General features: G+C 41.4%; 2 protein-coding genes and 2 long non-coding RNA genes across 29 annotated transcripts; 1 reads left to right on the forward strand and 3 right to left on the reverse strand.

The window, feature by feature from the left end:
• Positions 1 to 831: 831 nt before the first annotated feature.
• On the reverse strand, positions 832 to 34,857 carry LOC118149506 (uncharacterized). 3 transcript variants are annotated; one of them, XR_004737026.3, is made up of 7 exons: positions 34,587 to 34,857; positions 29,102 to 29,127; positions 27,982 to 28,055; positions 10,134 to 14,678; positions 8,765 to 8,864; positions 4,511 to 4,535; positions 832 to 1,396 (listed from the first exon to the last, which is right to left on the reverse strand). It is a non-coding gene; the product is annotated as an uncharacterized LOC118149506 (long non-coding RNA). The 3 variants fall into 3 exon arrangements; XR_013530014.1 differs by lacking the exons at positions 832 to 1,396; positions 4,511 to 4,535; positions 8,765 to 8,864 and having other exon boundaries at positions 9,720 to 14,678; positions 34,757 to 34,857; XR_013530013.1 differs by lacking the exons at positions 832 to 1,396; positions 4,511 to 4,535; positions 8,765 to 8,864 and having other exon boundaries at positions 9,720 to 14,678.
• A 185-nt stretch (positions 34,858 to 35,042) lies between these two features.
• Positions 35,043 to 39,250, forward strand: LOC118149527 (uncharacterized). The gene is made up of 3 exons (XR_004737067.3): positions 35,043 to 35,221; positions 35,517 to 35,588; positions 38,308 to 39,250. It is a non-coding gene; the product is annotated as an uncharacterized LOC118149527 (long non-coding RNA).
• Positions 39,251 to 46,154: 6,904 nt separating this feature from the next.
• On the reverse strand, positions 46,155 to 417,770 carry DISC1 (DISC1 scaffold protein). 23 transcript variants are annotated; one of them, XM_078357327.1, is made up of 15 exons: positions 417,639 to 417,770; positions 382,448 to 382,568; positions 380,957 to 381,140; positions 367,781 to 368,742; positions 359,239 to 359,308; positions 307,222 to 307,372; positions 289,502 to 289,631; positions 284,997 to 285,232; positions 265,217 to 265,271; positions 259,809 to 259,911; positions 241,060 to 241,248; positions 127,826 to 127,886; positions 78,823 to 79,099; positions 61,939 to 62,057; positions 46,155 to 50,460 (listed from the first exon to the last, which is right to left on the reverse strand). In XM_078357327.1, exons 4-15 carry the CDS (start codon positions 368,672 to 368,674, stop codon positions 50,322 to 50,324), a joined length of 2,424 nt encoding a protein of 807 aa, XP_078213453.1. In that variant the 5' UTR covers positions 368,675 to 368,742; positions 380,957 to 381,140; positions 382,448 to 382,568; positions 417,639 to 417,770; the 3' UTR covers positions 46,155 to 50,321. The 23 variants fall into 23 exon arrangements, 14 of the variants coding, with proteins under 14 accessions (XP_078213453.1, XP_054104100.1, XP_054104099.1 ...); XM_054248125.2 differs by lacking the exon at positions 380,957 to 381,140; XM_054248124.2 differs by lacking the exons at positions 380,957 to 381,140; positions 382,448 to 382,568.
• Positions 417,771 to 472,331: 54,561 nt separating this feature from the next.
• TSNAX (translin associated factor X) lies at positions 472,332 to 514,164 on the reverse strand. 2 transcript variants are annotated; one of them, XR_001908413.5, is made up of 7 exons: positions 513,995 to 514,164; positions 513,459 to 513,563; positions 505,536 to 505,650; positions 499,733 to 499,863; positions 477,359 to 477,486; positions 475,103 to 475,267; positions 472,332 to 474,245 (listed from the first exon to the last, which is right to left on the reverse strand). XR_001908413.5 is itself a non-coding variant. In XM_002760896.7 (6 exons), exons 1-6 carry the CDS (start codon positions 514,008 to 514,010, stop codon positions 473,868 to 473,870), a joined length of 873 nt encoding a protein of 290 aa, XP_002760942.1. In that variant the 5' UTR covers positions 514,011 to 514,164; the 3' UTR covers positions 472,332 to 473,867. The 2 variants fall into 2 exon arrangements, 1 of the variants encoding a protein (XP_002760942.1); XM_002760896.7 differs by lacking the exon at positions 475,103 to 475,267.
• Between the last annotated feature and the right edge of the window lie 62,552 nt (positions 514,165 to 576,716).

A 576,716-nucleotide genomic window follows, 5' to 3' on the forward strand; every position in this document is an offset into this window, starting at 1 on the left:
AAGTGTTTTCATCAGGCACTGTGCCTGGTACACACAATTACACACAGCACTTGTCCACCCCTCTTATCACCCACAGAGTGCTTCAGATGAATATTCCATCTGATCGCAGCAGAAATCATGAATTTGAAAACTGTAGCTAGATGACATCATATCCTGACATGGGAGGAGGAAAAGGTCAATTTTCATCTAGTAAATGTCAAGCAGCCAGCTTGACTGATTGTTTTTACTGACTTGACCAGATCAATAGGTTGTTAAGTCATCGTGTCGACACTGATTAAATCGATACAGTTTGATTTGTAGGGAAGAAGCAAATAACAACCACAAACATTTAAGCAGTGAGCACTCAAAGGCTTACTGTGGTGCACGCTGTAGTCTCTGTGCACCGCCAGATTCCTGCCTATTCCCACGTTAACCCTGTAAGGTGGACCTCTTACTATGCCTGTCTCCATCTCACACATGAGGAAACTGAGTTTGAGAAAAGTTACATGTCTTGCCCAACCAAGATCATCCAGGCAGTGACCAGGCCAGAATTTGAGCCAAGGACTTAGCTACTGTGCTCTACTGCTATGGCTAATCGCTTGAAAAATGCTGCAGGACCCAGCTCTTGGCGGAGGCAGGTAGCTCCACTGCAACCTCGTGCTCTGCAGGTGAAGGGCAGCAATGGGGCCAAAGCCTTCCCTGGGCCCCCATCAATAGTGAGCAAATAATTAGCTAGACTGCTCTTGCTGTGCTGTCTCAGGGTTTTCTTTTGTTACCTAGTGACAAAAGAGTGTCCTGGAAGTTGCACACAAAGGCAGAGTGAGTTTCTTCATTTGGATTTTTATGCTTCAATGCTTTGAGGTTGGGGGTGGGGAACAGAAGAGCTTAAGCCTGGAAAAACTCACTCTGTTGGGCGCCTCACATGCACAGCTCTGGCCGATGTGTGTGTTTGTAGATATTTATTTCCTTGCCTGTGTTGGATCATTTGAGCCCCCTGTGCTTTGAACTTGAAACGATCTTCAAAGGGTGACATCCTCTCAGAAGTCTGAACACAAAGCTTCTTTCTGCCCGCTCTTCCTCGGGTTGCTGAGCATCACGGTGGGTTTAGGTGGATTATCTTTTCTCTCTTCGACTGTGGCCTAACTGTTCTTACAGCTCCGGAATGTCTTAGAGTTCAGTACCCGTCATGGATCAAACTGTCCTGATGTCTGGTACGTTTCAAGCAGAAGGAAAGAAAAATGTTGAGTGCTTGAAAAACTTTTATTTACCTCTTTCTTGCTCATGATTTTTATTTCAACAAGCAAATATACAGTACTTCTGAAAAGCCAGTTCCTGCTTTGCATCTGGGATGGCCCTTTTGATACTTGTCTGTCTTTCATCTCCCACGAAGATACATTGGCGGAAGAGGAGACACAGCCTGGCAAATTGGATAAAAAACCAAAACCCATCGGTGTGCTGTATCCAGGAAACCCATCTCACACGCAAGGATACACAAAGGCTCAACATAAAGGGATGGAGGAAGATTTAACAAGCAAATGGAGAGCAAAAAAAAAAAAGCAGGAGTGGCAGAAGAGGAGAGAGGGGAACCACTAGAAGGAAACTTAGGGGAACAAACAATTTGTCACACAGAAAAAGGAGCTCTAATCCTATTACTACTCAGTAGGGAGTCCAGTGGCGGGTAGAGGGCCACAACATGTGAAGATAAGGTGGGGAGTCCAGTGGTGGCGGGTAGAGGGTCACAACATGTGAAGATAAGGTGGGGAGTCCAGTGGCGGGTAGAGGGTCACAACATGTGAAGATAAGGTGGGGAGTCCAGTGGCGGGTAGAGGGCCACAACATGTGAAGATAAGGTGGGGAGTCCAGTGGCGGGTAGAGGGCCACAACATGTGAAGATAAGGACAATCAACTGAAGCCTTCGATGACTGCCCCCAAGAAAGTCTACTTTTGGAGTATTGCAATGAAAGAATGAAAGAGCAATACAGCCCCCCTTTGCAGGAAACATCGCAGTGGGACATGCTGCAGCCACACCTCATACCCTTCTACCCTTCTACCCAATTCAAAAACTCCCTCACAACCCCCCGCACCAAATCTCTTTACCTCCACCCAAAGGTATGAGACACATCCGTCCCATCCCTCACAACCAACCCTGTACCTCTTATCATCCCCAAATAAGAAAAATTTAATACGAGGATTGGAAGATAAAGTCAGAGTCATCTCCCAGAATGTACACCCAAATTACCAAGTGGTGGGACAAATCAAAGAAGAGACTAAGAGATGTGGGCGGGGCACAGTGGCTCGTGCCTGTAATCCCAGCACTTTGGGAGACCAAGGTGGGCAGAGTTTGAGACCAGCCTGGCCAACATAATGAAACCCTGTCTGTACTAAAAATACAAAAAATTGCTGGGCATGGTGGCAGGTACTTGTAATTCCAGCTACTTGAAAGGCTGAGGTGGGAGAATTGCTTGAATCCAGGCAGTGAGCCCAGATCACCCCACTGTACTCCAGCGCAGGCAACAGTGTGAGACTCTGTCTTTAAAAAAATGGAAAGAAAATATGTGAAGATGGCCCAAGATCCCACTATTAAAAGCCAAAGTTGATGAGTGGACACAAAAGTGCACCTAGATAAGAGAAATAAGTCCTACTGCCCCATTGCACTATAGGGTGGCTCTCACAAACAACATCTATTATATATTTTCAAATAGCTAGAAGAGCAGATTTTGAATGTTCCCAACATGTTTGAGGTGATGGATATGCTAATTACTCTGATTGGTTCATTATGCATTGTATACATGTATTGAAATATCAGCTTAGATGGACAATTAATCCCAGCATTTTTGGGAGGCCAAGGCGGGCAGATCACAAGTTCAGGAGTTTGAGACCAGCCTCGCCAACACAGTGAAATCCCATCTCTACTAAAAATACAAAAATTAGCTGGGCGTGGTGGTGCACATCTGTCATCCCATCTACTTGGGAGGCTAAGGCAGAATCACTTGAAGCTAGGAGGCAGATGTTGCAGTGATCCAAGATTGCACCACTGCACTCCAGCCTGGGGAACACAGCCAGACTCCATCTCAAAAAAGAAAGGAAGGAAGGAAGGAAGGAAGGAAGGAAGGAAGGAAGGAAGGAAGGAAGGAAGGAAGGAAGGAAGGAAGGGAAGGAAATGATGGAAAGAAAGAAAAGAAATATCACATGTGCCCTGTAAATATGTACAATTATTGTGTGTCAGTTTGAAATAATGAAATAAAAGAAATAAAAGTTCTGGGAAGAGATTGCCAAGAAAACAAATACTTTATCAAGAAAATGACACAAGAAAAAACCCCAAGCACATAAAAGACACAAATCTCTTGATGGAAAACCATATAAATGAAAAAGACCCACATCTAGAAACATCATATGAATTCCCACGACAAAAAGGATAAAGATATGATAACAAAAGCCCCGAGAAAGAGAAAGAGGGAGGAAAAAACAGATCAGTACTTATAGAGAACTGAGGATCCAACTGACGTTTGTTAAAAGATGCTGGACAGGTTCAGAATGGCATCAAAACCTGAGGAAAACAATGACGACAAACTGTCTAAGAAAGATAAGGCCTAAATACCACATTATTTATGGTAAATCATGAAGAGTAGGAAAAGCTCCTTTTTAGCACCCTGTGGCATAGAATGTTGACAGTGGAAATGGCAAGATGTGCACGTAAAATTGTGCAAACAATTTCAGAAAGCAACTGCCGTACAGAAAGCCAGACCAAGGTTCCAGGATAAAGTCTCTGTCACTAAAAGACTCCAGGAGGATGGAGTGAAGGGGCTGTGATTGCAAATCACTTATTGTACTGCAATTTCCTTACACAGGCACATGGTCAAGTTTTAAAAGTCGTTTTGTAACTATACTGCAGGGAATTAAGAGCACTATGTTTTTCATGCCTGACACTAAGTGCTAGAGTGAAAGGCAGCTTTCTCTCTCTCCTCTAGGTTCAACTATTTGGGACCAATGTTAGAGAAGGTCCACTGTCCTCCCTGAGGCCTCCGTGATGCTGAAAGAGTCAGAGGTCAGAAGAGAAGAGAGGTCAAAGAGAACCCTAGCCAGAGGGTTCACAGCAGCCCCCACTCTAAGCTAAAAATTAGCAGCATAGTTCACCTTCATATCCCTGTAAGGACATCTTTTTCCCCATTGCCAGCCGTGAAAGTACAGGTTTTCATGTTTTTCAAAGAATTATTTATACAAGCAGACCTTGTTGAGTAGCTACTATGCACCAGTAGTGTTAGTAGGCACGAGAGATTAAATACTGAACAAGACAAAATCCCTGCCCTTTGTAGATTAAAGAAGAAAAATACTATAATTATCCCAAGGATATGGACAAAGCGTTAAATAAAATTCAAAACTCATTCATTCACTGTAAAAATTCCTTGCAAACTAAAAGTGGAAGAGTCATCTTACCGTGATAGATTATATCCATCAAAACCCTATGAAAACATCATGCATAAGAGACTTAGCGGTCAGGAAGACCGAGCCCACACACCGCATCGCCACTTACTCAGCACTGTCCTTGGCGGTCCCAGCTGTACAGTTAGGAAAAATAGGGGTAAAAGAAAAAGAAAAATGTTGTCTTTATTTTCAGTTAAAAATGTTGTCATAGATAATAAGAGAAACATTAGGCAATTTATCCAGATTAATACGAGAGTTTAGTATTATGGTTAAATGCAAAGGTTGATGTCATACAACAGGAAACCCAGGAACTGACCTAAACAAACACTGAAATACGATACAGGAGAAAGGTAGCATTGTAACTTATCGACAAAGAGTAAATTTTATAATAAAGGTGCTGTGATAACTGATTATCCACGTGGACTAAAATAAATTTGGATTTCCTGTCTCACACCATAAAATTCTAAATATATTAAAGAACCAAATATAAAATGTATAACTTTAAGCTTTTGAAGAAAATATAGGGGTATAAGTCTGTCACTTCTAAGTAAAAAAGTGTTTCTTAAACAAAATGGAAAAGATGGACATATTTGATTGCTTTAAAATTTTAAATGTGCTTATATTAAAAATCATCATAAAGCAAAAAGATAAGCCAAACCTTGTAATATTCTCATACAACTGGTAAAATATTATACTTAAGATATATAAATACAGATATAAATACACTCAGATATAAGATATACACATACAAATTTAAATACATAAAGTATGTAAGTACACATTTAAGAAATATATACAATTCATTTAAGATATGTATGTATGTATATGTACATGTAATGGAAAATGAACAATCCTGATAGAGAAAAAGGGCAGAACAAATATTTCACAAATGAGAAAGCCCAAATGCCAGTGAGGATGTGGAAAATGAAAATTCTCATATAGGTAGACCTGTAAATTTGCTCAAATCCACGTTGGAGAGTAATTTGGCAAAATCTAGTAAAGTTGAAATATGAATATACTTCAACCCAGCAGTTCCACTTCTATGTAAAAGACCTAGATAAATATTTGCACATATATACAGGGATCGCCACAAAACTGTTTATAGCAAAGCATTGGGAACAATCTGGCCATTCCCTCTTCATAGATTGCATAACTGAATTATCAGATGTGCAGTGTGGAAATCTACACAGCAATACAAATGAATAAAGAGGAACTAAAGCTGTAAACATGGATAACTCCAAAAATAGAATGTTGAGTGTAAAAAGCTAGTTGCCAAATGGCAAACATTGTATATAACATTTATATAGAGCAAAACAATATTATTATTCTTACTTGTTATTTTGAGACAGAGTTTTGCTCTTGTTGCTCAGGCTGGCGTGCGGTGGTGCTATCTCCGCTCACTGCAACCTCCACCCACCAGGTTCAAGCAATTCTCTCCCCAAGTAGTTGGAATTACAGGCACCTGCCACCACACCCGGCTAATTTTTGTGTTTTTAGTAGAGTCTAAAAATACAAAAATTTCACCATGTTGACCAGGCTGGTCTCAAACTCCTGACCTCAGGTAATCTGCATGCCTCAGCCTCTCAAAGTGCTAGGATTACAGGCGTGAGCCACTGTGCCCAGCCTAAATTATTTTTGATACTTACATGTAATAATAGTATAAAAACTGTGTGGAAATGCAAGTAGCAAAGTCAGTTACCTCTGGGGAGAAAGACAGGGGCATCTTCAAGGCCCGTCAGGCTTCTGCCAACATTGTCACTGATGCCTTTCCAACTTTCACTAAAATTCTTTTCAGGATCCTTTAATCCTCCATTGACAGTCTCCTCATGGCTGCCTGGTCCCAGAGCCAGAGCTACAATGTTTCAGCCTTTTTGTGGTCATGGTAGCACCCTAGACCTTGTACCAAAATCAGTACCAGTTACCATTGCCGTATCATAAGCCACCCCAAAACCTAGTGGTGTACAGCAATCCATTTATTATGCCTGTAGGTTCTGTGGGTCAGGAATTCAGCTGGTGCACTGTACTTCACAGTGTCTCAAGCCTCAGCTGGAAAGGGCTTGAAGGCTGTGAATTAATCAATGGCTGGAGGCTAAAGTTCTCTGGAGGAGTCTTCACTCCTATGTCTGGCAGTTGATGTGAGCTGTTACCTGGGACCTCGGCTACTGGCTGAAGCAAGTTCACATGGCCCCTCCACAGAACCTGGACTTCACAGCATAGCAGCCTCAAAGTAGCTGGACCTCTTACTATGATAGAAGACTACAAAGACATGGGCCTCAAAAGAACCAGGTAGAGTCTCAATAAATATTTGCTTAATTGATAACTGTTATTAAGATATTTCATCTGGCCAGACGCAGAGGCTCACGCCTGTAATCCTAGCACTTTGGGAGGCCGAGGTTGAGGTGGGCAGATGGCCTGAGTTCAGGAGTTCGAGACCAACCTCGGCAACATAGGAAACTCCGTCACTACTAAAATACAAAAAAAAAATTACCTGGGTGTGGTGGCAGGTACCTGTAGTCCCAGCTACCCAGGAGGCTGAGGCAGGAGAATTGTTTGAACCCGGGAGGCAGAGATTGCAGTGAGCCAAGATCACGCCACGGCACTCCAGCCTGGGCAACAGAGTGAGACTTTGTCTCAAAAAAAAAAAAGGTCAAATTATTTCTGGCAATGTTTGAAGAGAGAAACATCTGTTTCCATGTGACAGAATGTACTTTTCAGAATGCCCTTTGTATTGAAATTAAAACATGACTGCATGTCATTGTGATGCCCCATCAGAAATATTCTTCGGAGATAACAATTTATTGGACTAGAGAATCCCACTAATCCTCTCACATCCCAAAAAAAGCATCTGGTGAAAAATAGCCTCAAAAGACATTCAGAACAATCTGATATTTCTTCATAAGCTCCATGAAAAGGGAGTCTTTCAATTAGTGACAGGAATTACATTTGTGTTACTGCAGATTGTATGCACAGTATGGAAGTGATTACAATGCAGTATATGTCCCTGAAAGTCAAATGATCTGCTCTTTTTAGTTTCTAGTATCAGAAGAAATAGCAAAACTGTCCAACAGATAATCCCCAAATCATGACGAGTAATAAATCTGCCTGCTGAAAAATCTTTAAGAAAACTTCCTCTGGAGGGGAAAGAAGGACGTGGGAGGTAAAACCACATGTGCAGAGTAGCTGATATCAAAATCGTAATATTGCTCCCAGCTCAAATTTCATATTTTATCCTTGTTAAAATACAGAAACGAGACAATGCTGTGAAGGCATCTTTACCGAACTTGAATTTTTAATGCAGCATGGCCTGTGAACCAGACCGAAAGATAACAGCTGGAAGCTGGTACATTCTGGGCAATTGTTATTTTTGAAAAATAGTGGAATCAGTAAGACATCAAAATGGTTTTTAAATTCTGTCTTCAGCATGCAGCTTCTACCCTGGAGTGGGGGAATATAAAACTCCAACTGACTTTGTTGATTAATGGAAATTTCTAATCATATGCCGTCACCCCTAGAAAGAATGGCCACAGCTTTGTGGCTAACCAAATGGGAAGTTTCCCACTACTTTTCACTGGGACTGTAGTGTAGGGGGAAACAGGAGGTGCCACTTTATGGATATAAAATACGAATACCCACCCTTCAAGGATTCTCTCTCTGGTATTTCCTGACACAGACTTGGGGTTGGGTAGGGAAAATGAACTGTACTTTATTTGACCCTTCTGGATTTTTTTTTTTTTTTTGAGATGGTCTCACTCTGTCACCCAGGCTGGACTACATTGGTGCCATCTAGGCTCACTAAAACCTCCGCCTCCCGGGTTCAAGCAATTCTCCTACCCCAGCCTCCCAAGTAGCTGGGATTACAGGTGCTCACCACCACGGTCAACTAATTTTTGCATTTGTAGTAGAAACGGAGTTTCAACAGGTTGGCTAGGCTGGTCTTGAACTCCTGATCTCAGGTGATCTGCCTGCCTCGGCCTCCCAAAGTGCTGGAATTACAAGCGTGAGCCACCACACCTGGCCTCTGGATCATCTTATGAATCAAATGTTTACCATAAAGTCCCATAGTTAATTCTTATGGTTCCTCTTAAAACAGTTCTTGGGCTGGGTGTGGTAGCTCAAACCTGTAACCCCCACACTTTGGGAGGGTTGAGGTGAGAGGATCACTTGATACCAGGAGTTCAACACTAGCCTAGACAGTACAGCAAGTGAGACCCTGTCTCTATAAAAATATATATCTATTATATAGCTATTACATATTATGTAATAATATATATAATTATTTTATAAATACATATGTATATTATTATATATTTGTTATATATTATATATATATAATTATAAATTAGCTTGGCAAGGTGGTATGCACCTGTATTACTGCAGCTACTTGGGAAGCTGAGGCAGGAGGATCACTTGAGCCCAGGAGTTCTCGGCTGCAGTGAGCTACGACTGTGCCAATGCACTCCAGCCTAGGCAACAGAATGAGAGTTTCTTGCAATATATATATATATATTTCTAAATTTATTTAGAGTAAGCCTACAATTATATTCATGTGAATCTACACGTCAAAAAAAAAGAATGAAAATATATTTTCTGCCTTACAAACCCTGTCCTCCTTGCCACCATTCCCTGTCCGTCTCTCAGCCACACCTGAAACCGGAAGCTTCCCTTAAAGCCCTCTCCGCAGACTTTCACGCCATTCACCATTCTGTTGGGAGTTGCCTGAAGCAGCACCTGCCATATCTTTTCAGTGTTTTTGCTGCACAAAATTGACATCATTTCCTCCTTCTTTGAGTAGAATTAATCTATTTTACTCAGGTTTCCTCAGGAGGGGGTGGCATAGCTATGCTGCAGATTTGGTTTTTCTAGACGCCCTGCCAGGCCCCCTTCATGTCTCCAAGCTGTGGTTTGAAAAATGTAGATTGGTCTCGGCGCACAGGCTCACACCTATAATCCCAGCACTTTGGGAGACCAAGGCAGGTGGATCACAAGGTCAGGAGTTTGAGACCAGCCTGGCCAACATGGTGAAACCCCATCTCTACTAAAAATACAAAAGTTAGCTGGGCAAGGTGGCGTGCGCCTGTAATCCCAGCTACTCAGGAGACTGAGGCAGGAGAATTGCTTGGACCTGGGAGGCAGAGGTTGCTGTGAGCCGAGATTGCACCACTGCACTTCAGCCTGGGTGACAGAGCAAGACTCCATCTCAAAAAAAAGAAAAATGTAGATTTAGGAAGCCGTTTGTTCGAAAGATGGCTAAGAGAGAACTAGACTGAGATCCATGTAACAATCAGTTTTCTGAGAAAATTCGGATAGGACACATCTTCAGTGATTAAGTGTTTGTTTATTAATGTTTCCAAGGATAGCAATAGGTACAGACTCTTAGTAACAAATACTCTAAACCCAAGACATGTGGCTCGAGAGCGAGGAGTACTGGTTACTGCAGGAAGACTGGATGGAGGAGTATTGTAATGTTCATTTTTCCAGTAATACCTACGGAGCCTCTATTATTTACTACACACAAAAGTTCATGAGCATTTTCTTATTTAGAAAAAAAACTTGTAAATTAAAATCAACCTGCCAATCATTTTATGCATGAAGTGAAGGGCAATATTTAAATTAAATTCATAAAGATTGGTTTGTATATTCTACCTCCCCTGTACTTACACACATGCACACACATGCACATGTGCGCACGCACACACACACACACCCACACACACACCCACACACACACATACCTGTTGCCTTCTATTATTCTCTCTTATGGGAAAGACAGGTAGGCTAAGACGCTAATGGATGCCTGTTGATGTCAGAGATTCCGCGGTCAAGGTGGTGGTCATTCCTGGTGTCTTACAGCCAGCTGCCCTGGGGAGAGGGGACAAGGCGAGTCTGTACCAGGCAGCCTTGGGGCTTTGTCTGGAAAGGAGTGAGGGAATCCTCGCAGCTTCTCATTCTGTTGTCCTCATAAGGCAACCCTCATGGGTCTGGAGTGCTGACCCTGAGTCGCTGTGGGGCCCCACAGGGCTTGCTTCGGTAAGAGATTTGGTGATGCAGAGTCTTCCATGCGTGACTGAGCAGTGCGGGAGGGTGTCGTCTCCTCAGAAGCCACAGCCTGCTGATACTGTCTGGTCCAGAAGCCGAGTCCAGGAGAAGGAAAATGAAGATGTCTTCTGATTACAAAAACCACCACCGTAGTCCTGCTGCTTGAGAAGAGCATTTACCCAGACGTGAGGCTCCTCCTGGGACAGAGCACGCACACCAAAGCTCGCCTGAAGCAGGTAGGCTGGAGATGTGGGATCAGAGAGGGACAGAGTCATCGCATGACCTTGGCTCCTGCTGAGGCTGAAGTAGAGCTGAAGGGACTTGACTTAGGAATTAGAACTTCCTGGCTGAAAACACAGACAGTAAAAGTGGCTATGGTGTATCCTTCTCTAGAAATTTTGGGGGAAAAGACCATTTTCTCAGGGTAATAGTATGAATTATAATCCAGCCCCAAATGTGGGAAATGCCTTTTAATTTCTACCCTCAGTGACCTACCCAGGAGCACATAAAAACAAATCTGAAGCTACCCAGGTGTCTGTTGCCAAGTCTGGGACTAGGCACTTTGACGTGTCTAGGAAATATTGAATTTCCATCTTTTTGAAATTAAGAGGAGGCCAGGCACCGTGGCTCACACCTGTAATCCCAGCACTTTGGAGGCCATGTTGGGAGAATTGTTTGAGCCCAGGAGTTTGAGACCAGCTTGGGCAAAATAAGGAAACTCCCTACCTTCCAAAAATAATGAAATAAAAAAATTAGCTGTGTATGGTGGCATGTGCCTATAGTCTCAGCTACTTTGGAGGCTGTGCCGGGAGGATTGCTTGAGCCCCAAGGCTGAGGCTGCAGTGAGCCATGGTTGAGCCACTGCATTCCAGCCTGGGTGACAGAGTGAGACTCTGCCTCAAAAACACAGTGAAGTTAAGAGGATTCTCACATGCTGTGAATTGTATTCCAACAAACTGTACCTTTTAATAACAGGAGACCTGCAGTCTTGGAGTGTCTTGAAAGAGAGGAAAGGTAGAAGATGAGGTTGGAGAAGAGCTTGGGGTTAGATTATGAGGATGATGAAAGGACTGTGAACTTGAAGCAAGGGAAGCAGTCCAAAAATAAAAGTCCAGGTGGGAAATATTTTGGCTTGGACTAAGGTGCCTGCCGGATGAAGAGAAGAGGCTGTATTTGAGATCGATTTTGAAGTTAGAGCATTCCTGAACTGCTGGTGGATTGGATATTGGATATGGGAGGGGAGGGAGAAGAAGGAACCGAGGGTGGCTCTAGGAGTCTGGCTTAGGTAACAGTGTGGATGCGGGTACTGTTTATTGAACTAGGAGAGACAAATGGAGAAATGGTGTGCTGTGCATGTGTGTGCAGACCTGTATGTGTGCTGGGGTTAGATTGGTAAATCTAATGAGACGTCAAGTATGTAATGGGGCACAGGAAATGCCACCCCAAAATGTGGTGTCTTGGAAACTGGGAAAACGGCAGAAGCAGGAAGGTCTCTCCAACCTTCTCTCGCTCCTTTCCCCCTTGAAGTGGGACACAGAAAGTAACATTCTCCTCACCCCTTCTTCCCTAAAGCAGACCCATCAAATCTAGGAAGGTGACTCTGATCTTCTCTTTTCTCCTGAATATCCTCATGCGACAGGTATCCTGTTCTATCCCTAGAGAAAAGGAATTTCACGCAGGAACCCCAGGAAGAAAGTGATCAAATAGGCCTTCCTAGGATCCCCCCTTTAGATCACACCCTTTTTTTCTCCAGTCTTACTTCTGCACTGTCCATAAGGATACACAGATCTTCCCATTCCTTTGGGTCTTCATTTCTGAGGGGTCTCTTGCCACATGAAACATAATAAAATAAATGTATATGCTCTTCTCTTTTTAACCTGTCTGCTGTTATAGGGGTCTTAGCCATTAATCTCATAATGAATGAGGAAAAGACAAACTTTTCTCCCCTACATATGCAATTTTATTTTCTGACCTGAATATAAAGGAATGAATTTAGACTGGAGATGAAGATAGGAATAGACTCTGCTTATCTACAATAATTGAAATCTAAGGAATTAATGAAATTGTACAAGCAGAGACTAAGGAGAGAGAAGAAAAGGAGCAGGGAGCTGGGTAGGATCCAAAAGAGAATACATGAGGAATGGAAGCAGAATAGAAGACCCTATATGATACTAAGAAGAAGTGGTCAGAGCAGAAGAAAGTTAGGAGAATGTGGGGTCACAGCCTACAGCAAGGGAGTGTTGAGGAGGAGAGGTGATCGGGAATGAGGTTACTGAGAGAGTTCAGTGAGAGAAGCTTGGAGAAGTAACAAGGAACCCGGTGAGAACCGCTGTGGAGAAGTGCAGAGGGAAGCACCCTGGGCGTCAGTGCAGTGGGGACAGTGCAGGCGTGAAGGGGCAGAGACGATGCGATCTGGAGGGTAGTGTTTGAAAGTGTGACTGCAGGCCTGGAAACAGTGAAGGGGAGAAGAACACGTGCTGACTGCGTATGAGGAGATTCCTTTTAGATGCACAGCTGGAGCTGAGCCTGGAGTAATGTTCAGGATTTCACTTAGCTGGAGGGGAGGAGAGAGATTGTCACGTGAGGAATGAGCCCAAACAAAAGCCTAGACCTACACTTCCAGCACAGTAGGCACAAGCCACACATAACACCGGGTTCTAGATGTATGCCTAATTCAAATGGAGATGCACCCTCAGTGCAAAATATGCCACATGTCAAGGACTTACTATGAATAAAACAATGTACACTATCTCATTTATAATTTTATGTGATTATATCTTGAAAAGATAATCTATTGGATATGCTGGGTTACATGAAATATACCATTATAATTAATTTTATCGTTTTCTTTTTTTTACTTTTTAAGTGTGACTATTAGAAAATTTAAAATTACATTCACAGCTTGCCGCCTGTTTCTCTCAGACAGTGCTGGCCAGAGATGGAATGAGATTGTATGACATGAGGACCGCCAGAGGAGAGTGTGTGCGCCGGCATAAAAGATGAGTTTGGATCATTTTAGCGGAGACCAAGTGGAGAGAACTTCCAAATGTAAGCAGAGAAATGTCAGGAGAGGGCTGTTGGAAGTTCCTAAGCAGGAAAAGGGCCCTAATCTATGGGAAATTCAGAGATAGGGGAGTCTGTGTTTTTAAGTGATGAGAAAACTAACCCCTTCAAAACCAACCTAAGAAGTTGAGATAAGTCTTCCGCGGAGGGATGGCCTCTAAGGATAAGCAAGCAGAATGCAGGGGTCCCTCGAGCCCTCCTTCTATCCAGTTTCTTTGTCTCCCAGCACTTCAATCAGCAGACAATCCAGAGCCTGATGTCAGAGGCTGGGGCCTGGAGTTGAACAGTGAACTCACTAGAAGGCAAAGGAGAGCTAAGTCTGGGGTCAACTCCTATGCACATAGCTTGGCAGGACGTGCCTTCTGTTATGAAGCGGGATGGTCAGGTGGAAGGACTTGGGAGTCAAGCAGCCTGGGGCAAAATCCCAGCTGCCCCTCTTACCTACTGTGTGACTTGTAGTAAGTCAGACAGCCTCTCTGAGCTTGGTTCTCCCTTTTATTTAAGAGAATACTGCAAATAGGGCTGCAGTGAGTTCTAATGAGGTTATGTATGGGAAATATATAGCCGGGTACCAGGCACACTAGGACTCTCAGTTAACATTCATTGTTATCATGGTTGTATCCCTCTAACAGCTCTGAAAGGTGGGGGCTAAAATTCCCATTTTATAGGTGAGGGTGTCGAACAAGGGCTATAATCAGAGCATCTTGATTTCAGGCTCTCCTCAGTAGCACCATGGACAGATCACAGGTCACTATCAAGTGTAACCTGTGCTCACAACACATTGGGCCAGCTTGGGGGTGACCACGGGCTGGTTCATCCCTTCCAAGGTAGATAGCTCATGAGAATGACAATGCACTTCCAAAAGAGACTTCCTTGCTTCTTAGAACCTCCTCTCCCCACCTCTTCTCTCTGTCCTCTCTCTCCCTGAAAGCCTAGAACCCAGTTTCTTAGGAGCTGGTGATATGCAGATGGTGGCTTTTTGTTCCTTTGTTAGTTTGTACTTTACACCTCACGAGTCAGCACAAAGCTTTTCAGTGGCATCAGGATACATTTACGTTACCCTCTCTCTGTGGGGGATTAGGGAAGAAGAAGGTGAGAGACTGGCCTTTTGTCCATTGTGTAGACACTCCTTCTAACCAGGACCTCGACAGAGAGTGTGAAGCTCCCCAGCTTTAAACCTGTATGGGAACATTTGAGAGAAAGCAGTTTTTTTAGTGTAGAAGAATACATATGGCAGTGAGAGTGAAGGCAGTGTGTAAGAAGGGAAAATGAGCAAGGGCAATGATGTAAGTGTGAACAAACCTGCTAGCAGGTTAGTCCCTGCTTTGTGGGCAGTCCTTGAGGCTCTGAGAATGACCCACTAAAGACAGCCAGGCCTGTGGGAGACCTCTTTTTTCAAAGACACAGTATGCAAGGGGGCTTGAAGTCACAGTAAGAAAACTCTCACCCAAATCTTTATCTCTCCCCACTTGCATTCTATCTGAAATCTCAGCCTTACAGCTCTGTTTTTAGAGGTAAGGTTTTATTGTTACTTATGAAGATTTGTTAAAAAGCCATGCATCAAACTGTTTGCAGCAGCAGATAAAAGAGGGGCAGCATAGTGATGTTTGCTACATAAAGTATGACACGTCCCTCCCATGGCCTACGACACATGCCTTAAAGACGGTGATGGTGGAGATCTCTATTGACATGGAAAGATGTTCAGGATATATTGTTTTTAAAAATGTACAAAGGCATGATCCACTTTTGCTTAGGAAAAGTCTTCAAATATACAGATGTACACAAGATGTACATGAGATTTAATTCAACTTACTATTGAATTATCGATTTTTTCTTTTTACTTATCTGTATCTTCCAATGTTTCTATTAAGAACAAAGATTTATTTTGTGCTTTAAAATATTTTAAGTGCAAGCCACCTGGTTGTCATTACTTACAAGTTACTTAGTAGGCATTAGTTAATTAATGAATTATCCTACAGAGTTCCTAATTGGCATAGTTTCAGTTTTCCAAGATGAAAGAACTTCAGGATATTCATTGTACAGCAACCCGAATTCACTTGACATTTCTGACTTGTATACTTAAATACGGTTAAAATGATATATTTTATGTGTATTTTACCATGATTAAATATTTTTTAAACCTAAAAAAGGTATGGGGAATAAAGACAGCTGAGAGGAGTACTACAGGACAGCAGTGGATTAAAGGCCTCGCACTCACCCAGCACGTCTGCAGAAAAATCTTGGCCATAATTCTGAGTTGAGCTAATCTTAATAGTTAGACAATGAGCCACCCCTATTGGAGTTACAGTGGGTTCCTGCATTTTGGCAAAATTTACTTCGATCGACAGCTAATACCAGCTTACAAACTTTCCTCTGCAGTCTGCATTGCTCTTGAAATGGCACAGCTGTTTAACTTATGCTAGAGAAAATTTGATTTGGTGTATTAATGTTGATCTGTTTCATTGTTTATTCAGTCTGCTTTCTCTAGAGCCACTTTTCTTCCTGGAGCTTTGCAATATTACCCGTCACTGTACACACTCTGTTAATAGGCAATACTCTCCTGAGCCATTATTAGAAATAATAGTATGAAATGAGTAAATAATTCCAAAATGCTAAAAAGCCAGAGCAACTGGTAATGCAGAACCATGTGTATTTACATGCAAAGTAAACCACAGAGCAGTATGTGGGTGTGGGGAGATGAATGTTCTTGTTTGAACAGGTGTTACTGAATTGCTAACACTCCTGTGATCACGTGGTCCCACAGATGGATTCCCTCCAGCACCGCCTTACATTGAGGCTTCCACACCACGTTTTCCTCTCAGTCCCTGGCTGGTTTTAACTTTTCTCTAAACATATTGGTAAAGCCTTTATAACTTTCTTTTGATATGCCTGCCTTTTCCCTGCCTTCCCATTTCGAATCCTGAATAAGAAGAAAAAAAATAAATACAACTACAAAATAGCTCTGTAGATAAGTTTGACTGGTTCCTGATGAATTCACATTCAAGAGAAGACCTGGACTCTATCCAGCAATTTTCATTCTCAAAGACTCCTCAGGCTTAACGCGCCATCCTTAAAACTTCACATGATTTGTACTTATTAATGAAATTGTAAAAGTCTTCCTTTCTGTTTACTTACCTCGCAACGTTTCTGAAAATCCAGAGCCCCAGCTGTTCAACACTCTTTTCAGTGTTGAAACCAGCTGCTCACTAAACCCCATCTCATATTCTGTAACTTAAAAGTGTATAGGGAAAAAAAAGTTCATCTAATAAGATACTTTGGGAGGCCAAGGCTGGTGGATCACCTGAGGTCAGGAGTTCAAGACCCTCCTGGCCAACATAGTAAAACCCCGTCTCTACTAAAAGTACAAAAAAATCAGCTGACGTGGTGGCAGGCACCTGTTACCCCAGCTACTCAGCTGGCTGAGACAGGAGAATTGCTTGAACCTGGGAAGTGAAAGTTGCAGTGAGCCAAGACCGTGCCATTGTACTCCAGCCTGGGCAACAAGAGTGAAACCGTCTCAAAAAAAAAAAAGATACTTGAAATTAGATGGAAAAAAAACTCTTCCACATCCTACCAACCTTAACAAAGTTACATTAGTTTGTATACATCTTGAGTTTTTATTTTTATTTTTTTGAGACAGAATCTCACTCTGAAGGGCAGTGGTGGGAGAATTGCTTGAATCCAGGAGGCAGAGGTAGCAGTGAGACGAGATTGTGCCACTATACTCCAGCCTGGGTGATAGAGCAAGACACTTCTCAATAAACAAACAAATAAATAAATAAATAAAAATCCCATCAGAAAGTGGAAGGACATGAATAGACAATTCTATCTTTCTGTGAAAAAATACTCAACATCACTAATTATCAGGGAAATGCAAATTAAAACCACAATGCTAAAAACACCTTACTTCTTCAAGAATAGCCATAATTAAAAAATAAAAGAACAATAAATATTGGCATGGTTGTGGTAAAAAAAAATAGATATTGGCATACTTCTGGTGGGAACATAAACTAGTACAACCACTGTGGAAAACAGCATGGAGATTCCCTAAACAACTAAAAGTAGAACTACCATTTGATCCAGCAGTCCCACTACCGGTATCTACCCAAAGGAAAAGAAGTCATTGTATGAAAAAGACACATGTACATGCATGTCTATAGCAGCACAGTTACCAATTGCAAAGCTATGGAACCAACCTAAGAGCCCATCAACCAACAAGTAGATAAAGAAGATGCAGTATGGCTGGACACGGTGGCTCAAGCCTGTAATTCCAGCACTTTGGGAGGCCGAGGTGGGCGGATAACAAGGTCAAGAGACTGAGACCAACCTGGCCAACATGGTGAAATCACGTCTCTACTAAAAATACAAAAATTAGCTGGGCGTGGTGGCATGTGCCTGTAGTCCCAGCTACTCAGGAGGCTGGGACAGGAGAATTGCTTGAACCGGGGAGACGGAGGTTGCAGTGAGCCAAGATTGTGCCACTGCACTCCAGCCTGGTGCCTGGGTGACAGAGTAAGACTCTGTCTCAAAAAAAAGATGTAGTATATATACATTGTGGAATGCTACTCAGTCATAAAAAGAAATGAAATAATGTCTTTTGCAGCAACTTGGATAGAGTTAAAGGCCATTATTGTAAGTGAAGTAACTCAGGATGGAAAACTAACTGTTGTATGTTCTCATACATACAATGTGTATGGTATGTTCTCTGTTATCAGTGGGAGTTAAGATATGAGGATGCAAAGCCATAAGAATAATATAATGAACTTTGGGGACTCAAGGGGGAACCTTGTGAAGGGGCTGAGGGATAAAAGACTACATATTGGGCACAGTGAACAGTGCTTGGGTGACAGATACACTAAGGTCTCAGAAATCAGCACTAAAAAACTTATCCATGTAACCAAAAATCACCTACCTGTACCCCAAAAACTGTTGAAATAAAAACAAACATTTTTTAAAAAAGAAATGTTATATATCTTGACAGGGATGGATACAGGGGAGTATGTGGTTTGTCAGAAATCACTGAGACTTGTATATGTCAGTATATGCAAATTAAACCCCAATAAAATATCAAGCAACAAAAAAGGAAATTCAAACTCCTGCTACACAAAAAAAACAAACATCAAAATAATGATTTATCAAATCACAAGGCACTTTACCAATTAAGAACATTTGCAAGCACTTAATAGAGGTAAGTAATATTCTTAATTTATAAACAAGTATTATAAATCAATAGAAGCAAACTCTCTCCAAGAAAAAAAATGAGTAGAAGATATAAAAATCAATTTACAAAAAAAGAAATATTATATCCTCTTGGTAATTGTCTCAAAGTCACACGATTACTTTGTTGAAGAACAACAGCTCCAATTTAGATTTCCTGATTCCTTTCTCTTACACCAACAATGGAGATTGTATCAACAAACGTTGAAAACATTTAAAGACAAGATTTGCTCAGAATTATGACAATAATATTTATTTCCAAATGGATGACATGGTTAATAGAATGTTCTTTTTTAAATTAATAAAATTCAAGTAATTCTAAATAAGATAATTCTGAGATAAATTTTTAAAAATTGGCAGAAAATAAGTTACGAGTACATTACAATGCAGTCATAATTAAAGTGTATTGGTGCAAGAATATACAAATAACTTACTAGGGCAGAATACATACTTTCTTTGTATAGAACTTTTAAAGGGAAAGAGAATATTAGTTAATAAATTACATTGAGATAAGCAAGTAATATGGGGAAAAATCAATTTAACGTCTCACTGCACCATACACTAGTATAAAGTTTCGATATAAATATTTAAAAGTGTAGAAAATAGTATCAAATATAAATGAAAGATTTGAGATTAACATTCTAGGCACAGAAGGAATTGAAAACAATCTTTAAGGAAATGAGACAGAAGGAGAAATTTTGATTTGTTGGGTTATGATGAGCTTCTACTGATTGCTGATAAATTCAAAGGTGAAAACCAGAGGAACATTTTGCCATAGAAAAGTTTATTTTTAAATAAGATTTTAATTTTAATTGAAGTATAAGATTTATAAAGAAAGATGCACAAATCTTAGGTGTGCAGCCGTTAATCTCTACTCAAAAGTAGCCTATATTCCAACTTCTAATACCACAGATTCGGTTTGACCATTTTCAAGCTTTATATATAAGGAATCTATGGTATATATTATTTTGTGCATTACTTACTCCCATCAACACGATGTGAAATTCTGTCACATTATTATGTATAGCAGTAATTCATTTTCATGGCTGTATAACATTCATTCTACTGTTTGCCACTTTGCTCTATGAAAGTAATGCTGACATAAACATTGATGTACATGTCTTTTGGTGCACATACGAGCACATTTCCATTGGTATACACTTATGATAGAATTGTTGGTTTATAAGGAACATATATTATGATTTGTTTAGGTAGATACACTAAACAGCATGTGAAGCATGATTTGTTAGGTAGATACACTAAACAGCATGTTCTATATTCTTATTTTTTTCTTTCCTTTTCTTTTTTTACTTTTTTTTTTTTTTTTTTTTTGAGACGGAATCTTGCTCTGTTGCTAAGCTGGAGTGCAGTGATGCAATCTCAGCTCATTGCAACCTCTGCTGCCCAGGTTCAAGCGATTTCCCTGCCTCAGCCCCCCGAGTAGCTGGGACTACAGGTGCCCACCACCATACCCAGCTAATTTTTTTTTTTTTTGTATTTTAATAGAGATGGGGCTTCACCATGTTGGCCAGGATGATCTCTATCTCCTGACCTCGTGATCCACCTGCCTTGGCCTTCCAAAGTACTGGAATTATAGGCCTGAGCCCCCACGCCTGGCCCCCGCTGCTCTATATTCTATACTTAGTACTCCCTCCACCTCTTTTAGTCATTCAGAAATGGAATAATAGGAGGTATAGTACTATCTTATTGTGATTTTATTTTCCATTTCTTCAATTAATAGTGATGTGGAGCTATTTGGTACCATATTTTGTGAAGTATCCATTAAAGTTCCGGGCCCATTTTTAAATTGAGTTGTCTTTTTCTTAATGGTTTGAGGAGTTTTAGAACATATTTTGAACGTCAGTCTTTGGTCATTTACATATACTATAGAGATCTTTAGTGGATTTCTCATTTCACTTTTTTTTCCTTTTCAGACAGTCTCACTCTACCACTCAGGCTGGAGTGCAGTGGCATCATCTCAGCTCACTGCAACCTCCATCTTTTAAGTTCAAGCAATTTTCATGCCTCAGCCTCCCGAGTAGCTGGGATTACAGGCATACACCACCACATCTAATTTTTGTATTTATAGTAAAGACACGGTTTCACCATGTTGGCCAGGCTCGTCTCAAACTCCAGATATCAGGTAATCCACCTGCCTGGCTTCCCAAAGTGCTGCAATTACAGGCATAAGCCACTGCACCCAGCCTTCATTTCATAAATGATAGTTATTGCTATCGTTTCATTAACAGATGCTCTAAACTTTAACAAGTCCAATTTGTCAGTCCTTTACACATTGCACATTTAGATTTATATTTCATCTGGAATTTTTTTTTTTGGTATGGTGTGAGGTGGGATTCAAGCTGAGTTACTTCAAATCGTTACTCATTCAGCCCAGCCACATTTATTGAAAAGAACTTCCTTCCTCCCTGCACTGCTGGAGCATCTTTGTTATAAATAAGTGATCATATATGTACAGCTTTGTTTCTGTTCTTTTAGCTTATTTACTATCCTTGCCGGACACTATGCTATTTCAATTACTGTAGCATTATAATAAATTTTGATAATTGATAGTATAAATTCTACCTCAATATTTTTTATCTTCTTAGCTTTTTAAATTGCTATATACGTGTGTGTGTGTGTGTGTGTGTGTATCTGTGTGTCTGTCTGTGTGAGAGAAAGAGAGAGAAAATGAGAGAGAATCACTTTTAAACTTTCACCCAAAAAAAACCTTCTAGGTTTTTTACTATGATTGCACTGAATCTATAGGAAAATTGTGGGGGAAATTGCATCTTAAAATATTGAGCCTTCCACGTTACAAAAATTATATATCCTTCCACTTATTTATGTCTTTTTTGAGTCTTCTCCATAAAGGTAGTTTTATTTTCAGTATAAAGTTCTTGCATGTCTTTAAACACATGTATTTTAGAGATATTTATTTTATGACATTTTGAATTCTACCATTTAAGTTATAATTTATTTAAGTTGCTGGTGTATAGATACAAGTGATTTTTGAATATTTATGTATTCGGTGATGTTGGAAAATTTATCTATTAATTATATGTTTTATCTACATAGCTTTTTATTTTCTATGTGCAGAATCATTGTTTTTTTGTGCATTAAACAGTTTTGTTTACTTATTTCCTATGTTACATCTTTATTTCATTCTTTTGCTTTATTATATTGGCTAGGTTCTACTATAATATTGAATAAAAGAGGATGTAGTGGGCATTCTCGCCTCATTCCTGATCTTAGGAGAAAGGCCTTCATTATTTCATCATTAAGAATGTTACTGTAGGTTATCACATTTTTAAAGTATGCTTGTCATCTTTCCTCAGGATAACAGAGGTTCTGAACCCTCATGTTCTCATCTTTTAAATAATAATGAAAAATTACAAAATTATTTAGATAGGTGGTATTAGCTCACAGATTTGTTTTGTACACTATCCATTATCCAAAATTTCCCCTTCTTCATCTTTTTGTTTGGATTTTTTCCCTTTAGCTATTACTTCATAATACTTAACATTATAGATTTTGAATATAGATAAATAAAAAATGTAATTGAAATCTATCTACTTGGAATTGAAGATTTAGCCAAAGGTGTTGGTTGGAAACATCAAAATGAGTTTAGTGGATTAGCGTTAGATGTCATTTCTCCATAATATCCCCCATTTCCCTGCATTTCCATGAAAATTCTGTCCATGGTTAAAAGTTCCAAAGGCCTAGCATTGTTCATTGTCTCTGTTTTCCTGAAACATAAATTAATCATCTGGTATGAAAAAAATCACTAAGGAAGAATCACTAAGGATGAAACACTATTTTGGTGGAGGAAAAAAATGACAGGTGGAGAAGAGGAGGTTAATCTGGAATTCAAGAATCAAAAAACTCTGGGTACAGTCAGAATAATAACTTCATAAAAATTTAACTTTGAATTGTCAATTATTTCAGAATTGGAAATAACTTTCTTAGCCTGGTATATATATAGCAGGGGCCAATAAATGTTTCATTCCCAGAGAGCTAAAGAAATATTTTAAGTCGCTACCCCACACACACTGTGTCTGTAGTATCTAACACAGTGACGTTTGTTCATTTTCTTATCACTGGCATGCGACTGACTGGCTTAAGTCTAATAAACATCTCACTGAGGCTGAAGAATTCACACTTTGATGCTTTATCTTTGTATCAATTTAATTAGTCTTCTCACCACAAGACCACCACTTTTATATACCCATTTTCTACCCACTTTACAGATGAGAAATGGCAAAATGCAAAATAATAATAATAATAATTAAATAGTTGCATAAACAACGCTGGCTAATTTTTTTTATTTTTAGTAGAGACAAGGTTTTACTGTGTTAGCCAGGATGGTCTCAATCGCCCAACCTCATGATCTGCCCACCTCGGCCTCCCAAAATGCTGGGATTACAGGCATGAGCCACCGTGCCCGGCCATACCACCCTGAAAGTGCCAGGTCTCATCTGATCTCATAGATCAGAGTTGGGCTTGGTTAGTACTTGGATGGGAGCATTATGTTTTCAAGTAGGAAGACTGCGTTAGGAGTGGAGAGATCTTCTCTACCTACACAAAGACTCCAGGGGAGTCTCTACTGAAGCCCACGGGCTGCAGAGAAGCCTGACTCTCAGGAAGTGCCGACTGCTCCAGGTCAGTACCTTATTTAACTTACTTATTTTGAATCAAGTTATATCTAGTTCTAAGCCTGTATTGCATATTGTTTTACTTTTTCTGTATATTATGTCTTGATATCTTGAAAAAACCTTTAAGAAGGAGACACACATCCTCTCCCTGAGCCAACTAATTGTCAGAGCCGAACCCAGCCCCAAGCATGCCTCTGATTCACAAACCAACCAACACACAGCCACACCTCCTCTATGCCGCCCTTGTTCCACAGGAAGCAATATTCCTCAGCCCTAATAATCCAGGCAAATCCCTAGTGTGCCACCCTATAGCTTAGGGCCCTCTGAAATTATACAAAGCAGCCAGTCCTAAATTGTTCACTCACCTTGCCTTGTCTCTCCCCAAAAACTCCAGTGAAGGCTCTGGCCTTCTGCCTCCTGACCACCCTAGAGTCTTCCCCTGTGACTCTGCCTGGCATGGTGTACTTCCTGTCTCTAGAAACTGTGAGTATCATGAACTTTGTTTTTCTGAGCCTCTCCAGTGTCTCCTCTTCTGACACAGCTGGCTGACCATGTCATAAGAGAATACAAAAAGCCAAATACAGTGGCTCATTCCTATAATCCCACCCCTTTGAGAGGTTGAGAAGCAAAGATCACTTGAGGCCAGGTGTTTGAGATAAGCCTGGGCAACTTTCTGTCTGAAAGAAAGAAAGAAAAAAAAAGGAAGGAAAGAAGAAAGCAAGAAAGAAAGAGAGAAAGAAGGAAAGAAGGAAGGAAGGAGGGAAGGAAGGAAGGAAGGAAGGAAGGAAGGAAGGAAGGAAGGAAGGAAGGAAAAGAAAGAAAGGAAGGAAGGAGAGAGGGAGGGAAGGAAGGAAGGAGAGAGGGAGGGAAGGAGGAAGGAGAAAGAAAAGAAAGAAAGAAAAAGAAAGAAAGGAAGGAAGGAAGAAAGAAAGAAATTAGCCAGGCATAGTGGCACACCTGTAGTCCCAGCTACTGGTGGCTGAGTCAAGAAGATTGCTTGAGCTCATGAGTTTGAGGCTACCATGAGCAATGATTGTACCACTGCACTCCAGCCGGCTGGGTAACAGAGTGAGACTGTGTCTCCAAAAATATAAACAGATTAGGCTGGGCGTGGTGGCTCACGCCTGTAATCCTAGCACTTTGGGAGGACAAGGCGGATGGATCACTTGATGTCAGGAGTTTGAGACCAGCCTGGCCAACACGGTGAAACCCCGTCTCTTCTAAAAATACAAAAGTTAGCCAGGTACCTACAATCCCATGGTGGCAGGTGCCTGTAATCCCAGCTACTAGGGAGGCTGAGGCAGGAGAATCGCCTGAACCTGGGAGGCAGAGGTTGCAGTGAGCCGAGATCACACCATTGCACTCCAGTGTGGAGGACAAGAACAAGACTTCATCTAAAACAAAGAAACAAACAAATAAATAAATTGAATAAATAAATAATTTTAAACAAAAATTTTTAAACAAAACCCTCATTTATCAAGTTTGGTTAAAGATTCAATCTCGACCACTTTTCAGGGACCCCTCTCTGCTTTCTTCCCTTTTGGGATTTCATGAAATCCTCCTGGCTAACACAGCCAAGGAAACTAGAGAAGGGTTTCTGCTGTTCAGGCCTCAGAGGCTGCGCTGCCAGTGCTCAGGCTGTTGGGGAATGTGAAGGTACCCGAGGGACACCTGCTAGTGCCCCCTCTCTCCCCACTCCCCACTGCCAGACTCCGACCTTGAAGCCCTGCCATCTCCAGGTTCAGAGCTTCCAATTTTTCCAGGAGAAACTGGAAATTATAGTTTCTGGGAAAATATCCTCACTATCTTAAAGTCGGCCACGAATGAAACATCTGTGCACTGTAAATATCTTCTGTGCACTGTAGCTGTCTACATGACCAGGGGTTGAGTGGGCCTGAACTCAGCCCACATTGCGCTGCCAGCGCTTCCCGTGAGGGTGAAGCAGCAATTCCACACTCTCTCTTTTTTGCTGATAAGCCAACCCAGAAAAAGCAACAGCACTACTGCTAATTTTTCAGTTACTCATCCTGCTGTGAAAGAAGTATGGGTGCAAACTGCATGTGTTTGAGATTCCAGGGAACACCAAAGTCATTATTTCTAAAATGAGAACAAAGCCGCCTTCCAGACTTTACAAGGTTCATTGTGAGGATCAAATGAGTTGAGATGCTACAGTGCTCTAGGTGAATGCATATATGGTAAAGAAGTTGGGTAGTACCAAGTGGAATAAGAGAACAGACAGGGAGCACAGGGAGAGCCGCTGGGACTATTCTTGCTTGGAGTCACTCTTTTTTTTTGAGACGAAGTCTCACTCTGTTGCCAGACTGGAGTGAAGTGGTGTGATCTCGGCTCACTGCAACCTCCGCCTCCCAAGTTCAAGCAATCTCCTGCCTCAGCCTCTCGAGTAGCTGGGACTACAGTTGCGTGCCACCACCCCTGGCTAATTTTTCTATTTTTGGTAGAGACAGGGTTTCACCATGTTGGGTAGGATGGTCTTGATCTCTTGACCTTGTGATCCACACACTTCAGCCTCCAAATTGCTGGGATTATAGGCATGAGCCACCACGCCCAGCCAGAGTCACTCTTTTTCCTTTACATGTATGATACTTGTTTGCAACAGTGAGCACAGCCATTCTGTGTAGCCAAACGGGAAAAGGACAGTCCCTTCCACATCACGTAGCCTCAGAAGAACTGCCACCTGTACATAAATGGGTTGCATCACCCAGAAAGAACCGAACAGTTTTAGGTATCAGCACCATGCTTTATGGATGACAACACGCTCATATCTAATATCCTCTCTTCACTGTGGAAGGTCAGTAGCCAACGTCTGTTAACCTATTTTGCGTTGCTACGAAAGAACACCTGAGGCTGGGTAATTTATATAAGGAAGTTTATTTGGCTCATCGTTCTACAGGCTGTACTAGCGTATGACACTCACATCTGCTCAGCTTCTCGTGAGGCCTCAGGAAGCTTACAATCACGGTGGAAGGCGAACGGGGAGCTGTCATGACACCTGGGGAGAGAGGGAGCAGCAGGAAAGAGGAGGAGGGGCCCGGCTCTTTTTAAACAACCAGCTCTAATGTGAACTAAGAGTGAAAGCTCACTCATTACCACAAGCACAGCACCAACATATTTATGAGGGGTCTGCCCCCATCACTCAAATGCCTCCCACTGAAGGACTGGAGGTCACATTTCAACATGAGATTTGGAGAGTCAGACATTCAAACTATGTTACAGAGTGTGTCCATTCTAGAGTAGAGTGCACAGGAGCAGACACATGTGGCTGGTCGCAGAGCAGAGGACCTTGTATCTATGGCTTAGCCCTCTGGTACTCAGATAAATGGAACAGAACTGGAGAACCTAAGAAAAGAAATTCCGAATAGCATATGCACAGAGGCTTTGCACCACTCTGTGTTTCCCGTTCTTCTTTGTTGTTCTGCTTGCATTATTTATTCATGATAACAGGCAATTAGGCCGTGTCCTTCAGTCCGGCCCAACAGATGTGAACTGCAGCAAATGTGAGGGTGTGTGTCTGTCGATGTACCTGAAACGGATACGGGGACATAGAAAAGCTTCACAAATCACAAGGCTACCTTACATATTTTATAAAACTTTCACATGTGCAAATCTCTTTTTTGTGTATTCTTTCATAAATTATGCATGTCGATGAACATCATAATTCTGTGGAATTGGGCAAGGGGGGAAGCCCAAGGTGTCTAGGGTTTCAGATTGCAAGCACTAGCTGAAAGAGTCTGCTCTCTCTCTGGAAAAGGCCATCAGACCTAAAGAGGAGTCTTGTCTCTGTGCTGTTTCTACCAATCCACTCTAGATCTGTCCCTTCCCCTGAGAAGTGCTGCTGAGGATGAAAGGGCCTGCCGGAGGCTCTAAGGAGGACAAGCCGAGCAGCCTGGAGGGAGCCACTGACATTGCGAGAGGCACAGAGAGCGCTGCTTTGGACAACCGCCCAGAGTGGTGCAAGCAGCCAGGGCCAAGGGGCCTCTTGCATCGACTGACATGAATGGCACCTGTTGGAAATTTGCTGATGGTGCACAAACATGCTTCATGCACACCAGGCCAGCTGGAACCTCCTTTCGCCTTCCTCTTCCACAGACGCTCCCGGACACACACCATCTCACACACATGCAAGCGCATTCGGACCCCATGTCCTCCCAAAGCCTCACCCGGCGTGGACAGCTGGCTAGCTCTCGGGAGGGAGAGTCAGAATAGAACAGAGCAGATGCTAGCCACAGGAAAATGCTGAAGGAGAAACACAGGGCACACCGAGCCACAGGAGGAAGAAAGGAAAGGTGCTTTAGAAACCACGGTAGCAATCGTGAAGTAGTGCCTAAGTTAGGGTTGCGTACCAGCTTTCAGCCAGAGATCTCACTCAGAGAGCTCTACGAGTGTCATGAGAGAGATCATCATTTCCATTTTAGTTGTGGGAATGCATCAAGGGAAAAGAGCTGGATCCATCTGACCAACATTCCTGATGGGGAAAGAGCCCAGGGTTGTTTCTCCATTAGACTGGTTCAGATGGTTGAGAATCCAGCCAGCACGGCAACCTCAAACACCCCCACCCTGGACACTCTCAGTGACCCCAGGTTACAGGACTTACCTTTCCATTAATAATGGATGACGTGCCGCAGGAGGAAGTTCGCTAGTCAAGGGTCTGTCCTTGGTCCCATCCTGCTAAATATTTTAAACAATTTTTTTGTGAAAATAAAACCAACCTGATTATCAAATTTGCAGCTGCCAAAAGCTAGGGGAGATGACTCATTTCTTGGATAACAGAATTGCGTTGCAAAAAAACCTCTAACAAGCTGGAATGATCAACCTGAACTAACTTGATAAAATTTAAAAGGAATCAATGGGAAATCCTAAACTCAGGTTTAGAAAGTCAGCTGCACTGACACATGACATAGGAAACCAATAATAGCAATTGTTTTGAAAAAGACTCGACATGTTTAGTTGACTCTACGGTGTAGAGAAAAACTTGTAAGAAAGCTAATGCAACAAAAGACACATTCACAGACAAATAGGGTCATGTAGTCATAGAATATTATTACTAAGGTGACATAAGAGGTCATCTTTGAATGGCAGAGCAGAAGTCCTTCAAGGTTAAATGTAAGACTGGATAGAAAGGATTTAACATGGGCTCTGTCTTGAGCACCAACTCTAATCAATGGGAAGTTGCTACCTAGAGAATGGCTTTTGAGAAAGATTCTGAATTCTTATCTAGGCTCAGCAGAAAGGAGGGCTGTGAGAGTTGAGCGATTCCGTCGTGGTCTGGAGAGGGAGTTCAAAGGCTACAGATGCAGGAACAGAGAGCTCCATGGGCGCCTGCCTGCTCAGCCCCATAGATCTCTTTATTCAGTGCATCCTGCTGCAAGCACCTGCAACTTCAGCCGAGGCGCTTTCTCTTGATCGGCACGTCGGGGAAGCTGGGAGTGCTGTGTAGTAAATCCCTCTGATAGGTGAGAGTGGGAAGATAAACATCCCTAACATCCTCACCCATTGGAGGGGAATATTCGCAGGTGTGCTCTGCAGCCTCTCCCAGAGTTCACCAGCAAGTCAAGTCTCAGTTGCTCACAGCAGTCACCTCCTCAATACCACTGAATGCCTTTCTTGTCTGTCTCACCTCCCCAGTCCTCCACAGCTACTTCTGGGAATGGTCTCCCAAATAAACCACTTGCACCAAAATCTTTGTCTCAGGATCAGCTTCTGGGGACACTCACCCAACACAGCTTCTTGTTTGTCATTCCTGATAAAACAAAGAAAACGATAATCAACCCAACACTATTTGGGTGACACGATCAAGTATAACGTGAAGCACTAGGTCACTGAGAACCTGAGAAGACAAACCAGGATTATGAAAGGTCTGGTGTCCCTCAGCCAATAAGGAAGAACTCAGGGAAAAGGGTGATGGTTCTGGGAAGCAGAGAAGGCACCGGGCAGGAGGCACAGCTTCAGTTACACGGAGGCAGTTGAGCACTGAGGTTATCAACACTGACTTTGCTTTCACAACCCCGGGTACACATCTCAGAGGTGCCACCTACTAGGTGTGTCATCTTAGATGGTTTTTACGTTTTTGAAACTTCTCTAAATCTTTGTGTCCTTACCTGCAATATAGAAACTGTAATCATGCCCACCCCTCAGTGTGACTTTGTGAATTAAATGTGATAATGCCTGACTCATGGAAAGCACAAAATAAACAATGAAGGCATTGCTAGAGCCAGTGTTTCAATATTAAAGGCAATCAGATTCAGGTTTAAATTAATCAGATCATTATGTTTAAATCATACTGATAATTTGTGTTCTCTGGTAATGAAACTGGCTTCCTTGTAAATGGCCAGGAGGAGACGAGAGTTGGCTGTGGTTGGGTTTGAGACAGATGCCCCCCTCCCTTGCCCTACTGCCTTCTCCAGGCTCTTCCTTCAGCTTTCTTCCCTACCTCCCCCATTTCCCATCCACAGCCCTAGTCTGTTTAAAATCTCCAGGGACTCCTTTGTTTTCTTCCCCTATAAGCATATTCTCGGCAAATGCAGATCTCAAGAGGCTAATTTGGTGCCATCTGGAAGCAGCACTTTTGTCTTCCCCAGCACTTCAGTTCCAAGATGCATTTGCACCGAGCCCCAAGGCAAGTGGCTGGGCAGCACAGCTTCGGAGGAACATATGGTAGAAGGAAGCCACCCACAGGGATACTGGAGAGGAGTTGAAAGCGGACTTCCTTTCTCTGCTGATCGGAGTTGTGAACAAAGGTTCATGAAGACTCCTGCAGCAGGCTTGAATAAAACCAGTGTCAGGCAGTCACCCTAGAGAAGGACCCAGCCCATGAGGACTGGGAAGCTCGTGTTGGTTAAATAAAGTAGATAAGAAGCTGCCTTCCTTCCTAATCCCCATCCATGCCCCCTCCTCCATGCAGTCTACCTTCATTGTCTCTCCACACTCCACATTGCTACTGGGACATTTTATTATTACATTTGATTATTATTATGTGTGTGAGGACACACACAACAAACCGTTTATGAGAATATCTAAAATATGAAAAAAGTATGAGCTTTAGATCATACACAAAATACTCCCGCCAACATCTAAATTAACAAGGGGTTATTGGCATTCCATTATGTCAATTCTTCTACACATTTAAGTCATTACTTATTTAAAAATCACCATATTTGAAAATAATTTTCAGGTTAGAATTTATAACTTCACAAGAATACCTGAGTAGGCTCAATGGTATTAGATAAAACACAGTTGAACATACGGGCGTTACTTCCATTTCTTCCATTGCTAAAGTAATTTTTTTCCCTTTCCACAAGCATCGATTGATTGTCTACATGCTGGGCATCTTTTTAGGTGCTGGGGATTCAACCTTAAAAAAGACAAACTCTTTGCCCTATGGGGAAATTATTTCAAATATTTAAAAATAATAAATAAAATTCACTGTGGAATGCAATTCTCTAATGATATATTTGCAACGATCTGGATGGAGACTATCATAGAGTACCCGGGCCTGCAGAACTCCAAACACACCAGCTCCAAGTGGCTGCCTTGTCCATTGTGTACATTGTTAAATCATAACTAAGGAGATACAACAATGTAGGGAGGATGTGTGAATGCACGCTTTGAGGCCATGTGGAGAAAAGAGTCGAGACCACAGAGGTAGTGCATGAAGTCATAATTCCCTGGAGCTCAAGGCTGTGTCTTAATTATTTTTCTGTTTCCTGCCCTTAGCACATCATTGGAGCCCAACAAGTAGTTAGTAAACTGAGAAACCTAACATACAGGGCTGGCATGACATCCTTAGCCTTTACTGTCCAATGTTATTTAATTCACTGGTTTGTTCAGATTCCCTTGACGGTGCTTGTGCACGAACAACGCTTACCTGCAGTGAGGCATCCTCTTTTCCCTAGCTTTGTTCTTCCTCATTTTATCCTTTTAAAACTTATTTGTAATTGCAAGATAAGCCAGGGTTATTGCAGAAAAATCAGCAAAACTCAGCAAAAAGAAGAAGAAGAAAAATAAACCTGGTATATTTCCAGCCACCTGGCAATAAGTATAAACATTTTGGTAAGTCTACTTCTATACCTTTTGTGATGTATAATTGGAGGAAGAAAAAAAAAAATATATATATATATATATATGTATATATCCCCTTACCAGATGCCATTGTCAATGTACAGTGATGAATGGGGGACTATATCCCACTGGGAGTTTATCCGGCCCTGGGCCATTTCTGTTTGCCCAGATCTACCTGCTGCCCAAAGCTGACCACTGAAAGTTGATGGGTGTGTTGTACCACGTTAAAGCCTGTTTCCTGTGGATCAGGAGAGCTTGGGCTGAGCCTGAAAGCAGGAGGCTATTCTCCCTCATCAACGTTATCTCCATTACAGGCAAGCGAACTTCTGGAGATTATGTTGCACTGAAGAAAATGTTTCTTTTAATTACTGTGGATTTAAATTGTGAACTCTGTGATGCAAGCCAGTATGTTTTATCTAGTAGATGTCCATTGGAGGGTCACAGCAAGCATAAAGTCGCTTATGTAGACCTCAGCGCAGGTGAGAGAGCTGAGGGGGAGGTGGAGGTGGTCAGTGCTGAGCTTGAAGTGGTAAAGGCCAACTGCTTTGCTAAAGATCCCACCACCCCTATTTACCTCCAGCAATATTTACCTTCACTGAATTGTTCAGAATTGGAGACTAGATTGGATTACTAAACTAGGTAGTGGAAGAAAGTAGAGTCCTAATCCTGTGAGGTGGCAGGATTTTTTCAAAAAAAATAAATAAATAAAATTGTATTACTTAAGATAGAGGAAAGTGGGTCTCTTTTCAAGAAAAAATAGAGGGCAGATTTCAATACAGGAGGCGAGACTGTGAAAGCACCCCCATACACATTTTAACTTGTTTTTCTTCTCTCTTGGATTCCAAGAATAGTCATATTTAGCACCCAGAATAACTTATAGCTACAATCAATCCCTTTACTTTCCCTAACCCTATAGTCACTCAGGTACAGAGTCACAGGACTTAATGAAGGGGCAGTACACGGAAATGTCCTCTCACATCACCCCTTTGCTGAGGCCAGGGCAGGGTGGCAGTGTGTGCAAAGTTGGTCTCCCAAAGTCCCAGTGATCTCAGATCATTCTATCCAAGAATACAGTATGATTTTCCATCTGTTTAATCTGGTCCTCATGTCTTCCAGGAGTGTTTCCAAGTTTTCTTTATATAGTTATTAGACATTTCTTGTTAAAATTATATCTAAGTATTTTATACCTCTTTTGGTTATTGTAGATGAGGTCTTTGTTTTCATCATATCTTCTAATTGGTTATGATTTCCGCATATAAAGAGTATTAGATTTATATATGTTAAATTGTTGGCGAATACTTCAAATACAGTGTGAAATGATAGTGACTTCATTGGTCTCAAACTTAGCAGGAGTCCCTCCAGTGTCTCTTCATCAAATAAGATGCTAGTCTGGGAGCTGACATGGACAGATATTGAGATACTTTTATGTTTTTTTATTTAGGAAATATCCTGACTTCTATTGTTTTTTCAGGGTTTTGAATCATACTTGGGTGTCAATTTTGTCAAAACTTTTCTCAGCATCTACAGCTATATCTTATACTGTTTTTCCTCTCATATGTTGAATTACATTAATGAATTTACTAATATTTAACCAGCCTTGCATTTCTGGAATAAGTTCCACTTGGTCATCCAATAATACGTATTATGTATTATTGGAACTAGTGCACGGTCATACATTTTTCTGGAAGCAAACAGTAAGAAGTGTTTTACTATGTGAATTTATTCATCATATTAAAACAAACAAAAAGAAAAAGGAATTAAATGATATGCAATATATTTTTCTCCTTTTATATGCTTGCCCTTTACAGTTTTCTAAAGATCACCTCTGGCTCTAGGATGACTTCAGCTAGCCCCTTGAGCAAGCTTATATATAAATGATTGGGTTTTACAGATTTGAGCACATTTAATTAACCTGAGCAATCTCTAACTATATTCTTCCCTGACACAGTATGTGTGGTTTGCAAACTCCCGTATTTTCAGTCCCAAAAGTCTCTTTCCTTTTTCTTTAAGAGAAGTCTTTCCTTTTAATTTTGTCCTGAGTCTAATGCATGAACTGACATATTTATATTTTTGATCTCTTACTTTTTCATTTTGCTGTTATTATACTTGTTCCTTGACTAGTTTGTTTCTTTCCTTTCCTATTATTTTTTGATAAATTGCTGCAACCAATTATTTTCTATTTCCAAACATTTACTTTCCACTTTTTCTTTCTTCCTTTTTTTTTTAGACAGAGTCTCACTTTGTTGCCCAGGTGACAAGGAAGTGTGTGCAGAGATGTGTGGCATGCAGTGCAGTGATCTCAGCTCATTCCAACCTCTGCCTTCCAGGCTCAATTGATTCTTGTGCCCTTAGCCTCCTAAGCAGCCAAGACTGCAGGTGTTTGCCACTACATCCGGCTAATGTTTTTTGTGTGTGTGTCCTTGTGTTTTGTTTTTTGTATTTTTAGCAGAGACAGGATTTCACCATACTGGCAAGGCTGGTCTCAAAATCCTGACCTCAAGTGATCCACCCACCTTGGTGCTGGGATTAAAGGCATGAGCCACCATACCTGGCCACTTCCCACCTTTCTGTACTGACCACTGTTACAGGACCTATGTACCTCCAGTGAGGAATGTTCGTCCTACTCCACTGATGTTGGCCTTGAAATGTGGTTTGACCAATGGAATGTGAGCAAAGATGCTATATGTCATGCCTGAGAAGAAACGTTGAGTTGTTGGAAGTTTCATAATTCATACAGCCACAAATGGTTCTAACAGCTTGGGAAGGCTTTTGTTTTTCTCTTAGAATACCACTGTAATGCAAAAGATTTTTGGAGCTCCTCTTTTAAAGTTCACTTCAAAACAATTTTCGAAAACCTTTAATAGCTTCATATCTATTTTTGAAGGCATATGTATTCACTGAAAACAACCTGATGTCAACCGCAGCCAAGTACACTTTCATGGGTAAGAGCATGAGTTTGAATTAGAGAAGCTCTGTATTCAAAGCATGGCTGTACTGTTTAATTTCGGTGGCGATTTATTCAGGTTAATCATCTAAAAATGGGAGCAATAACAGTGATGGATATTTTTGGCAGACAGTTTTCATTTCTAGTCTCTTCTGATATCTTTCCCATATCACAGAAAAGAACATTTCCCATGTTACCTTGTCTCCAGGTTTCTTGGAAATAGAATGAGATGCTCTGATGTGAATTTTGAACTGGGAGGCTGAACCTATATTAGCTTGATGGCGGTGCAGTCGTGCAGAGATGTGTGGAGCCCAGGCATTACGAGGCTGTGCCGTGGCCTCAAGGCACTCTCCTTAAACCCACTCACCTTTGTGCTGTAGGTTATGACCATTGGTAAAGGCTCCTTGTAATTTCCTAACCTGGGCAGTAGGAGCAATTTCGTAATTTGCCAGGCCACATGGTGAACCTGAAAGTGAGCGGTGGCCTTTCTTAACATTTTATTCTCTAGCCCTTCCCAACTGGAAATTCCTTGTATTAAGTCACAATCTGTTTAGAATGCTTAGCAAGGGTTCCAGTTTTCTGACTGATTTATTTTGTCATAGGATTGCTGTCATAAGACTGTCACAGAATTAAACAAAGTAATACATTTAAAATGCTTAAGACAGTGTCTGAAAATATTCCATAGCTATTACTACTATTAGGAAGGTAATCAAAATGAGCGATACCCCTCAAGTCAAAAAAAGAGGTGACCATCTAGATGAGATTGGTACTCACATGTGGTATGATAATTGGATCTGAAGACAATTTCAGAAGAGGAATTAGGCTACCAAAAGTAAGGCTGTCATCACCTGAAAACTGAAAAGAAAGATAGTTATTTACGTGGATGTTTTGATATATTGGTTCTTAAACAATACATCAATTTTTAGTCATTTTTGGATTATTTTGCTCAGGTTTCCCATCTTAAGTGAGGGAGTACAAGGGTTGTGAATCAGAAGATTAGCACCTCCTACATCCTCCTCCTTCTCCCCTTTCTCCTCATTTTCCTCCTCCTCTTCCTGAAACACCAGGCACAAGGATGAACTGAATTGACCAACACCTTCTTCTATTTTTCATAAATTTTTCCATAGATCAGACACCGCCAGGCAAAAATCCAACATCACTGGCATTTTAGGAAGGAATTTAACTTATTCACATTCAAGGTGGGTCTTCTGGCTTCCTACACAACAAGGAAGGGTGTTGGAAAGAGAGTTGGTCTCATTCATGGGCAGATTAATCTGTCATATATCTATGAGAAGTCAGATTGCAGTAAAAGTACTGGGTATCTAGGTTGAAGATTGAAAGTGCTTAAAGGGAGAGAAAATAATGTAGAAAGAAGGAGGATCCTAAATATAAACCTTTAAGGAAGTTGCAGCCTTGTCAAAGATGGACTCTGTTGCCAAGTACCAATTAAACAAATCACAAATTAACAGTGTGATGCTCATCAGCTCCCAGTGTTTCAAGGACAGCCATGAGAATTTCATCATGTTAAACACAAGCTACTTCTGTTGATGTATTATTTCTGTGTCTATCTAAATAGTGAATAATACTCAATAGAAAGAGTGAAAGATCAGCCTGAGCATTAGCTAAAAGTTGCTCTATTTTAATCACAAGACACCAAGAAAAGGGAAGAAAGAGGGTTCTATGTTCTGTTAGCATTACTTGGTTTGATATCTGGACTGAGGGAATCCAACATATGCTCCTTACGCACGGTGATCCATACTTTTCAGTCTTATCACCTGTAGAAGGGAGATATTAGTAACTGCCTTGCAGGGTTGTTATTGGGACTAAGATGATTTGTGCAAATCATTTGAAAGGTTACTGACCTTTGATCAAAACTCCTCTCAAAGGTGGTTAATTCTTGCTGCCTCCCATGACTTCCTCTCCTGTGGTCTGTCCACACAGTCAGGCTTCAGTCCCACGTGTGCTGGAGCTGCTGGCAGGAGCCCACCGCGGCATCTCTTCCCAACTTTGAGTTCAGTGACATCATATTGTTAGCTTGAAACCAGCTCATCGGGAATATTTATTCCATGGAAAATTGGCAGATGCTATAAATCAGGATTTTGTTTTTGTGTTTTGGAGAGCCAGATTACCAGGACACTTACCCCTGCTTTGTCCCACTTTACCACTGACTCTGCTCCTACCAAAGTCGTTGATGACCTGTGTCTGGCTAAGGTCAGTAGTTAGTACGTTATCTCATCATATTCAAGCTCCCTGCAGCATCTAACCTGGCAGACCACTGCTCTTTCTTTGAGCATTTTCTCCTCTAGAACTCTGCACACTCACCTGGTTTTCCTCTTACCTTGTCAACTGTGCCTTTTCAAGATCATTGGTTGGATTTACCTCCCCTAGAGACTTCTAAATGTTAGAGTACCTAGAGCTGTGTTCATTGGCTCTCTCTCTCTGTTAAATACTCTTCTATCATTACTTGTTCTTACATAGTTCTGTGACTTTAAATACAATCTATAAAACCCTCCAGATCTATTTATTACTATTTTTTCTGAGACAGGGTCTTGCTCTGTCACCCAGCCTGGACTACAGTGGCACAATCATAACTCACTGCAGTCTTGAACTTCTGGGCTCAAGTGATCCTCCCACTTCAGGCTCCCAAGTAGCTGGGACTACAGGCATGCATCACCTTGCCCAGTTATTTCCTTTCTTTTTTTTTTTCTGTAGAGACAGAATCTCACTATGTTGCTCAGTCTGGTCTCAAACTTCAGCCTCAAGCAATTCTTTCATTTTGGCCTCCAAAAGTGCTGGGGTTATAGGCGTGAGCCACCATGCTCAGCCCACAATTCAATTTAAACACATACTGCCTCCTCAGCATCTCTGTTTGCATGTCTAATCAAAATCTCACACTCAACATGACCAAACTACAGAGACGCCCCCTCATTCCCACCTGCACCCCCAACCTCTGCATCAGTATCTTTTCTTTGTTAAAACCTGTCTCAGCAAATAGTATTCCCATTTGCCCACTTCCTTAGGCCGAACACCTAGGGCTCATACTTGATTGCCTTCCCACTCACTCTTAACAAATGAGCATAATTTACATGAGTAAAGATCAAGGCTAACAGCATGGCTATGAACAAAGGTCCATGTGAAAACAGATGGAAAGTTAGGAATGCAGACTCACCTGGAGCAATTGAAAGGAGGTAATCAAGATGAATCTGGAAGGATAGTTTGATGATAGATAATAATTGTTCTGTAATTTAAAAAACTATTCTTCAGGCAATAGAAAATCACTGGAGGTTTTTGAGACCAATCTGACCATTGGTTTCAAAAGAAAACTTTGACGATGCATTTAGATGATCAGAAATTAGAGACGGGGAAAGTAATTAGAAACTTACCATGATTGCTCAAGTAAGAGAAGATAAGAATCTGAACTACAGAGTAGACAGAATGAGAGAGAAAAACTTTTAACTGCTCAAAGCAATAGGACTTGACTGATTGAATATGAATGAGGAAGAAGAAACAAAAGGTAATTGAGAGGGTCCCAGTTAGTGTCTCCAGGAAAACAGAAATGCCAAGAACAGAGGTAAAGAACAGATGAATGGTAGGCAGATTGTGAGAAAAATAAAATGAGGTTGGTTTCAGACATAACATGTTTGAGATGTCTATGAGGCAGGGAGGGAAAGCAGGGACCCCTCTTAGGGGCCAGCTGGGTACACCCCACCAAGCTTGGAAAGAAAGGAAAATCTCCAGTTCCTTCGAGGGAAATTCAAGGCACCTTAGGTAGCCTTGAGAGGTAAGTGAGCAACCTGATAAACAAGAAGGAAGTAGTAGCTTAAAACAATTGCCAAGAAATTTAGAGTCACAAAATATCTGGTTCCCTGCAGAAACTAAAGATAACATCTTAACATATATCCCTGAGTTGTTTTTCAGAAAACCGGACCCAACCACATGAGAGATGCCGCCTGCTGGCACAGACTTCAGAGGAGGGAAACTGAGGACTAAACCACCGTTCTTAGTTCTGAAGTTCTTCCTGAGGGGCCTAGAGGAGGTCACACCCAGGAGCCAGACCTAACCCATCTTCCTAGTGACCCCAAATTTTTAAACAAAGCTTTTCTTCCTTAACCAATCGCAAATCAGAAAATCTTTAAAGCCTGTGAGCTCCCAATCTGAGGTATCCTTGCTTTTTAGGTCAAACCAATGTATATCCTCCATATATTGACTTACAACTTTGCCTTCAATCTCTGCCTCCCTGTCCTTAAAAACTATTCGTGTCTAGATGTGGTGCTTATGCCTGTAATCCCAGCACTTTGGGAGGCCAAGGAGGGCAGATGATGAGGTCAGGAGTTTGAGACCAGCCTGGACAACATGGTGAAAACCTTATCTCTACTAAAAATACAAAAATTAGCTGGGCATGGTGGGGGGAGCCTGTAATCCCAGCTATTCAGGAGGCGGAGGCAGGAGAATCACTGAACCTGGAAGGCAGAGGTTGCGGTGAGCCGAGATCACGCCATTGTACTCCAGCCTGGGCAACAAGAGCAAACTCTGTCTAAAAACAAAACAAAACCCTTATTCATAAGCCATCTGGGAGTTGGGGTCTTAAGCATGAGCTGCCTGATTCTCCTTGCTTGATGCTCTGCAATAAATGTCTCATGTTCTCTCCCTGCAAATCCCAATGTCAGTGTTTGGCTTTGCTGCTCCAGGTGGACAGACAAGTTCAGTTCAGTAACAGTGGTGATGGAAATGTCCAGCAGAATCAAGGCTCAGAAAAGAGAGCATAACTGGAGAATGATTAGAGGGTACTGAACCATACACAACTTTGAATTTTGGGTTCAATCCAGTACCTAACATGTGGTGAGTGTCCAATATATATTGTCAGTGAATATTACATCTTTGGGAATACTCACTTTGGAGATGTTGTAAAACTTGTTAGAACAGATTAAATTGCCCAGTGAGAGAAGACATCTAGGACAGAGACTTGGAGTATCCATCTTCTAAGCACAAGAAAGAGGAATCATGCAGAAAGACGGATGCAGGATAAGACTGTTGGGATCGTAATGTCATGGAACCCAAGAGAGGAAGGAAGTTCAACAAGGAAGAGGTTAGATTCCACACTGCACATTTCTACTAACATGTAGAATGGAATGAGGGTAGATAAAATGCTGTTGGATTTGGCAGATCATGTGTGAAAAGAATTTTAATGAAGTGGTGGGAACAGAAACCATACCACGAAGGCTATGGAGTGAGTGTGGGATACAGGAGCTCAATGGTACAGGAAGTAATGCCTGAGAGTACTGGGCCCTTGTGACATCACCAATGTCTCCACAGTCGAGTTTCATAGTCCTCTGGTAGTGGTCCAGGCAATAATGAATCAGGCCTTCTGTCCATGCATGTAACCCTCTTGTCCTGGGCATGTGGAAAATTCCCCTCATGACAGTTCTGTCCAGCTTTCTCTCATGTTTTGAAACCAAACCGTACATCTTATCCCAATAACTCTGTGTGGCTGACATGGAGGCATCACCTGCCTGCCCCAGGCGCTGTCTGGGGAAGAAAGCTTTCCTTCTGAGTGCCTTTGTTAATGTTTTTCCTAATTTGGAAAGTCTTTCAGTAATTCAAGAAAATCCTTCCTCTACAGGAGAGAGGGATCTCATTATGATTGAGAAAAAATATCAAGGAAGAGTGAGTCATATTTTGATAGCATAACAAAGTGAAAAATAGGGTGTAGGCAGGTTGAGAGCGATTACAGCAATCTTCTTAGTGGCTAAGAAGATTTCCCATGACTATCATAAATGAATAATGGTTTGACAAGGAAGAGATTTAACAAGAGAGGGAAAGGGAGGTAGGGGAGGGTGGGGCTGGGGAGAGCACCTAAATGATTTAACGTTGGTCCCCATCCTCCCCCACTGAATCAGTTTTTAATTCCCCATGTGGCTACTCTAATTAATCTTCCCAGTGATACTTGCTTGAGATCAATCCTTCCCCTGCCAGGGCCATTTTTCATATGTAGCTCTTAGCTTGGGGGTTTCTAGACCACGGAGACAGTAAATTTGTCCCCAAGCCTGTCTGAGAGAAGGCTATCAATTCTTAGGGCAGGCTTATTGACTTACTTTTTCCTCCTAAACCTAAAGTTTGGGCTGAGACTTTATTAAGGTTGAAACCTTACGGAAGGAAGGGGTGCCCTGCCTGCCTGCCTTTGAAATTTTGTACTGGATACCTGGCATAGGGCCAACTCTGAGGCCCCCCCTACACCGCCTTGCCCCAGGGCCTCCTGCCTGCTAGTGGGACAGAAACAGAAGGTGTTCACTGGAACACAAAAGAAACAAGTTCACCATGACTTTGCAGACTAGCCGAGAATCTCCCTCGCAGCTTCCTCATTATCTGGAAGGACTCAGGTGTTCCTAGACGCAAAATATCCAGATGTCTTTACTCAAGTCAAATCTCAAGGCCAGCATCTCCCTGGTAATTGCCAGCTCCTGGAGCCAGGAAGAGATGCCTTTCTGTAATTGTCCCTAAAAGTCAAAACCCTGCCTAGCAAGACAACCCTTTAACCCTTTAAATGCATGCCTTCTGCATTTCCCAACTTCCCTCATGGGAAACGAATAAATCAGAGATGGTTTTCTGTACATTGTCTGGTACACACCATTACATAAAGAAAGACCTTGTTAATTTTCTTCTTTTCTCACGGGTTGCAACATGTTGTTTGCCTCCCTCTAGCCTCATTGTTATTTTCCAACTCTCTCCTCTCATATTTTATGAGTGCATTGATTTACTGTCATTTTCATTTTTAAAAACATCTGCCTCCTACCCCAACAAGCATTTTTTTCCAAAGTGAGTATTATCCACTTCCCTCCAGTTCTCCTTGTGTTCCTCTGTCGAGTGTTCTTATTCATCCCATTTGTGAAGAAAGGAACTCTCCCGGCCAGCACAAAGCATCTGCTGCTTCCATCCAGACAAAGAAAGAAGGTGGCATGGGGTTTTTATTTACTGAAGGCTCCGACGAATGCAGAGGGAAGTGTGCATTCCTAGTGCTCCTGGCTTTGTACTTGTTACAGACGCTGTTGTCCTGCTAGGAAGAGAAGCCCCTCGCAGAATGCAGAAACCAATGCCTGAGTCTCAGCCTTGCTCTTAAAGGGTAGTATATGAAGAGGTGTTTTAGAAGCACTATGAACTCACCCTGCAGTTCTCAAGTAATCAGGAACTGCCACTCTCCTCTTCTCTTCTACAAAGGAAATGCAGATACATGAGGGTAAGAAAAAGGCATCTAAATAATAAAAGCCTCAAGTGGAAAATACTGGCAAAAATTAGAAAAAATTCATTAAAGTTAGGGAGAGGCAGAAGAGAATGGCAAATCAAGGGAATTCATATCGAAATGCACCTTTGGGGAACTCAGGAGGGCCTGGAATCTGCTTTGCTACATTGCTTAGAAGCAGACAATGTGAAACAGGCGGGGGCCAGGCAGTGGAAGGAGGACTGTGGCTAAGGCCAAGCTAAGCAAGCTCTGGCTGGTGTGCAAGTCTCCAAAATGGGGAGGTTGTTCTAGAAAAACCCTTGTGTGTTTTTGAATATTTACTCTCAGCTTTGCTGAGCTGAGCAGATTAAACAGAAGTTACCCAAAGCACATTGCATCTCAAGTATTCAAGTTCTCTGGAGTGTCTGAGACCGTTATGAGGGTTGGGGAAGGAGGGTCTACAGAACCAGAAATTGAAAATACTCCTTTCTATATATATATATATAATCTACCTGAATTACTAGATACCTCTTGAGTTACTTTTTTGGGATGACTGGGTTGCATCCTCCTTTAGATTGGTTCTGTTCACTCCCTATAGTAGAAATTTAAAAAAAATTCTAAGCATGTATGTACATATTTTTTCTTTTCTTTAAGATTTTCACGTGTATTGACTGAGTTTTTCCACAACCCTGAAAGGCAGTCTTCATTTTGAAGGAAAACCACACAAGTGGTGAGCAGAAGACAACTTCAGTCCAGACCTCTAGTCTTTAAACCCTGGATCCTTCTATGGCTCTGCACTTTTTACTGTTTGTTTTTTGAGATGGGGTTTCACTATTGTTGCCCAAGCTGGAGTGCAGTGGTGCGATCTCAACTCACCACAACCTCCACCTCTCAGGTTCAAGAGATTCTCCTGCCTCAGCCTTCCAAGTAGCTGGCATTACAAACAGTGTCACCACACCCGGCTAATTTTTTATTTTTAGTAGATTCGGATTTTCTCCGTGTTAGTCAGGCTGGTCACGAACTCCCAACCTCAGGTGACCCACTCATCTCGGCCTCCCAAAGTGCTGGGATTATAGGCATGAGCCACCATGCCCAACTCACAAACTTTTTATCTGTAAACACAATAGCAGGAGCACAGGCCAGTGAGAGCAGCGTAGAAGAAGATCAAGAAGATGGAGCAGCAGGATTGACATTGCTTATTTTAAATGGTGAGAATTGTCCCACGGCGACTCACTAGATGTGGTGACTGTGGATATATTCATGATGAGCAGGAACACCACAAAATCAATGAAACCAGTCAATATGTGATTGACAATTCTCCCTGCAGAGGAAGGGCCCTTGCAGGGCTGGTCGTTGTCTTCAATTCTGTTCCTAATGCTAATTTCATCCCAACTATAACATTCTTTCTTATCTTTTAATTTCACTCCTGGGAATCTCTTCACTGTAGGTAATGTAAAGGAAAGGAAAAGCTACACACATGAAGTCATCATAGCAGCACTACCTGTAACAACAAAACATTGGAAGATTTAATGTCCAATTATGTGGGAATATCTGAGTTATGGTAGATCAATTTGGTATGATATTATGCGGCAATAAAAACAATGATTATTACGATTATATAACAAAATGGAAAATACCATAATATTAAACGCAGAAGAAGAATAAGAATGTGCTGGCTGCGGTTGAAAATACAGTTTTATATGTACAAAGGCTGGAAAAGTGGCAATAGTGGGCTATGCATGAATCTTTTAAAATAATTATTTTACATTTTCTTATCACAAATAAAAATCAAATAAAAAAATTAAAAAAGTAATCCCAGCACTTTGGGAGGCCGAGGCGGTGGATCACGAGGTCAAGAGATCGAGGCCATCCTGGTCAACATGGTGAAACCCCGTCTCTACTAAAAATACAAAAAATTAGCTGGGCATGGTGGCATGTGCCTGTAATCCCAGCTACTCAGGAGGCTGAGGCAGGAGAATTGCCTGAACCCAGGAGGCGGAGGTTGTGGTGAGCCAAGATCGCACCATTGCACTCCAACCTGGGTAACAAGAGTGAAACTCCGTCTCAAAAAAATAAATAAATAAAATTAAAAAACTGTTGCTCAACGTTAATTAAACTGCCATGTGTCTGTTTGTGTGTAGTTTAATGATTTATCACACAGATTTAAAGCCAAGAGTCCCTGGAGTCAACAGTCAAAATTTTCATTGCTTGCTAAATAATTTTCACTAAACTTTTTAACCTCTGCAGCTTGAACTCATTCATGTATAGGAAGGGCAATTTTTATAGTAGGAGTTCAGTGTTTCTTGAGTGAATGAATAAATGGACAATGGGAAAAGGTCTCATCTTTCGGTGAAGGCTTTGTTTCCAAAGGACTCAAGAAGCTGTTCTGTTATGTTGTAATGGTGGGGGAGGTCCACTGGGCTGTTCTTCATGCTGATGTTTGTGGTTATGTCTTTTCCACAGTGGAAAAGTGTATGTGATATGTACATTTAAAAGCACACCTAAAATTGGATAAAACGCTGAGTACATAAGTAGTTCCTGAGGGACAATGAAGGGCAGAACGTGACTCCATTTCCCAAGTCTCCATTCTGCCCACACAATCAATCACCTGTTGGGCCTCTTTGATCCAGGTCTCAAAGGAAAGAGGCTTGATGTTATTCCCTAACCCAGAAGGAAAAGAACTTGGGTTCCAAAGAATGCTGAATTTTTAGTACTGTACCCTCCTATGTAGTTGTTCAAGCAAATGGTGAGAACAAAATCAATCTCTTGTCTTTAAAGTGATAAAAGTTACCATGATAATCATTCATTACTGTATTAGTCCATTTTTATACTGCTGTAAAGAACTGCCTGAGATTGGGTAATTTATAAAGGAAAGGGGTTTAATTGACTCACAGTTAAGCATGGCTGGGGAAGGTTCAGGAAACTTGCAATCATGGTGGAAGGCAAAGGGGAAGCAAGGCACCTTCCTCACAAGGTGGCAGGAAGGAGAAGTGCTGAGTGAAGGGGGAAGAGCCCCTTACTACACTATCAAATCTCATGAGAACTCACTCACTATCATGAAAGCAGCATTGGGGAAACCACCCCCATGATTCAATTACCTCCACCTGGTCTTTCCTTTGACACGTGGAGATTATGAGGATTACAGGGGTTATAATTCAAGATAAGATTTGAGTGGGGACACAAAGCCTAACCCTATCAATTTCCTGCCCATCTTAAAATCATTTGGTCACATTATGTGGTACGTCATACTTGCCTTTCTATCACCAATATCAGGTGCATACGCTAGCGCAGTGCTGCACACACGGTAGGTAATAAATAGATTCCTGCATCAGCAGCAAGGAGACGTGGGCAACCATTCAACAGCCTGTGTGACCTGCCCTACTTGAGGGCCTACTCTCAGTCCCATTAATTACGATTTTTCTTAAAGAAATGATATTATTTTTAAATAGGTAAATATATGCACATGGTATCAGATGTTTAAAAGGATGGTATAGAGCAGAAAAGTAAGCCTCCTTCCCATTTTCCCCCACTACGTCACCTGGATCCCTTTCCAGTGAGAGCTCTGCAGAGACGAGCACATAAGAACATAAAGATTTTTTTAGCAACTGTAAAGCATCCCGTGGTGTGAATGTACAGTAACTTATTTAACCAGGCTCCAGCTGATGAAAATGAAAATGCTGTTTCTCATTTTTGTTCTCACAAACAATGCTACAAATGCACACCTGCAATTCTGCACACATGCACCTCTGCAGTTTAAGTGTCTAGACAGAACAGCTAGAAGGGTACAGGACAGAACACATATGGGGGCCAACTAGACAACTATTGTCCCATTTGCGGTCAGAAAACATTTAAAATTGACTGATGGAAACTTTATAATTTATGATGCCTTTCTATCCAAAAGCTTAATGTATTTTTATGTATTCAATTCTTGTCTCATATCCTTCATCTTAAAATTTCCTTCATCTAAGACTTATGCATTTCTTATATAAATATATTCTGAGCCATTTTCTGTTGCTTTTTGTTGCTACTGAAAATGGGGTCTTTTCTTAGATTTGATCTTCCAATTATTGTCTGTATATGAAGCCTGTTGATTTTGGTTGTGTTGATTTTGATTGTGTTAATTGTGTAAAAGTTTTTCTGCTGTTTCTCTTAGGTTTTCAAGCTTACAGTAACATCAACTGTGAATATTAAAGCTTTGCATTTTCTTTTTCAAATTGTAACCATCTTATATTTTTCTTGTCTAATTAAATTAGCCTGTATCTCCAGTAAAACATTTTCAGTGGTATTATGGGTACCTTGTCTTATTCCCAACTCTTAGTGGTAATGTTAGGAGTCTGTGAATAGAGTATTTCATGATTTTCTGATTTGCTGACATCTGAAAGTAAACACATATGCAATTCTAAAGCATGGCTTTATTATAAATGTTTTCTGTGATGTAAGTAATTGTACAATTAATTATCCTGTAACAGAAAGATGAGATGAATAAACCTGATATATTTTTCTGTCATCCATACTTCAAAGGACAAAAAATCATCAAGGTGCACCATAGCTTGGATATCAGCTTTTATTTCATATAACAAAAAGTAACTTTAATGAAGCAATAAATTACATGACAAAATTCAAAGATTAGATAAGGTATGGGTATTAAAAATAAAAGTACTGAATTACATATACAAGAAGGCATTGACCAGTAGGTGCACGGTTGTTTTCTCCACAACACAGAATTCCTAATACTGGAACACTTCTGAAAAACACCAACTGGATGAGGATCTTCAAGAAAATCTGTCCAGTGTCAGGCTGTCAGTAGTCGTTCCTGGGATGACTGGGGAATGGTTAGGTTAGGATGATGGTGGGGTGAATAGGTTTGTTGAAGCCTGTCTGAGCCTAGACTTCACAGTCAGGCTCCCCTGGAAGTGTGGGAAGCCTCGTTTGCCCTACGCTCAGTTTCTTGGACTCCCCAGCCAAGATTTTCACAGTGGCCATGTGTTCTTAACCAGGTGAACAAATAAGTCCCATGGCTCAAAGTCTCAAAAGGACATTAAAGGAACTTTAGGAAGAGACTACTAGTTAAGGGCACGCTGCCTGTCTCTGACTGTTAGGTTCACTATTAATCCACATTTTAGCATCTCTGTGCCTTAGAAAAAGAGAATTGGTCCTCTTAAGGCTCAGTTGCATCATCCACAAACACCTTCCTTATAATGTTGATACGGGGATTATATGATACGACTGTAAAGAGCTTAGCATGGTACCACCCCTTACATGTTTCTGGGGTGGGGAAACCAGCCTTACTGCAGGGAAAGATGAGTTTCCAATGCTACATACTATTTGGAGAAGGATCGATTCAGTTTTGAAATTTCAGAAAGTTGGATGGCACTGGGACTGTAACTGCTAGACAGCATGTCCTAACTAATGCAGGTGAAAGAAAAAGTGGTGGCCATTTGAAAGCCAGCATTCCAGCGAGGCGGGCAGTAGAATATCTCACTTACTCTCTCACACCACATCCCAGTCAAATCAGACTCTAACTCATCATCTTCAATATGTGCTTTTGCTTGTGGTCTTAGCTATCTCCAACACAAATTTTTGTTGTTGTTTTAATGCTTTTAAATCTAAGTCCTAATCTCTCTCAGATATTTTTATGTTGCCCTGACAAAAACGGCCTTATACTATGGTTGGGGATACACAGTCCTGGGTCTTCCAGGGCTTAAGGCAGTGGCTTAAGGCAGTGGGGTTGTCCTGAGACGGTTGTGTAGCCAGAAGAAGCACTCTGGCTCTTAGCAGGCTTTCTGAATGACACTTTAAGACCAAGCAAAGACAACAGATGAGTTACAGCATGGGGTTGAAACATTAGGCCGGGCGCAGTGGCTCACGCCTGTAATCCCAGCACTTTGGGAGGCTGAGGCGGGTGGATCACGAGGTCAAGAGATCAAGACCATCCAGGTCAATATGGTAAAACCCCATCTCTACTAAAAATACAAAAAATTACTGGGCATGGTGGCGTGTGCCTGTAATCCCAGCTACTCGGGAGGCTGAGGAAGGAGAATTGCCTGAACCCAGGAGGCGGAGGTTGTGGTGAGCCGAGATCGCACCATTGCACTCCAGCCTGGGTAACAAGAGCGAAAACTCCATCTCAAAAAAAAGAAACATTACTCACCTGCTCAAATACTTCAAAATTTGCTGCAGGGAAATGAATACACTATCCACTGGAGGTACCAAAGAACGCTTATTTGGGGTTCAAATAATTCAAAGCAGTTATTAACTTGCAGAATTTTCAAATACACCATGACCTCACAGAATTACTTCATGAGGTGTCTAAGTAATACAAAACACTTGGGCTAGTGACTGTTAACATGTCTGGTGTCTGGGAGGCTTTTTAAAAGACATATGTCAAAGTAGAAATTTGTTATTGGCAACGTGGTCAATCCTGACTCTTCTCAAGTTTTGCTTCACTGGCATTAATTCAAGGATTCCAAGTGCCACGCGACTAGTTCATAATTTTCTTTAGACACAATTATAAATAATTCAGAAATTTGGTTCATCATTGAAAAATGAAGTCCAGGAACAAACTAATTATGCTTATTATTAAAATATGTAGAGTGTATTTTGCTTGCGATAAAGCCGCAGGGAACACAATCAGCACATTCACATATGGTGCTTTTGCTTCGTTTCCTGAACCCCAGCCAATTGCTGGCTTAAGCAGGGCCATCTCCTCGACTGAGGACAGAAGTGCTGCACAGTATGGAAGGCTCAGCAAAGCACCAGATGCCTTCTGGAAATGCCAGTGACTTCAGGAAATGACCAAAATGGCCTCGTATCCATGGATCCTAGTGAAGGCAGGAACCTCACTATCCCTGAACATATCAATGAGGACAGAAGCACAAACAGAACATTTACTGGATTAAATTTACCAATCTGCACAAGTTTGAGTGTGGTTTCTGAAATGATATAAGTCAGTGTTTGGACTAGGACTTCCTCGGAGAGTGCAGCGCTGACCAATACTAGATCTATGGGATATGAATAGGAGTTACATGAAAAAAATTCATGATCCATTAAACTTGGAAAGTTTGAGGTTAGATAAAATCAAGTGGCTTTCCTTATTATAACTTCTCTCACAGACTAATATGCTAATGTGTCCTGTGGCTCTCCAAGCAGATATGATGGTATGGTGTATTTACCAAAGGTACTTGACCAGAGAGGGGGACTCCTTTGGTTAGAGAGCACCTCTTGGGGCCACCTTCCTAAGTGCACTTTGGGAAGTGCTGCCTAATTGAAATCAGCCTGTTTTGCAGCTGTCTCAATAGGAGTCCCAGCTTGGCCTGCAGGAAGAGCCCAGCAGGAGCCCGCAATGCCCTTGCATTATTGAATACTGCACTGATTTACTGAGTACTACATTGGCTGAGTACTGCACTGTGTTACTGAGAACTGTGCTGTCCTACTGAGTACTACACTGTGTTACTGAGTACTGCACGGCCTTACTAAGCCCTGCACTGCCTTATTGAGCATTGCACTGTGTAACTGAGTACTGCACTGCCTTACTGAATACTGTACTGTATTACTGAGTACTGCACTGTGTTACTGAGTATTGTACTGCCTCACTGAGCGCTACACTGCATTCCTGAGTACTGTACTGTCTTACTATTGCACATTTCTGAGTACTGTACTGCCTTACTGAGTACTGCACTGCCTGAGTACTGCATTGCCTGAGTACTGTACTGTATTACTGAGTACTGCACTGTGTTACTGAGTATTGTACTGCCTCACTGAGCGCTACACTGCATTCCTGAGTACTGTACTGTCTTACTGAATATTGCACATTTCTGAGTACTGTACTGCCTTACTGAGTACTGCACTGCCTGAGTACTGCACTGCCTGAGTACTGTACTGTATTACTGAGTACTGCACTGCTTTCCTAAATGCTGCACTGCCTGGCATTGAGTGAAATATGTTCCATGGGAAAACAGAACAGGCTCAAACATTTCATTCGGGTCTCCTGATCCATTCACAGCCTCACTACAGGTAAATTACAGAATGTCCTGATGAAACAGAGACTCTCGAGGATCCTTTCTTCAGATGTAATCATTGCCACAAAAGGAAACTGAAAGGTGGCATATCACTGACAGGCTGCTGCCTAACTAAAATATCTTTTGGAAATTGCATAGTAATTTTTCTAAGATAATATTAGATCACAGGAGAAGTAAGGTGAAAAGCTGTTAATTCCAGACTCTGAGGTTAATTAGCTCTCTTAGTGGTGCACCTGTAGGAACGTGTAACAGGTAGGATGACAGAGTCTTATGCTTGGTTTCCTTTTTATAGAATCTTGAATCAGGAAATGTTTTAGTTACAGCAGAAGGCAAATGGTGTAGAAAAAAGAGATATTTTTTTCCAGAATTCACCCCAGCTTCTCTCTACTGGGGATTGAAATGAAAATATTCTTGAATCCTGTGCAGGACATTCCCATGAATGACATGGCAAAGAAAATTTTTAATGACATTTAGAAGCAAATTCAGCAAATCAGTCTCCCTCTCCATATTCCAATTTGCAGACTCCTCGGTTTCTGACTCATGAGAATGAACATGAACCACCTTTCCACTGAAAGACATCAAGGCTCTGTGTCTCCATAATTGATTCAGGCACATTAGTTATGCAGTGGGAAGGGAGAGTAGACCCCCGGGTCCAAACTGTTGACATGGTGGCCCACCTCCCTCCCCCATCCCGTCACTCCTCAGGCTTGCACTTCCCGGACACCAGCTGTCATGCAGGAAGCTGCAGCTTCTCTTTCCCCCGCCTCCTTTGCTGGCTGGAGCTGCAGGATCATGGCCTGCAGAGTTTCCTTCACCATCTGGAGCTCCCTCTTGAGAGACTGTGGGCACGTTGTTAAGGAGCACATCCGAAGGTGATGGCGGCCCTCTGCAGCCTCCAAGGGATGGAAGAGCATGTGAGCCCCCTGGAAGCAGATGGGCACTGCCATCTAATTGCAGTTTCAAGTTCTTTCAAATTGTAGGAATTAAATATTAATACAAATTTTACACTTTTTCTTTTAAGAATAATTGCAATTTCTACAATGCCTGAGGTACTGACTATCTCAAATCAGGTCTTAAAAAGGAAATGGAAGAGTAAGCTCTTAGCTGAGACAGATGGCCACCTCAGATGCTCAATGATCTGTGGTTGGCAGGACCATAACTCCGGCTAAGCCCCAAGTTGGGGTGGGGCAACTGTCAGATGCAAATACTCTTGATAGTGGAAAGTGCTTGAAATCAAAATCTCCTTGAGAAATACAGGATTTGGGGTCACCTAAGTAGGGAGAGGAATACTGGACCAGACTCAGCTATTAACCTGGTCCCTGTTCACCACTAACCAGCCTTGTCACCTTATGCAAATCAGTTACAGCCTCAGTTTTCTCATGAAACGATGACTTTGAAATCCCTCTGGGCTCTAACCTGCTGTTATCTGTTAGTATATTTCCAGGGACTTGACAGAGTCCTTCAAAGGGCAAAGAGAGCTCCCTGTTTCTGGGTTGGTTGGTTGGTTCTTTTTTCCTTTAATTGTTGAGATCTTAGTTTTCTAACCTATAGTTATTTCTCACATGGAGAAAACAATCATAGAGAACTTAGCAAATAGTCATAGATAAGGCTGTCGTTCTCTTAAGACATGGGTTCTCATCTGGGTGTTCAAGCGGGGGAATGTTTGACCAATCGTGGTTTAGTGGTTTTTCTGTCCATACCTCATCCAGTTCATCCTTTCCCTTTTCCCTTGTAGTCAGAACAACTCCAAGGCAAATGCAGGGTGAGAGTTGGGTTTAACAAGCAAATTGGTCCACTCTTATCCTACAGGAGCCAAGGGAGAAAGTAGAAATACGTTGATACCACCTAAACATGCTGAAGTCATCACATAAAGCCAGACCACTCCAACAGGACTAGATCAGACATGGAGGGAATAGAGAGCTTTGGGAAAGGAGTCTGACTGCTCACGGACCACCTACACTACAATGTGGTTTTCCCAAAGTGCAACGTCAATGCAGTGTCAAGAGAAACAGACGCCCTTACGAACCACTGTGGAAAGCGTTCCCTCTCTTTTCTTTCTTTCTTTTTTTCTTTTTTTTTGAGACAGATTTTCACTCTTGTAGCCCAGACTGGAGTGCAATGATGCAATCTCGGCTCACTGCAACCTCCACCTCCCGGGTTTCAGTGATTCTCCTGCCTCAACCTCCCAAGTAGCTGCGATTACAGGTGTGAGTCATCAAGCCAGGCTAATTTTTATATTTTTAGTAGAGATGAGGTTTCACCATATTGGGCAGGCTAGTCTCAAACCCCTGACCTCAGGCAATCTGCCTGCCTGGGCCTCTCAACATGCTGAGATTACAGATGTAAGCCACCACATCCAGCCTCCTTTCTTTTTTGAACAAGGAGCTCCAGAGGATCCTGGGAATGATGCAAATGAACCTCTTCTAAGCAAATGTGCTGAACCACCCTGAAATGTTCTAGCAGTTTTTCACCCTCTTGAAGCTTCACCAGACTCTATCATTTGTGTAATTTCGTGCATTTGAACTTGATGAGAATAGGAGTTGGGTAGGAGGGGCCCAAGGGAAGAAAGAATCCAATATTTGCCTTTCTTTTTGCCTTTTTTTTTTTTTTAGAGGCGTTGGCTGCTTCCATTTCTTGCATAGCTCTGCTAATCTTTAGTGAAAACATATACGACTTTATACAAGCAAAAGCATACGTGGTCCCAGACTGAATACCAAACTGGAATTTAATCACAAAGTTATGCTACATCTATGAAGAGCAGGCAAAGAGCTTAAGCAGTTTATGAATCCTGACAAACTCCTGAGATTTAATTACCTTTGACATGCAGCCTGGGACACATGCCGCTATTTGTAATGTGCTAAATGCTGACAAAGGTTTTTAAGAGAGAGAACTTGAATCAAAACGTGATGTTTCTTTAAAAACTCATAAAACTTCTGGCCCTGACAGAACACAACGAGGTTAAAAATAAGGAGTGAGGGGTTACGAAAGCAAAAGATGAAGGTATAACTAAATGAACACATCAGCTCCTCATACAACAATCTAACACAGAGAGGTGTCAGAAAACCAGGATTTGAGTAGGTAACTCCCTTGCTATGGAAAGCCGAGCAAATCAGTCAATGCTTAATTATTCTACTTGTAGAATAATCATGCACCTTCCTCACAGGGTTAGGGTTCAAAGAAATATTTTTTTTTCTTTGTTATAGTATCTCTTGTGAGTCATCATGAGATTTAAGGTTTATTTCTTAATATGACAGATGTAACAAACACCTTAGGCTCTGCTGAAGCAGGGATAGACATCAGAAATCCTAGAGACCTCATTTAATGAACCTGTAGGGGAAATAATCATTAAAATCATGTTTTATTTGCAAAGTACTTCTCTCTAACCAACCTGCCTATATGATTCCTTACACAATTTGCGTTACAAAGCATTTTGGATGTACTGAAAAGGAAGAGTGCCCAGGAAAAAAATGTAGAATGGGGTGAGAGAAAGCACATTGTAGAATAATTTGTATGGAATGATCCTAATTTTGCAAACAAAGACTATTGAGATAAGCCATTTATAGATCTAGAAAAGGGCTTCAGGAGGAGATAGTAGTGACCTGTTGGTAGAGGCACTGGAAGGGAAACAGCATTTTTATTTTCCATATTTCTGTGATATTCACAATAGAAATGTGTTGCTTTCATATTTAAATCAATATGTTTATAAAAGAAAGGACTGGAAGCCAGACTCAGTGGCTCACACCTGTAATCTCAGCACTTTAGGACGCTGAGGTGGACAGATCACCTGAGGCCAGGAGTTCCAGACCAGCCTGGCCAACATGATGAAATCCCGTCTCTATTAAAAATACAAAAATTAGCCAGGCGTGGTGTTGCGTGCCTGTGATCCCAGCTACCTGGGAGGCTGATGCAGAAGAATCACTTGAACCCGGGAGACGGAGGTTGCAGTGAGCTGAGATCGCAACTCTGCACTCCAGCCTGGGCGACAGAGCGAGACTCTGTCTCAAAAAAAAAAAGGGCGGGGAAAGAAACCACTAGAAACATTTCCCCGTTAAGCGGTTGGGAGAAATGAAAGTGCAGAGAGAGAGAGATCCTCATTCTTTCTTTCATTCATTCAAATATTCAAATGTTTCTTCTGTGTGTTAACAAATGTTATAAACACAACAATACAGGAGTGAATCAAAGTCACTGCCACCATGGATGGCATAAATACCTATGAGTGCAGCAGAAAGTAAACAGGCGCCATGTTGATAGCATGTCCAGCTGTGCTGTGTTCACAGTGAGCTGGGAGCTGTGGGAGGACCTGGAGCAGAGGGGTGACATCATCAGTTTGGCTGCTATGCTGAGAATGAACTAAAGGGGGTAAAGGCAGAAGCACAGAGTGACCAGTTAGGAGACCACTGCAATAGTTCAGGCAAGAAACAATCATGGCTTGAACAGGGGAGTGGCAGTGGAGGTGAGAGAGGTGGCTAGATTCCAGATGTGTTTTGCAGATACAACCAAGGGCATATGGCGATGGTCTGGATGTGGGATATGGAAAATGGAAAAGGCATCAAGAAGGATTCCCTGATTTTTCATCTGAGCAAATAATTAGAAAAATACATCTGTGTTTTATTGAGAAAGACAGGACTAGGAGTGAGTAGTTTGGGTTTTTTTGGTAGAGTAGGGGAGGAATTGGATTTTAGACAGGGTAAGTTGGACAAGCTTATTAGCCAAGAAGAGATGCTGAGTAGAAAACAGATGTAAGTCTGGCATTCATACTGAACCATATATTTTTAAAAAATAGTTTTATAGGCTGGGCGCAGTGGCTCATGCCTATATTCCCAGCACTTTGGAAGGCTGAGGTGGGTGGATCACAAGAGATTAAGACCATCCTACTCAACATGGTGAAACCCCGTCTCTACTAAAAATACAAAAAAATTAGCTGGGCATGGTGGCGCACACCTGTAGTCCCAGCTACTCGGGAGGCTGAGGCAGGAGAATTGCTTGAACCCAGGAGGCAGAGGTTGCGGTGAGCCGAGATCGTCCAGCCTGGGTAACAAGAGTGAAACTCCATCTCAAAAAAAAAAAAGTTTTAGAACATTTTCCCACTGACTTACAGAAATATAAACTACCTTATTTGATACATCTAAGCAAGATCCGAAGGGGGCTAAGTTGTAGCTATAATCAGATTTTCTGATCACTACTCCAATAAGCTCATAGTTGAAGGCCATTACACTTGACCTTAATTTTTGTCAAAGAGCTGAAAAACAAAACTCCACTATTAAAATATTAAGCAAATTCCAAAACTAGAATAGAGGTGCTAACTGCACTTACGTGCAAGAATAGGCCTCAAAAAAGCAGAATGATTATTACGATGGCTGTGCCTTAGCGACCTGAGTAGGTAAGTAACTGTCCCCTGTCACAGAGATGCCACCAAGTACCTGTGTATCTAAGAAAACAGCAGAGTCATTAAAACAAAGTCACAGGATGAACCTCCTAACATCTTTAAAACACTTTTGGAGCCCAAGGCCATTCTTTACCTCCTTGGGGTAGACTATTCATATGGTAGGGAAGTACATAACGTTAAAATGTCTGTGTTTGCAATAATTAAATGAGTAAGACAGCGAGACACGTGCATCCAGGAATAGATGATAAGGCAATATTGTCATTCAGAGCACCATTTGCAAAAGCTTCTGGAATTCTTTAGATAGACTTTTTTTTTTTTTTTTTTTTGAGACAGCGTCTTGCTGTTGCCAGCCTGGAGTGCAGTAGTGTGATCTCGGTTCACGGTAACCTCCGCCTCCAGGGTTCACATGATTCTTCTGCCTCAGGCTCTTGAGTAGCTGGGACTACAGGTGCGTACCACCAGGCCCAGCTAATTTTTGTATTTTTTTAGTAGAGAAAGGGCTTCACCGTGTTGGCCAGGATGGTCTCCATCTCTTGACCTCATGATCTGCCCGCCTTGGCCTCCCAAAGTGCTGGGATTACCCGCGTAAGCCACTGTGCCCGGCCGAGTCTTTTGTTTTAATAAGAAAACAGTTGAGTGTTTTACTGTCAATAAGTGTCCAAGTGAGCATTTCAATGGCTTAGTCAAAATTAGGTCGTCTGTTCATCTGACCTAGTTTGGTTCAAAAGAAACAATAGTACAAGTTGAGCATCCCAAATCCCAAAAGCCAAAACCTGAAATGCTCCAAAGTCCAAAATCTTCTGAGCACTGACATGACGTTCATTAGAACATTTTGGATTTTGGAGTTTTGGAGTTGGTATGCTCAACTGGTAAGTATGATGCAAATATTCTACAATCTGAAAAAATCAGAACTTTGAAACACTTCTAGTCCCAAGCATTTCAGATAAGGGAACCTCAACCTACATATCATTTAAAAGGGCTGCTCCTTTGCTACATTATTTCTTCTTACCACCATTCCTTCCTGGGTAGCCACTACAGCCCATAGTACTAGAGAATTTACCTTCATGGAAAAGCCATGAGAACTCACAGTCTCTTAAAAGCAAAGGAAAAAACCTTGAATATACCCAAGACTTGATTCAAAGGATTTGATGCTTGTACAGGGAAACTCTGTGTTGCCTACCTTGTGCCAAGCCCACCTCGTGCTGAGCCAGCAGCAGGACAGCCCTGTGTCTACACTCTTGCCCTCCCCCACCCACCGTGGGGGCTCCATCTCTTCCTCTTCCCACTCCAAAGCCTAAGTGAGAGCCTAACGGAAGAGCTGCGACTACCTTATCTCCACCAGCCCATCACACACAAAGCTTTACACACTAACATCTTAGGCTCTGGGTTTTCTTTCTTTCCTTTCCTTCTCCTTTCCTTCCTCGTTTCCTTTTCCCTTCTTCCTTTCCTCCTTCTCTTCTTCTTGCTCCCCTCTCTCTCCCTTCTTTCCTTCCTTTCTCTCCCTCCTTCCTTTCCTTCCTTCTTTCCTTCCTTTCTCTTCCTCTCTCCTTCCTTCCTTCCTCCCTTCCTTCTTTCCCTCCCTTCCTATTTTCCCTCCTTCCTTCCTTCCTCCCTCCTTCCCTCCTTCTCTCCTTCCCTCCTTCCCTCCTTCCCTCCTTCCCTCCTTCCCTCCTTCCCTCCTTCCTTCCTTCCTTCCTTCCTTCCTTCCTTCCTTCCTTCCTTCCTTCCTTCCTTCTTTCCTTCCTCCCTCCCTCCCTCTCTCCCTCCTTCCTTCCTGCTTTCTTCTTTTGGCAGTGTCTTACTCTGTTGCCCAGGCTGGAGTGCAGTGGTGTGCAATCTCAGCTCACTGCAACCCACGCCTCCTGGATTCAAGCAATTCTCATGCATCAGGAGTAGCTGGGACTACTGGTGCCCACCATCATGCCCAGGTCATTTTTCTATTTTTAATAGAGATGGGGTTTTGCCATGTTGCCTAGGCTGGTCTTGAGCTTCTGGTCTCTATAAATCCACCCACCTCAGCCTCCCAAAGTGCTGGGATTACAGGTGTAAGCCACCGTACCTGGCCAGGCTCTGGATTTTCTCATTTATAAACTATGTGAGTGGAACTCCATGATCCTCATGATCCCTCTTCCAGCCCCTCAGCTCTATAAGTGGAAAACATCTCCAAGGAGGCAGGACAATCTCACAAAACTCCTGTTAGCTTTGTCTGTTCCAGCTGAAAGTTTGAAAGTTGAGCTAAACAGGGGTCCTTGTGGAGCTGTGGTGTTTGTGAACAAACCTGGACACATTCAGAGAATTTGCATGCCATCAACACCACCAAACCAATCAACTGGGCACCATGCACTCCCAATACGCAGAGAAACAGAATTCCACAAAGGCTTCCCAGACGTGGATGTAAATAAAACTGCAAATAGAACCAGACTGACTCTACCTTGTCTATGACTCAGAGGCAGGCAGAACTGCCCTGAGGGCTTTGAAATATGCCAAAAATGTACAAACCACAGGTGTACTTCTTTTCCTTTGAAAGTGGGTTGTAGAAATTGAAGGAGGAAAAAAAAAGAGAAAATCCCGCTTAAAAATCCACCTTAACTTAGGCTTCTGGTTACAACATTTTGAGCATGGAGGAGATACTGCATACACTCAAAATGTTTTTCAAAGCATAACTGCTAATTAGGACCTCAAATGACTGTGAAAATGCACTACAGACTCACACTAATGCTCCTGGAAGTCCCGGCTTGACTGGCTGTGAAGTCACACCTCCTGTGCCATCCTCTGACACTAGGCATGAGCCACCTCTCCACCGCCAGGCTCCCCCAATTAATGGTACAGACTGTCTTCAGACACTCACCGCCACAGAAGCTGATGGGTTTGTGTTGTTATTTGGTCATGTTACATGTAATTCAGCGAGCCTGTGAATGATGAAGAGGCATGGGCTGTTTCCTCTCCCTCCTTAGATTTGTCAATGAGTGTCTTCTTGGGAAAAGTAGGAAATGCCCAGTAGACTGCCCATAACTCAGATATTAAATTAGAAGGCCACAAGGACCTATTTGGAAACTCAGTCCCACTGCCCACCCCTGGCCTCTGTTGATGCCACTAATAGTCCTTATGGCTGGATGTGGTGCCTTACGCCTGTAATCCCAGCACTTAGGGAGGCCGAGGTGGGAGGATCACAAGATCAGGAGATCGAGATCATCCTGGCCAACATGGTGAAACTCCGTCTCTACCAAAAATACCAAAATTAGCTGGGCGTGGTGGTGCGTGCCTGTAATCCCAGCTACTTGGGAGGCTGAGGCAGGAGAATCGCTTGAACCTGGAAGGTGGAGGTTGCCGTGAGCCAAGATTGTGCCACTGCACTCCAGCCCAGTGACAGAGCAAGACTGTCTCAAAAAAAAAAAAAATTGTCCTTATGCACACATAATGGTTTATGCAAAAACTGAGTGTAACAGTGTTTTCCACACAAAGAATAAACATTCCTGGTAGCATCTGTGGCTTGAATCTTTCAGATGCGGACATCAATGTGGGCTTACATTTATCACATTCCAGTGTGGTCTTAGATTAACTGGGTACCCTCTACCTCGTATGCACAGTGGGCTCTGGCAGCTTGCTTAATGGAATCAAACAAAATATTGCACTCGCTGTGCAATTCTTCTGTGTTGTTGACAACAAGCTGTTTCTTTCAGCCACATTCAGCATTGTATCTTTGATCAAAAATAGAAATACAAACCAGTCAGAGTTTGGCTGGAGGATGCTGGCAGCCTCTCTGAATCTCTAGATAAGCTCTAATTTGAAACAACAGCTTTTGTTCGTATAGGGGAGCCTCCACAGAGCCTTGTAAACATGTCGTTCTGTCTTAGGGCATAATGTTCTGCTCAAATTTAAGTGCTGCTTTGTAGGAATTCAAAGACACCTTCTGTATATTTATTCTCAACCAATGACAGAACAAAAGTCTGGGATTTGAAGAAAAGTCTGGATTGAAATCCATATTGTGGTGTGGATTTTACTGGAGGGAGGGAGAGAGCTGACTTCGGTACCTAAACCAGTGCTTGTCTGCTTACCACAGCAGAGATCAGTGAAATTCTCAAAAAACATAACATCAGTAAAATACTTTCACTAGAGCTTAAAATTTTAAAGGAATTGTGTTCCATGGAACAAACCTGTCCCTTTACTTACAGGCATGGCTGCCTTCTGACAGGCCAAATAGGACCGTGGAGCTTGTGGCTGGAAGCTTCTGCTACTCATCAGAAATGACCTTGTGCCAGCCAAGCCATTCCTAAGCCTTGTTTTTTTCAACTGTCAAGTAGGGATAATAATCCCTATCTATTTATAGAAGTTTTATTAGAATTAAATGACTTTTCACCTAAGCCATTGTGGAATGACTTTTCACCTAAGCCATTGTGATTCCTTCAAGTGTTTATTACGAAATTGTTGAATTAATCTATCTTGAAATTTTTACGTATAAATGGGATGTTCTTTGAGCTTGTGACTAACATACTAACAACTGTGAGACAAATTGACTTGGAGAACAGTTTTCTCCCTAAAACCACGCACTTACCCATGGCTACATTAAATGCACATTGTGAATATAGCCTCATTTAACCCCCATACAAGCCTTAGAGGTGTATGTTATCCTGATGTTACAGATGGGAACCCTAATGCTTACAGAGGCATTATCACTTGTCCATGATCCCACAGCTACTATATCTGGTTTAAATCAGCTCTGGAAAAACTAAAATGGTCTTGTTTTTTGTCTGTTTGTTTGTTTTTGTTTTGAGATGGCATTTCACTCTTGTCATCCAGGCTGGAGGGCAACGGTGCGATCTCAGCTCACTGCAATCTCTGCCTCTCAGGTTCAAGTGATTCTCTGGCCTCAGCCTCCCAAGTAGCTGAGACTACAGGTGCACGCCACCACACCCAGCTAATTTTTTGTGTTTTTAGTAGAGACGAAGTTTCACCATGTTAGCCAGGATGGTCTCAATCTCCTGAACTTGTGATCCGCCCACCTCAGGCTCCCAAAGTGCTGGGATTACAGGTGTGAGCCACCGCGCCCGGCCAGGTCTTGTTTAAATACTGCTCAACCCCTTTCTTATCAGGGGTCTTTACTACAGCTGCCTCCCCAGTGATAGTAAAAATAAGATCCAATTCCCCAGAATCAAACTAACCTTTTAGAAAATTTCAAAACAAGAGAACAGCACAGAACCCTGACTGCGGGCCTCAGAACTGCTACCGGAAGACAGAGGAACATCCCACTTGGGAAGTGCCCATGTGCGGGGCTGGGCAACGGGAACTCCTTCGCATCCATTGCAGTGTTTTGCTCCTTTTGCAGTGGGTTGCTCCTCTGTGCCCATCATCTGCCCATTTGCTGGAAGCCATATCCCCTTAGATGTGCTCAAAGCTTTGTGACCTCATGAATGTGGAAAAAATAAAAATGCCATCCTTATTCTGTTTCTATGCTTCTTTGGGAAACTTTTTGATAATGGCTTAAATACAAGCTTTGTAAAAGGCAGGAAATTATGAAGAACAGAATATCCGCTTGTAAAACCTACTTTAAGCAACGTGAAAATCATTGCTGATTAGGTTGAAGAAATGTTCTGCCCAGCTTAACAAACAAGGTGGAAAATTCAAAGTTAAAGAAGAAGCATTTGATCTATCATTAAATCACAGCTCTGAATATCTGTGACAAAGGTTAATCCTTGGCCATTCAAATCTGCTTACACTCACACACACCCCATAAAGTATAAGAACCAGAATTGTAAAAAGTAAGACAGCAATGAGAAGCAAAGAACAAAATAGCGAAATTTCCCACAAACACATCTAATAACAGACATTCTATTGAATGGAAAGGATGACTGAATAGGGAAGTAAAGGTTATAGGGCTGCATGTCCCTTCCACCATCTGTGTACCCATCCGTTTGCTCTTAGCAGAACCAACCAGTGACAACTCCATCCACAGATCAGCACAGAATGGAGTGCTTCATACACATGCATACCGAAGCCAGTATGTTCTCAGGCCATCTTGCTCACTAGCAGCTAGCTTTGATGAAGGTGTTTGTAGGTGTGACACCAAGGATATTAAGTCTGGTGCAAGAATATCCTATCACTGAGAACCAGAAAGGACTAGACTGAGTTCAACCATGTGTACATGGTTAGAAGCTGAAAGGAAATAATCCAAAGTCCTGTTTGTTTTGTTACTCTACTGCCCATTACTAGGCAGAATTGATAAAGAAATTCAGAGATGGATTTAGGACACTTGGTAGTGAAAAAGCTCATAGGAAAATGAGCCAGTCAACTGTTTTCTTTCACCAGGGCCACACAAAGCCACCTTTACACTCACTAGAAACTGCATTTTGCTTTGGCTTCATTTTGTGGATGTCTGAACTTAACTGTTAGTGGTTGAGCTTAGCGGTGAAAAATATTGAATTGCTGCCAGGAGTGGTGGCTCACGCCTGTAATCCCAGCACTTTGGGAGGCCAAAGTGGGCAGATCACCTGAGGTTAGTAGTTCAAGACCAGCCTGGGTAACATGGTCTACTAAAAATACAGAAATACAAAACCCCATCTCTACTAAAAATACAAAAAATTAGCCAGGCCTGGTGACGGGCACCTGTAATCCCCACTACTCAGGAAACTAAGGCAGGAGAATCTCTTGAACCTGGGAGGTGGAGGTTGCCGTGAGCTGAGACCACACCATTGCACTCCAGCCTGGGTGACAAAAATGAGATTCTGTCTCAAAATGGAAAAAAAATAAGAAAAAACATTGAAAACTAGAGAGAAAACATTTCATGCCTGATAATCTCAGAGTTCTGAGATACTCTGCCCTACAAATAACGGCAGTATCTATTTGTTGCCATCTTCCGAGGCATGGAAAACTACCCTTTAAAGACCCTTTCTATTATGAAATAACAGCTGTGCTTAATCTGCAAGATGAAAAGGATATGAATGAGATCTTCATCGTGACTGTGGATTGCTGTGTGAAGTTGATCTTCCAAGTACAATAACTTCTTGCCTATATCTTCACACTTTTCTCCAAGTTCTGCAGAAAGGATGTAAGATTCCTGGCAGGATGGGGAAAACAAGACCACTTGTTAGAGCCATGAACACAGTGCACAAAGGGAAGCTCTCTTGAAACAGCTCTCCTGGTTTCTGTACCTCAGTCAGAATCGTGCTAGCGGCTGTGTCTTCCCTGGGGATCAAACTTGAGAAGATGTGAACTGATTTCAAGTTATGACCAAGAATGAGTTTTGTCTACATAGCTCCATAGGTTACCTCCCTTTTCTGGTCATTTCAAAGTGCTGTTTCCAGTATGTCAAGTCCCAAAGTGGATTTATCAAACAGAAACCCTGAGTCTTCCAGCTTTATCAACGAGCAAATTCATAATTTAATAGAAATTCTTTTAAAAAGTGGGGAGAGGGGTCACAGGAGCAACTGGGCTAACCTGTAAGGACAAAGGGAATATTCCTTTAGGAACACAGAAATTGACAAGGGCACTGAACATTTGTTTACACACTGATCGCAGTCCCTGAGTGCTAGACTTTTAAGTGCCAGGAGGTGTATATTGCATATATAGCTGCTGCCACCACCATACACAGGAATGTAAGCCCCGTTAAGAGCAAGATGATGATGTTGCTTGCTGCTGGCCCTGGAGCCCCTGGCATACCCTGGCACATGACAGGCACGTAGTATTCACTGGTTTGATGAATGAACAGTTGAGTATTAGAGCACCTTCCTTCTCTTATGTTTTCCCTTCAAACTTATTTCTATGAGCCAGAAAAAGGACCTTCTTTATGTCACTTTCCTGCACAAAACCACCACAGAACAGAGTCCGAACTCTGCCATCGTGTGACCTAGCAGAAGGTCCATGGTTCAGCTGTATCCCCCTACTCTCCTAAAAGCAAGCTAAGCTTGCCAACCAGACTAACCCCATTGTCTTCTCTCAAGCAGTACCTTTCCTTCAAAGGCCCCAAATAATTTCACCTTGTAGTGCAGCCATTCTGATAAGCACTGTATGTGCCCACTCAAGTGAGTGTAAGCTCCCTGAGGGTAAGGACCATGGGTTAGTCATTCATTCATCCCAGGGCCCCAAGTCGAATGCTGTTCATGTAGAAGGCCATAGATTTGCAAAGGAAAACAATAAACAAGGTTAAGAAAATGAGAACAGAAAATAGAGATTCTTAAATTAAAGCAGGGGGAAAAGCAAGAAATAAGCTCAGAATTAAAACTTAAAAGTAAAGGTAATATTTCCTCAACTAAGAGTGAAAGCTTAGAAGAATCAGGTGTGGTGGCTAATCCCAGCACTTTGGGAGGCCTAAGTGGGTGGATCATGAGGTCAGGAGTTCGAGACCAGCCTGGCCAAATGGTGAAACCCTGTCTCTACCAAAAATACAAAAATTAGCTGGCACGTTGGCTGGCACCTATAATCCAAGCTACTTGGGAGGCCAAGATAGGGGAATCACTTGAACCTGGGAGGCAGAGTTGGCAGTGAGCTGAGATTGTGTCATTGCACTCTAGCCTGGGCAACAGAGCAAGACTCCATCTCAGAAAAAAAAAGAAAAGAAAAGAAAAGAAAACCTTAGTAGACACAGTAAAAAAAATTCTGCATAAGGGAAAGGATTGCGATATGTATTTAACCAGCTTAAATTGCAAGGTTACTACAAAAGCTACAATGAATACCCAACAATAACAACAAATGCCCAGGTGTGTAGTAATAGTCATTGATAAAAAGACTTTGGAGATGACGTGTTATATAATATTATAATCAGAGTCCATAAATGACAATTAAACCTGGTATATAATTTGACTTTTGCTATATTATCTTTAAAATTTACATGTCAACTACATTAGAATAAAATAGTGCCAATGGGAACTGCAAATAACTATTGTGAATACTGGAGAAGTCTAGTATATTGAAGAATGAGCTATGAGCTACAGAATGAGCTATACTCATTTACTGCAAGGAAATGTATATAGAAAGGAAATCTAGTGGCAGTAACATACAATTCTGAGGACATATGGACACAATGAAAGAAACTTTAATGTGACGCACCCATGAAGGTTTACTCAAAATTGACCGTAACAGTGGTGTGAAGACAGCAAATACATAAAGATCACAAATACACACACACACACACACACACATCCCTATATGTACACATACATATAGACATATATACGTGTATATATAGATATATTTTTACTGATCCTAAAATAAAATTATCAGTCAAAGATGTGAAATTGAGGGTAGACAGATTACATGAAAGTGTAGACACTGGACAATGAGTAACACCATCGTCACACCTGAAATAAATGAGACACAAAGAAAAAGAACATCTGGGAAAAAAATGATAGACAGTCATGAAACCACAAGTCATACAGGAAAAAGAAAAATACAGTGTTAGCAGGAAAATACATATATATGACTGACAACACTCTCACAGAGAGAAAAAGCATAGACTCAGAACAGAGAACCAAGGGATTTAAAACACCCTTAAATGAAATCAAGTGACTCAATCTTCATCTTGTGGTTTCAACAAATATGAAATCAAAGCCAAATTAAACAAATTTAAAATATACTTTCACATTTCTCCCCCAAACATATAATTCCTGCCTGTTTTCCTTTTTAAATTATGTGCAGATTGATTGTAATGGCATACATTTTGGAAAGCAATTTCATACCACATAACAAGCGCTTTAAATTGTTCATATCTGAGGACCAAATAATTCCCTTCTGGAATTTATCAAAAAGAAATAAATTTGTTCATTTAAATTGAAATAACTTTTATTAAGCCCTTGTAATAAGCATGCAAAAATGCCTATAACATATATATCAAATAGAAATAAAAGATTTTAACCATGCAAAGATGATGGCATTAAAAATATGGGAAATAGGAAATAACTGTCCAGCAATAAAGGGAATAGTTAAAATAAGTTCTGACACATTAGATTTTTATTTAGCCATTAAAGTCATTTTTAATAAAAGAGCATTTAATGATGATGAAATAACTGAAATAGGTGAAGCATTAACATATTTATAATCATTATTTTGAGGGCAGTATTACAGGACAGTTTTCTTTTCCTCCGTATACTTTCCTGAACCCTTAACATCTCTAACATTTGGGAAAAAGTTACCAAAAACCCTAATTCAAACCTCAATGAAAAAAGGAAGAAATTTACCTGAAAATTTTTTTAGTTCTTTTAGAGATTAACAAACAAACAATGTAGCATAAGGGAACAAATTCAGGGAGCTCAAGTCACCATGTTCGGTAATAGAAGATCCGACCGGCATTTTTGTGGGGCTGTTTTTTCCAAGGCACAAGTTATAGGATCTCTCTCAGGCTCCTGTAGAAACCATTACTTGCTGGGCTGACAGCTTCTAATTCTGAACTGAGAGGATACTGAATGTGAACCAGGTGGATATTATTTGAGAGATGTATTACTTTACTATAATGCTCTCACTCGGAATCTTAGGAATAGATTAGTTTAGACCTAAACTGAGAATTGACAGCTGATGAGAGGGTAGGTTGACATATTTCTATCAATCTGATGAAAAGTTCTGTTCTGTCCAAAGAAATCTGTTTGTCCAGAGAGAGCAGAGTGGGATTAGAACCATGGGTATCAGCTGTGCAAAGTTGCCCGGGTCCTGCCTGTTAGCCCGTAAATCAGGGACTAGGGAAAACTTCCTTGGCCATTTCCATGCCATGCCCAGGTATGGTAAGGTATACGTATGGTTGTAGCAACACACTTTTCTGGAATATTACCTCTCCACCATCAAGGAACAGTTTATTACTTCTCTTCTTAAACCTGGATGGCCCTTGAGATTCCTTCAACGAACACAGTGAAGGTGACATCGCCTGACTTGCAAAGTCAGATCATAAAGGGTGACATGCCTTTTCAGATCACCCACCCTGGAACCCAGCCTCCATGTTGTGAGGAAGCCCAAGTTACATGGATGGGCTGTTTATAGATGCCTGGATGAGAGCCTCAGCTAAAGCCCCAGTCAAGAGCCAGACTTGGGAAGGACTGAACCTTTAAACAGTCCCAGCCCTTGTCTTCAACTCATTCAGCTAATACCCAGACATGTGGAGCAGAAACACCCTCCTCACAGTGCCCTACCCCAATTTCTGATCTACAGATCCACAAATATCATAAGTAGTTCTTTTAAATCACAAAGTTTCTGGCGATTTTGATGCAGTCATAGCAGCTAAAACAGTGGGCTTACATGGGTTGTCCCTACACAGAACCTCACATGGGTGGATAGAATTATTGCAAAATGCTAGCCGGAAGTGCATCTTCACTGGTACCTAGTTAGGGAGCCATTGTGATGGCTGACTAGACTTTTGAAGCTCACTAAAGTCTTAATGCCCAGACTTGTCCCAGGGAGGGGAGCTCTTACCCATGCTGGGAACTATGGCCATGAGACTGTGAAGTGCAACAAAGACATTACAATGAGTGGCCACTGCCACTGGTCAGTGATCCCAGATCCCTGGCTCCTGGTTCAATGATTTACTGAACAGTACAGGCATATATTCTGAGTGAGTGTGTGTGTGTGTGTGTGTGTATGTGTGTGTATAGTCAAAATTTCCTAGAAAATTCCTCAGGAAGACAGTGAGTCCTACATATTGAATTGCAATATGACACAGGGCCTCACTTACTTCCAGCTTTGGGAGAAGCGGCTCTTTCTTCAGTGGACACTTAGAGCAAGGTGCTCACATCATGAGATGTAGCAAGGTGAGAAATACACACATTCCTGTCTCCCGGGCCCTCACACTGGCCTTGGGGCACACCTACTTCCTAAAGAACAAAATTGCTGTTTAGTTAAACGATCATGTCCTCCTGGTATGTGAGTGTTTATACATTACAGTCACATAGGATGGTATAGTCTCTGCAGGGGGCATCAAGCATATTACACGACTTCAAGTTCTTCCCGTGCTTTGACAGCACTTTGCTGGAGTATGTTCTCTCAAGCCAGCGGGCTTTAGGCCTTATTCTGCAGAGATCCCCTGGTAGGAGGAAAGGGTTTTTACTGTTAACCCTAACCCAACTTCTATTTCTATCTGTTTTATTTGCTAAGCCTTCATAGAAAGCTAAAAATAAATAAATAATAAATAAATAAAATGGAAGCTGTTGGAGAGAGTTTGTTTGCTTGTTCTAAAAGAAAAAAATTCCCCGAGAATCTCAATACCTAGAAGTAGAGAGTGCTGGATCTGGTAGGGATCTTAGGAACCATCCTTGAGGTTCAATGCCTTCTTTTACATACAAGAAAAGAGACTCTGAGAGTCATTTATTTATTTTACTTTATGTTATTTTTTTGAGATCAAGTTTCACTCTTGTTGCCCAGGCTGGAGTGCAATGGCATGATCTTGGCTCACGGCAACCTCCACCTCCCCGGTTCAAGCGATTGTCTTGCCTCAGCCTCCCGAATAGCTGGGATTCTAGGCATGCACCACCATGCCTGGCTAATTTTGTATTTTCAGTAGAGGTGGGGCTTCTCCATGTTGGTCAGGCAGGTCTAAAATTCCCGACTTCGGGTGATCCACCCACCTCAGCCTCCCTAAGTGCTGGGATTACAGAGGTGAGCCACCACACCCGGCCAAAGAGTCATGTAACCTGGGCAAAGTGGTGATGGAAAGAAATCAGAGAAGCAAACAGCAAGTGTCTCGGGACATGGTGTCTCCTCCCTTCTACCTCACAACTCTGAAAAGTCAGTTCTGAATTCCCCGAGGGTTCAGTCTTATTAAAGGGAAATGCTCCCTTCAGGACTCAGATACACACCGAGTGGAGGTGACACTGATGACAACAATGACAACCTGGGATACAATGAGGAGCACAGGACTGGCCATCCACAAGTTTGTAAAATATCAGTCTGGAAGCAAAGAAAAGCAAGGGGGCACAGGGGAAAGGCAGCAAGAATGTCTTCTTTCCGAATAAGAACATGAGCATCTGGTCCCATCTCTCCCATCACCTCGGTGGATTCCAAATGAACATATTCTGAACCATGTCCACAACTTCACACACTGAGTGCTTCTCTGTGTGCAATTTGTAACTTTTGCTCCCATTTGTACTTTTAAATTAAATGTGATAAAAGAAAAAGAAAACCTGCATGACTGATGCTTGATAATTAAAATACCACCCACTACAAAGCCGCTGGGATTCCTAGCAGAAATGGAGTTTTGCAATTCTGAATGGATAAATCAAAGTACAGGTTGCTTGGCATTTCAAAGGGTCTTTGAAGACTCTCCAGTAATTTGTCTTGTCAGGTGGTCCTTTCAGAAATTCAAATTATTATTTTTTTCCTATCTGAACATCCATCCCATCATTTAGCCTTAGGAGTAATTGTTTTCCCTGTGGGTCAAAATGAAAAGCGGCTGCAACAGGTAAATGGTCTGATTGCTTCACCTAACACCCCCTCTCTTCAAAACCCTGCAGACTCCACTTCTCCCAGGAATGCTTCAATCCCAAATCTCCAACCCTGCCTGCCTCTGGGTTACAGGAGTTCCTCCCTGCATATGTAACTGCCTGTTTCCCTCACTAGATGAGAGAATGATACCCTGCCCCTGCCCCCAGGGTCCTAGCCTTGTTCATAAAAGGTGCTCAGTGATGCTTGTTGAAGTAATGAATGGAAACTCCTGTATCTTATCAGAACTTGGAAGAAGCTATGCTTTTTCTCAGACTACACTTCCAAGAGATCATCTCATATAAAGAGCTAGAAAGGAAAACTAGTAAGAAGAACCTTTCTGAATGCTGAACACATGCCTTTGCCTCAGTGCAGCCAAGAACAGCATTGCCTGGGATAATCTGCTTGCACAGGGACAGCCACGGGGTCCTGGGGCCCTCCACAGTTCTGCTGTACACACATGGCTTTTATTGGCCTCCAAGAAAGCCCTACCATCTTCCCTGCTGTCCCTCCACATGGGTATGATTCAGTAGCACCGACTCAGTCAGGCAATATTTCAAATATAATTTCCTTAACTCACCTCATGATCAAAACCAGTCAGCCTAAAGGTTGAGGCAGAAATTTTCAGCTGTGTTGAATTAGAGCTGATGTCAAATTTCTGTCCCGCTCACCCAACTCAGGGAGCGTGGTTTAAAAACAGAAAATAGGATTTCCTTTGTTGGGCAGGATTTTACCATTAAAATGACTTTCAAAAAACATTTTTCTATAAAAGTGCCTACCCAGAAAAGCATTCAGTTGCTAGCCTGAGCAGATGCCTAAACCACATGCCCCAGTGAGAACAGTCACAAACTCCAAGACCAGGGTCTCCAAGGACATTTTTCCTTAGCTAATTTCCCCATAAACGAGGCTTAAGTCTTTGCCTATGACATTTGGAAGACAACAACATTTAAAATTTTAGAGCTGGAGCTTATATTCAAAGGGTAGGAAACCGATTACAAAATAATAATGGTTGTTTTGATAAGAGCAAGTATCTGGTAACAATATCTCATCAGGCTGTATCTAGAGTGATGAGGAAATCATATTTATTATTTCTCTTCTGAATAGAAAATACCTTTGGAAGAGGAAACTGTTAGCTAAATTGCTAGGTAGGCAGGTACTACTGTGGCTGCCAACTCTACTTAGGAAAAGCTGCCACAACTAACAGAGCATACGTTTCAGAAACGTTATCATCAGTGGAGACCTGCCACACATCTGAGCAGACGGGCAGCACCTTGGGTTCAGTCACTGGATCAAGATGATTTAAATAGTCTATTTCTTAAAAGGCTGTCAAGAGTTATTCTAAAGGGAGGGGCCAAGTGAAGTCTGTAAGAATGTCAAGAAATAGAATGAGGAAAATCTCAAAACTGGAGTAAGGATTCTAAGATTAATCCGAGGAAACAGGCAGTTACCTGTTAGGTCTTGCTTTTGTGTGGAAAATACATTGTGCTGGGGGCTGCGCTGAGAAGTCATCAGTTACTTCCACCCTTGCTAGGGGTCAGTGGTGGATGGGGAGGGGTTAGTACCTGTAGCTCTAGCATGAGCCACCACCTTGGATACAGCACTCTTTGCTGTGACTCAACCTGCTTACCCAGATCCTTATTTGCCACTGCTGTGTAATAAGGCATCAGCAATACCTATCCACAAAAATATTTCATTCCCACAGTGAAAGTCACAGACTACACAGTAAAAAAATAAAATAAAATAAAAGGAAGGTGGTGTTCCCTTCTGGCCATCAAGTCAACTGTGTTTACATATTTCAGGGCTTTGATAGTATTTAGGTTTTTAAAAAATTAAAAACACATAAAACTACATACAGCACACATACATGGTTACAAGCCAGAAATGCTACTTGAGCCTCATAATGGTTGTTCCATTGTGAAGTTTCATTCCTTCTCCTCTGGCTTGAGGTAAACCAGATGTGATTCCCACCTTCCATGAGCTTAGCTGATGCACCAAAACATTTCCTTAGTTTAGTTTAAAATCACTGCCTTAAATATGTTCCTTTGGGCTGTTTTTTAAAAATATATGCTTGGCAAATACATTCCAGGAGTGCTATATGGCTTTCTCTTTCTTTTAAAAATATCACTGACATAAAGATATTTAGTTCAGACAAATGCCTGCCCACAACATAAAGAGTATCTTTCGCATCTATTTGACATAGACTTTATGATGTTTGTCTTTTCACGTAGATGCAAAGCTCTACAGTCGTGTAAATGCCACTAAACAGAGAGGCACAAATTGAGACACTGTGGGTATATCTTTATTACTCTGTATGATACGAGTATTCATCCGAATATCCAAATCATATGGTTACTTCCTGAATAACTGGGTATTTCTTTTAAAAGCATCCAGATGTTGTCAGTGGTAAGGAAAGCATCTGAAATATTTAGACCTCTTTAGGTCGGAGCAAGTCTTCGAGTATCCGCATGCTTGTTTTGAAGGTGGCTGGGAGAAACAAGCTCTAAATAAAAGTAATTAACAGAACCAAACAAATTGTTAGAAGAAGAAATTGCCTGCTAATTGGCATATGTTATTGCCTGTGGTTTCTAGCTTAGATGAAGGACAACCTTTGAAAAGCCAGTTTATATTACATGATCATACAAGGGGATGTGGGCTGCTTTTCTTTGAGCACACTGAGCTTGATCATCAAATTTAAATAAAACCAAACTTCATTAGAAACCTCTGAGAATAAAAATCCATTTGAATCCAAAATAAGATTCATAGCATTGGCTAATACCTGTATACTCCCCATTTAACAGAAGGATTCCGATTCTGGGGATAGTAACAGCCAATCCTAAGGTCCTTTAGTATCAGAAAATAAAAATGCAAAGCAGTTTGAGGGATTCCTTTTAAAGGAATTTTTTTTTTTTTTTTTTGAGACGGAGTTTTGCTCTTGTTACCCAGGCTGGAGTGCAATGGCACGATCTCAGCTCACCGCAACCTCCGCCTCCTGGGTTCAGGCAATTCTCCTGCCTCAGCCTCCCGAGCAGCTGGGATTACAGGCACGCGTCACAATGCCCAGCTAATTTTTTGTGTTTTTTGTAGAGATGGGGTTTCACCTTGTTGACCAGGATGGTCTCGATCTCTTGACCTCGTGATCCCCCCACCTTGGCCTCCCAAAGTGCTGGGATTACAGGCGTGAGCCACCGCACCCGGCCGGGAATGTGTTCTTTGAGCTGCCTATTGCTAAGAAATATTGAACTGTAAAGAGAAACCATGAAGGCAGAATTAAATGCCAAACTTCATCCAGGTTCACCTTACAGTAAAACAAATTTGAATTTTAAGTATTTTTTTGTAACTGTGCAACTGTAAGACTACCGTAGTTACTGTTTTTAAATGTCAGCATTTAATTCTGGTTCTGGATGTCACCCCTTCCAGGTGACAGCATGCTTCCCACCCTAAAGTCTCAGGCACCTCTGTAGTTTGCTGCAAAGAGACAGGGACACTATGGTTGGTGGTATTTACTTTTTCCCTCAAAAGGCACTCAGACAAAGAAGAACAAAGGGCCACTCTTCTTTCTCCCACTGTTACTCAAGCTTGTTGGCCTGAGGTTCCTAATCATATCAGCAAAATAAGATCTGCTCTGCTATAATCAATGCTTCCAGGAAATACATGGGGCTGGGTGGAGGAGAGGGTGTGGAATAACCAATGGCTAGCAAAGCAGAAATGCCAGCATGGACAGAATGGAAGGCATGAAATAATTCACTGAAAAAAGTGGTGCGGTAAGTCTTGGGCAGAGGTAGGATAATTTCATGCATGAGTTTCACAAAACTCCAGTCCCCATCTCCTGACTGTTCCTAGCTAGGAAGGACAGGAATCTCTTACAACCAGCTCATGGGGGGACTGGAAGTTTCCGACTTTAACTGCCCTGGCTCCCAAGAGGTGGGGGAACCAAATGCACTGTAGCTATGATGAGGGGGCAGAGTGCTATTTCATCTTCCACATTACAAAACCTCTCAGCTATTCCCAGGACACACTGAGGATTCATTGGATAACACCTCCTTTGTTATAAAAGCCAAAAATGAGTCCTTGCTATCCAGGCAGAGCCTGTCCTGCTATTGATCCCTCAGTCTGCACCAGTGAATGACAAGGAATTTCCAAGGTGAATGTGTCACCATAAGTCCCAAGGTTGTTTTCCTCAGAAGTGCTGAACTATTTTTAATTAATGGAATAGGTGCCACCATGAGGCCCTGGAGCCTGGAGCAAGGTTCTACTGACTTCCGAAAGAAGGAGAAGCTGGCAGATCAGAGGAATCCCCTTCCTTCCCTTGGGCAGGTGAAGGGGGCTGACAAGCCGATGACAGTAATTAACTGAGAGAACCAGCAGGAGCCAGCTAACTGAACAGAGCAAATACCTCTCTTATCCACCTGCCAGCTCGTCCCTGGCTCTGCTTTCTCTCTCAAATTCAGTGGCCAAGGCCAGGCCAGGGGCAGGGCCCCGAGAAGCCTGCACACTTCTGTTTCCATTGGTCAAGTCGTGTTTGTTTCTAAATTGATGTAGGACAGTTGTATTTAAGATCCTAATTTGATAATCTAAATAAATACTATGTAGAGCAATGAAATATTAGTGTGAAAGAAAAATGTGCTTGTCTCCATAAAAAACAAGTCTTGGGAAGACTCAATAACATTTAAGAGAGAGGGGGAGACTGAGAAATGTTTTTGCAAGTGCCCTTAAAATTTCCAGTCTACTCTAAGGACACCAAAAGTGGAAACTGTTGATGATGCATGATGGGTAAGGTTTACACAAGAAGGGCCATGTGAAAAGCCAATCAGCAGGCTCTACAAACAGAAATCCTTGGTACTATATAGAATGAATAGCAAATGAGAAGGCAAATTTTCAGCTAGAAACAAAAAGAAGGTTTGAAATACACGTGTATCATCTTTGATGATTCTCTGCCTTTTCTGACTTTTTAATTAACCAACAAATCACCAACCCTGGTTGCATCCTGCTTGCCTCTAGGGCTCTACTCTTGGGAAAGATGGCTAGGTTTGCAAAACTTCAAAATGTAGTGGAGATAGAACTTTTCTTTATGTCCTATCTCTTTGCTTTCTCCCCAAAGACATTAACAAAAAGAGCAAAACCAGCTGATGGGTAAGTGAACATTTTCCCCTTGTCAGTTCTTGTCAAAAGTGGAGGAGATAGTAGGAGATCACGCGGTTGGGGATGTGCTCTTTGGAGAGTCAAAGTGAGTTTCCCAGACTCTGTCCCAGAGCCAGTAAATGTCAGAGAAAAGAAAGAATCAGATCTGGACCAGCTATGGCTAAAGAGGAAGCACTTTTGCCAAGTAGAGAGAGTTCTAGAATTGGAAATCAGTTTAAGACGAGGAGGACAAACATCTCCATTGTGAATCACCTTTTTCAGATTTTTTTTCATGTGAAATTGAGTAAAGAGGAATGGAGATGACTATGTTGTGGCTCACAGCATGACACCTCAAAGTGTGACACTCGGGCATGCTGAGTACTTTGAACTAAAGGAGATTGGAAGGGCTCAGAAGCAAGGTCTCTCTGTCCTTCTCCTGCCCTCCTCTCTCACACTCCTTTTCCTCGCTAGATGCAAGCCATAGAAACCAGAATTCCTCTTCCTCAAAGTCAATCACAGAAACTAGGACTCCTCTCCCCTAGAGAAACCATAAAACCTAGAAAGGTCACTGTCTTCCTTCTCGCTTGAAGACCCTCAATCCAGAGGAGTCCTGCCCCATATCCAAGAGGAAGAAATGCTACACAGAGCATCCAAGAAGAATCTGAACAGACAGGCCTGGCTGGTCTGCTCACCCCCGCAATCTATAACCGTTAGATCATACCCATTTTGTCCAGTCACCTTCCTTCATAGCTATTTAAACTTAAGCATAAAAATAATTTTCCCTGGGTCTTTGGGTCTTCATTTCTGAAGCCTACTGTGTCACGTAAAACTCCGATTAAATAAATGTGTTATGTTTTTCTGTTGTTAACTTGTTTTTGTAATAGGAGCGTTAGCCCTTACGATGGCTGAGGAAAGGTATCACACCTTTCCACCCCTTAACTTACAACGCTTTTTGAAGACCTAAATCTGAACAAATGAGGCTACATGGTTGGGTTCTGTCTTATTGCTAATTCCTTTCATTGCAGCTGTGTTCACACACTGGCACTCACATATTGCATGCGATGACTCAACATTGCCAGGTCCTCTTTTGGCCTCTTTGGTGGGAGCTACTGGCTCAGAAAGGAAGCAGCTGGGATGAGAAGTCTGGGAGGAATGATACTGTCCAGGGAGCACGTCATGTAGAAACAGTAGTAGAAACAGAAAACACCCCACAGGCCGGGTTACAGACAGGAAATAAAAGAATTACGCAGGTATTATTGCCAGAACAGTCAGTACAAAAGAGCCACTTCACTGGCTCACCGATTTCCCTGGCTCCTGTCTGGCCCAAATACAGTTTCTGTAACATTTATGAACCAGGGCCAATGGCAGCTGATCATTTCCAGAGTCCTTGAAAAGGCTTGGAGGACAGCTGTCGTGAAATTGGAAAAGGGCTCTTACAATTTGAGGAAGTTCATGCTAAGATTGGCACTGAGCCCCGTGGCGGACTTCCTCTGTAACAGAGTCCAAAGCAAATTGCTTTGCCTTAATGGGCCCAGCTGTAAAATGGGGGAATGGTGCTCAGCAGCCCAGCGAGGACCGTAGACACGGGGAAGGTGTTAATTAACGACAAAGTCCTTCTGATGACAAAGTGTCACCAGAATGCACATCACCACATTGGCCAGATACTCATGGAAAAGGCTTTGAAAACTCATCTCCCTGTGGACCTCTGTAAGAAGTCAGCAATTTTTCATGAAAGATGTAAGTCAAAAAGAAATTGACTGCCTTCAGGGCATCAAGCTTCAGTAGAGAAACCAGTATAGCATGGTCAGACCCAGCAGGGAGTTCCAAAGCAAAACCAACGCAGAGCTGCAAAGCTAATAGACATTTTAGCCACAGGATAAATGCAAAGTACCCAGACTTCAATGACTCCTTGGAAAAGACAGGCAGGAAAACAAAAACACCTTCCCAGTGAGAGCCTTGCTATCATTTTTTGTACCTTCAGTAGTCTAAAATCCTAGACCCGAATATAAACAGGAAGGTTTTGCTTCATTAAACCTTTCTCTGTCTAGATATCCTCCACTAACTCATTGCTCACATCTGCTTCTTGACAAAAATCAGAGTATATTATACATGTAAAGGAAAATTTCAAAATCTCGAGCTCCCCAAACTCCTTATACAAGAGGGGAAGTTAAGCCTGGAGACCGAGTCATGCAACACCCTCTCCCAAACAAATAGCTGTTCTAGCATTCTGCACACAAGAAGCATTTTAGATGTTTGTGACTGCCAGAAAGAGTGACAGAAACACAAGTTAACACAAATTAGCTCCTACTATGTATGTGTGTCTCATTTTGAGATGCATCCTTTTATTTAAATCTTCAGCACAGCTTCCTGAGACAGTTTTCATTATCCTCTCATCGAGATGGTGGTGTTTTTCTTAACAGATGAGGAGATGCGGCCTGTAAGAGACTTAATTGGGGATCACAGCAAACTCAGACTCCAGCCTTGGGCTCTTTCCAGCAGGCCAAACTGCCTTTTGATAGTCCTGAGACAAAAGCAACTGACTCAAACATCTATAGTCTGGTTTTTAAATGGGTAGACGTCTAAAACATTTTTTAAATCTTTTTTGTAAAGTCATACACAGTAAAATTCACTCTTTTTGGTGTGAAGTTATGAATTTAGACATACGCATAGTCACAAAACCACCACCACAATTGAGAAAGAGAATACTTTTATCATCCTGCCCCCAACTTCCATACACCAAATTCCTTTCTGTTGCTCTTGTAAATGAGTCCCTTCCCCTTTCCTGGAAACAGCGGATCTTTTTTCTGGACCCATAATTTTGAACTTTTCAGAAAACATCATCTTAAAATCCATGACACTCATGACTTCAAAGAATGGCTGCTCTCTCTGTAAATATAAACCCACCACTGCGATACAGGAACAGGGAAATGATACCAAAAGGCAGCAAAAGCTATAAAGACCCCTCTAAAGCACGCACCCACCCCCAAGAAAGCAACAAATAAACTACAGGACATCCTTAGCATTTCAGTTGGTGGAGAGGATCTGGAAGGCTCTCTAGGGACCCCCTGGAACTCCCAAACAGCAGCCATCACAGGACCTAGGATAAGGCTCTTCTCTTTATTCATCTTTGACCCTAAGCTTTCTATTTTTCCACAAATACAGCTCTGTGTTCTTATAGCCAGATAGTGAAATTGACAGGTGCTTACAATCATATGGATGAAAACTAATCCTCCTATGCCTGGGAAAGTCAGTCCCCAGAGAGCCTGGAAGGCTTAGGGCTCAGTTGGTAAAGCAGAGAAGGAGAAAGAGAGGTTGAAAGAGAGTGATGGGGCACAGTGCCCCAAAATATGGCACCTTGGCATTTGAGGAACAGCAGAAGCAGGAAAGTCTCTCTGACCTTCTGCAGCCATTCTCTTCTGAAGCAGGCCATAAATAATTCTCTGACCTTCCTCTAAAGTAGATTATAACACCCTCATCTTTAAAGTGTACACACTATGCCCAAAGGAAAGGAATATCCTTATCTCTGAAGACACAGGGATGCAGTGAAGAATCTGAACAAGCAGGCCTTACTAAGCTTCCCCCAGTTTATTGCCATTTACATCATACACCTTTTGTCCAATAATATTTCTCCACATCTGCCTGCTATTCATCAAATTTAAGCACAAAAATACACTGGTTTCTATTGCTTTGGGTTTTCATTTCTGAAGGCTCCTGTGTCACATACATTTTATATTGAACAAATTTGTATATTTTTCTCTTGTTACTCTGTCTGTATAGGTGCCTCAGCTGTGAACCTTTTGATGGATTTTTTAAAAGATACTTTTTTTCTCCCCTCCAGGAGGAAGGGATCTCTGCTGAATCAGTCCTGGCCTCCAGCAGAATCAATGACCCAGGGACTCCCATCACATACCTGGCTTGGCTTCTCACAGTCCCACACTGAGCTCCTGGTAGCTCACTTTGGAAAGCCAGCCACACCTTCAAAGACTCATTCCCAGAACCTGCAGTTTCTTCCACCCAGCAAGAAATCCTTGCTTAGGTGGCATTCCCTCCACCCCAGAATATTCTTTCAAGCCATCCTCCTGCAGCAGGTGGTAAGTTTTCAACACCTCTCCTCAGAGCATTGGAGGCCAGGCTTTCCTGAAGGTTCCCACCTGCAGTACCTGGGTTAAAAAAAGAGTTCAGATGTCTGTAAGTTAATGTAGTGCCTGTGATTGGGCCAGCAGGGATTCAGAGTGCAATGGTTGCTATCTTATAAGACTATGCCATCCAAATATAGGATTAAGGATCAATTTTCCAAGCAGTCCAGAGGCAGTGACTAAGAACACAAGTGTCTGCTCTGTGAAGGCCATCATCCTGTAGATGAGATGTGAGGCTGCCAGGGCGGGCCTGGGGAGGTGGCAATTTCCCCACCCACCAGTGGTGAGTCTTGGCAAAGACCCAGAAAGGAGGCACAGCCAACACCTAACATCAACCATCAGACTTGAAGGCCATGTGTCATGTTCCTCCAGCCTCTAAATGCTTTTCCCTTTTCACACTTAGAACACCTGGGAACCTGGATTGACAAAGAGCTCTGAAGCCTCAGGTCATGGCACTGAAATCAGGAAAAACTTCCTAGGGGCTTTTTATGGAAAAGACTCTTGTTAGGGTGGGAGGGCAAAAGTAAGGAGAGGAAGGGGAAGGGAGAGGGGAAAGAGGGTAGAAAAAAAGAAAGTTAAATAAAATAATATTTTAATTTGTAATACATAGATCTCAGGCCAAACTTTAGTTGTGCATATGAAAGAAGAACATGATAAGCATTCATTATGATCTGGTTTTGGTAAAAAGAATTAATGGGATATATACATATATTTGAATGTTTCATTCAAATAAATAACAACGTATTGTAATATATAGATTCTAAATATATAATTAAATATCACATATGGCACATGACATATAATTTATAGTATATATATTTAATGTCATTATGGCATATATACTCTATAGTGTATATAACTGTCATATATATGACATATATAATGCTATATATGGTAATTCTATATTAGACTGCATATTCTAATTCTAGCCACTAAATTAGAATGAAAGTGGAACTATATATGCCAAAAGCTGGGTTTTTTTGCTCTTCTGTATTTCAAACTTCTACAAAAATTCTACATTTTTTTGTAATCATATTCAAGAGTTATTGAAACTTTTAAAAGCTTATATAGCTCAATGGGAAGCCCTCCCAATATTAATTGTTTCTATTTGGAGCATGGTCCCAAAGCACCCCTTAGAATAGGGTCCCCTCTGGACACCATGTGGAAAGGACAGACCTCTTTCTGTTCGCCTCCAGCCCAGTGCAGAGAGGGGTTCAGGTGACCCTTCCATTCTTCCAGGGCCTGCAAAGGGGTCTTCCTCTCATCCTCAGAGTGGAGCCTAGGGGGAATGGGAGGAGCCGCTGAACAGACAGCTCCCACTAGGTCATCCATCTGCCCCTCATCTTCTACAGACAGGCTGCCCTTGGCTTCATGGAGTTGTAGCCTCTGGATAAGCAATCGACAAGCTTCCAAGTCAGCTTCCCACACTTTTCCAAGCAGTGGACACTTGCAGCTGAGACAGAGAGGAAACAAAGGCATAAAAATGAACTCAGTGATATTTCATCATACCAAGTCAATAGCTTGTCTATCTGGCTAAATGTCAGCTAGTCATCTTCTAATTCATGACTTAAATTCTCAGTGATGAATTATTTCAACTAGAAGAGTCATCAGAGGGACCAGATTTGTACACCATCAAGTTACCATGAAACGTGCTGGTCCTTGGCTGCTTGGTCTGCAAAGGCATCCAAAATCCTATGTATTTTTCGAAACTCAGCAACCAGTACGACACGGCTTCTGCTCATAACCGTTTTCAGCCCTACTGGCTTGCTTTGACTCCTCAGGCCTGACCAACTCTTCCAAGTTAGATCATTTCTCTCCATCCATTTCCCACCAACACACATATACCCAGGCCTTCATCTGAGTAAATCATGTTATCTTCAGAACTCGGCTTAAATAACCTTTTAGGGGGAAACATTATCTGCCTTCCAACTGGAAAATATGATGGGTCTCTTAGCATTTTTTACTTTTATTTCGGAGTATTTATCACAGTTCCAATTATTTATGTGATTATTGGGTTTTTTTCCCCCTGAGGGTAGGGCTTATAACTACGTTGTTCTCCACTCTATTGCTAGACTGTATTTTATTAGTCTGTTTTCATACTGCTATAAAGAACTACCCAAGACTGTTTTTATAAAGGAAAGAGGTTTAACTGACCCAAAGTTCAGCGTAGCTGGGGAGGCGTTAGGAAACTTATTCATGGCAGAAGGTGAAGGGGAAGCAAGGCACCTTCTTCACATGGTGGCAAGAAAGAGAAGTGCAGAGCAAAAAGAGAAAGAGCCCCTGGTAAAACCATGAGATCTCGTGAGATCTCACTATCCTGAGAACAGCACTGGGAAACTGTCCCCATGACTCAGTTACCTCCACCTGGTCTCCCTTGACATTTGGGGATTATGGGGATCTTGATCCAAGATGAAATACGGTGGGGACACAAAGCCTAACCACATTAGTTCACCACTGGCCCCTCCCAAATCTCATGTCCCTTTCAAATTTCAAAACCAATCATGCCTTTACAACAGTTCCCCAAAGTCTAAATTCATTCCAGCATTAGCCAAAAATTCCAAGTCCAAAGTCTCATTCATCTAGAAACCTTGTAAAATAAGAAAGAGACTTGAGATAAGTCAAGTCTCTTTCATCTAGGAGCCCTGTAAAATAAAAAACAAGTTAGTTAGTTCCAAGATACAATGGGGATACAGACATTGGATAAATGCTCCCATCCCAAATGGGAGAAATTGGCCAAAACAAAGGGGCTACAAGGCCTCATGCAACTCTAAAATCCAGCCAGGCAGTCAAATCCTAAAGCTCTGAAAGCTCCTTTGACTCCATGTCTCACATCCAGGTCATGCTGATGCAAGAGGTGGATTCCTATGTTCTTGGACAGTTCTACCCCTATGGCTTTGCAGGGCATAGTCCCCTTCCCAGCTGCTTTCACAGGCTGGCACTAAGTATCTGCAGCTTTTCCAGGTGCATGGTGCAAGCTATTAGTGGATCTACTATTCTGGGGTTTGGAGGATGGTGGCCCTCTTCTCACAGCTCCACTAGGCAGTGCCCCAGCAGGGACTCTGTGTGGGGGCTCCAACCCCACATTTTCCTTCCACACTGCCCTAGCAGAGGTTCTCCATGAGTGCTCCATCCCTGCAGCAAACTTCTGCCTGGACATCCAGGCATTTCCAGACATCCTCTGAAATCTAGGCACAGGTTCCCAAACCTCAATTCTTGACTTCTGTGTACCCACGGGTCCAACACCACATGTAAGCTGCCAAGGCTTCAGGCTTGCACCCTCTGAAGCAACAGACTGAGCTGTACAATGGCCACTTTAGCCATGGCTGGGACACAGGCACCAAATCCTGAGGATGCATAAAGCAGCAAGGCCCTGGGCCCAGCCCAAGAAACTGTTTTTTCCTCATAGGTCTCCAGGCCTGTGGTGGGATGGGCTGCCATGAAGACCTCTGACAGGCCCTGGAAACATTTTCCCCATTGTCTTGGGGATTAACATTTGGCTGCTTGTTACTTATGTAAATTTCTGCAGCAAGCTTTAATTTCACCTCAGAAAATGGAATTTTTTCTATTGCATCATCAGGCTGCAAATTTTCTTAAATGTTATGCCCTGCTTCCCTTTTTAACATAAGTTCCAATTGCAAATCATCTCTTTGTGAATGCATAAAAATAAATTCTTTTAAGAGGACCCAAGTCATTTCTTGAATGCTTTGCTGCTTAGGCCTTTCTTCGACTAGATACCCTAAATCAGTCTCTCAAGTTCAAAGTTCTGTAGATCTCTAGGGCTGGGGCAAAAGGCTGCCCATCTCTTTACTAAAGCAAAACAAGAGTCACCTTTATTCAAATTTCTAACAAGTTCCTCATCTCTGACACCACCTCAGCCCGGACTTCATTGTCCATATCACTATCAGCATTTTGATTAAAGCCATTCAACAAGTCTCTAGGAAATTCCAAACTTTCTCACATCTTCCTGTCTTCTTCTGAGCCCTCCAAACCGTTCCAACCTCTGCCTACTACCCAGTTCCAAATCTCTTTCACATTTTTTGGTATCTTTATACCATCTTCAACATGGATCATGAATTTAAATACATACGATGCCCAGCATACAATGTAAATGTGCAAAGCAGGGAAGGGATGATACAAAGCATAACAACTAATATTCAGCTTCAGTGGTAGAAGACAATAGAAAGGAGTGACCCTGGCTAGTTAGGAAGACATATCCCTGTATATGGAGCACATATCATCAACCCATCAGCTCAGGCACACTGAAACTGTAAGAAATGTAAATTCAATGTTGACAAAAATTTTGATTTTTTTGGAAAGCCAAAAATTAGGAATTGCCAATGAAAATATATATTTTCATCCATCCAGACAGCTTCATGCTAGATATTTTCTATAGACTTAACTTCCATTTAATAATCATTCCTCCTACTGTCTCTACTCTGCTATTCAATCCACTGTTGTATTCTAAATTTCAGTTACTTTTAATTTGATTTTCTTTTATGTATTCCAGTTCTCCATCAACATTCTCCAACATGTTTCCTATTTTTTTTAGACATATGGATTCTCCCAAAGCCAACATCCATAAATGAGATCAGAAGGAAAAACAAGGAATTAGGCAGAAGTAATATTAGAAGAGATTATCAGCAAAGAATATCATGTATTGACAATGAACATCAAACCACACATTTCGGAAGTACTACAACTCAAAATAGGAAAAGATCAAAGAAAACACACACCTAGGCCCATCATAATGAAACTTCTAAACACCAAAGACAGAATGAAACTCTTAAAAGCAGTGAGAGAAAAGAAAGGCACATTAACTTCAAGGGAAGAAAAGTATGGGTGACAGAAACAGTGAATGGTAGAAGACAATCAAACATCTTTAAAATGCTGAAAGAAATTAACTGCCAATCTAGAATTATGCAACCATTCTGAACTTTCTTCAAAAATCCAAGTAAAATAGGCTAGGCGTGGTGATTGACAATGGGAGAGGCATAATGGGACTTCTCATGTACAAGAAGCAATTTATTTCTTGATGGTGATGGTTTCATGAATTCATTTAGTGAAAATTCATCAAGTTGTACATTTGTGATGTATGTATTTTATGTCTATGCCAATCTAAAATAACAAAAAGAGAAAAAATATAATAAGAAAAGGATGAAGGAAGGAAAGGAAGAAAATAAAAAGGGAAGGAAGGGAGGGAAGGAGAGTGAGAGAGGGAACAGATTTTCTGAGATGCACTGGAGCAGAAGTACAGGAATGGGGTCTGATGCACATTGGAAACAGCAGTCCTTATTTGGGGGCACTTTGGTATTTTCATTTTCCTAATTTTAGCCAATCTAATAGGTAAAAGGTGGGATCTTGTCTGAAGTTGCGTTTCTCCACTAGGATCATTTCATAGCCACTCAGACTTTCTTCTGTGCATTATCTTTCATATTCATTGCCTGTTTATTCCTTTCTTGGGTTCCCTATCCTTTTCCCAAGGGTTTTGTTGGAGGAGCCATTTTATTACCACTTCAATATCTTTAACCTTTACACTCTATTCAATTTTTCCATTTATTCTTCCATCCATTTAAATATTTTATATAACCTTTATATAAATTAATCTATTTTCTTTTCTTTCTTTTTTTTTTTTAAGACAGAGTCTTGCTCTGTCACCAGGCTGGAGTGCAGTGGCACGATCTCAGCTCACTGCAACTTTTGCTTCCGGGATTCAAGCAATTTTCATGCCTCAGCCTCCCGAGTAGCTGGGATTACAGGCACACATCACCACATCCAGCTTGTTTGTTTGTTTTTTCAGTAGAGATGAGGTTTCACCATGTTGGCCAGGACGATCTCAATCTCCTGACCTCATGGGTGATCCACCCACCTCAGCTTCCCAAAGGGCTGGAATTACAGGTGTGAGCCACCAGACACCGTCTAAATTAATCCACTTTCTTGAATTCCCGACCTCAGGTGATCTGCCCATTTTGGTGGCCTCCAAAGTGCCTGGATTACAGGCGTGAGCCTCCACGCCCATCCAATTAATCCACTTTCTAATGAATTTCCAATGTATTGTTACATGTTTGTTCATAATTTTAAAAACGATTTTAAAAGTTACTTGTTTATAGATCTCCTTTTAGGCATATGTTTTACTTATTCTTTTTCTGATTTATCTTATTTAGTCTTATCAAAGGTTTGCTATCTTATTAACCTCTTCAAAGAACAAATTTTTGCTTTGTTAATCTTCACATTGATTTTTGTGCACTATTTTATTGATTTGTTCCTATCTTTATATTTCCATTTTCCCCATCATTTGGATTATCTTAATTTTTATTAGCTTCTGATAAACACTTAACTCACTTGTTTTCTTTTTCTTATTTTCCTCTCTTGATATTTTAATGTTATAATAAATATATTTAAAGCTCTTAATTTTTGTCTGAATAATACTTTAACCATGTTCAATATATGTTTATTTAAATTTTTAATTATTAAATATTTTAAATATACAGAAAAATACCAAAAATAATTTAACAAACATCTATGGGCCTATCATAAAACCATCAGTTCATAATATTTTTCTGTAATTGCTTTATATTTATTTTTAGAATTTACAGCATTATTGTCCAGCAGATTTTACAGACAGCTTTTTCGTGTCTTTCTTAATGTTTTCCTTGTTAATTCAAGGGCTGTATAGTGGTATGCTTTTCAGTTTCTAAACAGAAGAATTTTTTCTCACCTCCCTTTTTGTTAGATTAATATCTAATTTTATTGCATACTGGTTCAGAATTAACTGTGTAAAATTAACTGAGGCTTCTTCTATCACCTAGTACTTCATTGATTGTTGTAAATTTTCCATATGTGTCCACAAATGAGCATTGTGTTCACTGAGTGTAAAGCGAAGGTATATTATGTCATTAAAATTTTTATTTTTTTTGTTGTGTGCTTCATCTGTGAGTTTCAGAAATGAGTGTTTTAAATTTCCAACTATAATTCTTGACTCTTCCATTTCATCCCACAGTTTTATTGGTTGTTTTATGAGTCTCAGACTATGATTTTAGATACCTAGGGGTTCCAATCATTAAATTTTCTAACTGCTTCTTTTCTATAGATGACAATTTTCATTGTTTATATGATATTTTAGCCTTAAAGTCTATTTTCTCTGATATTAACATGGTTATTCCAACACTCTTTTAGTTCCATTTTACCCAGCTTATCTTTTTACTATTCTATGTTTTCAGTCTATTTGCATATTTTAAAAATGACACCTACACAAAACATTTGCTGAATTGTATGAAACCCATTCTAAGATTTTGTCTTTGAATTGCTGGTCTTAACCCATGTAGTCTCAATAATTGTAATTACTGTGAAATTACTGGTGTTTTCTCATTGATTTTAGCCTAGTTTTTCAATTTTAAAAATTCACTACTTTTTTCTATCTTTTTTCTTTTTATTAAATTCACATACAATTGCAAGAAAAAATATAGAGAGATCTCATGTACCTATACCCAATTCTTAATAATAACAACACTTTGCAAAACAATAGTACAATATCATACCAGAGTACTGACATTGATGAAATCCACTGATCATTGTCAGAGTTCCCATTGTGTGTGTGTGTTCATAGTTTTATACAATTTTATCACTTGTGTAGGTTCAGGTATCCCCTACCACATTCAAGATTCAGAACAATTCAATTATCACATGAATCTCTGTGTCCCCTTCTGTAACCACACCCACCTATGCCCTATCCTCCCCCTCCCTAGTTCCTGGAGACCACTAAGTCTGTTACCCCTTTTTAAAATGTTGTCATCTCAAAAATAGTATATAAACAGAATCATAAAGTAAATACCTTTAGGGATTTGCTTTTTTTTTTTTTGGCTCAGTATAATTTCCTGAAGATTTGTGTATCAATTGTTTATTTCCTTTTAACTGCTGAGTACTATTCCATGCTATGTATGTACCACAGTGTGTTTAACCATTCACCCACAGAAAGACATTTCAGATATTCCTAATATGGGTATATTATGAATAAAAGATACTATAAACATCTGTGCACAGGCATTTGCATAAAATTAAAATTTTCATTTTTCTGAAATAATTGTCCAACAGTGCAATTGCTGAGTTGTATCATACTTACATGTTCTGTTTTGTAAGAAACTGCCCAACTGTTTTTCAGAGTGGCCATACCATTTGTGTTCTTATCAGCAATGCATGAGTGATCTTGTTTCTTTGCATCCTCACCAATATTCGGTGTTACATTTTTTTTGTTTTTACCATTCTGAGAGGTATGTAATGTTATCTCATTGTGGTTTCCATTTCCATTACCTTCATGTCTAATGATGTTGACTATCTTTTCATGTGCTTCTTTGCCATCTATATAGCCTCTTCAGTGTGGTATGTGTTATGTCTTTGCCTCTTTTCTACTTGAATTTATATTTTTTAGTGTTGGCTTTTGAGACTTTATACATTATAGATACTAATAATTTTTCAGATACACATGAAAAATGGTTACAAATATGTCTACCAGTCTCTAGCTTGTCTTCTCATTCTCTTCACATGAAACTTTACAGAGCAAAAGGTTTTACTTCAAAGAAGTTTCAGCCTATCAACCTTTCCTTTTACTTGATTGTGCTTCTAGTGTCAAGTCTTAGAAATCTTTGCCTTGTCTTAGGTCTCAATGACTGACTCCTATTTTTTTTTTCCTAAAAGTTTTATAGTTTTATATTTTACAGTTAGGTCCTTGATCCATTTTAGGTTAATTTTTGTATGAATTATGAAACTTAGTTTGAGTTCATCTTTTGTCAATGAGTTCAGTAGCTCCAGCTCCATTTGTTAAAAATTACATTGTTCCTTCATTTAATTACCTTTATACCTTTGCCAAAGATCATTTGAGCATATTTTTGTGGATCTATTTTTTAGGATTTCATTTTAATTTATTTATAGTATGTTGGATCATATCTCTTTGTATAGTTTGCATAATAATTGCTCTGTGTATTATAATATGCAGGTGGCATTACCATCAACTGGCACCAATATCTCACTACTTTAAGTATGCAAATAAACCTGCCTTCCATTTCAGTCTCTTTACCTTTTGCACTTTAAAATATTATTGTCTGGTTGGGTTCAGTGGCTTATATCTGTAATCCCAGCACTTTGGGAGGCTAAGGCAGACGGATCACCCAAGGTCAGGAGTTTGAGACCAGCCCAACCAATATGGTGAAACCCCATCTCTACTAAAAATACAAAATTTAGTTGGACACAGTGGCACATACCTGTACTTCTAGCTACTTGGTAGGCTGAGACAGGATAATCACTTGAACATGGGAGGCAGAGGTTTCAGTAAACTCAGATCATGCCACTGCACTCCAGCCTGGGTGACAGAATGAGACTCCATCTCAAAAATAAAATAAAATATTATTGTCTTAAGTTTCGGATGACATTACAATTAATTTGTTTCAATCACCATAATACACTATATAAAACTCATTAGGTAAAGGATAGTCTACTGTAATTCTACTCTTTCCATTTTTCTATATCTCTTTCTGTAGCTCCAAGAGAATTTTGTCTAGCTAATCTTTAATCTGCTAACAACAAATACATGTAGTTTTCTTCATCTGGGAGTATCTTTATTTCCTCTTCATTCTTAAAGAATAATTTTGCTGGATGTAGCATTCTAGGTTGACAGGTTTTTGTTGTTGTTGTTGTATTTGATAATTGTGCCACTTCTTTCTGGTTTCCATAGTTTCAAGTGATAAATTCACTGTTATTGAAATTGTTGTTTCCCTATAGGTAATAAATCATTTATTTATCTCTGGGTGTTCTCAAAAACTTTTTCTTGTCTTTAGGTTTTAGAAGCTCAATTCTTATGTGTCTTAGTGTGGATTTAGTTTTATTTATTCTCCTGGGGATTTGTGTAGCTTCTTGAATCTGTAGGCTTGTGCCTTTCACCAAATTCAGGGAGTTTTTAGCCATTGTTTCTTCAAATATTCTTTAGCCCCACTCTCCTTTTCTCCTTTTAAAATTCAGTGATATAAATGGTTTATCTTTTGCTATGTCCTACAGAGCTCAAGGCTCTGTCAGTTTTTTTTTCAGTCTATTGTTTCTTGTTCAGATTGGGTAAATTCTATTAATCTGTTCTCAATTTCATGGAATCTATCCTCTGTCACCTTCACTCTACCTTTAAGCCTGTGCAATGAGATTCTTATTTCTGCTTTCGTATTTTCAGTTCTCTAATTGACATCTGGTTTTTTAAAAAATTTTTATATCTTTGCTGACCTTTTCTGATTTTTTCATTTGTTGTAATAGCTTATTAAAGCATTTTCATGACTGTATACAATTATTGTCACATAATTCCAACATCTGATTCATCTCCATGCTAGTATCAGTTGACTGCCTTTCCTCATTCAAGCTGTGTTTTCCTTGGTTTTGATTATGATGAATGGTTCCTAATTATATCTTGGGCACATCGGCCATTATGTTAAAAAAAAATCGTTGAGTTCTATTTAAATCTTTTATTTTATGAGGGAATTCTGTTTAAGTTTTATCATGCAGATCCTGTCCTACTTTTCTATAGGCTGTGGTTCCAGTGGAATTTTTATTTTTGAAGCCTTGCAGTGTGGTTTTTTTGTTTGTTTGGCTTTGAGTTTTGTTTTGGAGTTGGTTGTTTTGTTGTTGTTTGCCTGCTTGATTCATCTGGCTCTATGAGAACTTCCATTGGTCCCTGATGGTGCTAGCTGAAGGGACAGAAGGGGCCTACCCCCAGGTCAGGTCTGAATGTCTCTTGATGGTGGTGTAGTCTCAGGCTTTGGAGGACAAGAAGACTTCCCTGGTTGGGTATCTAATGTGGCAGAAATCCCCTTGCCCTTGGTGGGGCAGGGAGGGGAGAGGAGAACCCTTCCCAAGGTGGACATCTGTTGTGGCAGTGTCCCTCTTGCCAGTGACTCCTGGCTGGCCAGGTGTCTCTGGGAGAGGGAGGGAGTTGGAGGCCAGCAGAGAAGGAGAGAACTCCTCTGGCTGCTTTTTGTTAGCAGGGCTCCCAATCCAGGGCAGGACCAAACCTAGTTGAGCTGCCTTTGGTTGCTTGGTTGAATGTCAGGGAACCCAGGTCTAGGTCATCTTCCTTGATGAGGTAGGTACGCAGGAAGCCCTGAAGCTATGTTTTCCTTCTAGTCCTACAGTCCTAAGCCAGATTACTATTCTCTCACTGTCTTTTAGAGTTCTCATTCGATTAGCTCCTGCATTATGTTGAGGATTTAGTATTGCATTAGTGGGAAGAAGCAGAGAGAAATGGGTCCATGCCCTTTTTTCCCAGACCAGGAATCCTCCCTTACTTTTTTTTTTTTGAGACGGAGTTTCGCTCATGTTACCCAGGCTGGAGTGCAATGGCACAATCTCGGCTCACCGCAACCTCCGCCTCCTGGGTTCAGGCAATTCTCCTGCCTCAGCCTCCTTAGTAGCTGGGATTACAGGCACACGCCACCATGCCCAGCTCATTGTTTGTATTCTTAGTAGAGATGGGGTTTCACCATGTTGACCAGGATGGTCTCGATCTCTTGACCTCGTGATCCACCTGCCTCCCTTACTTTTTAAATATTTTATTTTATTTTTCTCTTTTCCCACTTTCTATTAGGTGGATCAAATCTTCTTCTATTGGTCTAAAAATTATACACTATATTTTCGTCTTCTGGTAGTTTTCTTTGTAAGACCATATTTATGTTTTTTCATATAAATTTGCTGAGCTTTTCAATTTCTATATCTTTCTCTCAAACAAGAAGAAAAGTGCCTTAATATATTTTCACCTCACTATCATTCTACCTCTATCCCACGCCTGAAGCAATAAATTGATATATATTTTGAGGCTATATTTTAGTTCTAGATTTTTATTAAGATATATTTTTGGCCGGGCATAGTGGCTCACCTGTAATTGCAGCTCTTTGGGAGGCTGAGGTGGGCAGATCACAAGGTCAGGAGATCAAGACCATCCTGGCCAACATGGTAAAACCCCATCTCTACTAAAAATACACACACACAAAAATTAGCTGGATGTGGTGGCATGTGCCTATGATCCCAGCTACTTGGGAAGTTGAGGCAAGAGAATCGCTTGAACCCAGGAGGCAGAGACTGGAGTGAGCCAAGATCCCACCACTGCACTCCAGTCTGGTGACAGAGCAAGACTATCTCAAATATATATACATACGTGTGTGTGTGTATATATGTGTGTGTGTGTGTGTGTGTGTGTGTGTGTGTGTATATTTCTGTTGTTTATTGGTAAGTTCTCTATTTCATCAACAGTAAAAAATTTGCTAAGGTTTATTTGCATACTCTGTGACACAGCTCATACTCTCTTCCTACATTTTTCATCTTGTTGAAATACTTCCTCTAAGAATGTTCCCAAGAAGCTCGTGCATGATAAATCTTTTAAGTATTTCCAGGTCTCATAGTCCCATTTAAATAATGGTTTTATTTCATATTCTTGGTTCCACATTTTGAAATTATTACTTAATAGCCTCTTGTATTATGTGTTCTATTGAGAAATCTGAGATCAATCTAGTTCTTATCCTTTAATAATTGACTTGCTCTTAGAATTTTATCTCTATCATTGTCTTACATAAATTTTATTACAACCTATTGAGATATGCCCCTCATCTTTTTTTCTATCCTGTGTTTTACACTCTATGAGCCTATCCATCCAAGGTTTTATATATTTTCCTTTTTCTGGGAAGTTCTCAATCATTCTCTCATATGTTTCCTTTCATTCTTCTATTGATTATTTTCTTTCCTACTGGGATTCTTTTTATATGAATGTCGATCCAAAAAATGCTATTCTTCATATTGCTTCACTTATCTTTTAAGTTTTGTCTCTCTCTCTCTGACTGTTGCTGATGTCCTCTGAGAATTTCTGAGATCTTCTGGCTCACTAATTGGTTTTTCAGCTGAATCCATTTGGTACTCAATGCATTTACTGAAACTTAAAAAAAAATTATACTTTGTATTCTTTGATTTTCCATTCGACTCCTTTTTAAGGCTTCATGTTTCATGTCATATTTCCAACATCCTTCTTTATCTTTGGGGAATATTTTATATGTCTATTGAACACCTCGTATGTCCGCTTCACTAATTATGTTTCATCAGGTTTTAGCCATTCCATCCATTATTGTTCTTTTGTAGCAGTTGCCTCCAAAGCAGTCTTGTTTATTTTTCAAATGAGTTCGTATTTCCGTAGGCATATTAACTGCTTAGGCTGGTCTTGGATCTTTGGAGAAGTGGATACAGGCAAGGCCCTAACTTGTGCAGGTCCCAATGGGTTCAGGTGGTAGAAGGGTGAGGGAAAAGAGCCTCTGGGGGAATCATCTGTGCTCCCAGAAATATAGTCTCCCTCAGTTGTAATGACCTATCCCTTGGCGAACAGGGAGGATGGGGACGATGATGATCCCAGCCATCTGCTCAATCCCCTCCCAGGCAGTGCTCCTCTGCTACTGCTTGTCAAGCCTCGGTACCTTGAGCCTCGCTGCCAGCAGGTGTTTGTTTCTAGAAGCACCTAGGTAGGATTGACCTTCCTCAGCAATGTGAAGGAGGAAAAAAGGGGCATGTGTGAAAAGCTCTCCTCCACTCTATCATTCGTTTCCCTTCCACATGTGGGCCGAATCACCTTCGGTTACCTGAGGACTTCTCTGTTATTTTTTATTATAAACTTGACAGATCCATCAACATCTCTCTGGCTTCTATGATGTGTGCAAGGCTGGATTCAAAGGAAAGAGCCTTTGAAAGAAAAAAAGGTTTGCTGCTTCTGTAACTAATTTTCTATATTACAATAACTGGAATACTGTAACTTTGTGTCTATTTGCGATTTGATGGGACAGAGAATGTGTACCCTGAGTGGGAGTAGGGCTAGTCCCCAAACTTCTTTTGAGAAAGAAGTCAATTTTCTTTTAGAAAGAATGTCAAAGTTTGGAAGCCAATTTGAGGGATGCTAAGCTGAGTGCTGAGGAAAATATGTAGGTGTAAAATTACAGTGTAATTTCATAATACATAATCATTTCATCAAGCTTTAGATTTTTAAGATATCTGCTTATTGCATCTGTTTGTACTATAGAGAGTAGTGGTTGACTTTGAAGTCTTTTAGAAGTTTTGCTATTTCTGCCCAGGGAAAACAATTAGGTCATTAGTAATAATTCTTAAAGAGAATGACTCATAGCTACTTGAACTGTGTGAGATCTTTGGTGATGTTTTCACAACCAGTAATGAGGCAGCTAGAAGATACAATTTCAGTATTTGGGGTAAGTTCTTTTTTTTGAGACTGAGTCTCACTCTGCTGCCCAGGCTGGAATGCAGTGGTGAGATGGCTCACTGCAACCTCCACCTCCTGGGTTCCAGCAATTCTCCTCCCTCAGCCTCCCAAGTAGTTGGGATTACCCATGCATGCCACCACACTCAGCTAATTTTTTTGCATTTTTAGTAGAGACAGGGCTTCACCGTGTTGGCCAGACTGGTCTCGAACTCCTGACCTCAGGCAATTCACCCACCTTGGCCTCTCAAAGTGCTGGGATTATAGGTGTGAGCCACTGCGCCTGCCCTGGGGGTAAGTTCTTGAGAAGAGAATTGATATTCACCATTCCTGTTATTCCTGCCAGTTGGAAGTAAAATGGGGTCTAGGAGATCATCTGAGTTTGGCTTGACTCCTCCTGGGACCCAAGCATGTGTGCATTTTTCTATGGGGAATGGTGCTGTGGGAGAGGGTAGGCAGCAAGTTGGTGAGTTTCTATCCATTTTAGGAGAGGAAATACTGAGTTCTGACACAGATGCCAAGAGTTTCAGCTCTTATAACCAAACTCTCTTTCCTGATTTATTAATACGTCCACTTAAATGGCATTAGAATTTTACTCCATTTTTTGGAAGCTTTGAAAATAACCAGGTCTTGGCTGGGGGCGGTGGCTCATACCTGTAATCCCAGCACTTTGGGAGGCTGAGGCAGGCAGATCACCTGAGGTCAGGAGTTCGAGACCAGCCTGACCAACATGGTGAAACCCCCTCTCTATTAAAAATACAAAATTAGCCGGGTGTGGTGGCACATGCCTGTAATCCCAGCTACTCGGGAGGCTGAGGCAGGAGAATCACTTGAACCCAGGAAGCAGAGGTTGTGGTGAGCTGAGATTGCAGCATTGCACTCTAGCCTGGGCAACAAGAGCAAAACTCCCTCAGAAAAAAAGAAAAGAAAGAAAAGAAGAAAGAAAAGAAAGAAGGAAGGAAGGAAGGAAGGAAGGAGAAAGAAAGTAAGAAAGAAGGAAGGAAGGAAGGAAAGAAAGAAAATAACCAAGTCTTTTTATGTGGCCAATAGTTCTAAAATTTCCACTGCAAACTGATGAAGTTAGAATAGTTCTCGTGTGCCTATAGGCATGTTATTCCCTGGACAACTTATCCTCCAATTCAGAAAAAAAAGTTGTTATTAGAAATGTTTAAATTTTATTCCTTTGTCTTTCATTTTCCAAGAAAGAAAAAGTAACACTATTTTCCCCTGAGCTTTTGGAAATTTTAGCCTTCTTCTCCAATGCCATTTCATAATATGAAAGGACGAAATGTAGTATAAGAAACAGTATTTAACAAGGAACCTGTAGTGGTCATTGTTCGTCGCTGAACTACCATCTCTTTCTTGTTTTGCCCTTCCTAATAGTGTTTGGTTTATATTCAGGCCTCCCTTGGAACACAACAGATAGCAACCCCTCCCTGGTTTCTTAGTTAGAATGTGATGAGATTCAGGAAATTAACCTATAACAATCCCCTTCATAGTTATCAGAAATATAAATTAGGTAAAACCAATGGTTCATCCTTTCCAAAATTCAACCTGCCAGTGACAAGAGGCATTTTGCAGAAAGGCAGTGCAGTCACTCATCATCATCCTCATCCTCATCTCCCACCACCACCGTCATCACCTTTGTTAATAGCTTTTGGCCACGTGTTGTTCTAAGAGTTGTACATATATTACTTCATTTAGTCTTCAAGACAACCTCATGAGGTGAGACGGTACTGCTACATTGTAGTGTTTTAAAAACATAACCTTTAATCTTTTGACATTCCTATAATAAAGAGCTGAATCTCAGCTGACTTTGGTGCCTTCCTTGGAGTAACCAATGGAACAGAGAGGGAATAATGCCACATAACTTCTAAGGCAAGGTAGGGAAAGGCCCCATAGCTTCCACCTGGTTCTTCTGGGGCACTTGCTCTGGGGCAAGCCAGCTGTCATGCGAGGAGTCTATCTATCCTGAGATTGTCATGCTGAAGGGTCTACATGCTCGGTCAGTGGCCCCCACTGGGATCCCAGCTGACGGCTGTTGCCCACTGCCAGCCACGAGTTAGCCATTGTGCATGTTCAGCCTTGGTGCAGCTCTGCGCAGAGAAATATCCAGGCAAGACCTTCCCAAATTTATGACTCACCAAATTGTGAGCCAAGTACAATGACTGGTCTAGGACAGGTCTCTATTTTACAGGTAAAGAAACTAAGATGTCATCAGAGATCAAAGATCTACTCTAATCACTAGTGTGACAGACTTCCCTTTCCTATTATGGGTAAGCCAACCAGCCTCAAATTTTGAAGTACTTTCCAACTTTGCAGACTATTTAAAACTGAAATAACAATTTATTTTCCTGTATCACTCCACAGTATACCCGAGTGAAGAGAGAAAAAGAATACCACCAGGAATAATTAAATTGATAATTATCTGAAGTAAGAGTTGAAGTTTTAAGGCATAAAATCAAACTTATCAGGGATCCCCATCAAATAAGCTCTTCTTCTTAATTTCTCCATAATTTTTATTCACGGTTTCCTTGTGCCTGCCATCATCCTGGCCTGATTGTTGTTTGTGGCCCCTTGAGAGCAGGGACCCTGTCTCATGCCAACTCCTCTAGTCCAAGCACCCAGCGCAGTGTGGGCACAAAGCAAACACTCAATGCATGTTAAGAGTGTGAGCCAAATGAAGGCTAGAAATATTGGTCATTTTTAACCTTTTTCTTTCCCTCAGCCCGAGTACCCTCCCATAGATTATAAACTGAGAATATTGTTCAGGTCCGTTTTTCCTCATTTCCAGTACTACCCCAAATAAAGCATGTTACATCTTTGCCCCAGGAAAACTACAGTTAGCGATGGGACTTTCTGCCTTCAAATATTTCATGCTTCTAATCTATCCCATCCATTATTGCTCCAAAAATGTGAATGCCTCTTATTCCTTGTCAAGTGGAGAGCAAAGTTCGCCAAGGCCTTTCCCAAGATGCCCTCAGCCCTACTCTGGACTCCTCACTCATTGTACCCCTGCGAGTTCTCCAGACACCAGCAAAGTGGACTGCTCACTCTTTCCAGAACACATTCATAGGTTTCTAATCACAGATGCCTATTTCCTAAACCTTTTTTCTAAAATCCATGCCCATTGAAATCCAACCATTTCATCAAGGTCCATCTCAAGGCTCATGTCACTTTAATGCAAAACTCTTCCCTGACCTCACAACCGTATGTGATGTCACCCTTCTCTCAGCTACTCTCAAGAGAATAGCTCCATTCTGCCTTGATCTCTGGGTTTTGTCTCCAGATGCCTCCTTCTACTGGATGTAATTAATGAGGTTTGAGAAGCTTTCATATTCATTTTTTTAAATCCTATGAAGCATATAGTCCAGCAAGATGTCATCCACTATAAGAACTCAATAACTAATGAACGAATGGACATTCAGGGAAGCTACATTCAAAGAACTCCTGTAATGAGAAGCAAAAATAAAAAACAATAAGTTTTAAAAATCCATTCTAGTAAAGATTAATAGAGTAAAAGCCTTTTTTATAAGTGATCCCAATGAATTTGTTGCATTAGAAACTAAAGTCTCAGGATAAATCTCAATATGCCACTCTATTTGGCCAGTCTGGTATGGGTTTCTAAGCTTCCCAACATCTAAATGAAAATTTTTACATTATTTGACTCTGATTCTGAAGTGAAGAAAACCTTTCTAAGCAAACATAAACCTGAAAACTAAAAGAGAAAAACAGTGAAAAATCTAAATAGACATCAATTTAAGTTTTTATGTGGCAAATGTACCATAAATGTAAGTCAAAATACAAATAACATATCAGGGAAAAATATTTCTAACATATGGCACAGTCTATGAGTTAGATTCCTTAACCAGCAAACAGTTTTGAAAGTCAATAAGTAAAAAAAAGCAAATATCCCAAAAGAAAAGAAGCGAAAGTGGCAGAGGAAGAAATAAAGCAGCCAATCAATATATGATTTGCATCCAACATAAACAGGCACAGATTCAGAGATAAAGGTCTGGGAGTTGTATAATTTGCTGTTTTAAAGGTAAGGGATGACTGGGCGTGACTCATGCCTGTAATCCCAGCACTTTGGGAGGCCAAGGCAGGTGGATCACCTGAGTTTGGGAGTTCAAGACCAGTCTGACCAACGTTGAGAAACCCCGTCTCTACTAAAAATACAAAAATTAGCCAGGCATGGTGATGCATGCCTATAATCCCGGCTACTTGGGAGGCTGAGGCAGGAGAATTGCTCTTGAACCCAGGAGGCGGAGGTTGCGGTGATCAGAGATTGCACCATTGCACTCCAGCCTGAGCAATAAGAGCAAAACTCTGTCTCAAAAAATAAATAAATAAGTAAAGGCGAGGGATATGTTAGCAGCCTTTTTTTGGGAAAGTAAGTCAGCAATATTGGTCAAAACATAAAATGCACATGCTCTTTGCACTAGCTATTCCTCTTCCAGGCATTTACCCTACAGGAATATTCAGACAAGGTAAAAGGAAAAAAGGATGATCATTGCGGCATGAGAAATAACTGGAAACAACCAAACGGAGAAAACTGGAATCAGCCACACTTATTGTTACATATCATACAGCTAGTTTTACTTCTTGAAATTGAAAGACCTCCAAGAAAAATTAAGCAAAAAAGGCAAGGCACAAAACAAGATTCTGTTAGGATCCCATTTGAATTTTCTAAAAGTAACAAAAGGACATATATGTCTATACATGAGGGAGATATTTCTGGAAGGATGCACGTAAAACTGCTAACAGCGGCCGGGGTTCAGTGGCTCACGCCTGTAATCCCAGCACTTTGGGAGGCCGAGGTGGGCAGATCACGAGGTCAGCAGTTCAAGACCAGCCTGGTCAACTTGGTGAAACCCCATCTCTCCTAATAATACAAAAATTAGCTGGGCATGGTGGTGCTTGCCTGTAATCCCAGCTACTCAGGAGGCTGAGGCAGGAGAATTGCTTGAACTGGGGCCTGGGAGGCGGAGGTTGCAGTGAGCCGAGATCACGGCATTGCATTCCAGCCTGGGCTACAGAGCAAGACTCTGTCTCAAAAAAACAAACAAAAAAAAACTGCTAACAACTTCCTTATGGTTGGGGGAGGGGCAAAGGGGCCTTTCCTTTACATTTTACGCCTTTCTGTTGTGTTTTTATTGTTGTTCAAATAAACCACACACACCCTTTAACAAAAAAGAAATTTTTAACATTCTTTGTCCACTTATTTTCCTTTTGTAATTCTGCCAAAGCATGCACAGTCCTTATCTTTGGTGCTAAACATCCCCTCTTTGCACAGATATCCCTGTGATGGTTTGTGGGACCCCCTGTTTTGATCAGTGCAAGCTCAATGTCAGGGAGACAGGCTTCCTAATAAGCGCCCTTCTGAAGCACAAGAGCTCCATTGAGTCCTGAGAACTATAGGATAAATGGAAACACATGTCACACTAAGGGCAGCCAAGGAATTTTTAAAGGAAGCAGGAGCAAGACAAGGAGAGAGTGCTCCTCGTAAATCGCCTCTCAGCTTATCCCCTGAACACATTCCAGCAGCTCAACTCAAAAAGAACAGGCGCTGGCCAGACCCCGCACTGCAGGTAAAATGCATTGTTCTTCCCATCTCTCAGAACACGCAGCTTCCTGAAGAGGGCTCGCTAATAAATGCCAACAGAGTAGGATGAACACAGATCTGCTAACGAGCTCTTGCCCAAAATACTGTATCTGACAAACGTGTAGGTCGAAGAGCTATGCAGACAACAATTATGTGCAGCTAAGTAGACACATCTATCTGGCTGTAGGAGAAAGAAAACATAGAAATGTCCCCAAACTATTCTGTGTTCTAGAGAGGACAAGAATAAGCCATGCTGCTCTGCACACAGGTGGGGCCTGGCGAGGGTGACTGCTTACCATGAGAACTGTAGGACATACAGGCAGGATCCGGGTCAGGTGAAGGCGTTAGGGATGCTCTCCCTCGTATCTGGTATTCCCTATCCACAAACCAAAGACGGGGATGATGTTACCTCCAAACATAGTATCAGCAGGTCAGGAGACTTCTACGACAAAGTTAGGAGCAGCAGAAGGAAAATGTCCCAGCAATGGTCAAGGAAGGGAGCCTCTATTTCTGATGTTGAAAAAGGAGCAGAGCTAGTTGCCTGCAGCCTCATCAGTGTGTGTCTGCAGGGGAAGCAGAGTCATTCCCAGTGCCCAAACCCAAAAGATGTAAGCCATGCCTACTGGCAAAGAAAGCCCATGCGTGACTACTTTAAGGATGGCAGCCCACAAGACAGAAAGGGGACAGGGAAGTAATCTGGGCTTTGTCTGACCTCACAGGCTGTCAGACCATGTACAGACTGTCAGTCCCGCAAGTACACAGAAGTGGTGAGGAATCTGACAACAGTATGAAAAGCAGTAGAAACCAATGACATATGCTTCCCATCGAGCAGCCTTATCGTCCCCATCTCCACCCCCACAAGGATCTCATCCCCCATCTCCCACCCCCTCAGGGATCTCATCCCCCATCTCCCACCCCCACAGGGATCTCATCTCCCATATCCCACCCCCTCAGGGTTCCTACAGTATAAACACCTTCAGCTGTGGACAGTGGTGCCAGGGTAGGGGGCGTGCAGGGGGGTTCTTGGCTGGAAGGAGATGCTTTCAGGCCACCTGTGCTTCTGCTTGCCTTCCCCAAGTCTTTCCACAACTTCAGCAGTGGCCAGGACTCTCTGATCTACAAAAGGGTGTCAGGCCTTCTCCGAGGCTGATGGTAATGCCTGTGTCTGCAGTGATCTGGTTTCCATGAACTGTGAGATATAACATGACCACCAGAAAATCCTGAGAAATATCCATTTCTCTTTTCCCCCATAACTCAGTAGCCCTAAGCATTACTCAGACACATAGTGATGTGAGGATGGGCATGGCTCACTGATGAAGTGGAAAGAGTCAGAAAGACTGGAGAACCAGTGAGGGAGGAAAGAACAGTGCCTCTGGAGACCTGGACAAGGCAGTGCTGCGAGTTTTATCCTGGAAGCACAGGGAGGCACCCTCTGCCTGGAATCTAGTGTAGAAGCCACATCGTGGGTTCAAAGCCCACCTCCACCACTTGCAGCCGTACAGTGTTAGGTAAGATACTGAACTCACTGTGCATGTGTCCTCATCCATCATGGAAGGATTGTTGGACTGTTGAGACAACTGCACAGGTGCTTGATATAAAGCACTTAGACCTGTGCACATCCTACAGCAAGCCGAGTCTAAGTGCTAGCTCTAATTCCTACCAGCTCTCTCACTTCTGCTTGTATGCCTGCTTCACTTCGATCTTCCCAACTCTGTAGTTTCTCACAATAGACAATTCTATAGCCCTTGTCTCAGGCAATGTCCTCTTTATCCCCTAAAATCCAGCTCTCTTTGATGCTCTCCCTCAATCCTCTTGGAAAAGCTAGTTATTCCTTCCTTTGTAGCAATATAGCATTCTGTACCTGTATTTTGACATGAAGCATTTATTTTAATCATCCATGTACATGTGCTTTCCTGAACAGAGCAAGGACTCTTCAAGGTCAGGGCATGCCCATGATAAGCAAATCAGCCAGCGAGTGAACAGATTTCTTAAAGGGTTTTCTTTAGTTTGCTCTGCATTATCCTTATGCCATGATCCAAGATTAGAAGAAATCAAAGCACAGACCAGAACACAGAAGAAAGGGGTGGACCATCAGCCAAAATGGCAGGAGGACCTATTCCCTCCATCTCATCTGTTCATGAGCCTGATCTGGGTAGGAAAGAATCTTGACAGACATGTTTCAGCCAACAGCTATTACATCTTTTCATTCTAAAACGTTAGGTAGCTGCCAGTCCTGAAATTAGGGAAGGAGAAAGCAAAAGACCAGAGTAGCCAGGCAAGGAAAATGATAGCAAGGATTGGTCAATGAGAGCCACATGGATGAAAGGGACTGCTCAGCTAACACAGGACAATCTAGAGGTTACATAGACAAGGTCTGGGCATGAAGGTGAGGACCTGTTCAATGTGACAATCAAGGAGCAGTAGGGTCAGCACTGTCAGGGGCACATGGCATGTGGGGGCTCCCCAGGCATGCTCTCTGCTTCCAATGAATGAAAGTCTCATTGAAGTCCATGGAACTTGCACCCACTGAAATTATAAGCAAAATTGTGTGTGTGGGGACATTTTTATGGGAAGAGGTTCCACAGATTTTATGGGATTCTGTTTCAGTCCGATCCAGCTGCTATAATAAAAATGCCATAAACTAGGTGGCTTATAAAAAACAGAAATTTGTTTCTCACAGTTCTGAAGGTTGCGAGGTCCAAGATCAAGGGGCCAGCAAATTTGTTGTCTAGTAAAGTCCCAGTTTCTTGCAGGTGGTGCCTTCCTGCTGTATCCTAACATGGTGAAAGGAACATGGGAGCCCCCGTGCCCTCCTATACTGGCACTAATCAGCACTCGTGAGGGCTCTACCCTCATGACCTAATCACCCCCAAAAGGCGCCTCTTCTTAACATCATTGCACTGGGAATGAGGCCTAAATATATGAATTTGAAGGAGACATAAACATTCAGATCATAACAGATTTTTAAAAGATTTGTGGTTAAAAAAAATAATGTGCATAGGAATCCCTTGGGGAATCTTATTAAAAGGCAAGTTCTGATGTGTAGGTTGGGGAAGTGCCTGGGATGCTGCATTTTTTAAATAGACCCGTGTGATATCCACGTTGCTGATCTGCCGTCCACTCTTGGAGTAGCAAGAACCAAGTTGCTGTTCTTTAAAACTGACAGCTTCTGGATTGCCAAGTCATATGCACTCATAGAATTTAGATGCAAATTGATCTGAATGCTAATACATGTGACAACATACACATGCCACAAGACAAGCTCAGACAGGTATTACTGGCACTTCCTGAGACCCCTTTGAAGTTTAAGAGCAGCTCATTGGTAATACCAAAGAACTAGGAAAATTGCTTTAGTTCATGGCCTTCCATCACAGCTGAGAAAAAGATACCTGGAGCCTCAGGCACCTGGGTACTTCTTGTTTGTTCAGAAGGAAATCCAGCAAAGAAATATTTTTTTCTTGTCTGGCTTTCATCTACCAGCTCTGGGAAACAGTTTAGAAAAGCAAAAATGGTCAATAAACTCATTTTGTTCATAAAGAATTTGTATTGTGCTGATTATTTACACATGTAAAAGATCAGATTAGGCCTTTACAGGCAAATTGCAGACTTGGAGACTGCTGACAGCAAGTTCCATTGGCAAATACTGTCAATACAGACTGCATCTTAACCCTATTGTCATGGCTCAGCTTTCAGCTGACAATGAACACAATGTGTCTGGATGGTTCTAAGACATTCAGGCTAAGCGAAAAAGTCTATCAGGGGCAGGTAGAACCCGGAGCATCTCACAGCTGAATTCTGCATCAACAGCTCTATCCCCAGTACACAAAGTATCATAAAGGTTGCAATCTAAATTGAAGTCTAAAAATAGCACAATAAAATTATTTTCTTCTTTCACTCCACCAGAGAGCAAACAGGCTGACATCAATATCTGCAGGGCACAACTGACTTCTCCGAGTTGACGTAGGGAGAACGATTACACAACCGCCCTTTCTCATGAACAGACAGACTGTCCCAGAAAATAAGGAAAAGAAAGTAATTACCCTGTTGCCAAAAACCAATAATGGATATTTGATTATGATTATTAACGGGGGGAAAAGGAGACAGACCACTGAGCAGCAACCAACCACTAAGTGAATCAGTGTAAGGTTCCAGTAGGGGGATTAATTTTTGTTTTCCTTTCATCTCTCAGCCAGTCATTTGAATGAGATGACAAACTTTAAGCATAGCCTGCCACATCCTTATCAGTATTCAATGCCACTGCACCATGGCCACATTATCTCCACTGGATACACCAAGTGAAGTGACAGGCTCCTTGCTGTGGGGGATTGTTTTCCTTTGACTCTAAATGTGAAGCGGATGAAGCAGGGTAACTGACATGTCAGATTCAGGAAACTCATTTTCAAGGCAGCAGAAAGACATTTTGTAGCAAATATTTACTTCTCTGTTTGTTTCCTACTGATACTGAACATACATGATCTAATCTGAAGGATGCAGGATTTACAATCTCTGTGAACAAAGGGATGTTACGGCTCATTCTCAAGAAAACAATGCCATCAATTCCTTCAGCCCATGGTGAAAACACCACTGCAGCTTGAAGTCACATTTGTTAAAAGAGAACAAAAGGGACCTTGAGGAATATAGGTATAGACAAGAGTGTGCAATTTCTCTGACTTTATATTGCTCCCTAAAAATCAATTCCCCTACACTGCCTTGCTCATCCATTGAATTCCCAATAGACTGTCTGCCTCTAAGTCCACATAAACATTGCAGCTTCATCCAAAGATGAGCATTCACAACTTGAGATCCCTAGACAGAAGCAGCTGGGGACAGAGAGGGCTGAATTAGAAGATGCTGGATGAGGGGAGTGATGTGTATCACCCTGCCTGTGCCCAGCAGGGTATGAGGCACTTTTGAGGCATTCTTTCATTCTAGTGTAGGATTTCACTGTGTAATGAGTATTATTATTATGATCTCAACTTTACAGATCAGGACACAGGCTGAAGAACATCTGGTGTTTGCTCAGAGTTACCTAGCCAGCTGGTTGATGGATCCGAGAGTGAATGCATCCCAATGACAAAATCCATGATCCGATGGCACCAGATTTTCACTCATTTTACGAGAAAGATTTCAAAGTCTGCTTTTCTACCTGGGAAACACGATCTCCTATTTTACACTGAAACCAAACACGGCACTTAGGAATTCATGTGACGAGTCATTTCGGTGTCAAATACACAGCAGGAGACCCATAAAGTCATGCTTATCTGATAATTTTTTGTGGTAGGTCTTGCTCACTTTTGTGAAAATACAGAAACACTTCACTGGAGATGACAGAAACAACAATAGTAGTTGTAATTGGTTAACAGAATCACAGCTATTCATTATTATGTCCTAAACTGAACATTTCCCTGTGCTACTGGTTATAAACAATGGTTTCAATTGAAAACTATTTCGAAATTCTGTATACCCACATGCATACACATAAATGTCATGACACACTTTCTGACATCTAATCCTTGTTATTTTTCCCAGAACTCTAATCTTTAGCCTTTTCAATATTCCTCATCCCACTACTACTAACAGTAGAAAAATGTTAACTGAGCATGTGCCAGTAATGGTGAAAACATGCTTTTCATATTATTCAATCTGCATAATAGCACATTGAAGAGGGTACCACTTTATTTTCTTTTTTTGATGGAGTTTTGCTCTTGTCACCCAGGCTGGAGTGCAATGGCATAATCTTGGCTCACTGCAACCTCCACCTCCCACCTCAGCCTCCTGAATAGCTGGAATGATTGTAGGTATGTGCCACCATGCCTGGCTAATATTTTTTGAATTTTTAGGAGATGGGTTTCACCATGTTGGCCAGGCTGGTCTCGAACTTCTGACCTCAGGCGACCCACCTGCCTTGGCCTCCCAAAGTGCTGGGATTACAAGCGTGAGCCACCATATTCGGTCTACTTTATTTTCTTGTATAGACAGAGAAATGGAAATTTAGAGAGATCAAATACTTTGTCCAAGATCTCAAATTAGAAAATATTGAGTGAGCTGGAATTAGGTAACTTGACCCCAAAACTATGTTCTTGGCCCCGTGTTATGTTTTTCCCTCAAATGCCAACCCCTGGCCTTTACTCATGCCAGCCCCTAATCTACAACATCTCCCTTTCCTCAGCTGTCTTAGTCAGCTCTTCATCCAGCTCAAATGCTATACTTTCTTAGTACCTTCCCTGGGCTTCCCGCTTGGGCAGAACTAGTTCTTCCTCCATATTTTATTTCTTCAGCTCTTCCTGTATGTCGGTAGTAATGTCCTTATCATGTCCCAGCCATGAGACAGAAAGCTCCTTAAGGGAAGGCCAGATGCCTTACTCATCTTTGTACCCCTTGTCCCCAGTCTGAGGTCTGGTAAATGGTGAAGGCTCCATATAGAACTATCTAAAAGTTCATCACTGGTTCTGTGTTTTGTACCCTGCCTCCCATCCCTGCATCCACTAGGGATGGGAACATTTTATCAAGATCTTCTGAGTGACATCTCTTCAAATCCATAATAATATTTTTGAACTTTCCTTCTCTTTTCTGTTTTTGTCAGGCTAAAGGAGCCCAATGTCCATCAAATTATACTCAAAATATTATTTAATTACTTCAATCATCCAATTTCTGTACTTTCCTTTGCAAAGTGTTGTATTCTCCCCATTTTTTATTCTAATTTGTGTTTCCTGGTAAACTTGTATTTTATTTTAAAAGTAACTAAAATTTCCAAATCAATAAAATCTATAAAATAGAGGTGGCTGATTCAACCTCTCTAAGCCTCAGTTTTCTCATCCGTAAAGTGGGAATAATGAAATTATCTATTTCATTAGACTCTGAAGAAAAAAACAGTTGAAATGTGAAGCACTAAAAACAGTGCCTATACATGATAGATAGCACAACCAGTTCCTAAACTAATATGATCATCACCACCACTACAATGTCCTCAAAGATCAGAGTCCTTACTACTTTCCTACGCCAATTTATTGCCTCTCAGCTCCAAATGTACTCTTGATGGACTGATCAGCAAAACTTTAGTTGGGCCCTTCAGATATTTTCTTTGCCAGCTAACACAATATTAAGTTTTGTCAGTAGAGGGAGCTAGAAAGAACTTGCAGGAGAAAAGGGTCTCACCGCCCCCAGCCATCCCCTACTTCCCACCGCCTACCTCCCACCTACCTCCCTACCCCCTAACTCCTCTCCACTCCTCATCCCCTCTACCTCCCGCCACCTTTCTTCCCCCTACTTTCCCCCATGCCCCACCCCTAGTCCCATCCCAGTGTGCTCTCACTCAGCTCCTGAAAAGCAGATGGCTTCTCTAGACCTTGCTCCCACAGCATGCAGAGACCTGTAGCACCCAGCTCCTGAAGCATGTGTAGTTTCTTCTGCTCCCAGCTCCTGTGATACAATGGCTTCTCCAGCACTGAACTTCTGCACCCCCTGACTCCTGCAAGCATACAGCTTCCCAGAATTCAGCTCCTACTGTCTGGGCAGCTTCCCCAGCATGATGCCAACAGTTCCCAGAAGTCCCCTCAAGCACTTTTTTAGCAGATTGCCATTGGTGAAACAACTCCCTGTGAACAATTTTTCTTGGTATTATGGGGGGTAATGAAGAACTTTCAGAAAATTCTTCCAGAAGGCATTTCCAGCAGGTTACACTGCTGTAGCACGACAGTGACTTCTTGCCTATCCAGTTTGCCATGTCCTGCCCTCTCTAACCAGGTCTGGGTCTTATCCTGGGGGCAGGAAACCCTGTATTTCTGCCCTGCGAGTGGTGGCTGCTTCATATATCTGCTGCTCTTATATTTTTTAGACTTGTCTTTACTTCCTACTGGTGAATCCCTCATGACTCCAATTCTCTGTTAAAATTAGCATTGAGTTGCCTTAGACCATCGCTGTTTAAATTGCTAGGTGGTTTCTGTGTCCTGATCTGCCCTTGCTTGACTGAAACACACGTTGCCCTCATCTTCTTGTCCTTACTAGGTACCCTCCCATGCCCTCAGCTTTTATTTTGTTCTTCACACACTCCAAGGCTATTCTTATCTTTGAGTATTTGTTTTTTCTGACTGCAATGACCTGAAATGTCACCAGATTTTCGTATGGCTGACACCTGGGTGTTTCCCCTAAGTCACTTTCCAGAAGCTCCAATCTAAAGTAGTCCAGTCCAGTCCCTACAGCCTCAATCACCTGCTAGCACATAAGCCTATTTTATTTTCTTTGTAGCACTATGACTATCTGAGTTATCTTGTCCTTTTATCTGCCTCCCTCCCTAATTAAATGGAAGCTTCAGGGGAGCATAGAGGGTGTTTCTTTTGTTTATTGGTACCAGAGCTCCAGGGAATAGAATAGTTGCCAAATATGAAAGTACTTAATAAATAGTCATTTAAAGAAGATGAGAAGAAATAAAGGAGGGAAGGAAGGAAGGAAGGAAAAAAAAGGAGAAAGATAAGGAAGAAGGCAGAGAGAGAAGGAGGGAGAGAGGAATTCACTATATCATCCCCCTCCCATTCTAATCTAGTTCCCAACCCTAATGCTGTTGATTTAATCAATAATTTGCATTGCTTATTCTCACAATCACCAAGCTTAAAATCCTAGAATCACTACTCTGTTATTTCCCACACTCACTCACTAAGAGTCATTAATTAAAGAAAAAATTAGCTTTACTTCTCCTCTCTCTTCTCTAATAATATCATCATTCTGGTCAGCTTTCCATGGAATCATGACTTTATTATCTTAATAGACTCCTTACTGGTCTCTCTAATTTCACGTTCCTTTTCCTTTTCAATCTACTCTTAATAGTGTTGCCAACCATCTTTCTAACATACTGCCTTTCATCAAGCCCTTCCCCACTTCTCTGCATACCGATTGTTACTTGTTTCATCACACTTAAATATATTTGTCTACCTTCTAACACTCTCCTAGATGGCCAAAGGCTACCTAACAACCTTCACTGACCATCAGACCACACCAACCCTTTATGTCTGGTCAGATTGGTTCTCCCCAACCCCATGAACAAGTCATGTCATCCTTGTTCTGGGGACTTCACTCATAAGAGTCTCTCTTCTGGACAGGGGACAGTTCAAACTGTACCCCACAGAACCTTCATAGACAACCACAGGCTCACCGATCAGCTCCTCTTACCTCCTATAGTCCAAAAAAACCTCTGGAATTATGAAATATGTAAGCTCTATCATTCTCTGTGGCTTCAAGTAAAATGCTGAACAAGCAGGGGAAAATGATAAATGAGACACCACTGTTAGCCTCCAGTTGAGGATCAGTATGAGCTCTAAAACCCAGAGGATCTGCCTGGCAGCTACCTAAGATTCTGTTCTGCTAGAGCACTCTATGACAGTCATCTGGCCAACGTCACAGTCTTCCTCATCATTCACATATTAAAACTGATATGATACATTTTGCATGCCACTGGTATAGAAAACTTATTTAGAAAGGAAACAGCAATGAAGATTTTTTTCATAAATATTTTTGTTCTTTTAAACAGTCTCAGGCCAGGCACAATGGCTTATACCTGTAATCCCAGCACTTTGGGAGGCCTAGGTAGAAGGATCACTTGAGCCCAGGAGTTCAAGACCAGTCTCAGCAACGTTGCAAGACCCCATCTCTAAGAAGTTAAAAAAATCAGCCGGACATGGTGGTGTGTGCTTGTGGTCCCAGACTCGAAGGCTAAGGTGAGAGAATGAAATGAGCCCAGGAAGTTGAGGCTGCAGTAAGCTGCACTCCCACCTGGGTGACAGGGCAAGAGTCTGCCTCAGAAAAATTAATCTAATTTAAAAGGGAATCCTCTCTTCTATTTTCATCTCTTCTACTTGGCATATGTTTCTTCTCTTGTAATTGTTGAGTAAAAGGCTTTCTTTGGGAAGAGCTCCATCTTTCCTCACACTTCCACCCCTCAAATAAAGGAACTGAGGAAAGTAAGAGCATAGATATCTTTTAGCTAAATGGTGTCAGTCCCCATCAGTTCAAGGCGTCAGGGCTCTTGAGCAAAGAGAAATTAATGTTCTAAAGTGTCATATAACAAAAAGTTAGAAACCAACCAGATGCCCTTCAGTGAAATACGGTAAGCAAGTTGTAGTATGTGCACTTAATGGAACATCAATTACTGTTAAAACCATGTTTATAATTATCATATACTAACATAAAAAATAATTTTCTGGAAAACCATTTAGCTGAAAAAAAGCAGTATTTCCAAAATCAGTGCATAATGATTATGCACTGATTTTATTAATTATGACTGTTTTCCATTTGGGGGGATCTTGGGTGGTATACTGGAACCATAAGAAGTAAAACATTAATATCATCACAGTGTGACTCACAAACAGACCTCTGAAAAATTTAAAATCTAAAGAAGATTCTGTTCCCATTTCTGTAGGACTGACCCTTTTATGATAGAATGACTGATAGGTCTACAGTAAGAAGATAAGTAATGGTCTGATAGGTTCTATTTCTCAAGCCTACGGAGTTTTGCTTTCAAAAGTTGTGGTGCCAGATGCAGAATAATGTGTCTAGTCCCACACCTTTTGCCTAACTGGGGATTATAAATATATACGGCTAAATTATTAAAAAGCAGTGAAAGGATAAAAATTGAATAAAAATGTTTTTCTATAGGTAGAAGGTGGAAGACAGAATCAAAGTCAGGTCGGAGAGAGAATAAAAGCCTCTCTGAATGCATCTTGTTTTCTACACTTGACCTTGAACCACAAGGTTAGTGTCACATTTGCTTAAAAATAGCAAGTACTAAGTGGAAAGCAAAATAAAACTAATACGCCTATCTGTGCATTGAGCTAACTGTGCATTGAGCTGCTAGTTTAACTATACTAAGGGGAATTAATTAAAGTGATTTTTAAAAGTCTGCAATTTAACTGTATATCTCTAGTAGAATTTATCTTAAGAACAAAAGAAACTGTAGTTAAATCTTAAGTTGTTTTTAGTTATTATATTAATAACATCACTATTATTATTATAAACTATTTATATGTACCTCTGTACTATAGTATATTCCTAATATACTAGTACATATGTATATGCATCAGGATATTTTATATATATATATATCTCAGTATACCATTACATATAGAGAGGATATACTATTTCATATATCAAGGTAGAAAAATATATAAATACATATACTTATATGTACATATATAAGTCATTATACTGAGGAACCAAAATTTTCATCATGAGAAAAGAAATACAAATATAATATAACAGAAATTAAGTAAAACCACATAATATCAAATTTGAATTGAAAATAACAATATAAACCTGTGATATGAGTTCTTTTGGTAAATAATTCTCTAGATTCATCTAATGAGAAAGTCAAGAAACAGTGATGAGCCCAGTAGCTCTGAGCATCTACAGCAACAGTCCCTGATCTTTTTGGCACCGGGACTGGTTTCATAAAAGACAATTTCTCCGCAGATCAAGGTGGTAGGGGTGGTTTCAGGGTGATTCCAATGCATTACATGTATTTTACATTTATTTCTATTATTATTACATCATAACATTTAATCAAACAATTACACAACTCACCATAATATAAAATCAGTGGGAGCCCTGAACATGTTTTCCTGCAACTAGACGATCCCATCTTGGGGTGATGGGAGACAGTGACAAATTGTCAGGCACTAGATTCTCATAAGGAGCAAACAACCTGGATCCCCAGCATGCAAAGCTTAGGATATGAGAATCTAACGCCACCACTAATCTGACGGGAGGCGGAGCTCAGGCATTAATGTGAGTAATGGGGATTGGCCGTAAATACAGATGAAGCTTTGCTTACTCACCTGCTGCTACCTCCTGCTGTGCAGCCTGGTTCCTAACAGGCCATGGACTGGTACTGGTCCCTGGCCCAGAGGTTAGAGACACCTGATCTACAGGATTTAGGGTATGGTCTCTAAACACCATTTCCTTCTAAAAGAAACAAGGACTCCTTCCGAGTAAACACCAATTTGATCTTTGGGGCAGTAAATATACAAGATGAGTCTAAAACATTTTGTTATATGGGAAAACAATGAAGTTTCTAGATTAATGTCAAGAGTCTGTAGCCAATCTGAAGGGGCTCTCATTGGCCAAAGATGAGGCAATTTGAAAGAGAATAACTTCTGCAAAGAACTGAAATATCATGAATATATAAAATCGTAACTTCCTAATAACGCACATACATTCATACACAGACACTTTTTCTTCTTTGTAGGATGCTAGAAGACCAGTCATTCTTCTGGAAATGGATGCATTAGGAGAAAGAATTAGGTATTTCTCCTGGCTGTCTTTCATAAATTGTACCTCAGGATAATCAAATAGAGGAAAGTTTATTTTTATAGAATTCTGGCTAAAAATGAAGACAGAATGACAGAATTAGACTATTGCTCCTTTGTAACCCCCTCATGAAGTAATGAATCTAGGCCATAATCACCAATGCAGGTAAAAAGCTGGTGGGGAATTTGATACAAGAAGGATGGAGTGCTCAACACCTCAACTCATAACATAACAGGAGAGAGACAACAGATATTACTGGCTTCCTCGTGTGGTACAATAGAAAGTCACACTACTGATGAACCATTTTTGGCCATAAAATCAAATTCTTGGCCATAAATATGACGACGTCTCAAGACCTAACTACCAGTTTATAGAAAATGCAGGGGAAAAAAAAAAAAAACACAGGTAAATGACCACAGGAACACATTTGCCAAATTCTATAGGACAAACAACCTAGTTCTCTCAAAAACAAAGAAGGAAGTAAAGGAAAAGGAGAGGGAACCGACAGATTAAAGGAGACTTAAGACACACGTCTCAATTTGAATAAACCACTTGCTAAAGTAAACTATTGAGACAACTGGGTAAAACTGAAACACTGAATATCTGATGATATTAAAAGATTCTTATTAAGTTTTTAAGTGTGATAATGGTTTTGCAGTTATGTTTCAAGTCTTTATCTTCTTAGAAGTATGCACTGACATATTTATGGATTAAATAAAATGTCTAAGATTTGTTTCAAAATATTCCTGTTTTATATTTATATCTACCATCCCCCACCTGCTAGGGTGGGGGATGGTAGATTCATGGCTCCTCAAATACGTCAATGTCCTAATCCCAAGAACGTATGAATTTTATCTTACATGGAAAAGAGGATTTTGCAGATGTGCCTAACTTAAAGATCTTCAGATGGGGAGATGATCCTGGATTATCTGGTGGATCTGATATAATCACAAGGTTCTTATAAGAGGGAAGCAGAGAGTGAGAATCAGTGTCAGAGGAGATGGTGATGTAATGAGGAAGCAGAGATTGAAGTGATGCACTTTGAAGGTGGAGGAAGGGGCCACAAGCCAAGGAGTGCAGGTGGCCACTTGGGAGACGAAAAAGACAAGCAAATGGATTCTCCCCTGGAGCCCCCAGAGGGAACCAGCCCTGTGGACGCCTTGACTTTATCCCAGTGAACTTGATTATGGATTTCTGGTTTCCACAACTAGAAGAGAACAGCGTTGTGTTGTTTCAGGTCACAAAGTTTGAGACTGTTAACAGCAGCAAAAGAAAACTAATAGGGTGGAAAAGTAGGTGGGAGGATAGCTGAAACTAGTTTGGCCATGTACTGAAATTTGTTGAATTTGTAAGCTGCCTACATGGGGCTCATTATAATTTCTCTAGTTTTGTATATGTTTGGAAATTTCCACAGTAATCATTTTTTAAGTCTTGCTAAAGGAACTACTGTCGGACCTTTGGTAAGATACTGAATCTCTCTGAGTCCCAGTTGTCTTATATATTCTTGTTAATAATAGAGCTCACCCCTCACTGGGTTGTTAGGAGACATGTAGGACATAGTCCCTTTAAAGTATTTAGCATATTATCTGACTGCAGATCTCTTGATGAAGGTTAGCTATTGATATCATCACCGCCTGTCATTTTCAGACATTTCCAACAAACATTTGAAAAAGGTCTGGAATCATTCTCTCTACCATCATCACTGCAGTCCTCTAAAATGTATTTGTGCCACAAGTATTTAGAGTCTTAAATCACATATATTCCATTTTAAAAGCTCTTGTTTCTGTTTGATTGTTTTGATGGTTTCCACAGATAGTGAACAACTCCAGCGCCAAAGGTATGGTGTTCAGCACAATACGGAGCTTATAAAAGAAATCTCCATCCTAGGAAAGTCACTGGCTGGCCTCTCAGGTTCCAGAGATTCCATAGTCTTTTTCCCCAGGATGAGTGTCTGTGCTTCTTGTTTGTTCTCTAACATGCAGCTAAGAATCAGAACTCTTACTATCCCGTGTAAACTGGAAAGAGAGCTTCCTTTTTTCTGTCCCAAAGTTATCTCTTGCTCTGAAGCAGCCACAAGAAAGGTCAGCCGGCTTTTTCAGGAACACATTAGTGGCGGCTGTTCTGTGCCCCATTCCGTCACAGAAGCACTGCATTTTCTGCTCAGTGGTGGCAACACGATCCCTGGCAGGGCATAAAGCGAGATTCATGGCTGACACCCAGAGGCTATGAAATAATCAGCATTTTCAAAAATATGCCTTTTCCTGTACACTATCTCAAGTTATCTTCAGGCCCTGGAGTCCTGCTGGAGCTGGAGATGGGATTCACACACCTATTAATGAACACTTTGCACCAAAATAGTTAGGACCTTCGCTCCTGACACCAGTCCTGGTAAGAAGGAGAAGCACAGTTGCCCGCTGCCTGGCCTCACTTCCTGTCTCAGAAGTCAGAGGACTTGCGAGCAAAGTGCAGTGAGCCATGTACACACTTGATAAGTAAACTAATGAGCACAGGCTAAAATATTTTATTTCATTTTTTTATTTGAATAAATTTATGCAGTACAAGGGTAATTTTGTTCCATGCATAGATTGCCTAGTGATTAAGTCAGGGCTTTAGGGTGCCCATCACCCAAATTATGTACCTTATACTCATAAGTAATTTTTCATCATCCACCCCCCTCACTCTTGTCCTTCCAAATCTCCACTGTCTATCATTCCTTTCTCTATGTCCATGTGATCACATTCTTTTGTTTTTGAGACAAAGTCTCGCTCTATTGCCCAGGCTGGAGTACAACGGCATGATCTCGGCTCAATGCAATCTCCGTCTCCTGGGTTCAAGTGATTCTCCTGCCTCAGCCTCCCAAGTAGCTGGGACTACAGGCACGTATCACCACGCCCAGCTAATTTTTTGTATTTTTAGTAGAGTTGGAGTTTCACCATGTTAGCCAGGATGGTCTCGACCTCGTGACCTTGTGATCTGCCCACCTTGGCCTCCCAAAGTGCTGGGACTACAGGCACGTGCCACCAAACCCAGGTAATTTTTTGTATTTTTAGTAGAGACAGGGTTTCACCGTGTTAGCCAGAATGGTCTCCATCTCCTGACCTCATGATCTGTCTGCCTTGGCCTCCCAAAGTGTTGGGATTACATGCGTGAGCCACCATTCCCTGCATTGAACGCATTTTTTAGCACACACTTATGTGTGAAGAACACATGACATTTAATGTTTTGTGTCTGGCTTGTTTCACTTCAGATAATGACTTTCAATTCTATCCATGTTGCTGCAAATGACAAGATCTCATTCTTTTTATGACTGAATAGTATTACATTGTGTATATATATCAGATTCTCTTTATCTAATCACCCACTGATTCCACATCTTTGCTGTTGCAAATAGTGCTGTAATAAACATATAAGTGCAGGCATCTTTTTGATACATTGATTTCTTTTCCTTTGAGTAGATTTCCAGTAGTGGGATTGCTGGATCGAATGGAGGTTCTATCTTTAGTTCTTTGGGAATTGCCATACTGCTTTCCATAGAGGCTGTACTAATTTAAATGTCCATCAACAGTGTGTAAGAGTCTCCTTTCCTCCACACTGTCACCGACGTCTGTTATTTTTTGTCTTTTAAATAACGGCCATTCTGACTGGGTACAATGGTATCTCCTTATGGTTTTAATTTGCATTTCTCTGATGATCAGTCATGCTGAGCATTTTTTCAGATACCTGTTGGACATATGTATGTCTTCTTTTGCAAAATGTCTTCTCATGTTAAAATATTTCTTAAATTCCTCCACAGGCTTTTGAATTTCTTGAAGAAAATTACTACACAGATTGATATTATTGATTCCTTTTATTACAATACTAAGCTAGACTTAAAGAAACTGGCATAGAAAGCACTGGTTAGCAAATCATAAAGCTGGCAAATTTGAGTGTGGCTGTAAGAGTTTAAATTCATGCTTCCACCCTTCTGCTAATTATCCCCAGGCTTTTCTAGGGATTCTTATAACGGAAGTAAAGCAAACAGAAGCATCCACTAAAGTACAGATAAACCAAGTTTCTCCCTTAAAACCTGCGTGAAAAGATCTGGTTATGAGGTGGTTGATGAAACAGTGTCTCTTACCAGAGTTTTACTAGGCTTACTTGCATATGTTTTGAGGACCTGGACGTAAGGCTTGTATTTATTTTTGTGACTTAGGAACAAAGACCAGTAAAATGGTCCAGTTAAGAAATAACATTAATTTTTTAAGATTGCTGGGTTTATTTTAAATGATATCATGTTTGAGCATGTTTATTATTGTTGTTTTCAGTCAAGCTCAAACTCTGAGGTGATGCAGAGCCGGACATGCAGAGAGAAACGCCCCCAACTCTAAGACCGCCAAGGTCAGCCCCACAGCCACACGCACTGCCTTCCCCATTCTGGTCCCAGACACCCGAATCATGCTTCTCTCCTGCTGCTTTGACTCACTTGACCATGCTTAGTGTGTGAGCTTTGGAGATGCTGACTTGAGGAGTATGGCTGCAAGAAACAGCATGTTGCAAACAGAAAAAAATATTCCCACCAACTCAGAACCACAGAAACAGCCACAGCTCTTCACAGAAAGATGACATTAGTTTGGAGAGGGAGTGAGGAGGATACTCTGTGTCATATCTTGCCTGCCAATGCTTTAAACAGCTGGATTTCCAGGCTTTTCACTTTTGAGCCCTGAAAATAGAGTGCTCTCTAGATGGTGTCCTTGCTATTATTACTAATATGACTATTTATTTAAAAAAGGATGCCCCACTCCCAACTAGAATTTTACAATGTTTGCTTGTAAATTAAAATTTAAAAAAAAAAACAGCGCTAGCTCCACTGTTTGGGGAAAGGGGAGGGAAACTATAAGTCTAGGAGAAACACGTGATCACACAGTGAACACAGATCTGAATGCAGGACAGCCACAGACAAGATGAAACAACTGACGTCTTGGTGGGTTGTTGATGACATTTATCAACTACATCATCAAAGATGCTTGCTCTTAAGTTTTAAAACCAGATCAACAGCATCGTGATCCAAGGGATGTGGTTGATTTGAAGGACACGGGAAAAGCCTTCCCTGCCTGAAGTTACTCTTGGACCAGCAAGCCCTGTCCCTCAATTCACTGCTTCTAGACCTTTGTATAAGGTTGTAGCCATCTTCCAAATATGTATTTCTTCTTCTTTTAAAGAACAAGACATTGGCATGGCTAGTCTCACAATTCTCAAAACTGCAATTAACTAGAATCCATCAAGTGAGGCAATGGAGGCAGGTCATAGAGGAAAGAGGAGATGCAGCCCAATATTATAGGCTTCACAAAGGGCCTGTGTACCCTCTAAGTAACATGTGGTCACCACTCTCAGTAACAGCTTATGGGCTTTTTCCTCAACTTTATAACCAGCTTCATTTGCTTCTTACTCTTGAGTTCAGGAAGTGCTAGTTCATCTTAGACTGACATGGCAACAGGCTGAGACATCAGTTGCCCTTTCGGAGACACCAGTCTGCCTCCAAAACCCTGTCATGAGGTCAAGTGGCTGTGATTAAGAGTCAGAGTTGGAGATTTATGCATGGAATATGAAGCCAAATGTGCAGTCAATTTGCTTTCAGGAGTCTGTCTCTTGAGATTTGTATGATATTGCCCCACTGAATTCTTCTTAGAGAAGAATCCTCTCTAGACAGACTAATGTAGCTGGAGATGAGAAGCCAAGCTCCCATCATCACAGCTGCTATATAACGCCCTAAACACTCACCACCTGGGAAACAAAGATGGGGCCACATTCATTCTGAAGTCATACAATTACACTTGACTAAACCCTTCCAGTTGAAAGGCTTCAGAGTCACTTACAGACATAAGGAATCAGAAGAAACATACTCAGGTGAGCCCCTGGCCCTCTGGCAGGCAGAAGGGCAAGACATCTTACAGAAACACATCTTTGCTTCATGCTCCGATAAGCCACACAAATGAGCACACTTATGCCAAAGCAACCCTCCAGAACGATTTCCATTCAGTAACTACTAGAGTTGACAAATGCCATCAACAAAACAAAAGTAAATTCTACTGAGCAGCAATAAATCAAGAAATTCTAGAGACACAGAGTCAATTAAAAGAGACAGGCTGGAGTTCATTTGCAAAGTGAGACGGAGCAGTGTCATTACCACGCTGCACCGGTGGAACACATCCATTGCAAAACCACAGCTGATAACCAGCATGTTCACTTATTTTCCCATTTACAGAATAATAAAGGCAATAACTCAGTCAAATGACTTTGCATAATTGTCACGAGTCATCATGTTGGTGATTCTCTCCTTCTTCTTAGTCCACTAAATAATTGTATGATTTCTACCGGGGAATTTTTTACTTAAGGAAGTACAACTGAAAGGCCCTGCTTTTGTGATGAATGGGAGCTACAGAATTATCTTTTGAGGCTTAACATACAATATGATCACATAAAATTCTCTCAGCTTGAGAAATTTCATCTTTACATCAGCAGCAATAGAAGGAAAAAAAATGTTTTCCACCTGAGGTGATTGTGATAAGGGATTTAGAACCCATCCTGGTGTGAGCTTCCAGATACAATGGGATAGAGCCCAGCACCTAAAGTGTCTGCAGCTCACTCCCTTGTAACTAATGTTCTCACAGCTGTTGTATGACTCAGGGTGGCTGGAGGGGAAGGGTGAGAAGGGAAAAGGAGCAAAATGAATCATAGAAAATGTTGCATGTAATATTTTGTCTAAACTACATTTGCCACAGCTGCTGCAGAACTGTCATCAGTAAAGTGAGATAAGGACATTGAGCAAGTCTCGAAAATGGCTGCATGCTAGAATTGAGCATCTGAGAAATCCCATGAGAAGGTTTACTTTTATTAACATGTGTCTGAAGCTAATGGGTTCATACCATGTTAGCAAATTAAACTATCATACAATCTTGACGATGCTTCCTGGAATCGTTAAAAAGTCTTCTCATTTAATTAATGACAAATTGGTTATCTACCTACTGGGGTTTCCATTGATACAGCAATTAATTTTTCTTAAGATTTCTCAACTCCCAGCCAAAATGCATCAAAAACACTCAGGCTATAATGGATTCTCTTGAGTTTATAAAAATCATCTAAGATCAAACATTCACTATTAATTAAATTGTCTTTTTAAGACTGTGACAGGTGCCTTGATATGTGCACACTGTAAGGCACATTGACACATCTGGGGATTTTGGATATGCAGGCTCATAGAGCACCATGGACATAACCTACACAAGACACTGCCTTTCTTAGCTCAGTCCACGTGATAATCACAACCAAACGTCTTTCTGCCAACTTAAACTAAAGAAAGAGGAACGCTCTTTCCTCAATCACAGGGCACCTTGCCAAGTCTCAGACCTTCTTAAATATTGGTTGATTTCTCAATTGATCTCAGGAGGCAGAGTGATCTTGTCATTGCTTTACAGCAGATACTTTCGGTTGAATTGAGCAAACCACAGTGGAGCCTGTTTACCACGAAGCCTTTTGTTTTAAGTGATAATCTCCTGTCTATTTTCTATTCTATTAGTGAAAATCATGGTCATCTTCTTTTTTTCAGGCTCTCTTTCAAAAACACCACCACATTCAATTAAGTGTTGAATTATCAATGACAAAGAAAATAATGACAGGCAACTAAGACCCCACGGATTCCATCCTTGTCGTGCCACCCAGATTCTTCCCATGCTGCTACGTCCTGGGAAGAAAACCCTCACCAGACAAGGCCACGGGGCTTCACTTCTAACCTTCATTCTTTTTTTTTTTCTGTCCAAATCATTCTCTAGGGTAACATTTTTTATTCTCCAAGGAAAATACCATGAGGAAAGAACCAAGTATACTGAAGTATCTCCCCCCCTAAAATGCTGTCTCTGAGGTCAAGATGATTTTCTTTTGAGCTCCACAGAGGGTCAAGAGGAGCGGCCTTGGAGCTCCCCAAATCTCAGAAGCGATGGGAAATCCTTCCCAGCACCAGAGCTCTGGAGCCTGGGAACTCAAGGCTCTGTCAATCTCAAAAACTTCAGAATGAGCCAGATTGGGTCTGAGGCCAGCAGTGTGCTCTAGGATCCCTGCCATCTGGTTGTAGGAACCACTAAAGGCTCTAAATCTTCTGTCACAGCTATTAGCAAGAACTCAATTACCTCATTGCTTTTTCTTTGCACCCTCTGCAGGAGGTGCTAACAGCTGACCAAAGGGCAGACAGCAAAAAAAGCTGAATTGTTTGGATAATCAGGAGGTTGACAGATCCTTAATGGAGGGTATTAGCTACAAGCAAACATCTCTCTTCTTCCCACAGTTTCACCAGAAAAAGAAGGGATTCTATTCTGCTTTTATAAAATAAAACTTGGTGGCTCATGCCTGTAATCCCAGCACTTTGGGAGGTTGAGGTAGGTGGATCGCAAAATAAGGAGTTCGAGCCAGCCTAACCAACATTTTTTAGTAGAGGCAAAACACCATCTCTACTAAAAATACAAAAATTAGTCAGGCATGGTGGCATGGCCTACAGTCCCAGCTGCTCAGGAGGCTGAGGCAGGAGAATTGCCTGAACCCAGGAGGCAGAGGCTGCAGTGAGCCGAGATAGTGCCACTGCACTCCAGCCTGGGCGATAGAGCAAGACGCCATCTAAAGAAAAGCCAAAAAACAAAAATAAACTTGTTTTGTAATGTAGAGTTTCGTGGTTTCATAATTTCCATAGTGGGAGAAATCACCAAAGGCCACATCGACTTCAACAGACAGGCTTCAATTCAGTTAGAGAGACCACTTAGCAGGTAGCAATGAAAGAGGAGCAATGCTCCCAGTCCAGTCTCTGCAACCAAAACTCTCCTACTCATAAAAGAGAGACAGAACTGATGCAAGGAGCAGTCCCTAGCTGGGAATGAAGGTGGTCACAGGAGGGGGAAGAAAGAAGCTAAGAATCCCTCTCTGATTTTCTGAGGCTGCACAGAAAAAAACAAAGGTGTCAAGGCCGTTAAGAAGCCATGGGAAAGGCAGCAGGTCTTCCATGAAGACGTAAGGTCTGGGAAGAAGAGTGAGGTGTTTGACTTGTACCTGTTGAGCGGGAGAGGTGGAAGGCATCTTCCTGTCAGTGACAAAGCAATAAAATAAAAAGGAACAAAAAGCAAACAGAGGGAGAGGGAGAGGAGCAGCAAATTTACCGACTGCCATTCCTTACATTCATTTTCTCAACAGCACTGGAAATAAATTCAACACGGGTTGAAAATAGATTGCTTGCACAGGAATCTCAAAATTACCTTCCATAATTTAGAAAGTGTACTATATGTGGGATCTTAAAGAATTCCATTCATGGTTAAGCTCCTGTTACGAAGTGGATGAGCCGCTTCCACACCCATGAGGAAAATGAACATCTTTCTGTCAAATTTGGGGTAGGACACCTGGGTTAAGCAGACCCTTCTGCTTTCAGCTGTCATGCTTGGAAGGGCCACACACTTGAATAAGTCTCATAAATTCTTGCCTGAAGCCACCAAGAACAAACACATTTTAAGTTCTCTCTCCTCTGCCTTTTGTTATCCTGACCTTTCGATTTCTAAGTCTTTGCCTCTTGCACCTCCTTAGTGCTGACTTTTCTGTTACATAATTCGATCTTTCTTTCTTCCCTTTGTGGATGGGAAAACACAGAAGGCTGGTAGACCAGGTGGCCATATGCTGAATTTAATACCTGGTTTAATATTAGAACATAAGTAAATGAATATTTTTTCAACACCCTCTAATTTAAACTGTGTGCACTCATCAGTAAGAAAATTATGAAACTCCAATATTTGTTTCATAAATGGTATGCATGTATTACTGTATGCATATAAACATTTTTAAAGATAAAATATAAATGGATGAAATGGAAACATAAAACAGAAACTCTAATATGTTCTTCCCACACCCCAGTAAACTGTTTTGTTTGCACCTGTTTTTGAAACAATTGCTCTAAGTATTCCATCTTTGGCTAATTCCCATCTTCATTAGATTGAGGGCAGTTGGCAGTTGACAGTCTTTTTTAGCCATGACACATGAGCTCTGGGAGCCTTGGGTGAGGGAACAGATCTTGGTCTTTGAGGTGCTGCTCACCCTGCGGGCTGCCTCTGTACATTCATTAGCAGGGTGAGTTCACCTGGCTATCATTCCACGTCAGGATGTCCTATTGAAATTTTAATAATTAAAAAGTAAACATTGGTTTTTAAAAAGAGAACTGGATCATCTTTAGAAAAGTACATCAATCAGCCTCTAAATTTCAATGTAAATTTCAGATAACAGCATTGAGTTCTCGATAGTTCCTTCTAAAGCTAAGAAGGGCCTCCAAGGAGGTATTCAAGTATTTTCTTCTATGTCCAGAACAGATTTTAAAGATTTTTCTTTTGTCTTTTTTGATGATGAAAGTGTGAAGCACACTCAAATACTTGAGCAACACAGCAGAGTACAAGGGAGCAAAAATCACCTATAATCTACTAACTGCATAGTTTGTGGCAAAGGTGGTATGTTCAACTTCAGAAAAAAAGTAGACTTAGAATGAAGAGATTCTAGAAAGAAGAGAAGTGTTCACATTAGTCATGCATACAAGAGATTCCATCAGTTAAATGGAACCACTACACCCACCCTCACGGGGAGGGCTTGGCCCACTTGGGCCAGAGACAGGAGTTTGCCATCAGGCAATAAGAAATGTCTCCTGTAGAATGGTTAGAGATATAAGGGACATTTAAACAGGAACCACCTACAAATTAAAGACATCTGAATATTTCATTTGACTCATTAAAAAAGATAACAGCTTTGGGAGGCCAAGGTGGGTGGATCACGAGGTCAAGAGACCGAGACCATCCTGGTCAACATGGTGAAACCCCGTCTCTACTAAAAATACAAAAAATTAGCTGGGCATGGTGGCGCGTGCCTGTAATCCCAGCTACTCAGGAGGCTGAGGCAGGAGAATTGCCTGAACCCAGGAGGCGGAGGTTGCGGTGAGCCAAGATCACGCCATTTCACTCCAGCCTGGGTAACAACAGCGAACCTCCGTCTCAAAAAAAAAAAAAGATAACAGAGAATATGTAATAATTGGGAAAATAAAAATCAAAGCAAGTTTTGTCCATAAGAGAAAACAAGTTAGGATAAAATATTACACTTAACTACTAACCTCTGGAAACAATAAACCTGAAAGAATGAGAATAAGTGGGTCAAGCTCTTAGGAGTGAGTAGTTTTTCCTATTCTATTATATACCACTAAGATTTGATGCCAGGACAAATGGATTTGGTCACTGTATCTTCTCAGGTTGCCTTGACTTTTTGAATGTAATAGTGGAGAATAACATTTCAAGATATTTAAGTTGCAAACAAATTTTCAAGGAGGAACAAGATAAAATTGAGATGTATCCATTCATTCTTGCATTAAATACAATTTGTCTGTTGACTACATGCCAAACAGCATGCCAGCCACTTAGAATACAAGGAAAGTAAGGCACGGAAACCTTAGACTACCACTTAGAACACAAGGAAAGTAAGGTGCCATCTACAAGGAGCTCACAATCTAATAGAACTGAGTCAATGTAACCAATTTGTGTAAGTGGCTACCACTATGCAGGAAATAGGAGGAGACATGAAAGCATTTATAGAGATGGACAATTGTGCTGAGTTGTAAGGGTGAGTGTGAGCACAGGGGCTAGATCGGGGAGGGCTCTGCAAAGGTGCTGCGGTGGAGTGCAGCTGATGTGGGGGAACTGGGCTAGAATGGAGCATCAGTCACCTGGTGCAGGGGAGGATTACAGAAATGAGGTTGGACCGGTAGGCTGGAGCCCCCTCATGAAGAGCCAAAGTAGAGAGGAGGAGGGCATAAAAAGGACTGTGGAATGTATGCTGGATGCAAAGGGAGCCTATCAGGATGGTAATAAAGTCATTCTGGCTGTGGGAGAAGAGCAGGCTAAACTGTTGTGAGCCAGGAGAGAAGTGAGGCTGTTAGGAGATTTTAAGGGGCCAAGTTGCAAGTAGTGTGATGGGAATGGAGAGGAAAGCATCTATGGAATGACCAGGTAACTGACTGCAGCCACCCTCCTCAATATTTGGCTACAGATAAGGAGAAAAGGGGATACCTAAAACAGGTAGAAATTGAAAAAGAAATCCACAAAGGGAATCTCTTCTTTGTAGAAGGAGGAACAGGAATACATGCATCTAACTTATGACTCAGATGATTACAAGGCAAATCCTTGTTTAAATATACATTGAAAGTCCACACGTAATATTTGCCCACTTTTTGCTTTGCAATATGCAAGATGTGCTTTTGAACCACTGACAGCATTAGATACTTCCTAACTTTCTAATTCACTTGACATGCTTGATAGAGAGTGGATGTTGAGTCTACTGGAGTTTGCCTCAATATGTGGGTCTTCAGGTCTCTGTATACATTGAGAGAATAACAAAGATAGTGCTATCATTTGAATTTGTCCCCAAAAATGGTGACTAGCCAGATGTAAGCCTCTTAGCTCTGATCTTTAAGGATATGCTCTCCAGCATTCTAATGGAAAAGGAGCAATCCATTCTGTTCTCAGCTGCTTCCTCTCTAAAATCCTGTAAGACCAAGAGATGCTCAACAGTGGGAACAGGTAAAGATTTTCATCTGCTTTAGAGGATAACTTGAGATGTTAATCAAGCAGTCACTATGATGCACCACTGTGTCAGATATTAAAACTGTTTTCCTATTTTAAAATGTTGATCCTTTTGGAAAGGAACTGTGAAGGTGACAGATCATCAGTGGAACCCACAAAGTGTCTGAGAACAACCATAACTACTGGGCTCTGTCACAAGAGGTTCTGACAGTCATCAGGCTTTTGCAGCATCCACTCTAGCCTCCTGAATGGGAATAAAACTGCCTACTGCCAGAGGGGCTCCAGACTCCTGGGTGCTTTTTCTCCTCCCCATTCCATTGGTTCCACCTACCAGTTCACACAAATCTGAGCCAGGCCTCCGAACAGCTTGAAATAGCATGAAAAGAGCCCTCCAGAAGCAGGCTACAGGAAGGGCAGCACCCATCATGGTCATTTGAGACTGTGGCAGGATGCTAGGTAGCTAAGGTATGTGAGCCAAGAGGCCAGGGACAAGGTGGCTTGCAACATCAGCATGGCTGGAGAGGCACAGAAAGAGGCTAGAGATGATGGAAGATAAGCCTACGATGTTTATAAATTATTTGCATTAATTCATATATTTATTCAATCATTCATTCAACATCTATTTATTGGGAACCCCTGTACCATCCAGCACTGGCAGATTACTGAGCATACAGTCCTGAAGGCAGATTTAATCTTACAGTACCCGTCAAGGAGCAAGTGGAAAGACAATAAATCAATGCAAGCACTTCCCTGAGTCAGGGAAGATTTCATAGAGGAGAAATCTAAACCTCGAAGCCTGAATAGGAAGGCCTGGTGAGGTGAGGGGTGGGTTGATAGAAGCCCACCAGGGCATATGCAGAGGGGTGGGGGGAGCAAGCTATGCCTGAGTGTCATGGACAAGACCACCCAGCCTCAGTTCACTGCATCTGACCCTCCTGAAGATGAATTCACATCCCTAAGTATGGGTTAACTATATGAAATTGTCATTTTTCTAGGTAAAAATGGAATGGTTCAATCTAGTACTTATCAGGATGATATCCCTTAACCATGAGCCCTTCTAAATTAGTTTCTTTCCAGAAAAAAAAATGCAATGGCATTGGGAAGCATAAAGGAACAAGTATCAGCTGTAATAGGGTGATGATGGGGAGGTGATGGGTGATACTCAAGTACATGCAGAGGCCACATGGAAGAGCACTGTGTGTGTACACTGGAGAGCATATAAACATTTAGGCTTTATCCTTAGGACATCAGGTAGCTTTGTGCAATGACCAGATTGGTATTTTAAGATGCTTATTCAAAACCACCTGGAGAGGGTGGTAAGGGGGAAATAATGAACAGCAAAGCAGGAAAAGTTGCTATTATGATCAGAAGAGGGGCGCACATTGTCAGTGTGATAAAGGTAGGCAGGCTTGTGAGATACTAAAGAGGCAAGACTGACAAGACTGGGGACCTGAATGAGAGAGGAGGCGGGGAGCCAGCATGAGCCCATGGTTTCTGCCCACCCAGGCAGCCAGGTGGGTAGTGGCCATGCATTAGGCTGGATGAACAGGAGGAGGAGCTGCCATGGAGGGAGAGAGGATGAGTTCTGGGCATGACTGTTGTAATTATGTATGTAGGTTTTCATCCACAATTCCTGGCTCATAACACCCATACCCACTCCTGGTATTTCTCCCGTGGGCAGGTCATAAAAACCAAAAAATACCCTAATTTCCCCTTCCTTTCTGCCTTGGAGCTGGCCATAAAGAGATTCTCAGCTTTTGTACTGGAACCCTGCTGTTTTTGTTACTGTAGCTTTATAGTATAGTTTGAAGTTGGGTAATGTGAGGCCTCCAGCTTTGTTCTTTCTGCTCAGGATTTCTTTGGATATTCAGCCTCTTTTTTAGTTGCATCTGGCCTTTGGAAAGAATTTATACCCAAGTCCTCAAAAGCAATTGCAACAAAAACAAAAGTTGAAAAGCGGGACCTAATTAAAGAGCTTCTGCACAGAAAAAGAAACTATCAATAGAGTAATAGATAACCTACAGAATGGGAGAAAAGATTCCCAAAATATGCATCTAACAAAGGTCTAATATCCAGAATGTGCAAGGAACTTAAACAATTTGACAAAGAAAAAAATGAATAATCCTACTAATAAGTGGGCAAAAGATATGTCTCAAAAGAAGACATACAGGTGTCCAACCAACATACAAAAAATGTTTAACATCACTAATCATCAGAGAAATATAAACCAAAACCATAATGAGATGCCATCTCACATTAGACAGAATAACTATTATTAAAAAGCCAAAAACCAACAGATGCTGGAGAGACTATGAAGAAAAAAGAACACTTATCCATTGTTAGTGGTACTGTAAATTAGTTCAGCCACTGAAGAAGCAGTGCATAGATTTCTCAAAGAAATTTAAACAGAACTACCACTCAACCCAGCAATCCCATTATTGGATATATATCCAAAAGAGGATAAACCATCCAGCCAAAAAGATGCATGCACTCATGCACTGTTCACAATAGCAAAGACATGGAATCAACCTAGATGCCCATCAGTGAGGAACTGGATAAAGACAACATGGTATGTACATACCATGGAGTACTATGCACTCATAAAAAGAAAGAAATCATGTCCTTTGCAGCAACATGGATGCAGCTGAAGGTCATTATGCAGGAACAAAAAACAAATACTGCATGTTCTTACTTGTAAGTGGGAGCTAAACAATGGGCACTCATGGATATCAAGAAGGGAACAATAAACACTGGAGACTAGGAGAGGAGGAAAGGCAGCAAGGTTGGAACTAACTTCAGGGTACTGTGTCACTTCTTAAGTGACAGGATCAATCATACCCCAAACCTCAGCATCACGTGATACATCCATATAACAAACCTATACATGTACCCCCGAATCTAAAATAAAAGTTGAACTTATAAAAAATAAAAAAGGAAAGAAATTCTCTGACATACCTCATCTGACTATAGGTCATAGACCCCCATTTCAGAAGGAGTCCTACCCCATACCTGAAGGAAGAAATGCTGCACAGAGAAGCTGGGGAATCTTAACAGACAGGCCTTGTTGGGTTTTCCCACTAGTCTATTTGTGGTAGATCATACACTTTCTGTCCAGTCACATGGCTACCTGGATGTCCATGCTTCGATCATCCTATCCAGTGATGTCTCCACAGAAGGCCCAAGAGGACAGGGTACAGACAGCTTCTGGAGAGCTGAACATGTGGAGGTTCCTTGAGGATGGTGTGCCCAAGGAGGGCATGAAAGCTCAGTGCCCCTTCCCCATACCTCACCCCATGCATCTCTTCATCTGTATCGTATGCAATCTCCTTTACAATAAACCAATAAATATAAGTGTTTCTCTGAATTTCATGAACGACTGTAACAAATTCATTGAACCCAAGGAGAAGGGGCATGGGAATCCCAATTTCTAGTTGGTTGGTCAGAAGCACAGGCAAAACAACCTGGGTTGGCATTGTAAGTGGGGCAGTCTTGTAGGACTGAGACCCCAACCTGTGGCATCTGATGCTGTTTCCAGATTGACAGTGTCAGAATTGAGTTAGAGGACACCCAGCTGTTGTCTGTGGCAGAATTGATTGCTCACTTTCTGTTGGGGAGACACCCTCACATATTTCATCACAGATGCCTTCTGTGTTGATTATTGCACTGTGTGAGAACAGAGGAGAAGCAGTTTGTGTTTTTCCACTCAGGACTATTCAATCGGTTCTAATGATAAAAAGAAGGTAAAGGAAACTTTTCCTTTTACCTGAGTGGAAAAACACAAACTGTTTTATCATTAGAACCGATTAAATCCTACTGCCAACCACCTGAGTGCTTTACATGTGGTGTTTAAATTCACACACCAGCTGGGGAGGTAGGTGCCCTTCCTCCTGTTACATAGCTGAAACAAACTGAAGGTGAGGGCTTACCTGAGGTTCGGCAGTTTATATGTGAGAGAGCTGCAATTTAAATGGGCGTCCCTTTACCAATACCCATGTGCTTATGGCTACAACTTGCTACCCAATAACCTAACGTAACTTATGGTGTGTGCTGTGCTGATGGCTAAACCAATGGTAGCTGCAGATTAGATCAAGAAGGACGTGCCAGAAATCTGCTCCAAACACATGGGAGAGGAGGAAGGCCAGACTCAGAGCAGAGCACCTGACCCGGGTGCAAGCTCTCATTCCGCTCACCTCTGCCAACCACCTGTGTCAGATTCTCCCCAAATCTAGGAGCAAGGGAACCAGGGAAAGATCAATCAGGGGGTTAAAGAACTGCTTTCCAAGGATGAGAATAAATCCTATAGTGCCTTGCTTACCTTGAAGAGTAGGCCCTCTCAATATCTCTTAAGGGAAAAGCAGCATTTTAGCTCATGGCAGTGTCCTAGCAGACAAAGACTTAAGGCATGCATAGCCTATCTAAAGAGTTACTTAACAAATTCCAAAATAGTAGCTAAATGGTCTCTATAAAACTAAATGACTTCCACGGAAGAAAGCGCATTTTCAACTCTAGTACTTGTTGCCTTAATTAGGAACAGATTCTGATGACTGGGATTTATTTTCCTAAGTACACACCCACAAAAGCCAGAAACTTGTCACGCTGCAGCATCCCTGACATTTCTCAAAGATGAATTCCTAATTGGGTTTAAAAAGAAGCAACCAGAAATGTTCATGCTGGTTTTGATTCAGGATTCAAAACAGAACCTAAGAAGTGCATTTCTGCCTTACTCCAAACCATGCATAAACTTCTTTAAAACCCTTCAGGCTCCCTTCAAATACTAAACTTGAAAAAGGGGGAAAACAGTCTAAAGAATGAATTCTGAATTTATTATGGTTAAAAAGATTCTTCTTCTTTTTTTTGACATAGAGTCTCACTCTGTCACCAGGCTGGAGTGCAGTGGCATGATCTCGGCTCACTGTAACCTTAGCCTCCTGGGTTCAGGTGATTATCCTGCCTCAGCCTCCTGAGTAGCTGGGACTACAGGCGCACACCACCACACCCAGCTAATTTTTGTATTTTTAGTAGAGATGGGGTTTCACCATGTTGGCCAAGATGGTCTCAATCTCTTGACCTCATGATCCACCCACTTTGGCCTCCCAAAGTGCTGGGATTAAAGGCATGAATCACCGCACCTGGTCAGATTCTTCTCCTTCTTATGGAACGTGAAAACTATCCTGATGATCTCTTTAAGATACTTTTAAACATCTTAATCTATTTACTTTTTAAAAGAGAAGGTGAGGGCTGGCACCGGCTCTTTCACTTATGGGATTCAAAGAACTTTTTTGTCTCTTTCTTTGTTAATTTATTAGAGAAATTTGCCAGCCTTTTTCATTGATTCAACTAAATTCTGTTATAATAAAGACTCTAGATATGCCATGGAGTCTGAAACACGGAAATTATTAACCTTACCTGCACAGCTTATCCTCAAGTGTTTTCATGTACTTCACAGTGTTTTCCTTCACACTTTTTTCTGCGGAAAAAAACGGGAATCCAAAGTGAATGCGACTGCTGTCAAAATTGAATAAAAATCATTCAACTGAAAGCTCAAAGCCAAAGGATTGAGGTCAAGCCACTAGTAATCATAACATCCTATGTTTGGAAAACCCTCCAATCCATTGGAGTGGCTACCTGAAGTCATGAGTTGGGGAGGTCTTGGAGGGTCCGAGTGCCTCTGCTGGAGAAAGTCAGAGGCTGGGGCAACGGCACTGAGCTGCCCTTGCCATAGTCTTTCAAAGGCAGCTCACTGACAGTCTCTCAATGGACTAGGTGTGCTCCGTGTCTTCTACCTTTCCCGACTAGTAGCCATGGGCTTGGTTGCCAAATACAGGGAAAGAAAACCTTAGAGTGTAATGATTCCCATCGTACAGATGAACCAGAAGAGCCTCACCAGGGGTAGAGGAGGATTGTGGACCCTTTCATTGAGAAACAAACATAAACATGGGATTCTGCCAGTTACTAGAAATCAATTGTTCAACCTCCAATGAGTGATAAGATCAGCTACTCTTTGAGATAAACTCAGCGCTTCCTAACCACCAAATGTTGAAGGAATGAATGATTGCTATGGTTCAACAGATAAAACAGGCACTTTATGGATGAAGGAGATTTTATACACTTTAAACAAATTCTGATACTCCCCTTTTGCTCATCCAAGGAATGAAGGTGCCTTCCTGTCAGGGTGATAACTAACAGACATGCACACCAAGTGCCTGGAAGAACGCCTGAAGCTAAGAGGTTTCTAGAAAATGGTGGCTGGAATCATCAATGGTGCTGTCATTACTAGTACTATCGTTATTGCAGGTTTTATCATTGTTTTGATTCCAACCTTTATTCTGAAGGGTTATATATACTGAAGGGCTCATGCACGCCAAGGTTGGAGAATGTGCAAATGCAGAAGCCAGGCTGCCCAGATTCATGCTACTGGAGTGTCTGGGTATTTTTGGACTTCTTTAGTCAATGTGTATGTGTCAGGTGAGGGACAGTGGAACTGGAAAAAGTACGCTGACATTCCTCATAAAGAAACCAAATATTTAGATGGAAATTAAAACAAACATTCTGGTTCATTAGTCCATAAAAGGTAAAAAGATAAATTTACATAATGAAAACAACTGTTTAAGTTGGTGTCTTTTCTTATTGACTTATGCTGGTCTAACATACAAACTTAGTTATATTAGCTGGAGCAAGTATTGCAAGTTGGAATGTCCCAACCAGAAACGCCCTCTCTGTTTCACATCCCATACATATTTCTGTGCCACACACTGTTCTAGGCATGTGGGATAACTCAGTGCACAGAAGAGGTAAAGATCCCTGCTTCTGTAGTTCTTCCATTCTGGCAGCGAGGGATGCTAAAGAATAAACGTTAAAATTCCATAGAACATTAGAAGGTGGCAATGGGAATAAGGATTTAAGGGGGAAAAAAGAAAGCAAGTGAAATGGGGCTGTAGAGTGGTCAGGGAAGGCATCACTGGGGAAATGGCATTGCATAAAACTTTGCAGAGGGAGGGAAGAGGGAGTCGGCAGGCATCCTGGGAAGAGCAGAGCAGGTGGATGGAGCAGGTGGTCTGAAGGCCCCAGGGCAGGAGCACATCTGTTTTCTCCAACAAGTATGGCCGGAGCTGAATGTTCCATGGGGAGAAAAGGAACAACCCTGGTCCAATCATGCAGGTCACTGTGGTGGACTATAGTGTCAAAATGGCCACAGCAATCTTTCTGGTACCACATCCTCTTCTAGAACCTTACTGCTGCTTCCTGTCAAGAATTAAAATCTATTGCCCTTCTCTTGAATCTGAACAGACTGTGGCTGCTCCAGCCCACTGAGTATAATGGAAGGCGTTCTATATCTCTTCTGAGGCTAGAATCCAGCTTCTGCCAGGCTCTCTGTCCTGGGAACCCAGCCACCATATTGTGAGGCATCTCAAGCCACATGGAGAGGCCCTATGCAGGCATTTCAGCTGACAGTCTGGGTGATGGTCCTAGACTACATCCAGCACCAACCTCCAGATACCTGAGTGAATGACCTTTCAGGTGGTTCATGCCTTTGAGTCTGAGGGACCCAGACATCACAGAATGGAGACAAGTCACCTTCACTGTAGTTTGTCTGAGTTCCTGACTCTCAGAATTTTGCACATAATAAATGGTGATGTTAAGTCATTAAGTTTGGGGATGTTTTGTGGCATAGCTGTAGTAACTAGAAAACCACCGTCAGGATTTTGCATGTTCTGAGTGGAATGGAAAAACGCCGTAGAAGAATAAAATGAGACTGACCTATGGCTACTGTGTTGAGAATATGCCATAGGGGAGGATGGGGTGGAAGATGCAGAGGAGACCAGTGCAGTCATCCAGGAAAAGGTGATGAGGATGTGGGAGAGGAAAAGCAGACTCTTTTTCTCACCCATTACCGGGGCCATGGCTGACACCCCTATAACAAAAGACAGGTTAACGAGAGAAAGGCATGAGAAATTTATGTAACCAAAGTTTTATGTGATAAAGGAGCCTTCAGAGATGAAGATCCTAAGACCCAGGAAAACTGTCTATTTTTGTGCTTACATTCCGTGAAGCATATGAAGAATAGACAGCTGTGTAGAAATGTGATTGGACAAAAGCCTATGATCTAATGGTGATACACTTGTGCTCAGCATGGCCTGTTCAGAATCTTCTTGGCCTCTGTGTAGCATTCCTTCCCTCCCGGTGGAAAGGGGCAGGGCAACTGTCACATAAGGGTCTTATGCCCACCTTTCAGGGAAGGTAAGCAAGAGAATCCTTTATGATCAGCTCGCACACAGAAAGACAGTGGAAAGACAGCGGATGGTCAGAGTGACCTTTCTGCTTCTGGTGTTTTCCAGTTTGCAAGGTGCTGTACTTAGCAGCAGCATGTTCTATGTCCCAACAGGGACTGAGACTATTGCATTCGCAGGAGTCAGTGATAACTGGGCAGATTATAGATAGATTTTAAAGGTAGAGACAATGGGGTTACCTGGTGGGTCGAATGTCAGGTGTGAGAAAAAGAAAAGTCAAGGATGACTACAGGTTTTTACACTAAGCCACCAGAAAACAACAACAACAACAACAAAAAAACAAGAACAGAATTGCCATCAACCGAGATGGGGAGAATGAGAAGTGAAATGGGTTTGGGGAGATAACCGTTTGGCTTCGGATTTGTTAAATTTGAGAAGTTTTTAGACACTCAGTGGAGATGTCAAGTGTGAGGTTGGATATCTGAATCTGGATTGTGGGAAAGTCCTGGAAAAGAGACATTTGGATTGGCATTTGAAGCAATGAGACTGGACACTATCACTCAGGAAGTGGGAGTCACTTAAGAAGCCCTTGCTGATCATATGTGATGACATTAATATTGTGACAGCACCCCCTGAGAAAAAGGAAGCCATATTCTTATGTTTAAAAATATCTAGATGTCTATCACGCTAATCACTTTGGCAAGAAACTGAATGCTAAGCACCAGTTGGTGATACACTGGACCTGAGTGAGAACTTCTAGGCAGAGCTATGGGCTTTTCCTCTTGCCTGGAGGCTGCCATCCAAGGAGAATGCTAAGTTGAACTATTACTTTCATTGGACCCAACCCATCTCCCAGCCAGACAGCCTAAAACTACCGTGCACACATTCACGAAGCTGACTAACAACCTTCAAGATAGGCCAAGACTGTAGACAGGGAGTTTAGATTTTAAACTTCTAATCAATACGCCTGCAGACACACTCACTGAGAATAGAGCTCATCTTTTTCTCTCTTCTTACTCCTCTCCTCTTCCTTTCTTCCCTGCCATTTTAGGTCCAATACAGCAGGGACCTGTGAGAATCGTGATGGTAATAAGGTGAGGTTCCAAGAAGCATAGCGGGCACTCAAAGAAATGCTGAATACAAAAGGAAATGCTACGAAACAAGCAAGACCAGAGGACTACAGGCCGCCTGATCAGGAAGAAGCAGGAACACATTCAGATAGATAATTATATCAGATAGATAATTAATATTAGATAGATATTAATAAATAGAGGAATACTGCCTCTATTTATTAAGGGAATCTGATATCCCAATTCAGGCCATGATATCAGAGTAGAATTCATACAATGAGTTTGGTGAACCCAATGAAACAAAAACTTAGATTAACGGATTAGTAATTCAATGCCCTAAATTAGTGAAAACAGTGGAATGCATGAAGCAAACACACATCAATGCTACAGAAGTTTAATCTGGGTCCTCCTTCATGCAAGACACTATACTTGGCACTATTTAAATATGAAAAGGATGTGGCTTCCAGGGACACAGAGAGCTGTGGGGTCAGCGTCTTTAACACTGATTTCTCACTGGAGTACACAGAAACATTTCCCATAAATATTCATCATAAACAATAATCCAAAAATATCCCTATGAGTCTGATGGGAAAAAAAATAAATAACCGAGCTTCCCAGCAACAGCTTTTTCAATGTAAACACAGAAGTTGGAAGGTGGAAGAATGTCCACACGGAAGGCAGGAGAATGTTAAGTGAGAGGAAGTCCAACTAGGTTTCAATGAATTGTATCCCTTGCATAATAAAGGGACAGCAGTATTTGACATGAAAATAGCACAGGAAATGAGGAACACCAGACAGACTTGCTATCAGATTGAATGGAACAGTAATTTAAAGAAACTCCAGCTCCATCGCCCTCAATTAATAAGGAAGGCATCCTCAGATGGGATCAGTACAATACAATCTCACCTTTGAAAATGGAAGCCAAAGGGACCTCCCCAGTTTAGCATTAATGGCAAAGTTTGTCAAACATTAGCCATGCTATTGGAATTTTCTAAATTAACATGAAGTACCAAGTGAGACCTGGTCTACGTTTACAAAAATAAGTCATCAGATTTCAAAGATTAATATTCAAGAATCAGTTTAGACAAAATTAACTGCCAGTTAGTAAACTCTTTTGGAAGGAAGATGTGAAAGGCAAAGGGGCAATTCTAGAACTCTGAGAAATGTTCAGACATCTAAGGTACTGCCCATCTTGGAGTTAATGAAAGGGCCTCTGTTTGGATAATTAAATCATGCCCGAGGATGAAGAGGTAACATAATCCTAAAAGAACCCAGGAAAGTCAGCAATACAGGAAAACGGACTTGCAGCTGGAATGTCTTGGTAGGTAGGATGGCATAAGATTGTGTAAATCCTTGAAAGGCAGTAGATTCTTTCTATGAAGCCCTATATGAGTGAAATTTCACACTGAAGGGCAAATTGGAAATATCAACCATGATCCACTAAAACCTACAGAGTTTTGTCTGCTTATATTCAAATGGTATCGACTGTCACACTGGAGACCCGGTGTGTGGACATGCATGATATCAATTTAGCTGCCATTTTACTGGGCACTTCCTTTTGCAGGACCTGTTTTAAACACCTTATTCTAAACATGGACTAAATGATAGTATCAATGAAGCAGCTCTATCATTATCACCATTTTATAGTTGGTTAAACAGAACAGCAGTAAGGTTCAAAGTCACACTGCCAATGAGGGACAGTTGCAGAGCTCATTGTTACAGAACACACGATTTCCACTTTACGTAACGTTAGAGCAGCAAGTGCACACTGAATGAATGCATGTGAAATCTCAGCGCCAACAAAATGAAGCAGGCGTTCAAGGACAGTAAATTCAGGAAAGGCCAAAGGCTGTGCTATAAAAAGTCAGAGTTACAAGGAGTATTGACCATTGCAAAGACCAGCCATCAATAAATGAAAATCTCATTGTTTGTAAACTGTAGGGAAGAATGCTACTAGCATAACAGCATAAAATAAATTAACATTGTGTAAAGTAAGTTTATATATATTAAGAGTGAATAGACCAAGTAGTCTCATTTCAAAGTAGGTTTAAATGAGAAAACTATTAACAATTTTCTATAGCATATGTCTGCATTGGCTCACTCTCCCCAGTGAGAGGTTAATTACATGATTTTACTAAAAGATCTTGATTTGTGCCTATACATTTATTTATTTGCAGTATTTCTCTGCTATCACCTGTCTGCAGTAGTTCTAATTTACCTAGAACTCTCAAGAGAGGATTCCTGAGTTCAGCAGAGTTCAGTCTTTCCCAGGCTTTTGACTACTCATTATAAATTCTCTAGATCTAGAACCAAACAAACGCATCATTATCAAATTAGCAATGATTCATTTCTCATTGTCAGGGTATCATTCAGTATGTTGTTGTTAATTCTCTGTCTCTTTTTCTTTGATGTGGTTAAGATTTTACAGAGAGAAGGAAAATTATCAGATGTGGGTCCTACAGATTTAATAAGCAGTAACAAAGAAAGGATTTCTCTTTGGAGATATATTTGATTGTCATTCATACATTCATCTAATGCTTTATTATATTTTTCTTTTTCTTTCTTTTCTTTTTTTTTGAGACAAGGTCTCACTCTTGTCACCCAGGCTAAAGTGCAGTGGTGTGATCCTAGCTTACTGCAGGCTTGAACTCCTGGGCTCAAGTGATCCTCCCACCTCAGCCTCTTGAATAGCTGAGACTATAGGTGTGAGCCACTGTGCCCAGCCAATTTTTTTTTGTGTGTGTGTATGTGTAGAGATGAGGGCTTGCTTTGTTGCCCAGGCTGGTCTTGAACTCCTGGCCTCAAGCATTCCTCTCACTTCCACTTTCCAAAGTGCTGAGATTACAGGCATGAGCCACTATACCCTGCCTCTAATGTTCCTTAAATGCCTACCACATGCCAGACTCCGTGTTAGGCACTAGGGCCACAGAGGTGAATATGATGCTACCCACAGGCTCAGGAAAATAAGGCTTGATGACAGCAAGAGTCACATCAGTAGATGACCAATAAAAGCAACAAGTTAGATTCAGTGATAAAAGCAGCAGTCATTCTCGGAACATCATGGAGGGAGATTTGGCCCTGCTTGAGGGGGTTTAAACACGACTCCCCGAGGAAGTGACTGAGTTAGAGATCTTAAAGGATTTTCTATGCTGGCTGATGCAGGAGGAGGCATGGATAATCCAAAACAGCAGTTACACATAAAGTAAGACTTGTGTTTTAGCATAGCAGGCATTTCATGTCATGCCATTTTACCTTCTCAATAATTTCCAAATCATTTCCCTCCAAGTTTACATTACGATACTAGATGTACTACATGATCCCACACCAAAGGAAGACAGAGTAGCTACAGGAAATCAGCCTGCCCAAAAGCACAGGCTCTGAGCTTCTGTCACTGACTGCCCTAATAGCTGCACTTGAACGTGGACGTAAGATTGACTCATTCTTCCAGCTTTTCACCATTGAGTGACGCAAGTGAGAATGTTGAGTTATAGTAACCTCATGCTGGCAGAGGTACCCAAAGAACAGAGAGTGAGAAAGTGTTTTCAGAACTGGAACATCATCCTGTGACTTAGCTGTCCATGAAAAAAGTCAATTATTCCAAACTGTGTTGATGCCTTCGCTTCTGCTGTTTTGTCCTGTGGGGTGGTGTGTGGTTGCTGCTTCCCAGAGAGTCATCATCCTGAGAGTTCTACCCCATTGCCCTTGAACCCTGGAGCACATCTCAAAGACTTGTTGGTCTTGATACTCACGTAGGTAGACACAGCTCCTTGCTTAGACAGGAAGAGAGAGTGGGCAGAAAGAAGGAAAGGAGAAATGAGTAAGGGAAACTTCACCAGGTTTCAAGATGTTTGCTATGTGGCAAGTGCTTATAGTAGATAAAGCCCACGTTCCAATTTTACCTGCTGTGCCTGTCACTAGTTAATTGGGTATCATCTAATATAGTAATTCTCACTTTCCCAGTTCAGACCTGCTTCTACATGCAGTCTTCTGTCGCCCTTGAAGCACACAGCCTAATAAATCAGCATGAGTCAATGACAAAAGAAAAACCAAATGCTTGCGGTATGGAAAGCAGGTCAGTAAAAAGCTAACACTATCACTTCCAAGCAGGTTCACTTCACAGCCGCCCACTCACGTGCCCTTGTCAGATGCTTTCACTAAATGGAAAGACAGGCTAACTTTTCTCAGCAATCCCTGCTGACAGCAGCAGGCATATTTGGGTTTGCTTTCTTGCTTTCTGGTGCATATAACTGAGGGAGTTGTGATCTGGAGATTAATTTACAATATTTAAAAAATTGCTTACAATGCCTATTTATTGCCTTACCTAGTGGTTTGCATCTGAGAATATGCAGTCTCAGTCTTTCATTCTCCTGTTATTTCCCTGAAATACGGGCATAACACTCACACACACACACACACACACACACACACACTTTTTAAAATTCTTGATAGACAGAAAAAGGAAAAAATTTGGGGACTTTGTTTTAAAAAAATGGAATACTATCTTCTTAAACAACTCGTGTTTAAAAAAAGCCCCAATCCACACTTGATCTTCTTAAGCTAGGAAAAGTGAGCTCACACTGGGTGCTGGCAGGATGTTTCCACCTGTGTCATTATTTTGTTTAATTCTCACAATAACTCTCTAAATCCCTTTTGAGGATAAGGAGACTGGGGCTGCGAGAAGTTATTTCAAGGAGTAAATAAAATATTCAGGCCCACTTGGGTTTTATGCCAAAGGCTATGCTTTTACAAATACACAGTACTGTTGCCCAGTTGTGATGAAACATAATTTATGAATTTCACTGAGGGAATTTCACAGAAGGAGAGAATTTACTTTTCCCTCTAAAGCAGAGGCTTTACATATGTAACCGTTAAAAGACACAAGAGCTTGTGGGTCTGATGGTTGGTCTGGGCTGTTGCTGTTGGGAGAGATGCTGACACCAGCAGGAAGGCGCAGAATGTGCTCAGTGGCGAAGGATGGCACCCACGGTAAGGCTGCCAGATCCTGGACCAGGCGGTGTTTCTCAGGCTGGAGGTGCTCTCCTCAGCTGTCTTAGGAAGTTCCCAAGCGGCCAGCCCAGATACTGCCTGCTCCTTACACCCAATGGATTTGGCAGGAAAAAGGCCAAAGTGGCCACACGGAAGCACAAAGTGAGGTCAGAACAACTTCCTGTTTGAGGAAAGTCTTTCATTGGCTCTTAGGTTCCATTCACCACTCCACACCTTACTTCCACCCCAAAACACACACATGCCATCCACATCCAGGCACTGGCCACCACCCCCACATGGCCCCACTATCCATGACTGGTCACCTTTTGCTTATGAACCTAGTATCACTAGAAGCCAAAGATGCTAAGACAATGTGCCCGGCTAGTAAGACACACACACAGAGGTCTCCTCTTCTATAATATGCAGGTGATAGATACACAGGTGATGAACAAGTATCTGCTTCATTAGGACAAACAAACACCAGGTGGGAAAGGACCATGCACTACAACGTCTCCCAGTGAAGCAGCCTGAATGAAGCACCTTGCTTCTCCCCAGAGTGATTCATTTTCTAAAACCCTTTCATCTGAATAGCCCTTGGACCTATCCAAGAGGGGCCCCTGCCCTGGGCATCATGCTAGAGAACCCTCACTCCAGATTTCTCCAGACTGCACCTCCACAAGGTGAGGTGGTAACATGGCCAAAAGATGTGCCCCTTCTATTTTGGTCTGTGTTCATGGTACCCAGAACATAGGAATTTCCTGTCCAATGTCTCTGGGACCACTTCTCAAACTCAAGCAAGCCTCTTCCCCAGCTTAGGCTTCTGAGTGTGCACAGTATGGCCAGACTGTGCATCCCTGGGCCTGAGGCTGCAGGGGGCTGGCTGTGTTGAGGGTGTGTGGAAGGAAGGTGGGGTGGAAGGGGCTGCTGTGGGTGGGCTTCCCCAGGAAGCTGACCCTGAGGTAGAGTTTAACATGCCGGATGTTAATTAGGGAGTCTCTTCCGCTTTGCACCTGTGAAAGTACAGAGAAGAGGCAGGATTGCACAGAGCTGCAAAGCATACCTGACAAACACCTCAGCCAACCCACAGGGAGCTCTGGAGCTGGGGCGCCCTTCATCCAAGTTACCATAAAGGACAAGGCTTTTATGCCTCTGCATTGATTGGATACCAGATCCAGGTGCAACTTTGGACAAGGCCATTTTCTTTAGCCCCCACAAACATGAAAGAGGCTGACAGCTGGGGGTAACTGCAGAAAGCAGAACCCTCCCTCCAGAAGGAGGGTCTGGGCAGTGCATCCAAGCCCCTACTGCAGAGCAGGTAGACCGGGCTCAGACACACATGCTGGAGTGTCCACACACACATCTGAAAGACAGTCATGGTGAGGGATAGAGAGATGTGCAACCAGTAGAGCTGGAGGCTGGGTTCAGGGGACCAACACTCTGACACCTCTGCTTTCTGATATACAATCCAAGAAATTCCAGCATTCTAAACTCATACCTGCTCTCCTAATCATGAATCATTAAGAAGTCATATTTGTGGCCGGGTGAGGTGGTTCAGCCCTGTAATCCTAGCATTTTGGGAGGCTGAAGCGGGTGGATTACCAAGGTCAGAAGTTCAAGACCAGCCTGGCCAACATGGTGAAACTCCATCCCTACTAAAAATACAAAAATTAGCCAGGCAAAGTGGTGCATGTCTGTAGTCCCAAGTACTCAGGAGGCTGAGGCGGGAGAATAGCTTGAATCCAGGAGGCAGAGGATGCCTTGAGCCAAGATTGCACCACTTCATTCCTATTTGTCAAGTGTATTAATCATGTTCTTGTTTATTTTTAGTATTTTATGATGCTTTGACATCTTGGGGCCTTGCTGGTTTTAGAGGGACTGTTCCTCCCAGGGTTATCCTAGAAAGGATAAACAATTCACCTCAGAGTACATCCTTGTTAGGATATTCAAGCAATCCAGAACTCACACCCCCAGCCACCTCCTATATTGGGCTATCACACTCTGGCATCACCCTTACTACTGGCATCAGATAACTAGGGACACCTTCTATACCCCAGAGCCCACTGAAATTATTCAAACTAGCTAATTCCAAGCCTGGCTGTCCTGCCTTTCCCATTCCTTCTCACAGAAACCGCAATAAAGACACTTGCCCACATCTTCCCCTCACTCTCTCTACCTCCTCACCAAGCCTAGTACATCCCCATGTGGTCTGGTATAGCATGGCATGTCCCAGCTCTTGGGAACTGTCAGTAACAAATTCCTTTCAACAGCAACTGTTTGCTGATCTGTTGGCCTCACCATGCCTAAATACTAACAAAACCTACATTTTAAAGCATCAAGGTAGGACAATAAAACATTGCTATATTAAGTCATTTACTAGACTGATTTATCTCTGGAACTATGCGGATATACAGGGATATATGGTATAGGGGCCTTGTCGTGTAACATGGCCCCAGCTCCACATGTATTAGGGGTGAGCCTGCTTTTACCAATAATCCCGGTTAATTGTAAAATGGACAAAGGAAGACAGAAAGGCAAGCCTTCTTAGCTATGAGCATGACATCATGAAGGGGCTGAATTTCAACCTTTTCAAAATAGTCCAGGGGGAACATAATCCTTGATCTCCCACAAACCCCAGCAATGTGTGTTATGAGTCTCCCAGACAGTACGTTCCTGGGAGAAGCACTAGGGAAGGAGGCAATACCGGGTGCTCGGCACAAGGGCCGATGGGCGGCTGGGAGTGTACCTGTTGGTACAACTCAGAGTATTCAGCACAGTTCCCTGAAGCTAAAACATGGCATCTCTGGCCGTGGCATTTTCATTTTCTTTCCTTTTTTTCTTTTGAGACGGAGTCTCCCTCTGTTGTTCAGGCTGGAGTGAAGTGGCGGGATCTTGGCTCACTACAACCTCCGCCTCCTGGGTTCAAGCAATTCTCCTGCCTCAGCCTCCCAAGTAGCTGGGACTACCTGTGTGCACCACCACACCCAGCTAATTTTTGTATTTTTAGTAGAGACAGGGGTTTCACCATGTTGGCCAGGCTGGTCTTGATCTCTTGACCTCATGATCCACCCACCTCAGCCCCCCAAAGTGCTGGGATTACAGGCGTGAGCCACTGTGCCTGCCTCTTTTTTCTTTTCTTTTCTTTTTTTTTTTGAGACCAAGTCTCAGTCTGTCGCCCAGGCTGGAGTGTATTGGTGCAGTCTCGGCTCACTGCAACTTCAGCCTCCCAAGTTCAAGTGATTCTCCTGCCTTGGCCTCCCAAGTAGCTTGGACTACAGGCATATGCCACCATGCCCAGCTAAGTTTTGTATTTTTAGTTGAGACGGGGTTTCACCACATTGGCCAGGCTGGTCTCAAACTCCTGACCTCAAGTAATCCACCCACCTTGGCCTCCCAAAATACAGGGATTACAGGCATGAACCACCATGCCTGACCTGGCCGTGCTGTTTTCTATTTCCATGCAGCACAGCTGGGAAACAGAGAAGGCTGAATGCTGAACTCTGATGGAAACTATGAGTGCTGTCTTCTCCAGGGTCAACCAGCAGGTTCCCTCCTAGAGGGGAGGAGCCTGCACCTCTCCTTCACCTTTTTATACTTGCCCTTCTTCCTGGAAGTAGATCCCAGAAAAACCTACTTGGTACCCTCCACTGGCTTCTTCTGGATCTTGAATAAAATCCAGATCCCTTCCCAAGACCTACATGGTCAGCCTTGCTTGTTTCCTCTTTCCCTCGTCCCCTGTGCCCTGGTTCCCTTGCCCCCTGGTCCCCTCCCCTGCTCCCATCACAGGTCTGATTTTCTTATCTCCACTGCAGCTCTTTCCCCATCCTCTGTCTGGCACTCCCTGCTCCCTCCCTGTGGGGGCAGCTTGCTTATCCTTTAAGCCTCGTCTTAAATGTTCCTGCCTTTGAGGGCACTTTCCCTGCAGTTCTTGGCTGCCTGCCACCCTGAGAATTTGCTCTCTGATCCCTTCCTGGTGCCTCTGCAGTCCTTTTAACAATTATAATTTTTTTGTTTTTTATTTTTCTGTCTTTCCCATCAGAATTCGAGTTTCCTGAGGACAGCACCCTGTGGTGCGCTCTCCATACACATTTGTTGGATAATCTCGGAGCTCTCCTACAAAGTGTGTCTGACCTCGCTTTGCTGGCCTTGCTCCTGGAATCCCACTGTTGCTTTATAAAGCAGAAAAGGGCAGGTCGGAAAGCCTCCTGGGGCTGAGCACAGGCAGTGGGAAGTGTGGGAGCTGGCTGAACGATATGAATTAGCAGAACAGGGGTCACTGGTGTCTTATATGACCAAGCTTTGGTGTCAATACTCAGCACCTCCTGCCTGTAAGAAGCCTGAAAACTCTCATCGCAGGCAGGCAGAGCAGCCCAATGTAGGGATATCTGTGCAATCTGAAGATTTGCACAAATCTTCATACCAAATCCTAACCCAAGAACTCAGATTCAGGACTGCGGTTGAAGGGAAGCCTCCCACCCACCCATCTGTTCACCTTCATGCCTATGAGAGCAGGTGTTTGTAAGTCAGGGCTCTGTACACCCTGGTTATGCCCATGGCTTAATCTGCTCCCCACCTGCCATCTGATGGGCGTGGCAGAGCTGGAGGAACACGTCAGCTGGAAAGCAAAGGAAAGAATGCTAAAGCTCTCTCCCACAAGCGGGCCACGGCCAGCCCCTCACTGCAATCAAGAACGTCACGCAGCAGCAAATGTGGCAGCAGAGTCGCATTTTCAGTCTTTGGCTTTAGAAATTGTATTTGGGGTAATGCTAATGTGAAAACTGCATGTATTAAAACAAAGCGCAATAACACGCAGCATCTCTAACAGCCTACAATGAGTGTCTTCTTTCCCTTCTCCCCCACCCTCTTCCTTCCCCTCACACACCCTGAAAGAGCACAGGGTCTAGGAGAATTTAAAAATAGACTCACATGGATTTCAAGTGGAGTAAACTAAATGAGTCCAATTTTCTATGCCTTTCATTTTAAATTATGTGCTGAGTGTCGGGAAGCATAAGATGTAAGTGAGGAGAATACGACATTTAAAATCTAATTTTCAAAAATTGGGTCCTAAGGCAGAACAGTGAAAATGCATTTACACATATAATTGTGCCTGCAAATCAATACTGGCAGAACAAGTGCCCCCCTTGGCTCGGGAGAGTACCTGGCCAGGGCTCACCAAGCCATGGGAAACCAACTCACTCACTCGGCTGAGCCCCTGCAAGAGGTGCCAGCTGTGGATTGCACTCTCCAGCTCCCAGCTTCAAGCACCATGCGAACACCTGAGGGAACTGCACAGGTACAGCAGTCTTTACCACACACAGAGAGGGGAAGGACAGAGACAGACAGAATAGCCGTGAGCACCAGGAAAGGCACTTTCTCAACAGAGGCGGAGATCAGAGAGGTGTCCTGTAATGGAGGAGGGAAACAACTGAGTCGAAATATTAAGGACAAGTGGGGAAAGCCGGACACAGTGGCTCACGCCTGTAAGCCCAGCAGTTTGGCAGGCCAAAGTGGGTGGATCACCTGAGGTCAGGAGTTCAAGACCAGCCTGGCCAACATGGCAGAAGCCTGTCTCTATTAAAAATACAAAAATTAGCCGGACACAGTGATGCACGCCTGTAATCCCAGCTACTTGGGAGGCTGAGGCAAGAGAATTGCTTGAACCCGGGAGGCAGAGGTTGGGTGAGCTATCACACCACTGCACTCCAGCCTGAATGACACAGCAAGGCTCTGTCTCAAAAAAAAAAAAAAAAAAAAAAAGGCAGAGAATAGGAAGGTAGTAGGAAGGAATGTCAATGGCAAAAGCTCATATGCAGGGGCTTGGAAGTAGAGGGAGGATGGAACATATTAGGGAAACTGAATATCCAGGCTGATCAAAGATTAGTCTGTAAGGAAGGTGAGAGAGGATGAGAGGGGAGTTTTGAGAAATAAAGATGGAGGCAGAACCGAGGGCATGACAAGAAAAGTGTGTGAATCCCTGTAAGAGTGTGGATTTTCTCTCACAAACAAAGGGAAGCCATTCAAGGGTCCTACAAGGGAGAAGGATACGGCCAGTATCTTAGTCCATTACAGATGGAAAAAGGCAGGTTGTTAGGGAAGGTATTAGGGAATAGAATTGACAGGACTTCGTGTTAGGCTGAAGTCATATTCATTCATTCACTCAACTACTTACTGAGCAACTACTACGTGCCAGGCACTATTCTAAGAGGGCTATGACAGTGAAAAGACAGTGTTAGATAAGTGGATATTTGTAAAAATGCTGAGAGCACTTCCTGACACTTGGAAACCACTATATTACTACTTGTTAAATAGAACGAATAAAATAAAATACACATGTGCTGACATTCCCAGAGGGAAGACAGCTAATAATAAGCAAAGCAGTAAGTAAACATATAATACGCTGATGCTGATAAGCATAAAGGATGATTGTGTGTTGGAGGGGGCTGTCGTTTTAAATTGGGTGGTTGGAGGGCTCCCCTTTGAGATGCTGACATTTCAGACGAGACCTAATGAAGATGAGATTTCACAAAGAATAAAACAGAGAGGAGAGAACCCAGACTGACTCGAGGTTTCTGGCAGCAAGTTTCTAATACATAGGGTTGGATGTGTCTTTAACACACCTAAGCAGAGTTGCCCAACAGAAGAAAGTCATGAGGCTTTGGGATTCAACAGAATGGGGAATAGGGATCCACCATCAGTTTACAGGGTTAATCGAAGCTGTTAGAATCGTGAGACCATTGGCTGTGGGTGGATTGGTTTTATTGCTGCAGTACTGCATTGCCACACATTTAGCAGGTTAAAACAACACGAATGATTCATTTATGGTTCTGTAGGTCAGAGGTCCAACACAGAAGGACTCGGCTGGCTCTCTGCCCAGTCTCACAGGCTGAAACCATGCTGAATGCAGGGTTATGCTCCTTTCTGGAGGCTCTGGGGTTCAAGCCATTTCTGAACTCCTGCAGGTTGCTGGCAGAATCCAGTCCTGTGGCCCTAAGCTGAGATCCTTGTCTTCTTGCTTGCTGTCAACTTCAGAGGCCGCCCACTTGCCCTGGCTCATTGGCCCCCTCCATCTCCAAACCCTGCAGTGATATGCCATCCAGGACTTCTCAGACTTCAAACCTCACTGTCACTCCCTCTACCTCGTGACTCCTCTGTGCCCAGCCTGAGAAAGTCTTCTACTTGTAAGGGCTCATGTGATTAGATTGGATTTGCCTAAATAAACGAGGATTCTCTCCTTACCTCGGGATCTATAACCTTCCTCATGTCCGCAAAATCTCTTTGGCCTTGTAACAGCCATATTCACCAGGTTCTGGGTATCAGAGCATGGATGTCTTTGGGAGGGTCATTATTCTGCCTAGCACACCGGGCATGTGCAGGGAAATGAAAACGTGCCTGGGGACAGAACCAAAAGAACAAAACCTAAAGGCTGGGTGCAGTGGCTCACGCCTATAATCCCAGCACTTTGGGAGGCTGAGGTGAGCGGATCATGAGGCCAGGAGTTTGAGACCAGCCTGGCTAGCATGGTGAAACATTATCTCTACTAAAAACACAAACACAAAAAATAGCCAGGCGTGGCGGTATGCGCCTGTAGTATCAGTATCAGCTACTTGGGAGCTTGAGAGGCTGAGGCAGGAGAATTGCTTGAACCTGGCAGGCAAAGGTGGCAGTGAGCTGAGATCCTGCCACTGCACTCTAGCCTGGATGACAGACCAACACTCTGTCCTTAAAAGATAGGATGAGAAGGAAGGGCCAGTAAAGAGAAGGAGATGGAGTGGTCAGGGAAGCAAAGAACCCCCAGGAGGAGATGCCTATAGAAGCCAGTGAAGAACAAAGTGTTTCCAAAACCATCAACAGGATCCGATGTTGTCAGGAGAGCTCAAAGAATTGAGTAGGATTTGCAATAAAACAAATGATTTGTGATCTGCAGCTGCTTTTACACACATACTCACACATACACGCATGTTTGGGAGTCCCTCTTTCAGGTCCTTTCCTACCAGGCTGCTGTGCTTCCCCCCACCCCATCAAAGCCAGGTTCCCCTTCAGTCCCCAAGCCTCCCCCACCCTCTGAGATTTTCAAGTCCCCTGTCAACTGCAGCCTGGACATCCCCTGGTCTGCCTATCTCCACACAGGCCCAGCCAGCAGAGCCCCACAGAAGAAACGACGTTCCGGTGCTGTCACCCTGGCGGGGGGCCAGGACCTTGTCAGTCAAATAGATGTGAGCCTGGTTTTGAAATAATCTGCCCAGCTTTATCCCACATGCGTGCCGTCCCTCCTGCTGCATAAAATGAAAGCTCCATGTGCAGAGGAAGCAGAGAATCAAGCCTTTTCCTACTAAATCCACTGAGATCGATCCCCCAATGTCTGAATGCCTATGGAAAATCTATTCTCCAACTCCCACAGTTTCCTGGTATTTGTTTTAAGTATTTAAAAAGTATTAGGCTTGACACCAGAATGGCTAATAAGTTAATGTCCTAGATATTTAGGAGGAGCTAGGTATAAAATTATTGGCTTAAAATGATCCCAGAGAAACCATTTCTTCTAACAAAATCATAAAATGCACTTTCCCAGTGAGTCATATATAACTGGCTCAACTATATAATAAAATGGGGATACAGGTTTAATGGAAGACAGAACCTGTTCAGCTGCAGATTAGAGTGTCATTTTTGTCTCAAACTGCTGTGTGTTTGAGGGACTGTAGTATCTTTTCTCTGATGCTCTTTCTGTCATGAGACTCAGAGATAAGTGAGCAGTTTCTCCTTATCACAGGGACATGTTATAAATATGTCAGTTGGAGGGTGACTCCTTTGACCAAAAAGAAAAAATTATAGGAAGTCTAGGCTCCGTTTTTGTTTGCTTTGTTGCTACCTTAGAATCCCATAGGTTTAAAAAGAAAGAGACTTTCAAAGGATTGGGAAAATATCTGCATTCTGCTTAAATATCCAAAAATAAGATGGATAAAACTCCCATCTTCTTAATTACAGGTATTGAGGGCTTCTTCTTAATTATAGGTATTGAGATTCAGAGGCATGAAGGGCAGTGTCCTCAGTCACCGTTGTACACTGTCACCAGGTGAAAACAACTCCCAGGATCTTCAGAGACAGGTTTGTCACCCTGTATGTAAACCTAGCCCTGCAACTCACTTCTCTGCCAGGTTTTCCTCTGTACCGGTTTAATTATGCAACTCTTCATGACATCCACCTTCCACAAATCAAAACATTCGAAACCTCTTTCAGAATGAAGAATGCAATGCTCTCATCTCACTATATTTCACGGCATGGGTGGAGAGAGTGCAGGGGTATCAAACCTACCCCACCCCATCATGTGCCACCTCACCTGGAGAGGGACAATGCTGTGTAACGGACCCACTTACAGCAGGGGCAGCAGAACTAGAAACTGTGGCTAAGTCTTGGCTGGATGCTGGGAGAATATGGGCAGGATGAAAACGGCAAATCTATGAGAAAAAAAGTGGAGTGGAAGGTGGCTAGGCTGAACATCCAAGGTCAAGGCCAAAGAGGCGTACATGACTCCAGGGCCTGTGAACTAATCAGGATTGGAGCCTGAAGCATGGGAACCAGGATATTGGGAGGTCAACTCAGAGTAGTTCTTGGGGTCAGATTTTCACAAGCTCAGGATGTTTCCTGCAGCTGCCCCTCCCCAGTGTGGACACACTTTCCTCTCTTTCAAAGGGGCAGTCATACGAAGGATGGCCAGTTTCCTCCTGCAGATTAATTACATTGGGAAGGATATAGGAACCACTTAGGTGCTAGAGACGGGGAAGCAGTAAAGGTTCCATCCACAAATGCAGTCGTATCACATGCACATGTAACTTCATACATTCAACCAGGTACACTCTATGTGAATGTTTTAGGCAATAAAAACTCTGGAAAATTCTATTTTGCATGTATATTCTATTAAGTGTTCTGCATTGTACACTTCTGCATTTATATTACTGAAAAGACCCAGTCGGGTGCAGTGGCTCACGTCTGTAATCCCAGCACTTTGGGAGGCCCAGGTGGGCAGATCACAAGGTCAGGAGATCGAGACCACTCTGGCCAACATGGTGAAACCCCATCTCTACTAAAAATACAAACATTAGCTGGGCATGGTGGCGTGGGCCTGTAGTCCCAGCTACTCAGGAGGCTGAGGCAGAAGAATTGCTTGAACCCGGGAGGCAGAGGTTGCAGTGAGCTGAGATCGCGCCACTGTACTCCAGCCTGGTGAGCGTGAGACTCCATCTAAATAAAAAGAAAAGACCCAAACACACAAAACCTGTGTACTGTACAGGTAACTTAAGAAATTTTCAAGGGTGACTTTAAATGTGCTTCATTTATGCCTTAGGTGTTAGCTTTAGAAGCCAAATCCTGGATAAGGTGCAAGTCCCTCTACTCACTGACCTGGCTTTATAAGCCCACCCCAGTAACACTAGGGTTATATAAGGATGCAGGTTGTTTAAAAACCATTTGCATGCCTTTCCTTGTCAGAGTTTACACTGATTATGTTTTCTGAAATCATCTATTGTTGAACAATTCTATATCACGTGTAGAGGACAATGTATACATTTGTAAGACATTCCCAACTTGCAGTGTAATCTTCCCTGCTTTGGAAAATTCAGTCTCTCAATTTTGAAAAGCACTGTAATAAAATTTAGTGCTTTCCTCCTTCCTCACCACCACCCCACCCAACCTTTTGTGAATTTACTTCCTTTGCATATAAGAGATTGTTGAGAAAAATCTGTGCTGAAAAATGCAGGGGACCCAGCCTACCCAATGGTGTTCCCAAGTGTTTTGTTTTCCCCTGTTAGATGTCACTTGCATATGAAACACTCAGAACATGCCACAATCCTCTGAGGCTTGGCTCAGTGCTCCACAGAAAGTTCAGAGAGCAGACTGTATCATCCTGCTGTATTAAGATGTTCAGAAATCTCTTTAACACAATCCTTCGTTGTCCCATTTGGCAAGAGCTCCCTCTGAATGTGAGCACACAAGGGCTGTGTCATTTATCTCTCTGGCTCAGTCCCAACCACAAGTTAATCCCTGCAGGCTGTTCAAACAAGAGCAGGAGGCTCTGAGATAAACCCTTTCTTTGGTTTTCACCAAGCCACTCTCTAAATCAATTCCAATGAGGATGCACATCCCAGAATTAAGCTCTGCCCCTCCAGTGCAGGGAGGACCGGGACACCCGCTTCACCACCAGTAACCTTTGGGTTATCACTTCAGAAATGGAAGTCAGGGTGTAATTATGAAATGGAACAATTTGTCCATCTGATCAAAATATAAAGAAATATGTATTTTTAATAATTTTATTAAATCATTACATAAGAAACCTAATAATCATTGATTTCGCTGTTTTTTAATCCAACTAGTTAGCCATATATACATTACCTTATCTTACAACTCTAAAGGATTCCTGTTTAATAAAAACTAACACTAAACGGATTTCACTTTCATAAGTTTCATGTTTCTGTTGTGATTTGTGTTACTTAAAAACGATGCATTTGTTTCTTCACTTACCTGTGCTATGTGGTGGCCATTAAAACACAGCCAGACACTTTAAGAGCAGCTGTTCTTGGCTGCAAGGACATTAACACAGAGTCTCCACGGCAAGACCTACACATTCTGGATACACACGGAGGCTGAACAACATTCCCCTAAGATACAATGCCGAATAACTGAGACTTCCACACACCGTAAAGGAGTTTATTTCAAAGCAAAGTAGTGGCCGCTGGGTCAAAAGGAGAGGAAGGAGATGCAGTCAGACATGGCGACCCTAAAGCAAAGGGTGTGTCTATTGCTGCTCGGAAACCCTCACAGCTATGGCCGCCCAGTCCCTCCCCTTTCTCGCCTGGATTCTCTCTCCCTGTTCCCACTTCCTTCACTGCAGACACCCTCTGTCCTTCCGTCCAGTGATATCATGGGAGAAATTTCAGCCATATCGAAGGTTGAGAATGTTGGCTTCTTGACTTCAGCCTCCTCTTCCAGTCCTATGTTCACAACTACAACTTTGTTGGAGCCTGGACCAGGGAGCCTGTAGCAGAAATAGCAAGCCATGTTTGCAAGTAGCGCAAGTCTCAGGGAGGCTCTTGGTGTCCCACCTGCACTCAGATTTGTTGAGGACAAGAGGCTGGGCCAATGACAGAACTCTGACCAATGAGGGAACTGCTCCACTTTGCCCCATACTTTTGGGTTGTAATTATATCCCTACTTAACTTATGACACCAAGTCTTCCCCACCAACATGTTTGGAGAGAGATATTTAATTTTGAAAGATGTCAGGACAAAATGAGTCTAAAAATTTTCTTTCTGGCAATTCACTAATCAGAGATACAATAGAATGTCACAATACTAGGGATGAAAATAAATGTTTTAAGAAGAGATAGCAAGTGTGTCATAATCAAAATGGCAGATGCTTCACTCAGAATTGCCTTAGAGGTGGACATAAATGGCAACATTGTTTATTTTGTAAATGATAATTATTAGGCATATTATTATCACTAGATATTTGTTTCTCCTTTCAAAGCGAAAACCAAAAGCTCCTCCTACAATTGAAAGGCTGCTTAGTGTAAGTGGTTAAGAGCAAGGTTGTGAACTCAGACTAACCTAGGTTAACTTCACAACTTACCAGTGCAGTCAACTGAGCCTTGGCAAGATAATGAGCATCTCAACACCTCATTTTCTCCTCTGAAAACTGGAACAATACTAATTACTTCCCTTATAGGGTGTCTACAGGAGTCAAGGAAATAATGGGTCCTCAACAGTGGTTAACTATTATCATCGCTGCTACTGTCATTACCATCATTTTTACCCTCAACACCATCACTAGGGTGATGCTGGGGTGGTACAGGGCCATTAGCCTCCATTTCATATATGATTACATTGGATGTTTTTAATATGAGTATAAATTGGGCTTAATTTTGAAAGCAACTTCACAACTAATTGATGCTCTCCAGGGTTGAGAATTAGAGGCAAAATATGATTTTTGTCCATAGGCTGCAAGATTAAAAATTGTGAATTTCAGGATGCTAAAACTAGCTAAATAGTCAATGCATCTACTACAGGATACATTATTCATTTTAAATTTACTTGTCACCCATTTGGCTTAGAAGAGACATAATGGATTGGCTCCTGGGGAGGTGGTGGGCATGATGGAAAGAGGATAGCTGCAAGTCACACAGCCTCAGAAGTGCCATGTACACTGACTATAACATGAATGGTACCCCTGGAGTTACACAGAACCCTTGAAGCAGGACAAAAGAACATAACCTTTGAGGTCAAGCAAATTGAGATTCAAACTCAGCCCCTACCATGAACTCAGGCATGCTACTAAATCAAAGCTCCATTTCCTAATTTGTAAAATGAAAGTGATAACTCCCATGTGTTATGTTACCAAGAGGATTAGAAATAATAAATATACAGGGCCTAGCAGTGTGTTCACAGGTGCTCAATAAATAGCAGCTATTAATATTGCCATAGCTCTTACTCTATCATTCTATTGGTTCTAATATGAAATGTGGGACAAATATTGGTCTAAAACTAGATCAGTAGTTTCTAGGTATTTTTAAATAATGGCATTTCCCAACAGCACCTTTCTTCTTACAACTAAATCAGATAGTGCTGATTATGCAGCCCTAAGGGAAGACGAGAGAGTCACTGTCATTAGATAGGTTATTTGTAAGATTACATCTTCCTGGTAGGGCTACTTCTCTCTGAATAACTCCAGAGGCTCTACTCTTATGGTCTTCCACCCCCTAGTCCTGACACTAGTTAATGCTAGGCACTGTGCTTGCAATTTAGGACACTATCCCCAGGTGTCAGTGTTAAGCAAAAACCGTATGTACAAATATGAATGAGCTGGTAAAAAATATCACAGGCGGGACCAGGGGTTGGTGGCTCACACTTGTAAAACCAGCACTTTCAGAGGCCAAGATGGGAGGATTGCTTGAGGTGAGGAGTTTGAGATCATCCTGGGCAACATGGTGAGACCCTGTCTATAAAAAAAACTTTTTTAATCAGTTGGCATGGTAGCACACACCTGTTCTCCCAAGTACTCAGGAAGCTGAGGCAGGAGGACTACTTGAGTTGAGGAGTTTAGGCTGCAGTAAGTTAGGGCTGTGCCACTACACTCCACCTTGGATGACAGAGTGAGACTCTGTCTCAAAGAAAAAAAAAATCACAAGTTGGTGTCAAAACTGAGCTACGTGGTGGGTCCTCAAAGGATGGTAGGGTCATCATGTTTCAGAACAGCACACACACTCTGTGCTCTAGAAGCACTTCTTACCAGACTTTGGTTCATTCATTCACTCACTCATTCATTCAATGAGTCCACAAATATTTATTGACCCTGCCAGGAACCAGTGAGTCAAGCTAAAGTTTTATACTCAAACCCTCTCTAGGTCACTATGTCAGGACTAAGTCCCTAGGGCATCTCCCACTACATGGGCATGCCAACACAAACACCCCAGAACAGAAAGGAGATGTGCAGACCCGCCCATGCATCCACCTGAGTTTAGAGCAATTCCTGACAAGCCCAGGTCCAGGGTGAGTCAAGGGCTCTGAACACCACTACCCCAGAGAAATCAAGCCTGGTGTAGTTTATTTCGTATTAAGGGCCACCAGGAAATCAGGATGACCTTAAAGCACAGATGGTCCTGCTCCCCTCTAGTCAACAAAGAACTACCTCCATCTTCTGGGGGTCCTTCCAGGACTAAACATGACCCCTTGGTCTTGGCCAGAGTGGGTCTCGAAGACAATGCCCTAGTTTGAGAATGAACATATAGAAGTGGACCAAAAGCAGAATGACTAAAAGAGAAGCGACATGCCCAGCCTTGAGTGTATCAGCTGAGCTGCAGAAAGGCTGCTCAAGTGGCATGTAAGGAACTAAGAGTCAATCCTGAAGGGTGGCCTGGCTTCTGGGCCTCCACCCACACCTCTGCTCACAGATGAACCCCAGAAACTAGACTTGCATCTGGCTTGCAATCTTCTACATCTAGTCTCCAAGCCATCAGCTCTACATGAATTCTGTTTTCCTTTAGGCCACATAGCTGCAGTGAGCTAGCAATAGCACTGAGTTTGCACCCATCTATGCTGATGGGTGCCTTGTCCTTGAGTACCTTGAAATGCTTCCCCAGCTGCCCCGTGCTCAGGGATATGATGTCATAGACAATGGTTAGGATGTCACATTAGTCACAAAATTCTGTTAAGAGGCTGTGTGAGCCATGTAGGATAGAGGTTTGGAGGGCTGCTCCAGAGGCTCCCACTGTCTGGCTTGAATCCTGACTGTCACTTCCAGGCAGGAGACTGCGGTCAACAGACTTGACATCACTGTGCCAAAGTCCTTTAATGCAAAGTGGAATTAAGTAAAAATGATGGTAGCCACCTCTCACAGTTAAAGATTAGATATGTTTAACGTGTGCAAAGCACCTAGAGCAATTCCCAGCACACATAAACAAATGCACAGGATATGTTAGGGTGAAAAGAATTCTCAGGCAGAAGCCAATCGACCCTCCTGCTGCATAGGGTTCTCCTGTGAACTCACCGAGCCCACTAACCTTCCCTGACCTCACATCTCTCATCTGCACAAAGAAAGGGTTACAGGACAGGATCTCTACGCCCCTTCCTATTCAAAACCCAAGCAAAAATAGTAAGAGGAACATTTTCTCAAACTCCCTCTTAAATAAATATTTTTATTTGTGAGCAATGCCTGATCATGAGAGCCTGATTGATTTCAAAGCCCTTGCTTGTATCCAGCGGTTTTCGGGCCACCTGTCACTCCAGGCTTGATGTCCAGGGCTAACACGGTCAATCCCACACTGCCTGTAGCTGGCACCATGGCCCCCGTGTCACCCTGCTCCTGGCGTCATATTAGTGGCCAGGTTTGAGCAGCCCCTGTAATCCCTCACCCCATAAATACTAGAAAGCCTGGGGGACATGAGAAGTGCAGCTCTCCTTCAAAAACAGCAACAACAATGGTGGAATGTCCTCTTTTCAAACAACTTTTTCTTACTGGTCTCAAAAGAAAAACAGGATTACCCTTCATTTGTTTCTTTCTTCCTATCTAGTTGGTAATCCTTCAAAAGCCCCTTTTCTATCCCCTAAACTCCTTGAGCCACAGTGGGCTTCATGACCCAAATTAACTACAGAACAGTCTGCAAAAATCATCTGTTTTCTTGTCCAAAGCACCTTCCGCATAGCATTTTCCAAGAAAGGCTGATGACTTGCATATTTTAAGAGCCGGCTTGTCTTTGCTGGAAGCTGCGGGCGTGCTCCGAGGCAGCACAGTGCCACGAGGGCTCATTAAGCCTGGGAAAAATAACAACACAGCGGCAGACTAATAGACGACAGCATGAATGATTTAAGCCGTTTTCGGAGTCTCAGGGTTAAAAATACATTCTTTTGGCTGTGAGACTGTGTATTGTGATCAAGACTACTCGGGGACAGGATTTCCATATTTTGTCAGGAGTCGGGGAGGCGAGTAGGAGAGGAAGGATGAAAAGAACAATAATGTTACTTGAGCCTGGCTGCATGAAGAGCTAGTTATCCTAAATATATACGCACCCAATACAGGAGCACCCAGATCTATAAAGTAAGTAGAGACCTACAAAGAGACTTAGACTTCCACATGATAATCGTGGGAGACTTTAACACCCCACTGTCAATATTAGACAGATCAACGAGACAGAGCATTAACAAGGATATTCAGGACGTGAACTCAGCTCCAGACTAAGTGGACCTAATAGACATCTGCAGCACTTTCCACCCCAAATCAACAGAGAATACATTCTCCTCAGCAGCACATCGCACTTACTCTAAAATTGACCATGTAATTGGAAGTAAAACACTCCTCAGCAAATGCAAAAGAACGGAAATCATAACAAACAGTCTCTCAGACCACAGTGCAACCAAATTAGAACTCAAGATTAAGAAACTCACTCAAAACCACACAACTACATGGAAACTGAACAACCTGCTCCTGAATGACTACTGGGTAAATAACGAAATTAAGGCAGAAATAAATCAGTTCTCTGAAACCAATGAGAACAAAGACACAAAGTGCCAGAATCTCTGGGACACAACTAAAGCAGTGTTTACAGGAAAATTTATAGCACTACATGTTCACAGGAGAAAGCAGGATAGATAAAATTGACACCCTAGTCTCTAAAAGAACTAGAGCAGCAAGAGCAAACAAATTCAAAAGCTAGCAGAAGACAAGAAATAACCAAGATCAGAGCAGAACTGAAGGAGGTAGAGATACAAAAATCTCTTTGAAAAAAAAATCAATGAATCCAGGAGCTGGTTTTTTGAAAAGACTAACAAAATAGACTGTTAGCCAGACTAATAAAGAAGAAAAGGGAGAAGAATCAAGCTTGCACATTTCAAACACAGGTGGGCACAGCCTTCCTTACTGAGGATGCCTATGCAGAAAATAACCCAAAATCATCTCTTACTGTCACTGCCCTTTCATTGAAATTACTTACTGAAAAGCCCCTAACAGGAAAAGAGCACTATCTGGAGAAACACTGTAGAACATCTGTTTAAATATCCTATCTTCCCTATCCTTCTATGTGCCTTGCCTCTCCAGTTTTAATAGCTGAGAGCAGAGATCAAGTCCTATACTTTGCCCTTTTCTATGCCTTTTAGGGCCCTTCACTTAACAGGTGCTTGCTCTAAATTAATGGAATAAACACCAGAATGGGATGTTAGGGAGACTATAGAATAAATCTCTCAAGAAAAGTTTCCTAAACCAGAGTGCATGCTCACTTTGTAGGGTGGCTTCGACAGAGGTCCACAGGAGAACTGCTGAAGGGAGTTCCTAGGTCTAAGTAGACAATGCACATCCCACCCTGGAATTGCAAAAGACAAGGTGCCCTGGTGGGGCAGCCCCCTGGAACTATACCTTCACCTTGTGATGAGACAATGACAAGCAGTCCAGCCAGGGATAGGTGTTGGGAGACACTGGAGTCTGCTCCGAAAACATCCTGATCAAGGGGGTCCAGCATTTGCAGACTAGTTCACAGGCTCCTTGCCTATGTCTTTTGTTGCATAAAAATCCGTGTACATACCTCTCATCACATTTTATCAGAGCCCTCTACTTCCTTATGTGTCCTCTCTATCGATGACCTCCTTCACCTTCCAAGTATTTGGCATGGTCCCTGGCAAAGCATGATTACCCATAATAGAACACAATGAAGGGCAACCCAGGAGCAGGGAACGTTGGCAAGGTAGGCAGGTGAGTGAGGGTTTTTGGGAAAGAACGGCTTCCACAAAGAGACAGAACTACATGACACAGGAGAGTGACGTGGAGTCCCCAGTTTTTGAGGCATTGTACATATTACCAAGGCAGAATTTGATACCCAAATATAACAAAGTTCCAGCTACCTCCGCTACTCTGGAAGAAACGAGGTCTTGGAAAGTTGAAGCATCAGGTTATGAAGAAATCTATTAATAACAAAAAATAACCTGATGAGCCTGCTTTTTAGTGTTCTTGACCTAGAAATATACAAGAGTGCCTCATGCTTTGGGTCAGGATTGTGTCAGGCTTCTCAGCCAATACATGGCTATAAATGGAAATCACACCAGCCACAGGGGTGGAAACCCGAACACAGAATGAGAATGTTGAGCCTCTCCATCCTCTGTGACTCAAAGAAAAGGGGATTCTCCTTTCTAGTTGGAGAGCAACTATTTGGAAGGACAATCCCTATGCTATCACCATCCCCAAAGGCTTTGTGAGTGGGTTACAGAAAAGTACTGTAGCCAAAACTTTCACCACAGTGAAAGCCATGGTACCTAGAAAGCATCGTTGGACTATCTGGAATTCTAAGTAAAAATTCTAGGAAGCCAATAGTCTTCTGAGAAAAATACACCAAGTGATGAAGACAATGCTTTCTCCCCTTAGGAAAATCCCGTTCCTCAAATCTGGCCTTCCTTAAAGGAGGTCACAAAGGGAGCATGAGAAGTGAATTCATATTTGAGCCCTCTCTCCACCTAAGCTTTTAGTCCTTAGATTTAGTGGAGGAATAAATCTCTGCCCTTGCCTTTAAATTCAAGGAGCTTGCCTTCTATTGCTTGTAAAAGTGCTATTACTGCATCATCCTTTCAGCCTGATCTGTTAACATTTGGACTCAAAGTAGCCACTGAAAACGTCAATTCGTCCCTGTACTGGATCAGGGACAGATAGGACAGCCTGGGACCAAGCACCAAGCTTATAGAAATGATGAGTCACAGCAGCTATGTCTCTAGATCCGAATGCCCTGTGCCTTAAGTACAGCAAGTAGTTCCGGTGAAGAAATGCACAGTGAAGACGGCTTCTGGGAAGAGCCTTTGTTCCTGCCATAACTGACGTTGCAATACTTGATCTGGCATTGAGTCTTCCTATGCTGAATTTGTATCTTCACAAATATACAAATATATTATACACAGAAATATTGTGTATAATATACAGTTATACAAAATATAACACATGGATAATGCACTGGTTTTTTTTTATGTAAACTCACTTTTGATAGGGGTTTGAACTGCAGACACTCTACTGATCCCATAGGTAGTAATTTGCTTATTCTATAATAAGCTGTCTGTTCTCTTAAGTCTATCCACCAATGGGGTATATGGAAGAGCTTTTACTTTTTCGGTAAGTTAATTTTCAGTAAGTAGCAATCTTGGGTTGGGAATATTCATCGAAATGGAGTAACCACATAGTTGCATGCTGATAGTCACCGCAGTGGCAGTCAGTTGCCAGCACTCAGTGCTTGTTATGGGTGAGAAACGGAATTAGCTGCCTAACACTGCTATGACAATGTATTGAAAACTGGGTGGCTTGAAACAACAGAAGCTTACCCTGTCCTTGTCCTAGCAGCCAGAAATCCAAAGTTAAGGTGTTAGACCAGTGGGTTCCTTCCGGAGGCTCCGAGGGAGAATGCTCTCCATGCCTCTCTCCCAGCTTCCAGTGGTTGGAGCAGCTCCTAGCATGCCTTAGCTTGACATACCTCACTCCAGTCTCCGCCTCCATCTTCACGTGGCGTTCCTTTCTGTGTGTCTGTGTCTGCGATCTCTCCCACCCGTCTCATAAAAAATACCAGTCATTGGATTTAGGACCCACCCTAAATTGAGGATGATCTTATCTCAAGATTCTTAAATCTGCAAAGATCTTATTTCCAGGAATGGTCACATTCACAGGTATCAGGGGTCAGATTTGGACATATCATTGGAAGGAATACAATTTACCCCATTACAGGTTTAGTAGGTGGCACATTACATGTGTTGTCACTGGTGGAGGGAAGCTCTGAGGTCATCTTGTCCCACACCTCCATGCCCTGTGAACATCTGGGTAACATCCCTGGTAGCAGCCTTTCAGCCGCAGTTGACTCTCCACTACAAGCGAACTCTCAACTCTATGATAGAAGCCATTCCAGCCTCAGTCAACTCTAGTGGTTGTAAAGACTTTCCTCAGTACACAGCATCACCATGCAGTTGGTAGTTCTATCATCATCATCACCATTGTTCAGATGAAGAAACTAAGGATGGAGTGGAATGTGACTTTCTAAGGTCATGCAAGCACTGAGCAGGGATGTAAGTCCTGCGTTCGGGTTGGGCCTGTGTTCTTAACCGTATGCCATTCTGATTTAGCACGGAGAGGATGGGGGGCAAGCAAAATTTCCAGATGAATTCTTCAGTCCCTCATTCACACCACAAACATGAACCTCAAAGTGCAGAATCACCCTGCCACATCCAATGCAATTTCGCCCTCACCTTGTCCATAAGACACATGCTGGAGTGACTGTGGTAGGTCAATAACTGGAAAAAAAAATAGTTTAAAAAAAAAAAAAACCAGTTGCAAATGTCCTTATTTTGCAACGTCATGAGCAGTAACTTCACTCTTCAGAATAGCCAGAGAACTCCTGCCTGTCTCTAAAGGAGAATCAGGATTCTCAGTATCATCCGATCTTTTCTTGACTTGATTTGTTCACATGACCGCTTTATCCTCATTTCACCTACACAGATATATTCACACCCACCCCCCACACACTCTGCTGAACATCACACAAAGGCTTCTATAGATTTTCCAGGAGAAATATTTTTGTCCCGTAACTATGGCACTCATATGTGCCTTCTTCGACAAGAAAGCCCTTCTACTGCCAGTTCCAACATAATGAACAAATACACAGCCTCCTTTGTATGTACAGCTGTTTGTGCTCGGCCACAGAGGGCCCAGGAGCAATATGTGTGGACTATCCTCCCAAGAACAGATGGGACCTGCAAAGGAGGCAGGCTTTACCCCGTGCCTTTCTTTTCTAGGATGTATTCCTTTGATTGATGGTTGCCTGTATTCACTGGGGGAAAAAGTTCATCTTTTTCACTTTAAATGTATTTATATGACAAGCCCTTTAAATTCCATGATTCAATCATTATTGAGCTTTCAGGGAAAATATAGAGATGTTGAAATAAGTGACCCTTAAGCCCATAATACAGGAGAGAACAAGTAAAGGAACACAGCAGGACTTGTCAAATGAATGCAAATGAATGCTCGTTGTGCGACTTCAGAAACCAAGGACATAGCCCCTAAGCTCCCATCACGCCTCCTCTGGTGGAAACAATCCTCTGGTCCAAAACTGAAGCTGTTCAGAAGCAGAATTCTTGTTTCTGGTTCTCAGGCTACGCCAGTTGGCACCATTCTGATACCGTATACAAAGGCACCACAGGAGGATCCTGAAAGCCACAGCGCTAACTTTCAGCAGCTCCTCTGCACGGTGGACAAGCGTTCCCACTGGAATCAGGATGGAATCACCCACATCCCAACAAATACCAAGTCTTAGCAGAGGCGTGTTCTTGGGAATAAGTCCTAGGAAACAGCATCGGCGTGCCCTGTACAGGGTGAGTCTGAACGTGTGCAAGTGTTTGTGAGACGTCTGTAGGGAAGAAACCCATATCAGGTGAAGTAATATCTGCCTACAGTAATCAGTGACCAAAGGTTCCTTGCTAGGCCCCAAGGCAAAATGTTGCCGAAAAAAAGAAGGAGAAGGCCAGTTTTTGAAACAAAATTTAAACCGTCAGCAACTTCAAACACCCGGTAAATGGGTAAGCTAGAAAGGGGTCCACAGGAGGGCAACTGGACAGGGGCCCAGGAAGCTCAAGTCCAAGGTTTTACCACGTGGCAGGAGGGCTCAGGGGAAAAGACTTCTTTTTTGAATCAGCATAGTTATGTTAAAACAATTTTGGCTTTTGAAAATATATAAATATTACATTTTCTCAAGTTGGGAGTTTGTGGCTTTAGTCAGTGCCACTCAAATGATGTGTAGAGGCTGAATTTCTAAGTGAGGTGAAAACACAGAAAGTGCTTCCTTTAGTGTAAATATGTCCCATGCAATTTTGGTACATAATTTTATACTAAGAAATTTTTCATTGTTTATCTGATATTCAAGTTAACCTGGCATCTTGTGTTATATTTTATTGGGTAATGTTACCTGGTTGAGCACCACTGCCCTAGGACTGGACTGCTTTCTTTGCAGCCCTGAGCATGCCTTGGCTTGAGATACCCGAGAGCATCCTTCCTTCCTGGGGGAGATGGGCTCAAAAGGCTACGACATAAGGGCATCTCACCTGGAACCCAGAGGGCGGGTGCACTCACCAGGACATGTCCCCCTCCAGCCCTCCAGGGTTGCCCTGGCTGACCTGGAGGGCTGGGTGGGGTCACTCTCCTGCCTCACTGGTCCCCAAATGTGTCACTGTGCACCCTGTGTTCCATCCAGAAGCACCACCCTACAGGCAGCCATGTAGCCAAGTGGTTAGGACAACCGTTCCCACTGGAATCAGGATGTCCCAATGCCCAGCCCTGCTCTGCCACTTGCCAGACATGCCCCCTTGGATGAATCTACCTTATCTGCACCTCACATTCTTCATGTGTGAAAGGGAATAATATTAGAACAAACTATGTGGGCTCAGTGTGAGGATTAAATGCAACAATACAAGTAAGAAGTGGAGACTAGTACCTGGAACACAGTAACCACTTCATCCACGTTAGCAGCTACTGCTCTCTTTCTGCCATGAAAACTGCTCTGCACTCCACAGCTGAGACAAGTTGCATGTCTGTTAGATGCTGGATATTTCATAGCCAGAGCTGTACCTGCACTATTCCTTTCCTCTCATGGCGCTCCCATTGAGGACGGCATTCATGCTGTTCTTTTATCACAGATGAGGAAACTGAAACTGAAGGTACATGACTTGCCCAAAGTGCATGGCAGGGCCAGGATTCACCCAAATTCCCATGCCTCAGGGACCGTTCTTAGATGGCTGCATTCCATTTATTATCCTCAATCATGCGGAAATCATTCACTAACTGGCTTTCTGAGTGGTAGAAAAAGCAAAAAGGGAAATGTTGATCAAAGGGTAAAAAGTTTCAGTTGTGCAAGATGAATAAATTCTGGAGATCTATTGCACAGCATGGTGACGCTATGTAAAAATAACGTATCATGTACCTGAAAACTGCCAGAAGAGTAGATCTCGAGGGTTCTTACCACACTCCAAAAAAAAAAAAAAAAAGGTAACTAGTGAGGTGATAGCCATGTTAGCTGGACTGTGGTAATCTTTTCACAACATATGCAGACATCAAATCTTCACATGGTATATTGTAAATATATAGAATTTTTATTTGTCAAACATACCTCAGTAAAGCTGGGGAGAGGAGCGGAAAGGGAAATAATTTGAAATAAGAAACAAATAGCCAGTGAGGATCCCAACTTGTTTCTTTAAGCTGACTTTTCGAAGAACTCAATCATGATATAATTTCATATATTATATATATATTTATAATATAAAAATATAATATCACAAAAATAAATCATAATATGATTTGCTCTATAAATGCTGTAATCCATGTTAATTTACCAGAATAAAATGGGAAAGAAGCAGGTTAAAAGAAAAGGTCAATAACTCTATCACCCTTCCCAAACTGAGAACAAACTGTTGTTGACCGACCAATTTAGGATATGTAGATGTTATGGTGCCCACATTTCTCTGTGTGCTCTTTGCTGTGCTGGAAGCCTTGGAAGTCATATATGTAATTTGCATGGGAAGGTATGATCACAGACCATCCTTGGAGCCCTGAGCCATTCCTGGAAATCAGATCTTTGCAGATTTAAGGATCTTGAGATAAGAATATCCTCAATTTAGGGTGGGTGACTGGTATTTTTTATGAGAAGGGACGGGGAGATCACAGACACAGACACACAGAAAGGAACACCACGTGAAGATGGAGGCGGAGACTGGAGTCGGGTATCTCAAGCCAAGGCATGCTCAGGGCTGCAAAGAAAGCAGTCCAGTCCTAGGGCAGTGGTGCTCAACCAGGTAACATTACCCAATAAAATATAACACAAGATGCCAGGTTAACTTGAATATCAGATAAACAATGAAAAATTTCTTAGTATAAAATTATGTACCAAAATTGCATGGGACATATTTACACTAAAAAACTATTCATAGGCACCAATGTGCACAGCAGCATTGTTCACAATAGCAAATGGGGGAAGCAACCCAAATGTCCATCTACAGATGAATGGATGAAGAAGATGTGGTTCATCCACACAATGGAATGTTATTCAGCCTTAAGAAGGAAGGAAGTTCTGACACATGCTGCAATCCAGACAAACCTTAAGGACATTATACGAAGTGAAATAAGCCAGACATAAAGGGGCAAATACTGTATTATTTTACTTACATGAGATACCCAGAGAAGTCAAATGAATAGAGACAGAAAGGAGAATGGGGGTTGCCAGGGGCTGGGAGAGGGGAGGAAGGGGACTTGGTGTTCAACTAGGACAGAGTTTCAGTTAGCAAGGATGTGAAAGTTCTGGAGATGAGTGGTGATAACGTTTGCCCAACAATGTGAATGTCCTTAATGCCACTGATCACTTACAAGCTTTAGCCACTTAAAAATGGCTAAAATGGTATGTCTTATATTCTGTGTTTTTTTTAACCACAATAAAACAACTTGTACAGTTTACCTGAAATTCAAATTTAGCTGGGCACGCTGCATTTTTATTTGTTAACTCTGGCCGCCCTATATCCCCAGGGGACATCTGGCAAGGTCTGGAGTCATTTTTGATTGTCACCACTGAGATGGGGGAGGGGAACCACTGGTATCTAGTAGGTAGAGCGTGGGGTCCTGCTAAACCTTTTACAATGCACAGGACAGCTCCCACAACAAAGAAGTGTCTGGTCCAAAACATCAATAGTGTGGAGGCTGAGAAGCTCTGCCCAAGACAGGCAGCAGGGAAACCCTGACGCAATCTTCCTTAAGACCTAGAAATTTTAATTTAAGCCACTGATTGTCAATGACAGATGTCCACAGGAAAACACAGGTACACCGATTCCATTTGTATCAAGGCACACCTGAAATGATTTGTAATCATTTTACACGTTATTTTAATACACAAAATTCTGTGTACAAAACCACATTCTGTGTATAAACAGCATACTGTGAGACCACAGTAGCTATTGCACATAGCTAAAAATAGGAGCCCGAACAGAACTCATGTTGGCTGAGTCCAGTGAAGATTAAGAGCTCATCAGAAAAAAGGTCTTTCTGTCCAGTCTCAGCATCAATATGTTCGGTGAGTGAGGCACTATTGCACAAAAATAAAATTAGGAGATTAGCTAAACATGAATTTAAACCAAATCCCCACAGCAAAGGTCCCTGCCTGGGCCAGAAAGCCAGGCACTTAGACCACTGTGACAAAAACATCCACAGAAAAGCATGCAGAAGTGCCTGGGAGAAACCCAGCTATCCCCATATGACCTTACATTTTCACTTACTAAATCTTTTAAGTATACAAGGATGAAGAAATCCACCCAAAACTTGAAAGCAAGCATGGTAAAGTCTTAAACCTGTTTTTGACTATTACAGCTGATAACACAGATGAATCATGTTTTATTAATTCTGACTTAAGAATCAAAGACCAAGTAGTAGCTTATTGTCAAAGACGTTTTAAGAATAACAACAAGATTCGTGCCACTGTGCTGTGTATAAATTATACTCATGATCCATTAAGAAAATCAATCGGTGAGGGCAAAACTGGTATTTTCCGCTTTTTAAAAACCATCAGGTATCAACCATCAACAAAGACCTGGAGTGCAACCAGAAAGGTGAAACATGAGGGAAAATAAATGACGGACAGCCTAAGTGCTAGGACTGAAAAATTATAAATGCTTAAAATTGAGGGGCTTCATTGGAAGGTTATACTTGGAAACTTCTTTACAGAAAAACTCTGTTGTATAGGGAATGGAATGTAGCAAACACCCACAGAGGAAAGGAAACCTAAAACCAAAATTAGGTCACAAAAGAATAGTTGCCACTGAGGCTTCCGGAGGTGGGCACTGGTGCACGAAGCCTTCCAGGTACGAAACTTTGCCTTTGTTTTCTTCTCAGTTCCTTCACGCTCCTTCCTTACCCCCATGTCTCTTCCTTCCTGCTGGGCTGGTTCTCACAGCCCTTGCAAGCATGCAAAGAGTAACTAAAAATATCGAGGAATCCTCAGAGCAAACAGATATTTTTCTCCTAACTGAGAGTACTACAAGATAATTGGAGGTAAAATACAAAGCTTAAAACCATCTTCAGATTTCACAAGTGTTGTATTCCAAAATAACATTAGTTCTATAACCAGTTACTTGCAAATCTGCATCCAACACATGTATGTTGTATGCACACAGGTATGCGAGGGCTGCCATCTCATTTAATTGAAATGCAACCATCAATAAGGCCCTTGTACCTCAAACACAACCCACAACCAAGAAATAAATCCAAAAGACCAACAAAGAGGTCAGAGTGTATGTATGAACTTTACTGACAGCCCACCATTCGGCTCAGAGTCTGTCCTCTCTAATCTCACACAAAATTCCAAATCATCTTGGCTCTCTCATTTCTAAGATCCTAACAGATGAAAACAAACAAATTAAAGTAGAAAAAAGCTGAAACAGACAGAAACACTGCTTGCTGGAACAAATATAGCTTATAGCCTGGAAGGATGGAGGAGAAGAGGGAAATGATGAAAAGCCAGCACAACCTAAAACACCACAGACCCTTCTGACTAAGAGGCCTCAGCCACACACCACTCCACAGACCCTGAGGACGTGACTCTGAGAACAAAGCCACGAACGTGCATCCGATGTTCTAGTTTCAATGCTATTTTTCGCTGTTTTGAGTGTCACTACAAGCCACTTACCCTCCTTCAACCTCAGCTTCTTCAACCATAAAATGAAGATAATCAAGTTGCCTTTCCAGATCTCCATGTTGCATATGAAAGCAGTCTAAGAACTAAAGTGTGATAATATGTACAGTTGAAGATTGTTATTTAATTAATAATTAGTAGACATAATGTTTACCCTAAGTCATCAAGGAGAGGTTAGATTATAGTCCAGGTCCAGAGGTTAGATTATGTCCTTTACAGCCATGCAAGAACAGTGAGGGGTAGGCTCTCTGCCCATTTTGGGGCCAGCTGCCATGCTCCCGCCACTCCTGCCCCATCGCTGGCTTCCTCTAGCACGCAGTGTGCTGGAGGACTCAGCCTACAAGATCCGGAGCAGGAAGGAACTCGGTTGCTTCTGGCACACCCTCATTCTATGTAGCCTTGGAAAGTGAACACAGCTCTCTCAACCTCACTTTTCCTCATTATAAAAATGCCTGCCGATGTGATTCTTAATTATACATTATTATATTTGGAGCCGTTGATACTACGCAAAGCACCTGAAGACTCTAAAACACTCCCCAAATGTAAGAGCAATCGCTTCGCTTCGTATTATTCAAGGCGTAAGGCAATAGCCCATACCTGGATTCCCTTTACGGAAAGTAACACACAATGCATTCAGCAAGAATGAAATACAATCCTCAAATTTGATTGCATCTCACTAGAAGAGTATGCCTTTCAAACAATCTGAATTATTTAGTAACGCTGCAGGGAAAGGGTAGGAGGATTGCTCAGCAAGTATGTTAGAGAAATGAGTCCTTCATGGAGTGGAAGGAATATTGGAACCCTAATATTTCCAACACTTAAGGTTTTTTGAATTTTGTTTTTCATGGTTTAATGACTAAGTATCTGTATTTTAACATTATGATAATTCATTACAAATTTTCCATGTCCATTTCTATGTCATACCCCAAAAGGGTTTGTAGATGGCCCAACTAGTTATCGAGAAAGGACATGTTGGAGACAATGGAATCCATATAAAAAGTAAATCCTATAAACACGCCAATAGAGTTCATAACTGGGGAGTAGGAGCCACAAGGGACAAGAGCGCAGCAGGGAGGTTTTCGAGGTGCACAGAAACTTAGCTACCCAAAGGACCATCCAAATGCTAGTGCTTGGCCAGGTAGGCGTCCCCTGGGAATACACGTGTCCAGCAAAGTTTAGCCATTAGAGACAAACTGAATTTATCTTCTCAAGGAGAATAAACTCATTGTGCATAGAATTTGCATTGCTAACAAAAGCAATGGATTAAATACTACCCCAGCAACTCTTCTAAACTTTCTAGACACAATTCAGATCATGGGCATCTGAAGAAAAGAAAAAAATGTAATATCAAATAAGCCTCAAGTTCAATGCAAAGTGCTTCTGTAGGTCACAGAAGGCAGGCTGTGCTGTGAAGATACAATAAGGGGAAAATGACAGAGATTTGAGACCTTAAACTAGGAATGATTCTAAGAAATTCTGACCTTGATGCTACAAAGCCCCCTTGCAGAATTCAGTTAGGTGATTTCCATTTTCAAACTGTCTACTCTTTTTCACCTCAACATTCTTAAAGGAAGTTAGTGAAACTTCCTTCCCCGTGTACATTCTAAATTGTTTGTGGAAAAGAGCTACTCTTTGGAATCCTGTAAAAGCACCTGCTTTCAACTGTATAATCCACCCTTTGCAGGAAATACCCTTGGAGCACTGCAAATACAGATTCACGTCAGTCACGTCCACTGAGATCCACGACCTAGCGATCCCCAATGATCTCTGGCTATTGCAGCTGAGAAGAGGAATGAGCCTGGTCAGAGCCTGCTGATGCCCTCCAATATATTTCTTTTCTTCCGCATCCACATAATAGTGGCGTATTTTTCTTCTATTCTGAGATGGAGTTTCACTCTTGTGGCCCAGGCTGGAATACAATGGCACAATCTCAGCCCATTGCAACCTCCATTTCTTAGGTTCAAGCAATTATTCTGCCTCTGCCTCCTGAGTAACTGAGATTACAGATGCCCAGCACCACACCTGGCTATTTTTTTGTATTTTTAGTAGAGATGGGGTTTCACCATGTTGGTCAGCCTGGTCTCGAACTCCTGACATGAAGTGATCCACCCACCTCAGCCTCCCAAAGTGATGGGATTACAGGCATGAGCCACCACACCTGATCCACATGATAGTGTTTTAAGCCAAGCTTCCCAGAATACATCTTTTGGCCTCCCTTGCAGCTAGATGTGGCTCTGGCCAAAGACCCATGAGTGGGAGTGTCATTGGGCAGCTTCTGAGGACCTTCCTTAAGGGACAGCAAAATTGTTATATGGAGTGAACAACTTTAAAAACCTATGCTATCATCCACTGTGATCATCAGTTTATCCAGGACCATTGCTAGCCTCTGTGGTGCCCATACCTTGCATCTGTGCAAATCAAGAAGCAGTGTCCCTCTTTAAGATACTTAACACTTTTTTTTGTTGAAAAGTTGCCATAATGTACTAATTTTACAAGGACAAGACCTAATCTGTATAATAAATATAATATGTTTAATAATTATGATGTACATGATAAATGTAATAAATATTCAATGTGACTGGTATCCCATGAAATGTGGGGCTCTTGTTCACTACAGACCATTAACAACCATATACAGTGGCCCTGATCCAGGTCCATAACAGCTGATGCAAGTACTGAGGTCAGAATTAGAATTCAGGATAAGATAAAGGCAAAAGCAACAAGAAGTCACACCCTCTCTTCTCCCAGAGAGAGAGATTCTAGCCACTCTGAGGAACAAAATAAATAGTAGATAACCTAAGAACAATATTAAAGCAACACACCACATGATTAAATATATAATAAAGTACAGTTTGGAAAGTGAATGTGCAAGTGACAAGCAAAAATAGGACCAGAAGATGATGGCATCATTGCATTTGGGTCAGAAGCAGAATAACTGCCACATAATGTGTCAATGTCTGCAGTATGTCATACAAGCCCGATTTCATTAAAGGGGCACAGAACTTCATGGGCTGAATGTTCCCAGCATGCTTCAGTACCAGCATCCTCTCCAGTGAGAATTAGTGAGATTTAGTGACTTACCCCAGTCAGGTAGCTATGAAGTAGCAACTCCGACATGTGAACCTGGTTCTAACTGTTTGCAAAGCCTGCGTTTGCCGCGCATCTAAGAGCAAATTTTAAGGAAATTATGGACAAACAAAATTGGTAAAATTAGAATTTTTTTAATTAAATTTACTCAATTTTAATTTCTAAATAAGAATAATATCATGTGACATCTACTAATTACCCCCATACACTATATCTGGCCATATTCTGAAACTGGTTTTTCTCTGATACCCATTTGAAGGCAGGCCAGCCATTTGCGAGGGAATTGGCCCACTGCGTGACTTAGCGATCATCAGTGTTATTGGAAGCAATAATATGTGAGAACTATCTGCAGCAGTTACTGCAGATTGGTTTATTCAAACCCATGCCAGCCAATTGGTTTATTCAAACCCACGCCAGCCTACCATTCCACTCCCAAGACATGTTTTCTCTACACTAGAAAGTTAAAGCAAAGGACTGCACTTCCCATATTGCCTTGCCATTAAGGTTCTGTATGTGGCCGACTTTCGCCCACAACCACACCCATGGCAGACTAGAAAGGTGGTAATGAACATCGTGAGGCAGCAGCTAGAGTAAGTTTCGCTGCATCTAAGAAAATACATCTGTTTTTCAAATCCTGTAATATATACGCTTTGGTGAATGAAACCAGACTCAGTGTGAATATTATTATTAATTACTGTAGGCATTATAAGACTATCAGTTGCCTTGTGTTAACCTCCCTGTCCTTCCCCCACCCTGGGAGACCAGCAATAGCATCAAAGAACTCTTTAAAAATGAACAAAATAAACTCATCTGGCATGTACAATTTTTCCCATGGCAGAAGAAAGAGTAAGTGATTCTTTGCAAAGCTTTCTAAAACAAGCCACTGATTCTCTTCCTAAGAAAGTAACAAAAGAATATGGCCTTATTCAGAATATAATGGTTCACAAACCCATAATTCTTCACTTGGTCATATTACCAGGTGACCTTGGGCAAGTCATTTAGCAAACTAATGTCTCCAAGGAACTCTCTCAGCTTTGTTTCTGAAGAACAAAAAGGAAAGGTTTTTCTACGAGTGAACCACTTAGGCCAATTAAGAGAATTATTTGTAGCCTTCTTTCAGATCTAGACGGCTTTTTCTAACTGCACCCACTGGTTCTTGTGATAAAATTTACTTCTTGCAGATCAGCAGTGACTTAAAGCTCCACCGCAGTGGTATTTTTCCCTGACTGGGGACAGTGTGCTACTTGCCAATGGACAAAGAGAGTGTGAGCTAAGATTTTTTTTAGGAGCTTCAGTGTCAGCTGATAATAGCCATCTCCTGTTGCGGGGCAAGGAGAAAGAAAAAGATTAAACTATAGTCCCTGCTGAAAGCAAACGTGAAAGGCAGCAGGGTGCAAGAGAAATTTACATCCCGAACACAGGCTAGACTGTTCAGAAGAATGCATCTTAAGTTAATGCTGTAATAAATAAAATAATTGTATTTACATTGCACAGCTTCAGAACCTTTTACTCTGGGGAAAAAAAATCTCTATCCTAGATACACTGAAATCATTTATATATTCCTATATAAATCACGACGCTCCAATAAATCTAGTTGTATGTAGTTGTATGTATTATGTGTCTATTTTGGGAAGCAGGGGAGGAGAGGGAGGTATGAAATAACATAGAATGGAAAAGCTCTACATCTGATCATTGTGGATAAAACTATTTGGTACTATATCAGCAAAAAGTACTTTTCTCTTTTATTGGCAATTACTGAAATACATGACAGACTTGCCAGAAAACAATCATCAAATGCTCATGCTTAGATACTAAAATACACTGGGGTGACTGGGATATTTGATCTCTAATTTCAGCACTAATGATGATGATTATTAAAATACACGTATAAAGAAATCAAACCCCAGGCTTTGATCGGGAAAGGAGCAGAGCTCTAAGTACTTATTGCTATAAATTTCATCCTCCATATTAATCAGATCATCCAAACCAGATGCAGCATTTTAATTAGGTAAAACTTACAGCCACATTGAATAACAAAAGGAAAGGCATAGATCAAAGCATAGACCAAGACCCTTTTGATGAGTCCAGGGGCCAACGTATAGAACCTGGAAGGAGGTCATGGCCCAGAGTTATCCAAAAGCAGTGGTTCTCAGAATGTGGTTTCCAGACCAGCAGCATCTGTGTCTCCTGGGAATGTCTCAGAAATGCACATTCTCCAGCCTTACCAGGGACTACTGAATCAAAAGCTCAGGGAGCCAGCAGTCTGTGTTTTCAACAAGCCTACCAGGCAATTCTGCTGCACACTGCAGTGTGCCAACTACTGCCCCAGAGCTTGAAATAGGTAACGGAAGATGGAATTCTACCCTTTTCCTGAGTTTTTGGGAACCAGTCTGAAAATACTCAGGAAAGACAAGCAGACTGTGGCTGGCTAGTTGGGAAACCCACACTGAGTAGCGAGTGTTTTGAGGATTTCCTGGTAAGATTTGCCCTCCACTCTTTCCACCTCATCTAACTATCTGGTTTTCTTTCAGTTTGGTTTGGTTCTTTTTTTTAATACAGTCTTGCTCTGTAACCCAGGCTAGAGTGCTGCAACATCATCTCAGCTCAATGCCACCTTCACCTCCTAGGTTCAAGCGATTCTCATACCTCAGCCTCCTGAGGAGTTGAGACTACAGCCACGAGACACCATGCCTGGCTAATTTTTTGTATTTTTAGTAGAGACGGGCTTCCACCATCTTGGCCAGGCTGGTCTCCAACTCCCAGCCTCAAGTGTTCTACTGCCTCAGTCTCCCAATGTGCTGGGATTACAGGCATGAGCCACCACACTCAGCCTAATTCTTTGTTAATGTAAAATATTCAACAACTCTTTCCAACCTTACTTGTTGATTTTCAACCTCAATTCCCAAATTATATTTTGTTTTACGGTGTTCTATTTACTTCAAAACTTTCCATGGTCAACAAGTAAAAGCCCAAGTTTTTCTCCTCTTGGCCTCCCATTCAAATTCAATTAAAGAAAATGTTCAATCAATCAAAACATCTTTCCCTTCATCACTCTGCCGGCATAGACTTCAGCCCTTCCTGGGCAAGAGTCCTTCATCTTCCAGAGTCTGTCCAGCTGAGTGGACCCCAGAACTGGCCTACTCCTGAGTTCCTTCTGAACATGGAAACAGTGACAAGAATATGCATTATTCCTAGAATCAGTATGTTATTCTTTTAGGGCCCAAGGACACAGATGTTTGCATGGATGGATTTTTATGTGTAACTGTAAGAAATATTATTATAACCATTGTTAAACTTTTGCTGGAGGTCAAGGTTTTAAATGACCTGAAGTGAATACACGCAGATTCAACTCTCTGCTTACCCTCCTGTGTACATGTTATACTGCTTTGGTTCACTTGATTATATCTGTTTTATCTAACGTAGGTGTATCTTTCGCTCTAGTTCTATTGTAAGTGTCTTGAGGGCAGCAACCACACCTCTCACTTCTCATGAAATGAGATTCAATAAATACTTGCTTATATATATATATAATCAATTGCCACCTCTCCCCTGCCCCAGGAATGTGCCTCTACAACACTATTTTGATGGTTTAGCACTTGAGTTTTGAAGCTAGATTTTTCTCTGATTTTAAGAGAAAAAAAAAAACATAAAATAAAACATCCCTGGCTTAAGGTAACTCTAAAAGAGCAAATGACAGACAAAGCTATATCTGTTCTTGAACATTCCAGTGATCAGATGTGAAGTAAACCAGGTGTTGCTATGCACTAGGAGGCCCCATTACTATGGCAGCACACAGTGACCAGCTCAAAATCAGATGGGTAACTTGGCATCAGAGCATTAACAGCGGCCCAAGGCAACAGACTCTACAATAAATGGCAATGATGCCACGAATAGGCTGGAGGTTGTCACAGAAAAAAAGAAAAAGACGATTTAGTCTGCGCTATATATGTGAAATATTTTGGCCTTGTTCCATAAATGATAACTGAAATAATATCCTGACCAGTCAATTCATCAGGGGAAGATAAAACAACCTGCCACTATAACCCAGAGAGGAGAAAAGTAAGGATAAAAGTCAGAAAGCTCCATTCAGTTCAAGGAAAAGACACAGTGACAAAGAAGCTATAGCAGGATTGAGTATTAATTGAAGGCCTCTTCTTATTCTGGCAGAAGTGTGCCCAAGTCAGTTCACTGAGGTCTGGCTGCAATATGCCCTCCCCTGTTGCAAGTGCTCAGCCCTATAGCCTCTATCTGTTGAAATTCCACTCATCCTTCAAGATTTACCCCCAATGTCGCTTCCTTTCTGAAGTCTTACCAAGCCCTTCCAGGCAAAATGAATCCCCACCTCCCCCTTCCTGCTCCTTCTTCACTCCAGGTGTGGCGTTGGCCCTGTGGGCTCGCACGCCTGATCACGTATGTTTCTGGATCCTGTACCAGTCAGTGATGCCAGAAGGGTGGGGGCCATTGCTCAACTGCCTTTGTTTCACTCACAGAATCTGCCCAAAGGCCAGCCACCTTGCACATCAGTATTTAAAAAAATCTTCTATTGAATTGCTAAACTCAATTATAGGCAGGACTTCACTTCCCAGCAGTGGAGCCTCTATTTGATGTATTTTACAGGTATAATATTTATTGAATGACACGGTGCCAGACACTATGTTGATGCATTATATACAATCTTCTTCAAGCTGCCACATTCTATGAGGAAATTGGTGCTCAGAAAGTTTAAGAAAACATAGCCTTGAGATGTAAACCAAGGGTCCCCACAGGAGTTATTTTGTGTCCCAGAGCCACTTAACGTAACACCTATAAGCCTCAAGTCCTGCTCTATGAAACGGGAAAGATTATATTTTAGTGCTTTAGCTACTTTCTAGAAAAGCGTCAAAAAGATAAAACAGCACAATTTTTAGAAGAAGGCAGAGCAGCGAAAAGCATAAACTGAAATGGGAAAAAAAAAAGTTGCGTTTGACAGATTTCTTTCTCAAAAGTGTCAGAATCGGCATATAATTTTTATCTCCTGAAGGAGTAGCTGTCAGTAGATGCCATACCTAGAATGCTGTCCTGACCTCTACGAAGAGACAACTTTAAATGGGCAGCATTTTGTGCTGATTATTTAAATACCATACCCCTGTTACAAAAGCCTGCGCCAGACCCCAGGTTCAGGGAAAATGTAAGGTATGCCTTACATAAGGTTGCTGCATCCAGGAGGTCACCCTCATGACCACTCCCTAAATGTGTCCCATTTAATGCGACCCCACACCACCAGTAATTTCATGGAAAATGATGGTGTCTGCTGTTAACAGCCATCACTGGTACAACTGAAACTTGCAGGAAGGAGGAATGCAGTGGTATGAAAGTTATCGTAACTCGACACCAGCCTTTCGGCCTCGGGCATCACATGACACCATTTCAGCCTGTTTGAGGCTAAAGACACCCCAGAAAACAAGGAATTACTGACCTACTGCAATCAGCCATGAACTGGGATGTGTTCTAGGCCAGGGGGCAGCATGAAAGGATGCATGTTTTAGGAGAATCACTGCATTGTGGGAAATGAATTTGGGGCACAGGTGTACTGTGAGACAAGGGTGAGGGGGTGAAGACTGGCTCTAAGGCTACTGCTGTAGTTCAGGCAGGCAAGGAGGAGGCCCAAGGAGTATAAAAAGATGGAAAATTTCCCAGTTAGTTTATGAGACTGGTACAGCCTGATTCCAGAGCTGGAAAAACGTAGTATGAAGAAACAAAATTACAGTTAATTCCAATTATTAATATGGATGCAAAAATGCTTTAAGAATTAGTAAAAAGTCTAGTACAGTTTCATAGAATAATAGAGTTTATCCCAGGAAAGGAAACAACGATTTAATTTTTAAAACCTTATTGATCTGAATTTACAACATATGTAGAAGTAAAACTATGACAACTATAACACAAATGACAGGAGGGAAAACTGTAAGTATGCTGTTGTAAAACTAGTTATCTCCCTCACATATATATACACACATATATACACACATACATAGGAGGGAGAGATATATATATGGGAGACATATATGCATAAATATATACAGTGATATATAGTGTGTATGACAGTATATATATAAAATATTTATGATGCTTTATATTATAAAAATTTCAAATATTATGGTATTCATTATGTATACATACAATAAAGTAGAATAATATTGTTTGAATGGAAACTATAACAAGTTAAAGATGCCTAGAATGAACCCTAAAGCAACCACTGAGGAAAATAAAACACAGTGGGATAATAATAATTCAAAACAGAGATAAAATTGAATACTAAAAAATACTCAGTTCTAAAGGAAGGCAGAAAAAAGCAAGAAAGAAAAAAGGATACAAAGAGAAAACCACTAGCAAGATAGTAGACTTAAAGTCAAATGTATTAATCATTCTATTAAATATAAATTGATTAAATATTCCCATTAGTAGTAATGATAATTTCGAAGACAAAGGATGCTCAATCCGTGTGTGTGTGTGTGTGTGTGTGTGTGTGTGTGTTGGGATGTGGGAGGGAGAGCTGTGATGCCACACATCAGAATGTCCTCTAATGCTATAGCAATTATAGTATGATATTAATTCAGAAAGAGATGAATAGATCAATGGAAGCATACGGGGACTTATGAAAGATGCATACACACACACACATACACACACAACAAATGGCACACAAATCTGTAGAGGTTATGATGCTATTAGATACTGATATGTAAAAAGACAAAATTAACCTCTATCTGACACCAGATGCATCAATAAATTCCAGATGGAAATTTTTAAAAATGTTTTTAAAAAGTAAAGCTACAGAACAAAACTTTTTAAATTAGAAGAAAATACAGAAAACATTCACATGATCCTGGGAGTAGGAAGAACTTATTTAACAAGAAATAGAAAAAATGAAGGAAAATATGAAGTCATCTTGTTTAAAAGTTTTAAAATTTTTTGTATGACAAAGACTGAGAAAAAAAACCAGACAATCCAGAATAGAATATGCAATATTTGTATATCTGTAATTTTTTTTAATTAAAAAGAACAACACTGAAAATAAAATAATAGGTTGATTTGAATCAAATATGGTAAAAATGCTAGTACCCACCATACGTGGGTGTCTACTGTGTTATTTTCTGTACTTTTCTATGTTTCTGAAATATTTCATGTTAAAAGTTAAAAATCAAGAGATAAATCAGACGTTCACATGTTCATGGAGTGAAGTCTCTGATCACTATTATATCTTTACTCTGGGACCATTTCAAAGTTTATATTACAAGACCATTGTTCCTTCCCTGTCTTGAAGCCAGTGTTTGCAATTTCCCACCCAACACTTCTGGCTCTCCCTTCTTTTGACTTCCCATACTTCCATACTCAAAACTGTGAGTTCCCATATTGGTATACACATGCTGGTATACACATTCTTGGTATGTGGTAAACTTCTCTACCCCTTATATCATTTCTAATAAGAGGATCCTTGGAAGCCACTGCAGGACTTGGTGTCTTCGTGATATTTTTGACCATCGGTGATAGATCATATTCATTGTTTGTAAGTCCTCCTTCTCTCCTTTCTCTTCACTACAGGCAGAGTGTGTATCATCTCCCAGTGCCTCTGGATGTGACCAGGTGGCTTGCACTCGTCAATGGAACACAAGGGGTCCTAATGTATGCCACGTCCACCTAGAGGCGTTAAATACCCTTGCGTGACTGGCTTCCTGTCTTCATTCCTCCACTCTATGATGAGAACAGCATGCCCCACAGACAGTCCAGTCCCCAGATACACGGCAAAGCCACAAGATGATCCACAAGCTCATAAGCAAGAAATAGACATTTTCACATAAACAACTGAGATTTGGGAGCTGTTTGTTACACGACATTACCAAAGCAGGAACTGATTAATAGACAGCCTTTTATTCAATTTCCAAGATTTCTGTCCTATGCTCTGTTATTTTATGCTGAGAATTTTAATAATTGCCTGCTCAACTAAGATAGTCCTCTTTATATTGCATGTAAAGCTTTCTAGACTATTGAATTTTACTAACCACACATATACACATGTTCCAAGGTCTTTTAAACCGGTTCAAGTTTGTTTTTTTTTACAACCTTATCTCCTGCTACTAACTTCTCACAACCTACCCTATGATATTATTGTGATTTTAATTTTTAATATGTCACATTGTTTTTGTTTTTGTTTTTGTTGAGATGATGGTCTTGTGTTGTCACCCAGACTAGAGTGCAGTGGCATGAACACAGCTAACTGCAGCCTCAATCTCCTGGGCCTAAGCAACTCTCCTACCTCAGCCTCCTGAATAGCTGGGACACCCACCATGACACCTGGTTAATTTTTGTATTTTTAGTGGAGATGGGGTTTCGTCATTTTGGCCAGGGTGATCCGCCTGACTAGGCCTCCCAAATTTCTGGGATTACAGGCGTAAGCCACCGTACCTGGCCTGCCACATTCTTAAACATTAACTTAATGAAGCTTCTTAGTCATTTGCATGGGATAGTCCCTACTCTAGGAATTATCTTTCTCTCCTTTATTATTTATTTATTTATCCATTAAGGCTCAAATCAAATATTATTTTTCTTCTATGTTTGTCTATCCTGACTCCCATAGAAAGTGAGACAGTCTTTCCTTTGTACTCCATATCAGCAGACTTACCATGTTTTTTTTTTTTTTTTTTTGAGACGAAGTTTCACTCTTGTTACCCAGGCTGGAGTGCAATGGCACAATCTCGGCTCACCGCAACCTCCGCCTCCTGGGTTCAGGCAATTCTCCTGCCTCAGCCTCCTGAGTAGCTGGGATTACAGGCACGCGCCACCATGCCCAGCTAATTTTTTGTATTTTTAGTAGAGATGGGGTTTCACCATGTTGACCAGGATGGTCTCGATCTCTTGACCTCGTGATCCACCCGCCTCGGCTTCCCAAAGTGCTGGGATTACAGGCGTGAGCCACCGCGCCTGGCCTACCATGTTTTTTTTATATAATTGCCTATTTTTTTTATATTCATTTCCCCCACTGGATTCCATGAAAGTGGAGATACTTCTCCCTTGTTTTAATACCTTATTTGTTCCAATTAGTATCATCACCCTCCTCTCTAACATAGTTAATAATCTTTTCACAGGTGTTCTCTAGTCCTCACAGGAAACCTGTGAGCCTGTGTCTTTATCTCGATTTTATTGGTGAGGACACCAAGGTACTGCAGGGTTCAGCAGTTTACTCAAGGACACAGTTTATAAGGGAGGGAGCCACGAAGGCACTACGTGGACACCACATCCCACGTCCTTGACCATCATACATGCTGCCTCCCACAAGACTGTTTGCTAAATGAATTGATCCACCAAGAATTCTCTGTGTTTCATGTTTAATGGGAAAAATCATTCCCAATAGATTCAATCTTCTTGAAGAATAACATTACTTCTGTTGAATCATACACTGCTTCTTTCTGACACCCACATCCTCCACCTGTGGCATGAACACTATCCAGCATGTGTGGCCATTCCCAGGTGTGTCAATAGTTTATCAAGTATCAGCATTTTTCTCTTGGTAGAGCAATCAGTGCCAGTAACTGTTCTAAGGTGGTGGTGGTGTCAGAGATTCTTTCAAGCAAAAACTTCCTCTTTGAGGTATTTGGAACCCCCCAGCCAGAAATATTCATGGCAATGGGGTTAAACAACTCACCTGATCGGCTGACTCAGGAAACACCTTTAAAGATAGCTGTGAAACCTCTGCTGAGCAAAGGCTGAAGTCTGCATTGCAGAAAGGAAAGGCCACAGGTTATGGCTACTTCTCAAACATGGAATTTGTCCACAGATCCACCCAAGTCCACATGGCTCTGTGGTGCTTTCTACTGGTAGGTATATTATACCCACCAGAAGAAATAGTCTGGTGGGTATAATATAGTTCTTAATAATGCCATCTTGACCCAGTTCTGAGACCCTGGCTGAAGGCCAATGGAACAGCAGGTGATGCCCACACCTCCCAACAACCCCTCTTATTGGGATCTTACACTCAGGACCACTGTCCCCTTCCCCAATCACCCCAGACCAGGTACCAAACAACTAGGGGCAGCCCCTATATCCCAGAGCCCACTGGAATTATTCAAACTAGCCAATTCTCAGTGGGCTTGCTGTGTCTCAGCATTCCTTCCTGCAGAAACCACAGTAAAGTCTCTTGCCCATATTTCCCTGCTCCCTCTGCCTCCTCACCCACCCTGGTGCTTCCTCATGTGACGTGGCACAGCCCTTCCTGAGATCTGTGAGTAATAAACTGTGTTTTCAGTGGCAATTGCCTCCTGATCTATTGGTCTCACTCCACCTCAAACATCCTATTAACGCTATGTTAAGACCAAGCCTGTCCAACTCAGGCGCTGTGTGCAGCCCAGGATAGCTCTGAATGCGGCCCAATACAAATTTGTAAACTTTTTTCTTAAACTATTACGAGTTTTTTATTGCAATTTGCTTTTTTAGCTCAACAGCTATTGTTAGCATTAGTGTATTTTATGTGTGGCCCAAGACAATTCTCCTCCTTCCAGTGTGGCCCAGGAAAGCCAAAAGATTGGACACTCCTGTTGTAAACAGGGGAAGGCAGGTTTTCGCCTTCAGCCAGAGGACAAGGAAGCAGCAGTGTTGAGTAGTTCAGTGGGACTGTGTCTATCCCTCAGTTTCCTAAGGCTTCCAGGCAGCCATCAAACAGATGGTGAGAGACGCATGTGCCATGCGTATTCTCACTCTTTGTCATGGGAGGAAAATGTGAGCATAGCATTAAGTATTTAAAAAAATTTTAAATGCTGAACACAGCACCCAAAGGAAAATAGGAAACACAATCAGCATGGAGAGAGAATACATTCTCAGGAGAAATGATCAGTAAATAAGAGATGTATCTGAAATTATGAGGATATGGTATCATTTATTTATCCTTTTTATTGCAATAAAATATACATTATATAAAATTTTCCATTTTAACTTTAAGTGCATAGCTCATTGAAATCAAGTATACCCACACACTATTGTGCAACCATCACCAACAACCATCTTTAGAGCTTCGTCATCATCTCAAACTAAAACTCAGCACCTACTAAACTTAACTCCCCATTCCTCCCTCACCAGGGCTGGAGCCCCTGGCCACAAGCATTGTACTTTCGGTTTCTATTAATTTGACTATTCTAGATATCTCATATAAGTTAAATCACATATAGTATCTTTTTAAGGAATTTCAAGTACTTAGTGATATTATTCTTTTTTTTTTGAGATGGAGTCTCACACTGTCACCCAGGCTGGAGTGCAGTGGTGTGATCCCAGCTCACTGCAACCTCTGCCTCCCAGGTTCAAGTGATTCTCCTGCTTCAGACTCCCAAGTAGCTGGGATTACAGGCATCTGTCATCACACCCAGCTAATTTTTTGTATTTGTATTTTTAACAGAGACTGGGTTTCACCGTGTTGGCTAGGCTGGTCTCGAACTCCTGACCTTATGATTCACCTACCTTGGCCTCTGAAAGTGCTGGGATTATAGGCATGAGCCACCATACCCAGCCTATTCAAAAATGTTTAAAAACCACAGTGATGTATCTTTTCTCTTTGACCTTTATTTTTGCTTTACGAACTTGATTTTATGCTTGATCAATGCTGCACAGACAATCCAGTATTTTATGTATGTTCAATTATGATTTCATAGGATCTTTACTGAAAAAGAAATTTCCATCCCTATATTTCAGCAGTCACTGTGCTTTTTGCTTACCCAAGATCAGAGCCATAGAAGGCACCGATTACTCACACATACAGAGTGAAAATATGCAGTTTATATTAAAGCTGTGTGCAGAAGAGCAGCAACTACACAACTTATTGCACACCTTGAAAAATCCATGAGAGAGAAGATAACACTTTTAGCAATTCAAAGAGAAAAACACTCCCTAAGCAAATTCTGGAGTCTAGGAGAAGCAATTTCTCATAGCAGCAGTCCCCAAACCCAATAAGTACTGAAACAATAAATACAGAACAAACCACACCTCCCTTTGGTATTAACCAATCTCAGTCTTTTGAGCACAACCCAAATTATGACTACAAGTGACAGCAACACTGCTTTCTAAAAAGCTTTTGTGAAGGTAATTTTCTAAAGGAGCTCCTGGTATTTGTCATAATTGAAGGCATCAACTTCGGCTAAAATAATGTCTTCCATGACAACCCCTACATGTTTTACAGAGAAAGAATAAGGGAAGTAGATGAGAAGATGGAAAAAAAGTGGGGGGAGAACTGTGTAGACTGAAGTGTGATTGGTGAGAGGAGCTCTAGATTGAGTATCAGAAACTCAATGTCTGCGATCCAGCGTGATCACTTCCTCTGTGAGTGCACCCAGGCCCGTTTGCCTCTCAGGGTCTCCAGTCCCTCAATGGTAAAACTGGGAAGGGTGCTCCTGAGGATTCCAGAAACAGATTAAATCTCTCCTTATCTGAAAGGAAAAGTCGGAATTCAATCACCAAACATACCGTCTAGTCGCTTTCAATAAGCAGTGATGTTTTATGTTTAATCACGCTAGCAATGACTAGAAAATGATACTCTACATACAAAATACTTTCTTCTCTGGCTTCAGTTTTCCTATCACTCCATCTTCCTCTCCATTTGTTGTTTCTCTGCAGCTACGAATACTCTTAAGTCTTGCCCCAGGCTTCAGTCTCAGTCTTGGTGGAGTGTATCCCACCTTATGTGCAATGGTGGCTTGACCTGCCCATATGCCCATGTCATTTCACCTAGATTTGGGGACCCTAAGGCTGGAATAGGCAAATAGCCATCTAGAGTCAGACTCTGTCTTGGCTGTCAGCTCAGGTGCTTTCCTGCTGGAGACTCCTGGAGGCCGCTACTTACTGAAAGCCACAAAATCTACCATCTGAGAGTGTCTTCTGCAGGGAGAGTGCTCAGAACACCAGGAAAATGGCCCCAGTGCCCCCAAGAGCCAAGGTGGAAACATTTCTCCCATTCAGAGATGCAGGGCTGCTCAGCCTCCCTCAAAGGATCCCAAATGGAGATGTGAGGCTACAGGACTGCAGCAAGCTGGCTTCACCTGGAATTCTATCTTTTAGACCAAAACTCAGGGGAAAGTGACCAGGAAGAAGAAAGAACCTCAAGAAGAAAGAACCTCTGGGCCCCTGAGCAGAAGGGTGGGTCACCCAAGGGCATGGGTGCTAAGCAGCAGCAGCCCCATGGATGGGGCACTGGGGTGGACACTCCTCTGAGCCTTCTGCGGTCATCATCTTCCCATGAGACAGGGTTTTCTAGCTAGCACCTCTTGTCTCACTCCCCTTGCTCACTTGGCTTGCCTGCACTGGCATTCAGACTGCCCCCACATGCATGGCAACTTCCTATCTGCTGATCATGCAAACAGCCTCTGCCTGGAGCCCAGGGCCAGCACGCCTTCCAGATGCCATGCAGTTGCTCTTCTCGACTCACAAATCTATCCCTGCCCACTATCACGTAAGGACTCCCTCAGTACCCTGCCTAGATTGCATTCTGCTCCACTGCTTCCCCCAGAAGTAACTATTTTTAGGGGTTTATCACTCCCAAACATGGATGTATCCTTTCCTTTCATATATATGTGTCCTTAAAACATATGGAATGCTGCTTTGCATATTTTAAACCAAATAATTGTTCTCATACTGTGGGCATTCTTCTGGAACTTGCTTTGCTCATGGACATGATGAGATTTATAGGAGATTTATCCATGTTGGTATGTGTAGCAGTAGCTCTCTCACTTTCACAACTGTGTAGTGTTTTGTTATTGTAATTTACCTATTCATAAAATAAATACTCCAAGTATAAAACAAGGAACAATTCACCTTTAAAGCTAAAGGGCCCTAAAATTAGAATGAAGCAAACAATAGTTGTCAATCCCTGCTTTATTTTCCCTACTTCTTTGAACCAATTTGATGTCAGTAATTAGTTTAAATCCTCAGTAAATTCAGGTATGTTCATTTCTAGAGTGATAACTCACAAATAATCCCATGTTTTAAACAACAGAAACAAGTTTTTGTAGTAGAATACAGAAAACTGGACGAATGTCCAGGTTGTAACTGCCCAGTCCTGTAGACTTAATGGTATAACTCGGGTTTGGGGGAAAAGTATAGAGATAGGGATTATACATCCACCTAAAGGATATGCCAGGATTCAGATATTCTACAAAGGAAACTCTTTACACGAATGGAGCAAATCCATCTGTCTATGAATAAAATAGCCCAGTCTGGCACCTTATGTTCATCCTTCCACCTTCAAATGGAAAAGAACAAGTCAACGCTACATAACTCCTTGGTGCCAGGGAGAACAGAGGTTGGCAAGTGAAGAAGTCAAGCCACCAGGATAAACGGGAAAATGGGAGCCACAGAAGAAGCCAACACTTTGAAGACATGGCTGGTCCATCTGTCTTTAAGAGTTGCTTCAAGAAGGAACCAGCTGTCTGATTTTGGAGAAAGCAGAATAGTAACTTGCACTTAAAATAAAATTATATTAGAAAGTAGTCAGGTCTGTTCTGTTTTACTTGTTTCCAAATCATACCCAATGTCTTCATTCTGTTTTATCAGCTTTTGGAGTTGAGCACTGAGTATTTTAAATCATTTTGTAAAACTTACAGCAAGGAACAAAGTAACAAAACCTTAAGCAAAGCACATATTGTTTGTATTCCAGGAGATACGCGTCTGTAAATACACTGCAGACTGGACTGATTGATTCAGGGAAGGCATTTAGAGCCTGGGGGAAGGAAGAGTGAAAAAAGGGCATTTCAGTTGCCCACAACGTATGACTTTCTTTATTCAAAACTCAGACACATTTTTCTCTCATGGAAATTCTTTCCTTAACAACCAACCTCACCTGGAACTTTAAACCCACAGAAACTACCCAAGAGTTTTGAAGATTTACCACAAGCAAACCGTAAAGAGGAAGCCTTGTCAATATTATTTAATAAGTAAAATCACCACAAGGTTATTACTCATTGCTATAGGGGAGGGCTATGGTTTGAATGTGTCCCCCAAAGCTAATGTGTTGGAAATCTGATCCCAAGAGGGCAGTGTTAGGAGATGGGGCCTAATGGGAGGTGTCTGGGTCATGGGGGCACCAACCTCTAGAATGGATTCACGCTTTCTGTGGGAGGGGTCCATTAGAAAAGGACAAGCGGCCAGGTGCAGTGGTTTACAACTGTAATCCCAGCACTTTGGGAGGCCAAGGCGGGCAGATCACTAGGTCAAGAGATCGAGACCATCCTGGCCAACGTGGTGAAACCCTGTGTCTGCTAAAAATACAAAAATTAGCTGGGTGTGGTGACGGGTGCCTGTAGTCTCAGCTACTTGGGAGGCTGAGTTCACTTGGAACCGGAATGTGGAGGTTGCAGTGAGCCAATATTGTGCCACTGCACTCCAGCCTGGCAACAGAGTGAGACTCTGTCTCAAAAAATAAATAAATAAATAAAAGAAAAAGGACAAGCTTGGCCCCCGCTTGCTCCCTCTCTCTTGCCCTCCCCACCTTTCCACCTTCTGCCATGGCATGACACAGCAAGAGACCCTCCACTGAGCCAGCCCCTTGATCTTGAACTTCCCAGTCTCTAGAACAATGAAGAAATGTGTTTCCGCTCTTTATAAATTACCAAATCTGTGGTGTTCTATTATGGCCACAGAAAACAAAGACAGAGAACAGGACACCTAAGTGGGAATCATTTGATCCTGCAGTCTTAGCACCTGCTTTTAGCTTAAGCTCCCTACAATTCTTTCTGTTGCTACCTCTTCTTTCTCCACCTCCTCCCCTTTTTCTACTGCCACCACAGACACTATTAGAGAGAACATTCCTCAGAGTCTCATTCAGAAAATGCATATCCACAGGACTGACACACAGACTGGTTTAGAAGAGATCCAGAAGACGGTGAAACAAACCGCAGACATAGTCCTAGATTACCCACATAAATGCAGCAGTAGCATGAGGAGGTACCTGAAAGACGGGAGCCTGGATTCAATCCTATGGTCCTCAGCTGAGGCTTTCATTGCCCAGTTGGGGTTGCTTTGAACAGGCTACATCAGGCTTGAATATCTGGCTTTGCATTTTCAGACAAACAATAATTAATCACAGGAGTATTGTGGGAACTCCTTCCCCTACCAAACTCCTTCCCTCACTCTTATCTCCATAGCTCAAAAATGCTAAAACGATAAACTATGATTCAGCGTTTAAAACTTCTGTGGTCCTGTCATAATAACAGAGGGTTAGACACTAGGGGCGAGATAGAAAATCCAATTAATCCTTCCCCCATGGGCAAACAACCTTATCAGGTATTTTCCTTCAGCCCTAGCAGAAGTTTTGCATGAGAGATCCCACCTGTCATTTTTTCATACGTTTCAGGACAAAATCTCTGAGGCAGCATTTTTATTTTAACTCAGAGGTAAGTTTTATTAAAAATGACTGTTATGACCAGCTGGTGTCAAACTGCTGGTTTGCTAACTAGACATCAACTGAAGAGGCTGCATTTCCTTCTGTTTCATGAAAATGAGCATGGGGAACTATTAATAACAACTTCTAAAGCCAGTTGGCCATGGATCACGTGGGCCACAGAAGTACAAAAAATCCTAGGGGAGACTGCGGAGAGGAGCAGACAAAGGAAAGCCTTCCCTCATATATTCCTGCACTAAATGCACTCTTTCCCCCATCCCAGGTTAATTCCTTCTGTAAAACCGACTGCACAAAGACATAGCCCAAATTATATTCTGGTTTTCTTTTTTTCTCCGACTTGTATTTTAGGTTCGGACGTCCATATATGAATTTGTTATATGGGTAAATTGCATGTCATGGAGGTTTGTTGTACAGGTTGTATCATCACCCAGGTAACACAAATGGTGCCTAATAGGTGGTTTTTTAATCCTCACCCTCCTCCCACCCTCCACTTTCAAGTAGGTCCCAGTGTCTACTGTTCTTATACACCCAAAGCAATATAAATTGTTCTGTTACAAAGACGCACGTGTATGTTCATTGCAGCACTATTCACAACAGCGAAGACATAAAATCCACCTAAATGCTCATCAGTGGGCAGACTGGATAAAGCAAATGTGGCACAAGTAGCCCATGGGATATTACACAGCCACAAAAAAAAGAATGAAGTCATTTTCTTTGCAGCAACGTGGATGGAGCCGGAAGCCATTATCCTAAGAAAATTAATGCAGGAACAGAAAACCCAATACCACACATTCTCGCTTACAAGTGGGAGCTAAACACTGAGTACACATGGGATTTTCTGATTTTCCTGTAATCATATTGGTTATATTAGCATAACAAATGCTATCAGATACCAACAATGTGTCAGATGCAAATTGTCCAAAAAGAACCTGGGTTCTCTGACACTCGGAGGCTGTTTCTACAGAGCAGGAACGTCAGAGCCTGGGAACTGCACCACCAGCCCTCACTGAGCGGCTGGGTACTGTGTGTGCAATGCAGCTGCCCCACCCAAAAGGAGACGATTCTCATCTCTCAAAACTTAGATTGTGGATGTGAACTGCCACTCGTGCCGGGCAAGGGACTCTCAGGATTTGAATGTTAGACCACCAGGCATGTCATTTATTTAGCTGGCCATCTTTCATTAGCATTCCAAAGCTTCCTCCACAGTAAGAAGCCTCTCTTACGTCTGATGGGCTCTCAGGTGAGGCTGGCAGAATTCTGGAATTCACAAGAAATGGGTCTAACCCTGAACGCATCATGTTTCTCCTGCTCCTGATTCTTTTCCTCTATCCTACCCTCAGTCGATGGCATCATCCCCATGTAGTCAGAGAAGTCAGCAGTGAAAGTCAACTCGAAATCCTCATCCTTACCCTGAATTTCCCTCCCCAGCTCTCTCCAGGCCTTGGGCTCCCTGCCTGTGTTCTCACCTGCCTCTATCCTGCACCAAGCTGCCCTGTGCAAGTCTGACAATATGACCTCCCACCTTGCTGAAACCAGCAGTGGCCCCTTGAGGCCTTCAGAAGAAAGCTCTTTGGCTTGGCACAGACTCCTCATGTGGGATCCAGCACCTGGCAACTCTATGCCTCCTCTCTGACTTGCCCCACATGGCTACCCACTCACACCAACCCCATCACAAGACCCTGTGCAGTGGCCAGCGCTGTTCCTTTTACCAGACCAATCCCTCTCCACATCACTACCACTTACCTACGGGAATGTGAGCTCCTGAGGGCAAGGGGTTGGTGGGGGGAGGGTTGTCTTTTGGTGTTCATTGCTTAATTTCCTATACCTAGAACATTTCTAGGTACATATTAGCAGAACTCTAATTAATATTATAGAGAAAATGAAGAATGAATGAATGGCTATTCAAGGCCCAGATTAAGAATCATTTTTCTCCTGGGAATATGTCTTGATTCCTCTTATCAGTCTCAACAACCAAATCTGTTGCCCTTCACTTGCACATCTCTTCCTGCTCATATCAGCAGTGGGCACCTGCCTCATAGGATCTGTTGCTCTGCACTATGGCTGCTCCCATGTGTCTACAGCACTGAGCTACACATGAGCCTCTTGGGAGCAGAACTGTCTTATGCTTGTGCTTGTGCCCTCTCCAACCCCACCCATTCCTTCTTCTCCTGCATATCTGATATCAACAACCAGGTGCCCAGCCCTGTATCCTAGTGTCACAGACATCCCTATAGGCCCATCATGAGGCACAGTGATGAACACATAATAGACTGTCCACACATTTCAGATCATTCCACATTCACACCTAGATAAGGAAGCCTTTGTCCTGGCTAATCTCAGGCCTGACTTCCAAGGGCAGGTCCAAATACACGCTGTCACACCAATTGCACGTCGTCACCCCAAATGCACTTGGCTCTGTGCTGCAAACCTGACTGAGGACAGTGATTAAACCTTTCTCACCCAAAAACTTAAAAACCTTTTCATTGCGTAGACAGCAAATAAGGTACAAATGACAACATGCAGGTACAGTAGCATGATGCAACAGGAGCCACGGTATATTTCCTATCTAATACGTTTTGTTGATTCAAACACCACCCGAAGGATTTATGTAAGGAGAAGTGAGACAGAGAGACCAATAAGTACAGTGTGAAATAAACTACTGAGGTGTGGGACCGAAAAATCAAACACATTTTCTCTGAAAGACTTCCAAATCTAATTCCTGTCTAGTATGTTTCTCTCTTTTTCATGCCTGAATGAATGAGACAGGATTGGGGGGATTCTGGAGATCACCTCATTTGAGATGACAGAAAACATCATCACGTTCCAGCTGAAAGAAGGATGCTTCTTTACCTGGCTGTTTCTCGTGGCTCCAGGGAATATTTAGAGATTATCTCTTCCCTTGCTGTAGGGACCCTGACTACCAGTGCTGCAAATAAATCAGCCTGAGATGGCAAGAATAGAGCACTCACCCAGGAGTTAACCATTAAAAATCACTGTGCCCCTATTTACTCTGCTAGATACCCTGTGCCCGTAAAGCCTGAAAGAAAAACTAAATCCCCCTGTGGCTTCTGGGCCCTGGGCCCACAGCAAGGAGGAGTGGAGGTGCGCTGGCAAGCCTGGGCCCAGACCCTGAGTATCTACTGACCGACCATGTGACCTCAAGCAAGTTCCTTTAAGCTCCTGAGTCTCAGATGCTCATCAATGAAACAAGGTGGAAAATCAGGCCTGTGAACTTGCAAGGACGTGGCACACAATGAATGAGAGTGATGCTTATTGTCACGTTCTTGCTTCAAAATGTCTGGCTGTTTGGAAGGCTTGTGTGATGAGAACATTTTCACGGGCTCTAGAAACTCTGACTGAATGAGACATGAAATGGGCACTAGTTAGAGTCACCTGCCACCTCCATTCACCTGCGTGGTGAAGGAAGGGGAAGTACTGGCCTTGAAGCAGGACCCTGGCTGCGAGTGTGTATGTGTTGAATTATTCCCCCCCCATAAAAAGTCTATCAGTGTTCTTAACCCCCAGGACCTCAGAATGGGAACTTATTTGGGCACAGGGTCTTTACAGAGGTAATCAGAGTTCAAATGGGATCATTAGAGTGGCCCCAATCCACTATGACTGGGGTTCTAATAAAAAGGAGAAATTTGGACACAAATACAGACACAGAGGGAAGACCATAAGAAGAGATGGCAGGAGAAGATGGCCAACCACAAGCCAAGGAGAGAGGCCTGGAACAGATCCTTCCCGAGAGCCCTGCCATCTTGACAACGCCTTGGTCTCAGACGTCTAACCTCCATGACTGTGAGACAACGTGTGTCTGTTCTTTAAGCCACCTGGTTTGTGGTCCTCGATTACGGCAGCTCAAGACACCAACGCAGAGGCCCTGTTGCCTGGGAAAGTCCCTTGTTGGCCACAGTGACTTCCTGCAGCAGAGACCAAGGTAACTCACTCTCTTCTCTTGCCCACACCACGGTGTTGAAACTGTCCCTATAAACTTTTTTAAATAAAATTAATCAGGGAAGAAAGAGAGGCGAGAAAGGAAAATAAACACAGCTTGCGGCAACTCACTATTAATCAGGAGGCCAGCCTGCACTCCAGCCCCTTCCCCAGAGCTGTTTGCTGCCTACTGTGGAAGCACGTAGACCCTAGATCACAGTTCCCCTTAACTGCTCTATTGATAACACCTTGAAAATCATGAAACATTAAGTTTTTCCTTCCAGATATTCCTTCGGGTCCTACATTCTGAGGAAATGGCTGACTCAGCTGGTCTGAGGGACCCCTGAGGAGCTGACCCATCCAAGAATAGTTTCGACATCCTGATGATTTCACCCCACTTGCCTCGCTCTCCATGATCCCCTTAAAAACTCCAGGCCAGAACACGTTGGAGAGATGATGGATTGGAGGGTCTCCTCCCCTTCCTACTCAGCGCCCTCTGACCTTTAAACTCTTTTTCTGCTGCAAATCCTGCTGTCTCCATGTAATGGGTCTATCACTGTGCAGTGGGTGTACAAACCTGTCGGTCCTATAACAGTGTCATCATCTCTACCCTACAAATAAACACATGCCTAAGAAGCTTTCACTTGAAATAAAATCAAGAGTAAAAGCTTTTTAAGTATTCAGACTTTAATTTGAATAACTTCTCTCAAACTAAGAAATAATAAAATGAGACATTCTTCTCGCTACTCTCAACCCAGACTCTCAACCCAGGTGACATTTCCGCATTGTCTTACACTGGTTTTTGTTGCGTTTAACCGAATACCAGAAAGTGAGTAATCTATAAAGAAAAGGATTTATTTTGTACAGTTACAGAGGTTAAGTCCAAGGTCGAGGGGCAGCATCTGGTGACAGCCTTCTTGCTGGTGGGGACACTGTAGAGTCTCAAAGCAGCACATGGTGAGAGGGCTGAGCATGCTAATGTACTATATTCAGGTCTCTCTTTTTTTATTACTATTATAAAGCCACCAGTCCCACTCACAGGATAACCCATTAACTCATTAATCCATGAATAGATTCACCCACTCGTAAGGGCAAAGGCCTCAGGATCCAACCACCTCTCAGTAGTGTCACATTAGGGATAAATTTCAACATGAGTTTTGGAAGGCACAAACATTCAAACCAGAGCTCTCATCCATGTTGCTATAATGACTCTCAAGTTTAAATGTCCACTGGGACTTCACCTGAGTCCAGACCGCTGTATCTAATTGCTTGCTTGATTCCCATTTGGACATCTCTAATGCACCTCAAATTATATACTCTTAATGCACTAGAATTATGATCCACACCTCCCCATCTCTGATCCAGCTCCAGAGTTCAAACACTACCATCTCACCAATCACAGACCACCAATCTGGTTCCTGCCTGTGTCTTGAACAGGGTCATTCTTGCCATCTCTTCCCTCTCCTGCCCACTATGCCCCCCATCCAAAACATCCCCTGGGCCCATCAGCCATTTCCCCACCCATCTCTCCTGGCTCCTTGTACTTCTTTGCATACCGGCCTTTCCCCGTCTCTGCTTGCCTGACCCATCATCACAGCCCCTACAGGCCCTTCCAGGCACTCCTGCCTCTCTGGTCCATTCTCCTCATAGGAAGCCACATGGCCTTTCAAAAGCTCAGATCTGATCATATCACTGGCTACAGCAAACCTTCCAAGAGAGCTCTCATGCATGCCTGGTGGGCACTTCAGAAAACTGCTTGGCAGGATCCATTAGTGTTGAACATAGGCATACCTTTAGTCCCAGAAATTCCACTCTTAGAAAAACACACAAGAGCAGGTAAAATAGAATCACCAAGTTGCTCATAGTACAGTCTGAGCATCCCTAATCTCAAAATCTGAAATGTTCTAAAATTTGAAATTTTTTGAACACTGACATGACACTCAAAGGAAATGCTCCCTGGAGCACTTCAGTTTCAGATTTTCAAATTAGGAATGCTCAACCAGTAAGTATCATATAAATATTACAAAATCTGAAAAAAAGATTGGAAACTTCTGATGCCAAGCATTTCAGATGAGGGATACTCAACCTAAAGCACCATTCCAAACAGCCAAACACTACCCAGACATCCACAACAGCAGAACTGATCATTAAATCCTGTTCTATTCACACAGTAATCTATGGCTACAAGTGGCAACCTGGATGGGTCTCATGTTGCTGGGTGAAAGAAGCCAGGCACAGAGAATACATATGTATGACTCCCTTTATATAAAATAGCTGAATGGTCAAAATTAACCTAGTGTTGCTACCAGTCAGGACGGGGTTGCCTTCCGAACATGCTGAGGACTTGGAAGGGCTAAGGGTGACTTTTTGGGGGTTACTAATGTTTTGCTTATTGATTTGGTACTGGCTGCAAGATGTGTTCACAATGAAATTCACCCAGCTCACCTCTATGGGTGCTTTTTTGCATGCATATTATACTCCAGTAAAAAAAAAAGGCATTTAAAAAAATGACAATGACATCAACAACTTTCCTCTGCCATTTATATAAAGATAAAAGTCCTTCACTTGCCTCAAGAACCTGCTTGGTCTGGTTCCTGCCTGTGTCTTGAACCCAGGGCTACCCTTCTCAGCTCCCCATCTCTGCTGACCTCACTGGTCTTTTTTCCATCCCTTGAAGCCAGCAAACCCCTGTGGCCTTGTGATCTTTGCACAGGTGCTTGTTCAGCTGGTCTGGTGCTCTTTTCTCCCCATCTGTTACTACTGCACCTCAGTTCTGAACTTGTGACTTCCTTGGAGCAGTCTCTGTGCTCTGCCCTAGTCTGGTCAGGTGCCCCATTTCACACCCTCCTACCTTCCTTCATGTCACTTGTAAAAGTTTTAATTGCCTGTCTGTGTCTTTGATTTAAGTTTTCCTCTCCAACTAGACTTACAGACCAGGCATTCAGAGTGCCTATCTGTCTTGTTCATCAATGTGTCTGCAGCACCAGGCCCAGCACTTGCCTGATAGAATATGCTTAATAAATATTAATAAAATAAAAGAATAAGCTGTTTTAAGGTATCAGTGCCATTTCTTTGCATCAGACACCTCAAAAGACTACTTTCTGAAGTTATGAAGTTTGATTCTTAATGTCTAATTCTTTTCTGCTGCAATTTCAGTTCATTTGTCTTCATGTTCCCCTCAGTGAATATGAATTGAGATACTTACCACTCGATTTCCATTTACCACGCACTCTTTTTACATCTTTGAATTTAGCTATTAAGTTGTTTTTGATTTTCATCTGTTCAGCTGAAATAAGCTGATTCCATGCACATTAGTCATGCATTTCTATTCTTCAGTTGTGTTTTTTGTTTTAAATGTAAACGCAAACATGCAAAGTTACATGGAGGAAAAAAAAACTGATCTGAACATGTATGTCCCACCACTAGGCTAATAGTGGGCAGCTGTACCATACAACCTCATAGAGCATACCTAAAATGACATTAATACCCAACATCCATTGAACTCCAATGGGAAGAGGAACCAGAAACTCATGATACTCAAGTATCAAGCTGCAAATTGCTTAGTAAGAACCAGAAATAAGACTTGAGTACCTTAACCTTTACTCGGTCAGATGAAATCATATTTATTTTTTCCCTCTCCCTACACAAGAGTTATAAAAATACAAAATTCTGGATGTGTGTGTCTTGACTTTTCTCTAAACAGTAAAGGAATTAAGTTATAGTCCCACTGTACATGGAATTTAGCCATTACACTTATGTTGACTCACTAGTACAACATGACCTTTTTCTCTTAGTGCTCAAAACCGTAACAGTGCTTGTCAATAACCTAGGTCAGGATTATACAACAAAGATGCCTGCGGACATCCAGTAAATTTTCCTTGCTGTATGAGGTTGGCCTGTGCAGTAAGACTTATATGAGCCACCCCCCAGAACGGTGGGTGTCACAGAGCTCTTGATAAAAAAGGAGTCCTTGGCCAGGCAAAATGGCTCACGCCTGTAATCCCAGCACTTTGGGAGGCCAAGGCAGGTGGATCACCTGAGGTTGGGAGTTTGAGACAAGCCTGACCAACATGGAAAAACCCTGTATCTACTAAAAATACAAAAAATTAGCCAGGTGTGGTGGCCCATTCCTGTAATCCCAGCTACTTGGGAGGCTGAGAATCGCTTGAACGTGGGAGAATCACTTGAATCTGGGAGGTGGAGATTGCAGTGAGCCAAGATCACGCCATTGCACTTCAGTCTTGGCAACAAGAGTGAGACTCCATCTCAAAAGAAAAGAGAAAGAAAGGCTCCTCATATCAAACTAAATCTTCCCTTCTAATTTTTAGTTCTTTACTTGTTGGGGAGATTTCCTTGACTGCTGACTTGACCCATTGATCTTGTAACCACAGTTCCTCCAGAGTAGCCCTGTGGATGGCTATGATATCAGTACTGTGTTGTGGTTCCCATCAGGGCTGTCTCCACCAGGTGGAACCATTTAGCAGTGGGCACCCTGTTCACACCCTGCCCATTCCCCTAAGCCTTCCCTTTACCATTAACCATGAGAGTGGGAGGCAAACAAAGAAAGGTGGGAGGGACAAAGGAAGTCCACACACCTGACACTGAGGCAGCAGCAGAAAAGAATCAGTCATGGTTACCCCAGCTGTAGCCTGCCCACCTCTGTTATGGCCTCAGAGACAGCCTGCTATGGCTCCTGAAAGCCACAAATCTTCTTGAAACTCATTTGCAGCACTGAATTCTAGGGTTCAGGAATGCTAAAACCAGTAGAGTGTTCAGACACAAAGCTTTAAAACCCAGATTGCAACTACCACGGATCAGTGACAATTAAAACCATTTTGCTACATCTTGTAAGGAATTTAAGATGCTAAAATACATACGAGATGGGATGGTGTATTAAGCAATTTTTGCACTGCTATAAAGAAATACTTGAGGCTAGGTAATGTATAAAAAAGAGAGATTTAATTGGTTTATTGTTCTGCAGGCCTAACAGGAAGCATGATGCTGACATCTGCTTGGCTTCTGGGGAGGCCTCAGGAAGCTTACAGTCACGGCAGAAGGCAAAAAGACACCAGACACATCACGTGACAAAAGCAGGAGAAAGAGAGCAAGCAGGGAGCTGCCACACACTCTTAAATGACCACATCTCATGAGAACGCACTACCACGAGGACAGTACAATTAGGGGGATGGTGCTTAACTATTCACGAAGGATCCACCCCCATGATCCAATCACTTCACGCAGGTCCCACCTTCAAAGCTCAAGACTACATTTCAACATGAGATTTGAGCAGGGACACACATCCCAAGTATATCAGAGGGGGTCCTTCAGAATGTCCTTGCTGTATATTGGGACTCTTGGGCCTTTTGCAGCCCACATTATCAAGCATTTCCAAATAGAAACCAGTTCTGGAACATTCCTAGGAAGCTGAGTTAATGGACTACGCCATGGCCCATTAACCAATGTGGCCTAGCCACTCTCATACCTTTTGATATAGTTTGGTTTATGCTTTTTCCCTCTTTGGTTCTTTTTACTTGTGGCCCCACTTCTCAAGCCAACCTATGCTGGGGAATTGTGAATGATCTAAGTTGTCCATTACAGACCTTAGGAGAAAGTTGGAAGGAAGGAGAAGAGCAAGGCCAAGCCACACCTGCTGTCACCAGACAGGAGAGCAAAAATGACCACGGAGCCTTGTACTTGGCAATTTAGAGGAAGTACAGTTGAGTTCTTTCAAACTAATATGTTTAAATAATGATAGACCCAGATGTGTTCGAGGGAATTTTATAGATCATCTCAGCCCTTTTTCTTATTTGCAGATGAGAAAACAGTGAGGTCAAGGCCAGGGAAGTGAACTGCCCAAGTACCCAAGGAGTGGTTAATACTGCTAATGATTTCAAACCTTCGTAGGCAGCCGGCTACCCCCTCAGCAGCAGACATTGCCAGAGCACCCAGGCAGCAGGACGAGGAACCCCCAGCTGACCGACACTCGGCTGACAGGTGACCTTCACTTACCAGGGCCAGGAGCTGGTGGTTCATGTCCTCACAGGCTCAGCTGCAGAATCTTCTCCTCTCCCCATCACGGACAGCATCCTGGATCACCTCTTCCAAACATCACAGCTATAAGTATTTGTCAGAGCTTAATAAAAATTCGGCTTGCCACAGACAGGTCAGATTTACAAAGATAGAGACTGACTTTTTGATGGAGTTGATATCCATGGGTCAGACAAGTTAGAGGTCCAGGTAAGGTTGGTAGAGAACCCGATGGCCACATCCAGATGATGCTCTGCCTGGGGTCCTGAGGGTTTAGGATGTCTGCATTCTTGGTTTCTGATGGAGATTGTTTTCATGTCTTCATTGGTATTAAATACATTTAATGCTATGGTATTCTTCATAATTCAAATGGTTAACGCATGGATAAGTTGTTTTAGTATTTTGAAGCAGAGGACTATAACAACAAGTGTTTTTGAATGGAAGGGACAAAACAAACGGGAATGAGTTAGGACGTCTTTGGCCAGGACATGTGTTTGAACATTACTGCTTAAGATTATTTAAGGCTGGGCATGGTGGCTCATGCCTGTAATCCCAACATTTTGGGAAGCCAAGGTGGGTGGATCACCTGAGGTCAGGAGTTTGAGACCGGCCTGGCCAACATAGTGAAACCCTGTCTCTACTGAAAGTACAAAAATTAGCTGGGCATGGTGGCAGGTGCCTCTAGTCCCAGCTACTCAGGAGGCTGAGGCAGGAGAATTGCTTGAACCTGGGAGGCAGAGGTTGCAGTGAGCCAAGATCACACCACTGCGCTTCAGCCCAGGCAACAGAGCAAGGCTCCATCTCAAAAAAAAAAAAAAAAAAAAAAAAGAGTATTTAAGATAATCTTCCAATGAGAGAGTCATAATCTGGGGATTCCAATTATATTTTCCACACAGAACCCCTCTGACAACTTTCTGTTCTGAGTCAGTCTCCCCACACAGTGAAGATCCATGCCTTGTGCAGTTCCTCGGCTCTGCAGGAATGATCTAATTATGAGGTTGAACCCATTTTCCTTGACAGAAGGAAATTTGTCATCTGGATTTTCCTTAATGATATTCCTAACCTGCCTTCTCACTAGTAAACTTGTGCTTACAATTTCTAAACCCTCCCAACTCATTCCCTTCTGTGAGTGCGCCACCAGGTTTTATAAGTACTCTATTCACGCTGGTTTCCAAATCACGAATTGGTACATCATATAAGACCCAATGCTAGGGAAGGGGCGCTAGCCAAGGGACATAATGGAAAGAGGCTGAAACACAAGTCTTCTGACTATCAGGCCGGAGTCCGCTTTGCTTCCCATCTGCAGCCCTACTGTAAATCGTTGATCTCTAATAGGCTTTGAAATGGTGATAAGTAGCCTCACCTGATTCTCCTCTGCCTCTCTTACTGGGGCACTGATGGGAAAGACTCCCAAATCTCTCATGGAGACTCATTATCAGATAGTGGGTTTTTCTTCCCAAGGTCTCCTTCACACGGCCACTTTACAGAAGAAGATCTTGGTCAACATGGTGAAACCCCATCTCTACTAAAAATACAAAAAATTAGGTGGGCATGGTGGCACGTGCCTGTAATCCCAGCTACACAGGAGGCTGAGGCAGGAGAATTGCCTGAACCCAGAAGGCGGAGGTTGCGGTAAGCAGGGATCGCGCCACTGCACTCCAGCCTGGGTAACAAGAGCGAAACTCCGTCTCAAAAAAAAAAAAAAAGAAACTCTGGGTGCAGAGTCGGTGATTGCGAGATTATCCCTGCAGCTGAAGCCCGTTCAGGGCTGCTCAGGAAGGACATCAGGCCCCGCCCTCTTCTTCCACAGCAATGTATTCTTCATGGAATAGACGAACTCCTGATGCATGCCTGAAGCACATCTTTATATATACATGGTAGTGGGACGCTCCATGCAAGCGGAGATTATTTCAGAATGTAAAAGGAAAAATTAAAACTGAAAGTGTATGTCAAAGCCAATTTCAATAATTGCTTATCTGGGGTACAAGGAACCTGCCTCTGAAATACGCACTTATCTTGAAAACAGGCAGGCACCCCAACAATAGATCATATTTGGAAAACGAGTTGAGTGGATGACTAATTTAACGAGACTTTTCTTCAACTGGTTTCCAAAGCATTGTGAAGACTGTATGCCTGTCATCTGGATTGGTTTAAAATAAAACTCAGTTGATTTTTTTTAAGAACAGATGGAAGGAGGGACACAAAGGCAAACAGTATGCAAACAACAGCAGAATTTCAAACAGGAGTGGGTAAAGAAAGGGAAAATAAACAGAAGTCTAGGAAACAGCTACAACTCCGGTCCTAGAAAGGAATTTTCCGATTGATGATGTAGACACTTTAAAGCTGAGGGATCTCTGGGACTCTGTCTGCAGCCGAAGCATCAGACCGTGGGGTCTGTTAGGGAGCTAGAGAGTGCGGGTACCATTAGGTCAGGGTCGGACTTTCAGGAGCATTTGGTTTCATTAAATCAATAAAAGGAGTTAGGAGTAATAAGAAAGTTTTCAAGCAAATGGAGAAAAATAACCTTACAAAAGAACCACATGACACACATTTTTTTTCATTACTAAGATGGGAGATTTAAAAAACAGAGAATGAAAGAAAGCCAATGTTGAAGGGACTGAAGTACACATAATTCAATAGCATAAGAGATCAGGGAGTAAACTGAAAGTTCTCATTTTTGAGACACAGGTATTGATCTGTCCAGAAAACTGCATCCCCATGCCCTCCATGCATCAGGCTGTCTTCACGCTGGTCACGGACTGAAGGCTTCCTGCCGCTGCCCACGGAACTGTCCTAGTGCACGGCTGAGGGCCTCTGCCAGGCAGAGTCCCCAAGAGAAAGCCAGAGGAAGTCCAGGTGTCCGCTCTGGTAGAGAGATGGGACTCTCCAGTGTCTGAGGGTGAATCTACCGCACAGAATCTGTGGCTCTGCTTTTGAATTATGACAGGTGAGATAGAGACTATCAAGAGTTGTTGGGAAATGCTGCATGCAGGATCTGGCCGGGGTGCCACTGAGTGGCCCTGGAAACATGTCAGAGCTGGTCTCACCACCCTCGACCCCACATGCCACACATACCACACACACACACCCCAAAAGCAAATTCGAACATTATGGAGATCGAGTGCCTGCTGGAAAATTACACTCTCCACAGACAGGTGCACATGAGAGGCTACAATTTAGGGTGGCTGACTTCCTTTAAGACAGATGACAAGGAGGTGGAGATTACCACACAGTTGGCTAACTACAGTAGAACCCACTAGGAAGGTTGTCTATACTTAAACTTTAGAAAGAAAAGCCATGGGCCACAGCTCATTTGAATTCAACTGCACTTCCACACCAATGGCACAATTCTACTCAAAGAGAGAACCCACCTAGCACTATGGGCAGAATTATGTATAGCTGTGTTCACTGCTGGTGCCATTCAAGGAAATGTATGAATTAAAGTAAGGATAATTGTGATACTTTCCCAAACTGCCTCCCTATCCTTCTCTCTCTGCCCAGAGTGGGTCTCTTCCCTCCAGAAAGACCCAGACCTTTTTTTTTTCTGAGACAGCGTTTTGCTCTTGTTGCCCAGGCTGGAGTGCAATGGCACGATCTTGGCTCACCGCAACCTCCACCTCCCAGACTCAAGTGATTTTCCTACCTCAGCCTCCCAAGTAGCTGGGATTACAGGCATGCACCACCACGCCCAGCTAATTTTTGTAATTTTAGTAGAGACGGGGTTTCTCCATGTTGGCCAGTGATCTTCCTCCTGACCTCATGATCCGCCTTCCTCGGCCTCCCAAAGTGCTGGTATTACAGGTGTGAGCCACTGCATCCAGCCAACCCAGAACCTTCTACATTCTCTTCCCACATTAGGCGCTGCCCTCAGAAACTGCCTACACTCTGAGGAGGGAATGGCAACTAATAGGCAATACTCTGCAAAGTGTATATGCATTTATAACCTAGTTCAAAAGGAGTCTGTGACTCTAGACCTTCCAGCACCAACCAACGAGAAAGGAAACATGACAAGGCCGGGGCTTGCTGCATCAATGAGTGCAGTCAGCTTTAAAGCTCTGAGAAGCAGAGACCCACACATGGCATCTGCCCTGTTCCACGCAGGTCCAGCCCCCACCACATCCCCAGTGGTATGCCCCCAATAACTGGAAGAAGAAAAACGCTGGGTACACATTACAAAACTGAGATTCCCATTTATTCTCAGAAACTGCATTACTAGAGCAAAATTAAAGTCATGATCATTTGAAAATCAGATAACTTTGAAGAAAATATTTATTCTTTAAAATATAATCTAAATTAGTTTTTAAATTAAATCGTTTCACAAGGCATATCTCAGTTCGTGGAGGAAATGACAGCATAATAATTTCAGAAGGAAACACTAATGGCTAATCTCTAAAAACAGAGTTTGTAATAGGTTAATAGGCTGGCAATAGTGAAGCTATGTCTCTCATTCTTGTTTGTCTTCTTGATCATGTTTTGAGGGTTTTTAGGGTGCTGTCAATCTCCCAAGTCCCTAACATGCCACAAGTTCGTGCTGCACTGATCAAGCTGAATGAAGCCTTGTGGAAATTGATGAAGCCACAGCTGGGCAGCACACCCTGGTTCAGCCCACCTTCCCACCACCAGCTCAGGATAGTTCACCTGATGCTCCTCTGCTTCTCTTACTGGAGCAATGATGGGAAAGATCCGCTATCATAGATAGTGAGACCAGCCTGGCCAACATAGTGAAACCCCGTCTCTACTAAAAATATAAAAATTACCCAGGCATGCCTGTAATCCCAGCTACCTGGGAGGCTGAGGCAGGAGAATCGCTTGAACCTGGGAGGTGAATATGTTGCAGTAAGCCGAGATCGCGCCATTGCACTCCAGCCTGGGCAATAAGAGCGAAACTCCTTCTCGGAAGAAAAAAAAAAAGAAGATTCTGGGTCTTTCTAGAGGGAAGAGACCCACTCTGGGCAGAGGGAGAAGGGTAGCAAGGCAGTTTGGGGGAGTATCACAATCATCCTTCCTTTGAATCATACATTCCTTGGATGGCGCCAACAGGGCACACAGCTACACACACACACACCACCAACAGACAGCTCAGGCCCCCTCAGAGATGCAGGTCACAGAAGCCAGCACACATGTTGGCCAACTACTTATCACAAGCTACAAATGTATTATGCCTGAGATCGTTGGACGCATTATAGGGAAAAGAGGGGAAGACAGGTATCTCCAATTAGAACCTTTTGCCTAGCTCATCTAAGAAAGGACTTTAAATTGGAGTGATCCATCACTGTTTTATTCTGACCACTTCACTGGATGCCCATGGGGCTCCATGCACTTATCACGCTGGCGTTTATCTTGCTCTCTTACTAAATAGAGCATATTGGCCTTGGCCTCTTGGTGTCCTGCCTGGGATGATGTTCCCCTATCGGAGCTTCTCCTGATGATCCCAGGCAAAATGGTGGCCAAGTGTTCCAACCTTGTCTTTCAAGCTTTCCTCACTCTCCCTCTCTTGTATCCTGCCCCACCCTGAGAACTGACCTGTCACTAGGCCCCCGTACCCTCAGATCTCCTATAACCACTGCTTATGGGCTCAAGTAGTGCCCCGAGAGGTAGTCCCTTTGCCACCTTTTTCCTATTTAAAGTTCAGCTTTGTGTTCTGCTTTTCAGACATGGGCTTTCCCCAGGTGTAAAGGATAGTAAGAATTTTATCTAGGAAAAAACATGACTGCTGGATAAGACAGGACCCCTCCCAGGAACCAAAGCCCAAACAATTTCATCTCAAGACCTTCACAAAGAGACGCTGCTATGGTTCAGATACTTGGCCCCTCCAAACCTAATGTTAAGACTTGCTCCCCAGTGTTTAAGGTAGAGCCCGCTGGGCAGTGTTTGCGACGTAGGTGCAGATCACTTCTGAGTAGATTAATACTCTTCCTCAGGGGTGAATGAATTCTCACTCTATCAGTTCTCCCAGGGAGCTTGCTGCTAAGAAAAGCCTGGTGCCAACTCCTCCTCGCTCCCTCTCTAGCCAGATCGCATAGCCAGAGAGGAAGCAAGAGAGAGAGGCCCTCGCCACATGCAGACGCCAGTGCCATGCTTCTTGTAGAGCCTGCAGAACCACGACCCAAAGAACTTCTTTTCTTTATAAATTCCCCAGCCTCAGTCATTCCTTTATAGCAACACAAAATGGACTAAGACCCTATTAATTCAGAGGAAATGGATCATCATAGAGGTCCTCATCCTCGTCATCTCTAACACAGGTCTGACTCATATTTTCGTTAAGGGCCATTTTTACTTTTTGCACTTTGCACTCAAGATAACTAGCAAGTCTTTTCCTGAGTTAAAAATCTGTGGAGACAAGAGAGACTGCCCTGTGGTCGTATATCTTTCAGGCATATTCTTCTCCCAAACCCAACCATCTGCTTCCTTCACTGCTTTTCATTCACTCATTCATTCATTCACGCATTCATTCAAGCAAGCTGATATGTTTGATGTCCTGATATGTAATCTGCATCCCAGACTCCATCTCTTCAAGATCAGCACTCTCTATCAACCTTCCGAAGCTTCTCATTATGGGCCCAACAACGTGGCTTCTTCCTGGCATTCAGGGCAGCAGGGTGAGGAGGCAGTACATACCCCCGCTCCTGTCCCGATTATTATTGCCCCATGATTGCATAACTCTTTTTTCTTCTTTTTAGACACAGGATCTTACTCTGTCACACAAGCTGGAGTGCAGTGACACAATGATAGCTTGCTGAGCCTCAAATTCCTGGGCTCAAGCAATCCTTTTGCCTTAGACTCTTGAGTAACTGGGACTATGGTTGATTACCACTATGCCCAGTTAATTATATATACACACATATATATACATTTTAGAGATGGGATCAGGCTGGTTGCCCAGCCTGGTCTTGAACTCCTAGCCTCAAGTGATTTCCCCCCCGTCAGCCTCCCAAAGTGCTGGGATTATGGACATGAGCCACTGGGCCTGGTTTGGTGACTCTTTCTAAAGCCCTAGATTTCATTTCATGTTATAATCTTCAACTCTCTCACAAAGAGAGAAAAAAAATGAAGTTTGATTAGGCTACCAGCTGTTTGGAGGATGCACAGTTAAAGGCTGGTCTAAGCACAACCCAAAACTGAAAACTTTCATGACAACGGCTTTGGAGCTCAATATTGCCAGGCAAAACCACTGGCAAACCCTTGAGAAGGTATAAAGAAAGATGAAAAAGAAAATCAAGGAAAACGATGAAAGAGGGAAAGAGGAGTTAAGCACACAGTGGAAAAGGAGAGGGAAAACAGAGAAAATAAGGACTAGGGGTAAAAACTGGAGACAAGATAGGAAAGCAGAATCTCTTCCCACCTAAAGAGGGGGAAGCAGAGGCTTTGGAGCAGGTGCTACTGAGCGCTCTCCTTTGCCCACCTGGGAATCCCAGCCACGTGCATGTGGCTTTTTCGCAAAAGCAGAAATAACTGTTTATTTTTTTATGCCTCCACAGATGAGTGTCCTCTGAGGTCTTGTTTTGCTTTGTTTTTTCTTGTTCCCCAGCCAGCTAAGCAGGAGCTTTAAAATTCACTCAGTGCCAAAGCACACTCATTGCAATACAAATGGAAAATTAGCAGAGGAATGCTAAGGGGAGGGTGGGAGCTTTTTCTCTCCCTTGCCAACAGCCAGGTTTGAAGCGCTCTGCTCACCTTCTAGAGACAGTCTTAACCACACTGATGATAAAAGCCTGGCAGATTAAAAAGACTGTGTCCTTTCATCAAGCCATTCATACTGCTCCAATTGTTTCCTGACCAGGGCTTCCAGTTCATCAGTTTATAACCATTTGTAAGGACTCGAAACTTTCCTTTATAAACACATCTAACTGTATGGAAAGATCTACCAACACAGGAGAGGAAAACTGCTGACCGATGGGTAACACGACAATAACATATGGCCACAGGGCTGTGTGCCCGAGACTTATCTTTTTTTTTTTTTTTTTTTTTTGAGATAGAGTTTCGCTCTTGTTACCCAGGCTGGAGTGCAAGGGCGGGATCTCGGCTCACCGCAAGCTCCACCTCCTGGGTTCAGGCAATTCTCCTGCCTCAGCCTCCTGAGTAGCTGGGATTATAGGCACGCGCCACCGTGCCCAGCTAATTTTTTGTATTTTTAGTAGAGACGGGGTTTCACCATGTTGACCAGGATGGTCTCGATCTCTTGACCTCGTGATCCACCCGCCTCAGCCTCCCAAAGTGCTGGGATTACAGGCTTGAGCCACCGTGCCAAAGCTTGAAAATGAACTCCTCCTGTCCTGCACACTCACGAGGGTTTACTAGCAGCTTAATTAATTAAGAGCATCTATATATCTGATGGGGACGCTCCCACGGCCGGAACAGGCACTCTGCTCCTCCTGGGTACCTCTCTATTCCCTCTATTATTATTATTTTTTTAAACACAGTTTCAAACCACTTTTTACAGCCTCCAGGGTCTAGCTATGGGAAGCCTTCCATGAATCAGCCCTAGTTCTTCTGTGCAGCCTATTCTCATCTGAAGCAAAAGAGGTACATCCGCTGCATGTGAAACAATTACATTCTTTAAATCTTTCTCATTTCCGATCACATGGAATGTCAGTGTGATAGCTAACCAGACATGTGAATAAATCATGCAATATTTTTTCAAAGCAGATTTAAATGAAATATCCCTCATTATGGTGCTTAATTCCATCTATTCCTAAGAAGACAGCCATCTGGAGCCTACCAGCAAGGTGCGTATTAAAGAGGCATGCGCACCCCATAATGTAACACTAAACCAGGGGGTTGACGCCAGGCCTCAAGAAGACTGGTGATGTTAACAAGAAGAAATGTAATTGTGTTGATTTATCTCTTATTTTTATTCTGTATTTTAAAGGAATGAAGACTGGCTATCCCGAGGTGACAAATGAGGTCTTAGAAAAGGCATCTTTCTTTTGAAGTTTGTCCCACGAAGTTATACCCTCCTGCGACAGAAGATGCGCAGACAGTAAGCTTTGCCACAGCGCCCTCTTGTGTTCAGAGTACCACAATGACAAGATTTCCTCGTCTTAGGACACTATTATGACTTTGATTACAGATTAATTATACCCTTTCATCAAGGTTGAAAGAAGAATCCACACAAAGCACGACGACTAGAAAGTCAAAGACATGCTTTCTTTTCTTTTTTCTTTTTATTGTGACATCATTTTTCTTCAGTGCTCTTTCAATTAATAGTATTTGAGAATTGGGGGCTGGAGTCAGATCCTCTGGGTTCAAATCACAGTGCTCTGTCTTACAGGCTGTCCTTGGGCAAGTCACTAACTTCTCTGTGTCCAGAACTCTACATCACAGTACTTATATTCTAAGGTAGTAGTGAACATTAAATATTGAGGACTTTGAAAGTGCCTGGAGCCTTGTAATTAGTGTTAGCTGTTGGTCATTAACATTGATTTTTTTTTTACTATATCAAAGAATTGTTACATTTCTGCTAGAAGTGATTTCAGGGATAATTAAGTCCAAGTTTTTCATTTTTCAGATGAGAAATCTCTGGTCCAAAGGAGCAAAGTGACCTGCCTGCAGTTACCTAATTATTCACTGGCAGAGCTGAAACTGGACTGTAATTCTTCTGGCACTCTAGGGCCCGGGTTTCTGTCTTCTCTAGAGGACAGCTCCCATAGGAAGCTCTTTTTGCACTGCGTGTGCAGGGGGTGGACTGCAGGGACTTCCTACAGGGCCTCGGGGGGATGTGGGGTGCTATGGGAAAGGCACTGAGCCACTCTCACACACCAGGCTCAGAGGTCTGGACACAGGAGTAATGAGTTAAGAAATCCCTTTTTTTTTTTTTTTTTTTTGCCATGACAATGAGATTGATAATCTGAGACTTAGAGAACAGGATGATGTAAACTATGGTCTGCCTAGAAATATTGGTCTCAACCACTTTCAGGAAGATTAAAATGACCACACACATACACAAAAAAATCTAAGGCTTATAAATCTGTTTTTAGAGTACCAGATTCCTAAGCTGCCATATCTTCTGAGATAATATCCTCCTCCAATGGCTGAGCTTCCAAGAGGGCCTTGTATGCATATGGAACTAGGAGGCACGCTGGCTACAGAACTGACTTCTCTCATGGAAAGTTTCTGTACATTTTCTTTTTAAAGAAGATATCTTTCTTTTTAAAGAAGGACAAATGTCATGTGATTTCACTTACATGGGGCACCTAGAATAGTCAAATTCAGAGACAGAAAGTAGAACAGAGGTTGCCAGGGGCTGGGGGAAGGAAGAATGAGGAGTTATTATTGAAGGGGTATGGCCAATATCACCAAGGAAATAGATGCTGGTTTGACTAGTTAGTGTTCACACTTTCACAACTCAACCTAATGTTTATTGGGCTAAAGATTATTTTATGTTTAGTTAAGACTTGTAATACAACAAAGGCTTAGCCTCCCAGCCTCGATGAATCTCTGGGATTTCTTAACCTCCTTTTGATTTTCTGGCATCATGGAAAGCCAATGTACACACAAATCAGTGTGAACACAATGACTGGCCAATGTACTTGGTGGTCTTTGGCAAACAAGAAGAGTGGGCATTAATGAATGATACTAGACAATTCTCTTCCCCCGCAAAGACTTGTGAACTTCAGATAGGAAACATCAGCTTATAGCAATTGTCAGACTCCCAGGTCAGCTCTGGAAAGAGCTCTAGAGTAAAGACGAAAGACGGGGTGTGTTCTGACTCCAGCTCACCTGTGCACTTGCCGGACGTTGGCAAACGGAGTGAGTCCTCTGGGCCTTTGCTTGCTCCTCTCTAAACCAGGGACTCCGTAGTGATCTCTAAAGTCCCTCAGTGATCATTCTGTGACCTGCACCCAATACCAGTCCAGGTGTACCACAGTCATGGTGTGGAGTACTACTCATAACTACATAGTTGAGAAACTTTCAAAGGAGATTTAATTGTACTAAGACTACAGTGTGACCAAATAAAATAATTAGACTGCTACATTTCTCTTTCTGGGATGATCTGCTGCTCGGGATGGGAGACTGAACATAGGATTTTATATATCAAAACAAAAACAAAACCGGCAGGCAGAACATACAAGAATCTTTGTACAAGGAAGCCTTCTTAACATCTACTCTTTTTATTTTTATTTTTTTTTGAGACAGAGTTTTGCTCTTGTTACCCAGGCTGGAGTGCAATGGCCTGATCTCGGCTCACCGCAACCTCTGCCTCCTGGGTTCAGGCAATTCTCCTGCCTCAGCCTCCCTAGTAGCTGGGATTACAGGCACGCGCCACTATGCCCAGCTAATTTTTTGTATTTTTAGTAGAGACGGGGTTTCACCATGTTGACCAGGATGGTCTCGATCTCTTGACCTTGTGATCCACCCGCCTCGGCCTCCCAAAGTGCTGGGATTACAGGCGTGAGCCACCGCGCCCAGCCCTACTCTTTCTTTTTAAACCGTCATCATGTTGTTCACTACCAAAAAATGGTGCCCCTCAGATTTTCTAATGACACTACCAATATGTAGAAAACAGAGGCAACACTTATGAGCCTCTTTTTTTTTTTTTTTTTTTTTTTTTTGAGACAGTTTCACTTTTGTTGCCCAGGCTGGAGTACAATGGCACAATCTCAGCTCACTACAACCTCTGCCTCCTGAGTTCAAGAAATTCACCTGCCTCAGCCTCCTGAGTAGCTGGGGTTACAGGAGCCCACCACCATACCCAGTTAATTTTTTTGTATTTTTGAAACTCTTATAAATGAAAGATCAAGATGATTGTTATACAGATGAGATACAGGGAAGCCTGAAGTAGGGGAAAAAAGGAAAACTTCTAAAATTCCTATCTGTTTTCATCTGAAAATTTGCCCTCAGAAATGAAAATAGTGAAAAATTACAAGTATCGTTTTATAAGTACGATGAGTTGCACGTGTTATTGTTAATTTTGTATGATGAAAACTACGTTTAACCTCAAATGTTCATACACTGCTGGCTGGCTATACTCTGCAAAAGGAATTATGAAAAAGATCTTCATAAAAAATGTCTTTAGTGCCAGCCAGTCCAGCCCTTTTGTGTGGAAAGGCACGAAACAGAACTCCCCAGTGCAAGAGCAAAGGGCATTTTTCTCTTCAGGGGACACAGTGATTTCCTCCAAGAAAGGGAAGAATGAATACCTGCTTTGATTCTGAGTTTCCGCTCATGGACTCTGATCTACACTGGTCCTTTTCCTCCACATTGTGCCTCAAGGGACTGGGAGTAGACTAGCCCTTGGCTCCAGCATCCTTTTATTCTTACAGAGATGAGAAACCAGGGACTCATTACCCTACTTTTTTTTGAAAGCCCAGGGCAAAGAAATGGATGACCTCATCTAGAGATTCTTGTATTGGAAAGAATCGGTCTCATGATAGTTTTATGAGAAGTTCAATCTACCCCAAGAGTTTGAAAGAAGCCATATTGTCTTATTAAAAGCAATGGTTCAAATCTATCTGAATTCAACATGAAACTATACTTTCGTTAAAAGAATATTTTAGGCCAGATGTGGTGGCTCACACCTATAATCCCAGCAGTTTGGGAGGCCAAGGCAGGCAGATTGCCTGAGGTCAGGAGTTCAAGACCAGCCTGGCCAATACAGTGAAACCCCATCTCTACTAAAAATACAAAAATTAGCCAGGTATGGTGGTAGGTGCCTGTAGTCCCAGCTACTGTGGAGGCTGAGGTGGGAAAATCACTTGACCCCAGGAGGCAGAGACTGCAGTGAGCCGAGATAGCACCACAGAACTCCAGGCTGGGCAACAGAGTGAAACCCTATCCAAAAAAAAAAAAGAATGTTTTATAAACTATGTCAGTCAAAACTAAATTATTTTTAGTCAGTATTGGCAATGAGCCTGCAGACCCTGTGAAGACATTACAAACTTTGCATGTACAGCAATTTGGAACTTATCTGCAAACTAATGAAGACATATCTTTTACTATCCCTTTTATTACCAAAGTGGGATGACCGACTGTATTACATGAAAGCCACAGAAGTCCTCTGCAGAGTCAGAGACTAACTGTCACTTACTTGCTATGATTGCGGGCATATTTCACTTACACGAGCCTCGATTTCAACAAGCTGAAAACGATGTCTACCTTCAAGGTGAGAAATGAATTAATATTCATAAAGTCCTCCCACTGTGCCCGGCACACCACATCTCCAGCAAGTGGCAGGGGCTTCATCATCACATCATCACTCCGTGGACCACATGATTTGAAAATGGTACCAAACTAAATTAAATGTGCAATAAAGTACAATAAAGATATCCAGATGTTTCCTGAGCACTTGAAGTCACCATTATTAATCCGATCAACGACTAGAGACACTTAAGTCCTAAGTGAAGAACAATGAAGAGGTCCTTCTGGTACTGATTCTATAACATTAACTAAGGGTTGTCTGGATATCACCCTTACGTAACAAAATATTACAAAGCAGTCAACCCCCAAATACTTCATTTTAAGACAGAAATGGCATCTGAAAATCAGAAGAAAAAAAATGTACCAAGTTCTTTCATAAGCAGACTATTATTCTTACCCTCAAATAACTAAAAATTATCTACTAAAACTATAGAAAACCATCTAAGTAGTCATGTCTTGGGTACACTTCTTTGGAGTCCAAATATGACACCACCAAGGGAATCCTCACAATGGGAAACAGTTGCCACGAGTGAAAAGAACACCGAGAATGCTCAGCTCAAACGCATACTTCTGTCTCTGCTCTGCCTAATAATAGCTGCTGGAGCTATTTACAGCCACTTAGGCCTCTGAGTCTCAGACGCCTCATGTATAACACCGCCTACTCTACAGGGTTGTTTCATAAATGAAAAATGAAATAATGATGATAAAGCTTTTTATCGTCTGTAACGTTTTATCATAACTGTTATCAGTTATGGTGGGTGCTGGAGCCTTCCTCCTGGTGAGAGCCAGTTGATACATTTTCAAGAATTTTGTGAGCCACTTGTTAAACCAGAAATAGCTGGAAATCAGCCACAGTGGGAGATTTACACTATGGAAATGGACAGAGCTTGCAAATCAGGACTTTTCTTCCTGGAGAACTGGTTCCTAAATGTTTAACAGCACACTATTGGTCCCATTCACTGTTGTAAATAGATACAAAGCTTCCTAGGCCTTCAGATGAGTGAGCAAACATTCACGGAAAAGGAATCTGCTATGAGGTGATATCTCAACCAGATTCTTAAAACATTCACTGTATGAGCAATGCAAGAAATAAGAGAGCATACTAAGGGATGATAATGGAAAAATACCACGTGACAGCAACCTCTTGTACACGCTGTGGTCTGAACTTGATACTGAATGGCTTCATCAAGTTGCATAATCACTAAGATCTACTACAATGTAAAGCAAGTTAAAAGATAAATGTTACTCATGATACAGTGGCTACTGTAGTGAAATCGAAAAGAAATAAATGTAAATAACTAAATAATAATTAGGCTCTGAGAAAAATTCAGTCAGATATGTCCTTTCTGAGAAAAAAACTTCCAAAATAACAACAAGCAAAAAGTAAAAAAAAAAAAAAAAAAACTTGTCAAAATCAATGACAGAGTCTGGGTTACAGGTGCGGTGGCTCACACCTGTAATCTCAGCACTTTGGGAGGATCGCTTGAGGCCAGGAGTTCAAGATGACCCTGGCTAATGTAGCAAGACCCTTTCTCTAATAAAAATAAATAAATAATAAAAACAATGACAGAAAAGGTTCTTAACCCCAAAATGTAAGAAACACTCCACCCGAAGAACACGCCCAATCATGTTTCATTGCCTCCTTGTTCGACAGATAACCAGTCCCACCCTGATAGATTTCAGTTCATACAATGGCATCATCACAGAGCCCAGATGAAGCTCCTGTCTCTGATGTTCTTCAAGGACTTTCCCCTGCCGACGTTCACAGGAACAGAAGAAAACTAAGTTAAAGACTTCTTTAGATAGAGGAAATCAAAAAAAGATTGTTGTTACCAATACCATTCGAATGCAAAAGTGCCCTTGGGGGAAAAAAAATTGATGAGGGACAGAATCATCTTCAGCTGCTTGGTCCAAAAATGCAGTCTGCAATTCTGCCAAACCCATCCCACACAGGACTCTGCTGGCACAGATTACTGTATGGCAAGAGGATGAAACTGGCTTAGAGTAGAAAGATTTGCCCCAACTCAAGGAATGAATCAGCGAGAGATAAAGGGTAGGGAAATGTGTCTCATTCAAGCCAAATTTCGGTTTGTGCCATGCAAAACTGAAGATAACAAAAAATGAGAAATGAGAGGAATGGAAAGTGCCTGATAGTGGTAAGTCTGAAGATAGAAATGAATAGACTCTGTAGTAGGCAAAAATATTATGACATGGGAGCCAGGAGGGAAAACATGTTGGCCTTTTACTTTCTTAAATTCTTCCCTGAGAATGTGGGTGTTTCATATCTGCTTAACTCTAAACACACACATGGAAAGACATTACACAAAATACTTTTTGATATATAGACTCTCTCTAATCCAAACATCTGAAGTATGCAATACTTCAAAATTCACTATTTTCTGAGCACCAAGATGATGAGCAAAGGAAATGCTGATGGGAGCATTCCGGATTTCGAATTTTTGGATTAGGGTTGCTCAACAGGTAAATAAGCAAATATTAAAAAAAAATAATCTAGATCTAAAGTACTTCTCGTCTCAAGCATTTTAGATAAGGGATACTCAACTTGCATTATTATGCTGAATGTGTCTTTGGCTTAGAGTATTGTCAGTTTTTCATAAACTAGAAAAATCAATCAGATGCCAAGGTTCTTTAAAGTTTTACAGATTTCTGGAATAAAACCCTAAACTATTTAGAGTTAATTTAGTTTGCAAACATGAAATTGTATGGAAGAAAAAGATACCACTCCATTTCTCAGTTTTTTCACCCTTGATTTCCAATTTTCTATGGTACGAGTACAAGATATCTACCTAAATCCACGTTAAAGCATTAAATTTAATCTCCTTCCATTACTAAGCCTTTTACAGAGTATGAAAGCCAGCAGCCACTTTGCCATGGGATCCCACATTCTCTCTGACCGACAAACTTTGAACTGCTGGCTCAGTAAGTGGACAGGAAAAAGAAGCCCCAACCGAAAGCTCGGCTCACTCACCCTCCAAGTCCTTAGTTTTCAACTAACATGAAATCTGGCAGAAGAGCCTGGGCTTCCTTAATCTCTGGCCCTCATGCTCTCCATCACCTACTGGTTTTCCTAAAATGAAAAACTCAGTCAAAATGCAAAAGAAAAGAGAAAGTGGTTACATAGAAATCCACTGTCAGAAAGAGCCAAAAGAGATTTTGATGCAACAGCAACAAAAAATTTTGAAGTAGGCATCAAATGGAGGTTACAGATAGAAGTCTGTGCACTCCCAAAGTTCATTTGTTAAAACCCTAACCCTCGGGCCGGGCGCGGTGGCTCAAGCCTGTAATCACAGCACTTTGGGAGGCCGAGGTGGGTGGATCACGAGGTCAACAGATCAAGACCATCCTGGTCAACATGGTGAAACCCCGTCTCAACTAAAAATACAAAAAATTAGCTGGGCATGGTAGTGCGTGCCTGTAATCCCAGCTACTCAGGAGGCTGAGGCAGGAGAATTGCCTGAACCCAGGAGGCGGAGGTTGCGGTGAGCCAAGATCGCTCCATTGCACTCCAGCCTGGGTAACAAGAGCAAAACTCTGTCTCAAAAAAAAAAAAAAACCTAACCCCCAAGGTGATGATATTAAGATGTAGGGCCTTTGGAAGGTGATTGGGTCATGAGGGTAGAATCTTCATGAGTGAAATTAGTCTCCTTACAAAAAGAGGTGCCAGAGAGCTCCTTGCTCCTTCCATAATGGGAGGACCTAATGAAAAGGCACCATTTATGAACCTGGAAACAGGCCCTTATCAGACACTGAATCTGCCACTGCCTTGATCCTGGACTTCCCAGCCTCCAGAACATGAGAGATACATTTCTGTTGTTTATGAGTCACTCAGTCTATGGCACTTTGTTACAGCAACCCAAATAGACTAAGACAACGAAGGTAAACAGAAAAGAAATAGAACAGGGTGGACAGAACTAGATCGCTGATGAAGAAAGGAGTGAAAATGTGTCAGATAGACATGAAGCACATTGCAGATCTTTTCTTTTTTGTTGAGAGGATTGTACAGGAAACTAGGTATTGTTTTATTGTTTGTTTATTTTTGAGACAGAGTTTCACTCTTGTTGCCCAGGCTGGAGTGCCTCAGCTCACCATAACCTCCACCTCCTGGGTTCAAGCAATTCTCCTGCCTCAGCCTCCCAAGTAGCTGGGCTTGATTACAGGCATGTGCCACCACACCTGGATAATTTTGTATTTTTTAGTAGAGACAGGGTTTCTCCATGTTGACCAGGCTGGTCTTGAACTCCTGAGTTCAGGTGATCCGCCCACCTCGGTCTCCCAAAGTGCTGAGATTACAGGTGTGAGCCACCGTGCCCGGCCTAGGTATTGTTTTTAAGCTGAATTCTCAGAACCAGAAATATGCTGGTTTCCAAAACAGGTTGATGAGATGCAGAAGACAGTGAGCTCAGACACCATTTCCTGGAGCCAGCTGAGGATGAGTGAGCACTCAAGAGTTATAGAGTATATTTTAAAATAAAAATTAGCTTCTGGATTTTGCAGACTTTTCCAGAATACTCTGACCAATCAATACCATTCACAAAGGTGACCCTGTAATTCATCAATGTCTTTCTTACATTTCCAGACCCCATCTCTGAGGTTTCCACTTTCCCTAGATACTCAGAGAAAGCTGGGAACCAAGCGGGAGTTATTAAAATACTAAGGCCAGGAGCAGAAAAGTACGGAATCTTCTACAGTACTCCCCAGAGTACTGAGGAAGAAACTTGGACTTTGCAACATCTTTTTTGAAAGTAAATAGAAAAAGGAAGATTGCAGGAATCGACTCCAAATTGCAGCCTTCAGTGGAACAACAAAAAAGGTCGTCTAATCCAGCGAGTGCGTGGAATAATAAGTAGGAAGGCTGAGAAAGAGTGGGGAGACGGAGGGAGACAGCACGAAACACAGACCAGAATGAAGACAAGCACCCTTGCCACCTCCAGAGGCAGGCAGAGTTTACAACGCAAGTTCAGAACAGTGCTCCCTCCTCGTAATAAGGCTTTCTATTCCAAAACGATCCACAGGAAATTAACCAGTTTTATTCACATGGAAGATTGATAATCAGCCCTAAATGAATGATAAATTGACTAGCCATTGGAATACCTGGAGAACTCTGAAAAACATGCTGAGTCCAGGCCCCCACCTTGGATCTAAGGCCCAGCAGGTGGCCCAGATGACCAGCCAGGGAAGAGAGCCACAGCTATAAAAAAGCGCCAACTTAACGTCTTGGAAGACAAAGCAAGAAATTCAGTGAGGCTACGTTTTATGGGGTAACTGAATTATTGATTGAGTTAGTAAAATCTATTTTGTTTTACTTTTTTGGTGAAACAACTAAACTGACACGAGTGGTTCTCCAGGCTCCATCTACAATTGTGTTGAGCCTGGCAAGCTGCTGGATGAATTTCCTGGCTGCAATGTAACCTGGACCTAGAGCGGCAAAAGTAGCTGATGTTCTCCTCCTATGCTCAAGCACCTTCAGGGGAATTGGACTACAAGGTGAGGTGGTGGCAGGAACTTAGGTTTCTCCTCTATACACCTTTTAGAAAATGCTTGGAAATCACAGCCACAGCAACCAACCAGCATTCTTGAATGCAGTAAGCGGCTGGATTCCCAGACACTGGTCCACATTCTTTCACAATGTGGCCCGTCTAGTTCTGACAATGAGAAATTGTGGCTGCATTTGGGCTGTGCCGATTCCAGAAGAAAGTCAAACAGACTTCAGCGAACTTCAAGATTCTCTGTAACACACAATCATACTTTTTTAAAGATTCTAATAATTCTAGCTTATTGTTTGCCTGTGTTGGTTATAAATTCCCAGCATCACAAAAAACATTTGACAAGGTCCGTGGAGAATACCTAGTATAACCCTAACTTTTGCTCTGAGGTGCTGAGGCCACGGTGTTTAAATGGTATGGCAGAGATCTGGGACAAAACCCATATGTCATGATTTCCAGGCCAGTGGCATCTCCACACACCTGGAGTTCCATCAATGACAATAATCCAGATAATCAAATATAAAAATTTCAAATCAGTTAAATAGATCAGCGTTTCCCTGTGCTAGACAGGCTATCAGTGTCAACACATGACTTTGAAATTTGTGAGAAAAGTAAGACTAGTACTTAAATTTCTGAAATAAATCTGTACTTGGAAAAGTGGGGCTGAAACTGGAGCCTGTAGTTCTGTGGGGTCCCCTAGAGCCCTCGCCTCTCTGTCATGACCAAAACTCACTGAGTGCCTTGACTGTTCTGTGACCCAGACAGCTGCAGGTTTTTCCCAGCAGGCTTGAACCCAAACCGGGGCCTTGAACATTCCCATGCATTGATAAAGGTATCTAAGTTTTTGCCCAAAACACTGAAAGAAACTGGCCCTGGCCCTGAGCCACATTCCTTAAAGCTTTATGTAAACTCCATCCCCCGAGCAACTTGCTGCGGACATTTCTAGGTGGAAGACCCCTTTACCCACCCGTCACAGGATTGCTGCAGCCCACTCTGCCTACGTTTCCCTAATGAATGCTTTGGCCTGATCACTCTGGCTTTTAGTGCTTCTTTATTCAGAATCTCAATAGACCCCATCTTAGGAAAGTTTGGGGCACTCCCTTGTGGGGACTTTCCTGCCACCACCTTTGGAGCAATTCCAATGACAGGTTCAGCAGGATGAAACAAGATCACAAAATGAAGCTTCGAGAGGACATAAAGGAAAATACCGCGACTTCAGTTCCCCGCTGAGCAGAACTGGAAACCATTATCATTGCAACCTGCTCACGCCGGGTAGGCAAGCTCTCTAGGCTGCCGCCACATAAAGAAATGGCAGGGGCAGGTTTTCCACTAGGAGGTCACACGCACAGGAGAACTACCCTGGAGCAGGCACATGAAAGAAAACCAATGCACGAGAACTAACTGGGCTGCAGTCGCTGAAAGCACCTAGAAGTAAGCACATCCTAAAAATAAATAAGACAGATTTCCACAATATCCATATTGTTTCAGCAAGTTTGATTTCAAACAGCATTTCATTACTAACTGCATTTTAACAGGCACCCTGAGAAGCAGCATAGGGGAAAGAGATGCTTAACTGCTCTCATGCTCCTGGATTTGCCACTTTCTTCCTGCCTCTTCATTGCAGTTTCTGCCCTGCATTTTACCATCCATATGCCACAGGATTCATTAAGTTCCAGTACACTGTGACACATAAATCTGCAATCCAACCAAGAGCTCATAAAGGTCACCATCCAAATTGGGCAACCCATCTCCCAACTGATCATTCTAGCAACTGATGAACTGTTTAGGCTTACACAGCTTGACAAACATTTGTATGAGTTTATGCTTGCTGAAGCCTTCGGCATATGCACATCAAGCCAGAAACAAAGCTAGAAGTGTCACTGCCGGATAGTCACCTGGAGAGTGGCAGCCACGACTCTCATGTTCAAAGTGCCATTCTAGGATCCAACCTTAAATAGTACGGTGGCTGTTTGATTTGGATATCATAAAATTAATGGCCTAACTAGCAATGAGAACCTTTTTTGGAATATGCACATGAACAGATTCAAGGAAGAAAGACGTGCCTAGGGTTTTTTCAGACTTTGAATCAAGTCCCAAATTAGAGACTTGCTTTTGGGGGCTGTGAAAATGGACCAACTGAAGAGAAAGCAGGAGGCTACCCTTTAGATATAATCACCCATAAAATCGCTTCATGGAAAGGAAAGTAAGTCATACTTAGGAAGGAGAAATCATACAGGACTTCTGGTTTATTTGTGTGAGTGACTCAAACCCTTAGGCTTCATGTTGTAAATGCAAGAAAAGGGACTGCTTCATGAAGTGAGTTCAAAAAGAGAAGTGGAATTTCAAGCTTGGGAAGGAGGATTGTTATTTGTGTGTTTTTCTTAATGACAATTAGGTTTGACTGCTTGCATCAAATGGGAAACATTCTATCACTGTGGATGAAATCACTTGAGCTCATTTATACTACATTATTTTTTTTAATATACTGTTTAATTGACAAAAATCATATGTATTTTTACATACAACATGTATTTTAAACACAACATGTTATTTTAAAATATCTATACATTGTATAGAAAGTTATTTAAATGAGACACTCTTTTGTGATTCTTTACAGTATAGTGTAAAGTGAAAAAAGACACCTAGAATAAAGTATAAGTTTTCAAAAGTGTCATTCACAAATTTAAGGATTTGCAAAGGATGCAGCATCAACATTGAAAACCACAATTTTCTTCAACTTTTTAAACTTCTTTTAAACTTCCACAAATAAATGTATTTCCTTACCTAGAATTTCTTATTTTCCCTTAGATATCTTCTTACATTAAATAATTATTGTACGGGCTGGCACAGTGGCTCATCTTTGTAATCCCAGCACTTTGGGAGGCCAAAGAGGGTAGAAAACCTGAAGTTGGGAGTTCAAGACCAGCCTGACCAAAATGGAGAAACCCATCTCTACTGAAAATACAAAATTAGCTGGGTGTCGTGGCCCATGCCTGTAATCCCAGCTACTCAGGAGACGGAGGCAAGAGACTCACTTGAACCCGGGAGGCGAAGGTTGACATGATCCTCATGCCATTGCACTCCAGCCTGGGCAACAAGAGCGAAACTTCATCTCCAAACAAAAAAACAAGAACCCAGTCAGTACCTGTTTCCATTCTACCCTCTCAGTTCAGAAGCATTTTCATGCTAGTACAGTCATGCACCACCTAACCACATTTTAGTCAACAACAGACGGTGAAGGTGATGATGGTCCCCTAAGATAATAATGCTATATTTTTACTGTACTTTTTCTGCTTAGATATGTTCAGGTATACAAATACCTATTGTGTGACATTGCCTACAGTATTCAGGACAGTCACATGCTGCACAGCTTTGTAGCCTAGGAGCAAGAGGCTATGCCATGTGGCCTAGGTGTGGGGTAGCAGGGTGCACCATGTAGGTTTGTGTAAGTACAATCTGTGATGTTCACACGACGATAAAATTGCCTAACGATGCATTTCTCATAACGTATCCCCATCGTTAAACAACGTACAACTGTATTTGATTATTTTTTCTATAAATATTTTTCTCTTCAGTTTTTTTAAAGGACAACAGGAGTTTATTAAAGTCTAAATATCTCCAGAAAGAATGCTAGAGGCAAATATCAGCAAAGCTATCTAGCAAGGCTTCGACACATCCTCAAGCAGGGTTACTCTTAAAAGCAGAAGAGCAGAATGCATTTGGTTCTGTTTAAAAATCAGATCCAAAGGGCATTCCCTAACAAACTGCAGTCTAATCTTTCGGAGTTGCTATAGGTTCAAATATTGGGTCCAAATCCATAGCTATATGGCATAATCCCTTGTCATTTAAGATGAGATTTGCACAGTAGGGAAACTTCAACTTAGTTAAAATTCTATTTCCTTTCCATGTTAAAAAAAATCCCTGACTGCCTTCTACTCATTATCATTTACAGTCTGACCCATGCATTCTTCTCTACCATCCCTCTCCCCAACTTTATCCCATATGGAAGATCGAATTGGCAACTATCTTCATTATCACAAAGCTGATGCACTCAGCCCCTGATATCAACGCCAGTTTAGGCAGAGAGGAAACCTCCATTGCAAAATAATTATGGCTGGTTGAAACTGTGAAGCCTGAGGAATTAGAGAATTAATTAACCACTCCTGCCTGACTTAAACAAGACCAGGAGCATGTCCTTCAAATGCTGACATCTAAATGCTTTACAAAACATTAGGAAAGTTAGTAATGATCCTGACTATCTCTTGGATCAATGCATATAAGAGCTGCACCTGATCTTACATCCTTCGTAGCCTTGCTGTGCTCACCCCCGTGAGTAGTCCTCCTACATCACGTTTACTTAGCAGTGCAAAGGGAAGTGAAACCAATGAATAGTTTTAGAGTTCTGAATCTAAAACCTGAGATAAATAAGCTCAGAAATAAAGATTCAGAGTAATCGAATCAATGAACAACTCCAAGTGTCACCTTCAGAGATTCTGAAATGAGATATCCCTCGTCTATTATAGAGGAAAGGTAAAATCAATTGAAACTTGTTTTTGTCAGTCAGGCCTTCGGAGATGAGCGGACTGGTGTTTAATCCCATGATACCCCTCACCGGCTGTGTGATTTTAAGCAAGTGACCAAACCTTTCAAAGCCTTGACTGAAAAACAGGAAGCCAGTACCTGTTCCCATTCTACCCTCTCGGTTCAGAAGCACTTTAATGCTAGTCCAGTCTCGCACCACCTAACCACATTTTAGTCAACAACAGACCGGCTAAGTGACGGTGGTCCCCTTCCATGACTGAAAAATAATATCCCTCCCTCACAGTGCTACTGCTGCTGTAGCAACAGAAGGTTCTGGACAGGCCCCACATCTCACAGGAGCCAGACCTCCTCCTAAGCAGCCACTCTTATGAAGGAGAGTGAGTGAGCCCTTGGTAAACCTCTCACCGTGTGCACCAAAGCTGTCCAGGTTAACACTTTGCTCCCTCCATTCCAAAAACAATGCTCCAATTTTATGTTCTAAGCCTTTAGTAAAACAGAGCTTCAGAAGAGTGGGGAACTCTGCCTCCTCAAATACTCATTCTTCCACTGGTCATGCTGCATTTCCACTCAGCTGAGCTGCGTGAAGACTAGCCACAGCCTGGCTGCCCTTCCATCCTCACTTCTCATGGCCCTTACACGTGAGCTGCTCTATTACGATGCATCACAGCCAACTCCTCTCCCCATCTCTGTCTCCGCCACAGCCTTAGCACCTGTAAAATGGGCACACCTGTGCTGGGGGAGCCCTCACTCTTCCTTCAGGTCTGCACTTGCACTTGAGGTGCAAAATGGTCTTATTTCCACCCAGTTCCGACAGGGGCGAACACCTTCCTGAGCCTGGGCTTGGCCACGCGAGCAATTCTACTCGGTTTCCTGCTGCTCAGGGCTGACTGTTCTATAGCACGTTTTGCAGCATATTTATCTTTTCCGTCCTGTGAGAGGAAGCTTCGTAGGTACGGGTAGTCGTCTGTACATTCAGGTTTCTCAAGGACATAAGAGTTGGAGAAAAGCAGCAAATTACTCTCTCAGAAGAGTGCTGTGAATCAACAGCCACCCATATAACACTGGATTCTTAAGCACTTGAAGTTGCCTTAGGAAAATACAGTTCAAAAACATACTCAGAAGCTCTTGTCATCCATATGCCACAGATGTGTAAGGATATTTGTGGTAACAACAACTAAGGTATAGATGAGAATGCATGGTAGGTGCAGAAGAAGCACTCAGTAAGCGCTCGTCCTGTGGAAGGCAGGTCCCCTTAAGAAGTCAGGGGCATGCCGACCTCTCCAGGCATGGGATCCTGGGAAGCACTGCTGCCCTTGCTACGACCTTCACACTCTGCCAGTGCTGGTTTCCCTGTAAGAGTGTCTGAGATGACTAGGTGACAGTGACAGCCTAAGGAAATCCAAAATTAAAACAATGAGCTATTTGTGTTCCCACTTCTACTGATGATGGCCAAACAGACAGCAGACAGCCAAAGCCTCGGACTTTTCCAAAAGGAAGAGCTATCAGAACAAGTAAAAATAAAAAATAAACCAAAGACATACCCTTTAAATAGAAGTGCCCCTATTTTGCCATATTTAAAACAATTCTGATAGAATATTATTTTGCTGTTTCATACAAGACAAATCTCTTTTTTCCACTTTTCTCCCCCCCCCTTCCCCCTCCTCCTCCTCCACCTTTTCCTCCTTCTCCTTCTTATTCTGTATGGAAAACTCCAAAAGCATTTCTTAAAAGAGCAACAACTTACATTGCATTCATACAGGACTGATATCTCTACAGTGTATTTTTTTCACCTGTTACTATCTACAATTATTTCAGAATATTCCGTCAGGTTCTCTCTCTGCTCCCCGCAACTCTGGCAGATTTTCATCACCCCAAGGACGTATGAGAGAAATTTATGGTTTACAAGGTGAAACAACTCTGGCCCCAGCACTGTACTGACAGACATGGCTTTCAAAAGGCAACAGATTTACTTCATGGTAAACTCTGAGATCATCGGTAACTCCCTAAAGTGTGTTGTTATGTCATAGGATCCTACCTCACGCCGCCCTCTGTTCCCTGATTTAGCTATCAGTAACAGGAATGCCAATGGCAACACAATAGGGACAGCTGAGAGGAAGACCCCCCAATCATGCAGGGACCCCTCCCCCTCCTCTGCACCCTGTCACATGCACCAATCATGCAGTCCTGCTCTTGGCACACTACCAGAGTCCTCTCCAGGTGGGGCCTGGCCCTCCCACAGCCATTTACTCTTTCACTCCACACACACACACACACACACACACACACACATCAAGAGAGAGAAACCTCAAGCAAGCAGAGATTGGGGACACTTTGCACTGCATGGTGAGTGCTTTGGAAGCTTTTTAATGAACAGAGCCTGTCTTGTGCTTCTGAAGTTCTGTTCAAATCAAAGCACTGAATCAAGTAAGGATTGAACATGGTAGGGAACAAAATGGAAACTAAGACCCAGTCCTTGCTCTTAAAAATCTTACAGTCTCTAGGAGAAACTGTATATGTGCTCATGAGAATATGCAATCAGTTCCTGAAGAGAAATCAGTGTGTGTGGTGGTGAGAAGACAAAGATTATATTGAGGAGCAAAAAGGTATCTGACTCCTTCATGAGCTTGTATAATAAGTGACAGCTCACAGTCAGCTGCGTCATGCTTTATCTTTGACCTAAAATCATACACCTGGAAAGAACCTAAAGGATCATTTAACAAGCAAAATGGTATGTGGGAAACACACATGCACACACACACATCCACATGCAAACACACATGTATACTGCACACACCACACACACACACATCATCATCATCATCATCATCATCATCAGAGCCCTGCTAGTGGCTCCTGGCTATTGACTTCGGAAACTTTGGCATGTTGTCTAACCTCTCTGAGCACTAGTTTCCTCTTGTGCCAAATGAGGATAACAATTCCACCCTGCAGGATTGTTGTGATAAGTAGACATAACATATATCAAGAAGCTCAGCAGGTACTACATGCTCAGCAAAGCATATCTCCTGATATCTGGACCAGGTTCCTCAAAAGTGAACTTCAAAAGACTGTCAGTTCTTGTCTTTTAAATATTCACTCATTTATTCATTGTTTCATTCTGCAAACATTTACAGTAAGGCCTTTGTGTGCCAGACACTGCAGAGTATGAATATAAGATAATGCCTGCATCACAGGATATGACTAATGGCATAGTCTGATACTGCCCAAAACTTGATCCATGGCATCAGGCATAATATAGGACAGGGAAGAAAGGGGGCATTGATATACATCTCCAAGTCACCTATGTACAAAAGCTGAAGATCAGTGAGATTAAGTAACTGGCTGAAAGTTGCATGTGTTATTTTGTTAGACAAAGTGAGATGTGATCGGGGTCTTTCGATGACTAGTTAACTCACAAGATTATCTTTGACCCTGTAAGACAGACCTTCCTGCACACATCCTAGAGCCTTGCTACACAAAGGAGAGGCAAGGACAGCAGCAATAGCATCACCTGGACATTCATTAGAAATGCAGATTCTCAGGCTACCCAGGACTTCCTGAGTCATAACTGGCATTTTAACTAGCTTTCTAGATGGTTCAGATGCACGTTGAAGTTTGAGAAGCACCACTCTACAGAAACTTCAAAAGACTGTCAATTCTTGTCATTTAAATATTCACTCATTTATTCACTGTTTCACTCAGCAAACATTTACAGTTTGGCTTCTATGTGCCAACACTGCAGGGTATGAATACATTATAATCCCTGCTCCATGGGATATAGTCTAGTGGCACAGTTTAGTGCTGCCCCAAACTTAACCTAAGACACAGGACCTGTCATGCAAGGGACAAGGAAGAAAGGCAGCATTGATATATATCTCCAAGTCACTGTGTACAAAAATACCCTCTGCTTGTTAAAACAATCAAGGTCACAGACAGGCCTGGAGTCAGATCAGCCCTGCTTCTCTCTTTGTCCAAAGGTGGGACTTCAGGCAAACTGCCTCCTTTTGATGAATCCCACCTAAAAAAACAAAGTCTTGGACTTCAAGAACATCCAGATTCTTCCCAGCTCTCTTCATGTCTTTCTAACTCTTCTGATTTTATTTATTCACTTGGCAAATACTTGAGTGACACTATCTGCTGGGGAATTGCTTCAGTGCTGGGAACACTGGTGACAAGATAAACGGGGCCCTGTCGGCCAGCAATAAGCACCACGCTGAGCACTGAGACAGGGTCACAGGATCTGGCATTGCTGGATGGCTGCTTTCCATTGGATGGTCAGGGAAACTTCTTGGAGAAACAGGATTTAACTTGAGGCCGAAAAGGCAAAAGGATAGAGCCATGTGAAACTGAAGAGAAGACATCTGAGGATGAGGCTGAAGGTATGAACAAGCTCAATGCTTGCAGACGTGTAAGGAAAGTTCCAGCATGTGAAGGAGAGAGACGGGGAAGGGTCGAGTGAGGCTGCACAGCAACGGAGGATCCAGCCACATGAGGCTGAGTAGCCAAGGTAACTTTCTGAATTATTTTCTGTGTGTGACCAGAAGAGTGTTAGGCAAGGATCTGATTTTAAATTCTCTTCTTATAAAATGAGGTATGGAATTGGCTGCTATGGACTGAACTGTATCCTCCCCCAAAAGTTATACGTTGAATCCCTAATCCCTGGCACTTCGAATGGGACTGCACTTGGAGACAGGTCTGCGGAGAGGTGATAAAATGGAAACAAGGTCAAGAGGGTGAGCCTCAAACCAGTCTGATCAGTGTCCCTATGAAAAGAGGAGATGCCACAGACACACACAAAGGGAAGGCCATGTGAGGGAGGACACAGGGAGAAGACAGCCGTCCACAAGCCAAGCAGAAAGGCTAAAGGAGAAATCATTCATGCTGACACCTTGATCTCGAACTTCCAGCCTTCAGAGCTGGGAGAAAATAGACATCTGTTGTGCAAGCCACTTGGTCTGTGGATTTCTGTGACAGCAGGCCTAGCAAACTAATGTAAATTTAAGAACAATGATCTTTATAATGGCACAGATGAAACAGCAAATTCTCCTGTACTTCTCTAATTGGAGCACGTTCTTATAAATGCTGGCTTAACCTTTATAACTCTCTCCAAATCTTAAATTGGACTTAAAAGTCCTTCAAGCTAGCAATCTGAACTCCAGTTCTGCCCGATCCCAGAGTTCTTTTCCAACAGTTCCTGAACTAATCTCAGGCAAATGCCTGCGTTTCCTCATCACGTTATCCTGCTTGAGTTACTTTCAGCTAAGAAACATAAAACAAAAAAACTCGTGATGTTTCTTCAGGTTTCAGTTAAACTGCTCCCCCATTTTACTTACTATGTGGCCTTAAATACTAGGATGCACTGCCTTTTTCATTTTTCAGCATTTAAAAAGATGCGATTTGGAATTGACATGAACCTACAGTGTGAGTGTCTACCCGCCTTGGAGCTGTTGTCAAATCCGGGATGCTTCAAACAATCACTGGCATTGTAGAAGCAAGAGAATGCGACCATTTTCTGTTCCTTTTGAAAATGTCAATGAAAAGCCAGGACAGACGCTTTTTCCACTTTGAATTTTCACAGTTATGTAGTGGTGGAGATTATGGAAAAAGTATAGCTCTCACTTAGGAAGGCCTGGGTCCAAATCCCTGGATGGCTGTGAAGACGCTGCCTGCATTCCAGGGTGGACAGTGTCTTCACAGCTGTCCCGTCCTGTGGGCTCCTCCATGGGCTTTGCTGCACTGCCTGGATCTCCATCCCTGGTTACCAAGCTCTGCACGCCCAGTCCCTCCTTAAAGCTGCCTCCTCCTCTGTGCTCTAATAGTGACATAGTCGTCCGTGGAGAGTCTCATGGCACTTGCAGCCTCCTCGAGTTCGGACATTCACTCTCCACCCCTACCCAAGCTGTCAGTGTCCTCCAGGTCCCTAATGTGACTCTAACTGCAGGCATAATCTGCTGCTGCTTGGAGGGTCGGGGCGTTCGGCTTCACTCCCAGCTGTCCTTCTCATTGCTCTCATCCAGGACATCCCCCTTCTCTGGGGACCTTGATCCTCATCTCCACCTCCTTCCCACCCCAAGCTCTGCTGCCATCCTTGCATCACCAGGCCGACATCCGTGAGCCATGAGTGGACTCCAGCCTAGGCAACAACACAAGACTCTCTCAAAAAACAAAACAAAACCAAACAAACAAAAAAACCCAACAAGAAAAACTAGCACAGAGGCTAGGGAAATAGATATTTAAACAAATCATTACAAAGTGTGCAAAAAGAACTAAATATCTTCACCCTTTTTACTGTTTTCCAACCTTGTATCATTTTGCTCTTTTTTCTTTCTCTGAGGAATTATCTCTTGCCCTCTGGTCTCAGGTTGACTATGTAGTTAATTAACAGTTATTAATAATTAACAGTTCTACTCAGTCACAGAGCAGCCTTTCATTACAACCTGAGTGATATTAAGGATACTGAGTTAAAGCTCTGAATTGAACAGAAACTGAGTACGGTTCTCATTGATGTCACCATAAAAACCCTCCAGGGAGGTAGCAGTTCCTTGAAAATAAGCCAAATTTAACTTAGTCAACAGCACAAGTTAAGAGGTTAGAAAACATTCCGCAGGCAAATCTGTCTCTGATACTGAGCATTTAAAACATTTGCACTTGTGTAAAATGTGCACCAGCCTGATGCACAGAGCAAGGACACTGACCAGAGAGCTGGATAACTGAGGTACAGCCTGGACGAGAACCTGAGAAGGGTCTACCACCCACTCTGTGACTCCTTGAGGGGTCACTCGCAATGCTGTGGCAATCAGGGTCTGGAGAGTATGCACACCTGGCTTGTGCCAGGCTTTGCCCCCTAGAAAGTATGTGGGTTTGGGCCAAACATCACAAAGCCTCTGCTTAGTCAATAATAATAATACTAGTAGTAGATAATAATGCACTAATTGTGATACAAGTTGAATATCCCTTATCTGAAATGCTTGTGGATTTCAGATTTTTTTCAGATTTTGGAATATCTGCATTATACTTACCTGCAGAGAATCTCTAATCTGAACATCCAAAATCCGAAATGTTCCAACAAGCATTTCCTTTAAGCATCAGATCAGCCCTCAACATTAGTTTCAGATGATTTTGGAGCATTCCAGATTTTGGGTTTTCAGATTAGGAATGCTCAACCTATAACAAGAACATCAACCTCATAGAGAGGATTACTGAGATAAAAGAGGTCATGCACGTGGTGAACGAGTCATACATTCTCAAGTTTTAAAAAAATTTTTAAATTTTTCACACAGTAAAATTCACTTGTGCAGTTCTATGGGCTTTCATAGCCACATGGATTCTTGTAACCATCACCACAAACAGGATACAGAACAATTCTAAGGCCCGTTAAGAATTCCCCTGGGCTGTTTATTTCTAATCAGGCCCTTCCCCAGCCCCTCTCCCAACTCCTAAACCCTGCCCCTAGAGGTCTGTCTTCCAGGGCATCATATGAATAGGATGCTGCAGTTGTAGCCTTTGAGACTGGTTTCTTTCACTCAGTACAATGCATTTGAGATGCAGTCACGTTGTTGTGTATATTAATCATTTGCTCCTTATTACCGAGTCATGTTCCATTATATCAATGCACCATAGTTTGTTATTCTGTCCACTCAGGGAATCCACTCAGGGAAGGACATTCAACTTCTTTTCAGTTTTAGGCAATTATGAATAAAGCTGCTATAAATATTCATTATAGTTTTGTGAGATATAACTTTTTATTTCTATAGGATAAATAAGTGTCTAGGAGTGGAACTGCCAGGTCACATGGCAAGTGTAACATTTAACTTCAAAAGTCACTGCCACTGTCTTCCAGATGGCTCTACTGCCACATCCCCACCAGCGGTACTGGTACGTCCCACCAGAGACGAATGAGAAACTGGGCTGCTCCAGCTTCCTGGCAGCACTTGGTGGTGTCAGTATTCTTTATCTGAGCTACAATAGGTATGCAGTGCTTGGGCTTTTTCTTTTTCCAAAGATAGAACATTTATATAAGACTGTGTTTAATTGTCTACTTTTGATACAGTTTACATGTTTGCCTCCTCCAAATCTCATGTTGAAATGTGCTCCCCAGTGGTGGAGGCGGGGCCTGATGGGAGGTGTTTGTGTCATGGGGGCGGATCTTCCATGCATGGCTTGGTGCCCTTTCTGTGGTAATAAGTTCACTGAAGATCCGGTTGTTTAAAAAGAGCCTGGCACCTCCACCTCTCCTGTTGCTCCTGTTCCTCTCTCACCATGTGATACGCTGGCTCCCCTGCCCTTTCCGCCATGATGGTAAGCTTCCGGAGGCCTTGCCCGAAGCAGATGCCAGCACTGTATTTCATGTGCAGCCTGCAGATCCATAAGCCAAATAAACATTTTTTCTTTATAAATTACCCTGTCTCATGTATTCCTTTATAGAAATGCGAACAGACTAACACAATTGTAATACAAGAATGTTCAGGAACGGTGAAGGATACAGACATCAATTTATTTTAATGGCTAGCCATGACCTTTGGAAAATCTTGAAAACTGCAGCCTGGTGAAAAGGTACTCATGGTTTGGTTCTGTCCACTTCTCCAGCCTCGTCTCCTACCATTCTCACTCTTGCACCCTTCAGTCCAGCCAGATCATTAATCATGCAAACTAATATTTACAGAGTCCTTATGATATGCCAGTGCACTAAGCCAAGGTTGTTACATGTATTATTACTTCATCTACTCATGGTCCTAAGAGGTCAACATTAGCATTAGTAGTATTTCTATTTTACATGGGAGGAAACATACTCAGAGAGATCAGTAAACTTTCTCAAAGTTACACAGCTGTTAAGTGGCAGGGCTGGGACTGGATCTCTGTTCCCCAGACGTGCCACGTTCCCCTGACCTCTGAGTCTGTGCTCACCTCCTCCCTAATACAACAGTATTTCTGCCCCTTCTACCCTCCAGCCATGGCACATGCTCTGCCTCCTCTGTGAAGCTTTCCCTGGCTCCTCGAAGGCATCCTTGGTTGTCTATATCTCTGCTGTCTTGATGCCCATTGTTTATTGCTTCATTTCACCTTTCAACATGTCGTGCCTTATTTGCTGTGTACGTGTGCCTTTTCCACCAGCAACTGCAAACCTCCAGATGTCAGGAATCACATCTTGTCACCCTTCCACTCCCCAGTGCCTATTACAGTGGCTGGCACCTGAGAGGCACTCAACATGTGTTGTCGGAATTGAGGGACAGCTAAGGTTTCTGAATAAGAGGCCAGGCAGTGACACAAGGGTCCACTGCGGCACAGGTGTTTTAAACATAAGCTCAAAGTACTATAAAATGCATCCATATAATGAGCAACAACATAGAAGCAAAGAAAGGGCCTTACATAAACTTACATACAACTCTTCATATAGACTCTCAGATATCCATCCCTATCAACATCAAACAGAATGTGAGGTATGATGCAAGATGACAACAGGGACACTCACCCAATGTTAACAGCTTTAGGCAAAGGGCAAAAAACAAGAGAGTAGAAGAAGGAGGAAAGAAGTCCTTTTCTATATTCATGCTGTAGTTCTTTTCCTTCCTATTTACATAAGCATGGAGAGGGTTTTTTCCTCCATTTATGTGTCACAGGGCTATTAAAATTATTTATTCCTGTCTTTCTATCAGTCTTAATAAAGAGGATCATTTTTAACATTAAAAAAAATAATAAATTTATTTGCCTAGAAAGTTCCTTGAAGAATATGGAGTCATCCTTTGCCTCTGGAAAACCTGAACACAAGCCATTCCAGATAGATGGGCGATTCAGCGACCAGAAAACAGCTCAAACACAAAGGCCAGGAAAAGGTAGCTCTCTGCAGTGTCTGCAGCCCATGAATATGTTAAATTCATAGATTAATTTTTTAAATCAAAGCATTTGAATAGTATGAAATGTCAACAGTCAAATGTTTCATGGGCCACAGGGTTCTTCTCCCACATTCTCCCAACTAAGAAATGTCAAAACTATAGAGACCATGGGTGTGCATTAATGAATCCAGGACTTTTACCTATCTTGCTTATCTATTGATAAATGTTTGTAAATTCTAAAGGCTTGGATTGTGAAGTTTAGCCTGTCTCTCATAATTCAGAGCAAAGCAGCTTAGAGAACAAAAGGCATAAATGAAAGGACATTCATACAAAAAGTGTATTAACATTTCAATCGTGGCAACCCAACTTGCCATTCCCAGGCCAGATTACGAACTGTTTTTCTCCAGCATCAGTTCCCACAACCCACACCCGCACTGACATGGTTCAGTTCCCCAAGAATTATCTGCTTTGGTTCTAACGGAGGTTTATCCCTCTACAAGTTCCATAAGAACACATTACTTAGGCCACCTCCTCACCTTCTCCCTTTCGTTTCACCTTTGCTCCATCAGTTCGTGAAGGCTCACGTGTAGAGAGTTAAATAGAATAACTGTTTCCAAACTTTAATGGAGATAATAAATATTTTGAGAGAGGCAGAAAAAAATATAGATCAGAAATACACTAGTGTCTTCATGACAACTTTCTTTATTTGGTGCTTTGAGGACCTCACCATATGCTTCATGGAAGAGGGTGACTTCATATAATTTTTTTTTTCTGAGATGGAGTCTCACTCTGTCGCCCATGCTGGAGGGCAGTGGCACCATCTCAGCTCACTTCAACCTCCACCTCCCAGGTTCAAACAATTCTCCTGCCTCAGCCTCCTGAGTAGCTGGTATTACAGGCATGCGCTACCATGCCCAGCTAATTTTTATATTTTCAGTAGATACGGGGTTTCACCATGTTGGCCAGGATGGTCTTGATCTCCTGACCTTGTTATCTACCTGCCTCAGCCTCCCAAAGTGCTGGGATTACAGGCGTGAGCCACCGTGCCTGGCCAACTTCATATAATTTAATGAATGAGAGAATTTGCTTTAGAAATTTCTATGCCCATATATCATGTAAAGGCAAACAATAGGCTTGTTCCATGTTTGGTAATTAGTTATAAACAGCTGCACTTTGGGATAAAAAATATCGTGTCCCCCCTTGTATTTGCATACAAGTGCCTTAACATATTTCACAGTGACAGCTACAAGCTGGTTTATATATCTAATGGAGACTGGCAAGACGAGATGACCTTTCTAATTGTCATTATGAGAAGCACAATTGCAAGTGACTTTGAAACACACGGTAAACTTCATTATGCTAAAATATAAAAGCTTCCACTTTGGGGCTCACGATTAACATTAACGTCAGACCTCCTGAGAAAACATGTTCTCTAAATTTCATATGGCATAAAACCCTTTCAGTACCAACGAGAGCATTTACTCATAGTCTTCAGGCTTCTTCATAGATGATATTAAATATTACGTTAGACGTGGCAAAACGGAATGAATAATCCTGGAACCTTAAGGGAGGGATAATGATTACCTTCCCAGCATCAGGTCAAGTGCCACGCAGGATGGGAACAGAGAGACTGACTATAAATATGGGTCCAAGGAGGACAGAGGATGTGTATACAGGAGAGTCACTGGGGCCTGACTCAGATCACAGGGACAGGGACCTGGCAGGGCTTAGCGCATTTCATCCAGAGCACGTGGACATCGTGGGAAGTCAAGGTGGTCAGAGGAGCTGTCCTGATTAAGCAGGAAAGGAGTATAGGGAGTGAATTTGTGGATAGATAAGGATATGGGATAGTCCAAAGGTGGAGAGGAGAATGTGAAAGGCAGCGGGAGCTGCCAAAAGCCTTGGGAAGATGTGGTTGGGATGGAGGGAGAATTTGACTCCCAACAGCTGCAACAGGTAGAAAGGTGCCTTCCTGAGTCCCAAATCAGAGAAATTTCTTATGATTTATGATTACATATCATCAGTGGAAAAGGATCTTTGCCTTAATACCAAATGCTGTGTGTCATTTGTGCAGAGGAGGGTAGGAAACTGTTGCAAACCTGTTTTTCATGCCCCTGGTGACAGTTTCAAAGGTTATCCTGTCTGGCATCCTTCCAGGACAGGGACGACCTTTCTCTACCATTTCTTTGAACCCCCTCCCTTAAACTGCAGCTTCAAGGGCCACAGACACCATCAAGACACTCTCCGTTCACCTATGAAATAACAGCATGCTTCTGGGAGGAAAAAAATTAGTCCCGTGGGCAGGAGTTGTTTTTCTAATGGATCAACTTAGGAAAATGGGAAATAATAAAGAAAAAAAAAGCCAAAGACAGTAAAGTACAAAACATGAGATGCATCATGAAGAAAAATAAGGTAATGGGTAGGATACTGAGTACTTCTCTCAGTGTCTGTATTTTAATGGTGGAGAAAATGTAAAATAATGCCTTACACAGATTTACTGAAAAAAGTGAAACTGGTTTATTAAGGTCTCAAGTGCAGTAGCTCCCTGAATGTCACATTTGTTTGAAAGGCCAGGTCCAATGAATATTAATACACAGAGTTGAAATGGGATGCCTCCACTCAGGAACACTGGGCTATGTTGTTTAGTAAATCATTTGCAACCTAATGCCTTAAGAAATTTAAAATCCATTCTACACTGTTACCTCAACATGTTATTATTTTTATAAAGATTTTGTTCTTGGTTCATGATTAATCATGATGAGGGGTTAATTTCACACACACATACACACACACACACACACACAAATAGAAAAAAATATTAATAACCATATTATATAAAGAGAAGAAAGCCATTAGGTGCCACCTTCAAAATAAAACAAATAGACAAAAGACATGGGCAACACACAATAAAAAAAAAATAGGCCTGGCATGGCAGCTTCCTCCTGCAATGCCCACACTTTGTGAGGCCAAGGCAGGTGGATCACTTGAGCCCAGGAGTTCGAGACCAGTGTGGGCAACATGGCATAACCCCGTCTCTACTAAGCTGGGCATGGGGGCACATGCTTGTAGTTCCAGCTTCTTGGAAGGCTGAGGTGGGAGGATCACATGAGCCCTGGAGGTAGAGGTTGTAGTGAGCCGAGATCATGCCACTGCACTCCAGCCTGGGTGACAGAGTGAGACCCTGTCTCAAAAAGAAAAATTATAAAGGCACAAAAAAACAATTTCAGTGTTATTAGTCAAAGATATGCAAAAACAAGGCATGAATTATATACCAGTCTATTATTGTTATTATACTAATAATTTTTAAAGAAATAATACATAATATTAGAAAGGAGGGATTGGCAGTATCAATTAAATTGCTATAATCCTTTTGAAAGTCAATCTGCAGCATGTATGAAGCCATAAAAATGACTGCACTCTTTCTGTCATTAATTCCAATCTTGGCACTTCATCTTCTGAAAGAAATTCATGAAATGATCATTAAACACCTCAGAATGAGGAGGTAGTTAAGGAAGTTACAGTATATTGATTCTTGGAGTGTCATGTACGTAATAAGTCACACACTGAAATACTATATTGCGAACAGGGAAACAGAAGTGTATAATGAAGAGTATGGCTCTGAAATGAAACAGATGAGTCTCATTACAGTTCTTTACCTTCCATATACAGAAACCTGAGCAACTTTCTTAATTCACTGAGCCTCAGTTTCACAAGTCTGTGGATTGGGAATAATAAATTTGTCTCAAAGTATAGTCATGAGGATTAAGTGGTGTGATGGTCTCACTATGGTCCTGTAAGGTTAAGGACAGATAGATGATGTAAAATTGCATCTGCATTCTCAGTATAAGTGTGAAAAAAGTCTGCCTATGCTGCAAGCACAGAAGAGAATGCTAAAAATGCAATCAGGGGTGCTGTTACGGAAATTGTATGATGAACATTCTTCATTCATTAAAAAATTTTTATTTTATGCTTATGGTGGTTTCTGAAATAAATTTAAATTTATCCTAGAGTGACTCCAGAAGTTTCATAAGCTTTGACTTGGGAGAATTTCTCTATAATCTGTAGGGGAGAATTACTTCACTTCCAAAAGCTGACGGATTTGCAGGATTCCAGACCAGTGGGGAATGTCAGTGTTTGGTGACCTTCTTAGGGCAGACATGAAGTTGGTATCCAGCCACTACTATTACTCAGTCTCTGAGAACAAGGGAGTTGGGTGAAGGGTACACAGATGTTTGCCAAATTCCAATGTATGTGTCTCACTCAACGTAATTGGTACATATAACCAAAGTCAAATGCTGGATCCAATTCAGAGTTACAAAGAAGCTCAAGATTTCAGTCACATTGTCCAAACAAGACAGAGCTCCATTCATTGACAGACCATGCAATCATAATATAATTGCATTTGGTTCTTTGTTGGGGAAGGAAAATATAAGATTTGGGGACACATGAAGTGTAAAGCAGTCATAAAAAACAGGAAAAGAGAGACATTCATAATAATTAATACACCAAAAATTAAACACCATTTGGCAAATAAAATTTGGTTATAATTAAGCCAAAAAGCAAAGCGTGCCATCAGTTGTTAATGAGTTAAGACTCCAGAAACTATAATGTCAAAAGAAAAATAAAATGACATTCTATGACTATGCAGGCAAGTGGAATATGAGCATGCCTGCCTCATAAATTTTTGATGATGCCAAGTCAGTAAATCCTTAAGCAATTCTTGCTGGTTTTTGTACTGGCCATAAATATTAAATTTCAATGCATTCACTCAGGGTTGTCCACCCCTACAGTGATCCATCCTCTCCAATTACAGAAAAGTGGATTAGACAGAATGGCTATCCCCAAGTCCAAAACATAACAGGACTAAAGTAGAATGGGTCCAGGGCAGCGAACACTGGCTCCTCAAATGTTTTCCTTTCCAGTCAGGGCAGGAAAACATTCATCAGCATACCCTCTCTCTTTTACAAGAGCTCAGCAAATCTGAAAAATCAAATTAGCAACAAATGATGCTCTCTCCAATAAATAGCATCTCTCTTGGGTTGTTAACATATGGCAGCTTCAAAGAAGTACACAGCTAAAATGGCAGGGGTGTGTACAGGAAGCCGTAACTCATGGCAATGCCAAGAAGGAAAACAAAATATTTCTTACCAAATTAATCATTGAAAAAACTGTGACCACATAAAAGATGTCATATTTAGCGCAAGTAAAACTAAATTCTGCAAAAATCTCACAAAATCAAATTTGGTTTATAAAGAATCAACCTTCCTTCCTGAAAATCCTAAATTATAGAATATTTTAAAGAGATCGAGACCATCCTGGTCAACATGGTGAAACCCCGTCTCTACTAAAAAAAAAAAAAAAAAAAAAATACAAAAAATTAGCTGGGCATGGTGGCACATGCCTGTAATCCCAGCTACTCGGGAGGCTGAGGCAGGAGAATTGCCTGAACCCAGGAGGCGGAGGTTGCGGTGAGCCGAGATCGTGCCATTGCACTCCAGCCTGGTAACAAGAGCGAAACTCCGTCTCAAAAAATAAAAAAATAAAAATAAATAAATAAATAAAAGAATATTTTAAATGTTGTTTTATTTAACTAAAGTTCAAAACTCACTCAAAAGAAGCCTAGAATGATTGCCATCACATGTTGCAAGTTGAATTGCAAATTAGTAAATGGATGACAAATTAGTAAATTCTTAGAATCAAACAGGGCTTCTAACTACTTCTTTACCAGAAACTGAGTAATGTATCAATCTAATAACCAATGCACTTACTTACAGGAATACAAAGGAAAACACTGACATTTCAGCATTTTAGAACAGGAAGCAGAACTAGCCTTTGAAAATATATAGAAAACTGTTTTGAAGTTAAGAAATATGTATCCAATTAAATTGCTACAGTTCAGCTTCTTTCTGATTTATGGTAGTATGCCAAGTTCCTCTTAGTCACCCTTCAGAAATAAAGAATTGAGGTTTTAATACAAAAGATAGGAGTTTCATAAGGGCGATAACCTACAGAACTTCCTACTACTGAGTTAAGTTATCCATCTGCTATAGCAAAATGGCAGATAGTGGATCATCATTTCAGGCACAAAATATAGGGAGGTGCTTGAAAATTTCAAAAATGAAAAAAAATTACCCATCTCTTCAGGGTGTTCAACATCATCAATATTGTAATTAATGTACAGGTGTGGTATTTAGGTAGGGCAATGAGGTTGAGGGATGAATAGAGAGAATGACGTTAGGAATCAACTTCATAAAGAACATAAAGCAATGTCGAAGGCAAAATGACAGGTAAAGAGGATCCAGATGGTGGCCTTGCCCCCTGGAGGTTCTGTGGTGGGATCCTTCCTAAACCTCAGCTTCTTCATCTGGAAAACAGAGATTCCAGCGGAGCTCGCACCACAGTGGTCCAGAGGATGAGACTGACTAAAGTATGTCAAGCCTTAGCACAGTGATTGGTTCTCAAGGGCTTGAGAATCAAAAAGAAAGGGATAAGTGTTTGTTACTTAAAAGAGGGTGACTTCATACAAGGGATCATTCCTTTTCTTCAAAGAACACATTCAATCCACAACAGCTATGGCTCATCTGTGCACATAGAAATCTGTGCCCAAGAAACACATGCTGAATATCACAGTAAGGAGCAATGGAAGAAGAAATCTGCAACTAACTTAGTTTTAAACCTTTAAGGATCTACATAAAAGATAACATGAATAACAAAATTAGGTTCTATTAATTCCAGGTAAGTTCTAATGATCACAATAATAATAACATATTTTCCAAAGCATATGGATGATAATAAAACTTAAAGCATATGCTGAAGTTGTGCGGCTAACTGAGGGTGTCATCTCATACCTAGGGGCATTGAAAAATGAGGATGGGAAGAAGAGTTGGATGCAGGCAATGACCAGGGATGTGAAATGTTCTGCAATACATGACTTGGTCCCCAGGCAAATCCCCTTACCCAAAATATGACAAATAGACTCTTCTTTAAGATCATGAAGTTCCACCTACCACCATTCTTAGCTTAATCTTGAGGATATTATATAAGTGTGTAAATACATGTGTCTACCAACATTATCAAAGCCCAGAGTTCATATGAAATGTACAAAGAGACTCTAATAGGTACTGGTTAGTAAGAATAATCTACAAAGCAGAAAATCTGGCAGATATTTAAGAGACACAGGCACCCACCCTATTACATAGAGTGAAGCTCCTGCTCTAAATGAATTAGCATGTTTTAAAAACCTGCCTGTTGCAATTTGGTATGAAATATAATTGAAAACATCATTGCATTTCCACCCAGGGGGGTAAATGACGTAAGTATTTTTAGGAGAGGATAGAAACAAGTAGAGAGACAAGTGAAAAAAGATATAACAATGGTAGGGACTTCTAAAAAATGTATATGGATAAAAGTGGGAAAAGGAGATCAAAAGTAGTTGAGAGCAAGAAATAAATTAACAAAGTATAAATTGAATTATGGAAATTCATATACAAGGGGCTAGAGTAAAAAGGGACCTCAGCAGCCAACAGGGACTATTGATTCATAGCTGGACCATGAGGACCTGCCATGGCGCCAGAATATTGTAAGTACTCAATAGATAGTGGTTGAAAGGAGGGATGAATGGATGGATGGGTGGACGGACGGGCGGACGGACAGAGGGATGGATGGATGGATGGATGGATGGATGGGTGGACAGACGGGCGGACGGACAGAGGGATGGATGGATGGATGGATGGACGGATGGACGGATGGATAGAAATGCAACCTCAAGATTTGGTTTTACGGTATTATATATGAAGCAATTGAGACTCAGGTAAAATTCAGTGACTTGCTGAAGATCATTCATTAAGCCTCACGTTCTGATGTTATATATGCCAGATGCTGAAATTAAACGCACACCCACTACATCCTAACCCAGGCTTTTTGCGCTGTATTGGGATGCCTCCCAGAAGAATTAGCACAGCGACTTAGTAAAGGAGGGAGAAAGTTAATTGCAAATTTCAAGCTTAGAAATTCACAGGCAAAACTGGCTGAAGGGAAATAATCACACTAATAGTGATGCAAGGATGTAACTGGAAAGAAAAAAATGGAGAGAATTTAAAAACACAAACATTTAATCAGGGTCCTGATAAAGTGATAAAGTAATCAATAAGGCAAAAAAAAATAAATGATTACATATGTAAAACATCAGCCTATCAAAAAACCTGAGGGAAAAGATTTTGAACTTTTTATTTCCTCCAAAAGATCCTATTTGGTGTATTTTTTTTTTTTAATCTAAATGACCGAAGATTTAGAATTTGGAAAGGCAGACACATACCTGTTTCCCATATAAGCATCTACATTTCTTGACACACAGCACCACAACACTCACCTGGTTCCAAAGCAGACAGCTTTGCCCTCAGTATCAAGAGCGCTATCGCCATTCTGGCCCAGAGAGCTGAGCTGTCTTATACGTAGGTCTTAGCCAAAGCTCAGAGGAAAGAAGCGACATTTGGTGAGTCTCCACTATATGTCCTCTAGCCACTTTTCTGGTACCAAGTTACATCTCGGCATAGTATCAGACACTGGAAGATGTTGTACTTAAACTTCACTAGCCCAAGCCCTAATTCACCTTCGTAGTGTAATACTTTAATGTTTCTTAAAATTTGGGAAATCCTAGAATGACGCCTCTAAAAATCTGCTGAAAAACTGGATCTTTTTGTGGGAAAAACTGTACATACCTACATATCTAAAATGTGTATGTGGTTTCAGTCCTTCCTATCCACAGTCTCTCCTGCTTTGAAGGGACCCCTAACATGTTTTTATCCAGAGGTAGTTGGCAACAACCATCAAATAACATGTTTATCACCTGGGTAATAAAACACTCTGTACACCAAACCCCGACAACATGCCATTTACCTATGTAACCAACCTGCGCATGTACCCCTGAACCTAAAATTAAACGTTAAAAAATAATAGCACAAGTAAAAGAGCTTTTGCATGTGTTATAAATCTGTTCAGGAGGACTTTCCAATGTGCTTTCAAGATAATTGTCTTTAAGAATTTAGCACCACTCTGATTTCCCAGAAACCTATGATTTTCAAGTGGCTTTTGAGGAAGGATGATACTTCAACTGTCTTTTTTGGTCTGACTTCTAGGAAGTTCATTATAACATCATATTCTCAACCAAATAATTAACACTTGTCATTGGCATTCTCTTCTGTCTTTGTTTTTTAATTTTATTGTTGTTAATTTTATTATTTTTATCTTTGCTATATATATTTTCCTGGTTCTCCATTACCTCCTTGTCCCTGCCAATAAAAGAGACCCATAGATTTTATTCTTTCATTCTACTTTTTCACAAATGTTTCTTCTACATATATCTGATATATATATATATGGAAAAAAGAATTACTGCCTATATATGCAGAACTGGTAACTCACAGGATTTCTAAACTAAAAGATTTTCATAATAGGTGTGAAGTAAAATTCTGCAAGTAGCTGCACCCATGAACTTAAACCAATCTCAGTATAATCTGTCACCGCTATAGTTTCTTGGTTTGACCACCAAACCTCATATTGAAATTAGTCCCCCAATGTTGAAGGTGGGGCCTAATGGGAGGTGTTTGGGTCATGGGGGCAGATCCCTCACGAATAGCTTGGTCATCAATGAGTGAGTTGTCACTCTATTCGTTTCTGGAAGAGGTAATTGTTAAAAAAAAAAAAAAAAAAAAAAGAGTGTACCATCTTCCTCCTCTCCCTTTTTGCTTCCTCTCTCACCATGTGATCTGCCCATGCCAGCTCCCCTTCATCTTCCACCATGAGTGGGAGCAGCCTGAGACCCTCACCAGAAGCTGATGCCAGTACCATGCTTCGTATGTAGCCTGAAAAACTGTGAGCCAAAGAATTCCCTTTTCTTTATAAATGACCCAGCCTCAGGTATTCATCTATAGCAACACAAATGCACTAAGACACTCCTGCTTCCTTTCATTAGCTATTTCAAGCTCAAAAATTATGAGATAGTTCCAAAAATTAGAGCAGGATCTTGTCATTGTGAACTTACAACTTTTCTATCTAAAGCAAAAGTTCCTAACCCCAACCATAATTGGAAAGATGCCTCTACTCAAACTTCATTATCCTTAAACTGCCCCTTCTCTGCCTTCCATTCTCCACTTACTCACTGAAAGACAAATGAGTTTAGGCTGGGCACAGTTAGCCATCATGCTCAGGAAAATGAATCTTGCTGCTTGGTATTCTCACTGAGAATCTCTTTCCCTAGCTTATGGATCCCCCCCACACAGATTCCTGACAGCTCACTGGGCCATAGACCCAGCCAGATTTTTGAGCTACATCTGCAGTATCTTTTCTACTCAGGCAGCTGGCATAAGGTGGGAAAATTCATTAACATGCTAATGATGTCCTATTTAAAATTCTAGCCCTGATTATTCTGTGATTAAATCTCTCCCCTTGACGTCGGTTTCTTTTATAGCTGAGCTACAGTGTGAAATCAACAATATTAATAAAGTACAATACAGATTACCAGTGTATACACAAGGGATGGCAAAAAACAGCTAAGTAAATCTGAGGGCTGTCTTTTTTTTTTGAAAAGCAGTTGTAGGCCTGGTGCGTTGGCTCACGTCTGTAATCCCAGCACTTTGGGAGGCCACGGTGGGTGGATCATCTGAGGTCTGGAGTTCAAGACCAGCCTGGCGAACATGGTGAAACCCTGTCTCTACCAAAAAAATACAAAAATTAACTGGGTGTGGTGGTGGGTGTCTGTAATCCCAGCTACTCGGGAGACTGAGGCAGGAGAATCACTTAAACCTGGGAGGCAAAGGTTGCGTTGGGCTGAGATCGCACCATTGTACTCCAGCCTGGGTGACAAGAATCAAATTCTGTCTCAAAAAAAAAAAAACAGATGTAACAAATTGTAAAAGTTGCTGAATTTTTTTCATCCCCCCCTTCTTTAAAGAAACACACATATTGGAATCCACAATAATTAAATGTTTATAGTTAATTTCCATAAATATTCAAGGCTTAGAAGATTGATTTAGCTTTTCCTTCTATTTCACTGCACTTAGCATTGCTCAGAATTCAAATGCATTATCCTGAAGTCTTAAAAACAGCTGACAGGAGTTAAAGTGCAATTCTTATCATCTCTTTATAGAGACTGTGTCTTGGTGACAAAAGCCAATGGATTCAGTGATGACGTCTGTCTCCTCCTGCCCTTGACTACCTTGGCATATTTCAGTTCCTTTTCTATTATCATATTGTTCTGTCTGCTGACACTCCAATCTGAATATCTGACTCAGACAACTCAAGCATCTTCCAAGAAAGACAGTCAAACTTACCACTACTCTCATTAATTTGGAAAGTGAATAAAGAAGCAGAAGGTTCAAGGCCTGGATCTGCAATCTAAAATGCAGGAAGAAAGGACCCGTGTCATTTTAACATCTGACCCCAGTAAGTAAACAAACATTTGTGGTATAGTATATTTACTATTTTAAAAGACATCATGCTGGATACCAGAGCAGTACAGTGAAACCTGAGGACAACGTTCTGACCTCAGTGGACTCACAATCTAGCCAGAGACACAAGATACCCGGATATCTTAAGTGATCAGTGCAGCAAGTTCTCTCAGGTGAATCATTAGAGATATACTTCACATCATTAAGAGGTCACTGTATGAGAGACACTGCTAATTGTTCCCTAAGACTGCAAATCTCCCCTTTTGCTATGGAAACAGAACTCAGGACTTCAGCAGAGCACATTGCTGCCCAGGGTCAGGAGAACTCCCAGCCCCCCTTGCAAGTAACTGTTACCATATAACAAGGTTGAGGTCACAGGGATGTGGTCATAGCAGAGACGTGTGCAGATTTCTCAAAGGGTACTTAAAATGGGGTAGGTGAGCCCTCTTCCTTCTTCATTTTCTCTGACTGGACTTGAACATGCCTGTGGCTGGGTCAGCCAGGTTGGACTGAAGGGCACATATTGTAGGGCACAGGAGAACAAAATAGAAGAGGCTAAGTCCCTGACACTCAGGGTAGCTTGCTCATCCGTGAGTTGCCTGTTTCCCCCTGAACGTTGCATTCTACAATCATTGTTGGAAATCAAAACCTTTTTTAAGAATACTACATACTGCTCATTTCTTAAATGGTTTCATTCTCTAAGACTAAAAAGAGTCATGGTACATGCTTGCATATGTGTATGTGTGTAAGCACACGCTCCTTTGTACTTCCCCTATATTTAAACTTGAACACAGAGCTCCCTCTGAATTTTTAACTCTCAAAACACAAAAATAGCTGAATATGGACTTTGGCCCAGTTTTATCACATTTCATTAAATAAAAGTGTCATTATATTCAGGTATTCATTATTTATTTGTTTCTCACACTCTCAACCCTAAATTATTAATTTGGTTCACCTAAAGCCAACTCACCTCAAATTGGTTAAAAAGAAAAGTATAAAGCATGTGTAAATCAACGGATAGGGAAAAGAGTGGCTGATCCAGCAAAATCCAAGTGTAAAAACAAAGAGAGGCTTCACAACAGCAAGGAGCCATCTGCAATTTAGAATCATCCGTGGTAACGATCTCTCATTCCATTTGTTTATGTTTTATTCATCATTTTGAAAATACTGAAGTGACAATGATGAGATTCAAAAGATACTGCATGGTCCTTTTTTAAAAAAGAGATATTAATGGCTTTCAAGAGCTCAACTGTTCAAATGAAAATACTGCTGGACTAAATGTGCCCAAACTTGTTCACATCTTCTTTATTCTTGGATATAATATATTCTTCATTTTGTGATTAAAACAATTATGTGGTGAGATAAAAACATGAGAAATTTTGTAGTTTTCATTCTTTATACACTTTAAAAATCAATAGCAGAAATCTACTCAAAATGTACAGTGCTCGCCGGGCGCAGTGGCTCACACCTGTAATCCCAGCACTTTGGGAGGCCAAGGCAGGCGGATCACCTTAGGTCGGGAGTTCAAGACCAGCCTGACTAAAATGGAGGAACCCTGACTTTACTAAAAGTACAAAATTAGCCAGGTGTGGTGGCGCATGCCTGTAATCCCACCTACTCGGAAAACTGAGGCAAGAGAATCACTTGAACCCAGGAGGCGGAGGTTGCGGTGAGCCGAGCTCGCACCATTGCACTCCAGCCTGGGCAACAAGAGCAAAACTCTGTCTCCAAAAAAAAAAAAAATGTACAATGCTCATTCCTATCATGACAGAGTAAACCAGGCTGTGGTGTCTTCGGTGAGCATGTTGTTATTCCTTAGTACTATAGTTATTTAGGCTCTAATGTACCGTCTCTAGTTACATATACAGCAAAAACAAGGCTTGACCTTTAAGAGTGAAAGAAAAAAAGATAAGTACCGAGCTATTAAGCCAACTTAAGGGTTTTCATTACAAAGAAGACAGAATGACTACTGAACATACTCTTTAATTCAAATATCTCTATGAAGAAACCTCTCTCTACACAAATCGGTAAGCCTTTAAAAGAAAATTTATGCATCCCAAAATGATGCATTTAACTTCAGCTAGCTGATTTTACATCTCTAAATCTAGCTTATGAATACTAATCTTCATTTACTTCAATTTATGGAATATTTACAAAAGCCCTATTTCAAATCTGGTTCCTATCAGCCCCGTTCTTTTCTTATTGCTTCTTAAACAAGCATGCTTTGTAAAATATAGCCATTTATTCATAGGTATTTCTTTCATTTGTTTTAGTAAATGATGACATTTATTTAAGAACCATGATATGCTATATATGGCCCCTGACTTTTAGTTAGTTAGTTTCTAGGAGCAATGGAAAGGCAGGTGCGCGTGTGCACACACTCAGGCACACACGCGCGCACACACACACACACACACACACACTCTCCGGGATCTTTGTAAATTAATCTGCACCACTTAATCTGCCCAGGAGATAGATGTTATTCTTGTCATTTTACTGGTGCAGAAATAGGTACTAGTATTTAATAAAGATTACATGTGAATTTGCTTTTAATTATTTTATTCTGCATATTAGAAACTAATTGTCAGAAATTCCTTACTTTTTTTAAGAAATGAGTTTACACTATCTCAATTTGCACTGAACCAGCATATTCCAAGACCATCCCTCTGGGTGCAAATCTCAGAGTAACCTCAGTTACTCTTAACAACTGGAAAAGGAAAGGACACAAGGTCACTTGGAGTCCTCCAACAAGCAGACACTTTGGCTAAGGTAGCATTTGCCTCTTCCTGGGGAAAGAAGCTCTCAGAAAAGTGCACACATAGAAGAGCCACTTTATGGTCTTTCCTCAATTTTCTCAGATCAGCCTGATTTAGTCTATGATTGTGCAGACCAGGAGACTGAGCCAAGGGACAAAAGGAAGATAACTGTCACACAAAGAAAATGCGCAAGACCTTGCCAAGGGAGAAATTGCTCTAAATAATAACAAGGCTATTAGCAAATGCAGGGTGGGAGGGGGAGCAGAAAAAGAAAAGATGTCACATGTGAATATAAAAACAAAAGCTGACAAGTAATTCCACCCAGTTTGCCAAGGCGCCTGCCAAAAATGTCCCCCAGGAAAAGGGCCATGTGTTCCATGACGCCCTTCACAGTGATGTTCACATAAAGCACAGAACATCCTGCCTGGCCACAAACACAACAAATATCATCAATATCTCGCCGCGTAGCAGTTGTGCACTACCTACCATAGGCGGCCTCCTGGTGTTCCAGTTCTCTTCTCAATCTGTCGTAATCTTCTTTAACACTTCCCAGCTTTTTGACATTCCTGGAACTCAACACCAACAGCTTGCTGAGGAGTCCCTCCAGCCCTTCTCTCTCTGATGTTAATGATCTAATCTCCTCGGTGAGGTCCTTAGCTGTACAGAAATGGTTTCCTATAGCACATTGCGGGAGAGAAGGAGGGAAAACAAGCATTACAGCATCCACACACATGGAAGATCTGGCAGCAGCTAACATACATTCACAGCATGGGCAAAGAAACTGAACTTGGAGATTATGCACAACTTCCTCAGCAGTCCTCTGGGGAAAGAACCTGGAAAAGCACTGCCTTCCCTAAACTGGAAAAAAACACCAGTCTTTTTATCACCTTATTCTTGTTATGTCCATTTTAGGAGTTCTATTGGCTAAGCCGTGTCCTGTGAAATATGATGACACAAAAATGTCCCAGTGGAATCCAGAGAAACCACAATGTGTCACTCTATTCAAATAATATACAAATATCAAAGAGATGACATATTATAGTATGGTGGAAGGGGACTGGGCCATCTAATTAGAGCGGACCTAAATTAAATTCCTAGCTCCCCTGTTACTCAAATTGCATGACCTGGAGCAAAGAAATTAGAACGTCTAGGGCAAATTGCTTATAAAATATGACTGGAATAATACCTGAATCATAAGTAGTTACAAAAATAAACAAGAAATTCTGTAAAGCACTGAGAAAAATATATGGCATGTTAAATGTAGCAAGGTTGAGGATACAAGGCCAACATACAAAAATCAATCTTATGTCTAAATATCAACAACAAAAAACTGGAAGATGACTTTCTAAAAAAGTACAATTTATAAGATGTCTTAAAACTCAAAATATTGAGGGGTACTTTTTAAAAATACATGCAAGAGCTCTACAGTGAGAACTACTTTTTTCAAAAACTGCTGAGAGAAATTGAAGACAAATATTTTAAAAGACACACTATATACATACACTGGAAGTTCAATATTGGTAAGATATCAATTTTCCCCACGTTGATTCACTGATTTAATACAATTCCAATCAAAATCTTATGCGGCTCTTTTGTAGAAATCTATTAGCTTATTCTAAAATGTTGAAGAGTGAGCCAGGCATGGTGGCTCACACCTGCAATCCCAGCACTTGAGAGGCTGAGGTGGGTGGATCCTTTGAGGTCAGGAGTTCAAGACCAGACTGGCTAACATGGTGAAACTCCACCTCTACTAAAAATATAAAAATTAGCCAGGCACAGTGGGACACACCTGTAATCCCAGCTACTCCAGAGGCTGAAGCAAAAGAATCACTTAAATGAGGGAGGTGGAGGTTGCAGTAAGCTGTGATCCACCACTGCACTCCAGCCCGGGCAACAGAGTGAGACTCCTTCTCAAAATAAAGAAATAAAATAAAACGTAGAAGAATGAGCCCATGAGTGTGAGGCTGTAGTACACTATGATTGCACTTTTGAATAGCCACTGCACTCTGACTAGGCAACATAGCAAGGCCCCAAAGAAGAAGAGAAAGAAGAAGGAGGAGGAGAAGGAGGCTGAGAAGGAGGAAGAGGAGGGAGGAGGAGAAGGAGAGGGAGAAAGAAAAGAAGGAGAAGGAAAAGGAGAAAGAGAAGGAGTGGGGGGAGAAGGGAGGAGGAGGGGGGAGGAGGAGGGAGGAGGAGAGAGGAAGAAGGAGAAGGAGGGAGGAGGAGGGAAGAGGAAGGAGGAGGAGGGAAGAAGAAGGAGGAGGAGGGAGGAGGGAAGAGGGAGGAGGGAGGAGGAGGAGGAAGGAGGAAGAGGAGGAGGAAGAGGAAGCAGCAGCAGCAGCAACAAAGGCCTACATAAACCAAAGCAATCCTTAAAAAGTTAGTCTTAATTTCAAGACTAATGCTAAAGCCACTATAAATCAACATAATATGGCATTGCATATCGATAGAGAAATAGATCAATGGAGTAACAGTCCAGAAGTGGAGATATATATATATATATATATATATATATATATATATATGGCCAACCAAAGTGCCAAAGCAGGCCAAAAAGAAGTGTTTCAATAAGTGGTGCTGGAACAACTAGCTATCTACATGTAAAAAATATTAACCTTGATTCATACCTCAAACCATACACAAAATTTAATTAAAGGTGGATCACAGACCTAAATGTAGAAGTTAAAACTATAAAGCTTCTACAAAAAGAAAATAAAAGAATATCTTATTGACTTTGGAGTAGGTAGGAACTTCAGATAAGAGTAACTATTTTAAAAAGAATAGATGGGCTTTATCAAAATATCCAAGTTCTCCTCATCAAAAGACACCACTAAGAAATGAGACAAGAAGTCACAGACTCGGAGAAAATCACTGCAATATGTTTAACTGACAAAGGACTTGAATATTACAACCTGACAATTAAACACAAATGGTGCCACTGAAAAACAGGCAAATGACTTAACAGGCATTTTACAAAGTAAGACCCACAAATGGTCAATGAGCATATGAAAATGCATTTGACATCATTAATCATTAGGAAAAGAAAAATTAAAACCATAGAGATTCCACTACAAGCCCATTCAAATGTTTCAAATTAACTAGACTAAAAATGTAAACATTCACAAGGATATGGAGCAACTGGAACTCTCACACATGTAAAACGGTCCCTTCAAGAAAAGTTCTACCAGTTTCTCACGAAGTTAAATGTACATCTACCCTTTAATCCAACAATTCTACATCTAGGCATTTACAGAAAAGAAATGAAAACACGTAGTCAAAAATATTTGCACTCAAATAAATGTTCATAGTGTCTTTATGCCTGAGAGCCAGCCCCAAACTGGAAGCAGTCTAATGTCCATCAACAAGAGAATGAGAAAATAATATGATAGCTACACAGTGAAAGACTATTCAGCAATAAAAAGAAACAAACTCTTCATATATGTAGAAACACATATGCATCTTTACAAAAGATGCAAAGGAATAGTGCCACATGAATCTATTAAGTTCTAGAAAAGGCAAAATTAATCCATGGTAGAAGATATCAGAACCGAGGAGGGATGATGACGACTGGGAAGCAATACAGGGTAATGTTTCCTGAGTGATAAAAATGTTCTATCTCTTGATAGGGCTGTTTTTAACACAGGAGGTGTCAAAATTCAAGAACTGTATACATAAGACCTGTGCATTTCATTGAATGTAAATCACACCTCACTTAAAAAGAGGAAAAATTAGGAAATTTTTAAGCATGAACATTGAACAATAAATTAATAAATATATAACATTAATGAGTACCCCATAAATTAGTGTTATTAGAAAACCCCACTATGTTTTCTAAGAATTTATAGTGACCATAATCACAATAATAGCTACAAACTTTCTCAACTTTAAATGTCATCACAACTTTAGGAAATAGGTTATATCTTATTATTTTTTTTTACATTGTAACATCTCTGAAACAGGGACATGTCCTACAATGCTATCAGCCAGGAAATAGTCAGGAAATGGTCAGAACAATCCAGGTTATAATTGGATTGTTTCCCAGCTCTGGCTGACCATCTGCAACCACCTGGTATTTCAATGTGCAAACGATTTTAGGACCATTTGCATCCTGGCTGTTGCCTGAAAATCTTCAGTTGATGTGAATTTGTAAGACTAGAAAAGCACCAGCATTTAAAACTTGAAGAAAAATGTTAGCAGTGTGGCAAACAATACTACAGAAAACAGTTCGTTCTTGGGGGAGAAAAAGTTGTCTCCCAACAACTTCAATGGTTCAGAGGATGATGATGTGTAAAGAAATGAACCTCGACAATGTTGAGACCGAATGTGTTTCAGAAGACTCAGACTGAATAGGAAGATGCCTAGGACAACCTTAACCCATTTGTCCTTTTTAATGAGTGATATGTGATTTTTCAAAAGCCTAACCACATCTGAAAGAGCTTTTTCAGTAAGTACAAGATAGAAATTCTAAACCATAGAAAGCACTGTTACTGTTTAATTGACAATAATTTTTCTTTCTTTGTAATATATAGAACAATGGTGCTTTTTTTTTTTTTAGATGGAGTTTTGCTCTGTCACCAGGTTGGAGTGCAGTGGTACAATCTCAGCTCACTGCAACCTCCACCTCCTGGGTTCAAGTGATTCTCCTGCCTCAGCCTCCCAAGTAATTGGGACTACAGGCACGTGCCACCAGGTCCAGCTAATTTTTTGTATTTTAGTAAGACAGGGTTTCACCATGCTGGCCAGGATGGCTTGATTGCCTGACCTTGTGATCCACCCGCCTCCACCTCCCAAAGTGCTGGGATTACAGATGTGAGCCACTGCGCTGGGCCAGTGCTTTTCATGTTCACTGAAATTCATACTGTTATTGGTTTTCACATTGGGGAAAAGAGAAATGTAAAGAACTAAAATATCTTGCTGAAGATCACAGTGCAGTAAACCATATGGCAAGTTTCTGACTCAAACATCACCCTAGAACCCCTCCTCTTAAACACAAATTATGCTGCTAACTTCTTTTTTTTTTGAGACGGAGTTTCACTCTTGTTACCCAGGCTGGAGTGCAATGGCGCAATCTCGGCTCACCGCAACCTCCACCTCCTGGGTTTAGACAATTCTCCTGGCTCAGCCTCCTGAGTAGCTGGGATTACAGGCACGCACCACTATGCCCAGCTAAATTTTTTGTATTTTTAGTAGAGATGGGGTTTCACCATGTTGACCAGGATGGTCTTGATCTCTTAACCTCGTGATCCACCCGCCTCGGCCTCCCAAAGTGCTGGGATTACAGGCTTGAGCCACCGTGATTTCAGACTGATACAAACGTTGAAAATGTTACAAAATGCTTTCCCTCCTCCTGAAACCTAGCACATATCATCTGTCACCAAAGTCCATAGTTTCCAATGCCATGATTGGATAAACATCTTACTGAGACTCATTTGTTTGTCTGTCACTGTTTTAAGCAACATGGTAAACACAAAAGAGAACAAGTACTGCTCGTGCTCTCCAGGAAGTTACCATACAATAGCAGGAGAAGGTGCCTTCCAAAGAATAAGCAAATACCAGGAGAGGGCAGAGGAGAAGAGAGATTATTCCAGAAGGAGAGACTGAGGTAGATTTCAGGAGGGAAGAATATAAGAGTCCCAAAAGAAGAAATAGGAACTCCAGTTAGAGAACAATAGGCGGGGGTAGGAGGTGAGACTAAACTTCTGAGGAAGTTGCTTCAAAACAGCAGCATCCAAAATGCCAAGCTGATGAGTTGGGCCCATTTAGGAAAAACGCACAAAGTCCACATGAGAGCAGACTGCACTTCTATGTGCTTCAAGCTGTAAACAGAAACAGAACTAAAACATTTCCCGAATTGGTAATTTCCATACTGAACAATGGCCAAGTCAGGGAATCTGAGGATCAAGCCCCCTACCGCATACCACAAAGAACCTCAAGGGACCCCACGTTCTGGGGAGCTTGCATGACTGCTTTGGGGCAGGGTGACCACATGTACAACGCTGTACTGCCAATGTTCCTCTTTAAGCTGTGCTTACAAAGTCCCAACATGTCTTCTGGGCCATTTTTTCAACCAAGACAGTTAATAAAAAGTAAGATGGGCACCAAGTATGCCTCCAGAGACCGCAGGCAGAATATGGCACAGCATGCCATTTCCTCCTGCAAACAGTCAGAAAGAAAAGATCTCTAAAAACATATTGGAAGAGACAACATATACAGAGCAAGTGCCAGTAAAAAAAGTTTGGCTGGAAATACACCGTCTAATCTGTTGCAACCCATTGCAAGCTCTAGAGACCACTGCCCTTGGTAAAACATAGGCGAGGTCGTTAAAGGCTGGGCTCTTTCTTTGATCCTGAGGAATAAGGCTTGGGAAAATGCACAGTGATAAAAAAGTGATCATCTAAAAAAGAGCAGAATGAGTGTGAATTCTCAAAGAGACCATTCATATCAAAACCCAAGCCATGATAAAATGCTAGAATGCCCTTGATTCATATTTTATAAGCATTTTGACCTCAGATCTAAGCCCATGAGGTAGACCTTGCTTGAGGCAGACCTCTCTGACTGCTGAAATCGGTCAGGAGCTTAGTGATGAAAATTTGGAAAGTCAGTGCTGATACCTGAAGAAAGTACCACCAGAGACCTGTGACCTGAATCTTTAGAACTCTAACGGGCCCTTTCTAAATGCCATGGGAGGATGCGGTGGAGAAGAATATGCCACCTATGGCATCCCAGTATACCTATGCCTGCCTGCTCTTCAACAAGGGAATAAAAACTAGGTACTCTCATAGGGTTTTTAAAGCACTTGTCAACGTATTTTATTCTGTAAATAACACAATTTGAATCTCTAGGTGTATGCTGAAGCTAACTTTACTCACTGTGTTCTAACATTACTTATCCTCAGCATCTCTGAATTCAAATAACAGCCAGGAATAGTGACTCCTACCTGTAATCTCAGCACTTTGGGAAGCCAAGATGGGAAGATTATTTGAGGAGTTGGAGACCAACCTGGGTAACACAGCAAGGCCCCCATCTCTACAAAAAAAAAAAAAAAAAAACTAAAAAATTAGCCAGGTATGATGGTATGTACCTGCAGTCCTAGCTACTCGGGAGGCCGAGGTAAGAAGATCACTTGAGCCCAGGAGTTTGAGGTGGCAATCAGTCATGATTACATGACTGAACTCTGGCCTGGGTGACAGAGCAAGACCCCATCCCTTTAAAAAAAAAAAAAAGAAAGAAAGAAACCTACCCTCTGTACTTCATAGTACCTGAGGCATTTTGATTAGTTCTTCCTTCACCTGAGGTCATTATTTGAGAGTCCAGTTTTAGAGATTACAGTGCTCTCATTACATGGATTGTCTCATTTAATCTTCCCAACAATCCAGGAAGGGGAGCCTCCTAATGATTGTCCGTGATTCCCGGTTAAAAAACCCAGACCCAGAGGTGGCCTTGTGAAGGTCACAAAGTTTCAGAGTTCTAAGATCCCATGTGAGGTTGCTGAACCTGAATTTGGTTCTTCTGATCTCATGACAACAAGTGACTTAGTCAATACCTGGGCAGAAGTCATCACTGAAGTGAGAGAGGACATGGGGAGATGAATCCTGTGTCCACGTGGGCCCTCTCGCCTGCCCCATCCTCAGGTGTCTCACCTGGGTTACCCCTCACACACATGGCACTTGCCTGGACCCACAGACAATTCAGTTGGTAACCATCCTCCTAAGATTATCTGCTTTCACCTATCCACATCTGAACTATAATTCTTTAGTGGAAAAAAGAAATAAGGCCAGTGCTGAAAATGATCAAACTCCAGAAATAGTAGAGAGCTGCATAATTTGTCTTGCATGACACCAGATCTTTCAAGGAATTGCAAGCTTAAGTGCACAGTTCAGCAAGATCAAGATCCACCCTTGTTTTTAGAGGCTTCTCTTGGTGAGGTCAAGGATATCTGCTGTAAGCTTGGGCTGGCTGACCGGAAGGCAACGGAGGCAGCCAACAAGCCCCAGTCAACTGCTCCCCTCCCACCCCCCCCTTCTCCCTGGACATCCCTTCAGCTAGAATTTACCATTTTATGTCAGGGTCGTGCATTTCTTCAGGTCCCATGACTTCCTGAGACAGCCAAAAGCATTTCCTGTGAGCAGAGCCCCATTGCTGGCTTTGCACATCGAACATTTCAGACTGCCATATATTTCATAGACTACGAGGGGAAGATAACACTGACACACAGAGCTTTCCAACAGCTTGAGAAAATGTGGTACCTGGTGACAGACTGAATACACAACCGGACAACAGCCAGGCCATATCAAAAGATGGAACTCTGATCCACGATGTGCAGCAGGCTTCCCAGAAAACCAATCCCCCTACCTACAAAAAACAACCCCAGAAGTCGGTCTGCTCTAAGTCAGACCTGCTGGAAGCCAAATTGCTATCTCTAGTAACTATCCAGGAAGCTAAATAATAACTTCTGTAACAATTGGCCCAAAATGTTCAGGACTGGATTAATAACTGATGGCTTCCCTTATTTTTGTCCCTGATCCCAACCAGAGAAAGCCAAATATGCTCCCCTAACCAAACACACAGGATGTTCGCTTCTAGTGAGCCGCCTCCAGCTTCCCTGTATCAATAATCTCCAATCGGGGCACACTGGAAGCCTTCTCCTTTTTCCACTATAAAGCTTTCCCACTCCTCTGCCCACCTTTGAGTCTCTGCTAAATGATGGTGTCTGACTCCCTTGTTGAAGCCAGCTCTGAATAATAGCATTTGCTTATTCTCATTGGCTAGGTCTTCATTTCTTTTCACACTGCATAGGCATCATCTTTGAAAACATTTTTATTGGGTCTCTTGTCTCCCTCCTCCAGCCATTGATCTAAATCATAGACTTTTTCAGAAAGAGGGAAAATAGTAAAGAAAGGAGGCCACTGAGTTGACACTCCTGATCACTGTCTGTACCCTGAATTTTGCTTTTCTGCCATATGTCACGTGGCCTCTCGTGGACCATCATCACTTCTTCTCCTGCTTCCCTGCAGCTGCAGACACAGCAGTGCTCTATAGGTCCAGCCTTGAGCACTCACCCACCGCAGTACAGGGCCAGCCCTGCTGTTCTCAATCAGTGCAGTGACCACTCAGAACACAGTGGCCGTGCCTCTGCGACCTGAACTGCTCTGTCCAGTTCCATACAGTGTTAGCAACCACTTAAGAATTTTTTAATCATTCAATAATTTTCTTGGTATATAATTAAAAAGTTATTTTAATACAATCTATTTTGTTTTAGATTATATCATTATGGGTTATTTGACAAAGTTACCTTTAAATACAATTATAAATAACATTAATAACAAATAAGTAAAGTTCTTAGTTTTCCTTGTTTGACAACTGACATGGTCAATTTAATTTCCCTTAAATTAATTATGCAAGAAAAGGATATTTTCTCAAAAAAAATTTAAACTGATATGTATTTACTGGTCGGGTGCCAAATAGTCATTCAGAAAAAAATGGAAATTTAAATACTTGTTTCTAAATTTAAGGAAAAAAACTACTTTCATTACCTGATGTGTAAAAAATCATCTATTCTGTATTTATCTAGAAAATCTAGTTTATTTTTTAAATGTTCTTATTTTCCCCCAAAATCATCAGTTATGAGGGAAGATTTCAGGCTGCCACTTAAATACAATTGTGTGCAATGGATGCATTTTAAGTATAAATACTTCTTATTCGCTATAAATGAAATGCCAAATTGGATAGAACCACCCTTTTAAAAAAAAATGGCTTTTGGAGTATCAGAAACATCCTCATAGGTTATTTTAAAAATAATTATTTGAGCTGTTTGCTCCTTGGAAACAGATAACAAGAGGGCAGGTGAGTTAAAAAAATATCCAAACTGAGGTGAGACCCAAAGATGGCCAATCTAATAACCAGGCAGAGGTTTGCCCATCCTGGGAAGATTCCATCACCAGCCTCCCTCATTGGCCAGAGGAGCCCACTTGTTGGGCTGCCAACTGGTTCCTATAAATTCTAAGACAATTAGAATCATGGGGTGACTAATGGGAATGACACAGCTGTCCAGGCATTAGAAGAACTCCACACCCAATGGCTCAAGTCAGTGGCAAGAGATAAAAACTTAGCGGCATTTCCCCTCCCTAACAGAATGGGCTCCCTGCTTCCCCATTACTTCCTTTAAACAGACCATTTACACTTTTGCCTGAAAACTTACAGTGACCCAGACCCTATTCCCTATATACACTGCCAGTTGCCATGTGCCTTGTTCCTCTCTCTCTGCATGATGCTTCATTCCTATCTCAAGTAGCCCAGGGACACTGCCCTCCTGACTCTCTGTGCCCTCCCTGCCCAAGATCGGTAAATTACACTCTTTGAATTTGTTTCCAACTATGGTGTATACTGGACTTGCACCTTCCATCTGAAGAACCAGGGGCTGCCCCAGGCCAGGTTTTACCTAGGATGCCCAAGAGAGCACAAGGTTGGGCTCCCAGAGCCAGAGCAATGGGCAGGTGGGCATAAAGTGAACACAGGACAGGCAACAGCCACGAAGGCATATAAACAAGTTTCCTAGGCAAGGGACCCCTGGTCACAGGTCAGACAACTAGGCATTGGGCCATCTACTAGGTAAAAGAAGCATCCTATGAAAGGCACGCAGTCAATACCGTGTCCATCTCCCCTTCATTTCTTCTTAGGGCAGGCTGCTGGCTGCTCCAAGATTGTAACCTCAGTTTAGCTGGAGGCTCTCGGAACAGACAGCTAGATGAAATAAACAAGGAAGCCTCTCAGCCTCAGACACATCTTCTAGGTCAAGGAGAAGGCCAGGGCAGAGTAAAATCAGAGAGGTGCCACAAGATGTGCTTCCAGGCCAAGGCCAGCTTGCAGTCGCAGCTACTCACCCACGGAATAGCTGGGCCTGGAGCTTCACATGGGTGTGCAAAGATGTGACTTGAGAGTCCATCTGCCAGAAATGAACAGGGCAGGCAGCTCTCCTCTCACTGGTACAGTGGTTCTAGCCCTTGCAGAACATTAAAACCACCTGGAAGCTATTTTTGAAGGTTCCCATATCCAAGAACAATCCCTAGAGATTCTGACCAAAGGAATTTGATGCTGCCTGGGTACCAGTATTTCTAAATTTCCCCAGATGATCCTAACACACAGTCTAAGTGAAAAACACAAGTTTGAAGGCTATGTGAATTTAGAGCTTCTCTGAAACATACAGGGAATAATAACGGGGGCATGCCTTGGAAGTCTTTCTGTCAGGAATGGAAAGAAAAATGTATAAAGATGGCCAACATCCACACTACCATTTTAAAATGATGCCAGCAAGCATATTATTAAAGGCAGGGTTGCCTCTGGCATCTGGAAGCAGCTTGGGTGCCCTGGATATAATTCTCTTTTAAAAGTTTTTTCACAGCTTTATAGACTACTTAAGACTGGTCTTCATCTTGTGCCAAAATAGCAGGGCTGTGTTTGTTTAGCTTCAAGATTTTCAGGTTCGATTGATTTAAAAAGGTGAGTGAGAAGCCTGCCAACACACAATGAGGCTGTCACCCAGGAGGCGGCTGCTGCTGCTGGCATCTGACATCCAGAAGCTGGAACATCCACCAGCTCCAATCACCTGACAGAGGATGGATCCGATGAGAAGGACCGGGGCTTAAAACCAGACGTACCCACTGGAGTCAGGGCAGGTAACGAAAACACTGACAAGTGAAGGAGGTACGAGAACAACAGATTCTAGGGATCAGCACCCAATCAATGAGGGTACATTTTTTTGAAAAACAAATACTTCTACTGACTGTTTTTTGAGTGTCCAGGCATTAAAGTGGAAGAAAAAAATTGCAGGTGGCTCAACAGATGGACCAGATCAATAATGAGGGGGTAATTCAAGCAGGACAAGGCTGGAGCTGGAAGTGCCTGCAGGATGCCAGTATCAGAGCAGCCAGGCATCAGAGAGCCAGCCTTGTCCACTAGCCGGGCTTCAGGGGCTGAGCCTTTGTCCCAGGGCAAGGGAATGACCAGAGCACGGCTGACCCCATTCCAGATGAGGACTGCGATACTAGTCAGGTCAAAGAGCACCGATAGAGGTGGGGCCCAATACAGGACTGTGTCTCAGAACGGTGCAGACCCAGAGTCCAACAGGCAGGAAGGATGCTTGTTGCTAAGTCTTAGACATGGGTACTGGAAGATGGTTGAGGGGCCCCAACAGTGGGAAGGCAGGCATGGCATGCAGATGGTGGAAGCAGACTCAAGACACCAACTCTCATGGCTACAGGTCCATGGTTTGGAAAGTCCCAGCACCATTCTAGAGGAGACAGACCCAGGCTTCTGATGGGAATGGGTAGTAGCCACAGAGCACAAGGAAGCCGTACCCACCACACACTTGCTGTAGTGCCACACTCTCAGCCCTAGAGGGCACCGACGCTTTCCCTTTGATCTCCCCCAGGGCCAAAGACATGAAGTCCTGGATAGAGGGCGAGAGCTTTCAGCGAGAGCAGCACAGAGGTTAAGGAGCTATTCTTTTTTGAGACCTTTGCTCTTACTTCCTTTCCAGGCAGCCAGTTCAACAAGGTGGGTCTGGGGCTGCCTCCTAGGAGAAGAACCTTTTCACCCTTGAACCCAGCAGGACCTCGGTTTGGCCCAGGGAAAACCTCCTGCAGTGGGCAGTTAGGTCTGACCTACTCTGGGCCTCAGGAAGACTATCCTCTCCTTGGCTTCTCTTTCTGCACTGGATCCAGCCAAGACACCGACCAGACCTCCAGGGCTCAGGTTAATAATATGTGGCCCAGCTCTGGGAGAGAACCCAGCAGGTCTCCCCGGCTTTTGAACTCAGAGCTGAAAACCAAACACAAAACTGAGTCCTCCCCATTGACAAGTGGCCTGGCCTAGTTGACCAGGCAGGAGACTACACAGGCACCGAGGCCAAAGCTGCCTTGTAATAAAAGGTATGGATGCCACCACTGCCCTTTTACTATAGGTACACTGGCCAGGTGTTGCATTGAACTTAGCACAGAAAGTCAACACCAGAACAAAAGTATGCCAAACTGCAGGGTTTATTGCCGGCGACCACAGAGGACTCACATCTCTCCAACCCGTGGCCCCGAAAAGAGAGAGACAAGACCTTTTTATACCCACAAAACCACTTTGGGAGTGGGGGTGGAGATGGGAATGAAAGCTGTCAATCACCTCCCAGGTTAAGACGAGGGTGAGGGGCTTCAGAAATTCTGAGGGCCAGTGGATTCAAATCACCTTCTGGGCGGAGAGGAGGGTGAGGGGGTTCCGGACCTTTCGAGGGCCAGGGGACTATTTGACATTCTGATTGTTATTTAAGGGTTCACATATGCTAAGATTAGCATTCATTTACACATCGTCTGGGTAGGGGTGGGATCCATAGATTTTCAGTTGCTTGGCGCCAGGATGGAATGATCTGGGGGTGCTTACTCTGGGAAACAAAGGCCAGCAATTCTGGCAGATAAGAGAAGGTATGCAGCTTTACCTCTCTTTGCATCCTGCAAATGATCTAGCAATTTACAGAAACCAAGGTTAGCAGTCCTTGAGGAGAATGGAAACATTTTTGTCTTTTATAAGATGGCAGTATACAGGTTCCAACTTAAGTTAGCTATATCACACAGGAACTTGTGGCACTGAGTGACAGTGAGTCAGTCACCTCCTGGCTGAGTCTTCCCAACTCAGATGCATGGCTAACAATCACTAGCTAAGCACGTATTACTCTGTGGAAAGGGACATCACATATATTTATTATCTCATGTATTAATATACTGATGTACCACAGTATTCTAATTCACTACCTTACAATGACCTCATATGATAGGCAATATTATGATTAGCTCCATTTTATAGGTGAGGAAACAAGACCTGAGAAGCTTAAATAACTTGCCCAAGATCATTTAGCCAAGTCATGATAAAGCTGCACTTGAACACACACTTCTCAGATTCCAAAGCCCAAGTTTCTCTCTACTCACTGTATAGCCCCTATACTCAAAACCCTAGAATTGTCTGCCCTAGTGAGTGTCTTAATCTAAGTCAGTACGCATAGAGCTCAGGGCTGTACCTTCCTTCTCTAGTGATACGGTTTGGATCTGTGTCCCCATCAAATCTCATGTTGAAATGTAATCCTCAGTGCTGGAGGTGGGGCCCGGTAGAAGGTGGTTGGATCATGGGGGTGGCTTCTCACTAATGATTTAACACCATCCCTCCCAGTGCTGTTGTTGTGACAGTGAGTCATCACAAGTTCTGGTTACTGAAAAGTGTGTGGCACCCCCTTCCTGCTCTGGCCATGTGAAGTACTGGCCTCCCCTTCCCCTTCTGCCATGATTGTAAGTTTCCTGCAGCCTCTCCAGAAGCCGAACAGATGCCGCCATGCTTCCTGTGCAATCTGCAGAATCATGAGCCAATTAAACCTCCTTTCTTTATATAGACTACCCAGTCTCAGGTATTTCTTTATAGCACTGTAAGAACCGACTGATGCATCTAGGAAGGACAGTAACAACAGAATCAATCCACTTTTGCTATCTGCTTTAAACCAAACTCTTCTCTGCTGAACAGGAAAACTGAAGCAGAAACAGAGAATGGAAAGATAAGAGACGACTAAAACACAGTCGAGGTGTGTGCAGGTCAGTGAAACAGTAGAGAAATGATGGGCTTTCTAAGTTACTTTTCTTAATGTATATTACACCACACTCAATTGGGTATATTAGTATCATCAGGGCTCTTCCAAAAATCAATAATTACCTATCTGTGGTAGATTTCCTATACGAGCCTTCTTTTCCTCTTTTTTTCATTTCTAAAATCCTAGTTAATTCCATGACTCCCAGTCCCGAGGTGTTATCACATCCATCCCTCTGTGTACAACATGGCCAGCTTACACTTCCTAAAGTCTGGTTTTAGTCATGTTACTACTCCTCTAAAACATTGTAATGGCTCCCTATTGCTTTTATCCTTAGCTTACAATTCAGAGCTCTGTGTATCCTGGTCCTAACCAACTTTGAAGACCCAAGATGTTAAACCTGGGTCAATCTAGGCCCCTCTTCCTCCTGAAGAAACAGTTGTGCTTTTCCTTCACATTCAGCCCAGGCATGTCTAGTTCCACTCCACTGTGGCCAATGGCAGAACACAGCTATGGCAAAAGAAGAGACACTGAGCTGGGAGCTCATGCATATAATCCCAGTGACTCCAGAGGCTAAGGTGGAAGGATGGCTTGGGCCCAGGAATTCAAGGCTGCAGTGAGCTATGATGTCGCCTCTGCACTCCAGGCTGGGTGGAGTGAGACCTTGTCTCAAAAAGAAAAAAAAAAAGGAGGGAGGGTCTTGTTCTGTTCTTAACTGCATCCTCAGTACCTAGAACTAGACCTGTCACTTTGTAGATGCTGAATGATATTTTTCTGTTGAGTAAAGAAATGGAACAGGCCATTTCCTCTAACTGAAAAGTTCTCTGTCCAGGTCTTTAGTTCTCAAAATCTTTCTGTCTCAGTAGGTGCTGTGGCACTTCTTAGAGCATGGCACTGAAACTTTTTGACACACCACTCATTGAGACTTGTCATAATGACCCTTCCCCTTCAATCAGGGCACCAGGATTGCTGGACCGATAAAACACAGTAGAAGTAACACTGTAATAGTTATAAAAATATGCCCACCAAATTCTTTAATACTCCTCCCTTGGGGTAAAACCTGTTTCCTTCCCCTTGCCTGTGGGCTGAACTTAGTAACTTGCTTCTAGTCGCTAAATGGAAGTGATGTTGTGTGACTTTGGAGGCTAAGTCCTAACAAGGCACTGTGGCTTCTGTCGTATTTGCTCTAGCTCCCTGAGATCACTGGCTCTGAGGAAATCAGCTGCTATATTGTGAGAGGTCCTATGGCACAGCTCATGTGGCAAGGAACTGAAGCCGTCTGTTAACAACACATGCATGAGCTTGGAAGCAGATCTTTCAGCCCCAGCCAAGCCTTTAGATGACTGCATCTCCAAAGTGTGTCTTAACAGCAAACTTATGAGACCATGAGTCAGAGCCACCCAGCTAAGTCACTCTGGACCCCTGTCTCTATGGCAGATAAAGGTTTTTTGTTTCAAGCTATGAAGTTTGGGGAGCCACTTACTACACATTAATAGAGATGCATGCCGGTTTCTAAATTCAGACCTTAAGAAATAAGAAATTTCTGTTTCCTTCCTCTTGGGACACTCGCTCTTGGAACCCAGCAGCCATGTTGTAAGGAAGCCAAGTTGCCTACAGAGAGGCCCACATAGAGAGCACTCAACAGCCAGACCATATGTATGCACCATCTTGGATGTGGATTCTCCCACCCCAGTTGAGCCACCCCAGCTGTCCCTGCCAAGCCCTGCCCATATTGTATTTTCAAGGGCAAAATTAATAACTGGTAATATTTTAAGTCACTACATCTTGAGGTGGTTTATTATGCAGCAATAGAAAATGCAAACAGATTTTAGCATCTGGATATGGGGTCCTGTTGTAACAAAACCCTAAAATATGAGGCATTGGTTTGGGACTTGGCTGTAGGCAGAAGCCTCATCCGCCTCAGTGAAGCCTAAAAAAAGTAAGAAAAATATATCAGAAGCTAGAAAAAAAGAGATCCTTGTAGTGGTAAAAAGTCACTTAGTTATCAACTGAGGCGATATCAAAAAGGATCCCTCAGAGTAGTACTTAGATATCCATGGAGATTTCCAAGCAGAATACGGAGAGGCCCACTGACTTCTTGTCACTCCCTGTGATGAAATGAAAGATAAGGGAGATGAATTAAAGAACAAATTGCTAAATGTAAAGGAGGTATAGATCTGGCCAGGTTTGAAAATGAAAACTAATTTCTTATTCCTGCTCTCTGTAAATGGCAAATAATTCTCAAATTAAGAAAGGGCCTCAGGTCATAGATCAAATTCAGGATGGATGTATGAGTCCTTTCTCACACTGCAGAGATTGGCTAATTTATAAACAAAACAGGTTTAGTTGACTCACAGTTCCACATGGCTAGGGAGGCCTCAGGAAACTTACAATCATGATGGAAGGCAAGGGGAAAGCAAGGCACCTTCTTCACAAGGTGGCAGGAAGAATGAATGCAGAAAGAACTACCAAACCCTTGTTAAACCATCAGCTCTCATGAGAACCCACCATCATGCGAACAGAATGGGGGAATCCACTCTCATGATCCAGTCATCTCCCACCAGGTGCTTCCCTTGAACATGGGGATTACAATTTCAGGTGAGATTTGGGTGAAGACACAGACCCAAACCATATCAACTGGTCTATAAATCTAAGAGAGCAAATCATAGACACCTGAAGACAGACAAAAGACCCCCTAAGAATCTTAAGGACCTCCCGTAGAATCCTCTCCATTCAATAGGGCTGTTAAGACTCTTACCTAAGGCCGGGTGAGGTGGCTCAAGGCTATAATCCCAGCACTTTGGGAGGCCAAAGCAGGTGGATCAGGAGGTCAAGAGATCGAGACCATCCTGGTAAACAAGGTGAAACCCCGTCTCTACTAAAAATACAAAAATTAGCTGGGCGTGGTGGCGCGTACCTGTAGTCCCAGCTACTCAGGAAGCTGAAGCAGGAGAATTGCCTGAACCCAGGAGGCAGAGGCTGCAGTGAGCCGAGATCACGCCATTGCACTCCAGCCTGGGTAACAAGAGCGAAACTTCGTCTCAAAAAAAAAGAAAAAAGACTCTTACCTAATGGAGTGAGGGTTTGCCCATTCTGAAGATATTGAAATAGGAGGAAACAGAAACAGCATTACATGCAGAAGTTGCAAAAAACTGTTGACCACCTTATCACTAGTATCACCCATGGGGACAGCCACTGACTGAAAGGCCCGTCCACCAAAGAGCATACACAGTAATCAGAAAATGGTCAAGTCAAAAGGTCAGTTACCAGGAGGATTAATTCAGGTCATCCTTCAGCAGATCAAACTTCACCAATTTTCTCAGCTGACCAAAGAGCTAAAACGGGAAATCCACCCCATATGCAGTATACCATCTTAGGAAGTTTCCCTGGAGTCTGAAGAGAGATTGTTCACATTGGAGTGAGGCTCTCTCTGCCTAAATTATACATTTCTTCCCTTGGGCTTAATACAGACTCATCCACCTGTATTCCTGGGAAAGATATATTGATTAAGAAAGGCAAAAACCCTCACTCAGAAGCAAGACTGTATTCAATCTTCTTTTTTTTTTCTCTTAGCAAATGGGCCCATAATTTCAAGTAAATGGCATGTGAAGCTGCTAAGAGCCAAGCCCCACATGCGCACTGCCATGTTCTACTGGTTGTAAATAATACGCATGACTGCACCACGGACCAAATTGCTCGTTAGCTGCCAACATTAGTTGTTTAATGATCTGAGGAGTAGAAGCTGCCAATTACTATATTCCTTCTTAAAATACCATTTAAAACCCATACATGTAATTATTATACCTTTTCGTTAAATTTTTATGATTCCTCTGAAACTGATGAGCTGTGGGTTCATTCAACCTACATAAAACTCAGAGAACTCTTTGAAGCTGTCATTACGTAACTGGGTTAAAAATCCATATATAACACACCGAGAGGGGGCCTGGACTTTAGCTCCAGATCTGCCACTGCTTAGCTAACTGAGTGACCGTAACCAAAGGACACATCCTGTGGCCTCAACCTCCCCACCTATTCATTGGGATCACGGTCCCTCTCCCGCCTACCTAAAATAAAATAACAAATACAGAAGAATGTTTGAAAGCACTATCAAATGATAGGGTAAGATACTGCTTTCAGAGACTCTTGTTTTCAAGCTACTAATTAATGGAAAAATCGATTCCTTAATAACTGCCAGAGCAAGAGGGAACATAATCCTTTGAGGATTCTCCAAGTCTCTACAACTAAATTTTTCAACCAAGAACATCAATTTTTCTCATGCTACCATCTTTCCCACTATAGGAAGGGTCTGATCACACCTAATAATCCTCATTCAGCATTTACAGATACACAATGCTATATACACATCTGCTAGAACCATATGGCACACAGAGTACGTTTCATCTCTAAACTCTTCAAGAAACAGGAAGTAGAAGTCTCAAACATGGTACTCACATCAACGACTTGTGCTATATCATGTGTGCATTAGTGAAGCTCCCCAGCAAATCTTTCAGATGTCTGAGAATAACATGATAACAGTGGAATGTTCATCCAGGACAAAGCGCGACGTGCTGGCTGGCCATCATTATTTTAGCTGGACAGCCTCAGTGTCTCCTACACTGCCAGTTACCTGATATGGCGTGCATTTTGGCTTCAAGCAAGGCTGGTAGTTGCGTTTCAATATCGTTAACTTTCCTTCTCAGGGTGCTGCAGAATTTCTCACTCATACACACCTAGGGGGAGAGAAATGGCCAGGAATCATTATTTATTCAGCTAAAAATCAGAAGGCAGTACAAGAGCCAGGTCAGAGATTTCTGGGTTTATAAGTACTTAAGAGAGGTGATGAAGAGTGATTGAAGGGTAATGCTCAAAAAGCAAGAAATAGAAAAAGAAAAACAAAGAAGAGAGGGACGGAGGAAGGGAGGGAGGGAAGAAGGAAGGAAGGGAGGAAGGGAGGAAGGGAGGGAGGGATGAGGGAAGAAGGGAGGAAGGGAGGGAGGGAAGGAGGAAGGCAGGAGGGAGGGAGGAAAAAAAAAAGAAAGGGAGGGAGGATGGGAAAAGGAAAGAAGGGAGGGAGGGAAGAAGGGAGAAGGAAGAGAGAAAAGGGAAGGAAGGAAGGAGGAGGGAAGGAAAGAAGGGAGAGAAGGAGGGAGGGAGAAAAAAGAAAGCAGGAAGAGAAGAAGGGAGAAGGAAGAAAGAGAGAAAAGGGAAAGAAGGAAGGGAGGGAGGGAAAGGAGGGAAGAAGAGAGGAAGGGAAGAAGGAAGGGAGGAGAGAATGGAGGAAAAAGAACAAAAATAAAGTGAGCAATGGTGTATTCCAACCATATGCCCATTGCCCCATACCCAATTACAAAACTGATGTGAGTTAACCCAATAGAGAGCAACCACAGGCTGAAATAACTGCACCACTCTGCCTCCTGCCTTCTGCAGCCTTTGCGGAATCCTCCCACCTGCAGCACTTTTGTAGTCCCAGGTGGTTTTGCTCACTCATGCCTTTTGGGGCTCTCTGCTCAGTCGCTGACTGGGAGGAAAGGCCTTGCTAATGACCCACCCAAAATAGCAGCCTCCCTTGGTCCTCCCTCCCCTTGATATTTTTCCACAGCTTCCTCTCACATGACACACCATGTGCTTCTAGTCCTTTGTTTCCATATTGTCTCTCTGCTGGGATGTGAGCTCCATGTGAACGGGGACTTTGCTCTGTGCCTGGCACACAGTATGCAGTGAATGAAGATATGGTCATTGAGATGAAGGTGAGAGCTGCAAGTTTGGTTTAATTACTAGTATTAGTGGACAGTGTTTAGAGAAACTTTGAAGGCAGACAGATACTTGCTGGCAAGTCAGATTTGACAAATAGACAAGTTACTCTCAGTGAGGTTTGAGAGTTTTATCAAGTATTTTCCCATGACACTCCAAATACATCCTACATTATTTTTCCATTGGTTCTTCAAAAATAGCAAAAAAAAAAAAAAAACACCGTAATTTCTTTTTCCAAATGTCTTTAGGTTATCTTTTATTTTGTAGGAGGCTAAAACATCACATTAGCCTCGTTTTGAAGGCTAAAACCTCATATGACAACATTATCTAGACTCAGATTAATGAGCTACCTAGAAAAATTGAATTTCCCATAAGAATCTAGAGTTTGTTGGACACCACCAACCTTAAATGTTTCCTTATATCAGTCTGCTGAATTGAGATTATTTTTAGAGTTAAAGCAGACCTCACCCATCCTGCCTAAAATACTCCACTATTTCTCTCATGGATTTCCATATGTTCTATTCAGTGGCTGTAAGTTTCCAATATCTTTTTTATAAAAATCATCCTCTGGATGAAGACGACAGTTTGGTAGCCTCTAAACCAAAGCCTGCCCTGGTGGTGCTGGGCAGCCACATGTCCAAAGTAATTAATTCCACGACCCTTTCAGCAGTCTTGAGACTTTTCAGGATAACAGAACCAGAGTTAAAAGGAAGATTTCCTTTCCCCAGCACGAAGTCTTGGGTTGGCTCAAACCCAGAAGATTGGCACATCCCATCCTATCCCTTTAAAAATGTCATCTGAGGTCTGAGGGCATTTCCATTAACTCTGTAACACCAGCCATAATACTTATGTCTCAGTCAATCTATGTCCAATATTTCTGATTTTAGTGAACAGTATCTGTTCATCATAATTGGGTCAGTTTCTCCTTTGTTGAGCAAATCTATCCCTCAAGCTGTCATTATTAATACAAAACAACCTTTCTGAATTTTCTTATTAAATTGCAGTGTTCATTCTTTCGGGCTCTGCTGGATGTAATCTAATATCTACCAATCTCCAGATATTCCATTTATTTCCAACTGTTTCTTCTATCTCATTTATCCCTTAATTACCTTTGGTTTGGGTAACCCATAAGAGTTGAAGAAATATAATGAGTGCAAGGAAGGTTTCATTTCTTTCAGGGACAGGAATCTAAAGAATATCAGGGGTGTGTGTGTGTGTGTGTGTGTATGTAAAACACACTAGAGAAAGAAAGCTATGTCAAGCTGAGACTTTACCCCATGGTCACTGGTCAATCTAGTTTAAAGTAAAGGGAAAGGTGTTTTGTGTGACTGGATAGTTTTGTTTTAATTCTCTGTGGACTAATACAGCCCCCTACCCACAACACACACACATACACACACACACACACACACACTCATGACTGTGCACACATACCTGTCCACCTAACCACACAAACATACACATCCCCAGAAAAATCTGTGGATCCTTTTTATTTATAAATAAAATTAGATTCCAAGGAACTCATTATCAAATAGGGCTTTTATACTTACGTTTTAAAATCAAAGTCATGAGTTCCCTAATTTTATGGAAAAGTAAAGTAATTATGAAGTTTTATAAATGTAGTAGAGAAGGTATGTGCAATGCTCAGGAATGTTTTTATCCCCCCAGAATCATACGTTGAAATTCTAACTCCCAAGGTGATGGAATTAGGAGGTGGGGGATTTGGGAGGTGATCAGGTCATGAAAAGAGTCCCCATTAAGGGGATTAGTACCCTTATAAAGAAGCTCCAGAGGCCAGGTGCAGTGACTTACACCTATAATTCCAGCACTTTGGGAAGCTGAAGCAGGTGGATCACAAGGTCAAGAGATCGAGACCATCCTGTTCAACATGGTGAAACCCTGACTCTACTAAAAATATAAAAATTAGCTGGGCGTGGTTGTGCATGCCTGTAGTCTCAGCTACTCTGGAGGCTGAGGCAAGAGAATCACTTGAACCTGGGAGGCAGAGATTGCAGTGAGCCGATATAGCGCCACTGCACTCCAGCCTGGTGACAGAGTGAAACTCCATCTCAAAAATAAAAAGAAGCCCTAGAAACCCCACTTTGCCCTCTTCTTCCATCCCGAAATACAAGAAGTCAATGGTCTACAGCCTGGAAGAGGGCCTCTCACCAGAACTTAGCCATGCTCGTACCCTAATATCAGACTTCCAGACTTCAAAGTGATGAGAATTAAATTTCTGTTGTTTATAAGCTGCCCCATCTATGGTACTTGGTTATAGCAACTCAAATAGAGTAAGACTGTATTTACATAACAAAGCAAACCATTTTTGATATTTGGGAAAATCTAAGATCTTTAACATTAGTTGGAAATTATCAACAAATCCTCATGTTGGATGCATATCAGTATATGTGTGTATCCACAATATACAGTGTCATAAACACACACATCTAAGCACCATCTCATTATATAATAGGCACATCTGTATCCTCAATGTTCGTGTACAGATGAATTCATATTACACATATAGTATGTTCTGAAGATAATCAATAAACTCAGACCCAAGACAGCCTTCCCACCTTTTAATTCTTCATAGAAATCAGAAGCACCTGATAAACAGTAGAAAATGTAGGAGCGGCCTCGTGCGGTGGCCCATGACTGCAATCCCAATTTTGACACTGAGACAGGAGGATCGCTTGAGCTCAGAAGTTCAAGACCAGCCTGGGCAACAAAGCAAGGCCTGGTCTCTACTAAAAATCAAAAAAAGTTTAGCTGGGCATGGTAACATATGTCTGTAGTCCCAGCTATTTGGGAGGCTGAGGCAGGAGGATTACCTGAGCCCAGGAGATCAAGGGTGCAATCAGCTGTGATTGTGCCATTACACTCCAACCTGAGTGACAGAGCCTTTGGGTGAGCAGAGCAGAATTCAAGAATCTCTGGGTCCCTGGCTCCAATGGTGTCTTATGGGTACCATTTGTTCCTAACAGAAAGCTCTCTTTGTATGCAAGTTATAATTATTCATCAAACCTGTGGCTCTGTGAGTTTTAGCAAAATCACTGGGTGTTGTTTTGAGAAATAAATTAGATACGGAAATGGAGAAAATGCACAGAGTAACTCTAGACGTTTTTGCCAACAACATATCCCTGATTTCAGCTTGGATGCGGTGATCTCTTGGCATGTTTCCTGATCTAGGGTCCAAGACTTTCTTTCCCTGGGCACAGAGACTGGAAGAGAGTCCTTCCAGGCCAGCAGGCTCTCAGCTGTGTTGCTCTCTGCTCAGCGAGGTGTCCTTTTTACATTTTGACCATCGTACAACATCCCTACTGCAAATATTGAATGATTCATACCCATTCTCTGCTACAACATTTAGTCATAATTCACAGAGAAACTGATCCTGTTTCTCAGTCTGCCAGTAACTCAGCCACGTATAAATATATAGGGAAGGGCTTTTGTTTTGTAAACTGTGGTTATCCTAACTAATTGAGGACATTGACGATTTAATTTAATTAACTGTGCTCTCAGGGAATAATGAAGAAGAATTCTGTCTGTACAATGTCTTGCTATGGCAATATAAATGATGGATAAGGTAGGCAAAATGCTTGTTAAGCCAACTGAAAAGCTTTAAGGAACAACAACAAAAAAAACAGTCACCGACTATTTCATTTCTTAGGAAACTAGACATTGCCCTCCTGGGAAGAAAAGTAATTCATTTCTCAAATTACTACCATCTTGATAGCACTTTTTTTCCCACATTGGAAAGCAATGGTGCAATCTTGGCTCACTGCAATTACCACCACCCAGGTTAAAGCGATTCTCCCACCTCAACCTCCCAAGTAGCTGGGATTACAGGCACCTGCCACCACACCCAGCTAATTTTTGTATTTTTAGGAGAGACAGGGTTTCATCAGGTTGGTGAGACTGTTCTCAAACTCCTGACCTCAGGTCATCTGCCCCCTTCGGCCTCCCAAAGTGCTGGGACTACAGGCAAGCGCCACCTCACCCAGCCCTGAATGCATTTTTAAGCAATGACTCAATATGCATAGTGGCAGTCCTTTTCCAGTCCCTAAATTGACAGCTCCTTTTGCAGCAAAGGCCAACCCAGTCCATTTCTGGGGTGTCCACAAGTCGAGACCTCCACTATGACAGCAGCACTCTCTCCTGGCTCTTCTAACTCATCATCAGGCCTGCAAAATCTACAAGCTAGGTATCCTGTGATCTAGTGGTAAAATCAAGTCAAAGGAAAACTTCATAGGCTTCTTTGGAAAATGGGTGTATAAAGGTACTTACCTTGGTAGTGATTTCTTGAAGTGACAAGTTGAGGGATTTTATTCTTTCCTGGAGGCTGAAAGAATTAAAAAGAGAAGATTGGTCTTCTTGGTAACCACAGTTCAATACCACTACAGTTAAGAACACTGCAGAGAGTGACCCTTCCACTGGTCTGATGGCTGAAGAAGCACAGGAGGAAACATGATGCCAAGTTGGTTCCATTTGGCTATGGAATATATATGGTGCCAGGAAGCAGAGCTTTCCTCCCTTATTATGATTTATTAAAGCTAGTGTTATAATCTTATGCCCAGAGTGCACATCTACCGATAATGGGAAGAACAGCCAAGTTGTGCTCCTGGCAGCAAAGGATTAAAATCTGCATTCCTGTAACCATCTTCTCAGACAGAAGGTCTACACTGAGTAGGGTCTCACTGCAGGGAATCAAATAGTAACTATATGGGTATATCATGCAATTCAGTATACCCAGTGCCCTCTGCATCCGGCACTGACGTAGAACATAAAGGAGAGACACATATTTAAAGTGTCTGAAATAGCACCCTTAGGCTCCTCCTGCTTCCCTTTTCTCCTTAGCACTTTTCATCTTGACACATTTATTTACTCATGTAATTTCTGTCTCTCTCCCCCACTAGAACTTAAGTTCCACAAAGGCAGCGACTGTCTTTTGTGTTCACTCCTGCATCCCCAGTGCTAAGAAAATTCCTGGAGCTTTCGATATAGCTCAGTCAATATAGCTGTAGAAGGAATGAATCAATACAATTAAGACTCAGATCTTATTCTGAAGGTTGTTACCTCGTGGAGAAGAAACAGATGCATGCAATTCGCTATATAATATAAAGCCAGAGGAAAAAATTACTATAAGGGGAATAGAAACCAATACTGGGAGAAAAGTGCTACATAAAAGCTGTCACCAGGCAGAATATTGTCTGCCTTGAGCAATGGAGACAATAACTTGTGGAGCAATTTAGACCTAGGAGATTGGTGGGAACGCTTACCGAAAGAGGTGAAAAGTGAACTGGGCTTCCAAGAAAAACAGGAAAGGAGAATGAAATTCTAGTGAGAAGATAAATCTAACTGGAGCAAATGGTTCTCACAGGTGAGTTGTGAAAAAAAAGTTAAACAGGGAAATGACTATTTCTGGTAGGAAAGGAGAGGGAAGGATGGGGTAGGGCCTATCTGTATCTAAAATGTTTGCCTATTTATTTAGTTAGGGTCCGGGCGTGGTGGCTCATGCCTATAATCCCAGCACTTTGGGAGGAAGAGGCCGGTGGATCGCCTGAGGTTAGGAGTTCAAGACCTGCCTGGCCAACATGGTGCAACCCTCGTCTCTACAAAAAAAAAAAAAAAAAATTAGCCAGGCATGGTAGCATGCACCTATACTCCCAGCTACGCTGGAGGCTGAGGCAGGAGAATTGCTTGAACCCAGGAGACTTAATTGGAGTGAGCTGAGATCATGCCACTGCACTCCATCCTGGGCAACTCCATCTCCAAAAGGGTAATAATAATAATAATAATAAATGTATTTACTAGGGAAATAAAATCAAAGTAAAATGGAGCAAATCCTGCTATTTGTTTAAATTTTAGTGGTGGGTAAATGAGTAACTGTTGTGTTTCTAAATATGTTTGAAACATTTACAATTAAATTAATTTTAAAGAAATACCAAGGGCAAGTGCTAGTCGGTACTAAATGCCAAGCTAAGGAGTTTTGAGTTCTATCCCTCAAGCAATGAGAAATCATTCAGTTTTTTAGCAAAATAACAGTATGAAAGAAATGTTTTCGTTTTTTAGAAAAACAGGCAGCACGATGAGAGATGATTTGGAGGAAGAAAGTCTGAATGTGCCAAAACCAGGCAGGCCCCTTCAGCAGTGCAAGCCAGTCATGAGGTCCATGGGCCTCGCAGGGCGATACAGGTCAGAAAGGGGCGGGAGGAGCAGGACTGGATGACGTGGATGCTCACAGCAGTGACAACATCCATTCTAGAGTTTTCCACTCTTTCATGCACTCATGAACTCCTTCATTCTTCACGTATCTGTCTACTGAGCACCAAGTAAGCTAGGAACTTGGATCATGAAGACATGGTTCCTGCCCTCAAGCACTTACTGCTGCTAGAAATGCCAGAGAATGTTGCAGGTGCTAGAAGAGGAGTGATTACTTAATTAAATGAGGACCTGCAAAAGCAAAGGTCAAGGTTTCTGGGGCATGCGTGGGGAGGAGAAGGGAAGGGGTGCAGAAGGTCAGGAAATCTTATACTGAGGTTGCCAAGTATCAGAGCTAAGCTGCTAATTTGCTGATTTTTGTCTGTTCTTCAACTTAAGAACTTTTTTTTTTTTTGAGACAGTCTCACTCTGTCGCTAGGCTGGAGTGTAGTGACATGATCTTACTGCAATCTCTGCTTCACGGGTTCAAGTGATTCTCCTGCCTCAGCCTCCTGAGTAGCTGGGACTATAAGCATGCACCACCATGCCCGGCTAAATTTTTGTATTTTAGTAGAGACAGGGTCTCAGCATGTTGGCCAGGATGGTCTCAATCTCCTGACCTCGTGATCTGCCTGCCTCAGCCTCCCAAAGTGCTGGGATTACAGGCTTGAGCCACTGCGCCTGACCAAGAACTATCTTTTGATGTTACCACATCCACCAATTTGTCATTTCTGAGCATAAGCAAATTTGTTTCAATTGTAAATACCAGGGAACTACTGCACTGCAGGTCTATGCTAGTCAGTCATTACCACTTTAGACCTACTTTCAACAGAGAAGGGTTTTCCAGTCCAGCTGAGATCAACCCAAATGGAGGAAGTGAGGGTTGACAGAATGCGGGGCACGTGACACCAGACTGTTCGGAATTCAGGAGTTGCCATCTGACAAAAATTAGTGTACTCAGTGGGAATCGTGCAAAACAACATTTGGAATCCTGCCTGGAGAATTCTAGACTCTGGCTGGCTGGGGATTGGATCTTTTGAGAGAAGGTAAGGCAGAGTGTCACACAGACATGCAGACTGGGGCAGATGAAACCACTGAGGTGGTGGGGAGAAAAGAACAGAGAGCATCGAACATGGACCCGGTCTGGTTCTGCCTCTGATTCTTGTAGCAGCACCAGCTTCGGGTGGCTAATGCCTGCTGTCCAGACTGAAAACCTTCCTTGGGCAGAAATGCCTTTTCCCTTGCTGAGCTCATGGGAGTCTATTCAACAAATAAATGTTTAATAAGTGGTTCACCACATCATTGAATCATCATCAGCATTTAATAGTATATTATAAGTAGGCATTCCCAACCACACACAGACTAGTTCATGCATTAGCAAATCAGATAGTTAGGAGATCCTCTTACTGTTAATGAAATTTTAGCTGATCAAAACAGCAGTGCTCAACATATCACATAAAAAGTAGGTCAAGCACCATCTTTGCAGGCCTTGACACACTTCCCTGGTCTGGGCTCAGATCTGACCCTATCCCAGAAAGAAAATTGGTCTCCTCTCAGATATCCATGTTAGAGGAAGGAGGCCGTGATGCAGATAATTAATGCATTGTTTTATATTTGATTTGATTGGCTTAATTTATGCTATATTCCTTTTTGCAACAGATTTACCTTCCCAATTACGTTTTCCTCAGGCTGTTATTAACATTAGTTGTATCCCTGGAGCATTCACAGAATAAAAGCAATTGTGGGGAGAGCAGCCGATGTGAGTAACCTATACACTACGCTAGTGGGTTTCGGGCTATTTTTAGTAGAAGAATTCTCTCAAACCAAAGTTTACACAGCACTATAAAATATAATGAAGATAACAGGGAATCTGCTTTCAATTGTAAATACCGGGGAACTACTGCACTGCGGGTCTCTGCTAGTCAGTCATTACCACTTTAGACCTACTTTCAACAGAGAAGGGTTTTCCAGTCCAGCTGAGATCAACCCAAATGGAGGAAGTGGATATTTATTGAAGTAGGGTATCTGGCCTGGAGGACCAAGATGGCACATTAAACCCCCAGACACACACACATTGCTGCTGCCATGCTGTGATCCCCAAACCTTCATTCCGGGGCAGGAATACAAATGTAAAGCAGCAAATAAAACCAGTTCAATGTTGATAAGCGAGAGTTCCACGTACTCTAATGATTAAAACCAATCCCCGCTTTTAAAAAGTCTTGAGTATTATTCATAAAAAGTAAAAACTATCCGCTCAGATGAAATTATGCCTCACCCTAGAAACACATAATTTGTCCACACAAATTAGCAAATATGTTTTCAGAAACACACCAGACCTAATTTACCCAAATAAGTATCTTCATTCAAAGCAGCTGCCCTGGAAATAATAGAGTCCAACATTTATTGAACACTCACTATGTACCAGACACTCTTCCAAATTCTTTAGGTAGATGAGCATTTAAAATTCTTATTATAACTCTATGAAGTAGAAACTATAATTATCTACACTGTAAGGCAAGAAAACTTAAAGAGACTAAGAGGGGTGGCTGTGATGAAAGGAAATTAAATGCAAAGGGGCCTGTCACTAGTTGAGTTGTGTCCCCCAAAATTCACAGGTTGGAGTCCGAATCCCCAGTACCTGAGAATGTGACTGTGACTGCAGATAGGGCTTTTATTTTTATTTGTTTATTTTTTCTTGTATTAAAGTGTATTTTTTAATCTTGTTTTTTAAAATTATACTTTAAGTTCTAAGGTACATGTACAGAACATGCAGGTTTGTTACATAGGTATACACGTGCCATGGTGGTTTGCTGCATCCATCACCCCATCATCTACGTTAGGTATTTCTCCTAATGCTATCCCTCCCCTATCCCTTCACCCCCTGCTATCCCTCTCCTAGCCCTTCACCCCTCAACAGGTCCGGTGTGTGATGTTCCCCTCCCTATGTCCACGTGTTCTCATTGTTCAACACCCACTTATGAGTGAGAACATGCAGTGTTTGGTTTTCTGTTCTTGTGTCAGTTTGCTGAGAATGATGATTTCCAGCTTTATCCATGTCCCTGCAAAGAACATGAACTCATCCTTTTTATGGCTGTATAGTACTCCGTGGTATATGTGTGCCACATTTTCTTTATCTAGTCTATCACTGATGGGCATTTGGGTTAGTTCCAAGTCTTTGCTATTGTGAACAGTGCTGCAATAAACATACAATAGAATGTGTCTTTATAATAGAATAATTTATAATCCTTTGGGTATATACCCAGTAATGGGATTGCTGGGCTAAATGGTATTTCTATTTCTAGATCCTTGAGGAATTGCCACACTGTCTTCCACAATGGTTGAACTAATTTACACTCTCACCAACAATGTAAAAGTGTTCCTATTTCTCCACATCCTCACCAGCATCTGTTGTCTTGGAGACAGGGCTTCTAAATAAGTAATACATTTAAAATAAAGTCATAGGGTGAACCCCAGTCCATTGTGACTAGTGTCATTATAAGAAAACACACAGAGACGTGGAGGGAAGACCATCAGAGGACAAAAGAGAAGACAGCTGTCTGCAAGCAGCCAAGGACAGGAGCCTCAGAAGAAGCCAACCCTGCTGACACCTTGATCTTAGACATTCAGACTTCAGAATTATGAGAAAATAAACTTCCATTGTCTAAGCCACCCTGTCCAAGGTACTTCATTATGACAGCCCTAGCAGACTCATGCATGTGGAATTTTCCATTTCTCATAGTATGATGAGTTCTATGTATTATCAGGGCACTGCACAGTGGTGCTTCACAATCCAGGTAAAAATAGTTGGGACTCCATGCAGCAGCAGCAGGTCCAACAGAAAACACAGCAGCTCTTCTGTTTTCTTGAGACTGACGGTTTCTTTTCAATCTGCCCAACTGGGAGACGATGGGCTGCTACAACAATCAATGTGTGCAGAACATTAACATTCTTGCCTGTAGTTTAGGAGCTAAATATTATGAATGGTGGCCCTAAAAAATGTTATGGAATAATGTTTTTGATTGTTAAAAATGATTGTGGAACCCTCAGATTAGTATAGGAGCTCACAATTGCCTTAGCTTCAGGTTCAAAATGAAAAAGGGCTCCCTTCAATACTCCTGCAATATCACAAACAGAATGTAATCACTGATGTCAAAAATATAAGTAATAAAAATTCAATTTGGGGAGGGACAGATTGCTTTTCAGCCATAATTAGAAGGGCAAATGGAATCGAAGTCAGTAACAGTCACTAATCCAGGTAATACAAGCCAAGACTTGGTCAAGGGCCAGAATGAGACATTTATGCAGGAGGATACAGCCAGGCAATTCTGGTTCAATGACTTGGGAGTGAGAAACTTCTAAAGATACTGATCCAACCAAAGAACTGTCTCACTTCTACCACTTAGGTCCAAGCCATGGGCACCTCTCCTCTGAAATGCTGCAATAGCCTCTGAACAGTTATTCTGCATTTACCCCCACCCCTCTACAGTCTGTTCTTGAGATGGACAACATGCTGAAACCCCATCTCTACCAAAAAAAAAACAAGCATTGTGGCATGTGCCTGTGGTCCCAGCTGCTCGAGAGGCTGAGGCGGCAGAATTCCTTGAGCCCAGGAGGTTGAGACTACAGTGAGCCATGATTGCAACACTGCACTCCAGCCTGGGCGACAAAGCAAGACCTTGTCTCAAAAAAATAAAATAAAATAAAACACACACTCACAAATCTGTTGACATTAACAACCTTGCCAATGACTGCTCAGTCCCCTCAGCTTGTCAGAGGGAAAGTGGATAACAAAATGACTGGAAACAGCGTTAGGAAGTTCAGGACTATCTACTTGGCCTTTGTCCTTCCTTAGACCCTTTTATCCTCACAGCTAGTAATATTACACGACACCCATCAGACATGAATGGGGCATGGAAGTACAAATGCCATGAATTCCTCTAGATTTCAGATGATCTTGTAAAGGCACAATAGAGTACATAAATTCATCACAAGCAACTCATTCTATACGGCTGTAAAAATGACTCAAGCTGGTTATCTGAGACCTTTACTTCTGAGAAAGGCAGTGTGGTGCAGCGGAGAGAGATTTGAACTGAGAGGTAGGGGCACCAAGGCCTCTGCTGGCCATCCTTGCCACCTTTGGCAAAGCATGTTATCTCTTTCCAGTTTGGTGGTGGCTGAAGTCAGAGAGGTTGCTGGACTCAGGACAGGCACTCACCTTTGTGCTCATCAGACAGTTCATCTTTGGAGGATCACGGGAGGAAGGAAGTATAGAAAGACCATTTAATAAATCATGCAGACATATACCATACCTGTATTATAGTAAGAAAATATTTTAGAGTAATCTGACCAAAATCAGGCAAACAAATTTTTAACCAAGAGTGAGGTAAATATAGAGCTTTTCTCTCTGGCCCAGGCAAAAGACATTAAGTAAAAGAACCAAAGAAACTAGGCCAGGGAAATACAAGAATGTTCAGTTCTTTGATTCTTTCTCTGAATATACATCACATCATGACTCACATTCTCACTGTCTACTTCTCTGAATTTCAAGGATCCTATGTCTTCAACTAGGATGCTACACTCCATTGTTCTGAGTCCTTTTAGCAAAGTACAACTAGTCCAGCTAACTCTGCAAACTGAGAATAAGATGCCGCTTTTTTTTTTTGAGATGGAATCTCACCTCTGTCACCCAGACTGGAGTGCAGTGGCACAATCTCGGCTCACTGCAACCTCCGCCTCTCAGATTCAAGTGATTCTCCTGCCTGGGATTACAGTAGCTGGGATTACAGGTGCATGACACCACACACAGCTAATTTTTGTATTTTTAGTAGAGATGGGGTTTCACCATGTTGGTCAGGCTGGTGTCAAACTGCTGACCTCATGATCCACCTCCCTCGGCCTCCCAAAGTGCTGGGATTACAGATGTGAGCTACTGCGCCCAGCCGCTGTCACATTTTATAAGACCATAAACTCTTTTCAATAAGATACATCCATGTAACTCATATCACAAGGGATAACGGAGGAAGATAGAGAGAGAAAAAAATGAACATAAGGATTTCAATCTTTTCTTGGAAAAGATTTTCTGTTACTGAGGTGCTGATTCGAAGGCAATGAGCAGAGGAAAGGAGTAAGCCCTAATAGTGAATTTGCTGGATTTACTGAACTTTCTAAATTGGCAGGTATGCACAAGGTAGGACACACTTGCATTCACAACCACACCCCGTGCCATCTCTTGCGGGTCCCCATGCCTACTGGGAAGCTCTCCCTGACATTACAGCAACACAGCTTGCATCTAAGTCCAGTTTCATAAAAAAAAATCACAGCTTTATTTTTAACTGATTAACTTGGTATTTGGCTTATCCAAATACTCCAAGTGTTAATTCAACCAGATCTTTCTCATTGCTTCAAACAATCTTCTTCCAAACTGAAACGATAATTCATGTGCCAAAAAAATTTTGACTTATAGACATTTGTCTGTAGGAGATTTGGGTGGTTTAATAATGAAGAAATGAGAACAGGAATCAGAAATATGAACAGGCTGATGTTCAGATCATAACCATTCTCCTCTCTACCCCTTTCTCAGGAGTTAATGATTCTTTTTAACAATAAGGAAATAAATTACCGGTCTCTTATTTTTTGGAAACTGGTAACCAAGTCAGCTCCACATTTTCCACTATTCTCATAACCATGATGTATTTAAATGTTCAAACAAGATTTTCGTACTTGAGCTCTAGAGCTTTCTCCCACCCCCACCCCCCAAAAACTCTTGTGAGTTCAACCCATTGAGCACTACAATTTGATCTAAGGGGAAAAGAATACCACATCCAGGTGTATGCTGCTAAGTGATCCAAAGGCAGCTTCACATTTCCGTTTTGATCACTGCCCTCCCTTAATTCTTATTATTTAATAAGTCATGTCTAGTTGCTCCCATGGGAACAAGTGAGTTTTTAAATAAATACTCAGAACTGCTTGAATTTATTTATTTATTTTTTTGTCACCCAGGCTGGAGTGTAGTGGCACAATCTCTGCTCACTGCAACCTCCACCTACGGGTTCAAGTGACTCTCCCACCTCAGCCTCCTGAGTAGCTGGAACTACACAGACACACCACCACACAGGGCTAACTTTTGTAATTTTTTTTGGTAGAGATGGGGTTTTGCCATGTTGGCCAGGTTGGTCTCAAACTCCTGACCTCAAGTGATCCTCCCACCTTGGCCTCCCAAAGTCCTGGGATTATAGACATGAGCCACTGTGCCCATTCACTTGCCTTTATATTTAATAGTAATTTTAAAAATATATGTTGCTTCTCCTAAATTTCTAAGCATTTATACTTTCCATAACTATGAAGTTTGCTAAAAAAGATTGTACTTTCTGCTTTGGGTCTATTCTGCTTTTCTGATTTATCTTTAATTAACTGATGTCTGGCTAAGAATAAGCATATGTGCAGCTCAAGTTTGCAGAGACAGTTTTAACCTTACATTTCTCTCAAGCGTGTCTCAAAATCTGTTGACAAAGCAGCAGATCAGCCAGATTCCTAAATCAGGGAATATTGTCGATTTCATTTCCTAAAACGTTTCTGTGGGTAAACTAAAGATGGACACACTTTATTGGATTAAAAAATGCAAAAATAGACCACTGGTGAACAAAATGAATGAACAGTAGGAAAAAAATCCAGTTGACTAAAAAAGTAACTGAATAAGGAATTCAAACACCAATATCAATATAACTCAAAGAGGAAGCTAAGGAAATTTGCCAAAGCGGAAGTATAAAACGGTAATGACAGTGGAAGTCAAGATGAATGCTTAACAACGATCTCTAAATAAAAGACAGCACCTCCCTGAAAGCAGCTACAGGAAATCTTGAGGTTCTGTCCGGCTTTGGTTTGGGTCATCCCAGCAGCCTAGCCATCAGCACAGGGTCGATTAATCACCCTTCCACAGCTTGAAAAAGATGTGCTCTTGACTGATTAAATTCTCAGCAAGCAAAGAGCTGGCATTTCCAACCTGGGGATATTCCCAGCAGTCACTGGAGAAGGGTCTTTCTGAGCAGAGCTAAATTACCTTCTGCTGAAAGATTTCAAAACTTCCTCACTTCTCCCAGAGTTTCAGCTCACAGTCTGAAGAAGAGTTTAGCCTGACATACTAAATTAATATCTGAAAAGTTAAAGCAAGGAATAGTAACATACAACTCACAAAAAGGAGAGAATAAGAGAATTTGATGAAGGGAACAGAAGATTGTAGAAGAAATGTAAATTATGAAGAAATTAAGTACAGAACAGTTCTCAAGGTGATAATAATGGAAACTAAAAATTGAAATTGACTAGGAGAAAGACTTAAAACAGGACACATGCTTTCATGTTTCTGAGAGTTGACTTGCAGCTGCAATATAGGTCCTAGCTATAATCAATATAGGTCCTAGCTATAATCATTTTAAGATGACTATCCCCCATCTTTGATAATCCATGGGGCTGCAGTCGAAAATAATTCATCTAATGCCTAATTTATATAAAAGAGAAATGGATGAATCTACAAATCACAAGCCTCCAAAGAGCTACTTAAATGATAATAATACTAAGAATAATAGACTTATGTTGTAAACTTCTTAAAGGAAACAAACACAGAGAATTGTAAAATATTAAAATACAACATTATAAAATACCTATCCACTTTTTCACCCTCCTTTGTTCTAAGTTATTCAAAAATCATTATAAATCTTACTGTAGCACAAATAAAGTCTTTTTTTTAATCTGCAGGTAAAATAGAATTCCTCCCTTGAGTTTCTCAAATAGTCTGTTAACCTGAAAATCACACAATTTATCAATTTAGAAAGGAGTTTGTTTCTTATAAGGGGTCACAGCCTCCAAGGTTGCCATCCTAACAGCCTGGGAAGCATAGCCTCCGGCAGAAGCCATTATCAGACACTTTAAGGGAGGGAACAGGTAAGACAGGAATTTAAGCAGAATAAGTTGACAAGTATATATATTCAATAGGTTACAGCATGATTCATGAATATTCATGAAGGTGGTCCTAATGCATGCATACTGAATAAGCACACATGTTACATACAACCTTGGAGTGGAGACATAACATTTACATGTGTTAATTACAATTAGGCCCTCTATGTAAAAGGTCTTTTCAGAACGCAAAGGCATTCAAGAGTCTCTGTAAATAGGCCAGAAGCAATCCACGGCTGGTCTTCATATCAGAAGAAAGTTACTGAAATCAGTATTTCTTCTAATGAAAGCTGCAGTTATGGCTGGTGGAACAGGGAGTCAGTCAGTCAGCATCTGGCAGTGGAAGGACTGCCGTGGCTTTAATATAGCTCAGCTCAAGGCCAGTGCTTGTTTAGCTGCCAAAGAAAAAGAAAACCCTGGTGGCAGATAGAAGGTAGTTAACTATTTTTTTTTCAGTTGAAATAATAAGATTTATTTTACATATTTGTTTTGCTTTAGGTGCAGGAGTGTGTGACTTATCCTTGCCTGGCATGATCTTAGTTCTTATTCATTATTTGGTATCTTTTTTTTTTTTTTTTTGAGACAGAGTTTCGCTCTTTTTGCCCAGGCTGGAGTGCAATGGCGTGGTGGCTCAAGCCTGTAATCCCAGCACTTTGGGAGGCCGAGGCAGGTGGATTACGAGGTCAAGAGATCGAGACCATCCTGGTCATTATTTGGTATCTTATTGCCACTAAGAGTCTGTTCTGTCCGTTCTTATGATCTCATTTTAGCACTGATGCTGGTCAGTTGTTGTATTAAGCTACAAAAGGGAGAGATTATAACAAGGCAAATCCAACCTCCCGGCCCATCGGGGCTGGAAACTCAGTTTGTATGGAGTCTCTGGGGTCTCCTTGTCCAAGAGGGAATCCGTTCAGTGGCTGGGCGCTTAGGATTTCATTTTTAATTTACAACGCAATGAAACTGGAAATCGAGGTCCTGTTTTCTTGGAAACCTATATTTCCTGGTGAGCAGCATCCGTACCCAGATAGGGGTGATTTTCAAATCTCTTCCTTGTTTTCCAACCTTCTTCCTCCTTTACCAGATTATAGTTTAGTAAACCTTTCACACTGCCTGTAATGACAACTTTCCAGAAGAAACAAGAGGATACACAATGGCGAGGCAAGGCCTGAGCTCTGTGCAGCAGCAGCAGCGGCTGCAGTGCAGGCTTTGCTCAGGTCCATGCTCTAGGGACCCGCCCTTAGAAAAGTGCCAGCTAGAGCACCGTGGCCTGTGGACGGTTACAGCCTGCCCAGGGTACTTCAAAGAGGAACTTAACATGGAGCTCCTTGGAATAGAATGACGAGGGGTTTTTAGGAGGTTTATTTTAACTTATTTCATAAAATTCTAAAGTGCAAGGTACTGTAGAACCAGAAGGGACCTTCCACATCATCCCGTTCAAACTCTCTTTTCACAGATGCTTAATACCAATTCCTCTAGCCCTGGGGTGGGGCCCTGCTTTCCAGTTTCTTTTCCTCTCACATTTCTTTCTTTGGAATTTCTGACAGACCTCTCTGACTTGAGACAGTTGCCTCTTTGTTCTCCCCAGGCCGCCTATTTTCAGATAGCCCTTGGCTCCAATCCAATCAGGCAACACCAGATGCACAGAGACAACCATCCCTGGCCTGGAGCACCATCCATTCTGTTTTCCTTGGGCCCACAGACCCCTGCTCTGCTGGGCTGGACTACTTCACATTGCTTGAGTAAGCACTCTGTGCAAGGCCTGGTCTCTCCCAAGCCATCAGTGTCAACTGTCTCATTCCTTCCGCATTAAAAACTGGCCAAAGCTATGAGGGCAGTGCTTTTAGGGCTGTGTAAACTTGGACCCTCTGCAGCCTCATCTGCAAAATGGGCATAAAAACATATTGGCTAGGAAACCTTACAGGGTTATTGTAAGCAAGTATGACAGTTTGTAAATAATAGAGATTTTAAAATTAGTGTATGAGCATCATCACCAATATAAGAAGGATAGACAGGATAAATATGAGTGGAGAGGGCACACCTGCAGGGAGGTCCTGAGCACTGTAGATGTCACCTATGCAGGACAGCCTAACTCCAGGCACCCTCCTGTGCAGGACAGCCTAACTCCAGGCACGCTCCTGGCCACATGGCTCACACACTTCTGTCTCACTGCATTCGCTGCCTTGGCAAATATTTATCTGCCTTATGACTCCCTGGGAAAAGCAAGATGTCTACTTTATTTTAAAAGGGGGTTGGCGGTGGGGGGGGACCTGTAATCCCAGTGACCCAGGAGGCTGAGGAAGAAAGAACACTTGAGCCGGGTGCGGTGGCTCACACCTATAATCCCAGCACTTGAGGCCAAGGCAGGTGGATCACTAGGTCAAGAGATCGAGACCATCCTGTTCAACATGCTGAAACCCCATCTCTACTAAAAATACAAAACTTAGCTGAGCATAGTGGCGTATCCTGTAGTCCCAGCTACTCGGGAGGCTGAGGCAGGAGAATTGCTTGAACCCAGGAGGCGGAGGTTGTGGTGAGCCGAGATCGCGCCATTGCACTCCAGCCTGGGTAACAGGAGCGAAACTCTGTCTCAAAAAAAAAGAAAGAACACTTGAGGCCAGGAGTTCAAGACCAACCTGGCAACACAGCAAGACCTCCCCATCTCTACAAAAAATTTAAAAATTAGCTGGGCATGGTGACATGCACCTATAATCCTAGCTAGTTGGAAGGCTGAGGCAGAAGAATCCCTTGAGCTCAGGAGTAAAAGGTTGCAATGAACCATGATCATACCACTGCACTCCAGCCTGGGGGGCAGAGGGAAACCCCCATCTCTAAAAAAGGAAAAAAAAAGTCCTTACCAAAAAAAAAAGTGTGGGGGGGGGGGGAAATCAGAATTTCCTGGAAAAAGGCAAAGCTCTCTTTCTCCAGATGATTTATAATGCTCTCAGTACCATAAAGCCATTGTCTTGGCAAACCAATCAGGTAGAAGGCAAAGTCAGAGGATAGAGAAAGAGCCCAGAAGTGGAGATTAAAGAACAATCCCCGCGAATGGAAAAGCAGCTTGGAGGCTGCTGTTGTGCTGCAGGGATTTTCTCTGCAGTGTCGCATTATTCCAATTTGGCAGCTACCTCACACTACCCCCGGGGCAAGAGCATAAATGGGACCCCTCCCACACAGCTGCCTCCCCGCAATCCTCTATGAGAATCTCTACCACCATCCTAGATTCAGGATCAGTCTTCCAGCTCAGGACTTGCTGTTTCGCTGTCTCCTTGCTCTATTAAGATATGTTTCTGAGGGGAAAGCCGAACTATTGATTTTTTTCCCATTCAGTTGTGAGCTGGTGAATTGCATTATTTCAAATCTCACTTGCAAGGAGGCCTGACATCAGCAAAAGACTGCGTGTTGTGGAGCTGAGCACAGGTGTGATGAGGGTGCCTGCAGCACCCTGCATAATCAGTGTTCCTGGCCAGGGAGCCCAGGCAGTTCAGCTAGTGGTTGGGGGTAGAGGCGGTACCACAGGCCTGGCTCCTCTCCACCCACCAGCCTCCCCAGCCCAGCCCTGCTGGGAGACTCCCAGATTCTCCAACCGAGACTCACCAGACTGCCTGTAACCAGGGGTTAAATTTGTTTCACAACAATGGTTTGTAAAAAGATGTGACATGTTTCTTCCAAACGCACAACCAGAGACAATTCATGCATGAGCTGCCAGAACACATTTCACGTGAAGCATAAAAAATCCCAGGAGCTGAGGAATGAAGAACTCAACCCAGATGAATACAAGCCAGCCAAGCATTTCTAAAGAACATTAGAAAGCATCCTAGGCAGCCCTCCACGTCATCACGGTGGTTATTACAATAATTATTCCTCCCTCACTTTGCAGTCAGCCATATGCATGCTACACGAGGTCACAGGCTGCCCTCCCCTGGTTTTCCAGACACAGAAAACCAACAAGCCAGGGAAGGCTGAGCTAATGGCCCTGGAGAGAGATGAGCCGCAAATCACCATTCTCCTCAATTTACACCAAATAAATAGATGGAACCTCACGCCACACATGGAGGGACCGTGATCCACAGAAAACCCTGGACAACGTCACCTCCTCCCTGTGTCCCCACATCTTTTCCCTCTCCTCCCTCCCCCACCACCACATCACAATCCCATTACAGAGAATGGGAGTGGAGTCAGCGTGGGCGGACCAAGGACGATGGGTTTCATGTGGGAAGACAACCAAGCTCACTGGAGAAAAGCAGTCCTAAGATCCTCACATCAAAGGAAGACTTGCAGGAGAAAATAAGGAGCTTACTTTAAAGTGGAGGGGTTGGAATCCCAGGGATGAGAGAAACTCAAATGAACACATCTTTTAAGTGGTTCCTGTCCTTTCACGCACCCCTGCTCTGTCAGCTTCCATACTGTGGAGCTCCTGATTCTCCAGCGCTCAAAAAGGATTCTCCTTTTGTTCACTGGAAGAAAACCATTTTTGTTGGCTCTACTCAAAAGGCAGCTATGATGTCTCTGGGATGATAACACTTCATCTCCTCCTGCTAAATTATTTGATCCAGAACACAGATATTGGAAAATTCAAAGGGTTTCTTTGGTTTCTATTATCACACCCAAACCAAAAATCATGGGGTGTCCTTGACCCCAGCACATTCCCTCTACTTTCAACCCATCTCTGACATTGGCCAGGGGGTTCCCAACAAGCTACAGTCAGAAATCATGGCCTCCATGCAAGCACGTGAGTCTCCCTCAGTGATACATCCAGAAATGTCATGTGCTATTAGGAAGTTTCTTTTCAAGTTCATGGGTAGTTGTCCAGAGAACAAAGCATGTCCTTCCCTTTACAACTGCATGTTAGAAAGTTGAGTAAATCAAAAACAGACGGCACCCTGGGTTTGTAGCTGATAACAATCCATGACGGTAACAGTCATGATGTTGAGTGATCTGTTTCTCCAGGTTTTGTGACAATACTAGTATTTACAACTTCTCTTTATAAGACTTCAATATTTTCCTATTTCACAATTTGTCTGGCTCTCTCCATCTGGCCTAAGAAGAGCCTATTCTCATTGATGTATATAAGATGGGTTCATTTTGCTGAATATACCTACAGGATATTCTCCCTAAGTCAGCATTTTCTAAAAGACAACCAATACTTCATAGCAAAAATTAGATTAACAAGATCATGTCCAATTAGTTAAAAATACTGGACCAAGCAATCTCTCTGATGTGTTAAACCACCTGGCTTTCCACTGGCTTCTTTCAAATGTTCTGTTTCTGCAGATCCATGCTGCAGCCTATCAGCTTGGAAAACACATCTCTTCCTTCTCAAATGGAAAGCCCACATATGGATGATGGGTTTTTCCAGCTGATGGTTATGGCAGGGAGCAGTCTGATGCCTCACCTCCCTACGGTGGAAGAAGGGAAGCTGACCAATCAGAGCATGCACCTACACAGCCCCAAATGCCCTCCCGATGGGGTGGTACCTCCCTGCACCTCAAAGTAAATTATACTGATACGCAGGGTCACCTCTTGAGCATCACCCAGATAATGAGGATGTCTCAGGGTGGCCACACTCTAGCTGCACAAAACCCCAGTTGGTGCTGATGGCCTCTGCTCACCATGAGTGTTCCAAAGGTCATGTTATGAACTAGTCATTCAATTGTCCAGATTTTTTAAACCTTTTTATTGCTCTGGTTTATTCCTACCCTCCCATGCAACTCTTCGTCCTTATATGCCTTTTTTTGTCTTTGAGATAGGGTCTTGCTCTGTTGCCCTGGCTGGACTACAGTGGCACAATCATAGCTCACTGTAACCTCAAACTCTTGGGCTCAAGCAACCTTCCTGCCTCTGCCTCCTGAGTAGCTAGGACTATAAGTGCTCTCGATCACGCCCGGCTGATTTTTTTACTTTATTTTTTTATTTTTGTAGAAACTTGGTCTCATATTCCTGGGCTCAAGCAATCTTCCCCCCTTGGCCTCCCAAAGTGCCAGGATTACAGGTGTGAGCCATTGCTCCCAACCTCATCCTTCCATTTCCAAGATCTCCTCCTAAATGAAGGCTTCATGGTTTCAGAAAGACCTTTTCCTATAGTCACCTCAGCCCAAAAACATGGCAGCCTATTCTTGACCTGACCTCTGTAACCTCAGTGGGAATATTTGAATTGGAGAATGATAGATTCTCCCCAGAGGACCCCACAGACAGCAGTGCCCCATGTTCAAGACCAGCCTCATATATTATTTCCCTAACATCATCATAAAATCAGAAAGCTACAACTTTTGAAATGCCTCTCAAAAGCTTATCCAATTGACCAGAGCACCGGATTACTGAGTAAAAGTCACACATTCGTCCTGAGCCTTCTCTGTGACTCATCCTGAGGAAAAGGCAAGCCAGAGGACATGGGCAGAAAACCAGACCAAGTCCTGGGCCCAGTTCTACCAGCCAACCGTATGTATTGTGGAGCTCCTAATTTTAGATGAGGAAAGAGAAGTAGTCATAGAAGTAGCTTCCTTGGCTCTCTAGAAGGAAACCATCTTTGATAGATTCAGGCCCAAAGACAGCCATAGTTATAAACAAGATGGTCTCTTACTAGCTACATCACCAGGGAAACTTTCTGAGTTTTTGTTTCCTCGCTTGCAAAGTGAGAATAACATAACAGCCTACCCCCCACCCCAAGGCAATCGCTTGAGAATGGCTCTGAAAGTGCAGGTGGGAGAGAACAAGGCTGTATTCAAGGGACCTGTTTCATTTGGATGAAAACCGGCAACAGTCCAAATCCCTTCCCCTTATCCATGGGCATGAGCCATGGGTTTCGAATTCTGCCTGGAAATATTCAGGATAGAAGGGGAATGGGAGGAGATCTAAAGTAGCTCCCTAGAATAGCATGTGCTGCTTGCTTTTATAGACTGGACAGAATGTAATACACGTGGAAGTTGGCCGGGCGCGGTGGCTCAAGCCTGTAATCCCAGCACTTTGGGAGGCCGAGGCGGGTGGATCATGAGGTCAACAGATCGAGACCATCCTGGTCAACATGGTGAAACCCCATCTCTACTAAAAATACAAAAAATTAGCTGGGCACGGTGGTGCATGCCTGTAATCTCAGCTACTTGGGAGGCTGAGGCAGGAGAATTGCCTGAACCCAGGAGGCGGAGGTTGCGGTGAGCCGAGATCGCGCCATTGCACTCCAGCCTGGGTAACAAGAGCGAAACTCCATCTCAAAAAAAAAAAAAAAAAAATACACGTGGAAGACAGAAGAGTCATTCACTAAGTACACTAAGATACATTTGGACGGGCAGTTTGAAGGCCTTCAGGAGACTGAAATTTCCATTGTAAAGACAGCAACTAGAAGCATAAAAAAGTGCTTACTACCTTCCAGGCTCTGCTGGAGTTTTCTATGTATTTACTCGGTTCATCCATGTAATAGCACTAAAAGGTAGGAATCATTATCATCACCCCTTCCCTCAAATCAGCCAATAAGGGGTTGAGTAAGGAGTCAGCCTTCAACCCCAGACAATCAAGAAGCAGAGTCCGTATTCTCAGACACTATAGGTGGTGAGTTGTAGGAAGTCTTTTCTTCAGCACAGTAGCCGCGCTGACCATTGCTCCCACTCCTGGCTCTACCCATGTAGCACGTGCCGTCCCTCCTGCTCATCTGCAGATCCATTTGGGTGCGAACTGACTTTTCTGTCCAATATGTCTAAGTGTGAGTCTGTCTGTCTCAGAAATAAGAGTATGAGCTCGTGAAGGACAAGAAAGGCTGGGTGCAGTGGCTAAAACCTGTAATCCCAGCACTTCAGGAGGCTAAGGCAGGAGAATCACTTGAGCCCAGGAGTTCAAAAGCAACCTGGGTAACATAGAAAGACTTTATCTCTACAAAAAAAAAATAAAAACAAAAAAATAGCCAGCTGGTGGTGGCCCAAGCCTGTGGTCCCAGCTCCTCCAGAGGCTGAGGCAGGGAGGATCACTTGAGCCCAGGAGTTCAAGAGCAGCATGGGCAACATAGAGCAACTTCATTTCTGCAAAAAAAAAAAACCTTTAAAAAAAATAGCCATATGTGGAGGCTCAAGCCTGTGGTCTCAGCTACTCCAGAGGCTGAGGCAGACAGGATCACTTAAACCCAGGAATTTGAGGCTACAGTGAGCCATGATTGTGCCACTGTGCTCCAGCCTGGGCAACAAAACAAGACCCTGTCTGTTAAAAAAAAAAAAAATGAAGGGCAAAAAGTAGACGTGTATCTTATAGATATTCCATGATACAGAATACAGGGGAGGTTCTCTTCTCCATAGAGAAGACTAGGCTTCAGAATTAATGAATAGGAGTGTAAGTATCACTTTTCTCTCTTATTAATTATGACTTTGGGCAAATTGTAACCTTCTTAAACTTTTTTTTGTCACCCTAACAACGGAAGTAACTCGTAGAGTCAGCTTATCACAGTGCCTGTTACATGATAAGCACCTAATACGTTTTAGCTACTAATAACAATAATAATCCATTCTTCCAGATGGAAACTTTGTCATTGGGTGTCCCTCTCTCAATGGCTCATCTCCTCCCTTGGTGAGAGGCATAGTTCACCCGTCCCCAGATGATCGTCCTCAGCAAAAGTTTGCATCAGGATCTCTAACCAACTGAACTCCAGCAGTTCTCAAAGGGAGAGAGGGTTCCTTGAGGGTGTTTGCAAATGGGGAGGGTGCATATTGGAATGGGGAGGAGCATTTAGTGGGTTGAGTGGCCAGGATGTGAAATAACTTGCAATGCTCAGGACTGCCCTATACAGTGAAGAATTTTCCCACCCGAAACACTAATGGTGCTTCCACTGAAAAATACAGACCGCTCGGGAAATGTTTAGAGAAGAAAGACAGCAGACAAAATCATTCCAATGAACAGGTCAAAGAGGTGATCAACCCAAAATCAGTTAGGGAATCACCAGTACCTCCTTATGGTTTCTGGTGGCTCTGCATGGAAGGGAATCTGACCGGCTGAGGCCAGGGTGTCCCGCAAGGCCTTGCTGACCTCCTGCAGCTGACCCAGGGACAGCCGGCCCACCAGCGGGGTCAGGTCACAGCCCTGCCACCGGAGTTGCTGCTCTTGCTCCATGATTTCCCTTCTCAGCTGTTGATCTTTGGCTTCCAGCACAGACATTCTTGCTTGGAGAGCTTCGATTTCTTTCTGTAGACAATGTGGAGACCAGATTTTACAAATTAACCTTGCTCATGGCAAACTGCTCTGAGGATAATGACTCATTTAAATGAGAATTGGCCATATGCACCAGAACCACAAAGCTCCCCTTCTGAGGCAGGCAGATTTTTGGAGTTTGCTGAACTGGAAAAATCATGCCAGCTTTATATTTCTAATGAGTTGGCATAAGGAAAAACATTCCCTCCCGAGCATTAAATAACTATGGGGGGTGAGCCAAGAATTTGACTTGGAAGAACCCAGCAGATACACAAATGACTTACTTCATTTCGGATGGGCGAGTTAGGACATGGGGCAGGGAGCGTCATGTACCTGAGGTCTGAGCTAAGCCGGTAACCCCAGCCACAGACCAAAACAAAAAACGCAAGTGACCCTTTGTTGGTCTGCCCCCAAACACAAGAATTCAGAATAAAGAAAAAGTTAAAAAAATCATGGGCTTCTTAAGTCCACAGGATTGAAAAAAGAATGAGATGCTGCAGATAGTGCCATGCAGTCTAAAGATCATGAAAATACAAATAAATGTAATTTCTACAAATACAGCAAACTGAAATCCAAATAATCCATAAAATAGCATCTAATCTTAGGGTCAAGAAAGTAAACAAGCGGCAGGTAATGAACACCCACTGTGTGCACAGCGTTATAGCAGATCATCACCTCACTGCCCACATGATTCTGAATCAAAAACAAGACTCTTAATTAACATACTCCCATGTTTTGTGCTTCTAAGAGCTCAGATCTACCCCTGGGTGTCTCCTCACTTCTTATTCACATTCTCTCAGCCCCAAGGTACATCACCTACAACTTCTACTGAGGGAGGAGACCCTTAATCCTCCTAAGCTTCAAAGACCACCTCCCCCTAGACTTCCACCTTGCATTTCAATAGGAGAAGTAAAGGCTGGCAGACCGGGCACCACCTTAATCGCCCTCCTGTGGATCACAGGCACGGTAAGGAGGAATCTTTCCAGAAGGCATTGTTTTTGCTTAAACACGATCAAACCCCCACCTGGTCACATACTCCATGCCTACTTCATGGATCCAGACCCTTTCACATGTAATTTCTGAACTGTAAGCCTTTAAAAGGACAAGGATTTTCTTTGTTGGGGAGCTCGGCTGTTAAGGTGTTTTCACCTGCCGCAGCTCCCAGCCAAATAAATCACCACTTCCTTCCCTGTTCCCTGATCAAGAGGTTTGTTTGCGGCTGCTCCTGCTTCGCTACCTCCTGAATCCACTTCAATTATGGGAGTGGGGAGAGGAATGGGGAGTTACTAAAAAATGTCTACCACCAAGACATTCTAGAAAAAGGTAATGCCTCAGTGTCCCCGATTGCTCCAAGATTACACCATTACTGACAAAGTCTCTCAAGTAACCTCCCTACCTCCACCCTACTTCCTTTTGACTTCCTCTACCCTACTATTTTTTCTTTCAGTTTTTTTTAACTGGTAAAATACACAAAGCATAAAATTCACCATCTTGAGCATTTTTAAGTGTAGAGTTCAGTGACATTAAGTATATTCACATTGCTGTACAACCATCACTGTCATCCATCCACAGAACTCTTCATCTTGCAAAACTGACACTCTGTACCCATTAAAAACCAATTCCCCATTCTCTCTTCCTCCAGGTCCCTGGGAATCACCATTCTACTTTCTCTATGAATTTAACTCCTCTAGGTAGCTCACCCAGGTGGAATCATACAGCATTTATCCTTTTGCGACCAGTTTATTTCACTTAGCATAATGTGCTCAACGTTCATCCATGCTGTAGTGTGTGTCAGAACTTCCTTCCTTTTTAAGACTTAGCAATATTCCACTGCAAGTACATACACATTTTATCAGTTATCTGTTGATGAGCATTTGATTTGTTATCAGCTTTTGGCTATTGTGAATCATACTGCTATGAGCATGGGTGTATAAATATCTCTTTGAATCTCTGCATTCTATTTTTTGGAGAGAGAGAGAGAGATATGAGGTATATATATACCCAGAATGGGGTGGCTGGACCACACAGTAAATCAATTTTTAAATTTTTTTTTTCTTTTTGAGACAGAGTTTTGTTCTTTGTTGCCCAGGCTGGAGTGCAGTGGTACAATCTTGGCTCACTGCAACCTCCGCCTCCCGTGTTCAAGTGATTCTTCTGTCTCAGCCTCCTGATAGCTGGGATTACAGGCATCCACTACCACACCCAGCTAATTTTTGTATTTTTAGTAGAGATGGGGTTTTACTATGTTCGCCAGACTGGTCTTGAACTCCTGACCTCAGGTGATCCGCCCACCTCGGCCACCCAAAGTGCTGGGATTACAGGCGTGAGCCACCGCACGTGGCCCAACTTTTAATTTTTTCGGGAAGCTGCATACTGTTTTCTGTTTTGTCTGATATCCTATTCCTAATACAGTAGTCAAATTATTGACAGTGTGGTCAGATCCTGTCACTTCACTGCTTAACACTGGTTCCCTGTTGCAATCTGACAAAAATCCAAATCCTTTCCAGGCCCTTTAATCTTTGACTTCCTCCCCAAATTGACACTGCTCCAGCCACATGGGCCTCCAGCTGCCCTCTGAACACAAGAGGCCCACTCCCACTCTAAGCCTTCACTGGTGTCCCCCTGCCCAGGACGCTCTTGCAGAAATTTCTGCAAGGCCTACTCCCTCTCCTCCTTCAAGGGTTGGGTGCAATCCCACTTCTCAACGAGTGGACAACGTCGTCCACCCTCCACGTCACCCTAGTCTACTCCACGCAGCTCTTAGCACCCTACAACATACCAGATAGCTAATTGAGGTATTTATTATGTTTGTCACTTATTGTCTATCTCCCCATTCTCACCCCCAATAGCTCAAAAGCTCCCCAAGAATCCCAAGCATTTCAAACAGTATCTGGCACTTAGTGAATCCTCAATAAATGCCTGTTGAATAAATGAATATTCAAGTACTTTTCCCCAGAGTGCTTCAAACACTAAGTGCCTGGGGCTAAAATTATATTCTCTACACTCTGACATTCTCAGGAATTGTGTAGACCTTTAATTGACAAATGTTATTTAAAACCAAAAACCAGATTTCACATTTTCAGCTATCCAAACATGATAATGATGCACATTGACTATCTGAGTGCTCAGTTACGGGGGAAATCGTTTCAAATAAATTGCCCTGACTTTTGCCTTTCTTTGCCACCTTACTCTTGTAGTGACCCGAATGGGGCAAATTCAGATAACGAAGTCACTCTATGGCGGGAGCAGAGAGGGGGAAGCCTCAAGACTAAGCCAGGGTTCAGACTTGGACAGAAGATCTATGCTTTTCCCATGAAGTCACGTTGCTTCTAATCAATGTGTCCTCATCGCTCCCGACCCGTGCTTCACTGCTCCAGGCAGGCACGGACCCTGTTTCAAGATTCCCTGCCTCTGGGGTGCCCTGTCAACTTCCACAGCTCTGGCTTTAACTCGGTGCTGCACCCAGATCTGTAGCCCCTCGATGATTCTTAGCCAACTTTGAAGCACTGTTTGCCGCCAACCCAGGGCTTCCACGCAGCCGTCTCATCATTCCAGGTGTGCCTGCCTCACTCGCTCTGGACTTACAACTCTGTCTCTTAACAACTGCAGTTCACCGTCTACCATGATAGGGATTTCCATAAAGGATTTTCACAGCACAGATGTCTTTCTGCCTTTCAAAGGAAGCTTCTAAAGGTCAAAATGATAAGAAGTGGCGAACTGGCCTGGCAGACAAGAAAAGCATATTCAAAAGGTAATGAGGAATATCGAAAACAGGCTCAAACGCTGCTGAGCTTTCAACCCTCATTTGTAATGAGATTCCTACAAGCCCTCTAGTCATTCCCACCATCTCTCAGTTTTGTACTCGCCGGCTTGACAGCCAAGGCTCTAATTGCCACACTCAAGCAAAGCAAAACCCCATTTGGCTGCATTTGGCTTAAATGGATAAGAAAAATACTGGCTGGGCAAGGTGACTCACGCCTGTAATTCCAGCACTTTGGGAAACTGAGACAGGAGGATTGTTTGAGCCCAGGAGTTCAAGAGCAGCTTGAGCAACATAGTAAGACCTGATCTCTACTAAAAATAAACAAGTTAGCCAGGCAGAGGGGGCATGCCTGTAGTCCCAGCTACTTGGGAGGCCGAGGTGGGAGAATCACCCAGGAGCTGATTGCGCCACTGCCCTCCAACCTAGGCAACAGAGTGAGACCTTGTCTCAAAGAAAAGAAAAATGCCATCATATTTCTTGAGTATCTTTCACCTGCTCACCTGTAATTGCTGCTTTTCCTGAAGAAGCCAATCTCGTCTCGTGATGGACACGTGCAAGTTGTCCTGAGCAGTGGGTTCCAACAGCCTGGGCTCCATTCTGAGTGGGGCTTGGGTGCCATCTCCACTGGCCCTTAAAATAACACATACCTATTGGTACAGGTATAGGGAAGCTGCAATCCTCATGTTGACAAGAATTTTAAGAGTCAGAAACTTCACCAACTCGCCCCCAGCTGTTCTCATCCTTAGGAGGGTACCCACCTGTTTTCTGGATGAGCTCCTTAATATAAGTTTCTACCTTAATTACAATCTCTTGGGGATTTTCCTTTTTCACCTGTTTCTTATTAATTTGGGGGGAATATAAAGACCTTTATTCAAATGATTAGGAGTGCTGAATTCACTCTTACTATTTCTGAAATTCACCAGTTCCCCTGCCTTTACACCATCTACCTTTCCTCTGCTCATTTAGAGTCTTCCACTCTGCACTAATATTTGAGTCACTAGTCAATGAGAGGTTGTCACTGAGGGTTTCAGAAGATCTGCTCCCATGATCAGCTTTAATCACAGGGAAATATACTTCTTGCAGAGACTACATTACATTTTTTTTATTCCCAGCACTTATCACAGGGTTGAACTTAATAAAATTAGGCTAAGAGTTCTAGAAAATGCAACTGAGCTCCTGGCAACATTTTCATTTATTTCCTGAAACTTTCACTGGATTAACTTTCTCTTTTTTTTTTTAAATGTTTTCTCACTAAGATGCCCAGGCTGGAGATCAATGGCACAACCTTGGCTCACTGCAACCTCAGCTTTCCGAGTTCAAGCAATTCTCCTGCCTCAGCCTCCTGAGTAGCTAGGACTACGGGCATGTGCCACCAAGCCCAGCTAATTTCTGTATTTTTAGTAGAGATAGGGTTTCACCGTATTGGCTAGGTTGGTCTCGAATCCCTGATCTCAAGTGATCCTCCCTCCTCTGCTTGCCAAAGTGTTAGGATTACAGGTGTGAGCCACCACACCCAGCCTTAATCTTTTTTAATGTGGCTACTAGATCATTTAAAATCATGTATGTGCCTTGCCCTAGATTTTATCCAAACAGGGTCAAATACCAGGGCTGACCTTGATGGAGATTAAAAGGAAGGGTGACTGATTTGCAGATGCTTGGGTGCCAGTTTCTCAGAAAAGATTGCTAAAAGACTGTCAAAACCACTTAAAACCTGTTAGGCTCCTTCGCTTATTCTCGCCAGAGTTGACATATTTGGTGACAGTGATGCTGGTGAAAAGGTGGCCCAGGCTTGGACCTTACGTTGGTGAGCTGTCTTTACAGGAGACTTGGTGGTTTTTGTCACCAAAGAATGACAAATTCATTCTTAAAACATTCCATTTCTAACTCAATGCAGGTGGGAAGAAAAACAATTTACCAGAAGCAAAACTACGTCAATTCAAGGAAGGTATGTCTAAGAAAACATCATCAACCAAAACTAAAGGCAAATGATGAGCTGGGAAAAATATATTGCCACACATATGGCAGAAAAAAGGATAACATTGCTAACTTAGAAGAAGTTCTATCAAATTAAGAAGGAAAAGGCAAGTGCACCAACCAGAAATTCCAAAAGAAAAAAAGAGTATTACGGCTGAGCATGGTGTTGCACACCTGTAGTCCCAGCTACCTGGGAGGCTGAGGCAGAGAACTGCTTGAGCCCAGGAATTTGAGACCAACCTTGGCAACATAGCAAGACCATCCCCAACCTCAGAAATAAGTGAAGCAAAGCAAAACACAAAAAATGAATTGCAACGTGTTAAGGAAAATGATTATCATCCAAAGATGGCTTTAAACGCAAACAACATAAACTATCATCTTTCACCTAACAAACACTGGCCTGGCAAAGGTTTTCCAAACCATAAGTCTTTGGTGAGAGTAGGGAATGACACTTAAAATTAAATATAACTTGGGATTCTACATTCCCACATCTAAGTACTGATTGCATGTAAATAATCATAGTTTTGGGGGGGTTGGTTTGTGTTTTGTTTTGTTTTGTTTTTTTGAGACAGAGTTTCGCTCTTATTGCCCAGGCTGGAGTAGAATGATGCGATCTTGGCTCACTGCAACCTCTGCCTCCTGAGTTCAAGCGATAAGCGATTCTCCTGCCTCAGCCTCCCTAGTAGCTGAGATTGCAGGCACCCACCACCATGCCTGGCTAATTTTTGTATTTTTAGTAAAGACAGGGTTTCACCATATTTGGCCAGGCTGGTCTCAAGCTCCTAACCTCAGTGATCCCACTTGCCTCGGCCTCCCAAAGTGCTGGAATTACAGGCAGGAGCCACCACATCCAGCCTTAATAATCACAGTTTTACACAAATATTACCTACAAAAAACATCTTTTTTCTTAGCAGCCCAAGACTGAAAATAATCGACCACAGCATCAGGACCTCTTAGCAATGCTAAGTAGCCACTAAAATTAGGTCACACAAGAAGATACATTGACCTGGAAAATGTTCACTATTTATTGCTATGTTTTCTAAAGCAGGTTTTATGGCAAAATGTATAAAATAAAGCATTGTAAAAATATTGTTAGCATGTATATAAAATTTTAAAAATATATTCACCAAAATGCTATCAGCTCTTATCCCTGAAACACTTCTTTCAGTTGATCTTTCTAAAGTTTCTGTAGTAAACATGCATCATTTTTACAATTGTAACATAAAATGTTTGCCAACACACACTAAGTAGCTGCACTTTTGATTTGAATATTTTAACACAGCCAATCAGTCTTGCAGCTCTTGAACATGCCTGTGTTTTAAATAAATCCCATCAATAACCTCATCTTCAAGGTCATCTTCCCTTGCAGAGGAGCAGATATGTGTAGCTTCTGACACTTGCAGGCATAAACTCAGCATCCTGAAAGGGCCAAATTAAACCTATCCCCTCCTCCCGTGGAATCTCCCACACAGCTAGATCTTGTCTGCCACCTTTGTACTTATTTCAGGGCTCAACGAGGAGACGTGTGAAGCTGCATGTTCTTATTTATATATTAACACAGGGTCGCACTACCTCCGCATTTCTTAGAAAAGAAAATGAGTAACTGATCCTAATATATGTCGTGCTATGTTTGTCTCCTTTCACTCCTATCCCATTTCATTCATTCATTCAGAAACAGAAGAAACATCACTGAGCTCCCCTGCTATGTACTATGGATTGTGCTTGGCGCTGGGGACACAATGGTGAACAGGACTTGGTTATTCCATGGAGCAGGGGAGGCAACTGCATCAGCAGAAAAATTACAAGGCAGTGAAGAAATGGGCAATGCAAGGCACAGACCAACGACGGTAGACTTTAAAGCTGGGGAAACTCTCCCCTTGCTGAGTCTTAACACTTACAAAATAAGTGAACCAACCAACCATGGTGTAATGAAGCAGGCTTTATGTTTTTAGAAACAATACTAGAAAATGTCACCTCAGCTTTTCTAAGATAGAAAATAGCAGTTACAGAAAAAGGAACCTTGCTTTTGTTCCTATGTCTAACACATCAGATTCTCTGAATAACCTTAATGGTCACTTATTGTAACATAAGATGCAATTTAGAAATCTATTCCTTGTTTCATGTGTTTAAAGGCAAATAATGGTCGGGCGTGGTGGCTCATGCCTCTAATCGCAGCACTTTGGGAGGCCAAGTCAGGCAGATCATGAGGTCAGGAGATTGAGACCATCCTGGGTAACACGGTGAAACCCTGTATCTACTAAAAATACAAAAAATTAGCCGGGCGTGGTGGCATGCACCTGCAGTCCCAGCTATTCAGGAGGCTGAGGCAGGAGAATCAGTTGAACCCCGGAGGCAGAGGTTGCAGTGAGCCGAGATAGCGCCACTGCATTCGTGACAGAGCCTGGGTGACAGAGCAAGACTCTGTCTCAAAAAAAAAAAAAAAAAGGCAAATAATAGCAGCATAGCAGCAGCAACAAAAATTGTTAAACTGATAAAATAAACTACTATGAATTGAGAATGTTCTGTACACCAGAAGATGAAGATGCTATTTTGCTAGTTTTGCTGATGAGGAAACCGAGTCCCAGGGGGTCAGAGTCTAGCCCACGGCCACACAGACAGCAGGAAGCAGAGTTGAGGAGTCAGTGCAGATCAGGCTGAGTCCCAGGTTTCAGTTCTTTCCCAGAAACCACATGTCATTAGGGTCTCAGCAAGCCCAGGAACTTCCATCTCCCCTGCCTTCCAGTCACCATCCACACACACCCATTGTTTGAGTCCTCTTGCTGGCTCTCAGCAGGGCAGTGCAACGTGGGAAGTGCACAGCACGTGGAGGTAGAGGCCACCCTTTGGGTCTTGGTTCTGCCTTTTTCACGCTGTGTCGCTGGACTTACCTAATCTCTCTGAATCCTACTTTGTTTTTAAAATGAGAATGACAATGACGATGACAAGAACGCCTTCCCTATGTAGCGAACTATGGGAACAAGTCGATTTGACAAACGTCCCCTGGGCATCTACTGTATGCAGACCCATCCTCACACTGGGGCTGTTTGGGGTTGAGACAGAACTTCCTTTCGCAAGAAGCTTGCATTGGTTGATCTTCCCAGCATCTCAATGTTTGCATCAGGAAAACAAATACTGCACTCCTGTCCAAAGTACCCACTTCCTATACAGAGTAACAAAAATGAAAGACGTGGGCCAGGTGTGATAGCATAAGCCAGTAATCCCAGCACTTTGGGAGGCCAGGGCAGAAGGATCACTTGAGCTCAGGAGTTCTAGTACAGCCTGGGCAAGACAGTGAGACCTCATCTCTACAAAAAAAATTAAAAAATAGTCAGGCATGGTGACACATGCTTGTAGTCCCAGCTACTCAGGAGGCTGAAGTGGCAGGATCAGTTGATCAGGAGGCAGAGGCTACAGTGAGCTATGATCATGCTGCTGCACTCCAGCCCGGGGAACAGGGCAATTAGGAAGGAAGGAAGGGAGGGAGGAAGGAAGGAAAGAGAGAGGAGGAGAGAGGAAGGAAGGAGAGAGAGAGGAAGGAAAGAAAGAGGAAGGAAGGGAGGGAGGGAGGGGAGGAAAGGAGGGAGGGAGGAAAGAAAGAGAGAGGAAGGAAGGAAAGAGAGAGAGGAAGGAAGGGAAGGAAGGAAAGAGGGAGGGAAGGAAGGAAGGAAGGAAGGAAGGAAGGAAGGAAGGAAGGAAGGAAGGAAGGAAGGAAGAGATAAAAGTGTGTCTGAGGATCTTTATGTGTGCCAGAAGAAGTATCTGGAACAAAACCATCCTCGGCTACTGATGTCTGTGGGAATGAAACACACTTACTCCTCTGGCTCCAGAGTCTCCACCTGTTTGCACAGTTCCTCATTCCCGACTATGAACCAGGGAGGGAAAGGATTGAGCTTATCTCATGGTGATGACCCTAGTGCCTGGCACTGAGTAGGGGTTTGGCAAATATTTACTGAATGGTTTAATGAGTCTGTGCCCTAGAAAATCCAGAAGTTGTTTATAGTCACTTTTCTATTGCATTGGATCATTTATTTGCACTAATTTATTTCTCAATTTGCTCTGCTTATGCTAATATTAAGAGTTTCTTGAATTTCCTAAATAGATACCGTCTGGGTCAGGATGAGAGTCATTGAAGGAAATCAACACAGAATTGAAAATTAGCTACAGAGGAGCTACAGGTGGAAAACTGGGAATTCTCTATATTATCATTAATCACATTCATTACTTAATCCATAAGAAAATCCCCTGTGATTAACAAAAACTCCTGTCTGCCTCTCATATTACTCCAGGTAGAGAAAGGGATCCACAGATGGCTGAGTGATGGCCCCAGGACGCACTGTAACTCAGTAATGAAGCAAGGGACGAACTTCGGTCTTTCAAATCTTCTGTCTTCTGAGTCAGGCTTCCTCTCTGTTCTGCAATGTTGTCCGCTTTACATTTGATAATTCTCAATGTGTAATCCCTAATGTCACTGCAAATTAGCATTGCTGCTATAAACTAATCAGTATGCAAAATGAGCAAACCCCTCAGGGCGAGAACTAAACACATGCAGGGTAGAGTGTTAGAACAGCACTCAGTGCCAATGGGGACTCAGGTGTCCAAGATCACACCCAGACCCAGAGTTTCATACAGGTCTCCATCGGGACAAGCCCAATAATACTGAAAAAATCTTGGCCTTTCTACACTACTGTTTTTTCCAATGATTTAAAGGAGGATAAAATCCATTCATAAAATAAGATCCTACATCACAGAAAAAATTAGCTCCAAATTGCACAGGAAAAATGTTTTCATTGCATTGATAACTTTTACAATGTGACTGTTGTGAATGCATATTTCAGGAATATTGAAAAAAGAATGAAGAAATCATCTGGGTGTCTGTGGTTCCTGTGCCAGCTTGTTAAGCAGTGCATGCCTGTGATGAGCCTACATTGCCTCCTCCTTCCCAGCCCAGCACTCAGGCCCTCTGGGCCCTCTAGTGCCTTTGGCATTGCTCAACCAGCCGCCTTCAGAAGCCTTTGCAAGTGAGAATGTTGATGGGGCAAGGAGAAGCCAGGAAATCCACCTGTGAGAAAATGCTGCACCAGAACTGCTCGTGACAGTGCTGTGGTTTATACATGATCACAGGTAACATAGGAGGTCCCTCTCTGAAACCCTAATGTTTTTAGAGTAGTAGAAAAATTGCTTTGTGCTGCTGCTGGCATTGCAGAATTTTAGTCTCAGAAAAGACCAAAACTATCAAGGCCGATGTTCTCATTGTCACAGTTAGAAAAATGCCGTCCTGAGCGGGATTGCCACCTCTCAGATGACTCGTTCTGGCAACAAGAGTTAGGTGTGACTCTTCTGATGAAGGTTGCTAATCGCTGCTCCCTACTGATGACTATTCTACCAGATTTATGTCATATGACTTGTGTGTTGCATCTCTCCCTCTTGGGGAAGATGGTGATAAAGAAGGGGTTCGGGCCAGTCATAGAACCAATGACATGCACTTTAAACCTAGAAATAGCTTGTTCTTTCAATAAACGATATCCTAAATTACCAAGGCCACTCTGAGAGCACAAAAGAATACTGTAAAATTGCCAGAGACAATACAGATTACTTTATAATTCTTCCTTACAGATACAATTTGGGTCTACAAAGTGAGGAGCATGGAGAAGTCACATTCCTTGAGAAACTGACTTTCATTGTTCTATACGGTTTTATCCACTCATAGAAATGGCCACCCTCCAAGAGAGACACATGAATATTTATTTGGGTTAATAATAGTTATGCCCAATGCCACCAGCCTCAGGACAGACTTCGGTTGAATTTGATCAAAGAGGACGATACGGGAGACCATTATCTGGGGGCTTTTATTTATAATGCAGTAGTTCCAAAACAAGTTCTGAGGAGTCCTCTGTGGCTCACAACTTATTTTTCCCCTCTTGTCCTTTCTTCCTTCTCTTCTGGAGGCCATGACAAAGGGTCTGCAGCTGGTCTCCTGGAAGTGGGACATAGGGCACACCACTGTTCCTCGTGGTTCAGTGATCTGATCTGATCTGAGGTTCAGAAATATATCCTGGTATGCTGGTAATAACATTTTTTTTTCAGATGGAGTTTCACTCTCGTTGCACAGGCTGGAGTGCAATGGCGCGATCTCAGCTCACCTCAACCTCCACCTGCTGGGTTCAAGTGATTCTCCTGCCACAGCCTCCCAAGTAGCTGAGATTACAAGTATGAGCCACCACGCCTGGCTAATTTTGTATTTTTAGTAGAGATGGGGTATCTCCATGTTGGTCAGGCTGGTCTTGAACTCCCAACCTAAGGTGATCGACCCGCCTCAGCCTCCCAAAGTGCTGGGATTACAGGCAGGAGCCACCGTGCCTGGCCGACAAATATTTTTTTTAGCAATGGGGTCTTGCTCTGTCAGTCAGGCTAGAGTGTTGTGGTGTAATCATAGCTCACTACAGTCCCAAACTCCTGAGTGCAAGCAAACCTCCTGACTTAGCTTTCTGATTAGCTAGAACTACAGGTATGTGCCACCACATTTGGCTAGTTTTGTTTTGTTTTGTTTTGTTTGTGGAGATGGGGGTCTCACTATGTTGCTCAGGCTCATCTCAAACTCTCGGTCTCAAGCAACCCTCCTGCCTCAGCCTGCCAAAGAGCTGGGATTTCAGGTGTGAGCCATCACGTCCAGCCAGTAATGAAAATGTTTATGTTGTATGATAGCCATCTCATTTTACATCCTGGGTAACATGTGTCTGTAACAGTTATTTTCTGGACTCACACAGTGTACCTTGATTCTAATCTCCAGAGCTTAGAGCCAACCATCGCTGAACTCTGTTACACTGAATGCTGTGATGGTCCCTACATGACAAACAAGGGAAAATAAAGAATCACGTTTTGGGGCCAGGCGAGGTGGCTCACGCCTGTAATCCCCACATTTTGGGATGCTGAGGTGGGTGGATCACTTGAGGTCGGGAGTTTGAGACCAGCCTGACCAACACGGAGAAACGCTGTTTCTACACAAAATACAAAGTTAGCTGGGTGTGGTGGTGCATGCCTGTAATCCCAGCTACTCGGGAGGCTGAGGCAAAAGAATCACTTGTACCTGCGAGGCAGAGGTTGCAGTGAGCCAAAATCATACCATTGCACTCCAGCCTGGGCAACAAGAGTGAAACTCCATCTCAAATGTGTGTATATATATATATATATCACATGTTTCAAAGGCATTGAGGAACAATTGATCAGAGGAAGAATGAGTCTGCCGGAAAGCATCACAGGGCTGCACAACATTCATCTTCTCTGTTCCAATCTCAAAGGAAGTATTCGTGTGGGAAATATGTGGACAAGCAAACTGGGGCTCTGCCTTGATAAGTCCCACTGGAAAGCCATGTAGACCTTTGTTTTAAAGTTTGTTGTATTTTGTTTGCTTGAGTATGAAGTATCCATTGGGAAAAGGTCTTTGATAAAGAACATTTTGTGTGCACATGCATGCACACACACAACTCAGGTTACAAATACGACCAGTTTTCATGTACATGTTGGTGAAGATCCAGTGGAAAAATGCATGGGATGTATAGTTAGAGAAATGCAATGTATTCATGAGAAAATTATCATCCAAATGTGTGATAGTAGGCTAACCCTCTCTCTTGGGAGAAAGGAAAAATAACTTTCCTTTGACTGGGTGGAAGACACAGCAGGAACAGAAGCCTCTCCTCTTCTGACCCCTTTTGTCACAGGACACGGAGGTGGAATTTTCCTGTTGCTCCAGAGTTGGAAACTAAAGCTGAAGGACATAGACCTAAATGCCCTGCATTCTGAATCTCTAGTGTTGGAGTGGGGCATCCTACCCCTGGGGCTGCTCAACCAGCACCACTGCCATCAACCACCACTCTCAATCCCCACCTACCCGATGACCATGTAGGAAACGGAGTCTTCATGAGAGATGCATTTTTCTCCCCTACCCTACAGTTTGCCAGTCCAAACCTGGCCCACATGGGAGAAAACTCTTCTACTCAACCCAGTGGGAAAAAAATCCACAAGGTTCACTCATAAAGATTGGGGGTGCCCTGAAAGAAGGAAGACTGACAACTAATCCTCCAACGTGGATATCTGTCTGTGTTTAGGTTCTCCTAGCAGCAAAGCCTCAGACAGGGACCTGAGTGCAGGTTGTTTTTTGAAGAAGTGATTCTCAAGAAACTGTAGTGAGAAAGAGGAAAACCGAATAAAATGTTCATTGTGGAGCTGATTATCACACGGGCAAATGGAACCCAATGGGCTAAGGGTTCTTAGTAGTAGGAACCTTCTTGAAAATAAAAATAAAAAAAAAGAATGTGTGAAGCCTGCCTCAGAACTGTTCCCTGAGAGGCTGGGTAGGCTGGGGCACTGAGTGAGGGTCGCTCTCAGGGCAGTATCCACCCCCACCCCTCTTCACACAGCTTCCGAGGAGAACACCTGTGCAGACAGGCCGGATAAGCCTGTTGGGTGCCTGAGTGGAAAGCCGACAGTAAGCAGGGTTCCCAGATGTGGAGGAAATCGGAGGGAGGCCGAGGGACTGGGACACAGGGCACCAAAACTGTCCGCTGCAACATTGTTTAAGCAACTCACTTCTTTTGTGTGGCTGCCCCCTCAAGCAGGGATAAAGGAATTAGAGAGAGCTAACAGGGCAGAGGAGGTCTATTATTGGGTGGTCTGAGCATACACCATTCGTTGTGGCAGAGACACATGAACTTCCCAAGGGAATCAAGTGGACATCACGGAAGTTATTCCTCCAACAAGCAAACCCATTGGGCCAGGGGACCTCATAGAAGAGGGGTCAAATGATTTGAGTACTGATATCTGCCATCAGAGGAACCTGGTTTACCCCTGAAGGTAGTTACAACTCTCCTGGCTGCTGGCAGGATCTGAACATACCAAGGGTGACCCAGGGTGCTCTTCTACATGAGTTCAGAGGATTAAACAGTGTTTTTCAAAAAGTTGAATTACACTGTGATTTTTAAGAACAAAGTGACAATAAAAATAATAACACAAAGTATCCGATTGTATCCGGCTGTTTACAGCTCCTTAAGTCTTATCCTAACCTACATTTTCTTAATCTGGGAGCCAAAGACCCTCTAAGGAGTCAATGAATAACTCAGAAGACCTGTGAGTCTCCTGAAACCACACTCAATAGCTTGCGTACATATATATACATGGTTTGGCAATAGAGGAAGTCTATAGCTTTCATCAGCTTCTCAAAATAAATACTTGATCTCAGAAAGGTTAACAGGAATTTATTTGCGTTATTAATTAGTATTTAAATTTTTTCATGTTGATACAACTATTTTATTTCTACAGGAAAAGCACCACTCATTCAAAAATATTATAGTCACCCTTGATGAAGAGGGAGAGCCTGTGAGAGCTGTTTCTGTCCAGGGTCTGGGCTGTGTGGGCTTCAGCCTGGCACCATGGCCCCCTGGTGGTCACTGTGAAAACTACAGTGGGTAGTTAGCACATTGAAAGGTTTTAAAAAATTATTAGTAACTATGTAATTGTGTTAATATGCATTAGAAAAATTTCAGAGAGTTAATTTGAACTCATTATTTTCTAGTTATGACAATAATAAGACAGGTGGATTTAGCAAAAGAAAAGCCAAGATAAAACATAAATAACTGAAGTTTAGAAACCAGTGATCTAATTTAACCCCCTTATTTTCTGATGAAGGGAGTGGAATTTGGAGAGATTTGGTAACTACACCAAGCCATATACAGCTGGTTAGTGTAAGAGAAAGGAGCAGAACTGACCTCCTATCCAAGGCTCTGTCAAGAGTCTGTGCAACCCTTCTTGCTGGTAATTTCAGAAGAAACGCTGTAGAGTATTTTCCTCTAGGGCAACTGAATCCCAATAAAGTTAAGTCTCTCTCTCTCTCGATATTCACATATATGTTTGCGATCCTATATATAGCTACATATGCATATGTGTCACATTCACACATTCAATGAATACAGAATACAGATTATGGGCCAAACACTGTTCTGGTCTCTAGAAATAGAAAGATAAATATAATAGTCTTGTCCTCAAGGAGCTTATCATCTGTCAGAGTAAACAGATATTCAAGAAAACAGATTTATTTAAGTCCTAAGCAGAAGCGAAGTCATTCAAGGTGTGCTGTCATTCAAGGGGGAGGGGAGGCGGCGTGACTGATGAGCAGAGCTTTGCAAGAATATTAGTTTACTAAGTCTGGAAGAATGGGCAATAGTTGGTGACCGCAATGGGCCATGAGCAAGATCATAGAATCTACAAACATTCAGATCGTGGGAGTAACTTACAACACTTCCGTAAAGCTCTATTGCAGATGCTGGTAATGGCTAGTTTAATGCAGGGGCTGGTTCATGAAGGCTTTGGATATCATGCTAAGCAACATGAATTTTATCCTGCAAGCAATGGGGAGCCATTAAGCATAATGTAATGTTTCTATCATGTCCTTGTGGAAGATGAATGAGAGACAGTAATAATGGAATTAGAAATACCAGCAAGGAGACTGCTGCAATAATCCAGACTTAAATTGTTAAAGAGCAGAACTGAGGCATTGTTGTGCAGGTAGACAAGTGAGTGGGAATGAGAGAGACAGACAGTGGAAGGAACAGGACTTGGTAACCAGTGACTGCAGGGAGGGATGGAAAAGGAGGAGCCAGAGATGCCTCGGAGTCCTTGCTTGGGTAACTAGGTAAATGGCAGTGAAAGTCACTGAGACTGGCAATACAGGAGAAGAAACTGAATGGGGAGAACAACAGTAAATTTAGTTTAAAAGACAGTAAACTTAGTAAAAGGCAAGAATAAAGAGATGGTAACTTTAAGGACAAAAAGATACTAAATTTAGTAAAGATAAGGGAGATGCTCAATGGAAAACTGAATTGTGGACTGGAACTCTGGAAATAAATCAGGGTTAGAGATAGAAATTCGATAAAAACTAGTATAGAAACAGTATCTTAATCCTCAGAGCATTTGAGACCACCCAGAAATGAGATACAAAATGAAAAGAGAGGAAAAGCTAGAACAGAAGACAGAGGAACATCAATATTAAAGAGAAAGGAGCCAGGAATGGTGGTTCATGCCTGTAATCCCAACACTTCAGGAGCCCAAGGTGGGAGAATTGCATGAGCCCAGGAGTCCAAGACCAGCCTGGCCAATAAGTCAGACCCTATCTCAAGAAAAAAAAAAGAAGAAGAGGAAGAAAGGGAGAGAAGGAGCTCAAAAGACATGAAGAAAAATGGCCAGAAAGGTAGTAAGAAGACCAGGAAGGGTGAAATCATGGAAGCCAAAGGGAGCGGGAGTTTTAAGAATAAATTTAAATATTCTAGACACTGCTGTGATAAATAGCAGAAAAATCATTGAAAAAATGCCTTTTAAATTTAGCTAATAGAACATCTTTGCTGACTTTGATAGAGCTCCGAAGAGTGATAGAGATAGAAACCAGGTCACAGTGGGCTCAAAAAGTGAATGGAACATAAAAGCACAGTATACAGACAACTCCTGTGAGGAAAAGAAAAGAGGATGGTAGCTCATAAAAGTAAGCCAACAGCTAATATCATCTTGATAAATGTTTAATAAAGACCCATCCTTTTCTGGGGGCCTTATTAGGTTGAACCCCATAAAAAGTTTGACAGGTTTGAAACAGTCAAATACAAGAGATGCCCTTATGGTGTAACCTAACATAATTAAGAATGCATGACACTGGCTTTTACTTAATCATATCCTAATATAAACTGGCAAGACCATGATAAAATCATCACTCGCTGCTATGATTTGGATTTGTGTCCCCACCCAAATCTCTTGATGAATTATAATCCCCGATGTGGGAGTTGGGGCCTGGTGGGGGGAGGTGATTGAATTGTGAGAATGGATATTACATGAATGTTTAGCACCATCCCGTGGTATTCTCATGATAGAGTTCCCAAAACATCCGGTTGTTTAAAAGTGAATAACACCTCCCATTTTTCCCTCTCTTGCTGCTCCAGCCACGTGATATGTCTGCTCCCCCTTCACCTTCTGCCATAATTGTAAGTTATCTAAGGACTCCCCAGAAGCCAAGCAGATGCCAGGTTATGCTTCCTGTGCATCCTGCAGAACTGTAAGCCTATTAAGCCTCTTTTCTTTATAAATCACCCAGTCTTGGGTATTTTTTTACAATAATGTGAAGACAGACTAATACAGGAAATTGGTATAAAGAAGTGAGGCATTGCTATTAAGATACCTGAAAATGTGGAAGTGGCTTTGAAATTGGGTAATGGGCAGAGGTTGAAATAGTATGGATGGCTCAGAAAAAGAAGGAAGATGAGGAAAAGTTTGGAAATTCCTTGAAACTGATTAAATGGTTATGACCGAAATGCTGGTAGTTATATGAACAGTGAAAGCCAGGCTGACAAAGTCTCAGACTGAAATGAGGAACTTACTGGGAACTGAAGTAAAGGTCACTTTTGTTACGCCTTAGCAAAGAACTTAGCTGCATCGTCCCCCTGCCCTAGATTGTTTGTGGAACTTTGAACTTGAGAGTAATAATTTAGGGTATCTGGTGGTAGAAATTTCTAAGCACCAAAGCATATAAGATGTGGCCTGGCTGCTTCTAACAACCTGTGCTTATATGCATGGGCTACAGTTGGAACTTATATATAAAGCAAGTCATAAAAGTTTGGAAAATTTGTAGCTTGGCCATTTGGTAGGAAAAAAAAGGCCAATTTTCAGGGGAGGAATTCAAGCAGGCTGCAAAAATTGGCATAAGTAAAAAGAAGCTGTGTGCTAACAGCTAAGACAATAGGGAAAAGGCATCAGAAGCATTTTAGAGACCTTCATGGCAGCCCCTCCCAACACAGGCTTGGAGGGCTATGAGGACAGAATGGTTTCATGGGCCAGGCCCAGGGCCCCACTGCTTTGCACAGTCTCAGAACACTGCTCTCCACACTGCTCTGTTCTTCCAACTCCAGCCTTGGCTCAAAGGGGTCCAGATATAGCTTGGGCCACTGCTTCTGAGGGTACAAGCCATAAGCCCTGGTAATTTCCACATGGTGATAAGACTGAGGGTCCACAGAGTACAAGAGTTGAGGCTTGGGAGCATCTGCCTAGATTTCAGTGGATGAATGAGCTTGGTTTCCTAGGCAGAAGTCTGCTGCAGGGGAGGAGCCCTCATAGAGAACCACTACTAAAGTAGTGTGGAGGGGAAATATGAGGTTGGAGCCCCAACACCAAGTCCTCACAGGGGCACTGCCTAGTGGAGCTGTGAAAAGGTGTCCACAATCTTGCAGACCCTGGAATGATAGATCCACTGGCAGCTTGCACCCTCAGCATGGAAAAGCTGCAGACACTCAACGCCAGCCTATGAGAGCAGCTGCAGGGGCTGAACCCTGCAAAGCCACAGAGGCAGGGCTGCCCAAGTTCATGGGAGCCCACTCCTGGCACCAGTGTGCTCTGGATGTGAGACATGGAGTGAAAGGAGATTATTTTGGAGCTTTAAGATTTAGTGACTTCCCTACTGGGTTTCAGATTGCATGGGGCCTGTAGCTCCTTTTCTTTCAGACAATTTCTCTCTTTTGGAACAGGAGTATTAACGCAATGCCTATACCTGGGAAGTAACTAAATGTTTTTTTATTTTACAGACTCACAGGCAGAGGGGACTAGCCTTGTCTCAGATGAGACTTTGGACTTTGAACTTCTGAATTAATGCTGGAAATGAGTTAAGACTTTGGGGGACTATTGGGAAGGGATGCTTATATTTTGCAATGTGAGAAAGACATGAGATTTACAGAGACCATGGGTGAAATGATACGGTTTGGATCTGTGTCCCCACCCAAATCTCATGTCAAATTGTAATCCCCAGTGTTGGAGGCAGGGTCTGGTGGGAAACGATTGTACCATGAGGGTGGATACTTCCTGAATGGTTTAGCACCATCCTCTTGGTGCTGTTCTTATGATAGAGCTCTCATGAGATCTGGTTGTTTAAAGTATGTGGCACCTCCCTCTTTTCTCTCTTGCTCCTACTCTGGCAATTCAATGTGTGTGCTCTCCTTTCACCTTACACCATGATTATGAGTTTTCTGAGGCCTCCCCAGAAGCTGAGCAGATGCTGGCATCATGCTCCCTGTGTAGCCTGAAGAATCATGAGCTAATTAATGCTTTTTCATTTATAAGTTACTCAGTCTCCAGTATTTGTTTATAACAATGTGAAAATGGACTAATATACTCTCCATCAAACTTGCATGTGGGGCTAAAGAGACAATAATACACCAGCCTTTGCCAGCCCATACTTAGAGAGGCAGCGCAGTGCACTGGTTTACAGACAGGATGCAAGCCAGACAGCTGGGTTTGTGTCTCCCTCAGTACCCAACTGCTGGTTAGTCTGCCCGAGTTTCTTAGCTTCTACTGGGCCTGGTTTCCTCATCTTAAAATTCAGGTATTGTTGTAGATACAAATCTCTATACACATAGATATCAATATACAAAATAATACTACCCCCTAGAATTGTCATGAAGCTTAAATGAGTTATTTAAATGAATGAATAAGCAAACTGTAGTCTATCCAGACAATGGAGTATTATACAGCCTTGAAATGAAGGAAATTCTGACACACGCTATCAGATGAATGAACCTGGAAGGCACTATGCTATGAGAAAGGTCAGTCACAAAAGAACAAATATTGTATGGTTCCACTTATATGAGGTACACAGAGTAGTCAAATTCAGAGAAATGGAAATTAGAATGTGTTTGTCAGGGGCTGGAAGAGGAGAAGGGACGGGGATTTATTGCGTAATGGGTAGAGAGTGTTGGTTGGGGAAGAGGAAAAAGTTCTAGAGATGCATGGTGGTGAGGGTTGTACAGCATTATAATGTATTTAGTACCACTGAACTGGATACTTAACAAGGGTTAAGATGGTGAATTTCATGTTATGCGTATTTTACCATTTTTAAAAAATGGAAATAAATTAAATGAGTAACTTCTAAAGCACTTAGTAACTGTTTTGCAAGTGTTTGTTAGATAAATAGAAACATAATAAATTAGCTAAATTGATTGTGCCTCGATTTTTTTGCCCCATTTCTATATGCTAAAGATCTCCCAAGACTGAAGTAGAGGACAAGAAATAATCCTGAAGATAAAAGAATGAGAGAATTACATAGAAAGTCAATTTGGGAGGGGCCTCCTGCTTAAAAGAAAGAGGAACAGGCAATGTTGCAATGATGCCTCAATGTCAGATTAGAAAGGAATGGAAATGGCAAGACAAAATTTACTCCCTGTTTAAGAGAACCATGAAAAAGTTCACTGAGCAAACAGTTATAAAAAAGCACCTACCAGGTGACATTCACTCTACTACATGCTACTGGCAAAACAGAAAATAATGGCCTCACAGTCCAGAAAGGCTTTAGGGAGGCACCAAGATAAACTAAATGTATAATGCCATGTACACTTAATAGGAAGAGGCCGGACAGTCTTGCGATTGTCAGGGCCGGTTGGAAGTGGGAAATAAAGTGGAATTGTTGCGGTCATGTTGACACCTAGAAACAGACCTGAATTGTGATGAGGCTCATAGCATTCACAAAACACTTGTTCCCTCTCAGACCTTTACCTGGAGAGAGAGGGAACAGGCAGGTAGATGGAGCAATGGTTCTCAGCCTTTTCAAGCATGCCAATATCTGGGAGCCACCCTTGCCTACTACCTTGAGACATTCCGACGCAGCTTGCCTGAGGTGGGGGTGGACATTGGTAGGTTTTAAATCTCTCTAAGTTATTCAAACATGCAGCCGGGACCACAAGCCACTAGATTAGAAGCAGCAATTGCTCTCTATATATTACTGATCCCAGAAGAGCCTTGGGTGAATGTGGCTCAGGAGCTGGAAGTACAGTTAGGAGGAGGTTGGGTTTTCATTGCTTGGTCAGAGGGGACCATATATGGATCTTACAGCCTTAATAGGATCACAGGACACCAAGCTGCCTCAACAAGAGGCAATGACCCCACCTTCTTAGAAGGGTAACTTCCCAAGGAATGACTCAGACCTGAGATGCAGCTGCACTTGTGGAGGAGCTCTCTCTGCCAAGTAGCAGAAAAGTCTTGTTTCTAGAGAAGCATGAACCCCATGCGTCATTCCCTGACTCTGGACGGACCCTCACCTTCCCAACCAACAAAGGGCCCTTCCCAGGAAAGCAGCCGAGGGTCTCTACAGCTAAGCTCCTCCCAGCTCTTCCCTATGTGGGAGCTGAAAGGTAGGAAGAAACATGAGGGGGAAATGGTGACAATGACAAGTACTCACTGCTCAGTGGCCCCACGGCGCAAGGCAGCCTGGACTTGTGCTGCCAGGTGACCCAGGAAGCTGCTAAGAGCTGGCTGCCTTGAAGGAAGCTGAAAGTACACGCTGATTTTCTCTTGTTCCAGGTCTTCTAATCTTTGTTTTAACATCTCAGCTGGAAACCCAAAATGATGAGAGAGAGGAAAAAAGAACCATGAAACCCAGTGAGAAGGTTACTAGTTTCTAGGCCAGCAATTTCATCTCTTAGTTGTTACTTCTAAGAATCTACTCTGCATGAACAAGATGGCTCACCTATCTTTTACTCTTCTAACTCTCAAAGGTCATTGTTGACATGATATGATGGTCACAATTATGATCCTCATACAGAGGGATAGTTAATATTAATTATTTTAAAAGCACAGTGAGAATTTTGGGGAAAAAACTATAATATTGGTGAGTTCTATATAATTAGCTTTTTAAAAACTCAGTGTCCAAGTTTTGATTTCAACATTTGCTCAGAAATTGCACATCCAGAAAGAGCCAGTCACAGTTATTAAAGCCATAGAGGTGACATTCAAATTCTACCATGCTATAGATGATCATATATCCACTTCTGTTGTAAAGTAGGGGTTCTATTATATTTTAATGACCTTTAGTCTCCTAGCACAGTGTAAATATAGAATCCTTATAGTACATTTTTGGATAAAAATAAACTCCAGATCATTTGGAAGAGTGATGTCAGCAAAATGGTTGATTAGAGATGACTGGCATTCTGCCTGCCCCCACCACCCACCAAAAGGACCAAGGCAATGCATCAACAGCCAAGAGTTGACTGGAGTGTTGAAGAAGGGTGCTGAAGTACAGTGGGGGAGTGAAGATGCACCTGTGGGGATTGGCAGTCCAGAGAGGCAGCATGCAGGCACTCAGCCTCTGCAGCCCTGTATCCCCTGCACAGATTGAATCTGCCTGGAGTCAGGCGGGACATCTCATTGCATGGAAAAGATAAACAGAAGGACCTCATCAATGCCTACTTACACAGCAAACCCCTGCAGTCCTTAAAAAAGGAGAATCTCGCAGTTCTTGCAAGCCCTGAGTCCAGTTTGGAGAGGGCCCTGAGCTTTTTGAATTCCAATGTGTTGTAGGAGGAACCCAGTGGGAGGTAACTGAATCATGGAGGCAGGTCTTTCCCATGCTGTTCTCATGATATCGAATACGTCTCAAGAGATCTGATGGTATTACAAGAAAAAGTTTCCCTGCCCAATCTTTCTCTTTGCCTGCCGCCATCCAGGTGGGATGTGACTTGCTCCTCCTTGCCTTCTGCCGTGATTGTGAGGCCTCCTCAGCAATGTGGAACTGTAAGTCATTAATCTTCTTTCTTTTGTAAATTGCCCTGTCTTCATATCTTTATCAGCAGCATGAAAATGGACTAATACAGAGGTGACTGGATCATGGGGATGTAGTGCTCATGAATTGTTTTACACCATTCCCCCTTGGTACTGCATAGTGAGTTCTCAAGAGATCTGGTTGTCTAAAACTGCATGGCCCCTTGACCCACTCTCTCTTTCTCTTCACTCCTTCTCCCACCATGAGGTGTGCCTGCTCCCACTTTCCCTTCCACCATGATAGAAAGCGCCAGAGGCCTCCCCAGAAGCAGAAGCCACTATGCTTCCTGCACAGCCTACAGAAATGTGATCCAACTAAACCTCTTTTCTTTATAAATTACCCAGTCTCAGGTATTTATTTATAGCAATGCAAAAACAGATTAATACATACTCCATATGAATAAGTCTTTCCCTACAAAACCTACTTCATAAAATTGGAAGCGGTCCCTTTTCCACTAGATGCATAGATATCAACATAGGGACACATTAGCCATAAAAAAGCAAGGAAACATGTCACCTCCAGAGGAAAACAATGACTCTCCAGTAATATTTCCCAATCATAAGGAAATAAGTGAAATGTCATAAAAAGAATTCAAAATAAAAATCTTAAAAAAAGAAAAACCTCAGTGAAATACAAGAGAATTCAAATCAATAATTCAATAATGTCAAGAAAACATTCATGATCTAAAATGAGAAATTCAACAAAGAGATATACACCACAAAAAATAACCAAACAAATCCTACAACTAACGAATTCAATGAATGAAATAAAAGGTACAATTAAAGTTTCAACATATACCAGACAAAGCAAAACACTTAATTTCTTAGCTCAAAGACAGGTCTTCTGAAATAACACAGGAAGACAAAAAAGAACTTAAAACGAACGAAGAAAGCCTACAAGATTTATAGGGTACCATTAAGCAAATAAATATTCATATTGTGAACATTCCGGAAGAAAAAAATAAAATAAAAGGTAAGAAAAACACATCAAAAAGATAATACACCATGATCAAGTGGGATTTATCCCAGGAATGCAAAGTTGGTTCAAAATATGCAAATCAATAAACATCACACATCTCATCAATAGAATGAAGGGCAAAAATTATATGATCATCTCAATAGATGCAGAAAAAGCTTTCGATAAAATTCAACATCCCTTCATAATAAAAAAAATTCTCAACAAATTAGGTATAGAAAGAAAGCACCTCAATGTAATAAAGGACATGTATGACAAACACACAGCGAGGATCTTACAAATGAGGAAATGTTGAAAGCTTTTCCTCTAAGAAATGGACCAGCACAAGGATGCCCAACTGTCTCCACTCTTATTGAACATATACCTGGAAATCCTATCCAGGGCAATTAGACAAGAGAGAGAAATAAAAGACATTCAAATTGTAATGGGGAAAGTCAAACTGTCCCCATTTGCAGATGACATGCTCTTTTATCTAGAAAAAACTAAAGACTCTAGCAAAACGACTCTTAGAACTAATAAATGAATTCAGTGAAGTTGAAGGATACAAAATTAATATACAAAAACCAGTGGCATTTCTATACATGAACAATAAACTAGCTGAAAAAGAAAGTAAGATCACAGTAACTACAAAAATATTAAAATAGGAATAAATTTAACCAAAGAGGTGAAAGATCTCTACAAGGAAAACTACGAAACACTGATGAAAGAAATTGAAGAGGATGCAAACAAATGGAAAGACAGCCATGCTGATGGATTGTAAGAATTAATATTGTTAAAATAAGACTGCAATCGCTATCAAAAAACCAATGACATTTCTCACAGAAATAGAAAAAAAAATCCCAAAATTTGTATGGAACCACAGAAGACCCTAAATAACCAAAGTAATCATGAGCAAAAAGAGCAATACTGGAGGTATCACTACCAGACCTCAAAATATGTTACAAAGTTATAGTAACCAAAACAACATGGTACTGGCATAAAATTAGATACACAGACCAATGAAATAGTATTGAGAATCCAGAAATTAATCCACATGTGTATACTGCCAACTGATTTTTGATAAAGGTCCCAAGAACACCAATTGGGGAAAAGAAGGTCTCTTCAATAAATGGTGCTGGGAAAACTGGATATCCTTAGGGAGAAGGATGAAACTAGACCACTGCCTCTCACCTCATATAAAATTCAACTCTAAATGGATCAAAGACCTAAAGGTAAGACCAAAAATGGTAAAACCACAATAAGAAAACTGAGGACATGAGTCTGGGAAAATATTTCATGAATAAGATTTTTAAAGCACAGACAATATTAGCAAAACTAAATAAGTGAGATTTTTATCAAATTAAAAATCTTCTGCACAGCAAAGGAAACAGTCAACAAGGCCAGGCCCAATGCTTCACACCTGTAATCCCAGAACTTTGAGAGACTAAGTGAGGAGGATCACTTGAGCCCAGGAGCTTGAGACCAGTCTGGGAAATATGATGAAACCCCATCTCTACACAAAATACAAAAATTAGCCAGGCATGGTGGTGTATGACTGTAGTCCCAGCTACTCAGGAGGCTAAGGTGGGAGGATCACCTGAGTCTGGGGAAATAGAGGCTGCAGTGATCTGTGATCATGACACTGCCCTCCAGCCTGAAAAACAGAGTGAGACTTCGTCTCGAAAAAATAAAAGAAAGAAACAATCAACAGAGTGAAAAGATAACCTACAGAATGGGAAAAAATATTTGCAAACTATCCATCCAACAGGGGATTACTGTCCAGAATATACAAGAAACTGAATCATCTCAACTAAAGAAAAACAATCTAATTTTAAAATGAACAAAGGATCTGAACAGACATTTCTCAAAAGAAGGCATACAAATGGTCAAAAATATATTTTGTAATGTTCAACATCACTAATCATCAGGTATATGCAAATCAAAATCACAATGAGGTATCATCTCATCCCTTGGCTATTATCAAAAGCCAAAAAAAGAAAAAAAGGCTTGTGAGGATGTGAAGAAAAATAAACTCTTTTTTTTTTTTTGAGACGGAGTTAAGCTCTTGTTACCCAGGCTGGAGTGCAATGGCACGATCTCGGCTCACCGCAACCTCCGCCTCCTGGGTACGGGCAATTCTCCTGCCTCAGCCTCCTGAGTAGCTGGGATTACAGGCACGCACCACCATGCCCAGCTAATTTTTTGTATTTTTAGTAGAGACGGGGTTTCACCATGTTGACCAGGTTGGTCTCGATCTCTCGACCTCGTGATCCACCCGCCTTGGCCTCCCAAAAATGAACTCTTACACAGTGTAGGCAGGAATGTAAACCAGTGCAGCCATTATGGAGAACAGTAGGGATGTTCCTCAAGAGACTACAAACACAACAACCATAGGATCCAGCAATCCCACTACTGGACATTTATCCAAAAGAGAGGAAATCAGCATCTCAAAGAGACATCTATATCCCCATGTTACTGCAGCACTATTCACAATAGTCAAGATATGGAATCAATCTAAGTGTCCAATAACACACGAATGGATAAAGCAAATGTGGTATATATACAAAATGGAATACTATTCAGCCATTAAGAAAATCCTGTCATTCTTGGCAACATGGATGGAAGACATTATGTTCAGTGAAATAAGCCAAGAACGGAAAGTTAAACATGTTTTCATTCATATGTGGAAGCTAAAATGAGTTTGTGTTAGTCCATTTTGCATTGCTATAAAGGAATACCTGAGGCTGGGTAATTTAGAAAAGATTTATTTAGCTCATGGTTCAGCAGACTTTACAAGAAGCTTAGTGCCGGCATCTGCTTCCAGTGAGGGCCTCAGGAAGCTGACAATCATGGCAGAAGGCTGAGGGAGAGCAGGCATGTCATGTGGCAAGAGAGGGAACAAGTAAGAGATGCCAGGCTCTTTTAAACAACCAGCTCTCATGTGAACTAACAGAGGGAGAAATCACTCATTACCATGGGAAGAGATCAAGCCATTCTCTAGGTATCCATCTCGTGACCAAACACCTCCAACACTGGGGATCACATTTCAACAGGAAATTTGGCAGAGACAAACATCTGAACTGTATCAGTGCTGATCTCATAGAAGTAAAAAGTAGGATAGAGGATATTAGAGGCTGAGAAGTGTAGGTGGAAGTGAAGGATAAGAAAAGATTTATTAAAAGTTACAGAATTACAGTTAGGAGGAATAAGTACTAGCGTTCTACAGCAATAGAGGATGACCATAATTCACAATAGTATATTTTACAGTTTCAAATAGTCGGAAGGATACTGAATGTTCCCAACACAAAAAGATAATAAATGTTTAGGCTGGGCATGGTGGCTCATACCTGTAACCCCAGCATTTTGGGAGGCCAAGGTGGGTGGATTGCTTGAGGTTGGGAGTTCAAGACCAGCTTGACCAACATGGTGAAACCCTATCTCTACTAAAAATACAAAACTTAGCCAGGCATGGTGGCGGGTGCTTGTGATCCCAGCTACTCAGAGGCTGAGGCAGGAGAATCACTTGAACTCAGGATAGGGAGGTTGCAGTGAGCCAAGATCATGCCACTGTACTCCATCCTGGGAGATAGAGGAAAACTATGTCTCAAAAAAAAAAAAAAAGATAATAAATGTTTAAGATGAGGGATATGCTAATTATCCTGATCTGATCACTACATATTATATGTACTGAAGCATCACTATGTACCCCATAAATATGCACAATTATTATTTGTCAATTTTTTAAATGGGGGAAAATCAATTGACAAAAAAGATAATTTTTATTTTAAAATTTTAAATTACATATTTCATAATGCTGAAAAAATGCACATAAATAAAATGTTATACAAGTTATAAATACATTGTGTTTATCAGTGTCTCATTATCACTTCTTTTACATGGAAACATTGAAAGGATAATTCTGCAGATACTCTTTAAACAATCGTTTATGAGTTTAACAGGTAGCGTTTTTTTCCTAAGTTAGTTAATAAAAACTTCTTTATCTATCTAAGAGTGTTGGATCCATGGGTGAATTGAAATGCATTTCTAAAATGCAAGTAAGATTGACTTTAATATAGCTTTTTAATTGTTCTGTGATGAATGGGTCATGGAAAAATGAACTTTTGCTATTTGTTGGGATTCTCTTACTGGCCCTTATGTGGCAAATTTTGGTTGTCTCACCCATTACATATATTCCACCTTTGTTTTTTATGGAAAGCACTATGCTTTCTGGCACACACACACACGCACAAAAAAGTTTATTCTATTTTAGTTGCTTATAAAGAGTTGGTATCAAATTGTAAAAAAAAAAAATTTTTTAATTAACTGCAGAAATTGGAATCCATTCTAATGAGAACTTAACTTCAAAATCAAATACCCAAAGAATTAGAACATTTCTCATAAAACCATTTTTGCAGAAACGGAAGGACTGGGTTTTAAGATATTATTCATCAGAGCTTCCCTTCTGGTGGTCCTTAGCAGGCCGGTGCCCTCAAATCTTGATCCTCTTCACCCTGGGGCCGTGGGTGGTCCTTAGGGCAGGCCAAGATCCCAAGCAATCACCTCAGGCCATGAGCACCACTACTTACCCCAGTGTACAATACAAACATTATTCTTTTTTATGCCATAATGAGAAAATGTTTTAAGAGTCTCTACCCTAGATCACAAAAAGTCCTTTAAGTTCTTATGGCTATACAGGTCATTTCAACAGAATTCAAGTCTAAATTAAAACACACTTTCCAACAAGCTTGTCATTTTGAACAAAACCCTTTATCATACATCAGCAGAGGTTAACACAAGTCTCAGTGTGTTAACCTCTCAACCTAACTCTTTTCCTGCACTGGCCCACCGCCAAAGCACACACCTGAGTAGTGAAAAGGTGGCGGAAAGGGCAGAAAACTTGTGTCTCTGGGGCTTATTGAAAGACTTAAACTTGCCATTTGCATCGAAACCCACAGCCAGAAACTAAGAGAATGTACCAACGATTCATTCTAAGGAAACTAGAAAAGGTCATCTGTCCAAGATCAAGCCCCAGGTAATTAGCAGATCTCTCAGTCGGTGCCACCTTCTTCAGAAATTACTATGGAACTAATTCAGACACCCCACTTAAAATATGCAGCAGAGTCTGGCCTCACGAGACCTAGGATAATGCTGAAATGTACTTATTCCTTAACTAACACCAAGCATTCAAATGTTTACATGATTTCTTTCTTAATACTTTATTTCTTGTTCTATAAAATCAAAACTTTGATGAAAAGCCATGAAGTTCTTGAATTATATGCTCTAAAATAGCATCCTGATACAGTCATAATGTATGTAAAGATGCATCCAGATCTGTTCTATAGGAGTTAGGAGAAAAGCTGAGTTTACCCCAACTCTGCCATTTCCAGCTGCCTGACCTTCAAGTTACTTAACCTTTCTAAGCTTCAGTTTCCTGCTCTGTAAAAAATGGGGTTAATAATAGTATCTACATCACAAGGTCTTCTGAGGATTAACGGAGATAATCTATGCAAAGCATTGAGCATCATGCCTGGCACTTTGTAAGTGTTCAAAAGGACTGTCTATTATTAGTAGTATCATTAAGTACAGTCTTCAAATTCCAAAAAATTTTAAAACCCAGTCTAGCCTCCTTCTGCCATCCACCATATTCTAAACTATACCCGTTCGCTGCCAGATGAAAAGTTCTCAGAGAATGCAGCCTGAGCCAACAAAATTAAACACTGGAAATGGTAAACCATCTGCCAAAAATTACATTCACAGTGAATTCCAAAGGAAGATACAAGTTATCACAGAAAATATCTGTGATTAGCTATGTTCTATGCTGCTACTCACCTTCAAAAGTATAGGCATCAAAAGCTACTATTTCCTCTCTCTCTCTTTTTTTTAAGAGACAAAGTGTCGCTCTGTCATCTAGGCCGAAGTGCAGTGGCAGCCTCCAGCTCCTGGGCTCAAATGATCCTCCTGCTCAGCTACCCGAGTAGCTGGGACTATTGGCATGTACCACTACACCCAGCTTTTTTGATTTTTATTTCTGTAAATACAGGGCTCTGTTATGGTTCAGGCTGATGTCAAACTCCTGGGCTCAAGCGATCCTCTCACCTCAGTCTCCTAAGTAACTGGGACTACAGGTGTGTGCCACCAGGCTCTGCTTTTTAATTTTTTTTTTCCAGAAATGGGGTTTTATCATGTTGCCCAGGCTGGTCACAAACTCCTGGCCTCAAGTGATCCTCTTGCCTCGGCCTCCCAAAGTGTTAGGATTGCAGGCGTGAGCCACCATGCTCAGCCCCAGTTATTTTTTATCTTATGATTAGAAAAGGGCATTAAGATGGTCACCAGCAACTGTACAGCTTCAGTGATTATCTCCATTTTCTAAATTATCTCCTCTCTCACAGCTCTCAGCTACTGGGGGCTTCCATCTCCCCTGCCAGCACCACCTCTGGGTAGCATAAGGATGTGTTATACCTCCATTTTCATAAAAGCTAGCTCTCTGGGTTCCCCAAATGACACCTCTATTCACTAATTAGATATTCCAGGCAGAGGGAGCTCCCAGAGAGTGCAAAAGCCACAAGGCAAACACATGCTTCAATATCTAAGGAGCACTCCTAGCAGGGCGAACCTAGGGGAAAGCAGTAGACAAGGGAGCGAGGGTATGAGAGTGGGCTTGATCTTCAGAGCCGTGTAGGCCATTGTAGAGGACTTTGGTGTCTACCCTAGGGAGATGAGAGCCATTGAAGGGTTCTGAGCAGAGGACTGGCACTCCCACTCATGTTTAACAGGATCACCTGGCTGCTCTGTTGGGAACACAGTGTAGAAGTGCAGAGCCCAGAGACCAGTCACAGGGTCATTGCTGTTCCCCAGGCAAGACCTAAGGGTAGCGAGGACCTAGAAAGGAAAGTGCCTGATCTCTCTCACTCCTTCCGTGGTTTCTACACATCACCAACAGAGCGACCTTCCTAACACTCAGATGTGCACAAGCTGATAAATAAACAAAATGCAGAAACATCGGCTATGTCCCAGCATTACTCCAAGCAATTTCGTACATGTGACAGATTAAGCATCCCTAATCCAAAAATCTGAAATATGAAATACCCCCAAATCTGAAAGCTTTTGAGTGCTGACATGATACCACAAGTAGAAAACTCCACACCTGACCTCATGTGACAGGTCACAGTCAAAACTTTGTTTCATGTGCAAAATTATTTTGAAATTTTTATAGTATTAACTTCAGACTATGTGTATAAGATGTACAAAAAACATGAATCAATTTCATGTATAGGCTTGGGTCCTATCCTGAAGATATCTCATTATATATGTGCAAATACCCTAAAACTCCCCCAAAATATGGGAAATTTGAAACACTTCTGGTCCTAAGCATTTTATGTAAGAGGTACTCAACCTGTAATACAAAATGTTCTCAAAGGCCTGGATTACTCCATGTGAGCTCCAGCACAAAGTCCAAACATCTGTGCCTGGCATTCAGGACCTTGAGTGAGCTTGCTCAGCCTCCCTGTCTCTTCTCCACACTAGCCCTCTGCTCCTGAGTGATGTGGGGGAGGCACAACACTGGGGAGAACAGAGAATCACAACACTAAGGATCAGGGTACCCAGATCGGGGCAACACCTTGGGCACTGACTGTGCATGTCCTACTTGACAAATCACTTACCCCACTTGAGTGCCAGAGCCTCATGCGCTAAATATGACCAGTATCTCCACAAGATGTTTCTAAATCCTGGTTGTTACAAAACAACTAAAAGGTGCATCACAGATGTTCCTGTCTATGTCAATTTGGGATGCTATTACAAAACACCATAGCCTGGGTAGACTAAACAACAGAAATGTATTGCCCACAGTTCGGGAGGCTGGAAGTCCAAGATCAAGCTGCTAGCATAGGTTGTGGTGAGAGCTGCCACATTGCAAGCAGCTGCTTCCTCATGGCAGGAAGGGAACAAGCTACCTCTCTGGTTTCTTCTTATAAGGTCACTAATTCCATTCATGAAGGCTTCACCCTCACGACCAAGTCACCTCCCGAACACCCCACCTCTTAACACCATCACATTGGAATCAGGGTTTCAACACAGGAATTTAGGGAGCACAAACATTCAGTCAATTTCACACCTCAAAGGGAAAAAGAGGAAGTTTTACCCAGAGTGGCCAACTTTGTCTATGTGATACAGATGATGTGGAAAATGGTTCCTCTGGGAGAGGAGAGTATTTGAAAATAAGATTTTTCACCTTTCTAATGACATGTTTATTTATTATTTCATGTGTCACTCAGTTAATAATGCTTTGGGTAAATCAACATTGCTAGCCTGTGGGGCTACAAAGATGAGTAAGACACATTCCTGGCCTTTGAAGAACTCAGTGCCAAGACTGGGATCAAAATCATAAATGGGCCTTCTCTTCTCCTTCTGTGCAGAAGAGGTGGCAGTGAGCTGCCCCACTGGTAAGTGGGGAGTCTGTGCAGGAGCACACAGGTGGTCCACCCACCATCACCAAGGATGCAGGGGCTGCCACACACAGACAACTGGCAGCATATGTGGTGATAAGCCCTCCAGGGACTGGGGATGAGGCACATTGAGAAGAATACAGCAGCAGATGGAGAAGACAGCTGGGACAACTAAGAGATAGGTTACCTGGAGAAATATGCAAACAAATGGAGCAGTTAAGGATATGAGGATAAAGAGGGACAGATTCTTGAGTATTGGAAGATGTTCATATAATCATGGAAAGGGGGAAGGGTAGAAAGAATTCAGATGACGTGCACTGGAATTGGAAACATTAGTATACCCTTCTAGTTTTTAATAGGCAAACTCAAAGGTGAATATGGAAATAGCTATAGAAGTATATGTGTGTATTTATGTACATTTTCTATATTTACTGACTGAGAAGGCCTATGAATAGTGACACCTCAGTAACAATGAGCACACCGAGCACACAAATCCTGATTTCTAAACTCCATCCATCCATACAAGGAACCCAGAGCTTTGAGAAATGGCTGAGGCCAGGGCTGAAGCAGGGGCAGTACAGATGTGTCTACAGCATCCTGTTGTACAAAAAATTAAGAAGTACTCAAAGGCTGATGTCAAAGGGAACATGTCAATAGAAGACAAGAGAAACCTTGAAGAAATTTGAGAATCAAAATAAATCACAATAATAAAGTACAGACCATTGAATAGAATAGGAACCAACACATCCATGCTAATAGAATGCTGACTATTGGAACAGAATGATGAAATGGAGGTTTGATGGGAAGTAGGCATCAGAATACTCATAGAATATCATGCCCACAACATACTGATCAGATATCAAATGAAACATGGGAACTTTGTGCTGGCGAAACCAGACAGCCACGATCAGATGACGAAGGTTACCATCCACAGTGGTGGGAAGGGTCCACACTATGTGACACCTGACATGACTGCACAGCATCATTTCCAGGCGGTTCTCATTAGGGTTGCATGACCTGAACCCAGTCATGAGGAAACATCAGAAGGACCCAGGCTGAAGGTCATCCAACAGAATGTAAGGTCTGTACTCCTGAAAACTTTCAAGGACACAGAAGACAGAGAAAGACTGAGTACTAAGGAACTGCTCAAGTAGGAGGAAACTTAAAAGAGCTACAACAACTGCATGCTGTGTGTGTTCCTGAGTCAGAAAGGAGAAAGGAGTATTGTTGGGATCCTTTGTGAAGTGGAACGGAGTCTGTAGACTGGAGAGGAGTGTTGTATTAATGCTGACTTCATGACTTGGAGGAAGCTGCAGGTTGGTTGCATGGGAGAGCGTCCTTGTTTGGGGACATACACAACGGGGTACTTAGGAGTGATGGAGCATTATGACTCACACCTGTAATCCCACCACTTGGAGAGGCCAAGGTGGGAGGATTCCTTGAGCTCAAGAGTTCGAGACCACGCAGGAAAACATGGCAAAACCCTGTCTCTACAAAAATTTAGCCAGGTGCAATGGCACATGCCTTTAGTCCCAGCTACTCAGGTGGCAGAGGTGGGAGGATGGCTTGAACCCAGAAGGCAGAGGTTGCAGTGAGCCAAGGCCACTGCACTTCAGTCTGGGCAAAAGAGAAAGCCCTGACTCAAAAAATAAAAATAAAATAAAACTGCAGCTTGCTCTCAAGTGGTCGGAAAACGGTTCTGATAATGGGTGTGTGTATCCAGCTCAGGAGTGAGAATGAGGGAGATATGTGAGTTCTTTGTAGCATACTTGTGGCTTTTAAGGCAGAATTATTGCAAAACAAATTGTTTTTAAAATATTAATAGATATCCCCAGCCCTAAAAATGCTGTATTTGTGACCTTTTTCTTCTAAGTCCCCTCATTTATGTGAATCCTATTGTATCTTTAGGCAAACCTCCTCTCCTATTCTCCTCCCTCTGTTTGGCCCAGTGATCAAAAAAACATAACTCACCTTTCTCTGACTTTTCTTTATTTTAAACCTCTGCAGTGTTTCTGTAGACATTGTTAATGTGATTTCAGTTTCTAGCTTAAAGGTTTAAAACCAGCATGGTGACGAGTGTACTGCACACAGCAGGTGCTGAATAAATGTGGTTGAACCCATCTGACTAATAGAATAGTAATATTAGAAATATTATTTGTATTTTATAAACATGGCTGAATAGCAGAAATAAAAAAACCCTCAAAATTAACAAAGGAAGATATTCCTAAGTAGTAGGCAAAATAATGCATTGAAGAATATGTTCTAATTGATAATATAAATTCCATTTATGAAACAAACATGTTTTACTCATAAGACCTCAGCAATAGAAATGCTAACCATCATCTCATTCTATTTCAAAGCAAGTGAGTGTTATTTTTTATGTTACTGCAACATATTTATTAATGTTTAATTGAAGGTCAATGCTATTCTTTAGCACATCAGTAATGAGTGATGGTTACTTGGGTGACAATAAGGAAACAGAATGAAAGAAAAGTGCTTTCAACATCTATGAATAAATAATCAAATAAGCATTTATAAGCAGCAAGAAATCTTCACACATAAAGACATCCTGCTAATTAGATTCCATTCCCACTGCCTTGTTGTGTCTGCAGGATGACAGAATATACAGTGTAGATCATATTCTTAGAGGCTGTGTAGCCATTCTAATTCTTAGGAGGCCTTTTAAAGCTATAAAGCAATCAACGTCTTCATAAGTCATTTTTCTTTGGTTTTTACATAATGGCCAATAAATGAAATTCATTGAGAGCTGAATATTCTAACTCCACATTACCATACACATGATGCACAGATGACCACTTTGCAGAGAATTAGACTGTAATAAAATGTATTTCAGACTAATACAGCTGAGCACAGCCGAGCCAGTCTTAGACATTTCAGAATATCGGAGTTTGTTGAGCTCATTTTCAAAAAAATCAGCCACGATTGGGACACTGAAGACTTCAAGCATAATAATCATTTTTGAGCATCTACTACCTGACCAGACCTATATGTATATTATTTCACAACAATTTGCGGAGTAAGAATACAAATGCAGAAAGTGAAATATGGAAAGTTTAAGTCATTTTTCCAAGGCCTCACTGTGAGAAAGTACCAAAGGCAGAATCTGAACTTGATCTCTCTTGGTGCCAACCTCTGGGCTTCTGCTATTACATTTCCCAAGAGCCATCCCTAAAACAGTACCTGCTCCTATAGCTTCCTCAGTGACACAGGGTCTTGCCTATCTGTTTATTCTGGGTCCCTGGATACTGGGGGATCCACAAGGCAGAAACAGAGCCTCATTCAGCTTTGTCTTGCCAATAACAAGCTCAGTGCCAGGCACGCAACAGCCAATGGTAAATGCTGAATAAATAAATGAATGGGGCTGGGCACAGTGGCTCATGCCTATAATCCCAGCACTTTGAGAGGGCAAGGCAGGAGAATCACTTGAACTGAGGAGTTCAAGACCAGACTGGGAAACATAGCAAAACCTCATTTCTACAAAAAAATACAAGAAAGTAGCCAAGCACAGTGGCACATGCCTGTAGTCTCAGCTACTCAGGAGGTTAAGGTGGGAGGATGTCTTGAGCCCGGGAGGCAGAGGTTGCAGTGAGCCGATATCACACCACTGCACTCCAGCCTGGGCAACAAAGCCAGATCCTGACTCAAAAAAATTAAAAAATAAAAATAAAGTAAATGAATGAATAAATGTTTCAGTTTGGATGAGGAATAAGATAAGCACAGAAAATAGCAACCATTTTATGAGCACTGCTATGTGCCAAGTACATTGCTACACATCAATCATTTTATCCTCACCATGATCCCATCAGAGAGTGGTTTCTCCCACTTTGGAAATGAAAGAAGCTTATAGAAAGTTTGAGATATTTTTCAAAATTAGTCACACAACTATGTGGATTCAGAAATAAAGCCAAGGTCTGTGTGACTTCAAAACCTATGTTCTTAACCTCTGTGTTCTTTCTACAGGAAAGATTCTATCCTTTTACTCTGACCTATCTGGAAATACATATTTGCACGATTTATACATATGCAAACTATTCTATCAACTCATTTTCCACCGTGTCCACTTCTTTCCCATAGGAAGCATTCAGTAGCCAATAGAAGCAAACAAAATACTCACAAAAAATGGAAACAGCCTCAGATCCAGTTCTAGGAGAATGGTTAAGTAAATTATGGTATATCCACTCATGGAATGGTATGCAAGTAAGGCAAAGAACAATTAGGAAAACAGGAAATATTTTAATATTACAAGATAAATCAGGATACAAAACTATGTGTACATATTATCTGTACTTTTTATTAAAAGTATGTTTTTTAAAAAGTCCTGAGAAGAACTAAGAGTTTTGGCAATCAATCAGTCAGTGTGAATATGAGTGACTTTATCTCAATTTCTCCACTTAAAAAGCCAGCTACAAAATTTGAGCTGTTTATTGTTTAGAAAATTATTGTATTATTAAAATGACCTACAGGTTACTTATGCTACTCTTAGACTTTTGCATAAAAATGGATTTGGTTTCCTCAAATTCTTAATGCTAAACAGCTTAGGGTAAGCTTGGTTTCCATAGCTCGTAGATCTTTTCAGTGAACACCAAAGAGGATTTTAGATATGCTCTATTTTAAGCTTGCCAATGTATGGAAAGAAGGCTGGGAAATCATTTTCTTGTGATATGAAAGGAAAATAAACCTCTGGAAATGATACAAACATTTTGGAAGACAAGCAATAATTTAACTGTGATATCTGCCCCCTCAGCACTTAGCCTATTGCCTTGCTCTTGATACATATTTGTTGCTTTGCTGACGCATTTCAGTGGGATATGTGGTTTTGAAGCAAGTGTTCTTCCCCAGCAAGAATTTGCCAAGTAAACTAGTTAAGTTGTGAATGACTAAAATAGGAAAAGTACTTACACCAGGTCTTGGGTGTGTCATATGACGGGCAAGCTCGTGTGTGTGTGTGTGTGTGTGTGTCTGTGTGTGTGTGTGTGTGTGTGACAGAGAAAGAGAGAGAGAGAGAGAAAGAGAGAGCATGCATTCTGTTAATAGGCCTTGCAAACAATGCTTAACGTTCCAGTTTACAGACAACACAGAAAACACAAAATTTCTCAGGATCACAAGCTTCCGAAGAAACAGCTTGATTACGGGCCCCTCCAAAATACTCACTGCCCCAGCACTTCAAACAGATTTACAATAAAATGTTCTTTTACCAAATGTCAATCATCAGATGTCCCATAGAAATAAATGACCATAAAAAATTTTTTAAGAAAAAAATAATAAAAATAAATAAAAGAAATAAATGACCAACTGAATTCCTACTTTTCATTAAACCCTCAGATTTTCAGAACTATACACTGTTTCTACAAGTATGCTTTCACAGATGCTATGGAAAAGTAAATCACTTATATATGTGGTCCAAGCTCATGGTTTAGACTCAGGGATGGAGGCATCTTCACTCACAACTGTCCAGGGCAAGGGAAATAAGTTTGTCTCCTTCTGCTTAAGAGCAACAGAAACTGCTAACAAACACTCCCACCATCACCACAAGCAGTCACGTCATCATCACCATCGCCATTCCGACTACCCCCCACCACCACTTCAGCCATCATCACCACCAATACTCCAACCACCACCACTTTTACCATCACCAACCCCCAACCATCACGACTATCACCACCACCCCTACCATCACATATCACCACGACTCATACCACCACCACCACTCCCACAATCACCATCACCACTACTACCCCTCGTTCCATCACCATCACTATGACTTCTCTCACCACTACCACTACCACCATGACTCCCACCATCACCAGCACTGCCACAACCACCACCACTCCTACCATTACCATCACTTCTACAATCACCACCATCACAATCACTCCTACAACCACCACCACCACTTCCACAGTCACCACTACTCCTACCATCACCACCACAACTCACTACCACTACCAACACTCCTACTACAAGCACCACCATTCCCACCATCACTAACAATACTCCTTCCATCACCACCACTCCTACCATCACCACCACCACTCACTACCACTACCAACACTCCTACTACAAGCACCACCATTCCCACCATCACCAACAACACCTCTACCATCACCACCACTCCTACCATCACCACCATTCCTACCCTCACCACCAACCCTCCTACCATTACCACCACCTCTACCATCACCACCACTCCTGCCATCACCACCACCACTCCTACCACTACCACCATCACCAACAACTCTGCTACAACCACCACCACTCCTACCATCACCACCACCACTCCTACCACTACCACCATCACCAACAACTCTGCTACAACCACCACCACTCCTACCATCACCACCACCACTCCTAACACTACCACCATCACCAACAACTCTGCTACAACCACCACTCCTACCATCACTACCACCACTCCTACCACTACCACCATCACCAACAACTCTGCTACAACCACCACCACTCCTACCATCACCACCACCATTCCTAACACTACCACCATCACCAACAACTCTGCTACAACCACCACTCCTACCATCACTACCACCACTCCTACCACTACCACCATCACCAACAACTCTGCTACAACCACCACCACTCCTACCATCACCACCACCACTCCTAACACTACCACCATCACCAACAACTCTGCTACAACCACCACTCCTACCATCACTACCACCACTCCTACCACTACCACCATCACCAACAACTCTGCTACAACCACCACCACTCCTACCATCACCACCACCACTCCTAACACTACCACCATCACCAACAACTCTGCTACAACCACCACTCCTACCATCACCACCACCACTCCTACCACTATCACCATCACCAACAACTCTGCTAAAACCACCACCACTCCTACCATCACCACCACCACTCCTACCACTACCACCATCACCAACAACTCTGCTACAACCACCACCACTCCTACCATCACCACCACCACTCCTACCACTACCACCATCACCAACAACTCTGCTAAAACCACCACCACTCCTACCATCACCACCACCACTCCTACCACTACCACCATCACCAACAACTCTGCTACAACCACCATCACTCCTACCATCACCACCACCACTCCTACCACTACCACCATCACCAACAACTCTGCTACAACCACCACTCCTACCATCACCACCACCACTCCTAACACTACCACCATCACCAACAACTCTGCTACAACCACCACTCCTACCATCACCACCACCACTCCTACCACTACCACCATCACCAACAACTCTGCTACAACCACCACTCCTACCATCACCACCACCACTCCTACCACTACCACCATCACCAACAACTCTGCTAAAACCACCACCACTCCTACCATCACTACCACCACTCCTACCACTACCACCATCACCAACAACTCTGCTACAACCACCACCACTCCTACCATCACCACCACCACTCCTACCACTACCACCATCACCAACAACTCTGCTACAACCACCACTCCTACCATCACCACCACCACTCCTACCACTACCACCATCACCAACAACTCTGCTAAAACCACCACCACTCCTACCATCACCACCACCACTCCTACCACTACCACCATCACCAACAACTCTGCTACAACCACCATCACTCCTACCATCACCACCACCACTCCTACCACTACCACCATCACCAACAACTCTGCTAAAACCACCACCACTCCTACCACTACCACCATCACCAACAACTCTGCTACAACCACCATCACTCCTACCATCACCACCACCACTCCTACAACAACTACCACTGCTTCTACCATTACCACCACTACCACTCCTACCACAATGACGACCACCACTCCTACCATCACCACCACCACTCCTACCACTACCACCATCACCAACAACACTGCTACAACCACCACCACTCCTATCACCACTACCACCACTTCTACCATCACCTCCACTGCCACTGTTTCATTACTTACACCCCCACCTCCACTCTCATCTGTACTATCATCGGTACCACAACTACTGCTATTATCTCCTCCACTAGCAGTCCAATCACCATCAGTACCATCACAGTACTACTATCATGGCTACCACCTCTACTTGTTAGTAGAAAGAGCAAACTATCCAACTTTCTCCCTGTTTATTAAGATATGTGCATTGAAAGCACGTACTGGAGAAAGAGGAACATTCCTTACATCATATCCAAGTAGATATAATACAAAGAACCCAATGGAATTAGCAAAAGACAAAATGCCACTCAGCCACACAATGAAAAACATCAAAAAGGACACACATCGAAATATTAATGGTGGCCATCTCTACAAAGGATATTTTTCTTTTATTTATACTGTATATCTGAATGCCAACATTTTTTATAATGATTATGCATTGTTTAAATACTTTTTTTAATTTCTAGTTTCAGAAATGAAAGATAATTTCCAACTGGTATCTTCAGGCATTTCTAAGTAGGATTCTGCCTGGGATTGATTTGCATAACTTATGAAGTCAGAGAGCTGGGTCTGAATTCCTGCTGGGTAACTTCTCATCTCGGTTACCTTTCTGATCAATACACTAGATACAAGGTTGTGAAAAAATTTGAGATGTGATGTATTTCCATAGCCCCAGGCACATAGATGGCTAGTTATCATTATGTGCCAAGGCCTGTTGTGCCATCAAACTCACCTGTAAAGTATGCATCCACCCACCTTTATCATGTAGCCTTCAAGTCAATACAACCTTGGAGAGTCCTCATGACGGTGGAAGGCAAAAGAGGACTTTATGGCTGACCAGGGGTCCAAGGTATTCATACTATAGCGTCAGAATTTAAGAGCATGAGTTCTGAAGAAGCTGTCTCAGGCCAAGCCCCAACTTTACTCATTATCTTGAACAACTCAGAACCTCTCTAAGACTCAGTTTCCTTGACAGTAAAAGGGACAGTGAAATTAGATCTACCTTGTGACTTCATTGTAACTGTTGAGAGCAGAGTGCTTGGCTCAGTGTTTGCATACTGTCAGGGAGAGCCATTGCCATGGGTGTGAGGCAGGGGAAGAAATATTCCATTTAAAGACCCTTTATAAGTCAACTTGCTAAAATTATGCCCAAATAGAATATGTGCCAAGAAAGTAGCTTTTGGAAAAAATGCAATAGATATGTCTTGGTGGCACTTCCCAGTTAATTTGGAAATATTGTAAAATTCACAGCTCTTTCAGTGCACAAAATTAACATAACCTTGATATATTGATAAAAATTCAACAAAGTATTAAGAATGATACAGAGGTAAGAGGTGGGGCTTGGACATCAGGCCTAATTGAGGGCTAGTTAAAACAGGGAGGTAATGGAAGCACCTTTTCAAAGACACGCCCATCGCGCCATGTCAGTTTACTATTGCCACGGCAACACCTCAGAGTTTCTGCCCCTTTCCATGGCAATGATCCAACAATGCAGAAGTTACCACCCTCTTCCTAGAAATTTTTGCATGAACTACACATTAATTTGCACATACTTAAAAGCGGGTATAGATATTACTGCAGAACTGCCTGTGAGCTGCAGGAGCAGTCACTATTGGCACTGAGGCTATATTTGGAAACATACAAATGAGTGAATTCAAATGCCAGTCATTATTTCTCTCTATTGGTTTTTTGTTGCAGTCAGTGTTCACTATTAAACTGGACATGGCATTTAATTCATTCCTATGAATAGATTTTTCAAGAGTAATTTGCTCTGCCGGTGTTTTTGCAAAAAATTAGCTAGACATATCTGCTTGTCAGTGCTCAAAAACACTGCTCCTTCGACGAAGCTGTTTTCTTCTACCACCATCTTGCCCTTCAATACTTTGCTGGGCAAAGCCAAGAACCCTCATGGGCTAAGCCCCAATTTGGGGCTTGCCTTCCTTGAATCAATACTGCCTAAAAACAGGGCTACAACAGAATATCCTTTCAAGGTCCCTTCTTAATCCTTAAAATATTAGAGTGGGATTCAGGAACCCAAGCCTGGAACCCAGAAGCTCCATTTTTCCATTTCGGGTTATACAGGGAAATGTGATAGATCAGAGCTACACACAAAACTGTGATTTTTTTTTTTTTTGGCATTTAAAAATATGTAAACTCTGAAAAAGAAACTCTTATTTAAAATGTAATGGCAGGCTTTCCTACATTAAAAAAAAGTTATGCCATATTCTTCATTTTAATCGAATTTAGACAAATGTTCAGTTATCACCAAAATGAGTTAATTACTTAGACTAGGACCAATCCACTTAGCAATCTATGTGCACAGCTGGTAAATGACCAATTTTGTGTACTGGATATTGACATTTATTAGGTATAGTCTAACTAAGAGAGAAATCAAAAGAAGAATTCTTTATAGCATACTATCAAATCCTACCCCCACCTACCAACAGGACCATGGGAAATTTCTGGCAGGCAATCATCCAATTTATACATTCAGCCAGTGGTTCTTGAGCCAATTCCATATTAACAGTAACTCTGTAGAAATTACACTATTGAAAAACTTGTATTGGGTGCTATGCTCACTACCTATTTGGGTGACAGCATCAGTAGAAGCCCAAACCTCAGCATCGCACAATATACCCTTATAACAAACCTGCACAACACGCACCCCTGAATCTAAAATTTAAAAATAAAAATAAGAAGAAAGGTCAAAGTGACCGGCTGCAGGAATGTGGGAAAAAATAAAATCCAAATGGTCACTTTTTTAGTTTTTCCTTCATGGGCTTCTGTATCCTTCTCCATGTCTACAAAGGGTTTTGGACCATCTAATAGATTGCTGTATCTCCTGGACACTGCAAACACTATTGGCACTGAGGCTATTTTTGGAAACATACAAATGAGTGAATTCAAATGCCAGTCATTATTTCTCTCTATTGGTTTTTTGTTGCAGTCAGTGTTCACTATTAAACTGGACATGGCATTTAATTCGTTCCTATGAATAGATTTTTCAAGAGTAATTTGCTCTGCTGGTGTTTTCACAAAAAATTAGCTAGACGTATCTGCTTGTCAGTGCTCAAAAACCACAGGCTCTCTCACCCTTTTAACAGTAATCGCTGCAGCCTGTAATCTTTTAAGACATAATTGGTTTTTTGTAGAATATTTTTCAGCACATTCATCTCTAATGGAATTCAGAGTATCAGGGGAGCACTATCGAGCAACCATCATCATCATTATTTTTTAAAATATAATGCAAACCACATTGATGTGTATATCCCTTTCTGGAATGGACAAATGGAACACACCAGTGTTAGGCCCAAAGCCAAGAGGGTAGCACAAAATTGGTCTCTGGCTAGTGACATGGCAGCAGGAACAGCTTAAATTCTTTGAGAGACGTAAAGGTATCAAGATACAACAGCTAGTCAAAAAAAAAAAAAATAAGCCTAGAAGATTAAATGAAATATTTCCGCTAGCCTGAGTCATCCAATTTGGATGAAATACAATCAGAAGGCATAAAGCATGCTAGAATATTAGTTTCTTGGAACAAAGAAGAATTAAGCTATTTTCTTTTGGCTGAAGAACAGCAATACAAATAAAACAGTGACCTTCGATTCAAAGGCGATGTTAATAGAGAGAAATCACAAAACAGCAGTCAGCGGTAAGAATAACTAATAAAGAGCAATGCTTCTAGCACCCTGTGAACCTGCATCGGTACTGGACTCAAGCTTGCCTCTATAAATACCAAGGAGAAGCTGAAAGATACACTGCAGAAGGCTCTGCAGGACACATTTTGAAGTACCTTCTCAAACTCCTCAGATGCCATGCAGATTTCAGAAATCAAACTTAGTTAAACGAGAACGTTTTCCAGAGGACAAATGCAACTGTAACAGAATGCAAACGGAAGACAGACCTCAGGTCCTTGGTAGAACCAATAAAGTTCACCACGTGGTTTCATATGTCAAGCAGTCACACCCCTGGCCATTTGGCTCTTCACTGGTTAAGTATATTACTCCAAGTATAGAGCTCCAAGACCCATGAGCTTCAAAAATAAGAGTAGTTGGCAGCTCAATGACTCTTACTAGGCACTAAAGTCTAACTCCCGGACCCACACGGGAGCTCCTGGTAGGTGCTGTCCAGGAGCATGAGGACTACGCCAGAAGCCCCTCAAGACAGCAGGTGACTGTGTCTTGTTGATGGCTGCCTCCCCAGTACCTACTGAACTGCATGCTGTAACAGGCACTTAAGCTTTCTAAAATGAGTGAGGAGACAGGCTCACTTTAACAAGAAACATTCCCTTTAGGCACTCTCAGAAAACAAAATCTTGTCTTTATCATCCTTTAAGCTAGCCTCTTGAAGATAAACATCATAGATTGCACAGAACGTGATCCTAAAGATAAATCTATAAAGATGTATAAAATGATCAAGTATACACTGTAAAGGGATGCAGCATGATTCCCATCTTTGTAAGAAATCCTCTAGCATACGAAGAAAATCAAGCTTTAAAAATGATTTATTGTATCATACATTCAGCATAAGATTATAAAAATAAATGATTATCTGCTTAAGGGTCAGGAGACCCAGATTTTAGTTTTGGATTCATTCTAAACAATCCTGTTATGTAATTTTAGGCTTTTTTTTTTTTTTTACCATGCCCCTACCCCCACTTTTTTTTAGACAGAGTCTCACTCTGTCACCCAGGCTGGAGTGTGGTGGTGCAATCATAGCTCACTGCAGCCCTGAATTCCTGGGCTCAAGCGATCCTCCCACCTCAGCCTCCCAAAGCACTGGGATTACAAGGTGTGAGCCACCTCCACACCAGGCCCTATTTAACCCCTCTAAGAGCCAATTTACTCATCTTGCATATGAGAAATAACACTAGACCAACTCGTGCAACCAGATGATTGTAAAAGAATCCCTGTGAAGAGTTTTTTAAAATACAGGTAGAAGAGACAAAAGCAAAAATGATTCCAAGAGATTGCTGTCATGGATTCGAGTACTTCTTGATTCTGATTTAATTCTACTCAAGGGGCATCTTTCTGAAACTCAGTCTATATTCAGTGTAGCCCAACACCTAGAGGACTGTCAAAAGAGGAGGAGTTAATGGTCAGTCTTGTCCAGTGCTTACTTCTTCAAAATGTACAACATCCATCCTGCCCCCTTTCCTAACTCGCTCTCTGCCCTCCATTCATTGACACATGTAGGACACGCAGCACAGCCTCTCTTAGGTCCCCAGGAATCAGTGGTTCTGAACCACTTGGAAGTCATAAAGCCCTCTGAGGACTACCAGGACATGTTGATACACTAAATTCTATCTTATGCACTCACTAGCAAAAATATCAGTAACAGAAAATAAGAATCCATTATAGGGGTGCAACATAAAATACAGTGAGAAGCACAGGCATCCATGAAAAATAAAAGGAAAAGAAAACAAGCTATAACACAAGAGATGATAGAGAGTTCCTGAGTATTCCACAGATAATCATTTGCTATGAATTCATCCATTTTATTATCCTGCAGACACCTGGATACAAGCAGGAGCAGGCATGGATGTGCACGTGTTTTAAGAAAAGAATGAGAATATTGCTAACTACCAGGTACTAACTGCATTACTACGCCAGCCTTACTACAAGGTTGACTCTATTAGCTTGAGAGCCCTCTTTTAATGAGTAATCCTGAATAGTTATACTGAATAATTACATACTAGATTCTTGCAGGGGTGGGTAAAATCTCACTGCTAACCCCTATTTCTCAATCACAGGCTAAGAGAGAGGGTCCAGGGATGTGATTATGGATATGATATTTCTAGAAAGAAGATGCAATCCATCCATCTCTCTCTGCTCTTGGTATTCTAAAACCACTTCCTGAATTAAGACAGAGCAGTTAAGCGGCATACCATGGCACCAGATCATGTGGCCACCTATAAAACTGCCTTTGCCCAAACCCATTTTGGAGTTATACTATCAATTTATAAGAACTGGCCCCTGTTGCATCAACTGCTTTTGAGAATACTGTCCTTTACATTACATAGAGAGGGAATACAGCTCTTCTTCCCTACCCTTAGGTATCCATGAGGAGAGCTTTTCCCTGTTACCCCACTACTTTCATCTGTCCATGGAGATAGAGTGAATTTCCCCACTGGTAAACTGGGACATAAGACTGAGCGTGTAAAGCTCAGCACTTCCTCTCTCCCTCCTTGGTGGAGGCCAGGTGACCTTGGGCAGCACTCATTTGCTCTGCTCCTCCAGGAACTCAGGTTTACAAGGCCATATCTCAGAAAAAAAAAAAAAAAAAGATGCCTGCAGCTCCTTCCTGCCCACAGCTGCATGGCCAATTCTTGTTCTGGGGTTTGGTATTAGGAAACCCATTGTTGCCATATACCCAAGCCACATTCTATGTTAGTGTTATCAGGAATAATGCCGATATGTAGATTTCCATCTTCTTCATGCCTTCATGTTCTCTCGCACTTGGTTCATAACATGGAAAAGCAAAATGCTATTTTGGGGCTGCGCCTGTTACTAAGCTATTGTCTCCCTGTCCAAATGTATCTTTGTATCTTCTGTTTTGAGATGCTAGGGCTGGACCTCTGTAGACCAACCACATTTCTGACTTTGCTGCCAGCTCCAAAGAGACTCCAAGGCTGGAAGAGAAAGGGGATGTGCTCCTTCCTGTCCATGCCCTGCTTTCAGCTTCCTACTCCTACCTGCCACTCCCTAACAGTGCTAGGTTACAGCATTTCAGTGTGCAGTTTCTCCAGCACTCATAGGACCAGTCTCATTCCCTCAAAGACACCACCCCTGAGACCAGCCAGTGTCACCCTCTCGGGCATATAGATTGAATTCTCTAGTGCCTTCAGCCAGCTCAGACAACACCAACTGAACTTTTCTCAGCAAACTGAGAAAATACCAACAACACAGGAGAGGCAAGCCCCCAAATGGGCTTATCCCAGGAAGGTTCTTGGTTTCACCCAGGAAAGAATTCAAGGGCGAACTAGTGGTGTTAGACAATGATCATCTTTAATAAAGGGTACTGCTCCTTGCAGAGCAGAGCTAATTCACAGGCAGCGTGCACAGAGTCAGCAATATATGGGCTCTGGGGAACTGTGTTCATACCCACTTTCAATTACATGCAAATTAAGGGGTGGGGTAATGCAAATTGAGGGGTGGGTTATTTAGAACTTTCAGGGAAAAGGGCAGTAACTTCCGGGATGTCACCATGGCATTTGTAAACTGTTATGGGGCTGGTGGGATGTCCTATGCTAATGAGCAAGGAAGGCAGCTAGGGAGGGCTTTTGTTGCCATCTGCTGGTTTGCACCAGTTTCTTCACTTTACCCTGTCTGGACCAGATCCTGTTTGGGTCAGCAGGGTTGTGAACAGAAAACAAGTCCTGCCAGTTTCCCACCTAACCACCATTATTCCAGGATGTATTCTGTGGGTGCAGAACATGAGAATCACTGGGGCTGATCATCAAGAGGGACTCAGGCATCCCCATGAAGCCTAATCACTGGGGACATCCCTGTGGTTGATGCAGAGTGATGGCTGACTCCTCAATCCCATTTCCACATAACCATAACCCTCTCTGTGGTCACACAGAGTCATAATAGGCCATGAGGGACTGACTCACTGATCCTGGAAACAGACAGTGACCCTGTAGATCCTGGGGAATCTCCTGTAGTGACAGAGACAACAAAGAGCACTAATGGATGTGAACTGAATCCTGTACAGAAAGTGAACAGTGCCTGATTAAATGGGAGTTGGCCTTTTCATTTGTAACTACAAAGCTATGCTAGATACTTGGCCCTTAGAACCACCCTGACAACTACCCTAACCGAGTGACAGTGACACTTGAGGATGTAAAATAACCATTGAGAACCTTCCCTTCTTGGGGAGAGGTGGAATTATTCAGATTAATGCCAAAACTTGAGTGTAGACAGGCCACAGTTAAGAATAAAATACACAGAGCACCTCACTGTCTAAGGACAGGCTCTGAAGCCAGGTCTCTTACTGAAGACTGCTAAGATTAGGAATTCCAGGAAAACTTTGCCCCTGTGTCTATATACAGATGAAGAAAGGAAGGAAGAAAAAAAGAGACTGTCTTTGGGGGAAGAGCTAGACTCAAGGCACTGTGACAACTCTTTCCCTCCCCTCTCCTGCAGGACAGGGGTTATTGCACGCTGTTTCCCTCCCCTGGGTCAAGGGTTTCAAGATAATCACCTTGAAGTTTGGGGATGTCTACAAGAAGGGTAAACTGGTGTTGCATTTGGGGCTAAGTGTTTGCAGCATTCTAGAACCCAGAGGCCACTTCACTGCCATCTTCAAACATAGTAGGAAGTCCTCAGGAAGAAATCAGGGTGGTAGAGTCAGGATTATGGAAAAGGCTCTCCTAGAGCCCCCTTGTTTCATGAAAAACCAGGACTTCTGGGTCCCCAAGGACCCAAGCAGGCAGGCAGGGCCCCTGGGCATCCAAGAGAGAGCCCAGGGAAACAGCCTTGCCCCCGTTCCCCCACAGAGGATGTGCCAACTGAGCGTGCAAAGCCAAATGAAGTGTCAAGGCAATTGTGCAAAATACTGATCCAATCCATTAGCAGGTGACAATATCCATTTAAAGGATGAAGACCAACATTCACTTTTAATGAACTAGACTAGAACAAATACAATATGAGAATGGGCTGCATTTTTGTTCTATGTATACATAGGGTCATGGTGTGTTTCCTTCCTGGAGTCACCATCACAAACTGGAAACCACTGACCTATAGGGAATTAATTGTCCAGACATCAGCACTGGGCTGCAGATGTGGCTGCAGAAAGAAGTCTGCCTGCCAGGGAAGGGAAGGAGAGATGAATGGAAGACTGAGTTTGAGAATAACATTAACAGTGGCTGAACGTGTAATAATCCTGTTGATGAGATAAAAATCACCAGAGCAGACTGTTAGAAGACAGAATAGGACCAATATTTTAAAATGTGTGCTCTGGACAGATCACCAGAGGAGTCTGATATGACAGACAGACATGCTATATGAAATTTAATCTTTGGTGTAACCACAAGACTGCATGGAAAGAATAACACTCACTTAAACTGGACCAGAAATAAGCTCTGTACAAAGAGTAAGTCCATGGCCAGCGCACATGGTCTCACAGCAACAATTCTGGAAGCAAGGGGAGAAAACTGTCAGCATTCTGCAGACCTGAGTTTACAGGGCTTCCTGCAGGGACTTCCTGCCCCGAAGTTCTGCCTACAGTTATAGTTGACCTTGAACAACACAGGTTTTTTTTTTTTTTTAATTGCATTTTAGGTTTTGGGGTACATGTGCAGAGCATGCAAGACAGTTGCGTAGGTACACACATGGCAGTGTGCTTTTCTTTCCTTCTCCCCTTCAGCCACATTTGGCATTTCTCCCCAGGCTATCCCTCCCCACCTCCCCCTCCCACTGGCCCTCCCCTTTTCCCCCCAATAGACCCCAGTGTTTAGTACTCCCCTCCCTGGGTCCATGTGTTCTCATTTTTCATCACCCGCCTATGAGTGAGAATATGCGGTGTTTCATTTTCTGTTCTTGTGTCAGTTTGCTGAGAATGATGTTCTCCAGATTCATCCATGTCCCTACAAATGACACGAACTCATCATTTCTGATTGCTGCATAATATTCCATGGTGTATATGTGCCACATTTTCCCAATCCAGTCTATCATCGATGGGCATTTGGGTTGATTCCAGGTCTTTGCTATTGTAAACAGTGCAAACAACACAGGTTTTAACATGCAAGTCCCCTTGTAGGCAGACTTTCTTTCAATAAATACAGTCTGTATCAGGGGCTTCCAGATCCTTAACCAAACATGGATCAAAAACACAGCATTCACCAAATAGAAAACCTGTAGAGACGGAGGGCCGACTTCTCATATCCGCTGACAACAGGACTTGAGCACAGGTGGATTTTGGTATCCACAGGCATCCCGGAATTAATCCCCCACAGATACTAAGTACAACTGTAGTACATATTGCCACCAAGGGGAGAATGATTCCTTCTAATGGTCCTAAAGGCCCCTGAAGTTTAATTCCCGTAACTGACATTAATCATAGCATATTTTTTCATTTGCTTTTGGGGTGGTTTTTTTCCCCCTACAAAAATCTACTTGTTCAAACACAGGACAACAGCAGTTTTTCATGCCATGACAGGGGACTGGGAAATGCGTGGGAGAAATAATACAGTGGGCAGAAATACCCACTTGATTTTTTTCAAGCCCATGGTCAGCATCCAAACAGCTGCTACCCCGAAATAATTTAAAAAGGGAGGGAAACCTGATTCTACCCTTATCATAAATAAGCACATTCTTCCACGCAGGTCCTCTTTTTCTTTTCATGATGTCTAAAGAAGTCACGGTCTACGATGTGTGAATATCTATTTGTCTTGCTTTGTTTAAATTTGGGAAGTTGCATGAATAGGAGTTTAGTTCAGGATGTTGAAGCTTTCATGGTGGATCCAAAGCAATTGGTTCCAGCTGCCACAAAGAAAATGAATGCCTCTGAGTGGAATGGACACGAATAACAACCTTGACTGAGACCAACAGTGTTTGAAGCACTGCGATGTTTATGCTGGAGACACGTGTGCCAGTGTGGATAAGGAGAAAGATCTATTTCATTGAGCAGTCCAGGCAGAGCTGTCCTCATTCTGTGGAACTCCGTTTATATCAAATACCATGGTCATCCAGGTTAAACACTTCCAGCATACTGTGTTTTTTACTCAAAAGTCAAGCTTCTAACAAACATGAAAAAGAAGCCTGGATTTGGGAGGAATATCTTCCTTTCTCTCAACAATAGTTTCTAAGTATCTGAGAAATCATTTTTTAAACTAAGGCAGTGCTTTTCAAGTATTTTTGTTTACTTCTTGATTTTTTTTCATTGTTTGTTTTGCTTTTTCTTTTTAGCAACAGAGCCCTTTTAGAGATGAAATCTCACTGGACTAATAACAGAAACCGAAGTACTCGGATGGAGCCTTCCTTTCAGCCTCCCTAAGGCATCTCTGAGGCTCCTCAGAACAGCACAGCCTTCTGGTGTCCTGAAGAGAATACATGGATCCAAAAATGTTGAAGAGCTGTAAATATCGCCAACCCCAAGTTGCCAAGTTTTTGTTGCTTCCCCAAGTCCATATGATACAAGTGAACATATCATTGTATAAGGTCCTTAAGAAAAATAAAAGATTTACATCTTTTGATCCAGTTTTGAAATTTCTGATTTCATAAATATGCATCAAATATTAATCTCAGCCAGATTTACTTATGGGAGCATGAAGCCAAATCCTCAACTGTGGTAATAAGGATTTTATTAGAATTCTAACTTTCCAGAGTATATTTTTAAATATTGTCTTCTAATTTTTTTTCTCTCCTAAAAACTTTTTTTCCCATTTGTAATGTGGAAAAGAATAAAAAGCAGATAACATTATCCATAATACTCCAACCAGGAACAGCCTTAGTTAATATGTTGACATAGTTCCTTTCAATCAGCACAGTTTTTACATATAGTATTTCCTCTATTTCTCACATCAGCCCAGCAAGGTAGGGAGAGCTAATGTTATTGTCCTCATTTGGCAGATGAGGACATCATTGCTCACATCAGGAGAGACCTGGCTCTGGAAAAGAGCTGGGGAAAGTACCAGAATGCCATGCCCATTTTCCACTGTCAATTTTCATGATCCGCACCCACAGTTGCTGTTCACCCTAAATGAAAATGTAACCCTTCCACTCACTGCCTGCAGAAGTAAAGTAAATTACCTGTGGCTATCAATGCAGTCAGTGTCAGAACTAGGTATGCAACCTGAAGTGACTGGTAGCTGTTTCCTCCAGCAAACCTGGAAACTAAACCACAACACATTTCCTACCTGCTGCTCAGAACCACTTCTGCCCTGTGTCTATCTGGGAGAAGGAACAAACTTGTGAACTTCACATCTTAGTCCTCATGCAGAAAAGCCGCAAGGGAAAAAAAAATCACCCAATGGTAGAAAACTAAAAGAAAGTCAAGTTTAGGGAATGGCAAAAATGAAGCATTAGACAAGCTGAGAAGAGGCCGAGTGTGGTGGCTTATACCTGTAATCCCAGCACTTTGAGAGGCCAAGGTGGGAGGACTGCTTGGGGCCAGGAGTTCAAGACCAGCCTACACAACATAGTGAGACCCCGTCTTTGCAAAAAGTTTTTTAAATTAGCCAAGTGTGGTGCCATGTGCCTGTAATCCCAGCTACTTGAGAGGCTGAGACGGGACGATCGCTTGAGCTCAGTAATTTGAGGCAGCCGTGAGCTATGATCATGCCACTGCACTCCAGCCTCAGCAACAAAGCAAGACCCTATCTTAAAAAAAAAAAATTAAAAAGAGAAAAGAAGAAAACATCCTGTGGTAAAGGCAAAGAGAAGAGGAAGAGAGCTAACAAAGAAAGTCAAAAGACTATCGTGGGGTACGTGTAAGTAACCAAGTCCTTGACAATGAAATTCATTATGAGCAAATCTCACTTCACAATAAACTCCCAGAGGAACTAATTACACTAAATATTCTGGCCGTGACTTAGGGAGCAGCCATCTCTAAGGCACCCTTGGGTATATGGAAGTTGCCACGTTCTGTAGCAAATAGGGGCTGCTTCAGTGTCTAGCTCCTGTCAGGTTAGTGTACTATCAAGCCTGTCAATTGCAACTTATTTTGTGTTATGAGACAAGTTGGCACATTGTATAAAGGTCAAGTGGAAAACTGTCCTTTCTGCTACATCGCTGTCATCCGCTACTAAAGGTCATTCCGCCCAATACAAGGCTGTGACGGAAAATAACTTTGTTTGTCTACTGTGACATATGAAAAGTCCCTCTGCTGTGAGCTTTCTGGTTTCCCTCTACTCTCAAAAGGCATCAAATTAGGTGTGCTAAGGTTACCTAAGAAAATAATTAGTTCACAAATAAATTTGAATGAAAAAACACAAAGAGATTTAAAAACCTACCTCTAGCAGATCTAAAATATCTAAATATTTTACTGGCGAGTATAATTTAACAAACATTCACTCTGAATAATATATAACCCAAATATTTAGCATGTCCCATCTCATTTACTGCTCTAAACAACCCTATTATCCAATTTTATAGATAGGAAAAATAGAGCTTAGAAAGAGTAATTTGTCCAAGATTATACAGCTAGCAAATGGCAGAATGAAACTTTGCAGTCAGGTTTTTAATGAGGTTGACCTGAAAAGTGCTAATACTTTATCATTCTATTGTTAGTAGAATTGTCAGCTATTAATAACATAACAGTGATAGTAAGATGATAAGTGATAATAAGATGAATTCACTTATTTATCCGACAACCACTCTTGAGAGGCTACTTTCACCAGGCACTACACTAAGTGCTGGGGATAAAAAGTTAAAATGAGAAGGGGTCTCTTTATTTCCCCAGGAAGTTTACAGTTTGGCCAAGGGGACAGCCAATAGCTATACCAAAACTCAGCATGTATGAGGATAGAGAAATATATCAAGCAGTCAAAAGAAAGGGGCACTGAAACCAGATCTTTTTTGTTTTTTGGAGACAAGGTCTTGCTCTTTTCACCCAGGCTGGAGTGCGGTGGTGTGATCATAGCTCACTGCAGCCTCGACCTCCTGGGTTTAAGCAATCCTCCAGCCTCAGTCTCACACATAGCTGGTACTACAGTGCACAGAACCATGTCTGGCTAACTTTTTGTAGACATGGGGTTCCACTATTTGCCCAGGCTGGTGTAGAACTTCTGGCCTCAAGTCCTCCCACCTCAGCCTTCTAAAAAGCTAGGAATATAGCATGAGCCACCATGACCAACAAGAAACCAAGTCTGGATAACGTAGTAGGAGAAGGAGGTAGTAAGTGCAGGCAGTTACTAAACAGTGGACGAGGCAGTACACCTTTGGAAACTGCTGAGGGACTAACGGGAAAGTTGCTTGAAGTGGGGAAGGAATGACAAGAACTGAAGTTAGAAAGCTAAGCAAGGACCAGGGCAAGAAGCTGGTTATGGCAGGCCGTATTCAACACTTGTCCTGATAGCGATGTCAGTCACGCGGAGAGATGAAGTAGAAAAGCGATCGTAAATGAGTTTTAGAAAGAAGGCTGGTTACAACATGAAGGATGATTGCAGGGGGACTGAAGGATGACTGAAGAATGATTTGGAGGGGGTGAAAATAGAAATCAAGGACCCATTAAGAGAGTGCATGTGTCCAGACAAAACTTACAAGATCAAAGGACAGAAGGAAGAGATCCTTAGGAGATAAAATCAAAAAGGTGTACTGGCTCATGCCCCAGGAGAGCTGAAAGTCCACAGTAACCCCCAGGATTTTTTTGCTTGACTTGCCATTCATTGTAATAGAAGATATAGCAAGAGGGGCTGGGCTGAGATGTAACAAAGATCAGGGACTTCTGGAGGGATGGTGGGATCTTAAGTTGGACATTCTATACAATAGTATTGGAAAATAAAATAATGCCATGAATCCAAGTCTTTTTTCTTATTAATGAAGAGATTTGGCTGTCAAAAAACAAATTGACAATGAAAACTGTTCTCACACTCTGACAAGCAGACAAACAAAGTAAGGAGGTCACTGAACTGTCTAATGTGTTCATAAAACACATAGAATTTTTGAATGGTGTTCCCTCTATGGGATTTGGAGACTTTGGGCAATAAGAAGATTGCTGGGTGATCTCTCTTCTTCACTGCTGCTTATTTTACAACTCCATCAGTCCCTACTCTAAATACATGGCCCTTGCCACCTTGACCCTCTTGATCTACCTTTCCTCATCAACAAGCAAGACTGAAATGGCCAACGCAGGAACCCACACTTATGGCTCAGTCAGCAGAGGGAGGCAGGCCTCGGTTTTTCTGACCAGTTCCAACTGTAGCAAGGCTCCAGACTCCAGATCATACACAATCAGCCTAGAGACCCCTAGCTGCCACTACCAGCACCAAAGCAAAAAGAATACTTCCTCCTATAACTTTCTGGTAATTCCTCCTATAACTACCAGCACCAAAGCAGAAAAGAATAATTCCTCCTATAACCCAATCATGAGATGCCCTTTGGTCCTGCCAGGGGCCTACCTTCCTCCAACTAAAGACCTTGATAAACCTTCACATATTTATATACCATAAAGGTTTGTATTTCCAAGACTTGCAAGAAACTTATTCAAATATCCCTAGAGAACTTTTTTTTTAATGGGCCACAATTCATCTCCCAAAGACAGGGCCTCTAGAGCTGCTGATGCATTCACACCATGCTTCGAAGCCCTCGTTGACTTGGGAATAGGAGCTGGGCCAAGCAATAGGATGAGAGAACAGCCAAAGACAGGCTGCAGAGCTTGCTAAATCTGGAAGGAAACGCCACTCAAGATTTTCTTCTGGCATGCCTCTCTGCCATCGAGAACGTGTTGGTAGTGGATTTGATGTTGATTTTTTATTAGACAGGATGCAAGATTTAATTAAGTGCCCGGACAGATTATACAAACAAATTAGCTGTCCAGTCCATCACCCAGAGCAAGGAGTTCCGAGAAGAAGGACAGGCATCATCTCATTGCCATTATGCAGAGGAAATGGACTCCGTGTTTGTAAATGACCATTTTAAATGGAAAGATTAAATAGTTACCTGAGAATTACACCTTTGCCTTCTCTGCCCATGAGGGTGAAGGTCACAAAACAGCAAAGGCCCACAGAAAAATAATCAGAAGACAGCTTTCAATTTCTCTTTCTTCAGCCTAGTCTTTAGTATTCCATATACATCCCATTTTCCTCTTTCCCCTTTCCTTTTTTTTTTTTCTTCCACTCTCAAAAGCAGGATTGCCAGTTCTTTCAAAGTCCAAGCAGGGTTTCAATTTCATTTTCTCAATGTCATCCAATGTCATGCAACATGGCATCAGGCAGAAAATGAGAGATTCAAGGTCAGGAAATTTAGACTGCACAGAAAAAAAACTAGTTTGCCATAGGAAGATGTGAAGAGTAGTCAAGCTTTCAATGCTACATTATAATTTGCATGTTTTAATATATATTGCTTTACTTCATTTCCAATTTTTTTTTGCAGATTGAAAGAAATCAGGCTATGTGCAAATAAGCTTCTTATTGCCAAATAGAAAAGAAGCCAAATCATTCCATCTTATTTTCTGCATGCTATTGGCGCTAACTGCTGGCAGAGAGATTTTTCAGAAGCATTCACACTTTACACAGTGTTTTCTAACATGTAGCACCCGGGGGTAGGGGGTAAGTGGTGGGTAGAAAAAGAAAAGGGAGCAAATAATTCTTCAGTACCTTCAGGCACTATGCAGGCATCTCACACACATCGTTATCACATTTAACCTTCCGCCCACGCAGCAGGATAGGTATTATTATGCCTAGTTTAGCCAGGAAGAAACAAGCGCTCAAGGACAGAAGACGAAACAAAAGTGGGCTGTGTGGCCACACTGACATTCTAGTCTCCTCACCCAGTCCCCCTCCACTCCCAGCTGAGCTGTCCTCATCCAGAGGTACAGTTACTAAACATTTCACAGCTGTTTGTTTGGAAATTATACCTCAACTAACACAATATATTAAAATTTAAAACTAAATATGTAAATAGATGCATTAAAATTTTCACAGCTCATGAAGGTGTTTTTAGTACTGACTATCCCAGGCTGATTCAGAGTTGATTATTTCTAACTGGCACTGCGTGTAGACATAGAAGAGTTAATTCTGCCAACTGAATTCATCAGTCAGTCAATTCAGTGAGAAAGGGTAGTCCAATCAGTCCCAAAGCATATTTATGTGATAACCTATTGATGGGTTGAACAGCTTTCTGAGCCCAGCACATAAAGCTCCCCAAAACACAGCCACAGTCAGAGACAATCGAAGGTTACTTTGCTTCCCGGCGAAGATCAGACAAAAGTCTCTGGAAAACCTGTTGCAAGAGGCAACTTCAAGCTAATATGTAAGACCAGGTTTCAGGAGGGAAATGACTGTATTGACCAAATGAATGAACTCTGTAAGGAGTGTTTTCATTTTAATCTTCTTTATGTATGTTTAACATCCCTTATTTTTAAATTCATATGCTGCTCTCAATCACTCCTAATCGCTTCATGTGTGCGTGTTTCACTAGGCAATAGGCACACTGGCCACTATTTTTATCTGCACTGCACCAGTTCCCCCATCTTCTCCTAAAAGATGTACCCACCCCATCACAGAGTCAGACAGGTAACCAGGCTTGGCTAATTACAGTACCTCATCCCTTTGGTTATAGCCATTGGTCCAAGGAGTCAGCACCTAATCCAATCCTTTCCTAAAGGTTTTCATGCAGGACCAAGAGGGGAAGTCTGTTTTTCTTCTCTAGTCATGCTGTTGTTAATATAAAAGTCGTCAACTGCCACATGGAATAAAGTGGTGTGATCATTTTTAAACATGACCACAGTTCTTTGACATTCTTCCATCAAAAAAAAATGGCTTAATTCTTCTCCTTTTGAAGATGGGACAATTTTGATGACTTGTTTCAAATGAATCCATGTGGTGGAAGTAACTACATAATTTCTTAAGATGGATTCATAAAAGCCGATGAAGCTTCCTCTAGCATACTGTGTGTGGTGTGTGTGTGTGTGTGTGTGTGTGTGTGTGTGTGTGAGAGAGAGAGAGAGAGAGAGAGAGAGAGAGAGAGACTCCTTCTCCGTCTCTCTCTCTCTCTGTCTCCCTATATCTTTCTCTGTCTCTCTCAATCCCTATACCCCTCTTTCTCTCTTCTCTTTTTATTTCTCTCCCTATCTCTTTTTCTTCCTCTCCTCTCTCTTTCTCCTCACTCTGTTTCTCTCTTCTTTCTGTCTCTCTCCTCCATCTCTGTCTCTGTCTCTTTCTCTCTGTCTCTGTTTCATACATACTTGTGAGTAGAATTGGTGAATCATATGGTGATCTATGTTTAGCTTTTTGAAGAAACACCAAACTACTGTTCATAATCATTGCACCATTTCGAGTTAAACTTTGTGTAAGGTATGAGACAGTAGTCCAAATTTATTCTTCGAATGTGAAAATCCAGTTGCCCCAGCACCATCTGTTGAAAGGACTATTTTTCCCCCATTGAATGGATATGGTACCCCTTGTCAAAAATCAATTGACTACAGATGTGTGGGTATATATCTGGCCTATTTTACATTTTTCAATGTAAACTCTCTATTTATTATATGTTTCAATGTAAAATCTATTTTACATGTTTTAATGTAAAAGTCTTTCACTTCTTTGGTTACATTTATTTCCAAGTATTTTATCATTTTTAATGCTATTATAAATAAAATTATTTATTATTTTCCTTTTTGGATTGTTCATTGCAGGTAGATAAAGACATGACTAACTTTCACACCTAAAACTTTATAGAATTTGTTTATTAGCTCCAGCAGCTTTCTCATGGATTCTTTAAGATTTTCTACATATAGGATAATGTCAATTGCAGATAAAGATAATTTTACTTGTTCCTTTCCATTATGATGTCTTTTATCTATTTGGCTCTGGCTATAACGTGCAGTACAATGATGAATAACAACAGTGAAAACAGGCACCTCGTCTTGCTCCTAATCTCGGGGGGAGGTTTGATGTTAGCTGCCAATTTTCATAAATGCTTTTATCATGTTGAGGAAGTCCCCTACTATTCCTAGTTTTAACAGATGTTTTATCATGAAAAGGTGTTGAATTTTGTCAAATATCTTTTTCTGCATCGAGATGAGCGTGTGTGTATGTGTGTGTGTGTGTGTTTCCTTCATTCTATTAATGTCATGTAATTTTCTTATGTTGGAGCACTCTTGAATTCCTAGGATAAATTCTAAACGGTCATAAATTCCACTTGGTTGTGATGTATAATCCTTTTCATGTGCTGTTGGATTCAGTTGCTGGTATTTTGTTTAGGTTTTTTGCAATTGTATTCATTAGGAATACTAGTCTGTAATTTTCTTTCTAGTGTCTGTATATGCTTTGATATCAGGATAATGTTGGCCTCAGAATGAGTTATGAAGTGTTCCTTCTTCTTCTACATTTCAGAAGAATTTGAGAAAAAATAGTTTAAATTATTAATAAATTCTTGCTAGAATTAACCAGCGAAGCCACCTGATTGTCGACTTCTCTTTATTGAAGATTTTTTATTATTCACACCATCCCTTTGTTTCAAGATTTTTTATTTCTTCTTGAGTCAGTTTAGATCATTATTCACACCATATCTTTATTTAAAGATTTTTATTTTTACTTAAGTCAATTTAGATAATTTATGTCTTCCTAGGATTTTATCCATTTTATCTAGCCTAACCAAGGTATCGAAAGACCTCTACAAGGACAACTATAAAACACTGCTGAAAGAAATTACAGATGACACAAACAAATGGGAACATATCCTATGCTCATGGATGGGTAGAATCAATATTGTAAAATGACCATACTGCCCAAAGCAATCTACAAATTCAACACAATCTCCATCAAAATACCACCATCATTCTTCACAGAATTTGGAAAAGCAATTCTAAAATTCATATGGAACCAAAAAAGAGCCCAGACAGTCAAAGAAAGACTAAAGAAAGAAGAACAAATTTGGAGGCATCACACTACCTGATTTCAAAATATACTCTAATGCCATAGTCCCCAAAACAGCATGGTACTGGCATAAAAATAGGCACATAGACCAATAGAACAGAATAGAGAAACCACAAATAAACCCAAATATTTACAGCCAGCTGATCTTCAACAAAGCAAACAAAAACACAAAGTGGAGAATACATGTACAGAACATGCAGCTTTGTTAGACAGGTATACATGTGCCACGGTGGTATACTGCACCTATCAACCCATCATCTAAGTTTTAGGCCCCACATGCAATAGTATTTGTCCCAATACTCTCCCTTCCCTTGCCCCTCTTTCCACAGTTTAAACATGTCATTCAATTGCTTTCTGGCCTCTATGATTACTGATGAGAAAATTGATGTAATTTATTGAGGATCCCTTGTATGTGGCAAATTGTTTCTTTCTTGCAGCTTTCAAGATTCTTTATGTCTTTGGTTTTTGACAATTTAATTATAATGTGTTTCCATATGGATCTCTTTGAGTTTATAGTCCACTGAGCTCTTGAATTTGTAGATACATATCTTTCAGCAAATTCAGAAAGTGTTCAGCCATTATTTCTTCAGATATTCTTTCTGGCCCTTTCTCTCTTCTCCTTTTGAAACTCATATATACATAAATGACACATGTGTGTGTGTGTGTGTGTGTGTGTGTGTGTGTGTGTGTGTGTGTGTAGGAACCTAGAGGTTCCTTCAGTTCTCTTTACTTCTCTTCATTCTTTTTGCTTTCTGCTCCTTAAGCTCAATAATTTCCATTGTAGTATCTTTCAGTCCACTGATTCTTTCTTCTGCCTGCTCATATCTTCTGTCAAACCCTCCTAGTAAATTCATTTCAGTTTTCACCTTCAGAATTTCAGCTTGACTCCTTTTAATAATATCTATCACTTTATTTATATTCTCATTTGGTTTATACATTGTCTGTCTGGTTTCCTTTAGTTTTTTCTCAATGTTTTCTTTTAGTTCTTTGGACATGATTAAGACAATCATTTTAAAGTATTTGTCTAATAAATCTGACGTCTGGGCTTTCTCAGGGATAGTTTTTGTCCACTTTTTTTGCCTTTTTTTTTTTTAGGAAGGGAGGAAGGAGGGAAGGAGGAAGGGAGGGAGGAAGGGAGGGAGGGAGGGAGGGAAGGGAAGGAAGGAAATCAAGCAATGAGAGAGACATTTCCGACCTGGATCTAGAGGTTTACAAGTTGATTTCCTTTTTTTTTTTGGGGGGGGGGAGAAGGAAAGAAAAAAAAATGAGTAAAGGAGAGGAAGAAAGAGGAAGAGAAAGAGGGAGGGTGAATGGAAATATTGCTTTATTACCCATTATTAATACCCATTAATAAAAATGGTATTATTATTATACCCATTATATTATACCCATTATAAATACCCATTAATAAAAATGGGTATTAATAATGGCCAATCAATGTTTCATTTAAACCTATGAGAAGGTGTGATGTGGTATTGACAAGAATGTATATTTTGTGTATTTGAAGTGGAGAGCTCTATAAATATTTATTAAGTTTACTTGTTCCGGATCTGAGTTCGAGTCCTTGATATCCTTATTAATTTTCTGTCTCATTGAATCTAAGTCTCTATGTATCTGGGTGTTAGGATAGTTTGCTCTTGTTGTTGCATTGATCCTTTTACCACTATATCTTTGTTGCTTTAAAATCTATTTTATCTGATACGAGAATTGCAACTCCTGCTTTTTATTTATTTATTTATTCATTTTTGCTTTCCATTTGGTTGGTAAATCTTTCTCCATCCCTTTGTTTTGAGTCTTTGTGTATCCTTGCATGTGAAACAGGTCTGGATGTAACATGCCGTTGGGTTTTGGCTGTGTCTTTTGATTGGGGGATTTAGTCGATTTAAATTTAGGGTTACTGCCATTTGACGTTAACTGGCTGTTTTATCCATTTGTTGATGTAAATTCTTTATGTTGGTGCTCTTTACTTTTTGGTATATTTTTAGAAAGGCTAATACTGGTTGTTTCTTTCTGTGTGTAATGCTTCTTTCAGAAGCTCTTTGTAAAGCAGGCCTGGTGGTAATAAAATCTCTGAGTCCTTGCTTGTTCATAAAAGATTTTCTTTTTCCTTCAGTTGTGAAGCTTAGTTTGGCTGGATATGAAATTCTGGGCTGAAGGTTCTGTTCTTTGAGGATGTTGAATATTGGCCCCCACTCTCTTCTGGCTTGTAGAGTTTCTGCCGAGAGATCTGCTGTAAGTCTGATAGGCTTGCCTTTGTGGGTAACCTGACCTTTCTCTCTGGCTGCCCTTAGTATTTTCTCCTTCGTTTCAACCCTGGTGAATCTAACGATTATGTGCCTTGGGGTTGCTCTTCTTGAGGAATATCTTTGTGGTGTTCTCTGTATTACCTGGGGTTGAGTATTGACCCGCTTTGCTAGTTCAGGAAAATTTTCCTGAATAATATCCTGAAGGGTATTTTCCAGCTTGGATTTATTCTCTCCGTCGCATTCAGGTACACCTATCAAACGTAAATTAGGTCTTTTCACATAGTCCCACATTTCTTGGAGACTTTGCTCATTCCTTTTTATCTTTTTATCTCTAATCTTGTCTTCTTGTTTTATTTCATTAAGTTGGACTTTGACCTCTGACATCTTTTCTTCTGCTTGAATAATTCGAGTGTTTAAACCTGTACATACTTCTCGGAGTTCCTGTATTTCAGATTAGGTCTCTTGATTGGATGTCCAAGTTGTTAGTTCCCAGGGCCAGAATGGCGGTGTTAAGATGGGCTTTTCTGCCCAGGATTCTCCTGTCTGGCTTCCTTCTTGTGTCTGTAATAGGCGACTCTCTTATTTTGCCTTTTTGAATGGACCCTGTCTTCCTGTTTCTTTGTATGCCTTGTGATATTTTGTTGAACATTGGGCACTTAAATATTATAATGTAAACTCTGGATATCAGCTTCTCACCCTTCCCCAGGGTTTGTTCTTTTTTTATTTTTGATGGCTATAATAGTCCATTTGTAGGTACTTTCCCAAACTTCCTTTCCCAGTCTTTGCAGATTGGCTGTGTGCTAGGGAACTCCTTACCCAACCTTGCACCTAACTCAAGGATCAGCCTGAAGTGAAAGCTTAGGGTCTTCTCTCCTCTTTTCTGAGCATGCATCTTGCTCCAAGTCTATGTATGGCTTTCTAAATTTTCCTATATACATGGTGCTTCTGAATGTCTTAATTTCCCACAGAATCTCTCCTAGCTTTTGCACCTGGACTTTAGGTGGTCTTTTATACACCTCAACCAGTAATCTTTTGCCCCAGGGTTTTGCAGTTTGTTAGTTCACTTTGAGCATTTGCAAGCAATGCCTGCCATTTTTCCAGCCTATGTTCTAAGTTAGGCTAAATGGAGATATACGCCTTATGTCAGTTTTTAAGGTAGCCCCCAGACAGTTTAGAGCAGACATCCACAGTAAGTAAGGTCTTCTCTATTACCTTTGTAATCAGGGACCAGCGTACAACACTGGGAATAAAGGATGTCAAGAGAACTGTCTTGCTAGAGAGATGGCTGGGACAAGAGCAAATAAAAATACGACAAAGTTTCCTACCATTTTTAAGTGGCCTTTTTCTTCTTTTCCTTTTTTCAGTATTTGCTTGGTTGCTGTAAACTTTTGCCTATTTTCCAGAGTTCTTCTGACCATGTTGGTTCCAATGGTTTCTGTTTGTTTTTGATGTTTCTGTAGGGAAACAAACTTGGAGCTTCAAACTCTACTATTTTGCTAACGTAACTCTTTGACACTCTTTTAAGTACTAAGTTTTGTGGTGGTTATGCTGTATATAAATTGGCTGTGGCTGCTGTAACTAATTACCACAAACTTACAGGCTTAAAACCACAGAAATGTATTCTCTCACTGTTTCAGAAGCCAGAAGTCTGAAATCAGTTTTACTGAGCTAAAATCAAGGTATTAACAGGGCTGCACTCTCTCCCAAGGTTCTTGGGAAAAATCCTCTCCTTGTCTCTTTCAGCTTCCAGTGGCTGCCAGTATTCCTTAGCTTAGAGCTACCACTCCAATCTCTGCCTCTGTGGTCACATAGCCACCTCCTCTTCAGTTGGTCCAATCTCCCTCTGCCTCTCTCAGACATGATCTGATATCATATAGGATCTGCCTGAGATCATCTGGGATGATGTCCTCATCAAGATCTTTCATTCAATCACATCTACAGAGTCCCTTTTCCAAATATTGTACATTTATAGGTTCCAAGGAAAAGGATGTAGCTATCTTTGGGGAGGGGTGGGTATCATTCAGCCTACCACATGCAGCAATAGATAACTGAAACAAGGGGTTTGAAAGAATAAGACACAATACAGAGAAAAAAAGTGAAAGGCCTGTTTGTTCTGATCATCCTTTCCACCTCTAGTCACACCAAATAATAAGACCTCTTTTCTGCTGATAGTAGGTTAAGTTGTGTCTCTGCCTCTTGAAATATGTCCTCATACAAAAATATACATCAATTCTTAAAAAAAAAAATACCAATGGTAACTGAAATTTCACATATTTGTACTATTTATATTTTATTCCAACTAAGCTGTATATTCCTTGAGGGTAGGTTACTTTTTTATGCATAGTTTGTTTACCATGACATGGTAAATCTGGCAAATATTCACACAAACAACTATGTAAGAGCCAGGAGCTGCAATAAAACAAAATGCAAAAAACAGCTAAGTTCACTTGTGGAAGAATCAACTTACTTGTGTCAAAAAGTCTTCTTTTTAAAAAAAAAAAAGTTTCAATCAAATGTCTACATATGGCCACAGATAGTCAAACCAAATTATTCAAATTTTGTGGAAATACCTGAATGTGTTTAGTTAGTATTTAGATCTGTCCCGAGTCCTTTAGGCCTCCTGTTTGGGGCTAAATTGTGTCCCCCTGCAACATTCATATGTTGGGGTACTAACCCCCAGGACCTCAGAATGTAACAGTGTTTGGAGGCAGGACCTTTGAAGAGGTGGTAATTCAGTTTCAATGAGGTCATGAAGATACATCCTAATCTAATCTGACTGGTGTCTTTATAAAATCAGATCTTGGCACCAATGCATACAAAGGGAAGACTGTGTGAAGACACAAGGATAAAATAGCTGTCTACAAGCCAAAGAGAAAGGCCTCAGAAGAAACTAACCCTACTGACAACTTGACATAGACTTCCAATCTCCAGTACAGTGAGACGACACGTTTCTATTGTGTAAGCCACCCGATCTGTAGTACTTTGCCATGGCAGTCGAAGCGGACTAAGACATCCTTCCTGAAATCAACCACTTGCACCAAATACAGAGATAGTTTGGACCTAAAATTGTTGTAATGGGAAGTTTCATGTCTATTTGGGAGTTTGCATCTGATCCTTAGCATATCCCTTTCATTTCTATTGAGTTTTCTGTTTGTTTATTTTTGAGACAGAGTCTTGGTCTGTACCCAGGCAGGAGTGCAGTGCAGTGTCACAATCATAGCTCACTGCAGCTTCAGCCTCCCAGGCTAAAGCAGTGTTCCCACCTCCACCTCCCGAGTAGCTGGAAACACAAACGCACGACATTGTGCTTCGCTAATTGTTTCTGTCATTTTTTGCAGAGATGGGATCTCACAATATTGCTGAAGCCGGTCTCAAACTCCCGGGCTCAAGCAGTTCTCCTGTCTTAGCCTTCCAAAGTGCTAGGATCACAGGTGTGAGCCACCATGCTCGGCCCATTTCTGTTTTTAACTCTGTATATAGAGGAGAAGGCCTTTGAAGAGTAAAGTGAAATTGTCGACATTTTTAAAGTCCTAAAGTGCCCTTACAGAAAGGGTGCCTACTCTATACCAGAGAGCTGCCTCTGATCGAAGTCACTGCCTCATCCTGTCTGACACCTTCTAAGGAGCAGCTCAGGTTTTGGGACCAAGACGAAACATTTCCTCAGCTTAGCTTGCCTCCCTGGGATCCCAGGCAGCCTCTTAGCCACTCTAAGCTGGCAGCAGGAACACAGATAACCTATGAGAGTAACTTCAAAATCAGTCTTCTATGTGCAAGGGAGACTTCCTTCACCACATTCTGCTTCATCAATGAGACTCTACAACATGAAAGTCTCTTGCAGATTCTCATAGGCAGATACATAAAACATAAGATGTGCCCACTGTTGGCTCAACTGCCTACTACAGCTCAGCTAGCAGGGAAATACATACAAGTTTCAACTAAGAACCATTTAGGGAGGGAAGGCAGTGAAAAGAAAAACTAAAGCTTGGCTTGTTGTTTTGTATTCAGCAGCACATCTAACCTTGAAGCTGTCAGATTTTATCATGAATAATGCACCATGACAACATTCCACGTGATCCTTGTAGGACAGATTATGTCCTCATGGGCAGAGAAGGCAAAGCAGCGTGGTCCCATTCCCAGAGAGGAACATACCATGACATGGCCATCAAGAAGGAATGTTCATGCCACTGTGCTTCTACCTCCAGAGCTGCAGGGGTTCCAAGAAATACCACCAAGACCTAAGAAAGAGCCGAGTGTGTACCCAGATGCCACGCCAAGGAGAAAAGGCATCACCATGAAATCACATTTTATGCTGTGAATGAGAGGGAAGTACATCAGATGCCAACAAGCTTTTGCATCGGTGCACAAAGCTAAAATCTCAAGTAGGTGTCGCTTGACTCACTGCATGCACCCTTAGCACCCATGAAAAATGCCAACACTTAGACCTGCAGACACAAATAGGCAATGCTCAAAGTCACCATTGGATATGATCTCTGCCTTTAACTTACAAAACTGTAAATTCTCCTGTAAACAGGAAGGAAAGCTAAAACTATGCAACAAACGTAAATAAATGACATTGTGTTCACATTCTCATCCTCTGCTGTTTCCATCTTAATGTATAGCCCATCTCCCAATTTTTAAGTTTTTACTTAAAATAAAAGAAAGCAGATATACAAGCTTATACTCTTCTAAGAACAATGCTCAAGATTAAAATTGAAATAAAACAAGTGCTAATTTCTTAATCAGCACTATTTTTTAGATTAAAATAGACTAATTTTTTAGATAACATTGTGGAACGTTTTCCTGACACCTCCCAGTCTAGAGTGTTCATATGTTCTCTACCTCACTGTCATGTAAATAAGAGTTCCAGAAGTCAGAAACTTCCTAGCTAAGTTTTGTCCTCAACTGTCTACAAAGCTCAGTCTTCCACAGTAGGATACAAAATGCTCTAGACCCAGTGGAGGTGGGAGGCAAATTGGTAGAGTGGCCAGAGCACACAGCTGGTCCTCCCTCTCAGCAGCTTCCATGACTTCGATGGAAAACAATGATAGTGACACTTCCTCCCACAGTGGTCATGTGATGTAATCAGGCAACGGATGGGAACATGCCCAGGATGGAACAAACCTGCAAAGGGGTCGTATGCATTCACCCAAAGAGCAGAGATCTCAAGAAATTTTATTTTTCACAAATGCAGATGTCCAAACATCTCTTCATCTATTGAGGAAATCCCAACATTGTTATGTACACGCACAATGTTTACACACAAAGTCAACGTTGTTATAAAGCACTTTAGGGGGATGGGAGGTTGGGGAGGGATAACATTGGGAGAAATGCCTGATGTAGGTGAAGCAGGGATGGAGACAGCAAACTACCATGGCAAATATGCACCTGTGCAACAATCCTGCCAGATCTGCACATGTAGCCTGGAACTTAAAGCACAATTGAAAAAAGAAAAAAAAATCCAAGTTCCTTCACAAAAATAAAAAAATGCACTTTCAAAGAGTCAAATTCTGAAGTCCATGGGGTCAGAAAATAGTCTGTCTCAGTTCTGAGAGAGACCAATCTGTCTTCTGCATTTGTTTTCCCTGGGCCTTTGAATATAGGGTGGTGCCTGCCCACATTAAACACAGATCTTCCCTACCAGTCCACGCACACTCACACTAATCTCCACGGAAATACCCTCAGAAAAACACCCAAAATACTGCTTTACCGGGTTTCAAAGTATTCCTTAATCCAATCAAGTTGACACCTAAAATTAAGCCCACAAGTCCACCCCTTGTCAGGTTGGCACCTATATGCATGTTCTTAAACTATACCTAATTTCCAAATAAACACAATAACAAGGTAATAGACTCACCTGCCATGATGTAACTAACATGATGCAACAAAAAACTCACTAAATCCTTTCCCCAGAATTTGATTTTTCGAATTTCAGCATGTGGGATTTTAATCTTTCAGGATCGTCATGTTTCAGGATTTCAGATGTTATGGATTTTAGACTTTAGGGATTTGATTTTTAGGGATTTAACTTGAGGAGATTTCAACATTCAGGATGATGGCATTCAGAATTGTGTCTTTTGGGAGTATGACTGGCACCAGAGTAGCAGCTATCCAATAAAATAAACGTATTATAAAAAGAGGAAACATAAAATGCCATTTCTTTTACTTGGTTGTACTATCTCTTCTTTTCTTCTTTCCAGGAGAATGTATCATTCTGTAAATTAAGGGCAGAGATCATAACCAATGGTGACTCTGAGCAGCTCCCATTTGTGTTTGCAGGTCTAAGTGTTGGCATTTTTCATAGGTACTAAGGATGTCGTGAGTCTCGTGACACATACTTGAGATTTGGGCTGTTGATTTGGGTTTTAATCAATAGATTTTGTTAGTATGCCAGGACAAGGTGATATTGTAAGCAGATCTCACAGGAAAGGGAGGGAGAGCTCTACAGAGCAGAGGCAAGAACACTCCAAAGTCCCGGTGGGCAGGGAGGGAGGGAAGTACCTGTTCAGGGGAGCTCCAGGTGGAAATTGCACCTGTGGTCATGTTTGCTTTTTTTCTCTGCAGACATTATAAAGTGACAGTTTTCCTGGACCTGTCTCTCTGAGCCGATTTCAATTGCAGTCCACTTTTTAAGTCACAACACAAAACGATACAGGCTGCCAAGAGAAGCATTTATGTTCCATGGGCCCCCAAATAGCATCCACCTCCCGTTGACTCTGGCAGTCCTGAAGATATAAAAATGGGCAATTCTATTCAATCTTGTTTTCTTCTTTCTACACTGGAATGAAACACAGGGAAAAGTAATCTGTGGGGCTTTGCTGTGTTCAGTCACATTGACGGTTCTGTAGCAGGGATTCTGGTTCTAACTGCCAGGCTCCTGGAGTTCACTCAGACATCAAACCCTCTGGGAGGTGTAAGGGCAGGTCCCTTGTGAAGGAAATGGGTATCAGGCTGGGTAATTTGCACACCATCACTGAAGAGGAACTGTGGATACAGAAATCTTGCTCAAGACATAATTCAGAAAAAGGGACATTATGGTAATTTAGACAAAAGCTGTTCTCACCCTAGAGTGTTTTTATGCTTGGCCACTGCTGAGACCATTTTTCTTTCAATGCCTGTCATTGTATATAAATGTTTATTGTACTAGAACTGTGTCATAATAAAGAGGGGTGGAGACAAAGGATTGAAAAAGTAATACAATGCTGGCTACTTTCACTCCAAGAAGGAAATTCTAAACAAGCAGAGTGAGGCCAGCTGCACTATATATCACATTGATACAAGTCACTGAAATGCTGAGTTCCCAAAATTGTGTTCCTTCCTCTTCACAATCTCTCCTTGCTCGCATTGGAAGTGGACGTGGGCATGGTCACTGCTGGACATGGGACGTGAGCAGCCGGGGGGTATGATGGGGCACAAACGGGTGCAGGAACAACTGGAACCGTAACCACACGGAAACTCATTGCCCACGCCCTCCTTTTCTCTGCCCCGTCCACATCAGAGCTGGCACCATTATCTCCAGCACTGACTACAATTCCTCTCCCTGCAGGGCCCTGAGGTCTCAAACTTGCACCTCAGCTGACCATAAGCACAGGATAGGCATTAATGCAATGAATCTGATGAAACCTCTCAGAGAAGGATGCTGTGCAAAAACTATTAATATTCTTTTTCTCCCAAGCCCTTCCACCTTATGCAAGAATATAAAGAAATATTGGCCAGGTGCGGTGGCTCACGCCTGTAATCCCAGCACTTTGGGCGGCCGAGGTGGGTGGATCACGAGGTCAAGAGATCGAGACCATCCTGGTCAACATGGTGAAACCCCCGTCTCTACTAAAAATACAAAAAAATTAGCTGGGCACGGTGATGCGTGCCTGTAATCCCAGCTACTCAGGAGGCTGAGGCAGGAGAATTGCCTGAACCCAGGAGGCGGAGGTTGCGGTGAGCCGAGATCGCGCCATTGCACTCCAGCCTGGGTAACAAGAGCGAAACTCCGTCTCAAAAAAAAAGAAAGAAAGAAAGAAAAGAAAGAAATATTAATTTTACTTTCCTGGTGAGGGAGAAGTACCTAGAGAGGTAGAGCCCTGAGAAGGTTTTCCCACAAGGCATTAATGGGTAAATTTGCCAGCACTTTGATGAGATAAAACATGGAACTCTATATTCTGTGCCAACTGCTTCTTTCTTTAGAACACAAAGTCATTTTTATGAGTGAAACTAGAATGAAAGAGAGAAAAAACAACAACAACAACAAAAACCACGGGAGAGAAGGCTGACCTCTTGTTTCTCCTGGGAAACCTCTCAGATTCCAGCAGACCCCTTCCCCTGAGACAGAGCAGGTCTGCTGCACAGCTGCTCCTAACAGAAGATCAGCAAATCAAGCAAAAACTATTAAAAAAAAAAAACTCAACAATTCTTAAAATGTTTAATAGTCAACCTCAACTAACTATATGAGAGGAAATTGCATTCAAATCTTATTTGAACAAATCTCATAACAACAAATTGTCTACCTTTATGTCTTCCAAACTTTTCTAATGACTTAGTGATCGATTTATAACTTACTGATCACTGACAAGTCCAAGCACTGAGCCCTTTTGTGATCCATTTCAAACAATAGTCAGTTGCAAGCCTCTTTTCAAGCCTGACTTTGGGATGGTGGCTTGTGGTAACAGTGCCTTTTCTCCCTCTTCTCTTTGCTGGAATGCCCTGCCAGCTGCATCAGACCCTACCCTTCAGGACCCATCTAAACCACCTCCTCCTCCACTGCGCTGACTCTTCACCCACCCCAAGCTCTGGCAGAAGGCATTTCTCCCTCTTTGGGACTGCCTTGCCTTTATCTGAAGGAAGATAGTATGTATAGGTTTATTAGTCTGTGTATGACTCAGTTTCCCCTCCTGGACTGCATACTCCTTGAGATGCAGATCTTGAGGACAGCATTTGGTATGCCTTTATACATGGCATGTTTGCAGGTCTAAGTGTTGGCATTTTTCATAGGTGCTAAGATCATAGTGAGCCTCATGACACGTACTTGAGATTTGGGCATTGTTTGGATTTCTTATATGCCATTATTACTCAAAGTGTGACTCGAGGCTAGCAGCATGTGCATCATTTGGGAGATAATTGGAAATGGAGTCTCCCACCACACCCCAGTCCTACTTAATCAGAATCTGCATTTTAATCCTTTACCTACCCAGGTTATTCGCAGATACATCAACGTCTGAGAATTGCTGTTATGTACTTAATAGATATTTTTCACATATGCCCATTTCTATGCAACGATCTTCTCCTTCACCCACTCCCACCCTCCATCCTGGGCACTGCAGATGAGCTACCTATGGGTGGCAAGAGCACTTGCTCCTTGTTCACTCTAGCTTGCCATCCATAGCCTCCATGCATTCAGGCAGCAAGTCATTTATTAATTAATTCCTTCACACAACATTTACGGAGGGTCTGCCTCCCATACACCAGGCATTGTGCCTATTCCACAAGAACATTTACCTCTCAACACACTGAATCAGGTTTACGGGATTAGGAACAAGACAAGGGGAGCGGCATGTAAATTGTGTGTCCTGTGCCAAACGGGATGCTTGTCTGTTGCACAGATTTCTGGTGGATCAAAAAGAACACAGCCCATAGACTCAACCCCGCTTCCAGAGCTCTGCTGGCTGCCGCCCCCCAGGCCTGGCTCTCACTGGTAGAAGCTCTGCACCCATGTTTTCTCAAGCCTCAGGACACACCCCAATCACCGGGAGGGCTTGGGAAACACAGAATGCCGAGCCCACCCTGAAACTCCTGACGCAGTAAGTAGTGAGGTACCAACAAGAACAGAAACGGGCAGAAACACTAAAGAAAGACGCCTATATTCTTTAGGCTTTGCTGATGAGGGGTAACCTGTCAAACCCCATGCCCTTAGGTGTTGCAGAATGTTTGGAGAAAAGACTATAAAGAAGTGAGGCCTCCATTTAATGAAGCCCATTGAGAGAACCAAGTCTAGAAAGTTCACCAGGCCCTGAGCAGGGGCAGGGGACAAACTAGGGCCTGATTGTCCTGGTTTTTCACTTCTGCTGTAAGCTTTATGTGTTACAATGTCATTAAAGATAGAGAGACCATGACTCAACCCATGGCAAGAAAAATAAAGCTGTGCAGTAGTGGGGAGCTTCAAAGCTAGATGTAATTATCTCTCACAGACTAAAACCAGCAGGTGAGCCCTGGCCCCGGAATAACTCATTTCCTCCCTGCCTACAGCTGTGCCCAAGATGAAGCTGCCGATGCTGGGGTTGAGGGGTGCCTGCCCCTGCCTCCGACTTGCCTCCTCTCTCAGGCACCTCATCTTCCACCCAGTGTTATTATGAAATCAAGCAGCCTGAAAAAGGAGGACTAGGAGAATGTAAAGAGTTGCTCCTCTGTCTCCAATCCTTTCTCCCTTCCTCCCATGCCCCATCACTTTCTAAACCCAACTGCAATGTATCGGTAATGAGAATATGCAACAGTTATTTCCTAGAATAGGATTTTCTACCTCCTTTTGGAAATCACTCATCTTATTCCCTTGGTGCCCTGATTCCAACAGTCTATGACATATTCAATGACGATATAATATGGGCTAAGAAGGCTGAACACCCATACCTTAAGGCTGACCAGCTTCCAGAAAAATCCTTAAGTTCCATTTCCAGATCAATCCTGGATGTACCGAACTTGATCAACACTATGAGTTTCTATCAAGTTAGTAGGTGCCTAGAAAAATCTAGATGTCATTTGAAGCCCTTTCTCTTTCCCATACCCAGCAGAAATGGGTGTGAGATCTTGCAATGAGCATCTAAAGTTTTCAGGATTGCTCCCAGGACAACCACACCTGAAAGCTTTCCTTTGACTCAGTCTACCTTGTGCCCATTCGACCCCCATGTCAGCCCACATCCGCTTCCAGCCCAACTTCTATACTGGTGCCTCATTTTAATGGTTGCTTTTTTCTGGCCTTATGTTGTAACTTCTCCTTTTTATCTTGGATATTTTAGGCCAAGTATGTGGAAATTTGATGCACGTGACCCCCTTTGGCACAGTCCGATATTTCTCAAATCCCATTTTCTATCTCCAATTCTGAAAACTATGAAGTCAGAAAGCCCCATGAAGACTTATGTTTTCTGGCAACACAAGGGCAGATACCATGTCTGTCTTACTTTCCTATTGCCTCCCATATTACCTGGCACTTCATAGGTGTTCAACAAATATTTTTTCATGAACAAGTGAATTATAGATATATCGCACCATGGGCAGACAGGTGACAAGCTAATATAATTTTTATTGTGCAACTACTCTAAGTGTTTCTGGACAATCGATAAGGTTATATTTATAACCCAAAGGATTAATGTTCATAAAGTACTTTGAAATCCACAAAACCGTAATGCTGCAAAAGAGTCAACTATTCCCTGGCAGGGATGATCAGAGGAACAAAGGGTACAATTCACTTGGTATTTAAAGGGTAGATACAAGTAAGGAGGGAAAGAGAAATGGGTCACTATGAGAAAAAAAATCAGTAAACAAATTAAAACTCACCTTTATCATAATCGTCATCCTCAACTGCATCTTCTTGAAGTTTCTGAAGCTTTAATCTTAAAGATATTACCTATGTTGGTTTAAAGGGAAAAAAAATAAAAAATTACAATAGAATTCAAGCAAACACATGTGAAAACTAAGAACATTTAGAAAGTGATTTAAAACTGAACTTCTCTTTTTAAAAAACAAAATGCACATTGTTTTCAATGCCAGATGCATTAGTTTCTCCAAAAAAAAGCTGATATAAAGAAAAAGTGTAATTTGAGCATAACATCCACATAAAAAGTTAAAATGTTATTTTAAACAAAAATATCACACTGTGCCTTTATCTGCATGAAGAAATGTATAATGAGAAGGAATACAAATTTCCTGACCAAATGGTCTCTGTTCTAAAAATCACATTAAAATTATAAAGGTAAACACATCGAAATTGGAAGAAAAACCAAGAGAAAAGGTGCATGAACTTAAGCTCAGCAGGCTGTCCTGAAAGCTTGAGTAAGACTGACAGCAAAGCCCTCACAAAACCCTTCTGAGAAGCCCTAAGGCTCAAATATTTTACATTACAGAAAAGGGCACAGTCTTATTTAACCCACATGGAGACTCAGTGATCCAGTTACTTGTCTGAGTGTTACCAATGTACTGACTTAGCATCACTGATATGGTTTGGCTGTGTCCCCACTAGAATCTCATCTTGAATTGTGGCTCCCATAATTCCCACATGTTGTGGGAGGGATCCAGTAGGAGGTCATTGAATTATGGGGGTGGGCCTTTCCCATGCTGTTCTAATGATAGTGAATAAGTCTCATGAGATCTGATGGTTTTATAAAAGGGAGTTCCCTTGCACAAGCTCCCTCTTGCCTGCCACCATGTAAGACATGCCTTTCTCCTCTTTTGCCTTCCACCATGACTGTGAGGCCTCCCCCAAGCCATGTAGACCTGTGAGTTCATTAAACCTCTTTTTCTACACAAATTACCCAGACTTGGGTATGTCTTTATTAGTAGCATGAGAACTGAGTAATACAATCATTGTTCTTCTCAATGGGAGACCCAGAGATTTACTGACAATGAATTCTTGGCCTACCAATGAATGGATTTGGGCTTGCTCCCTAAAAAACACCTTCCTCCCATTCTTTGCCTCGCTCACACCTACATTTCCTTTGACCCTTAGCACAGGTGTTGTCTCCTTCAGTCTGTATTAAATGTCCCTCCTCTATACCACCACTGCGACCTGTTCTTGCTTCTATTCACAGACCCATTCAACAAATATTTACCAAGTGCCTCTTAGATATCAGGCCCTTTTCATATTGTGTTGGTGTACCAAAGATACATCATAAAATGCTTAGCCCTCTAGACTTATATTCTAGACAGAAACATAATACAGCTGACCCTTGAACAACACAGGGATTATGGGCACTGACTCCCTTCCCTACACAGTTGAAAATCTGTGTAAAACTTTTGACTTCCCCAAAACTTAACTACTAATAGCCTACTGTTGACAAGAGACCTTACCATAAACAGTTGATTAACATACACTTTGTTTGTTATAGGTATTGTATTCTGTATTCTTACAATAAAAGTAAACTGGAAAAAAGAAAATGTTATTTAAAAATCATTCAGAAAAAAATAAATTCAACATTGACTAGATAATGAAAAAAATCATAAGAAACAGAAAATAAATTTCCTATTCATAAGTGAAAGTGGATCATCATCAAAGTCTTCATCCTCATCATCTTCATCTTGAGTAGGCTGAGGAGGAGGAGGAAGAGGGGTTGGTCTTGGTGTCTCGGGGTGGCAGAGGTGGAAGAGAATCTACATATAAGTGACCCTTGCAGCTCAAACCAATGTGGTTCAAGGGTCAACTGTAACGTTCTTTTTTTTGGTTTTTTGGTTTGTTTGGTTTTTTTTAGACAAAGTCTCACTCTGGCACAGACTGGAGTGCAGTCACATGATCGCAGCTCACTGCAACCTCTGCCTCCCCAGTTAAGCGATTCTCCTGCCTCAGCTTCCCAAGTAGCTGGGACCACAGGCACCCACCACCACGCCCAGTTACTTTTTTATTTTTAGAAGAGACAGGGTTTCACCATGTTAACCAGGATGGTCTCGATCTCCTGACCTCATGATCCACCCGCCTCGGCCTCCCAAAGTGCTGGGATTACAGGCAAGAACCACCACACCCAGCCAGTCAACTGTAAGTTTTATGGCACCTTAGCAAGGGAGTAATACTATGAGAAAGGAAAAGGAAGAACCAAGTTAGGGAGATTAGGGATGCTGCTAGAGGTGGGGACTGCAATTTGAAACCTGATCTCCTTGAGATGGTGACATTTACGCAAAGATTTAAAAGCAGTAAGGGACTGAACCATGAGGCTGTCTGGGAGAAAAGCATTCCCACAGAGGAAGAACCAGTACAAAAGCTCATGCAGAAGTGTTTCTGGTAAGAAAGCAAGAAGTGAAAGTGAAATGAAAAGCAAATGGAAGCAAGATTGCCACTGTGTCTGGGGTGGATTGATAGAAGAGAAAACTGTAGTGAATGAGGTCAGAGAGGTAATGAGGATGGTGTCAAGAAGAGACATGAAGACCATTTTAAAGTTCTGATTTTACTCTGAAGTTCATGGAGTACCACTGGAGGGCTTGGGGTGGAAGAGCACATGATCTGACCTACGTTTTAAATAGTTTCACTATGGCTGCTGGTAGCAAGGGCAGAATAAGGGAGGCCAGGTAGGAGGCTATGGGAACATTCAGGAAGGAGACGCCGGGAGCTTGGATGATCGTGAGGATGGTGACAACAGTGAAGATGGTGAGATGTGATCTGATTCTGGGTATACTCAGAAGATGTCTGGTTAAACACAGAGCCAACGGGATTTGCTAACACATCACAGGTGGGGTCTGAGGGAGACACACTAGGATGATGCCAAGGTTTGTTTGGGTTTTTTTGTTTTTGGTTTTTTTCTGAGCCAGTGGAAGAATGGAGTACTGATTACACCAGGTTATACTGATCGTTCTGCTTTGTTTGGTTTTGTGGGTGCACCTCATCCAACCTTGAGCATCTGGAGGGAAGAATTTTGCATCCATGTATAAGATGCTAGTACTACCATGGAATATTATGCAGCCATCAAAAACAATGATTTTGTGTCCTTTGTAGGGACATGGATGAACCTGGAAACCATCATTCTCAGCAAACTGATACAAGAACAGAAAATCAAACACCGCAGGTTCTCACTCATAGGTGGGTGTTGAACAATGAGAACACATGGACACAGGGAGAGGAGCACTACACACTGGGGTCTGTTGGGGGAAATAGGGGAGGGACAGCCGGGGGTGGGGAGTTGGGAAGAGATAGCATGGGGAGAAATGCCAGATATAGGTGAAGGGGAGGAAGGCAGCAAATCACACTGCCACGTGTGTACCTATGCAACAATCTTGCGTGTTCTTCACATGTACCCCAAAACCTAAAATGTAATTTAAAAAAAGATGCTAATACTTACACTTACTTGATTCTCCACTGCTCTGGGCACATGGAAAGAGTACAAGTACCCTTCTCCTTGTTCTGCTGAAAGCGGGTATGAGTGGAAGTCATGGGGTTACCTCTAGGCTGAAGCATCTGATCGCTCTTGTAGGACTTCCTAACATTCTCCTCCTCATGTCAGTGACTAAGGGGGCCACAGATGGCGCAGGCTGGGTTCTTGAGTGATTCTATGGAGCAGAGCCCCCCCCAAAACCCTCTGTCGAACATGAAGCATACGAAAGAAACACAATTTTGTTGTGCTGAGCCTCTAATGTAGTGCATGTTACTAACCTATCCTAACAATCTCCAAAGCCTAGCACAAGACATTGTACTAGTAGTCACTGAAAAAATGCTTTCTGAATGAATGAAAGAATGAATGAACAATGATATTAATCTCTCTGTCCTTGAATTGCTCTATATTACAACTGGGAAGTTTACCAGTAACTTAGTCCTATATATTAGGGATAGAAGAAAGGCTGTGTGAATGGTTTGAGGGCCACATAAAGCTGTAGCATTACCGTCACCACACCCAAATGACAGTATCATTAAACATTTATTAGAACAGAAGCTGAAGAAATGCAGGAAACAGGGTTAGAAAAAATTCATTTATAGCCAAAGCCCACCCCACCATGACTGCCTCATCCAGTGATCTCCATAAGTCCCTGAATGGACTGGCCTGGGACATGTCTGAATGCCCATCTTTGCTGGAGGCACAGCCCCAGTGGCCATGCCTTGCACAGTGCCACCACCCTGCCTGTGGAATGTCCTGTAATGCCCTGCAGCCATCATCCTTCCTTTGTCACCAGTTTCTATGGTCTTAGGTGGAGCCTCTTGCAGGGCCCACTCCACTTCCCTCCTCTGCACGCCTGGTTACCAACTGCCTTTATCACCATCTTCTCAGTCCCACGCAACCCCTGGAAATCTCGCTGGGCAGCGATTTCTAAACAGTGTAAAATATACACAGTCGATTCTCCTTATTCATAGTACTGTAGTTATGTTCTATAAAATGTCTGTGAATACTGAATTAGGGAATAATGAAGCATTGCTCCTAGAAGAAATACAGGGTAGGTTCCCATGAGCCCCTGGTCACAACACATTCCTCAATCAATCAACACGTAACCTTGTTCTATGTGTGTTTCTGTTTAAAAACACCTTATTTAACATGTATTATTGATCCATGAGCATTGCACTCTGGCCAACAGCCTCTACCACATGCCTGAATGAAGTTTATGGAACACCCATGTCGTCTCCATTAGGCCCATCACAGCTTAGGAGCACTAGACAGCACTAGCACTGTGCTTGGGAGCCATTTGAAATGGCGAACTCACCAATAAAGAACACAAAATGTTAAAAAAAAAAAAAAAAAAAGATGGCATTAAATAGACCATGAAAAGGATACTAGTTTGCAGTATGAAAGAGAAGGCAGAATGTCATCTGATCTGACCTTGTTTGACCTAAGTAGAAAGCATGCACATCAGGTAACCCAAATTTTTTGCCACTCTGTGCAGGTTCAAAAATGACCACCAAGCATTGCGGCTCATGCCTGTAATCCCAGTACCTTGGGAGGCAGAGGCAAGAGGATTGCTTGAGGCCACAAGTTCAAGACTAGTCTGGGCAACATGGTGAGACCCCCATCTCTACCCAAAAAAAAAAATTAGCTGGGCATGGTGGCATGTGCCTGTAGTCTCAGCCACTAGGGAGGCTGAGGCAGGAGAATCGCTTGAGCCCAGGAGTTCAAGATTACTGTGAGTTATGATCACACCACTGCACCCCAGTCTGGATGACAGAGAGATACTCCATGTCTTAAAAAATAAAATTAAAATTAAAAATCACCATAAAAAGGGCTGTGAGTATTGATTTTGGAGTTAACAACAAATTTTAGCAAGTAGACGAGTTCACACATATAGAATCCACGAATACTGAGGAGCAACCATCTTTTAGAAGAAACTGAAACTTGCATTCCTGAGATTCTCATTTTTACTTAAGTAGAAGGGAAAGGAGGTTAAGGAATTAGAATATAATATCGAAAAGGGTACCAAACACTAGAAATCCTACTCTTTGAAAGGATCTTGGATATCCTTCACTCAACCTTCTGTCCTGTCCCAAGGACCTCAGCCACAACCCCAGTGAGCAATTCGAGGCCTCTGCCTAAACAGCATGGGAAAACAAGTCCCTGGGCAGCCCGCCTCATCACAGACAGCTCCCACTGTCAAGAGGTTCCTCCTCTGATTGAGGCAAACTCTGCTTTCCTGTAAGTCCTACCCCCTGGACTGAGTTATTTCTGTCATCCCCACTACTCTGTTAATGCCTCTCCCACACAACAGATACTCAAGTACAGTCTTGCATTACTTAATGACAGGGAGGCATTCTGAGAAACACATTATCAAGTAACTTCACTGTTGTGTGAACATCCTAGAGTGTGCTTACACAAATCTGGATGGTGTAGCAGCCCATTACACACCTAGGCTAGATGGAATAGTCTATTGCTCCTAGGCTACAAACCGAGGATGTGCAGCATGTGACTGTGCTGAATACTGTAAGCAAGTGTTACACAATGGTAAGTATTTGTGCATCTAAACAATCCTGAACATAGAAAGGGTACAACAAGGCCAGGCGCAGTGGCTCACGCCTGTAAACCCAACACTTTGGGAGGCCGAGGTGGGCAGATCACAAGGTCAGGAGTTTGAGACCAGCCTGACCAACATGGTAAAACCTGGTCTCTACTAAAAATACAAAAAAAAAAAAAAAAAAATTAGCTGGGCGTGATGGTGCACACCTGTAATCCCAGCTCCTCAGGAGGCTAAGGCAAAAGAATCACTTGAACCCAGAAGGCGGAGGTTGCAGTGAGCCGAGATCACACCACTACACTCCAGCCTGGGCAACAGAGCAAGACTCTGTCTCAAAAAAATAAAAGGAAAAGAAAGGGTACAACAAAAACGCAGTATGATAATCTCATAGGACCACTGTCACATCATATATGTGATCCGTCATTATGCAGTAGATGACTGTAATTGGAGATAGTGTCATGTTTTTCCCTGCCCAGGTGTGGGATTACCATAGACAACAATATTTAGACTACAGAAAAATCGTGTCCAGATTCTACCATTTGAGATAAGATGGGAATTTAATTTGAGCTATGGGCAGAAGGGAGAACTTCATTTGCTTTTTACTGAAACTCTCTAAATTGGAGCTATTTTTCTAAGGATGACAATGGGCAATTTCTGGGTACTTGCTAGGTGCCAGCCCCTGTCTGAAGCACTTTGCACATATGATCACATTTAGTTTAATTAACTGGAGAAGAGAAACATGGCCTAAACCTTGCAAAACCCAGGTGAAAGATAACAAGGACTTGAGCCAGGGCAGCAGCCGTGGCGGTGAGAGGCAGATTAGCGTAAGGACGGAGAGGGCTTGGAGGCCAGCCAGATGTGGAATGCGGGAGAGGGAGGTATGGAAGACAGTGTGGCTTCTGGCCTAAGAAACTGGATAGATTCCATGCATTCGAATCAATCAATATTAGAGGCCCTTTAGAACAGGTCTGAGGGAAAGACAGAAGCACTGGTTTGGGCAATGACTTACTGGAAGACTCCACACGTCACCCAAAATACAGGCCTACGTCTCTGTTCTGGCCTCACTTCCTCTCTGCATGATAAATCAGAGGGCTGGGCTGAGGTCCCTGAGGGCTGAAAAAGGGCAAACAGGGACAGGACTAGGAACATCACACCGCAGATAAGAACTGAAGGTAGATGCTATTTCAGGGAATGAACATGAACTTCTGCAGTTTACTCCTCCCAAATGCCTGATGAGTGGATGTGCCACTTCCCTATTCACATGAACACATGCACGCACACACACACACATGCACAAACACATGAGAGCACATGCGTGCACAAATATATACACACTTGCATATGCATGCACATGCACACACAGTACAAACATGCACACACACACACACGCATATGCACACACACACACCAAGATTAAAACACAGTCTGGCAATAGATCAGCCACAGTGCATCTCTACTTGGGCTTTTCAAGTATTTTTGTGGGTAGAGAAACTCTGCGTACTTCTGGCTCTACCCACTCTCAGATAACTGGATGGACAGCATCATCATAAGGCTGGGGCTTACATGTCTCCAGTTCATCTTATTTCCAAAGCAGCCACATTCTCATTTGAGCCTTAGAACAATCCTATGAGTTGGTGTTATCTCTAAATATGGAAACTGGTCAGGCGTGAAGGCTCATGCCTATAATCCAAGCACTTTCAAAGGCCGAGGCAGGTGGATCATGAGGTCAGGAGTTCAAAACCAGCCTGACCAAGATGCTAAAACCTCGTCTGTACTAAAAAATACAAAAATTAGCCAGGCATGGTGGTGCACTGTAATCCCAGCTACTTAGGAGGATGAGGTAGAGAACTGCTTGAACCCGGGAAGCAGAGGTAGCAGAGAGCCAAGATCATGCAACTACACTCCAGCCTGGGCGACACAGAGAGACTCCATCTCGGGAAAAAAAAAAAAAAAAACTATGGAAACTGAGAGCCAGAAAGGTTCAACGACCAGAAGCGAAGCCTCTGACCCTATGGAAGGCAGCGCCCACCGCAGCAGGATGAAAGTGAATGAGTGAAGTGGATGAAGAGCAGGATCGCCCTAATGCAGAGCATCCCCATTTTTATATCTCTCAACCCTTCTAAACATCACCCAGCTCAATCACCCCTGCCCCTAGTTTCCTGTCTCAAAGCAGAGCTGGGCTGAGTGAACCACAGCACACTCCGTAGGCCGGTACCTACGGAGGAGACTGCGGCCCAATGGAAAGCAAATCTGAGCACCTAAATGACAGAGAAGACAAAAAGGAGAGCAGATTTGTGTCCAGTTCAAAGAGACAGAAGGGCAGCCACAGCCTTGTGCAGCCAGCTCCAAAAGAAGCTGCTGCAGCTTCTAGGAGGAAGCCAGTTGAGTCCAGAACCCCTCACTTCCTGCCCTCTGCCCAGTGCTAATCTGAGCTCACAACAATCTCGGGCCACAAAGCGGAGGAGACACTGACCTCCACCTGCCTCCGGTTTCTCAGCAGGCAGTCCTGCAGCACTGGCTCCCATTTCCTGAGCAGGGCGTCCCAAGAGTGGGCATCCCCCAAGTCACTGCTCCCATCACCACCACAGCCAGCCAATGAGGGATCCAGAGAACTGGAGGATCCAAGATCCATATCCCGTAAGGAATGCATCTCACGTTCTGGCCTGGAGCTGTTCCCTGTGGCCTGGGCTGAGTCTGCCAAGACCCGTGGAGCCAAGAGACTGAAGGGCTGAGGGAGACATCGAGGGTCTTCATGAGGCTCGTTCAAGCTGGCAGTTTTGGCTCCCATATCCCGGGTGCTCTGAAAAGGGGACTCAGTCTCTCTGGATGGTGGGCAGCCTTCTGCTTCTCCACGTTCCCCAGCAGAACCAAGCGAGAGCCGAATAAAGCTAAAGCTTGAGGCAAAGGCACTCTGAGAGCCAGGAGGGGCGGAGGGGGCCTCAGGGGCACAGCCAGGGCTGCAGCTACTCAACTCCGCTGATGGCAGAGAGCCTGCTGCCTGGGTACTGCTTGTTCTTTCGCTGCAGGCTGCCTCCCAGCTGTCATCCAGGGTCTCAGAACTGTCCATGGCTGAAAATTCTTGCTGCCACCCAACACAAGGCCAGCTTAGCCTGTCAGGCAATCTGGTGCCATCTCTGAGCTGAATCCCAAAGTGTGCTGAGGTTCCTCTCACAGAGGTCACAGCAGGGGCTGCTATGCTCTCGGAAACAGGGCTCCCAACCAAGAGGCCTTTCGGGTCAAGGCCACACTGTCTAGCTCTGGACTCCGAGTGGTGGGACTCCTCACCAGACACCCCTCCTGGGACGTGGAACAGTGTGCCTACTGCTGGGGAAAGGAACCCAATCCCGGGCCCTGTCGAGCTTCTCATGTAGCCTGGTCTCCGTGCCAGGCGCCGCCTCCGAAAGCATGCTGCAGGCGGTAAGCAATCCCGGCTGCCTGGGAAGGAAAGAGAAAACAGCACCATCAACATGCAGATCTTACTGGCCCAGCTGGAACTGCATCTGGAGAACATCCCTAGGTTTAAAGATCATCTCTAGGTACACCTGACAAAGATAGATGCTGGCTCAGTGGTCCCAGGGCCAACCCATGTTGAAAATCCTGACAATCCTCAGAAGTGTTTGCCTGGAACATGTAGAAATCAACACAGCATCTCAGCAGCTCGGTTTAGCAAAGCAGCTGACACTGCTGTGCCCTATGCCAACAGGTCAGCACTAACATAACCTTGGCAGCTCCTGAACCCTCCAACATCTTGCCTGTCGGTCCTTTACGGCACATCAGTACTTTCATCCCGGAGTGGGCCTGGAAAGCAAATGATGTGAAACTGGAATGCCAGAGCATGCCTCTAAACGAGATCCAACCACTGACTCCAACTATTCATTGAACAACGCGTCGATGTTCACTAGCTGAGCTATCCATGTCCCTGCAAGACTGATCTGGTGCTGCAGACCATGGATAGCTGGCTGTGCCGTAATGTATAGCGATGATCTCATTCACTCAGTGGGTGACAGGAGGCCGGTTTGATGTGTTCTCCAAACCAGCGCTGCATTCCCCCCCACAGCTATGCTCTCAGAATAGGAACAATAACAAATGCTGACTCCTCGTGGCCTGGTTCAAACCCCGATTGTACCACTTGCTGGTTGTGTGACCTTCCACAAGTTACATAACCTCTCTGTGCCTCAGTTTCCTGTAAAGGGGTGATATTAACAGTAGTTCTTTCATAGGGTGGTTGTGAGCACTCAACTATATGAGCCGTTATTTGTGAACAGCTTAGTACAGTGCCTGGCACATATGATAAGGGTGATTAAAATGTTATTATTATTAGATTGCATAGCACTTTGCTACTCATAATGTGTTTTTAAGTCTACATTAATTTCATTCAATCTCGACCAAAACCATATGAATCAACCAGGCCAGAAACTACAGCTTTCCTTTTATGTTAAAGGCAACTGAGATTCAGAGAACTTGACCTTCCAGAACCCCCTGCAAGTAGCCAGGTGACCAGGCCAAAGTCTCTTGACTCTGCTGGTGCACACAGAGGTCTAATCTCAGGACCTGCCACATCGCAAATCAGGCATGAAATTAAAACCAGGCCGCACTAGACACAGCTGTAGTCATACCATGGCCTATGGCAGGAAGCAGAACAAAGCTTCACTCCAGGCCCATACGTCCTGCTTTGCCTCCCAGAACAGAAACGGGCTTGGGATTTGTCCTGTTAAGCCAAGATGATAGGCATTAAGGATTCCACTACGCTATGATCATGGCACATGCCAGCTCCTAAAAGGGGTGGGGGCAGCATTGATAATCTCTGGGGAAATGAGCACAATGGCCTCCAGCCCCCTACTTCCTGACTTGAGCATCCAAAGATAAAGGGGCCCAGGACTTGCTCACACAATGACTTGCTCTTGCCAACTGCAGGGAGCCCCAGAAGGCCTAATGCTTCCAGAATTCTGGAAGACTACAGGGAAGGAAGGAATAGGAGCGAGGACAAAACATGACTTGTGTATAAATTTATAGTGGAAGCATAAAGGAATATGTTCTCTTCAGGGAAGGAATTTTAATCCCACCTGTCATGTTTGGGGCATAAGATCTTAAGACATTCAGGTTAACCAAACATTCAGAACATAAAGAAATAATATATCCCTGTGGATTCATTTGTTTCCAAAGAATCAGAATCCAGTAATAGGCACTAAGCACAAACACTCTACTAGTCCAAGCTCATCTCCCTTGGATAATTCAGAGAGCACTTAAGGCTTCTGAAGTGTCTCAGGTCATTGTAATAAGCATCCAGTAAGCAAGGCAAGTCCAGAGATGGAATAAATCGGCCTGTATTGTATTTCTAATTTGATCATGTAATCCATTTCCATAAACAATTCCTTATTGAACACTAGATGATGCATGGGGTACAGACATGAACAAGACACCATCCCTGCCCCTAAACTGCTTATGATCTAGCAAGGGTTGTCAGTCATACATATAAAAACTGTTACAAGAATTGAATGTACTCTTTCAATCATGGAGGACGGAGAATTCAATTTGAAATTAAACTAATGGAGGAACCTGGTTAGCTCAGTCGGTTAATGGTTCTTAGGCTTCCATGAGCTCCAAATTACGTGCCACCCCATAAAACCACCTCATGGGATTAAAGGGAAGAACGGTGATGCATTTGGTGAAAAAGAAGTGAGGGTCTTTACAAACACATCTTTAATTTCTACCAGAAACAAAAAGTTGTTTGCCCTTTGAGAAAATGAACTCTGTGAATCAGTCCCGATGCAGACGTATTTTGTGAGTTACTCAGTTTGAACTCAGAAGCACTAAGGAAGGACAGAGTTATATCCAGAGGCTTGGGCCCACAGCTCTCCTATTAATAAAATGGCACAGAAATACTAGAAATAAAGTAGCAAATCCACCAGCCATTGCCCATGTTTGCAAACACACCCACGCACACATTTGTACATACTCAGGCAAGCACCAAAGTGAAGAACGAAGAGAAGTTTCTAGAACTGACATAGAAGAGGAATGATCACACTCTTCTCTCTTTATTACCAGAAATGCCAACAAAAACATATAAGTGTAAAATCTAATTAATCCTTACTTTGCTAACTGACAATTTCTGACATTTTAGAATGTATGTTGGTTTGGAATTGACCTCCCCAACCATTTCCTGAGGTTTCCGTTGAATTTTCCCTATGATTTTTTTATTTTAACTTTTCTTTTTTTTTTTTTTTTTTTTTTGAGATGGAGTTTCGCTCTTGTTACCCAGGCTGGAGTGCAATGGCAGGACCTCGGCTCACCGCAACCTCCGCCTCCTGGGTTCAGGCCATTCTCCTGCCTCAGCCTCCTGAGTAGCTGGAATTACAGGCACACGCCACCCTGCCCAGCTAATTTCTTTTGTATTTTTAGTAGAGACGGGGTTTCACCACGTTGACCAGGATGGTCTCGATCTTTTGACCTCGTGATCCACCCGCCTCCGCCTCCCAAAGTGCTGGGATTACAGGCGTGAGCCACCACGCCCAGCCTTACTTTTCTTTAATTGTGGTAACATATACCTAACATCAAATTACCATTTCTACCATGTGTCAGTGTATCATTCAGTGGCATTAAGCACATTCACACTGTTGTATAACCATCACCATCACATGCCTTTAGAAATTTCTCACCTTCCCAAACTGAAACATGGTACCCATTAAATATGAACTCCCCATTTCTCCCTGCCCCAGTCCCTGGTAACTACCATTCTACTTTCTGTCTCTAGATTTTTTCATTAATAATTCAACAACCTAGGCCTAAGCCTGGCCTAAAACTGGAAGTCCAACAGAAAGTACACTTTCAACAATACTATCCATGTGAATGAAAGAACATGGTGGGGGCACATATGTATGATATAAAAATAATACAAATGTGATATGGTTTAGCTGTGTGCCCACCCAAATCTCATCTTGAATTGTACTCCTATAATTCCCATGTGTTGTGGGAGGGCTCTGGTGGGAGATAAAGAGGAATGATGGGGGTGGTTTCCCATATAATGTTCTGTGGTAGTAAGTCTCATGAGATCCGATGGTTTTATCAGGGGTTTCCATTTTTGTATCTTCTGCATTTTCTCTTGCCACTACCATGTAAGAAGTGCCTTTCACCTCCTGCCATGATTCTGAGGCCTTCCCAGCCATGTGGGACTGTAAGTCCAATAAAACCTCTTTTTCTTCCCAGTCTCAGGTATGTCTTTATCAGCAGCATGAAAATGAACTAATACGGTAAACTGGTACCAGTAGAGTAGGGTGTTGCTGAAAAATACCCGAAAATGTGAAAGCAACTTTGGAACTGCATAACAGGCAGAGGTTGGAACAGTTTGGAGGGCTCAGAAGAAGACAGGAAAATGTGGGAAAGTTTGGAACTCCCTAGAGACTTGTTGAATGGCTTTGACCAAAAGCCTGATAGTGATATAGACAATAAGGTCCAGGCTGAGGTGGTCTCAGAAGGAGATAAGGAGCTTGTTGGGAACCAGAGCAAAGGTGACTCTTATTAAGTTTTAGCAAAGAGACTGGCAGCATAGAGATGTGTGGGAACGTTGAACTTGAGAGAGATGATATAGTGTAACTGGCAGAAGAAATTTCTAAGCAGCAAAGTACTGAAGAGGTGATTTGGGCTGGATGTGGTGGCTCATGCCTGTAATCACAGCACTTTGGGAGGCCAAGGCAGGTGGATCACAAGGTCAAGAAATCGAGACCATCCTGGCCAATGTGGTGAAACCCTGTCTCTACTAAAAATACAAAAATTAGCTGGGCATGGTGGCACGCTCCTGCAGCCCCAGCTACTTGGGAGGCTGAGGCTGGAGAATTGAATCCAGGAGGTGGAGGTTGCAGTGAGCCAAGATGGTGCCAGGGCACACCAGTCTGACAACAGAGCGAGACTCTGTCTCACACACACAAAAAAGGAGGTGACTTTGGTGCTGTTAAAGGCATTCAGCTTTATAAGGAAAGCAGAGCATAAAAGTTCAGAAGATTTGCAGCCTGACAATGTGGCAGAAAAGAAAACCCATTTTCTGAGGAGAAATTCAAGCCAGCTGCAGAAATTTGCATAAGTAAAAAGGAGTGAAATGTTAATCCCCAGGACAATGGGAAAGACATCTCCTCAGCATGTCAGAGGTCTTCACGGCAGCCCCTCCTATCACAGGCCTGGAGGCCCAGAAGGAAAAATGGTTTTGTGGCCGGACCCAGGGTCCCCATGCTATGTGCAGCCTAGGGACTTAATACCCTCTGTCCCAGCTCTATATGGCTGAAAGGGGCCGATATAGAGCTGGGGCCATGGCTTCAGAGGTGCAAGCTCCAAGCCTTGACAGCTTCCACTTAGTGTTGAGCCTGCGAGTGCACAGAAGTCAAGAATTAGGGTTTGGGAACTTCCATCTAGATTTCAGGGGATGTATGGAAATGGCTGGATGACCAGGCAGAAGTTTGCTGCAGGCGCCAGGTGCTCATGGAGAACCTCTGCTAGGGCAGAGGAAGGAAAAGGTGGGGTTGGAGCTCCCACACAGGGCCCCTACTGGGGTACCACCTAGTGGAACTGTGAGAAGAGGGCCACCATCCTCCAGACCCCAGGATAGTAGATTCACCAACGGCTTACACTGTTTGCCTGGAAAAACCACAGACACTCAGTGTCACCCCATGAGAGTAACCGGGAGGCAGGCGGTACCCTGCAAAGCTACGGGGTGGAGCTGCCCAAGACCATGGGAACCCACCTCTTGTATCAGCATGACCTGGATGTGAGACCTGGAGTCAAAGGAGATCATCTTGGAGCTTTAAATTTGACTGCCCCGCTGGATTTAGGACTTGCATGGGCCCTGTAACCCATTTGTTTTGGCCAATTTCTCCCATTTGGTACAGCTGTATTTACCCAATATCTGTACCCCCATTGCACCTAGGACGTAACTAACTTGCTATTGATTTCACAGGTTCATAGGCAGAAGAAACTAGCCTTGTCTCAGATGAGACTTTGGACTGTGGACTTTTGAGTTAGAAGTGCCTTTCACCAGGCCGGGTGTTGTGGCTCACTCCTATAATCCCAGCACTTTGGGAGGATGAGGTGGAGGAATCACAAGATCAGGAGTTCGAGATCAGCCTGACCAATATGGTGAAACCCCATCTCTACTAAAAATACAAAAATTAGCCTGGCATGGTGGCACACACCTGTAGTCCCACTACTTGGGAGGCTGAGGTAGGAGACTCGCATGAACCCAGGAGGCGGAGGCTGCAGTGAGCCAAGATTGCACCACCACTGCACTCCAGCCTGGACAACTCAACAAGACTCCATCTAAAAAAAAGGTGCCTCTTGTTTGCTGCTATGATTCTGAGGCCTCCCCAGCCACATGGAACTATAAGTCCAATTAAGCCTCTTTTTCTTCCCAGTCTCAGGTATGTCTTAATCAGCAGCATGAAAATTGGCTAATATAAAATATATACAAATATAAATATAAATGTGTATATGTCTCTACGTAAACATACATATGAAATGTTTATAAACATATAAATACAAAGAGAAAGGTAGACACAGATATGAAAATGGAGCGAGAGAGAGGAAGAATTCTTTGCAAATGAAGCAGTCCTTCCCCCTCCCTTTCAAAGTCCTCCAACCAAGCAGGTCAATCAAGGAATCACCACAGAATCTTGCACTGGGCTTGCTGCCCTCTCACATTCACCAGCAGATACCATCCATCTCTTTGCAAGGTGGATTATTTTCCTAGGCACGATCATTCACCAGCTGCTGTTTTTGGAGAGGTGAGCCACTCTACCCTGGTAGGGCATTTCAGTGGAAATGCTGAGTGGACTGCAGGTACAGACACCAACAGGTCTGCAGGCCTCCAGGAGTTCAACCAGAAGCAAAGCTCTGTCAGTGTCCCTGATCACCTAAAGGCTAGAGGTTTGACTCCCGGGTGGCGTTCCCCACAGACACTACTTCCTTACGACAACCTCGTAGTTGGAAGGGATAAATCCCACACTGAATTGGTTTTTTATTTAATTGGCTCTAGTCCCGGCCCAGAGTCACTGAAACTGGAAACACTGACAGTTCTGCTTGGAACACTCTTAGCACGGGAGATAGATAGATATGTGCGAAAAGTATACACAAAAGCAAAAATGATAAACCAGTCTTAACAGGGAGCCGGACGTGAGGGGCAAGGGACCTTGAGGGTAACATTCCCTTTTTAAGCCAGCTGGTATTCACACAGGTGCTTACTGTATTATTCTCAAACAATACGTAGGAAAAAATGCGTGCAATTTTGTAGTAATTCAAGGATAATGTTCCGTTTCTTAAGTGGTGGTTACACAGGTACTGATTGTATTATTTCAAATAGCACATGTAAAAGCTATGTGCCATTATATATTAAACACATAATTATATATCAATACAAATTTTATAACTGTGAAATATTTGATAAGACTGTTTCAATTGGGTACAGTAAGACTGTTTCAAGTTGGGTACAGTGGCATATAAGCCCCTATGGTCCTAGCTACTCAGGAGACTGAGCTGGGAGGATCACTTGAGCCCAGGAGTTCAAGGCTACAATGAGCTATAATTGCTCCTATGAATAGCCACTGCACTCCAGCCTGGGCAGCTAAGCAAGACCCCATCTCTAAAAATTAATAAATAATTTTTCAAAGTCATTTGAAAGGTCCTCAAAGGAGCTCATGGCTCCTTGGGGAAGACAGATATGTCAACAAGCTGATGCAGACCAAGCTGTGAGCAACTCCACTGCAGGAGGCCAGGAAACTGAACTGGAAGGCTGAGGCTCCCCAGGTCGAAAAGGAGGATGAGGTCATTGCTGGTGGAGGGAACAGCAAGCGCAGTGTGGGGACCCAGAGAACAGGGCCAAGGCAGGACCCTGGGCCAGAGGGAAGAGAGCTGGAAACACATGCCACGCAAGTGGGAAAGCCAGGAGGGCCAACAAGGCCACCTAAGAAGGCAAATCCTGAAAGAAGAGGGCTTGTGAAAAAAGTGACCAGAGACCACGCAAGGAGCCCACACTGGGATTCCAGGAGGGATTGGTCACAGAGGGGTTCTTTACAGAGGGGTTGTTCACAGAATACAGGCAAATTACATGCATCCCAGGTAATCCCAGGAGGATACCTTGATCCCAGGAAGTCAAGGTGGCAGTGAGCCACAATCACGCCACTGTACTCCAGCCTGGCCAACAGAGCAAGACCCTATCTCAAAAAAAAAAAAAAAAAATCATGGCGGTATCTTTTAAAACTTCAGAGGTCTAAACCATAACCAAGACTGATGGAATTACAACATCCAGGGATGGGACTCTGGTACTGGTGCTTCTGCACACTATCCAGGTGATTCTAGGGGTCAGCCAGAACTGGAAACCTTTGTTTTAAGGAAAAGTCCTATTTAATGTCCTAGTATACTAGGAATTCAAATGCATCACAAACTTAACATTAATGATGCTAGAGAAGTTACTCCTCTGCAGAATATTCTCTCTCGCCCAATCTTTTTCTATTTCTTCAAATGTGGTTTTAGCTACAAACTATTACAGGTAGAAAACATATGGTCTATATTTAAAATTGCCCCCATATCTCTTTCTAAATCTTCTACCCCACATAGGGTTTCTCTTTCCATCAGACAATGGGAGTCTTGGACCCCACAAGGAAGGTGACAGGTGGCACCAGCCTCTCACTTCCCTCATCAGTGGTGAGGAGAAAGTGAAATCATAATAAGATGTGTAGTTTAGTTAATTGCACCATAATAAGATGTGTAGTTTAGTTAATTGCACCATAATAAGATGTGTAGTTTAGTTAATTGCACCAGTGTTCATTTTTGAGTCTTAATACATGTGCCTTGATTATATAAGCCCTTACCTTTAGAGGAAACTGGGTGAAGGGAACTCTGTGCTGTCTTTACATCTTTTCGATAAATCTATAATTATTCCAAAATAAAACGTTTATCTAAAAAACATGTATATGTACACAGTTTATGGACCTGGACTTTTGCAGAGGTAAACAGCAGAAGACAAATTACCTGGGCTTAAAATTTAGCTCTGCCTCTTCTGAGTGAGCATGGTCAAGGGACTTACCTCTCTGCTGCTTCCATTAGCTCATCTGTAAAATGGGACTCCACTTTCTAGGATTGCTGGAAGGATAGATGAGATTATAACTTTAACTGCTCAATACCATGCCTGGCACAGAGTCACTGAAGGAAATAAAAATAGCCCTCTCCAAACTATGCTGCTTTGTAATATTGATTATTTTGAGCTGAAGGCACTTGAAAAACAACAAGTGCAAGGACAGGTTTTCTCTGAACTCCCTTTATCTCCTCAAAAACAGATGCTCCAAAAGGAACTCAGTTGTCATGAACTGCCATCCCGGAAGTTTATCAACCAGAGAAGATGGATTCATATTGCAGAGAGAAGACTAGGAGTCGACACCACACCCAGACAAATTTTACCACAAACTCTCCTCTCTTCCATCTGCTGTTCCAACAGCACATTTCTAAAAATCACAACCTACATTCTCTTCCCCTTTCCCTATGAAAAGGGTATATAAGCTCTTGAAACTCACCACTTTTTGGGGTATTCACTATTTTTTCCTGTGATGCCCGCCATGCACATAATATTAAAAATTAATAAATGGGCTGGGCACAGTGGTGCACACCTGTAATCCCAGCACTTTGGGAGGCCAAGGCAGGTGGATCATCTGAGATCGGGAGTTCGAGATCAGCCCCTGTCTCTACTGAAAATACAAAAAATTAGCAAGGCATGGTGGCAGTGGGCATCTGTAATCCCAGCTACTCGGGAGGCTGAGACAAGAGAATCGTTTGAACCCAGGAGGCGGAGGTTGTAGTGAGCCGAGATCGTACCATTGCACAGCTTGGGCAACAAGAGCAAAACTCTGTCTCAAAAAATAATAACAAGAATAAATGTCTATGCCTATTCTCCTGTTAATCTGTTTGTTGTCAATTTCATAGACACAGCTATGGAACCTAGAGAAGAAGTCTCTTCCCCTGCACTGCCATTCAATAACTAGAGTCATTTTCAACTCATGAATAAAGACGAGAATATCCTCCTAAAGCAAAGGCACCTGGACCTGACCATTAGGGAGGTGGTGTTCAAGGCCAAGCTAAACCGTGGAAGCCTCAGCTCTGACCACAAGCTATATCTTTGTACTGAATAGGTTCCTCCGGGGGCCAACATGATCTACACACACAACACACACACACACACACACACACAACACACACACACACACACACAACACACACACACACACAACAAACACACACACAACACACACACACACACAACACACACAACACACACACACAACACACACACACAACACACACACAACACACACACAACACACACACACAACACACACAAACACACACACACAACACACACACACACAACACACACACACACACACAACACACACACACACACACAACACACACACACACGCACACACACACGAGAGCCCAGCACAGGATCACATAGACATCTATGTTCTCCATTAACCAAGACAATCTCAGTTCTCTGATCCAAATTTTGTGTTCTGTTTTCTCTTCTTTTTATGCCTGAATCTCTCTTTCCCAGCTGAAGCAGGTGGTTGAGGAATTCAGTAGCAAAAGATTCATAAAGCATGAGGAAGGGTATGATTTGAAAGGCACCGAGCAGACTCTCTCCACTGTGACATTAATTCCCCTAAACGATTGTCTTTTTCTTTTTGTGTAAAGTGCTACTCCAAAATCTGATCACCATCTGAACCCCCCCAAGAGTGCTGTTAGCTACAGATGGGTGTCTCTAATGAATTTTTCAACTGCTGTCCTAATAAAATATGGATGAACCAGAAGGAGCCCGCTGTGTAGCTATTATTTCAAAACAACTAAACAACTTAAGTTTCTGCTCTTATTTTTTGCAGCAAGGAGGTGCAAAGTCTCGTATCCACCCTAACAAAAGATAGCTTCCTTCATGCTAGTCCATCTGCAAAGTGCATAGTTACCTTTTTAATGCTATATTTTATGCATGGGCTTATTTTCAGGACTTTCTAAATATCCCACTTCGCATGCCAACTTTGACATGTGTTTACTTTTAAAATGATCCCAAATTTTCAGTATTTCATACAGAAACAGCACCCTGGAAACTGGAGCATCTTTTAAGTAAGTTCCTACTTTGGACTAAATCTTCTGATACTCAGAACATAAGCCCACATCAAAGCTTTGTGCCACTTTAAATGCCTGACCTTCAAAAGGAAACCATTATACAATTGCAAATGTCCTGCTCTAGGGTCTTACTGAAAAACAAGGGAATCTTCAGTATTTTCTTCCACGTCAGCACTGGAAGGTGGTGCCGTGGTGTGAGGGAATACAAAACTCGGCATAACACGACTCCCATGTTACAGTGATCCACGCTCTCAGTAAGCTGATGTTATAACAACCTGCTGCTGTATGCACAGGGCAGGTGCTGAGCGTGACCTGTAACATACCTGGGTCTGAGATGTAAGAAAACATTTATAATAGAATACAGCTGTCTTTAATCTACAGTTGAAGACTCTTTTATTATAAAATCTCTCTAATCTCATTTCATATAGAGAAGCTATATATAGTTTGCAAGGTTGGTTGGTTGGTTGGTTGGTTTGATTTGAGACGGAGTCTTACTCTGTCTCCCAGGCAGGAGTGCAGTGGCACAATCTTGGCTCACTGCAGCCTCTGCCCCCAGAGTTCAAGCAATTCTCCTGCCTCAGCCTCCCAAGTAGGTGAGATTACAGGCATGCATCACCACGCCCGGCTAATTTTTGTATTTTTAGTAGAGATGAGGCTTCCCCATCTTGGCCAGGCTGGTCTTAAACTCCTGACCTCAGGTAATCCACCTGCCTCAGCCTCCCAAAGTGCTGCGATTGCAGGCGTGAGCCACCGCACCGGCCTTCCAAGTTTTCAGAGGCCATGACTACATACAGAAAGCTCAATTCTGTCTGATGAAATCAAACAGCATTAGCATTTGGAGTTGGTGATAACTAGACAGGGCTGGACTGAAGTTAACCTCTGTGCTGCCGACAAATAAAGAGGTTGTTGAAACTGATTAATACCTTGTGTCAGACAACAGTGAGAACACTGAGGATGTTTAAGAGAGCAAACTGTTTTCAAGTACTCATTGACAGGCAAATAGTGCACACTAATTATAAAGAATTCTCATCTCTTCTTGACTTTGTAATGCCTCTTCAGAATCATCTTGAACAAAGCAATACATTTGACTGTTAAAAGTCTCTGGGGATGCTTTAATGCTTAAATATCTAAAGTGAGCTTTAGTGACGACAGTTTTCTCATTGCGGAAAGCAACTAAACATTTTTATTAAATGCCTCTTAACAGCTTTTGTATCCAAAGTGGCATATTTTCTGATTTTTAAATTATTAAAATGAGGTGCTACTGTCTCCACCAATCACTCCTCTCAGATAGAAATCACTTAAACTCTCAGATCAGGGCCATCTGCTAGAAGAGACAGGAAGCAGAGGTGCTGGCTGCTCCCCTGAGGGCTGGGATTCAGAATTCAGCAATGATCTGCTCTTAGATATCTCAGCCAGGCACAGACCAGCAGGGAGCTAGGTGCCCACCAGGATGGAAACCAACCAAGGGAAAATCATTCATGTAGTCCAAGGCAGTGCTTACCAGGGAGATGAGTGTCCCTTGGGACTGGGAGTCAAAGGCATCAAAGATGGGGAATCCTCCAACAGGTAGGAAGCTGTGACTTTGCCTGACTCCCTGGAATTCAAGTCACCTATGTAAACCCATCTTCACAATCAGCTCTCCATTAGAAAAGAAAACAAATGGCAGCATCCCAGGGACGACAAGACTATTAGGAGACAGAGCAAAAAACGTCATCAAGAGAGTTCTGAAGTTAGGCTGGGCATAAGCCTACCCCACTTTGACTTGCCCAAGTATAACTTCGCCAAGCCTGTTTTCTTGCCTGGGGAAAGTTCATTTTAATATCTTCCCTGTGTGGTAGTTGGAAAGATTGGGGAACATGAATTCATGTTCCCCTAGAGAGCCTGTGCCCTGAGGCACTTGTCCACACTGCCTTCTCCCAGTCTATAGATGATCTCATGGCCACTGACTTCAACCATAATAGCAGGAGCACATTCCACCACACAGAGCTGCCAGCCTGCCAAGCAGACAGACCTCCTGTGGCTTCTCACCATGCTTCCCTGTGTTCTGGTGGGTATAAGTAACACACTCGTCCTCTCTGACCTCCTGTTTACAATCCCATACTGACCATCCCTCTCTGTTAACAGTCTTCCTTCAGACAAGACCAATACTATGTATTAGATGTCAATTTTTTTTATTTACAAACTCATTCCAGTCTTGCCTTCCTGAGATTATAATACAGTGACTTTGGAGTGTAGGATGTTTACAGACAAGCTGAGTCACTTCTGTAGATGCCTAATCTCATCGTTATGTATGAGGTTTACCAGTTTAGGATTCATGGAGCAGGTCTTACAGCAAATCAAAGTGTCATGCTGTTTATTTGTTTGTTTGTTTGTTTGAGACATGGTCTTGCTCTTGTTGCCCAGGCTAGAGTACAATGGCGTGCTCTCAGCTCACTGCAACCACCGCCTCCCAGGTTCAATCAATCCTGCTGCCTTGGCCTCCCAAGTAGCTGGGATTACAGGCATGCGCCATCACATCTGGCTAATTTTTGGATTACTGGTAGAGACAGGGTTTCACCACGTTGGTGAGGCTGGTCTCAAACTCCTGACCTCAGGTAAACCACCCACACTGGCCTCTCAAAGTGCTGGGATTACAGGTGTGAGCCACCCGCCTAGCACAAAGTGTTGGATTTTAATTTGGTCAATTCCCATCCAGGTGATCCTTAACAAGTTACTTAGCCTGTCCACGTCTCAGTTTGCTCATCTGTAAAATGAGGGTAATTCCCATACTCTGAAAGGCTGCTGTGAGAATACAATAAAATCATGAAATATGTGATTTGTAAAAATCACATTTGAGTTTGTGCCAAGTGACATTACATGCTCCATACATTTTAGTTTCTTTCCCCGAGTTGTTCTGAACACCCAAAGTGATTCCTTTATTTCGACAACCTTTGGGAATTTTCCAGCACAGTCTTTAAAAACAGGGAAGAGCTATGAATTATCTCCCTCTTACCTCTTTTGTTGGAGGAAAATCTGTTCATCAGTTAAAGTAATATTATTCAATGGTCTGCTTCAGACTTCGTTTTTTTTTGGGGGGGGGCGGTTGTTTTGTTTTGTTTTTCTGTTTTATCTTCCTAAGAGAATAAAATGCAATAAAGAGAAAATAAATGTGTGTGGGTGAATAGAAGAACAGAGAAGTCAATAGAAGTGTATAAACTATTAGGAAAATATCTTCTAAGCTGTAGGCAACTTCTGACAAGCATAAGAAACTCATGAAAATGTTAAAAGATCTGTATTTTACCCTAGAGTTGCAGAAGACTTCTACATGTGCACGCCCTGACCAGACGCCACTTTAACAATCTCTCCTTTTCCTTTAGGGAGAGGTTAGGAGAAAAGTGACATTTCACACACCCTAAACACTCAAAATCAGTTTTTCCCCTCCCTCTTCATTTATCTTCTCAGTCTCTGAGCTAGCTTTCTAACTCTCTGGCAACATTCAAAGGCCTATTTCTTTTTTAAAGAGGGTCTGTAATAGCTAAAACAAACTAGGTAAGTCTGTTTTTCTCTAGAATGAGCTTTAAAACTGGAGTTAGCTCTGGCTGAGGGAATAGAGCTTTCTTGGTACACAGCTTATTTTGAAATAAATGAGGCAATTCTGGATAATAAATTGGCTTTAATTCACTTACTACACTGAAGGAATGTGAAAATGAAATTGGGAAACTGCTGCAGTGGTCCTTGAGGAATTTAGGAGAACAGGAGACGTGCCAACACACTAGAAAGACAAATATCGAATTTATTTAAACAGGAAATAAGAAATGGAAAAAAGACAATATTTATTAAGAACTCCACTGTGAGTAAACCATGGAAAGGTAGAGGTCATAAATGTCTGAGGCCAGGCACAGTGGCTCATGCCTGTAAGCCCAGCACTTTGGGAGGCCAAGGCAAGGGGATCATCTGAGGTCAGGGGCTCAAGACCAGCCTGACCAACATTGTGAAACCCCATCTCTACAAAAATATAAAATATTAGCCGAGGGTGGTGGCACACTTCTGCAATTCTTGCTACTTGGGAGGCTGAGACAGGAGAATTGCTTGAACCCAAGAGACGGAGGTTGTAGTGAGCCGAGATCATGCCATTGCACTCCAGCCTGGGGGACAGAGCGAGACTTCATCTCAAAAAAAATAAAAGTAATAAAATATTTAAAAATATAAATGTCTGGATTTTAACAAAAGGATTTAAGACAGCCTCCCCTGATTTCCATGTATAGAAGTGGAGGCTGGAGGCACACACCAGTGGGACGGGTAGGTGGATTCGTAGCTGGGGAATAACAGTTCCAGGCCAAATGACTCCAAATCCTAAATGGTTGTGGGAAGGTCCCAGTTCCCTAATGCAGGGCTCTTTCCTTTGCCCTGTCCTCTTCAACATAATGGCTGCCAGCATCGAGACCTAAAAATGTTCCAAAGGGATGGGCCTAACATACCACTGTTATATATCAAGACAAAGTAGAAATAACTTAACTAAACAAAGGGAAAGCAGAACAATATACCAGCAGACTACAGCAATTGGGAACAGGAAAATCTAGCTCATGGAGGAAAAGATGTCACACACTGGACAAGGGAGTAAGAAGGTCCTTGAAGACAAGAAAAGACAAAGAGAAAGCTCTCACAGAAAGGGCCTCCAAGGGATGAGGGCAATGGCGCACACTGGCCTCTGTAGCTGCTCTTCACAGCAGCATCTTTAAGGATGCAGCCCAGTGGTACACTGTTACTTTCTAGAATCTCTCAGCCACCTCGAGAGACCTACTAACCCAGGAAATTTTAAGAGTAAATGTACATGAATCAGGGAGAAATGTACAAACAGCATCTCTAGCTGATTATAGGTGAACTATTTTCTTAGGGTCAAAAAATCAACTCCAAACTGGTTCCCAATAGATCCTCCTTCCTGCCTAGATCTTTGTCTCTGAGGTTGAGCGTTAACATTAACAAAGGCAACAGAGCTAAGCCACACTAAAATGTTCAGTAGGGTAAGGCTGGGGAAGAGGCGGAGAGAGAGAGACCCCAGGACCTAGCGATCATCCCGAAGCAGAAAGATGTGTCATTTTGGCAGGATCCACCAAGAGAGTGCTACACTTTGCGAGCTGGAGTAGCCTAAGGATCGATACGCAGGACACACGTAGATGCCTCTGAATCTATATAAAGCCCACGCCAGCTGTGTGCAGAGTATCAAGGGTCTCAGCTTTCCATTATCAATAACATCTTTACAAGAGAGATTTTCTTTTTACATACTTACTGTTGGAAGTCTCTAATCAGCTTTGTTTTAAATCCACCAATTCAGAGATTATGCTTGTGGGCACATTTTCAATTATACCACTAAGCTTGGGAGAGGACCAGACAGGATTAAAATATTTCCCAGCCCCCAAAAGAGCCCCAATGACAGCAAAGGGTAAGTCTGGGAGGGAGTAGGAATGGGGTGAAAACAGAGACTTCAGGGACACTACACGAATCCTTGCTCCTTCTAGGTGAGTTTTAAGAATATATTGGGAATTTTTTTCAGTCATCAGGCTGTGTAGAAGTGGAAGCTAGAGGCACAGATCAGTGAGACAGGTAGGTGGATTCATAGCTGGGGAATAACAGTTCCAGGCCAAATGACTCCAAATCCTAAATGGTTACAGGGAAGGTCCCAGTTCCCTAATGCAGGGCTCTTTCCTTTGCCCTGTCCTCTTCAACATAATGGCTGACAGCATCGAGACCTAAATATGTTCCAAAGGGATGAGACTAACATACCACTGTTATATATCAAGACAAAGTAGAAATAACTAAACAAAGGGAAAGCAGAACAATATACCAGCAGACTACAGCAATTGGGAACAAGAAAATCTAGCTCATGGAAGAAAAGATGTCACACACTGGACAAGGGTGTAATAAGGTCCTTGAAGACAAGAAAAGACAAAGACAGAGAAAGCTCTCACAGAAAGGGCCTCCAAGGGATGAGGGCTACACATTCATTTAACTTTGTTCTTAAGCAGAACCACATACACAGGGCCACGAAGGCCATACAAAGCTGCATTTCTTATAACCTCCTACAATGCTTAACATAACAACAGGGACTCTCTGCACGCAACAAGTGCTTCGGTGTACTGCAGAGCTGCTCTGATGATGTCTGAGATCACTGAGCTGAGGCTGCACACCTGGGTCTCACTTAGCTGGTGATGAGACAAAAAGAAAATCAGTTGTTTCTCTGCACTCCCTATTTTCTTTGTGTTTAAATCAGACATGACATTAGAAAACACATTGTAAACTCCAAAGTACCACGGAAATGAAATGTTTTACTAATGCTGCTTCCTACAATTGATAGCATGGTCTTATCCCAAGAACTTATGGGTCAAATATTGTTATAGTCACAGCCCAGTTACTGCCCACATTATTCAATTCCCATTACTCTTCCTCCCAAAATTACAAAGCTTTTACATGGCTCACATAACACATGGGAAGTAGAAAACAATGCAGAATGAGAGGGATTAGAAAAAAAATATTAAAAACTAGCTTGACAAATTTGACATCATCTGATGTCCATTTACGCATCTTAAATTCACTGAGCTTTACTAAGTGCCAGACATATTCTAGGCTCTTAATACGTTTTTTTTTTTTTGAGACGGAGTTTCACCCTTGTTACCCAGGCTGGAGTGCCATGCTGTGATCTCGGCTCACCGCAACCTCCGCCTCCTGGGTTCAGGCAATTCTCCTGCCTCAGCCTCCTGAGTAGCTGGGATTACAGGCACGTGCCACCATGCCCAGCTAATTTTTTGATTTTTAGTAGAGATGGGGTTTCACCATGTTGACCAGGATGGTCTCGATCTGTTGACCTCGCGATCCACCCGCCTCGGCCTCCCAAAGTGCTGGGATTACAGGCTTGAGCCACCGTGCCCGGCCGGCTCTTAATACATTTTACATCATTTAATCGTCACCAAAACTGAATGAGGTAAGGATCATCCTATTTTTAAGATAAGATCACTGAGGCTTATAGGAGAGAATCAACACAGCCGGTTAGAGCTAGCTCCAGGACTAGATCCCAGGAAGTCTGGCCTCAGTCCTACCCTGTTCTGTACACAACAGCCACTGGCTTTTTATACGAGAGTCTGGGATAAACACACACGTCTTAGAGCACAGGACTAAACTCCTAGGGAGTCTATATCTCCTCTTTGCACAGTTGCCAATACTCAAATATGATCCCTAAAAGTATAATTGATCAATGATGCTTGTTGATTATCTATGAAACATTCCTACCTTTCAGAATAAGCAGATTACTAAGAGATCTAAGAGAAACACGACACAGCCGAAGGGTCCAAACATAACTACATTGCATGAAGTACAAAGTTCTTCATGCTTCCCAGTTCTTCAAACCTTCCCAAGCTGAAAATGTGTTATAATCTATTTGGTTTCAAGTAGAGCCTCCTAATGAAAGATCTTTTCTAGTGAATGGCATCAGACTTAATCCGAGAACCATACAGAATTTATAGGCTATGTGGAAGGAAGGAAATCTCTGGAGAGAGTGATTAGGTCAAACTGGAGTTAAAAATAGCCAAGGAAAAAGCCAGATGTGGTGGCACCTACCTACAGTCCCAACTACTCAAGAGGCTGAGGAGGAGTAGCCCAGCCTCCTTGAGCCGAGTTCAAGGGTATAATGTATTATGACCATACCTGTGAATAGCCAGTGCACTGCAGCCTGGACAACAGAGAGAGACACCCTAGACTCATATACACATACATACATACATGAAAAGAAAGAAACAGCCAAGGAAAAGATGTTGAGCGAGTCACTTTTCCACCTCCTGGGACAGCACACGATGCAGTGGGAGATGTGTTGGCAGTAGTAATCAAGCACTAAAACTGGGAGTTATTTAATTTGTTATAATGAAACAGATTCAAGTTCAGACTCAGGGCAATATCACCCACACTCATTCATAGTCAGTTATCTTTCTTGAGTGGCAAAGGAAGGGACAGGATGAGAGCTGGCTTCAAGCCAAGAACTGCTGCACCTGATCCTGGGGTAAGCTCCAGGGAGTCCCCCTGCACTCACCAGAGGTCCCTCATCAACTCATCTTCATGGATAGCTTGACCAGAAAAAGAGGTTAGGAGCTTCTGCACCAAGTTAGTTAGGCATGAGTGTGGTCGGGGGGTCACGTGAATCAAAATCACCTGGGAGGTCTGTGGAAATGCAGGTTTCTGGGCCTCTTCTCACCTCTCCCAAAACAAATCCCAGGTTAGGGAGTTAAGGAACAACAGGTATTTTTCCCAAGTGTCCCAAGACATTAATTAGTAGAATAATGCCAGGGCAGGCAAGATAGGTAAAGCATCTATCTACAAGTATTTCTGAGATTGAAAAGGAAGCTGTCCGAAAGGCAGAAATTTTCAAAGGACATGTTCAGAGATACACAGAAGGGAAGCAACCAGGAGTAAGCATAAAGAGGTCACAAAGCAATAAGAAAAATGTCAAGAAGACCAAAGGCCAGAATAAGCTCCACTTCCTGTAAGTACACTAAGGACAGCAAAAAGGTGTGCTTCAAACAAACACACAAACAGACCATGACAAGAAAGTCAACCAGGCAGGGAAGAAGTGCCTACTATCTAGGGCACAGTGATCATAGATAAGAGAGAAGACGGGGCAGAATGACATAGCTCAAATTCTCAGCCTTCATCTCTGTTAAGGAAAAATGATCTTCAGATTGAAAAAGATAGTGGTAGCATAATTTAGGAGGAACTGAAGCCCAAGAGAGGCAAAAAGAGAGAAAGACAATACGTAGCCATTTCAAATGAGTTCATGTCCCCAATGGAGGTCAACTCAATCAGGATCTAGAACTGAAAAAACAGACAGACATGATCACAGAAATGTACTCAGCAGGCTTTGAGAAATCATGGACTTACCGAAGATTAAAAACTGACAAGTATTCTGGTTTCAAGAAGGGAAAAACAGAATCTAAGAGGTACAGACTAGTCAGCCAGTTATATATTCTGGGTACAATTCTAAATGAATAGTTAAAACAAACATATTATGGGCAAAACAAATCAGACAACCTCTGGCACAATATAATGGAATAAAGACAGTTAATGAACCTCTGCAAAACCTGCTGAAATGAGCAAAGTGATTGACAAATTGGGGAGAAAAGTTTATTGACGATAAATCTTATGATCACTTCAAAGGCACCTACTTTCTATCCAGCAGGGTTATAAGCATTTTACAAATACTAATTCACTTCATCTCATAACAGTGCTATTACTAGCACCTTTCTACAGATGAGGAAACCTAGGAATCAAGAGTTTAAGTAGCTTGCCCAACCTCACATGGCTAGCAACTGGAAAAATTTGAATTAAAACCGATTTGTCAATTTTTGCTTTTGTTGCAATTACTTGAACACCTTCACCATGAAATCTTGGCCCGTGCCTATGTCCTGAATGCTATTGCCTCAGTTGTCTTCCAGGGTTTTTATAGTTTTGATAACCCTTATTTTGTATACCAACATAAAGACATCTAAGGACCTAAGTGTTCTCCTAACAATTCCCAGGAATCTCCCTCACTGCTGTTCTTCCATGTCATCCCTATTAACTCTCCTTTCCTCCCTGACTTTCCTTTCTCAACCAACTTGAGGAACAGCTCCTTGATGTCGAACAAGGGCTCCTATAAAAATGATGAACGGGCAGCTTCCTCAAAAGAAAAACTGATGGACTTGAGTTGCCATTGCAGGAGGGCATCAAATAAGGAACATGTGAAGAAACTGGAAGGGTGAGGCCTAAAGAAGGAAAAGCTAAAGGGACACATGAGCGCTGACTTCAGATATGTCAAAGACTGCCATGGGAAATGGCAAATTGCATGTTGTCTGTCACAGTGGGCCATCTGTGGCCCATCTCTCAAGCTCCATGGAAAGCCATGTCCCCAACACCAGCCAGTCTCACATCACTTGATGGTGCTTGTCAAGTTAAATCATACTTTTATTCTTTTTTGGTATCACTACTATCAATGGGATATGAAAATCACTCATCATAATTAGAAGATAACCAGACAAATAAAGATAATAACAACAAAAAAGCTTTTTGCTGTTGGCCAATGATTTGGAGACAGAAGTCTGCTGAGTTCTGCCTTTATGACAAAGGGAAATGAGTGTTAGAGAAGGTTAAGGATGCGCTAGCAGCAAACTGAGACTTTCGCCTTAGCAGGAGAATATGAGTCAATGGTACCCTACGCCACGTCCTTGTGACTGACAATCATCTCTTGGACCACTGCGGGGCACATCCCACACCTGGACAGGAATGGCTGCTTGAGGTGAAAAATTTTCCCAAGCAAACTATAAAGTTATTCTAGTTTATATCCACAAGAAGGAAGACAGGGATTCAACAGGAAAACACATTATAATATATAAAGCTTAAGCTAATAAGTATAGTATACTGTACTATACAGCATAAAGCCTATAGCTAACAAACACTACACTGTATATTTAAAATTTGCCTAGGGTAGATTTTATGTTATATGCTTTTACCAATAATAACAATAATAATAATAAAGAAGAAACTTTGGGAACTGATGAACATGTTTAGTGATTGGTTTCACAAGTGGGATTCACAGGTGGACTTCACAAGTATATTGTACTTATCCTGAAACTTATCAAGATGTATACATTAAGTATGTACAGCTTTTTTTTCTTTTTTGAGACAGTCTTGCTCTGTCGCCCAGTCTGGAGTGCAGTAGTGCAATCTCAGCTCACTGCAACCTCCACCTCCCAGGTTCAAGTAATTCTCCAGCATCCCAAGTAGCTGGGATTACAGGCACCCCCCACCATGCCCGCCTAAGTATGTACAGTTTTTTATTTCAATAAGACCTCAATAAAGTAGTTTTAAAAAAATAAGGAACATCGTCAACAATGGAAACGGCATCTTTACAAATGTGAATAATATTTATTGTTTTACATGTCCTACAATTTGCAAAGCCCTTTCATTTACATCATTACATTCCATCTAATCTGTTCAAAGTAGTGACTATTCTTTCCTTGAGAGAATTCAACGGAAGCATCACTCAGGATAGACGGTAGCTAAGGCCCTTTCCAATACCAACAGTCTCAGAATGTGGGCTGCTTTACCACCTTGAATTTGAATTGCTAATTTTTAAAAGAAAGGAAATTTTAAATTAAAACTTTAACTTATGGTCAGTAAGAAGGCTGAATTGGATTTACTGAATAGAAAGCAATTTGATTTTAACTCAGCGAAGATGAAGCACATCCAAGGGAAGTGAAGGCGGTCATCACTCTGTGTGTATGTTAATATGACAACAGGTCATAGGAACAGAACCACTGCCCTGCAGCTTATTAGGAACAGGAGGGCCGAGAAAAGGTCACTGAAGGGAAGCAAGTATTAAAGCCCCGAGTCTGCAGTTTAAAAAGAGGTAAACTCCAGTGAAGTCAGACAGACTGTAAAGCTCAAGTGTGCAAATTAAGCTTTTCTTCCTACCTCCCTTGGCAACCTTTGGAACTGCCCCAGATTTATCCAAACCAAAAAGAATAAGACCTCTATGGTCCTCTTGGGTACTTCAAAGTTAATGGACATGATTCCACCAGTTCCTCCTTCCTTTAGGGGGCAGTAGACCCAAGTTGCTCTCTAAGGGCTTCCCTCAGAGTACAGGCTCCTGTCTGAAGGGCCAGGCTGTGCAAGGGCATCATGGCAAGGAAGCCAGCTGGTTTACCTGCTTTGAAAGTACCACACCTTAGCTACATTGTTTGAATATTCGCCTGGAAATACATAAACCTTTAAACACAAATTCTGGGAAGCCCAGAGGGTTTGAGGCACTGCCATTTTGAATTTAAAGGGAAAGAACAAGGCCCTCTCTGAGAATTCCTAATCACCCCAGCAGCTTCCTCCTCTGCAGCCAGTCCTGACCTCTCCTCTCCAGATTCTGCAGGTTGCCGGCCTTCCTTGGAGCCCATTATGTTGGGGTTAGGACAGACGCCTTTTCCCTTCACTAAGAGCCTTTCATTTTATCCTTCAAGCTGGTGAGGTCACCCATGTGTCATGTACTGAAATGGCTGGGAGAGCCTGTGCCATCTGAAAAGTATGTAGGGAGGGGTGGGCAGAGAGGATGGGCAGCCGCCTGGCCTGTGACTGCTTCTCTCAGCTTCTTTTGCATCATACCACTATTTGTTAAAAGATAACACTTCTATGTAATGATAAATAAAATAACGAGATTATTTTATTGCTAAGGCTGTCTTAGCTGACACTGATTGTCATATTTATGCACCAGGGAGAAGTTCCTATGGCCCTTTAATTAGATTAGCTCTAGAATTCGCTGTATTTCTCTCAGAATTCCATCTGTCTCTCCTTATTAGCCTAGTCTTTAAGTCTTTCCCTGGAGAGATTAATTCAGAATGGTGCTTTTCTTTTTTCTCTTTGAGACAAGAGCTACATGACACAAGTTGGCAGACATTCTACAAGATACAAGAACAGCTCATAATGGCTTTTGCTTTAATATGACATGAAAAGCTTGGGGTTGTAGTTATCAGTAAACTCAGCCTGAGTGAGCAGCGTAAGGGATATGGGTGCCAAAAACATAAGCATTACCTTGGCTTCCACTGCAGAGGTCTAGCATTAGGGTTAAGGAAGGTAAAGACCTACTGTTGCTTATCCTACTAAGATCACATGTGGACTATTCTTTTCCTTTCTAAGCACCAACTTTTAAGAGAAAACAGCCAGAAAGGCAATTAGCATGGCATGGCCTTAAGTGGAAGTGAGAGCCCTTCCACACCCACAGAGGGCAACAATGCAGCTGATGGAGTGTCGCTCTGAAAGAGAACCTGGATGGTGAGGGGGAGGGAGAGATGTGAAGGAAAAGAGGCAGCTTTGTAGAACTGTTCAGAAATCAGCAGGCAGGTAAAGAAAGCAGAAAACCTATTGTGTAGTTGACCCCTGAACAACATGGGAATTAGGCATCAATCACCTGCACAGTTAAAATTCACTATAACTTTTGCCTTTTCAAAATCTTACCTACCAATAGGCTATTGTTGACCAGAAGCCTTACTGATAATAGAAATGGTCCATTAACATATATTTTGTATGTTATATGTATTATATGCTATATTCTTATAATTAGGGTAAGCTAGGAAGAAGAAAATGTTATTAAGAAAATCATGGGCCAGGCACGGTGGCTCACGCCTGTAATCCCAGCACTTTGGGAGGCCAAGGTGGGTGGATCGCGTGGTCAACAGATCAAGACCAGCCTAGCCAACATGGTGAAACCCAATCTCTACTAAAAATACAAAAATTAGCTGGGTGTGGTGGCGTGTGCCTGTAGTCCCAGCTGCTCAGGAGGCTGAGGCAGGAGAATTGCTTGAACCTGGCAAGCAGAGGTTTCAGTGAGCCCAGATCGGGCCACTGCATTTCAGCCTAGTGACAGAGCGAGACTCCATCTCAAAAAAAAAAATCATAAGGAAGAGAAAAATGCATATTTACAGTACTGTACTGTATTTATCGATATCACTAAGTTCCTGTTGTCTGCTTACAAGCTAAATCGTGTCTGAAATGGTGGGCAACCACAGTGCAGACCTCAATTTATAGTACATATCAAGCAATTCAGCTTTTATTTACAATGTCATAGCTTTTCTCTCTGCTTCTTGGGAGCACTTCCAGCATCAGTAGTGGCAATTCGTGTGAGTCCCACCATGTTATTAGAAGTTTATAGTATTCCCCTAAACATGAAAAATATGTGATATGCAGTTTACTGAAGAGAGAAGCTGCTCATGCATAGACTGTTAGCATCACATGGTATTTTAAGTGGATACTCGCAACACTTGAGCTCACCACAATAGCAATGTAGATGGCTACAAAGTTATTATAACAGTACAGTATGTATACAGTTAATTTTATGCAATTATGATTTAATACTGCATCTTTCTGTTGTTTCTACTGCAAATTATGCCATGTACAGTCTGTTTGCATATGTTTTAATAAATTTTTACTTTTTAAAATAGATACATGTATTATTTTATGCTAGTAAATGATAAAATAGACTAGTGTCTACATATATTTTATGCATTCATGACATATCTTTTTCTTGATTTTTTTTATATTTCTAGGATACATGATTTGTCCGTGAAGTTTTTTTGGGTTTTGTTTTTGTTTTTGTTTGAGACAGAGTATAGCTCTTGTTGCCCAGTCTGGAGTACAACGTTGCGATCCCGGCTCACTGCAGAGCCCCGCCTCCCATGTTCAAGTGATTCTTCTGCCTCAGCCTCCCGAGTAGCTGGGATTATAGACATGCACTGCCACACCCAGCTAATTTTTGTATTTTTAGTAGAGATGGGGTTTCACCATGTTGGCCCGGCTGGTCTCAAACTCCTAACCCCAGGTGATCTGCCCACCTAGGCCTCCCAGAGTGCTGGGATTACAGGCTTGACTCACCACACCCGGCCTTGTCTGTGAGTTTTTTCAAGTTGCCACAAATCTCCAAAAATATTTCTAATATATTTACTTAAAAAAAAAAAATTCATATAGAAGTGGACCCTCATAGTTCAAACCTCTATTGTTTGAGGATCAATTGTATTAATCTCCAATTGCTGTCATAACAAATTGCTATAAATGTAGTATCTTCAAGCAACATAAATCTATTATTTTACAGTTATGGAAATCAAAGTGAGTCTCACTGGGCTAAAATCAAGGTGTCTGTAGAGCTACTTTTCCTTCTGGAGGCTCCAGAGGAGAATGTGTTTCCTTGACTTTTCCAATGTCTAGCAGCTGCCTGAACTCCTTGGCTTTGATCCCTTCCTCCATCTTCAAAAGCAGTTGAACATCTTCAAATCTCTCTCTGAGTTTGACGCCTGCCTCCCTCTTTCCTTTATGAGCACACTGTGATTACACTGGTTTCACATGGATAGCAAAGATAATGTCTCCGTCTAAAATTCCTTAACTTAATCTCATCTGCAAAGTCCTTTTTTGTGATGCAAGGTAAAATATTCATGGGTTCCAGGATTGGAATGCAGCCATCTTTGGGGGGATATTATTCTGCCTACCACAGCTAACATTAGATATGGGGGGAGATGGATAATGAAAGGCTTGAACTTAGATCTTAGGCAAGATTAAGTTCAAGGACAGAAAGGTAAATATTATAGATGTTTAAAATAATAATAAGCACTGGAGTCAAGGAGATCTAGGTTCAAACCTTGACTCTTTCATGTGTGAGTTGGGTAATTTTGGCAAATTACTCAGTGTCTCTGGGTCTCAGTTTCCTCATCTGAAAAATGGTCAAGCTAGATTCAGATAGATGAATAAATGGATGGATAGATAGATAGATATGGCATTAGCACATGAAACTGAAGCTCACAAAATTAAAGTTTGGCCATGTCTGTCCAACTTAATACCCATGATGCTTCTATTAGCTAATCCTGAGGATTAAGATCAGTATTTGGGCCTAATTTAGGGAGACATCTGTTAATTCATTAAAAAAAAAATAAGATTCTGCATCTATGTAACAGGCTCATTGTCAGAAACTTAGAGGAGCATCAGCCTATTCCCCCATGGAAATAAAGCTCTGGTTATGGAAAAGAGCAAACAAATAGATAAAATATAACTACATGTGTCAGGTAAGTATCAAATGTGATGTGCCAAATGAGTGGTAAATGTATATACACCACTGGAGGGTTAAGGATGCCAGTTGTGAATCTTAACTTATAAAAAAACCTTCCTAGTGGGGATGGTGCTTGAAAGAAAGCATCAGATTTCAGGCAGCAGGGTGAAAAGTGATACAACCAAGGTGAGAATGTTCATTGCAAGTTGTAGGGGCAGTGTAATTGAAGTAAGAATTCACATAAAGTGCAAGGGACTTAAATGCCAGCAGGAAACAGGAAGTACCTGAAGACAGCAGATGTCCAGGATGTCCACATTAAGTGATGTAGAAATCATGAAAGTGGCTGGACTAGCCCATATACTGCATTTTTCAGGCATTTGATTGTAGAATTATCTATTTCTCCCTTCATTTCTCTCAATATTTGCTTCATATATTGTGGAGCTCTTCTAGACTAATTGACCCTTTTATCAATATATAATGTCCTTTTTTCTTGTAACAATTTTTGACTTAAATTCTATTTTATGGTATTAGTGTTGACACCCCAGCCCTCTTTTTGTTATTATTTATATCTTGTTCTACCCTTCTGCTTTCAACCTTTAGATCTAAAGTGGGTCTCTCACAGACAGCATGCAGTTAGATCATGTTTTCCTTTAATTCATTCTGCCCGTCTATGCTTTTGATTGGGAGCTTTTTGTTTGTTTGTTTCTTGTTTTTTGTTTGTTTGATTTCTTTGGAGACAGAGTCTCGATTACCAATATGGAAGGACTTACTTTTGCCATTTTGCCTCCTGTTTATCTTACAGTTTTTTTGCCCCTCATTTTCTCCATGACCATTTTTCTTTGTCTTTAGTTGACCATTCTTTAACAGAGGCACATTTTGATGCCTTTCTCATTTCCTTTTGTGTACGTTCTATAGATATTTTCTTTGTGGCTACCATGGGAATTACCATATAATATCCTATAGTTACAACAATCTATTTTGAATTGATACCAACTTAACTTGGGCATACAACTTAAGCATACAAAATCTCTGCTTCTGTACAGCTCCATCCCCACCTTTACGTTATTCATGTCACAATTATATCTTTAAACATTGTGTGCACGTGAACACAGAGTATAATTATTTGATAAGCACTTGTCTTTTATATCTTTTAGAACCTACTGTTGAATGTGGCTTTTTAAAAAAATGGATGTTCACTTAATTACTACAGACTTTTTACTTTTTCACAGAGTTCCAGTATTTTTTGGTTTTGGTTTTGGGTTGTTTGAGACAGAGTTTCACTCTGTAGACGTCTTACTGTTTCTCAGTTCCAGTAGTTTTTTGTTTGTTTGTTTGTTTTGTTTTGTTTTTGAGACAGAGTCCCACTCTGTCACCCAGGCTAGAGTGCAATGGTGTGATCTCTGCTCACCACAATCTCAGTCTCTCAGGTTCAAGTGACTCTCATGCCTCAGCCTCCTGAGTAGCTGGTATTACAGGTGCAGGCCACCATGCCCAGCTAATTTTTGTATTTCTTGTAGAGATGGGGTTTTGCCATGTTGCCCAGGCTGGTCTTGAAATCCTGACCTCAAGTGATCCACCAGCCTCAGCCCTCCAAAGGGCTGGAGTTACAGGCATGAGCCACCGCACCCAGCCCACTAGTTATTTTAATCATCTCTAGCTGTTCTGTTTTGTTGTAATGTTTCTGTGGGTGAAAAGGGGTCTGAAGTGTCCTACTCCATTACATTCAGGCATTTTAGAGCTGGAGTGAGGCAAAATAAAGGAGCCCTGAAATCCCCTTCTCTATCCTTCAGCTCTCAGCCCTGAGAATGTCTACTAAGGACCCCTATTCACAAGCATTGATTCAGATGGGAGCACTGTAAGAGCAGGCTGTCTGTTGCTATTTCTTATACCCATTACTATGTATTTATTTTTGACCTTCCATAGTCTTCTTAAGTATTCATAATTTTTATATTGTTTTAGTTTCATTTATAATTTTGTACATTCAGTTTATTTTCAGCTTTTATTATTTGGAGTACAGAAAACTTCAATTTTCATTGTTTTGAACTTCAGCTGTTTTATGTGTTACTGAATTTGAGTCCCAAGTTTGCTTTCCCTTTCTTTTTTTGGGGGGTGGGAAGGCGGGGGTACAGAGTCTTGCTCTGTCACCCAGGCTGGAGTGCAGTGGCACGATCTTGGCTCATTGCAACCTCACCTTCTGGGTTCAAGCAATTCTCCTGCATCAGCCTCCTGAGTAGCAGAGATTACAGGCGTGTGCCACCACGCCTGGCTAATTTTTTCTATATTTAGTAGAGATGGGATTTCACCATGTTAGCCAGGATGGTCTTGATTCTCTGATCTCGTGATCCACCCACCTCGACCTTCCAAGTGCTGGGATTATAGGCTGAGCCACCATACCCAGCCCTGCTTTTCCTGTCTTAATATTTTGATTGTCATTTATGTATCTCTTAATTTCACTTATTTAACTTATTTTTGTTCCTTTGTAATATTTTATGACTTTTTCATTTCACTGTTACGCTTTTTTTAGTTTACATGTATTTTATAAGCTTTTTTTCTAAGTTCTTCCTTCTTCAATCTTCACCCATTGTGTTTTATTAGTCACATTTTATTCTCATATTACATTGACTGTTGTATATTATTGTCTTAAGCTTGTATTCTCATATTTATTTCTCTTTATGTAAGCAGTTTTTCAAATTTATCACATCTATTTCTCACTTTTTAATCTTTAAGTCTATAGTTCGCCTTTACTATATTTTTATATTTCATTTTATGTTTTAACTATATTCTATTTCCTCAGTCTAGAGTAGTGAATAGGGTTTCAGGCCCTGAGGCTAGGTAATCTAGATTCAAATCCTGTCTCTACTAATAACTAGCTATATGACATTGGGCCAATTATTTAATCTCTCAGTGCTTCAATTTTCCATCTATAAAATGAGGACCTCAAGAGTTCCTACCTCACAGAATTAAGGGAGTTAATACACAGAAGACCCTTAGAAGAGTCTCTGCTGCACAAGCAGAGACTCACAGCTGTTCACCAGTCCATTTCCCTTTTCTCCTGGACACAGAGTTATACTACATTTCCCAGCTTCCCTTGCAACTATGTGTGGCCATGTGACTGAGCCCTGGACAATGAAGTTGTGAACAGAAAAAATGTCCACCCATTCTAGGCCTGCCTATCAAAACTTTTTTTGCAATTGTTATACTCTCTTTGTTCTTCTGTCTACTGACTAGCTATTGATGCTCTCGAAGACTTCAGAAGCTACATGTTGAAAATGGAGGAGTTCTGCTTCACCTGGATTTCTGAATGACTACATGGAATAGACTGTTTCTCCACCACATCAACAACCCTACCTGAAAATGTAATTCATATGAGCAAGGAACAAATTTTAAAAGTGATAAACCACTGAAAACTCCAATTTTTAAATATTACAACAGCAGGTGTTAAGGAATATAGACATTGGTGTCTTGAAGTAGCAACTACTGAAAATAGCAGGCACTAGCTTAGTAATCAGGCAGTGGACAGCAAGGAAACCAAAATCAGAGACTGGAAAGATGGAAACGCAGAATATGTGGTGGTAAAACCATCACCTATAATAACTGGAAAGACAGGCCTAGTGCCTACCAAGTGTGTAGCTCCAGGGAAATAAATTGGACAATAAAAAATTCCTAATAAAATGGAATAGTAAAGATAATATTAAAGTAATGTGAAAAAAAGAGATATGCTCAGTCAGGAATTTGTTGGTTTGCCAACATCATTTTTACAAAATTAGAAGAAACCATCATGAATGGCTGATTAGGGAGCTCCAAGATAGCCAATTAGAAGTAGCTGTGATCTGTGACACTCACAGAGAGGAATGAAAAGGAGCAAGTGAATCCAATACCTTCTACTGAAATATCCAGGTTCTCGCATTGGGACTGACTAGGCAAACAACTTGATCCATGGAGAATAAAGAATGAGGGGGCAGGATGGGGGACAATGGCCCACCCAGAAGCAGCACAGAACCAAAGGAACCCAGACTCCCAGCCAAGTGCAGTGTGAGTGATTGTGCAACCCTACCCACTCTCCTCTCACAGATCTTTGCAACCTGCCTATCAGGAGACCTCCTCGTGAGTCCATGCCACCAGAGCCATGGTTCCAACACACAGCTACTCAGGCACACAGCTACTCAGAGACCCAGGACTTTTATCTACTCTGGCCCCAGGATCCCCTGCACGGTGGGAAATCCATCCATACATATCCCTAGGAAGGGGGCTGAATCCAGTAAGCCAAGCAGCATTGTTCCACAGGACCTACTTCCAAAGTACCTCACAAGTTAAAACCCACTAGCTTGGAATTCCATCCAGCCAACAGCAACACGCTGGAATCTGCCTGAGATAAGGTCTGAGTTCCTATGGGGAGGGGCAGCTGCCATCGCTTTGGTCCAGTAGACTTGGCCTTTCCAACCTGCCAGCTTTCGAGAATACAGATGGCCCAGATAAGGAAAATCCCCAATGGCCAAGACAATCATAATCAAAAACAGAAAAGCTGGAGGCATCACAATACCCAACTTCAAACTATACTACAAGGCTATAGTAACCAAAACAGCAGGGTATTGGTAAAGGAACAGGTACATAGACCAATGGAACAGAATACAGAACTCAAAAATAAGACCCAACACCTACAACCATCTGATCTTCAACAAACTAGACAAAAACAAGCAATGGGGAAAGGACTCATATGTAATAAATGTTTCAGAAAGAGCTGGCTAACCATATGCAGAAAATTGAAACCAGATCCATTCCTCACACCACGTACAAAAATCAATTCAAGATGGATTTAAAACTTAAGTGTAAAATTCAAAACTATAAAAGCCCTGCAAGACAACCGAGGCAATACCATTCAGGACATAGGCATGGACAAAGATTTCATGATGAAAACACCAAAAGCAACTGCAACAAAAGCAAAAACTTACAAATGAGATCTAATTAAACTAAGAGCTCCTGTACAGCAAAAGAATCTATCATCAGACATTTTTCAAAAGAAGACATACATATGACCAACAAACATATGACAAAAAAGCTCAACATAACTGATCATTAGAGAAATGCAAATCAAAACCATAACAAGATACCATCTAACACCAGTCAGAATGGCTATTACTAAGCTGTCAAAAAACAACAGATGCTGGTGAGGTTGAAGAGAAAAAGGAATGCTTTTACATTGTTAGTGGGAATGTAAATTAGTTGAACCATTGTGGAAGACAGTGTGGTGATTCCTCAAAGACCTAGAGGCAGAAATACCATTTGACTCAGCAATCTCATTATGGTGTGTACACCCCAAAAAATATAAATCATTATGTTGTAAAGATACATGCATGTGTATGTTCATTGCAGCATTATTCACAATAGCAAACACATGAAATCAATCTAAATGCCCATCAATGATGGACTGGATAAAGAAATGTGGTACATATACACTCTGGAATACTACACAGCCATAAAAAGGAATGACATCATGTCCTCTGCAGGGACATGGATGGAGTTGGAAGCCATTATCCTCAGGAAACTAACATAGGAACAGAAAAACAAACATCACGTGTTCTCACTTATAAGCAGGAGCTATTAGCTGGGCACAGTGGCAGGTGCCTGTAATCCCAGCTACTTGGGAGGCTGACGCAGGAGAATTGCTTGAATCCGGGAGGCGGAGCTTGCAGTGAGTTGAGATTGCACCACTGCACTCCAGCCTGGGACAGAGTGAGACTCTGTCTCAAAATAAATAAGTAAATAAAAATACCCCGTTTGGTTGAATACGCAATTTGTATTACATTAAACCTCCTGTTTTTATTCCTATGGCTTTGAAGAGTGCTCATCTATTTTTCAGCTATACTGGTCTTAATTGCAATGAAACTCTGATCTAAACTTTCGTAAGAGACCCTAGTCCTGTGTCATATATCAGCTAATATAATTATTTAAAGTTTAATTGCTGGAATACTTATAATAAAAATTGGGCTAAATAAATAAATAAGTAGAAGCTAAATAATAAGAATACATGGACACATAGAGGGGAACAACACACACTGTGACCTGTCAGCAGGTGCTGGGTGAGAGTGAGAGCGTCAGGAAGAATAACTAATGAATACTCGGCTTAATACCTAGGTGATAAGATGATCTGTGCAGCAAACCGCCATGGCACACGTTTACTTGCGTAACAAACCTGGACATCCTGCATAGGTACCCCTGAACTTAAAAGTTGAAGAAGGGTCAGGGACGGTGGCTCATGCCTGTAATCCCAACACTTTGGGAGGCCAAGGTGGGTGGATCACAAGGTCAGGAGTTCAAGACCAGCCTGGCCAAAATGGTAAAACCCCTTCTCTACTAAAAATACAAAAAAAAAAAAATTAGTTGATGTGGCGGCGGGCACCTGTAATCCCAGCTACTCGGGTGGCTGAGGCAGAGAATTGCTTGAACCTAGGAGGCAGAGGGTGCAGTGAGCCAAGATCGTGTCACTGCATACTAGCCTGGGCAACAGAGTGAAACTCCGTCTCAAAAAAAAGAAGAAGAAAATAAAAAGAAAGAACAATCCTAAAATTCATGTAAAACCAAAAGAAGAGCACAAATAACCAAAGCAATCCTAAGCCAAAAGAATAAATCTGGATGCATCACAATACCTGACTTCAAATTATACTGCAAGGCTATTATAACTAAAACAGCATGATATTGGAATAAAAGTAGATACATAGACAAAGATAACAGAATAGAGAACCCAGAAATAAAGCCAAATAGTTACAATCAACTGATCATCAACAAAGCATATAAAAACATAAATTGGGGAAAGGACTTGCTATTCAATAAATGGTGCTAGGAAAACTAGATAGCCACATGTAGAAGAATGAAACTGGATCTCTACCTCTCACTATATACAAAAATCAACTCAAGATGGGTTAGATACTTAAATCTAAGACCTGAAACCATAAAAATTCTAGAACAAAACCTAGGAAAAACTCTTTTGGATATTAGCCTAGGCAAGGAATTTATAACTAAGACCCCAAAAGCAACCACCACAAAAATAAATAAATACTTACATAGGACTTAATTAAACTAAAATGCTCTGCACCACAAAAGAAATTATCAGAGTAAACACACAATTCAGGTATGGGAGAAAATATTAGCAAACTATGCATCCAGCAACAGACTAATATCCAGAATCTACAAAGAACTTAAACAAATCAGCAAGGGGAAAAAAATCCCATTAAAAAGTGGGCAAATGACATGAATATACATCTCTCAAAATAACACACACAAATGGCCAAGAAACATATGGAAAACTGCTCACCATCACTAATCATCAGGGAATGCAAATTAAAACCACAGTGAGAAACCACCTTTCCTCAGCCAGAATGGCCGTTTATTAAAAAGTCAAAAAACAATAGATGTTGGCATGGATATGGTGAAAAGGAAAAGCTTCTATACTTCTGGTGGTAACATAAATCAGTATAACCTCTATAAAAAACAGTATGGAAGAAAACAGAATAGTAACAAGTAATCCAAGCACAGAAAGAAAAATACTGCATGATCTCAGTTATAGGTGTAATCTAAAAATGTCTACCTCAGAAGTAGAGAATAGAATGGTGGTTAGCAGGGGCTGGGGCAAGGGTAGAAGTGGATGGGAAGATGTTGGTCAAAGTATACAAAGCTTTGGTTAGACAGAAGGAATAACTTCTTGAGGTGTACTGTACAGCATGCTGACTATAGTTAATAACAATACAATACATATTTCAAAATTGATAAGAGAATTTCATAACACACACACACAGAAAAAATTCATACCACACATATGCATGTAAGGTGATGGATATGTTAATTAGCTTGGTTTAATCATTTCCTAGTGAATTCATATATGAAAGCTTTACATTGTTCCCATAAATATGTAAATTATTATTTGTCAAAAATAAAATTCATCAATTAAAAAAAAACAGAATCCTACCAAATTTTTGACAAAAATGTATGGCCAAAAAAAACCACGACCCTGGACTAAAAGTAAAATTTTTTAAAGGCATTTATCTGTTTGAGGCTTGAAACAACAGCAGGGTGCTAGAGGGCTGCAAAGCCATGTACCCGCCTACGATGGCAGACTCCCTGGCATCACTTCAAACGTCGCCATTGAGAATAAAGTGCAAGGAGAGACTTGCCAGGACAGAGCAGGGGCCATGGAGACCAACTGAGAAGAGATTTCTTTCTGAGCAAAATCAAGGTCTAATCAAGAAAGTTCTCCCACCCCCTGGCTGAGAACCGCCACCTTGCCTGTCCAGGTGGATTCTATTGTTGCTTGGGCCTATAATGACTGTGCTACCCCTTCTTTACCCTGTTCTGCTATGATGCTTCCCTGCTCCACTACTGAAAATTGGGAAGTGCTAGAGAGGAGGCAAATAACTTTATTCTCATCTGACTCTCTGGGAGGGGTGTGTTCTGTGTGAGGAGAAAAGCAAAACAGGAATTTGGTAACCAATAGGGGAAGCTCTGTCAGAAACTAGCTAGTGTTCACCAAACTTACTTCTTTTCCTCCCACACACACAAATGAGTGACATTTCCCAGCCTCCCTTGCAGTTTTGTATGGCCATGTGACATTCTGGCCAACGGAATGTAGGCAGAAGCAGTATCTGCCACTTCCAGTTCTGAGCCATTAAAACCTCTGGTGACACCTTCTTTTTTATTTTTTTTGAGACGGAGTTTCGCTCTTGTTACCCAGGCTGGAGTGCAATGGCGCGATCTCGGCTCACCACAACCTCCGCCTCCTGGGTTCAGGCAATTCTCCTGCCTCAGCCTCCTGAGTAGCTGGGATTACAGGTACGCGCCACCACGCCCAGCTAATTTTTTGTATTTTTAGTAGAGACGGGGTTTCACCATGTTGACCAGGATGGTCTCGATCTGTTGACCTCGTGATCCACCCGCCTCGGCCTCCCAAAGTGCTGGGACTACAGGCATGAGCCACTGCGCCCGGCCATACCTTCTTTGCTCTCTTCCACTATCAGCCAGCTAGGCGTCAAGGGCCTGGGCAACCTTGCAAACCACATGCTGGAGAGGGCCTGAATCCCAGCATGGCCATGTGAGGCACAGCAGCCCCTCCACCCATGCCTAGTACCTCAAGGTAACCATCAGCAAATGGAGAGAAACTAAACTTTACATAAGGAGAAATAAACTTCTAAGGTGTTAAGCCACTGAGATTTCAGAATATATGCTTTAGAACTAGCATCACCTTAAATACAAAAACTTAATAAATACTGCCATGTTCTAAAGGTCAATGACTATGAACATTCCAATTTAATGTACCTAGATGAGTAAATTATGGTGTCAGCATGGAATACTGTGTAACCATTAGGCCAGGGACAGTGGCTCAAGCCTGTAATCCCAGCACTTTGGGAGGCAGAGGCGGGTGGATCACGAGGTCAAGAGATCAAAACCATCCTGGTCAACATGGTGAAACCCCATCTCTACAAAAAATTAGCTGGGCATGGTGGTGCATGCCTATAATCCCAGCTACTCAGGAGGCTGAGGTAGGAGAATTGCCTGAACCCAGGAGGCAGAGGTTGTGGTGAGCCGAGATCGCGCCATTGCACTCCAGCCTGGATAACAGGAGCGAAACTCTGTCTCAAAAAAAAAAAAGAGTTTTGAGCAGAAATGTGGATTCAGAAAACAGATTTTTAGAAAAATTAAACTACCAATGATGTCCACACTGAACAGAAAGAGGCTGGTGGCTGAAAATCTATTTAAAGGCTACTGCAACAATCCTGCATGCATGATAAGGATGGAAAGAGAAAGGAAGGATTCAGTAACAGTATCCTAGGGTGCAAACCCAGGCCCTAAGCACCCAACAGATTCACAGAGTCCACGTGCTAAGTGCAGGGAAACTGAGACCACTCCAGGTATGTCAAGCAGAGGAAATTTAACATAGGGAATTGGTTACAAAGATAAGGAAAGAATTAGAAGAGAACAAAAGAGAAGGAGAGGGTAGAAGCAAAAAGGAAAAGGGGGTCACAGCTAAACACCCATCATTAATGCTCCTAAACGCTGTCCCTCAGCCTGCTCAATCTGCTGTACTATGGAAGAGGTTGTGCCAGTTGGCTCTGAAGCCACCAAGGAAGTGCTACATCAACCAAGATTGGAGCCCCAAAAAAAGGTTACCTGCAGGGTTGCTGGCGTTCCAACCCACCCCTTCCTTAGTCACTACAGCAATTGCTTGCAATGGCCTCACAGTAAAATATAGAATCAGGAAGTTTTTCTCTTCCTCTTACTGGTCTCCCAACAGTACCTCCTATTAACAGAATTTAACAGCAAATGAGCTGGCAAGAAAGCCTGGGATATGTAGCTTTCAGGCTCCTAGCCCTAGCAGTAAAGAGTAAACCACAGCAAGGTAAGTGAAAGGCCAGCCCACAGTCTTACCTGTTAACAAATGTCCTTGCTGAAGAGCATGTGCGGGACAGTGGTTAGGAAGAAAGGTGACGGGGAGGGTGGGGGTTATAGTCCTTGCCTTCAAGGAAAATCCTAGAGAAAATCTAGAATTGGGGCAATAGCAAAATTGCTCCTCTGACTCTGTGGCAATCGATCATTGAAATTAAACTGAAATGACCAAATTGGAGCCAGATAAAACATGTCATGTGCCCTCTCCGGAATTCTCTGCTGTTGCGCTAATAATAACAACTTTCTCTTGTCGGCAGAATTGCAGCTGGTGCATATGGTACCATTGTGCAAATTTTTAAAAGGCATCTTCTCTGAGGTGGTAAAATATAAAAAGAAGTCCCCTTAGGGAGGGTAAATTAGAAAAAGGCGGCACCTCTGTGCTGATGAATTAGAAAAAGGCTTGCTATCTTCAGCACCAGGACTCCATCCACCCCTCAGCCAGTACCATTATGTAGGACATCACCTGCACAGTGGCAGGCTGCAGGCTACCTGTAATATGCTACCGTTTTCTCAGCCCTTTTATCTCTCATCTTATGTGATCCTCACAATAGTCCCACAAAACAAGCATTAGTACTTCCCTTCTAACAGATGAAGAGAATTAAATGGCTTATTCCCAGTCATATGCTAAATACAAGAGCTGGTAAAGATGTGAAATCTAATAATGGCTCCTCAATAATATATTGAGCACCTACAGTGAGGCAGAAACAGTCTGGACTTGAAACTCTATACATATGACATATGACCACAGTCAATTCTCTTAACAGTATGAGGTAGCTAGTATTCTCTTCATTTCACTGGCCAATTTTTGACTGCTAGGAGAACAAGGACATCAGGGTCCTGGGGAAGCCCCCCACCCCATGCACACAATGTATGTGCTCAGTCCCCAAGCCACCATGAATGGCACTCTTTCATTTATTTATTTTTTTGTACAGCATTGCCTCACTCAAAGGAGGGAGGCCTAAACACAGTGAGATCTGAAGGGACAAGAAGACTGAATAGGAATATCTGAAGCTGGGATTTCCTGTGGGTTTTTCTACGAGTGAAACAAAAAACTCCTTTGACTCTGGCTCCTTCAGGGTTCCAGGAAACAAGCTGGCATTATCTCTGCACTGAAGGGCCTTTGACTCCCACACTCACTGCAGACAATGCTAAAAGAACACCCAAAGGATTAGTGAAATGGCCTGCCAAGTCTCCAACTTTACAGAAGCTCTTCCTTGGTGGAAATAGCTCACAAGTGACAGCTCTGAAAATTTACAGAGAGCCAGCAAGGTATAGTGGGAAGGCAATAAACCCAGTCCTCATCCTCCATTGTCCCAGTGCACACTCAGGTTGGGTACATTTTCATAACGGTTTTATTAAGTACATTTTCACTGTGACTATTTTGTCCCTGAAGCTAAAACGCCTGAGAAGTCAAGGAAGAAGGAAAACTATGTTTAGAGAGAAAGACAATGACAGGCGCTCTGCTGAGCTGGACTTCTTTTAAGGTTAGAATGCCCTCTTTGGGTATGAAATTATACCAGCAAGAGCAGTGAATTTTCTGAGCCAGAAGAAATTCAGAAACACCAAAATCCACACAATGTCCTAATGGAGAATTGTATAGAGCTTACATTTCATATAGATGAAAATGTTATATAGGCAAAACCAAAATTCCATTGCACAGTGAAAAAACAAAGATTTACTGGGTCTAGAACTATAAATCCTGTCGCAGAGCCAACCTACATGTGTTGTTACACAGTCCATGATACATCTGGTATCAGTTATCCACACTAAATCTTCTCATCACCAGCAGCACTAGAGATACTCAGAGCCCAAGACAGCATCCTACCCACCAAAGGAACAGCTCACCTTGATTGTCATTGCTGGTTGGTATTTAACAGGGCACTTTGACAGTACCAACCCTTTTACTTCAGGTCTATCAATAAAAGCAGTTGTCCAGTTCATCCTGCAAGACTATCAGGGTCTCCTGAGCATGCACAGACTACAGGGTAGGTTATCATTTGTCCTAAGGCTGTAAAATGTGGCATCAAAGGATTCATCCAAGAGGCAGCATCTGGAGAGTCTATACAAGTCAGCCCTCCACAGAGTCTAACCAAGCAGGAGAATCCAGGGATCAGACCAAGGATCAAAAACCGGGGAGGGGTCCGGCATGGTGGATTATGCCTATAATCACAGCACTTTGGGAGACAGAGGCAGGAGGCTTTCTTGAGCCCAGGAGTTTGAGACCAGCCTGGGTAACATAGGAAGACCCCGTCTCTAGAAAAAATAAATAAATAAATAAAAATAGCCAGGCCTGGTGGCACGCTCCTGTAGTCCCAACTACTTGCAAGGCTGAGATGGGAGGAATTGGTTACAAAGGCACGAAAAGAACTAGAAGGAAAACCCAGTAAGTTTTGAGGCCAGTAAGTAGAGGCTGCAGTGAACTGTGATCATGCCACTGCATTCCAGCACGGGCAACAGAGGGAGGCCCTGTCTCAATATATATATATCAAGGAGGTCTGCTGAACCCACAGTTTTGGAAACTGAGTTCAGGAGGCACTCCCACTCAGAGCATACTGCTGTGCTGCTTTACAGAGAAGCCAGTCCACACTCATGCTCAGGAAATGTGCTGAAGCTGTGGGTGAACAATAAAACCCTATGACGTCTAGTGCTCATCTTCCCCAAGACAGTCTCCTGTTCATCTGTCCCTCCCTTATGCAGAGCTGTGCCTCATAGCTCAGAGACCAAAGGCAGCATATCAGCAGCCTGTCTCAAGAAACAGAGGCAGTACAATAGTAACTGAGGCTAAGAACTGGAAATCGAGGCGGAGGAAAAGAAGGGAAGGGGAGGGAAAGCAGCAAAACAGCTATTAAGTACAAGTCCATGATGCATCATCATCTCTAATTCCAAAATCCAAAATTCTCTGAGAACCACAAGCTTTCTCTAATTCATCTGGCAGTAATCTGATCTGACTGAACTCACATGGTGGCAGAACCTCATGTGCACAGATGTGAAGCAATTTAGAGTCTTTATCCTACTTAATGGGAACAAGCATCTGTTTTGCTGTAGAAACACTAATGTGATTCAGAAAACATTATATATGTGTAGAAACACTAATGTGAATCAGATAACATTAATCTACTTGGACTGGATTAGGACGGGAGGGAGCCACAGATCACTGGACAAGCAATAAAGCAAACAGATGACAGGCAGGACTGGATGCTGGGGACCATACTACCAAGTTTAGAGTAACAGCAGTTCTCTACACATAAATGATGATAGGTTGTAACAAACACTGATCATATGGGACCTTCACCACAACTCTGTAAACTGAGGGCTGATATTATTACAAAAGAGGGCACTGAGATCTAGAGATGCTAGAGGACTTACACAGTGCCCTGACCCTCCTTCCCCATCCATGCCCTTTCACCTGGCGGCTCGGCCAGTTCTGGTTAACCAACACTTATCCACAAAAATAACAAGCAAGTTAAAGTATTTTGATCACAATTTAAATGACATTTACCTTTGGAATATACCCCTGTGCTTCCAGAAGATGCATTCGTCCAATGTTTCAGGAATGCACCGTATTTCGTGATAAATGAGGAACCCAGGAGGTGTTGGGAGCACCAGGGGTGCAAGGGTTGGTTAGGGGATGCTGCAGTGCCCCAGGTTCATCAGTCCTCTAAATCCACTCCAAATTAAAATCATGATGATGTGCTTTGATATGGGGAATGGACATTTTTCTCTTGCGAAATGTGTAGCTGAAGGCCCCTTTAGAGATTTTTGCCACTTCTGGCATATTGATTTTGAACATGCAATCTACGTGAAAGTGTGCTTGTGACCCAAAGCAACATTAAGACAAGTGCCTTGTGCTCCGCTTTCTAACCCAACTGTTACCTAATCTCCGTGCAATCTTTCAAGAGCCACTCCCGGTTGGGGGCAATTCTACCTACTCCTGCATGCCATGGTGGCTATATTACACATGCTATTTTAAACCAATCCAATTCAATAAGTCTTTATTGTTACTAAATATCTAGCATGAATTATAAGAAGGCAAATGAGACAAGGTTTGTCCTCAAGAAATTTACCCCAGACTAATACAAAGACATATCCAAAACAGTGAATTTCTCTCCACTAAATTCCTGGTGATTCACACTTTCCCTGTTCTGTAAATGATTAATAATTATTCATTTTATTGGCAAAGACAGTCTCCTAATTTAGATACTGTCTTTTAAAAAGGATCTTTTACTCATTAAAAGAGAGAATAAGGAGTAAATAAAGCAATAGGCAAAAAAAAAGGCTGGTATAAAAATATACACATAGATTAATGAAACAAAATTAAAAACCCAGAAATAAAGCCACATATTTGCAACCAACTGATCTTTGACAACACTGACAAGAACATACATTGGGCAAAGAACACCCCTTTCAATAAATGATACTGGAAAAATCGAATGGCCATATGCAGAAGAATGAAACTGTACTCCTATACCTCACCATAAACAAAAATCAACTAAACATTAATTAAAGTCTTAAAAATAAGACCCAAAACTATAAAAATGCTGGAAGAAAACCAAGGGAAAACTCTTCTGGACATTGGTCTATGCAAAGAATTCATGACTAAGACCTCAAAAGCACAGGCGACAACAACAAAAGCATAGACAAATGGTATTTTGTTCAACTAAAAAGCTTCGGCAGAGCAAAGAAAATAATCAACAGACTGAACCAACAACTTGCAAAATGTGAGAAAATATTTGCAAATTATGCGTCTAACAATACCCAAAATATGCAAGGAACCCAAACAATTCAACAACAATAACAAAAATAATTCCATCCAAAAGTGGGAAAAGGACATGAATAGACATTCTTCAAAAGAAGACATACAAATGGCCAAACAAGTATATTAAAAAACGCTCAACATTACTGCTAATCAGATATGCAAACTGAAACCACAGTTAGATGCCACCTTATGCCAGTCAGCATGGCAATTATTCAAAAGTCAAAAAATAACAGATATTGAAGACAATGCAGTGAACAGTGAAAAGGAAACTTTTATACACTATTGGTGGGAATGTAAATTATTGAAACCTCTATGGAAAATAGTATGGAGATTTCCCAAAGAACTAAAAATAAAACTACCATTTAATACAGCAATCATACTACTGTGTATCTACCTAAAGGAAAAGAAATCAACGTATCTGACAAATACCTGCACTCATATGTATTATCACAGCAACATTCACAACAGCAAAAATATGGTATCAACCTACATGTTCATCAACAGAGGACTGGATAAATAAAATATAGTATGCATACAAAATGGAAACTATTCAGCCATAAAAAATGAAATCATGCCTTCTGAAACAACATGGATGGAACTGGAAGCCATTATCTCCAATGAAACAAATCAGACACAGAAAGACAAATATCACATATAAGTGGGAACCAAATCATGTGCACACATGGTTGTAGAAAGTGGAATGACAGACAATGGAGGGAGACTCAGAAAGGTGAGGATAGGAGGGGTGAAGGATGAGAAATTACTCAATGGATACAATGTATATTATTTGGGTGATGGGCATCCTAAAAGACCTGACTTGACCATTAGGCAAACTATGCATGTAATGAAATTGCACTGTACCCCATAAATTTATATAAATGAAAAATTCACCATTTGACCCAGCGATCCCATTACTGGGTGTATACCCAAAGGACAATAAATCATTCTACTAAAAAGACACATGCATATGTATGTTTATTGCAGCACTATTTACAACAGCAAAAACATGGAACCAACCCGAATGCCCATCAATGACAGACTGTATCAAGAAAATGAGGCACATATACATCATGGAATACTATGCAGCCATAAAAAAGAATGAGTTCACGTCCTTTGCAGGGACATGGAAGAAGCTGGAAACCATCATTCTCAACAAACTAACACAAGAACAGAAAATCAAATACCACATGTTCTCACTCATAAGTGGGAGTTGAACAATGAGAACACATGGACACAGGGAGGGGAACATCACACACCTGGGCCTGTTGAGGGGTGAGGAGCAAGAGGAGGAAAAGCATCAGGACAAATATCTAATGCATGTGGGGCTTAAAACCTAGATGACAAGTTGATACTGCAGCAAACCACCAGGGCACATGGATACCTATGTAACAAACCTGCATGTTCTGCACATGCATCCCAGAACTTAAAGTAAAATTTTTTAAAAATTAAAGTTCAAAAAACTGAATAAAATTTTACAGATAGTGTCAATATAAATTCATATCCAGATTAGCTGAAGGGAAAGTAACCCCCGTAGGATTTCTCATTTTGTTTCCACTGAGCCTGTTTTGACTCCTTGAAATGTGAAAAACAGAGGTAATATCAATACCTTTTATCATTTATTACCTTATGCTTTTCAAAACAAGTTTCAAAAAACTTTTCACACAGTAAATATTTGAATGAAGGTACTTACGTAATCCCAAATCACAGTCAAGAAAATATAAAAAGGTTAAATTCAAATGATAGAACTTGTCCATTTTTCCATTTGAATTACAATTTAAGTCAAGTAAAGAAAGTCACACAAAAGCTGTATGATTAGGAGGGATTACAGAGCTCATCCTCCTGTCCCCAAGGCCGATTAGCCAGCTGGGTGAGAGATGAGATCATGAGTTCTGGGTCAGTGAGTCACTCCCCTTCACCACGGCCCTCAGACACAAAGAGCTGTAGGTCTCCCAAAGCATGTGTCCACCCTACAGAGCTGCCATCCTACAGAGGAGAAAATGTGAGTGAAAGTAAGCAAAAGCAACACCACAACCAGGAAACTAACTCAGTGTTCTACAAATGGAGAACTGTATATCTCTTTCTGAAGGAAGAGCAGCACATTTTCATACACAGTGTGGAAATCAATATTAAGTAAATTGTTTTCATAATTGTCATACCTAGGACTAAATTCAGCAGTAGGTAAATTATAAATTAAAAAAGCCTTTCTTCTCTCCTCCATCTATCCATCCAGCCTGTAGAGTATTTATTAGGCATCTAGTAGGTGCTAGATACTTCTTAATGATTTGGTACACCCTGATGTGCACAAGCATTCTCATGAAACAATATCCAGAAACTTCATGAGAATTAATTCTCTTTTTCCACGGGACTATAGGCTTCTCAATGGTATGGACAACTATATTTAAATTTATATATCAGTTTATACATACACAAACATATGTATATATACATTTTTTATATTCAAGAGCTACCATGGTATCTGACTATATGGTTTATGCATCTCAATAAATACCTAAACTTAACTGAACTTCTAAAAGTCTTGATTGGTTTCAAATGATATAAAAATAATAGACTTGGTTAATCTACACACTGGATTAATCCATCCTAAATATAATTAAGAGTTTGGTCTATCCAGTGAGAATAGAGTAAACCATAAGTGTACTATATAGATGAAGGAGTAAGGAGATAAGGCAGACAACTTCCTTGAGCTAAAGGAGTTTATACTGGAGTCAGAAAAACAGGTTATATCCATAACAAACTATAACAGAAGAAAGAGAGAGCAGATGATTCCAGAGAACCAGAGAAGGCTGAGAAGCATTATTGGCTAATAAATGAAGAATGACATTTTGATGTGTTCAGATTGGGAGCAAGGAAGATGGGTTCTGTAATATTCTTGGTGGGCAGAATAATGTTCACAATAAAAAGGCCAGCATGTCACTTATAGGTGTTTAAGGGCCAGTGTATGTAAGGCTTGAAAAGGGATGCTAAGAATTTGTTTGAGGAGAGATGAGTCTCTGTAAGCCCTTTCCACAGAGGAACAATAACCCAATCAGATCTGTGCTTTGTGAGGACTGTCCTGGCAGCAGTGTGCAATCCCTGCATACCTTCTAAAGCTAAATATCAATATTTCATTCATTGGCCAGCCACAGTTTACCCTTCTTGCTTCTACTTGGTGTGAACATTTGAAAGCTGATTGCAAAGTCTTGGCTCAAGAGAAGCAGCTGGTGAACTCTGGTTTTGAAAGAACAAATGGATGCGAAACGGCTAAAGCATCTGGAATTTTAAAAATTGCATGATTGTTGCACAGAAGTCATTTGCTAAGGAATTTTTACCACAAAGTCATTAAAATCAGGAATTAACTAACAACAGAAGACTCTTCAAGGCCAAAAGTCTTATATGACTAAATGGTGCTGACTGAAAAACGGCTGTTCACCGGTGCTTCCATCTGTGCCAGGAGGGATCCTCCTCAACCCAGGGTGGCTGCCAAGGGAATCTGAAAGCAGTGGGCTCTGCTTGAGTTGCATAAGAACACAGCATATAAACTGAATTACCGTCATTATTATCAAAAGAATCATTCTGGTCAGGTGCGATGGTTACATCTGTAATCCTAGCATTCTGGGAGGTCAAGGCAGAAGAGTTGTTTGAGGCCAGGAGTTCAAGGTCAATCTGGCCAACATAAGGAGAGCCCATCTTTTTTAAGTAAAAAGAAAAAAAAAGAATGATTCTAATTCTGGTCTAATGACCCTAACCTTAAAATATTACCTATTTTTGTACTCAGAAACGTTGTGTGCTGGTCTTTAAATCTTGTTTAAGTGGCCGCCAGGCACAGTGGCTCATGCCTATAATCCTAGCACCTTGGAAGGCTGAGGCAGGCAGATCATGAGGTCAGGAGATCGAGACAATCCTGGCCAACATGGTGAAACCCTGTATCTACTAAAAAAAACAAAAATTAGTTGGGTGTGGTGGTGCACACCTGTAGTCCTAGCTACTTGGCAGGCTGAGGCAAGGGAATCACTTGAATGTGGGAGGCAGAGGTTGCAGTGAGTCGAAATCACACCACTGCACGCCAGCCTGGTGCAGTGGTGTGATTTTTGAGAGCAAGATTCCATCTCAAAAAAATAAAAAATCTCGTTTAAAGGTCACCATTGTACCCTCTCTTTGCTCTGAAGGTTCTGCATCAAACTTTAACCAAAACCACAATAAAATTCAAACATCGACAATTCAGTCTCTAATCCTTCTCCAATCAAAATATTTAGATTTTATAAAAAGAAAACTTTTTAATGAACATGAGAAATTGACTTTTTTTCTACAGTAATGTCACAATGTTTGAGCAATTAGCAAGTGCTATTTTTGCCATTTAACCAAAATAGTAATAATTTGCATCCCATTTTTGAAAGACACAAACGGATACATGCAGCATAGAAAAATGAGTTACAAGAGGCTGGGCACGGTGGCTCACGCCTATAATCCCAACACTTTGGAAGGCCAAGGTGGGTGGATCACCTGAGGTCGGGAGTTCAAGACCAGCCTGATTAACATGGAGAGGAATCCCTGTCTCTACTAAAAATACAAAATTAGCTGGGCATGGTGGCACATGCCTGTAATCCCAGCTACTCGGAAGGCTGAGGCATGAGAATCGCTTGAATCCGGGAGGCAGAGGTTGCGGTGAGCCAAGATCACGCCATTGCACTCCAGCCCGGGCAACAAGAGCAAAACTCCATCTCAAAAAAAAAAAAAGAAAGAAAAAGGGGTTACAAGAACAGAGACACCAAGCTATTTGTCTACCTTGCTGAGATTACAGTAGTTTTTAATGTTCATTTACTAGTTTACAGTTTTCTGTGCTTCCTGTAATGAGCAAGCATTGCTTCTGGAAAAATAAAAACCCGTAAGATAAACTTAATTTAGGAAACAAGTAAACTAGGAATTGTTTCTGCAGCACAAAGAACATTCATGCTCCTCTCAGAAGTTTCTGCTTCCTCTGGTGGCATCTTGGGTGAGCAATGAGCTTTCTGCAGAAAAGTCCTGCGGCCCAGCCCTGCAAGGTAACCACGACACCCAAAGTCTGGATCCCTGTTAACACCTCATGTGGCATCCTAAAGGTTCTGGCAAATGAATGGTAAAACAAAGCATTAATCCAGATACCACTTTGAGATTTGCAATGAGATCTCGCCTTCTGTTCCTTCAATGTTTTAATAACTTTTCTGCAAATTGTCATCATTCATTATACAAGAAGGTAGTTTAAAGTATATTTTATAAAACAAGGCTGAAAGAAATTAGAATTACCCCAAAGCCTCTTTTGCCAGAACTAACAATTCAGTCTTACATTTTGGGTCTATAGATATGCAGGATGGAAGCTGGGCCCAGTGGCTCATGCTTGTAATGCTAGTGCTTTGGGAGGCCAAGGTGGGAGGAATGACTGAAGCCAGGAGCTCAAGACAGCCTGAGCAACATAGCAAGACTCCATCTCTAAAAAAATAATTAGCTCGGCATGGTGACATGTGCCTGTAATCCCAACTACTCAGAAAGCTGGGCCAGGAGGATTGTTTGAGTCCAGAAGTTCAAGGCTACAGTGAGCCATGACTGCGCCACTGCATTCCATCCTGAGTGACAGAGCAAGACCCTGTATCTCTTAAAGAAAAACAAAAAGTTACCTAAAATCTAATATAGGTCTGTTCTGAATCACGGCTCCACCCTATAATTTCAGTTTGGCCAGTGGCCGAGAACACAGCTGTGAGTGGCACACACCAGGGTTCTAATCCTGGCTTTATGCTCAAGAGCTCTGTGAGCTTGGGAACCAAGCAGGGTGACCTTGAACCTTATCTTTGTCATAGGGAAATGAGGACTGTCATCCCAGTCCCATACAGATATGGGGAGGAGTTCATCAGAGGAATTCCTAATGAAATGTCTGGCACATTTTAAGTTCTAAAAATGCGCAGATATTATTCTTCCCTCCTAGTACTATCATGTGTGATATGTGCTTAGTGACTCACACTCCGCACGTAAGGTGCCTTCAGATCTTTTACCTCATTTGATCCTCAGACAATGCGATCAGAACAAAAGGCAGTAATTACTACCCCCATTTTTCTTTTATCTTTTATGTAAACAGATGAGAAAGCAGGCTCAAACTCCAAGAGCCAGAAAAGCTGCATGTCTCTTGTCCAGGGCTCTTTTTCCTCTGTGGCACAAAACTGAACCTCAGACGACTTCATGTATCATGCCGAGTGTAAAAAACTACATTTATTTTTAAATGTCCTGCTATTCCTACATTAATAAAATCCAACTGGTATTATCACGTTCCTCCCAATTATTTAGAGTTTGCTTAGTAAAAACAGCCACTAAGGTTTTTTGAGTGCACGCTGGGTATCTCAAGCATTGGGTGAGGTGCTTCACGTCCACGGTCACAGTTAAAGTGCATAACAACACTATGAAGCAGGTACTGTGATCGTGTCCACTTAATAACGGGGAAATTGAGGCATCGGTAAGTCCAGGATTGACATGCAGACTGTCTCCAAACCCCAGCTCATGTGGTCCTAGTGTTGTTCATCTCAAGTTTGTCTGGACGATGATAACACTGCAAAGTGAATTCCCATACAACAAAGCTAACGACACAGGGAGGCCAGATTATAAGTGTTCTCTTTTACAGTTCAGGAGACTGAGGCTCAGGCTTAAGTGACTGACCCAGCCCTGTCCTCACCCAGCAAGGACACAAGGAAGCACTCCCTAACTCCAAATTTCACTGACTTTGGAAAACCTCACATTCCTTTGCGAATATTTTAAGAGTGATGTTGAAAAGCAACCATCCACTCAGTGGGCATCACTAAGAGCTGACCGCGAGACCCGCGCTCCGGCGGTGGAAACCGAGCAGTCTCCGGCTTGGGCCGTGGGCGTGCCTAGTAGGAAGTGGGCGGTGGAACTGATTTCAGAGCAGCCCGTAGCCGAGCCACAGGCACCAGTTCCTGGTCCCTCTCCCAGCCTCCTCCCCCTAGGTGCCCGAAGGGGTGGAACCAGAGATCCAGGGTTTGGGGATTAAGGTGGGTGGGACGTCCCCTGTCCCGTGGGGGCGCAGGCTGGGGAGCACCGCAAGGAGAGTGAGCGCGGCGCAGGTGTCCCGGGACGGATCCAAAACCCAAGCACGCCCTGGCAACCCTCCCCGGTCACCAGGACACGCAGCGGGGGCGCAGGTCAGGGGATAGCTGCACAGTCCTGGGTCTGGGACCTGGCCCGGCTCGGCGCTGGCACCGGGCTAGCAGCCCAAGACTGGCTCTTCTCTCAACCCCGCACGCCGCGCGTCCTGCCTCAGTTTCCTCACCTCGAAAGGGGTTGTCAACAGAGGCACGCCCCGACCTACAAGACTTCCTGGGGGCCAGAGCGCGCCCTCCCTGCCAAGACCCCCCAGGACATGCTAGGACGTGGTGGCAGCTCCCTTACCTGCGCAGTGGCCCACGCCGCCGCCACAGGCGGCCGGGGCGCCCTGAGGACGCCCGCCTGGCATGCTCCTCCCGCTGCCAGCTCCTCCCGCTCCGCCCGAGCGGCTGCTGCTCGCTCCCCGAGGCCAGAGGCGGGGGAAGGGAGCGGCGCGCAGGACGGAAGTGGGGAGGGGGCTGGCGACGCAGGGGGCGGCTCCTTTCTTCTCCTTTGCCAGGCCGCGGTTTCCTTTCCAGGGTTGGCCCCTCACACGCGCGCGCACACACACACACACGCACGCACACACACACGCACGCGCACACACACACGCGCACGCACACACACACGCACACACACGCGCGCGCGCACACACACATGCACACACACACGCGCGCGCACACACACACGCGCACACACACACGCACGCGCACACACACGCACACGCACACGCGCGCGCACACACACACATGCACACACACACGCGCGCACACACACACGCGCACACACACACGCACGCGCACACGCACACACACGCACACGCACACGCGCGCGCACACACACGCACGCACACACACACGCACGCGCACACACACGCGCACGCACACACACACGCACGCACACACGCGCACGCGCACACACACACACGCGCACACACGCGCGCGCGCGCTCACACACACGCGCACACACACGCACACACACACACACGCACACGCGCGCGCACACGCACACACACGCACACACGCGCAGCTGGAGCGGGCGGGCCAGCGGCCCTCACAGCCGGTTTCCGGGATCTCGGGACCTCAGGAAGTTTGCTTTCACTGTGGCTCATTTCTGGAGGAAACGAGGGGAAGTGCGGGAGGCCTTCAGCACCGGGTAGAGGAGGGCGCCTTCCAGACGCGTGATTTGAGAAGTGACCACACAGTGATGGAGAAGATGGAGGGATGTGAGAGACTCAATTATACAAAGTGCGGAGGGTGGGGGGAACAGTGGGGATGACCGATGACCCTGAAAAAAGATGAGTGGCAGCAGATGTTTAGAAATGAGATGGAATTCCAATTTCTAGCATCTTCCAGCCGCTCTGGAGTGGTTCCCGGACACAGGCTGGTTTCAGGACACAGGAGTCCATGCAAGCTTGCTCCTAGGCCGCTGATTCAACCCTTCTCTTTGGTTCATTCAAGGAAGCTACTAGAGCACCCCCTAGGTAGCACCTGCTATATAGGACAATGGGTACAAGGAAGGGCTACACGTGGGCTCTGTGTCCTTAAGCAGCTCCCCTCCAGGCCAGAAGGAGAGCACGGGCATATGAAACCAAATCACATCAGGAGCTAGAATGTGCCATGTACCAGAGGCTTGGCACAAACCTTCTTGCAGGTGGCTCAGGGATAGGAGGGAGGGTTGTGAAGAAGGATTGGGGAGACGTTCTACAGGAAAGGGAAGGCTCTCCTCAGAACGAGAGGAGTTACAACTAGAGGAAGGCTGAGGTCCTTCAAAAGCTGACGATCTTATGAGTGAAAGCATACAGTTGTGCCTAAAATTCGTGTTTTGCCCAGCATGGTAGGTAGTGCACTCCCATCGTTTCAGCTACTCGGCAGGCTTAGGTGGAAGGATTGCTTGAGCCCAAGAGTTCAAGCACTGCACTGAGCTATGATGGGGCCACTGCATTCTAGCCCGGTGACAGAGAGAGACTCCTGCCTCTTTCCCCACGTCTCTAAAAATAAATGGATGTATAAATATCTAAGGCTGGGCACTTTGGGAGGCCAAAGTGGTAGGTTCACTCGAGTCCAGAAGTTTGAGACCAGCCTGGGCAACACAATGAGACCCATTTTTTTTAACTTTTAAGTTCAGTTTGTTACATAGGTAAACTTCGGTCATGAGCGTTTATTGGACAGATTATTTTGTCACCCAGGTATTAAGTCTAGTGCCCATTAGTTGTTTTTCTTGATCGTCTCCCTTCTCCTACCCTCAACCCTCCAAATGGCACCAGTGTATGTTGTTCCCCTCTATGTGCCCATGTGTTCTCATCATTCATTTCCCACTTGTAAGTGAGAACATGCAGTGTTTGGTTTTTTGTTCCTCTGCTAGTTTGCTAAGGATAATAGCCTCCAACTCCATCCATGTCTCTGCAAAGGACATGGTCTCGTTCCTTTTTATGGCTGCATAGTATTCCATGGTATATATGTACCACAAAATCCTCTACCACTGATGGGCATTTATATTGATTCCATATCTTTGCTATTGTGCATAGTGCTGCAATGAACACATGCATGTAAGTGCCTTTATTATAGAATGATTTCTATTCCTTTGGGTGTATACCCAGTAAGGATTGTTGGGTCAAACAGTATTTTTATCTTTAGGTCTTTGAGGACTCACCACACTGTCTTTCACAATAGCTGAACTAATTTACGTGCCCACCAAGTGCTCCTTTTTCTCCACAACTTCTCCAGCATCTGCTATTTTTTGACTTTTTAATAATAGCCATTTTGACTGGTGTTAGATGGTATTTCATTGTGGTTTTGATTTGTGTTTCTCTAATAATCAGTGATGTTGATAATCAGTGATGTTTTTTCATATGAATACTGTCCGCATTTCTGTTTTCTTTTGAAAAGTGTCTGTTCGAAAATGAAACACCGCATATTCTCACTCATAGGTGGGTGATGAAAAATGAGAACACACGGACACAGAAAGGGGAGTACTAAACACTGGGGTCTATTGGGGGGTAAAGGGGAGGGCCAGTGGGAGGGGGAGGTGGGGAGGGATAGCCTGGGGAGAAATGCCAAATGTGGGTGAAGGGGAGAAGGAAAGAAAAGCACACTGCCATGTGTGTTCCTACACAACTGTCTGACATGCTCTGCTCATGTACCCCAAAACCTAAAATCCAATAAAAAAATTTAAAAAAAAAAAAAGTGTCTGTTCAAGTCCTTTGCTCACTTTGTAATGGGGTTGTTGTTTTTTTTTCTTGTAAATATAAGTTCCTTATAAGATGCTGGATATTAGACTTTTGTCAGATTATAGTTTGCAACATTTTTTCCCATCTGTGGGTTGTCTGTTCACTCTATTGATAGTTTCTTTTGATGTTCAGAAGCTCTTTAGTTAGATCCCATTTGTCAATTCTTACTTGTGTTGCAATTGCTTTTGGTGTCTTCATCATGAAATCTTTGTCCATACCTATGTCCTGAATGGTATTGCCTAGGTTGTCTTGCAGGGTTTTTATAGTTTTGGGTTTCACATTTCAGTCTTTAATCTACCTTTAGTAAATTTTGTATAAAGTGTAAGGTAGGGGTCCAGTTTCAATCTTCTGCATATGACTAACCAGTTATCCCATTACCATTTGTCGGATAGGAAATCCTTTACTCATTGCTTAGCAAAACCCTTTCTATAGAGAAAAAAAAATTAATTAGCCAGCACAACAGTGTGAATACATTAATACTACCGAAATCTACACATCAACATGGTAGAGATGATGTGTTTTTACCACATTTAAATGGAAATAAAATATCAGTAGCAAAAATTGTGTTTAAGAACATGGGAATCTCCTGGACGTTTACTAATAATAATGCGTGGACACCTACCACATGCCAGACACCATTTTACGCAGTTTAAACTTGTTAAATGCGTTTCAACAATAACCTGATTTTATATCCATTTCTAGACAAAGTAACTGAGGTACAGAAGATTAGAACTCACTCAAAACCTCTAACACAGTAAGGTAAGTGGCAGAGCAGGGATTTGGGCCCAGAGAATCTGGCTATAGAGCACATATTCCTACTGACAATCATATACTGTCTCTCACTAGACAAAACAGCATTTTCTGATGCCTGAGTACAAACTGTCACTCTCCAGTCATACAATGAGACTTATACTTAGCTAATAAGTATGCTGCATTTTCATGCATAATATTCTCTCTCCTTTCCCCTAATTTTATTCCCAGAAGTAGCTGAGAGGAGAGAAGGTGGGCTATGGTAATCATGCTTCACATAAAATCAATGTAGCTTTTCATCTCCCCTTCTAAATTGTAAGCATTTTGAGGGCAAATGTCATGCCTGATTCAATTTTGCATCCTGTCTGGCTAGAGACTTGTTGGAATAAATGACCTAAATTAAGATTCTGACTCTTGACAGGCTGGTTGATTTATCTGTCAAGTGTCCTGCAAGTTCTCTGAGTATGTCAATGAGATGCTCAAGAAAATTCCCATCAAGTTGCATAACTAGAGTTAAAAAGGAAATATTCTCATTGAGAACAATAACAATGGCTAAACAATTCTGGGAAATTTAATTGTCTAAAGGAGATCTTTTCTTTAAAGAAATGTGAATGAACTGGGAAAAAGAAATCAGTCTTAAATCCAGGAAATAACATTAGACAACATGAAGACTCCCATTTGTTAATGCCTGGAAATAGGAAGTTGGTTCAGTTTCAAATACCATCAGATAATGGCTGTGCCAAAGGATGTTATCCTAGAGTTAGGCTAAATATATAATATAAATCACCTTCCTTTTGCAGTGCATATTGTCTTAAAGCCACAGTAGTGAGATAATTCCTGGGAAACTGGCAGTGAGGTTACAAGATCCCACTCTAGACCTGTGATCCTGAGCTGCCTGAAACTTGTGGGAATCTGCATCTCCCGGTGATTAACCTCTGCTAGAGATGTGGCACTCAGAATGTGTTGACATGATCCAACAGCCAAAGCAGTTAAGGAAAGGCACATTCATTTTGCTCTGCATAAAGACCCACCACTCAATGGTTTAAACCTGTTTCTGTCACAGTTTACCTACCACATGTAATGTAGGAACAGCTAACCCCACCAATTCAATACCTCTCCAGTCAGAGATCTACTCACAATTACATAGTCGATTGCAGAGGACTGCTCCTCCCTGGCTGCTCTGTTTTGAATAAGAAGACTTTGTTCTCTATCAGAAGTTCAGTGGCTACATTTACTCCGACTTCCACCGAGGGAGAGATACTCGCCCCCTCCTCACTGTTTATCCTCTCAGCCATATCCCCTGTCATTCGTAGGTGGCAGGAACCAGTCCTCTCTTTCCATCGTCACACTGATCATCTCTTGTGACCCTTGACAGGTAATACTTTGTCACTCTGACAGCTCTCATTACCGGGCCATATGAGTGGCCATAATCATAGGGGACAACGTTGTTATCAGTAGAAAGTTGAGCAATTCCAAGCCTCTTTTTCTGATTTTTAATCTTTCGGCCAACCCCTTTTCATTGGTTTTCTGGCCCAATCCTCTCACAGCTGATTTTTATGTTGTCTGAGCAGCATAAATTCCTTGTTCGTGTCTTCTTAATGGGAGAGATGAGACCTCCCCACCCCCCAAAACTGATGCACATTGTCACCAACAGGAGCTTTTAAATGCACCTATTCAACAGCCACATTAGGAGATCTCGGGAGGCTCTGCGGGCAGTTTCAAAGACAGTGTCTGTAAAGGGACCACTGTCCAAAGTCAGGACTTCGTCTCATTCATAAAGTGTTTTGACGTTAAGCCACTCACAGTCTTCCCACCTCGTCCTTATTCCTCATGTGCTTCACAGTGAGTAAAGTAAGCGCGGGATTTTTGCAAATGCTGTTAATGGTCAGGTCTCTGTAAGGCTGTTCCAGGGAAAGAAAGGTTCACGCCATTCAGCCAATTTGAAATTAGAATTCAAGAACTGGTAGGGGTTCTTTCTCCAATTAAATGTGTGTGTTTGGGGATACATCACTTTATTTCCTAGCATCCTTTTTTGAAAACAAAGGGGAAACCAGATGCGCATCTTTTAAAGTATTGTTTCATGGCTGGTTGCTAAAAACTTAAGAAAACAAAAGAAGGTGTTATAATGACACTAACATTTTATTTTGCCAAGTAAATTTACTTTTTTTTTTTTTTGAGACAGAGTTTTGCTCTGTCTCAAAGGCTTGGCGATAGAGCACATGAGGGTAGAATCATGACAACATGGGGAAGAGAAGATTTCACAGGGTAGACTGCTCCTTGGGGGATTTCCTTGCTCTAGGTTAGAATCAGAAGGTTAAAAGACTTCCAGTCTGGAATCAAAATGTTTTATGGAACTTAAAGAAATCTTAAAGGGGAAGGGGAGATTCATCTTTCATTCATTAGGCATCTTGGACTATGGATACAATGGCTGGAGCTCTAGGCGCCATCTTGAACCTTGAAGACAAAAGCCACAGCTTAGGAATGGCAAAGCAGATAACTGGAATTAGTCTGGTTCCATAACAACTTTGTGGAGTTTCCATATCCCCCTGGATTGCCTTCCTTTAGATTTCCTTTATTGTACAGAGAAAAAACTGTTACCTTGTTTATGCCACTGTTAGTTGTTTTTTCTTATATAAACCCAAGCCTAAATCTAACTATTATATACCATGGGGTTTCTTTTGATTATTTGAAACATACTGTTTATCTCATTCTTTTTTAAATGTTTTGGCTTTTTTGATTTTTACAATTTAAAATAATGCATATAACTTATTTTAAAAGAAATATGAATGTACTAAAGAGACATATTCTTTTTATTAATGTGTGAACAATCAGAGCATGGAGCCCACTGGTGTGGGGAACTGACCATGGGGAGTCACCTGATTCCAGGCTGCCTTCCTTCAGTGTCGGAGGCTCAGCTCTGATGCACAGGGGAGGGAGGATGGCTAAGGCTTTTTTGCTTTGATCATCTTGGTTGGGTTTTGAAGGCTTTTGTTACCTGGCCCTTCTCTTCACAATGGGTTGGCATCTCCAAGTCTCTGGCCCAAACCTCTGAGGATATGATTACCTCTTCCCTTCACCCAGAGCCTATTGACAAAAGGCAACCACTACTTCTTTCGCTCTGACTCCAGTCAGCTTTTTGGGCTTTCTCAAAAACCAATGAGTCATTACAGCTCAACCAGCTTTCTAAACAGCCAGCGTTTGAACTGAAGTGTATGTATACGTGGTACATAAGGAAAGTTAAGGGTCTGAAAATACATTAAAATCTTGAGGCAATATTGAGCAACTTTCTATTTTAATCTCTGGGGATCTATTTAGCCTCTGGGTTTTGAACCTTTCGATATAAAATTTGACTGGCAGTCACCTCTTCCTGGGGGCCACTCACATGAGGAGGCTCCAGCAAGGGTGTAGAAGAGGATGAGAACACATCCCTGATGCCACGTTACAGTGTGAGAACAGAGACTGAAGACCAGTGATGACCACTGGAAATAGTTTACAATTCCACTGTATTAGTCAGTTCTCACGCTGCTAATAAAGACGTCCCCAAGACTGGGTAATTTATAAAGGAAAGAGGTATAATTGACTCCATTCAGCATGGCTGGCGAGGCCTCAGGAAACTTATGATTATGGTAGAAGGGGAAGCAAACACATTCTTCACATGGTGGTAGGAAGAGGAAGTGCAGAGAGAAGAGGGGAAAACCCCTTATAAAAGCATCAGATCTCATGAGAACTCACTCATTGTCACGAGAACAGCATGGAAGTAACCACCCCCATGATTCAATTACCTCCCATCAGGTCCCTCCCACCACACATGGGGATTATTGGAACTACAATTCAAGATGAGATTTGGGTGGGGACACAGCCAAACCGTATCATCCACCAAAGGTATCTTGCAGGTCATCTTCCACCACCCATCTGCTGAGCTTTGCTTAGTGATGACAGCCAACTTTATCATCAGCCTGGTTCACATGGGATTGGAAAGGCCAATCTGCAGCTGCCCACCTCCTCTATGAAAACAACTGAATGTGAATTCTAAAGCCAAGTAGACACTCAAAAGTTATCTGTGCAAAATTCCTTCCATTCAGGCATATATGCAAGAACTGACTCTAATGACATAATGCATTTGAACAGCTTCATATGTAGCAATCCTCCATCCCTGCTATTTTCTATCTTCCCTTCCCCTATTCTGCTGTGATCCATTTCACTACCCCAACTGAGAAATAAGATAGTTAAGTCGCAGTGTGCATAAAGAGGTTTTACCATCTTGTCAGAAAGGCATTTTTCCCCATTCATTCTTCGAAGGAAGTCATTCTCCCTAACAATCAAAATTATCTATTTTCGTTATCTGTCTTCCAGGATATGACACTGACTGAGCCAGCACTATTGGGGAACTAACAGCACTGAGAGCCTTTTAGGCTCTTGCAAAAGCCCTTGCCCAGTGAAATGTGCACTCATCCACAGTTCCAGCTGCCCCTCCCGCACAAGGTCAATGCCAGACGCTCATCTGACTGGTTTGCCCCCAGTGCCCACACCGTGATCAAACCACAGCCCTTCCCAGGAGACGCCGACTAAAGCACTTCACTCATTGAGAAGATTTTGTCCTAATCCAAAGGCTTTCCACCTTCCTGCTCGTGAAAAGCTGACATGGAACATCCCATGATTTGCTAGAGATAATGGTTCCAAAAGCACTGCCAGAGCACACCAAGACTATGTATTGATATCTACATAGACATTAAACCCATGGTTTCATCTCTTTGGGTGCTGTTGCTATCAACCAACCTATGCATGTAATTAGCACCTCCTGGATACACAAGTGGTGCTAGGCACTGTGGGGGAATGCAAAAATTAGCCAGCTGCTTGGCAGCAAAGAGAAAGGAAAAGGGGTAAATAGACAGAGCACAGGGGATTATTAGGGCAATGAAATCATTCAGCAGGATACTGTAACGGTGAATACATGACATGATACATTTGGCAAAACCCATTGAATATACAACACAAAGAGTGAACCCTAATGTAAACTATGGACCTCAGTTTCTAGTCATGTATCAATATTGGCTCATCAGCTGTAACAAATGTGCAACCCAATGCAAGTTGTTAATAACAGAGGAAGCTGTGGGGAGGAGGAGGGAGTATAGGGAACTCTGTACTTTCTGTTCAGTTTTTCTGCAAACCTAAAACTACTTTAAAAAGTAATCTATTGGTTGGGCACAGTGGCTCACGCCTGTAATCCCCGCACTTTGGGAGGCCAAGGCAAGAGTATCACTTGTGTTCAAGAGACCAGCCTAGGCAACACAGAGAGACTCTGTCTCGCCAAACAGAAAAAATAAAGTCTATCCATTCAACAAAATAACAGGCTACTTGAATAGATGAGACTGGCTCACATGTAGCAGAGGATATGTGATAAGGCAGTAGGTAAGAAGGTCTGCAGTGACTTGGCTCAGGATCCCAGGTGCAATTCTTTCTTCCACTTCCTGCAATTCCTCACATTTTAAATTTTAGGGCTGTGAACTTCACAGCAATAAGGACCAGCTAAGAATAAGCCTATGAAATTGGCTTGCACACCATCTAGCACTGTATGTATCTAAATAAAGTCGTAAATAAATACCTGTGTTATTTTTAATCCTAATTTTGGAGAAAGAGAGAAGAGGAAATGAAGCACACATGAGACAGGTGATAAAGGAAAACATGCCTGCCAGTTTGGGAAAAGCCCTCAGCAGCATCAGTCATTTGGCAGTGGTGGCAAATGGAGTGAGCAGACTAAATATCTGCATTCCACTGGTGGCTGTGATAGTAATAGAAAAGGCATAAGGCGAAAGTGTTCTCACAGGTCCATATAGGAAAGCAAATCATCCTGGATCACGCATACCTTCATACCTGAGCTTCATACCCTGGGTCAGGTGTGTGTTGCCAGCGGAGAAACTGAGCTGCGTTCTTGAGCATGAGCCAGACGCCTTGACAGATGGTAAGTACCTGCTCCTCCGGGCACCCATCATCTGAGCAGCCTGGCAGAAGGAGCCCAGCTCCCTGTGCCCAGCTGGTAATCTTATGTCCTGGGGCTTAAGGAGCGATAGCCCTTTGCAATTGCTCTTTCCAGGCAAAATTTAAAGCTGAGAAGTCTGGTTTACACTTCATTGTTTATAATAAGACAGAGGGATATGGACAGACAGACAAGTCAGGGATTGGAAGGGAAAAAAACAATATCTGACATTGCTGATTATTAGGGTTTCAAAGCATTTTCTCATCTATTTGCTCTTTTAATTATTACAACCAACATTTGGGAAGCAGGAAGGAATCATTCCAGTTCTTTAAAAAATCAAAGAAACAGATGCAGAGAGTTGCCCACAAGTATGGCTGGTAACTGGCAGTGCATCCAACGGGGTTGGACTGCCCAACAAACTCCTTCACCCAAGTAAGATACAGGTTCTGCCTGCATGGGGTCCTGGTTCTTTGGGGAATACACAGAGACACATTTTTAAAAGTTATTTAGAACTTTGAAGAAGGCAGGAAACCACTATGGGCTCAGGTGGTCTTTGTGAAAGAGAAGAGAAAACAGGGAGCGTCTGTCTCCCCAGCAAGAGGAGACTTGAGAGTCAAACCACACAGGCTGTCTAACAGAACTCCCACCCTGAAGCTGACAGCTCTCCTTGGTGAGAACCCAGAGGATGCAACTTCAGAGATGAAGGTTAAGGCCAGGTTGTGAAGGGCCTTTAATGCCAGACTAACTAAGGGCTTGAGTTTTTATCTCATCACCAAGAAGGAGCCGTTAAAGATTCGAAAGCAGCCGGAATATGCACCAAGCAGGCTTTGGGGAAAGGATGACCCTGAGGGAAAAGAGAGGCAGCAGGATGAGGAGCACAGACAGGGGTTGGGAAGGACGTGGAATTGGAAGAGAGGTGGTGGGAAAGTGGAAGGGAGATGGAGTGGAAGGAATTGAAAGGGAAGGACCACGGTGCAAGACAGTGTGAAGAAATAATGGCACTCCTAAAGTTAGAGATGCGGCTGACCATGGTGGGAAGTCCCTGGCATGTCATATGAGATGATGGGCTGATGGTCAGGAGAAAGGTCAAGAGACAGTTATCTGTGTAGATATGATCACTGAAGCATTAGGAGGGATGAGAAGGTAGAAGGGGAACAGAATACTGAAACTTGGGTCCTCCCACCTTTAAGGAGTGGGATCAGGGAAGCAAGAAAAACATGGAAGAGGTGGGAAGAGAAGCGGAACAGAGGGAAGGCAGCACTCCCAGAAGTCTTCCCAGTCAGGCCCCTGGCTCCAGTTGTGCTGGTTCCTTTCCTCACACCAACTTGCTCCCTGTGTCTAAGCTGTGTTCATGTCCCAGGTCCTGCCAGGGTGTAGTACCAAGTTGGAGACATAGAGACATCTGCTGACATTTACTTGCCTTATGACGACCCAGAGCAAAGTCATGAAAACCGGACAAAAATAGTTTCAAAAAGAAGATGTGGGACTGGACTGGCCACAGTGCCTTTGAGAGGCTGAGGCAGGAGGATTGCTTGAGGCCCAGAGTCAACCTGGACAATGCAGGGAGACCCCATCTGTACAAAAAATAAAAATAAAAATTAGCCTGGCTCAGTGGCATGTACCTGTGGTCTCAGCTACTCAGTAGGCTAACATGGGAGAATTGCTCGAACCCAGGAGGTTAAGGCTGCAGTCAGCTGTGATCCCGTCACAGCACTCCAGCCTGGGCAAAAAAAGCCAGACTCTGTCTCAAAAAAAGGGCGGAAGGGATGGTGGCTTACACCTGTAATCCCAGCACTTTGGGAGCCTGAGGCAGATGGATGACCTGAGGCCAGGAATTCAAGACCAGCTTGCCCAAGATGGTGAAACCCCATCTCTACTAAATATACAAAAATTAGCCAGGCATTATGGTGGGCACCTGTAATCCCAGCTACTCAGGGGGCTGATGCCGGAGAATCGCTTGAACCTGGGAAGCAGAGGTTGCAGTGAGCCAAGATCATGCCACTGCACTCCAGCCTGGACGACAGAGACTCTGCTCAAATAATAATAATACAAAGCAGGGGGAGATACTGGGCAATAAGAACTTCAAAGACAGAACAAGTAGGAAGGCAAAGGGAAGAATGACTTCAAGGGAGCTGTTTCAGGTAGAACTCCAAGAGCAGGATGAAAAGGGGAAAGCGCTAAGGAGGAGGTGAATGGCGCAGCAGCAAATGTCCGGCATCCTGCCTACTCTTTCAAGAAGTTTTGCACAGAAGGGAGGGAGAGCATGGGGAGAAACTGTCAATGGAAAGAAAGGGAAAGAGAAGGGAGGGAGAGCATGGGGAGAAACTGTCAATGGAAAGAAAGGGAAAGAGAAGGGAGGGAGAGCATGGGGAGAAACTGTCAATGGAAAGAAAGGGAAAGAGAAGGGAGGGAGAGCATGGGGAGAAACTGTCAATGGAAAGAAAGGGAAAGAGAGGGTTTTCTTTGTTTGTTTTAGACCGAGTTTCACTCTTGTCACCCAGGCTGGAGTGCAGTGGCATGATCTCCGTTCACTGGAACCTCTACCTCCCAGGTTCAAGCGATTCTCCTGCCTCAGCCTCCTGAGTAGCTGGGATTATAGGCACCCGCCACCACACCCAGCTAATTTTTGCATTTTTTTTTTTTTTTTTTTGGTAGAGACAGGGTTTCACCATGCTGGCCAGGCTGGTCCCAACCTCCTGACCTCAGGTGATCACTCCCAAAGTGCTGGGATTACAGGTGTGAGCCACCGCACCCAGCCAAGAAAAAGTTCTTTCAGACACTGTAACATGATTATAACTAGGCAGAGAGTCCCAGCCCAAAAGCTCCTTCAGCTGATAAACAACTTCAGCAAAGTTTCAGGATACAAAAATCAATGTATGAAAATCAAAGGCATTCCTATAAACCAACAACAGTAAAGCTGAGAGCCCAAATCAGAAAGGCAAGCCCATTCCCAATTGCCACCAAAAAATATAAAATATCTAGGTATACAGCTAACCAGGGAGGAGAGAGATCTCCAACATTGCTCAAAGAAATCAGAGAAGACGGCCGGGCACGGTGGCTCAAGCCTGTAATCCCAGCACTTTGGGAGGCCGAGGCGGGTGGATCACGAGGTCAACAGATCGAGACCATCCTGGTCAACATGGTGAAACCCGTCTCTACTAAAAATACAAAAAATTAGCTGGGCCTGGTGGCGCGTGCCTGTAATCCCAGCTACTCAGGAGGCTGAGGCAGGAGAATTGCCTGAACCCAGGAGGCGGAGGTTGCGGTGAGCCGAGATCGCGCCATTGCACTCCAGCCTGGGTAACAAGAGCGAAACTCTGTCTCAAAAAAAAAAAAAAAAAAAAGAAAGAAAGAAATCAGAGAAGCCACAAACAAATGGAAAAGTATCCCATGCTCATAAATAGTAAACATCAATATTATTGAAATGGCCATACCATCCAAAGCAATGTACAGATTCAATGTCATTCTTATCAAACTACCGATTACATTATTCACAGAACTAGAAAAAAAACTACTTTAAAATTCATATGAGGTCAGATGCAGTGGCTAATGCCTGCAATCCCAGCACTTTGGGAGGCTGAGGCAGTTGTGTCACTTGAGATTCGGAGTTCAAGATCAGCCTGGCCAACGTGGTGAAGCCCTGTCTCTACTAAAAGTACAAAAATTAGCCAGGCGTCGTGGCATGCACCTGTAATCCCAGCTACTAGGGAGGCTGAGGCAGGAGAATTGCTTGAAACCAGTAGGCAGAAGTTGCAGTGAGCCGAGATCGTGCCACTGCACTCCAGCCTAGTGACTGAGCGAGACTCCATCTCAAAAAAAGAGAGAGAGAAAGGGTAGTTATTACTGGGGTGAACAGGGGGAGGGAAAAGCCCTCAAGAGAAAGATAAGCCCAAGCTGAGGAAGAGGGGCAGGTGTGTAGGCTGGGAGTTAAGCCTCGCTGTGCTCCTCTATGGGGTAACGGCAGGATGTAGGAGAGATACCAGCCTCCCAAGTGTCACTTCTCAGGAATGCAACGGAACTAGCCCCGCTAACTGCAATACTATGACAGGCATTCTGAAAGGGCATTCCTCTTTTAATTAGATACCCAGGCACTGGGAGGCAAATAAAAATCATAATAAAAGCCAACAGTAATGAGTTCACCAGTCAGACATGGTGGCTTATATTGTAATCCCCGCACTTTGGGAAACCAAGATGAGGCGGGAGGATCACTTGAGCCAGGAGTTTGAGACCACCCTGGGCAACATAATGAGACTCTGCCAAAAAATAAAAGTCAACGAAATTAGTCAGATATGGTGCTGGCACCTGTAGTCCCAGCTACTCGGGAGGCTGAGATGGGAAGATCACTTGAGCCCAGGAGTTTGAGGCTACAGTGAGCTGTGACAGCACCACTGCACTCTCGCCTGGGAAAGAGTGAGACCCTGTCTCAAAAAAAAATTTTAAACATTTTTAAAAATTCAGAGCTTAACTATTGTCTGTTACCATTATACCAAGGGCTTTATTTGGACCATTTTATGCAGTTCTCACAAGAATGCGACATTTAGTACCGATGCAATTACTCCCATTTCACAAATGTGGAAACTGAAGCTGGTAACTGAAGAGGGTAAATACCATGCCTATGTCTAGCATGTAAGCAATGGAGCTGGACATCTTGGGACTCCAGGACCTATGGCCCTAACCATGGCGCTTGGGATGGCCTACTGCCTCCCGGGTGAGCTGGAATAACTGGACCCAGACAGGACAATTAAGAAGCATTCCTGAAAGTGGAGCATTTAGTACATGCAGTGTCTTGGTGCAACATTGAAGCCAGGGAAGATGCAGTGAGATAGATTAGTGCCGTTTAGTTAGATCCTAGCTGACGAAATGGCATTTTGACCCAATATATATATATTGGATATTGCAGGCACGCACCACCATGCCCGGCTAATTTTTTTGTATTTTTAGTAGAGATGGGGTTTCACCATGTTGGCCAGGATGGTCTTGATCTCTTGACCTCGTGATCCACCCGCCTCAGCCTCCCAAAGTGCTGGGATTACAGGTGTGAGCCACCCGGCCCGATCCAATATTTTTTAAATCCCTGGATTCTGTTATAGGGGCGCCTCACTTTAAGGAAGTGTGACGTTCAAAACCTGAACATAAGTAGGAATAACAGCTTGTTGATTGAGCATCTACTGTGTCCCTTGGCATCAAGCCAGGAGTTTTCTAAACATGGCCTCAAAACTGCACAATTCTTCCAGGTGAAATTATTAGCCATACTCCCAAGCCAGGCACTATAAGCTGAGTGGTGATTCCCCAAAATTCAAGCGCCGAAGCCCTTAGCCCCAGTGCCTCTGAATGTGACCGTATTTACAGATAGGATCCTTAAGGAGTAATTGGGTTAAAATGAGATCATTAAGGGTGGACCCTAATCTAAAATGATTGATGTCCATATAAGAAGAGGAGACGAGGACACAGACAGACACTTAGGGGTGACCACGTGAGGGCACAGCAAGACAGCAGTTGCCTGAAGCCAAGAGAAGAGGTCTCAGAGGAAACCAGCCCAGCCGACACCTTGATCTCAGACTTCCAGCCTCCAGAACTGTGAGATACTAAATTTCTGCTGTTTAAGCCACAGTCTGTGGTACTTTGCTGCGGCAGTCCTAGCAAACCAATACACCAAGGAATCAAGTCTGAAAGCCTAGGTTTGTCCAAAGTCACAAAGACTGTGTCAGAGCTAAGAATGCAGTCTGTGCCACTATAAAACTTAAACAACAGAAGGGCCTTCTGCTGTACCAGAAGGTTCACTCCAGGCTTCTGAGTGTCGGCTACACTGTTTCAACAAAACACAATTCATTTGACAAAAGCCACTTGCCCTTCTGGCAACAGAGATCACAAGCAAAGAAAATTCTACTGATTTCACTCATGCCCCCTTGCGGATGTGATGTTTCCATAATGAAGCATTTTAAGATTCCATGTCAGAAAATCTGGATAGACTGTTATATATTAAATAAAAACTATGTTTGCATATTGGTAAATGAATGAAAACAACCTGAGAAATGGAAACCGTTTGATTTGGTGAAGTAGGAACAAATGAAGTAAATGTTTAAGTAATGTTTAGTCCCCATGTTATTAAAAATTATCTGAAAAGCAGTCATTTAAAATTTTTCCTATTAAACTCTTCACATTCATATTTAACACTGCTTTTACCCTAATTGCCAGAAATTAGCTCCCCTCAAAACACACACACACACACACACACACACACACACACATATATATATATATATATATATTTTTTTTTTTTTTCCTTTTTGAGAGGGAGTCTCTCTCTGTTGCCCAGATTGGAGTGTAGTGGTGTGATCTCAGCTCACTGCAACCTCTACCTCCCAGATTCAAGGGATTCTCCTGCCTCAACCTCCTAAATAGCTGGGATTACAGGCACACGCCACCATACAAAAAATAATAATTTTTTTTTTTTGTATTTTTAGTAGAGATGGGGTTTCACCATGTTAGCCAGGCTGGTCTCAAACTCCTGACTTCAGGTGATCCACCCACTTTGGCCTCCCAAAGTGCTGGGATTACAGGCATGAGCCACTGTTCCTGGCCCTATTTATATTTTAAAATAACTTTTATAAATTTAAAAACTTAAAATATATATTATAAAAGTATCATACATACGTGACAATAAAAATTCAAATAGAATTTTAAAAACTCAAATAGGACTGAAGAGAAAAAAACTAAAATATAAGTGGCTGCCCCAAGAACAATATTTAAGCATCTCTGGGTTTTAGTTCTTGCAATGATTACCTCTCTTTGTCCCACTGTGTTATTTTGATCTTGAGATTTTCAAAGAAAACATGGATTGACAGATACAAATGCCTTTGCATATGTCAAAATACTTTTAAAAATAAAGGGGAAAAGAGCTTCTCAGAAACGGCCACTAGGTGGTAGAAGCTGACTAAAAACTGCTTTATTGGGTAAAGCTGTCTCGATTGCTCCCCATGACGTTTCTCCTCTAGGGAGAAGTTCATGGGAGACGGGATTTCTTCAGGGTCTTCTCCTGAAATAGCCAACATCTTCTCCTCCAAACCCTTTGCTCAGGCTGCCCTGTAGCCATTTTAGACTGTACACAAATGGAGATGAGACAACCAAACTCTCACCTTGCGGCCAGTAGGACAGATGAAGAAGGAGGATCTTCAAAAGTGAAAGGTTAACAAAGACAAGTACACCTTGCTTCAGATAATGTGTGCACACTCACACACCTATACACACAGCAGTCCTACCAAGGCAACGGTGACAGCGAGAAGAGACGGCTAGCTCTTCCTGCAGAGCAGCTGTGATGCTCACCCGCCAGTCACCCAAGAACGAGAAAAGCGAACAGCAGCCTCTGCACTGGTGGCGACTGAATTAACTCATTAAGTCAAAATTTCCAGAATTTCTTTGTGCTTTGGTCTGTGTTGTTGTACGTAATATATGCTCAATAAAGACTCATTGATTTGACTTGATCTGAAAACCGCATTTCTAAAGCACATAGCATCTTTTCATTCATTAGATGTTTCTTGAGCTTTTTGCTCTAAAATAAAGAGATGTGTATAATGTGTTTGATTCAGTGGTGCTTTCATATATATGCCATATGTATTATATATATTTCTCAAATATGTGTGTATATACGCATTTGCATACATATAATATATATTCATATTTATATAAAAGCTATTTGACTTCTTTAAAAGGATGAGATAGCCCACAGAAGTTTTGTGAGTGGAATTAAGTCAAATTTTGGTATTTCAAATTTGAAATTTGGTCTTTCAGATTAGGCACTCATTTCAAGTGCCTAAACAACAGGGGGAAAGTTCTTAAATAAAATAAGAGGCTTCTGTATATTTTTCTCTATGTCCAAAATATTTTGTGATTCTAAAAACTGAGAATAAACACAAGCAAACAAGTCAAAGGAAGAAAATGTTTAAATAAGAAAAATAAATAAGCCGGGTGTGGTGGCTTGCACCTGTAATTCCAGCACTTTGGGAGGCTGAAATGGGGTGACTGCCTGAGGTCAGGAGTTCAAGACCAGCCTGGCCAACATGGTAAACTTTGTCTCTACTAAAAATACAAAAATTAGCTAGCTGGGGTGGCGGGCCCCTGTAATCCCAGCTACTTGGGAGGCTGAGGCAAGAGAATCACTTGAACCCAGGAGGCGAAGGTTGCGATGAGTCGGCAATACTGCACTCCAGCCTGGGCAATAGAGCCAGACTTCGTCTCAAAAAAAAAAGAAAGAAAGAAAGGGTGAGACGATCCAAGATGGCCCATCGCTAACATCCCGGGATTGCAGCTCTCAGGGAAGGCGCGGAGAACTAGAGGACGCCACACTTTCAGACAAATTCTGGTCGCTCACAGAGCAGAAGATCCCCCAGTGGAGGAAACACAGGGGTGGCCAGCGCGACTCTCGTGGCAGGCGCAGCGGTTCCGCTGGCACCTCGGCAGGGCAGCTCTCGGAGCAGAGTCAACAGGTTGGGAGGACCCACACGGGTCCCCAGCAGGACACCAGAGCCCGGGCGCAGCGGCTGTGACGGCACCTAGGTGCAGCAGCGCTCGGCGCAGAGTAAACGGGACCGGTTCCCCTTCTGACCAAGGTTTGGAGCCCCGGGAAGGCACAGTCGCCTACTACGGACACAAGAAGGAAGCCAGACAGGAGAATCCTGGGCAGAAAAGCACCATCAGTCTTAACGCCGCTGCTCTGGCCCTGGGAACTAACAACCTGGACGTCCACTCAAGAGACCTAATCTGAAAGTTGGTAATTTCAAAGACCACAGGAGCATAAATTTACAATGACGGGAAGAAACCAGCGTAGAAAAGCTGAGAATACTCAAAGTCAGAACACCTCTCCCTCTAAAGATGATCACAGTTCCACATCAACAATGGAACAAGGATGAGGGAGAACAAGCGCCTCCTGATGACAGAATCACTCTTCAAGGAATGGATAATAACAAACTTCGGTGAGTTAAAAGAACATGTTGTAGCCCAACGTAAAGAAACTAGGAACTTTGAAAAAAGGTTTGATGAAATCCTATTGAGAATAGACAACTTAGAGAGGAGTATGAGTGAATTAATGGAACTGAAGAATACAATACAGGAACTCCGAGAAGTACGCACAGGTTTAAACACTCGAATTGTTCAAGCAGAAGAAGGGATATCAGAGGTCAAAGTCCAACTTAATGAAATAAAACGTGAAGAAAAGATTAGAGAAAAAAGGATAAAAAGGAATGAGCAAATCAGTCCCAAGAAATGTGGGACTATGTGAAAAGACCAAATTTACTTTTGATAGGTGTACCTGAATGCGACGGAGAGAATGAATCCAAGCTGGAAAATACCCTTCAGGATATTATTCAGGAAAATTTTCCTAAACTAGCAAAGCAGGTCAACATTCAACCCCAGGTAATACAGAGAACACCACAAAGATACTCCTCAAGAAGAGCAACCCCAAGGCACATAATCGTTAGATTCACCAGGGTTGAAACGAAGGAGAAAATACTAAGGGCAGCCAGAAAGGTCAGGTTACCCACAAAGGCAAGCCTATCAGACTTACAGCAGATCTCTCAGCAGAAACTCTACAAGCCAGAAGAGAGTGGGGGCCAATATTCAACATCCTCAAAGAACAGAACCTTCAGCCCAGAATTTCATATCCAGCCAAACTAAGCTTCACAACTGAAGGAAAAATAAAATCTTTTATGAACAAGCAAGAACTCAGAGATTTTATTACCACCAGGCCTGCTTTACAAGAGCTTCTGAAAGAAGCATTACACACAGAAAGAAACAACCAGTATTAGCCTTTCTAAAAATACACCAAAAAGTAAAGAGCACCAACATAAAGAAGAATTTACACCAACAAATGGATAAAACAGCCAGTCAACATCAAATGGCAGTAACCCTAAATTTAAATCGAGTAAATCCCCCAATCAAAAGACACAGCCAAAACCCAACAGCATGTTACATCCAGACCTGTTTCACAGGCAAGGATACACAAAAACTCAAAACAAAGGAATGGAGAAAGATTTACCAACCAAATGGAGAGCAAAAATAAATAATAAATAAATAAAAAGCAGGAGTTGCAATTCTCGTATCAGATAAAATAGATTTTAAAGCAACAAAGATACAGTGGTAAAAGGATCAATGCAACAACAAGAGCAAACAATCCTAACACCCAGATACATAAAGACTTAGACTCAATGAGACAGAAAATTAATAAGGATATCAAGGACTCGAACTCATATCCGGAACAAGTAAACTTAATAAATATTTATAGAGCTCCCCACTTCAAATACACAAAATATACATTCTTGTCAATACCACATCACACCTACTCATAAGTTTAAATGAAACATTGATTGGCCATTATTAATACCCAATTTTTTTTCAGAATAAAGCAATATTTCCGTTTACTCTCCCTCTTTCTCTTCCTCTTTCTTCCTCTCCTTTACTTATTTTTTTTTTCTTTCCTTCTCTCAAAAAAAGAAATCAACTTGTAAACCTCTAGATCCAGGTCGGCAATGTCTCTCTCATTCCTTGATTTCCTTGATTTCCTTCCTTCCCTTCCCTCCCTCCCTCCTTCCCCCCTTCTTTCCTTCCTTCCTTCCTTCATCCCTTTCTTCCTCCCTTCTTCCCTCCCTTCCTGCCTTCCTCCCAAAAAAAGAAAGAAAGAAAAAGAAATATCAATAATCCCTTAACACAAAAATTTTATTTTTAGAAATTTATCCTAGGAAAATATTTCAATAGGGACAAAAAACTACAAAACTGAAACTATAAATCTAAATGGCCAACAATTAATAGTTAATTATAACATATTAGTTTAGTAGATTATCTATCCTTAAAATCATTTTGAGGACTATGAAAAGAATGAGTCACGAATAATAAGTTTATAAGTTGTTCTAAACATGAATATAACTAAGTTCACTAAAAGACAAGCAGACTAAGCAAAATAATGTCTCCATAACAGTGTGCCAATAGTAAGATCTAGAAATTGACTGAAGCCCTGTCAATAAGAATTGGCCGGGCGTGGTGGCTCATGCCTTTAATCCCAGCACTTTGGGAGGCCAAGGTGGGTGGATCACGAGGTCAAGAGATTGAGAGCATCCTGGTCAACATGATGAAACCCTGTCTCTACTAAAAATACAAAAAATTAGCTGGGCATGGTGGCGCGTGCCTGTAATCCCAGCTACTCAGGAGGCTGAGGCGGGAGAATTGCCTGAACCCAGGAGGCGGAGGTTGCGGTGAGCCGAGACCGCGCCATTGCACTCCAGCCTGGGTAATGAGAGCGAAACTCCATCTCAAAAAAAAAAAAAAAGAATTACTAAGGATTGAATCTCTCAGCCCACGGCACCTACAAATATGATGCGGTTTCATGCTATGGTTATCTTTTGTTTATTTTCTTTGTTTTACAGTTGCCATAGCAGTACCATTTATTTTCAATGGAATTATTAAAGCTTTCTTTACTAATTAAAGCTGATTTTTGTTTTGAAACCATTAGGAATATAAATTTACTCCCAACTATGCTAACCACAATGTTTACATTTTGCTTCAAATTTTAAGCCTGTAATAAAATGCAGGCATTTATAATCACATAATGTCCTTCTTGGGCAAGATGAAGGACTTATTTACCATGGCAGAGTCCAGGTTCTTTCGGCAGTCGTAGGATAGAATATGCTACCCCAAGGATAAAATCAGCTATTTATGCCAAAGTTTACATGGGAGAATGAGTGACACTTAAATTCGTGCTCTTAAAAAAAAAAGGAAAAGTGCTCCTCTTCTGGTTGTTATTTGTGTAGATTTTGGCAAGGAAAAACTGAGCTTCCGTGGGCTAGGTCCAGAACCTGCAATCCCAGGACCTCTGCAAAGACAAAGGGCAGCAGAGGTTGATTAGGCCCAGCAAAGAAATCTGTTTCCTGGCTGATTCACAGACGAAGCCTTCTAAGTCCTACAAAGTCTCACAGCGTGCAGAGGAGGAAGAGGAGACAAGTTCTGTTGAGAAGAGAGCTAAGGGGTTCTCCATACCTTTCCCATTACGCTGGAGGACTGACACTGACATCATTAGACCAGGAACTGTATAACCACTGAGTTCCCAAACCTTTAATTTAAGCCTATACATTTTCCCCAAAAGCTTTTTGCTCTAAAATAAAGAGAAATGTATACGATGTGTTTGATTCAGTGGTGCTTTCATATATATGCCATATATATATATATTTCTCAAATACGCATGTATATATACATTTGCATACATATATATATATATACTCATGTTTATAAAAAAGCTATTCGACTGCTTTAAAAGTACAAGATAGGCCACCAGAAGCTTTGTGATTATGATAAAGTGAAGTGGAATTAAGTCACATTTTGGTCTTTCAAAATAATAGACAATCACTGATAACCTGAAATTAATAACTTTCATTTACACCTATGCCAAAATAACATATTCATAAATACAATGAAAAAGACCAGAATGTAGAAAACGTGTGTGTGTGTGCATGCACACTCACTAAGAATATGTAAACTGGGTGAGAAATTCATTTTAAAAGAACATTTTTTAATTTGAAGGAAAATATAAACTCAAAAAAATGCATATCGTCATTATACATTCCCTCTGATAAAGCCTAGAAATCACTTTCATAAAGAAACATATTGAAAAAGATGCTTAGTACAGTATTTTAAAGCTTGTTTAAGACAGCAAATTCTTTGCAAATGGAAATTAGAAGCCAGGTGCCTATTCCAGGAAAGAGAGTTCTGCATTGAAAGAAACAAAGGAATTATGTCCAAATAAATAATCACCTCCATTAAATTGAGGGGTCAGAGACCAGCTTGGCAGCTGCAACAAAGAAAAATTTGTCATCAAAACTCTTTGGCCCTTCATTCCTAAAGTAAATTTGGAGCTAATTAGCTTTCAAGACTTTTCCGGGGTTTTTTCCACAGTGACAAGACAAAGAAACAGACTTAAGATAAAAACCAGATGTCAAAGTTTACTGGTCATTTTGTTCATGTACATTACATATTTATATGTCTGTGTCACCGTTAAAGCTGTGGTCTGGCGAAGTCCCAAACACAGTAGGTGAAATAAACTTTGCGGGCCTTATTCTGATTGTGATTTGCCCTTCAATATGGCAGGCACCGCATTCCAGCATGGCTGAATTCCTCCTGGTCTGCAATGCATTTTACTACTCTGTTAAATGTTGCTTAGTAAAGCTGTCTTTGGCTGCTCTTACAATATGAAACAGCTCTGTAAGACTTCCAGAAATCACAGAGATCATATACATTACATCAGCTCTTGTCCATCGGTATTAGATGTGCCCACAGTGATCACACTCTCTGTTTCCTGTCAAACGGTGAATTTGGGCTACTCAGTACTTGCCTTTGAGAATACAAGAGGAAACCATAGCTGCATTTTTCCCATACAGATGTCAGTGAAAACCCAGCAAAAGGATAAATGAAAAGATAAGCAGGATGCACTCAAGTTTTTCAAGAACCTCTGTTTAATTTCTGCAGGATCCTGAACCCGTATCTATCTCTGATTACTAAATAATAAACTTTAAGCTCCACAACAAGCAAATGCATTAGAACAAGAGGTCTCTATGCAACTAAGAGTGATGGTCCATAACTGGTTTAAGATCTCAAAATACTGTACTAGAGGGTTCCTTGAGAAGGTGCTGGGTGTAAGGAAAGGGTAGAAATAAAATATTTCTAGATAAAATGTATTTGAATAAATGAGTTTACATTTGAATAAATGTTTTCACTACAGGCTCTAGAACTTTCTTCACTCAAAATTTTAAATGAGATGTGGCTAAAGGTGCAATAGGACAACTCTCCTACTAAATGGTTTGTACTGGTTTGTATACAAATAGTTCTTCCCTCAAAAAACCAGCGAGGCTTCTGATTGTTTCTCTCTTCAGATAAATACAGTATACCATAGTGTTTGACTTACATTTCATGGAGTCATCTAGGACACAGAGTTTTTTTATTTTTTATTTTTTTGTTCATTTCTCTGTCTCCTCATAGGATTCTACTTTAGAGTTCCAAATCTATCAAGTCTGCAAATACCAAATTTGATCCAGTCAACTAACATCTATTTTCCTAATAATTTTCATAGGAAAAGATGTTGATTTCCTTCTGTAATTTCTCTAAATGTTATAGAGCACACCCACAGAAAAGATATTCTTGAGTATATACAAGACTTTAGACTAACTCACCTAGACTGCATGTTCTCACTCATAGGTACCCACGAGTGAGACATGCGGTGAGTGGGTTGAAGTCTCTTCTAGTGAACTCTAGTTCTCTTCTAATGAACTCAGAAGAGATAGAAAAATTGTACTATCTTTCACTGGACTGCTTTTTCTTTTACTGGAGTTTATTTGCAGTGATCACAGTTAGGGGTTGGTCAGTGAGACAGTTTGGATATTTGTCCCCACCCAAATCTCATGTTGAAATGTAATCCCCAATGTTGGAAGTGGGGCATGGTAGGAGGTGTTTGGATCATAGGGGCAGATCCCTCATGAATGGCTTGGGCCATCTCCTTGGTGATAAGTGACTCTCATTCAGATCACACATGATCTGGTCGTTTAAAAGCTTGGCACCTCCCTACTCCAATTAGCTCCTGCTTTCACTGTGTGCTGTGCCTGCTCCTCCTTGCCTTCCACCATGATTGAAAGCTTCCTGAGGAATCCCTAGAAAAGAAGGTGCTGGTACCATGCTTCCTGTGCAGCCTGCAAAACCGCAAGCCAATTAAACCTCTTTTCTTTATAAACTACCCAGTCTCAGGTATTACATATACATACGTCTGTGTATATATATATATGGATATATATAATTATACTTTAAGTTCTAGGGCACACGTGCAGATCTTGCAGGATTGTTACCTATGTATACACATGCCATGGTGGTTTGCTGCCTCCATCTCCCATCACCTACATTAGGTATTTCTCCAATGTTATCCCTTCCCAATCTCCTCATACCCTGCTAGCCCTCCATTAGCCCCCTAGTCCCAAATAGACCCCAGTGTGTGATGATCCCCTCCCCGTGTCCATGTGTTCTCATTGTTCAACACCTACCTATGAGTGAGAACATGCAGTGTTTGGTTTTCTGTTCTTGTGTCAGTTTGCTAAGAATGATGGTTTCCAGATTCATCCATGTCCCTGCAAAGGACATGAACTCATCCTTTTTAATGGCTGCATAGTATTCCATGGTGTATATCTGCCAAATTTTCTTTATCCAGTCTATCATTGATGGGCATTTGGATGGGCTCCAGGTCTTTGCTATTGTAAACAGTGCCTCAGTGAACATATGTGTGGATGTGTCTTTATAATAGAATGATTTGGGTGTATACCCAGTAATGAGATTGCTGGGTTAAATAGTATTTCTATTTCTAGATCCTTGAGGAGTCAGGTATTTCTTTATAGCAATGCAAGAATGGCCTAATACAGTTGGTTTTTGGTGGGCAGGAAGGAATGTTTTACACGACAGCTTCATTTCCAAGTACAACAGTCCCTGATTATCTGCAGTTTCACTGTCCATGGTTTTAGCTTACCCTTGGTACAGTGCAACAAAGCATTTTGAGAGAGAAAGAGACCATATTCACATAACTTTTATTATAGTATGCTGTTAGAATTATTCGTATTTCATTATTAGCTATTGTTAATTTCTTACTGAGCCTAACTTATAAATTAAACTTGATCATAGGTATGTAGAGGAAAAAAGAGTTATGTCTAGGGTTTAGTAGTATTTAAGGTTTCAGGAATCTACTGGGGTCTTGAGACATATCCCCCATAGATAAAGGAGGTTGCTACAGCTTCATAGTAGACACTTCTTTTGTGTCAGTCCAGTGCAAAATTACCCCTTTCCTCTGAGGTCTGTCCCTACAAACCCATTAGCTGAGTGCCTGGCAGCCCTTCTATATTAAGAGACATATGTCCCTAACCTAGCTGTCTCTTGGGGACTATGGAATTGTGATCCCTGTGTATGGCTGAAACTAGAGTAATATAATCTTGTAAGAAAAGAATAAAGCAGATGAGGCCTGGGAATTCCTAATAGCTTCTTGCTCCCTGGGTCTTGGCCCTCAGGAATCCAGATATCCTTCCCCAGTATCCTTCTAGTAACTCCCTTTTTTGAGTAAAATAATACCAAATGGTTTCTATTTGAACACTGACTAAGAAAGACTGCATTTGGGCTGGACGTGGTGACTCACACCTGTAACCTCCGCACTTTGGAAGGCCAAGGCAGGTGGATCACAAGGTCAGGAGATCGAGACCATGTGGTGGCACACGCCTATAGTCCCAACTACTCAGGAGGCTGAGGCAGGAGAATTACTTGAACCTGGGAGACAGAGGTTGCAGTGAGCTGCGATCACACTACAGCACTCCAGCCTGGGTGACAGAGCAAGACTCCATCTCGGAAAAAAAAAAGAAAGAAAGACTACATTTGTGCCAACATATTAAGTGAATCATTTTGTAAGGACTATTTCATGTACAATGCAAATAAAGAAAGAAGGCTCAATCATTAATAGAAGAGTATTTAACAATTTCTAAAGGTACAAATATAGCACCTATTCCTTTACCCTCACTCCCCAAATAAATAACCCAGTGTTAGTCTTTATAATAACATTGTCACATGGCAGGAGACATATTTCTTTCTCCCCACCACCACCTATTAAGAAGACTGAGACTGGGGAAGGGAAAGCATTAGGAAAAATAGTTAATGGATGCTGGGCTCAATACCTAGGTGAGGGGATGATCTGTGCAGCAAACCGCCATGGCACACATTTCTCTATGTAACAATTTAATGTTTTATTTTAAGTTCTGGGGTGCATGTGCATCCCTAAATTAGGCCAGGCACGGCGGCTCATACCTGTAATCCCAGCACTTTGGGAGGCTGAGTCAGGCACATCACTTGAGGTCAGGAGTTCGAGACCAGCCTGGCCAACCTGGTGAAACCCTGTCTCTACTAAAAATACAAAAATTAGCCAGGCGTGGTGGTAGGCACCTGTAATCTCAGCTACTCAGGAGGCTGAAGTAAGAGAATCACTTGAACCCAGGAGGCGGAGGTTACAGTGAGCCAAGATCCTACCACTGAACAGCAGCCTAGGCGACAGAGCAAGACTCCATCTCAAAAAAAAAAAAATTAAAGTAAAAAAAAGAAGAAGACTGAGACTATAAGACAGACTAGAACCCATGATTTCTGACTCAGTCCAGATTATTTCCGTAACAAGTTAAAGCATGTGGACAACAAGAATAAAAGTCTTTACGAAGACACTGGAAAAAAATGTTCATATGTAGGAAAAAAATAAAGCTATACTGAGGGGAAAAGGACTGGGAGTACAATCTGTATATTGATTAAATCAGTTTGGTGGCAAAATCAATATATGTCTTTTATTTGTTTGTTTATTCTTACGTGGTGCCTTCAAAATATAATTATAGAGATAATTTCCCCTATCCCTGGATGGATACTTGGGCAAATCCCACGACTTCTGCATTCACTGTTAGATAATGGTTGGTTGTACAGTGTTAAGATCATAAAATCAACATTGGTTTAGTAATTTGTACAGGTTCAGTCCAAGATCTTAACAAACCCCTCAGTCCTCATTCAGAGCCCTTCTCTTCTTGGCTAAATAAGTGAGGCCTAATGACTGCCTGCTTTGGGGAAGAAGATATGGGCATCTTCTCCTCTTGTCCACTATCCCACTAGCTGCCGTTTGGGGTCCTTCCTGGAGAGGTGCAATGGATTTTACTTAGCTGGGTGGCTCCCTGCACTCTGGGCTTAACACATGGTGAAAGCAAACTCTTACTTCCATGAAGCAATTTCATGGGCTTTTGCTTTCTCTTTACCCAATCGCGGACGCCTCTCACCTAATTCTCAGGCTTTGAACAAAACATTCCACCCCGCAGGCTGCTGTTAGCCACTGTCCACTCCACATGGCTGCATGCTGCTGTAGACTCCAGCCTTCCCAGTGGCTCCCCAGGCAGCACTCACGAACCGCTCTAGCCAGCTCTCCCATGGAGTGGCCCACTCTGGGGGACAGGAAATATTGAGAGACCTTGGCCTTGATGTTCCAGAGGTAACAGCACTCCCCTTGACCTCAGTGCTGGTGTTGAACCTGCTTCTTAGCCCCTCCATTTCCTTAGTTGTCAACCCCATTCTGAATGTGCGCCCAACTTCAGCAAACAGAAATCAAGCTCACAGACGATTCCATTGAAGCCCTTTCCCCAGCCATGGGCAGAGTGGAGGGGCAGGGGAGAGTCTGGAGACAGGGCGTGGCATAAATACCACTCCTCCTGCTATATTGGAATCTCCCTCTTTTTAATTACTTTGTATTGTGGTATTACATACAACAGGCAACTTAGCATTTTTACCATTTTCGAATGTATAGCTCAGTTTTATTAATTATATCACACTGATATGCAACTATAACCACCAGTCCATCTCCAAAATTATTTTAATCTTCCCAGACTGAAACTCTGTACCCAAAGTTCCTAACATGAACTCCCCCGCCGCTGACCCCCAGTTCCTGGCAACTACCATTTGTACTTCCTGTCTCTAGGAATCTGACTGTTCTAGGAACCTCATACAAGTGGACTCATACAGTATTTGTCTTTTTGTGACTGGCTTATTCTACTGAGCATAATATCCTCAAGGTTCATCCGTGTTAGAGCACGTGTCAGGATGGAATACGATTCCATTGTGTGGATAGGCCACACCTTGTTTTTCCATTCATCCGTCAGTGGACACTTGAGTTGCTTCTACCCTTCGGCTAGTGTGCATAATGTGTATAAACATCTGTTCTCATCTCCTTATCCTTGTCCCTTTCTAAGTTTTGTCCATGTGGGGCTCTGTCTTACACTCATTTTTGTATTTGTGGTCCATTACCCATTAGCGCCTCAACTGATATTGTAGAGAAAGAAAATGCATCTAACATTCTGTTAGGTCCAGACCCAAAGGTAACCTTAGGCTCTATTAAAAGTCCTCTAACTTTAAACACTGCACAGTTCTTGCCCCTCTGGGGGGGAGGTTTTCCTCTGGAGGCTCCTGACTGCACTTCCTAGTTATGGTTTTCAATATGGATTGGTTCAGTCAGCTCCTCAAAAATACAACCAAACAGTATCATAAAGTTACCATGTGACCCAAATTTCATTCCTAGATACACACCCAGAAGAAATGAAAATATGTCCACATAAAAACTTGTAGGCAATGGCCAGGCACGGTAGCTCATGCCTGTAATCCTAGCATTTTGGGATGCCGAGATGGGCGGATCACCTGAGGTCAGGAGTTCAAGACCAGCCTGACCAACATGGTGAAATCCCATCTCTACTAAAATACAAAAACTAGTCGGGCATGATGGCACGTGCCTGTAATCCCAGCTAGTCAGGAAGCTGAGATGGGAGAATTGCTTGAATTCGGGAGACGGTGGTTGCAGTGAGCTGAGATCATGCCACTGCACTCCCGCCTGGGCAAGAGAGAGAGACTCCATCTCAAAAAAAAAAAAGAAAAGAAAAAAAGAAAAAAAACTTGCAGGCAAACATTTATAGCTAGCATAAAACTCATAACAGCTGAAAAATGGACATAATCCAAATGTCCTTCCACTAATGAATGATACTCAAAAATGTGGCATATCCATTCAATGAAATACTATTTAGCAATAAAAACAATGAAGTACTGATACAAGCTACAATATAGATGAACCACATAATTGTTATATTAAGTGAAAGAGGCCAAACACACAAAAGCCTACATATTTGTATGATTCCATTTATATAAAATGGTCCAAAGAGGCAAATCCATGGAGTTAGGAAATAGATTACTGGTTGCTTCAGGCTGAGGGGAGGGAATGAACAGTGACTGCAAATGGACACATGGAATTTTTCTGGGATGAAGGAAATAAATGTTCTAAAATTAGATTGTAGTGATGATTGCACAATTCTGTAAGTGTACTAAAAATCATTGAATTATACACTTAAAGTGGGTGCGTTTCATGATATATAAATTATACCTCAATAAAACTGTTTTTTGAAAATATAAGTCAAATATTTAACAGGTAGAATTCATGACCTAATCAAAATACCATCAGTTGCTGCACAGAATCAAAGGCAGGAACTTTCTATGACAAAATATTCACAGTGACTATCTCCAGCAATTCCACAATAACATTTTTCTTCTGTTTGCTTAAGTGTATTTCATAAACGTTCTGCACTGACCACACGGCTCTCCTAACAGCAACAGTGTGGCGGCGGCTGCATGGAAAAACAAATAAAATAAAATAAGTTAAAAGCATGGAAAAACAAATAAAATAAAATAAATTAAAAGCATGGGTAAATTGATTTATAAGCTTGCAGTGGGGAAGGCCTTTTAAAATAAGACAGAAAAGCTGAAAGCCTAAAGGCACGCTGCCAAATTTGCCATATAAAATGTTAAAAATGTTGCTGGGGCAAAAACCAAATCAAACAAAAACAAGATCTAAGCACAGAGTTAAAATACACAGGACAAACTGGAGAAAACATTTACTGAACACGATGAAAGACAAAGACTATTTTTCTTAATTTATCAAGCTCAGCCAAATCAGTAAATGCTGAACCCAGTGAAAAAAATGAGCAAAGAATATGAATAAACAATTCACAGAAAAATATTAACTATCATTTTCCATATAAAAAGATTCTGAACCTTGTTCACTTTGTGGGGAGAGTATAAACTGTTGCCCAGTCTGGAGTGCAATGGCACGATCTCAGCTCACTGCAACCTCAGGCTTCCAGGTTCAAGCAATCTCCTGCCTCAGTCACTTGAGTAGCTGGGATTACAGGCACCTGCCACCACACCCAGCTAGTTTTTGTATTTTTAGTAGAGACAGGTTTCACCACGTTGGCCAGGCTGGTCTCGAACTCCTGACCTCAGGTGATCCGCCCACCTTGGCCTCCTAAGGTGCTGGGATTACAGGCACCCGCCACCACACCCAGCTAGTTTTTGTATTTTTAGTAGAGACAGGTTTCACCACGTTGGTCAGGCTGGTCTCGAACTCCTGACCTCAGGTGATCCGCCCACCTTGGCCTCCCAAAGTGCTGAGATTACAGGCGTGAGCCACTGAGTCCAGCCAAACTTGTGTGATCTTTTTTAAGGGCAATTTGACAAAATCTACCAATACCTTTTTAAGGTTTAGTTCCACATTGTGTGACTTGGCACTTTCACTCCTATGAAGTAACCCTGGGCTGAGCGTGGTGGCTCATGCCTGTAATCCTAGCACTTTGGGAGGCCAAAGTGGGTAGATCACCTGTGGTTGGGAGTTCGAGACCAGCCTGACCAACATGGAGAAACCCCATCTCTATTAAAAATACAAAGTTAGCCAGGCATGGTGGCGCATGCCTGTAATTCCAGCTACTCGGTTGGCTGAGGCAGGAGAATTGCTTGAACCAGGAGGTGGAGGTTTCGGTGACCCGAGATCAAGCCACTTGCACTCCAGCCTAGTCAACAAGAGCAAAACTTCCGTCTCAAAAATAGAAAAAGAAATTACCCTGTAGATTACACCAACAAAAATATTCCAAGATAGACATAAGCGTATGTTCATTGCAATGTGGTTATAGTGAGAAAATGAAAACCTGAATATCCATGAGTAAGGAATAAACTCAATAAATTATGCTACCCTACAAATGGAATTCTATTTAAGAAGTATTAATTACATCTAGATGTGCCAGTGCATAAATATCTCTGAGAAATATGAAGGGAAAAAAGAAAAAAGCAGCAGAATGAATATGGGAAAAAATCCATGTTCTACAAATTTTAAAAGATAAGTATATATGTACACAAATTTTTTTTTCAGAGATGGTAATGGTTATCTTTGAAACAAAGGACTGCTGGGAAGAAAGGCTATTTACTTTTCCTTTGGACTTTCCCATGCTGTTTTGCACATTTTAAGGCTGTGCCTGAAATTTTTTAAATGTCCACAAAGGCTAGCTAGGAGGTGAGATTATCAACCATTTTTGTTTTCATATTTTTTACTTATCCATATTTAAAAATAACTTAATGGATTTGTTATTTCAACAGAATATTCTTTTCTGCTTGACCTCGAGTTACAGAGATGCCAGATGAAGTCAAAGAGGATACCAGATGCACCTAGGCTGCTGGGGAGGCACGTACGTCTGAGCTGGCCCAGAGCAGCTGTTCTCCAGGGCAGGGCTTGGCCATGGCAGTGGCCCCAGCGCCTGCATTCAGCCCAACCCACCAGGTCACCCCAGACAAGTCTGTGATGCTCAGATCCCCAGGCAATCACAGGTCTGAGGCCGAAAGAACTGTGAGAATGTGCATGGTGATATCAGGCACATGCTCTGAATGAAGGAAGAGAAACCTAAGCACTTCAAGGGGCAGTGCTCAGAGGAGGGAAAAGACAGCAGGGTCTGTGCGTGATCCCTACCTGGACTCTCTTAGAAGCTCCATTATCCTCTTCTCCAATGATGTCTTCCCATTCCAGAATTTCTTACCTTAACCTACTCAGCCTAAGATAAATAATCATCTGGGTGCAGAAATGAGTAAATGGGGAATCCTTACTTTGCCGCAATGAGCATGCATTATTTTTCTCATCATACAAATCTGTTTTTAGAAAACAATAAATGATGGATATAGGCCCACCTAGATGAAGGTATGCTTTCTACTGGAGTCTGTAGAGAACTTCAACCGGATCTGCTTTGCTCCCACCTGGTAACCCACATTCTCCACTTGGAAGTAAGGGCAGAGGAAAGCAGAAGATTAAGGACACGACCAGTGAGGGGGACTTTGAGGACTCCCCTTCTCCTGGGTAAGGGCTGGGGTGGAAGGGAACTTAGAAGTGGAGGAGGCGAGAGAAAGGGAAGGAAAGAATACTGGTGCGTGCATGCTTTTGGGTCTATTTAACTAGGTTCTCCCAATTTCTCTCCCATCAATCTTTATAGAATTTGCTATGTATTTGCACTACTCAGCTCCATCCTGCTGACATTTTATCATTTTCTCACGCTGAATTTGTAAATCAAGGAAGGAAGTAAGACTAAGTAGGGGTGGTGACAGTACCTCTCAGGCTGGGCACCAGAGGGCAGAAGCTTCCAGGAAATCATCACAGGCAGACCCTCACTTCTAAAAATGCCCAAGGATCTACCACACTGATGAACCTGGAGAATGTTATCCTAAGTGCAATAAGCCAGACCCAGAAAGACAAATACTGCATGATCTCACTAGTGTGGAATATAAAAACATGTCAAGCTCACCGTAACAGAGTAATAGTATATGGTGGTTACCATGGACTGGGGGATGTTGGTTAAAAGGTACAAACTTTCAGTTATAATAAGGTCTGGAGACCTACTTTACAGAATGGTGACTATAGTTAATAATAATGTGTTGCGGAGCATGGTGACATGCATCTGTAATCCCCACTACTCAGGAGGCTGAGGTAGAGGATCGCTTGAGCCCAGGAGTTTGAACGCAGCCTGGCCAATGTAGTGAGATCCTATCTCTAAAAAAAGGGGAAAAAAATGTATGCTTGAAATTTGCTAGGAAAATAGATCTTAAGCATTCACACCACACAAAAACAAAGGTGATAGATATGTTAATAGCTTGATTGTGGTAATTACTTCACCATGTATACATATATTAAAACATCACATTGTACACCTTAAATGTGTACAGTTTTTTTTGAAACCGTTTTTTTGTTCTTGTTGTCCAGGTTGGGGTGCAATGGCGTTATCTCAGCCCACTGCAATCTCTGCCTCCCGGGTTCAAGTGATTCTCCTGCCTCAGCTTCCCAAGTAGCTGGAATTACAGGCATGTACCACTATGCCCAGCTAATTTTGCATTTTTAGGAGTGATGGGGTTTCACCATGTTGGTCAGGGTGGTCTTGAAGTCCTAACTCAGGTAATCCACCCACCTCGGCTTCCCAAGGTGCTAGGATGACAGGTGTGAGCCACTGTGCCCAGCCAAATGTGTACAATTTTTATTTGTCAATCATACTTCAGTAAAGCCAGGGTTGGGGAGGCAGAGGTGATTGATGAAAGAGCTTCTGAATGCAAAAACATTTAGGAATACCTTAACCAGTTAGATTGGTTTGTATTTCCTTTTCTGTCTGTGCACAAGAGTGACATAAAATGGAAAAAAATCAATGCCTAGCTAATTCTAAAACAGCTCTTCTAATATGTTTACAACGAAAATTCTATAAGATAATAAAGTATTTAGTGATCTTTTTTAAATGCCCAAAAAAGGGAACACTCAACAGCCTATCATAGATAGCCACTATGACCTGAGTGTCAAACCATATCACCAAGTTGCTCATTGCTCGATCAAAGTTCTGCCTTATGATGGGAAAAAACGATCTATGTTAAATTGAATTTTGGCCTTGTTAGACTGACTTGCATAGGTTATCTTATGTAGACTTGATTTCTGCAAGTGCTACCTCAGGGTCTTGGCTCCCAACTCTCTGATGATTCTTTGGCTGTGTCCTGCACAATATTTGTTTCTCTACAGGATGAATGCTGTCCGTGTTAGTGCTGAGAACCAGAGTCTATTCAGGATGGAGGGTGTATACAAAGGAGGGGGAACTGGGGCACAAAGAGAGGAAACTGGTCCCCGTTCTTTAGTTTGCTCCCCATTCCGGCCTCGTCTTAACACAAAGGCAGGCGTTGCTGACAGATGTTGTAGGGGACACAGGGAGGTCTTCCACTTCCTGGTTTCAGGTTGAACTCCACGTCACCTTTATCAAAATTCATTGAACAGCCCAAGCTCTCGACCTGATCCAGGCTCTCTTTGTTGTGGGTCCCCACCTGCAGAGTCTCTGCTCCTGGTGTGACGGCAGCTCTCCTTCGGGCACCACTGCTTGCCCACAACTGCTGTCCTAACAGTATCTTTCAGCATTTTAATTGTCACCTTCTAGGTTAACCCCATCTAAAAAGAGGTTTTGTTTCGATCTTGCCTCTGGGATGTAACAGCTCAAACCACAGGGTTCCTTTTGAGCACAAATCATGTGGCTCCAGGAAATTCTTCACTTTCCCACCATTCGCTGTTAATCAGTAAACTCCAAAGTTCCTAGTACTCCTGGCTGGGGGACTCAAAACAAGCCCAAGGCAAGATTCTGACTTTCAAAAAAACTAGCACACACACAGAACAACAGAAGAGTACTGCAGAATGAGATTTTAGACAAAAATTTTTAAAGTTACTTTTTAAATAAATAAACAACCATGTCTGTAAAGAAGGCCATTGTAGGCTGAGCGCTGTGGCTCATGCCTGTAATCCCAGCACTCTGGGAAACCAAGGCGGGCAGATCATGAGGTCAGGAGATCAAGACCATCCTGGCTAACACAATGAAGCCCTGTCCCTACTAAAAATAGAAAAAATTAGCCAGGCGTGTTGGCAGGCGCCTGTAGTCCCAGCTATTCGGGACACTAAAGCAGGAGAATCACTTGAACCTGAAAGGTGGAGGCTGCAGTGAGCCAAGATCGCACCACTGCACTCCAGCCTGGGCAAAGAGTGAGACTTCGTTTCAAAAAGGACACGGTGATATTATCTTAGCTAAAAACTGCACAGAAATACAGACCATTAAATGACTGGGTCCTAGACTGGGCACAGTGGCTCACGCCTGTAATCCCAGCGCTTTGGGAAGCCGAGGTGGGCAGATCATGAGGTCAGGAGTTCAAGACCAGCCTGGCCAACATAGTAAAACCCCATCTCTACTAAAAATATAAAAAAAGAGCCGGGTGCGGTGGCAGGCCCTTGTAATCCCAGCTATAGGGAGGCTGAGGCGAGAGAATCATTTGAACCTAGGAGGCAGAGATTGCAGTGAGCTGAGATTGTGCCACTGCACTCCAGCCCAGGTGACAGTGTGAGACTCCATCTCAAAGAAAAAAAAGACTGAGTCTTCAGTTAAAAGCAATCCAAAGATACCCTGCACATTCAGATACTGCACTAGAATGCAATCATTACTAGGCAATCATCAGTACAGATGATGGCTGGGCCCCCAGGTTAACCAACAGTGATCTAAGTTCCCATGAGGCCAAGGTTAGTTGTGCTAACTGGTTTCCAAACAAGGTAAAACAAATACCGCACTAGGAACACACTGTATCTCAAAGAATGAAACAATGTCAAAACTCTCCCCTCTGCATTACAAATGCCATTTTTTACAATGGTACTACACTGTAAAGAAATGTTCTACTAAGTTTGTTAGATGAACTACATGTGCTCTGTTTCAAATCATATGCTAATAAAAGTGATCTAGGCCAGGCGCAGTGGCTCACGCCTGTAATCCCAGCACTTTGGGAGCCCAAGGCAGAGGCATGGCTTGATGTCAGGGGTTCAAGACCAGCCTGGCCAACATGGAAAGCCCCATTTCTACTAAAAAAAATAATAATAATTTGGCATGGTGGTGCACACCTATAATCCCAGCTACTTGGAAGGCTGAGGCAGGAGAATCACCTGAACACAGGAGGCAGAGTGAGCCAAGATTGTGCCACTGCACTCCAGCCTAGGTGACAGGCCAGACTCTGTCTCAAAAAAAAAAAAAAAAAAAAAAAGCAATCCAGTTCTTTGATATATTTGCATAATTCTCTAACTGGACTACGCTATTCCCCTTAAGAAATGTCTGGAGACACTATGAAAAATAGAGTTTCTTTTCTTTCTTCTTTCTTTCTTTTTTTGAGACAGGGTCTCACTCTATTGTCCAGGCTGGAGTGCAGTGGTAGGATTAACACTCACCACAGCTGTGATCTCCTGGGCTGAAGTGATCCTCCCACCTCAACCTCCCAAGTAGCTGGGATTATAGGTGCAAACCACCAATCCTGGCAAATTTATTTATTTTTTTTTTGTAGAATGGGTTCTCATTAAGTTGCCCAGGCTGGTCTCAAACTCCTGGGCTCAAGTGATCCTCCCACCTTGGCCTCCCAAAGTATTGAGATTATAGGCATGAGCCAACTCACCATGCCTAAAAAATTGGTTTTTTTAATCCAACTTCCTTTGTAAATTGTGTTATTACTTTGTAGGATGCTTACTTTTTCTTGAAGGTGTTTTATTTCCCCCAAGAACCTGTCAGCATCTTGAGAGAAGGGAAAGTGACTTATTTTTTTCTAATTGTATAGCTCAGCATTTTAACTAAATGAACAGCAATGCTTCTGAGGGTTGGCCTCCTATGCTGAGGTCTTGTCAGTAGCTAACAGAGGCTATGCAAGACCATGCTCCAGCTAAGTGCTTCCTCATCTCTCTCTAAGTAGATCCTAGGTTGGCTGAATTTACAGATCTGTTCCTGGCCTTCCCAGAAAGGCAAGGTTCCCAGGAAAAAGCAACGACCTGGCTCATCATCAAATCCGTGTCTTGCTTCTGACATTCTACTTCCACTGCCTGGAACTTTGGCCGGATATTGCCCCTCTGATACTGGTGCTTGGTATTGTTTTGTGGCTTACACCATCTCATCAACTCTGGCAGGATCTCTGTCTCCTGAACACCACTAGTTTTAGGTTCTGAAATGTTCTTGTAATTCCTGTATTCACTTCTTTCATGGCATCTTTCTGATGCTCTGATATTACGCTACCATCATTAACGCAATGTCTCCTCTGGTTTTGTGATAGCCATACTTCCTTCCTCTCTCTCTCTCTCTCATATGCATTCCTCAGCCCCTGGGTTTTCAACCTGACTCTCAGACCCCATTATTTCATCCTGACTCCAACAATGGTACATAAACTTATGGACTTCACTGCAGGCAGACAGGTACATAGAAGCACTGGATTCACTTCCATTTTAATGAAATCCTGCCTCTTGCTCTTTGGAGGTATAACCTAACCTGGATGCCAAGAGGTAGTCATAGTGAAGAAATGTAAGACCCCTAATGAACATCTATCCATCCTCTGTGCTTAGCACTATGGAATTTACAAAGACAAACCACAGACTTTAAACATCTTACAATCTAGGCTGGGCGTGGTGGCTCACACCTGTAAACCCTGCACTTTGGGAGGCCTGAGGTGGGAGAATCACTGCAACCTGGGAGGCAGAGGTTGCAGTGAGCTGAGATCCAGCCACTGCACTCCAGCCTGGGTGACACAGCAAGACTCCACCTCAAAGTAAATAAATAAAATCTTACAATCCAGAAAGAGAGGAAAGGCAGAAAACCATATGCAATGTGAGACAATACATGAACAAAATACATATCTAGCGAGACGCTTCAGAAGAGGGAGTATTATGGGTTGAACTGTGTCCTCTTATCATTATTCATACACTGAAGTATGAACACCCAGTCCCAATCCCCAGTACCTCAGAATGGGACTTTATTTGGAACCAGGGTCATTGCAGATGTAATTGGTTAAGATGAGGTCATACTGAAGTAGGGTGAGCCCTAATCCAAAATGATTGCCGTCCACATAAAAAGGGGAAGGAGAGAGTCCCCCATGCAGGGAGAAGATGGAGAGAGAGATCTGAGATGGTTTCAGATGAGTTTCCATATTCAGTCTCATTGATATTAATAGCTTAATTCCTGTGCTTTAAGGACTAACACTAGGAAATGCAACCAGAGCAGTTCTGAGACAGATGCCAGAAAGCACGGGTTCCAGGATAGGAGGGGTCACGGTGATCTAGCTTTTTTGAAGTGGCAAAGCCACTTACCTCCTTAATGCCTCAGTTTTGTCTATAAAAAGAAAGCAACATACTCCCCCCTTTTTTTACTCTCTCAAAAATGTGATGAGGATAAATGAGATGAGATTAAAAGATGTTTATGATGTGGGGAAATAATTTAAAAACATATAGATACAGGCTTTGAGCAATAGAAACGTGTGTGTGTGTGTGTATGGTGTCTACGGATAAGCATATCCATATCCATATGTGTGTGTGCCATTAGATGGCAGCAGGAAACTAATTGATAACAAAGTCAGCTTCAGCCAAGTTTCTCCCTTCACTGACTCAGTCTCAACAGGATTCTCTGTGTGTCTGTCCCTTTGTCTTCTCTTTCTCCCTCTCTCTTTTTTCCCCTTTCCCTCTCTCCCCAACTGAAAGAAACCACCTTTTATTAAATTACGAAAAAAGCCAAATGTTCGCAAAAGAATAGTACAATGAGCCCTTGTTAATCCAACACACAAATTCAACAAATTCTGCCATACTTGCCTCAACCCTCCATCCATCTTTCTCTCCTTCCCTCCCTTCCCACTGTGTTGTAAAGCAAATCTCGGACTTCATGATTTTCCCTCTACTTGGGTATGCATATGTAAAAATTATGTCCATATCCACACATAATCATAATGACACTGTGAACCTTAGTAAAATTAATGATGATTTCTTGGAAATCTTATCATGTCTGTTTTCAATGCTTTGAAGCAAGAAGGATGGCCATATTTTACATAATTTATAATTTAGCAAATAGACTATTTGAATAATAAACCAGTTCCATTTTGAAGGTTTCTGATGCAGCACTCATCAGAAACCTTCAAAATGGAGGTTTAAAAAAAAAAATACTTGGCCGGGCGCGGTGGCTCAAGCCTGTAATCCCAGCACTTTGGGAGGCCGAGGCGGGTGGATCACGAGGTCAAGAGATAGAAACCATCCTGGTCAACATGGTGAAACCCCATCTCTACTAAAAATACAAAAAATTAGCTGGGCATGGTGGCGCATGCCTGTAATCCCAGCAACTCTGGAGGCTGAGGCAGGAGAATTGCCTGAACCCAGGAGGCGGAGGTTGCGGTGAGCCAAGATCGCGCCATTGCACTCCAGCCTGGGTAACAAGAGCGAAACTCCGTCTCAAAAAAAAAAAAAAAAAAAAACTTGAGAAAAGTATGGATTGACCACATTGGAAGTTGCAAGGCTTGAAGAATGTTTCCCCATGATTTTAGTCCTTCTCATCAGTATTCTATGCCTCAGTTCTAGTAACTCCAGAATGATGCTATTACCTGACAGTATTCCAATGAAGATTAAAGAAATAACATCTGTTAATCTTATTAAGTTCACTGAGGCAGGATGGGGCTGGGTGCCAATAAATGGAGCAGATAAACGATGTGAGGCACCTACACTTTATTTTTCATGTTGAAAAGTCATCATAGAGAAACTTTCTCCTTTGGTGCACGTACTGATACTTCAGAGCACGTATGAACTAAGGGAGGTAGGAAGGTCGTGCCAGAGATCACCTCTTAGTAACTTTAGCAGAAAATTACAGTGCAAATGCCGACAGCCCTGGCAAGAGACACAATATAACTACATTTTGCACCATGTAGAACTTACATAGCTGAATAAGAATTTCTAAAAATGAATCTGGTTGATAACTGTTCCAGAAGAAATCAACTGAATTTTTCAGCAAATGCCAAAAACATTCATAAGACCCCGCTATTCTACTTTCAGCAATTTATACTAAGGAAATAAACATAGATGCAGGCAAAGATGCAGTTACAAGACCTGTGTGTCTGTGTTGTTTATAAAAATAAACTTTTAAAAAATAACCCTTAAATATTCAACAACAGATATGGGTGAATAAATTGTGTTATAGCACCATAATGGGATATTTTGTAGCTATTAAAAATCACCTGGTAGGAATATATTGATTAACATGTAAATGTTTTGACAATATCTTCAGTGAAAAAAAAATAATGGTATAAAATAGTACAGGCCAAGCACAGCGGCTCACTCCTGTAATCCCCAAACTTTTGGAGGCTGAGGCGGGCAGATCACCTGAGGTCAGGAGTTCAAGACTGGTCTTGCCAACATGGTGAAACCCCGTCTCTATTAAAAATACAAAAATTAGCCAGCTGTGGTGGTGCATGCCTGTAATGCCAGCTACTCAGGAGGTGGAGGCAGGACAATCACTTGAACCCAGGAGGTGGAAATTGCAGTGAGCAGAGATGGTGCCACTGCACTCCAACCTGGGTGACAGAGTGAGACTCCGTCTAAAAATAATAAAAATAATAATAATAATAAAATAGTACAAAAGGCATGAATTCCTCTTTAGTTTAGCTGTAATTATACATGTGCATATATACATGTGCACACACACACACACACACACAGAAATGAGATTAGAAAGACAGGGAGTAAACATAATGCTAACGGTAGTTATCTCTACAAGCAAAATTATAAGTTTTTTGCCTCTAGGTTTTTCCAAAATGTACGTATAAAAATTAAGATAAAAATATTTTTCTTTCAAAAATTTGACTACCATATCTGGCAACGTGGAAGGCCGACGTAAAGGAGAATGCCGCATACTCTAAACACAAAGAAGTAACAGATACAAGAAAACAGAGAGAAAAGCAATCCCTTAGAAACATGGAGGAATCTGAATACAGAATGGGATGCACATTAATGAACAAAGCAGCTACTCACAGTGGAAGGCAAGGCGGAGATGAGGTCAGCATTCCCTGATAACAAACCAGCCGAAGATGTCATACCCATGCCAGAAAATTACAGACCAGTATCTATGAATATTAACACAAAAATCCTCAACAACATATTAGCAAACTGAATCCAGCATATAAAAAGGATTGCACATCATAACCAAGTGAAATTTATCCTAGTCATGCCATATTTGAACATCAATTAATGTAATAGCAATTTCAAGAGAAGAAAGGACAACAACTGTCTGCTCATTGCAATCTGTTACTTCTTGGTGTTTATAGTACGTGGCATTCTCCTTTAGGTCGGCCTTCCACTGTGAGTAGCTGCTTTGTTCATTAATGTGCATCCCATTCTGTATTCAGATTCCTCCATGTTTCTAAGGGATTGCTTTTCTCTGTTTTCTTGTATCTGTTACTTCTTGGTGTTTATAGTACGTGGCATTCTCCTTTAGGTGGGCTTCCACGTTGCCAGGTGTGGTAGTCAAATTTTTGAAAGAAAAATATTTTTATCTTAATTTTTTTTTTTTTTTTTTTTGAGACAGAGTTTCGCTCTTGTTACCCAGGCTGGAGTGCAATGGCATGATCTCGGCTCACTGCAACCTCCACCTCCTGGGTTCAGGCAATTCTCCTGCCTCAGCCTCCTGAGTAGCTGGGATTACAGGCACCACCATGCCCAGCTAATTTTTTGTATTTTTAGTAGAGACGAGGTTTCACCATGTTGACCAGGATGGTCTCGATCTCCTGACCTCGTGATCCACCCGCCTCGGCCTCCCAAAGTGCTGGGATTACAGGCTTGAGCCACCGCGCCCAGCCTTAACTTAATTTTTATGGAAAAAACCTAGAGGCAAAAAAACTTTTAATTTTGCTTGTAGAGATAACTACCGTTAGCATTATGTTTACTCCCTGTCTTTCTAATCTCATTTCTGTGTGTGTGTGTGTGTGTGTGCACATGTATATATGCACATGTATAATCATGTGCAGAAGCACATGACATAATCCAATACTGTTTCATGATAAAATTCTCAACAAACTAGGATTAGAAGGGTACTTCCTCAACCTGATACAGGGTATCTATGAAAAACCCACAGCTGACATCATACTTAATGATAAAAGACTATAGCTTTCTCCCTGAGATCAGAAATAAGACAAGGATGCCTGCTCTTGCCACTTCTGTTCAACATTGTACTGGCGGTTCTAGCCAGGGCGATTGGTAAGAGACAAAAATAAAAGGCATCAAGACTGGAAAGGAAGTAAAACTGTCTCTCTTTGCAGATGACATGATTTTGTCTGTAGCAAACCCTAAAGAATCTGCTTAAAAACAAACAAACAAATAATTGGAAGAGACCAGGAATGATGGCTCACACTTGTAATCCCAGCACTTTGGGAGGCCAAGGCAGGTGGATCACCTGAGGTCAGAAATTCGAGGCCAGCCTCACCAACATGGTGAAACTCCATTTCTACTAAAAATACAAAAATTAGCCTGACATGGTGGCACATGCCTTTAGTCCCAGGTACTTGGCAGGGCTGAGGCACCAGAATTGCTTGAACCACAGAGGCAGAGGTTGCAGTAAACCAAGATAGCACCACTCCACTCCAGGCTGAGTGAGTTTCTGTCTCAAAAAAACACAAAAACAAACAAATAAAACTAGGCTGGCACAGTAGCTCACGCCTATAATCCCAGCACTTTGGAAGGCCCAGGAGGACAGATCACCTGAAGTCAGGAGTTCAAGACCAGCCTGACCAACATAAAGAAATCCCGTCTCTACTAAACACACAAAACAAAATTAGCTGAGCATGGCATGCCTGTAATCCCAGCTACTCAGGAGGCAGAAGCAGGAGAATCATTTGAACCCGGGAGGTGGAGGTGCAGTGAGCTGAGATCACACCACTGCACTCCAGCCTGGGCAGCAAGAGCAAGACTCCATCTCACAAACAAACAAATTATTAGAATAAACATGAACACTGTACATGAATGCTGATAGCATTATTCATAAGAGCCAAAAAAGTAGAAATAATCCAAATGTCCATCAACTGATGAATGAATAAATGAAACGTGGTGTATCCATACAACGGAATATTACTCGGCAATCAAAAGAAATGAAGCACTGAAACTTGCTGCACCATGGATGAACCTTGAAAACATGCTGGGGCGCGGTGGCTCGCGCCTGTAATCCCAGCACTTTGGGAGGCCGAGGCGGGTGGATCACGAGGTCAAGAGATTGAGACCATCCTGGTCAACATGGTGAAACCTCGTCTCTACTAAAAATACAAGAACTTAGCTGGGCATGGTGGCGCGTGCCTGTAATCCCAGCTACTCAGGAGGCTGAGGCAGGAGAATTGCTTGATCCCAGGAGGCGTAGGTTGCAATGAGCAGAGATCGCGCCATTGCACTCCAGCCTGGGTAACAAGAGCGAAACTCCGTCTTAAACAAAAAAAAAGAAAGAAAGAAAGAAAACACGCTAATTGAAAGAAGCATGCTAATTGAAAGAATGGAATTTTATGATTCCATTACATTAAATGTCCGTAACAGGCAAATATATAAATATAGAAAGTAGATTCGTTGTTGCTTAAGGCAGCAGGGGTAGGGAGTTTAAGGGTATTTGAAAGTGGCAGGTAATGGATATTGGTTTTGGGTGGAGGTTATAAAAATGTGCTAAACCTGATGGTGGAGATGGTTGCACAACTCTGTGAACATGCTAAAAACTACTTTTTTCAACTTTTATTTTAGATACAAGCCTACATATGCAGTTTGTTACATGGGAATACTGCATGATGCTGAGATTTGGAGTGTAGATCCCATCACCCAGGTGGTAAGCATAGGGCCCAATCAGTGGTTCTAAAGTTCTATTTCAATAACGTTGCTAGAAGAAGACAATACACCGTCTCAATTTGCTCAGACAGGTAAAAGTATTGGAAATGAAGAAACAAATTATCATTATTTGTAGGTGTTTTGGTTAGGCACATTTAAAAATCCCAAGGAATATTTAAACCAACTATTAGAACAAATAAGAGTTTGGACAGATTGTTAGAAAGAAAAACAATATAGAAAAGTCAATATTGTTCTAATATGAAATATCAATGAAAAGTAAAATTTTGAGAAAGATACCATTCTCCCCAATAACAACACTTTATGAGACCAAAGAATAGACTTATCAAAAGATAAGCAAGACCTCAAGCCAGACACAACAGTGCACATCTGTAACTGAGGCAGGAGAATTGCTTGAGCCCAGGAACTCAAGTCCAGCCTGATCAACAGGGTGACACTCTGTCTCTTGAAAAAAAAATATGAGTGAGATCTTTAAACAAAATTATAAAGCTTCACTTAAAGACACAAAAGAAGACCTAAGTAAAATGAAGAAATGGCTGGGCATGGTGGCTCACGCCTGTAATCCCAGCACTTTGGGAGGCCGAGGCGAGCGGATTACCTGAGGTCAGGAGTTACAGACCAGCCTGGCCAACATGGAGAAACCCCGCCTCTACTAAAAATAAAAAAAATTTAGCTGGGTGTTGTGGCCGTTGCCTGTAATCCCACCTACTTGGGAGGCTGAGGCAAGAGAACTGCTTAAACCCGGGAATCGGAGGTTGCAGTGAGCCTAGATTGCGCCATTGCACTCCAGCCTGGGCGACAGAGCGGGACTCCATCTCAAAAAAAAGAAGAAATGTACCATGTCCATAAATGGAAAAATGATATTAATATCATAAAGATGACACTTGTCCAAATATTAATTCAGTATAATTAAAGTAAAACATTGTCAAAGGTTAAAAAGTTTGTTCTAAAATTCACAAGGAAGAGAAAAGGAGCCAAGAACATCAAGACCATTTTAAAGAAAACAAGATGGGACTAGTTGCCCTCTCATTTGTCAAAACTCTTTATAAATGTATAGTAATTAAAAAGACTTGTATTGGTGCAGGGACACGCAAACAGGCCAATAGAATAGAAAAGAGAGAGCCTAGAAATAAAACCATGATTCTTTTTTTTTTTTTTTTTTTTTTTTTGAGACGGAGTTTCGCTCTTGTTACCCAGGCTGGAGTGCAATGGCGCGATCTCGGCTCACCGCAACCTCCGCCTCCTGAGTTCAGGCAATTCTCCTGCCTCAGCCTCCTGAGTAGCTGGGATTACAGGCACGCGCCACCATGCCCGGCTAATTTTTTGTGTTTTTAATAGAGACGGGGTTTCACCATGTTGACCAGGATGGTCTCGATCTCTTGACCTCGTCATCCACCCGCCTTGGCCTCCCGAAGTGCTGGGATTACAGGCTTGAGCCACCGCGCCCGGCCTAAACCCATGATTCTTATGAGAATTTAATATAATAGAGATGGTGTCGGAAATTGGTAGGAAAAGGATTAACTTTTCAATCCACATGTAAAAATACGGTAATTTATCCCCTCTATACCATACACCATACACTGGAATTTCAAAACGAACTTCAGATTGATTCCATGCCTAAAAGGGAAAGAGTAAACTTTTAAAACTTCTAAAGCTTTTTAGACAGAAACACAAGATAATAAATGTATGACTCAGGGTACAAATGAAGTTCTTAAATAAGACAACAAAAACACAAATAATGTAAGAAATTATATGGCACCAAAATTTATCTTTAAAAAAACAACATACTCCCAACCAGAGACCAGGAGACGATCTCCGTAAGGAACTGCAAAAAGGAGGGGGAGGGGAAGAGGGGTTTGGGGAAAGACAATCTAACAGAAAAGCGTCAAGAATCTCAGGGTAAGTAGCTAATAGACGAAATCTGGGTGGCAAAAGTTTTCATTGCAGAGATACTATTAGATTAAACCTCATCAAATTGCCAGTAGTTGATAGTTTTAGCTCACAAAAATGCAGTTTCATACAGTTTCTACTAATGCATGCAATTTCATGCAATTTCTAAAATTAGTAGAGACGGGGTTTCACCCATGTTGCCTGGGTGGTCTCAAACTCCTGAGCTCAGGCGAACCACCCTCCTCGGCCTCCCAAGGTTTTGGGATTACAGGTGTGAACCACTGCACCCAGCCACTTTAAACTTCTTAAAACCATATTTATTTTTGCTCAAAGCAATAGGAAAAAACAAAACAAACAAACAACAACAAAAACCCACATTTGTTCAGGGTATGTTAAAGAATTAAAATGTTATAGAATCTTACTCTAACCCTGCCATCTCCAGAGGCAACTTACCAACTAGAAATTGGAATATATATATTTTTTTCTGATACACATTTTCATGTTTTTACTATAATACAAAATATATAGTAAAAATAAAATATAGATATATATAGTAAATATAAAAAAATTTACTGGGTGTGGTGGTGCACACTTTTAGTTCCAGCTACTTGGGAGGCTGAGGCAGGAGAATCACTTGAGCCCCAGAGGTGAAGGTTGCAGTGTGCTGAGATGGCGCCACTGCTCTCCAGCTTCGGCTACAGAGCAAGGCTCTGTCTCAAAAAAAAAAAAGAAAAAGAAAAAAAAAAAGAGAGACAAAAGTTATCCAAGCTTTTTTAACTAAAAAAGTCAAATTTTGTATATGCCACAACTGTGTGAAAAAAATTAAATTTCGCTCGTTGCCCAGGCTGGAGTGTAATGGGATGATCTTGGCTTACTGCAACCTCCACCTCCTGGGTTCAAGTGTCAAGCGATTCTCCTGCCTCAGCCTCCCAAGTAGCTGGGATTACAGGCATGCACCACCACGCATCGCTGATTTTTGTATGTTTAGTACAGACGGGGTTTCACCGTGTTGGCCAGGCTGGTCTCAAACTCCTGACCTCAGGTGATCTGCCCACCTTGGCCTCCGAAAGTGCTGGGATTACAGGTGTGAGCCACCAAGTCCGGCCTGTCTCATTCTTTACAGCATTTCATTTATAGTTATGCCATAAATTATCTAAGTTGTTCTCCATGGAAGGACATCTATATTTCAAACTGTCTGATACTTGAAACAACACTGTAATTAGTATTTTTTGAACATACAAATTAACAAATGGAAATATTGCCAAAATCCCTCCAAAGAGTATAGATTAATATTGATTTTCACTTTTCACAGTAGCATATGAGTGCCCATTTCTCTCAGGTCAACAGAATATTCTTGAGCTTCAAATTGTAGCCCATGTGATAAGTTAAAAGTGGCAATATAGCTTAAATCTCTATTTCTTTTATTATGAGAGAGATCAGCCATCTTCTCCTATGCTTCAGAACCATTTGTATTTCATACCTGAAAACTCTCTCTCTGTTGGCATTTGGTCAGGAAAACAGAAAGCACTCAAGCATAGTACACTCAGGAAAGGATTGAACCCAGGTGCTTCCAAAACACTGAAAGGGCTGGAGGAAAGGAAGGTCAGGGAAAGCTGCCAGTGAATGCAGGAAATCAAAAAGTCGCAGGAATTGCAGGAAACCACAGCTGATGATCTCAGCTGCCTGCAGCACTGAAGCAGGGGATTAACAAGACGCAGAGGGTCCTGCAGAACCTCACGTATGCCGTCTGAACAAGCCTATATATGCCTGCCCGCTTGGCTGAAGGAATAATGGCTTGTTTCTCTTTTGCCTTCCAAATAGTACACGTGCCTCTCATTAGTAGGATGAAAATAAACCCACTTAGCAAGAAAATCAAGGAAGTGTGGTTTCCAGGCTTCCAGCTCCTACGATAGAGTTTGGTAAGCAAGTCTGAAGTTGAGTATCCATGGGCAATGCCAGGCACAGTCTGCTCTTTTGGTTACTTGGCATTCATATACACCCTGCTAGCAAGGTTTAAACTTCCAAACATCACCCAATGTGATGCAACCATCCTTCATGCAATCAGGGCATGATAACCTTTTTGCTAAAGGAGAGAGACAAAGTCCTGTCAGTTCCCCCATCTCTGATATTCATTCCTCTTAGTGCAATAAAATTTGCTTTTGCCATACTATAACTTGGAGGCCAAATTAAAAGGTTAACCAACACCAAACACCCTATATAAAAATAACAGAGTGAAAAGGGAGGGAGGAAAAGACGCAAATGACCAATATGTAAAAGATATGTATTACAAAGCAAGGAGAAAATATGCATTGTGGCTAATGTCCTTGTTTCTGCATCTACTCTTGAGGTCATAGTTGGTATTTATTATTTCCTTGTACTACCCATCCTATGTTCCCATTCTCTGTAGTCAAAATTTCAGTTAATTGAGGTTTTTTTTTAACTGGTGGGTGACCCAAATCTTCATTCCTGAAGAGTCAGTGACATTAGGATTCTGCCTGTTGGGTGTGGCTAGTCTTTATCCATTTTACCTCCACACATGGAAATACTAAGAAGTGTCCCAGAGAAACTCCTGTGTGTGTGCATGTGTGTGTGTAATATCAGGTAGACAAAGGAAGCTTAGGGGCTTTTGTTGGCATTATGGATATGGAAAAAAAGTTTTGTATTTTGAGTTCTGTGTTTTTAAGTTACCCAAATATTATTCTGTCATGTTTCTTAAAGCAACATTTAGGATTCGGAAAATGCAACTGCTTATGTTATTCAAAAAATCACTGACAATCGTTACAAATAAGACTTCCCCAGAAAAAAAAAGTAGACCAGTAAGAACGACTTTTATCCTAAAATCTGAAGATGGGATAACTAAAAATTAACTACAGATATTCCTTTTATTCTGCAAAGGCAGGGAAAAAAAGATTTTTCTTGAGACCCACAAATTATATACACATAGAAAACAATCAGAATAGGTAACCTCTGAATTAAAATCAGTGAGTACAAAATAAGAACTTTAGGGGAATGGGGTGCCACAACCATGAAACACTCATTCAAGACAACTTCATTTATTGCCTTAAAAACAAACATACAGAAAGAAAATCCAAATGCTATATAAATCCTGAGAACTGCTTCTAGTTAAAATCCTAATAGATTTGGAAAGACCGTGATGGTACATGGGACCTTAAGAAAGCATCCATGTGATGGCTAATACTGAATTGGATGAAGGATACAAAGTATTGATCCTGGGTGTGTCTGCGAGGGTGTTGCTAAAGGAGATTAACATTTGAGTCAGTGGGCTGGGAAATGCAGACCCACCCTCAATCTGGGTGGGCACCATCTACTCGGCTGCCAGAGCAGCTAGAATATAAGCAGGCAGAAAAATGTGAGGAGAGATTGGCCTAGCCTCCCAGCCGCCTACATACATCTTTCTCCTGTGATGGATGCTTCCTGCCCTCGAACATCAGACTCCTAGTTCTTGTTTTGGAACTCAGACTGGCTCTCCTTGCTCCTCAGTCTGCAGACAGTCTATTGTGGGACGCTGTGATCATGTGAGTCAATACTCCTTAATAAAATCCCCTTTTATACATCTATCTATTCCATTCGTTCTGTCCCTCTAAAGAACCCAAATACAGTCTATACCAGGTGATTCTTAGTTTTAGGTCAAAATTCCACTTGAGAAAGATATAAAAGCCATGAACGTTTCTCTCTAGAGAAACACTCTAATATAATATCAGAATTTCACTTACATAATTTATATAACAAAATTGAGTTCTATCCCTTTCAAATATCACCATGGAGGTGTCATGATTATCCAAGGGTACAACATGAGACATTATTGGATTCCTCTTATGACAAGGGTTCTTCATCTGGTTTCAACAACATAGTTTTAGAGCATCCATAGATGAATTTCAGAGGATCCATGAATCTTACATTATATGCAAAATGTAATTGTGTATGATCATGTATTATATATAATTTTGGGTATAGTCTGTTGAATGAGGTAAACTCCTGGGAAGCTGAGGCAACATGATCACCTGAGCTTGGGGGTTTGAAACCAGCCTAGGCAACATAGTGACAGCTTGTCTCTACAAAAAAAGAAAATAAGGCTGGGTGCATAGGCTCATATCTGTTATCCCAGCACTTTGGAAGGCCAAGCCAAGTGGATTACCTGAGGTCAGGAGCTCAAGACCAGCCTGACCAATATGGCAAAACCCTGTCTCTACTAAAAATATAAAAATTAGCAGGGCGTGGTGGTATGTGCCTGTAGTCCCAGCTACTCGGGAGGCTGAGAGGAGAATTACTTGAACCTGGGAGGTAGAGGGTGCAGTAAGCTGAGATTGCAGCACTGCACTCCAGCCTGGGTGACAGAGCAAGACTCTGTCTCAGAAAAAAAATAAATAAATAATTGCTGAGTGTGCAGTTGCACACACTCGTAGTCCCAGCTATTTAGGAGGCTGAGGCAGCAAGACTGCTTAAACCCAGGAGTTTGAGGCTACAGTGACCTATGATCATGCCACTTCCCTCCAGCTTGGGTGACAGAGAGTGATATCCTGTCTCAAAAAAAAAAAAAAAATTAACTACATATACATGAATTTCTTTCTAGACTTTCATGTTTATTTAACCGATCTACATGTATATTCTGTCAGTACCATACTGTCTTAATTACTGTAACTTTGTAATAAGCTTTGAAATCAGAAAGTGTGACTCTTTCATGTTCATTTCAAAGGTTGTGTTGACCTCTGTATCTTTTGAATTTCCAAATGAATTTTAGCATCAGATTCTCCATTTCTGAAAAGACTGAAGTTGCCATTTTGGTAGGGATTGCATTGAATCTCTAGTTCAATTTGGAGAGTACTGCTATCTGAATATTAAATCTTCCAATCTGTGAATAGCATGCCTTTTTATTTAGATCTTTAACCTTCTTATTTAGATCTGTATGCTGGAGGTTGCAATTTTTGTGTGAAAAATAAGACCTTGGCAATGACCTCGAGCAGAATACAACTCCCAAGAACTTAGCGTTCCAATAATGTAACACTAGGCATAAACATCTTTCTCAATGTTCTGTAACTTTCAGTGTACCATTTTGTACTTTTTGGGGTACATTTGTTCCAGTGTAGTTTCTTTTTGATGCTATTATGAAATTGTCTTAATTTTTCTAATTATAATATAAATACACCTGATTTTTGTATATTGCTCTCATATCCTGCAATCTTGCTGAATTAGCCCTCTTTGTTTGGAGTATTCTTCAGTGTTTCCTATATGTAAAATGTTATCTCTAAATATAGTTTTACTTCTTCCTTTCCAATATCGATAATCTTTATTTCATTTCCTTGCCAACTGTCCTGGTCAAAACCTCTATGACAATGTTGAATAAAATTGGACATCCATCTTGTTCCTGATCTTAGAAGAAAAGCTTTTAGTCTTTCATCATTAACTCTGATGCTAGCTGTGGGTTGAATGCCTTTTATCAAATTGAGGAACTTCCCTTCTATTCTTTGTTTATATCATGGAAAGGTGTTCGATTTCAATAATTTACTTGTGTCTACTGAGATTACCATGTTTTTCCTCTGTCATTAATATACACTATACATATTACATTACATATACATTGTATATTGATGTTCATGTTGAACTAACCTTACGTTCCTGAGATGAAATTCTCTTGGTCATAGTGTATAATCTTTCTTATATGTGGCTGGATTTGGTTTGCTAGTATTTTGTTGAGAATTTTTATAACTATATTACTGAGGAATACATTGCAGTTTTCTTATATCTTTGGCTTTGGTATGAAGTTAATATCAACCTCCTAATGAGTTAGAAAGGTTCTCTCCTATTTTTTTCAGAGAATTTGAGATGGACTGGTGTTAACTCTTCCTTAAACATTTGATAGAATTCAAAAGTGAGGCCATCTGGCCCTGATCTGTTCCTTAGTTGGGAAGTTTTTTTTGTTTTTTTTTTTAAATCATAATTCAATCTCTATTTTTAAAGGCTAGGCCTATTCACATTTTCAACGTTTCGAATCATTTTTCTTAGTTTGCAAGTTTCCAGGAATCTGTCCCTTTCATCTAGGTTATATAATTTTTCGGCATACAATTGTTCTCAGTAATCTAATTCTTTTTACCTCTGTATGGTTGGTAATAATGTCCCCTTGTTCACTCCTGATTTTAGTAAATTTAGTCTTTTTTTTTCCTTGATGAGTTTAGCCAAAGGTTAATTTTGTTGATCTTTACAAATAATCAACTTTTGGTTGTGTTATTATTGTCAATTGTTCTTCTGTTTCTTTTGGATGGAGTCTTGCTGTGTCACCCAGGCTGGAGTGCAGTGGCATGATCTCAGCTCACTGCAACTTCGACCTCCTGGGTTCAAGAGATTCTCCTGCCTCAGCAACCCAAGTAGCTAGGAATACAGGTGCACACCACCACGCCCAGCTAATTTTTGTATTTTTTAGTAGAGACAGGTTTTCGCCATGTTGGCCAGGCTGGTCTTGAACTCCTGACCTCAGGTGATCCACTTGCCTCAGCCTCCCAAAGTGCTGGGATTACAGGCATGAACCACCACACCCAGCCTCAACTGTTTTTCTATTCTGTATTTAATATTTCTGCTAAAATCTTTATTACCTTTTTTCTGCTTGTTTTGTGGTTTAGTTTGCTCTTTTTCTAAGGTGGAAGTTTAGGTTATTAATTTGAAACCTTTTCTTCTTTAAATGCAGGCATTTAAAGCTATAAAGTTCCATCTGGGCACAACTCTACTGCATCCCTTATGGTACTGTATATAGAGTTTTTCTTTCCACTCATCCCAGTGTATTTTCTAATTTCCCTACAATTTCATCTTTGACCCATTGGTCACTTAGAAGTTCGTTGCTTAACTTCCACCTACTAGTGAATGGTATCTATTTCCTTCTGCTGATTTATAGTTTCATTCCATTGTGGTCAGAGAACACATTTTGTATTATTTCAATATTTTTAAAATTTATTGAGCTGTGTTTTGTGGTCTCAAATTTTGCAAAGAATGTTTCATGTGCACTTGAGAAAAATAGGTATTCTGCTGTTCAGTGGAGCATTCTGTGTATATGTGTGTTAAACCTGTCTACAGTTGTTCAAGTTCCTTACTGGTCTTTTGTCATGGTGTCCTAGCCATTGAAGTGGGGTACTGAAGTCTTCAACGATTACTGTTCAATTGTCTAGTTCTCTCCACTTTAATGTATTTTGGGGCTCTGCTAGAAATGTGTGTAGACATATACATACACACATACATATAACCGTCATGTCTTCTTGATGGGTTAAGTCTTTTATCATTATATGGTGTTTCTAGCAAAAAAAATTTTTTTTCTTAAAAGTCTATTTTGTTGGATATTATTCATATAGCCACTCTAGCTCTCTTTTGGTTATTGTTTGCTGAAATATCTTTTTCTATCCTTTTACTTTGAATCTACTTGTGTGTCTGAATCTAAAGTAAGTCTTAATGTAGACAATGAAGGGTTCGGATCAAATATAAAAATCTGCTCTGCCTATCGAATGTAAGTATCTTTGAGTCACCTTCAAAAAGCCCCAGGACTCTCAATGTGTATTTTAAAAATCACTGGTGTAGGACACACACAGTGGCTCATACCTGTAACGCCAGCACTTTGGGAGGCTGAGGCGAGAGGATAACTTGAGGTCAGGAGTTCAAGACCAACCTGGCCAACATGATGAAAACGCTATCTCTACTAAGAAAAGTAGTCAGGAGTGGTTGCATGCGCCTGAAATCCCAGCTACTGGGGAAGCTGAGGAAGGAAAATCGCTTGAACCCATGAAGTGGAGATTGTACTCCAGCCTGGGCAACAGAGACTACATCTCAAAAAAAAATTTTTTTTTTGCTGAAATTTTGAAATTTATGAAAGAAAAAATTCCTGCCAGAAATTATTTATGAAAGAAATTACCCAATATTCTTTCAGAATTTTGTCAGCAATTTACCATATGACCTAGAACGAGTTTTTCTATTAAAGATGAACAACATTCCCACATATGATGCCATCATAGTAAGCATTTTAAAAGTGAGGCACCTGGAGTTGGCATAACACCCACAGTATCAGTATGACGTGAAATACGGAGATATATCAGTAGCAACAGCACCAACTCATCCATAGTGAGTTGACTGCCTACCCAAAGTCCCCTTCTCTAACAGCAAAGCCCTGAATCAGTTCATCATGTTTACCTTTCTCCTCTAGGAAAAATCCACTGATGTATTAATATTATATACTCCTTTCCTGGTTTAGAGCAATGTAAATGTTATCCAATCTGGGTCAATGAAATGTTAAGAGATGTCTTCCCTGAGAGTTTATGGAAAAGGTTTTCTCACTCATAAAAGCACATGGACGTCTCTATCCTCTTCTGTTAAAGAATGCCTGGAAATGCAGAAACTATCCTGCAATCAATAATGGAGCTGATTTGAGGAGTGCATTAATGACAGAGAGCAGGAAGAATTCTGGGTGCCTGAGAACATTATTGAGCAACTGAGTCAACAAAATTAGAACCCCCCCTACCTCTAGGCTTTTTAAAGAAATAATAAATCCCCATTATTTAGCTAGTCTATATTAGGTTTCTTGTTTTCACCAAAAATTCTCCAAGTTTTATTATTTCTCAATATGACCAAACAATAAATTTAATTTCTACAGTGTAATATTTTATTCAAAAGACTTCCATTTTAACCATCTGTAAAACATTTAGCAATCTATGATTATTGTACTTGTAACATTATAAATTTAACTTCAACTGGTAGTATGTAATGGGACTTTCAGCAGTATATCTTAGAATAGATGTTCTAATAGATTTAATATTTCTATTAAAGATGAAAGACATTACCACACATGATGCCACCACAGTAAGCATTTTACAAGTGAGACACTAGGAGTATGTTTAGATCCTCCACCACCCTGGCATAACACCCACAGTTAGTATTACATGAACTGTGGAGATATTTCAGTAGCAATGGCACCAACTCACCTGTAGGAGTTGACTACAGGTTGGGAAACCAAAAAACCCTCACTAACACAAACAAACAAACAAACAAACATAATTTACTAGGCATGTCCATGTTTTATTTATTTATTTATTTTTTTGAAAATCACATTTTCAAGGAATCAGCCCTTACAAACAGAGCTAATCTTTCAAAAAATAAAACCCAGTATCTAGATTCTCAAAACTTACAAAACCAACTGGAAATGTCTGGTTGTCATGCTCAAGTCAGTTTCACATCACAAGTAATCTATAACCAGTTTCAGTAGGCAAATTCCAAATACTAATATTACTAGCAATTACCATTGTTATTCTCAACTGTGTTGACAACTGTCTTATTGCTGAATTGTACATAATAGATTTTCTTTGGCAACTTTATCAACACCACGGGACAACTAAAGGTCTGGATTAACTTAGTATTTCAAAACTTCACTATAATTATTTAAATGTAAATGCTAGATTTAAATTATTTAATTTTAATAAAATTTAAATTTAAATGCTAGAATAGGAAAGCCTCCAAACATGCCTAATATAAAACCAAAATTGCTAAATAATCATCATTAAAAGCATTTCCATTGTATGTACAAGTATATAATTCAACTTAACTTTACCAACAAAAATATTATAATTTAGCTCCAATTCTCGATCAGAGACCTTCTGTGATAAAAAATAAATGGAGAAAGGAACATCCAGGTATCTGTCAAATTTTTACAGAAGGTTGTTTTATATAAATTTTAAATGACCTAAAATCAGCCAAAATGTGAATTTTTACTATAATATCTTACAAACTTGTACTTTTTTTTTTTTTGAGACACAGTCTTGCTCTGTGCCCAGACTGGAATGCAGTGGCGCAATCTCAGCTCACTGCAACCTCCGCCTCCCAGGTTCAAGCAATTCTCCTGCCTAAGCCTCCTGAGTAGCTGGGATTACAGGTGCATGCTAATTTTTGTATTTTTAGTAGCGACAGGGTGTCACCAAATCGGCCAGGCTGGTCTCAAACTCCCGACTTTGTGAACCTACCCACTTCAGCCTCCCAAAGTGCTGGGATTACAGGCATGAGCTACTGTGCCCGCCCTAAACTTTTACTTAACTTATATATTGATAGCTTATTCATTTTTAATTCTTGTTCTATGGAATAAGCCTATTTTTGAGGCCTGGCACAGTATTAACAAGAAATTTAAACAGGAAGCTTAAGTCCACAAGTTTAACTAAAAAAATCTTTTCTATATATAATAAAATCAACTTAAATTACAAATTGCTTCCACTAAAAATGATCACTCCAAACTTCAAAGTAAATAATAAAACGGGCTATGGCAAAAAGTGCACTCTGAAGCATGTTCACGTTACAAAGATAAATGATAAAGGTTAACCAGCAAAAATTCAAAAATGCATATATGCAAACATCTGTAGGCAAACTTTCTTAAGATATAAGAAATGATTCATTTGGCTAATTTTATGTACAGCTTGTATACAATTTAAAACAAGTACAACTGAATATGTTTCTATGTAAAAGCCACAATAAAGTTAAATGAAATACTAAATAAGTCTTACAAATTGGTCTCCTAGGAGTTCTCAAAAGAATGAGAGTAATGTCATTCTAAGAAATGCCCTCTTCTTGATCAATCATTTCTGTTTTAACTGAAAACACATCTGCCAACATATGTTTCGGAATTTCCGACCCTCTGACTTTCAAGGCATAACAAGCATTCTCCACTTTGGCCAAACTTTGTTTCAAGGTATACAGCTTCTTAGAAACCTCATAAGGTCCAGTGTTGCCAATGAATGAAAACCCATCATAAACCTGACGTAAAAACTGGCTCACTTCAAAGGGCGTGTCAATGTCCCCATTCCCCACACTGTTAATACACATCCGCATCAATTCTCCAGTTAAATCAGCCACTCCCAAAAGGTAATCGACAGGTGTGACTTTCAGTCTCCAAGTACCAAACTGCTTATCCTGTGCATCAGAGGAAGGCTGGTAAAAAAACAAAACACACACATACATACACAAAGAAAGTACACCGTGAAAAAGAGTTAATATAGCACGTATTGCATTTATTATAGAAGTACAAAATCAATAGCAAATTAGTCATAATTTTTTCTAACTGAAATAAATCTATTCTGTTTAATAACCATTTGGGATGTGATAGGAGGAATCCATGCCCTAGGTAGTGAATTAAATCAGATGACTTCAAGATACTTTTGAAATATATCATTATGAAACCAACTATTTCCAACTTCACTTGACATACACAATAAAAAATTCTTAAGGCTTAATGAATTTATTGCACAACAATTACTTACTTAAATGAAAAATCATACAGCCCTCCAAGTTTCTGATCCATTCATGTTTTCCTAAGTCGTTTAGTCTTTTTCTGGCCTCTTATCTTTCCCTACTCAGCACTGACCATCACGATTTATTATTCTCTCACTGTATCCTCAATTCCCTTTGACTGCTATATTTTCTACTGCACCTACCCAGCAAAAATAGAATCCTTAATCAATGCTAAAATCTACTCATTAGTCCCTGTTTCAGGTGGCTGAGTACCAGCCACTGAGTTCAACGGTAATTACAGCTGTAGTTGGTACCACCACAAATTACTCTCCAATCCTTTTACTTATGATTAGATGGTTCTCTCTCCAGCCTCTTCAAACACTGTTTCAAACCTTTCACCACTCTCCTCAGTCCCAAACCTCTTCACTTTCAGTGGACAATCTTGCCCAATTTCGCTGACCTGGTCATTTGCCAGCTTACCTAGCACAATCTCTTGCAACTGCCTTTATCACTACCAAAAAAAAAAAAAAAAAATTTGTATCCACACCCATCTTTACCTTCTATCCTCCAGTCTCAGATGATGAGTTGTCCCTCCTCTTGTTTGAGGTTAACTCTTCCAAATGACCTTGACCCATCTCCTCCCACCTCTTCCAGGACCTTGCTTCATAAGGTGTATGCCCTTGGGCAAGTTATGTCATCTCTCTAAACCTCAGTTTCCTCATCTGTAAAATGGGATAACAGTACCTACCTCAGAGGTTTATCTTAAGGATTAAATAACATTTACCGAGTTCATGGCATAATGCCCAACACGAAGTAAATATTCAACAAATGCCAGCTGCCATCATGATTACTATCATCACGTAAATCTCTCTCCACATTGATTTCCCTCTATTATATTCTTTCTGGTAGAGACAATGCCTAAGTTGTTATTAAAAGACTATATGTATAAAAGAGTAAGTAAAGTTGCAAATACATCAAAGGACATTTTAGGAAGTGAGAAGTACAAAGGCGTGCAAGTAAGAATTGTGCATTTGAGGAGCTCATGAGGTAATTCTTGAGTAAAGTTTAAAGGAAGTTACATAAGTATAAGCTGAGACTAGGGAGATCGTTTTACTAAGATCACTCTTCGCTATGTATCTAATACATGAATCCTAATACATTGTTTGGACTCTTCTGAGACCATCTGGTGCAACGTCCTCATCACTTGGCATCAGGAGTGAGGTCCAAGAAACATCACAGATAATATGACACCTAGTTAGTGGCACTATGTGTTTCCATTCTATTTTTCTGCATGTTTGAAATTCTTCACAATAAGAAGTTTTTAAAATAAAAATTAAATACTTTTGACAATATTCCTAACAGGCAAGTCAGAGCAAAATACCTTTTCCAATCAAATTCCCAGAAATTTCAGCACCAAGCACCAAGAATCTTTAGCACTAAAAGTTATTTATGAAGATAGTCTTAACAATTTGAAATGTGTATATGAATATTATAGCCCCATGATCTTAAAATCATCTAGTACCTAAGTCCTGAAAACAGTACTTTGATTCTAAATTTTCCGGCCTTTTCCCCAATATTTTCCTTTTGATATTAAAGAGAACTTTAAAGGGAAGTGTAGTAACTTCCTCAATATTATGTAAGAAGCAGGGTCAAATATGCCTACTTTTCTTCTTTGTGTAATTCATTCTACACTAGATTAATAAAAAATATGAAGAAATTTTACTTCTCAAAATAAATTTCCTCCTTAATAAACTTCACATAGTTTAAAAAGTTAAGAAAATACATGGCTTCCTTAAAGTTATACCTGTCATGCCAAATTAGTCTCATTTGTATTAATATTTTAGTTGATACTCAAGAAAATATTATTTCTACAGCGTCTTTCATCTCCTACCTATCCTGAATAATTGGTGTTTTAAAAAATAATTTCAAAAAGACAAAAAAAAAAAGAAAAATTTTCAATTATTTAATTTGATCTTTAAGTGTACTGGTATCTCAGAAAGTACCAGTCAATACAGCTTACCTTATTGCCTGAATGTTATATCTTGAAACCCAGAAGGAAAAAAATAGTATTTGTTTAAAAGTCAAACTGCAAGTTCTTTTTCTTAATTCAGAAAAACTACATCAATTTCAGATACAAGCATTATGAACTGAGTAAATGATTAACAGCTCTCGCTATATAAAAACTACTTCTATAACAGCAAACTGCTGAGCACTTATGTGTCAGGTGCTATATATTGCCGAATTAATAACCTTTAAGTCAAATCCTGTAGAACAACCCTTTGAGGTAGGTACCTGATATGAGGGATCCCTGCAGCACACTGTGAGATGCACTGGCAGAGTGGACAAGGGAACAAGCTTGGATTCGAAATATCTAATTTCAAATCTTAGCTCTGCCACACTTTTTAGTTGTGTGGCTTCTAGTAAGTTACTTAAACTCTCTAAAAGCCTGTTTTTTTCTCTGTAAAATGAGAGTAATAATGCTTACCAAATAAGGCTAATAAAAGAATTAAATAAGATAGTGCTATAAAGGGCACGTGAATAATAGTAAAACCAAAAGAGGATTTACAATAATCACTCCATAATGCTTTAGGTAAAGGGCATTACTTTCTCAATATGCCCATAGTTGTTCTTGTTCTATCCGCTAACTGAAATATTTAAAAAGACAGTTTCCTAGTTGAGAATCTATAGAACCACACTTTAGAAAGAACATTCCCATCTCAATCTTAGCATCATAAAAGCCAGTAAATCTACCAGAATAATCACATTGTGATATAAATTATATAATAAATGTGAAATAAATTTTAAATTCTCACAGTCTTATTTTCTTTCCCACTGTCTTCAGTCGTAAATATCAACTGTTTATTAATTTCCTCCATACTGATTAATGATCGTGTTTTGATGAAGTGTTGAAAAGAGACAGCTTCCACATATTCCTGTAGTCCTGAAAACACGACAAAGAAAATTACTAAGAATAAGCACTAAATTAATAAGAATGTCATATTTAGAAACTTTAAATTGATCATCATCTAGCTCAAAAAAAAAGCTTAATGGATGCCTACTGTAATGGCAGCACTAGACAAGATACTTGGAATAGAAAGAAAGCCTGGGGGCCAGGCGTGGTAGCTCATGCCTATAATCCCAGCACTCTGGGAGGCCGAGGTGGGTGGATCACTTGAGGTCAGGAGTTCAAGACCAGCCTGGCCAACAAAGCGAAACCCTATCTCCACTAAAAATACAAAAATTAGCTGGGCGTGGTAGTGAGCGCCTGTAATCTCGGTACTAGGGAAGCTGAGGTAGGAGAATCACTTGAATCTGGGAGGCAAAGGCTGGAGTGAGCCGAAACTGCACCACAGCACTCCATTCTGGGCAAAAAGAGGGAAACTCCATCTCAAAAACAGAAGAATGGCCTAGGGACAAATGGTGGGAACTGGCACTGAACATAGCAAACATTCCTGTGACAGCTCACATGTAAATGTATTCAGTTTCTGTTTTCTACATCATTTGTCATCAGTCTTAAAATTCTACTTTTTCCTGCAGAGAAACAACAAAGATTTTTAGATTTTTTTTTTTTTTTTTTTGAGACAGAGTTCTGCTGTTGTTGCCCAGGCTGGAGTGCAATGGCATGATCTCAGCTCACTGCAACCTCCCCTCCTGGGTTCAAGCAATTCTTCTTCATCAGCTTCCCTAGTAGCTGGGATTACAGGGGCCCACCACTACGCCTAATTTTTGTATTTTTAGTAAAAACAGGGTTTCATCATGTTGGCCAGGCAGGTCTTGAACTGACCTCAGGTGATCTGCCTGCCTTAGCTTCCCAAAGTGCTGAGATTACAGGCGTGAGCCAACTCGCCTGTCTAGAAAAGTTTTTTTAAGAGCTTAATGAGGGTTTAAGAAAAACCTATTCTATAAATTTTGATAGGCTTTTATAAAAACTATACAAATTAATTTTTGCTTTGTTAACCAGCAAAATACAATGATTCAAATAAATGAGACATAAAATTAAAAATCATTTGGATCTTCCTTAAAGGTTTAATAGGCAAAACCACTTTAAGTAATGTAGGTAAAAGTGTCAAAATACTGTTTATCTCTTCATATTTCAAAATGGATCTAAGACTAGGTAACTCTTTTCTGCTTTGCTGAGAATGATCATTTCCAGATTCATCCATGTCCCTACAAAGAACACAAACTCGTTTTTTGCGTCCAGTCTATCATCAATGGGTATTTGGGTTGTTTTCAGGTCTTTGCTATTATAAACAGTGCTGCAATGAACATACGTGTGCCTGTGTCTTTATAATAGAACAATTAATACTCCTTTGGGTATATATCCAGTAATGGGATTGCTGGGTCAAATGGAATTTCTATTTCTAGGTCCTTGAGGAATCGCCACACTGTCTTCCACAATGGTTGAATTAATTTACATTCCCAACAACAGTGTAAGTGTTCGTATGTCTCCACATCCGCTCCAGCATCTGTTGTCTCTAGATTTTTTAATGATCGCCATTCTAACTGGCATGAGGTGCTATCTCAATGTGGTTCTGACTTACATTTCTCTAATAACCATTTTTTCATTTTTGTTGGCCTCATATATGTCTTCTTTTGAAAAGTATATGTTCATATCTTTTGCCTACTTTTGAATGGATTTGTTTTTTTCTTGTAAATCTGTTTTAGTTCTTTGTAGATTCTGGATATTAGCCCTTTGTCAGATGGGTAGAGTGCAAAAATTTATTCCCATTCTGTTGGTTGCTGGTTCACGGTAATGATTTCTTTTGCTGTACAGAAGCTCTGGAGTTTATTTAGCTCCCATTTGTCTATTTTGGCTTTTGTGCCAATGCTTTTGGTGTTATAGTCATGAAGTCCTTGCCTATGCCTATGTCCTGAATGGTTTTGCATAGGTTTTCTTCTAGGGTTTTTACGATATTAGGTCTTATGTTTAAGTCTTTATTCCATCTGGATTAATTTTAGTGTAAGGTATCAGGAAGGGGTCCAGCTTCTGCTTCTGCACATGGCTAGCAAGTTTTCCCAACATCATTTATTAAACAGGGAATCCTTTCCCCATTGCTTGTTGTTGTCTAGTTTGTCAAAGATCAGATGGTTGTAGACATGTGGCGTTGCTTCCGAGGCCTCTGTTCCGTTCCATTGGTCTGTATCTCTGTTTTGGTACCAGTACCATGCTGTTTTGATTACTGTAGCCTTATAGTTTGAAGTTGGGTAGAGTGATGCCTCGAGCTTTGTTCTTTTTGCTTAGGATTGTCTTGGCTATGCAGGCTCTATTTTGGTTCCGTATCAAGTTTAAGGTGGTTTTTTCCAGTTCTGTGAAGAAGGTCATTGGTAGCTTGATGGGGATAGCATTGAATCTATAAATTACTTTAAGTTTAAAAAAAAGCTACACAATACAATTTTGTACAAGACATAAACAATGCTTGAATTGAAAAGTAAATTTTGGTAAAGCTCAGAATGTAACTATAAATACTTTAAATGTTTATATAAATGTAAAGGGTAAAGTACAATTTTGTTACATGCCTACAGTACTATAAATACTTTTTCAAGTGTTTTAAAACAACTACATTCTATAGCCAAAATTTTCAATATTGTTTTATTATTTCTTAATCTAGAAGGTGGTACAGGAAAAAAATACTTTTTTTTTTTTAAACAGAGTCTTGCTATAGCCCCAGGGTGGAGTACAGTGGTGTGATCTCAGCTCACTGCAACCTCTGCCTCCCAGGTTCAAGCAATTCTCCTGCCTCAGCCTCCCAAGTAGCTGGGACTACAGGCACCTGCGACCATGCCCTAATTTTTTGTATTTTTAGTAGAGATGGGGTTTCACCATGTTGGCCAGAATGATCTTGATCACTTGACCTTGTGATCCACCCACCTTGGCCTCCCAAAGTGCTGGTATTATAGGCATGAGCCACCACACCCAGCCAAAAGTATTTCTTAATTATAATTATGGTTAGGTTAAGAAACTTAGTTTTTTAAGGCTTTGTAGTAAAAATAGCAAGAGAATATGTTTCTGATTATAACAGGATCCTAATATTTAAGTTCCGTTAACACTTTTTATGACAGAGTCCTGCTACTTACGAATCTCCCCCACTTGACACTACACATCTGGTCTGGTGGCAACAGTGTTGGGGAGGCTAACAGCTGTAGGATCACATCAAATGCCAGGCAAAGGTCAAGGATACAAAGGAAAATGGATGACCCTGGTTTTGACAGCACTAAAAGGAAACGTAATTAAATGAAAATATCCTGACTCATTCAGAGCTACAAATGATGTCCAAGTGTAGGTCAAAAAGGACAATTTGTTTGATAAATGATAATGTTCTGTAAAATTAAACATTAGCAAGGTTAAGTTTAACAAAACAGATGACATCGTTTAATTTTATGCATTTTTAGTTTTATTAATAGGTGACACCACCTAGTTCCCCTTCCTAAAGAAAATCTCTATTTCTTATTTCCTCCTAAAGATACTTCATGCACACAAAAGCAAATAGCAAAACATAAAGATCAATAATCACGTCTCTAAATATGCTCTAATGTGGTTAGCCTCTTATGAGCTAAACAAGAAGATATGCACAAAGATTTATGTACAAGGATGTTAGTCATTACAGAAAAAAAAAAAAAAGATTTTTAAGTTAAAAGACCAGTAATAGGTGTACCTATCACTTGTCAATTTTTGTCTCTTAGTTCCATTATTTCAGATACGGGAGATAGACGCTTAAAACATGTCTTCTATGCCATCTGGCAATATATTAAGTTTTTTTGGTACGGGGTGCTACATGCTCAAAGAACAGTAAAGGAAAGAGCTCTCTGCCTGGTTCTGCTCTGCCCCTCTTCACAGCCCCCTGAGTGTGGGGCAGCCAGCACTTCAAGGTGTCCAACAGCATGCAGCACCTGCCTGGGGACAGCTTCTTTTGTACTCCAGAGAGTGGCTTACCATTAGGCCACCTCCTTGGGCAGGAAATTCCATTGCATGGCACTTCCCCATGGACAGCTTCCTAGAGTTCCATCAGCACAACAGCTCAGCAAATGTCTCTGCCATCCAATGGCCCACACTCTCCAGCAAGGTCTAGATTTCATTTTGTGAAGGTTGAGGGTGGGTTCTGCCAAATTTTCTTCCTTGGGTGCTCTGCCTCCGCCCTAGGGGTAGTGGCTGCTCACTCTATCTGATATTCCAGTACTCTTGAGAGTTCTCTTTTCCTCTTATAATTCCCTATACAGTTAATAAGTCTGTATGTTGTTCAAATTACCATCTAATTTCCATTCGTTTCCTGTTTGGACCCTGATGAATACAATAGGGAATTAGGAAAATAAATAATGGCATTACTTCTCCTTCAGCCCTATTACCTAAAGAAGACATTCCATTATCTGTGGTTACTGTATTAGGTTGAATCAAGATTCGGTACCAGCTGGAAGCTTCACATGAATTCTCCCTTCAATGTACTAAGTGTTCCCACTTTATGGTCTATACTGTATGCTTATAGAAATACTGAAACACACTCACATGTCTCCTATCCATGGATCCTATCTTTCCTCTCAACTATTGCTCCATCTCCCTCCGCCTCCTCAGAGCTAAATTTCTTGAAGTAGCTGGCTGCAACATTTCCTCAATAACTTCATCTCACACTTCTCAACCTACTTCAATCTAGCTTGGGCCCACCTCTACACCAAAATAATTCTTATTAAGATTACCATAATAAATAAGACTAATGGACATTTTTTGCATCTTAATCTCAGCAGCATTCAGCATTGTGGGCCACTTCCCCTCTTTAAACAAGTTTTCCTTTGATTCCTTCGACAGCATCATCTCCTGATTTCCCATTTTTCTACCTCTCTGGTCATGTCTTCTTAAGTCTCTGCCTCCATTAGTCCTAGTTCTCCTCCAGTTCATCTACACTTGGTTTCAAGTAACTTTGCTGTCCCTAAACTTCACATCTCTGGCCTACAGGCACACATATCCAAACCAATATTTGACATCCTTATCAAAGATACCTCAACATTAACACTTCCAACAATGAACTCAGTATCTTCCTTCCAAATCTGGTTCTCTCAGTTTTGCCAATTCTAAGCACCTCATGGTCTCCTCCCATCTATTCTTGACCTCTTCTCATCCATTCTCACACTGCAGACTGTTTGCCTTCTTAATATGTAACTATGACCATATAACTCCCATTTAAAGCCCAAATAACTTCCCATGGCGCTCAGAATACAGGGCCAAATCATTAATGTAGCTTAAATTCACCCCCACTTACACTATCAGCCTCAACTGATGCTACAGTTAAGTTATAACTCACAAAGGCTTACATTTCCAAGATGGGTACGTAAACACCTATCTGCATGCATGTTGAGCAAAAAAATAGCGCTGCTTCAAATGTCAGAATCAAACACAACTGGCAAGGTGCTTGTCTTACACATGGCAATAGGAAGGGAGGGAGACAATACGAAAACTAAGACTGATACCAGGCACGGTGGCTCACACCTATAATCCCAGCACTTTGGGAGGCTGAAGCGAGTGGATCACCTGAGGTCAGGAGTTCAAGACCAGCCTGAACAACAAGGAGACATCCCGTCTCTACTAAAAATACAAAATTAGCTGAGTGTGCTGGCACATGCCTGTAATCCCAGCTACTTGGGAGGCTGAGAGAAGAGAACTGCATGAATCTATGAGGCAGAGGTTGCAAGTGAGCCAAGATGGCGCCACTGCACTCCAACCTGGGCAACAAGAGTGAAACTCTGTCTCAAAACAAAACAAACAAACAAACAAACAAACAAAAAAAAAAACTAAGACTGTCAGTTGAAGGCAGAGTACACACATATTTTCCTGAGCCGTGAGTAATATTAAATTCAACAAATAGGATAAACAGCATAACATGGGAAGGGGGCTATTACTCTCTCCACCCCGCCCAATGTAATGCTGTTTATCCTATCTGTTGAATTTAGTATTATTTCATATGTTGCTGTTAATAAGACGACAAACACTTCAGCAACAAGATACTACCAATATTCTGTATCATTCAGCAGTGCCTTGTTACAGAAGCAAATAGCATTTCTGTGTGGCTGCCATAAAGTTTAGTTTCATTAAGGTACCTTTTTTTCATATTTCAGTGGAAGAATAGTTCAAAATATTCCAAATTTGAAAAGTACCATAGAGATCATGACATCTAGTACTTTTACAACGAGGCCCAGGCCTGAAATTTAGTTGTACCTGGTTGATTTTATGAATTACAAATTATTTTTTAAAAATAAACTCATTAAAACCATTTTCCATGTTTTGAATTAACTCATGGATAAAACAACATTTTACAACTAATGAAGGTGGACAAACTTTTTTTTTTCCTTTTTTTTTGAGACGGAGTTTCGCTTTTGTTACCCAGGCTGGAGTGCAATGGCGCAATCTCGGCTCACCGCAACCTCCGCCTCCTGGGTTTAGGCAATTCTCCTGCCTCAGCCTCCTGAGTAGCTGGGATTACAGGCACGCGCCACCATGCCCAGCTAATTTTTTGTATCTTTAGTAGAGACGGGGTTTCACCATTTTGACCAGGATGGTTTCGATCTCTTGACCTTGTGATCCACCCACCTCGGCCTCCCAAAGTGCTGGGATTACAGGCTTGAGCCACCGCGCCCGGCCTTTTTTTCTTCCTTTAACAAACACATGGTATTTTACAACTGTCTGCTGTAATTATCATCTTTGTTCAATAACATTTATTCAGAATCAAGAGTAGTTTTAAAAAGACTACTTAGCTTTTTGATAGCCTATTGTTTTCAATTATTTCCCCTCTTCCATGGTGGAACTATGAAATTAAAAATTATTCATCTTTTACTATGCAAGCCTCTTTGGTTCCTACCCTCAACTTAGCTCCATTTCTACTCTTGCATGTCCAACAACTCCTTAAGGACTCTACTCAACAAACATCTACCCTGGGACAATATCCTTAAGTATCACAGAGGACCTTGGAAAACTGAAACTTCAGTCTTTCCTTGAGCAGGAGCAAACTCTAAGATATGCTTTTTTTCTCCATTCATCTGTAAGTCAAATAGTGCAATACAGTAAGCAACATTTGTTCCCAACTCAATGAATTATGCCACCTTGCTTAAAGAGCTGAAGTGGTTAGAATTTGACTTTTTAAAAAATTAGCACAGTTTTATTTTTTCTGATTTTTTTATTGTGGTAAAATAAAGAGGACATTTATCAGCCATTTTTAAGTGTACAGTTTAGTAGTATTAAATCCATTAATAATGCTGAACAACCATTATTACCATTCATCTCCAGAATTCTTTTATTAATCTTTCCAAAATGAAATTCTAGACCAAGCATTTCTAAATATAACTCCCCGTCCCTCCTCCCCTCAGCCTCTGGCAACCACCATTCTACTTTCTTCTCCGATTTTGACTAATCTAGGTACCTCATGTAAGTGACTAATATGGTATTTGCCCTTCTGTGATTGGCTTATTTCACTTTGCATAATGTCTTCAAGCTTCATCCATGTTGTAACATATGTCTGAATTTCCTTCCTGTTTAAGGCTGAATAATATTCTATTGTATACATATACCAGATTTTGTTTATTCCCTCATCTACAGATAGACAATTGAGTCACTTCCACCTTTCGGCTTTTGTGAATAATGCTGCTGTAAACATGACTATTCAAACCTGTATGTCCCTCCTTTCAATTATTTAGGGGTATCACCCAGAAGCCCTCAACAGAACTTATTTTTAAAAAATAATAGTTTACTACGTCTCGAATGTCTACTACTTGTAACATGATATGGATCTGGTAATTTACATCCATCTTTTTAATGCTCACTATAACCTTACAGACTGTATTTCTATCCTTAATAAAATAAACTGAGGCACAGAGAAGTTAAGAAATGCAGCCAAGTTACACAGTAAATGATGAAAGTTTCTATAATTCAGAAGCTCACGCCCTTCCCACCTTAGTGGCTTCTCTACAGTCATCTCCATACAAAACATACCCATTTTTCTCAACATTTTTCCCTCCTAAATTCCCAGTTCAGCTTTTCTCCATGTTTTGTTTAACCTTACTCTGCAGTCTTTCAAACACACTACATACTTCCATGATTCCACACCATTCTGTGACTATGCCCTCCCTCTCATATCTTTCTCTACCTACAACAACAGTTTACACCCCACCAAGGCAGTACTAGTTTCTTTATTCACACTATATGAAACTTGTACTTGAATTAAATATTTCAGTCAGTTTTAGATTACAAACAGCTGTCTGATCACCTATTTTGCATCCCAGAACTCTAAGGGTGGGGATAATGTCCAGACAACTTTGCTCCTTGGCCCACTCCCAAAGATAGCAACTGTTATATGTAGAAGAGACTCAACTGTTTACTATAAATTCCTTCTAATAATCTCTCCCAGTCTCTCCTCACCAAGGTCTATGAAACTGTAAGTGCCTCAACAAACAAAAATATTTTAAAATTTGGTATTCAATTATTCGGATCCAGTTGTACTTAATTTATAATACTTTCTAATAAGATTAGAGTTCAAATTGATGAAGGACAGAATCTGAGGTCCTGATTTATTTTTTAATAGGGAAAAGAGAGAACATGGAGTAAGAGCCCTCAAAATTTATATGCGGTGTCAATCTCTATTAAATGTGGGTAGGCATCAGATATTTAATTTTCAAGTATATCTAGTCATTATATAAGTTGTCCCCTGAAATGTTTTAATAAAAATTATTTCAGAGATGAGGTGGCCATTTTTGCTCCATAGAAATTAGGTTTTATGCTATAACATGGAGAAAGTTCAAGGACATCTGGCCCAAAACACTGAAAAGCATTTGTGGTCACATGTGGGTAAAAGGATGTTTAAACAAGTTATGTTTCAACTTGATAAAGAGGACATCCGCTATTTTCAGTGAATAATCCCCAAGGTGAAAATTTTCAACCTACTGCCATATTCCATCAAACAATGCCTTCCCCTTCTGTCTTTGCCTTGGATGAAATCCAATTAGAATTATTTACAGAATCAGCTGCCAGTAAGAGAGAAGTCTGTAGGTTGCTTTTATGTAAATTGTTTTTTTTCTTGTTCCCCTATTAGAACACATAACAGGGAAACTTAAAGGCTTCTGATTATTTTTACTTATTCCTTTAATATTTAAGCAATATACATCCAGTCCAATTCTCCATCAAAAACTATATATAAAGGCAAACAAATACGACAGAGGTTTCATTATAAATTTGAAGCTCACATGTCTCCACTTTGTTTCTCGGTTTTTAATGCTTTTTCGGAAATTGTTTAACATACAATTCAGCAATTTTGCTGCTAAATATATACACCCAAAAGAGCTGAAAGCATATAATCACACAAAGACTTGTAGGCAAATAATAACAGCAGTATTATTTGCAAAGGCCCAGAAGTGGAAACAACCCAAAAGTCCACCAACTGATGACAGAGTAACAAAATATGGTATATCCGTAAAACAGACTATAATTTAGTTATTAAAAAGGAATGAAATACAGATACACGCTATGACATAGCTGAACTCTGACATGCTCAAAGAAATCAGACACAAAAGGCCGTATATGGTTTGATTCAACTTATATGAGATATCCAGAATAGACAAATCCCTAGAGAAAAAGTAGATTAGTGGTTACTAGAGGCTAACCCTGGTATTAGGAGAAAGGGGTATGGGGAATGACTACTAATGGGTAGGAGGTTTTTTTTGAGTTTGTTGAAAATATTCTGAAATTAAGACAGTGGTAAGTACATAACCTTGTAAAAACAGTAAAAACAAAATTGTTCAATTTTAAAGGGTTAATTATGTGGTATATAACATCTCAATTTTTAAAAATTACACTTACAACTATTTCTCTGAGTACATGAATTTTTTAAACAACTTAGTTTCACCAAATCAATCACTGAAATGTTAAAGTGAAATCACTTCATATTGGCTTCACAAGCCACTCTACTAAAAATCTTACTTTCAAATACATGAATTGTACACTGAAAATAAATGTATTTATAAGCCTCAGCTTTGTAAAGTATGTGTACTTATACCACCAACAGTAAACTCTGCATAGAATTCCACTAATTTGGATTTTGTCTGAGGTTTTTCTTTTTGCTTTTCTTTGAGACACAGTCTGGCTCTGTTGCCCAGGCTGGAGTGCAGTGGCACAATCTCGACTCACTGCAACCTCCGCCACCTGGGTTTAAGTGACTCTCCTGCCTCAGCCTCCTCAGGTGATTCGCCCATCTCTGCCTGCCAAAAGTTCTGGGATTACAGGCATGAGCTACCACGCCCAGAGTGGGTCTTTTTTTTTTTTTTTTAAGAGAGACATAGTCTTGCTCTGTTACTCAGGCTGGAGTGCAGTGGCATAATCGTGGCTAACTACTGCCTCAAACTCCTTGGGCTCAAGTGATCCTCATGCCTCAGCCTCCCCAGTAACTAGGACTAAAGAGGCAAGCATCTAGGCCTAGGTAATTTTTTTTTTTTTTTTTAATTTTTTTGTAGAGACAGGGTTTTGCTAAGCTACACTGACTGGCCTCAACTGTTCCTCCCACCATGACCTCCCAAAGTCCTGGGATTACAGGTATAAGCTACCACTTCCAGCCCTAAGTAGGGTTTTTATATCAGCACTGAAGAACACGTTTTGAGCAAATTGGTGCCACTGAGTTTTTATCCAAAATGAAAAATTTTAAATTTAGTACAATATTACAGATTAATTTTGCTCAATTTGAGAAGGGTCAGGAACGAACATTTGTTAATGGTTAGATGCCAAACAAAGTAAGAAATGCTTTCCATACATGTATTTTATTTAATTGAAAAAAAAATCCAGGAGGTAGCTATTAATGTTCTCATGCTAAAGGAAAAAAGGCTGAAATTGAAACAGGTTGTACACTTTGTTCCAAGGTTACAGAACTAAGGAATATTAAAGTGCAGATCTGTCTGATGGCAAAGTCTATCTCTTTCTACTTCACGTCACTGAGCAAGTCTTATCTCTTAAAAGGAGACCCGACAGACTAGAAAAGTTAATACCAATCTGGGGATCTTCTAAAATTGACTTTCCTAATACCAAAGGATCACATTCTCTTCTTATCTTGTTTAATCCTTATAATAATCACTTAAATAACTCTTGTCTGCACTTTCAAATTCCTTGTCCCTTGAAGTGATATTTAAGATATTTTAACAGGAATATAAATAAAGTACTATATAAATAAATATAAACCCAAAACTTTAAATATATTCCTTTATTTTCTTAATATACTGTATTTATCATAGAACTGCTTAACAAGTTATATAAAATATAATAAATTATCCATCAAATCATTCCAATAATTCTCAAATCATTTCTTAATTTTTAGATGCTGTTGGAAAGGGCTTTTGTTTGATTTGACTTCCCTTGTCTGAGCCACGATTTGATATGGAGAATATCATCAAACTCTTCCTATAACCTCCTCCTTTAAACTGACAGTTATCAGGTGACTGGTTTCCTGCCGAGGTAGGGGATTCACACAGGCCTGCCTCCATTCTCAGCTTCCAATTCCCCCCACCATTCCTTTAACTCTGTTCCTCTCTCATCCTACTCTCTCCCCCAACCAATGAGGGATGAAGGAAGTAGAAGAGGAAAAGGAAGGAAGAAAGGAAAGAAAATCTGTTCACTTTCTGGTATGCCTGCTGTCCTGTGATGGTTATCAAAAAGGCTCCCTTCCCCTAGACTTTTCCCTTATGTGCAGAGACAGCCACTTCCCTCTCCACCAGAGGGCCGTGCCTCAAATAAAGCAACGCTTTCTGAACCCACCTGAGATTAGTACTGCAACCTCAGAGAATATGCTCTGAATAAATACCTATTTATATCCCTGGTATCAGACACTATTTGCTTCTCCCCTGAAGGCACCTCTTTTTGAGGGTTTACAAAAAAAAGTCCACAGCTCAGTTGCACAACACAAAACTCCCACCCACCCCTGGACTTAACTCAAAAGCAAATCCCCAGTCCAGTCCCTCCACTCAAAAATAACTTCTGTAGCTCATTATGCAGTGCACAAACCAAAATATATCTGCTATGGACTGAACTGGGATGCCCCAAATATGCTGATCATATGTTGAAGCCCTAACCTCTAGTACCGGTGAATGTGAGTGTATTTGGAGACAGGGTCTTTAAAGAGGTGATTAAGTTAAATGAGGCCACTGAGGTTCCTTAATCCAGTATGGCTGGTGATGTAAAGAGAGATTAAGACATACAGAGACAACAGAGATATGTGTACACAGCCACTTGAAGACCCAGGGAAAAGACAGCCATCTGCATGTCACGTGACGGAGAGAGGCCTCAGGGGAAATCAAACTTGCCAACACCTTGATCTCAGCTTTTAGGCCTCCAGAACTGCAAGAAAATAAATTTCTGTTTAAGCCACCCAGTCTGTGTTATTTTACTATGGTAGGCCTAGCAAACTAATATAGTGTCTTGCAATCAGTGCACCTTTGGCTTCTGAGATAAACCACAGGCACTGAAATTTGTATTATTAATTTTACTACTCATCACATTTCATAATATACTACTTCCCAACACACACAGATATAGTTCTATGTTAACTACAAACATGGACACAATAATGCAACAGGCCGCTTATCTCCCATTGTCATCCTGCTGCCAAATAATGAGCAAAACTTGAACCATGAATTAATCTAACTTTCTGCCTCATTCATTTCTATTGCTATACAGAAAGGATTTTATTTACTGTTCAGGTAAACTTTCAGAAATGAATAATGATAACTATTAAATGTTCCTGCTTAAGTTCCCATCCCCATTATACTCAGAGACATTCTTTTTTTTTTTTTTTGGAGAGAGACAGTTTTGCTCTGTCGCCCAGGCTAGAGTACAGTGGCGCAATCTCGACTCACTACAATCTCCACCTACTGGGTTCAAGCAATTCTCCTGCCTCAGGTGTGCACCACCATGCCCAGCTAATTTCTGTATTTTTAGCAGAGACAGGGTTTTACCATGTTGGTCAGGCTACTCTCGATCTCTTTTTTTTTTTTTTTTTTGCGGGGGTGAGGAAGGCAGGAAGGAAGGGAATAAGGACAGTAGGGAGGAAGGAAGGGATGAAGGAAGGAAGGAAGGGAGGAAGCGGGGAGGAAGGGAGGGAGGGAGGGAGGGAAGGGAAGAAAGGAAATCAAGCAATGAAAGAGACATTGCCGACCTGGATCTAGAGGTTTACAAGTTGATTTCTTTTTTTTTGAGAGAAGGAAAGAAAAAAAAAAAATAAGTAAAGGAGAGGAAGAAAGAGGAAGAGAAAGAGGGAGAGTAAATGGAAATATTGCTTTATTTTGAAAAAAATTGGGTATTAATAATGGCCAATCAATGTTTCATTTAAACTAATGGGTAGGTGTGATGTGGTATTGACAAGAATGTATAGTTTGTGTATTTGAAGTGGGGAGCTCTATAAATATTTATTAAGTTTACTTGTTCTGGATCTGAGTTCGAGTCCTTGATATCCTTATTAATTTTCTGTCTCATTGAATCTAAGTCTCCTATCTGGGTGTTAGGATCGTTAGCTCTTGTTGTTGCATTGATCCTTTTACCACTATATCTTTGTTGCTTTAAAATCTATTTTATCCGATACAAGAATTGCAACTCCTGCTTTTTATTTACTTATTATGTATTTTTGCTCTCCATTTGGTTGGTAAATCTTTCTCCATCACTTTGTTTTGAGTCTTTGTGTATCCTTGCATGTGAAACAGGTCTGGATGTAATATGCCGTTGGGTTTTGGCTGTGTCTTTTGATTAGGAATTCAGTCAATTTAAATTTAGCAAGCTCAATTCCCTACCATTTGATGTTGACTGGCTGTTTTATCCATTTGTTGGTGTAAATTCTTCTTTATGTTGGTGCTCTTTACTTTTTGGTGTATTTTTAGAAAGGCTAATACTGGTTGTTTCTTTCTGTGTGTAATGCTTCTTTCAGAAGCTCTTGTAAAGCAGGCCTGGTGGTAATAAAATCTCTGAGTTCTTGCTTGTTCATAAAAGATTTTATTTTTCCTTCAGTTGTGAAGCTTAGTTTGGCTGGACATGAAATTCTGGGCTGAAGGTTCTGTTCTTTGAGGATGTTGAATATTGGCCCCCACTCTCTTCTGGCCTGTAGAGTTTCTGCCAAGAGATCTGCTGTAAGTCTGATAGGCTTGCCTTTGTGGGTAATCTGACCTTTCTCTCTGGCTGCCCTTAGTATCCTCTCCTTCGTTTCAACCCTGGTGAATCTAACGATTATGTGCCTTGGGGTTGCTCTTCTTGAGGAATATCTTTGTGGTGTTCTCTGTATTACCTGGGGTTGAATGTTGACCTGCTTTGCTAGTTTAGGAAAATTTTCCTGAATAATATCCTGAAGGGTATTTTCCAGCTTGGATTCATTCTCTCTGTCGCATTCAGGTACACCTATCAAACGTAAATTTGGTCTTTTCACATAGTCCCACAATTCTTGGAGACTTTGCTCATTCCTTTTTATCCTTTTTTCTCTAATCTTTTCTTCACGTTTTATTTCATTAAGTTGGACTTTGACCTCTGATATCCCTTCTTCTGCTTGAACAATTCGAGTGTTTAAACCTGTGCGTACTTCTCGGAGTTCCTGTATTGTATTCTTCAGTTCCATTAATTCACTCATACTCCTCTCTAAGTTGTCTATTCTCAATAGGATTTCATCAAACCTTTTTTCATGTTCCTAGTTTCTTTACGTTGGGCTACAACATGTTCTTTTAACTCACCGAAGTTTGTTATTATCCATTCCTTGAAGAGTGATTCTGTCATCAGGAGGCGCTCGTTCTCCATCAAGCCTTGTTCCATTGTTGATGTGGAACTGTGATCATCTTTAGAGGGAGAGGCGTTCTGACTTTGAGTATTCTCAGCTTTTCTACGCTGGTTTTTTCCCATCATTGTAAATTTATCCTCCTGTCGTCTTTGAAATTACCAACTTTCAGATTAGGTCTCTTGAGTGGACGTCCAGGTTGTTAGTTCCCAGGGCCAGAGCAGCGGCGTTAAAACTGATGGTGCTTTTCTGCCCAGGATTCTCCTGTTGGGCTTCCTTCTTGTTTCCGTAGTAGGCGACTCTGCCTTCCCGGGGCTCCAAACCTCGGTCAGAAGGGGAACCGGTTCCGTTTACTCTGTGCCGAGCGCTGCTGCGTGGAGGTGCCGGCGGAACCGCTGCGCCGACCACGAGAGTCGCGCTGGCGACTCGTGTGTTTCCACCACTGGGGGATCTTCTGCTCCGTGAGCGACCAGACTTTGTCTCTGGTCTCGATCTCTTGACTGCGTGATCAGCCTGCCTTGGCCTCCTAAAGTGCTAGGAGCATGAGCTTTCAGAGTCATCCTTACATCTCCAGTCTCCAATCAATTCCGTATTATTCCCCCACCACATCCCCTTTTCTCAGCATATGACATGAAAATGCAAGTGACGGAGCAAGCTCAATTCCCTACCTCTACAGCCATCCTCAACTGCCCAACTGGGAAGAGGGAGCTGTCCTCTCACACAAGGTTTAAGCTCTGCATCCCATCCTCCAATCTCGATTACTCTGGGATCCTATTTCATTGAATACTGTATGGTATTTCCTTTAGTTAAGGTTACCAGCCTTTGATTTTATTCTCACTTTACACTCTTCTTAGACAATCTTATCCACGTCTTTAAAACTAGCTACAGTTTATGCGTTCACGACTTCAAGGCTGTAACTGCAGATTAGACTTGCATCCTGAGTTCTCTAGACCTACAAATCAAATTGCCTCCTCGGCAGCAACCTGTATGTTCTACGATTTCTAATTAATCTTATCCAAAACCCATTCTACCTTCCTGTTTCCTCCTCTTAACAAATAACATTCCTATTCAACCAGTATGCCAAACTAGAAACCCAAATGCATCCCCAGACTATTCCCTTTCTTTATACTTTTAAAAAATAAACTGTCTTCAAAAAACATGCCCATTCCTCTCTATTCCCACTGCTAACACCAAACTTGAGGACCTATTCATTTCACACCAAGAAGGACCACTACAGCTGCCTCACCTCTCGCCTCTAGCTTCCCTCTGAATAAAATATAACGGCAAAACAGAAAGCAGAGACTTTAAGTGAGGATGTCCTAGGTTCTAGAGCTAATTCAGTCTCTTGCAAGCAGTGTGAACTGAGATAAGTTTACTCAGTTTACTGTGCTCCAATTTTCTCATCTATAAAATGCAGGCATCTGTTTACATAGTAGGTTTTATACAGAATAATGTATTAGTGTCCGATATAATGGCCCTTTATACCAAATGATGAGAAGAATATAATAAGAATTACTAGCATTAATTTTTGTTAGACAATATTTTATGTCTCTAAAGAAAGCAATGGTTTTTTTCTTCCCTGGGTTTTTTACCCCTATTTCTGGCTCACAATTAAAAGGGGCTATTGTTCTTCCAAAATGTTATCCTAGTTCAATACATACTATGATTCTTGGATATGTTTTGGTTTGCTAAGTAGTAAGAGCAAACTGGCTGGGCACAGTGGCTCACGCCCATAATCCCAGCACTTTAGGAGGCCAATGTGGGCGGATCACTTGAGGTCAGGAGTTTGAGACCAGCCTGGTCAACATGATGAAACTCCATCTCTATTAAAAATACAAAACTTAGCTGGGCATGGTGGCATTTGCCTGTAACCCCAGCTACTTGGGAGGCTGAGGCACAAGAATTGCTTGAACCTGGGAGACAGGAGGTTGCAGTGAATCCAGATCGCGCCACTGTACTCCAGCCTAGGTGAAAGAGAGACTCCACTTCAAAAAAAGTAGTACCAGCAAACTGTGTTAACAGAACACCATTTTTATCCTACTAAGCCATGATAAATTAAGAGTTTGTCAAGGAATAAGTCTCTCTGACTTGGTGCAATATGTTCAAAACGGAGTAAGACACTGTCTGTTCTTCTCCATGTTGCCTGTTTAGCCCTATCCTTATCAACTGACAGATCTTAAGTCAAAAGAAGAAACTTCTGAAATAAGATTTCAGAAAAGGAATGAGAATGCTCAGAAACGAAGAGAGAAATTGGACTAACCGACCTTCATACACGTGGACAGTCCAAGTAGCGTGTACCAGACATTAACGAGAAAGAGGATTTATAAATCGAGTTTTCATAACCCATAAAATGCCTATAGACAGATTTTCCCATGGTCATAGTAGTCATCACAAAAGTTCACAGTATAAAATACACAGTCACTAAATTGTGATTGAAACAGTCACAAAAAAATGCCTACTGAATCATCAGACATTTACGGCAACCCTGAAGGGTATCTATTTTACATAATAATGTTGCATAAAATACATAATTTATGTAACTTAAGAAGATACAAAATCTGAGATCTTCAAGTAAAAGCCCTTGGCTTTAGATAAAACAGTTTAAAGCACTAGATACTAGCTATCAGAGAGGTAATAGACTAGCAGAAGTGTTTCAGAGTGGATAAAACAAAACAGTTTTCAGCTGCAATACTGTCACTCACCTCATTTACAAAATGAGGCAGAACTAGAAGTCTTCTCACCAGTTAAAAAATCACTTTCAGATTAGACAAATGAACGCTTTCAAACAAAAGAAAAATCTATTCAGAAAAAAATTTTAAATCCATCAACAGGCATATATCTGAATTTTCTATTACATCAAAAGAACATCAAGTTACCACATGTAACTTTCTCAAGGCAGAGAAAAATTAACTGTTCTTCAAACATTATTTTGTTTTCCTTGACACACACAGACACCATATTTCCCATTCATCCTTAAAGCTGGTGTGGCTATGTAACTAGCCAATAAAATGTGGGCAGAAATGCTCTATGACATTTCCAGGGCTAGTGCATAAAATCCTTAGGCACCATCCCCCATTCCTCTCTGTCAGCTCTATGTTGATGCCCTGGCTGATTTTGGAAATCATGTACTCATAACAGCAGAGCCCCAGAGAGCATGGGTCTGTGAATAACTAAGTGGACAGAGCACACTCAAACTACCACCACAAATCCTGGTCTTCAAGAGAGAAAGATTCAATTTCTACTTCATTAAGCCACTGCACTGTCACCGTTTATTCATCTGTTTCTGCACTTAGCTTTACCTTAACTAGCCAACATCTCTGGCACTTCTCTGTTAATATCACTCATAAACAGATAAATTCCATTTTTAGCTATATCATTCCATCCACTACTCTATTGTTATTCCAAAAGCTTACAGAGATTCATATCCTAGTTCATTTTTTCCAGTGAGCATTCACAATTTTGCCAATATGATGAACCTACATCAAATTTCTCTGAGCTGATATAGTAGCTTTGGAACTTCCCTAAATATTAGCGTTGATCCTATTCCTGCTACTGTATCTAAGAAATAGTCCCTGGAAATGTGTTTTATTTTGGAAGAAACAAAACATAGCAAAATATAAACTTTCGAAAGCAAATCATCAGATAAAGCATATAGTTGAACAAAAAAGAAAAGCCTTTTAAAAATACTTTGTTCTTCATTCTTTCAACGTTTATATTTATGGAGTACTTATTAGGTGTCTGGGATACGTAAAGTGAAAAACAAGAATGAAACCTTTGTAGAGATTTACAGAGTCTACATTCTAGTAAGGGAAGGAGAGATGACGAAGAAATATAATACATAAACAGATTAGACACTAGACATTAAAAAGTGCTAAGATAAAAAGGGCACAGTGTGTGCTGAGTGTACGAGAAAAATCTCAGTATTTAGGGTAAGCAAAATAAAGCCTTTACTAGGAGTTAGGCTGTAAAGTCAAAAGGTAAATAAAATCCACGTGGGAAGAAAGCAATAGCACCACATGCTAGCTTATGACCCTGAGCATAACTTCTGTAAGCCTCAATCTCCCCACTTGTGAAGTGGTAAAATATTATCTATAATTTAGAGGTACTGCAAAAATCAATAAGATTGTGAATATAAAGAATGGTAGCTAAAAACGTAACTGGCCCCAAACACCCACTTTACCCATCATTCACATTCTTGGATCAAAGAATTAAAATATTAATTAGGATACAAACTTAGTTTTGTGTACTAAGACGTCTCAAAAAATGACAATTCTTATCATTATCAGTGATATAAACTAAAGAAAAAAATATTTTTTCTTTGAATTGAAGGACATTTCCCCCCAAATGTTAATTTTTCAACAAGAGGGAAAAAAAATGATAGGACACAAATTTTTTAAGTGACTTATTTCAAGCAACTAATTATTTGTTCATTTGTTTAACCATCCCTTGGGACCATCTGTCATCTACTCTGATAAGAAATGTGCAGAAAACAGACCTTACGTTTTGTTGTTGTTCAATTATTAGGATACTCAATGTTTGAGCTCACACAAGTATCCCTTAGGGAAATGCTCTGCGTGCCATTAGCACTATTCTTAATGAGGAAAAGCACAGAACTCCTTTAGTTCATTGCCAGAATTGTTTTATCTTCAAGTCAAAAGAACAACTATTTGGAGTAACACCAAAACAAGCATTTAACAATTACAAGCAGCAAGCTATTCATAAGCATCATATTGTTAATGCTAATCCAATTATAAATAACCTTATTTTATCAAATAAAATATCTGTCAGCAAAATTTTCCGTCCGAGACACCTCTTTACTTGACTGCTTTATTCCTTTACTTTAAGAAAAAACGTATTTATTGCTTCATTTCAAAGAACCTCATTTTAAAGACTTTTTTAAAAAAAGATATAGAAAATTATTTTACTCCATGAATAAGTAATCTTCAAAGAAAACATACAAGTCATAAACGAAAACCTAACAGAGACCACTGTGCTTATAATAATCCTCCAATGGTACAGTGAAGTAGGAAAATTTGAATAAAGAGCATTCCCATTAATGTCCTATCTTTCCAAGAGGATAGCATTTCCTTCCTGATTTAGAAAATACTCTACTGAATATTTCCCTTTCACCTTTTTCTCCTCCATATCTCTGTTCTGTAAGACAATTAGCTTTCTAGGTTGCTCTTGATATCATCTATATGGTCTTGGCCCTTATTTAAACTCTTTATCTTTATACTTCACTCACTGATGCACGAGGACATAAGAAATAGAACTACTGGGCTACATACAGCAAATCTGAAATGTCCCAGAGCTATCTGGGGAACCTGATGTTGTCAAAATTAGTAGAGCCTAATTGTGCACTAATAAGGAATTGAGAAGTTTAAACATGAAAAACATATCATCTTTCACACATGAAGTACCAAAATTGTGGGAAAATATATAAATTTTTATTAAAATACAAGTTTTAAGCAGGCTGAAGTCCAAAGTGAGAACTACTGTATCAGTTTATATTATATTTATTAACTGTCATGAATTTTTACAAGATAGGCATACTGCATGATGATGTGATAGAAAAAAATGATGAAGATTATGGAAGTTATTCAAACTCTTGCCTTTAGTCTTTCAAGTTAATTGGATACTTTGGAAAAGATGTAGAATAGGATATCTGTTTTACAGACATTTAGACTGTACTGCTTCATCAGTTCAAGCAGGTTCCAGAAACTAAGAGACCTAACTTGCTCCCCACCACCCCCAACACTACCACTCAGTAGCCCTCATAATTACACATGCATACCTAACTTACGCATAGGAGAACTACTCTGTCTGAAATATTTTCCTGCTATGAATCTATCTGTAGTATGGTCACAGCTACTATTATAAAGATATTCTCAGCCAGGTGCCGGGGCTCACACCTGTAATCCCAGTACTTTGGGAGGCAGAGGCAGGTGGATCATGAGGTCAGGAGCTCAAGACCAGCCTGAGCAACATGGTAAAACCCTATCTATACTAAAAATACAAAAATTAGCTGGGCATGGTAGGGCGCGCCTATAATCCCAGCTACTCAGGAGGCTGAGGCAGGAGAATTGCTTGAACCCAGGAGGCAGAGATTGTGGTGAGCCGAGATCACACCACTGCACTCCATCCTGGGTGAGACTCCATCTCAAAAAAAAAAAAAAAAAAGAGGATATTCTCATGTTTTCTGCTAAGCTTGATTTACCTTTTACTTCACCCATCTTCCCACCAATACCTCTGATCTTCTTTCCCACTCCAGCCAAATCTGTCAACTTAAGGTTGTGCCACTTTATAACAACCTAAATTTATGAAGTCATCTTTATCACGTGTGCTATTATTTAAAAATCAAATAAACCCTTGATATTAATAAATTATGATGGCAGACTGTATTTCATTTGGTAATATGTTATAATGACTCCTCACAGAACTGTTTTATACTTCAGTTTCCAACAATGCACCCTCAGTTTTAACTAATATATGCCAGTAACTTCTCTTACCCATATTAGAAGATATTTCAACATTTCCGGAAAAAAAAGTGCTGAAATAATAACGCTGGACTAAAATTGGATATACATATTAAAAAGATACCAAATAAACTCATTTCCCAGTCCTCCTGCAAACCTTAGGGTATTGAGATTGAGCATCCCTAATCCAAAAATCCTAAATCTGAAATGGTCCAAAATCCAAAACGTTTTGAGCCCTGACACGATGCTCAAAGGTCATGCTCGAAAGAAATGCTCATTGAGCATTTCAGATTTCTGGATTAGAGATGCTCAAGCAGTAAACTGTGAATATTCCAAAACAAAATCTAAAACACTTCTGTTCCCAAGCATTTTGGATAAGGGATACTCAACCTGTATCTGAATTATATAGTATCTCTCTTATCAGTGAGCCCACATTTAAAAAAAGAAGGAAGAGGAAAGAACCAAGCACTCTATACATTTATTCAATTAATTTGAAAATGATGATAATCACCAAGATCCAGTATACCCTGACATTTTTTTAAGTGAATATAAAACACCCAGATATGGAGTCATATTATAAGATATTTGGCTCCATCTGGCAACATTCTCTCTCATTAACCTATTTGAAATGGAAAGTTAGAGCCACAAGTAAGATCTACCTGTACTTAGAAATGAGATGTACCCTGTCTGAACACATCCTATACATACTCAAGAATAAAGTTTATCCTATTAAGTCTGTGTTCTCAAATACTTTATTAAAATCAATCAATGACTATTATTACACTGTTAAAAAACAATAAAGCCAACTTGCCTCTGGATTACTTCTATATTACTACAATGTCTCAGTTATTTAAAGCCAGTATTATTTCACCAGGTATCACTTAAAATCCATGCAACTCACACATTAATCATGTATCATACTATATATATATATCCCCTGAAACAAACCTAGACTTACCTGTAGTAATGGCCCGATGGAATTGATGCATATCTTCCCCAGATAGCTCTTGGGCTACCTGGAATATCTTTTGTCTGACACCATCCAATTTAATTTCTGATTCAGTCAATATATCTTCCATATCAGGAGCACTATGATCAAGATATTGGGAACTTTTAGAACATCGGCCAGATGCTTTAATAGTGAAAAACTGAAATAATCTAAATATCAACACAGGACTAAATATTATATGCATTTGGACACTTCTAACTCAGAACTACTCAAAACTATTAACAGTATGGAAAACATGAAAAATGCTATTAACACACTGTTAAGTGAAAAAAGTGTACAAAAACAGTATGTGTAATATAACGATAAGAAAAATTTTGTGCATAAAAATGTGACATACAGATGTCTGCTTTCAGTAAGGACAGAGTAACATGAACTAGATTTATCCTCTCACCTTAAACAACTAAAAAGAAAAAATAAATACAGAAAACAATGGTTAAAGACCCTGGACTACAGGCAGCATGGAGCAGTGATCCCTAGGGAAAGGGAGGAGAACAACATATACCCTGTGACTGCCCCATCTTATTGCCTGGAAAGTTTCCAAGTGACAGCACAGAGACAGGAAACTTAGGTGGAGACTGGGAGTCAGCCTGAGTAGAAAAGGATTTGGCTGTTTTGGGGGATCAAGACAGCTAAAATTTGCAAAGCAGAGTAACAATGAGGAGAAAGCTGTATAAACAGATCTTCAGAGATTTACAGAAGCAACCTCCTCAAGTCTTCAGTTGAGTACTGATCAGTGCAGGCATGCAAGGAAACTATTCAAGGCTAGAAAGACTGCCCAAAATGAGCAGGCAGAACAATCCCCTTAGTTCACAGAGCCAGAGAGTATCAATTCATCAGCAGCAGACTGACACTACAAAAGATATCAAAGGAAGTTCTTTAGGCAAAAGGAAAATAATACCAGATGAAAATCTGAATCTACATACAAAGGCATCAACACCAAAAATGGTAAATGTGGGTAAGATTTTTCTTATTTTTAAATCATACTGTTTAAAGTAAAAATCACAACACATAGCGGAAATTATAACAAAAGTAGAAATAATATGAATCACAACAATAGCACAAAAGGCCAAGCTAGTAGCAGGAAAATGAAAAAGGAAGTATAAGATTCTAATACCAAGGCCAGGCACGGTGGCTCACGCCTGTAATCCCAGCACTTTGGGAGGTCGAGGTGGGTGGATCATGAGGTCAAGATATCAAGACCATCCTGGTCAACATGGTGAAACCCCATCTCTACTAAAAATATAAAAAATTAGCTGGGCATGGTGGCATGTGCCTGTAATCCCAGCTACTCAGGAGGCTGAGGCAGAAGAATTGCCTGAACCCAGGAGGCGGCCATTGCGGTGTGCCGAGATCATGCCATTGCACTCCAGCCCAAGTAACAAAAGCGAAACTCCGTCTCAGAAGAAAGAAAAAAAAAAAGATTCTAATACCATATGGGAAGTGATATGTAAATAGTCCTTCCTTTGCATGGTACGGTATTAACTGAAACTTGGGCACATCAACACTGTGACCTTCATTTGCAAAGTAACTGTTACCACAAAACCATGCAATGTGAAAACAAGATTCTTATATGCACAAATTTTCATAAACACAGTATTGTACAAAGTGAAAATAGTTGACAATAAGATGTATATTATAAACCATAAAACAATCACTACAAAAACAAAAAAGGAATCACTAATAAGCTTAGAAATAAGATAAAACAAGATCATAAAAAATTATCCAAAATAAGGCAGGAAGAGAATAGATAGATTTAATTATAACTATATCAACAACTACATTAAATGTAAATGGTCTAAATGCCTGGACTAACAAGCAGAGATTTTCAAAATAGATTTTTAAAAAGCAAGAGAGACAAGAAATTCACATTAAATATAAACACAAATAGATTAAAAAATAAAAGGATGAAAAGATATATATTCTGATAACATTAATCAAAAGAAAACAGAGTAGCTATATTAATATGAAACTTCCGGCAAAGCCTACTTCCAGGGATACCATCATAATGATGAAGGGTCAATTCATCAAATGCATAACAATCCTAAGTATTAATGTACCAAATAAAAGAGCTTCGAGATATTTGAAGAAAAAAACTGATAGGACTTCAAGGAGAAAGACAAACCTACAAATAATCTTAAAGAGATGTCATCCTCTTTCTCTCTCTCAATAATTGACAGAACAAGTATACAAAAAATCATAAGGAAATATCTGACTTGAACAACACTTAATTGGTGTTTAGAGAACATTACAGCTAACAATAGTAGAATACACACTCTTCAAGCGCACCCAGAACATTTACCAGATAGACCATATCCTGAGCCAAAATTTAGGCTCTATAAATTTAAAAGGATTCAAAGTATAGAAAGTATGTTCTCTAATACATGAAATTAAATTAGAAATCAGTACCAGAAAGTTGTCTGGAAAACCCCCAAAATATCTGGACACAAAATAACATACTTAAATTACTCTTGGGTCAAAAATGAAATCAAAATAAAAATTAGCACCAATAAATTTCAAAACTTAGAGGAAATGGCAAATTCCTTAAAAGACAAACTACTGAAGCTCACTGAAGGAGTTATCTGTGTCTATTAAAGAAAATAATTTTGTAGTTAAAATATGTGATGTCTTCTCACCAAGTTTTTCAGGTGTACCATGACTGGCTCATTTCTTTCATAAAGTTTTTTTTTTTTTTTTTTTTGAGACAGAGTCTCGCTCTGTCACCCAGGCTGGATGGAATGCATGGTGCAATTTCAGCTCCCTGCAATCTCCACCTCCCGAGTTCAAGCAATTCTCCTGCCTCAACCTCCTGAGTAGCTCAGATTACAGGTGCCTGCCACCAAGCCCAGCTGATGTTTATACTTTTAGTAGAGATTGGCCAGGCTGGTCTCAAACTCCTGACGTCCAGTGATCCACCTGGCTTGGCCTCCTAAAGTGCTGGAATTACAGGCATGAGTCACCATGCCCAGCCTCTTGCATAAAGTATTTTTACTTTTCTGGTTCTAATATTTCTAAAGTTCCTAGTTTTTCTGAAGTCTATTATTTTCATGGTTTACTACTCAAAACTGTATGAACAGGCCACGCGCCGTGGCTCACACCTGTAATCTCAGCACTTTGGGAGGCCACAGCAGGGAGATCACGAGGTCAGGAGTTCAAGACTAGCCTTATCAACATGGTAAAACCCCATCTCTACTAAAAATACAAAAATTAGCTGGGCGTGGTGGTGCATGACTGTAATCCCAGCTACTCAGGAGGCTGAGGCAGAAGAGTCTCTTGAATCCGGAAGGCAGAGGTTGCAGTGAGCTGAGACTGCACCACTGCACTCCAGCCTGGGCAACAGAGTGAGACTCTGTGTCAAAAAAAAAAAAAAAAAAAAGCACTGTATGAACAATATGATCACAACTATGATAAAAAGTAGTGCATAAAATAAGAAATCTGCCAGTTGATAGAGGTTATCTTTGGGTATTATGGACTGATTTGTCTCACTGAGTAGCTTTACTTTTCTGTCATTTGTCATTTTTCTAAAGATTACCATTTTCTAAGTTTACTATAATGAGCATTTATTATTTTTTGGCGGAATAATATTTAAAAGATGACTTTATATAGTAACATAGATTTTTCTAAAATATTAAGGTCTCCTGTCATATTCCTACTACAGGTAGAGCATCCTAATCTAAAAATTAAAAATCCAAAACATTCTTAGCAACATAACACTCAAAGGAAATGCTCACTAGAGCACTTCAGATTTCCAGATCAGGGATGCTCAACCCATACATTATCTCCAAATATTTCAAAATTTGAAATCCAAAACACTTCTAGTCCCAAGCATTTAGGATAAGGGATACTCAACCTGCATGTTTTTATTTCTTTTAACTGCTGAATATTGATGGGAATTGTTTTAGAATTGCAATAGGTGCTTAAAAAAAAAAATAAAGTGTCCAAAATTAATCAGAACAGTATTGCTTCTTTCCATAATACAAGCTTTACTATGTACAGGCTATCTAACAAGTGTAAGCAAACAAGCAAAAGCTAATTTTAGAGAGATAAGAAAAAGAAAATATTAACAGTGTCATAATTCAATACATCTATGTATGGTAAATTAATTACATTTAATGAAATAAAAATTGAAACCTGAGAATTATCTTAAAAGTCTCATGTTACTGAAAGGAATACTTCTGTATTATTTTTTTTTGAAACAGGGTCTCTTGTGTCACCCAGACTGGGGTACAGTAGCACAATCACGGCTCACTGCAGCCTTGACCACCCGGGCTCATTCAGTCCTCCTGCCTCAGTCTCCTGAGCAGCTGGGACTGACTACAGGTGCACAACACCATACCCAGCTAGCTTTTGTATTTTTTGTAGAGATGGGGTTTTGCCATGCTGCCCATACAGGCATGACAGTCAGCACGTCCAGCCAATAATATCTTCAATAATGAAAAGCTAATAAATTATATTTGGTCTTCCCTACACTCGTTCTATGATATACAGTATAAAGCCAATCAACCCTTCTGAAGGCATCTCGAATTTGGAAAAATCTGTCTTCAGGAGCTAGACTGAAAACATAAGCTGGGGGGTTGTAGGGCAGATATTTTTCTACCTCTAGCAAAACAGAAAGTCAAAGGAATCAGTCAAATGAATTATGAAACAAAGGACCAAAGATGGAAGACAGAGACACCCAGCTGCTCATAGGATAGTGCTGAATCTTTCGAAGTTCTAATTTTTCTGTAGTCTATCATTTTCTCAGTTTACTAGTCAAAACTGTATCAATAATATGACAACTATAATAAAAAAAATAGTGCATAAAATAAGATAGTAGCTATTTATAATTAATTTTTGTTCTGCTTAGGCTAGTTTAAGCTAGCTTCTTTTATCTGCAATCACAAAGTCTATCAAATACACAAATAAAAATATTTTCTGTGTAGAAAAATAAAACAGTAAAGTCCTAGAGAAAAAAAATTGAAACAAAAGTCACAAAACTGAAAAAGGAACTTCCAGATAAGAATTAAGTAGTCAACAGTATCATATGCTACAAAAATGTAAAATAATAATATGAAGGCACAAGGGCATTTCAATAATTGTGAGGCAGAAAGCCAGACTGCGATGAGTTCAAAAATGAAAGAGAAAATAGGTTATGCAGATTTTAACATTTATCTAATATTAAAATTTTCACGCATATCATCCAAATAAAGCTTTAATGTAATAGGCTCTAACAAACAATCATTTAATAAATTTTCACAAACAATACCTATATATTAATGAATAATTTTAACAGAACACAAAATCCCTAACTGCTCGGAAAGAATTTTTCTTTCTTATTTTTAAGTCCACCCAACCCCTACAGACTTTTTTTTCTTTGAGACAGGTTCTGGCCCTGTTCGTTCAGGCTGGAGTACGGTGGTGTGATCTCAGCACACTGCAGCCTCTGCCTCCCAGGCTCAAGCAAGCCTCCCAGGAGCGTGGGTGGCGTTCACCACCAAACCCATCTAATTTTTGTATTTTTAGTACAGACAAGGTTTCGCCATGTTGCCCAGGCTGGTCTTGACCTCCTGAGCTCAAGTGATCCACCCACCTTGGCCTCCCAAAGTGCTGGGATTACAAGTGTGAGCCACTACACCTAGCTGAGACCTATTGTTACTAAAATATTAATTCTTAAATTATATCTGCTGCTAATGTCTTCTAATCCTGACATTCAAAGTCACAGAATATTCTAACAGCTAGTATCAAACTATAATAAATTTTAAAGATGCTTACTCACCTTGTAATCCTATGGAGGAGAAAAATTGTCCTTTTACTTTCAACAGTTATATCTCGACTAAGTTTCACAAGCCTCTCATATTTGTCATGCCTTGCATCAAGTTCCTGCTGAAATGCTAAAAACACATTATTATGTACATATATATTCTACACTCAAAGCCTACCAAACAATATTTTTAAGATGCATGTCACAATGTAAATAGACAATGACTGTAGTCACCCGACTTCATTCAGAAGCAGAACACGATGGCAATGACACTCTCAAAATACAAAAAGATGAACATTTTAAATAATCTCTAGCACCTACTGGCTCCAGTGTTCTTAACTGTCAAACAGCCTAGTTATATATCACTAACAGCGTTAAAGTACCTTGAGAGGTCCACTTAATGTTCCCACATTTCTAAACCTTTAAAACTAAGTACTGATAATTTCTGTAAATGCCAACAATACACAGAAGCTTGCAAATTCCTGAATCCCTGATGATTTTTTAAAAATCTGTCAATTGTAGTAAGGTAGCACATATATATTAAAATGAATATGAAACAAATTTCTTAAAAATGAATACCAAAGTATGTGAATTATATCTTAATTTTTAAAAAAATCTACCAAATTATGAATATTACACTTAAATGTTGTGTAAAAATCTAGTTCGCCCATTTATTTCACAATGTATATAATCTCAAATTTACTTTGTTTTACCATATAGTAATACTGCATACATAAGCATAATACACTTGAGAAATACTCAACTATTTTTAGAAAGATAGTAAAGGGGAAAATGACTGAACACAGACAACTACTACATAAGTTAGTTTTGTTATAACTAAAGAACTAGATCATAAAGTAGTTCTGCAATCAATAGAAAGTTGTGGCAGAGTTCATCTAAAAACAATCACTAAGAAATATCAAAATTTAATTAGGGTGGGGAAAAAGTCAACTGAAAATTGGATTAGTCAGGATGTTAGAAATCTAGGAAGAGAACTGAAAATAGGAGAAAACGAAGAAGAGTTCCTGAGAACAATGAAAGGCTGAGTGAGGCTGTCCAGTTCTTATATGCTAAATTTGAAGACTCAACACTTCCACATAGAAATTAATCTTCAACCTGTCAAATTGTTATGAACACAAATCTCCCATAATATATTACATAAGAAAAGATTTCCTCCCCACTTTCCTACCTCCTTTTCCTTACAGAACAAAGCATTTTCACAATTCTAACATGTCTTGCCTTCAGGAAAATGTTCACACACTTGTCTCCTTATATGTAAGGGCTTTGATTCATTACAGTCACTGTTTTCTCCTTACCTGTATGGTATCAGCACTTAATGGTCAGGAATCTACTGAATGGAATACTTTTATTTATATCTATTACATATAATTGCCAATCTGCTATCTTTTATGCTAACTTAACTTTCATCTAATCTGCTTATCTTTTATGCTAACTTAACTTTCATCTAATCTGCTTAATTTGTTTTAGTCTTGAATATTGAGACTCAAAGAATTTTACCTTGGTGAACTTTTTACAGAAAGCCTAACTCGAGGCTGCCAAACAAAAACAATGGTTTAAGTTTTTTAAAAGAATAAAAGCTTTTATTACACTACTATCAGATGCTTTAGCCTCAAAATTTCTTCCTTACTAAAATTCTTAACAAAATAATTACCTATTATTGTTTAAAAGACTACATCTAAAATTTTGTGAATATACTTAGAGCAAAAGGTATTAAATAAATTTAACTGAAGGAAAACTGTTTCTTTTTTTTCTTTTTTTTTTTTGAGACGGAGCGTTGCTCTTGTTACCCAGGCTGGAGTGCAATGGCGCAATCTCGGCTCACCGCAACCTCCGCCTCCTGGTTTCAGGCAATTCTCCTGCCTCAGCCTCCTGAATAGCTGGGATTACAGGCATGCGCCACCGTGCCCAGCTAATTTTTTGTATTTTTAGTAGAGACGGGGTTTCACCATGTTGACCAGGATGGTCTCGATCTCTTGACCTCGTGATCCACCCGCCTCGGCCTCCCAAAGTGCTGGGATTACAGGCTTGAGCCACCATGCCCGGCCAGGAAAACTGTTTCTAGAACACAAAGCTCTACCTACACAACGTTACATATGTAAGTAACATTTAATAAAACAGTACAAACTGGGAGTCTACAGAAAGATTACATTATATATGGGAAAAATAATCTGCAGAATCTTTAATATTTACATAGTAAATTCATGCCCCCAACACATTAACCTGCCTCATGTCCTACCCTTAGCTCACCAGTCAGTCAGACTGTGTCTTCTTGCTGGTCCTGATTCTCTAAGCTTGCACCTTTCTTGATGCCTCTATTTTTGCTACTGCCTCTCTCTACAACATTATTCCCTCTAACCATCTCATTTCACTTTCATCATTCAAATATCACTCTGCTCAAGGACTGCTTAAGAATCATCTGCCTCCCTCCTCCCTCCTCCCTTACTCTCCATTCTTTACCATGCTTCACTGATTTACATTTATCCTTCACTAGCTAAAATTATACTGTTATTTATTTGTAAATTTACTTGTTTCCCGCTGTATCAGAGCATAGATCTATGTCTAGCAGATGTTCATAAAACGTTTCCTGATTGAACTGATTGTTGAAGTCATAAGCAGTATAACATACTGGAGAAGAGCATTTGTTGAGGTTTGAGATAAATGTGACCAGGGGTATGCAATCTCCTGGGAACTGAGAAATTGCTGAAAAGGAATTGCAAATCCATGTGCCCAATAAACACTGCCCCAACATGGAATAATGTCTTGCTACTTTGCTGCTTAGCTATTACTTTTTGAAATCTATGCTAATGCAGTTGGAATTAATAAAATATAAATTACTAATAATAGTAATATGTTAATTTTATAAAGCACAGTTGAATCTGTCTTACCATCTTCATTACTGTCATCCAAATCTACTTTATTACTTCATTATCTCTAAGTTACCTTACAAGTACTTTACTGTACCTGTACTACAAAATAGTCTCTTGTCTGGTCTGCTTCTGCCCACCTTCCCTTTCTATAACTGCCAAAGTGACATATCTAAAATATACTTTAGTTTTTAAGACTGTCTTATGACTGTGCATTACATTTAACAAACTCCAAACTCCTTATGAAGCCTTGTATTACTTAGTCCCTTGCAATACCCCCAAAAGAAAGAAAATAATCATTTATGTAGTATTCCAGCCAGGAATGCATAACCTGAACCTAATCATGAGAGAATATTAATCAAATCCAAGTTGAGGAATATTCTATTAAATAGGATCTATATTCTTCAATCAATATCACTGTCATGAAAGACAAAGAAAGACTAAGACACTCTTCCAGATCACAGAAAATTAAAGAGAGACAATACAAAGTAACATGTGATCCTGTCCTAGATAACTGGACTAAAGAGAAAATAAGCTAGAAGGAACATTATTGAGACAACTGTCAGAATATGCACTGTAGATTCAGGCATCGTGTCAGCGTTAAATCTCCTGAACTTAGTAACAATACTATAGTTATACAAAAGAATAATCTTCCTCTAGGAAATACATTCTGAAGTATTAACGAGTAAAGGGGTATGATGACTGCAACTTGTTCTTAAACGGTTTAGAATAAATGTATGTTAGACATATAAATTTACATATACAACGAGAATAATAAAGCGAAAGTGGCAAAATGTTAAAAACTGGTCAATCTAAGTCAAGGATATATAGAAGTTCTCTGTTCTATTTTTCCAACTGCATTAGTCTTTCAATTTTTAAAATTTGAGATTATGTCAAAATAAACGTTAAGAGACAATATTTCTTTACTCAGATGATTCAACCCCTTTTAATGCAATTAACTCAAACTTTGATAGCAAAGTGGTTGCTCAGACATTAAAGATCCTGGGTTTAAGTGAGCTGAATAAACTACACCATCTCATGAAATTTTCTCAGGAAGCTAGTGCTTCTCGTTAAAGACTTACTGGGCCGAGTGTGATGGCTCACGCCTATAATCGCTGCACTTTGGGAGGCTGAGGTGGGTGGATCACTTGAGGTCAGGAGTTCGAGATGAGCCAAACCAACATATAGTAAAACTCCATCTCTACTAAAGATATAAAAACTAGCCAGGCATGGTGGCACACGCCTGTAGTTCCAGCTACTTGGAAGGCTGAGGCAGGAGAATCACTTGAACCCAGGAGGTGGAGGTTGCAATCAGACAAGATCACACCACTGTACACCAGCCTGGGGTACAGAGTGAGAGTCCATCTCAAAAAAAAAAAAAAAAAAAAGACTTCCCATGTAATTCCTTTTAAATCTCCTCCAACAGACCTGTAAGCTTTTATGTTAAACTTTTCCAAAACACTTGGTAAATCTTATGAATGGAAAAAAATGGGGAAAAGATTTAAATTTTTTTTTTTTGGAGACAGTCTCGCTCCGTTGACCGGGCTGGAGTGCAGGAGCGCAACCTCGGCTCACTACCACCTCTGCCTCCCAGGTTCAAGCAATTCTCTGCCTCAGCCTCCCGAGTAGCACGGCTTAAGAACAAGTTGCAGTCATAATACCCCTTTACTCGTTAATACTTCAGAATATATTTCCTAGGAGGAAGATTATTCTTTCTCCGCCACCAAGCCCAGCTAATTTTTGTATTTTTAGTAAAGATGGGGTTTCACCATCTTGCCCAGGCTGGTCTTGAACTCCTGACCTCGTGATCCACCCACCTCAGCCTCCCAAAGTGTTGGGATTACAAGTATGAGCCACTGCGAAGGCAGAAACAGTCTGTACCTAAAAGTACTGCCTCTATATGTAAGAAAGCAACTATAATATACTTTATAAAAATGATGAGAATAAAATCATCTATTTCTAAATTACATGGAAATCAAAAAGGCTCTTCGAGTAACTAAAATATTTTCCTGTTTAAATACAGGTATGATTTAACTGGGTTTTACTGCTCAGTCTCACAATGGGAATACTGTACAAGTTGTAAAAAAAGGAACTTAGTAAACAAGAGATTATCACAAAGTGATACATAATTACTTTTATGTAATTAAACAAAAATTAATTTTATATAACAAAAAGTTAAAGTTTTAAAAGTTACTTTAACCACATATAATAATATAAATATCTCCAAAAAAAGAAATTTATACTTTTTTTCAAATTTATTAATTTTTTTCCCCCTGTTTTGACTTCCTGCCTTCTTTTCCACCTTTACTGGGGTATAATTGACAGTTAAAAATTCTAAGGCTGTGCATGGTTGCTCATGCCCGTAATCCCAGCACTTTGAGAAGCCAACGGGGATGCACTGATTGAGCCCAGAAGTTTAAGACCTACAAGGGCAACATAGTGAGACCCTGTCTCTAGAAAATATTTAAAAATTAGCCATGCATGGTGGCACATGCCTGTAGTCCCAGCTACTGGGGAGGCTGCAGTGGGAGGATCACCTGAGCCCAAGAGGCTATGGTTGCAGTGAATGAAGATCGTGCCACTGCACTTCAGCCCGGGCCAAAGTAAGGTGCTATCTCCAAAAAAAAACCAAAATACCTGTGTGTGTGTGTGTGTGTGTGTGTGTATATATATATAATAAACACTGTGACACTTTGATATATACTGTGAAATGATTACCACTATCAAGTTAATTAACATATCCATTACCTCACACAGTTAGCCTCTTTTTTTTTTTTGAGTCAGGGTCTCTGTTGCCCAGGCTAGAGTGCACTGCCGCCTCAAACTTCTAGGTTCAAATAGTCCTCCTGCCCCAGCCCGTCCGGAGCAGCTAGGCGCACGCCATCATGCCCAGCTAATTGTGGTAAAAACATGTAAGACCTGTCTATTTAGCAAATTTCAAGTGTAAAGTTTCTGAACTTATCAAGCTCTGTACACTGAAATACCCTTTAACCGCTTAACTCTCTTATGCCTTATTTCAGAAGTCTTTTCACTTCACAGCCCCAAAAGTTGCCTGGCCCATAGGAAACACCCACCAAATCAGGTATACTACATGAACCAGAAAAAAACAAGAACTTATTTAAACTATTAACTAAATTAGTAGTTGACAAGGACCTAAATATATCTGGTCTTTTATTACTGAGATAATAATTAGGCCAGGATTTTGCCTAATATTTCAAGATAATCAATATGTATTCATTATTTATTATGGCTGTATTAATGACCACTGTAAGTCGGATACTATCAACACAAAATAAGGTACAGTTCCTATCCTCAAGAAACTCAGGCCTGTATAAGGGATAGAGATGTAAACAAATAAAATGTAATCATGCTATAACAAATATATGTAAAAGGTTTGGGAAAGCAGACACCACGTTTCTTGTTCACTACTAATACATGCTAGAACACAGCAGATGCTCAATAAAAATTTCATAATGTTAGTCACCAATTCGGCTTGAGAGAAAAATCAGAATGTGTTCACAGGAAAGAATCAACTTGAGCTAAGTCTTAAAGAAAATTGTCGTTCAGGCCAGGCGCAGTGGCTCACACCTGTAATCTCAGCACTTTGGGAGGCCGAGGCGGGAGGGTTGCTTGAGCTGGCAGTTTAAGACCAGCCTGGGCAACATGGCAAAACCCTGTCTCTACAAAATATTTTTAAAACATTAGCCAGGCATGGGGGCACACACCTGCAGTCCCAGCCACTCAGGAGGCTGAGGAAGGAGAACGGCTTGAGCCCAGGAGGCAGAGGTTTTGCAGTGAGCTGAGATCATGCCACTGCACTCCAGCCTGTGTGACAGAGGGAGACTCTGTCTCAAAAACAAAAAAAAAAGAAAGAAAAGAAAATTTAGTTCAGCAGATGGGTAATGAGGACACCAATTTAGAAGCAACTCCACACCTTCTGTATCACTATGCCCTTTATTCAATTACAGCCAGATGTCTTAAATTTCTGAAGATCACAGTAGATACTATGGTAGTTTTAAAATATATCCACAAATCACTTGAGACTCCTCCCTCCAAAGGGTGGGATATAATTTCCTTCCCCTTCAATGTGAGGCAGGTTTTTTTGTTGTTGTTGGTTTTTGTTTGTTAGTTTTTCCATTTTTGTCTGAGGAAGTGAGGCAGTTAACTGCCTCCCTTCTAACAAATACAATGTGACAAAAATGACAGTGTCTGATGTCTGAGATTAGGACATAATGAGATTATGGTTTCCTCCTTGCACTCTTGCACATTCTCTCTGTCCGAAGGATGCCAGATGCTACACCCAAGGGCACGTAAGCAGCACAAGAAGTCCATGTGGACAGAAACAGAGAGCCAGTTGCACACAAAAGGCCCAAACGGTCAACAGCTGTGGATCCTTCCACCTCAATCTAGGTTTCAGAATCAAGGTTTCAGGAGATTGCCATTTGGAATTATTAACCAGCTAAGCCCTTCCCAGATTCCTTAATCACAGAAATATAAGATATAGAATAATGGATAAAAGGGGACAAAAGGAGATTTTGTTTTGTTGTGAAATGAGGAATAACTTGTCCAAGTTAATACGCTGACAAAAGGGGACTGTGAAAATATATGTATATAGATGTACAAGATTTACTAATAGATAACAAGCTCCCATTCTGTGCAAAGTGTTACAGTTAAAACAAAGATACCGTCTCTATCTTCAAGTCTAGTAGAGGAAACAAATATAAACTAAATGAAAATATATTCCAGCATATAACACATGAGTAAATATCAGGTACACAATTCTTGAGTATGTGGCATGTCTAATATTAGCTAATGTTTAATGTTTCTTGTGTTTTAAGTCATGCTTACCTGATTACTAATATTAGTATTTCTCTTAATGGGACATAAAAGTGAAGGCCTTTGGAATCCAGATTTTTAGGGTAGATCTAGCACCATCACAAAACCTCCAGCTAAATTTTCACATGTAATTCTTAGGGACTGTTTTCTTGCGCATAACCATGGCTAAATAATTTTGTTCTCTCCCTTTCACCTACTTACATTGCAGAGAACTTACATTTAAAGGCCAACATCACGGGTGAAGATGAATTAACATCCTTCCCTTCTCTTCTTTGGTTATGTGGGAAATTGTCATGCTTCCTTTTCCTGAACCCTCCTGATCCTTATGTGGAGAAGAAAAAAAGTTAGAGAAATCTTCCATCACCAAGAGTTTGCAAAACAGAACGTCGGCAAACCTCCACCTCCCTTTAAAACCAGATACCCACAGGGCCCTCGACTTAAGAGGCTTTCTCCGCAGACTGAGAGAGATGCTGCCCAGGCCTTTCCAAGCAAACCATCCAAGCCTCCACCAAGTGGTGCTTTGGTCTGGCATTACAGTAATTACTGAACTAGCATAAAATTACACCTCGAAGATTTAACAAAAAGGGAGGTGTAAACAGGGACAATCCGGCCGGGGAGAGAACCAGGGCTGCCGTCCCCGAGTCTGCAAGGGACGAAGGCATCCTCCAAGGGTGAAAAGGGGAAAATCGCCTAAAAAGATTGGAGAACCTCCCCCTCTGGATAAATAACGCCCCATGTTGTTGAGGACGCCACCTTCTTTGTTGCTCATGTCGTCACAGCCTACAGTGAGACAAGCGGAGACTGAAGGACCTGGAGCGAGAGGACGGCGCAAAGTGCAGGCCGACCGAACCCAGAAAAACAGCTAGCGGAGGCGCCCTTTGCAGCCTGGCCGACTACTACTCAGTGGCCGGAAGTAGCCCCTCGCCTACTTCCGGCCTGCGTCCGGGGTCCCACCGCCTCTGGCTCCGCCCCCCGCGTGGTCGGGGGACCCCGCGCGCGCGTGCTTTCGCGGCCGCCCTCTGCTGTGCCTGAAGACACAAAAGCGACTCTACACACCTCACGGCATGCACTATTAATAAAAAGACGATGCGACCTCCTGGAGCTGAGATCTGTGTGATCGTGGGAAAGCGACAAAAACGTTCGTAATTATTTTCTGAAGGCACCTTCGGGACACTTACCCTTCCCTCAGCGGGGGCCCAACTTCGCGCGCGGTGCATCGTAGGGGTTGTAGTTCGTCCGCGGGAGCGGGCCCTCTGGAGCCCCAGCCAGAGGTGTGAGAAAGAAGCGAGCCCTCGAGTTCCTCGGGGCATCTGGGAAGGTCTTTTCAGGATCCAGGCAGAAATTTACAGAGCTAGGAGTTTATTTTAACTTTCCCAGGCGCTTTAAGGGATGGAGATATGCGAGTCATTCAGTGGATGGTGCTAGTACTGTTTTCTCTCGTGAAGGCCTGCCCTTCGAGTCTCTTCCCACCTTTTCCCCTGCCCGTCTCCCACCTTCTCCCTTCTCCACCGACCTCTGTACCCTCCTCCCCACTGGCTCGCAGAAGCCAAACAGCCTGTGTTCAGTTTGCCTCCACAGAGTGGTTGGGCGACCTTGATGAAGTAAGCAACCTCTGTGCCTCAGTTTCCTTATCTGTAACATAGGGATAGAATAGTACCCGCCTAATAGGGTTATTTGAGGATGAAAGGAGTTAAGGCTCGTGAAGACGTTCTTTCACATATAAATGCTCAATTAAATATTAGATGCCGTACTCCTCTTCCATCAGGGCTCTCTCAGACAATACGACAGAGAGAAAGGTAAAAGCAGGTGTGTTCCACTAAACTGTGGGCCTTTCATTATGGGCAGGTACTGTGTCATATCTAGACTTTGTGCCCACCCTAGCCCCAGTGCTTCTCAGCGCTGTGATCCTGCGCCTTGTAAGCCTCTATCAATGTTTCTTGAAGAATCATGTTTCTGGCATCAGGATGGGTAAGTAGGTGGCAGTTCAGCACCCCCTAGAGAGAAACTCAGGCCAAGGTTTGGTAAGTGGGGTGCCCTAGGCCTAGTAGAGAAAACACAAGTACATTTTAAGCTTTCTCCAAATAATCTGTATATTGTAGTCATGTGTTGTACACACAGTCTTTTCTTCTTGTAATTTAGGAACAAAGGAACAGTAAATGAAATAACTTGGCTAGAATATGGCAGTAACTACAAGGCACAGTCTGCTGTGGCAGGAAGGTCACCACCACTCATACCTCTGCAGCTCTGTGAATACATGAATTAACTGAACAGATTCCTTGAGGATAAAGTAGGCTCCTGGGGCCCCTGCTTGTTGGACTACTTGCTTTGCGGATGTTGAACAGATAATTCTCATGAGTTTGAGTGACGTCTGATCTACCGGTATTCCCCCTACTCTGATTAGAAATCACTTGACCATGCAAAAAAAAAAAAAATAAGGCAGCTCTGATACAAATTTAGCCATTTTAATGTGACTCCCTCTAGATCAAGGAAGCCAGTACTTATGAACACTTTCAGAGTCAATTCTTACTTTACTGTATCATAGTCGGAGAAAGGGGTATTTTTTTTAACTCTCCTGGAATAGCAAGATCTCAACTTTCCAAAACCGGAATCAACTATATTTCTTTTCTTTCTCCAGCCACTACTCCCCTAGCCTGTTCAACTACAGCTATGTTACCTGAACTGCTTTCCACTCTTTACCATAATTGTAATGATTAGAACACTAAGTTTCACAACCTATAAAGACTTCTGAAAGTATTTAAGGGAGGTGAATCCCAGGATCACTTTCCCAGCACTTATTTGCATATGCGTTTACCCCAGGCTCCCCCAGGTGTCCCAACTCGTAGCTACTCCTTCCTCGGGAAATAGATTTCAACGTCCGTAGCAACCTGCATCCCTTCTCTGTCTCCTTGTTTTATTGCTTCAGATTCAAACACATAGTTTTGGTACTTGGCAAATGGTTTTTGGTTTGTTTTTTAAAGGAAGACTACCACCCCAACTCAGGGAGAGGAAGGTAAAGATTTTTAGTAAGATTTCACCTCTGATGTTGTTTTTACTTGTTACTGTTGCTATTTTTTTTTTTTTTTTCCAAGATACGGTTTCACTCTGTCACCCAGTACGAAGTACATGGCTCCCTCACTACAGCCTCGACTCCCCGGGCTCAAGTGATCCTCTGACTATGGCGGCATGCTACTAAGCCAGGCTATTTTTTTGTTTTCTGTATTTTGTGGAGACAATGGGGATTCGCCATGTTGCCCAGGCTAGTCTCAAAATCCTGGGCAAGTGATCCACCTGCCTAGGCTTCCCAAAGTGCTGGGATTACAGTGAGCCACTGTGCCTGGCCTCCTGTTGCATTCTAATTGCCTGTATTTGACTCTGAATAAAGCACTAAGCCTTTCAATTGCACTGTTGTTACTCAGTTCATAAATCCTCTCATTGGTCACCCTTAGATTAAAATCACATATCTAAACTGGTTTGAGAAGCCAAGGCAGGTGGATCATTTGAGGTCAGGAGTTCAAGACCAGCCTGGCTAACATGGTGAAACGCTGTATCTACTAAAAAGTACAAAAATGGCCTGAGCATGGTGGCATGCACCTGTAATCGCCAGAGGCTGAGGCAGGAGAATTGCTTAAACCCAGGAGGCAGAGGTTGCAGTAAGCCGACACTGTGCCACTGACCTCCAGCCTGGGCCACAGAGCAAGACTTAACCTCAAAAACTGGTTTTGGATATTGAAAGAAAATCATAGCCGGGCACAGTGGCTCACTCTGGTAATCCCAGCACTTTGGGAGGCCAAGGCGGGTAGATCACAAGGTCAGGAGATCGAGACCATCCTGGCTAACACTGTGAAACCCCATCTCTACTAAAAATAAAAACAAAAAAATTAGCCGGGTGTGGTGGCACCTGGTGGGCCTGTAGTCCCAGCTACTTGTGAGTCTGAGGCAGGAGAATTGCTTGAACCTGGGAGGCGGAGGTTGCAGTGAGCCAAGATTGTGCCACTGCACTCCAGTTGGGCGACAGTGAGACAACATCTCAAAAAAAAAAATCATATATTCACATAAAGAGAAGAAGATAATTAAGAGATTCTCTGTTTCAGCATTTCCCTTATTTAGTTATTACATAAATAACTAAATCCTGGGATAGGAGAGATCATGGAGAATTGTAAGAATCTAGAGTTTCTGTTCTTTAAAAGATAACCATAATATTTAAAAGATATCTATGGGGTCCAAAGTAGTTTTGTGAAGTGTACATATTACCTTTATTGTAAATAAATTAACAGCTTTATTTTTCAAGCAATACTAGGATGTAGTAGGAGAAAAGGATGTTCTAGTTTTATAACAGGAGAGGGAAGCTGGTATTGAAGAAGTAAAGAATGATGGATAAAAACCATAACGAGATGTCACTTCAAATCCCCTAGGATGACTATATTTAAAAGGAAGACAGAAAACAATAATTGGTGAGGATATGAAGAAATTGGAGCCCTGATCAATTGCTGGTAGGAATGTAAAATGGTACACCCACTCTAGAAGACAATTTGGCAGTTCCTCAAAGAGTTGGACATGGAATTACCGTATGACCCATAAGTTCCACTGTGAACTATATACCTTGAACACAAATGTTCATGGCACCGCTACTCACAATAACCAAAAAGTAGAAATAACCCAAATGTTCATCAGTAGATAAATGGATAAACAAAACCATATATCATTTGGCAGTAAAAAGGAATGAAGTGCTAACCATGCTGCAACATGGATGAAACTTGAGAACATGCTGAGCGAAAGCAGTCACAGAAGACCACTTACTGTATGATTCCATTGATACAAAATGTCCAAAAGTAGATTCATGGTTGCTTAGGGTGGGGGCTATGGAACAGTGAGGTGGAGGGGTGACAGCTAAAGGATGTGGGGTTTCTTCGTGTGGTGATCGAATGCTCTTAAATTAACAGGGGTGATAGTTTCACCTATCTGATATACTACAAATTATTGAATTAGTTTAAATGGTGAATTACATGTGAGTTATATTTCAATCAAGCTGTTAAAACAAGTTTTTAAAAGAGTGGTAGGAAACATTCCTTTCAAGTCTTATAAATATACCGTATGTATATGTACATTTACTGTATACATGTAAATATATAGATAATTCTATGTTATTATTAGGGAAAAGTATTTTTAATACTCCATAATGAAAAAGTATGTAAAGTACTTTATAGGTATGACAATATTTCAACAAATATTGTTGTGTCTGGTTTATTCCTGACAATGTGATTGCTGCCATAGAGGACACAAACATTTACTATCTCTACTTCTCCCATTCTTCTTGATCTATCTCGAATCAGGCTTTCACCCCACCACTCCTCAAAAACTGCTGGGGATTTTGCAGTGACTTCCACATTGCTAAATCTGATGGTCAGTTCTTACTCTTCATCTCACTTGACCCTGAAGCAGCATTTAAAACAGTTGTCATTCCCTGTGTCTAGAAACCACATTCTCTTGACTCTCCTTCTATAATACCTAAGTAGCCACTTCTTCCTAGTCCTTTATGGTTTCTCCTTACCTCCCCAAACACTGAATTGCTCCAGAAGTCCTCCTATCTTCTCTACTACACTTACACTCTTTTTGAACCCATTCGTATGGTTTTAAATGCCATCTGTAATCTAACAATTTCCCCGCTTTATATCATCAGTTTAGAAAACACATATATTCAGTCCAAACTCACATCAAAGTACCTACTTAGTATATTCTCTTGAGTGTCTAACGTGCTTCTCAAAATTAACATGTCTAAAACTGAACATAACCGTCTTCCAAAACCTACTTCTTCAGCAGTGTTCCCTATTTCAGTTAATTTCTATTCTTCCAGCAGAACAGACTAAAACCTAGAGTCATCTTAGACTCCTTTTTCTTTCACATTCGATATCCTATTTGCTATGCACTGAACTGTGACCACCCTCCCCAAATTCATGTTAAAGCCTAACCCTTAGTGTGACTCTAATTGGAGACAGGACTTTTAGGAGAAAAGTAAGGTTAAATGAGGTCATAAAGGTGTTGTTTTGATCCATTAGGATTGGTGGCTTTATAAGAAAAGATCTCTTTCTCTGTCCATGCACATACACCAGGAAAGGCTATTTGAAGACAGAGCAAGAAGAGCTTGGTTATCTACAGGCCAGGAAGAGAGTCCTCACCAAAACATAATCATGCTGATACCCTGATCTTTAACTTCCAGTCTGTGCTGTTGAGAAAATCAACTTCTGTTGTTGAAGCCACCCAGTCTGTGCTACTTTATTATGGCAGCTTGATCTACCTTCAAAACATATTCCGATTACAACCAGTCTCCCCAAATTCTGTTAGTACCTTAACTCAAGTTACTGTCATCTCTCACTTGAAATCGAGCAGTATCCTCCTAACTACAGGTGTCAGTCTCTTCATTGAGATGCAGTCCATTTCCCCTCTTGAAACTGAGCTGGCCTTTTGGCTTGCTTTGACCAATAGATCTACCATTTGTTAACATCGTTTTGTCCTCTTTTCTGCTCAGAAACAGATTAGGCACGGTTCTGCCTCAAGGCCTTAGAACCATCTACTCTGTCTGCTTGGATTATTCTCCCCACAGATTTCTTGCTTCCTTCTTCCTTCATGAAGAAATGTCACCTCATTGAGGCCTTCTGTAGTAGCCCAAATAATGGCCTTCAAAGATGTCCACATCCTTATCCCCAGAACCTGTCAATGTGTTATCTTAATGGCAAAAGTGACTTTGCAAATGTGATTATATTTAAGGATCTTGAGGTCAGAATTATCCTGGATTATCCAGGAAAGCCCAGTATAATCACAAGGGTCCTTATAAGTGCAAGGGGGAGGCAAGAGAGAGAAGGAGATGTCATAATGAAGACAGAGTCAAGTGATGAAATTGCTGTCTAGGGTAGAGGTGGAGGTGGAGGGGGCATGATCCAAGGAATGCAAGAAGCCTCCAAAAGCTAGAAAATGTGAGGACACAGATTCTCCCCTAGAACCTCAGGAAGAAACCCGCGTTTACTGACCCTGATTTTAACCCAGTAAGTCCCTTTTCAAAATGGTAAGATAACAAATTTGTGTTGCTTTAAGCCAACTGAGTTTGTAATAATTTGTTATAGTAGCAATAGAAAACTAGCACACCTTCCTAGCCATCCTATCTAAAATGGCAGCCCATGTCCTTCCTGGCACTTCCTATCTCCCTTCCATGTTTTTTTTAAATCATATATATAATGTATTGTACTATTTTACTCACTGTCTTTTCCACTGGAAAGCAAACTCCATGTAAATAGGGATTTGTCTGTTTTATTCTTTGTGATATCTCCACTGTCTAGGATAGCATCTGCACATAATGCACACTCAGTACACACTTGTCAAATGAGGCCGGGCGTGGTGGCTCACGCCTGTAATCCCAGCACTTTGGGAGGCTGAGGTAGGTGGATCACCTGATATCAGGAGCTCAAGACCAGCCTGCCCAACATGGTGAAACCTCGTCTCTGCTAAAAATACAAAAGTTGGTTGGGCATGGTGGTACATGCCATGGTGGTACATGTATTCCCACCTACTCAGGAGGCTGAGGCAGGAGAAACTCTTGAACCCAGGAGGTGGAGGTTGCAGTGAGCCAAGATTGTACCACTGCACTCCAGCCTGGCCAACAGAGTGAGACTCTGTCTCAAAAAATGAAAAGAAAAAAATACATATTTGTTGAATAAATGATATGCAAATATATTATCCCTATCTGTAGCTTACCTTTTTATTATAATAACTTTGGTTGAAATGAAGTTTTAAAATTTTTAATATAATCAAATGTATCAGTCTTTTCAATTTGTATATTTTATGCTTTGTTTAATCAATTCTTATATCAAAATTATAAAAGTATTACCTTGTAGTTTCCTATAAAAGTTTTAAAACTTTTCTTTTTCCACTTAGGTGGTGAATCCACTCGGAATTGGCATTATATATTGGTAAATGATTGTCTCAGGACCACATATTAAATATTTTATCATTTCTGCACTGATTCGTAACAATGCAGTGGTTATATATCCCATTTATATATGGGTCTATCTCTTGGTTTCCTGTTCTGTTCCAGTGGTCTGTTAGCTTACCCTTCTACCAATAGCACGTTGCCCTAATTACTATAACTCTATAATATGGCTCAATCTCTGGAAAGCCACATACCCCTCCCCTCCTCTTTCTACAATATTCTTTTTTTTTTTTTTTGAGACGGAGTTTCGCTCTGCCACCAGGCTGGAATACAGTGATGTGGGACTACAGGTGTGAGCCACCATGCCTGGTCTACAATATTCTTATATTTTGCAACTGGCCTTTACTCTTTTGTATTAGTTTTAACAATACCTTACTACCCTCATACATAAAATGCTCTTAGCATCACTATTTATAACATCTAAAAATTGGAAATTATTTAAATGTCCACCAATACATTAGTTAAATAAATTAGGAGCACAGTGGCTCATGCCTGTAATCACAGCTCTTTGGGAGGCCAAGGCGGTTGGATCATGAGGTCAGGAGTTCAAGACCAGCCTGGCCAAGATGGTGAAACCCCATCTCCACTAAAACTACAAAACTTAGCCAGGCACAGTGGCAGGTGCCTGTAATCTCAGCTACTTGGGAGGCTAAGGCAGGAGAATCACTTGAACTTGGGCAACAGAGGTCACAGTGAGCTGAGATCGTACCACTGCACTCCAGCATAGGTAACAGAGTGAGACTCCATCTCAAAAATAAATAAATAAATTAGGTTATACTCACACAGTGCAATAAGATACTGACTTCAAAAGAATGAGGCAAATTTACATATTTACATTAAAAGGTATTCAGGATATCTCATCACAAAAAAGGCAAGTTGCAAAATGGTATTTAGAGTAAGAAGCTATTCATGAATTTTTTTAACATGTAATTTGGGTTACATGTAGAAAAGAATATGGGCAGGAATACACCAAAATGTTAACAGTGGTTATATCTGGGGTTCAGGAATAGGGAGAACATATACTTTCTAGGGTATGTATTCCTATAATGCTTGGATATAACAATAACCAACTATTACTTTTACAATAAAATATATAGGTTTTAACTTTGGTTGTAAAGACTTGAAGCAAATATATCACAATGTTAAGTGTGTGTTTTTCTGATAAAATTATGAGAAGTATTATTTTTACTTTTGTTTTCCAAATTGTTTATAATAAATTACATTATAATAAAGGTGGAAGCATTATTTAGAAAAATATTAACAGTGTTTTTGAATATTGGGGCATAGTGATTTTTTCCTTCTCTACAGAGCTCAAGTTTTCTATGACAAGTTTATTGCTTATATGCCATTCTGCTTAGCATCCCTTCCTTGAATGAATCACCCCTTCATACTCTCCTGGTAAATTGACCGTCAATAGTTCTGGTATGGCTGCCATTTGAAGGATCTTCCCATTCCAGACATAGACTTTGCAAGTGAAGAAGTGATAGAACAAGGGAGAAGAGCATTCATAAAGGAACACTGGCTTGAGACCCTCATTTGTCTCTTTAGGGCTCCTCAAACTGCTAACCCAGTGGTTCTTAGCAAAAGGTGATTCTCCTCAGAGATGTTTGGCAATGTCTGGGGACCTTTTTAGCTGTCCTAACTGAGGAGTGGGAGTAGGATTGCTACTAATATCTAATGAATAAAAGCCAAGGATACTGCTAAACATTTTACAATGCACAAGACAACCACCCACACACAACAAAGAATTTGTCAGTCCCAAAAGTCAATAGTGTGGCAGCTGAGACACTCAGGGCTAACTGACCTTGGCTACCAAAAGGAAAGGAAACAGGATCACTGTTTCACACAGAAGCTGGGAGAAGTACAGCTGGACCACAAGAGATCCCCAAGGGTCCTTTGTTGTGTACCATGTGCAGTGGTGAAAATTATCAGCTGACTGTAGCAACGCACTGCGAGCAGGACCACTAAGGATTCGATCCCTGCAGAAATAAAGGTGTGTGATGACCCATCAGGCAAAGAACTTCAAGCAGCTTCAGTGTGAGCCAAAGATAGGCAAAACATAAAATAGGTGGTAGGGAGGAAAATATCAGTTGTGGCCTCAAGACCAGCTGTATAAACAACTCTAGGCTCTCCCTCTATTTCTTTGCCTGCTGCATCTTACATTAACATTTTTACCCTTTTCTTTACCATGCAATTGTATCTGTGGTATAATGGTGGTTGTTATCTTTGTTGTTTGTCCATAATTATGGAGAAAATAATGACCGTGAGCTAGGATAGAAATGAACTAAGAGGATCTTAAACTCAGGGAATAGTGGCCTGTGGGAGATTTTTATTTCTGTTTCCATTGAGTGGTACAAAAATTCATTTCTAAAGAGGAATTTTCCAAGAAATTGAACGTCTCCAGGTGCCTAAGAATAGATATCATAAACTTTGGATGGAACAGAAGACAAAAAGATATCTGCATGTAGATAACTGATAGATACAGAGAATTAAGGACCTCACTAATGACGTTCATAGAAAATTTTAAATGCTAATGAAACCAGAGTTAGGTAGGAGCTGTTAACCTTTAAAATAATTAACAATGAGGAATATACTTTACTTCTTAAATTTCTTTTGTCGTTTTGGGGGGAGTGGGGGAGCCAACAGCTGCATTTTCATAATAATCTCTATGTATAAAATCACATGAATAGATTTCAAGAGTTGTACTTAGGTAAATAGCATCTTTCTCTTATCAAAATGACTTTTTCTATTTAGATCAGTTCAAATCCCTTAATAAATTCCTTTTCTGATAAATTAGTTAGAAAGGATTGTAAAGTTGCAATGAAAAACTCTTAATTGGTATAAAAAGTGTTATGAAGAAGAGTTTCAAGTCACAGATTTTCAAGGAAGTGGCTATTGAGCTTAATTGAATCTGAAGATACTGAGGATTCAATGAGAGTGTTTCCCAGGTAGATTATAGAATATGGAGGCAAAAGAGTTATTTGTTATTTCCTATGCCAACTATAATGAAGTGCCTGTTGAAGGAAGGTTTTGAGGGACAAGTAGCATGGTTCCTTAAGTGCCGCCGAACTTTAAAGGAAGATAATGACAGGCTTAAGATAAAAATTGTTGGCTGCGCATAGCACGGTGACTCACACCTGTAATCCTAGCACTTTGGGAGGTAGCGGTGGGCGGATCAGCTGAGGTCAGGAGTTCCAGACCAGCCTGGCCAGCATGGTGAGACCCCGTCTCTACTAAAAATACAAAAAATTGGCTGGGTGTGGTGACTCATGCCTGTAATTCCAACACTTTGGGCGGCTCAGGTGGGCAGATCACTTGAGGTTTGGAGTTCGAGACCAGCCTGACCAATAGGAAGAAACTTCATCTCTACTTAAAAAATATATATATATACAAAATTAGCCAGGTGTGGTGGCTCATGCCTGTAATTCCAGCTACTCGGGAGGCTGAGACAGAAGAATTGCTTGAACCCAGGAGATGGAGGTCACCATTGCACCCCAGCCTGGGCTACAAAAGTGAAACTCTGTCTCAAAAAAATTTAAAAATTAAAAAATATTGTTTGCTTCAGAAAACCAAGAGCTGTCTTTAACTGCTAAGAAAACGTTTAGCTTACTAGCCTCAGAACTGAAGTAACAAAATCAAACTCAAAATTTGAATCTGTGGACTGTAAAATTGCAGAATAAGTTGCATTTGCAGCATTATCAGATCTCATGCAAAATCAGTGCAGCGACTGGGGCAGAGTGGAAGACCCTGAGAATTGAAATGAGGAAATAGAGGAGAATTGGGTGACTGAGGCTACTCCAAACTCCACTGAGCATTCCTTGCAAGATGGAATTTCCTAACCCATACATCTAGTGAGGCTGTTCTTGTTTTACTTGAAGATCTTATCGTGACCTTGCCTCAGACACTTACCTTGTAGGAGGTAGCCAAATTGTCTCATGTCCCATTTCTGTCACTACTAATTTGCCTTTGTATCTACAATTAGCACCAATTGATTCAGGCACATGAAGGTCAATTATAAAGTCAAACTCTAAAGAAGAAGGCTCATACAACAAAGCAATTTTGTTTATTTATATGGCAAGAACCTGAAGAATGTCAATGATAATGCATTCTTAGAGTGATAAACTAGGAAAAGGGGAATAATTTCAGACGGAAGACCTTTATTGAAAGGTGTTCAAGCAGATGGGAGTGATTCTCATAGTTTATGTATTCAATTTTCTGAAAACAGGACTCAATGGTAGCCACAGCAAAATGTAATAATATTGCAAGAAATTTATTTCTACTAAATATAATTATGGGAACATTATAATGAATTGATCAAATCTGTCTACTCAGCCATCATTAACTATGTCCAATAAGAGGACAGTTTTTAGTAGTCTGGAGGTACAAATAGGTGATTCTGCTATCGAAATGGGCTCTTTGGTTTCAATGGGGTTTATGGGATAAGAACTTAAAAAGCAAGGTGGGCATGATTACTATAATAGACAACAGGGTAGGAGCAATAATCAGAATGGTTCTAGATCACCTAGACCCTAGAACCAAACTGCTCACTAAGTTCCTAGCAGATCGAGCCTCATGTAAGCCTCCATGGTTGAACAATACTGTCCCTCATCTAATTCTCATTCTGAATAAATGCAGGACTGAGAGCTCTTTGAAGAAAAGCATGGTAAGATACTCTTGAAGAAGACGCCAGAAGTAACATCACTAGTGCATTCTTTAAATTATCCTCCTAGGCTTCCACTTAGGGATTTGAGTTCATTTACCAGGGTTATTATGGCACAGACTAACTGGGAGTCAGGAAGCTGCTATGGTCAACTGGTACGTGTGGGGGTTTATTGGGATTAGGTGATGAACAGGGTTGCTGCTTTTTTCTTTTTTTTAATTCCTTATGGTGCACTCAATGCGTCTTTTAGCCCTTTCTATTGTTACTTCCTGAATAAATAAATATATAGTTGGAATACAAGTCCTCTACAACTGGCAGAATTTTCACATTGACCTTCTGATCTGTGAAATATATACTATAATTGTAGGAAGGACCAAGTGGAAGTCTTTGAAGCTCTTCCTATCAAAAGCCAAAGCCAAAGCAATACTACATTCCTAGAGAAATCTGAGGCTATTACCATCATCAAAGACTTGCAAGAAACAGGAACGACTATTCTTAGCACATCCCTGTTTAACTTCCTTCTTTGGCCAGTGCAAAATGAGTCTTGGACAGTGAGAGTGTTAATTAGGCAGTGATTCCAATTGCAAGTGTTCTAGGTAGAGTCTCTTTTCTCAAGTAAATCAACATAGCCCTAGCATCTGAAATTATGGACGTTGATCTACCTGGTTCATTTTTGTTTCCATAGATATGAAAGGAACATCAGAAGTAGTTTACTTTTACCTCACAGGGATACCAGAACATACTCACTTCTTATGTCAAGGCTGTCAGCTCAATAGCTTTGTGCAAGAATTCAGTCTGCAGAGTTTGTTCATAATCACTCTCCCATAGGACATTGCTTTGGTCCACTCATCAAGAGAATCATGTTAACTTAAAGTAACATTTTTCAATGTCTTCAGATGTTAAAAGTTCCATCATTCGTAACAGCAAATCAAGAAATTGTCTAAATATCAACAGTAAGGGCATGAACCAAATCATGATCTACCTATGTGGTGTAATATGAAAAAAAAAGTACCAAGAACTTGAAACACGTGGGCAAATTTTTATATTACTATACTAAGTGAATAAATTACACAGTTTAATCATACTTACTCTTTTAGCTATGCACAGAAAATGATATTAAGTATAATCTGCTGGGTGCAATGGCTCACACCTAATTTCAGCACTTTGGGAGGCTGAGGCAGGAGGCTGAACAACATAGTGAGACCCTATATCTACAAATAATTTAAAAAATTAGTGGGGTGGTTGAGCTACTGGAGAGGCTGAGGTGAGAGGATTGCTTGAGCCTGGGGAGTTGAGGCTGCAGTAGGCCATGATCACACCACTGTACTTCAGCATGAGCTACAGAGCAAGACCTTGTCTCACAAAAAAAAAAAAAAACAGTAAAATCAATGATAAGGATTCAGCAATACAAGCACACATATTGCTGAATGGAATCCAAATTCTATAACCATTTTGCAAAGTAATTTGTAGGTATATGTCAAGAGCCTTAAAAAAATTATATATAGATGTTTGCTTTACATTGTGTATATTTTTGCAGTATAACCAATATGTATTATGTTTGTGATTAGAAAAAAAATCTTTTAAAAATTCATTAAAAAAATTTTTTTATAGAGACAGGGACTCATTATATTGCCCAGGCTGGTCTCAAACTTCTGGCCTCAAGTGATTCTCCTACCTTGGCCACCCAAAATGTTGGGATTACAGGCGTGAGCCACTGTACCCAGCCATAAAAAAAAATTTTAACTTTAAGGTTTTTTTTCTTTTCTTTTTTTTTTTTTTTGAGACGGAGTTTTGCTCTTGTTGCCCAGGTTGGAGTGCAATGGCACGATCTCAGCTCACTGCAACCTTTGCCTCCTCGGTTCAAGCGATTCTCCTGCCTCAACCTCCCAGGTAGCTGAGATTACAGGCATGTGCCACCACGCCCAGCTAATTTTTGTATTTTTAGTAGAGACAGGCTATTGGTCTCCATGTGGGTCAGGCTGGTCTCGAAATCCTGACCTCAGGTGATCCACCTGCCTTGGCCTCCCAAAGTGTTGGGATTACAGACATGAACCACTGTGCCCGACTACTTTAAGATTTTTAATAAAGGCACAGATACCATCAAAATGTAAAGATTGTTTACATCTATGTATTTATTGGCTTTTTCAATTTTCTGTATACATTTGAATTGTTCCAAATTGTCTATGCAGCTTTCCTAATCTATTGAGGAAAACATTATTTAGAAAAATAACAACAGTGAATGTCTTTTGTTAGTGGGACGTGGTAGGTTCCCATCCTCCCCATTTTCTGGATTTTTTTATTTTTCCAGAAGTGCTTATATTAGAATGTATTATTATATGTTGTGATATTATTATATTAGGTAATATGTTGTTTTGCCATGCCCAAAATCATTTCCTTTAGGCACTTGCTTTTCTTTATGCCATATAATCCTAAATCAATCTAATCTCTCACGGAATTTGACTTTGAAACAGACACACCCTGGGAGGAAAAATGATTGTAGCTGAGTCATTTGCTTGACTTCCCGAGGATAAAATCCCTGAAACTACACTGGTTCCTGTTCTCCCCAAGGGCTCACTGTTCATCATTAATTTTGATGTTGGCCGCTTGTCAGAACCTCAAATAAATTCTTTCTTACTACCTAAGTTAGAGTCCATTTCTATTGCTTGCCACGCAAGAACTTAAACTGATTCAGAAATTGTAACCACAAGTGGATCACAAGGAACTGTAGAAAACACAGAACTGGTCATGAGGAAAAGATGAAAGCAAAAGAGTCCTGTTTTACATTCCAAGATGAGAAGATAGCAGCCCACGGTACACAATGGCAAAATGTCATTTCCTGTGACAGGCCCATGTGCCCTCTACAAGTGAAGTTCAATCACGTTGTACAACATTTTGTCATTATCTGTTGAAGTTAAACCTGTGTGTATCTCATTACCTAGCAGTTTCACTCTTGGTACATTTATGCACCAAGAGTCTTAAAAAAGAACATTCATAGCAGCAGTACTTGCAGTAGCCAGAGACTAAAGAGAACTGAAATTTCCATTAACAATTTAAATGCTTTTGTTTCTGTTTGTGAAATAGTTGCAAAAATTCTAAACAAAAACAATAGCAAAGCAAATATAGCTTTGCCTAAAAGGATAATGAGTGCCTATAAATTCCTGTTTATTTCTGTAGTGAAAGCTTGGTTTAACATTTGCTATGCTAAATATCAAGACTTACTATAAAGTAATTTAAACTGTATAGGATATGGACATATAATTTATGACAAGTCTTGATTTATGCATTTGTCTTTTCTGTTTTTTATTTTTTTTGAGATGGAGTTTCGCTCTTGTTACCCAGGCTGGAGTACAATGGCACGATCTAGGCTCACCACAATCTCCACCTCCTGGGTTCAGGCAATTCTCCTGCCTCAGCCTCCTGAGTAGCTGGGATTACAGGCACGTGCCACCATGCCCAGCTATTTTTTTGTATTTTTAGTAGAGACGGGGTTTCACCATGTTGACCAGGATGGTCTCGATCTCTTGACCTCGTGATCCACCAGCCTCGGCTTCCCAAAGTGCTGGGATTACAGGCGTGAGCCACCGCGCCCGGCCGCATTTGTCTTTTTAAAGAGAGTGTCAGCAGGCGCAGTGGCTAACACCTGTAATCCCAGCACTTTGGGAGCCAAGATGGGTAGAATGCTTGAGCTCAGGAGTTCAAGATCAGCTTGGGCAACATGGGAAAATCTTGTCTCTACAAAAAATACAAAAATTAATTGGGTGTGGTGGCTTGGACCTATAGTTCCAGTTCCTGGGGGTCTGAGGTGGGAGGATGGCTTGAGCCAGGGAGGTTGAGGCTGCATTGAGCCAAGATTGTGCCACTGCACCCCAGCCTGGATGATGGAAATGAAACCCTGTCTCAAAAAGAAAAAGTGTCCTTTAATTTTTCTTTATTTCTTTTTTCTTTGGATGTCGTTTTTTGGGTTTGGGTATCAAGGCAATGCTGTTCATAAAACAAATTGAGGAGTGATTCTTCTTTCCATATTTTATTTCTCTGGATGAATTTGTATAAAACAAACATTATTTCTTCCTGAAATGTTGTTGGAATTTAACAGCAAAATAATTAGCCCATGATGTGTGTATGTGTGTGTGTGTGCGTGTCTGTGTATTCCTGTTAAACTGAACTGTTTTGCCTTTAAACATGAACTTCTTTTTCTTTAGTAAAAGTTTTCACTTTATTGTTTTTAATTTTTGTTTTACTTATTTATTTATTTTGAGAAAGGGTCTCACTCTGTTGGCCAGGCAAGGGATCCACCAGCCTTGGCCTCCCAAAGTGCTGGGATTACAGGCAAGAGCCACTATACTCAGCCTAGTACTGTCTTTTTATATTTCATTTGTTGGATCAAATTTTCTTTCTTATTTTTCATTGGTTGCATCAAATTTTCTTCTGTTGGTTTAAGAGTTATCCTTTTGGTATTTTTTTTTCTTATGATGATTGTCTTTTTTTTAACCCAACTAAACAGATTTCTTAGGCTTATCCATATCTATATCTTTTGCTCAGACAAGTACTTTAGCTTCTCACATTTCTTATAGATTTTGCTTGTGAGGTTTTAAAAAATGTTTTTCAAAAAATATTTGCCCTTCCTTTTTATCAGATTATCAATTCATTCTCTATATTTTCTATCTGTTGTAGCATCTTCTTGAGTTTTTCTCATTTGACTGCTTCTCCAGTAATTTTTTTTTTTTTGAGTTGGAATCTTACTCCATTGCCCAGGCTGGAGTGCAGTGGCGCAATGTTGGCTCACTGCAACCTCTGCCTCACGGGTTCAAGTGATTCTCCTGCCTCAGCCTCCTGAGTAGCAGGGATTACAGGCACCCACTACCACGTCCGGTTAACTTTTGTATTTTTCAGTAGAGACAGGGTTTCACCATATATTGGCCAGGCTGGTCTCGAACTCCTGACCTCATAATCCACCTGCCTCGGCCTCCCAAAGTGCTGGGATTTCAGGCATGAGCCACTGCACCTGGCCTCCTGTAATATTTTTTAAATAACTTTTTGTGTGACAAACCTGTTGTATGCCTGAGAATATCTTTAATATTATTATACACATGTAAATGAGAGTTTGGCTGAATATAAAATTCTATGCACAAAATGCTTCTTCAGCACTTCTAATACTTCATTATTTTCCTGTGTCTAACATTCCGATAAAATATGTGTCAATCTAATTCTTGTTTCTTTGAAAAACAAGCTTTTAAATGCTGTCTTTGTCTTAGCTATTTTTACATTTCATTATATTATATCTAGGTATAGGTTTTTCCTTCTCTCTCCTTGTTAGCCTTCTCTGAGTCCTTCAAATTTGAATTCTTCCATCTTTAATTTTGCAAAATTTACCACCATTAGCTTCAAATATTTTATCCCCTTAGTTTGTGGCTTTTCTCTTACTTTCCAGATGTTGGCACTTCTACACTTCATTTCACTTATCATTATCCTCTTCTCCCTTCTATTTATCTTGCTTACTAATTCCTGCTTTAGCTCTATCTATCTGCTATTTATTTCACAGAACCTGAGTAGCTGTGTTTAAATCCTAGCTTCCCCTTGAACAATTTACTTAACGTCTTTGTGCCTCAATTTTTTTTTTTGTTGTTGAGACAGAGTTTTTTGCTCTTGTTGCCCAGGCAGGAGTGCAATGGTACAATCTTGACTCACTGCAACCTCTGCCTCCCGGGTTCAAGCGATTCTCCAGTCTCAGCCTCCCGAGTAGCTGGGATTACAGACATGTGCCACCACGCCCAGCGAATTTTTTGCATTTTTAGTAGAGACAAGGTTTCTCCATGTTGGTCAGGCTGGTCTTGAACTCCCAACTTAAGGTGATCTGCCGGCCTCAGCCTCCCAAAGTGCTGGGGTTACAGGCGTGATCCACCTCACCTGGCGCTTCAGTTCTCTCATGTGAAAAGTAGAAATAATAATAGTACCTACCTTGGAGGATTGTTGTGGGAGCTAAATGTATTGGTACTGTATATGAAGTGCACATAGAGCATTACCTGGTACTTAGTAAATAATATGTAAATGCTAGTTAGTATTATTTATTGTGTACTTTATTATATTGTTCACATCTATTATTTCTACTTGTTCTTTCTTTGACCTTTTGTGCCAGCTTCATATTACTAATATCCCCTGTGAGGATATATATTGCTTATTTTTAATTTAGAGACTCTGTACCAATAATTCTGCTTTCAAAATTCAAGCAGTGTATGCAATTCAGTTTTGTTGTTTTTCCAGTTAACTATATATAGCTGTATATATTAGGGAAGGGTCAAAGCCCAGGGCCTAGTTTGTGTTTCTCTTGGTGACTGTAAAGTAATAGAAGAGATGAGCCTTTCAGGGTAGAGAGCCACAAGGATCAGGAAGGGGCTGAACTTAGCCCTGCTTCTTGGTACTACACAGGCAAACTCCTTTGAACAGGGATTTTCTCTTCAAGTCATAGACTCTGCTGCACTGGGGACAGACACTCTTCTTAGAGTATAATGCACAAGTCTTGGTGGTTGGAGAAGGAGTGGGTGCAGGTGTGAGTGTTTGAGAAAGTCTGATCAGCTAGCATCTACTTTCATCAGTACCTCTCCTCCCCTCTGCAGGGCTTCAGGCTGCCCTGGTATCATCCTGAGTACCAGCTGGCCCAGCACTTGCTTCTGTGATGGTCTTCCAAGGGCAATGTCAGAGAGAAGCAGGGTTAGAATTTAAAAGACTATCCTTTTCCTTCTGTCTGGCTCTTCACCCCAGGCCATTCTCCTCACCAGGCTAAGGCCTTCTCCACTGGCCATCCCCTTCCTCACATGAGGTAATGAATCCTTTAGTCTATACTGAGGTTTTTCAAAATTTTTATGTTAGTCATCAAATCCTTGCTTTGCTCTCATTTCTGACTTGGTGAGATGGAGCCAGCAGTCTGCACTAGTTACTTTTTTGTCAGGAGACAGAAATTTTCTAAGCCTTTTTCTCTTCTCAAAGTTTCAAAGATAAACTTGATTGTCAAACATTGTGTTTTGGATGAACGATACCTGGAAAGATATAGTCATTTAGAAGATCAGTTTGTCTCTTAGAAGAGTACCGTGGATTTATACTCTTTGAAATAGGGCTTCATAGAAAGACCAAGCACTCCTACCAACCCCCTAAATGCAGGAGATGTCTTTTTTCTTTTTTGTTGTTTTTCTGTTTAAAGCAGAGTCCTTGCACATAACTTGGTAACTATATATTAACTTGATTTTGATCTATATTTAACTCTGTTCATGAGATACTTTTAAAAGAACTGACAAAACCATGTGTAATGGAAAGTCTCTGCCATTCTTAACTTTAAATTGATGAAAGAGTCTAAGTATAAGTTCTGATGAAGGGTGTGTGCTAGTGTAGAACAAATTCCTTCCATGATTAGTCAAGCTACCTGACTTCAAACAAGTTTTATTTTTGTCTCTATTACTGTTAAACTGCATGGCCTTTTTCTGCTGGGCTCAGAGCAGGTTTGATCAACATGTTTGGCCAGGGTAAGTCAATAAATCCCTAAATAAATCAACCTGTTTGGGCAAAACAAATGACTCCATTATGACATGAACCAAGCAGAAACTTCCTCTGCAACTTTTCTATGGATATTACATGTTTCATGTCCAAAGGTTCCACCCACTACTGCATGGAACAAAGCTGTTGTACCTGCCTCAGAGCATGTTGGAGTTTACACAAGTTTAGGAGTCTGTGTCATACTGTTGCTTTGACTCAGAGTTGAATGATGGACGGATTAATGTTACCTGGAGAACATCCGATCTTAATCTCAAATCTGCCTCTGGTTTTGGTGAGACTGTTGAGAGCTCTGACAAAGAAAACAGACAAGCTCTCTTATCTGGCATGTGAGATAAATGAAATACCTTTAATTTTTAACAGCACTCTTCTGAAAGTGCCTAAATAAGCCTGTAAAAGTATGAGTTTCTGCCATACTTTGTGTTACTTTCAAGTCTACTGAAAATGTAGTTTCTCATACCTGGTATTTCACAATGAGTTTTTTTGGTTCTCAATGATTAACAGGTACCTGTATAACAAGAAAATCTATGGCTCTTATGGTTTACACATAGTCCCAGACATTCCATATTCAAATATAGATGTCTGAAATGGTTACTAGCAGCCAAAGTAAGTCCTTGTATTGGAGTAGGACATGTTTAGAGGCGGCACTGTGGAGCAAAATGTGGAGCAAAATAGCATAGTTTTAGGAGTTAAATGAGCCTGTTTTTGAGCACTGATGCTACCAGCAAGTTAAAGCTTATGGTCTCAAGCATCTAATTTTATCTCTCTGAGCCTCATCTGTGTAATGACGCTAATCAAGTGAGACGATGTATGGAAAGTGTCTGATATGTAAAGATGCTTAAATGATAGTTGCAATGAACCATTAAAGTTACAACATTTACTTAATAAGCATTTATTTTAATGTGTTCTGATTTCCAGTAAAGAATGGAATACAAAGGCCGGACGCGGTGGCTCAAGCCTGTAATCCCAGCACTTTGGGAGGCTGAGGCGGGTGGATCATAAGGTCAAGAGATAGAGACCATCCTGGTCAACATGGTGAAACACTGTCTCTACTAAAAATACAAAAAATTAGCTGGGCACGGTAGTGCATGCCTCTAATCCCAGCAACTCAGGAGGCTGAGGCAGGAGAATTGCCTGAACCCAGGAGGCGGAGGTTTCAGTGAGCCGTGATCGCGCCATTGCACTCCAGCCTGGGCAACAAGAGCGAAACTCCATCTCAAAAAAAGATAAAGAATGGAATACAAAATTTCCTCTCTCCTTTGAACATACACTTATCAATATATAGAAAATTTATGTTACAGATATGCATATTGAGTTAATATACATAAATATATCACATACCTCCCAGATAATTCTGAAAGTTAGAAATTGGAAATGCAACGCGAAGGCATTCCACTTCCTTTTGCCAGGATTTAAATCATTCCAGATTCTTTAAATGACCATAATATCAACTGAATGTAAATTGAAGTATTATATAGCTACAGATTCCTGATTTATTACATTTTCTCCTTCTAGAATGCAATAAAATGTTGTGCCATTCTTATTTCATGACTTTCATTCGTGCCCTTAGCTTCAGCACTTTTTATTACAAACTTTAAAGACTGTATATAAGTTATTTTATACCTGTTTTAATGATATTTACATAAGAATACTTTTAATATATTAATAAAATTATGATAATATCATGCCCAAACTTGATTAAGATAGCACCAAGAAGAAGGAACTTTATAATAATGTCACTGCAAAAATAAGATTACGTTTAATGAGACCCAGTAACACATTCAACAAATAATTCATAAATGTCAGGTAGAATTATCATAGAAACATAAGAATAGAGCAGTATTGAGAATTCTCTAAATGTAGTTTACCTTATGTGTATGTAAAAACCATACGATGTTATAGTGGCTTCCTTATGTGTGCACGTGGTGAAGTTGAACCAAGTTCCACTGAATTCCCTTCCCTTAGCTATAGAATAAGTTAGCTGAAATGAGGTAAATATTCTTAACTATGAACAAGTTTTTGTAGCTACAAGCAATAACAAGTGCTTCAACTGACAGCAGAAATAAAGTGTTATCAATTTTAAGGCATATTCTGATTTTAGAGGTTTCAAAATGTCCAAAAGACGTGTGCCTGTATTCAGTAGAATACAGACATACCTTAGAGATATTGTGGGTTCAGCTCCAGAACACCACGGTAAGCTAATATAGCAATAAGGCAAGTCACACAGTTTTTCATTTTTCAGTACATAATAAAGTTATGTTTATACTGTGCTGTAGTCTATTAAGTGTGCAATAGCATTGTGTCTAAAGAAACAATGTATATGCCTTAATTAAAATACTTTATTGCTAATAATTATCTGAGCCTTTAGTGAGTCATAATCTCTTTTCTGGTAGAGAGTCTTGCCTCAATACTGATGGCTGCCGATGGCTGCTAATCAGGGTGTTGGTTGCTGAAGGTTGGAGCAGCTGTAGCAATTTTAAAAAATAAGGTAACAATGAAGTTTGCCACATTAATTGACACTTCCTTTCATAAAAGATTTCTCTGAAGTATGAGATGCTGTTTGATAACATTTTACCCACATTAGAACTTCTTTCAAGTTGGAGTTGAAAAGTTGAAGTCATTTCTCTCAAACCTGGCTGGTATTTTATCAACTAAGTTTATAGCATATTCTAAATCCTTCGTTGTCATTTCAGCAGTGTTCACAGCATCTTCACCAGGAGTAAATTCCATCTTAAAAATCTACTTTCTTTGCCCATCTGTAAGAAGCAATGCCTCATCCTTTCAAGTTTGATTGTAAGATTGCAGTAATTCAGCCACATCTTCAGGCTCTTCTTCTAATTCTAGTTCTCTTGCTATTTTCATCACATCTCCAGTTACTTCCTTCACTGAAGTCTTGAACTTCTGAAAGTCATCCATGAGGGCTGGAATCAACTTCTTCCAAACTCCTATAAATATTCATATTTTGACCTGCTTCTGTGAATCACAAATGTTCTTAATGACATTTAGAATGATGAATTAATTCCAGAAGGTTTTCATTGTACTTTATCAAGATCCATCAGAGGAATCACCAACTATGGCAGCTGTAACCTTATGAAATGTACTTCTCAAGTAGTAAGACTTGAAAGTCAAAATTACTTCCTAATCCTTGGGCTGCAAAATGGATGTTGTGTTAGCAGACATGAAAACATTAATGTCTTTGTACATCTCCATCATTGTTTGGTTGACCAGGTACATTGTCAATGATCAGTAATATTTTGAAAGGAAGGTTTTTTTCTAGATAGTAGGTCTCCACAGTGGGCTTAAAACATTCAGTAAACCATGCAGTAAACAGATGTGCTGTCATCCAGACTTTCTTGTTCCACTGATAGAGCACAGACAGAGTAGATTTAACATTTCTTAATTAAGGGTCCTAGAATTTTGTATTGATCAATGAGCATTGGCTTCAACTTAAAGTCACCAGCTGCATTAACCTCTAACAAGAAAGTCAGACTGCTCTTTAAAGTTTTGAATTGAGGCATGGACCTCTCTCTAGCTGTGAAGTCCTAGATGGCATCTCTTGCAAGAGAAGTCTGTTTTATTACATTGAAAATCTGTTGTTTTCTGTAGACACTTTCATCAATTTTCTTAGCTAGATCTTCTGAATAACTTGTGGCAGCATCTACAGCCGCACTTGCAGCTGCACTTTTTACTTTTTATTTTCTTTGAGATGAGGTTTTCATTCTTTTTGCCCAGACTGGAGTGCAATGGCACAATCTTGGCTCACTGCAATCTCTACCTACCAGGTTCAAGCAATTCTCCTGCCTCAGCCTCCTGAGTATCTGGGATTATGGGCATGCACTACCATGCCCAGCTAATTCTTTTGTATTCTCAGTACAGACGGGGTTTCTCCATGTTGGTCAAGCTGGTCTCAAACTCCCGACCTCAGGTGATTCACCAACCTCGGCTTCCCAAAGTGCTGGGATTACAGGTGTGAATCACCATGCCCACCCCTCCTTCTACTTTTATGTTATGAAAATTGCTTTTTTCCTTAAACTTAATGAGCCAACCTCTGCTAGCTTCAGACTTTCCTTATGCAGCTTCCTCATCTCTTTCAACCTTCTTAGAATTGAAGAAAGTTACGGCCTCATTCTGGATTACAATTTGGCTTAAGGGAATGCTATGGCTGGTTTGATCATCTATCTAGACCACTAAAACTTTCTCAATATCACCAATGAAGCTATTTCAACTTCTTAGCATTCATGTGTTCACTGGAGTAGCACTTAATTTTCTTCAAGAGCTTTTCCTTGCCTTTGTAATATAACTATTTGGTACAAGAGCCTACTTTTCTACCTATCTCAGCTTTTTATATACCTCTCTCCCTAACCTTAATCATTTCTAGCTTTTGATTTAAATGAGAGGTGTGCAAATCTTCTGTTCACTTGGTCACATAGAGTCTATTGTACGTTGAGTCTCAGGGGACAGGAAAGCCTGAAGGGATAGAGAGAGATGGGGGCATAGCTGATCAGTGGAGCATTCAGAACACATTTGTTAATTAAATTTGCCATCTTACATGGGTACAGTTTGTGATGCCCCAAAATAATTACAATAGTTACATCAAAGACCACTGATAACAGATCACCATAACAGATATAATAATAATGAAAAAGTTTGAAATATTCTAAGAATTACCAAAATGTGACACAGAAACACTAAGTGAGCATGCGCTGTTAGAAAATTGTCAGCAATACACTTACTTGATGCAAGGTTGCCACAAATCTTCAATTTGTAAAATATGCTGTATCGTGAGGTACAATAAAATGAGTTATGCCAGTATTGCATATGACATCTTAACTTGTCAAGGAAAATAGGGATTATTAATTATAATTAATATTTGTAACAATACTAAAACATTTTTCTGTAACAAAAAAAATCCAAAGTCACAAGAGAAATAAGTTAAAACAATCATTTAAAAAATCTAACAAAGGTTTATTATCTTACTATAAAAAGAACAGACTGAATGCCCTTGTTAAAAGAATAAAGTGGCAAGCTGGATGAAGAAGGAAGACCCAGTGGTATGCTGTCTTCAAGAGACTCATCTCACTAGCAATGACACCCATAGGCTCAAAGTAAAGGGATGGAGAGAAATCTACCAAACAAACAGAAAACAGAAAAAAGCAGGGGTTGCAATCCTAATTTCAGACAAAACAGACTTCAAACCAACAAAGATCAAAAAAGAAGAAGAAGAGCATTATGTAATGGTAAAGGGTCCAATTCTATGAGAAGACCTAACTATCCTAAATATATATGCACCCAACACAGGTGCACCCAGATTCAAGAGCAAGTTCTTAGAGACTACAAAGAGACTTGAATTCCCACACAATAACAGTGGGAGGCTTCAACAGCCCACTGATCATATTAGACAGATCATCAAGGCAGATACTTAACAGAGATGTTCAGGACCTGAAGCCAGCATCCAACCAAATGGACCTAATAGAACTCTTTACCCCAAAACAGAATATAAATTCATCTCATCACAATGTGGCATATATTCCAAAATCAGCCACACAATTGGACATAAAACAATACTCAGAAAATTCAAAAAAATCAAAAGCAACCACATTCTTGGACCACAGTGCAATAAAAATAGAAATCAATATTAAGAAAATCACTCAAAACTATACAGTTACTTGGAAATTGAATTTCTGAACAGACCAATAATGAGTTCAGAAATTGAGTTGGTAATAAAAAGCCTACAGCCAAGGGGGGAAAAAAAACAAACCCAGAACCAGATGGATTCACAGCTGAATTCTATTAGATATATAAAGAAGGGCTGATACTATTCTTACTGAAACTGTTTCAAAAATGAGAAGAAGGGACTCATTCCCATTTTATTCTGTGAGGCCAGCATCATTCTGATACCAAAACTTGGCACAGATATAACAACAGCAACAAAAAAACTTCAGGCCAATACCCTTGATGAACATAAGTGCAAAAATTTGCAACAAAATACTAACAAATTAAATCCAACAGCACATTGCAAAGAAAATCCACCATGATAAAGTAGGCTCTATCCCTGGAATGCAAGGTTGGTTCAACATATGCTAACCGATAAATGTGATTCATCATATAAAAAGAACTAAAAACAAAACCACATTATTAATAGATACAGAAAAAATGTTTGATAAAATTTAACATCACTTCCTGTTAAAAACCCTCAGCAAACTAGGCATTGAAGGAACATACCTCAAAATATCAAGAGCCATTTATGGCAACCAACAGCTAACATCATACTGAATGGGTGAAAGCTGGAAGCATTCCCTTTGAAAACTGGCATATGAAAAGGATGCCACCTCTCACACCACTCTTATTCAACATAGTATTGGAAGTCCTGGTCAGAGCAATCAGGCAAGAGAAAGAAAAGACATCCAAGTAGGAAGAGAGGAAGTCAAATTATTACTGTTTATAGATAACATGATTCTATATCTGGAAAACCACATAGCCTCTGTTCAAAAGCTCCTTGATCTGATAAACAACTTCAGCATAGTTTCAGAATACAAAATCAACATAGAAAAATCAATAGCATTCCTATACACAAACAATATCCAAATCAATAGCCCATCTAGAAATGCAGTCCTACTCACAATTACCACTAAAATAATAAAATACCTAGGAATACAGCTAACCAAGGAGATGAAACATCTCTACAATGAGAATTGCAAAACACTGCTCAAAGAAATCAGAGATGACACAAATGGAAAACCATTCTATGCTCATAGATAGGAAGAATCAATATCATTAAAATGGCCATACAAAGCAATTTACAGATTCAATGCCCAAAGCAATTTACAGATTCAATGCTATTCCTATCAAACTACCAAAGACATTTTTCACAGAATTAGAAAAAACTTTTTTAAAATTCATATGGAACCAAAAAAGAGCCCAAATAGCTAAGGCAATCCTAAGCAAAAAGAAATTACTTGACTTCAAACTATACTACAAGGAGTACAGTAACTCAAACAGCATGGTGCTAGTACAAAACAGACACATACACCAATGGAACAGAATAGAGAGTCCAGAAATAATGCCACACACTTACAACTGTCTGATCTTTGACAAAGTGGACAAAAAACAAGCAATGGGGAAAGGACTTCCCATTCAATAAATAGTGATGGATAGCAGGCTAGCCATATGCAGAAGATTGAGTCTGGACTCCTACCTTATCCCATATATAAAAATCAACTCAAGATGGATCAAAGATTTAAATGTAAAACCTAAAGCCATAAAAACCCTGGAAGATAACCTGGGCAATACCATTCTGAACATAGGTCTTGGCAAAGATATTGGGACAAAGATGCCAAAGCAATTACAACAAAAATTGACAAATGGAATCTAATTAAACTTAAGCTCTTCTGCACAGCAAAAGAAATTATCAACAGAGTAAATAGCCTACAGAGTGCAAGAAAATATTGGCAAACTATGCATCCAACAGAAGTCTAATATCCAGAATCTGTGAGGAACTTAAATTTACAAGCAAAAAAACAACCCCATTAAAAAGTGGCCAAAGAACATGAACAGAAAGTTTTGAAAAGAAGGCATACATGCAGCTAACAAGCATATGAAAAAATTTCCAGCATCATAAATCTTTAGAGAAACGCAAATCAAAATCACAATGAGATACCATCTCACAACTGTCAGAATGATTATGATTTAAAAGTCAAAAAATAACAAATGCTGGTGAGGTTGTGGAGAAAGGGGAATGCTTATATTCTGCTGGTGAGAGTGTAAATTAGTTCAGCCATTGTGGAAAACAGTGTGGCAATTTCTCAAGTAACTAAAAATGGAATTACCATTTGACCTGGAAATCCCATTACTGGGTATATACTGTCTTAACAACACCTGCATGCATATGTTCATTGCAGGACTATGTATAATGGCAAAAACATAGAATCAACCTAAGTGCCCATCAGTGGCAGACTGGGTAAAGGAAATAGGGTACTATATACACCAGGGAATACTATGCAGTCATAAAAAAAGAATGTGATCATGTCCTTTGCAACAGCATAGATGGAGCTAGAGGCCACTATCCTAAGCAAAGTGTATTAGTCAATTTTCATGCTACTGATAGAAACATACCCGAGATTGGGTAATTTATAAAGAAAAAGAGGTTTAATGGACTCACAGTTCCACATGGCTGGAGAGTCCTCACAAATATGGTAGAAGGTGAAAGGCATGTCTTACATGGTGGCAGACAAAAAGAGAATCAGAACCAAGTGAAAGGGGTTTTCCTTTATAAAACCATCAGATCTTGTGAGACTTACTCACTACCATGAGAATGGTATGGGGGAAATCACCCCCATGATTCAATTACCTCCCACCAGGTCCTTCCCTCAACAAGTGGGTATTATGGGAGCTACAATTCAAGATAAAATTTGAGTGGAAACACAGCCAAACCATATCACAAACTAACACAGGAACAGAAAACCAAATACAGAGTATTCTCACTTTAAATGGGAACTAAACAATGAGAACACATGGATGCTAAGAGGGGAACAACAGACACAAAGGCCTACTTGAGGGTGGAGGCTGGGAGGAGGGAAGGGCTAAAAAAAAATGTTGGATACTATGCATCCTACCCAGATGATGAAGTTATCTGTATACCAAACCTTGTGAAATGCAGTTTACCTATATAATAAATCTGCACATGGACCTCTGAAAGTAAAATACAAGTTAAAAGAAAAATGGGAAAAAATATAACCAGACAGATCTCTGGAAAAGAGACATAAATAGATAATAAATTAATGACAGTGCACTCTTAATTATAGAAATGCAAATTAAAACAAAATACTATGTATACTTATCAGATAGGCAAAAAAATGTAAAGTTTGATAACACCCAGTGCTGTTAAGAGGAAGGGAAAATACACATTCCCACATTATTGGTAAAGATATAAATGGCATGTCGTTTTTGGGACAAACTATCATAATGTATTAATGTTTAAAATGTGTTTTTGGCTTTATAGAAATGAATTGATGTCTGTGATTTTTAAAGTTCTCTGAAATGGAGCATTTCAACTCAAATTTATCAACCATGTGCCTTATGTAATGAGACCAATCTAGATATAAAGGCTGAGCCTGGCCAGGGGTGGTGTCTCATGCCTGTAATCCCAGTGCTTTGGGAAACTGAGGCAGGTGTATCATGAGGTCAGGAGACTGAGATCATCCTGACTAACAAGGCAAAACCCCATCTCTACTGAAAATACAAAAAATTAGCCGGGCGTGGTGGCACGCACCTGTAGTCCCAGCTACTCAGGAGGCTGAGGCAGGAGAATCACTTGAACATGGGAGGCAGAGGTTGCTGTGAGCCGATTGTGGCATTGCACTCCAGCATGGGTGACAGAGCAAAACTCTACTAAAAAAAAGAAAGAAAGAAAGAAAAAAGAGAAAAAAAGGCTGAGCCTTAGGATTTGATATAAATAAGGGAAAAACATCACTGGCATATAGATAGGACTAAATCTATTTACTTTAGTGTTTTCTTTGAAGTACAACCATAACTCTGTGTAAGTACTTATATACATGATTCTGCCAGTCAAAATAAAAATGCAAGTAAATGCTGCTTGGAGATGTAGAAACATCATAGAGTTTAGAGGCAGGGCCAACCCATGAGCGTATCTCATCTCTAGGGCTTATTTGGCATGGGACTTGGGTAAGACATTTTCATTAAGATTCAGAAGCCAGGCCTGGTGGCTCATGCCTGCAATCCCAGCACTTTGGGAGGCCAAGTCAGGAGGATCGTTTGAGCCCAGGAGTTTGAGACCAAGCTGGGCAACATGACAAAACCTCATCCCTACAAAAAAAATACAAAAATTAGCCAGGCATGGTGGTGCACACCTGTAGTCTCAGCTGCGTGTGAGGCTGAGGTGGGAGGAACACGTGAGCCCAGGAGGAGGAAGTTGCACTGAGTTGAGATCATGCCACCACACTCCAGCCTGGGCAACAGAGTGACACTCTGTCTCAAAAAACTTTTTTTGCAAGTAAGTAGAGCAACATCTACTTCACAGAACTGTGGTAAGGACCAAATAAGATAACATATAAAGCTTCTGTGGTGTTACCTGACACATAGTATATAGTCAAAAATACTAACTACTACTATTGTATTTTTGGCCTACTATCTTGGCTATTTACCCATTTAAAAATGCTGTCTTGGGCTTTATTTAATAGATTCTGGGGGAAAGGAGACCATTTGAATTGAGTAGTTAGTTTGTAATGCCTCTGCTATGATCTGAACGTTTGTATTATAAAAGAGGCTTCATGGAGCCCTTTTGCCTATTGGCAATCTCCGGGACTGCTATGAATAGATGTTACTAGAGTTCCAGTGATAGATTCCACATCAGCAAACTGACATTCTTTAGGATTAGCTGCTCCTTTTGTCAATTTGGCTTCTACAAGAAAGGAAAAGTTACAGTTTTTTTGAGACAGGTTCTCACTGCGTCATCCGGGCTGGAGTACAGTGGTGCAATCTCAGCTCACTGCAACCTCCACCTCCTAGGTTCAAGTGATGCTTGTGCCTCAGCCTCCTGAGTAGCTGGATTACAGGCATGCACCACCACAGCCCAACAAATGTTCTGCATTTTTATTAGAGATGGATTTCCCTATATTGGCCAGGCTGGTCTCGAACTCCTGGCCTCAAGTGATCCTCCTGCCTCACCCTCCCAAAGTGCTGGGATTACAGACATAAGCCACTACACCCAGCCAGAAAACTTACAGTTGTTCTGTGATAATTACAATGTTTATCAAAATATTAAAAACTCTCTAATGTCAGATATAAATACATAGCAAAATGAAAGAATAGTATAACTCATATTTAGCATGTTATAATTTAAAAATTAGAAATATGGAAAAATAAAGTATTATATTTCTTTATTAAAAATATTGAGTGGGCCAGGTGCTGTGGCTCACCCCTATAATCCCAGCATTTTGGGAGGCAAGGCAGGCAGATCACTTGAGGTCAAGAGTTCGAGACCAGCCTAGCCAACATAGTGAAACTCCATCTCTACTAAAAATACAAAAAAAAAAAAAAAATTAGCCAAGCATGGTGACACATGCTTATAATCCCAGCTACTTGGGAGGCTAAGGCAGGGGAATTACTTGAACCCAGAAGGCAGAGGTTGCAGTGATTATACCCCTGCACTCCAGCCTGGGTGACAGAGAGAGACTCTATCTCAAAAAAAAAAAAAAAAAAAAAAGACAAGAGAAAAAGAAAAAATTGAGTGCTTGGAACACCTCTTGCCTTCTTATTGTGTAACTTTTCACATGAAATAGTATGTTACTATGCCTTGGCAAATTGGCAAATTATCATATTCCTTTCTAAGTTTGGATCAGCTTCAACATTTTATCTGCTGAACTTTCAACAAGTTAGATTATGTCTGACAGTCCCTTAGGGTCTTGCTCTGTTGCTCAAGCTGGAGTGCAGTAGCATGATGTTCTGAGTTCACTGCAGCCTTTTAACTCCTAGGCTCAAGCAATCCTCCTGCCTCAGTCTCCTGAGTAGCTGAAACTATAGGTGCATACCACTATCCCCAGCCAATGTTTAAAAAGTTTTGTAGAGATGGAGTCTTGCTTTGTTGCCAAAGCTGGATTCTAACTCCTGGCCTCAAGTAATCTTCCCTTCTCAGCCTCCCAAAGCAATGGGGTTACAGGAGTGAGCCACCACACTGGCCTTTGAGAGTTCCTATAGTGTGGAGTGTTTTTTTTAAGTGGTGTCATGTCCTCTAGGACATTATCCTTTTGTTCACAATCGCTTTCTTCATTTATGGCTATGGCAGCATTTCTCAAGTCTCTCAAATGGTGCTAGTGTCAACATTCCCATGGTTAGTTTTTTCTTCTGTAGCTCCATATACGTGTAATTTAAATTTCACTTCCAATGTTATCACTTTTCTTTCTTCGTAGCACTTTTTTTCTTCCCCCCTACCCCCAGAGTCTATCTCTTCAGAAAACTTTGTTGCACTTTTATCTTTGGCTGTGTCCTCCTTCAATTATCCAATTTTGTGAACTATCACATGGGTCTGTCGTTGTAAGACAAGGAGACAACATGACTACATGCTTTGTTGTCTGAGTGTGAACTGAATAGAAGATGCACAGTAACCGATATGAACAGCCTCTGATAGACTTTGAAAAAAATGATGTATTTGATCGTGATTGTGCTGTGCATCTGTTATTTACTTAGTGATCTGAGGACTGAAGAACTAGCAGCAAAGTGTGCATTTTAAGCAATTACTCACAGTTAATTTATAGTAACTGAAATTTAAACCAGATTATTGAAGAACTGATGTTATTTAACTAAGCTAATAACTGGAATTTGTGCATATTGGAACTGTCCGAAGGGAGGACTGCCTATAGTTTGAGCAAATGGTCTTAATTATTACTCATGAATAAACAACTTCATGATTGTAGAGAAATATGTTATATAGATATGTTTATATTGCAAGATATATAAACACAAAGTAAATATTAGAATAATATTATGAGGAAATTGACATGATTTGGGTCTTCTGGAGCTTATATTTTATCAGAGGATATGGGTAACTAAGTAGCCAGTCACAATACACAACGTGAGAAGCCTACATTAGGAAAAATATTGAAAGCTATGAAGGTGTACAATAGGAACACTTAACGCTCCTTGTAATGAGCTGAGAAAAAAATTCCCTGGGGGAAGTAACAATCCTATCTTGGGTGTGGAGGAAACCAAAAGAAGACCACAGAGGTCAGAGTATTTCAGGCAGATGCAAGGACCCAGAGGTGGGAGGGAACTTGGTGATTTCACAGAACAAGAAGAAATGTCTTATGTTCCAGGCAGAGAGAAGGGAGGAGGGAATGGTGAAAGATTGGAAAGCTATAAAGTCAATATCTAGGTGGGAGGATCACAGTGATAGGACTTCTATGAAAATAGGAAATAATCAAGTGCTTGAGAATGAATGGAGGTACCTTATATGTGACAAATTTATTTCCTTTACGAAGGTCAGGACACGTATTTTTTCTCCAAAACGTTTATGCTAACACGCCATAGTGACAACTTACTAGCAGTTATCCCAGTGGGACTTTACTTACTCTATCCATGATAGGAAGTGACTCATACCAATTAACTTATGTAAAATTAAAAAATGTTATTATTTGCACAAAAACTTGTGGGGTTTTCCCCAAAAATATTAGAGCTGGAAAGAAACTCTTTGTTCTTGGACAAAAATCTTACAGATAAATTTGGCCTTGAGGAAATCACCTAAATGTTCTGGTCATTTTGAAACAAAGGTGGTTGTTCTTTTCCAACCTCATAGTCGTACATAATAAGAGTATTCTCATGATTTAAATTCCTTGGATGCAACAAGGAATTATTTTCTTAACATTTATATTATGGTTATAACCACTAGCTGTTGATAATGACTACATTTTTTAAAATCTCCTTTCCTTCTTCAGTCTTTATTAAAATTAAGTTTAATAGTAAAGTGATATATTAATAAAGGAATAAAAATTCATAAACATAAAAAATAAAAATCAGGAAAGAAGATGGTAGCAGATATAAGATTTCAACAGATTTTCAGAATCCGCAAAGGGAAGTAAGTGTAACTGATTTAGCATGGTAGAGGAAGACACTACTTATCATGTGTACAAAGGAGGTAGTGAACAAGCTGAGAGCTTGCTGATGGCATTCTGCAAAATTACAGAGAGGGATAAGACTTCAAGGCAAAATGAAGGTCAGGTGTGGGGCTAAAAATAGAAAGATAGGCTGAAAGTGTTTATGAAAGACCTGTCAGTTTCCTCCTTTTTCCTACCCCTCAACATACCTACAACCATACAGAATTCCTAGAAGGGACATACAAGGTTTATTCTCTGAGGAATATTAATAGAAACAAATTAAGTCACTCGGATGCCAGTTAGAGTTGATAATAGAAATGCAGTAATGACACACTGAATTTCATTCTAGCCAGATTAGATGACAGTTTAGAGTCATGCTGAATTTAATTTAAAGACTATAGTTCCAATAAATATACATGCCTACTATGTACCGAGAAAAAATAAAAATTAAAATCTTAATGGAAATATCTCTAGGGTTTCCCATTAAATAAGATACTGACTAAAAGACTAAGCTACATATATTATATTGTGTTAAGAAAGTATGTCTCAATTCCTATTTTGAGCATTTCTTTTTTAAAGTAATGAGTGGGTGCTGACTTTTGTCAAAGGCTTTTTAGCATTGACAGATGTAATTATGAGTTTTTTCATTGTATTTATTAATATGATATATGGTTGTGAGACAATTCTATATGCCAATTTGAGCAGACCACTGGGTGCCCAGATATTTGGTTAAATGTGATTCTGGATGTGTCTGCAAAAGTGTTTCCATAAAATGTTAGCATTTGAATCGGTAGGCTAAGTAAAATTGACGGCCCTCTTCAGTGTGGGTGGGTGTCATCTAATCTGTTGAGAGCCTAAACAAAACAAAACGGATGAGAAAGGGAGAATTCAGTCTCTCTGCCTGACTGCTTGAGCTGGAACATTGGACCCACAGGCCTTCAAATTTGTACTAAAACTTACACCATGGAGGCTCTTGGTTCTCAAGCCTTCAGACTTAGTCTGGAACAATACCACTGGCTTTCCTCAGTCCTAGTTTGCAGATGGCAGATTATGGGACTTCTCAGCCTCCACAGTCATGGGAGCCAATAACCTATGAAAAATCTCTTTATATATACTGTCATGCATCACTTAATGCTGGGAATATGTTCTGAGAAGTGCATTGTTAGGCAATTTTGCCATTGTGCAAACATCATAGAGCATACATACACCAACATATATTATAGCCTGCTATGCATCTAGGCTATATGGCATAACCTATTACTCCTAGGCTACAAAGCTGTACAACATGTTATTGTACTGAATACTGTAGGCAGCTGTAACACAATGTTAAATATTTGTATATCTAAACATACCTAAATATAGAAAATATATGGTAAAAATATCGTTTATAATCTTGTAAGACCAATGTCATATGCAATTCATTGTTGACAGAAACATATGGCACATGAATATATATATATGTATGTATATATATGTGTGTGTATATGTATATGTATATACATATGTATATATACACACACACACACACACACACACACACACATATATATATATATAATTGGTTCTGCTTCTCTAGAAAACCCTAATGGGCAAGAATATTAATGGAGTTTCTAATATTGAACCAACTTTTAAGTCCCCAAATAAATCCCACTTAGCAATGGTGTACTATTTTCTTAGTGTGGTTTTAGATTCTATTTGCTAATAATTTACTTAAATTTTTTTTCACTGATATTCATAAGTGATATAGATATGTAGGGGTCTTTTTTACTTTGTGCTGTCTTTGTCTGATTTAGGTACTAATATTATTCCTGCTTCATAAAAACAGTTTGAAAATTTTCTTTCATTTTTCATGCTCTGAAATAATTTATAAGCTGTTGGGACTTTCTGGTCTTTGAAAACTTGGTAGAATTTGCGTGTGAAACCATCTGGGCCTAGTGTTTTGTTTTTTTGTGGGGTCATTTCTTAATAACTGTCTTCATTTCTTCTATGGAAATAGGTTAAAATTTGTAAATCTAATAGAGCTAATTTTGCTAATACATATTTCGGTAAGAAATCATGCACTTCATCCAGATTTTCCAATGTATTTGTCTAGAGGTTACCAAAGTAGTCTCTTCTGACTTTTAAAATTTCTTGTTTGAAAAGTTATTTTTCCCTTTTCACTTCTTAGTCTACATTATACCTTCTTTGTTTTTGATCAATTCAGTTAGTAGTTTGTCTATTTTATTTTCCCCCCTCCAAAAACCAAGATTTTGGCTTGTTAGAGCTGTTTTTCTATACTTTATTTCACTATTCTCTGCCTTCATCATTACTATTTTCTTTCATGTATTTTCTTTTGCTTTAAACTGTTCCTTTAGTTGTTTAAACTAGAAATTTAATTCATTATTTTTGTCCTTTCACTTTTAGTGAAAAGGTATTTAGTGCAATGAATTTTTCTCTAAGTACTGTTTTAAATACACCCCACAGATTCTTTTTCTTTTTTTTTTTTTTTTTTTTTTGAGACGGAGTTTCGCTCTTGTTACCCAGGCTGGAGTGCAATGGCGCAATCTCGGCTCCCCGCAACCTCCGCCTCCTGGGTTCAGGCAATTCTCCAGCCCCAGCCTGCTGAGTAGCTGGGATTACAGGCACACGCCACCATGCCCAGCTAATCTTTTTTGTATTTTTTAGTAGAGACGGGGTTTCACCATGTTGACCAGGATGGTCTCGATCTCTTGACCTCGTGATCCACCTGCCTTGGCCTCCCAAAGTGCTGGGATTACAGGCGTGAGCCACCGCGCCCGGTCCTAAATACACCCATAGATTCTTATGTGTAGTGTTTTTATTATCTATTATTTGTTTAAAACAATGTGTTTCAGCTTGTATTTCTTATTTCAGCCAAGAGTTGTTTTATTATGTATTATTTGTTTAAAACAATGTGTTTCAGCTTGTATTTCTTATTTCAGCCAAGAGTTGTTTAGTAAGAAGTTTTTTTTTTGTTTTTTGTTTTTTACATTTCTAGGTCTACATTATCTGATGTAGGTATTGCTAGTCCTGCTTCCTCTTTATTTCCATTTGCCTGGTATATGGTTTTTTCACCCTTTTATGCTCACAAAAAGACTTCTGAATGTTTTTGTTTTAGGTGTGTCTGCTATCTTCCATATAGCTGGGGTTTAGTTTTGTGAGACAAACTGAGAATCTTTTTGTCTTAATAGGAGAATTAAGCCTATTCCAATTTATTGCTGTGACTGACATGTTCAGTATTAATAATAACATTTTATATTTTGTTATATTTCCTGTGTTTCTCTATGAGATTTGTATTCCTTACTATTTTATTTGTAATTTTCTAGAAAAGTTTATATTTTTATTTTAGTGGTTACCTTTGTGTTTATATGGTTTTCAATGCTCTTGGTCCCCTGTTTGTTAATTAGCCCTTTGTTGTCTTGTTTATCAGGGTTGGTTTTTTTCCAGTATCTCTTAACATCCCTATTACTCCTCAAACAATAAGCTTTTTCTACTGTCCTTTCTCTCTCTTCTTATACTGCCCACGTTTAAGATGCATTCTTTCTACTTTATCATAATATGTAACATTTATATGTTAATGTTTTATCCTCATCTCCACCTTTGTTTTAGCTTATATGTATAGTTATAGGTTATTAAGTGCTTACCATCAGTTCTTTTACTCAAGTTTCCCCTGCCATTACTGGTTGGAAGAAAGTACATTCTCTAATAAATTCCTCAAAAAGGACTTACTGATACAAAATTCTCTACATTTTTGTATATTGAGGCTGTTTCTCTAGTCTTCGTATTGAGGGGCAACTTGGCTGAATAAAGTTCTTAATTCGCAATTTCTTTGAGTGAATGCCTTAAAAATTGTTTGTCAGTTGTTGTTTGACTTTGTTTTGTTTTTTTGAAGTCTGATGCTAGTCTAATTTTCCACTTTGCATATTTGATCTTGTTACCTGGAGATTTTAAGGACTTATCTTCGGACCTATTAATTTTACTATTATATGTCGTACAGGTAATCATTCTGAATGCATTTTCTCATGTTCTTAGTGAGCTCTTTCAATGCATAGATTCAGCTTTCTATTTCTGGAAAGGTTTTTGGATTATATTTTTAAATATTAGTTCTGCTTCATTATGTTGTTTGCTTTTCAGGGACTTTAATAATACAAATCTATTACTTGCTGTCTATCCTAAAGTTTCAGTTCCCAACTTTCTCTTTGATCCTTTTTAAAGAAAAATTTGCCTTCTGCAAAACTGCACACAAAAAATAATAGACTTATGTGAAAAAATATGATTAAGACAAGTTGCTGAAAACTGATGCAACTTTATAAATTAGAGCACTAACAAATGTACTTAGATAACAATGATAATGAAAATGTCACAATTTAAAGGACACCTTGACTTTCTAAAAATAAAGACATTTTAACTTGATGCAAAAAAGTGAAGCTACAGATATTTTATGAAATGGCTGGCTTATACTCTTCAAAAATGTCAGAGTCATAGAAGACAAAGGAGGGCTGAGGAACTCATTCAGATTAAAGGAGACAAAAAATACACAGTCAAGAAAGGTAAAAAGAGCTCTCATGCCACGAAAAGACATGGATGAAACTTAAATACGCATTACATAGGCCAGTCTAAAAAGGCTCTCTGGGAGAGAAAGATGTGTAAGTGGAGTACAGGGTATTTTCAGGGAGTGAAACTGTTATGTAATTGTGGATGCTTGTCCTTATACCTGTGTCGAAACCCACTGAATGTACGACACAAAGTGAATTGTAATGTAAACTCTGGACTTTAATAAACAGCAATGTGTCAATACTGGCTCATCAATTATAACAAACGTGCCACACCAATGCCAGATGTTAATAATAGGACAAAATATGGAGAGAAGACAGGAGAGAGGTATTTGGGAACTCTGTACTTTCTACTGTATTTAAAAAAAAAAAAAAACCCAACAGCTAAATGGAACATGTAATCCTGGACCAGGAAAAACATTTTTTCTTTGTTATAGAGGACATTATTGGGACAAGCTGTTAAATTTGATTAAGGGCTATAGATTAAATAATGATATTATATCAAAATATATACAATTATCAGTGTATGTTTCCTGATTTTGATAATTATACTGTAGTTATACAAGAGAATGTTCTTGTTTTTAAGAAATACACAACTAAGGTTTAGGGATTAATGGGGTCTTATGTATGTAACTCATCCAAATAACTCAGAAAAGAAACCAATATAGACAGATAAAGATAAAGCAATTGTGCTAGCATGTTAACATTTACGGAATCTAGGTGAAGAATATATTAGACCTTTTTGTATTGGTTATTGAAACTTTTCTGTCAGCCTGTAATTGTTTCATAAGAAGTCAAAAATTAAAACAGTTTAATAGAAGGGAATATAAGGAACGTTTGCTGTTGCTGAGCTATGAAGACAAGGTAAAAATGCGCAAAAGTCAGGGAAACAATGCAGTAAGCAATTGCAAGATAGACTGTGATGGGGACTCAGCTCAGAGGAAGCATGTGGGGTAAACATGCATGGCTGACTCATCTGTGTTGGTGAACTTTGCATTCAGCTGCTATCATACAGTGGCACACGATGTTAATCTGTACGGAGAAAACTCGAATATGAAGCAGTGCCACTTCTGTGTTCATGGATAACATATCCTTGTTTATCAATTGCATATGGGCTAATTAATTAGCCTTGCAGAAACAGATATGTAGCATTGAGAATGTATTTGTATTCCTGCTTTACAAATCCCAAACTAAGGCTTAGGGAGGATGAGAAACTTTACCCAAGCCATATTGTTGCTAAGCAGCCAAAGTGGTGGCGGAAGAGATGACAGTGTTCACCATAGACCCATGCTTGCTCCCTGTTGCTGAAAAAGGGCTCACTCTCCAGAAACTGCATAAGCCAGGCTCCTTTGCATCTCAGGGAAGCCCTGTGACTAAGTTCTGTCTAATAGCATATGGAGAAGTAATGCACACTTTGGCTTGAACTGGCCCACAAAAACGCCTTCACGATTTCCCATGTGTTCTCTCTCTTGTAATCCACTAGGTGAATGGAGAGAACACCAAGGACCTGGAGGAGGGTGGAAGCCACAATGTCCTAGGGGAAGGAGTCCTTGAATGACCACATGGAAAGTCATCTAACCAGGAACATTATACTCTGATATGAGCAAGAAACAAGATTTCTTGTTCTCTAGCCTCCAAACATTTTGAGTTTTGTTTTTGTTTTTGTTTTTCTGAGGTGGAGTATTGCTCTGTTGCCTAGGCTGAAGTGCAATGGTGCCATCTTGGCTCACTGCAACCTCCGCCTTTTGGGTTTAAGCAATTCTTCTCCTGCCTCAGCCTCCCAAGATACTGGGATTACAGGCTCCCACCACCACACTTGGCTAATTTTTGTATTTTCAGTAGAGGCAAGGTTTCACCATGTTAACCAGGCTAGTCTTGAACTCCTGACCTCAGGTGATCCAACAGCCCCAGCTTCCCAAAGTGCTGGGATTACCAGTGTGAGCCAACACACCCAGCCTGAGATTTATTTTCAATAGGAGCTAACATTAAAAAATACACTGGTGACGGCTGGGTGCGCTGGCTCAAGCCTGTAATCCCAGCACTTTGGGGGGCCGAGGCGGGTGGATCACGAGGTCAAGAGATCGAAACCATCCTGGTCAACATGGTGAAACCCCGTCTCTACTAAAAATACAAAAAATTAGCTGGGCATGGTGGCACATGCCTGTAATTCCAGCTACTTAGGAGGCTGAGGCAGGAGAACTGCCTGAACCCAGGAGGCGGAGGTTGCGGTGAGCTGAGATCACGCCATTGCACTCCAGCCCGGGTAACAAGAGCGAAACTCCGTCTCAAAAAAAAAAAAAAAAAAAATACACTGGTGCTGGTCCTTGAAGCTGTGTCAGACTAACTCAAAGAGCCATACTTTCAGCTGCAATCCTATACTGTCTCCAACAATAAAAGACCAAAGTAAAAATGTATAAAGAAAAAAATGTGTCTGATTCACTGTGACAATAAGAATATACAGAAGCAGGTTTAACATTTTACTTAATCGTATACTCCCCGGAAGGCTGAATGTCTGTGTGTCTGCACAACGCATGTGTGCCATTCTGTGTATCCTGGAAGTGGGAACTCCAAGTCCTTCAGCTCACCTAAGAAACAGTGACTTTGTCCAAGATCCTCCTGCTCACTTTTGAGCCTATGGTCACAAGCTCAAGGCTAACTCCTAGACTCCAGTTTCATAGCATCAGCACTGAAGGATTCTCTGAGAACCTCAAGCTGTCCCTCCCATGTCACTCAACAACCCCACCCAGCAACCACCTAGGTAATAATTGGTTGGCAATTCTTATATACTCACATTTCTTAAGCCACTCTCCTGAGCCAGTCTCTGCAAAACTGCTCTTTCAGATGCCGTAACATGGATTGTTCCATTACAAAAATGAGCCTGCTCAATGTATTTTACCCAGTAAACTGTGGTTAAGAGGTTTTCCTTTTGTAGGTGCCTTGAATAATTGAAAACTACATCATCTCAAAGTACCATAAAACTCAAATCTTCATAATGAGAATTACTATAACATTTTTGGCAAATCAAACTTCTCTATAGTTTTCTTGTTCATAAAGCTGCATTAGTTCTTTAGTAAGCAAGACACATACATCCCTATTCTCCAGTGAAATAATAACACTTATCTCATAAGGCTCAGCACAAAAATAAAATAATGGCAATAATTGTTAACAGTTATTGAGTGCTCTCAATAATAACATTTCAAGAATTAGAAGCCACAAGGAGTGGTGGGAAAGGTCTCAACCATGAGTCAAATCTTCTGCAATCTCATCTCTATTTTACTTTAAATAGCAATGTGACCTTGGGCAAATCACTTAAGCTTCAAATTCCACAACTGTAAAATGAGAATATATAAGCTGCCTTTAATGTAAGTTTGTTGTGGAAGATCAAATGAGAGATTCTGGTAAGTTGTAAAGCATACCATTTTGGCCTGGGGCCTACACAAAGGTAATCTTTTGATTGTTGTGCCTTTTGTTGTTCATGGCACATTACAGATTAGAAAATATTGGACTAAACAAATAAAATAATGTCTGAACAGTTTTGAAAGTTGACAACTTCCATGTTCTAACTTTTTAAAATGCCTGATTTTTATTTTGCTATGACAGCATAGCATAGTCAGGACCAGCTACATAATTTGCAGAACCCAGTACAAAATGGAAATGCAGAGCCCCATGTTCAAAAAAAATTCAAAAGTTTAAGATGGCAGCAGCAGCAAGTATTAAGCTAACTGCAGAGTACTTCTAAGTATAGAGCCCTGTGTGACTGCACAGGTCACATGCCTGTGGATCTGACCCTGAGCATAGGTAAGAAAACAGGTTTTGGAGCTAAATTACTTGGTTTCAAATCCCCGGTCTTCCACTTTTTAGCTCTGCAAGTGACTTAACCACTCTCTGCCTCAGTTTCCACATCTGCTAAAGGAGGGTAATTAGATTACCCATCTCAAAAGATTAGTGTGAGACTGAAAAATTATTTTCATAAAATACTTAAAATTGGCACATGGAGATCACTCAATAACTGTAGCAATTATTGCCATTATATTTATTTTTGTACTCAGCCTTACGAAATAAGTGTTATTATTACTGCACTGGAGAATAGGGATATATGTGTCTTGCCTGCTAATATGCTCCAGGGCCTAGTACGGAAGTTGGCGCGTTGATTGTATTGGACCACTGCAAATCTGAGATTGATCTGCAATAGCAATATACATTGCTTTAATACACTGGTATTGGTACTTGAATCTTTGTCAGATGGACTCAAAAGTGCATTCCTTAGTCTCATATACTATCCCCTTTCCAGCATTAAAAATCTAAAGTGGAAGGTCATGGAAAAAAAGTATATCGGTATCACTTGGGTGAAAAGATTATATATATAGCAACAAGTTTTACATTTAATTTAACTATACTCTCCCTGGAAGACTTAAACTGTGTGTCTATGTGCATGTCTGCCTTTCTCTGTTTCCTGGGACTAGGAGCTCTAGATACCAAGAAAAGAAAAAGTGGCTTCACTCAAGACACTCCTGTACACAGTAAACATCTCCCCCAACCTCAATTCTGTTAAGTCAATGAATAAATAAGTAAATAAATCATCATTTTACTCATGAGGAAAATAAGGTTTAGAAGAGTTTAATAACTTGCTTTAAGTAACATAACTAATAAGTGGTCAAGCCAAGATTTCTCAAATTTGTAATCCTTTTACTGCTTTCCAAACATATTCTCTCCCATCAGTTGCCTCTTCCACAGGCAGAGTCTTTGTTGAACTGTAGCAAAAGTATAATTCAGGGCATGGAGGTAAGTCCAGTTTCTAGCGTTTTTCTTCCCCGACCCACCTCATTGAGCTCCATCTGGCTATCATCAGATATGGAACTTAGACATTCATTTTGGAACATGGTTCAAAAAAATTTAAAAACACCATGTTTACTTGCTTGCTCTGGTTTGGGGAACTCAGTTGTTGGAGTAAGCCAATCCAACTGTCTGATGCAAATAATGGTTTTTAAAGTAATCACTTTAAGAATGAATAAAATCATAGTTTTGGAAAGAGGTGACACAGTGTGCACGAGTCACCATCCCAGTGGAATTTTCCACAAGGAAAAGATCTGTTTACACTTTATTTATGTAATACATGTTATGGAAACTTCTCTGACCCTGTAACAGAGATGGCAGTTCTCACATCTTTAGTCATCATGTTATCATTCTAATATAACAAAGGCTACACCATATTTAGAGAACTGGAATTCTGCTGTGATGTGTCTCACTAGTTTTATAACCAGAGAAAACATGCAAACACGTGGTATGATAAAATTTGACAGTATAATACAATTTGTTCTGCACTCCAGCCTGGGCAACAGAGCAAGGCTCCATCTCAAAAAAAAAGAAAAGAACAACTGTGAGCCAATTAAACCTCTTTTCTGTATAAATTACCCAGTCTCAGGTATTTCTTAATAGCAATGTGAGAATGGACTAATACACTCTTCTTTCCATTTCCGTTACCACTACCCAAGATCAGGAATAAATGAACATATAGTTAGTACCTGTGATGCCCAGTTAAGAGCTGAAAAGACAGCAATGGGGTTCCTCTCCTCAAGGAATTTAAGGTCAATAAAAGGAATGGAACATACTATAGCAATAGCCCTATAAGTGGTCTCTACTTCTTACATCTCTTGCTACACTGCTTGTGCTAGTACTTTCACTATCCTGAAATACACCTTTGATCACATTACCCATCCAATTGTCTCTATAGTGCTTCTTCTTCTTTTTTTTTTTTTTTTTTGTAGGAAGGGAGGAAGACAGGAAGGCAGGAAGGGAGGAAAGGAGGAAGGGAGAGAGGGAGGAAGGGAGGAAGGAAGGGAAAGAGGGAGGAAGGGAGGGAGGAAGGAAGGCAGGGAGGGAGGGAGGGAGGGACGGAGGGAGGGAGAGAAGGGAAGGAAGGAAATCAGGCAATGAGAGAGACATTGCCGACCTGGATCTAGAGGTCTACAAGTTGATTTCTTTTCTTCTTTTTTTTGAGAGAAGGAAAGAAAAAAAAGGAGTGAAGGAGAGGAAGAAAGAGGAAGAAAAACAGGGAGAGAGAATGGAAATGTTGCTTTATTCTAAAAAAAATAAAAATGGGTATTAACAATGGCCAATCAATATTTCATTTAAACCTATGAGTAGGTGTGATATGGTATTGACAAGAATGTATATTCTGTGTATTTAAAGTGGAGAGCTCTATAAATATTTATTAAGTTTACTTGTTCCAGATCTGAGTTCGAGTCCTTGATATCCTTATTAATTTTCTGTCTCATTGAGTCTAAGTCTCTATGTATCTGGGTGTTAGGATAGTTTGCTCTTGTTGTTGCATTGATCCTTTTACCACTATATCTTTGTTACTTTAAAGTCTATTTTATCAGATACGAGAATTGCAACTCCTGCTTTTTATTTATTTATTTATTTTTGCTCTCCATTTGGTTGGTAAATCTTACTCCATCCCTTTGTTTTGAGTCTTTGTGTATCCTTGCATGTGAAATGGGTCTGGATGTAGCATACCGTTGGGTTTTGGCTGTATCTTTTGATTGGAGGATTTAGTCAATTTAAATTTAGGATTACTGCCATTTCATGTTAACTGGCTGTTTTATCCGTTCGTTGATGTAAATTCTTCTTTATGTTGATGCTGTTTACTTTTTGGTATATTTTTAGAAAGGCTAATACTGGTTGTTTCTTTCTATGTGTAATGCTTCTTTCAGAAGCTCTTGTAAAGCAGGCCTGGTGATAATAAAATCTCTGAGTACTTGCTTGTTCATAAAAGATTTTATTTTTCCTTCAATTGTGAAGCTTAGTCTGGCTGGATATGAAATTCTGGGCTGAAAGTTCTGTTCTTTAAGGATGTTGAATATTGGCCCCCACTCTCTTCTGGCTTGTAGAGTTTCTGCTGAGAGATCTGTTGTAAGTCTGATGGGCTTCCCTTTGTGGGTAATCTGACCTTTCTCTCTGGCTGCCCTTAGTATTTTCTCCTTCGTTTCAACCCTGGTGAATCTAACGATTATGTGCCTTGGGGTTGCTCTTCTTGAGGAATATCTTTGTGGTGTTCTCTATATTACCTGGGGTTGAATGTTGACCTGCTTTGCTAGTTTAGGAAAATTTTCCTGAATAATATCCTGAAGAATATTTTCTAGCTTGGATTCATTCCTCCGTCTCATTCAGGTACACCTATCAAACGTAAATTAGGTCTTTTCACATAGTCCCACATTTCTTGGAGACTTTGCTCATTCCTTTTTATCCTTTTTTCTCTAATCTTGTCTTCTCATTTTATTTCATTAAGTTGGACTTTGACCTCTGATATCCTTTCTTCTGCTTGAACAATTCGAGTGTTTAAACCTGTGCATACTTCTCGGAGTTCCTGTATTGTATTCTTCAGTTCCATTAATTCACTTATATTCCTCTCTAAGTTGTCTATTCTCATTAGGATTTCATCAAACCTTTTTTCAAAGTTCTTAGTTTCTTTACATTGGGCTACAACATGTTCTTTTAACTCACAGAAGTTTCTTATTATCCATGTTCTGAAGCCTGATTCTGTTAATGGGATGCGCTCGTTCTCCATCAAGCCTTGTTCCCTTGTTGATGAGGAACTGTGATCCTCGTTAGAGGGAAAGGCATTCTGATTTTGAGTATTCTCAGCCTTTTTACACTAGTTTCTTCCCATCATTGTAAATTTATCCACCTGTCGTCTTTGTAATTACCAACTTTCAGATTAGGTCTCTGGGTGGAAGTCCAAGTTGTTAATTCCCAGGACCGAAATATGAGCAACCCACTGCGCCAGCCAAAACAGCGGCGTTAAGACTGATGGTGCTTTTCTGCCCCTGAATCTCCAGTCTGGCTTCCTTCTTGAGTCCGTAATAGGCGACTCTGCCTTCCCGGAGCTCCAAACCTCGGTCAAAAGGGGAATCAGTCCCGTTTACTCTGCACCAAGAGCTGCCGCGCCAAGGTGCCGGCAAAACCACTGTGCCAGCCACAGGAGTCGTGCTGGCGACCCGTGCGGCTCCTCTGAACCTCGGTCAGAAGGGGAACCAGTCCCAGTCAGAAGGGGAACCAGTCCCATTTACTCTGCACCAAGAGCTGCCGCGCCGAGGTGCCGGCAAAACCACTGCACCGGCCACAAGAGTCACGCTGGTGACCCGTGCGGCTCCTCCACTTGGAATCTTCTGCTCCATGAGCGACCAAAATTTGTCTGAAAGTGTGGCGTCCTCTCGTTCTCTGCGCTTTCACTGGGAGCTGCAATCCCGAGATGTTAGCGATCAGCCATCTTGGATCGTTCCCCCCTCTATAGTGCTTCTATGTTGGTAATAGATAGTCTAAACTCCTCAGGTTAGCTTTGAAATCACTGGTCCAGGAAAAGTCCCATGTTATTTGAAGCTCCTTGGTATTGTCCACAACTCATGATGTCCCTTTTCCATCTAAACTAATTGTATCACTGTTTGTTAAACATGCCCTGTACTTCTACCCCTTGAAAATATACCTTTCCCCTACAAATGGCTTCCCCATTCATTTTTCACATTCAAATCCTTTCTGCCTTTTAAAATCCTGTTCAAATTCAACCTTATTCAGAGAATCTTATCTCTACCTCATAGGTGAGTCTCATTTATTTATTCAACAATAAATGTTAATTGAGTCTTTACTGGTTGCAAAGGAGCTAAGGACTATATTCAGTGCTAAAGATGCATTCCCTTTTCAGAACTTTTATTATCTTCTTTATCCATAGCATTCCTTTAACAATAATTGTCTGCTTCCTTATAGCATCAGTTTTATTGTTTTAAGAGAGAAATTGAGTCTTTTTTATTGGATCCTGTACCTTACATGTAATAAATTCTTAAATTATTATTGACTTGATGTGAAATAGAAATTCTGGGCCTGTTTAATCTTGTCCTCACCCAGCAAATGTCTGTAAACTCATGAAGAGCCTAATGAAGCGACTGAAAATTCCCCAAAATTAAAGAATGTTACTTGTTTTGATAATTCAAGGAAAAGTATTTGTAATGTCTATGGAAATAACTGATATCTGCTCTCTTCCCAAAGTGAACAATCCATTCTTTAGCATGAAAAAGTCTACCCTTTGCCAGGCGCGGTGGCTCATGCCTGTAATCCCAGCAGTTTGGAAGGCTGAGGTGGGTGGATTACAAGGTGAGGAGATCAAGAACATCTTGGCAACATGGTGAAACCCCATCTCTACTAAAAATAAAAAAATTAGCCGGGTGTGGTGGTGCACACCTGTAGTCCCAGCTACTCTGGAGGCTGAGGCAGTAGAATCACTTGAACCCAGGACGCGGAGGTTGCAGTGAGCCAAGATCATGCAACTGCACTCCAGCCTGGGCAACAAGAGCAAAACTCCATCTCAAAAAAATAAAAGTCTATCCTTGTCTTCACAGGGGGCAGCTTAAAGTGCTTAGAACACTGGATTTGACCACCTACTATCATTATTACATGTTGCCCTGTGGCTTGTGAGCCCTGTATTCTAAAAGTCATGTTTAAAAATAGTGTGGTTTATTTATTTTCATAGTTTACTTATTTGCTTAGAAGATGAGTATACTATAAAACTTTTAAAATGTAAGTGTACATGTGTGGTGGGTCTGTAAATTTCATTCACACTACAATTCACACGGACAAAGAAAATGCTTAATTTTCTCTATTACTGATTTGGTCTTCTTTACCAGCCTCTACTGCCTGGGTAGTGTGACGTAAACCTTAAGTTTTCACCTAGTGTCGTTAACGGATACAATAACTTGAACAGTAAATTTTCATTTCTATAGATAAAAATAATCAGTGTTAGATTTCCTCTCTATTTTTTCCTTGCTTCTTTCCAAGACAAAACAATGTATGCTGGCTGTGGCCTTGTGGCCACAACGGAAAAGCTTCCCCAGAAACGACAATGTCCTTGTACTCTTTCCTCTGACCTCCACAATGACAATCACATCCTCCTGGGTACATCTTGTCTTTGCAGCATCCTAGGGTCTGCAGTCAGAGTAATTTGTAGCTGCGGATCTCTCAGCTGGGTCAGAGGCTGGAAGAGCTCCCTGAATAATTTGGCCTTACTCATATTGAAGATTCTTCTGCATTTTTACTCTGTCTTCCTTTGTTTTCTGGCCTGGGTGGCCACTTCTCAGCTGTAACTGCTTTTTACGTATTAGCCCCCTGTTTCAGGATCACCAGCTCTCAACTAAACCACTTGCCATGTCGTCTCTTACGGGCCTGTAGGAACTTCTCAGTTTTTCCCAAGGCATCCAGAAACAAAAAGTAGCTAAAGAAAGTTTAAAAACTGCCTTTTATCTGTCTCCAAACTCATCCACCAATTTTAATCTGCTGTGGCCTTGATCAGGTTAGGTGGAAAAGGGGATGTCAAAACCCACTATCTCCCTACCTCTGTTTTTCTTTTTTTACACAACACCCAAGACCAAAAGGCCACTTCTACTTTCTCCTTCCTAAGATTCTGTGATGCCTTTTTCTCAGCTTTTCATCTAGATATGCTAAGGGGGAGATGAAGGAATTTGAAAAATCCTCTATCTTGACAAAGCCTGTCCTGCAAGATTATTGCCTTTGTTTAAAATATCATCTTAAATGTCACAAACTAAATATTAACTCTTTGTTTTCTTTTTGCATTCCTCTGTAACGGTTCTAATTGCCATTCCCTGACTTCCTACATATCATGTCTTGAGCTGACTAAGGAGAAGGTCACGAAGGCAGAAAAGTAAGAGAAAAAAAGCATGTTAATATGTTCCAAGCTATTATTCCTGTTAATGGTGGTATTAACATTGTAAGCTAAAATAGTATAAGTAATATTGTAAATATTTTATTGTAATAAAATACTGGTAAGATAGAGTTCTTAACTCTGGAGTGGATGATATAAATGGCAGAAAACATTTTATTTACTAATCTGTGCATATTGCAGGGTCCCACGTGAGGGAATGCAACCTGGCTATATTCCACTCTGGAAAGTTAAGAGACAAAATGGTGAATTTTGACAGTCCACTGGTGTTATTCTAGATCAGTTATTTTTAATAGTCCAAAATATAGCTGTCTATCATAAAGAATAAATAAAGCCAAAAAGGTCAAAATAAGATACTATAGAACTTAGTAAAAAAATAAATTTGCTATGTGTAATTAATTTTTACTTTCTTGCAAGTTGGTTTTCATTTTGTGGATTATCTGGTGCCCTTTTCCTGATTCTGCCTTTCTCCCCATCCGGGCTATTAGCTGTCCATGCCCTTCTATCTCTGGGTTATGGTTTCTAACTCTGGAATACTGAAAGTAAGACAAAGCCAAGTCTATGATTTTAGTGAGACACAAAGGAAAACTAGTTTGTATGGTAGAGAAAGGGAGTAGGGAAGATGTCTGCCAACATTTCAAAATTAGATACAACTATGTATATTGTTTCCTTAATTTTTCAACATAGATACCAACTATTTAATATTGGTTCATTAATTTATCCATTCTTTATTCAACAAACATTTTTAAACATCTGTCATTTTACTAAGCACAGTGCTAGGTCTTAGGCAAACATGGATAAATAAAAAGCAAAGAACTCAGTTTAGTGGGAAAGGCCAATTTATAAACTAAATTTATGAATCAAATAACTAATATTAAAACTAATATATTACTAATATTAAGATTATTCTGTTGATATGCATGATGGATAGGCAGAGATGGGGATCTTAAAGAGATCTTTTATTATTATGATAAATAATCCAAGTCAGAGGTAATGAGGGCCTAGACTAGAGCACTGAGACTAATAAAGATAGGAGATGATTTATTTCTGGGAACTTTCTGAAGTAGAAACTGGAGTGAGATTCAGACCAGCAGGGCAGCTGCCTAGGTCCTCAATCTACAGAGTTGCTAAAACATCATTGGAGCTGGGCACGGTGGCTCACACCTGTAATCCCAGCATTTTGGGAGGCTGAGGTGGGCAGATCACAAGGTCAGGAGATCAAGACCATCCTGGCTAACACAGTGAAACCCCATCTCTACTAAAAACACAAAAAATTAGTCAGGCATGGAGGCACCACCTGTAGCCCCAGCTACTCCAGAGGCTGAGGCAGGAGAATCGCTTGAACCTGGGAGGAGGAGGTTGCAGTGAGCTGAAATCATGCCACTGCACTCCAGCCTGGGTGACAGAGTGAGACTCCGCCTAAAAAAAAAATTGGAAAAAATTAGAACTGTTGTGTCAATTACACCAAGTTTCTATAAGCAGTTTTTTACATAACTGGCAAAATATAAACTAGTATTGCTCTCATCGAAGGAGATAGCTTCCTAGACAAAAAAAAAAAAAAAATTGTAAAGCATTTCTTGCTTGTACCAGCCTAGGCCTAACTCTATTATCTCTGCAATAAACACATGCCAAATTTACAGCATAACTTGGAGGCTGGGTGCTAATCCCCAGACCACTCACCTGATGGCATATTAACTTGGCAGTCATAATTGCAATTAGCAGTTGTAGAACCAAATAATGCATGAAGTAATCCTGTTTATTAGGTATGAGAGAGTTGTGTTTTCATATCCCTCTCAAAATGTTATCTGCTTTCTAAAAGTTGTTTATAAGATGAACATAATACTTTCTTTATATCCACGCTAAACAAATATTGAATAATACTTAAACAGTATCAGTTGAATGAACAGCAGATTATGAGATTGCTAAGACCCTCACATATCTTAACCTAGCCCTAGAAAAAACCAACACCTTGGTGACTAAGCACATGAAAGCAAGGAAAAGAAGGAAGACTTAAAATGACAGTTTTGCCTTGGCTGTATAGACTCGTAAAACCATTGATGAAGAATGTAATATTCCAACCTAGCCTAACTGCTAGTTCATGCTATCTTAATAAGATACTACATGTTCTACACTTTCAATGTTGAAATGTACTTTTAGTATTTTCAAACATGTGAAGTCATTGCTCTATTAAGATACCTGCAAGGGCTCACAATCTGTTTAAATGCAACAGCTCCATGGCAGGGATTCTTTACCACATTAGGATCATGGACTTCTTTGATAATTGGTAAATGTTATGAAATCTCTAAGAAAAATAAAAATATGCTCATATAATGTGTGATCTCTCAGGGAATATATGGACCCTCTGAAATCCATACATGAATCCCTGATTACATTTCATGTTCTATTATTTTTACTCCTAGACTTTTGCAAATGGAACACCTGTTTTATTTGTCCACTACTCATCCTTCTCCAGAAGCAGGGAGGAAGGACGCTTAGTGGACAAATAAAATAGATGCTTTATATAGTGCTTTATACTTTAAATGCATGTCTATAAAATTGATAAAAATCAACAGTGTACTTTGTTAGCACCATCATGAATATTTTGGTTCAGAGAAGCTTTGATAAACTACTTTTTTTTTTTTTTTTGAGACAGAGTCTCACTCTGTCACCCAGGCTGGAATGCAGTGGCACGATCTCAGCTCACTGCTGCTTCCACCTCCCAGGTTCAAGTGTCTCCTGCCTCAGCCTCCTGAGTAGCTGGGATTACAGGCCCATGCCACCATGCCCAGCTAATTTTTGTGTTTTTAGTAGAGACAGGGTTTCACCCTGTTGGTCAGGCTGGTCTCGAACACCTGACCTCGTGATCCACCTACCTTAACCTCTCAAAAGTGCTGGGATTACAGGCCTGAGCCACTGCACCTGGCCAATAAAATGTATTATTAAGCATTCACTTCCTGTTACCTCAAGGTATGTTGCTAAATTTTAATGTAAACTCAGTTCTCATTATGCACTATCATGCATGAGTAGGGATTTGAATTTTTTTTATTGTCTACAGAAACATCATTTTTCAAAGAGATATTGGAAACCAATGTTAGAAACTAAATGTCTAACAAAAGAATGATGAACCTATTCAATGAAATATTTAGCAACCATTAAAAATGACTATTAGCAAGAGTTTATAAGAACATGGGAAAGTGTTTGTTTTGATGCTAAGTGAAAAAAAGGAGGCTGCAGACTTCCTTTTCTTGTTAGGATGTAGAAAGTCACAAGAGACCATCATTCTCATCCTAACACCAAAAGCAAGACAGATAAGCTATAAAATAATATTTTAAAAATTTCTCAGACAACTGAGGATGCAAAGAAACCTAAATAAGCTAAACTTCAGAAGGCAACAAGTATTCACAGAAGAGAAAGAGTTCATATCTTCTCTTATCCCTGGTGAAATGGCAGGAAGAAGAGGACTCTGCCTTACCTGGTGGACAAAGAGAAGCCAACCAAAATGTTAACAAATATAATAGCCATATGTGGTTGGACACAACAGATCAGAATTCAAAAGATTCCCAGCCACATAGCGAGTATGTACCCACCCACAAACTGTTTCATTAAATTATCACAGGATGCTGGAGGATAGCATGAATATGACTGGGCAGGATAGGAGCACTGAGACAGATATCTGTTCAGGTTTGCAAAGCATCTTCTAAGTGCAGTGCAGCTGCCCTTGGAATGAGGGAGGCAGAGGAGGAGAGCTCAGAGAAGTCCAACTTAAATACCTGTAGCTTTCAGTTCCAAATGCTGGGGTGATGGGAGAAAAAGTACTGAGAGAAATCTTCCTCAAACAATCCAGGTTTTCACAGAGTGGAAAGAAACTGTCCTCCAAAGACTGGTCGCAATACAGTAAAACAGAGATCTCCTGAGGTATAGAAATCTGGGGCCAGTATTGGAGAACAACGATAACTCCTCAATAACCGCAAAAGCTGACAGCCAAGCTGTAAAGGAGAAAAAGATCACCCATCGCTTAAAGAACTGATAACCCAGCTATAAAGCACAAAAAGATCTCTGGAAACTTGCCATTGCTCAGTCCTCAAGCTCTGCAGAAAAGGAAGTCCTAATTCTACCATAAAAACATTTAGAGGCAATAGTGAACTAAAGATATAAGATATCATGTTGAACTAAATATGCAACAAAGCCCTGATCCAGCTCAACTGGTGAATAGATTGATCCAGTCCCCAGCTGTAGTGGCCTGACATAAGGAAGGACATTAACTTTTCTAGAGAAAAATATCATTTACTTTATTCTTTGCTATTTTTTTTCTGTCGCCGGGCTGGAATACAGTGGCATGATCTTGGCTCACTGCAACCTCCAACTCCCTGTTCAAGTGATTCTCCTGCCTCAGCCTCCTGAGTAGCTGAGAATATAGGCACACACCACACCCAGCTAATTTTTGTATTTTTAGTGGAGACGGGGTTTCACCATGTTGGCCAGGATGGTCTCCATTTCTTGACCTTGTGGTCTGCCCACCTCAGCCTCCCAAAATGCTGGAATTACAGGGATGAGCTACCATGACTGGCCTATTCTTTACTATTTGTATACATATCATCCTGTATGCAATCAGAGAGAAAAATGAAAAATCAACTAGATGTCTGATGATGAAAGAATAATCAAATGAAATATTTTGCAACAATTAGAAATGATTAGCAAGAATACATAATACTATGGAAAAAATGTTTGTTTTGATGATAAAGAAGGGAAGGAAGCTACAGACCTTTTCCTGTTAGGATGTAGAAAGTCACAGGATATTAATAAAAAATCACAAGACACACAGAAGCAAGAAAATGTTTTGGAGGCCAAGGCAGGAAGATTACTTGAGGCCAGAAGTTCAAGACCAGCCTGGGCAACATGGTGAGACTCCATCTCTACAAAAAAATTTAAAAATTAGCTAGGCATGATGGTGCATGCCTGTAATCCCTACTATCCAGGAGGCTGAGGCAGCAGGATCACTTGAAGCTGGGAGGTGAGGCTGCAGTGAGCTGTGATCATGCCACTGCAGTACAGCCTGGGTGACGGAGCAAGACCCCATCTCAAACAAAAAAGGAAAAGAAAAGAAAATGTAACTGATGGAAAAATAAGAGAGAAAACACCCAACAGAAACAGACCCAGAAATGGTCCTGACATTAGAGTGGTTGGACAAGAACTTTAAAATAACCATTTTAAAATGCTAGGCAATCTAGTAGAAAAAGGTGGACAACAGGCATGCAAAGAATAGAAATTTAACACAGCCATTGAATATTTTTTTTTACAAAGGAACCAAATGAAAAAATTAGAAATAAAGTATTGATATCAGAAGAGTTTATTAAATGACCTTAAAGCAAACAGGACATAACAAGGAAAAAATAATCAATAAACTTAAATACAGGAAATATAAAGTATTCAAGTGAGGAAAATGAAGAGATAATGACTGGCTAGGCTCTACAAATTAGTGAAAGCTATCAACTCATAAATTCAAGAAGTTGAGCAAACCCCAAAGAAAAATGATCTGGGCACATCATAAAGAGCTGAAAAACAAAGATAAAGAGTAAATTTAGGCTGGGCACAGTGGCTCATGTCTGCAATTCCAGAAGTTTGGGAAGCTTAAGTGGGTGGATCACCTGAGGTCAGGAGTTCAAGACCAGCCTGACTAACATGACGAAACCCTACTTCTATTAAAAATACAAAAAATTAGCTGGGCGTGGTGGGTGCACTTATAATCCCAGCTACTTGGAGGCTGAGGCAGGAGAATCCCTTGAACCTGGGAGGCAAAGGTTGCAGTGAGTCGAGATCGTGCCATTGCACTCCAGCGTAGGCAACAAGAGTGAAACTCCATCTAAAAAAAAAAAAAAAGAAAAAGAAAATTTAGAAGGCACTTAGAAAGAAAGAGAAAAAAAGACATACTAAATGCAGGAAACAATGGACAACTTTTCACAGAAACAATGAAAGAAAATGGAAGACAAAATGCAATAAAGAAACTAAATCTAGAATTGTATGTCCAGTGAAAATCTCCTTCAAAAACTAAGGCAAAATGAAGACAATTTCCAAAAAAAAACAACCAACCAAACCAACAAAAAACAGCTGAGAGAATTTGTCTTCAGCAGAGTTAGTTTACAAGTTTTTCAGACTGAAGAGAAATGATGTCAGATGGAAGCCAATATAAGCAGGAAAGAATAGAGGGTGCTAGAAAGTGTGATATGTGGCCAGGACCGGTGGCTTACTCCTGTAACCCCAGCACTTTGGGAGGCTGAGGCAGGCAGATCACCTGAGGTCAAGAGTTCAAAACCAGCCTGGCTAATGTGGTGAAACCCCATCTCTATTAAAAACTACAAGAATTAGCCAGGTGTCGTGGCACATGCCTGTAATCCCAGCTGCTTGGGAGGCTGAGGCACAAGGATTTCTTAAACCCAGGAGGAAGAGGTTGCAGTGAGCTGAGATTGTGCTACTGTATTCCAGCCTGAATGACAGGGTAAGACTCTGTCTCAAAAAAAAGGAAAGAAAGAAAGTGTAATATGTGGTTGAAAGAAAAAATTCAAAAATATATTCATCTTTTAAATCTATTTAAAATTTTATTTTTTACAAAAAATTGCGGGGCATGGTGGTGCGTGCCTGTAATCCCAGCTACTCAGGAGGCTGAGGCAGGAGCATTGCCTGATCCCAGGAGGCGGAGGTTGCAGTGAGCCGAGATTGTGCCATTGCACTCCAGCCTGGGTCACAAGAGTGAAACTCTGTCTCAAAAAAAAAATTACTCATGTTTTATAACAAAAATTGACAATGAATTGTAGAATTTATAGTGTATATGAAGGGAAAATATAAGATAATGAGAAAACAAAGGGTGGAGGTGGATAATGAAAGTCTGTAGTTGTAACATTCTTACATTGTTCATAAAGTTGAAAATTATTTGAAGACAGAACTTGGTAACTGAAAAATACTTACTAAAATTTCTAGAGCAAACTCTAAAACTAACACAAAGAAGAATGACTAAAAAGTGAATAGAGGAGGTAAAACAAAACATTAAAAATAATACATACAAAATAATGAGTTATGCAAAAGAGGAAGAGACAAAAAGATGAGAGAAAATATTATAAAAACCAAATAAGACAGGATACTTAAACCAATTGTATCAGTAATTACATTGATTATAAATGGAATAAGCACTTATTTAAAAGACAGTGATATTAGATGGACAAAAAGCAAGATTTCTGTATATGTTGCCTACAAGAAATACACTTAAAATATAAAGTTACAGAGAGATTAAAAATATATGCCATGAAAAATGTAAGACTGGTGAAATAAACCTAAGTCCATAATTTAGTCAATAGTATTGTACTGGGTGAGTGCAGTGTCCCAAGCCTGTAATCCCAGCACTTTGGGAGGCCAAGGTGGGCAGATCATGAGGTCAGGAGATCAAGATCATCCTGGCTAACACAGTGAAACTCCATCTCTACTGAAAATACAAAAAATTAGCTGGGCGTGGTAGGACACACCTGTAATCCCAGCTACTCAGGAGGCTGAAGCAGGAGAATCGATTGAACCTGGGAGGCAGAGGTGGTGGTAAACCGAGATCACACCACTGCAGTTTGGGCAACAGAGTGAGACTCCATCTCAAAAAAACAAAACAAAACAAAAAACAATGTACCAACGCCAATTCCAGGTTTTGATCATTGTGCTTTGGTTACATACTACATCATCACTGGGGACTGGGTAAAGGGTACCTAGGAACTCTACCATCTTTACAACTTCTATGTGGATCATTCTTTTTTTTTCCCCATAAGAAATGGCTGGTGTTTGCAGCTGAGTACATTTTTTTTCTTTTTTTCAGCTTGTGTCTACTCATAGTAGTTCAGAGATCCAAAGGCTGCCTTTCAGTTTATAATGTCTGTGTACCTCTTAATCCAAGCTGAGTATGTTTTTATCAGTGCAATTCTCTAAAAATGTGGTAGGGTAGGTTTCCTAAGAATCTTATTGGGGTTTGATTCATTCAAGAAAAGCCACCTTGCAAATAATAATATAAATAAGCCCTTTTTATGTTGGGCTCCCTGCAAAGTTGCTGTAGGACAACTAAAAGATTCTCAAAAGTCTCACTGTTTAATTCAGAGGATCTTTAAGACATGCTTTTAAGATTTTAATAAAGACTTTTGTCTACTTAAAAAGGCTTGTGATGTACCCTACAAATCTTTTTGAGATCTTAAAGAGTTGTACAGTCACACTCTTCGCTTTCTCTCTAGACCATAATTTCTTGAAAGTGCTCTTGATTTGATCTCTGTCTAAAAGCCATTTCTTAATGTTTTAATTTAATTTAATTTTTATTTTTTTAACCGACAAAGCTACTGCAAATCAACATTTCTTAATTTTTAACATTGTTTTTCATGTTAAGAGTCTGAAAATAAAAAACAGCCTTGTTGAAACCTAGGAAGTTCTCTATTTTTAATATATTTTCTATGGTAATACAGAAACACATACTATAAAATTTACCCTCCCAACAATTTCCAAGTATAATATTGTCAACTAGATGCTCACTGTCATAGAAACCTCCCCATCTTGCATGACTGAAACTCTGTATATGCCAAATAAACTCCCCACCTCCCCCTTCCACCAGTCTCCGGCAACTACCACTCTACTTTCTGTTTCTATAATTTTGACTACTTTAGATACCTCATATAAGTTGAGTAATGTAGTATTTTTTGTGACTGATTGATTGCACATATGTCTACTTGCTAACATGACAGAATGTCCTTCCTTTTTAAGACTGAATAATATTCCATTGTATGCATATAGCACATTTTGTTTTATCCATTCATCTGTCAGCAGACATTTAGATTGCTTCTACCTCCTGGATATTATGAATAATGCTGCAATGAACACTGGTGGACAAATATCTCTTTGAGATCCTGTATGTAGTTCTTTTGGATATATATCCAGAACTGAAATTGCTGGATTATATTATAGCTGTATTTTTAATTTTGCTGATTCTTAATATGTACCAATGTGTTTCTTTTGTTTATTTCTACCTATGCCTTATTATAAGTAGCTTGAAGAAACTAAGTGACACTTTTGACATCTGCCTGGAAATCTCATTAGCTGGATCCATCAGTTCAATAGATACATTATCCATTTTTCATGTTTCCACAGGTAATAACTCTACTAAACTTGCCATTACTATATAACAACAATCTCCTTTCATCCAACTTTCTGTAAACCAAAAATAAAATTCTAAGGCTTTCCAACCATCCAAATGGACCCCTCCTCTCAGTCAAGGGCATTCCATAGTTAACCTGAAAAAACTAGTTCGGGCCATGATGGGACGGGGCATCTGGACATGCCTCATTATACCCTCCTTTCTTTCAGAATTACTGACAGAACAGACCCTTTAAGTCTGATAATAAACATTTACAATCTATTCTCTCTGAAGCCTGCTACCTGGAGGCTTCATCTGTATGATAAAACCTAGGCACCACAACTCTTTTTGCAACCTAGACATTACTTTCTATTGATAATAACTCTTTCAACAAATTGCCTATCAGAAAAAATTTAAATTTATGACCTGGAAGCCTTCACTTTGAGCTGTCCCACCTTTCCAGACTTAACCTGAACCAATGTATATCTTACATGTATTGACTGATGTCTCATGTCTCCCTAAAATGTATAAAACCAAGCTGTACTCTGACCACCTTGGGCACATGTCATCAGGACCTCCTGAGGCTGTGTCACAGGTGTCTCCTTAACCTTGGCAAAATCAACTTTTTTTTTTTTTACAGAGATCTGTCTCAGATACATGTTCCAATAACATTTTTCTCACTTTTCTTTAAGCCCTTACCAATAGCCTCCTTGAAGGCCATTAGACTTCAGCTAACAGTATTCTCAAAGCACTTCTAACTTCCTCCCACTACTTGCTCCCATGTTTTATTTGGCAGCACCCCACCTGCAGTTACCAAAATGTCCTCTACTCTTTATCCTCCATAATTAATCACCCCAAATCTTAATGGCTTAAAAAAACAATAATTATCATTTTATTGCTATTTCTCATGTTTGGGGAGCTTTGATTGAGCTCAGGTGGTTTTTATTCAGGATTTCTCATGCAGTCAGACTGGGCTAGAGTTGCCTTGAAACTTTCCTTATTCACATGTATTGTTGATGCTGGCTTTCGGCTGAGACCTCACCTGGCCTATTAGCTGTAACACTTACACATGGCCTGAGGTCAACCCTTACTCATGTGACTGAAATTCAACAGCATTCATCCCAAAAGAAAAAGAGCGCTAGATGAAAGTAGTATTGCCTTGCATGTCTTAAGCTCAGAAATCCTAAACATGTGTTGGGCTGGATTTGCCCCCAAGTAATTGTTTAAACTTTACCTTCTCTTTATTACTTCTACCTTCATTGGGAATATTTTTATATTTTTTAGTTTTATAGAATGTTTTATATTTACTTCTAACATCTGTATAAATTTTTGTCTTTTCAAAATCTTGTCCCGTTTCTTTACATAATATTCATACTTGGTTTCAACATGACAAACAGATATTTCACCATGTTTTGGCTGACTTCTTCAAGCCCATGGATCCCTAACCCAGTCTCTTCTTCAGCTATATTTATATTTTTGGTATTGGTTTAAGTATTTATTCTTAATATTACATTTTTTTAAAAATTGTTTTCCTCCAGAATGTTAACTAAACTCCTAGACTTTCAAATCTTCTGGAGTCCAAAATTTTCTTAATTGCATTTCCAGGATATATGTCTTTTAAAAAAATGGAAACTCTTGTCCAGGTTTATTTCCCATATTATTGGCTAGACTTTCTGGATCAAATTTAACTTTGGCCCTATGGCACATAGCATGACTTTAATCAGGAAGAACACTGAGGACGAATATACTTCTTGAACTGTCCTGTATTCCATTTATCAACACAAGATCTCTTTACTGTAAGGAATGGTTTACTGGAATTACTTTTTTGTTTTTAACCCTGTAGAGGAAGAGTGTTCAGGTTATATTTAAGTTTCTCCAAATTTGTTAATTTTCTCTATCTGTGAATTTCTTCCAATCTTCATAACATGCTTAGTAGAATTCTATGGTAGGCTTCTCTATGACAGGCTGAAATTTTTTGTTTTGTTTTGTTTTCAGTGAAGTACTCATTTTGTACTCTCGATTTAATTAATCTCTCCTTCTCTCACTTCCTCTCTTTCTTTCTTCCAGGTAGAAACAAATAAAAGGAATCCAGACAGAACAAAGAACGAAACTATAGACACAGGCATGAGAGAAATGCACTTGTTTGTGGCAGTACAGATGCAAAGATAATGGGACAGGTGGTAAGAGCTGAGCCTGGAAAAGCAGAGTGGAGCCAGTGTGCAGAGGCTGCAGTGTGGCACCCTAAGGATTTTGACTTCATCCTGCAGCACCAATGCTGCAGAAATCATCTAAGTTTATTATTAGTCGTAAGAACAGGAGCAATATATAATTTCTGTGTTGAGAAAGAGAATTCTGAAATGGTAGTTTTGAATTGCGGATTTAAGTTGGGAGATAGATTTGAACCTTTAACATTGGAGTATAAAAACAAAGAATTTAAAAAGAAAGTGGGAGATAGATGTTGAAAGCAGAAAGACCATTCAGGAGATCGCTACGATAGTCTAGAGGGAGATGGGGAAGGTCAGTTGTATGCCAGACCAAGCAGCATGTTTGAAACACTGAAAAATCCAGTGATCCACGTATGAGTGGTCTGACCTACAGAGTATTCAGGAGGAGGACAGGAAGGCATTAGAAAGAACTAGACATGGGTTGAACTCTTGGTAGCTTGACTAGTGCCTGACTGTTCTTCATGACTCTCTCCTGAACAGATTTGACCCTTTGGACCTTCTAGGAGCCCCCTTTGATCACCCATTACCAGCCATTGCTACTACCATGCACCATTGCAAAGTGGACTGGACGTGACTCTTCTGCAAGCCGCTAGAACTATGTGTACACGTCATTGTAGCACTCCTTTTTTTTTTTTGAGATGGAGTTTTGCTCTTGTTACCCAGGCTGGAGTGCAATGGCGCGATCTCGGCTCACCACAACCTCCACCTCCTGGGTTCAGGCAATTCTCCTGCCTCAGCCTCCTTAGTAGCTGGGATTACAGGCACGCACCACCATGCCCAGATAATTTTTTGTATTTTTAGTAGAGACAGGGTTTCACCATGTTGACCAGGATGGTCTTGATCTCTTGACCTCGTGATCCACCTGCCTTGGCCTCCCAAAGTGCTGGGATTACAGACGTGAGCCACAGCGCCTGGCCAGCACTCCTTATATGACAGGTACTTTGATGACTTAGCCCCACATGATCTGGCCCTTGCCTACTTCTTTTACACCGTTTTTTAAATCAATTTCCTGCATATTGTGTATTTTCCAATTTGTCACTTTAATAAGAAACATGTATCTTTTAGGTGGTGTGATGAGCTCAAGGATTATTAGAGCTGAAAGGAATTGTGGATTTTCAACTATCTGCATATATACTGTAGTCTCAGATGATCATTAGCATTTTTAACAGTAAGGCATTTTAAAATTAAGGCATGCAATTTTTTTTTTGAGACAAAATTTTGCCCTTTTTTGCCCATGCTGGAGTGCAGTGGCCCTATCTTGACTCATTGCAACCTCCGCCTCCTGGGTTCAAGTGATTCTTAGCCTCCCAAGTAGCTGGAATTACAGGCACCTGCCACCATGCCTGGCTAGTTTTTGTGATTTTAGTAGAGATGGGGTTTCACCATGTTTGCCAGGCTGGTCTCGAACTCCTGACCCCAGGTGATCCACCCACCTTGGCCTCCTAAAGTGCTGGGATTACAGGCTTGAGCCACTGTGCCCGGACAGACATGTACATTTTTAAGAACATAATGCTATTATGCTTTTACTATACTACAATATATGTAAATGTAACTTTTATACGCACTGGAAACCAAAAATAATTGTGTGACTTGCTATATTATGATATTCACTTTATTGTAGTGGTATGGAACTGAACATGCAATATCTCTGAGGTATGCCTATATAAATATACTCACACTATATAAAAGTATTTATGTAAAAGAATATACATATGCACACACACACAGACACCACCCACCTTGCTAATATATACAACTCCTTGGTAGGTGACTAGCATCTCTGCTTTGTGTTATATATAGCTACAGAAGAAATAGCTGCCGATTAAACATTACATGGTGTACTGAGGCTCTTTAACAAATGACTTGTGATTAATTGTAAGGGAAATCTCAATCACCAACCACAACCACAACCACAGTTCCTTTGTAGCACAAATTATGACTACCCTCAAGAGATGACTCGCACTTTAACTCCCTTCCCCTGCCTCTTCTGTTATCCTAACATTTCAAGGAAATTCACAAGTCATATTGGATATTCTTTTTATGAGGATTCCCTTTCAGCAGACAAACATGGTTTTTTCCCCCGTCTTCAAAGCTCCGCTCCACTACCCCTTCAGTTACTGTCCTATTTCTGTCCTCTTAGAGTAGAAATCTTATACTCATTGTCTCCAATTCTCTCCTCTTAGCCTCTCTTCTTTTGTTTTTTTCTTTTTTTTAATTGAGACAGAGCCTCACTCTGTCACCTGGGCTAGAGTGCAATGGCATGATCTTGGCTCACTGCAACCTTTGCTTCCTGGGTTCAAGGGATTCTCCTGCCTCAGCCTCCTGAGTAACTGGGACTACAGGTGTGTGCCACCACTCCCTGCTAACTTTTTTGGAGAATTGCTATTCTTCTTTAAATGTCTGTTAGAATTCAGTCTGGAAGCTATCCAATCATGGGTTTTTTTTAATGAGAGACTTTTAATTGGTAATTCAATCTCCTTACTCATTGGTTTGTTCAGATTTCCAATTTATTTTCTTTCTTTTCTTTTCTTTTTTTAGATGGAATCTCACTCTGTCATTCAGGCTGGAGTGCAGTGGGGTGATTTTGGCTCACTGAAACCTCTGCCTCCCAGGTTCAAGCGAGCCTCCTGTCACAGCGTTTTGAGTAGCTGGGACTACAGGTGCATGCCACCATCCCGGGCTAATTTTTGTATTTTTAGTAGAGACAGGGTTTCACCTTGTCCAGTCTGATCTCAAACTCTTGACCCCAAGTGATCTGCCCACTTTGGCCTCCCAAAGTGCTGGGATTACAGGCGTGAGCCACAGTGCCTGGCCCAGATCTCTAATTTCTTTATGAATCAGTCTGGGTAGGTTTTATGTTTCCAGGTGTTTATTCATTTCTTTTAGACTGTCCATTTCATTGGCATATAGTTGTTCATAGTAGACTCTTATGAACCTTTATATTTCTGTGTTAACAGCTGTAATGCCTCCTCTTTTGTTTCCATTTTTGTTTATTTGAATCATTCTTCTTTTTTCTTAATCTAGCTAAGGATTTGTCCATTGTATTAGTGTTTC

The sequence above is a fragment of the Callithrix jacchus genome, chromosome 19 (assembly GCF_049354715.1).
Source record: "Callithrix jacchus isolate 240 chromosome 19, calJac240_pri, whole genome shotgun sequence".
In the NCBI taxonomy this organism is placed as follows: Eukaryota; Metazoa; Chordata; class Mammalia; order Primates; family Cebidae; genus Callithrix; species Callithrix jacchus.

Coding starts and splice junctions, on each gene's coding strand:
- TSNAX (XM_002760896.7), bottom strand. Junction 499,864..505,535: donor CTCCTCCATAGGATTACAAG/GTGAGTAAGCAT, acceptor TCTTGATCATAG/TGCTCCTGATATGGAAGATA. Junction 474,246..477,358: donor GTGGGAAAGAAAATAAGACT/GTGAGAATTTAA, acceptor TTTTTTTACCAG/CCTTCCTCTGATGCACAGGA.
- DISC1 (XM_054248124.2), bottom strand. CDS start 417,702: ATGCCAGGCGGGCGTCCTCAGGGCGCCCCGGCCGCCTGTGGCGGCGGC. Junction 307,373..359,238: donor GGATGACGATTATGATAAAG/GTGAGTTTTAAT, acceptor TTGGGTTTCCAG/CTGAGATGTTAAAACAAAGA. Junction 50,461..61,938: donor CACGATGAAGATCTCATTCA/TATCCTTTTCAT, acceptor AACGTGCCCACA/GTCTCTCAAGAGGGAGCTCC.